The 576716-nt window shown below is 45.0% G+C and overlaps 3 protein-coding genes, 1 long non-coding RNA gene and 2 other non-coding genes across 28 annotated transcripts in view; 5 read left to right on the forward strand and 1 right to left on the reverse strand.

Annotated features, from left to right (window-relative positions):
• Positions 1–21701: 21701 nt before the first annotated feature.
• KLHL25 (kelch like family member 25) lies at positions 21702–72564 on the forward strand. 8 transcript variants are annotated; one of them, XM_043489924.1, is made up of 5 exons: positions 34983–35329; positions 36780–37033; positions 39477–39522; positions 56234–58038; positions 70998–72564. In XM_043489924.1, exon 4 carries the CDS (start codon positions 56248–56250, stop codon positions 58015–58017), a length of 1770 nt encoding a protein of 589 aa, XP_043345859.1. In that variant the 5' UTR covers positions 34983–35329; positions 36780–37033; positions 39477–39522; positions 56234–56247; the 3' UTR covers positions 58018–58038; positions 70998–72564. The 8 variants fall into 8 exon arrangements, with proteins under 8 accessions (XP_043345858.1, XP_043345862.1, XP_043345860.1 ...); XM_043489926.1 differs by having other exon boundaries at positions 56237–58038; XM_043489923.1 differs by lacking the exons at positions 34983–35329; positions 36780–37033 and adding an exon at positions 21702–21859.
• A 24471-nt stretch (positions 72565–97035) lies between these two features.
• AKAP13 (A-kinase anchoring protein 13) lies at positions 97036–409483 on the reverse strand. 13 transcript variants are annotated; one of them, XM_043489653.1, is made up of 39 exons: positions 409262–409483; positions 321917–321960; positions 291954–292101; positions 277821–278117; positions 269039–269222; positions 244281–244479; positions 238592–241610; positions 234682–234815; positions 191624–191699; positions 185764–185900; positions 177166–177536; positions 174916–174969; positions 171809–171874; positions 169809–170001; positions 166688–166796; positions 160684–160812; positions 156691–156733; positions 154803–154932; positions 148247–148421; positions 134243–134310; positions 131950–132016; positions 127830–127965; positions 126357–126469; positions 125595–125747; positions 124748–124998; positions 122936–123061; positions 122702–122819; positions 121403–121651; positions 118038–118114; positions 117089–117270; positions 116908–116990; positions 114254–114448; positions 109371–109532; positions 108591–108661; positions 108092–108136; positions 106131–106181; positions 104741–105163; positions 102739–103072; positions 97036–101646 (listed from the first exon to the last, which is right to left on the reverse strand). In XM_043489653.1, the coding sequence occupies exons 2-39, from the start codon at positions 321947–321949 to the stop codon at positions 101597–101599; spliced, it is 8451 nt and encodes a 2816-aa protein (XP_043345588.1). In that variant the 5' UTR covers positions 321950–321960; positions 409262–409483; the 3' UTR covers positions 97036–101596. The 13 variants fall into 13 exon arrangements, with proteins under 13 accessions (XP_043345588.1, XP_043345585.1, XP_043345584.1 ...); XM_043489650.1 differs by lacking the exon at positions 409262–409483 and adding an exon at positions 407861–407909; XM_043489649.1 differs by lacking the exon at positions 409262–409483 and adding an exon at positions 340231–340279.
• Positions 208683–212106, forward strand: LOC122454984. Its single transcript, XR_006273563.1, has 3 exons — positions 208683–208771; positions 209182–209687; positions 211865–212106. It is a non-coding gene; the product is annotated as an uncharacterized LOC122454984 (long non-coding RNA).
• A 22611-nt stretch (positions 409484–432094) lies between the features above and the next one.
• On the forward strand, positions 432095–432167 carry TRNAE-CUC. The gene has a single exon. It is a non-coding gene; the product is annotated as a tRNA-Glu (tRNA).
• An 11069-nt stretch (positions 432168–443236) lies between these two features.
• On the forward strand, positions 443237–443343 carry LOC122419831. The gene has a single exon (XR_006263051.1). It is a non-coding gene; the product is annotated as a U6 spliceosomal RNA (small nuclear RNA).
• Positions 443344–542322: 98979 nt separating this feature from the next.
• SV2B (synaptic vesicle glycoprotein 2B) overlaps positions 542323–576716 on the forward strand; it is a 243136-nt gene continuing 208742 nt past the window's right edge. For 2 of the 4 annotated variants that reach the window (XM_043434488.1, XM_043434485.1), the window contains exon 1: positions 542323–542690. The gene's annotated coding sequence lies outside the window, so the exon portion shown is untranslated. Of the gene's footprint in view, positions 542691–543254; positions 543442–576716 lie in introns of those variants that run through there. The other 2 variants (XM_043434486.1, XM_043434487.1) reach the window with 2 other exon arrangements.

A 576716-nucleotide genomic window follows, 5' to 3' on the forward strand; every position in this document is an offset into this window, starting at 1 on the left:
TCCCAGATACATGAGATAAAATATGAGAGAACTGGTTTTCATAACAGATCCCTGCAGCTTTAGGCGGTAAGCTTCTCATTTGTCACTTCGAGAGCGTGCCTGGAGTTGACAGTTGGCTGCCCTGATTTATCAGTTTTTTTTTTAAGACTTCTCCTGCTATTAACAATAGCCAGTGTGCCCCCACGATCCTCATGCTTTTCTTCGCTCCCTACCATCCAACTCACAGCCACTGCATCAGCAATGCCTTGCTTTCCACCCACATTTTGCCCAAATTAACCACAGGTTAAAGGCTTAATTACCTCAATGCCATTGCATGCCAGGTGATCATCACACCCTCTTATCACTAATAACAGGATCCTCAAGGCTTCAGTTGGTGAGTAATCCAGCTCCAAACATCTGTCTGCTTTCTAGGGTCACACCTGTTATGACTATCTCTGTCTGAGCCTCCCAGACAGCCAAACCTGAGGCCATCTGAAAGAGCTAGAGTGTGTGTGTTGGGGGGTGGGGGGGTGGAAAGGAGAGTGGGCTGCAGGGAGGGGAGGGGAGGGGAAGCGAGGCAGGAGGGAGAACGAGCCAATACAAGGGTGTATTGCCAGCTGGCCATTGCCTGTTAATGTGCACAGCCCTGTGGGACCACTCGCTTCTCAGCACAGTCTGTCTAGGAGGGGAAAAAAGGAAGAATTGATCGGCTGGCTCCATTTCCACCAGTCGAAGGTTGGCCCTAGAGTTGCCCTTGTGGGGACACCCAGCAGAGAATCAGAAAGTCTCCCACCTCAGCATCAGTGGGGTAGCCCTCTGACTCAAGACTAGAATCGCTTAACATAGGAGTTGTGAAGGAAAGTGCTATCAAGACGTGTGATGGCAATCAGAGCCCGTGAAAAGAGGCTTCTTGCAGCTACAGCTAGGAAAGCACATCTGAGGCAGAGAATCCAGATGGTCCATAGGAAGGGCCTGATACAGCGTATCTGCAAAACCCAAAGAGTAAATTGGTGCAGCCACTATGGGAAACAGTACAGAGATTCCTCAAAAGACTAAAAATAGAGCTATCATGTGATATAGCAATCCCACCCATAGGTATATATTTGGGGAAAAAAATGAATGAAAACAGGAATTCAAAAACATGCATGTTCATAGCAGCATTGTTTACTAGTGCCAAGATAGGGAAGCAATCCAAGTGCCTGTCAACAGATGAATGGATAACGATATGGATAAAGATGGTATGTGTATACAATGAATACTACCCAACCAGACTGGTTCCAAATAGGAAAAGGAGTACGTCAAGGCTGTATATTGTCACCCAGCTTATTTAACTTATATGCAGAGTACATCATGAGAAACGCTGGGCTGGAAGAAGCACAAGCTGGAATCAAGATTGCCAGGAGAAATATCAATAACCTCAGATATGCAGATGATACCACCCTTATGGCAGAAAGTGAAGAAGAACTAAAAAGCCTCTTGATGAAAGTGAAAGAGAAGGGTGAAAAAGTTGGCTTAAAGCTCAACATTCAGAAAACTAAGATCATGGCATCTGGTCCCATCACTTCATGGGAAATAGATGGGGAAACAGTGGAAACAGTGTCAGACTTTATTTTTTGGGGCTCCAAAATCACTGCAGATGGTAACTGCAGCCATGAAATTAAAAGATGCTTACTCCTTGGAAGGAAAGTTATGACCGACCTAGATCACATATTAAAAAGCAGAGACATTGCTTTGCCAACAAAGGTCCGTCTAGTCAAAGCTATGGTTTTTCCAGTGGTCATGTATGGATGTGAGAGTTGGACTGTGAAGAAAGCTGAGCGCCGAAAAATTGATGCTTTTGAACTGTGGTGTTGGAGAAGACTCTTGAGAGTCCCTTGGACTGCAAGGAGATCCAACCAGTCCATCCTAAGGGAGATCAGTCCTGGGTGTTCACTGGAAGGACTGATGCTGAAGCTGAAACTCCAGTACTTTGGCCACCTCATGCGAAGAGTTGACTCACTGGAAAAGACTCTGATGCTGGGAAGGATTGGGGGGCAGGAGGAGAAGGAGATGATAGAGGATGAGATGGCTGGATGGCATCACCGACTTGATGGGCATGAGTCTGAGTAAACTCCGGGAGTTGGCAATGGACAGGGAGGCCTGGCATGCTGCAATTCATGGGGTCGCAAAGAGTCGGACACAACTGAACGACTGAACTGAACTGACCCAACCACTAAAAAGAAAAAAAAAAACAACGAAATTCTACCTTTACAGTAACACAGATGGACCTAGAGAACAATATGAGAAAAATGAAATACTGTATGATATCACTTATATGTGGGATCTAAAAAATAACACAAACAAATGTATGTGAATGTAAAACAGAAACAAACTCACAGATATAGAAAACAAAATAGTGGTTACCAAAAGGGAGAGGGAAAGGATGAGGGACAGATTAGAAGTATGAGATTAACAGACACAAGCTATAATATCTAAAATAGATAAGCAACAAGGATACATTGTATATCACAGGGAATATAGCCACTATCTTATAATAACTTATAGTGGAGTATCACCTGCAAAAATACTGAATCACAATGCTATACCCCTGAAACTAATATAATATTGTAAATCAACTATACTTTGATTTTTAAAATAATAAAATGGGAAATTCTCGCCATCCAAAAGGAAAATCCCTACAAACAGTACACTTAAATGTGAAGTATCAAATGCTTTCCCCTTGAAGTCAGAAAGGAAACAAGGTTGCTAAAAGCACCATTTCTGTCTACAATGACCCTCCAGGGCAGTTCAATAAAGCATGAAAAGAAAAGAAAAACTGTAAGGATTGGTCAGGAATAAATAAAGCTGTTATTATTCATAGAGAATAAGGCTGTATTCTTAGAAAATTAAAAAAATCTGTAGATGAACTATTAGAATTAATAAGTGAATTTGTAAGGGACAGTGGGAGAAAAAGGTCCGTTTAAGAAGTCAATTTTATTTCCACATGGGAGCAACAAACCAATAGAAAATGAAAATTTTAAACATATACCATTTACAAAAGTACCAAAAACACCAAATATTGCTCAGCTATGGAGCCCACAGATGGGCAGCTCAACGCTAATTACTGAAAGGCAGAAAAGCAAGTCAAGACAAAATGAAGTAAAAACGCTCAACGCCCAAATGGGCTCTGAGCTGTTAATTTCCATTTCTGTTTCATTTCATTCATTGCCTCCAGCCTAGTCCAGGTCCTGTCTACAGTAGTATTCCTCCCTGGAGGCATAATTGAAAAGGTGATAAGACCTGTTCTGTAAACTGAAAGATAAATATGAGTGGTAGATTGAATGCCACCAGACCACTCTGAAGGCCTTCTGGGGAAAAGTCAAAGATACTCCCTGGATGAAATTTGACTCTCGCAGTGTACCTGGAGGCCAGAATGTGAAAGAGGAGCTCAGAAACTTTACAAACTGCATGATGGAGCCTCTGACTCTCCTCTCAGACATGGCATTGGGAGACTCTGCTCTACACCTGCGTCAGTCAGTGGGGAGAAGAACCTTTCTCACTCACAGGAAAAGAAACCTGTCCATTGTTTGAAGAATTGGATGGAAGCTCCCCTGGGGTTGAAAAGTGAAAAAGTGTTAATCATTCAGTCGTGTCTGACTCTTCGCAACCCCATGGACTGTAGCCCACCAATGTCGTCTGTCCATAGAATTCTCCAGGCAAGAATACTGGAGTGGGTAGCTGTTCCCTCCTCCAGTGGATCTTTCCGACCCAGGGATCGAACCCGGGTCTCCTGCATTGCAGGTGGATTTTTTACCCACTGAGCTACCAGTGAAGCCTGGACGGTTTATCCACAAGGCAATTTGGTTTCCTTAACTAAAGTTGACAAAGTTTAAATGACCTACTGATATGCTAGAAACCAGGGGAAATGCATGGACTCTAAAACACAAAAAGGCAGTGCAGTGGTTAAGACTCCACACTTCCAATGCAGGGGTACAGGTACCAGGCAGACTCTTTACCATCTGAGCCACGAGGGAAGGCTGGAGTCTTATATATGGGCCTCCAGAATTCCCAAGGTGGGCTTGCAGGGAACTTCACAAGTTGAAGATTAAATGAGATCATAGAAAGTAAACTACTTTGAAAGAACAAGAAGTATCTGCATAAATGCCAGTAAATGTTTTTTTAGGCTCTTTGAGGATCTCTTCTTATACTCTGCTTTTCTGATATTAGAGAATGAGTCACGATTCCCCAGGCCTCTTCCATCCCCAACTCCTACTCCTGTTTCCTCCACTAACCCAATCCCACTCTAAATCTGCCACCCAAGCCTAGACAAACTTCAAGTAAGGAAAACTTTGCTCATCATTTCTTGTGCCCCAGAGAAATGTGGCTTTTCCTAAGGCTCACAGGCTCACAGGCTCACAGTGCTACATACATCACCCGTGCCTAAAGTGAAAAAGGTGTTAGTCACTCAGTCGTGTGACCCCGTGAACATCAGCCCACCAGGCTTCTCTGTTCGTGGGTTTCCCAGGCAAGAATACTGGAGTGGGCTGCCATTCCCTCCTCCAGGGGTCTTCCTGACCCAGGTTGGAACCTGGGACTCCTGCATTGCAGGCAGATTCTTTACCATCTGAGCCACCAGGGAAGCCCCACCCATGCCTACGGTATCAGCAATTGATTTAGGAAGATTTGGGAACCAAGACTAAGACGGGAAAATCTGGGGACAAGTGGGCCTCCTCAGTGCCTTGCCCCAGGGACAGGCTCATGGACAATTTTTCAGTGGTTGGGGAATGGAGTCTGGTGGTGGTGGGGAGATGTGCTGGCGGGAACGCAAGCAATGGTGGGGGTGGGGAGAGGCAGATAAACCTGTCCCACTGCTCACCTCCTGCTGTGTGGCCGTGGACTGGGGGCTGGGGTCCCCGGCCCCAGCCCACTGTCATCTGTCCTCCTGGAACCCTTCCCTTTACCCCTAGAATGTTCCTGACATGCTTAGCTCTCATACTTAGTCCTCCAGGATTGAAGCAAAAGGGCATTTCTTTCCTTCTTCCTCCCTATCTTTCGAGTTTGAAAGCTCTTCTCAGCAAAAGCAGGATTGTCTCTCACTGTTGTTAGTTCATGGGCAGAGGATGGTAGTGATAATGATGATGTGTGTGTGTGTGCTCAGTTGTGTCAGACTCTGTGCGACCCCATGGACTGTAGCCCACCAGGCTCCTCTGTCTGTGGGATTGCCCAGGTAACAATATGGAGTGGGTTTCCTACTCCAGGGGATCTTCCCGACCCAGGAGTCAAACCTGTATTTTCTGCATCTCCCACAGTGGCAGGCAGATTCTTGACCATTTGCGCCACCTGGGGAGCCCAATAATTATGATACTAATTTTTGTGTCAGTTGTTTTTAAGGGATATAAGACCACACTTTGTATCTGCGATTTCTCCCAGCAGCCACTTGGACTTTAGAATCCATATGTTCAAACTCTAGCAATTATTAGAGAATGTGTGATTATCCCAAGTTTGGCTCACAGTTTAAAAAAATCCCCTGGGGTGTTAGAAGATCTTCAGTCTAAAGCACTGGGGGTTCTTTGAGGAGATAGTATTTCCCCACACTTGGCATCACCTGTGGAGTTACAGACAGATGGACAGAATCAGGAATTTTCTTCCCTACCCGCCAAATCTGCTCTTCCTCCTCTGCTCCATTCTGAGTCTGAAATTGCTCATTGATTCACCCTCTGAACCTCAGAGTCATTTTCAGTTTCTTTTCTATCTTCATGGCGAAAGCCAATGTCAAGTTCCTCTCCTGTGACCAGAGGCCAGCCCTGCTCTGAATTCTTGCCCTGTGATCAGTCCCCACACCTGGAGCCTACCCACACTGGTCCTTACCAAACAGTCCAAAAGCTGATGTTTTCCCAACCAACGTTCATGTCATGAAGAGCTGGGGATAGTTCCTTACCTGATCATCTATCGGGTTAAGGAAATTTTCTTTCATTAGCCATTTTTAAAAATCAGGAATAAGGATTTAATGTATGGCACATATTCATTATCTTTTAGCATCCTGCATGGAAGAGAATCTGAAAAAGTACACATATATATGTATTTACATATGTGTGTATGTATATGTGTATATGCATACCTATTATAAAAGTATATATGCTGAATGTTTGTATACTGAATCACATTGTCATATACCTGAAACTAACACAATATTGGAAATCAACTATACCTCATCTGGGCTTCCCAGTTGGCCAGAATGCACAGGGAATCTGTCTGGACTGGCTGGTACTTGTGGTAAAGAACCCACCTGCCAATGCAGGAGACATAAGAGATCTGGGTTTGATCCCTCTGTCAGCAAGATCCCCTGGAGGAGGGCATGGCAACCCACTCCAGTGTCCTTGCCTAGAGAATCCCATGGACAGAGGAGCCTGGCGTGCTGCTGACCATGGGATCTCAAAGAGTCAGCGCGATTGAGGTGTCACAGCACAGCATACCTCAATTACATAAACAATTTTTTAAATCAGAAGTATTAAGTTTACTATTTCTTTTTTAGTATCTCAAACAGCATGTGGAATTCTTATTGGATCTAATGGTATGCTATATCTTATTAAAATATTTTCTATTTTTATGCCATTTTTACCCTCCAATGACAAACCCTACTTCATCATATAGCAGATAATTGTTTTATGTTGAATTTTGTTTCTCAGTGTTTCGTTTGGAATTTTCACAGATATGATTCTCAATAATTAGGGCATTACAACAGTAATGATTTTCGAACAGTGAGCTGTATGGCCCTTAGTTTCCACAGAGGCCCCAAGTATATCTGAGGGTGAGAAATAGGAATAGGAAGGGGAACAGAAAAAGGAATAGCAACTCTTTAATTTGACATTTTTATTGAAATGATTGTAGACTCACATGCAGTTATAAGAGATAGTCCAGAGAGATTCCTTGTGCATTTTGGCCAACTTACCTCATTCGTAACATTTTCAAACTTATAGTATAATATCAGAACCAGAATATTGTCATTCTGTAATCCAGGGTCTTATTCCGATTTCCTGAGTTTTACTTACACTGCGTGTGTGTAGGTTTATGTAAGTTCACCTGTGTAGGTTCATGTATCTACCAGCACCATCAGGCTACTCAGAAGTCCCAGCACCACAGAGATCCCTCATGTTACCGTTTTATAATCACTCCCATACCTCCTAACAACCCCTTCACTCTGCTCTTTTCTAATCCCTGGAAACCTCTATTATGTCCTCCATTTCTTTTTTTCCCCCCCCACTTAAAAAAATGTTACTTGAATGGAACCATACAGTTTGTAACCTTTTGGGATTGGCTTTTCTCACTCACCATAATTTCCTGGCTACTCATTCAAGTTATTGTATGTAGCAACAGCTGGTTCCTTTTTCATTGCTGAGTAGTACTCCATGGTGTAGATGTTCCAAAGTTTGTTCAGCCATGTGTCTTCTTAAGGACATCTGAGTGGTTTCCAGTTTTTGACTATTACAAATAAAGCTGTTATGAATATTTGCATGCAGGTTTTTAGGGAAATGTAAGTTCTCATTTCTCTGGGATAAATGCTCAATTGATGGGGTATACGGTAAGTGGGTATCCAGCCTTATAAGAAACTGTCAAACTGTTTCCCGGGGGTGATGGTACCATTTTATATTCACTTCAGCAAATGTAAGAGTGACCCAGTTTCTTTGCTTCCCCACCAGCGTTTGGTGTTGTCACTACTTTTTATCTCAGCCATCCTGATAGGTAGGTAATAGGAGCTCATTGTGGATTTTCTCCCTTTGAGATGTAGTTGTATACAATAATTATTAATTTCAGGTGTTCATCGTGGTTTTATTTTGCATTTCCCTGATGGTTGATGATGTTTAAGACCTTTTCACATGCTTATTTGTCATGAACTGACAATGAAGTGTCAATTCATGTCTTTTACCCATTTTCTAATTAGATTGTTTGTAGTTTTTTACTGTTGAGTTTTGAGTTCTTTATATGGTCTAGAAATTACTCCTTTTCAATGAAGTGTCAATTCATGTCTTTTACCCATTTTCTAATTAGATTGTTTGTAGTTTTTTACTGTTGAGTTTTGAGTTCTTTATACGTTCTAGAAATTACTCCTTTGTTGAATATGCTTTGCAAGTATTTTCTCCCAGTGTGTAATGTCCCCTCTTCAGAACAAAAGTTTTTAATTTCAGTGACATCCAGTATCAATTTTTCCTTTTACAGATCATTTTTTTGTGTGTCAAGTCTAAGAACTCTGTCTCTAGTTCTAAATTCTAAAGATTTTTGCCTGTTTTTTCTTAAAGTTTATAGCTTTATGATCTGTTTTGACTTAATTTTTGTATAAGGTGTGAGATTTAGGTGAAAAGAGATTCTTTGTGGATGTTCAGTTGTCTTAGCACCATCTGTTGTAAAGGCTATTTTCTCCTCCATTGAATTATTTTTGCACCTTTGTCAAAAAACAGTTAAGCATAGTTGTTTGGGTCTATATCTGGGTTCTCTATGACCTTGTGTATATCTCTCTGTCATTAACACACAGCCTTGAACACTGTAGCTACACAGTGTCCTGAAATCAGGTAGATTGATTTTTCCCACTTCATTCTTCCTTTTCAAACTTGTTTAGGCTATCTATTTTGTTTTGTATGTCTATATAAATTTTATTTTTTAATTTGTATTTACTTTTGGCTGTGCTGGGTCTTCATTTCTGTGCAGGCTTTTCTCTAGTGGCGGTGAGTGGGGGATGCTCTCTATTGAGGTTCGTGGGCTTCTCATTGGAGGGGCTCCTCTTGTTGCAGAGCATAGGCTCTAGGGCGCAGGCTCAGTAGCTGGGGCACATGGGCCCAGTTGTCCCATGACACATAGGATCTTCCCGGATCAGGAATTGAACGTGTCTCCTGCATTGGTCGGAGAAGGCAATGGCACCCCACCCCAGGACTCTTGCTTGGAAAATCCCATGGACGGAGGATCTTGGTAGGCTGCAGTCCATGGGGTCGCTAAGAGTCAGACACGACTGAGCGACTTCACTTTCACTTTTCACTTTCATGCATTGGAGAAGGAAACGGCAACCCACTCCAGTGTTCTTGCCTGGAGAATCCCAGGGATAGGGGAGCCTGGTGGGCTGCCGTCCATGGGGTCGCACAGAGTCGGACACTACTGAAGCAACTTAGCAGCAGCAGCCTGCGTTGGTAGGCAAATTCTTTACTACTGAGTCACCAGGGAAGCCTTCCATATAAACTTTAGAAAAGGCTTATCTGCATCTGCAAAAAAACCTTGTGAGATATTGATAAGAGTTGTTTTAAACCTATCAGTCAGTCTGGGGAGAATTGGCATCTTTATTGAGTCTTCCAATCTGTAACAGTATGTCTTGCCATTTACATAGTTCTTCTTTGATGTTTTTCATAAGCATTATGCAGTTGTTAGCATTCAGATCCTGTACACTTACACGTTTGGTAAAGTGTGTAAGTATTTTATTTTCATTAGACTGACTGAATGGTATTGTAAGAATATCTTTATTAGTTCTCAGAGGGTTGGGGGAAGGGATTTTCTTTGTAAACAGTCAGGACATCTATAGATAAAGGTAGTTTTCTTTTTTCTTTCTTAATCTGCATGCCTTTCATCTATTTTTTCTTAGATTTGTAGAATGGCTAGCACTTCCAGTACCATGCTGAGCAAGAGTGATGAAAGTGGACACCTTTTGCCTAGTCCCAGATCTTAGAGGGAAGGCAGTCGGTCTTTCACAGTTAAGTTTAAAGTTAACTAGTATTTTCATAGAGGTTCTTTATCAAGTTTTAGAATTTCCCTTCTGTCACACACTTGCTGAAAGTTTCTATCATAAGTGGGTATTGGATTTTATCAAATGCTTTTGTGTCTTGATTCTGGGTGGCACTAGTGATAAAGAATCAGCCTGCTGATGCAGTGAGATGCAGGAGACACAGGTTTGATTCCTGGGTGGGGAAGAGCCCCTGGAGAAGGAAATGGCAACCTGCTCCAGTGTTCTTGCCTGGAAAACTCCATGGACAGAGGAGCCTGGTGGCTCAGAGTGAGACACAACTGAGTGACTAAGCACAAATTATAATCACGTGAGTATTGTTTTTTAGCTTGTTGGTGTGTGGTATGATGGATTTCATTGAGTGACTTTGAACACTGAACCACTCTTGCACACCTGGAATGAATCTTACTTGGCCTTGGTATATATTCTTTTTATATTTTGCTAAATTCCACTTGCTAGTATTTTGTTAAAGAGTTTTGTGTCTGAGTTCACAAGAGAGGTTGGTCTCCAGTTTTCATTTTTCGTATTGTTTTTGGTATCAAGGTAATACTAACTTCATAAAATAAGTTGGGAAGTGTTTCCTTCTTCTCTGTTTCCTGAAGAAATTATATAGAATTATATACTAATTATATAGAATTATATAGAAATTATAGAATTATAATTATATAGAAATTACATAGAATTATATAGAAATTATATATAAGAATATTAATTCTTCTTTAAATGTTTGGTAGAATTCTCCAGTGAATCTGTCTGAGGATGGATGTTTTTTTCAAGACTTTTAAAATGACTGATTCAGTTACTCTGGTGGTTACAAGACTAGTCAGATTGTTTCATCTTGGTTGGATTTTGGTAGTTTGTGGGGTTCTTTTGAGGAAATGTTCCTTTTTAATTAAGTTGTCAAATTTATCACTGTAAAGCTATTCAATATAGTATACCCTTGTTATCCTCGTAGTAAAAGATCTATAGTGCCCACTTGTTTTTAAAAGAGAAAAACATAGAGTTTGTTACTCTATTGTATGTTACAAAAGAATTATAGATTGTGGAATGCAGTTTAAAGATGACATATGCCAACAAGCACCTTGTATTATATGGCACTGCCATAATTCAAAATCTTTTTATCTTGGAATTGTTTGGAACCAAAAATTAAAATTTGTGTTCACAGGCACACCAAGGTGAGTATCCTATAAGGATGATATCAGTGATTTTTTAAAGCTGTTATTATTCTGGAGCCTCAAACAAGCATTATAACTTCTGTGATAGTAATAATTAAATTATTTGAATTATTTAATTATTTCTTTAACGTTTTAATGTTTATTTCTGTAACACTCTACACTGATTTTTGGAAAATCACCCCCCCTTTTTTTTTTAACAAAAAGGGGTAGAAAGTTTTTTACCCTATTGAATGACAAAAAATTGACAGAATCTGTAGTGATATCCCGTATTTAATCCTTTTTATTGTTAATCTATGTCTTTTTCTGCTTCATCAGTTTTCCTGCAGCCTTATCAGTTGTACTGATCTTTTCCCCAAGAACCAGATTTTTGTTTCATTGATTTCCTCTATTTTCCTATTTTCCATATCATTGATTTCTGCTTTTGTCTTTATTCCTTCCTTCTTCTTGTTTTGGGTTTATTTTGCTTTTCTTTTTCTAGACTCTTGAGGTAGACACTTGAGTTATTAACTTGAGACTTTTCCTCATTTCTAATATAAGCATTCATTGCTGGAAGCATCCCTCTCAGCACTGCTTTTGCGTCATCCCAACATATTTTGATACATTGTATTTTTTGTTTTCATTCAGTCCTATAAGGTTTAATAGAGTGTGCTTTATTCATTCTCCAAGACCCACTCTTAATACAATGAAGCCATGAAAAACTTCAGTTTACAGACAGTTCTCAGCTATGTCCTGTGTAAAAAAGAAAAACACCAAGAAAGTAGAAATGCTCTCAAACTCAAGTGGGCATCTGGAAGCAATTCAAAGGTATCACACTGACCTTAGAGGACAGTCAGGAAAAAATTGTGTGGGAAGAAGTGAATGTAGTAGACAGTCAGTATAGCCAATGTCAGCTTCCTGAAGACCTGCTCTGCTCCTGTGAGGAGAAGATATGAGGCATTTACTAGCTCGTGTATGTGAAATTCAATCCTCTTTTCATTATGCCAAAAAGCTTCTTATTAAGACCTCGTTTTCTCTACTTACAATAGTTTTACAGGGAACTGGACTTCTGTGGCCTTTAATATTGCAAAGATGTCTTACTGAGATTGATTGTGTGTGTGTGTGTGTGTGTGTGTTCTACTTTTTTTTTCCCCCGAAAGGAAGGCTTCTTTTTTGATCCATAGTTTTTTGGAACTGAGTTGTTTAATTCCTACATGTATAGAAATGTTCTAATTGTCTGTTATTGATTTCTAGTTTGATTCCATTATGGTCAGAGAACATTGTGTGGTTTCATTTTATTTATCTATTTTTTTATTAAAGCTATTTTGTTTTTTAAAAAATTTATTCAGGTTTATTTTATGCCGCAGGAGATCATCTACTTGGTGAATGTTTCTTGGGCACTTGAAAAAGAACTTATATTTTGTTGGTGTGTGGAATGTTTTATAACTGTGAATTAGAGTCTGATGACTGATTATGCTGTTCAGACCTCCTGTATCTCTGATTTTAAGGCTGCTTACAACTCTAGTTGTTGTTGAGTCACTAAGTCATGTCCATCTCTTTGAGACCCCACAGCCTGTAGCCTACCAGATTCCTCTGTCCATGGAATTCTCCAGGCATCTAATAATTCTTTTTTAACAGTTATTTTTTATTCATTTATTTGTTTGGCTGTGCTGGATCTCAGTCGTGGCATGTGGGATCTCTAGTTGAGTGTGGGCTCTAGTTCCCGGACCAGGGATTGAACCGGGGACCCCTGCATGGAGAGCTCGGAGCCTTGCCCACTGGACCACGAGGGAAGTCCCTGTAAGATGCTGAGAGGGAAGTGTTGAAGTCCTCAACTATAATTGTGGATTTGTCTGTCTCTCCCTCCAGGTCTATCAGTTTTTACTCCACCTATTTTGAGGGTCTGTTGTTTGCTATATGTGTAATTCTACTTTCCTAGTGGATTGATCCTTTTTAATAACTTTTTAAACCCCTTTTGTTGTCATTGAGCCCTTTCTGTTTCCTCTTCAAGGTATTTTTAATAACCTATATTTTCCAAGAAAACCTTCAACATCAGTGAGGTTCTCAAAACATTTTGCTCTCCCAAAGCATATTCTGTGTATATGCATACATGGTGTTTCTATATTTACACAGTATAAACAATAATGTGCAAACACTATATACTTTACAGCATTGCTTTGGAAGGTTTTATAATATACATAAATGTGATTGCACCCTATGTATCCGTTTGTAGATTGCTTTTCTCACTCAACATCATGTTCTCCAGATGTATCCATATTAACACATAAAGATCCCTCATTGCCTTTAAGTGCTATGCAGTAACCCTTCGTGTGAATACACATGTACAGTTTATCCGCCCTCATGCCTGGTGTTTCCTGTCCTGAATTTTCATTGTTCTGGGCCTGCGTAGGCGCTGATGCAGGACAGTTAACTGGGAGTTACTCACGCTCTTCCCTGCCTTCTGGAGTTCTCTCCTTCCCCCCCACCTCCCATCTCCCTTCTCCCTGCCCTCCCACAAAACTCCAGACTCCTCCCGGGGCTCCTCTTTTTTTCTGAAATCTCTCTCCGCAGTTTTTACATGTCAGGCCTTTATACCTTGGGAGGCTTTCTCTACCCCTGTGGAATTTTCCTCAGCCAGCCCAGGGCCAATGTTGTTGTTCAGCCTCTTAAGTCCTGTCCGACTCTTCACGACCCCATGGACAGCAGCATGCTAGGCTCCTCTGTTGGAGAAGGCAATGGCACCCCACTCCAGTACTCTTGCCTGGAAAATCGCATGGACGGAGGAGCCTAGTAGGCTGCAGTCCGTGGCGTCACTAAGAGTCAGACACGACTGAGTGACTTCACTCTCACTTTTTCACTTTCATGCATTGGAGAAGGAAATGGCAACCCACTCCAGTGTTCCTGCCTGGAGAATCCCAGGGATAGCAGAGCCTGGTGGGCTGCCATCTATGGGGTCACACGGGGTTGGACACGACTGAAGCGACTTAGCAGCAGCAGCGGCAGGCTCCTCTGTCCTCCACTATCTCCCAGAATTTGCTCAGATTCATGTCCATTGAGTTTGTGATGCCATCTAACCAACTCATCCTCTGCTGCCCCCTTCTCTTTTTGCCTTCAATCTTTGCCAGCATCGGGGTCCTTTCCAGTGAGTCGGCTCTTCGCATCAGGTGGCCATGGTAATGGAGTTTCAGCATCAGTCCTTCCGATGAATATTCAAGGTTGATTTTCTTTAGAATTGACTGGTTTGATCTTCTCACAGTCCAAGGGATTCTTAAGAGTCTTCTCCAGCACCACCGTTTGAAAGCATCAATTCTTTGCTGCTCAGCCTTCTTTATGATCCAACTCTATGATCTGTAAGGGGCAAACACTGCCTCCAAAATTCATCTTTCCCTCCTCAGGTCTGCCACAACTTTCATTCAAATCTCTGTGGAATTGTCAGTTTCATTTTGTAATGTGTGCATTTTCTGCCCCCACTGGGTCTGGTTTGTGCTATTTTTAAGGACAAGTACAATGATTCATTGACCTCTGTGCCCCATCTCCCTGCAGATCTACTCAGCTCCCAGTGTTGTTCTAGAACCTGCTGGGTGCTTGATCGACATTTTTCAAATCAGCACACCAATGAACAAAGCCTGCAGCTTTTAAACAACTTCTACAGGCCACTCCCACTCAGCTATGCAGGGACTCATTTGAGTGTGGAATAAAATCCCACAGGGCACACTGGCTGTTTTCCTAGAGGAGCTTTTCTGGAGCCAGATTCAGGAATCCTGCAGTCCAGTCCTGGCCACAGCCTGTACTGCTTATGTGCATGTTTGAGAGAGGTCCTGAGAGGTGGAAGGCCCCCATCCCAATAACCGGGAGGGATCAGACCCCTAATTGGAACAGATTTTCAGGGGTGGCCAGTGAGAGGTACAGGGCTCCCACCTGTCCAGCTGGGGAGTCGCCAGGGACCGCCAGCAGAGTTTGGGTATCCCCGAATAATGATTACAATTAATTCAATACTTAGGGTAAGGCGCCCAGAAACATTCCTCAGCACGTGACAAATCCCAGCTGCTAATTGTTTATGGGTCATTAGCCCCAAGTCTCTGGACTCGGTGCTCCTCGCAGGCTTTTCTTCTTAACTGAACCTTTTTAAGTACCCCACATGTGCTTCCTTGCTGGATCATCGGCAAAGAGTGCCTACAATGCAGGAGCTGCAGGAGACCTGGGTTCGATCCCTGGGTCGGGAAGATCCCCTAGAGCAGGAAATGGCAACCCACTCCAGTATTCTTGCCTGGAAAATCCCACGGACAGAGAAGCCTGGTGGGCTACAGTCCATAGGGTCGCAAAGAATTGGACACAACTGAAGTGACTTAGCTTGGCATGGCACAGCAAGAACCCTATGTAGCAGGAACTAGGAGCAGTGCTAGTTGTACTATTCCCACTTTTCTGATGGAGAGTCTGAGGCTCAGACGAGGCAAAGTGTCCTGCTTATGGTCACACAATAAGTAGCAGAGCTGGGATACAAGCCCAGGTGAGTCTGCTGTCTCCAAATGCTGTTTTTCCTTCCCTCCCTTCCTCCCTTCTTTTCTTTCTCCCTTCTTGTTAAACATGACTCTTTATCATACAAAGAAAACCTGATTCCAGGCCATATACCTAGAGTACAAATGTTCTTTACCCTTCTTCTCCCATCCTGGGGCTTCCCTGGTGGCTCAGACGACAAAGAATCTGCCTGCAATGATGAAGACCCAGGTTCTATCCCTGGGTTGGAAAGATCCCCTGGAGGAGGGCACGGCAACCCACTTCAGTATTCTTGCCTGGAGGATCCCACGGACAGAGGAGTCTGGAGGTCTACAGTCCGTAGGGTCACAAAGCGTTAGATATGACTGAGTGACTAACACTTTTTCTCCCATCCTAATCTGAGCATAGAAACATGTGGCTCTATTTCATTTCGAAGCCGTGACTAGTTTTTAAATGATCTTTTTGGAGAGGCGATAGATTCCCATGGCTCAGAAATCAAACTCTCTAACTCTCCAGGACTGTCAACACCTCTACCCCGCACCAGCCCCACCGCCCCTCCTCACCCACTGGGCTCATTTTTCCAAGTCCTCCCAGAGCATCTTCATTTGCATCCATGCGTGGACAAGTGCCCTTTCTGATTCCTCCCACTTCGGGTCCCAGAGATAGCACGTTGTACACACTGTTTTGCATCTTCAACGGTTGTTTATGAACCATTGTTCCATACTGTGTTTTGCTTCTGGTTCGCAAGAAGGAAGGGAGTGGGTTTAAGGCCCCAGCCAACATTTCTCAAAGGAGGCGTTTGTTCTGAAATGTTCTGTTATCTTCCTTCCTTTGCTTCATTCCCAGCCCCTCGGCCTGGCTCCTCTTTTGCTGGTCCCTGGATGTCTGAACCTCTTCCCTCGGTCTCTGCATGTGCCCACTGACCAAAGGCATTTCTCCCTTTGCCCTTCCCACATCACCAGGATGCACCGCTTGATACAGAAGCGTGCGGGTCCCACTCTGTTACGTAAAAGGGGCTTTTCCGGAGGTGTGGGGAGAGTGCCTGTGACAAATGGGCTTCATTTGTTGTTGTTCAGTTGTTCAGTCATGTCCGACTCTTTGCGACCCCATGAATTGCAGCACGCCAGGCTTCCCTGTCCATCACCAACTCTCTGAGCTTGCTCAAACTCATGTCCATGAGTCAGTGATGCCATCCAACCATCTCATCCTCTGTCAGCCCCTTCTCCTGCCTTCAGTCTTTCCCAGCATCAGGGTCTTTTCCAGTGAGTCACCTCTTTGCATCAGGTGGCCAACCAAAGTATTGGAGTTTCAGCTTCAGCATCAGTCCTTCCAATGAATAGTCAATCGATTTCCTTTAGGATTGACTGGTTTGATTTCCTTGCAGTTCAAGGGACTCTCAAGAGTCTTCTCCAGTACCACAGTTCAAAGGCATCAATTTTGTGGGCGTTATGGGCACTGCTGAATGGAGATTGCCAAATGGCTACAGCCTCTTGGGGAGGAAGAAACAGGAAACCCAGAGTCCTTCTTCCTCATGCATTCCCATGCTGCCACCAGTGAGGGCAGGACACTGTCCCCGCCTCCCATAGCCTCTGTCCTGCCAGCCCCAGCCCTGCCCAGCTCCTTTGTACTCCCAGAGCTGAAATGATGACTCATCGGTGACCTTGATCCCTGCTGCTCCCCTAGAAGGGCCATCACTGCCTCCCGGCCCCTCCCTTGAGAACCAAAGCTGACAAAGCTATCTCTTGCCACAGGCTTGCCCTAGGTGGGGCCCACCTGACCAGGAGTTCCATTCTGGGGGAGCTTGACCAAAAATGCAAGGCCTGATTGAATGTATCCAACACTGAGATCAGAAACTTAATGGTGGCTAATAGTGCTGCTAAAGTACATTCAGTTCATTCTGAATTCATTCAGTACAGAGGTATGGGGAGCCTACTATAAGGCAGGCACTCTTTAGGTCTAGAAATGGAGCAGTGAATACAAACCCTTGTTCGCAGGGAATTTACATCCTGGGAGAGCAGGCAGCCAGTTAGATACCCCCATGCCAAGTAAAGTGGGTGTGTGTGGGGGGTGGGGTATCGCCAATATTTGTGTATTTGCATGGTCAATCAGGAATACCTGTAGATGAACAAGTTGAGCTTATTACTTGTTGCAATGAGGGAGCCCACATACCATGGGAGAACTGAGGGCATCTCAGCCCAAGGGTGTTATGAGGAACCTAGAGTAGGATTTGGGCTTTGGCTGGGTAGTCTGGGAGAGAGCCCAGGGAAGTGGAGGCATAGATTTGGATGGTGTGCTGTCAGAAAGCAGTGATGAGTCCATGATGGTGTATCTTAGTAAGCCTCATCTAAAAGGAAGGAGACCAGGTGGAGGCCAAAGCTGCAAGTTATAAAGAAACAGAGGTCACTCCAATTAACCAGGAGACACAGACTTGAGTATTTTGGGGCTTGGATGGTGCTCATGTTTTGCAGCGTTCAGATGTGATTATGGTCTTGTTTTTGTCTTGACCCAGTGTGGTCACAGAGAGACCTTGTCTGATGGTGATGTTCTGCCAAATTATTTACATTCAACTGGAAAACAGCAAAGCCTAGCTGTGCATGCAGGGCCAGCTCCCTGGGGTCATGGCTGCTTGTCCGTCAAGCTCACTCTCACTTATTCGCTCTACCTTGTCCAGCTCTTTGCAACCCCATGGACTGTAGCTCAACAGGCTCCTCTGTCAGAGGGATTTCCCAGACAAGAATACTAGAATGGGTTGCCATTCCCTTCTCCAGAGGATCTTCTCCACCCAGAGATCAAACCCAGGTCTCCTGCATTGCAGGTGGATTCTTTACCATCTGAGCCACTGAGGAGCCCATATCTGCTAGTATACCTGTTTAAAAAGATAACTAAATAAAAAGACCCCTCCAGTTGCTGTGTTGAGAATGGACTCTAGGGAGCAGAGATGGAAGATGTTTTGGGGGGCTGCTGAGATGGCTCAGGGGAGGAGAGATGATGGTGGTTTGGATAAACTTGGCAGAAAAAGTGATAGGAAGATCTCAGATTGGACACAGATTTTAGAGGTGGGGTAAAACAGAATGGTGCCAAGATTTTTCATTCAAGCAAAAGATTGAATTGTCCTTTCCTGCGATCGGGAAGCCCCCTGAAGGAGCAAAATGTCTTTTGCAAGGTAATGGATCAGGAGTTCCCGGGGCGGGGAGGTGGGGAGGTGCCAAGTTGAGGCGTCACTAGAATCCAAGCCCAGCCACTGAGTAAGCAGATGTACCTGTGGGCCTGAAGTTCCTGGAGAAGTTTGGTGGGATGACAGATTCGAGAGCTGCCAATGTTTATGTGAATATAAGGCAGGGCCCTGGATGAAATCACAGAGATCTGAGCACAGATGGGGAAGAGGTTTTGTCTGTCTTCACTCACTTCCCAAGCACTCCAATATTTGGACATCTGGGAAGTGAGGAGCAATCACCAGAGGAGACTCTCACCAGAGGGAAAGTAACATCCAGTGAGGTAGAAGAATCAAGAGTTTAGTCATCTATTCACAAATATGTATTGAATTCTGCGCATCATCTCAGAATTTCTAAGACTTTAGATTTTGAACTACTGGAATACTGGACAGGTGGCATTGCCAGGTTGGGAAAAAAAGTGTGAGCCAAGACTGTTGGCTGACACCAAGAATTTGTTCCCTTTTCCTTGATGAAAGAACCACAACTCTGTTTGGAGAGGCAGTGTACCCATATAAGTATCTACATAAAATGTAAATGGAAGTCCATGTGGGACTTTTGCAGCCTGCTTCAATGGAGCTAATGTGGTTGGGAGGCACACACCTGCTCTTCTACTCTTACTCCTTCCTGCTGTCTGAAAGATAGATGTGACAGTTGGAGCTCCAGCAGCCATCTTGAATCACGAGGGCTCAGCAAATGGAAACCAAGCATTAAGGATGGCAGAATGGAAGTACAGAAGCCCATAATCCTCCTAACTGTGGAGTTGCCAACAAGTCATAGATTACTTAACTTTAGATTAAGTTAAGAAAGAAACAAACTTCTGTTTAAAATTCACAGTTATTTTAGGTTTTCTGTTGTACTGTAGCAAAATTCAATTCTGACATGAGATTTATTCAGAGTATTTCCAAACTATGTGGGCAACTTGTGTGAGGAACCAAGTTGTCTACAGTTTGTCATGGTCCCTGCTCTCCCAGGACACCCTGTGCAGGCAAGGACTCACCGGTGCACCGCTGGTACCTGGGTCATAACAGCATTGGCTGGTAGGGGCTGTGATGGTGGGTGTGCTCCGGGGTCTACAGTGAGGACTGAGACAGATGGCAAAGCAAGATTCATCTTCTCAGTTCCTTTCAAATCATATCTAAATGCAATGACTCAACACGTGTTCTTGGTCTGATTTTTGTTCCATTGCCTACATTTAATTTTAATTTATTCCAGTACCTAATTTAAGCTTGGAGTTGAGGAGGGGGGAAAAAAATGATAATGTGGACCAGATTTTAGATGGTTGGCACTTATAATTTCAGAGAACCTCGATGGAATAATAAGTAATGGTTATGAACTTGCTAAGAATCAATTTGGTATGTGGAGCTTCATCCAACTGACAATTATATAAAGACGCAAGCTCTAGAAAATTGGCAGGAGGCTAAAACTACAAATGTGATCTGTGTCATTTCTTTAATGGACCAGTTATTTTGATGCCTCTTTTTCCCCTTGGAAGGCACCTTAACACACACTTGGCTAACTTCTTACCTCTGGCCAGGAATGCTCTTGGCTATCAGAACTTTCGTCAGAGCTAGGCCTAGTGGAGACATAAATCTATTACATGTGTAGGCTGTAAGTGCTCAGTCGCGTCTGACTCTTCTGACCCCACGGACTGTAGCTCGCCAGGCTTCTCTGTCTGTAGGATTCTCCAGGCAAAAATACTGGAGTGGGTTGCCATTTGCTCCTCCAGGGGGTTTTCCCAACCCAGGGATAGAACCCAAGTCTCCCTGGTCTCCTGCATTGGCAGCTGGATTCTTTACCACTGCACCGTGGGAAGCTGAAATCTATGATATACTGAGCACTTACTAGGTACCAGGCCCACTGCACGTGTTCTCTCATCTGTTTACAATAACCCTGCAAAATAGGTTCTAGAATCTTCCTTTCACCAATAAGAACCATCACTCAGAAAGCCTGAGCACTGTCTCTAGTCTCAGCAACTCTTGAGAGGAGAGCTGGATTTCAAACCCTTTGCTCTACACCATAAGGCTTCTCTCCCACAATGCCTTGTGTCCCCCTGTCCTCTAACAGCTTTTGAAGCCTGGAATCTCTTCTGTTCAATCTAAATGGCTTTCTGCCCTTGGGGTCTCCTTCCCAGGGTCCACCAGTCACAATCCCACCCCTCACCCAAATCTTTTGTGCAATCTCCTTCCCTCCGCCAGAAACTTCCTTGTGCTTCCCCGTCTGTGTGAAGTCTGCTTCCTGGGAATTCTCCCCACCATGCGTGGCTCTTACAACGCATCCTTTTCTGTACTTTACCAGGGCTTTTTGTTTCCTTAAGTGACATAGCTGAATGATCCATTTTCAGTGGGAGGGAGGAACGATAGGACATTTTTTTGTGCACTTAATTTTGTTATAGGAGTTTGTTTCTTTTGATTCCTCAAATAACCCTATGAGGGCTTTTTAACCGGCCACTTTACAGATGAAGAAGTTGGATACACAGCCACCTAAAGTGGTGCAAACCCAGGAAGCAAGAAGGAGAAATTAAAATCCGCCCCCCCCCGCCCCCACCCGTCCGAGCCTAGCTCATTGCTCAGGCATCCAGCAAATGTTTGTGGAGTGAATTAATGAACGGATGAATGAATGAATGCCTGCCGGTCAGCTTACAAAAGGAACTCGGTGAGAAATGACACCGGGAGGAGATCTGAAGTACCCTGAAAAATACATATTCCAAGTACAGATGGGGTTCAGTGCTGAAGAAAATCTCAAACACTGAGGCAAGCTCAGAATAAAAGAGAAACGTTTGTTTAACACTTTAATGACTAAAAGTATGTCTTCGAAGAGCAGGGAGAGAAGAGGTATTCATTCGCAGTCCACAAAGCTCGCACCTTAGGAGAGCCCCGGAACACCGGTCCGGTTTTGTTCACCAACTTCGGCCGGCCGCGGGGGCGGGCCGTCGCCTGCCCCTTTAAGAATCTGGTCGAAGTCCTTTTCCTCCGCCTGCCCCGCCCCCTCGCGGAGCCGGCGCGGCCCGGCGCCCACCCCTTTCTCTCCCGGAGAGCTTAGCTACGGGCTCGACTGCCCGTCCGTCACAGAGGCGCCGCCTCTGATTGGCTGCAGATCGGGAGGCGGGGCGGGAAGGCCGGAGAAACTAGTTTGTTGGCGGCGCCGGGGCTGAACCGCAAAGCGGCGGCGCGCTCCGCGGCGTTCGCGAACCGGGGGAGGGGAGCGGCAGCAGCGAGGGCTGAGGGACCTCGCGCGCGCGCGGCCAGGGGGGCGGCCTCTGAGCGCGGCGGGCAGAACAGCCCCGAGCGGTAAGTACCGGGACCGGCCTGGAGACGAGAGTCGGTCTAGCAGCACTCGCGGCCCCGGCGTTGGCACTTGTCACCACCCACCCCGCCCCGCGGCCGGGACCTGGGGCGTCGGGTCCTGCGCGCCCCGCCGTGTGAGCAACCCCTGGGCAGAGCGAGCCTCGCGGGCCCGCCTGCCCGGGGAGCAGCGCCCCGGGGCTCGAGCCCCCGGAATCCCCTCGTGCACCACGGGGTCTCGGGGCTGGGGTCGGGGGCTGGAGTCGGGGACAATGGTGGGGAGTGGAGGTCTGGAGAGAAGCACCCCTCCCAGCTCCGCTCCTCCGGCCTCGTGCGTGCCTGGGGACCCGGCGAGGGTATTTGTTTGAAAGCTCTGAGCGACGGAATGAATTGTTTTGCAAATAGGATGTTGCGCGCGGGGGCTGCAACTCTTTTTTTCCCCCCTGGGAGTACTTGATTCATTGAGTCCGCAGACTCTCTTTTTAAAAAATTACTATCGATCCTGGAAAGAGGAGGCTGCCTGTCTTTGAGGATGTGAGCGGTCCGGGCTCTGCGAAGTAGTCCCCGCGCACTTGACGCCGAGGGGCCAGATGGCTGCCCGCCTCGTGCAGAGAGAGGGCCGAGGGGCTTCCCCACGGGAAAGATCGTCCACGCGAGCCGGGCCCCGCTTGCGTCCCACCTAACGGGGCCCCTCGTCCTGTGCTGGAGCTTGGAGCCGCCGAGGAGTGGGCACCCGCCCGAAGTCCCGCCCCCCGGGGTGGCCGCCACCCTAGCGGGTGCAGAGCGAACCTCCTTTGGCCCGGCTGTCCGGTTCACCCCATTCTGCCCTGGCTCCGGGACCCCGCTGCACCTGGGCACGCCCTCACTCCTTTTCCCCCTTGTGGTTGCTTGAGGGATCTTCGAGTTGGGAGGCCGTACCCCTCCGGGGCACCGTACACTTCTGCTCTGGTGTTTCAAAGCTGCCCCCGCCAAATTGATTTCCGTTCTCTTTGAGCAGAGGAATCTTTATAGAGACCTTAACAAAGGGGTTGGGGTGGGGACCCACCCGGGACCCCCGCAGGTTTAGTGCAGCGGCTCTTGGTCCTGCTGGGTTGCTTTGGGGCTGGGTCAAGGCTCCCTGAGCTTTGGCCCTCCTTGGTGACTCAGGGCGGAGAAGGCCAGGTATCTGGGCCTTTTGGTTTCACTCTGGTGGCATGCTGGAGGGAGGGAAGTTGCCAGTGGCCCTGGGAGAGGAGGCGGGAACCCCAGCGGCTTGTCATGGGCCAGACCCTGGTGACTGTGACTTGGGGGTCAAGCCTTTTCGCACCCAGGGCCTCAATCGCCCCATTCACAGGTGGGTCTGATGCTCCTTGAGCCCAGGTGCTGTTCTGATTGCTCCCGGGTGTTGCTAAAGGCTTGCATTTGAGGACTGGGAGGAGCAGGACCCAAGGCCAACCCCACCCAGGGGGCAGGTTTGTTATTCTTCTTAACATGGGGGACTGAATCCCTAAGACCTGCCTTTGAGGATGACGAGTCTGTCTTCTTACAGGCCGGGCAGCTGTCTCCGCCTTGAGTCATTCCCTTTGTCAGGAAGTGACTCCTCGGAGGTTGTTAAAAGGAAGGTAGTTAATGGTAGAGACCTTGGTCCTGGGGCTGCAACCGGTTTTATGTTTGCGGTGCCCAGAGAGGAGCTGGGGGCGAGTTGCACCCTCCCCCTCGGAGGCGGTTTCTTCAGCCTGATGCCCCTTAATAGCATCTTGCACCTGCGGGCGCTCCGTGTGGGAGAGGAGAGCAGGAAGAGAGACCACATTACCCGGGCCTCGGACTTCCTGGGCTGCAAGGAAAGAAGGCTTGGCTGTTTCCATTTCTCACTGTCATGGGCTAGGGGAGTCAGAGGGAGTGTCCTTTAGTGGGTGGTGTGTTCATTCGTGCGTTAATTGATGAATTGGTTCATGGTTTGAAGGGGCTTGATTGGGCTCACGCCTTCCGGGAGCCCCCCTGGACCAGGATGTGCTGCCACGTGGGGTTAGGAGGTGCCCACGGTACCCCCAGTGACAGAGACAGCGAGGGGATCTAAGAGGGGCACAGCGGGGGAGCACGGGTGGCGAAGGCTTCCTGGAGAGAGGATGCTCTGATAGAGTAAAGATGAGAAAGGCACGCCCGGGGCTACCGCCTCCCCCACCCATCCATGCTTCTCCCTGAGGCCGCTTCATTGCCAGCCTCCAGGCTGGTGCCGGTTGAGGGCAGAGAGCAGGAGGTGGCAGGCAATGAAACGTTCACCTGGGACTGTGGTGGTCTGGCCCAGGAGTCCCCCAGGAAGAAGGGGGGAGGCGCTCCTGGATGCAGCCTCTCTGCTCAGGGAATCCTGGGAGGTCCCACCCCATGAGCCCCCAAGACCAGCCTGTCCCCTAAGCCTTCAGTCACTCTGGACCGACCAGCTCTCAGTGTGGGTGTGGCCCGTGAAAGGAGGGGGCCAGCAGGTCTGGCGCGAGAAAACAGGGTGACCAGACACAAATGAATTGGCTGATTGAGATGCTGGTTTTCATCTAATGTGGTAAATTTCATAATTGAATTGCCTTAGGCAGCCCAGGCGGTTGAAGCGTTTTCCCAGCCAGAAAACACTTAGTTTTCCCAGACATCTGGGGGTTGGGGGGTGGCAATGGGGAGAGTGTGTGTGTCCGCAGCTTTTTACACCCCCTCCCAGCAGGCCTTTCCGTTAGGAACCTGGGTTTGTCCGCACTGATGGAGTCAGTCCCGCCTGCCCAGCAGATTCCAGTCCGTCTCCTGGATCCCCTGGCCCCTGAGCCACACTCCTCCCACCCTAATCGGAAGGCAGCTGAAGCTGATGCCTGTCACCTTCAGGTGCTCACCTTGCCATCCAGGCTCTGGGTCCCTCAGCCATTCATTAGGAGCAGGGAAGGGGGTGTGTAGGGCTGGAGGTCAGAGAGGGACTCGGGGCTGGGAGGGCTCCCTGTTACGAAGTCTCTGCAGCACCAGGTTGGGGAGGAGGGAGACGAGCAGGGGCTCTTTGAACCAGACTTGGGTTCACATGAGGCTTCTGTGTCTGTGTCAGCCTTCTCCTGGGGCCCCGGCCACCTGCACCCACCCTGCCCCCTCCCTTTAGTGCCAGGAGACTCTGTTCTTTCTTACTGGTAAACCTTTCCTTCCCAGCCCTCTCACTACCCTTTTGGATGAAAAATGGTAGGCGCGTGTGGCTCATCAACCTGTTTTTAGAAGTGACAGCTCTGTGGTCTCAGAAACCCAGTTAAGCTGGGAAATTTCACTGCATTTTCTGCAAATACGCAACCATCTCCCAAGCCCTTCCTTTCCCCACAATCGTCTCCTGTACCCCTGGGCTGGACAGAGTTTAGAAGAGGATCTCTGGGCCCACCTTGTTTCAGTGTGACTGAGGCCAAGTTCAGGGCCACCTCTTCACTGGCCATCTCGTGGTTGGAACCCTCGCACCTGGAAGGTGTTGGCAGATAGAGCCCTGACGATGGGGTCCTGGGGGTCCTGCCCCACCTCTGCCTGGCTATGTGACTTCCCATAGTTCTGCTTACCTCTCTGGGCCTTGATTTGCTCTTCTGCAAATTGGGTGGATGCTCTCCTGTACAGTGCTTCTATTAAATGTCTTGCTGTTAAATCTCAAGAAAGATTTTTGGTCTCATGTCGTTTTATAAGGCATGAGTTATTTGCATAGCTCTCCTGGGCAGGAGCGGGGAGGGGCAGCCGGTAAAGTGGAGGGAGCTGAATTAGAAGGCAGGAGCCTGGCATCCTGGTTCCCAGCTCTGCCTCTGACGATGGGTGCTGGGCCTTTGGGCAGGTCACCTTCCTTCTCTCGGCCCTCAAATTTTCCACCTGTAGAGTGAAAGGGGGGTAGTAGGCAAGCGCCCCACTTCCTTTTCTTTCTGAGTGAGTGAAAACTGAGTCAGACTTTCCCAGTAACTCCAGAGGGACAGGGCTGTCCCCTGCCTCTGGCCCCTTGAAGTTTGGGGCCCCGGGGTGAAGGGCAGCAGGTGTGGGAGCACTGAAGTTGCTCCCTCCACTCTGGAACAGATGGAGTGAGACCTCGCCTGGGAGGAATGCCCAGGGGACACCTCGCAAAGGAAAGAGGGACAGAGAGCTTCCAGGAGCAAGTGGGATCACCAGTGAGTCCAGGGCCACAGAGGAGGACGCCAGGCTCCCCGCACTTTGCCAAGGAGGTGCCTGCAAGACCAGTCTGATGGCTCCGCGTGTGAGGAGGCGGGCGGCGGGGGCCGAGCAGGGCCGTGGGAGAACTGTCAGACGCCGCCAGAAGGAGGCCCGCACTGGCTATGGCGTGGCTCCCCACCCACTTCTGTCTGCCGGGAAGGCACCTCCTGTCGGGAAGGCGACTGTCGGCCGCCCCTCAGAGTAGGATGCAAGGGATCCTGAAAGCCTGGCTGGTTTTCTGCCTACTTCTTGAAGGAGAGGCTGACCACAGATCAGCGTAGGCTCACCAGAATTGATCTAGTTGAGATAAGGAAGGCTCGGCTCCTTCAAACTCCAGGACGAGCTGCCTGCCAGGTTTGCAGTTGGCCAGGTCAGATACGTCTGCTTCGTCTGGGCTGGGGTGAGGGCCGAGAGATGGGGGAGCTTTTTCCCTCGAAAGCCATGGGGATCGCATCCTCCATCCAGTGTTCAAGTCCTGCTGTGTCCCAGCGGGGCTTGCGAGATCCCGGGCAAACGAGATCCCCTTAACCCATGAGTGAGCGCCTGTGTTGTTCGCAGCTTTGGAAATCCGAGGAAGCAAGAGGTACAGCTCCATTCAGGCCGCGAACATGTATTTACCATCTTCTGAATGGCTCACCCTGGACTAAAAACTGGGAAGGGAAAGTCAGGTTGAAAGAGGGTTGTGCTTGGAATTCCGCTCAGCCTCTGGCTTGGGAGACGGACAGCTAGCCGGGTGGTTATGGCTCAGAGCTAGGCTGTGAGTGACGTGACCGGAGCCACAGGACGCGTGAGGAAATGGACTGTCATTGGTGTCCTGATTCTTTGTGTGGCCAATGAATTTTTAAAATTTTGTTCATTTTTGGCTGTGCTGGGCTTTCTCTAGTTACAGAGAGCGGGGACGACTCTCTAGTTGCGGTGCTCAGCTTGTTGCTATGGTAGCTTCTCTTCTGCAGGGCATGGACTCTCGGTGCGCGGGCTCGGTAGTTGAGACTCTTAGGCTCAGTTGCTCCATGGCATGTGGGATCTTCCCCGACCAGGGATCAAACCTGTGTCCCCTTCATTAACAGGCCGATTCTTAACCACCAGGGAAGTCCCCGATGAGTGTTTTTTTGCAAGCTGTTTTCTGCCAGGCTCTGCAGCGCAGCAGAGAACAAGGCAAGGTCCTCACCATCCTGGAGCCCCCATTCAACTGGAGGAGGCAGACAACATAGATAAATAAATAGAGCTGAGGTTGGGCTGCAGGAGGTGGGTGGGGTGGGGTGGCAGCGTGAGGAAAAGGATCGAGGTGGGGCATCCGCTTAGACTAGGGAGCCTAAAGAAAGCTCCTCTAGGCTGATGACGTTGAGCCGAGACCTCCAGGACAGCAAGACGCAGCCGTGGGAGGATCTGAAGGAGGGGGTGTCAAACAAGTGCACAGGCTGTGAACCCTGTGTGCTGGAGAGGGTTTGAGATGAGACCCAGAGATAAGCTGCTCTTCTGATTTGTACAAAGGCCAAGAAAACATGTTCCTTTTAAGATGTTTTATTATCTTTAATGTCAATCATACATTGGTGGATTCCTTTATCAACAAACAGTATTAGAAGAAGTGGAACCTGCTATGAAAGCAGTGTGGTCCTTGGTATCTGTCTGCAGTTTGGGGCATACCCTTCTCGTCCCCCTTTTCATATTATGTAATTTGGATCACACTCAGTATTCCGGTGGCTATCACTTAGTGTGTGGGTGGATCTTGTTCCCTTTTCACAGCTGCATAATATTCCACAGCATGGCCAAACCACTATCTTTTTTTTTTTCTCTTTTAGTCTCCTAACAGGAGACTTTTGGATTGTGTCTGATTTTTTTTCTTTTTCCTTTTATCCTCCCTACAATCCATGAATTCACATACATCTTGATCATGTATCTTTCTGGTCTTTAAATTTTCATTGTCAAAACTAAAATGCCTTTTGCAAAGACTAATAAGCCAGTTTACTCTCCTACTGATGTTGTCTGGGAGCCCACCTCTCCACCCATACTTGCTATTATCTACATTTTCCCTTTTAGCTAATGTGATTGGTAAAAATGATCTCATATTCCTTTAAAAAAAAAAGTGATCCAGTTTATTCAGGCTTCCAGTTTTTATTGTAATCCATCATTGTTTTTTCCAGAAGACCAAGGTTTAGCAAGTGCTGGCTCTGCCTCTCACTGGTCTCCTGACCACGGCTGGGGACTCAGCCTTCACCCTGCGTGCTCATCTGTAAAATGAGGCCCTTTTAATCCCTGCCCCCTGCCAGGCTGCTCCGTGTTGCGCATGGGGAAACATTCCAGAAAGTTCATTTTATGCTGAAAAGCTCTGCAGACATCATGGGTTTTACTAGTGAAAGGCGACTATGTGGAGCCTGGAACATTTGAACGGATGTGAGTGTTTCTAAGCAGCTAGTGTGTCCAGGGGAGGGGCCGGGGTGGCTTTATGTGGGACGTACACCTTGCATCCCTGAGATGGAGGGGCCTCATCCAGCCCAGGAGGGTAGAGAAGATTCTGAAGCTGGTCCAGGGAAAGGCTCAGAAAAGGGCATTGATCACCACAGACTGATCCCTCCTTTATCTTTTGTTCAGTCGCTAAGTCGTGCCCGACTCTTTGTGAGATCCCATGGACTGCAGCATGCCAGGCTTCCCTCTCCTTCACTGTCTCCCTGAGTTTGCTCAAACTCATGTCCATCGAGTCGGTGATGCCATCCATCCATCTCATCCTCTGTCATCCCCTTCTTCTCCTGCCTTCAATCTTTCCCGGCATCAGAGTCTTTTCCAGTGAGTCAGCTCTTTGCATCAGGTTGGCCAAAGTATTGGAGCTTCAGCTTAACCATCAGTCCTTCCAGTGAATATTCAGGATTGATTTCCTTGAGGATTGACAGGTTTGATCTCCTTGCAGTGCAAGAGACTCTGAAGAGTCTTCTCCAGCACCGCAGTTCGAAAGCATCAGTTCTTGGCGCTCGGCAAGAACTCTCACATCCGCGCATGACTACTGGAAAAATCATAGCTTTGACTTCGGACCTTTGTTAGCAAAGTGACATCTCTGCTTTTTAATATGCTATCTATATTTGTCATAGCTTTCTTCCAAGGAGGAGGGATCTTTTAATTTCGTGGCTGCTGTCACCATCTGCAGTGGTTTTGGAGCCCAAGAAAATAAAGTCTGCTACTGTTTCCAGAGGCCAAAGGCTGGGGCTCCCAGAGCTTCGTGGAGTGGCGTGTTTATTACTTTGGGGCTCCTTGTCTGTTGCCCTCTAATGGGAGGATTTAAGCAAAGGATTGACCCAAGAGCTTTTGTACTTGATGTGGAGACAGGCGGGAAAACGGTGGGGCCTGATGAAGGAAAGATGGGACCTGGGGCCTCTGGCCCCATAGTGGGGAGGCCGGGGTGCTGGTGGACCGGTGTCCCTGGAGAAATTCATCTTCACTGGGATTCAGGAGCCTGGGGACATACAGCCAGGCTCTCCTGTCCTTCCCCAAGTGGGCTGTGACATGGCGAGCCCCTGTCTTGGGGAGCAGGCAGCATCCAGGCTTGGCTACAGTTCCCCTGCAGCTGCCTGGGACCTCAGGCCTGGTGAAGGCGTCAGCCTGACCTGGTTGGGATGGCTGCAGGGCCACGGACAGGAAGGTGAAGCGGGGAGGGTGACAGCTCCCAAAGTGCTCCGGTCAGGAGGTATCCTGCCTTTTTAGCTCTGCAGCCAGTGAGCAGGTGGAGAGGAGGCGGGGACCATGGCTGCAGACATGTGTGTGCATTTATTTGTTGTTGCTCAGTCACCAAGTCATGCCGTCTCTTCTGTGACCCCGTGGACTGTAGCCGGCTGGATCGTCTGTCCGTGGGATTTCCCAGGCAGAAGTAAGGGAGTGGGTTGCCATTTCCTCTTCCAGGGGATCTCCCAGGCCCAGGGATCAAACCTGCGTCTCTTGAATTGGCAGGCAGGTTCTTTACCTCTGAGCCACCAGGGGAGACCTTTTTGCAGTTACTGGGGTTGGGTTTTTCCTGGAGGGAGTGGGGGGAGCATCTCACACAGGAGCTGGCCGGGGGGCAGTCAGCGGGGGCAGGGCAAGGCAGGGTTTTCTGGCTAGGTGCCCCCTCACTGCATGTCCAGCCCAGCTCAGAGGGGCTTTGTGGGGTCAGAGTCAGATCGAGTCCCCAGGTTCAGTTTCAGGCAGCAGGATGGACTGGCCTGTCCGTGTCGCAGGAAGTTGCAGCTACTATTTTTACCACTCCAACTAGGACTTTTTACAGGAAGGTACAATTACAATACAAGCAAAATGTCAGGGTTTGGCTGGTCAGCTGAGCCCTGGGAGGCTGCCACAGCCCCAGGCCGAGACCACAGCACGGTCTGTGCATGTGTAAAGTGAGACTCATTTGCCCGTGGACACATGCCTACCCTGGGTGCTGGGTGACTTCCTCTGAACTGCCTGCAGTGTCTGGAGTTTTTCCTCCAGGCCAGAAAGAGGCCTTTGCTGGGATTTGCCCAGATTGGTGCCCCTGATCGGGGCACCTTGTCCTTGTGATGGTCACACAGTGGTGAAGCCGCCCGGACCATTCTGTTCCTGACTGCCCGGGAAGTTGAAATCTTATCAAGTGAAGCTATTGAGAACCTGCCGTGTGATAGCCACACTGCTGAGTGCTTGGGGTAGAGGTGGGTTAGACAGACCCTGCTCTCGAGCATCACCTTTGTAGCAGCAAGGACGCAGCAAGTGTCAGTGGTCCCTGAAGTGTTTGGACAAGCACCTGATTTTTTTTTTTTATCTTAATATTTATTTATTTGTCTGTACCAGGTCTTAGTTGTGGCCACACGGGATCTTCAGTCTTTGTTGTGGCATGCAGGACATTTAGTTGCAGCAGGAGAAATCTTAGTTGCAGCATGTGGGATCTAGTTCCCTGACCAGGGATCACACCCATGCCCCCTAAATTGGGAGCTCAGAGTCTTAGCCACTGGACCAGCAGGCAAGTCCCCACCTGATGTTTTTAAGCGTCATGGCTAGGGGACAGGCAGGGCTTCTGTTGGCTTCTGTTGCTGCTTGACAGATGAGCACTGACTTAGTGGCTTAGACAGCGCCTGTTAGCTCACAGTTCTCTGGGCCAGGAGCTTGGGCTGACTCAACTGAATTCTCCACCTAGGCCGTCACAAGGCCAAGATCAAGTGCCAGCGGGACTGGGCTTTTGTCCTGCGGCCTTGGGTGGGGGGTGGGGGAGGTTCTGCTTCCAGGCTCGTTCAGGTTGTTGGGAGAATCAGGTTCCTGGCAGCTGTGGGACTGAGGTCCCTCTGCTGCCTGGCTGTCAGTAGGTGGGCTCCTTAACTCCGTGCCAAATAGCCCTCCACCCCACCCCACCTCCAGGCCAGCAGCGGACCCTCAGGTCCTTCCCCGCTTCAGATCTCGGACGTCCACTTCTGCCGTCAGCTGGAGAAGACTCTGCTTTAGAGGACTCATGCAATTAAGGCAAGCCCACCCAGAGCATCTCTCTATTTTAAGGACTCCTGATTAGTTAGTGACATTAGTTATGTCTGCAACTCACTTTGCCATGTAGGTAACATGGTCACAGGGGTGGAGATCAAGAGAGTCATCTTTGAATTTTTCTGCTAAGGGCTCATGTCAACAGGGGATATGATAGCAACAGTATTAGTAAGCTCTGTTCTCTTGACTGGAGTGAATTTTGTGTGTCTCACTGTGCTCTTTACATGGGCTGCCTCTTATTTATTTGGCTACGATGGGTCTTAGTTGTGGTATGTGGTCTTTCCCTGTGGCATGTGGGATCTTAGTTCGCCAAGCAGGGATCAAGCCCTCATCCTCTGCTTTGGAGGGCAGACTGTCAACCACTGGACCACCAGGGAAGACCCTGGACTGTCTCATTTAATTTTTAGAATAGTTGTTGATATAGGAACAGTTATTTCCACCCACCCCCTCCCCATTTTCCAGATGGAAATACTGAGGCTCAGAGAATGTAAGTACCTTGGGCCAGTCATACGGGTAGAAACAGCAGTGCTAAGGATTTGAAATCAGGGCCTTAGCACCTCCCCACCCCATCAGGGTGCTTGCGGCCAGCATCTCCACTTTGAGTCCTGTGATTGGCAGAACACCCTTTAGAACACAGATGAAGGTTGCTCTTTTTCATCCAACGTTTGAAACAGTTAGGTGTGAAACATGCCAATCACACTTCAGGTTAACACAGCAGATGCTGAGGGCCACTCACGTGGATATTTTTGAGCCTTATTGAAGTGGATATTTGTGGTTCATCTACTTCCCTGCTCAGCAATATTATCAAGTATCTGATGTATTCCAGGCAGCAAAGAAGACACAGAATACTGTCCCATGGACTGTAGCCCACCAGGCTCCTCTGTCCGTGGGATTTCCCTGGCAAGAATACTGGAGTCAGTTGCCATTTCCTTCTCCAGGCGATCTTCCTGAATCAGGGATTGAACCTGGGTCTCCCACATTGGCAGATGGATTCTTCACTGCTGAGCCACTGGGGAAGCCCTGATCGCAGGAGGCAAGGCAAAAAAAATGTCCTCTTAGTTCTCTGCTGTGTTCCTGGTGCATAGCTCAGGGCCCAGCAGCTTGCAGGTGCTCAGAAATTACTTGGTAATTTTTTGAGTATCTGTTGGGTGGGTTAAAAAGTTTGTCTGGGATTTTCTGAAGAATGGAACGGAAAAACCAGGGTGAACTTTTTGGCCGACTTAATGCTGTGTCCAAGGTCCTGTACACACCAGACAAATGTCAAGTCCAGGAGGCTTTCAGAGAGAGGGAGTGGGGCTTGAGCAGGAGAACGGGGGAGGAGAGAGCTTGAAAGTCCAGCATATGCCCCAGTGGGTGGTGGGGGGCGAGGGGCTGGGGAACACAGTGAACGAGGCTTGGACGTCAGAGCCTCCTTGAAGGCTTTTGAGCAGGTGGTCCAGAACCAAGTGTCTGGCACCGCAGTGCCAGGAGAGGGGGAGCCCAGCCTGCAGTGGTCAGGTCCTCCCCTTGTTTCTGGAAGAACTAGCCACTCCAGGGACCCGGGAAGGAGGATTTAATGAAACTTGGTGGGACCACACGATATGCTAAAAATGTATCTATGAATGAGTTGCAGTTTCTGGGCACCCATGTATTTGGCTATAAATACACATTACATGTGTAATTTCAAGAGACCAAGAATTATCAGCTGCGAAGCCCAAGGGCAGCAGCCCACGCCCAGCCCCTGTAGTTTGCTGTCTCAGGCCCTGCCCTCTGCAAACCACCAAGGACTGTTATTTGGGGGGAAATGAGGGGTCCTGTGGCGAGAAGACAGCGTCTGGTGATGGAGGGCGGAGCAGAGGGGCCTGGGCACCCCGAGGGGAGGCGGCAAGTGGGGATCAGAGGGTGGGCCCTGTATGCCATGTGCCCGCTCGCCGGGGAGGGGCTCTCACAAGACCCTCCGAGCAGCTGATTGCCCTGTCACCACCCATCACTTTCCACGGCAGTTTCTTTTTCTGAGTTCTTATTTTAAAAACATGGTTCATGTGGAGGGTGAGGGGGTTCTGCTTCTCACAGCGTGGTGCTAGAAAGTCCCTGGGATTCTTTTGGGGTCCACAGCGTCAAAGCTGTTTTCATAGTAACACCCAGATATTATTTGCCTTTTTCACCCATTCTCTCCAAGTGCAAAACCCCATGAACCAGTGTTTTCCAAGTAACCATTGCACAAAGCTATCAAGTCACGCATGGGTAAATGAGCCAGAGTGCAAGACAGACCGGAAGATGGGGAGGTCAGAGTACACCTGTTCGCCACAGGGCTCAGGTCCCACGCTCAGCTGATCTTTAAGAAACTGCTGCTCAGGCTGCCTGGCTCAGTGGTGAGGAATCCGCTTGCCAGTGCGGGAGATACGGGTTCGATCTCTGGTCTGGGAAGATCCCACAGGCCACAGAGCAAGTACTGCTCGACAGGTCTTAGCGTTTTTGTCAAAGAGGAATATCCACAATAATCCGGAGAGGCTCTTAAAATCTCCCTTTACCAACTCCCTATCTGGGTGAGGCTGTATTTTCTTCTAGTCTTCAATGAAAATATTTTACAATGTTTACAGGTATGGGATTCACAGATACATACTACTATATCTAAAATAAGCAATAAGTATTTACTGAATAGCACTGGGAACTGCGTTCAGTATCTTGTAATAATCTGTGGTAGAAAATAATCTAAAAATATATATACATATATATATGTAACAGTCATTTTTAACACCTGAAATTAATACCATATTGTAAATCAACTGTATTTCAGTTAAAAAAAAAACAACACTTAACAATAAATTGAATGCAGAAGCAGATAGAGAATCTGGCTGTTAATCAATAAAAAAATTTTTTTGAAACTAGATTTATGAAAAACAACTTATTTATGCTAACATATAACGAGTTTATTATTTTCAGTTAACTAGTAAACATTTCAATTTTGTCTCAGTTTTAATTTTGTATGTGATAAATATCAATAGATTGAACCATGTAACAGAAGCCCCTGGAGGCCCTCAGTCACTTTGAAATTGTGAAAAGATCCTGAGACCAAACCATTTGAGAACAGCTGTGGAGGGCAAAGCCCCTGTGAGCTGGGGGCTGGATATGAGCCCAGCACCCATCTCTGTTCATCTCTTTTCCCCTTCAGTCCCTCAGGGATCCTGCGAGGTCGGTGTGATTCTCTTCACACCCATTTTACAGACGTGGAAGCTGAGGCACTGAATGTCTGAATACCTGGCATAAGCTTTGCAGTACAGAGGTGGCCTTGCTGGCAGCACCGGCCAGCAGGGAGGTCCCAGACCAAAGTCCCTGCTCCCCAGGCAGGGAGGAAGGCAGACGCCCAGGAGAGAGCCTGTTAACACAGGCCAGGTCTGTCCTCATGTTACTTTCAGATGTATCACGCGCTCTTCAGGGTGGCATGGGGCCTGGCCAACTGCGAGCACACTTCCTCACCCTGCCTCCTCTCCAGAGGCCCAGGAAGGAGGGCTCAGGTTTGCCAAGTGGCAGCAAGGCACTTGAGAAATCAAGTGCTCTTCATTAAGAACAGCGTCTCCTGGTCAGGCGCACACAGCCTTGGCAGCCAGGAAGGTTCTTCTTTCTCAACGGCCCATGAGGTGCCATTTGAGCAGGGACTGTGTGTGGGGTTTTTTGGTGGGTTTTTTGGTTGGTTGGTTTTTTCCCAAGTTTTTTTTTTTTTTGTATGGTCTAATCAGTATTTATTGGGGAGAAAAAAAAAAAACGAGTCCTAAAACAAGTTTTACTTAGGTATGATTGCTGGGGCCTCTGGGTTCTGGATGATTCTGGCAGCACGCCTGCTGAGAGCCACGCTTAGAGGAGAATGTAAGTAGCCCGACCCCCGAACGTGCAGAGCCACTGTGTTCAAGGGTGCTGCGGTGGGACAGCTGCTCCTGGCTGGAGACCCCTGCTGGGTACACAGGCAACGTGAAGGCCACCAACGCGGAAGCAATAAAGCTGCTGTAATAATTTGTATACAGGTTTTTGAGTGAACATGGTTTCATTTCTCTTGGAAAAATACAGAGAAGATAATGCTGCTAGTTACTGAACAGTGATTATGTACAGCAGTTTCCTGGCGGCTCAGATGATAGAGACTCTGCCTGCTATGTGGGAGACCCGGGTTCGATCACTGGGGTGGGAACATCCCCTGGAGAAGGGAATGGCTACCTACTCCAGTATTCTTGCCTGGAGAATTCCAGGGACAGAGGCGGGCTGCAGTCCATGGGGTCGCAAAGAGTCGGACCCGACTGAGCAACTAACACTTCCACTTTCCATGAATATTGTATAAATGTATTATTAAATGGACTTTCGGTATAGCACAGAAAAAAAAACACAGTAATGATGTTTTGGAAGCTAACTTTCCAGTTCTTTAAGCCTGCTAACTTCTCAAGGCTAAAATTTCACATTAAAACCTTGGTCCTTTCTTCGCTGAAAAAGGTATTAGGTTGGCCCAAAAGTTCATTAGGGGTTTTCTTTTTTCCTTTCTTTTTTATTTTTTAATTGGAGGATAATTGCTTTACAACGTTGTGTTGGTTTCTGCCATACAACAACCCGAATCAGTCACAATTTTATTTATATATATATATATACACACATATATATATATATGTCCCCTTCCTCTTGCCTCCCTTGCCTCTCTCCCATTACACCCCTCTGGGTCATCACAGTGTGCCAGACTGGGCGTCCTGTGTGAGCAGGGACCCTGGAACAAAACATCTTTGAGTACTGAGGACGTGTGCACATTTCTTACCTTCTGTGGGCCTCAGTTTTCCCATCTGTGTAATGGGGACAATGATGGCCTTGAAGAGGTGCCATGAGAATACAGTGAAAGAAGGCTCGTACAAGGCTTGGCGAAAGACTCGCTCAAAGCAGGGTTTAAAAAAAAAAAAAAAAAGGTGACCCTGCGTCTGGCATAGCATCTGGCAGGTTCTTGGGGTTGTGAGGTGAAGAGTCTCCTCACCCTGCTCACCAGCAGTGCCTACTGTCCACTGGCTCTCTTGCTCAGCCTACTGAGACAGTCTGTGCATCTCCAGCAGGTGTGTGTGTACTACGGGTCTGTGTGTGTGACTAGGTAGTTGGTTTTTAACAGATGTAAGAGACAGCCTCCTATTCACAGCACTTCTCGTTTTAGCAGAGAAAGCCAGTTGCTTATTGTGTGTGTGCGTATATATATATATATAGTTCTGTAGTACTCCACTGTATGAATGAACCACTGTTTCTTTAACTGGGCCTCTCACTCATGAACATTGAGGCATTTGCAATCTTTTGCTTGTAGCCAAAAGGCAACAGACGGTAGGATTCCTGGGTGTGGAGAGGCTGGGGCAGAGGGCACGTCTTCTGTCCTTTTGAAAGATCTTGCCAAAGCGGTGTCTAGCCACACGCCCCTGCCCTCCGCCCTCCCCATGGGAGGGGACAGACAGAGCTGTGTCCTGGGCTTCGACACTTGAGGCACCTTCCCATTCTGGTCCGACACTGCCAGCCTGGACTAGAAGAAGCTTCTGGACACCGGGAGAAAGCAGCTCATGACCAGTAAGTGGCTGGTGCTTGACTGTTTTTTTTTTCCCTCTTCTGTCCTTTTCTGCATGTTCATTTTCCTCCCAGGCTGTCACTCCAGGTGGCTTGCTGAAAGTGATATCTAGGCCAGAGTGCTCTTAATGGCTCCATCTGTGGGCTGCTGCAGATCTTTCAGGGGGCCAGACAGGAAGAGAGACAGCCTCCCTCCCCGTCCCCAGCCCCCGCACCACCTCTGTTTGCCAAGGGCCCAGCCAGTCCTGCTGGCGGAGGAGGAACCCAGGACCGGGTGGCGATGTTTGCTTTGCACGGGGGCTGTTCTCTGCCCCCTGCTTGTTTCTCTGCTCTGTCTCGCTCTGGATAACTGAAAGGAAACAAGCGATTTCAACAGATGGGCAAACCGGAGCACCGAGCTCTTTGTCCCCTCTGAGAGCCGGGATGTCCGTTTCATTGGCCCTGCTCCTGTCTGCAGCAGCAGCTTGGCTTGCAGACTTGCAGACCCCAGTCTCGGGGCCAGAGCTGGGGAGCAGCAGGACACAGCAGTGGAGCCCAGGTGGCAGCGTCTCTCTGCCCCACTGAATTTGGAGGCATCTGAGCCACCGCTCTCTAAGCTGAAAGAAGCCTCTTTGTTGCCAGGTTGCTTTCATGAAGCAGGGTAAACAGAGCTGCTAGGACAATCTGACATCAAACGTCTGTAATAATTCTCCAAAGATTTTTATCTCAAAGCGAAAGTTGCTCAGTCATGTCCGACTCTTTGTGACCCCATGGGCTATACAGTCCATGGAATTCTCCAGGCCAGGATACAGGAGTGGGTAGCCTTTCCCTTCTCCACGGGATCTTCCCAAGCCAGGGATCAAACCCAGGTCTCCCGCATTGCAGGTGGATTCTTTACCAGCTGAGCCACCACGGAGGCCCAAGAATGCTAGAGTGGGTAGCTTATCCCTTCTCCTGGGGATCTTCCTGACTCAGGAATCCAACCGGGGTCTCCTGCATCGCAGGAGGATTCTTTACTGACTGAGCTATCAGGGAAGCCCTCAAGAGAGGAGAGTAATTCACAATTCACTGCAAGCAAAGGCAGTGGGGGAGGGGGCTTCCCTGGTTTCTCAGACATAAAGAATCTGCCTGCAATGCAGGAAACTCGGGCTCCATCCCTGGGTCGGGAAGATCCCCTGGAGAAGGGAATGGCTACCCACTCCAGTATTCTTTCCTGGGAAGTCCTATGGACAGCAGAACCTGGTGAGCTACAGTCCATGGAATTGGAAAAGAGCCGGACGTGACTGAGTGAGGAAGCACACCTCAGCACAGAGATGCTGTTTGTTGGATACAAATTCAAAACTACGGATGAATGAGTTGGGAAGTCAGGGCGATTCTGTGCTGCACAGACATTAAAAATTACAGCCAGCGATCCCAGAGAGACTGAGCAGGTTCATCCCAGTGTTTGTAGGCAGGAGGCCCAGCCAGTCTGTGTTCAGTGATGAATGGAACATGCCGACTCTGTGAATGGGTAAAAACAATGTGAAATCGTGTTCCGTAACTGCAACAATGTAAAATGTTTGCGAATAAAGGCTGAAAATAAGAAGCCAAAGTGAAAATAGTTACTCTCTTCAGTATTTCTCAACCTTAATCACTTCCCTACCACAAACCTTTTTGGACCTTTTATTCCTAATTGCATTCAACCCTGTGCTTCCCCCGCATAAATTTTAATACCAGGTATACTATAAGGATATACTTAACCTTCCCTGGTGGCTTAGATGATAAAGAATCTGTCTGCCATGCCGGAGAGTTTGATCCCTGGGTCAGGAAGATCCCCTGGAGGAGGGCATGCAACGCACTGCAGTATTCTTGCCTGGAGAATCCCTTGGACAGAGGAGCCTGTTGGGCTGCAGCCCACGGGGTCACAAAGAATCGGACACGACCTAGAGATTCACACTGTGTGTCTGTGTTTGGTGTGTGTCTGTGCTTTGCACCTAGAACAGATAAGAGTTTTTTCTGTCCTCCAGGAGCCAGTGGTTGCCTCCTTAGGACAGTGTTCCTGCCCACCACCTCCTGATAGCCTCACCCCCATGAGAATGTCTGTGTTGGGGCCGTGATTCCTTGGGATCTTCATCTTTTGTATTTTGCCTTCTCTTTTGTGTTGTCTTTTCAATAATAATGACTGAGCTCTGGGGTGTGCCTGTTGGCCTGTCTCACTTGGTTTGTGGAGCTCACACCCAGTGGAGGGGGTCTTGGGCAGAAAAAGGGGCACTGGCCATCTGTGGCTGCATCTGCTGGGCTGGACGTGTGGCCCTGGCAGTCATTTCAGGGAGTCATTCCACATCTCCTTGCCCAGTGTCCCAGCCTGGAAAAAGCACTCAGCACAGAGCCTGGTACGTGGTCGGTGCTCATCACTGTGGTTTGTTAGTAGTACTGTTGCCATCCCCATTCATCTCTGAGCTGCTGTTTTCTTATTTGTAAATTGCAGAACCGAGAGGCTGTGTGGTAGGATCCCACCTCTGATGCTCTTCTAGGTGAGTGAAGCCTCGTGACTGTGCCTGCTAAGTCATTTGGGTCATGTCTGACTCTTTGCGACCCCATGGGCTGTAGCCCAGCAGGCTCCTCTGTCCATGGGATTCTTCAGGCAAGAATACTGGAGTGGGTTGCTATTTCCTCCTCCAGGGCATCTTCCCAACCTTGGAATCGAACCCATGTCTCTTAAGTCTCCTGTATTGGCAGGTGCGTTCTTTTACCACTTAGCGCCACCTGGGAAGCCTGGTTTTGGCCAGTGAGGTGGGGCCAGAAGTGATGTGTGTCCTTCTAAGCCAAGCGCCAGTGCCACACTTGCCGAATCTTTCTCTCTTCCCAGTGGCTGTGACTGGTGCTGTGGTGTCATTTGGGTCGCCGGGAGTGACGGTGATGGGAAGAGCACTCCTCCCCTCACCCCAACCACCAGCTCACCCGCAGAGCACATCGCATGAGCAAGGAATGTCTCTGCCCCCAGCGCCACTGAGGCTCGGGGTGCTGGTTGTCGCAGCACAGCCCAGCCCATCTTGATTAAAACCAAGTCATCACCTTGTCAGGCTTGGCTATGAGGATGAAATCTTCCATGTAAGATGCCCAGTGCAGTGTGGGTACATGGCAGTCAGGCGCTCTGTCTGGCTCCCTTCCCGATTAAATTCCCCGCTGATTCTTTGCAACAGGTGTTGCTTCATCTTTCAGCAGCCTTTCACAGGCCTTGACCCCTTACCTCCTGTCCTCTGCCTCTTCTGGGAAGAAAGCCTGTTGCCCGGGAAATGCCAGGGCAGCGTGCCACCCAGACCCTTCCTCGGGGCAGCCCGCCCACCCCGGTGGAGCTGGCGTCCATCCACACAGCGTGTATCAACTCAGAATAATAGCCCTGATGACCAGAGGCCACCGTCCACCTGGGACCTGGCTTATATCAATCATGAGAGCTCGGTGGCTGCATTTCAGGTGTGCTTAACAATCGTGTGCATGAAGTGAAAAGGTCAGAGCACGTGGAGAAGGCCCTGAGGTGCCTGCCTGCCCCTCTGGGACCCTGTTTCCCTTCTTGACTTTGGGTGTGGGCAGACAGGGTCACTGCCCGCCCAGGAGTATGTGTGAGTGTGTGCACGTGCGCGTATGTGAAACCCTTTTGCGGTGGCGCTGCTGCTCAGATCTCAGGACTGCAGGTAGGTACCTGACTGCCCCACAGGGTGCCTCCTCGGAGGGTGTGCAAGGGCTGGGCTTCTGCCCCGTGGGGGTGACCTCAGGGGCGGCCTCCGTGTTCTAGAACCGCCCCCACAGCCAGCCCAGTGTCCCACAGAAGGGCTGGGGCTTGTGATGAGGCCAGATTGGGTGAGGCCGCGGGCTGGGGCAGGGCGCAGCAGCCCCCAGCAGATGCTATATAACCACACGAGACCAGGAGGTGTGCCTCACACAGTTCTGGGACTTTCCTGCAGGTTTGAAACCTTTCACAATCCCAAGCTGAAAAACAAGATCAAAATAAACACACAGTGGAAAATATCAACAGTTTTAAAACTGTTGCAGTTTTAAAACAGGCCAATAGATGAATAGATGTATAGTTGTTTTTTTTTTTTTTTTTGGTTCTGTTTTTTCAAAGAAAGGGCCATTGAAAAGTAGAAGCGTCTAGGGAAAGGCCCCGTTGACAATTCGCTTGTATCTAGAGTGATCTGTGGCTCTGCTTCCGTTATATTGGTCATACTGATTTTACTTTCAATTAGCAGGTCTGCCTGCTCATGAGGGGCTTAGTTTGTTTTCCACTTGAAACTTGAACCCAGGGGCTCCCCGAGGTGCGTGCGTCCTCCAGGCGTAGGCAGAGCAGGGACTTGGGCTGCAGCATCATGGGGCGTCCTCTCAGAACCCCCCTCCTGGGACCCTGGCTGCAGCATGCGACTCTGCATGGGTGTGTCATCTGATAGCTTTGGAATCCCTCCTTATCACAGTTCTAGAAGTAACCCAGACCTAGCAGGCTTGAAGAAAACCTTCAGTGTTTTTCCTGACCACAAAAATACTGCATATTCATTAAGGAAAAAAAAATCAACTTAAAAATGAACAGAGTGGACAGTGAAAAAGCCCTTTATTCAAAAGTGAAGGTTGCAGTTGCAGCACCGCTGGGGGGAGTGTCTTCTCGGATTATTCCGTGGCAGTGGTAATGGCAGCAATAAAAGAACAGCTGACTGGGTGAGGAAGAGAGGGCCCAGCCATCCCGATGCTTACCATCGACTTGTCTCATAATTCTCCCGACAAACCTACGAGGCCGCAGCTGCTTTCATCATCACTTTTGTGGCTGAGAAAAATAGGCGCAGAGAGGTGAAGTCACTTTCCCAGGGTCACGCAGGAAGGGCTGGGCTGTCTCCAGGGGCCCTGTTCCTGTGTGCAGATCCGGCTGCAGAGAGCGTGCTGCCCCTCTGCTCTCCGGGCTAGAGTCCGCGTCTTATGGGACGTCCGAGGCGAATTCTTCACACGCACATCTGGCTCCAGGGCTCAGGAGTCCCTGGCCCCGTGTGATGGTGTCCCTGCCTGCCCCTGGCCTTGCTCTTCCCTGCAGGGTGGCGGTTTCCGCCCGACCTCTGCCCCTGCCGCTTCTCCACCCGAAGCTTCCCTTCCCTGCTAGCATATCCTGGCTCCGCGCATCACTCAAGTTTCAGGCCACGCGTCCCTTCAAAGGGGCCTGAAAGAACCTGCCGTGGCCTTGTTGCCTGGTGGCCCACCGCCTTCTTATTTTCTTCATAGAACTTATGAAAGAGAAGTGAAAGTGTCCAGTGGTTTCCTCACTGCGGACGGGTCTTGTCTGCCCCCTTCCCTCCTGCCTGCCCCAGCGTGCAGCCCTGCTGGGGCAGGAACCTGTCTCCCCGCCTGGCACGTGGGAGTTGTTCAGAAAGTTTGTGGTGGATGAGCGGGTCAGGACCACATTACCTGCATACCCCTCAGCTGGGCCCTGGGCTTTTCCAGCTCCCTCTGGCCTGGAAGGATGGAGTTGATAGCCTCATTCAGAAAATCACTGACTCCTGGCTGGGGGTGGGAGGTGGGGAGGGGTGAGTGATACAGGATAGAGCTGGACCTCCCAAAGAGTGACCCCCAAAATGCAGCTCTGGTCTCCTCCGGTGCCTTTTTCTCTGAGAATGGCACTGGAATCTTTGGAGAGCGTGGCAAGGTTTCTTCTGAATGTTTTGCCCCTTGGCTTGTTTCCTTGTTTATTTGAGTAACTTTCCAAGGGGCATGGAAGGGATGAGCTGGAACCCATGTTATTTGGTGTCTTATTTTTGGAGGAGGGGGCAATTTTAAAACATTTATCTTTGTATATTTTTTATTTTATTGGAGTATACTTGGTTTATAATGTCAGTTTCAGGGGTTCAGCAGGATGATGCAGTTAGACACACACATATATTCATTCTTTTTTGTTGTGTGAGGTGATGTCTCACTGTAGTTTTGATTTGCGTTTGTCTAATAACAACAAGCTATGCTGAGCATCTTTCCATGTGCTTGTTGGCCATCTGTATGTCTTTTTTTGGAGAAATGTCTGTTTAGAGCCTCTGCTCATTTTTTGATTGAGTTGTTTGTTTTTTGGATGCAGAGCAGCAGGAGCTGTTTGTATATTTTGGAGATTAATTCCTTGTTGGTCACATTGTTTGCAAGCATTTTCTCCCATTCTGTGGGTTGTCTTTTCATTTTGCTTATGGTTTCCTTTGCTGTGCAGAAGCTTTTAAATTTAATTAGATCCCACTTGTTTACTTTTGTCCTTATTTTCATTAGGAGGTGGACCCAAAAAGATACTGCTGTGATTTATGTCAAAGAGTGTTCTGCCTATGTTATCCTCGAAGAGTTTTTTTATAGTGTCTGGCCTTACGTTTAGGTCTTTAATCCATTTTGAGTTTATTTTTGTGTATGGCATTAAATAATGTTCTGATTTCATTCTTTTACATGTAGCTGTCCAGTTTTCCCAGCATCACTTGAAGAGACTGTCTTTTCTCCATTGTTCTTTCTGCCTCCTTGGTCATAGATTAACTGAGCACCGGTACAGGGGTTTATTTTTGAGCTTTCTATCCTGTTCCATTGATCTATTCGGTTTTTGTGCCAGTACCATACTGTTTTGATGACCATAGCTTTGCAGTACAGTCTGAGGTCAGGGAGTCTGATTCCTTCAACTCTGTTTTTCTCTCTTAGGAATGGTTTGGCTGTTCAGGGTCCTTTGTGTCTCCATACAAACTTAAGAAAATTTTTTGTTCTAGTTCTGTGAAAAATACTCTTGGTAATTTGCTAGGGATTGTATTGAGTCTGTAGATTGCCTTTGGTAGTACAGTCATTTTAACTATTGACTCTTCCAATCTGATCTCTGTGTCATTTTGATTTCTTTCATCAGTGTCTTAGTTTTCAGTCTACAGGTCTCTTGTCTCTTTGTGTAAGTTTATTCCTCGGTATTTTATTCTTTCTGATGTAGTGGTTAATGGGATTGTTTCCTTAATTTCTCTTTTTGATCTTTTGTTGCTAGTATATAGAAATGCAACCGATTTCTTTGTGTTAATTCTGTATCCTGTAATTTTATCAGATTCACTGATGAGCTTTAGTAGTTTTCTGGTAGCATCTTAAGGATCTTCTGTGTAGAGTAGTATCATGTCATCTGCAAACAATGGCAGTTTTACTTCCTTTCCAATTTGGATTCCTTTTATTTCTTCTTGTTTCTCTGATTGGTGTGGCTAGGACTTCCAAAACCACACTGAATAAAAGTGCTGAGAGTGGACATCCTTGACTTGTTCCTGATCTTAGAGGGAATGCATTCAGGTTTTCACCATCAAGAATGATGTTAGACGTGGGTTTGTCATATATGGCCTTTATTATGTTGAGGTATATTTCCTTTGTGACCACTTTCTGCAGAGTCTTTACCATACATGGGTGTTGAATTTTGTTGAAACCTTTCTCTGCATCTATTGAGATGATCATATGGCTTTTAGTCTTCGGTTTGTTAATGTGATGTATAACATTGAAGAGTGTGGTGACATTTGTTAATGTGGCGTATAATATTGAAGAATCCTTGTATCCCTGGGATAAATCCCATTAGATTGTGATGTATGATCCTTTTAATGTATTGTTGGTTTCGGTTTGCTAGTATTTTGTTGAGTATTTTTGTGTCTGTGTTCACTGTCCATGGAAGTCTCTAGGCAGGAATACTGGAGTGGGTAGCCATTCCCTTCTCCAGGAGATCTTCCCGACCCAGGGATCAAACCAGGGTCTCCTGCATTGCAGGTGATGTGTTACCATCTGAGTCATCAGGGAAGCCCCTCATCAGTGATACTGGCCTGTAATTTTCTTTTGGTGGGGGTGGGGGTGGGGGATAGTGGTGATGTCCTTGTCTGCTTTTGGTATCAGGGTGATGGTGGCTTTGTAAAATGAGCTTGGGATGTGTTCCTTCCTCTGCAGTGTTTTGAACAAGTGTCAGAAGGGTAGGTGTTAACTCTTCTCTAAATACTTGATAGAATCGCCTGTGAAACCACCTGGTCCTGGACTTCTGTTAGATGGAAGTTTTTAAATCATGGTTTCAATATTAGTACTTGTAATTGGCCTATTCATATTTTCTATTTCTTTCTGGGTCAGTCTTGCAAGTTTTTATCTTTCTAAGAATTTATCCATTTCTTCTAGGTTGTCCATTTTACTGGCATATAGGTGTAGTAGTCTCTCATGATCTTCCATATTTCTGTGGTGTCCGTTTAAGTTCTCCTTTTTCATTTCTGCTTTTATTGATTTGAGCCCTCTGCCTTGTTTTCTTGATGAGTTTGGCTAAAATTTATCAATTTTGTTTATATTTTCAAAGAATCAGGTTTTAGTTTTATTGATATTTTTCTATTATCTGTTTCATTTATTTCTGTTCTTTATTATTTCTGGGCCTTTGGGCTAAGATCTACTGTATTTCTGCTCTGATCTTTATGATTTCTTTTTTTCTAACTTTGGGTCTGTTTGTTCTTTCTCTGGTCGCTTTGGGTATATGGATTTTTTTGTTCTTTCTCTAGTTGCTTTGGGTATAAGGGTAAGTTATTTGAGATTTTTCTTGTTTCCTCAGGTAAGACTTTACTACTATAAACTTCCCTCATAGAACTGCTTTTGCTGCATCCCAAAGGTTTTGCATTATCATATTTATGTTTTCATTTGTCTCAAGGTACCTTTTGATTTCCTCTTTGACTTCTGTGATCCACTGAGGGTTAACCTATCGTTAAGCCTCCAGGTTTTGTGTTTTTTATAGTTTTTTGCCTCTGTAATTGATTTCTAATCTCACAGCATTGTGGTTGGAAAAGATGCATGATGATATGATTTCGATTTTCTTAAGTTTACCAAGGCTTGATTTGTGACCTAAGATGTGACTCTGTGTTGGAGAATGTGTGATGTGCAGTTGAGAAGAGAGTGTGTTCTGCTGCTTTTTTTTTTTTTTTTTCTGCTGCTTTTTGGATGCAGTGTTCTATAAATACCAGTTCAGTCCATTTGGTCTACTGTGTCATTTAAAGCCTATGTTTCCTTATTGATTTTCTGTCTAGGTGTTCTGTCCAGAGAAGTCCCTCACTATTATTGTGTTACTGGCAAGTTCTCCTTTTGTGGCTGTTAGTGTTTGCCTTATGTATTGAGGTGCTCCTATGTTGGGTGCACAGATATTTACAGTTGTTACATCTTGTTGAATTGATCCCTTCATCATTATGTAGTGACCTTCCTTGTCTCTTGTCTGATACGAGTATTGCTGCTCCAGATTTTGATTTCCATTTGCGTGCAGTACCTTTTCTCATCCCCTCACTTTATATTTGTCCCTAGATCTGAAGTATGTCCCTTGTAGACAGCACATATACAGGTCTTGTTTTTATATCCATTCAGCCAGTCGATGTCTTTTGGTTAGAGCCTTTAATCTATTTACATGTAAGCTAATTATCGATATGTATGTTCTTATTGCCATTTTAATTGTTTTATTTTTGTAGGTATTATTCTCTTCTTTTGTAATGTTTTGATTTGATGTCTGTCTTTATTGTATTTGGATCGCCTTTTCTTTATTGCTTGTGTATTTGCTGTAGACTCTTGGCTTGTGGCTCCTGGGAGGTTCTGATATTGCAGGTCTGATATTTGTGTGCCGTTTTAAGTTGCTGGCCTCTGTTTTTCCCAGTGCATCTCCAGTGTCCTGCATTTCTAGTCTCATCTACTCACAGTTGCTGGCTTTGATATTGTATTTAATGTGTAGATGTTGAATTTACTTTATTTGCCGTTACTTTGGGTTTGCCTTTACTGATGAGCTTTCCCATTCGTAATTTTCTTGATTCTATTGTCGTTGTGGCCTTTTCTTTTCCACGTAGAGAAGTTCCTTTAGGATTTGTTTTAAGGCTCGTTTGGTGGTGCCGAATTCTCTTAGCTTTTGGTTGTCTGTAAAGCTTTTGATCTCTCCATCTAATCTGAATGATGAACCTTGCTGGATAGAGTATTTTTGGTTGTAGATTTTTTTTTTTTTCCTTTCCTCACTTTAAATATATTGTGCTACTCCCTTCTGGCTTGCAGAGTTTCTTCTGAAAAACCAACTGTTACCTTGTGGGGATTCCCTTATATGTTACTTGTTGCTTTTCTCTTGGGCTTTCAGTAATTTTTCCTTGTCTTTAATTTTTTTCAGTGTGATTAATATATGCCTCATCCTTTCCCTCCTTGGGTTTGTTTTGTATGAGACTCTGTGCTTCTTGGATTTGAGTGTTTCCTTTCTTGTGCTAGGGAAGTTTTCAGCTATTATGTCTTCAAATATTTTCTCAGGTCTGTTCATTCCCTTTTGGGACCCCTAAAATGCCATTGTTGGTGTGTTTAATGTTGTTCCAGAGGTCTCTAAGACTGTCCGCATTTCTTTTCATTGTTTTTTCTTTATTCTGTTACACTGCAGTGATTTCCAACACTCTGTTTCAGCTCAATTATTTGTTCTTCTGCCTCAGTTTTTCTGCTATTAATTCTTTCTAGTGTATTTTTCTTAAGTTTAAAAAATTTTTTAATTTTAAATTTTTTTGGCACAGCGTACTATTACAGAGGTACATTTTGTGGTCCTTTCTTTTTGCTTTTAATCTTTAAAGATTTTTTATTTAGTGTTATTTTTATACAATTTTAAAGGTTACTTTCCATTTACAGCTGGTCCTGGGGCTTGTTCAGGCTTCCTGGTGGGCAGGACTGGTGTGTGCCCACTGGCACGTGGAGCTGGGTCCTGTCCCGGTGGTGGGCAGAGCTGCGTCCAGTGGTGTGTTTAGAGGTGACGGAGCTCAGTACCGCTTTAGGCGGGCTGTTGACGTGTGGGACTGTGTTCATATGCTCCTGTTGGGCCTGAGGTGTTCCAGCACCGGCGCCTGTAGGTTACTGGGTAAGGCCAGGTCTTGATGCCAAAACGGCAGCCTCTGGGAGAGCTAACACTGGTCAGTATTCTCTCGGGCCTCTGCCATCAGCGTCCTGTCGGGCAGTCAGCCACAGCCGACCCTTGCCTTCCCAGGAGGCCCTCCAGGACTCATAGGTAGGTCCAGTCCCCGGTCCCGTGGAGTTCTTGCTTTGGGCTGGGTCTCGGTGTACGGGAAGCCCTGCGCGCCCTCCCAGGGTGGAGTCTCTGTTTTTCCCAGTCCTGCGGAGCCCCTGCACTCCAGCCCCGCCGGCCTTCAAAGCCAAATGCTCTGAGGGCTCTTCGTCCCCATGCCAGACCCTCAGGCTGGGGAGCCGGGCAGGCGCTCAGGACCCCCTGGTGGGAGACCTCTGTGATGTAATTGCTTTCCAAGCTGTCGGCCGCTCACCTGGTGGCTGTCGGATCTGATGGTGTCATGAAAGCACCCCTCCTACTATCTCGTGGCAGCTTCTTTGTCTTTGAATGTAAGATGTGGTTTTTTTTTTTTTTTGGTAGCTTCCTGTCTTTTTCTGCTGATGGTCGTTCAGCAGCTCATTGTGATTTTGCGGTTTTTGTGAGAGGAGGTGAGCTTGAGTCCTTCTGCTCTGCCGTCTTTGCCAATCGAGAGCCTTCCCTCAGTTTGAATGCTTGCCGTCTCTTCTGCCTGTGCTGGCCGTTCCCCCCTTGACACGGGGTGTGCAGGCGCAGAGGCCCTTGTGCACCATTGGGATGGCGTGGGCGGCACTTGGCGTCTGTTTGCAGGTCTCGTAGTGGCAGCTTTTGTCCAGGCCACTCCGGGGACAGCGGGAGCAGGGTTTGGAGCCTGCTCGTGGGTCTGCTTGGGAATTCCCTAGTAGCTCAGTTGGCAAAGAATCTGCCTGCAGTGCAGGACACCTGGGTCAGGAAGATCCCCTGGAGAAGGAAATGGCAACCCACTCCAGTATTCTTGCTTGGAGAATCCCATGGACGGAGGAGCCTGGCGGGCTACAGTCCATGGAGTCACAAGAGTCGGACACGACTTAGCGACTAAACCACCGCCGCCACGTGGGTCTCCTGGGGGCAGCTGCCATCTGTGTGCTCCCAGGACAGCGGGCACAGCGCTTGGCACCTGCTTGCGGGTCTTAGAGCGGCAACTCGCTCCCACCCCCAGAGCTCCTGCAGGCGGTGTCCTGTTGCCAAGCAGTCGCAGGGAAGCACACCCTTATGATGGTCTGGCCCCTCTCCCGGGGCTCCCCCCTTACCTCTCTGGCGGGCCCTTGCTGCTCCCGAGCACCCCCTCAGTTGCCACACCCCAGCCTCTTCAGGCCATCTTCATGTGGCCAGCCCCATCCTCTTCCTGGGTCTGACCTCTGAAACCTGAGCCAGCGCCCAGCCCCACCCGCACCAGCAGATGAGTGACTCGGGGGAGCTCTGGGCAGCGGGGCCCACCTCCCGTGCGGTTCCTTTCTGTGGTGCCTTCTGCAGACCGGTTGCCACGCTCTCCTCCCCGGCTCCGAAGCGCCCCCTCTGTCTAGCCTGATCTCCCCGCCAGTGAGAGGACTCCCCAGCTTGCAGGGACCTGTCCTCCTCCACAGCTCCCTCCCTGGGGCACGGGCCTTGTTCCGATTCCTTTCTTTGTCCTTGTGTCCTGCGTGGTTACACTGAGGTTTTCTTTCCCTTTGAGGAGTCTGTGGCCTTACGGCGGCATTCAGTAGGTGTTGTGCGTGAGCCGTTCCGCTTGCAAGTGTATTATTAGCATTTGGTGGGAGCAGGTGAGCGCCCCATCCTGGTCTCCTGCCATTGATCCCGTCCCTTTTGTTTGCTGCATCTCAACTGCTTCCCTGTAGGGAAAGCCTGTGGTCACAGGAGCAGAGCTGTTGTAGGAGGTGGATCGATACTTAGCGGGATGATAAATTGTCATCGGGAGCCTGGCAGTGTGTGCAGGTCATTGATGTGCCTCGTATCCCTCAAAGCCTGGGGTGACGCTTAGGTCATCAGAATAATCCTGAGATGCCTACAGCTCGAGAGTGTCCGACTTACTGGGGCCCCCGAAGGCAGGGGGCCGTGGAGACAGGCTTCCAAGAGCCAAGACAGACCTGACTCTGCAAACACACTGTTGTGTTTTTTCTTTCCCTCCCTTCTCAAAATCTTTAGTTTTGAGACAAGAGAGGAGTCTTACAGGTACTCATGGAAAAGCAGTACATGATCACAGTTGACGCGAAGACAGTCCAGTTGGAAAGTTTTTACACCTGTCAGCTAATGCTGAAGCTGAAGCTCTGAGTATGGCAGGCTGCAGGGCTCAGAGGAATGGTAGTTAGTATTCCTCCCCTTTTTCCTCTCCCTCTCCCAGCAGAATCCACGCCAGCCTCCTCATAGTCCTCCTCAAGGGCAGCCATGTCCTCACGGGCCCCAGAAAACGCTCCTTCCTCCGTGCCCCCACCCACGTGGCCGTGACCAGAGGCACGCTGGGCGTACATCAGGTCAAATGTGTGGTCCAGGCTGCAGCGACGGCCGTGGTGTCGCTCAGCAGGCACCCAGCTCACTGGACTTGGCCCACGCTTTTGGCGCTCACCCCTCCCGCCGCTGGGAACCTTCCGGCTCACTCCCTCTGGGTCCTGCAGCCCCAGTCACTGGAAATCATCTCGTGAAACTCATTCTTGGTGAATGGGGTGGCCTCCCCTGGTGGTGGGAGGGGTAGCAGGACTCCCCCCGCCGAGGCCCCCTGGCAAGGCCAGCATCCTGTCCCCACGTCCCCGTGAGTCCTTGCATTCGCTGGGACTCCCGGCGGCCCGGGACGGGAAGGAAGGGGCAGATGGCCTCAGGTCGCCGGTCACCAAGCCCCGCGCTCCTCCTGTGTGCAGCTCCCGTCTGGGGCGGCCCTGCGCTCCCGGCCTGTGTTCAGCCTCTCAGCGGCCCCGGGGACAGATGCCGCATCACCCTGCAGCGGAGTCAGCACCGCAGACTAGCGTCTCCAGGCCCCTCCTGGGTGTGGGGCCTGTCACCATGGCTCGGCAGGTGCTGGGACCCAGGGATGCGCTGTTTTGGCCGGCCCTGGATCCCATAGATCCTGTGTCTAAACAGCCTGGAGCGGGAAGAGAGTGGTTCCTGAGAACAGGCGGGTATCCGGGTAAGCAGGAGGAGGTGCCCTGCTGGCTCAAGGGTCTCCCACCTGGGTCCGTTCTCACAGTCGGCCTGGTAGCATCCACAGCTGGGTCTCAGCCTACATCTTCTCTGGGCCTGGAGCGCAGCCGTGTGAGCACCGCAGAGGATGTTAGCAAGGAGAGCCTGCGTGCTGTGTGCACCTCGTCTTGGTCATTCAGTCCAGCCGAGCCTCCGCTCCGTGCCAGGTCCCGTCAGTTAGCACCACACACGGTCCTTGCCTTCAGGGGCCGGAGATACAGGAGGCAGATAAGCCTGTGGTTGTAAGCTGTGACAAGTGCTGTAAGTGGGGGAGGTGTGGGGAGGAGATGACTTCAACAAGGCGGCCACAGTCAGGAGCAGAGCGAGCGAGCCACTCAGGGACAGTGGGGTGGATGGCAGAGCATTCCAGGCAGAAGAGCAGCTCATGCAAAGGTCCTGAGGCCAGGGATGCGTCCAGCAGAGTTGGAGGGGCAGCTTGTCGGGAAATAGCAGCGTGTGAGGATGCGGGGGCCACGGTGGGGACCTGGGATTTTACCGAGAGTGCTGAGACGTCCCTGGCGAGCTTAGAGCTGGGTGTGGTGTGATCCAGGTGATGCTTTTTAAAGGATGCCCTCTGGTCTCTGGGTGGACTCAGACCCGAGCAGGAGCAGAGGCTGGTGTGGGGGTTCTGTGAGTCAAGGTGGTGGGGAGGGTCAGACAGGGACTCGTGTAGGAGGTGGGGCCACACCTCGTGTGAACATGTGTGTGTGTGCGGGGTGGGGTGGGATTTGAGCACCAGGGAGCGTGTTTCGCAGGTTTGGGGGAACACTGAGAACTTTCTCAGACATGTCACAGTGGAGGGAACACTTTGGCTTCTGGGGATCTTGTAGCTGAGGTGAGGAGCCCAGGGTGGGGCACACAACCCCGGGGGCACCCCGGCTCCCAGGCCTGACCTCCCATGCTGCTGGCCCGGAGCTGAAGGGCAGCCCTGGGTACGTGTGGGCCCCGGGTGGACACTGTGGTCCCCTCTCTATGTCTGGGCCTCAGTATTCCTGTCTGTAAACTGGGGCCAGTGGGGGTCTCACTCCCTGGAATCCTGGGGCTTCGGGGCTGTTGCTAAAAGGCTGGCTCAGGTCCTGGCATCTCCTGAGAGGACGTGGGGCAGACAGGGAGGCAGCCGGCCTGGAAGGCACCCCTGCTCCCGGCTCTGCTCCACGGAGCCAGGCCGGCCGCCATCTGGGGGCCCTCTGGGTGTATCTGGGCACCTCAGGATCTTGGCCTGGGAGGGGGTTGGCGTCCGCGGGCAGGCATCCTCTGCCAAGCAGGAGTCAGCTCTGGGCCCCAGCCGCCCACTCAGTGCTGCCCTCTGAGAGGTCACCTGACCTCATTCTGTGGGCACATGTGGCCACTCTGTCGGGGTTTGCTGTGCTCTGGGGCACTTTTTCATCTTGGAGTCCCGCTCTGTCCTGCCCCTGACGTCCCCCCAGGGGCGTCTCCACCTGGATCCCTCCAGGGCGGTCCTGAGCACAGCACCCCAGGGCGGAAGCGGGCCCAGCCCAACCCCACGGCTCCCGGGCTGGCCGCCCCAGCATGGACCTGGGTCCGGGATGGAGGGAAGCAGGCCACACGGGGCCAGAAAGCCTGAGAGGGCTTAGAGTGTGTGTCCATGTGTCACCGCGTGGGGAGAGCAGGGCTGTCCACTCTCGGGCTGGCCCTGGGGCCAGGCCCTGTGGGCAGCAGCCTCCGAGCCCCCGCCCCCCGCAGGAGCAGGCACTGGTGACATCCTGGTCACACGGCTGGCATTCCGCCCCGGCGCTGTCTGTAAAGTGAGTCTAGGAGGACTTGGGTGCCCACATGGGTGTCCAGGCCCCAGCGTTCAAGACCACACTCTAGTGGGGCTCAGAAGCGCCTGGCTTCCTGGCTGGCTGGGGCGCCAGGCAGCGGTGCTCAGGGTCCGGGAGCAGGTGCGGCTGTGGGACAGCAGGAACTGAGGTCCAGCCTCACCGTGAGGGCCCCGAACCGCGTCCTTGGAGCCAGTCCCCCAGGCGCCTCCAGATCAGAGGCCACGTCCCTCTAAAGGCCCTGGCACACAGGGGCGTGGTGGATGGCATCACCCAGTTGCATGTGTGTGTGCTCAGTCGTGTCCAGCGCTGTGCAACCCCGCAGACTGTAGCCCTCCAGGCTCCTCTGAGCATAGGATTCTCCAGGCAAGAATACCGGAGTGGGCTGCCATTTCCTCCTGCAGGGGATCTTCCCGAGCCAGGGATTGACTCAGGTCTTCCGCGTCTCCTGCATTGGCAGGCAGATTCGTCACCACTGAGCCACCTGGGAAGCCCCGGTGCACGGCTGCATTTGGGAAAGTGTCCGGTGATTGAGGGGCAGAAGCGGGAATGAGGATTAAGCAGTCACACAAGGTGTGGGGACTGTCTGTGTGGTCTGGAATCGAGGGTTGGCAGTTCAAGCCTGGTTGGGGGTTGCCGCTGCTGAGCTCGTGAGGCCAGGTCAGCACAGCCTGTCGTCTGTGACACCCGGTCCCAGGGCCAGGCTCGAGGGTCAAGCTCTGTAAATAATTGCCAACAAGTGGGGGGCTCTCAGGAGGCCTGAAGAGGGCAGGCCTTGTCTTACAAAAGAGGAAACAGAGTTGGAGAGGAGAGCGGTGCCCCTGGGTGGGTGGTGGCGCGGGGCCACTGTGTATAGTCTGGCTGTGGGGTCCTGCATTCTCCCACTGCCGCGGACTGCACACGGACAGGCACACACCTCTGAGCCTGAGCTCTTCACCCGAGCCCCATGGCCCACGGTGGCTGGTTTGCACAGCAGTGTTCCTGGCGGGCCACCGGCTCACAGTCTGCCTGGAGCTTGGGGCCCAGAGCAGCAAGGCCAGGCCCAGCTCCAGTGACTTCCCCACCTGGCCTGGGAGCTGGGGACCTGCCCGGGCAACTCTGATCACGTCACTGTGGCTTCCCTGGTTCTTTGCCAGGAGAGGAGTGAGCAAGGGAGACAGCCGTGCACTTGGACTCTAATTTACAATCCACCGAAGCTGGAGCGCTGCCTTCCTTCATCAGGTCATTGTTGTTCAGTTACTCAGTTGTGTCCAACTCTTTGTGACCCCATGAACTGCAGCACGCCAGGCTTCCCTGTCCTTCACCAGCTCCTGGAGTTTGCTTAGACTCACGTCCATCGAGTCGGTGATGCCATCCAACCATCTCATCTTCTGTCACCCCCTTGTCCTCCTGCCCTCAATCTTTCCCAGCATCAGGGTCTCTTCCAATGGATCAGCTTTTCATTTCAGGTGGCCAAAGTATTGGAGCTTCAGCATCAGTCCCTCCAATGAATATTCAGGGTTGATTTCCTTTAGGATTGACTTGATTGATCTTCTTGCTGTCCAAGGGACTCTCAAGAGTCTTCGCCAACACCACACCAGTTCGAAAGCATCAGTTCTTTGATGCTCAGCCGTCTTTATGGTCCAACTCTCACATGCATACATGACTACTAGAAAAACCATAGCTTTGACTATACGGATCTTTGTGGGCAAAGCGATGTCTCTGCTTTTTAATACACTGTAGGTTTGTCATTGCTTTTCTTCCAAGGAGCAAGTGTCTTTTAATTTCATGGCTGCAGTCACCATCGCAGTGATTTTGGAGCCCAAGAAAATAAAGTCACCAGATCGTTGCTTCAGTATAATTGTGACTTGGAGTTGAGGAGGGGTCGGGGGAGTTACACACTTTTCAAAGTAAAAATGAAAAGGGTTTTTCTGGCCTTGTTACCAGCTGGAAGCACAGACTTCTGGGTTCAGGATGCTGAATGCAGTTTGCTTTTGGCTACTTCAAGGCCTAGGGTTTCCCTGCCTGTTGGCTGGGCCTCGTGTCCATAGCACCATAGTGGGGACTGGGGTCGTGTCATTGGCCAGACTTTATTAATTAAAGTGTTTTGGGATCCCCACCCTTGAGCCCGTGTCTGCTGGGGACCAGCAGAGATGGGCAGACCAGGGTACATGGGGCGCTCGCTGTGGCCCAGGAGCGTGGAGTCACCTATCGGGACCAGGGAGGCTCCGCTGGCTGCAGGTGTTCCGGCTGCTGCGGTTGAGGCAGATCCGGATTGCTTTAGTGTCCCGCTGTCGCCCAGGACTTGGTCTCAGCTTCCCACTGGGATTCAGACTTGAGCAGGTGTCCAGGGGGTGAGCCACAGGCCAGCTGGCCTCATTGCAGCTGGGTCCAGAGGCCCCTAGAGAGCCCTGGATTTGCAGAGCGTGTCTACACTGAGCGCTTGGGCTGTGACAGTGGCTCAGGGGGAGCTTTCCAAGGGCAAGGGGGATGAGGAGTGTGGCCGAGGCTGCTTGGAGCCCGGCTCAGGACAGGGCCCCGCTGGGAGCAGAGTGGGGGCGTGAGCCTCTGCCTGGGGTCTGTGGCTCCTTGGGGAAGTTTGCAAAAGTCCCCTGCACGAATATAAGTCTCCTTGGATAACGGGGTGGCAGCTGGGCTGGAACCGGACAGCCCACGTGGGAATCCTGGCTGCAGGAGTCAGGCAGCTGGGGCGCCTCTCTGAGCCTTGGCTTGCCCAGCTGCAGAATGGGGCCATGCAGCAGCATCCCTGAGCCGAGGAGTGTCTCCAGAGCACATGCTGCTTAGCACTGCCCCGCTGTCCTCTTTTTTATTAAGATTTATTTCTTTTTGGCTGTGCTGGGTCTTCGTTGCTGCGTAGGCTTTTCTCTAGTTGCAGCAAGCAGGAGCTCCTCTCCAGCTGCAGCGCGCCGGCTTCTCATCGCAGGGGCTTCTCGTTGCAGAGCACAGGCTCTGGGGCGCACCACCTTCAGCTGTGGCGGCTCGTGGGCTCAGTAGTTGCGGCTCCCGGGCTCTGGAGCACCCACTCAGTAGGGGTACACGGGCTTAGTTGCTCCCCAGCATGTGAGATCTTCCCAGATCAGGGATCCCATGTCTCCTGCATTGGCTGGGGGGTTCTTTACCCCTGAGACACCAGGGACGCGAGCCCACCTGCCCTCTTCTTAACCGGGCTGGGGACAGTGTGGCATGTTCTTGCAACCGCGGGAGATGATTCTAGGTCAAGGTCACCTGGGCAGGGTCCTATCCAGAGATGAACCTCAGGCTTTACCACCCCAGTCATCCTTTGGCCGTCAGATTGAGGGGCGGGGCTTGGTGTAGGCGTGGCAGGGGTGGCGAGGGCTGGGGCTGGGTTTGGGGGGCCCGGGGGGGGACCTGGGGCCTGGCCCCCTCTCACCTGTGGCCTCGTCCTTCCCCCTCCCCCCGCAGCAGGTCAGCTCAGCATGTCGGTCAGCGTCCACGAGACCCGCAAGTCGCGGGGCAGCACGGGCTCCATGAACATCACGCTGTTCCACAAGGCCTCGCACCCCGACTGCGTGCTGGCGCACCTCAACACGCTGCGCAAGCACCGCATGTTCACCGACGTGACGCTCTGGGCCGGCGACCGCGCCTTCCCCTGCCACCGCGCCGTGCTGGCCGCCTCCAGCCGCTACTTCGAGGCCATGTTCAGCCACGGCCTGCGGGAGAGCCACGACGACACGGTCAACTTCCAGGACAACCTGCACCCCGAGGTGCTGGAGCTGCTGCTGGACTTCGCCTACTCGTCGCGCATCGTCATCAACGAGGAGAACGCCGAGTCGCTGCTGGAGGCGGGCGACATGCTGCAGTTCCACGACGTGCGGGACGCGGCCGCTGAGTTCCTGGAGAAGAACCTGTTCCCGTCCAACTGCCTGGGCATGATGCTGCTGTCGGACGCCCACCAGTGTCGCCGGCTCTACGAGTTCTCCTGGCGCATGTGCCTGGTGCACTTCGAGGCTGTGCGCCAGAGTGACGACTTCAACAGCCTCTCCAAGGACACTCTGATGGACCTCGTCTCCAGCGACGAGCTGGAGGCGGAGGACGAGCGCGTGGTCTTCGAGGCCGTGCTGCAGTGGGTCCGGCACGACCTGGAGCAGCGCAAGGCCCACCTGCCCGAGCTCCTCCGCGGCGTGCGGCTGGCCCTGCTGCCCTCCGACTGCCTGAAGGAGGCCGTGTCCGGAGACGCCCTGCTCATGGCGGATGAGCGCACGCGGCTGCTGGTGGACGAGGCGCTGCGCTGCAAGGCCCGGATCCTGCAGAATGACGGCGTGGTCACCAGCCCTTGCGCCCGGCCACGCCGGGCCGGCCACACACTGCTCATCCTCGGGGGCCAGACCTTCATGTGCGACAAGATCTACCAGGTGGACCACAAGGCCAAGGAGATCATCCCGAAGGCGGACCTGCCCAGCCCCCGCAAGGAGTTCAGCGCCTCGGCCATCGGCTGCAAGGTCTACGTCACGGGGGGCCGGGGCTCCGAGAACGGGGTCTCCAAGGACGTGTGGGTGTACAACACGGTCCACGAGGAGTGGTCCAAGGCGGCGCCCATGCTGATCGCCCGCTTCGGCCACGGCTCCGCCGAGCTGGAGAACTGCCTCTACGTGGTCGGGGGCCACACGTCGCTGGCTGGCGTCTTCCCGGCCTCGCCGTCGGTCTCACTGAAGCAGGTGGAGAAGTACGACCCCGGGGCGAACAAGTGGACCATGGTGGCCCCGTTGAGGGACGGCGTCAGCAACGCCGCGGTGGTGAGCGCCAAGCTGAAGCTCTTCGTGTTCGGCGGCACCAGCATCCACCGGGACATGGTGTCCAAGGTCCAGTGCTATGACCCGTCAGAGAACCGGTGGAACATCAAGGCCGAGTGTCCGCAGCCCTGGCGCTACACCGCGGCCGCCGTGCTGGGCAGCCAGATCTTCATCATGGGCGGCGACACGGAGTTCACGGCCGCCTCCGCCTATCGCTTCGACTGCGAGAGCAACCAGTGGACGCGGATCGGGGACATGACCGCCAAGCGCATGTCCTGCCACGCGCTGGCGTCGGGCAACAAGCTCTACGTGGTGGGGGGCTACTTCGGCACCCAGCGGTGTAAGACCCTGGACTGCTACGACCCCACCTCGGACACGTGGAACTGCGTCACCACCGTGCCCTACTCGCTCATCCCCACGGCCTTCGTCAGCACCTGGAAGCACCTGCCCGCCTGAGGAGGCTGCGGAGCCAGCCAGGTGAGCCCCCACTCCCCCGCCTGAGCCCACTTGGGGCAAAGGCTGCATCTTGCAGGGGAGGCTGGACCAGTCAGGAAGCAGGTGACTGGGGGGCCTCTGGGACCCCTTTTTTCTACTCTGGAGCCAGAATCTAGCTCCCCCCCTTAGTTAATCTTGAGCAAAGCAGGTCACCGTTTTGCCAGATGGGGGCAACTGTCTTAGACTAGCTCCTGGGGCCTGGCTGCAGATCAGTCATCGCGGGGTCTGTGGACAATTCCTATGTGGTGTTTAGGCTAACTTTTGAAGTCTGAGGGCACAGTCTCTGTGCAAGGGCACCCTCAGGAAATGGGGGTCTCCAAGGACGTGTGGGTGTACAACGCTGTTGCAGACACCTGCTGTGAGATGAGGGTTCCCCAGAATCATCTTAGATCCAGCCCTGGAAGCGCTCATGAATGTGCTGAAGGTGTATATGCCCAGTTATGGTTTATTTACGGGGAAAGGATGCGGATTAAGAGGAGAGGGTGGAGATGCCTGGGGCAGAGCCCTGGACGGGGGTCCAGACGCAGAGCACCCCGTCCACGCCCCGTGTACTGACAGCATCCGTGAGTGACGGCACACGCACAGTACCGCCCACCAGGGGAGCTCACACAGCGCTGGTGTCCAGAGTTTTTATCAGGGCCCCACCGTGTGGGCGTGACTGTTTGATTGTCTACACAGTTACTCTCAAGTCAGCTGGTCCAGCGTGACCCAAAGCCCCCCTGGGTCACACAGACTTTCCTCTAAACAAAGACCCTCCTATCGGGTATGACACAGATCACCTCCCAGAAGCTAAGAGTGGACCTCTGGGGATTGAACTTGGGTCAATTACAGGCAGATTCTTGACCGTCTGAGCTACCAGGGAAGCCCCTCTGTTTGGGCAAGACCACTAATTCTGTCCTGTGCAAATGCTGAGCCCAGGCCTCAGCCTAGACCATTGGAGTCGGGGCCTCTGGGGCCCAGGGCTCAGAGCCGTGGTAGCTCTGGGCGAGTCCGGAGTGCAGTGAAGGTGAGCGCCCCACTGGGCGGGCCCATGACAGCAGGAGGGGGGTGGACGGGCGCTCAGCGGGGTGGGTACGAGCGCCGCGGGGCCGGGCACCACTGTGGGCATTTGGTGGGGCCATGGCACCGGGCCCGGTGGCCCTGCGCTGGGCCCGGCCCCTCTTGGCGGCAGCCGTGTGCTCCCCTGTGTGCAGGGGAGCCTCTCGTCTCTTCCTATCCCTCCATGAGATGGAGAGGAGGCCTTCCTCGGAGCATGGGAACAGCCCCCGGCAGGGCTGCCCCGGTTACCCCGGGTTACCACGCTCTCTGATCTCGGCAACATTGTTCCATGAAGTCACCGCGTGAAACAGGAAGGCCACAGTGGAGGCCAGGGGCGAGGTGACATGTTCAGGCGCTCCTTGTGGGCATCGCAGGGGCAGGGGGATAGCAGGAGGGGCTTGTCCAGGGTGCAGGACGGATGCAGTCAGGGGAAGAGGGCCAGCCTGTCCTGGCGGGGCCCTTTCTGACGGGTGGGAGAGGGCTTGCCTGCAGCCCACCGGGGTGATCCAACCGGCGCTGAGGTTGGATTTGGGTGTCCTGAGTCAGCCTGGCAGGGGCGCAGGGGCTGGGACGGCATGCAGGATGGATGCAGTCAGGGGAAGGGGGCCAGCCTGTCCTGGCTGGGCCCTTTCTGAGGGGTTGAGGAGGTGCTTTCCTACAGCCCCTGTGGGGTGACCCATGGCCAGCGCTGAGGTTGGATTCGGGTGTCCTGAGCCAGCCTGGCAGGGGCGCAGGGGCTGGGATGGGGTGTAGACTGGTGGGCGTTGGAGAAGGTCGTCCATGGTCAGGTCTTGACTCTTAGCTCGCCTCAGGTCTTCATCCCTTGGGGCAGTGAGGTCCCAGGACCCCAGGTGGACGGAAGGCAGAGGCGTTAATCCTGGGGGCACCAGGAAGCGCGGGGGAGTGTGGGATCAGATGCCAGGTCACGCCAGGGGCGCCTTGACGCCCCCCAGGCTGTCCTGGTCCCAGCGTCTCCCTGCCCACAGCCGCTGTACCATGCTCCTGCACATCGGAGGAGCCAGCCCTTGGCCCCGCGCTGTTGAAGCCACAGGAACCTCGTGGGGAGCCGGCCTGAGCTGAGAATTCCTCAATGGCCTGGCGACTGCTGACAAGAATGCTGAAAGCTCCACGCGGCGGAGGCAGTTGTACTTGGCTGGGTGGCTTCTGAATGGAATCTGATGTTTCAGCTGTTAGGTCAGATCCAGCCAGGCCTTCGAGGCCCTTAAAGGGCTCCATCCCCGGCAGGCAGGCAAGGCTGGCCCCCGTGAAGGCATCAGATCTGTACAGGGTGCGAGGCCTCGTAAATAACAGCCTGGGTGGGAACAGGCTTTGTTCTCCATTAAGGTTTCTCTGCTCTTTGTTGAATCTGCTGTCTTCTCTGGGAGAAAACTCTGGCCGGCCACAGACCTGGGTCCCCTGGGGAGTAGGCTTCAGAGGGAACGTTGGCGTCTCCTTGTTGGAAACCTGTGGTCGCCTGTGGGCCGTGACATCTCATCCCATCTCAGGCCGCCCAGGGCCAGGGGCTTGGACCTTGTCTGGTGTTGGCCTGTCCTCGGGACCCTGGAGGGCAGTTCCTCCCTGGAGGGTGCGGGGGAGGTCAGCAGGACCCCACGAGCCTTCAACTTTCCCAGGACTTTCCCCTGTTTCAGGGACTGGGGAAGGGAAGCAGGCGTGGGCCCTCAGCTCTGACTCTTGTTGACTGCTTGACCCCAGTTGCTTAACTTCCCTCAGCCTCAGCTTTCCCATCTGGGAAATGGGGATAAAAATAGTATTACTCAACAGTTGAGTAGAAGAGATCAAGTGAGGGGCCGGGTTCAGAGTCAGCTTTCCTCCGAGGCTGTGATGAGGCGGGGATGGTGGTGATGGTTTCGGAATGCTTTGGGCGGCCGTGGCCCCTGGATCGGGAAGCCCCTGGGCCAGCCCCTCCTTCTGGAAGGGTCCCTCCCGCATGGTCGGGATTGCCCTTTCTGCGCCCCTGGCTGAGTGACGCGCAGGCCTTCGGCGCTCCCCAGCCCGTGGCAGGGTGCTGTGGTCTTGGATGAGGACCCGGCAGGGGCGCTGGGGCAGAGGGTGACGCCTGGGTGTGCCCGGCCCGCCCTTGGCTCCGGGTGGATAGCACGGTTGTGGCAAGAGGGCCACCTGTGTCTGCTGCTGCCAGGACCCGTGCAGAAGGCCCCGGCTCAGGTCCTGAGGGTGGTCCTGGGCCGGGGGCGGGGGGTGGCAGGTGGACAGGGTGGGAGGGGCCCAGATAGCAGCGGTGGGTGAGGAGCTGGGCTCAAGCACCCTCGGCAAGGCTCACGGAGGTCAGGTTGAGCAGAGACTAGTGCCCCTGCTGCCCCTGCCCCCTCCAGCATGGAACCCCCCCTCCACCCAGCCTGGCTACCAGCTGGGAAGCCCCAGTGTCAGGGCCAGAGAAGAGGGTCTGTACCCAGCGTGTCCCGAGTGCACCCCTCCCTGGGCTGCTGTCCCAGACTCTCCTGTAGGCATCGGACCGGCCTGGGGTCCAGCCTGTAGTGCCTCTCTGGCCCCGAGCCAGAGACTCCAGGGACCACCAGCCGGAGAGCCCCTCCTCACAACCCCAGTGACTCCCCCGGTCACCCCCAAGTGTTCTGTTTCTCAGTCGTGAGCTAGCTCTGTCTCGGAAGCATTTGTTGGAGGTGCTGCTGGTACTGAGACCCGGGGTGGGAGGCTGGTGTCAGGCCACAGCTGGAGGGCCGGAGCAGGATCTGAGCCCTGGCCAGGCCCCAGGCCTGCAGGTGGCTCTGGAGACCCAGGCCCCGAGCATCCCCGTGTCTGTGCCCTGACACCAGTCGCTGCCCGCTGCAGCCCACACGAGTGCTGCCCGGCAGTGGGGGTGGGGCGCTCTTCGAAGCTGACCGCCGGCAAGATCTCCAGGGCCAGCCCTTGGCTCCCGGGTTGCAGTCTGATCCTTGTCTCTAGGTGACAGTGGCCAGGAGGCCCCTGGAGCTGGAGTGGGCGCCCATCTCTCTGGGCTGCCCGCCAAGTGTAGACCATGCATGGACATTCTTTTCTCTTGTTTTCTCTCCCTGAGCTCCCCATCCTGACCCTGCCTGCCTCTGGCCTGTGGTCTTTAGAGCATCAGGGCGGAGATGCAGGCTGCCAGGAGCTGTCTTCTCCTCCTGGGCACCGTGGGGGACCAGCCCCAGGGGGTGGGGGCACGCACTCCAGTCCTGCTCTGGGAGAGGCTGAGCCTGTGACCCCCCAACCTGAACTCCGGGGGCCCCGCCACCACAGGAGGGCGGATTCAGCACGACCTGTCCTGCCTTAAAGAGGTGGGGGCCAGGAGGAAACCACAGAGCTCCGGGTTCAGAGCTGGGCTGGTGCGTCCAGGAGGATGAAGCACCCCGCGTCCGTCCGTCCGTCTGCACAGTGTGGCCCAGTGCCAGCCGGGATGGCGTTGGTGGCTGCGGGCTGCCTGCCACGCCCCCAGTGGGTGACCCTCAGGACCATGAAGGGCGGTCACAGGCCTGGCGGGGCGGCTGTGCATGGTGGTGGGGTGACCACTGACCCCACAGCTGCTCTGCGGGGTGGACACGGGTCCTGTTGACTGGAAAAACAGTGCATAACCTAAGGGTTGAGAATTATGTTTTGTTCAGACAAAACTCAGGACTTAAGCCCAGAAAGCAGCATCTCAGCTCTGAGGGACCACTCTGAAGAGGTCAGAGCGGGGAGCCAGGGTATATAGGAGATTGTACAATTAAGACCAGGGAGTTGGAACATGAAAAGATAAACTGTTAATTAAAGAAAACCAGCAGCTCAGCTGGTAAAGAATCCATCTGCAATGTAGGAGGCCCCAGTTTGATTCCTGGGTCTGGAAGATCCCCTGGAGAAGGGACAGGCTACCCACTCCAGTATTTTGGGGCTTCCCTGCTGGCTCAGATAGTAAAGAATCTGCCTGCAATGCGGGAGACCTGGGTTCAATCCCTGGGTTGGGAAGATCCTCTGGAGGAAGACATGGCAACCCACTCCAGTATTCTTGCCTGGAGAATCCCATGGACAGAGGAGCCTGGCGGGCTGCAGTCCGTGGGGTCACAAAGAGTCGGACGTGACTAAGCACAGCACAGCACAGACATCACAAAACTTCTTTGTGTGGGATGATGCAGGGGTTCGGGCTCTGTGCACACACCCCTCTGATGCGCACCTCAGCTACTGGGGCCAGTGCCCTGTCCTTCTCTTCCTAGTCTCCTGCGGGTGCACCATCCGGGGAGGTGGTGATGGCTGAGGGCTGCAGCATTTTTCTTTACTGATGTGGCAGGCAACATTTTTTTTTTTTAATACAGTCCCATTTCACAGATAAGGAAACCAGGTCCCAGAGAGGCAGCTGCCAAAACTCCGGGGGCCCAGAGCAGGGTGGCCTGGGTGACCTGGGAGGGGGTGCAGGCCTGGGCAGTGCTGCTCCCCAGCAACTCTGCCTTCGGGGTGCCCCCTCCTCCTCCTCAGCATCTCAGGACAGCCTAGAGGGGCTCCCCCCGCCAGGTCAGAGCTTGGTCTGGGGCAGCAGTGGCACCCTGCCCCGAGGGGAAGTCCATGTCCGCCTTGTGTGCCGGGCGGGGGGGGGGGCCCAGGCCCCCGAGTTTTGGGTTCACCACCTTAGAGCACCTCTGGGTGTTCGGGGCCCGTGAGGAGCTCTGGCTAGTGAAGCCCTTGGAGGGATGGGGAGCTCTCACCAGCCCCACTGAGAAGACAGCAGTCGCCCTGCCCAGCGCCCCCTTCTGGGAGCTTGCTGACCCCTGAGCTGCAGCAGCTCCGGCAGGGCCGGAGTCTGCTTTCCAGAGCTGCGCGAGCGAGGGCTGCGTCCCATTGAAGGAGTAAGGTCCACAGGTCCCTGCGCTGGCTGGAATTGTGTTCATGATACTGTTACTTAAGCACGTACAGACTTAGGACTCGATGTCAGCTCCCTGCCCTTGTAGCTGACAGCTGTCCAGGTGAAAGACACCCGGAGCTGTAAGACTGAGGATGTGGTCGCTGGTGACTGAAGCTCTGCTGGAGGTGGTGTCGTCTCTGCCTCTCGGATGGCTGAGTGTGCGGGTTTACAGGGAGCGGGGGCCTCCGTCTTTTTCCTTTTGGAGTCCCCATGACGCCCCCTCCGGCAGCTGGGTGTCGTGAGGTGGGGGGCGTCATCTGTGTCCCCTGGCACAAACCTGCCCCCTTGGTTTAGGGCCATCTCTGAGCCCATGGCGCTCAGCCGGCCAAAGTAAGAGTGGCACCTGGCATGGAAATGGCTTGTGAACGGGTGTGGGCCGCTGGGGTGGGGAAGACCCTTGGCGAGGACTCCAGCCCTGTTCCCAGTGCTCCGGAGAGCCTGTTTTTGTTTTTAGTATCTATTTATGTATTTGGCTGCATGGGTCTTAGTTTCATGTTTACATCTGAGCCACCAAGGAAGCCCTCAGGTTCGGCACGTGGATCTTTCATCTTTGCTGCAGCATGCCAGCTCTTAGCTGCGGCATGCGGGATCTAGTTCCCTGACCAGAGATTGAACCCGGGCCCCCTGCATTGGACGCGTGGAGTCTTAGCAACTGGACCACCAGGGAAGTCCTCAGAGAGCCTGTTGTTAGAACAGAACCACATGGAGGGGGACAGCCCTGCGTCGCTGTCCCGAGTGTTCCCCACTCCGCACCCCCTCCAGCTCCTCCCTGGGCCTCCTGTGTCCTTTCTCCGCTAGGTGAGCAGCCCAGGAGCTGAGCTCCGGCCAGGGACCCACCTCCTGGACGGACACACGGCCACGGCCACATCTCTGCTTGGAGTCGGGCCCGATTACGCCGAGCTGTCGCTGTGGGTTGGGCTTTAGAAACCGACCGTACTGGCCAGTTGGGTTTTCTTCGTTGCTTCCAGGACGTTTTACACTAAACCTTTCACATGTGCTAGATGGCTCCATCCTTCTCTGGGAGGCAGGTCTCTCTCCTCGTTTTCCACAGGAAAACGTGAAGCTCAGAGCGGATGCCACACTGCGAGCCCGGCTCCGGAGTGTGGGCTCCGCAGCCATCTGACCTCGTTCACCGCTGCGTCCGTCCTGTGGGGTCAGGGTTGACAGGCCGTGTGGTGAGTATTTGTCGAGCGCAGGAATGAACGTGTTGACTGCTGCCCGCAGCTGTGCTGTCCTCCTGACGACGTGACTAACCGTGACCACGTCTGTGCACCTCCCGCCCCATTCTCTGACCACGTCCGCCCGCCCTCCCTTACGATTTCCACCTTGCTGGCCTACGTTCAAATTCTCAGAAGTGCAGGACTCCCACCCCAGGGTCTTTGCACACGCTACTTCTTCTGCCTGGACTGCTCTTTGCCTTTCGAGCTAACTCCTATCTGTCCTGCAGGTCTAAGGGTGTCCTTCCCACACCCTCTGCCAAAGTAAAAGTCCTTGTTTTAATCTCTAATTTTTTTCTTTTAGTATTTAAAGAATTTTTATTTTATATTGGAGTAGAGCTGATGAACAATCTTATGTTAGTTTCAGGTGTACAACAAAGTGATTCAGTTATATGTCTACTGTTACGTATTCTTTTTCATATTCTTTGCCCATTTAGGTTATTTTAGAATATTGAGCAGAGTTTCTTGTGCTATTCAGTAGATCCTTGTTGGTTATCTTTTAACTTTTTTTATTACCTTAAAAAAAAATCTTTTTATCGGAGGATAATTGCTTCCCAGCATTGCGCTGGTTTCTGCCATGCATTGTTTGTGCTGGGTCTTTGTTGCTGTGTGGGCTTATATCTAGTTTCGGGGAGTTGGGGCTGTTCTCTGTTATGGTGTGGGGGCTTCTCACTGCAGTGGCTTCTCTGTTGGGGAGCACAGGCCCCAGGACGTGCAGGCTCAGGGGCTGAGGCTCCCGGGCTTAGTTGCTCCGTGGTGTGTGGGGTCTTCTCAGACTGGGGATCGGACCTGAGTCTCCTGTATTGGCAGGCAGATTCTTTACCCCAGAGCCAGCAGGGAGCCCCTCGTTATCATTTTAAAATATAGCAGTGTGTACATGTCAGCCTCAAACTCCCAGTCTGTGCCAACACCCAGCTCTTCCCGTCTGGTATCCATAAATTCATTCTCTTAAGCCTGGGAGTCTGTTTCTATTCTGTAAATAGGTTCATTTGTATCATTTTTTCCTATCCATAAGTGATATCCTATGATACTTCCCTTTCTCTAACTTCACTTAGCATGAATCTTTAGGTGCATGCATGATGCTGCAAATGGCACTATTTCTTTTTTTTTAGTTCAGTCGCTCAGTCATGTCTGACTCTTTGCGACCCCATGGACTGCAGCATGCCAGGCTTCCCTGTCCATCACCAACTCCTGGAGCCTGGCTCAAACTCATGTCCACTGAGTTGGTGATGCCATCCAACCATCTCATCCTCTGTCGTCCCCTTCTCCTCCTGCCTTCAGTCTTTCCCAGCATCAGGGTCAGTGAGTCAGCTTTTCGTATCAGGTGGCCAAAGTATTGGAGCTTCAACATCAGTCCTTCCAATGAATATGCAGGACTGATCTCCTTTAGGATGGACTGGTTCGATCTCCTTGCAGTCCAAGGGACTCTCAAGTGTCTTCTTCAACAACACAGTTCAAAAGCATCAATTCTTCAGTGCTCAGCTTTCTTTATGGTCTAACTCTTACATCCTTACATGATTACTGGAAAAACCATAGCTTTGACTTTATGAAACTTTGTTGGCAAAGTAATGTCTTTGCTTTTTAATATGCTGTCTAGGTTTGTCATAGCTTTTCTTCTAAGGAGCAAGCGTCTTTTAATTTCATGGCTGCAGTCACAATCTGCAATGATTTTGAAGCCCGAGAAAATAAAGTCTCTCACTGTTTCCAATTGTTTCCACATCTATTTGCCATGAAGTGATGGGACCAGACGTCATGATCTTTGTTTTTTGAATATTGAGTTTTAAGACAGCTTTTTCACTCTCCTCTTTCACTTTCATCAAGAGGCTCTTCAGTTCCTCTTCCCTTTCTGCCATAAGGGTGGTGTCATCTGCATATCTGAGGTTATTGATATTTCTCCCGGCAATCTTGATTCCAGCTTGTGCTTCACCGAACCTGGCATTTCGCATGATATACTCTGCATATAAGTTAAATAAGCAGGGTGACAGTATACAACCTTGATGTACTCCTTTCCCAATTTGGAACCAGTCCATTGTTCCATGTCCAGTTCTAACTGTCACTTCTTGACCTGCATACAGATTTCTCAGGAGGCAGGTAAGGTGGTTTGCTATTCCCATCTCTTTAAGAATTTTCCAGAGTTTGTTGTGATCCACACAGTCAAAGGCTTTAGCATAGTCAATGAAGCAGATATTTTTCTGGAACTCTCTTACTTTTTCTCTGATCCAACGGACGTTGGCAATTTGATCTCTGGTTCCCTTGCCTTTTCTAAATCGAATTTGAACACCTGGAAGTTCTCAGTTCATGTACTATTGAAGCCTGGCTTGGAGAATTGGGAGCATTACTTTGCTAGCATGTGAGATCAGTGCAATTGTGTAGTAGTTTGAACATTCTTAGGCATTGCTTTTCTTTGGGATTGGAATGAAAACTGACCTTTTCCAGTCCAGTGACCACTGCTGAGTTGTCCAAATTTGCTGGCATATTGAGTGCAGCACTTTCACGGCATCATCTTTTAGGATTTGAAATAGCACATCACCTCTACTAGCTTTGTTCATAGTGATGCTTCCTAAGGCCCACTTGACTTCACACTCCAGGATGTCTGACTCTAGGTGAGTGATTACACCATTATGGTTATCTGGGTTGTAAAGATCTTTTTTGTATAGTTTTTCTGTGTATTCTTGCCATCTCTTAAAATCTTCTACTTCTGTTGGGTCCATGTCATTTCTGTCCTTTATTGTGACTGTCTTTGCATGAAATGTTCCCTTGGTAGCTTTCATTTTCTTGAAGAGATCTCTAGTCTTTCCCATTCTATTGTTTTCCTCTATTTCTTTGCATTGATCACTGAGGAGGGCTTTCTTATCTCTTGTTGCTGTTCTTTGGAACTCTGCATTCAAGTGGGAATATCTTTCCTTTTCCCCTTTGCCTTCCGCTTCTCTTCTTTTCTCAGCTATGTGTAAGGCCTCCCCAGAGAGCCGCTTGGCCTTCTTGCATTTCTTTTCCATGGGGATGGTCTTGATCACCACCTCCTGTACAGTGTTATGAACCTCTGTCCATAGTTCTTCAGGCACTCTGTCATATCAAATCCCTTGAATCCATTGGTCATTTCCACTGTATAATCATAAGGGATTTGATTTAGGTCATATCTGAATGTCCTATTGGTTTTCCCTACTTTTTTCAATTTAAGTCCGAATTTTGCAATAAGGAAAAATTGTCTCTTGTAACAGACTTAATAAAGTCTGTTTTGTCTGATACGATTATTGCTGCTCCAGCTTTCTTTTGATCTCCATTTGCATGGAGCACCTTTTCTCCTCCCCCCCTTTCAGTCTGTGGGTGCCCTAGATCTGAGTGGATCTCTTGCAGACAGCATGTATCCTCTCCTTTTGCCATTTTGTTGATTTGTTTTTGTAGATCTTTTTTCATCCCATTTTGTTCTCTGGTGATTTGATGACTAACTTTAGTGTTGTGTTTGGATTCCTTTTTCTTTTTTGTGTTTATCTATTGTTAATTTTTGGTTTGCAGTTACCTTAAAGTTTTGATTTAGCAGCCTATATATAAACAAGGTTGTTTTAAGTTGCTGGTTTTTAAATTTCAATTGCATTTCCAATATCCTGCATTTGTATTCTTCTCTCCTCACTGTTGCTGCTAAGTCACTTCAGTCGTGTCCGACTCTGTGCGACCCCATCCCTGAGATTCTCCAGGCAAGAACACTGGAGTGGGTTGCCATTTCCTTCTCCATTGCAGAAAAGTGAAAAGTGAAAGTGAAGACGCTCAGTCGTGTCCAACTCTTCACGACCCCATGGACTGCAGCCCACCAGGCTCCTCCGTCCATGGGATTTTCCAGGCAAGAGTACTGGAGTGGGGTGCCATTGCCTTCTCCGTCTCTCCTCACATTTGATGTCATATTTGTGTGTAGGTCATTTCCTGCCTTTACTGTATGTTTACCTTTATCAGTGAGTTTTCCCATTTGTAATTTTCTTGTTTCTAGTTGTAGCCTTTTTTCCCACCTCGAGAAGTTCTTTTATCATTAGCTGCAAAGCTGGTCTGGTGGTGCTGAATTCTCTTAGCTTTTGTTTGTCAGTGAACCTGTTGATTTTTCCATCAAATCTGAATGAGAACCTTGCTGGATAGAGTATTCTTTGTTGTAGATTTTTTTTCATCAGTTTAAATACAGTGTGAAGCTCCCCAGGTGGCTCAGGGGTAGAGAATCCTCCTGTCAATTCAGGTGCTGTGGGTTCAGCCCCTGAACCCCTGGCGGGGAGATCCCTGGACAAGGAAGTGGGACCCCACTCCAGTATTCTTGCCTGGGAAATCCCGTGGACAGAGGAGCCTGCCGGGCTACAGTCCACAGGGTTACAAAGAGACGGCTGTGTTCTCAAGATGTGTCTAAGCAGCCCGCCTGCTGAGGGGTGGGTTTGGGTTCCCACCCTGTTGGAGCCCAGAGCTTGTTGGGTGGTGTCAGGTCCTGGTGAGAAAATGACGCCCTCCAGGAAGGCTCACATCAGTGAGTACTCCCCAGAATGACCGCCTTCAGTGTCTTTGTCCCCGCCGTCTGCCACAGCCGCCCCCCACTTCCACAGGAGACCCTCCAGTACCAGCAGGTCGGTAGGTCTGGCCTAGGCTTTTATGAGGTCACTGGTTTTGTTATTTCTTCCCTGGTGGCTCAGACGGTAAAGTGTCTTCCTACAATGCAGGAGACCTGGGTTCGATCCCTGGGTCGGGAACATCCCCTGGAGAAGGCAATGGTACCCCACTCCAGTACTCTTGCCTGGAAAATCCCATGGTCGGAGGAGCCTGGTAGGCTATAGCCTGTAGGGTCGCAAAGAGTCGGACACAACTGAGTGACTTCACTTTCACTTTCACTGGGTCTTCGTTCGCATAAGATCTGTGCGCCCTCCCAGAGTGGAGTGTGTTTCTCCCAGTCCTGTGGAATTCCTGCAGTCCAGCCCTGCCGGCCTTTGAAACCAGGTTCTCTTGAGGTGCCTCCTCCCAGTCCAGACTGGGGAGCCTGACAGGGGCTCAGAACTTTCACTTGCATGGGACAACTTCTATAATGACTTCCAGTTTGTGAGTTTCCCTCCTCGCAGGTATGGGATTTGATTTTATCGTGATTGCACCCCTCCTGCCATCATATTGTGGCGGCTTCTTTGTCTGTGGAAGTAGCGTATCTTTTCTGGTAGGTTCCAGCATTTTTTTTTTTTTGTCGATGCTTGTTCAGCAGTTGATTGTCATTTCGGTGTTTTCTAAGAAGAGGTGAGTACACATCTTTCTGCCCTGGCATTTTGTCTCCGCTACTGTTTTATGCACTTGCTTCCTTCCATGTTTTATTGGCTCTTTTTTCCCTTTGAGTGAAGCTCAGTTTCACTTGTTCATAGCTTGCTGGTGCAGAAGGCTCTCACCCAGGACTTTAGACCACAGTTCCTGGTGCAAAATGGCTCTCTAATCTCTCTCAAGTTTTTTTCCCACATACAGCACTTCTTTGTGTGTTGGCTGTATACATTTGTTCGTACAAGCCTGCAGTTTCTCCCACTGGAGCCAGAGATGGTAGCTGTGTCTGCTGTCCCCTTTCTCTGGGCCTGGCACAGTGCCCGCTGGGTTGAGGGTGTGCAGAGTGTGTGTCTGGAGAAGCCGGATGGAGGTGAGCAAAGCCCAGCTCAGGGACGTGACAGGCGAGCTCCGTTCTCACTCCAGGCCTTCCACCCAGGGTCTGCGCCCCAGCCCCTCCTCGTGGCCTTGGGATCAGGTCCGACTCCAGGTGAGGACAGAAGGCCGTGGGCGCGACTCACCTTTTCTCTCTTGTTCCTCTGCAGATGCTGTGTGTTTCTCCCCCCCCACGGCCGTGGCCCTCACTCTTGCACGTGGCCCTGACCTTGTCTGTGGGTCGCTCTGCCTGGCCCAGTGCTCTGAGTGGCCAGAAGCCGGCCCACCAGCCCTGGGAGCAACGGCCTCGGGGGCTGCTCCGAGCTTCAGGGAAGAAGAGCCGTCTCCCGCGTCCTGTGGGTCTGGCTGAGGCCTTGCCTGCTTTGTGGTGGTTTGCGGGGGGAGAAGACCTTCCAGGGGGCCGTGGACGGACAGCAGGAGTCCCTCGGCCTGGAGGAGAAAGACATGTCTGCAGAGCCTTGAGGGCATCCTGGACTGGGGCGGGGGGCTGGGAGGGCTGGGCGGGTGTGGGACAGCACAGTCTTGGGCTCCGGGCTTCCCTGGTGGTGTTGTAAAGTCTCCCCACACAGGACGCCCCAGCCCCTGGGAACTGGGTGCTGAGACTGGATTGTGCTGTGGGGAAAGTCTTAAGGGAGAGAACCGTTCAGTGACAGCCACCGGGCCTCCTCAGCAAATGACCTCCAGGCCACCAGCGTTAAATAGGCTCCCAAGAGGCGGGCCTCACCCCCAGCGACCCCACCATCTCCCGAGTGCACGCACAGGTGTGCAGGGACCGTGGGGGGCACGTGCCCATGGGGCTGCCCATCACCTCCCCCAGAGCCCAGCCCAAGAGGCAGTGATGACCCCATTTCCTGCCAGGAGCACACTGACCCCAGAATTGGACCCTACCTGCCCAGACCAGGAGCAGATGTGAGCTGGGGCCCACTGGGGGACTCCAGGGTGCCCACGACAGACCCCACCACGGGCTGGACTCAGCTTGGAGAGGATGACAAAGCCCTGTGACGCTGGCCTCTCAACCTTCCAACTGGTGATGGGGTCTGGCTCACGTGTCCCCTAAGCTCAAAACGTGACAGTGGTTGCAAGAGAACTGCCAAGCATTTGTTCATCCTCCCACCTTCCAAGTATCGGGCACCTCACAGGTCCAGCCGCAGCCGCGGGCTTCTGGAAAGCTCCTACCGGTGCCCCCTCACCTAGCATTTGAGGGTCTGGGCTTGTCCCTTGCCTGCCCTGGTGCACCCAAATAGGCTGTACTACTCGTGGGGCCGGTTGCTTCCGAGTTGGCCCTGCCCCCTTACAGGACCTCTGTGCTGGCTCCGGGCCTGTGGGTGTCCCTGGGGCCCCAAGGGCATGATTGGCCCACAGGTGTGCACCAGCCATAGGCCATCTGCTTCCCCTGGGGAAAAAGCAGAAGGCACGTCTCCAGGTTCCTGGGACTCCACGGCCCCCTCCTGTGTCTGAGGCTACACCTTGCTCTCGGTGCTTCCTCTCAGACACCCAGAAGCCAGCGGCCTGGTCCCCGGAGATGGCTCAGCCCAAGACGCCAGGGAAGCGGCAGCCCCAGTCCAGCGCCCGCACCTCCTGGAGGGCCCCTGGCCTGTTGGATTGCTGCGCTCGGCACAGGTCTGGCAGCACAAAGGACCTCACAGTGGTGCTTTCTCCACAAGTTGTGTTGTTTTTACCCATTTCTAACTTAATAAAAGAGTTGAGAAATCTTGCCTTCCTGGGGTGCCGAGGCCAGTCTTGGGGGATGCAGGGTGTGAGTGGGCTGATTTCTGCTGCAGCAGCCAGGGCTCACAGCCTGCTGGGGGAGACCCATGGGCACCCAGAGGTCAGGGCCTCCTGTCCTCAGATCGTTTCAGCAGCACAGGCCTCACATTGTTCTCATGTGGGGTGCTGAGTACTCCTTCCCTGAAAAGCCCGTGCGTGAGTGTCAACTTAAAGCTGTAATTCCACTGACTGCCACGTTTGTGCGCTGTGAGCCCCCAGTTAACACTCATTTGTGTGAAAGTAACACCAGCTGCGTTAAGGGAGGCATCACCACTCGAGGGTCTAGCATCAGTTACAACACTAATGCCCAGGTTTGCCTGCGCCCCTTTCACTCATTTTCATAGCTATTAGGTGCTGTAAATTCAAGGTGGGACAGGCAGGGCTGTGACAACCGCAGAGTAAAGAGGAGACCCTGTACAACATCCCACCGCAGGCTCGGGACACCAGCCACACCCCTGATGAAGGGGACAGTGGCCAGCACACCGTGGGGAAAGATGAGGCTGGCGTCCATTCCAGCAGTGACCTTCACACCCAAAATACTGGACTCAGTCTATACAAGGATGCTCCCCCATGAAAACACCCCCTCAGGACCACAGTAAGTAACTTTTCCGTCTAAACTTGTAGAGATGGAAGTAAAATGAAAAAGCAGAGGAACTAATCCCAATTAAAAGAACAAGAAATCCTGTGAAAGGACAAATAATGAAGCAGACCTCACCAATCTACTAGACCCCAAGTTCAAAGAGCAGGTAATAGGAGTGCTAAAGTCATTAAGAAAGATTATTGATAGAAATTACTTCAGGCTTCTTTTCTGAACATGACAGATATGAAGCTCAAGATCAATCACAGAAAGAAAAATGGGGAAAAAAACAAATACATGGAGACTAAACAACATGCTACTGAAGAAGCACTGCTCAATGATCAAATCAGAGGAAATCAGGAAATAATCTTGAGACAAAAGACAATGAGAACACAATCTTAGAAGATCTATGGGACGCAGCATAACAGTTCTAACGGAATTTCATAGTGATACAGGCCTTCCTGAAGAAACTAGAATAATCTCAAGCAACCTAAAAGAATTAGAATAAATAAAACTAAAGTCAGCAGAAGGAAGGAAATAAAAAGTTCAGAGAGAAAATAGAGATTAAAAAAAGAACAATGGAAAAAAAAAGTGAAACTAAGATACTTTTTAAAAAATAAAATTGACAAACCTCTAGTCACACTCACCAGGAAAAAGAGAGAAGCCAGATAATCAAAATAGGAATGGAAGAAGAGAAATAACTTCTAGTACCACAGAAACATCATCATGTTAGAATACTAGGAACCGTTGGTGGTACAGTTGCTAAGTCATGTCTGACTCTTGTGACCCCATGGGCTGTAGTTTGCCAGGCTCCTCTGTCCTGGAGATTTCCCAAGCAAGAACACTGGAGTGGGTTGCCATTTCCTTCTCCAGGGGATCTTCCCAACCCAGGAATCAAACCCGGATCTCCTGCATTGCAGGTGGATTCTTTACTGACTAAGCTATGAGGGAATCCAATGGACAGTTAGGCGGCAACAAATTGGACGCCACAGAAGAAACAGGTGCGTTTATAGAGACCTACAGCCTGCCGAAATTGAGTCAAGAAGAAGCATCATTTTACCAAACCAGTCACTAGAAGTGAAACAGAATCTGTAATTGTAAAAACTCGTGCAAACGGAAGTCCAAGACTGGACAGCTTCACTGGGTAAACAAAGGATTTATTCTGATCCTTCTCAAACCTCAAAAGACTGAGGAGGAGGGAATAACCCCAAAGTCACTCTATGACGCCACTGTCACCCTGATACCAAAGCTAGACAAAGGCACTAAAAAAATTTACAGGTGAATATCTTTGATGAAAATTTATGCAAAATTCCTCAACAAAATATTAGCAAACCTTGACAGCTGGCAGTCTAATGAGAAGGATGTATCGGGATCACGGCCGCAGGGACTCTGTGGGATCCCCAGCACGTGGCCTGCTCCAGATCTTTCTGGTATGCATTTCTTGGCCTGGGACTGGGGCTGGGCACCAGGAGACAGGGACTTGGTTATCTTTTACTGAAGGTTGCTGGGCCAGGTCCAACTGCCGGGTGAGGGTGGACAGGGTGGGTCCCTCTCCAGCATGTCTCCTGGTCTGTGCCGGGTTGGTTCCAGACACTGGAGTTCACTTTGAGTTTCACTGCAGGCATCCTGCTGGGGTCACCCTCAGCTAGCCAAAGCACTCAGAAATTTTCACCAACAGAAAGATGTCCTTCCTACACCAGCTTCTGTCATTTGGACACCCTTTGTGCGTGGAGAAAGTATTTTTTATCCTCCACTATTGCTGCAATGAAAAAAAAATATCAATAAATAAGACTAATAAAAATATGGGAATATTTAAAATAAAAAACTCAGCACACTGAGGGACTTCACTAGTGGTTAAGACTCCTCGCTCCCAATACAGGGGACAAAGGTTCAATCCCAGGTCGGGGGACTAAGATCCCACATGCTGCATGGTATGGTCCTAAAAAAAAAAAATTAGCAAACAGAATTCAGCAGTACATAAGAAGGATTATACACCATGGTCCAGTTGAATTCATTCCAGATTTCAAGGATGGTTCAACATACACAAATTAATAAATGTGATATACCCCATTAACAAAAGAAAAGACAACTATGGGTAGCAGGTTATACAGAGAAAAACAGCATACATATCACACTGGGGTACAATCTCAGAATGGATAGAACTACATGAATTGACCAAACAAATACACTCAGAGGCTTAGAAAAGAAACCTATGGTGACTGGAGAGGGAAAATACTGGACAGGGATAAATTAGCATGTGCAATTATTATATGAAAACTGGTATCTGTATAATCAACAAGGACCTATTGTTTTGTACAGAGAACACTGGTCAACACACTGGAAAAAGCTATCTGGGAAAAGGGGGCAAAAACCAGTAGATATAGTAGTATGTATAACTGAATGCATGTGCTTGATGGAGAAAACAAAAGCAACATTGTTTATCAGCTCTGTTCCAATAGAAATAAAAGTGATACAAAACCATAAAAAAAAGACAAAAACTACATGACCATCTCAATAGAGAAAAGGCATTTGATAATATCCATTCATGATAAAAGCTCTCACCAAAGTGGGTATTGAGGGAACATATCTCAACATCATAAAAGCAATTTATAACATCCCCACAGCTAATACGACAGTGATGAAAACATAAAAACCTTGCTAAATAAATTGAGCAAGACAAGGATGCCCACTCTCACAACTTCTATTAAACACAGTATTGAGAGTCCTAGCTGTGGTGAATGAAACAAGACATATTAGGTATTCAAATTGGAAAGGAAGAAGTCAAACTCCCCACAAACCTAAGGCCTAGAATAGACAGCCCAGAAATAAACCCACACACCTATGGTCAACCTACAACAAAAGCCAGAATATACAGTGCAGAAATGACAGTCCCTTTGGCGGTGGTGGTAGGAAAGCTGGACAGCTACATACACTAACAAATGAAATTAGAACACTTCATATACAAAAAGAAAGAAAATGGTTTAAAGACCAAAATAAAAGATACGACATCCTAAGACTCCAAAAAAACCATGGGCAACAGCGGTGGTGGTGGGAAAGCTGGACAGCTACATATATTAACAAATTAGAACACTTCATATACAAAAAGAAACAAAAAAATGGGTTAAAGATGAAAATAAAAGACATGATATCATAAAACACTTCATATACAAAAAGAAACAAAATGGGTTAAAGATGAAAATAAAAGACATGATATCATAAAACTCCAAGAAACCATGGCAAAACATTGTCGTAAATTGTAGCAATATTTTCTTAGGTCAGTCTCCCAAGACAAGAAATAAAAAATAAATGATACCTAATTAAAAGCTTTTGCACAGCAAAGGAAATCATCAACAAAATGAAAAGGCAGCCTATGGAATGGGAGAAAATATTTGCAAACAATGCAGATGATAAGAGGTTAATATCCAAAATACACAAACAGCTCATACAACTCGATAAGAAAAGAACTACCCAATCAAAAAAAAGGGGGCGGGGGCAGAAGATCTAAATAGACATCTCTCCAAAGAAGACAATACAGATTGCCAATAGGTACCTGAGAAGACGTTCAACATCACCATTAGAGAAATGCAAATCAAAACCACAATGAGGTATCGCCTCACATGAGTCAGAATGACCATGATCAGAAAGTCTATAAATAAATGCTGGAGAGGGTGTGAAGAAAAGGGTACCCTCCTACACTGTTGGTGGGACTATAAATTGGTACAGTCACTACAGAGAACAGTATAGGGAGTCCATTCAAAACTAAAAATAGAGCTACCATATCATCCCATCACTTCATGGCAAATAGATAGGGAAACAGTGGCTGGCTTTATTTTTCTGGGCTCCAAAATCACTGCGGATGGTGATTGCAGCCATGAAATTAAAAGATGCTTACTCCTTGGAAGGAAAGTTATGACCAACCTAGACAGCATATTAAAAAGCAGAGACATTACTTTGCCAAAAAAAGGCCCATCTAGTCAAGGCTTTGGTTTTTCCAGTGGTCATGTATGGATGTGAGAGTTGGACTATAAAGAAAGCTGAGCACAGAAGAATTGATGCTTTTGAACTGTGGTGTTGGAGAAGACTCTTGAGAGTCCCTTAGACTGCAAGGAGATCCAACCAGTCCATTCTAAAGATCAGTCCTGGGTGTTCATTGGAGGGCCTGATGTTGAAGCTGAAGCTCCAATACTTTGGCCACCTGATGCAAAGAGCTGACTCATTAGAAAAGACCCTGATTCTGGGAAAGATTGAGGGCAGGAGGAGAAGGGGACGACAGAGGATGAGATGGTTGGATGGCATCACTGACTCGATAGACATGGGTTTGGGTGTACTCTGGGAGTTGGTGATGGACAGGGAGGCCTGGCGTGCTGCGGTTCATGGGGTCACAAAGAGTCAGATACGATTGAGCGACTGAACTGAACTAAACCGTATCATCCATCAGTCTCACCCCTGGGCATATATCCAGAAAAGGTGAAAACTAATTTAAAAAGATACATGCACTCTAGTGTTCACAGAAGCACTATTTACAATAGTCAAGACGTGGAAACCAGCGAGGTGGGCATCAGCAGATGATTGGTTTAAGATGTGGCATATACAAACAAATATTAATCGGCTGTAAAAGATAGTGAAATGTTGCCATTTTCAGCAACATGGATGGACCTAGAAATTAGCACACTAAGTGAAGTAAGAGAAAGACAAATAGGATACCACTTCGTTGTGGAATCTAAAAGATAATACAAGTTAATCTATATACAAAACAAACAGACTCACAGATGTAGAAAACAAACTTGCTGTCATCCGAGGGGAGAGGGAGGGATAAATTAGGAGTATGGGATTAACAGATACAAGCTACTATACATAAAATAGATGAGCAGCAAAGATTTACCATATAGCATGGGGAACTATATTCAATATTTTGTAATAACCTACTATGGAAAGTTATCTGGAAAAAACATACACACACACACACAGCTGGGTCACTCTTCTGTATAACTGAAACCAACACAATATTATAACTCAACTATACTTCAATTAAAAAAATAAAATTGTGGGCACAGGCAAGACACACCCCTGGGCAGTGCGGGCGACCTGACCGCACGGCGCCCCCTGGTGGCGGGGAGGGCACCTCTGCTCTAAACCTCAGGGTGTCCAGGCCCCCAGAGCCAAGCCTGGGCTTTAACACTGTGACGTAATGCTTCAGATGCTGGAGTTGGGGTATTACAGCACGTTTCTCATAAAATTGATCATCACATGAATGAGTGAGTGGATCTCAAAAGTACAGAGCTGGTAGAACAGCCAGGAACAGAGCTGCCCTGCGTGGCCTCCAGGGCCACCCCTGGGAGGACACTCTGGCCCCATCACACTGTTCACTCCTGCTGCAGGGCTGAGACAGCCAAGGCAAGCACTGTCTCCTCCCAGGCCCGAGATCTGGACACTTGGGGTCAGCCTTGGGTCAGGCTGCTGTAGAAAAAGCCCAGACAGGAAGTAGGTGTGTTTCTCATGCAGCTGTGCTGTGAGTGTAAAGAAGCCAAGACCAGAGTGGCTGCACAGGGTTGGGCCCAAGCTCCTCCTGTCTTGTGGATCTGCTGGCTTGCATTGAGGCTTCTACCTCCTGGCCCAATGTGGCCACCTTGGCCCTGCCCTCTCATCTGCATTCCAGGCACTGGGAGGGGAAGATTATGATATGACCAGCAAGCCTCTTTAAGGACACATAACTTCTGCACACTCCCAAGGAAGGCTGAGAAGTGTCAGTAAACCTGTATTACTGAACAAAGGGGAGAGAAGCTATCAAGGGACAATACCATCTCCATCTACCTGCCTGGTGTGGAGTGGAACCTGCCTATGTGGACCTGCTTCCTCTTCTCTGAGCAGGACATGTGAGTCCAGCTATCAGCCCCTGACAGAGCCTGGCCCCTCATGTGCTGGCATCCGTCAGCTATGACTCTGGTGCCCCCTGACCAGTGCTTTACATCCTCACCTCCTCTAATCCTCACAGTGACTCCCCTGGAGGTGGGCATCCTTGTCCCCTTCCTGCTGGTGAGGAGAAAGGCCAAGAGGTTAAAGCTGCTCGTCACAGGCTCACACTGGTGGGAGGCACCAGGCTGCAGTGGGCAGAAGGTGGCCTTCAGGGTTAAGCCCACTGTCCCAGCTGTCTCATTTGTGTGCAGGCTTGAATAAACCATTTGATTCTCTGATAGAGGCTTACCAATGGCGGGGTTAACAGAAGGGATTGAGGTCAAGCTCTGTAAAGCGCTAAACGCCAGGGAGCCCTGGATACAGTAGGAATGGCCACCACCATCGCAGGGGGTGGGATATGTGCCCAGTCTGCGCCCTGCAGGCGTGACCCCAGGCTCCTTGGCTTCCCAGGGGCCACACCGACTCTGGGATGCAAGCAGGAGCCCTCCCACCCGTGATGGGATAAGGGGTAAATAATGAAAATTTAAAAGTTTGTTTGGCCAAAGCTATGGTTTTTCCAGTAGTCAGGTATGGATGTGAGAGTTGGACCATAAAGAAAGCTGAGTGCCGAAGAATTGATGCATTTGAATTGTGGATAAAACCACTACATATATGGCCACGACATATATGACAGAGGATGAGATGGTTGGATGGCATCACCGACTCGATGGACATGAGTTTGAGTAAGCGCCCAGACTTAGGGATGGACAGGGAAGCCTGGCGTGCTGCAGTCCATGCGGTCGCAAAGAGTCAGACGGGACTGAGCGACTGAACTGATAACGGCCATGATGGGGCTTCCCAGGTGGCTCACTGGTAAAGAATCTGCTGCCAATGCAGGAGACGTGGATTCAATCCCTGGGTCGGGAAGATCCCCTGGAGGAGGGAATGGCAACCCACTCCAGTATTCCTGCTGGGAAATCCCATGAACAGTCCATGGGGTTGTAAAGACTGAGCAACTGAGCACACACGCAATATGGACATGTGATGAAACTGGAGGTGAGAAGTAAGAAAGTGAAGCAATACCATATGCCTGCTATACTAGGCAATGGTAACATAGCAGTTTGCAGATCCTTCTGTGATCTGAAGACGCAGAGTTGAAGCTACATTTCCAGTAGAACTTTGGAACATCTATCAGTGGACATGTGACAAAATGCCAGAAACAGTCGTGAAAGAAGTTTTCACAACACAACATAGAGCTCACCTATGAATATGCTCTTGGTGCTTGGAAAACAGGCATTTAATACCTTTCTTAATGAAGGAGGAAATTCTAATGAAAAAAGTGTGATGTCAGCAAAACAAATGAGTAAGTCAAAAAAAATGTATAAAATACTATGACTTGGAAGATAAGTGCTTAGGTACAACTCACAAATCAGTTATTTCTGCAGTATTGCCATGAATCTACACATATTTTAAATATATTCAAATATTTTGTGTGTCGCAACAAAGTGTTTTTAATTTTGTTATTCACGTCTCACGTTTTTCTATGTCCTTTTTAGTGTCCCTCTCTTATTTTTCATTATTTTATCTTCTTGGACAAGGTTGCCTTATGGCCAATTAGTTATGCAGTGGAAATACTTGGAGCAAACATGCTTAGGGCAAAAGAACCAGACATGCATCCTGGTACACCTGAGCCTGTAAATTATAGTGAGGAAAGAAGGACCTTTAAAAAAAAAAAAAAAACAGTTGAAGGGTGTTGATTTACAATATTGTGTTAGTTTCAGATGTACAGCAAAGTAATTCAGTTATACATTCATGTGTTTTATCTGTGTGTATACATATATATGTGTGTGTGCTAAGTGGTTTCAGCCGTGTCCAACTCTTTGTTATCCTATGGACTGTAGCCCACCAGGTTCCTCCGTCCATGGGATTTTCCAGGTAAGAATACTGAGTGGGTATTGCATTCATCAAGAATACTGAAGATCCCTCCAGGGGAATCTTCCCAACCCAGGAATCAGAACCCACGTCTCCTGTGGCTCCAGCACTGCAGGTGGGTACTTTACCGCTGAGTCATCTGGGAAGCCCAGATATACACTGTTGTTCAGTCGCCCGGTCGTGTCTGACTCTTTGTGATCCTGTGGACTGCAGCCGCCAGGCCTCTCTGTCGCTCACCGTCTCCTGAAGTTTGCCCAAGTTCATGTCCGTTGCATTGGTGATGCCATCCAGCCATCTCATCCTCTGATGCCCTGTTCTCAAATATATATGAGACCTCAAATATATTTATATTTCCTTTTCCATTATAGAAGGAGCTGGAGGGTTCCAAGGGACAGGAGCCCGTGGCCCAGGCTCACTGTGGGGTGTCCTGCAGGGCCCTCAGCCAGGCCCTAGACCCCCGGCAACCCTCCCGCCCCTGATGTCCAGTACAGGAATGGCAGGGCCTGCCCGGCCTTGAGGTCCACTCCAGGGCCCGGGTGGGCAGGCCTGGGCAGGAACTGGGGCCCCTCTCCTCCCTGCCGGCTAGTGTGGCCCTGCTCCAGGGGCCCCGGCCAGACCTCAGGTGATGTGCCCAAGCGCCGGCCACCCCATCCAGGGATCCCAGGGCAGCGCCCACTTGCTGAGCCTTCTCCTGACCCTCGGTGCTTCCAGGCGGCCACGGCTGCAAGAGCTGCTCCTGGGCTCACGTCCAGCCTTATCCACCCTGACCGTAGGAGGCCAGCCCTGCACCCTGGGTGGGAGACGGTCCAGCTGTGCCTGTCGGGCGCCCTGAGTGCAGCGTGTGAATACGTGACAGGTCCACGAAGCCCGGATCCCGTTTCCCCGATCCTGGGAAGGATGCGAGGGCCAGCCCGAGCCACGAGCCTCTCCCCCGGAGCCGGGGCAGAGCCTGCAGGTGGGATGGTGCTGGGTCCGTGCGGCCCGTCTTCCTGTGCCCGCTCACCTGGCTGCCAGGTGCTTGCCCAGGGCAGGGCCTCCTGGCCACTTTGTAAGAAATGACTGTGAAGGATCTAAGTGGAGAAGTTCGCACCACATGCTCTTCATCCTCCAACATGCACGTGCCTCTGACGCCAGGCTTGGGGATAACCCTCCAGCACCGGCTTTTGTATTGTTTGGCTTTCGTGTGTCCCTGTCCCGCTGCTCCAGACAGACAGGACCCTGAGGCTCTCACACACTCAGGCCTTGGCGCAGACCCTTCAGGTCCCTATGCTTCAACTGTGTGCGTGCCGACGCGCTTCAGTCGTGTCCGACTCTCTGTGACCCTATGGACCTTAGCCCACCAGACTCCTCTGTCCCCGGGATTCTCCAGCAAGAATACTGGAGTGGGTTTCCATCCCTTCTCCAGGGGATCTTCCTGATCCAGGGATTGATCCCGCATCTCTTATGTCTCTTGCACTGGCCATTTCACCGGGTCCTTAGGAGAAGTGAACACAGGTGAGTCTTAGACAAAGTCCTGAGACAGCGCCTGGCGCTCAGGAAATGCTCCACAAAGGTCAAAGTGAAAGTCACTCAGTCATGTCCGACTCTTTGCAACTCCATGGACTCTATAGTCCATGGAATTCTCCAGGTCAGAATACTGGAGTAGGTAGCCTTTCCCTTCTTCAGGGGATCTTCCCAACCCAGGAATCGAACCAGGGTCTCCTGCATTGCAGGCGGATTCTTTGCCAACTGAGCCATGGGGGAAGCCCCACAAAGGTGCGCCGTTGTTAACTCTCACCGTGAGCTTCCTGTTGGTCAGCACGTTTCCCTGAGTTGAGACCCCACCCCGGCTCCTTCGAGCGTCTCATGCAAGTCGTTAGGGGTTATCAGTTGAATCACCACAAGTATTTTTGTAAATGCTCCTGTTGATGCTTTGGGCCATACTATACCCAGAGGTCAGACTGCCCGCAGTTTTCATGGAAAAGACGCAGGCGTGGAGGTGAAAGGGGAGGGTCTGCACTGGGAGAGCCTCTAGCTTCAAAGCCAAGCAGATCCCAACTGATCTCTGGCATCACCCCCAGCAGCCTGGCCTTGGGCAAAACACTCTCTCAGACTCGTTTTTCTCATTTGTAAAATAAAGAAGAATCCTTTGACCTACCTGGAAGGATTGGTGGTGCTGTTAGTGGTGGTGATTTAGTCACTAAATTGTGTCCAACTCTTTGTAGCCCACCGGGCTCTTCTGTCCATGGGATTCTCCAGGCAAGAATACTAGAATGGGTTGCCATTTCCTCCTCCAAGGGATCCTCCGGACTAAAGGATCGAACACACATCTCCTGCATTGCAGGCAGATTCTCTACTGCTGAGCCACCAGGGAAGCCTGGAAGGATTGTTAAGGGGCTTTGTATAAGAATATGCGCATTTTTTTCTTTCCTTAAAAATCGAGTTGGGTTGGGAAAGATCTGGGGGTTGGGGGGGGGTGGTCCTCCAGCTTCAGGCTCAGGAGGGGGCTTCAATCCCTTTGGGATGCAGACTTTGGGCCCTCAGGCATCAGGGCACTTGCTTGTCATCTGGAGCTCAGATGTCTGCCCTGTCTGGGCATTTTTTTCTAGGTGGGCTGCAGAGGCCGGGGCGGGGGAGGGGTGTCCTTCAGAAAAAGGCTGAGCGAAACAACTGTGGTCAGGACCTGGGTGGTACCAGGGAGCCTCAGCACCGAGTGGGTGGGGTGGGATGGGATTTCCTGGGGAGCATTTGGGATTTGGTTTAGAGAGCGTGGGCATTTGTTCCTGTGCCCAGGGCGACCACATGTCCTGGTCTGAAGATGTGGGAAAGCCCCCTGGAGACCAGGATAGTCGCTCCCTCCTCCCGAGGCCCCCCTGCTGACCCCTGGCCTTCCAGGCCCCCCCAAGCCAAGGGAGCCTGGCTCTGGGGCTGCGGCTGACCTGGGTGCGGCAGCTGGAGGTCAGAGCCCTGGGGTCACAGCAGAGGAGGGGCTCTCGGGCCTCCAGCCACATGAGGGCCACAGGAGGACCGCAGCGCCTCTCCGGTCCTGCGTCTGTCATGAGGACCGGTCACTGCTTCGCCGGGTTGATTATACACACTCCTGTCTGAACACGCCCACGGGCAGTCCCCGAGGCAGGCACTCAGTCACTGGCTTGTTGAGCTGAATTGGGTACGAAGGGAGCTGAGTTGGCCTTTCTACAACAGAGAGGAAGGGCCTTGCTCTGGGACCCCAGAAGAAGCTTACGGACACCCCTGTATTGCACAACCAACTAATTCATCTTTGCAGGGAGTACCACCCCACACCAGGCACTGGCTCCAGGTGGGGGGGTCCTGCCCTCCCTGTGAGTGACAGGGCCCCCCCCCACGCCCCCACCAGACGCCCATGATTGTAAAGCTGTTTGCAGGTAGCCCTGTGCCTGCGGCACCTGTGACACCCAGGGTGGTCCCGCCCAGCAGCACCCTCCAGGGTGGGGATCCAGGGGAGGAAGACGGGCAGCTCTCCCGTCCCCCAAGATTCACCCAAAGGCCAGCACGGAGGGGAAGCAGGCTCTGAGACCAGGTGGCTTCTCTCCCCCACAGGGGCTCATTTCAGCTTCACAATGTCTTTGAGACAAGCCTACCCGTGTCCGCAGAGGGTCACGCTGGTGCTCTGGGTCACATGTCCTACGAGGGTCTTGTCTCTACCCCTCTCCAGCCCCGGTTCTCAGGCAGAGACATGAGAGTTTAACACAAACGAAGAAACAATACCCCAGAGGCCTGGCTGCCGAGTTCGGCTGGGGGTCTGGCTCCCCGCTCTTCTCCAGGCTGTGTTCTGATGCCCCGGCCCCTCCCGGGGGAGGCTGAGCTGTGCAGACAGTGTGGACGGCAGATGGTGTGTGCCGTCCTCACAGCTGAGCCCTTGGTGCACGCCCCAAGGTGGTATAGGGGTGCACTGGGAGTCAGGCCAGGGGGGCCCAGGTTGCAGCCCCCCTTGTCTGTGGATACCCTTATCCAGAAGGTTCCCTTACTCCTCAGGAAAATAAAGACCTCCTTCCACAGCGTTCTGTGCCCCAGAGACGTTTCCAATGGAGTCACTGTGGGGGACGTGTTAGGAAAAGCATTATCACAAAGGAGGAAGCACTCCAGAATTCTGGGGGTGCAGGAAGGGTCAGAGGAAACTCCCACCAGAAATCCACGTTGGCCCCTGAACCCTGGCTGCAGGAAGCCGGGAGCCGCCTGGGAGCCTCAGCGCTGAGGCCACCGTCTCCCTCGTCGTGGTACACATGCTTCCTCCTCCTGCCGAGGCCCGGGTGTTCACTTCAGGAGCCAAGGTTCCTGCAGTCATAGGACCTCGGCTCCTGCCTGGAAAGTGAGCAGAGTCTTAAGGAACCCATTCTGGCTCCTGATGCAGAGACGTTTCTCCTCGGGAGGCTGACTGCCTCCAGGAAGGGCTCAAACTGCAACTAAAGACTCTGCATGCTGCAACTGAGACCTGGAGAGCCAAAGAAATAAATGTGTGTTGGCCGCTCAGTCGTGTCTGACTCTTTGTGAGCCCCTGGACTGTGGCCCGCCCGGCTCCTCTGTCCGTGGGATTCTCCAGGCAAGAATACTAGAGGGGGTTGCCATTTCCTTCTCCAGGGAATCTCCCCGACCCAAGGACTGAATCCGGATCTCTGGCATTGCAGGCAGATTCTTTGCCATCTGAACCACCAGGGAAGCCCCAAATAAATAAATAAATCAGTTTAAAAAAAAATCAAACTTCTTCTGGGGGAAACAAATTCCGAATTGGCCGGTTTGCCAGTAAGGACTGGCTTTGTTGATTAGGTTATGTGGTAGACATCTCCTATGAAGCAGACAGCTTAAATCTTCAGCCCTCAATCTATTCAAAGCACATAAATACGGTGACAACTTCTAAACTTTGTAACTACTAAACTTGTGACATCATTTTAGAGATCAACTTCATTTTCAGAAGGACATGTGACCCTGAAAGTCTGCTGATCACTGCCTGGGTGACCCGTCCTGTACTGGCACGGGGCCGGGGTGAATTTCTCTCTGCCGTCTGGGCCCCCTGGGTTAGAGGAGCCCCTGAGGCCAGAAAGGCTCAGAGGATCATATTGGATTCCCCTGATTGGAATTAATTTACTGCATTATTGGACTTCACGAGTGGTACAGCGGATAAGAGTCCGCCTGCCAATGCAGGGGACGTGGGTTCGACCCCTGGTCCGGGAGGATCCCACATGCCTCGGAGCAACTAAAGTCTGTGCGCCACAACTATGGAGCCTGTGCTCCAGAGCCCATGAGCCACAAATACCGACCCCACGTGCCGCAACCACCAAAGCCTGTGAACCCTGGAGCCTGTGCTCGGCGACAAGAGAGGCCGGCACAATGAGAATCCCACACGCTGCAGCTAGAGAGTATCCCCCTCTCAGAGCAAGAATCCCATGGACTGGGGAGCCTGGCAGGCTACAGTCCCAAGAGCCAGTCACGGCTGAACGACTAAGCACGTATGCATGCACCACGACTAGAGAAAGCCCGCAAGCAGGAAGGAGGACCCAGCACAACCAATAAATAAACAAATAACAAAAAATTTTACTGCATTATTGAACGTAAAAGGCTATGTGGCCATCAAATATTTCCTAAGCTTTCAATGATGTGGAAAGACGATCATGACACATTACTAAGTGGAAAAAGAGCAGGGTTACCGCATTTTGTAAAATAAACTGTTCAGAGAAAAGAGATTGGAAGGATATATCATACTGCCAAGTGTGCTTATTTCTAGATGCTCACTGTAGGTGATTTTTTAGAAATAGTTTTATGGGGTGTAATAGATATGCCATAAACTGCACCTATTTAAACTGTACAATTTTATACCATTTGAGGATGAATATACGCTGGAAATCATCACAGTCACCAAGTGTTATGCTATATCCATCACCACGAAAGTCCTACACCTGTGAGTGTATGCACAGGGTTACGTGACCATGATCAGAGTCTATTTTAGAATATTTTCATTCATCCCAAAAGAAACCCCATCCCCATGAGCAGTCACTCTCCTTCCCCGCCAGCTGCCGCAGTCCACGGCAATCATGGATCTCCCTGCATTTGCCTGTATTCTGTACATTTTGTATAAATGGAATAAAACAGTGTGTGGTCCTCTGCGACTGGCTGCTCTGACTTTGCACGATGTTTTCAAGGTTCATCCTTGTAGCAAGTATCAGTACACTTTGGTTAACCACTTGAGAAACCGTCAGAACATTTTCACAAGCGGCTGCATCATTTTATATTCCCAGGAGCAGCACACGAGGGTTCTCATTTCTCTACAGCCTCCTGCCCACTTGTTATCTGGTTTCTTTCTTTCTTTTTTTTAAACTATTATAGCCTTCCTAGTGAGTGTGAATTGATATTTCACATTTTGTGGTTTTGATCTGCATTTCTCTGATAACTAATGATGTTGAACATCTTTGCATGAGCTTATTGGCCATTTATGTATCTTCTTTGGAGAAATGTCTGTTCAGCAGCTTTGCCCATTTTGAAATTTGGTCATTTGTCCTTTCATTATTCAGCTGAAAGTGTTCTTAATATATTCTAGATAAAATTCCCATGTCAGATTAACAATTTAAAATATTTTCACCCATTCTCTATGTTGTCTTTCCACTTTCTTGATGGTAGCTTTTGAGGCACAGAAGTTTTTAAATTTGATGAAGCCCATATTATTATTTTTGACATTTGTGGTTTTAGCCTCATATCTAAGAAGGCTTTGCCTAACCTCAAGTCATGAGGATTTGACCCTGTTTTTTCTTAGCTCTTACAGTGGTGTTAGTCCCCCAGTCGTGTCTGACTCTTTGTGACCCATGGACTGTAGCCCACCAGGCTCCTCTGTCCATGGGACTCTCCAGGCATGAATACTGGAGTAGGCTGCCTTTTCCTTCTCCAAGGGATCTTCCTGACCCATGGAGAACCCATGTCTCCCCCATTACAGGCAGATTCTTTACCATCTGAGCCACGAGGGACCAGGTAGTTATTATGCGTGCTTGTGTGTGTGTGTGTGTGTTGGGGGGGGGGTAGTGTGTATCTAATTTTATTTTTCTCGCATGTAGGTATCCAGCTGTCCCAGTATGATTTACTGAAAAGACTGCTCTTTCCACATTGAACAGTCCTGACACCCTTGTCAAAAATCAGTTGACCACTGGAATTCCCTAGAGATCCAGTGGCTAAGAATTCACCGATGCGGGGGACACAGATTCGATCCCTGGTGAGGGAAGATTCCACATGCTGCGGGGCAGCTAAGGCCATGTGTCACAACGACTGAGCCCACGCATTCTAGGGACGGTGCTCTGCAACAAGAGAAGCCACAGCAGCGAGAAGCGTGCCCCACAGCTAGGTAGGGAGTAGCCCCTGCCCCACCGCAACTAGAGGAAGCCCGTGCCCGGCAACGAAGACCCAGCACAGCCAAAACAGATAAATAAAACATTTCCAAAAACCCACTGACCGTAAATGTGACAGCACAGGGTTGGACTCTCAATTCTATTCTACTGGCTTAAAGATAGATCTCCAGATCTCTACTGGCTTAAGGATAGTCTGTCCTTGAGCCAGTAACACCCTGTCTCAATAACCATAGCTCTGTAGTGAGTCTTGAAACTGGGAAGTGTGTGTCTTCGAACTTGGCTCTTCTTTTTCAAGATTGTTGTAGCTGTTCTGGATCGCTGGAATTCCCATATGAAGTTTGGGGTCAGCTTGTCAGTTTCTGCAGGGAAGCCCAGTTGCTGCTGGGCTTTTGACAAGGGCTGTGTGAACCCATAGACTGATTTGGGGAATACTGGCCTATTAACAATGTTAAGTCTCCTGATCTGTGATGTGTTTCCACTTACTTAGGTCTTCTTTTATTTCTTTCAACAATATGTTGTTGCCTTTGGAGTATCAGTTTTTCACTTCTTTTTGTTAAATTTATGGAACATAGTTATACTGACTTTTAACATCCTTGTCTGGTAATTCTAACATCTGTGTCAGCTCTGTGTCAGGTTACATGATTTTTATTCTCACTATGAATTAAATTTTTTCTGACATGGGTAGTAATTGTTCTGGATGCCAGACACTGTGAATGTTACTGTTGTGTGCTGGATATTTTCCTGGATACTCCTGACTCTGGGACATGGTTAAGTTATTTGGGAACAGTTTGATCCTCTTGCACGTTCAGTCATGTCCCGCTCTTTGCGACCCCACGGACTGTAGCCCACCAGGCTCCTCTGTTCATGGGATTTCCCAGGCAAGAATACTGGAGTGGGTTGCCATTTCCTTCTCCAGATCTTCCTGACCCAGGGATCGAACCTGCATCTTCTGCGATGGCAGGCAGATTCTTTACCACGGCACCATCTGAGAAGCCCAGGTCTTGCTTTTCAAGACTTGTTAGGTAAAACTGGAGCAGTGCTTCATCTGGGGCCAATTAGTCCCTATTTCCTAAGAAAGATCCTTCTGTGTGTCCTGAACCCTATGCCCTGTGAATGATTTTTCCAGCCCAGCTGGAGGGAACAGGCACTACCCCGACCCAGCGTGAGCACAGGCACTTTCACCTCCAATCCTTTGTTCTGTGCTCATTCGCCTCAGGGGCGTCCGACTCTGTGCGACCCCTGGGCTGCAGCCTGCCAGGCTCCTCTGTCCATGGGATTCTCCAGGCAAGAATGCTGGAGCGGACTGCCATGCCCTCTTCCAAGGGATCTTCCCGACCCAGGGACTGAACCCGTTTCTCTTACGTCTCCTGCACTGGCGGGGGTGGGGGGGGTTCTTTACCACCAGCGCCGCCGGCTCATTTACTTGGCTGCCCTGGGTCTCAGTGCTGGGATCCATCACCGTGGCCTGCTGCTTCCCCGCGGTGGGGTGCGGGCTTCTCTCAAGTGGCACGTGAGCGCGGCAGCTGCAGTGCGGGGGCTTAGCTGCCCCAAGGCCTGTGGGGTCTTAGTTCCCCAGCCATGGATCGAACCCGTGGCCCCTGCACTGGAAGGCCCATTCTTCACTCTGGACCACTAGGGAAGCCCCCTGTCCTGCCAGATCCATCTCCCTTCATCTCATGACTCTCAGCTCCATCCCCTCAACGTGGGGAGGCTTCCAGATTCCACCTGTGCCTTCATGCTTGGCTGTAGCTGGGAAACTCAGGGCAGTTGCAAGACCTAAGGTAGGCTCAGACAGGCCCTTGGTCTCTCGGGGGTACCTATACTCTGTTGTTGGATCTCCAGTGTCCTTAAAACCATCATTCCACACATTTTGTGTGGAGTTTTGGTTGTTTTAGGTAGGTGAGTAAATCTGGTCAGTATTACTCCAACTTGGTTGGAAGCAGAACTTCCTTCTATAATTTTTATTTATTTATTCTACATATTAATAGTTTTCACATTTTCTCTAATAAACATGTGTTTACTTTGAAATGGGGGGGGGGAAGTGGTGCTATAAACCAGCCCTGCATGTTATTTATAAGAGTGAAAAGTTGGCAATACCTAAAGGTATTAGGTACCCAATGTCCATATGAAAATGTGAAATGAAGTAAGTAGGATATAAGTGTCTATATAGAACATGACTTTAATTCTGATAAATAAAAATGTGTACAAAGGCTGTTGGTGGGAATGTAAATTGGTGTAGCCACCAGGGAGAACAGTGTGGAGTACCCTTAAAAATAACAAGTTACCATGTGATCCCGCCATCCCATTCCTGGGCACATACTTAGAAGAGATGAAGACTTTGATTTAATGATCCATGTGGGACTTCCCTGGTGGTCCAGCGGCAACGGCTGTGATCCCAACGCAGGAGCCTGGGTTTGATCCCTGATCAGGAAATGAGATCCCTGCAACTGAACTGATCCTGGCAACATGCCTGTGACTAAAGATCCTGCATGCCACGACGAAAGAGATCCGGGATGCTGCAACTAAAAAGGGCCCCAAACAAAAGGAGACATGCACCCGAGTGTTCACATAGCACACCTCACAACAGCCAAGACACAGAAGCAACCAGTGCCCATCAAGATGGGTGGTTTAGGAAGATGCAGTACGTGTATACAGTCATCACAAAGAGTGAAATATTGCCATTTGCAGCAACATGGACGGACCAAGAGAATGTTATGCTTAGTGAAATAAGACGGAGAATGACAAATACTATATACCACATCACTTATACGTGGAATTTAAAAAATACAAATGAATCTATATACAAAACAGATTCACAGACATAGAAAACAAACTTATCATTACCAAATGGGATTGGTGGGGGGAGGAATTAGGAGCATGGCATTAACAAAGTACTATACATAAAACAGAGAAGCAATGAGCTTCCCAGGTGGCTCAGATGATAAAGAATCTGACGGCAATGCAGGCAACCCAGGTTCAATCCCTGGGTCAGGAATATCCCTTGGAGGAGGAAATGGCAACCCCACTGTAGTATTCTTGCCTGGAGAATCTCATGGACAGAGGAGCCTGGAGGGCTACAGTCCATGGGGTCACAAAGGTTCCGACATGACTGAGCGACTCACACACACACACACAGAGTAAATAAAATAGATAGCAGTTGAAGATTTACTGCATAGTACAGGGCCAATATCTTATAATAATCTATAATGGAATATCATTTGTCACAACAAACAAACCTCAAATCACTATGATGTACACCTGATTTACATATAAATTAACTATACTTCAATATTTTCAGTATTATAAATTAACTATACTTCAGTTTAAAAAAATGAGTATAAAGAAAACATGACGAAATACTAGTGGATAGTTTTTTTTCTGGCTGATGGGATTATAGGTGTTTAAAAATATTTAAAAAATAAATCTCAATATTTCCCACATGTTTTTTAGAGAACATGAATTATAATCATATCAAACAATGAAACCCCCTCCCAAATATTAAGACAGCACCCTTGCAGAGGAGTGGTTCCTGTCACGTTGGGATAGAGGGTAGGTGGACAGGCTGTGGGTGCTGAAGGGCAGGTGCAGCTGGAGAAGCGGCCCTGTGGTCTAGAATCCTTGGGGGAAAGTCAGCCGGAGGTGGGCACCAGAAGCTGGGACTTGCAGGCGGCACCTGACTCAGCCCCCAGAGAGGGCTGGGTGCACTGTCCTCTCTGCCCCCCACTTTCACGACTTCTGGAGGCCCCCGGATGGCCCCCTGGGGCTGTGCTCCCCGGGGCAGCGCTTCTGCCTCCTGCTCCCTCGAGTTCCCCCTCCGGCCTGTTTGTGAGCTGTGCCCAGCTCTGTGCCACCCCATGGACTGTAGCCCGCCAGGCTCCTCTGTCCATGGGATTCTCCAGGCAAGAATACTGGAGTGGGTTGCCATTTCCTCCTCCAAATCGGTCTTCCCGACCCAGGGATCAAACCTGAGTCTCCTGCATTGCAGGCAGATTCTTTACTGCGGAGCCGCCAGGGAAGCCCTTGGCAACCTCTGGCGGGAGTCAAAGGCCCAAGGGGAGAGCGTCACCCTTCGGGCCTGGAGCACCGGCTGCTCAAAGCTTAGGCTCCCAGCAGAGACAGAGCCAGCTCTATCCATCTGGGGCTCGTGGAGATGCCCAGGGAGGAAGCCTCGTCTGCAAAACAGAGCTGATCTCTGGGATCAAGCTTGGGGATCAACGAGCCTCTCAATCTCAGCCACATGTAGGAACCAACCGGAACCGCTCAAATGTCGGGGTGTCCAGACCCCCACCCCCAAGGTTCTGGGCAGGGCGGTCCCCCACCCACCCACTGATGAGTCCAATGTGCGCAAGGCCAAGAGCCTGGCTCTAGTCCAACCACCTGCTCTGTAGATGTGACACATTCAGGGCCACCAAGCCCTCCAGTGACAAGGTCAGCGCACTCAAGGGGGGAGGAATCTCCGGCAGTGATGCTGTGCTGCCCCGTCATCTCAGCAGCCCGGCGGGGTTGTAGGGGTCCCACCTTGCAGATGGAGAGACTGAAGCCCGTCTCTTCAGCCCAGGGTCGTGTACCAGCTCCCATGATTTGTCAACAGACTCGTCAACAGCCAGAATGTTCACGGAGAATTACCTGCAGAACAAGAGCGAGATTCCACGGAGGGAAGTTCTGTTTGTAGAGTGGAGAGGACCTCACTGCTCCAAGGGGTGGGATATGGGAGCTTCTTTCTTCACCTCCCTTTCCCCACACTTATCTCTCCTGGGTTGGGGGGAGTCTGGGGATGCACCTGGGGCCTCTTGAACTATCCCCAGGGATTTCATGAAATCTGCAAATTCCCCAGCTTCCTCCCTGGAGACTCTGAGTCATTAAACCTGGGTTGGGCCCAGATGCATTTTTAACAGGCAGACAGATAGTTCAAACGCAGGGATCTAAAGACTGGTTTGAGGAGCTTGGGCTTAAGGGAGAACCTTGTATCTGCATGTTGGCAGGATGGACCTGATGCCGGCTCTGGCTGGGCTGGTCTAATTCCACGAGCCTTGGTGTGATCATCCCCACACGGGGGACCTGGATCCCACTCAGGCATCGAGGGTATGAGATCTGTGGGTCTCCAGCCAGTGAGCACCCCTCGCTCTTGGGCCTTCCATGGGAAGGTCATCCAAAGCAAAAACGAGACACTGGCCAAGTTTCTTTGACCCAAAAGAACCTGAAACACTATGGGAGCCCTGGCATCACAGTAAATACTTCCAACTAGGCCCACATGTCTGCACATCCCAAGATCCACGCCTCTACCTTGTCCCTTCCTGCGAAGTAGAAAGAAAGAACACGCAGGGTTTTTGTTTTTCAATAAAAGGATGGGGGAAGGTGCCTTCATGCCCATTTTACAGACAAAGAAATTGCACTCAGAGAGGTTAAGCATGTTGGCCCAGGACACAGAGTGGGCACCGGGGCATGAACTTGAGGGGATCTATTTCCAGACCTGGCTTGCGCTCGCCTGGCCCGAGCCAGGCAGAGGGGACGCTAGCCTAAGGCCGGGGATTCCAGGCGCCAAATGGTTCTAAGGCAGGTAGGTTCTGGATGCTAAGGAACAGGCAGGAAGGAGCGGCTGGGCTTGCCCTGGCCATCCCGGAAGCTTCCTCTAGGAAGTGACCGTTCACCTGAGCCAAGTGACGGAAGAGGGGACAGGTGTTCCAAACCAGAAGCCCAGACGAGGAGCACTGAGCCACGCCCTGCGCAGGGCGCCGGGGCTGGGTGATGGGAAGGTGGTCTCTGCCGCCGGGTGCTCACCTCCAGATGTGGAGCGGGGGTGGGGAGGGATTCCGGTGCAGCAGCTGCTGGGACAGGCTCCTCCTGCAGCCACGGGTGACGGCTCGGGCTCAGGCACCAGGCCTGGGGACCAGCATCTAGCCTCTCGTGGAATCGTCACAGCAAGTCTGTGAGCGGCACCCTGGCTGCTGCCACATGGAGGAGGGAACGGGGGCAGACAGGACCAGTAACTTGTCCCAGGTTATTCAGCCATCAGATGGCGAGACTGGGTGTTGAGCCCAGACTCTGCAGTCTGTGGTTCTCCCACTCACCCTGTGGCCCCCAGACTCTGTCCACGTCCCCTCAATGGTGCCAGACCCCAGCCTGGCCCCGTCCCCAGTTCCTCGCAGCTGCCAGGCTCCTGTGGGTGGAGAGAGCATTGTTTCAGGTGACTGGGGCCCCCCTCCTCTGGATGCAGACGCCCCCAGGCTGGGGGCCCGGTTGTCCAGGCAACCGCCCAGCTCCAATGCTGAGGCTGTGGGGGTGGGGTGGGAAATTCAAGGCCCTGGAGGGGATGGGCCGACAGAGGCAGACAGAAGCAGGCTGGTTCTCGGAGGGTCTGCAGAGCCGGCCTGCCGCTCCCTCGCCCCCCCGGTCCTGCCACTCAAGGCCCTTCCCTTTTTCGGGTCCTTCTCCCCTTCCCTCCTCCAACCTCCATCCCAAGGGTCCAGAAACGCTTTCCCAGGAAGAAAGGAAGTCTCTCAGTGTGGCTGGAGGGAGGAGCAGCCCAAACCTGAGTGGGACTGTTCGCAGCCGTGTGAGGAAGTGATGACGAGAGTCCAGAGGGACCTGGGGACATCCCGGGTTAACTGGGACACCAAAGGACTTGGGAGGCCGGTGGGGCCCACAGCCGCCAAGTCTGGGGTGCACCGGCTTCCACCCCTGTCCATTGCGGACTCCTCTCAGGGCCCCTGAGGAGGAGGACGAGGTCCACCTGGATTGTTCTGCCACCTCTGGGCCACCTTCTGGCCGTGACCTGAGGCCCCTGAAGGAATGTGGGGGGGGGGGGTCCTGGGAGGGAGGTACGCAAATTCTCCAAGCAAGAATACTGGAGTGAGTGGCCCTCCCCTTCTCCAGGGGCATTTGCCCAACCCAGGGATCCAACCCGCTTCTCCTGCACTGCAGAAGATTCTTCACCCAGCCACCAGGGAAGCCCAAGGAAGGAGGAATCTCCCAAGAAGTCTGGAACGGGACGGGTGGCTGGGGAGGCAGGGGGACTTGCTGGGAAGGTGGCCGTGGCCGGCCCCAGGCCGAGCCAGGAATGTGGCGACAGAGGGAACTTTTGGATTTTTAATGAAAGTTCTTGGCTGTGCTGGGTCTTCGCAGCTGCAGAGGCTGGCTCTGGTTGTGGGCGGAGGTGCAGTGCGCGCACGTCTCACTGCCCTGGCTTTTCTTGTGGAGCACGGGCTCTGGGCACAAACGGGCTCCAGCCGCTGTGGCACGTGGGCTCAGCAGTGGCGGCCCCCGGGCTCTAGAGCGCAGGCTCAGTGGTCGGGGCGCGTGGGCTCACTGATTTCTCCACGGCAGGTGGGATCTCCTCAGACCAGGGACAGGACGAACCCGTGTCTCCTGCGTTGGCAGGCGGATTCTTGACCACTGAGCCACCAGGGAAGCTACTCTGATCCTCTTTTTGACCTGAGATCTGCTTCTATTCCCGGTTCCAAGGAAGTAACAAAACCGGGGCCTGTTCCTCCCTGCCCAGCAGGCTCTCCTCCGGCTCGCTGGCTTCATTCATGACTCTTTCTCTGTCCTGCGGCATCAGTTAGCACACTCACTTCCTGGGTGCACAGCTGGGTTTCCCTTTGAGCGGGGTGCGGGTCCTCGGGCAGAAGTGGCCCCTTCTCCTTCAGGAGCAGGCAGGGACTCTGCGCCTCGCTGGATGGATGGCTGGTCCTCACGGAGCCCGCCCAGCTTTGTGCCTCTGGCTTCTCCTGGAACAAAGGATGGTACCTCCTCCCCTCTCCTGCCTCCCAGGCGATGGGAGCCTGTCCTTGGCTCAGACCCAAGTCAGGAGCTGGCGGGGGCCGTGGGAACCACTCTCCCGCCCTGCTGGGGGCGTCCAGACGCCGCAGCTGCCCTGACGGCCGAGGGCGGGTGGCGGAGAGAAGGGACCACTGTTCCCTGGCTTCTGGGGCGGCAGCTATTGCCAGGGCTGCAGGACTCTTTAGAAGGAACGAGAGAAGGTGCTTGGCAACCCGCAGGACTTCCTTCTTGTTGGCTGTCGCTGCGTGGGGAGGGGCGGGGAGCTTGGGAGCAGAGAGCTGTGAATCCGGACTGATTCTGTTTTTCGCATCACACTGGGTGACCAGCCGCACCCAGGGGCCTCTTGCAGGGACAGCAGGGCAGGCCCGGCTCCGGGAGGCGCCTGCAGGCGGGTTAGGGTTAGGAACAGCAGCTCCTACCGTGCATCCCAGCAATTTCTGAGGACCAGACACAGTAAATCCCTGAGGAGCTACATGCAAACCAGATTCTTCTCCCTGAATTTGCTTTTTTGGCAGTTGCCTTGTTTGGGGGTGGGACGGGCTGGAAAAAAGTCAGCAGAGAGAGGTAAACTGACATTCATCCTTTTTATGTAGTAGGATCTACAGCAGCAGGATAACAAGTTCCTTGTAACAAGGAAGTTTCTCACCGCACTTATCTGACGGGAAATGGTTCTGACTCTTGGCGCCTCCAGGCTAGGGTCTGGCTCTGGGGGACTTGAGCTCCCCAGGAACCACTTTGTGCTCTGGGGCGGTCCTTCCCGAAGGTACAGAAATAAGGCTTCACTGGGTTGAAGGCTCACTCACAGCTGGGGAGGGGGGCGGGCCCTTCACGGAACCGAGTACCCTGGGACCCACTCCAGGAGGCCCACCGGGACAGGAATAAATCAGAGTCACCATCGAGACTTAAAGGACATTTATTATTATTATTTTTTTTTGGAAGGTGGAGGGGGGCTTTACAAGGGTCTGAAGCCGATAACTAGAAAGGAAGATAAATAAAATACAAAGCCAGTATGTTGTGGCAAAATTCCAGGAAACACACTGAAAAAAAAAAACAAAAACAAAAAACCTTTACAGTTTAAAACTGCTTTTACTTTATACATAATTACAAATTAATATACAGCATCTGGGTTTTAACCCCTCTTTATTTAATAGAAATAAATGCACAGAAATGTCCATTTAGCATCTGAAAACGACGAAAGGACAGCAGAGGTATCAGGTGTCTGGAAACCGCCCTCCTGCACGTCCTGGGGTGTCCTGCGCGGCAGGTGGGGTGACACGCCGGGAACCTCAGACGGAACGGTGACTGCGGTGGCCCATTAGGGCCCCGGAGCCCGGGGCGGCCTGGGCGGCGGAGGGCGGGGTGAGCAGAGGCTCGGCGCGACCCGGGGTCCGGAGCAGGCGGCCGCTGTCCGCGGCAGGAGACACGTCAGCCAGCTGGGTCTGCCCGTCTTTAAACCTTCGCAAGATGGAGAAGGAACTCAAGGCCAGCTAAGCTTCTGACAAATTAAATTCGACTGGTACATGCAAAGAAGCCTTTGTGTTTTTTTTTGTCTTTTTCCCTCTTACGGCAGCACTGAAAGACTTCTCGTCTTAAAACCTGGCCAGCAGGCAGTAGATTTCAAAGCGCTGGTTAACTAGGAATGTTACGCTACACTGCAAGAAAGAAAATGAAGAAGCCAACCAAAACGAACCCCTGGCCTTCCTGTCTCTGAGGGTAGGTTGGAGCAGAGGCGCCAGGTGGGCTGTGACCTGGGGCTGCCGGTGAGCATGTCCCATGGCCCCACTGCGGGATGGCGGGCACCGTGCCTCGGTCCCTGCCACCGCGACATGGAGGGTTCTTTCTGGGCGTCTGCAGTCCAAGCATGTCCAGAGCCCTCGGCAGTGGCTGGGGTCCCGTCCGAACCACCCTCTTTATCGGCTGCTGAAGCCCACCGTCCAGTCCGTTTCTCCCAACTTCTGCCCCGCACCAGCCCCTGGGCCTGGTCGTCCACGGGGCACACCAGGCCCCCCATCAATGCTGCATCAACACCCACAGCTCCAAGCTGACAACAGATCCTTGGGAGCAAGAACTGGCTGTGGAAAAAAGAACCTTGGGGTCCGATGGATGAATTACAGAGTACTTCTGTGAACCACACCTTCTGGGTTGGAGGTCTGGCCCTAAGGCTAATGGTGCTACCTTTTAGCTAAGGTGGGGCCTGTTTATAAACCCCTACACACTAACACCCAGCCTCCAAAGGGGCAACAAACCCCGATGGTCTTACAGCGCGTGCTCCCTACTGCTGAAACTAGGGGCTTGGGAAGACAACAAGTAACAGGAGAATATCCGCAAAGAACAACTTTTAGTGGTATTACCCTGAGACGTAAGAGGATAAAAGGTAGGTTCGTACCTTTCCAAATAAAAACCGAAACCTCGTTAGGGAGCTCCTCCCCACAGACAGCTCTCCTGGCGGCAGAGGGGGGAATGTTGGTAAAGGCTGGGGCTGCTTTTAAGCCTCTCCATTTTCAAAGAAAACAGTCAATAGCTGATTGTCGCGGAAGTGGAGACAACCGTGGGGAGCGTTTAAAGTGCACACGTCGCCTGTCACCAGACTAGGACAGCGACCGCTGAGATGACGGAGTCCTGAGAGAAGGCGCAGCCTCCTTCCAGGTGAACTCACGAGATTCTGGGAACCTGGGGACCCTGGGTGGCGTCTCCATCTGCTCCCCAAAACCTAAACACAAGGGAGGTCAGGCCCCTGATTCCCTAAGCTGAGAAGCTGGCCTTCCCAGCTCGGGGACGCTGTGGAGCGCCGAGTCTGAGTCGCCCGGAGAGGCAGCCCCTTCTCACAGGAAAGAAACCGCAGCAACCAGGACAGGCCTCGAGGTCGGAGGCGGCTTCGAGGTCTGAAGCAAAAGCAGGAGCAGCAGGAATCCTAGGTGGCTCCCCAAACCCCACACCGGACAGGGAGGGGGAACCAAGGCACGGAGAAGCACAGGTCTGAGTCAGGGGGAGACGCCCTCGGATTCAGATTTGAAGCCTGTCCAAGCACAACCCGACCAAGTTACTTTTTAAGTTGTGGGGCGCAGGCGGAGGGCCAAGTGTTTCAGAAAACTATCACCAAACAGCCAAGGCAACCGCAACTTCACAACTAGGTGGGAATGAAGGCCACTTTCAAACTGAGATCCAGCTGTGTGGCGACAAACAGAAACTGTCTGGGCGCCTCTGGGGCAGAGCCTGTGTGAGGGCAAGGCTGCCAGCACCGAGCGCCAGCTTCACGCCCAGAGCCAGGGGCGCCGGGCCTACACGGACGCCGGGAGGACGCAGGTCCCCATTCACCAGCCCCTTCTTCCAGCAGAGCCGCTCTCTGCAGGACGGGGACCCCGAACCAGTGACAAGGACAGAGCGCCAAGCTCCCCAGGGTCTAAGCAAGGCCACAGCAGGCCAGCCATCCTCAGAGCCGCAGGGATCGGCGGCGGAGGAAACCTAACCTTCCAATGTTCAGGGTCTTTGGTTAGGGGATGGGGTTGGGGGCGCATATTGAGGTTCAGTAGAAGATCAGCTGGTTCTCAAAGCATTTCTGAAGGGTAAGAGACTGCCGTGATAAAAACGAGGCACATGGAGCCCATGGGTGGCAAGTTTTTTTAACTCTCAAGCAAGGAAGAAGACCTCTCTTGGTCAAAGAATGAGGTTGGGGTGGGAGGAGGGAAGGAAAGGGACTTCACCCACCACCCTTAATTTTCCTTTGGGCCTTCAAGGCACTTTGACAGACCTGGAGGAGTGAGGATGCAGCGCGGGCTGCCTGACTGGACACAGTCAAAACCGTTGAGCTGGTGTGTTCACCCTTAACACACACGCACATACGCACACACACGGACACACACACACACGCACCCGGCACACAAATAAATAAAACAAATCTAAAGCTAAAACTTTTAAACCAGACCTCTTTCAAATAAACTGAAAGATAGATATCTCCATCTGCAAGACCAGCTTGCAATTCATCAACAAGCACCAAGGTACAGATCTGTTTGTTTTTAGAAAGGTTAAGTTCAAAGACCTATGCTCCTGAGGGGCGAAAGGCAGGAATCAAAGGCCACATGGGAAGCACAGAATTTTCCAGGGTCTCCCCCTGCCACGAGGCAGGTAACAAGCGTGGCAGTTGCGGGGGCCTCACGGGGAAACGCTCTGCACCGGGCGGCTGGTGACAAGCCTCCAGGAATACAGATGGAAACACAGAAAAAAAGAAAGAAGGAAAAAGAACATGCAGACAGCACTTGTGGCATCTTCAAGGGACAGAATACAATAACCATCAGAACTTTAGACTGCAAAACTTGGAGAAATCAAAACTGTGCCAGGCCTCCTGACAGAAGGAGACCCTTCCAGGCCATACCTTCTGGACCAGCTTGTCTCCTGGTCTGAACTGGAGGGAACCACTTCATACGCCCAATGCGCCTACCTGCACCTGCTTTTCAGCCAATTGCCTAGGATAGGGCGGTCACCCCACCCCGGAGGAAGAGGCAGGTGGCTCCAGGGCAGGCAGAGGAGTGCCAGGGGGCCACCCTCTCCCCTGGCGGGGGCGCAGGCAGGAACAGCTTCCCTGGGGAGCCACTGCAAGGCCCTAGGGGGACAGCCAGGGGGTCGCGGTCACGTGCGAATGGCCAGTGATGACCGGAAAGTGTCACTCTGCAGGGATGACGGGGAGGTAGCCTCTCCACTTCATCTGTGCCCAGAATCCATGAGCAAACATCTTGGAAAGCCAATATAGGATTTCTTTTAGATCTGATGACATTACTTTTTTTTTTCCCCCTGAAGTGACTGAAACACCAAAATCAAGGTGTTTCAGGATCATTTGCTTTTTAAAGATATCCAGCCTTCTTTCACTGGTATTCACAACTGTTTGCCATCCCTTCTGAGTGAGAAATACACACAGCAGTGGGGGTGAAGTGTGCACGGGTGGGTTTGCCAGGAGACAGACCGGGGGGAATGCCGGATGAGACTCAGAGCACACGCCCCCGAGTGGTGGGGGGGCAGTGCCCTCGTGCAGAGCTGAGCTGAGCCCGCCAGGCGTCTAGTGCAGACCATGCACGGTCCGTGGTATTCCATGTGTCTATACAGACGGGTACTGTACGCATTCAGATGAAGCGCAAACTACCTGTGGTTTGATTTTTGGTTCTGTCCCAGAGCTTCAGACCACATTCGCAAACACCCTCTCGGCCTCGAGGCATTCCTGACATGTCACAACCATCCCCTGGACTTCCGGGGCCACTATCCTCATTATAATGTGACCTCAGCAGGACTGGCCAGTGGTTGGGTTGCAATCCTGGGCCTCCTTCCCCACCCTGACCCCCAGGACCATATGTCCATCGGGCCTAGGCCCCGGGGCAGCAGAGAGGGCCGCCAGGCACGGGCATCGGTGGGGGGCAGTGCGCACAGGATGGCGGGGGTGAACGGTCACCGTGCAGGACAGCAGTGGGACCGGTCAGCAGAAAATCTCCTCCCCCTCAGCGGGAACCTCCGAAGCAGGGCCGTCTGGAAAAAGGAAGCCAAGAGGGAAAAAGAAATTCAGACAAAACTGCTCTTTTCATTGGTAAATTCTGTTCTGTCTTCCCTAAACACAAGTCCCCCAGGATGCAAACAGATGCTGGGCAGGTGGGCGATGACTTCTGCTGTGGTGCCCCCTCACTGATATAGTGAATGAAGTCCTCAATGATGTCCCGTGTGTCTACAGATCCTTGAACGCGACAGAAGACAAGCCTGAAAACAGGGATTTCTCTACACCCTCCCGCACAGAAGAGAGAGGCCAATCCTGATGAGAAGGACTCAACCTCGTGTCGTGTGGTCTGATCGTGTGCCCGGCACTGGCAGGCACTCAGCTAATCCTGAGCTGCAGGGTTCCTGGGTGTCTGGGCTCAAAAACACCGGCCTTGTATCTCCTGCAGGATTAAAGCTGCCCTCGGAAAAGGCTCACCAAGCACCTATTAGTACATTATTCTTCTTTTCTCCCCTGGGTCTTTGAGAAAACAGCGTCAGTTTTATTGCTTTTTGAAATGCTATGTAAAGCTTTAAACTTTACAATAGCATATAAGCAATTTGCATCTTTTACACTTAAATATATTTACATGGTAAGGGAAAGTACTTACATGTGAATATATAGAATCTTTAAAAAAAGTGATCCTCCTTTACAGTAGAAATTTCTTTATACACGTATCTCAACTTGTGTCTTTAAACAAAAAAGTTAGTGACTGATTAAGAATCTTATGAGATCGCAACAAATTCAGCTTTCCATTGAAGCAGCTTATTACTGGACCAGGCCGCAAGGCAGGGAGGACTGTAACTGAGTCACTGAGTTTCCGCTCCTCGTCTGGACAGTGAGTGTGAGAAAGGAGCCCGCGCTCTACTCTGCACACACGCCACGCAGAGTGGGCTCCTAAAGGCTCCCTGGATTTCAGTTCTCAGTGTAAGTCCCAAAGCCCGCTGTGGGCAGAACCAGTGGGTTTGGTGAGACGTACGTGGGTCAGCTTCTACACGCCCGAAAGGCAGGCGCCTCTTTTTAAACCCCTCCTGTGCTGCTAAAGCCCCCAGGGGCGGCGCGGCCAGAGGGAGACCTGGTGTGTGACTTACCCCCGGGCTGTGAGCGGCTTCCTTTGCCCTTCTTCTTTTTCTCCTTCTTTTCCTTTGGCTTAGCTAACCCGAACAGGCGGGTGGACGTGGACGTGGACACTGGGGTCTGGCTCTGAGCCTCTGGTGCCCTGTTTGTCTGGCTGGCGGAACCCAGCATGTGAAAAGGCCCCTTCTCTTTGTGTGTCCGAGACATGCTGTTCCTTTTGGGGGACACTGAGAGTTCTGAGTCCAATGACCCTGATTTGGTTATTGAAGGTGCAGGTGGCGAGGGGGTCTCCTCGGGGTTCGGAGAGAAGGATGGGATCCGCAGCAGCTTGGTGTTTTGATATGAAACCTGTACATGGTGGAGAGAAGGGATGTCACTTGGGGGACCGGCAGCGTCCTCAGTGACTGCTCAGTGAGCATTGCACAAGGTCACTGGGGACGCTGGCGTGTCAGCCCCGTGTACACTCACTGCCTTGGACTCTCGAGAAGCTGAAATACCCTGAACTTCTCAGTTCCGTTCCCCACCCCCTGTAGTATCTACGGAAGTGCTAAATGACCATCTTTATACCTTGACTACTTCTATTATTAGCACTGTAAAGAATGAATAGCACCTTCAATGAGGCAGCTCACAATTCCCATCCCCTGGAGAGGCAGGAAGAGCTGCTTATCCAGTGACTGACTTACATGCAGGAGTGGATAATTATTTCAGGGCCGAGAGATTAGAGAGGTCTGTTTAGGTTAGAGGGCAGGTGGAGACGTGCTTACACCAAGATCCTGGTCAAAAGTCAAACTGAAGATTAAAGAGATAGACTCTGTGTTCTCCGGGCAGCTTTCCCTGGGGAACCCATTCTTGCGTCACACGAAGCACGGCCTGGCCCCTGGCTGCCACCCCACACACCTGGAAACCTCTGCATGAAGCCTAACTGCCCCGCCTCTGGAAGATGTCAGGGTCCTTTTCCTTCACTGGTGAAGGTCAGTCGAGCAAACGAATGGCAACATGGGTATCAGGACACCCAGGAGGCTCTGGCTTCCTGTTCTAGAAGGGCCAGGGACCACCACTGAAACAAACTCGGGGGGCGGTGTGCTCCCCACAGGTGGAAGGCCTTCCTGAATCAGCAGCGGCTGCAGGAAAAGGCTTCATCCACAGTGGCGAGACGCATCGGGATGAAGCAGAGCCCAGATGGGCTGGGCCCGTCCCTGTAGCTGATGCCCACTGACCCCACCGCGTGTGCTCTCTCACTGAGCCGGGCATCAGAGCCCTCACTGCTCGCCAAGCTCAGGCACCGGCTGCCTGCTGCCTGCAGTGTGTTCTCTCTGTTCAGCAACAAGGTCCTTTAGGTTCTGATTTCTCACGTGGCACAGAGGGGTTGCTCCCCAAATCCTGGATGGCTGACCGCCACCCTCACAGACACTGAGGCCACCCCAGCCTAAACTGGCCAGGCTGAGGGCAAGGGCCAGGTACCCCCCTTCACTGGCCTGGCCAAACTCCAAACTTACATGCACTTCTCAACCCCTTAGAGACAAAAAGAAAAAGACTCACTTCCTCACCTGCCCCTCTGCGGATGCACAAACAGATTCTATAAAGTCAGCCTTTATATACTGTATATTCTATCTGCCTACTCTCCTCCATGCTGGGCACACAGAGGGGGATTTTTTAATTGGAGAATAACTGCTTTAGCATGCATAATTAGTTTAGTTAGCATAGTTAGTTTCTGTTGCACCACAATGCGGATCAGCCGTATGTACACACACATCCACGCCCTGTCGGGCCTCCCTCCGTCCCCCGCATCCAGCCCGTGAGGCCGTCAGGACCCCGCCCGCGAGGCCGTCAGGCCCCCGGGGCCCCCGCCGGCACCCCGCCCGCGAGGCCGTCAAGCCCCCCGCCGGCACCCCGCCCGCGAGGCCGTCAGGCCCCCCGGCCCCCGCCGGCACCCCGCCCGCGAGGCGGTCAGGCCCCCCGGGCCCCCGCCGGCACCCCGCCCGCGAGGCCGTCAGGCCCCCCGGCCCCCGCCGGCACCTGGCTGAGCCGCTCCGAGTCCCGCCGGAGCTGCTCCTGCTCGCGCTCGAGCAGCCGCTGGGCGGCGCGCAGGCGCTCCAGGTCGCCCTGGTAGGCGCCTTTCCGCTGCAGCAGCTCGTCGCGCTCGCGCTCCAGGTCCTGGCGCCCGCGCCGCAGCTCGTCCTCGCGCTGCGCCAGGCGCGCCTCGCGCTCCGCCAGCGCCCTCTCGCGGGCCTCCCACTCGCGCTCGCGCCGCCGCCTCTCCTCCTGGTGCTGCGCCTGCTGCCGCTGCAGGTTGGCCAGGTCCTGGCGCTGCTTCTCCAGGCTGCGCTGCTTCTCCTGCTCGATGAGGGAGCTGGGCCGCGACGCCGTCCGCGTGAGTGCCCGCTCGCTCAGCAGCAGCTTCTGGTCCTCGATGTAGCTGTCCTGCTGCAGCACCACGCCCTGCGGGGAGACGCAGAGGGGCCGATGGGCACGAGGGGGCACGGTGCCCACCAGAGGGGACCGCGTGCCTCGCCCGCCCGGAGCATGGCTGGCGCCCTCCCCTGCTTTCTAAGCTGCTCTGGGGAAAGTACTGTAGGATAACCCTGGGCGGCAACCAAGCGGGAAGGTCAATGGTGCCAAGACTTCAATTTTGCAGTCAGCAGCCTTGTCTGGGGTGGAGTGTGCCTTTGGCGGTGGGAGGAGTTATGAACTGGATTGGTCAGATCTTTAAGAAAGGAAGGGACCCGAATCTGAGGATACTGTGTGTGAATGTGCGCTCAGTCGTGTCCCACTCTCTGCAACTCCATGGACTGCAGCCTGCCAGGCTCCAGTCCATGGGATTCTCCAGGCAAGAATACTGGAATGGGTAGCCATTTCCTTCTCTAGGGGATCTTCGCGACTCAGGGATTGACCCCGTTCTCTTATGTCTCCTGCACTGACAGGCAGGTTCTTTACCACTGGTGCAAAAAGTCGGACACCTACAAAGGCCGTCCAGACTTTGGAAGCATCTCCTCTGTGAAGGCCCGCACCCCCTGCGCTCTGGGGCACAGCTGTTAACTGTGATCTGGGTGCCTGCCGTCCACCACCTGCTCAGCAACTCTAGTCTTAGAAGATCAGTGAGACTCTGTAGTGTACTGTAAGTTGCTCGGTCATGTCTCTTTCTGACCCCAAGGACTAAGCCCACCAGCCTCCTTTGTCCATGGAGTTCTCCAGGCAAGAATACTGGAGTGGGTTGCCATTCCCTCTGCCAGGGGACCTTAACCACTGCATTTTGGAATCTTCCTCATCATGAGAGCCAGTCTCTCTTGTCTGAGGGCTGTATTTACCCGTAAGAAATGTATAAACCTCAAAGATCCAGGCCAGCCACACCCTTGTCGGTCTCCCTCTCAACTAGGAAGTGAAGGGACAAAGGAGAAAAGGCACGTACCTGCAGAGTGCTGAGGAGCTCGTGGAGATGGACGACGCTCTGGATGACCTGCTGCAAAAGGAATCAACAAGCCGTCAGCTCAGACCCCAGCAAGGCTCTCAGATTCATAAGCAAAAGAAAAAACATTCTAGGAGAAAAACAGGCAAGGAACATAAACCTGCAATTTACGAAAGAAGAAATACAAATGGTCGAATATGTAACATATTAAAAATGATTCAACCTTATTTGAAGTCACAAAAATGCAAAAATGAAATAACTACTTGAAATGATCAAGCCAACAAAATGTCAATTAAAAAAGAATTCCAGTGTTGGTGAAAGCATGATGAGAATGAATGAATCCTCTTGTACTGACAGGGTTGAATGCAGTATAACCTTTCTAGGGAGAGGATGGCATGCTGAGGAAATAATCATAGCCTTGCCAAAAAAAAAAAAGTATGAGGATGCTCTTGGCTGCATCATTTACAAAGCAAAAAAGCAGAGAAAGAATTGACCATTGGAAAGATTAAATTATGGCAACTAGCATAATAATATACAGCTGTTAAATAGCATGTTTTGTACAAACATCTCAGGAAAATGCTTCTCGAGTGTTAAGAGAAAAAAAAAGCAGGATATGAAGTTCCAGGGAGTATTGAAACAAACTGTGCAAACTATTTTTATGCAATTCACACTCACATAAACTTAGACACATAAATACATGTCCTGTGGAAGAAAAGGCTGAAAATAAAACACCACACATTTAATAATAGTAGCTATTTCTCAGCGGTAGAATATTTACTTGTTTTCCTGTTTTACATTATTGGATGTTTTTCCAATCTTCTACCATGAACATGTATTCCTTTTATCTTAGTTGAAAACACAAAAACTTAATTATCAGGCTTAGCTCTTCAGAGAATACTTTCTGCCCCTCATTTAAGTGTATCCTTAATTAACAGAGAGGAGGAGAAGTCCCAGCTGGCCAGCTGACGCTGGCTGAGCACCTGTAGCGCAGTCCGTGCTGGAATGCCTGGGAGCCACTGGTCTCCTACGATCCCTTACCCAACTCTTCTCACTCAGCGCGGGGTGGGGCGAGGGGAGTTGGCAAGTGGAAAAAACAACTAAAGGGCTGCTCTTTAAGCAGCACAGGAGTGGGACGGTCTGCGTGGAAGCAGGTTTACTTCATTCACTGAAGGGGTTCCTTCAATGTGTCACAGTGTGCAGACTAACAGGCCAGCACAGAAGACAAACAGCTTCTGTGTTTCAGGGGAAAAAGGAGCGATTCCCTGCATCTGAAATTCTGAAACGAAGCCCCTCAGGGATTTTAAGGTGTTCTATGAAAAGCAGGAGAAGCAGAGAGTACAACCTGAGAGGTATACCCTCGCCCCCCCTGTCCCGGGTCTAGCTCCAGCCTGCTGACAATGTCACATGTGCAGACTCCACTGAGCTTGGAGCCTTCAGGAGGACTTCCTCAGAGGAACCCAAGGAGACGGGGAGACGGTGAAAGACCTGGGTTACCCTGCAGGGTCAGTGGAAGGCAGGGAACCTGATCTCTAGCCAGGGGACGCCTGGGCTACTTTTTAGAGTGACATATGGAGTCAGAAGCAGTGCTCAGAGAAGAAAACTCAACTTGAGTCACTGTGCAGAATCACTCACAAGTTCCTCTGTCACGCTTCACACTGCAGCTTTTGGTGCCAGGTTCAAGTTAGAGCTAAGCTGGCGACAAATTCTGCTCAGCGTGCGTGGATGGACAGACGCCACGGTGGGAGCGTCGCGGCCCACGTTCAAAGAAAGCAAGGGGCTGCTCAAGGACAGAGGAGCAGAGCCTGGTTTAGGAGGCAGCGATTTTCTGGCAAAAAACCGCCAGGACGATGCCCTGGGGCCGATGACAGCACAGTTTGCTCAAGACAGCAAAGCAGAAACGAACAGGCTCAACCGAGCAACTACAACAAAATCATACTCCTTTAAAGAGCTCATAGTGTTCTTACCTCACTGTTTCTTTTAAGCATAAATACCAGGTTAGCATTTCCACCCTATAAAATAATAAAAAGTGCATGTAAAAAAAATGAAGATTGAGGCAAAATTTATATTCAGTGTGTGTCTAAGTTATGCTGTGACGTCCCGTGTTCATTCTTTTCTACATTAGGGCAGTGAAGAGGTGAGGCTGAACTGTTGCGGAAGCCTTGCAATGAGTTCAGGTGGGGGTGGTGTGTGTTTAAACAAGGCTCTCAGTGAAACCAGTCCAGCCGGCGGAGCTGTGTGCTGGAACGTGATGTCCAGAACCAGAGAGGCCCAACGGCCAAGAACACGGGGCTCCGAACGGTGCTGTTTGTTTAGAAAAGTGCTTTCCTCGCAAGATGATGTAGGACATAAACAGGGCAAACTGGGCGTCCAAAACACAATCACAGTGGACTAATTTCAAGATGATGAGCTTAGAAGAAGGGCCCAGGAAGACAGAGGGAGGGAGTGTCTCTTAGGAAGAAATACCTTTTTCAGACCGCTGTCCGACTCGGTTCTCCTGAGGTCCTGGCCATCGTCTCCCTCCTCCTTCTCACCTCCTACACAAACAAACAAACAAGTATTTTTTTCAAGTTGCAAAACAGATTAGCCAAGAAAATACTATATACACAGCTTGGGTTCAAAATACTTCTGAATCCTGGTAATGCCAGTAGAAGGGCAGCCACATGATTATTAAACAGTTTTACTGACACAGAAGAACTAGGAGCAGAAAGGAAAAAACCAGTCTTATTACCCCTTTTGCTATAGCTTAGCTGAGATCCCAGGAAAACCTCTTATTACTCAAAATGAACTCAACGCAGATGGAGGTCCCTGAGTTCCAGCAGCTGGATACTTAAGACCTCACTAAAACCTTCACCGTCTGAGCGGGACAGAGGTGGTGGAGTACAGATAGTTTTTCGTTGTGATGGTGAACGACTGCCCAGAAGAAGAGCACATGAGCTGACAACCACTGACCTGGGGGCTTCTCTGCCAAGAATCCACCTGTCAGTGCAACAGACTCGGGTTCAATCCCTGATCCGGGAAGATCCCACATGCTGCGGGGCAACTAAGCCCACGTGCCGCAACTACCGAGCCCGCGTGCCCCAGAGCCGGTGCTCCATAGAAACCACAGTGAGAAACCCACACACCAAACCCAGACGGTAGCCCCAGCTCACCGCAACTAGAGAAAAGCCTGTGCAGCGACAAAGACCTAGAACAGCCAAAAATAAATAAATACAGTTATATTAAAAACAACAACACCCCACTGACCTTTTGAAGCGTTCATCTGATGGCTGTCAAACCCTCCAAAGGTCTCCGCTCTCCGGGGCAGGGACACGGGGCCAACCACGCCCTCCTGCTCCGAGGGGCTGCTGACGACCTGCCCAAGAGAGCCTCTTAGGCTGCCACTCACCAGACCCTGCAGGATCTCCACTGGAAGAGAGGAAACAGGAAACATTGACATCTCCTCTTGCAATGGAAATAAGAAAATCTCCTAATTAACACATTATATGCACCGGGAAGATGATCAGAAAATCCCAAAGTAGACTACGAGACTTCCTTTGCTCACAGAAAGCTCTCAGCTAAGGACAGGTGTTGTAGTTGGATTCTGTTGGAAATGCACAGATTAAACCTCCAGCCTTATTCACGTGAGATCTAGGAAATGTAGAAAGGGTACAGGAAAGGCTGGAGAAGGAAATGGCAACCCACTTCAGTATCCTTGCCTGAAAAACCCCACGGACAGAGGAGCCTGGCAGGCTACAGTCCAAAAGGTCACAGAGTCGGACACGACTGAGTAAGCACAATACAGCGAAGGCAGAGTCATTTACTGGAACGAGCATGGCTCCTGCAGTCAGACCAGAAGTAGCCAAAAAGAAATCCCCAGGAAGTGAGGTGTGCCAATTTGAGAACAGCAGTGGAAAGTGGCAGGCTTTCTGTCCCTCCTGTAGTGAGGTCAGGGGGATAGGGAAGTCTGAGCATCTGAATTATCAAACCCGACCAGCCACGGTTCTCTTCTAGAGCAGCAGTGTCCCACAGGAAGGAGAAAGATCTGAACGTGGAGTAGAAATTGAGCAGGAGAGATGAAGGAAAAAGAAGGTCCATGTGGAAAAAGGGAGGAGAAAAGAGGCCAGGAATCTCCTAAGAAAAGTCACTGTCATCTTCTAAAAACACTGCAGGAAAACAATAGATGAGTCCATGAAGTGAAAAAACCCATCTGAGCCTAAAAGTTTCAGTTCCATTCAGTCACTCAGTTCTGTCTGACTCTTTGCGACCCCATGGACTGCAGCACGCCAGGCCTCCCTGTCCATCACCAGCTCCTGGAGTTTACCCAAACTCATGTCCATCTAGTCAGTGATGCCATCCAACCATCTCATCCTCTGTCGTCCTCTTCTCCTCCTGCCTTCAATCTTTCCCAGCATCAGGGTCTTTTCCGATGAGTCAGTTCTTCACATCAGGTGGCCAAAGCATTGGAGTTTCAGCTTCAGCATCAGTCCTTCCAAAGAATATTCAGAACTAATTCCCTTTAGGATGGACTGGTCTGATCTCCTTGCAGTTCAAGGGACTCTCGAGTCTTCTCCAACACAAAAGCATTAATTCTTCGGCACTCAGCTTTCTTTATACTCCAACTCTTACATCCAAACATGACTACTGGAAAAACCATAGCTTTGACTAGATGGACCTCTGTTGGCAAAGTAATGTCTCTGCTTTTTAATATGCTGTCTAGGTTGGTCATAGCTTTTCTGCCAAGGAGCAAGCGTCTTTTCATTTCATGGCTGTAGTCACCATATACAGTGATTTTGGAGCCCAAGAAAATAAAGTCTCTCACTATTTCCCCATCTATTTGCCATGAGGGATGAGACTGGATGCCATGATCTTAGTTTTCTGAATGTTGAGCTTTAAGCCAACTTTTTCACTCTCCTCTTTCACTTTCATCAAGAGCCTCTTTAGTTCTTCTTCGCTTTCTGCCATAAGGTGGTGTCATCTTCATATCTGAGGTTATTGATATTTCTCCCGGCAATCTTGATTCCAGCTTGGGCTTCCTCCAGCCCAGTGTTTCTCATGATGTACTCTGCATATAAGTTAAATAAGCAGGGTGACAATATACAGCCTTGACGGACTCCTTTCCCAATCTGGAACCAGTCCATTGTTCTATGTCCGGTTCTAACTGTTGCTTCTTGACCTGCATACAGATTTCTCTGGAAGCAGGTCAGGTGGTCTAGTACTCCCATCTCTTTAAGAATTTTCCACAGTTTGTTGTGATCCACACAGTCAACGGCTTTGGTGTAGTCAATAAAGATGTTTTTCTGGAACTCTTGCTTTTTCTATGATCCAACAGATGTTGGCAATTTGATCTCTGGTTCCTCTGCGTTTTCTACATCCAGCTAGAACATCTGGAAGTTCTCGGTTCACATACTATTGAAGCCTCGCTTGGAGAATTTTGAGTATTACTTTGCTAGTGTGTGAGATGAGTGCAGTTGTACGGTAGTTTGAACATCCTTTGGCATTGCCTTTCTTTGGGATTGGAATTTTTACACGAAAATGAGTGACAGAAAAATATCAAAGTCAAATCCCACACAAAGTTAAGAAAAAAGAGAAAGAAAAAGGGGTGCAGCTGCCCTACACATAACAAAAGAACATCAGAAGGACATGTCCATAAAGTAAGTGAGCTAACAAGGTTTAAAAAAAAAAAGACTCAAGATTTGGAAGAACCTAGTCAGAATGAAGAGACACAGAAGGGAGGTGGCAAAACTCAAATAACTAGAAACAAAAAAAACCACCCCTTTCGAAAACTAAACTAGAATCTGAGAGCAAGTAAACCCAACAGAAAATGACTTAAGAAAACAGAAGGTGAAAGGATATATTTACATGTTAAAAAGATGAAGATATAAAAAAAGCACTCTGGGAAAGCAAGAAGTGCTGAAGACAGGCAAAGGTGATGTAATAATATGGATAGTGGGAGTTCTTGAGGAAGAAAATCAAAGCAAGCGCACAAGAAAAACACTGAGAGCTATAAGAACACATCTCTGAAATCTGAAAAGTTTGCTACTATAAATCAGAATCGAACACTGTAAACCTGAGAACATCATTCCAGAATCACCATCACCAAGGCACATTCTAGTAAAACAACCTGGATTTAGGGAAAAGAGTCCTGTGGGCGTCAAGGCGAAGAGCATGTGACTTATATATGGGGGAAATCACACTATGACTGGACTCTGAAATGTTTTACGTCAGAGAAAAATGAGTAACACGTTTGAGAATTAGGGTACTTGAAGAAACTGGGAACCAAGGATTTTACATCCAGTAGAACAGACTTTCCAGGATAAAGGCACAAGTTATCACCAGTATGCAAGGACTTGGGGGGTATTATCCTCATGAATCTTTCGGAGGAACTAAGGAGTAAGCTTCAGACATCCAAAATCACTGGAGGGTTGCGGATGAGAACTGGTGGTGATTCCTGCAGAATGAAGACTACAGGTCTAAAAAGGGGAGTGTCATACACAATGGTTGCAAGTTGACAGTGTAGACAAAGTACCATTGATCAAACGGGGGGATGGGCGGACATAGCATGTAAGAGTCCTATTTAGTGATAGTAATATTAGTACCTGTGTGTTAGGGTAAATATAGGATACTTTATTTCTATAATGCATCCTTAAGAACAAGGATTCACAATATGGAAGAAAAGAGATACAGGTGTAATACAGAAGAGATTAAGTGAAAACAGGGCTTCCCAGGTGGCTCAGTGGTAAAGAATCCACCTGCCAATGTAGGAGACATAGGTTTGATCCCTGGGTTGGGAAGATGCCATGAAGGAGGGAACAGCAACCCACACCAGTATTCTTGCCAGGATAATCCCATGGACAGGGGGGCCTGGAGGGCTACAGTCCATGGGGTCACAACGAGCCAGACACAGCTGAGCACACAAGTAAAAACACTGTAGTTCACAAGGTGAACTAAAAATATACCAGTGTAATTCATTACCACCCCCCACATACACATTTCCACCTAAGAGGTCCACTGAAAAGGCCTCACCTACTAACAGTGAAAAGCCCAGCAGTGACAACCACCCCCAGCACCTAGATAGTGGTCCTGAGACATCATTTCCCACTAGAAGAAACTACAGCTTCTCAGAGAAAGGCTAATGCCAGACATGTGCAGAAAACAAGATGAGCCCGGAACATCTTAACAGAGCAAACAGCAGAACAGCTTTCAAAGATCGCTGGGGTCATGTCAAAAGGGTTCCGAGGCAACATGAAAAGGTGCACGTTGGCAGAGAGGGAGGCCCTTTTAAACCTTTTCAATAAGGATAAGAAGTGCAATGGCTCAAAGCCCATCAGATATATTTAAATCCATGAGTCTATAATAATATTTTAACAGTACCAGTCACTTTCAGAGTATGACCATAAGTCAGTTCACTATTTTGAAAACTGGTACATAATATAGGGAAAAAAAGATTTATCCTTATCGTGCTTCTCCTATATGTTACAAAAAATAATAAAAAAGACAACTAGACAGTTTGTGGCTCCAGATGAAACACTACAGGAACACAGTCTGCCAAAGGGGTTTCACCTCTGAGCAATTGAGCCCCCAAACCCAGGTGAGCATCTGAAGGAAACAGAAGGCAGAAGAACAGAACCACTGCATGAATAAAGTCCAAAAAGAGAACCCTGTAGGCCAAAAAGCTCACGGATAACCTGTGTGGAAAAGAAAGGGATGGTGGGGCAGGTGGAGGACTGTAAATGAAGAACCTTAAAAATGAGTATCAAAAACCACAGACACAACTAAATCACAGTGTCTATAAACATGCCTAAAACCACATATATGATTTTACATGGCCACATAAAACCATCAAGAAACCTAAGTCTTTACTCTAAAAGTCATAATACCTGTGCCTTGTGGGAGGGAAAGAGAGAGCTGTGATGGGGACAGGAGATGTGGAAAGGCTTTTAGGGATCTGGCCACATTTTATTTCTTGACCTGGGAAATAGTTATAAGGATGCTCACTTGATAATAATTTACTGAAGCAAAACATGTTTTGGGTTGTTTTCTGTATTTTGTGCTTTATTTTATAACGAAAAAAAGTACTCACTGGTAGATAATGCTAGCATGCAAACCACTGTGGGTGGGGGGGGGCGGCGATGCTGAATGTAAATTACCTTCATTTATTGCACTTTTCATTAAAGGTCCTCCTTTGAGAGCCTCTTCTGTGCTGGAGCGGAAGAGGGTTCTACAGCTGTGGGTTGGGGAGCAGTCCTCTGGCAAGGGCGTGCTGCACTCAGTCATGTCCCGGAAAATCATCTCCTTCTCTTCCAGCAGGAGCAGGATCTGCTGGTCCTTTTGCTGAAGTTGCTCTGTGGGCGTTTGGAGAAGGGATCTGGTCATCTAACAGGTCAGCGAGAGGTGATGACTGAGACACGCACGCCACCTTGTGGCAATGCCCGGGACAACAAGGAACACAGCTTCCCCCACGCCCCCTTCCTGTTTCACTCTGAGGGCAGTATCCGATTTTTCATCTGTCATGTCTACTTGGAAAACTATCCTGGGTCTTTTGAGGCAAACCTGGGAATTTCCGATGTAACAAGCGTGTGCTGTGTCCAACTCTCCCATCGCACTGTTCATTGCTCAGCCCCTGCACTCTTCCCTGGCTCTGCTCTCTCCAAGGGAACCTTTCACGCCTGCATCCAACCAAGTCTTCCATCTCCTCTTCTCCAGAGACATGTAAACCTGTTCCCCGTCCCGGGCCCTGACACTGCTAGGCCGGCTCTCTTCCTCCCGCTCTGTCTCTGGCACGTTACAGACCTGCACGCGCTTGGTCCCCCGCCCTCCCGGACCGCTCCCCACACCTTACACACTTCCTTCTGGGGGACCTCATTCACTCCCACGGCTTCAGTTACCGCTCACGGGCTGACAACTCAAAGTGTTGGTCGCTCAGTTGTGGCTGACTCTGCGACTCCATGGACTGTAGCCCACCAGGCTCCTCTGTCCACGGGATTCTACTGGAGTGGGCTGCCATTCCCTTCTCCAGGGGATCTTCCCGACTCAAATCTGAGTCTTCCACATTGCAGGCAGATTCTCTACTGTCTGATCCACCAGGGAAGCCCATTAACTCACACAAGACACGCAAGTCCTACTCACTTTTCGGGCACCAGACTTCTGAGTCTCATTGTCAAGTGGCATCTCCACTTAGACACCTAGTTCTCTGCAGGTCAGAAGCCTCTGTTCTCTGCTCCTGCCCCCACCCCACCCACCTCCTCCCTGGAGCCCCGGCCTCTTCCTCAGTCAACAGCACCTTCACCCCCCGGATACCCAGGCTGGAGAGCTGGTGGAGGTTTTTCTTCACACTCTGTCCCACCACCCCCAGAGGTTCCTCATTTCCCACTCGCCTCCACTCTGCCTCCAGCCCGCTTCTCACCCAACTTCTCCGGAGACTCCCCCAGTTGGCGTTCCCACTCCTACTGGGCTCTCCCAGGGCCTGCAAGCAATTCTCCCAACTGGCATCAATACTGATTTAAAAAACTTGTTTACATTTTGCTAAAAAACTGTATCAGTCCCTGCTTGAACTTCAACATGTGGTGGCTTCCAGGCCTGGTCTCCCATCACTCAGCCCTGACTCCCAGACACACTAGACCTTCATTCCTTTTTCATTTTCCACCTAACTGTTCTTCATCTGGTGAGTTTTTTATTTTCAGAATAGCGTCACGGGTCAGTTTCTCCATGAGACTGACTACAGGCAGGATTCCCGGGTCCCACACACTCTCTACGTGGCTGGGGTCTGCAGGGCCTGTCATCTACGTAGGTCTCCCTCACCGCAGGGGCTCCAGGTCAGGAATCACTGCATCCCCAGCCCCGAGCACTGTGCCTGGCCAGGTGCATCAGGCATGTGAAGAGAAGGCTGTTCCCTTCATGCTCATGTACATGGCAGAAAACCAACACGATACTGTAAAGCAATTATCCTTCAATTAAAAAGCAGGTGGTTCTCCTCTCTGCCATCCTACTCACAGGAAGAGATAACAACGAGACACTGCCTCCAGTCTAAATCTGTCCATCTTTTTTTTTTTTTCCCCTCTCACTGTTGAAAGAGAATGAACTGAACTGAACTCCTCGGGAGCCTACATGTACTTGACTCTGAGCCTTACTTTTCTCCAGAGCACCACACGCGCTTCTTTCAGAACACTCAGTAGCACCAAAGGGGAAGACACACGCGCAGCTCGGCAGACAGCGGGCCCGGCTCTGCAGGGACGGACTTGAGGCCCTGGGCTGCTCCGCTGTGGTGGGCCCAGCTTTCTCACTGCTTAGAGTAGAGCCTTGCAGGGGCGGAGATGAGACTGCATGGGACAGCAGGCCTCGACAGACAGTGGTCCAACCTCACCCGGAAGCACACTTCGCCCTAAGTGACACCCTTGGAACGCAGGGCACCATGGCAGGGGTGACGGATAAACAGATTAACTGGGAAATTCTTTCCCTCAAGCACCTTTCTTCTCTCCTTCCTGTTTTAATCTCAGATGTGCCTGTGAATTCCAGCAACTTCTTCCGTGACAAAGTACCGAGCCTGTCCCCAGGGCCCATGGACACTGACCCCGAGACAGAGAAGCAACATCCCCACGATCTGGTGTCAGACGCGTCCCCCCGGGCCATGCTCACTGTACAGGGTGCTCCTGCAGGGACCTCTGTCGGCTCTGACCTGGCTTCTCTTTTGTCTGGCCGGCCCTGGGATCGACTGAAAACCTGCAGGGGTTCTGTGCGATGGCGCCCCCTTCCCCCCGCACCCCACTGCCCTGACAGGCCCTTGGGCCGCTTCCAGCAGCTTCACCTTTTAACTCCCGGGCCTTGGTGTCCAACATCTTCTTTTCTTCCTCGTTCTCACTAGGAATTCCTTCATCTTCATCTCGGTTCCTGACACAACGACAACAGAACAGCACGTTACTCAGAGGTCCGTCACCCTGATGGCGGCCCGTCCATCACGCGATCCCGGAGGGCGGGCTGAGACTCACAGGGTGTTGATTGTGTCCTGGATGATCTGAATCCAGCTGTTGCGCTCCTCCTTGGAGCTGGCGTGGACTTCCACCATCTCCGGGTCCTTCATCCCCATACTGATGAGGAACAAGCCCTTCTCCTCGTGTGCTACTTCCCTCACAATCAGCTTCTTCAGAGAGATCACCGTTGATTTCTGGTCCTGGAAAGTGGGGAGAGCGTAGCTAGAAAGATGTGGATGCAACAACCCAACTCTTAAGACAGCTCCCATCTCAGGACGGACTAGATGCCCTTGAAGAGCCTGTGGCTCACACACGGAGGTGTATATACGCCAGGGCTGCTCTCTCAATGCATCCCACCCTCCGCCTCCCCCGCTGTGTCCACAAGTCCGTTCTCTACATCTGCGTCTCTATTCCTGCCCTGAGACAGGTTCATCAGTACCATTCTTCTAGATTCCAAATATATGGGTTAATACATGATGTCTTGCTTTTCTCTCCAATTAAAAAAAAAAGCATATGGCTTAACAAACAATGGCAGATTTAGGAGAAAAACCAAATAGCGTGTTATTTCACTGCATTTTACCCAACAGAAAATGATCTCCAAAAAGGAAACAAAAATTTAATGCTGTCAAGGTTTGAGTCCTTTCTGGTTTTTGTCACAGACTCTGGTTGGCAAGGTTATAGGGGGGACCATTTGGAAGACATGATACATGAGAAATACTACGACAGATTTCTTTTTGGATCAAATGCCGAAGGCTCTCAGAAGGCTTCTGAGGGAGCAGAAAAATAACTGGGGGGAGGAAGGTGGGCAGAAAACTGCAAGGCTATGTGAGAAATGACCCAGAGGAATCTGCCCTGGGTCAGTGTTGAGAGGGTGACTGAGCAATAACACTGAACTACACTCACCACCAACCCTCACGGTTGTGAACACTGTTAATTACAAACAGCAGAGGTGAGCAGCTCAGCTTACCAATGACGCAAAGACGTACTTCTGGTCTTTTTCTTGAAGGAAGACCAAGATGTCAGTCAACAGGACCGCCTGAACCTCTGCAGAGCAGGGAGAGGAGAGACAATCACGATCACGCCATCAGTGAGCAGGGAAGCACCTCCAGGGCACCTGACCAGACGACCCCGCAGCTCGCCCACACGGCACTTCATCACGCTCCTCCAAGGCAAGGGTCTGACACTTCTGCAGGGTCCACATCTGGCCAGTAGAATTTTCAGAGGCATTTTGAAATGGGATTGATCACCAAAACCCTGTTCTGGGAAGGTCTGAGCACTCAGTGCTGGAAAGACGGATCCCACAAGGCAAGGCTTTTAAGAATAAAATACTTTAAAAGTTGGGAAGCAGGACTATAGCAACACATTCCACAAAATACTCTTGGTCACAGTGTTTCTCGGCTTCTGATCACGGTAAGGGGAAAGTCGTGGGGCAGCAGACAGAAGGCTGCCAGGAGGTGATGCAGAGGACTATCTCAACCTAATCATGAAAGGCAGGCTTCCTCTACAGGCCCTGGAGGACAAGGGGGCCCCCCAACACCCATGCCGTCTCAGGTACATGGAGCACCGCGCTCTGCTCGGCCCAACACGGCGCCAGCAATCTCAACCTCTCCATGCCACGGAGACGGCCTGCTCTTCTCAACTGAGACACAACAAGAGGCAAATTAACATCTCTAGCTGGTTATGCTTGCCGGGGGTGGGGGGTGGGGGCAGGGGGAACGACGGACAGTTAGGAAGGTCATGCATACACCGCTCTATTTAAAATGAATAACCAACACGGACCTGCTGGCTAGCACAGGGAACTCTGCTCAATGTGATGTGCCCGTCGGGATGGGAGGGGGTTTGGAAAAGAATGGATACATGTACATGTAAGGTTGAGTCCCTCTGCTGTCCACCTGAAACACTGTTAATTGGCTATATACCAATACAAAATGATTTTGGTGTTCAAAATAAATAAATAAATGAAAAATAACGTCTCTAGTTGGATCCAGAAATCAAAAGAATGCCACCAACACTTGCTCTAATTCTCGAAGAGTATGCAGTGACATTTCCCAGTGCTCCCTTAAGGACAAAGCGGGACGTGGAGGTGAGTCGTCGACTGAGACCTCACGGGCTGGCCCCTGTCGGCACCACCTTCAGCCAGGAAAGAGGCTGGGGCACCTATGACTCCCTGGGGAAAACAACAGGCTGACTTCTGCAGCCCCCTCCTGGGTGGTCAGGCCCCTCCCGGCCTTTTCCACCACTTCTGCCAAGACGGGGGTGCCCCCCTGTGTAATTCACGGCAAAGCTACAAGGAACAGAAGCAAGCAGGCCCAAGTCCTGGGGAGGTCTAGTTTTCAGCACAGACCACAGTAATTTTCCATGCACTACCATCAGTTTTGACAACTTAGTTTTTTTTAAAGTTTACTTTTAAATAGTTCAGGTGTTTGCCAAAAATAAATAAATAAAAAAGGTCCTAACACATAAGTTTCAACTTTAGTTTTGATCCTGAAGTTTATGTGATCAGTGTCAGCAGACCAGAGAAAAACAATCCCACCCCCTTGCAAGCGATACTTGACACAGGACTGGCTGTCCTTGGCACACGTTCACCGGGGGAACGACTAGAAACCAACTCCTCTCGCCGTGAGACGTCGTGGGCCAGGAAGCCTATCGTTCTGCCACTGCTTGGACCACGACTTTGTTCCAACAGCTGGAACAGATTATTTTTTATTTCAGGAACGAATGAATCAACTGCTGTGTAGAGAAGGAACACGGCGCTGGCTCCAGGCAGTGGCCGCTCTAGGAAGCCTGCTCTCACAAGAGGACCAGCACTTCACGACCAGGTGGCGGCGGAGATGGCCTCACCGCAGCGGGGAGGCCAGAGCCCCCAGCTGTGGCCTCAGGGTGTCACAGGGCATCAGGGCTGGAAGCAGGGAGCCCTGGGGACCATGCCGTTCATCACGGAGCAGGGAGATGCAGAGCTGGCTGGGGGCTGGAAGGGGTGTTTCTTCCCTCTGAAGTGACCCTACCTGGAGGACCCCCCCCCAGGTCCCCGCACCAGGGACTGTCCTCAGCTTGGTCGGCCGTCCCCTTGGGCTCCTCGGCCCTACGCAGCCCTGCAGTGCCCACACTCGGATCCACCCCTGCCCTGCTCACACCCTCCGCGGTGAGCCCCTGCCACCCCCGGAGCTCTTGTCCACCCCCAGTTGGCCCCGAGCTCATGCTTTGGCCGTACTTCCTGCCTCGCTCCGCTGCCTGCCCGCCTGACCCCCCCAGGCTCCGAGCTCTCACGCTGCCTCCTCTCCATCCTTCAAAACGTGACTCGAAGGCCCCTCTCCTCGCCCCTTCTCCTAGTCCCCAGTTCACACCTCTGTTCCAGCAGCCATCACACTGAGGGCAAGAACCTCTTTAAACGTCTCTGCAGTCTGAGCCCAACCTCTAAGCAGGCTATCCCATGTCATCCACCTTCATGCCTCGCTCTGAGCAGGGGGAGACCCGAGCTGGCTAAGGAGCCAGCAGCTAGGGCATCACCGACCCCGTGGCCGGTTCACGCCTGAGTTTTTTTGCCAGTGGAGCGGCTTTGTGTGCTCAGCTCACTGAGGCCAGGGAGGCAGGCTGGGGGTACTCAAGGCTACCGGTGAGGTTAGAGTTACCAGACAGACCCAGAGGATATGGGTTTGATGAGGAAAATTATTAAAGAAACAAAACAAAAAACCCAACAGACCAGATGCACAGATGAATGAACAGACCTCCTAACTTCCTTAACTTGATGGGGCTGATCATTTTAAAAAAAAAACAAAAAAAAAAAAACTAAGATCAAACAGGAAATGAGTATCCTTCATGATCTCATTTTCTTAGAGAAAAATAAAAAATATGAACAACAAAGTTTAATAATAAGTCGAGTTGTGAGTTAAACATTTCTCTAAGGTCTCAGGAACTGAGAAACCTCTAACATTTCTTCGAAACAATTGATGATGTATTTCTAATCTCAGAGAACCTATGAATGGTGCAACTGATGGTGCGTCCCTCCTGGCAGTGGTTTTGCCAGAGACCCTGACCCCAAATTTGCTGCCCGTCTCTCATGGGAGACTACATCTGCCTTGAGAGCTCGCATCTGAGTATGATGCTGACTCTTTGCTCTTCTCACGCCCCTGATGCACCAGATCCTTGTTGCCTTACTGTACTCGGTGTGGCTTGTGAGCCGTCTCAGCCCAGGCCTTTCTGATAAGACTGAGGACTGAACGACGGCTGCTCCTGGGGAACGCCTGGACGAGGGTCCCGGAAGCGGTCTGGGACGCCTGCGTCCTGCCTGCTCCCCCTGGAGCGCGCGGAGTGTCAGGCACGAGCGGGCCTCACCTTTCAGCCTCCCGGTCGCGCTCTTCAGAAACACGCTCCCGTCCCGCACCAGCTTCTTCCGCCTCAGGTCCTCCTTGGCGAACATCTGGCCGCTCTTCATCCTCATGATCGACTTGCTGTCGGTCTTCGTGTAGATCTCGTTCAGACGGACCTTCTTCTCGTAACTTGCCACCTTGCTGTCCACGGCGCTGATCACCTCCTTCACCAGGCCCAGGGACTGCGTCAGATCCTGCTGCTCCACCTCGTTGTCTGAGGAGGAGAGGAGCGCTCGGTCCCGACGGGGAGGAGGAGGGCGCCCTGCCTCCGTGCCCCCTGGCACGGTCCGTGCCCTGCGGGCACATGGGCAGAGCGAGGCCAACACGCTGCAGCCACGTGCCGCCCTCCCGCTCGGTCAGCGTTTAAATAAGGTTAGGTGTTTCAGTGGGACAGATGAGGTGCACTCACGAGCTACGTTCTCTCTCTCTATACACATGTGCTGCGCTTAGTCACTCAGTCCTGTCTGACTCTGCGACCCCACGGACTGTAGCCCACCAGGCTCCTCTGTCCATGGGATTCTCCACGCAAGAATACTGGAGTGGGTTGCCATGCCCTTCTCCAGGGGATCTTCCTCATCCAGGGATTGAACCCAGGTCTCTCGCGTTGCAGGTGGATTCTTTACCATCTGAGTCACCAGGGAAGCCCTATATATACATACTTATTTGGCTGCACCAGGTCTTAGTTGGGACCTTTAGTTGACACATGTGGGATCTAGTTCTCTGACCAGGGATCAAACTTGGGCCCCCTACACTGGGAGGGCGGAGTCTTAGCCACTGGACCACCAGGGAAGTCCCACAAGCTACCTTCTAGTGGTAGGAATCCAACATCTTTAGGGAGAGAGAGGAGCCTCTGGTTTTTTAATCTATGTCTTTGTTTTAGCTAATCCTTAATGTAACTGTGGCGGATCAGGAGCAGCAGAGAGAAGAACTAGCGGCACTGATTAACCAAGAAACAGCAGCGATCCCTGCACTTGCAGGTGAAGTGGGCATGTCCTCTCCCAGCCGAGAGACAAGTGCCAAGCTCTTTGGGCCACTGAGCTCTTGTCTGGGATCACCTAGCGGTTCCTCCCCTTCTCGCTCTCATTCACTCTAAGTCTGGTGACGTGACATTTCACGTTTGCACTTAAGAAAACAATTTTTAAGAGAAAACACAGTGTTCTCTTTTAGTCCTCCTTGATGTGGAAGAGTCCTTCTAAGGGGCCTCTGCTGGACAGACAGGGAAAAGGCCACTGGCAGGTAAGATTGATTCAAGAGAGAGACTCACCTTTGGTACACTGCAGTATCCTCTGGAACAAAACCGGGTATTTGGTGATTCGCTGGGTTACAAGCAATATGCACTCGGGGATTCCCAGCCTCCGGACGACCGAACTGCTCATCTTCTTCTGCAAGGGAGGAGACCGAATGTCAGAAATGACTCGGAGGGGAAGGCTCAGGCTAAACCTCACAGGGACACCAGGCTCTGGGCAACGGTGGGGAATTCCACGTTTCACGTCACTACCTTCACGAAGGCTTGAAAGCGCTTGTCTTTGGTGTGGAGGTCTTTGAAGTAGTTCACAGACTGGTTGTGCTGCCCACAAAACTTGCCGTACGTCTTCTTTAAGCGTTCGGCATTCTCCCCCGAGAACTGTGGAGGAAAGCGAGCAGGGGTTACGCCACCACTGAGGGCGCTAAACGCGTGTTACCACTGTGTGCCAAGGGTCCAGGCTGCGTGTATAACCCAGGAGGGCTTCCTCACTGTGCTCACGCTTGGTGGCTCAATCACGTCTGACTCTCTGCAACCCCACGGACTGCAGCCTGCCAGGCTCCTCTGTCCGTGGGATTCTCCAGACCAGAATACTGGCGTGGGCTGCCATTTCCTCCTCCAGGGGATCTTCCTCATAACTTCCCCCAGAAGAGTGAAATGGTGCAGGAGCTTTGGAAGACAGGCAGTTCCTCAAGAAGTTAAACACAGAGTTATATGACCCAGCAGTTCCACTCCTGGCCATAAAAACATGTCCACACAAAAACATGCATATGAATGTTCCCAGCAGTGCTGTTCACAACAGCCCTCAACCAAGGGGAACTAATCCTCGTGTCCATCAAAGGATAAATGGATAAAATGTGGTACTTACACATGAAAAGTCCAATCACTAAGGACAACATACTGTTTTATTCCATTTATATACCATGTCCAGAACAGGCAAATCCAGAGAGAAAGTACGTCAGTGGTTGCCTAGGGCTGGGGAAGTCGGGGAAGCGGGTGTGGGTGCTGACGATAAAAATGCTCTATGACTGGCCCTGGCGACGGCTGCTCAAATCCATGGATATACTAAACACCACTGAACGGCACACTTTACACGGGTGGATCACATGGCTAATGAATTATATGTCAGTAAAGCTGATACGGATATTTGTAAATAATAAACACAGAAGTAGCCACGCGCTATGCAAAACGTGTTCTAACTCCCATCTGTCATAAAAATAGCAATAAAAGGAAGGGAGTCACTAAGTCTTTCATGAAGAAGCCGTCTTAAGAATGTCACCTTGCTAAGTCAGAAAGCCAAAGCCATCAGAAACAGCCATGGTAACTAGGGCTGTTTATCCTACTTAGCTCAGGTCAGTGGTCCCAACAGTTCTGCGTGGCCCTTCCATCACCCCCACGCGTGTGCTACCTCATCTGAAGCTGTGCTCACTGCAGGGCGGCTGAGGAGTTTCTGAAAGTGGTCCCTGCAACACACGCTAGCAGCCACCCCTGCTGGACTAAGTCTCTGGAGTCAGCAAGGCTTGATCCTCACCCCAAAGCTTCACGGGAGCCTTTCCTTTCCCCCCGACCAACAGAGAAGCTGACCACAAAGCAAGCACCCCCCAAAAGCAAGGAAAGGTGACTTTTATGGCATACCTAGCATGTACACTGGGCACTTTATATACACATGGCTTTTAAGTTTTAAAACAGCATTAGAAGAGAAAACCTACTGTCCTCAATCTCAGAAAAGGAAAATTGAGGGCTGGAGACATGGAACCACCTGCCCAAGCTCACAGGGATCACAGGCAGTTCAGCTGAGATGAGAACACATGGCTATCGGCCCCGTGTGTGTGTGTGTGTGTGTGTGTGTCTGTGTGTGTGTGTGTCTGTGTGTGTGTGTCTGTGTCTGTGTCTGTGTGTCTGTGTGTGTGTCTGTCTGTCTGTGTGTGTCTGTCTGTATGTGTGAGAGACAAGTGCCCGGGTGTCTGTCTGTCTGTCTGTGTGTGTGTCTGTGTGTCTGTGTGTGTGTGTCTATCTGGCTGTGTGTGTGCGTGAGAGAGAAGTGCCCGGGGCCCTGCTCCCGCTCACCTGATGCACAAGCACATCCCCGATCCTCTTGATGAGAAAGTTCTTCTCGCTCTTATCCACCAGGGAGTCCTTTTTCCGCTCGAGGATGCGCTGGAAGAACTGGCTGTGGATACTGATGAGCTCGTCCAAGCAGGGGAACAGCTTCTCCACCATCTGCTGCTCGAAGAGCAGGTCGGCCATCATGCCCCGGCTGTAGACGTCGCTCATGATCTTGAGGGTGCGGAGGTGGTGGAACTCCGTCTGCATCAGCTCTGGGGGTCGACAGGGCTGGACCGTCAGGGACGCCCCCCTCGCCGATTCCCCTGCTCCTGAGAGCCCAGGCCTGTCTAAAGGCTGCTTACGGCCCAATTTAAACTTTAAGGCTGGGTCAAGAGCTGCCTTTTCCCTGAAGAGTTTTCATCCTGTTCCTGTTTTTCACGGGACCTCATGCTACTTTCTGACGGGCATACTGGACTCCATCCCTCTCAAATGGTGGTTTCCAAAGTTATCTTCACTGGGACTCAGGACCTTCCATAACTGACTGTGCTCCCATTTCCTAGGAAGCACTTGTATTTAGTCTAGTTTCCGCTGCAGCTGAGGAATTCAACTGTGCCATCACAGGGGATCTCTAAGAATACTGCATAAAAAAGCACTCATATTCAATAAAATGTTCGATAAAATTCAAGAAGATCATTTTACAGAGAGAGGGAAGGACAGAAATAAGATCATGTCTCTATACCTCAAACCTTTTAAAGAAAATCTTGGAGATGGCTATAATACATACTTGAAAACTGACTTGCCACAATGCAATAAACCACCCGCCAGATTACGTGAATCAGATCTCAGCAGAGCATGTGAGGCGTCTCACCGTAAATCACTTCTTGCCGCTTGACGACATCTTTCTTGTGCTGTTTCAGAAACTTGCTGTCCACGATCTGACTCCAAGACTCTGCTTCCAGCTGTTTGGACTCAGTCTCAAAATCTCCCATTAGCTGTCCTTCATTCATGTCTGTACCTACTCCTCAAAAAAAAAAAAAAAAAGAAAAAGAAAAAAATCGGTGTCAGAGTCCTGCATCAGTGACTTCTAAAAACACCTCTGCTGGACATTCCTCGGGGTGATAACTTCATGAGACTATGCACTGTGCACTAAGACAGTGATAGTCACAGAATATATATATATATTCTATTAGAAAGGAGCATTTTCTGTTCGAGAGTGATGTATACTATATTCAAGACTTTGGTTAAGGGTGAAAAAGTCACTTAAATTAAAGGTGATTAAGACATGATTACTTCGTGAAGCAGGAGCTAGAAGGGTCCTGGTGACTTTCCTTGTTTAAGAAAGTAGGTTTACAACTGAGCTGAATGTGTACACAAGTCTAGGGGAAGAAGCAGTGTTTGTGGCAGTCTGACCACATTAAACTCAATGGCGTCCTTCAGTGGACGAGTACCCAGCAACTGGATAGGCAGGTTCCGCAGCTCACTATAAAGCATCTGACGCTGCACAGGCAGTTCAGAGAAGCGCCACAGAAGCCAGGAGGGCAGGCACCGTTACTTCGTCGGTGCCTGCATCCCAGCTAACGGCACAGAGTCTCTGCAGACGCCTACCACACAGGCCGTGGCCTCCGCTTACCCTCATCCGTAAGGGACTCCGTGGACTCGTTGACCTTGCTGATTTTATTCAGTGAGTCTGTTGAGTGGGACAGGAACTTCCAGGTGTTCGAGATGTTCTCATCGTTGCCAACTCTAGGGGACAGAAGGAAACACATACTGTCAGGTGTATTCTGAGAAGCCATGGTTTGTGGAGATTTGAAAAACTATAAAATGACAATGTCGAAGGCAAATTACTTATGTCAGGTACCTGCCAACGTGCAACATGAACTATGAAGGGGGTCAGAGGCTTTTAAATTCACTTTAAGTTCACTGCAACCGTGAACTTTTTGAACCTTGCAGTTTTATTTTAAACCATGAGTAACAAGAAGAAGGCTCTTCTTTCAAACTGCGTACACATTACAAATGAAATTTCTCTGTTTGAAACGCGTGTCTAACCACAACACCTCTTCCTTGTGTTCCCCAAACACCTATAAAGCCAGCACTTAACGCTAAACCATATTCTTTGGACTTTTCTCGATCCCAGCTAGCACATCAGGCACCCAGTATGTTTGTGGTATGGCACAGAGGTAAGCCAGAGTCACTTAAAACTAAATTGTGTTTAAAGGCCAACTTTTTAAAGTCATAATATAAACCAACTGAGATTAACTCTGAAAAGAAGATAATCACACCACTGAGGCAGATGATATAAAAATACCTGGAATTTTTTTTTCTTCTTTTTTTTTAAGGAGGAGGAAGCGTTATCCAGCACAGAGGTGAGGACACACAGACAAAAGGAGATTTGCATCCTTCAGCTGGGAATCTTCCTCCAGCCTGGGTGAGGAGAGTTGCCAGGGACACTTTGAGCCCTACATTTGAGGTGACTTCTTTACTTGGTGGGAGGGCAGGCACCTGACCCCCAACAGCCAGCCACATCACAATCAGCCCTGTGCTAACCACCCACAGCCAGCGGCCACGGCAGCTCCCACAGGACCACAGAGGAGCTCAGGGCAGAGGAGGGGCTGGGAGCCTACTGTCATTCTCGGCCCGTTACTCACTCCCGTGACTGAAGAGGCAAGACGCAAGGATGGAGAACAGAATAAAAAAGAAGGTAAAAAAAACTACCCTCTCCTCCCACGTTCATCTGACCAATGGGAAAGTATGACATCTAAAAATGTAAGTGGTTGCAGCCCAACATTCAGCATTAAATCACTTTTTTTTTTCCTTTCCTATTTCCACTTCTTATTTTGACCTAAAACTCATCCTCTTAGAAGGCAGGTTCTTTAAAGGCAGGACTGATCATGGACAAAACCTTACTTGAGATGGTGTTCAGTGGGGATCCTGGTTAGAGAACGGCTGCATCCAATGTAATCCTCACCCTGCCTGTCTGCATTACTCAGCTGCACGCCAACTCGTTAGGTCACACGTTCTTTCCCAAGAGCATCTTTCTGTCAAATGGTATATGATGCTCTCGTCGCCTAGATGTCAACTGTGCCGTCTCCACACCCCCACTTACCCAGCGATGTTCTGAATGGAGACGCTTTTGGAAAGCATGGCGCTCTGCTGGGACCGTCTGTTAGCAAACACGGGGGCGGCAATGGTTTCATCGGCCAGGAGGACGGCTGACCGAGGGCGCTCCTTGGGCTGGGAGGCTGCAGAGGACGAGAGGACACCACTGGAGTGTCAGTGACTCGGGCCCTCCAGCACGGACCCGCCCGACAAGTATCAGACTGGAACAGACTGCTTTGTAAGAGATCCACCCTGGGAGTGTAACTGGAGACAAAAACTCTGCGGAGGTCAATGTGGCAACAGTTATTCAAACTGTGAATGCCTATACCTATTGATCCAGTGGTTTCCTTCAGGACATGTACATTCCACAAGATTTACTTATTTACACTTGCAATGGCATATGACCAAAGGTACTCAGTGCAAAGTTCAGTAAAAGCAAAATGAGTTACCAAAGTAAGGTCAGTTAGTAAGTCATGGTATATCCTACTGGTGGATACTATGAAGGTGTAAAATAAAAGCGAGCACACCCTGCATGAACTGACACAAAACCGCACGATAACACATTAAGGGGAAAAAAAATCGAGGAGCAGAATAACATGCGCCACAGACCATTGCTATGTTTTAAAAGCAATAAATAATCCAAATTGATATCTGCTTTATTTTAAGAAAGAAACTTGGAGAAGATAAACATGAGAAATGGAGTTACCTGTGGAGTGTGATGGAAATGAGGCAGTAAGGATAAAGAATCACTGAATGTACATATATTTAAAAATTTAAACTAATTCAAAGAGAAAAGGAGATTGAAAGAATTTTAAGGACACAAGCAGCCTCAGAGATGACCTAGTCCAGTGTTTTTCGTGTGAGGGGCTTTTGAGTTATGCAAATTCCCAGCCCTGTCTGTCCTGTGTGGGTGGGACCTACGGGTCTAAGACATGTTTACCAGCTTCTCAATCATTTCTTCTGTACATGTCTGAGAACCCAGATTTTGACCAATTCCTCTAATTTACAGAGGAGGAAAATGCAACCTGTGTTCAATGCCACCCAGCTAATCTGTCCTCATAACTGAGTATTTCTTGTGCTGTTCAGTCGCTCAGTCGCGTCCGACTCTTGGCGACCCCAAGGGCTGCAGCATGCCAGGCCTCCCTGTCCCTCACCGTCTCCCAGAGCGTGCCCAAGTTCATGGCCATTGCACACGCCCGAGGAGGACACTGGAGCTCTGATTTTGGGTCAAGTAGTCACACTGGCATCTGGGTAACAGATGATTTTTCCGTGGTAACGAAGCTGCTGTCCCAGACGCGAGCAGCATTATCTGTCCAGCCCTAGGAGCGTCAGGAGCTGAAGGAAATAACTGGGGCAGCTGTTACAGCTTCACAGTATTACAGGATGTGCCTGACTTAATAAAATGGATAAAACCATTCGGATTCTATTCAGAAGAAGGTGATGTAATCACCAGAAACCTGCTGCACGGGGGCATGACCAGGCCCTTCTTGCAGGAAATATGCAGAATACCAGGAGACGGGGGGCCTTGCCCAACAGGGAAGACGGGCAAGAGGCAGAGAGGCGAACAGGCTCTAGTGTGCGGGGGCCTGGGGCACACCACAGGGCCTCCAAGGGAAGCTGGTGAGCAGATAAAATATGATGCAGGAGCAGTGCCCTGGCGGCTCAGTGGTACAGAATCTGCCTGCCAATTGCAGGAGACACGGGTTTGATCCCTGGTCCAGGAAGATCCCACATGCTGCAGGACAGCTAAGCCTGAGTGCTGCAACTACTAAGCCCTTGTGCTTGAGAGCCTGTGCTCCACAACAAGAAAAGCCTCTGCATGAGAAGCCTGTGCACCGCCAACTAGAGAGCCGCCCCTGCTTCCCGCAACTAGAGAAAAGCCCATGCAGGAACCAAGACCCGGCAGAGCCAAAAATAAATAAATAAAATTATTAAAAAAAAAAAAAATCAGGTGGAGGGAGAAACATCAGTCCTTGAACGGGGAAGTCCCTGAAGTGAGGACGTGGCCAGGCGGACAGGAAAAGAGGACATTCTGAGGAGGAGGACTGTCTGAAGGAGGCAGAAACGCTCACGCAGTGCTACTGTGAAATGGAGATGACAAGCAGATGAGGAGGCAGGCAGGGCGAGGACATGCAGGATTGGGGCAATGGCTGGAGAAACAGAACCAAGTCAGGTCACGCAGAGCCTTCATGATTATCTAGAGCAACTTGCATCTAAGGGCGGCGTGGGTGTGGGGGGAGGTGAGAGAGAGAGCTCTGGGAATGCTGAAAACCAGTCTATCCCCGCTCAAGGAAGCTGCTCACTGTCTCTGAGCCCAGCATCCGCGCCCGCGAACGTTCCCACTGAGGCAGGCCCACCACCAAGGGCTTCACGGGCGTCACCTCACTTAAACCCAACGATCGCCTGATGGTACCACTACATCCTTCCACGGAGGAGGAACACGAGGTATAGGGGGGGTGGGGGGAGCCGTAAATGTTCATCTTGAGGTTATGCAACTGCTAATACATTATTAACTAGAGGATTTTTGCAGAAACTAACCCTTGTGGCTGGCAATTTGTTAGGTAGGTGGATACCAATAAAGTCTCCAGTCAATAATGTTCAGTTAACGAAAGACGCATTAATACGTCTCTGGCCAGTAATTTGTTAAGTGGGGTGCTAGGACTCACACCCGTACAATCTGAGTCCACCACCTGGACTCTTACTGCTACCTTACCTTGGCGGGTAAAAGGGGAATGAGAACACACATGGGGGTTGGAGGTAATATCATAGGTAGCTTTGGGGAAGACCTTTTTTATCTGATTTGAAAGAAAGCAGATTTCTGAAAGAAGAGATAAATGTCATAGAGTCAAGAAAAAAAATTTAAGTAAGAGTAGGCTTGTAAAAGGTGTTGGGATGGGCTGGATCACTGGTTACAGTGGTGACAGTCTGGCATAACTTTTCCTCTAGGAATTTACATGCAAAGATGGGTGATAACCTGACTTCCGTCTGACAGGACTCCACACCCTCGCTGGCAGCACAGCCTGAGTGGCCGTTCCGCGCCGTCTGGAAGTGCTCAGAATAGTCAGGCATGGGGCAGCGGTTCTCACACTCAAGCGTGGACATCACCATCACCTGGAGCGTCTACCAAACCGAGCACCCAGCTCCACCCCTGGACTCTCTGATGTCGTAGGTCTGGGCAGGGCCCAAAACTGGCACTTTTAATTGATCCAGGAAATAGGCCTTGAAAAACACAGCCTGGGGGGCAAGTCTCAACTGAGTTCTGTGAGCTAATTAATGTGGTATTCATTACTGCGTTATTTATGGCAGTGGGTGGAGACAAGTCTTTGGGGGAACTGGTAATTAAAATGTGGTGTATGTTTCTGAAAGAATACCACGCAGCAATTTGAGATGATAGCTTTCATATAATATCACACGCAGATCTCAAAACGCAGATCTCAAAAGCAGCAGCAGAATGGATAAGCATAAGTCATACTGTCTAATTTAAATTCAACACACAAAACAGTAAGAGATATTTTCAGAAGTACACATAAGTCTGAAGATACGGCAAATTAGAGAGGTCTGCATTAAATGTACCACAGTGCGTACTAATGAGGGGAAAGGAGTGAGATGGAGGATGAAAAGGGGAAAACATTCAGCAAAACCAAAGTGGAGCTCTGCACAGACTGGAGAAGACAGGCTGATGTGACAAAGTGTGACGAACTCAATCTATGTACCCCTTGAAGACCTTGAAAAAAAAAAAAAAAACCACCCCCAAACTATATAATTTCGCACTCTGTCAAGGAGTCTAATAAGCAAGATCTCATTTGATGTTGAGAGCACTAAAAGCAAGTTTCACTGCTGACTCATGGAAAAGGAGTTTCAAAAAACATGGGGGTCACTCGCTCAAATAAACAAGCCTCAAGAGCGGCCTTGTAGGCTCACACACACACACACAATTCTAAGACCTTCCAGAGAGTTTGATGGTGGACTGCCAAGCTTTTGGTCAACGAAACTGCAGCCTTCTCTAGTTACCACAAAATAGGTATTCAAACTGTGATTAAGAATAACAAACGGACACGACAGAAGCGTGTGTAAGTCCTGAACCAGAGAGGCCAAGAGGGGCCATGAGGGGCGGGCGGACTACTTACACTTGCTTCTCATGATGACTGTGGGCAGCGAGGATGTGTCGTGTGCCTGCAGGTTCCCTTTGGGTTGCTGTAAGAAAAAGAAATTTTGATAAATTTCACAAGTTTTGATGAATTTTACAACTTATCTTCTGTCAAGTCTCAAGAAGCTAGAACACAAAGCCAGCTACTCCCCTGTTCCTGCCAACGGCCCTCAGGGTCCTACTCTCAGACACGGCCACGCATGCTGGCCGTCGCCCTGAGCCCGCCCAGCCTGCAATTCTGCGAGAGCCGTCTCCTCTGCCTGGAACGCTTCTCCCCCTTCACAGGCCAGGCAGTCTCCTGTTTCAAGGTCAGACCTCAGGGGCAGAGCCACCATGAGCTTCTGTCTTCTCCTCCCGTGAGGCAGCGACTGGCACCCCTCAGAATGCTGTGCGTACGCCCCCTCCCCCTGCCCCGGCTAGTTCTTTCCTTATTATGGTCACTGTCTGCTGGTCCATTGTCCCCACCACAACGCTGGTTCCTTACAAGCAGCATCTGTGCCCTTTTCATTTCCATCTCTCCAGTGATCAGTATTTATGTATAAGGTGTTATAATTCTTAGGGAAAGTGCTAACTTTAAGACTTTTTGTGGCATGAACAGAGACAACGTGTGAGAAAACTCCGGGTTGAAGCAATTCGTCTGAGATAAACCATCAGTGGAAAAGGGTCTGTTTAGAATGGGACTCCCCCTCTTCGATGACACTCTTTTACACAAGGCAGGCGATGCCCTGTTACTGTCTTTCTCTGGCACAGTCACAATGACGACACTCATACCAGAGGTCACAAATTCAAAGGCCCACGGGGTCAGGCAGATGACAAGGACAGAGGCAAGCTGGAGGGCGGGAGGCAGCAGCCTGGGCCTGCGCATCTTGTCCGGAGGCGGCGGCAGCCACTCAGCCCAGTGGGCCGTCACCTCCATTCGCCTCCAACATCTAAGGACCTACAGCCCAGACTCTGTTCTACGGGCTTAGGAGCTGCCAACGGATCAAACGCTCCTGATTTCAGACTGCCTGGCAAGTTTGATGCTTACATACATTCTAGTGGGGGGAAGGTACAGACCACAGAAAGTAAATGTAATAAATACACAGACCCTAAGAAGGTGATATTTTGCATTAGTCACTCAGTCGTGTCTGACTCTTGATGACCCCATGGACTATAGCCTGCCAGGCTTTTCTGTCCATGGAGTTCTCCAGGCAAGAATGCTGGAGTGGGTTGGCATTCCCTTCTCCAGGGGATCTTCCTGACCCAGGGATTGAACCCAGGTCTCCTACACTACAGGCCACTTCTTTACCATCTGAGCCACCAGGGAAGCCCCAAGAAGGTGATAAATACTGTAGAAAAAAAAGAAAAATCCAGCCCTTGGACAAAATTTATGTCCATGGGCTGAATAAGATCCAGGGTACAGAGGCCTGTCGTCTTTACACTAGTTCAGTGCTTCTCAAAGTGCGGTCCTTGGACCAGCAGCATCAACATCTTCTGGGAAGTTATTAGAAAGGTAAACTCCTTGGCCTCACCCACCCAGAATCGGAAATTCTGGGAGTGGGTCACTGGCCCAGTGTCGTTTTATAACAAGCCCCCGAGATGACTCTCAAGTCTGAGGCCACTTCACTAGATAAACGTGTTTGGTTACTGGAAGCAAAGAGCACGCTGAGCGTGCGTGTAGATGGTGTTGGAGAGCACTCTTCTGACAAGAACAAAGACAGTTATGAGTGACTGAAACACTGAAAAACCACACGGGCCACCTAAATGCCCATCTGCCCCCAGCCTCGTACTCTACAAGGGCCTCTGACGTGCACTGGGTGTTATTATGTGACGTGCACACTCGGAGCGTAGACCACCACCCACTTCTCTTCTCGTCATGTGATCTACGTGAGCCTGTGGAGAAAAGGGATGCCGGGCAGGCTGGCTCAAAACCCTTCCCTCCCCAGGCTGTCAGCACGTCAGAGCCCCTGGTCTCCACCTGCTGCCCTCGGGGTCCCCAAGGAGAAAGGCAGGAGTGTGCGGAGCGGGGCAGGTCTGCAGACATGGTTAAGAAGAAAGTCACTGCACTGGTGACAGACGACAATCACAGCGAAACGTGTGTCTAATGTGGACAAGTTCTGAAAGCATTTCATCTTCCGAAAGCCACAAATTCCCGAGGGTGTCAAGAAGAGATGAAACGTTTTGGGTTACTGCAGTCTCAAAGGAGGTACCGGATGATGAAAAGACAAACAGAAACTCTAACCCCGAGTCTCCCAACTCTGAGGATTTCATTGGTTCAGGCAGAAATGTCTTACCTTCATTTTGACCTTTGCACAGGAGCTCAGACTTTCTCTGCAGCCTTTGTGGACAAAGGCGCCACAATCTGAAAAGAGAGCAGAACGCCGGGTGCCATTAAACACACAGAGACTAGAGGCCCACACGGATTTTCACCGCCACAGCGGCCGATGGACCACCGGAGAAGCCGTTCACATGTCAGGGTGTGACTACCCGGGATTACAGACTGCAGCCCTCTTCCAGGAAGCAGGCGTGTGACATCATCAGGAGGAGGAGAAACAAGAGCAGATAAATGACAAACCTGGCGCTTCTCGGGCAGGAAGCTGAGAGGCCACCAAAACTAAAAGTGAAAGTGTCTGCTGTCGACGTGTAAGTCTGTGTCACAAACAATACGTAAGTGGTATGGATCTGTATTTGCATACCTGGAGGAGGAAATGGCAACCCATTCCAGTGTTCTTGCCTGGGAAATCCCATGGACAGAGGAGCCTGGTGGGCTACAGTCTGTGGGGTTGCAAAGAGTCGGTCACGACTGAGCATGCGTGCATGCACATGCACATGCACACAGACATTAACATAAACATGTAAGAACAACCACAAATGATATGTAAATGCACCCCCATCACAGGGGCTTTGAAATCTGTATGACTGCGTCACAGGCGGAGAGTGAATCTGAAAATTTGTGTCCTTTTGACTTGGACTCCTATCCACCTTGAGCTTTTTGCAACACTCCAGGTCAAAAGTTGCAGAAGAAACATCATCAGAACCACCCCTCAGCACCTCCAGGAGCCCTGACTCAAGAGAAAGTGGAAGACTTCCTGAAAGACAAAGCTGAGACTTCCTGAAAGATGAAGCAGCACTCACAATCTGCTGAGGACATGATTTTTATCTCAACTCCTAGACCCACAAGGGCTGCTGACAGAAAAAACCCAGCCCTCAGGGCCTCCAGAGGGCCAGCATCAGCTTGTACTGCTGCTATGAAGTCATACTGAGCTGGGCCAAGAGGCTGGAGGGGAATTAAAGCAAGTAAGAGATCTGTCTGTGGGGATTCCATGGCGAAAGCCTCCCCAGGGAAAGGCTCCCTGAGAAAATCAACAGACACCGCCCTTAGGCAACGCTTCCCATTCTGACTCAGGAAGGACCGCAGGTCCTTGAATGGTCACCCGTGAATCAAGGGCAGGATGCTCTCCTGACTTATATGTCTGGGTTCTGAGGATGTGAGTGTGGAAAAGGCCAGAATCCTAGACCTCGGGGCCTTCTCCATTCCTCTGCAACATCTGCCAGGCTCACAGGCCTCTTTCCTAACACCACCAGTCACAGTGCATTGGATGATCCTGTGATTTTCTCCTCCACTGAGTAAAGAACCTGCCTGCAATGCAGGAGACCCAGGTTCACTCTCTGGGTTGGGAAGATCCCCTGGAGAAGGGAGTGGCAACCCACCCCAGCATTCCTGCTTGGAGACTCCCACGGACAGAGGAGCCTGGCGGGCTATGGTCCACAGGGTCACAAAGAGTCGGACACCACTGAGCGACTAACATTTTCTCCTCCACCGAGTGTTCCTCCAGGGCAGGGTCTCCGTCTACTGCTGAAACTTTAACTGAGTCTCCCTAGCACAGTGCCTTCTCATGCCGCCTATTCCAATGTCCGTTTTAGCCTTTATGCTTATTTTATACCAAGGCCAAGTGCCCTGTCACAGCCTAGATTCCAGGGGGTCAAACACGCACCTCTAACAGTAAAAGGAGCGCTAGAGGCACGGCTGTCACACTCAGTGTGTTCCAGGTCCCGGCTCCCCGAGTTAGGTGCTGTGACTCTAGGCCGGTTCCTCCTCCACAGGCCTCCAAAGTGAAAGGACCACATTTGCCCTCCCCATTCCCTTTCTCTGTGCTTCTGTAAGACTCCTTATGCTGCATCTCTTGAAAGAGATGGATTTTTCGAAGTAAATTACTTCAAAATGTTCTACAAGGCTCATGCTGCAGAAGAGTTTTCAACTTCTTAGCCGTCTGAATCGTCACTAGGACACAGCCATCCTTCAGGGCCTGGTTGGGGCAGTTCACACTGGAGGAATCACGGCAGATATGACCCCCATGAAAGAGGCCACCTGGAGCAACTCTACTTTGGTCAACAGGATGGTCCAGAGCAGGAACTAGTTTGGAAGTGGGATGGGGTGAAGCTTTATCCTGGGCCTTTAACTCTCAGGCCTACTGGGCCTTCTATTGAGTAACCTCTTCTAGCTTCACCCCATGAGAAATTGACTCTCCAGTCATTTTTCTGATGCTCATCAACCGGAAGAGACCCTCAAGTTCAATTCCCAATGTCAGCATGAGGGGAGACTCTCTGGGAAAGGTTTATTCAGGGAATCAACAAGAGGAAGCAACCTGGAGGGAAGCAAGCCTACTCTTGCTTCCAGCGTCCTCTCCTCCAGGAATGACACTGCAAAGGAGCTGCACGGACGCTGTGCGTTTCCACTGCTGGTGATTATGCACACTTCCACGTTAAGTCGTGAAGTTGCTCCAGAGGTCAGCAGTTACGAAGGGGCTATACATCCCTGAATATTAATGCCAGGGCTTCTCAGCAACATCCCTTTCTGGGCACAAGGGAGCCTTTGCAGAGAGCCCCCTGGGGAGTAGACTCATTCTAATCAGCGAAAAGGAAACATGTTGAGGATACTTTTCTCAAGAACTGGAATACTCTGGCCCTTGTTAAATTGTCAAGTTCTCTGCTATTTGGAAATAAGGATACGTTTTGACTAAGAAATCATCATACTGCTCCCAGAAAAGAGAAGAATCGGCGAACAGAAATCCAAGTAACTCCTGAGACTCCAATGCCTTTGTGCCCTTCTATACATCATATGCAATGAAACTCACATTCCAGATCTAGACTCTGGTGAACTTTTATTAAAGGCTTTAAGCCCCACGAGCCAACGGCCTTCCACAAAGGGTCAAAGAGGAAACAGGTGGGCCGGACCAAATTTGTCTTTATTGACTTATATTCAAAACTTTTTCCCACTTATCTCCAAGAAAATGAGACTCAGACTCTCAGAAAGTGACTCTTTTAATAGTCCCCCATCATCTTTAGGATAAGTGAAAGTGTCAGTTGCTCAGTCGTGTCCAACTCTGCAACCCCATGGACTGTAGTCCACCAGGCGCTTCTGTCTACGGAGTTCTCCAGGCAAGAAGACTGGAGTGGGTGGCCATGCCCTTCTCCACGGATTGTCTCGACTCAGGGATCGAACCTGGGTCTCCTGCATTGCAGGCAGATTCTTTACCATCTGAGCCACACTCCTTACTTAGCTTAAGCCCATCATGTGTGTGTACACTTCTAGCCCCTCGGCCACACCTCTGAGCTCTGAACAAACTCTTTCCTGCAACTGTGTCCCTTGCTCACTCTTCCTTCCCTGACTGGGTTGGCAGGACTCAGCTCTCTGAAGTCTTGTCTGACTCTCCCAGGGAAGCAGACCCCCAGTGATCTCTCAGCTTCTGGTATCCCACACCTGCTTCCATCATGGTACTGTACCGTGACCATCTCCCCTCCCTTGCTCCACAGACACCTGAGACCATGGCGCAGTCCTGCTGACCCAACATGTCCTCACGCACAGGCTTCTCAGCTCCCCTTCCTACCTTTTTTCTTTGCCTTTCACATGAAGTGAAGTGAAGTCACTCAGTCGTGTCCGACTCTTTGCGACCCCGTGGACTGCAGCCCGCTAGGCTCCTCTGTCCATGGGATTCTCCAGGCAAGAATACTGGAGTGGATTGCCATTTCCTTCTCCAGGGGATTTTCCCAACCCAGGGATCAAACCCAGGTCTCCCGCACTGCAGGCAGACGCTTTATCCTCTGAGCCACCAGGGAAGCCCATTGTCTTTAATCCCATTCTTCCTTGCCCTCTGTGCCTTGCCTAAGTATCCTAAGAGAACCTCTTCTTCATACCATTTTACTAACACAAAATAATACTTTGAAACATGGGTGGAAAAAAATATGGGGAAAACTAATGAACTCGTATCACAGCCAAAGAAATCAGAGATTTCGAAATGGAATTAAAAGGGAGTGCCACACCTAACAACCTTATCTTCAAAATGTTTAAAACTCATCATAAAACAGAAAGACGAAGAATCAAATAGAAAAAAAGTATGAAGATTATGAACAGGCAATTCACAAAACCCACAGTTTCATCACCCTATAGAGAATTAAATAGTGGGAATGGTGCAATTACTTTAAAATAGATTTTAGGAATATTCAAGTTCTCAGACCAGTGTTTGAGATTTAAAGGACAACTCCAATTGACGTACCATAAAAGCAGAAGTAGTATTTTTAAAATGTACTTCTGGTAAACAACTTTTCACACAATCCACTGTTCTAGTTAACTGACACACACGTCCCCAAAGCCACAACCCAGCTGAAGTTTCAACATACTTTATAACATGGCCACAAGTCTGAGACATAAACAGTTTGCATGCATGTCTGCTTAACACACTCGAGTACCTACTTGAAAACCACTCAACTTGTTACCCAGCTGTCCTGGACTCAGTTCACGGTAATGGTTTTAGTGGTGTACGTGGGCGACTTAGAAACTTCGGCCCAACTGACATCAGCTGAAGTCTTGAGGTTAAAACCTCTGTTTTGGAAAACAGACAAGTACCAAGAACATACGAATTGAAGACAATCTAATACCACTTTCAAGCTCCCTGTCACAAACTCTATACCATGTTGTTAGGGGGATCAAAGAATTATTTGGCCTTTTATTTATTTATTTTTCAAAAAACATTTCCTAATAGCAGTAAGCAATATGCTTTCATTCTTCAAAGTTCTTCAAAAAGGCACCATGGTTTACAGGAACAGAGCTGACCCCTAATTGGACTCCTCTGAACTTAAAAGCAAACAACCCAGCCTTCAGCTTCTTTCCTGGCTACATGGAGGCATCAAACAAAAGAATATGAAGGAAAACCCACAGGGCTGTGAGCTCGCATCTTATTTGTTGCTTCATCTTTTTAAAACTCTGCCACCAGAGCTTTGGTGAACTGTTATATACCATACACCCATTCACCTTCAGCAGAGAAATACAACAACCCACTAGAGACTGGCCTAAGAAAATCAGCTTTAAAGAAGAGTTAAGAGGAGACGCCATGCCAAACTGAAATGAAATTAGAGAATGGCGTGAATACTCCAGGCCTGCCTGTTAAAGGAAGGATTCAGCTTCCTGAGTTGTGTCAGGTTCTGAAGAAAGGGCTTGTCCAACGCTTTTCCAGGGAGGGCTGTGCTGAAGAGCTTTGACTACCCTTCCTCCTGGAGACTGGTCTGAGCAGCAGAATCCACGTTGGGGAGAACTCTCAGATCCTTCTAAAGGTTAGGGGTTAGAGAGACTTTTCTAACTTTAAGGCGAGAAAGGTCCAACTTCTTGCTATCATGTCAACACTCACCAACAAAACAACAACAGCAGAAAAACATTTAAATACTGATAAAGTTAGAAATACATGCTCAAAAAGGATTTCTGCAACTTCTGGTTTAAATTCTCTGGGGACTGTGAGACACGGCCTGGTCTGGACTGATAGAGCGTAGATACAAATGACTTGTAAGATATTCTCGGTAGCTGGTGTGATAACCACAGTGCCGGTTATACGGAACAAGACGAAAGCCACAAAAGAGAGCTACATCACAGGAGCTGGAGGGCTCACCTAACAGAAGTTTTTGCAAGAATGCTGGCAAACAAATCAACAAAGAGCAAAACCCAAAGTGCTCTGCTTGGGTAAGAACTGGTTTTACTGCTGAGGCTCTTCCACCGTCCTTTCCCCAAACACACTTCTTTTCTTTAACTGGTTATACGTATTTCACCATCTAAGCAATGAACTCTAAATGTAAGAAACCTGACTGTCCAGAGAGCTGCCTTTCAGGACAAAATCTCAAGGTGAACCAGACCATCACAAGTAGTCTGAACTCTTTGTTTCCTACTTGGGTTGAGGCTGGTCCACTTGTTTCTTTTCTTCTAATCAAGAGAGGCAACCTACCACAAAAGTACTCAGAAGCTGCTAACACAACAGAAAATAAATCCACAGTAATCTCAGTTATCATCTTGCATGTGTTTAAAGCAAACAAAATAGAATCACTGGCAAGATCTGAAAACCCGAATGTAGCGGATTCCTTGTGCTGAAGGACTCCACCAGGCATTCCAGAGACCAAATTATTCGTGGTGGCTGGAAAGAACAGCTGACTTATTCAAGGCAAGCTTTACATAACTGCAAGGGGGAAGAAGTGGTAAGATGCTCTCCTCCTTTCTCTATTAAAGTTACCAAAATCCTAAAATAAGAGTAGAGCTTTGGCAGAGTTAAAACAAACAAACAAACTCGCCAAGTTTCTCCTAAATTAAATTACTTATTCCCGACAAAGGGGGAACTCTGCTTTCACCGTGTGTTTGTTTTCCAGGAGTAAACTGCAGAGGAACCAACTTCAGGGAGGCTTTGCTCCTGCCCCTTGGCTATTTCTAGCGTCTGTAATCTTGACCATTTCACCTAAGTCCACCAAGGGAACTCAGCTTTCACCACGACTATGACTTCAGACGGGTCTAGGTGTTTTCCAGTGGGGTCAAGAGATGTTGACTTGTTTTAAAAGTTCCAGCCTGCTGAATCTCTCAGTATTTGCATGCAGAAAGATGTATTAGAGTGACTAGAGATGTTTGAAAGACAGGCGAAGACCAACATTAGCCATCGTCACACGGACCATGATGGACCAGGTGGCTGATCTTTCTAAACCGTGAGTCAAAACTGACTGAGCAGCCACTTGGGGTCTGAGGCTCCAGGGTCAGCAAACAGGATTATATTAATCCAAGGAAAGGGTTGCTAACAGCACAAGGGTTTCCTAGGAGGTAAAGGAACTGGAGGTTCCTGTTTCCTGAGATTCCTGTGAAGATCCCGGACATGAGAGGGGATGGAGGGAAGCGAAAAAAGATTCTGAGTCCTCAAATTACTCATAGTTTCCACTTCCTGCCAAAATCACAAACGGTGCTTCACACCCACAAACATGCACTGCAGGCCCTGTTCTTCAGGAAGCTGCAGAGAATCAGCCCATTGCCTCTGTTCCTTGGGGAAGATGACTACATGTTGTTTCCTTTGCTTTCAAGCCTTGATTTTTCCTCTTCTTTTTACAAGTGGCAGGCTGCACCCTGCCACACACAGACCTTAAGGTCACCACTGAACGTTGAGCTTCTTTCAACACTAATCCTGGAGCGGACTGCAAAACTACAGTTGAGACTGGGAGCCCCTAAGTTTCTGAGGTGGGGTGGTATGCAAACTGAAAATGTTATTTTTGCACCTAGGTATACACTAGGGTAACCAGGCCCTATCAAACAGTTCCTTTTTGTCATCTGATTCTTTCAGTTTAAACCTAAAAGCATTAACTCTTCTTCCTTGTTGTGCTAAGCAGACCTAAGATAACTTGTTACGTCTGTTAGATCAAGTGACTTCCGTAAGTCAAAGAACTGCTGGCAGAGACCATCAGGACAATAGCTCCTCCCCCTGACAGATTCTCCAGACAGAAGACTCTTGTGATGGCACAGTGGACTCCATGAAATAGTCTGCTTCCAGAAGAACCAGACAACTCAGGTGACTCAACATTAAAATCACAAATTAAGACAAAAACCTCCATCCTACTGTTATAAACACTGTTAACACAGAACTAGTAGTCAACCCACTATTTTACTGATCTTCCATATTTAAAAAGCCTTAATAAAATATTGCTATATTGTGTGCTATCAAATATGTAAAACAGCACAGATATTTGAACTATAATTTCAACATATACTTTTGCAATGAAAGAGAACAGTGAAGCTGTTCTGATGGATCAAAATATGAGCAATCATGTGGATATTATACTTGCTGTTCACGTATCTACCTCAGCATCTAATTTATGTCTGTATTTCTTTTTGTGGCTCAGACAGTGAAAAATCTGCCTGTGATGCAGGAGGACCTGAGTTCAATCCCTGGGTCGGAAAGAGCCCCTGGAGAAGAGAATGGCAACTCAATTGCCTGGGAAATCCAACAGACAGAGAAGCCTGGCAGGCTACAGTCCATTTGGTCGCAAAGAGCTGGACACAACTGAGCGATCTTCACTTTCACTTTTCATGCATAATACAGAGTACAGTATCTTCATTTTCACAGAGAGGTAGGTACAAATATTAGTAGTTTTCTTTTTTAAAAAATGGCTTGCCTTGCAATCATATTACATTCTTCAATTAATTCAAGATGGAAGGAAAAATTCAAACAAAGTAGGTAGACTGACAGCTAAAGTTAATATGTTGATGTTAAAATTTGGTGACACTTTTGAGAGTGTATTTTTAAGTGGGTTGTAAAGTAGTCTTAAAAATACATAAATTCCAGAGTCTGTGGAACTTCCAAAACACCAGTTCCATAAAAACCATTCTGAAAACCACTGTTCTATTGAGCTATTTAATTACTACACAGACCAGTGGCTGAGAACTTTAGTCTACAAGCCTCAAATCTCTTGAGTTGGGTTGTTCCCCGTCAGTATCAGCCCCCACCACACGTGATTCTTCGTGAGTGGCTCAGCGTCCTTGGGCCACAGACATTTCCCAGAGGCAACACGGGTCCCCTCTCCAGGGGGCGTCCTGTAGACACTATTACTGACAATATAAGCACTTCTACAGTCTGAGGTGCCCTAGCTCTATTTCATCACGGAGTGAGTCGAGCAGAAGAGAATTTCTATTGAAGAGGGAAAGGTATGGAGGGACAAAAATGGGTTTAGGATGCCTGGTTACAAGAGGTACATTCTCTTCCATCAGGGTGGACATTCTGTTCTTTGACAAAGCAGTCATGTGCCAGGTACAGGTTCGATTCAGAGTCACTGGACTCTAACACAGACTAACAATAATTCAACTCTTTTTACTCGAAAATAATGCGTATGCAAAAATCAATGACAGTAATAAGATGATTCATATACTGACAACATCAGACAACTTTTTCCAGCCTGCACTTAAATTGAAAAGTTATCTGGAGCTACTAGTGGAAGTATATAGTGAGTCATCCACTCACTATAACCATAAACCTATGGTTCTCTATGAAAGTCAAAGAGTTGGTCGCTTAGTCGAGTCTGACGCTTGGAGACCCCCCACAGAGTGTAGCCCGCCAGGCTCCTCTGTTTATGGAAATCTTTAGGCAAGAATACTGGAGTGGGTTGCCATTCCCTTCTCCAAGGGATCTTCCTGACCCAGGGATCGAATCCCGGCCTCCTGCATTGCACGCGTCCGGGAATCTGAGTTCACTGTTCACTGTCTGAGTCACCAAGAATAGCACAAAGAAAAGGATTCTTTGTGTCTTCAAACAAGATTTTCCTTTTCTTTTGTCCCTCAACTTTCTTATAGTATTTCACATCACAACGCAGAACGGACAGCTGGTGGGGTCCGCTTCTCGTCCACCTGGTGCTACCAGCACAGTGACAGAGCGACTCTCTCTGAATCTTCTGTCCAACTAACTGCTTAAAGCCATTACGTTCTTCAGTCAACATCAACACAGTCTGCACTTTCTTCAGAGACCAGCTGACAAGCAGAAAAACCTTTGAAACTACCAGTGAGATGACATTTACATTTTTTTTAAACTCAGAGAGCCAATATTCAAGTACAGTCTTAAAAAATTCAAACAACGCAGAAGTGTAGAACAAAAACTTAGTCCCCTTCAATCTCTCCTCTAACCTCTTTTTCAAATTGTTAACAGTTTGGTGTATATCCTTTTAGACATTCTCATATAGCTACATAAACAATTACTATTTACTTATCTGTTTCCTATAATTTGGGATCATACACACAGTTCCATTTATTGCCTCTCAAGTTTCCAAAACATCTTGGAGATATGTCGGTACCTGCAGATCTATTCCACTGGCTGGGAAACCACAGCTTGGGGGCTGAGGTCAGCGCACACCTGTTTTGTAAAAGCGGGTTTATTGGAACATAGTCGCGCTCACATTTATGTCTTATCTATGGCTGCTTCTGTGCCACAAGAGGCAGGTAGGGTGATCACCACAGACGCCTACCAGCCTCCGAAGCCTAGTGTCCTATCAGCTTCTTCACAGAAAGACATTTTTTTAAGCTAATTAATTTATTTGGCTGTGCAGGGTCTTAGTTGCAGCACGTGGGATCTAGTTCCCCAACTAGGGATCAAACCCAGGTCCCCTGCATTGGGAGCTCAGAGTCTCAGAGCCTCTGGACAACCAGGGAAGTCCCTACAGAAAAACTTTGCTGATGACCTTTGAGCTATTCCATTTTTACCACTGGCATAATATTCCACCTAAAGAATATATTACATTTTACTGTTAAATATTTAGCTCCTTTGAAGTTTTCCACAACATGAACAATGCTGCAATGAGTAAGTACCAAGGATTATACCTTGAGAGCTCTTACTCTAAGCCACTGTGTAATAAGCAACTTGAGAAAGGTGTTCCTAATTACATATTCCAACCACTAAAAAGGATCATGTGATGTGACACAGGTGCTAAATATGGAAACATTAGCACCAATCAGATTATAATATACAAATGCATCAAGTTAATGCTTGGCACTTTCAAATTTACACAGTGTTACATGTCAAATATACTCATGGAAAAAAAAATAAGAGAAAGGTGCCAGGCACACAGGTTGCTCAAAGAATATTTGCTGACAAACAGCTTTTGAATGAATTATACAGTGCCTTGCCTATTGCAGGCAACTGATCTTTGCTGAATAAATTAATTTACGATAAGGAACTCAAATGCATACTTATTGGTGCTGTTAGTCACTCAGTTACGTCTAACTCTTCTGAAAGCCCATGGACTGGAGCCCACCAGACTCCTCTGTCCATGGAATTCTGCAGGCAAGAATCCTGGAGTGGGGAGCCATTCCTTTCTCCAGGGGATATTCCTGACCCAGGGATCAAAGCCAAGAGTCCTGTGTCTCCTGCATTGGCAGACGGATTCTTTACTGTCTGTGCCACCAGACTTATTGACAGTTAAAAGTAAAAAAAGAATTCAGTCTGAAGTCACCAAGATCTCCTAGAATAGCCACTCAGCTCTTCCCCACTACTGAAGCAGATGACAGAACGGAAGCCATTGCTCCTTTATGTATATAAAATCGAAATCATAGCAACCCACCACTGATGCAGAACACTAAAGTATGTGAAAAATCTCCATGAAGATTTTTCAAGAGCTGCTTGCATTCAGTTATTTATTTTTTATTATTAGTTTTATTTTTACTGTTAGTTTTATTCAGTTATTTTTCAAATCCACCCGCTGGTTGTGCAGTATTCTAAGAAGCAGAGAGCGTCCCCCTCAGACACGAGGTCTCTGGGCACATAGTGGCGACTGGAATTGAGACCCCTGAATATAGTTAAGAGGTTTATACTAAAGACTGTAACAGCCCTGCCAAAGAGCCTGGAAAAAACCATGCACACCTGCCCTCCCCTGGACCTGGTGTGAGAATTTTATGTTATGTATGAGTCCAGGGTCCGGATTTACACCATTTGTATCTCCTAGAACCCTGAGTTAAGGAGCTCTCTCTAGAGGTTAGTGGAATTCCAATCCAGCAATGATGAAACCCTGCGGGATCCCCGCTGAAACAGACACAGGACTGCGGCACCGCAGGGCCAGGGCGGCAGGACAGGGACTCCAGAGATCCCCACGGGAGGGGGAAAAGTCTTATGAAGCTGAAGCCGAACTTACGACAAAAAAACCCCCAGATACCACGTAAGCAAGGTAAACCAGGATGAAGAAGCATTAGCAAATGCAGGCAGAAGATGCTGACAGTTATTAAACGGTTGACATGAATCAAGTCCCTAATGGAGATCAGGATGTACACGGCTTGCAGATTTTCTTTTCTGCATGCTCACTTATGTACTAGTTTTCTACAACACTTATTTTGTTGAGAAGACATTTTTAAGAACTATGTTTCATAGCAGAAAGCAGGTGTTTGGCCTGCTGTACTGCTGGGAGTTGCTAGAATATGAATTTCATGCAGCCAACCAAGAAATGTGCTCTCTCCCCGTTCTTCTCTGAGGCCAACACTCCTGTCATGGAGGACAGGCACTTTACAGGGGAGATGATTCTTTGCAGTGGAGGAGGAAATTTCCACAGCTCTCACTGGTACAGATTTAAAAGAGAAATGGAGTGTCTAACACACAGACTGACACATGGGTAGCTCACTCCGCCGCGCCGTTAGGCAGACGCATGGTATATGTGATTCTGGAGGGAAGAAGAGGCACCAGGGTGGCAGGCCTGGGTGTGAACAGCAGCGTCCTCCTTGTGTTTACTTTAAGCACTTGGTGATGAATGCAAACGTACCTGTGCTCAATAATATCACTTATAAATTATATGTAGTTTCAACTAAAATAAAAGACAAACTCCTGCAGAAACTGTGCATCTGAGAATCTTAAAAGAACTAGTAACTGATCAGCAAACAAGAAAATGGCAACGCTGACTTCTCATTCCTAGAATGAGCTCTTTGGAAGTATAATATAGGACACGTATGTAATCTTTTTACATTACACACACACACACACACACACATACACACACAGCAGACTCTTCTGCCCACAGAATTTTCCAGGCAAGAAAACTGGAGTGGGGTGCCATTTCCTACTCTAGGGGATCTTCCTGACCCAGGGATTGAACCCATATCTCTAGCGTCTCCTGCATTAGCAGGTGGATTCTTTACCACCAGCGTCACCTGGGAAGTCACGTGTAGTAGGCTAAGAATGTTTTAATGGTAGACAAGCATACCAAAAAGGACCTGGTGACCACCGCCCCAGACAACCAAGTCGCTTCAGTACTGAGAAACTGTGTCTAGCAGCTAGGAAATTATCCTGGCGACAAGTGGCCAGTGTCTCCTAAGAATGAGTCCTTTCAGAGCCTGAGCTCCAGACTAACGTGCTGGGGACATACGGACAGTGACAGCCTTTTGTTTCCCAGAGGTTGCACAGACGTATTACAACACTGGAGTCCTCTATCTCCTGGTAAGTTACACACGACGGAGGGCATACATGTGTGTGATATCTGCCCACGAGGATGAATACAGACACGAGAGCTCCCCAGAGGCTTTCTTTAAGGAAAAACAGGACAGTAGAACAAAGAGGGCTGCAGACAACATTTGGAGTAAAATATATCCATAAGAGGCATTTTAGGAACATGTGTGCGTTAACACCAGTTGTCTAAAAAGTCACAACAGCTGCAGCATGGATAACACGGGCTCTTTGCCACTGTCACTCCACTCTGCCTCTAACATTTAAGGAGGTAAGCGGCTGTTTATTATTATTGTAACTCTTGACTCTGTTCAGATACAGTTTAAAAAATTTTCAAATTTCAGTAAATTAACTATCTTGAGTTAACAAGTCACTCACGACATTTCACACAAATGACTAAAATCAAGACCAGGTCGTGACATCATGGCCTGGGCAGTGCTTCTTGGGGACGGGGTTAGTCACTGTTCGGTCCAAACTGGTTACAGGTGTAACGTGACGCTCATCACGTCCGCCTTCTGGATGACTGGCCCTTCACTTCAGCCACGTCTGACCACAAGCGGCCTCCTTGATTTTCCCCGGTGTGCACGATGAGCACGACTCTTTTCTGTGTGCAACCGCATTTTGAGACGTAACGCCTCATAGCAAGGGTCTGCAAACTGCAGCCTGTTTCCATATGGCCCGTGAACTGCAAATGGTTAGTGCTAGAGTAAAAAGTGAGCCGGAGTGACTGACAAGGGACTGCTGGGCGGCCTTGGGGTGTGAGGCTATGAGATGGTTTTTTTCATGCTGACATGGACTTCTGGAATGAGGCAGTGGCTTAGGGTCAACAGGAGAGGATATTTGAAATCGGGCTCTGTGAAAAACATTAAGGGCTCTGTATTCTCTTATCTGGAATATGTGTCTCAATGCTGTTTAAAGGAAGACAGAAAAAAGGCTACTTCTCCACATCAAAGAGGAACAGATAAGGGGTGGGAAGGACAGGAAACGAGAAACAAACGTTTCCGAGCCTGGAGCGTTCTATTGCACAGGAACACACGCATCTCTTACTTGCACACGTGTAGGCATCTTTGCTGGTGAAGGACTTCATGCACTGGTGGCAGCCAAAGGGACCCACAACGGAGATGGAACTGAACGCATGCCCGTTCACAGTCTTCTTGTCCTTCTCCTTCTCTTTAGAGTCTTTCTCCTTCTCCTTAATTTTATCTTTCTCTTTTTCCTTTTCCTGCCAAAGAAAACAATCGACATTACATTGTTAACTGAACACTGGAAGGCCTTCCCTTCTAGAAAGCTACTGGGCTACCTGTGGTCAACAGTGGCTGGTAAATGTTTTGAATCAAAGTTAGGAATGCTGTCCTGGACATAAAAAAATTTTTTTATTAAGTTGTGTGCATTCGAGTTGCATTAGAAAAACCTTAGGAGGACTGGGCAGGTTGAACAGTTTTGTCCCTGGCTTGAAAAGTCAAAGTGTTAGTCGCTCAGTTGTGTCTGACTCTTCGCAACCCCATGGACTGTAGCTTGCTAGGCTCCTCTGTCCATGGGATTCTCCAGGCATGAATACTGGAGTGGGCTGCCACTGCCTTCTCCAGGGGATCTTTCCAACCCAGGGATTGAATCCAGATCACCTGCACTGTAGATGGATTCTTTACCATCTGAGACACCAGGGAAGCTATGCCAATCAACACGTTCATTGCCTAGGGACCAGCATGGGTGCTGGGGGAGGAGGAGCCTGCGGTGGCCCTGGGGCCTCCCGAGACAGCCACGCTGAGCCCATGGGGGAAGCCAGCGCAGAGCCCAGTAGCAGGGCAGGGAGCAGAAGGAAGGATGCGATGGTTGTGAGACCAGCCTGAGGGAGAGATGATTGAGCAGCGTGAAAAATGACTCAAGGTTCCCCATGACTGCCTCCCACCCACCACATACCCTCAAGAGAGGGCACATATCTGATAACTGCCTCCCCTACTCTAGCCAGAAATATGAACTATCCCCCATATAGACATTTGCTGTTCTTACTAATTAATTTCAAGGTTCAGCTTTGGCGCAATTTTCAAACTGGAGGAGGAGGGGTTTAAACCCTAAAAACGCAAAGAAATACTAATGAGTGCTAGACCCTTGGTAAAATATCCAAGGCGGTCAGGGGCATTTCAGGTACACGCTACCCTTAGGAGATGAGGACTGTGTGGTCTAACCACACACTCTTCATAAAAAGGTCCTTCCAGACATGGTTAGACAGACACTTGGCTGGTTAATCAACAGCAAATGAATAACTTTCTTTCACACTAACTGGACCCTGAATTGCAATTTACAGAGGTAGGAGGAATGGATTTAGTAGTGGTCGTCATCACCAATGTTAGGGTACCCATTTTCCAGGGCATATAACAATACTATTGCTGTCATCCAAAACAATTCCTGAAAAAAGAGACGCTGAAGTTAGTGATCATGACAACTACCAAAGGTCTTGGATTTTCAATCAATGCTTTCTGTCTACATTATTTCATCTGATTCAATAACTCTGAAGTGAGTAGGGTGGGCGTTTATGCCTCCCATTTCCTAACTGAAAAGATAAATAACAAAGATAATAGCAGGCAAGAGTTGGAACAATCACTATGTGCCAAGCACTGCAGAAAGCAACTGACATGAAATTTCTCATTAACAACCCAATGGCGTGTAAGGACCAGCTCTGATTTCTGTGTAACACTCGAGGAGCCGAGGCTGAGAGATGGCTCATGTCATACACCAGTACCTGCCCAAGCTGGAGCTAACTTTCAGATCTGCTAACTGTAAAGCTCAGCTCTTGGTCACTGCATCCTACTGCCAAGGACTAGAGACGTTTGTGGACTCACAGAATGTCACACAGCAAATGATCTGCAGATAAAATCAGAAACCCAGGTCTTCTGACTGTATTCAGAACTCATCTGCTATCCTGAAATGGTGAATGTCTGCTAAATCTGTGATTCGCATAAAGTCCTTTGTTAATACCCTCTGAGCCACCAGGGAAGCCCCCTGTGTTAATAGCATGCATATGATAAAAATCTAAGAATCAAATTGCTACACTTTAGAACTATAAAAAACAACAGGAAAGGAAGGGAGGAAAAACAAACTACTTCACCTTATAAAACAGGAAACTGTTCTGAGTGAAAATTCGTTAACTGCTAAAGTATCTAAAACTAACAGAAATCAGTATGAAGAAACGGAGTTTTTCTAACAATTTTTCTCTGAACTAAATTTTGCTAAAGGCTTCTTATATACAAAATGTTAAACTGAAGAGCACCTGAGCTTTTTGCTCAAGAAAGCTAAAAAAGCTGCTCTGAGAGTTAAGAAAATCTGTAGGCAACTAGCTTACTCTCCCCCAAGCCTTGCTATGCTCTTCAAATCTGAACAGATAATCTCCCCATCCTTTGCGAGAACCCTGACCAGCTCCTCCAAGGATAAAAACAAAACAAAACAGACTCCACTGTGTCTGTCTCTGTTGATCGGAAGCTAGTGCTGTAAAGAAGTCAGGCGCTTACCTCCCCATGCCTTGGTCCTATGAATCTCACTGTTATGAGGGGTGCTTCATGAAAACGACCCCATTTTGCCGACATGATTCGACCCCCATGCCAGGAAATATGCTCTCACGGGAGGAGGGGCTCATGCCGGCGGGGCAGGGCCTGGCAATTTTGAGCTGCCATTAGAGCAACCACCAGAGAAACTGTAAGAGGAAGCTGGGGACTGGTGGAGAAAAGGAACGGGGGAGGGCTGAGGCTGCGGGTTTCCTCAAGACAAGCTTAACTATTTGCATGCTGCCGGAGCAGCCCGCCGCCCGGGCAGAGAGGACCCAGGGCGCGACGGGGGCAAACTCCCCTGCACACGCTGTGAGTGGGCAGTGCTTAAGTGGTGGGACGGGAGCCCTGGCAAAATGAGGCGGGTTTTTTCCCCAATGCTGCAAGTTAAGGAACACATCTATTTAAACAGATGTCCTCATTTTAAAAGCCATATGTTTCTAAAGAAAACTTTTTTGGTGAAGTCGCCTATGGAAAGGCAGTGATTGGCTGTTTTCTGAAGTTTGATTTTTCCAGGCTTATCTCCTGCCAAAATGCCTTAAACCTGTGTGCTGGGGAAATGGAAACTAGTAATATTTAACGGGAATAATGCAAGAGACAACTGCACTAGGATACAATGAGGGGAAATGATATTTTGATTCTTCTAAACCTACCATTTTAGACAAGTAATTACATTAAAAAAAAGAACTCTCTGGAAAACTGTAAAGTATACTATGATTAAGGAACTGAAGAAACAAGAGAGATGATGATATCTAACGTTGCTTTAAGTCTTGGCAAACACTACTTTACCCTAGTTAGCACCTCTGAGAGGCTAAGATGTTTAGTTCTGTTTTAGACACTTCACAGGAACTGGGAGGTGAAGTTGAATGTCTTGTCATGAAGCCGGGGAGTAGATTAACATCTATGCAGGAATCTAATCCTTGCATCCAAAAAGGCCTACTTCAAATCAGATTAAGAATTTGTCTCAAACATCTCTGACCATTTCCTACTCGTCTGCAAAGAGGAAAGCTTAGGAAAAAAAAAATCGATGTGACAGGATGGTTTAGAGAGGGCCACACCCCACTCCCTCTGTAATGAGGACATTTTATATACACACACACACACATATATATACTATGTGTGTGTGTCTGTTATGTTATGAGTCTGCAGCAAGCAGACTTACTTAGCAGGAAACAGTACTACTTCTTAAAGATACTAAAACACAAAAGCAGAAACTGCCGGCCAGTCTTCCTGTTTTATTTCCTGTTTAGGTTCTCCCTCTTTCATACACACACACGGCTCAACATATTTATCTATTAACTCATGCCAGTTAACGAGAATTCTTGAAAGGACCTATAAAGGATCAATACTCCATTTCCCCCAAATGCCTCATACTCACATGGCTACAGATACAAAAATATATATAGCGTATATTATGTTATACATACAGTATATTTTATAGAGAGTGCTTACACTAAAAAACTAGTGCTAACATCTGCAGTAGCGTTTCAATTTTTTAGGCATTATGGAGAAGTAACACTATTCAATGGGTAAGAAAATCAGTAGAGCCAGCATCATGACACGAAGAAAATATTCACTCATTTTTATGTTATCCTTTTAGAGAATCAAACATTTCTGAACGGAAAAGCCCTCCTGTGGATACAATGGCAAAGACAGACAACGTATTTAACGCAACCTAACATAAAATGTGGGGCTTCCCTGGTGGCTCAGTGGTAAAGATTCCCCTGCAATGCAGGAGATGTGGGTTTGATCCCTGGGTTAGGAAGATCCCCTAGAGAAAGAAATGGCAACCCATTCCAGTATTTTTGCCTGGGAAATCCCACGGACAGAGGAGATTGGTGGACTATGTAGTCCATGGGGTCACAAAAGAGTTGGACATGACTTAGTGACTAGACAACAATATCATCATAAAATGCATTTCTTCACCAATTCTCCTGTTTCTTACTATCTTTTGGTATATGGACAAAAGCTGAGCTATCCTTTGTGAGGACAAAACAATCTTATTTGAAGTAAGCTGGTAACAACAATCAAAGATGACACTTAAGCTTCTTAACACACAATAATGTGGCTAAAGGGGTGCCTACACCCCTGATAATGTGAAATGGATTGCAATCCAGGGTTACAGATTTGTAACTTTTGGAGAATTTCCATCGCTAGAGATAGCACTGGAGAAGGCAATGGCAACCCACTCCAGTGTTCTTGCCTGGAAAATCCCATGGATGGAGGAGCCTGATGGGCTGCCATCTATGAGGTCGCACAGAGTCGGACACAACTGAAGCGACTTAGCAGCAGCAGCAGCAAAGATAGCACAAGCTGCCAGAGACCAAATCTTGGGGTCAAGAGCCTGAAAGGGGAAGCAGTCTCATTGCAAAAGAGTGCAGTCACTCTGACAAAGAGAAGATGGGAGGTGAAGGGTCACCTGAAGACGCCCTGCTGCTGCTGACAGGCTGCACTTGCACACAAATTACCTTCTTTTTGCCTGCCCCTTTTCAGCCCTCTCCTAGCAAACTCCAGACTCCAGTCCTTTGAAATTATTTGAAAAAATTAAAGGAAAGAGACATTGTGCAGCTCACTCTTGCTGAAGAGTGAACATGAAATGAACAGTATTACTTGGTAGACGTCAGATCACGAGATATGACCTAGTCTGTGACCTGAAGCGTACTTCTCTGTGCCGCGGTTGGTAAAAGGAGACCGGTGCGAGATGCTTTTGAAGGTCAGGTCCCAGTTTCTGCGTTCAGTCTCACGTCGTTTCGTTCACACCTGCCTGTACTGCCTCCCCAAAGCCATCAGCGACGTATTCACTACTCTGCCCCTAAGCTGGTGTCACGAAGGAGATGGATGGAAAGGGGGGAATTCTCCACTTTACCCTGGTCTTCTGCTTAAAAGTTTGTTTGGAGAAAAGACTTCACGGTTTAAAACCAAAATAAAAGGCAAGAGAAACACTTGAAATCATCCGAACAGATGGTAAAAGTCGTCCAGGTAAAGACCGTGTGCTTTGGTTCCTCCAGAGGCCCGTCGGCACCTGGCAGAATGCTGACTCCATTCAAACACACTTGGCCCATTAACACTGCTCTTTCAAGGAGGCCTTCTTCTGTTGATGCCTGCCAGCGGCCACGCCAGCTGATAAGACAGACACGGCTCTATTTTCAGCCCTGCTGCCACACAAAGAATAATAAGTGTCCTGCCCTCTTTAACCTTAACTGTTTTGAATTATAAAACAAGACTAAGCATGAGGTTAACGCTTAAATATGAGACCATTCCAGAAACACAGATTGCTAGACTCTTCATGAGTCTTCTAGTTTGCCTACTTTCTGTTCATTCTGCACCTGGGCAGGTGAAATGAGGAGAAAATGTAATTGTGATGGCAGGTTTTCTGGAAAAATCTGAGTGATGACCAAACCTAGTATTCGCTCAAAGGAAAGAGATCTTACCTCATTTAAAAACTTAGAAATTATGTACCTGAGTGTATGCATATAACACACAGATATATAGTGATTCCCATGCAAGAAGTCCTTAAGTGAGTCTCAGTTTCTTTCCTCCTTATGTTGTTGGAGGTCAGGTGGGTGAATAGAGTGTAGGAAAGTGAGAGGCAGAGAGTTTTCCTCACTGATTTGAAACATAATCTTCCTGTTTAGCAATGGGAATTAGTATAAGAAAGTTAACTCTGTTTTTTTCCTTTCTAAAAATATATTTAAAAAATATTAGAAGAGTATTTATCTCTATGTGGGATTATTACAGGTACTTTTTATTCCTGGTTTTTTCCCAGATGAGGTACCTTACTCCTAATAAAGGGAGATAATATCTACCTTACAATGTGTGCAAATGATTAAATCAGACAATACATGGGAAGCTCTCAGCATACAGTAAAAATTCAATTAGTAGTGTTATCTCTTATGGCTGTTTTTCTTGCTGTTAGTTTTCCTCAGATATTAGCTTCCTGGAGCCAGCATCTGTCAACTCAATTCCACAGGACCCCATCATGTAGTTAGTTTCCGGCTGTGTGCTGTGCCCGGAGCCTACGGAGGGCTGGCTGAGGGGTCACACAGAAACCCCACAACAGTACTCACCTTGCTCTTTTTACTGCTGGACATTTTGTTCTTGATGTAGCTGAACGTACGACTGACTTTGGTTCCACTCTTTATTTCAAAATCTTTCTTGGGGCTTTGTGGCAGGAAATTAAAGTTCTCTTCTGTTATACTAAATAGAAAACAGAAGAGTTTTTAAAAAGATTACAGAAGTTGGTTTTTTAAAAATTAAAACACTCTACATATAATTCTTTGTAACCATGATTGTCAGGTATTATTCTGGCTACAAGTTACAGCCAACTTACATGCTAACGTGCAAATGGGCAAAGGAGTAAGGGTGGCCAGAGGCTGCTAAATGGTTTTATATAATCATATCAACCCAACAACAGAGCATACCACAGTGCTCACGTCCTATTGCGAAAACTTGGCTAAATTTTCTATGTCAGTTATTAGTGTTTCACTAATGGGTTTTCAGGGATCTGATGCTAATTTTTGATTAGAATTAATGATTAATTAGTCATTAATTACTTTATCTGAAATTGCTTAACCTAAAACAGCACCCATTGTATAAACGTCTTTGCATTTAACAGGTGTCTAAAAAGAAACCCACAGATGCAAACCAAGGAGTTTTTATGACTGAATGCATATACAAGTTCCCTCATAGCAGAGATCACACCTTTTCTTTAGGTTTCTGGCACACTGGACCGTCAATATGTGAATTCAGTTAAGCACGATTTAAGGAGACAATATATTGCATGGTAGGTATAACGGGCACTGTGTGCAGAAAGAGCTACTGGAGGAGTTTCAGAGACCTGGAGGTACTGGTCTACTTGCTTATGACACCTGTGTCCTAAGCCCATCCATGATGGGCATCTCCAGACCCTGGGAAACTCACAAAGGCTGAGTTCCTCAAACAATGCTGGGCCCTTGTACACACTATCATTTGTGTATACATACAACTACGTAGAACTGTTACATAATACATCATCTATTATATAGAAACCTATTCAAACTACTTTTCCTAGGGTCCCAGAACAGTTATGCTAGAAGTTTTCCATGGAAAACTAGTGTTTGCCTCGAGGGCTTCTGTGAGAGCAGAGACAAGTAGGACCACATGGGTCCTGTTCAGTAGCTCAAGTCTATTTATATTTAAAATACTGCTTGGAATATAAAGCAGTCTGTTACTAAGACAAAGGGGAAATGAAAACTGCTCTAGAAAGAACAAAGAGTAAGCAGAATTTGACGTAAGTGAAAACAAGAGGACTCATATCGAGAGAGTTCTGGATTACTGGGTCACAACTGATGCCTTTGCAAAAAGAAGGCAATTTATAAGACACTGCAGGGCAACAGTGAGAACCCCAATTATGCTTAAGATTGAATATTTAATCTCATAAGCTTGAAAAGTAGAATATAAAAATAAACAATGAGTCAAAATAGCAATCTCTAGGCTGTTGTTAAAAACTAAGTCATAAACAAACAAACAAACAAAAAACTAAGTCAGTTCCCTGGACAGAGGTGTGTACTGACTGAACCTATACAGAAGAAAATAGCTTTAAAGCTTGCAAGGGCTAAGTAGGCAGCAATACTGCATGAATACCGATACACACACACACCGTGAAACAAAATGTTCTTAGACTTAGAAATTAAAAACTGCCATAAGCAAAGAGTGCAAAGTTCATAAAGTTAATATAAGTGTATCCTATGTGACTAAGTGCAACCAATAATCTTTATCTATAGGATGCTATAAAGAATAAAAGTAGAAAACTATTCAGGACATAAATTAAAAAACCAATATTCCAAATTTATCAATCAAGGAAGTAAAATTCCAGTAAGTTCAATTAACTTATTTTTGCATAAATGCGTTAAGACATTTCAGATTTCCTTCATTTTATCTGGAGAAAAGGAGTAGCAAAATAAATGTATATCGTACCTCCCAGTCAGATTAGAGCTGGTGCTGTGGAAGGGCCGTGAACCTGGAAAACAAGAATGGCAGGATAAAAGTTAGAACAAAAGCATTTTACATGGATAACAGATAAAATGCTTAGTGTTTTTATGACTGACACAGATAAAGCAAAAAATAGCCTCTGAAAGCCAGTGTGGGGTGCTTTTCCTTCTGAGGGTTTACTACACTTGACCTTAGCCAAAAGGCCGAGAAGCGATCCTTCTGAGGGTTTAGAAGAAGGAAAAATTAAAAATGAAACCCTCAAATTAGAACTGGAAATTGGCAGCAATTGGGAGTGAATTTCTCATGGGGAAAATTTCTTTTAATCCAGGATTCAAGTAACCAAAGAAACCCCAAAATGAAACAATGAAAATGCTCAAATGTATGTTTAATTTCTGTTCTTATGAAGGTTCATCAGAGTCCATAGGCCATCTTTCTGAGATGCTGTCAGAGAAGGAATATACAACAGGAAATGACATGTCATTTTCTGTATGCTGTTAATTTTGTATTCATATATTTCTACACTAAAAGTCAAGCTAATATATGCCTGACATTTTCCTGAGCATGCCTAGAAATGGATTAGTGAACAGGAAAGAGCATTAGACTCAACTTATAAGGTTTAGGGTTTGCCACTAATTTGGGGTGAGATCTCTGATTTCATTTCTTCATCTCTGAAATAAGGAAGATAAAACAGATGCTAAGGGTCTTTCTAGCTTGATACTGATAAAATGAGTAGGGCACATATATTTTTCCTCCTTCCATAACTATCAGACCATAAACTGAAATGAGTCATTACATCAACAGCCAAGTCAGACAGGGTATTAACTGGAATAAATAAAGAAGTAATGATACCATTATTTTATCTATGACATGTTAATAGAGGTTAACCTACTTTAGGACTCAGATGAGAGAGAGGCCGCAATCACACAGTGGCAAGTGGTTTCCAAGTTTTAGGAGATCAGGTATAGAAACACCTTCTGTGTGTGATTCCAGGTAGACAAAGGGTGCTCTGTGTAACTACTGTTATTATGTGGACAAAACACACCTTTCCCCTTGACATTACTGAAACTTCGATTTGATAGAGGTATGAAAAATGTTCCACTATCAAATTATCAACATTTGAAACTCTTAAAAACTCCCAAATTGTTTCAGATTTTGAATAGAAATGCAAAGCTGAAGTCATTACTAACATAGAGCCAACAGGTGTAAATAATGCATTAGAAACTTAAAAATGAATTCAAAGGCTTCAAAAGATCGCTTTTATAGCTTTTCCTTTTACTTTTTTGGGGTTTTCCTTCTATTTCACTTATGATGCACAATAACAACAGCCAGAAGAGAGAGGAAGAGGAAGAGGAAGAATAAGATCTGGGATCTATCTTTCAGTTCTGCATGATCTGGTGAGAACACCAGCATTTAAAGCTCAGAATGCCTTCATTTACCTAAATAAAAATTAAGAGTGTGGTTTAGATTGGGGGCTTTAAAACTTTTACACTTAAGGAGCCCCGAATGATACAAGCACCATCAAGTTCTCTCAGGCTGCCAGGATTCTGCTGTACATGTGATCAGTTACCTAGTAAGTTACCACCTCAGTAATATGAACAAAGTAAGAATAAAACTCATAAAGAAAAACCCCAACCAGCAGAGAGCCTGGCCAAGAATAAGCTCCCAGAAGGTTTCTGTCAAATAAACTAAGAACTCAACAAATACGTGATACAAATACTGTGAGAATCTGTAACTCCTATAAGGATTTCCAACTTTTTTGTTGCTAAAAGATACTTCAATTCATTTTAATTCATTTACTATGACCTCTCAGGTATGGTTCTGAAAACAGTGACTAATTCACCAATGTTTCTAAAATAAATGCTTCTGACATTCCTGAAGTGTCAAGTTTTCAGAGCATCTAAGAACATGATATAACCAACGTTACTTCCATGACATAATTACAGACAGAAGCAAAGAAATCTGTCACTGAATTTAGCCTATTAAGTACTATTGCAAGTAAATAGCATATTTCAACGAGCCTTTTTCTGTTTTAAGGCATGAAACAACCTGCAGACCTAATACAGTAACATTCCAGGACTGGAACTGTTAGACGGACATAGTATTTTTAAAAGTGTGTTCCATGGAACACTTGTCTCCTGAGACGTCATACATTGTCTTGCACATACTATGGTTTACCTGGTTAATACATTTTGGAATCACAGCATATTGAACACTACCTTCAAAACTCACAAGATACACATAAGCCTTTGAAATCTGCTTAAAATAGTTTCCTAAATTTATATGTTTGAGAACCAACTCTTCCCCCGCCATTTCTCTTATCTCCCTACCCCATAATTTTCACTGTATTTTTGAGATTAAGGAACACATTTTGAGGAATGCTGGACATTTGATTCAAGGGTTTCTTTGAGCTTCTATTCTCTGTGATGACATTATGTTGGATTAACTGAGTAACCAGAGCTGATTAACTGCATAACTGGTAATAATTTTATATTAGTGGTAGAAGAAACACTACTGGAAACTTAGTTTTATTTGCCATGCTAACCTATTTCCAAGCATATTACAAATACTTTGAGATGAAACAGCCTTGAGAATTTGGAAAAACTCAAAAGTTGTAGAAGAAAAAAGTTTGACAGTGACTTTTAAATGTCACAGATGGACATCTAGGTATCTGTCCCATGAGACAACTTCCGTCCTGTGACAACTGGTATGGAGTGAAAATCTTATATGCCTATACCAAAGGCCGTTTACTTGTGAAAAAGTATTGAACATATAAGAACTTCATTTGTGCCTAAGCCACTTTCCTTTAAGAACAATGCAAAAATGTCACCCTGAACTTGATATTGCTAAATATTAAATTTTATTTATTTTTTATTTTTCTGCCTTTTTTTCATTTATTTTTATTAGTTGGAGGCTAATTACTTTACTAAATACTAAATTTTAATATTTAAGTATTAAATACTGCTCAAACTTAGGATCAGCAAACGGCGCTGAACAAGCATGCTGAATCATATTTATAACTGCCTGAGACTAATTTGATTTATATGAAAACAATTCATTATTTAGCTTTATATAGCAAGTAGTTTCTCCATTAATAACAGCAATACTGGAATCGTCTAGAAATCTCATACAACTGTAAAGAGTAATTTTCATGGCGGTCAGGATTCATTTCCTCTCCGAGTTTACTAAAACTAATACTAAACTAGATTATTAAGTAATGATATAATAATCTGAAACCTACAGTGTAGTGAAAGGATTGAAAAGTAAAAGTTCCAAAGGAACTTCTTCCACCCAATTAATTCATGTGGTTTAATCTCACAGAAAAGATATTCTTAAAGAAATGGTCTGGGGCAGTTCCCTGGTGGCCTAGAGGCTGGGATTCGAGCTTTCATGGCCATGGCCTGGATTCAGCTTCTGGCTGGAGAACTGAGATCCCACAAGTCATGCAGCACGGCATCCCTGCCCCGCCAACAAACAAATAAAAAACTGACAAAGACACGGGGGCGGGGGGGGGGGGGGTGCCGGGGGGGATGCGTCGAGAAGAAAAAAGTTTGACAGTGACTTTTAAAGGTCACAGATGGACATCTAGGTATCTGTCCCATGAGACAAAAGAGGGGAAACAATGACAGTGACATTTACAGGACTGAATGGAACGTTTTGAGAAGTTAGCACACAGCATTACAAAAGGCACAAGGCGGGGTGGGAGCCCCTTACGCCTTTGCAGGTATCTCTGTTCTGAGACGATGTCTCAGGCCCTGGAACTGGGTCACTGGATCAGTCAACATTGGTGGTGTACAAGACAAAAACTTTATAATTTTATCCAAATTCATTTTCAAAGCAAAGCATGAAAGCAAATGATTCAGCAGTGGTGACATGCAAGAGGATTAAAGCCCCCCAGTCTCTTAGTACCAAGCCTACGGCATTTTCAGCACTGGTCAGGCCCTGGAGAGCAGCCACTGGACCCCAAAGTTGCTTACTTACTATGCAACTCCTCCTCCTCATCACTGGAGTAAGAAGAGCCAAGAGAAAAGAGAGTTTTAGACTTAAGGAGGAGAGGTGAGACGCTGACGGAGAGCGAGATCCGCCGTGCTGGCCGCCTCTGCTGCTGGGCTGAGGAACAGGTTGACAGAAGACATTAGCGCCTGCGGATCACACCAAAACAAAGACACGGTGCCGAGAACCATGTCACTGGCCTGAAGGATGCCAGGGAGGCTGTCTAGGCCTCTAGGTGTCATGTATTCACATTTTCACCTTTCTTTTTCAATATGCAGAATGGTAATGCGACTTAAGAAAATGCATCCAACAAAGATGTACTTTTTAGGCTGTGAAAACAGGAAGTGTGCTACTTTTCACAGCCATCATTTACAGCCGGAGTGTTTTTTTTTTTTTTTCCCCCCTTCAAGGTAAGGAAACGCCTGGCATGGTGGTGTTCCTCGGGATTCTCTATTGGCTCTCTTGCCGCCTACCCCAAACCTCCTCATTCACTGTCGCCTCTTCAGGTACAATCTGCAGGTGATACAGTGATGACTCACAGCTTTCTATTTTCAAGTCTGGTCTGTCCTTTGAATTCAAGCCTCATTCATCTCACTGCCTACCTGTGGGCAGACATCCCACAGCAGCTCAAACTCAACAAGCACATACACCAACTCAGGCCCTTCCTCCAGAATCGTTCCTCCTCTACTCTTTCCTTTGGTGAATGGTACCTAACATCTAACTCATCACACAGGACAGAAACCTGGACACCACCCTTCAATCCTTTTATCGTCTCTCACTCAGCGCTTTTAATTCTGTCTTCTAGAATTCTCTGAAGATCAACTTCTTCTCTACTGCCACTGGTTCGCGCCTGCTTCAGGCCAGCACCTGCTCTCATCAGAGCTCTGCAAGAGCCTTCTACTCACCTACCAGCCTCTCCTTCCCAACACGATCTTCAGTGAGGTCTCTCTGCAGTGTCAGAATCAATCAGTTGACTTAACAAAAATCACTCCATTGCCCTCAAACAAGAAGCCCAGAGTCCTCAGTCTAGCTTTCCACCTGCTAACAAACCCAGTGATTTCCCAGTGATTTCCTCTTGGTCTTGACTTTGGTATCACTTCTCCCCAGGGCTTCCCTGGTGGCTCAGACGGTAAAGAATCCGCCTGCATCGGGAGACCTGGGTTCGTTCCCTGGGTTGGGAAGATCCCCTGGAGGAGGGCATGGCAACCCACTCCAGTATTCTTGCCTGGAGAATCCCCATGGACAGAGGAGCCTGCTGGGCAACAGTCCAAAGAGTCGCAAAGAGTCAGATACGACTGAAGCGACTTGGCATGGTCCCCAGTTAGGCTTCTCTGACCCCTCAAGTCTGGGGTTTCTAAGCACCCAATGTTTCTTTCAACTGCCGCATGTATCATCATCTGCTACACTCAACTGTTCTCATGTCCTTGAGCTGAAGTCTGGTGAGAAAAGGAATCGTTTCTGGAAGGTCATGCCTCTCCTTCCGCTGTCTCACCTGGTGCCTAGCAAAGGACAAGTTCTTAACTATTGACTAATTTAACAAACGAATAAATGAATTTCCTTTTGTCAGGCTTTCTGTAAGGTCAACATCCTAAATAAAATGAAAGAAAAAACCCTGTACCTATCCAGCACAGCAGACACTCCACCCTAGATAAATGCCGCGTGATGGCAGACCACAGAGTAGAGCCACGGCTCCTAACAAAGAACGCCTGCCACGAATTCACGTGCATTGGCTTTTCCAGCAGTGACAGTCCAGTGCAAAGGTAAGATACCATTTTAATGTGTGTTCTACAGTATTCCCAAATGTGAAGCATATATAAGAAATGAAAATAACCTCTCTTAATTACCCAAATCTCAGAGTATCCCCTTCTTCTGTCACACGATCATGGACCATAAAGAAAAACCTACTTGTAAGAATAAGGAGTATCTTCAACATGTATGGAAAGAATATGTTCTGCTAACACAGGGATTCAGTTTTAAAATGCACTAAAACTTAATGACCATGAATATATTCCAGCCTCATAATTTAATCAGAAGGCCAATATCAAAAGTCAATCTGGGGATTTCCCTGGTGGTCCAGCAGTTGAGAGTCTGCCTTGCAATGCAGGGACGCGGGTTTGACCCCTGGTTGGGGAACTAGGATCCCAACTGCTGAGGAGCTTATAAGTCTACACGCCACAACAAAAGATCCTGCTTGCTGCCTGAGACCCGACGCAGTCATAAACACATTTTTTAAAAAGCCAATTTGCCTGACCGAATTTCTGTTCTGATGAATTTGTCAAATGTTATCTTCTCCAAATAGAACTACCCTAAGCAAGTAAATGTATTCCAATAAAGTCTCCTCCCACTGACCAGTTAGGAGAGAGACTAAGTACAGAAAGCAGAGATAAAATACCCTCATTGGCACCGCTGTCCAGCTGCCCAGAGGCCCACTCTGATCTTTGGTCATGTGGGTCACTTCGTGTTGAAGATCTGGTGCATTTTATACATCAAGTGCCACAGTTTGGTTCTTAAGACCCACTCCGCTTTCGTGGTCAATTACAAGTGAGCGCTACCATCAAAGCATGCCCAGGAACTTGGCCAACTCACCCACCCCGAGTGAAGGTCTGAGAATGATCCCAAGGACAAGTGCCACCTGGGGAGACTGTTCTCTGTGATAACAAGCCATGTGAGATGAAGGGCAAAATGAAGCCTCAGTAAGCAGCCCAGGAGGTTTCCTGGTCCAGGGGTATCACTCTCCTCTGAAATTACCACCACTGGCACGCTCAGCAGTGCACGCGTGTGTGCATGCTAAGTTGCTTTAGTCGTGCCTCCTCCCAGCCCGATGGACTGTAGCCCGCTAGGCTCCTCTGCCCATGGGATTCTCAAGAATACTGGAGTGGGTTGCCATGCCCTCCTCCAAGGGATCTTCCCAACCCAAGGATTGAACCCGAATCAATCCCACAGTTTATTGTCTGTAAGCATCTTCTGGGTGCAAGCAGTGACAAGTTTAAAAATACAGACTTGTGAAGGGATTGTCTGTAATAACCGCCTTATTCTGTGTATGCAAAAATAAAGTTTATTCTTAAGTTCTGATGAGAAACCATCAGTCTCCTGGCAAGCTGGGAGTCTACACTCAACCCGAGGCTGTGAACACATTTCCTGGAGCGGCTTCTCAGAGGGCAGTGTCCCGCCAGTTTGGGAATAATGCCGAGTCTGTCTGTTTTTCTAATCTGGCCAGTGACCCAAGGACAGTCCAGGCAACAGTTTAGTGGACATTTGCAGAAAAGCTCAAATGGTAACAGCTGGGAAAGGCTGTGGGAAAAGTTGCTAACTTCCTTCAAGAGAGAATCTAGAACACAAGTAAGAGCTGGGAAGTAGTGAGAGAACGCTGAGTTTAGAAGTATTAATATACTGTACTGAGACAAGAGGTTTGTAAGACACAGCCACTTAAAGACAAAGGAGGGACCATATTCTCGTTTCTTCACCACTGCTTAGACTCTGGTCAGAGAAAAACGGGCTCTTACACTGCTGGACGATGAACACCCTCATTCCATAGTGACAACAAATGCCTCCCACAAGCCAGGAAACAGGCTAGTGCAAATTTAAAATAAATACACATTTAAGCCCTACCCCATTATTAGCCCTGCTGAACAGTTCAAGGACGTGAGGTCACACAGCCACTAAGTGTGCTTACCATAAAGCATTCGTTAAAATACCTGAAGTGTTCCACACACTTCAGGCTTCAAAACCACTGGGTAGGTTTTAATTCTGATACTTTCAACAGGGAAGACCATGACCAAAGGTGAATCATGCAGAGTATTTAAGAGATCTGGAGTGAAAATTTGCGTGTGTGGCAAAAACCAAGAACCATCCAGTTACCCTGAGGCTTAGAGGCATAGCATGCAAGAGAGAAGTTCTATAAGCCTTCTGTTTAACAGCCAGAATTTTTATATCAGCCAAAAAAAGTATGTTTCCAGAGCAGAATAATAAAAAAAAAAAGGTCGGGAAATTAATTCAACTGTACGTGAGGAGGGACTTAAGAGAAATACTGCCATTAAGAGTGGATAAGCCCTCCAATTATAGCCTGTGCTCACTTAGGGAAGTAGTCAGGGCCAGTTCATCATTCAAAGCCACATGAAATGTACATTAGAAATCAGAATGAGTGGCCTCCACTTTGATGAAAGGGTTGAACTCTCTCGCTCCAAGCTCTATGCATGATGGCCACCGGCCACAGAGCTCGGTCCCCCTCGGGGAGGGACAGCCACCGGTCACGGAGCTTGGACCCCTCGGGGAGGGACAGCCACCGGCCACGGAGCTGAGTCCCCCTCGGGGAGGGACGGCCACCGGCCACGGAGCTGGGTCCCCCTCGGGGAGGAACGGCCACTGGCCACGGAGCTGGGTCCCCCCGCCGGGAGCTCAGGTGCCTGGACCCCACAACAAGATGAGCCAGAGTTCCTGGTGCTCCAGGACTGAGCTTGCTGGAGGGGAGCTGCACCACTCAGAGTGTCTGGCTAGCAACTGAAAGCAAGTTAAAAACCATCTTGCTTTTTGGAGGAAAAATAAGAAGAGTGTGTGTCACCGAACACTGGCCACTGGCCACCTTCTGGTGGTTCTGGGTGGCTAGTGCTATAGAGATGCAGGCCCTCCCCCAGCCCCGGGAGGAGGGACGTGGGTCCAAAGCCACTATAAACTGTTCTGTTGTAATAATGTCCCTTCCATACCAGCAGAACCACTCGCCCAAAGCCAAGTCAAAAGCAAACACAGATCCAGACAGAAACAGTAACAACTACTTCAGTCACAACTCTGTGAGTCTGTACCTATTATCTTGGAGAATAAGTCACTATAAGGCACCTTTATTCCAACAGGCCAGGTTGATACTTGAACTACTAATCATATTAAAATGAGAATGAAGTTAATACAATCATCCATTTATGCCTTAATGCCACTGCAGACATTAAAAAGATGAGGCCTCCAGTAAGTCATGAATTGAGACAACATCCCATTACCACAGGGCAGCTACTTCTGTCCTCAACTCAATTTTAAGATGAGTTTTGTATCAGGAGATGGTGAAGAAAAAACAGAAACACCAGGAGGGTTTTATACCCTTTATTTCAGCTTCCTGAATACATGATCTCTCAGCAAAGAATGTAATGTACAATACTCTCTCTGATGAGAATTTGAATCTTGGTATCAAGATCCCACACTGCAACTACTCAGGAAAAAAAAATCTATTTTGAAAATAAAAAAAAAATTGGGGCTTCCCAAAGACACCTGTCTGTGGCAAACATATGGATCCAATTCAAGTGTATTTTTGAGCATCTCTGATTTACAAACACTCTGGGCCTGTAGCGTAACTTTCATAGCTCATCGATCTTCAACCTGTATACAGTTTCAGTATATCGTATTTGGCGGTAATCCTTTTGGCATTTTCTTCACTAAAAATGTATCTCAGTCTCTCTCTGTCCTTCATGAGCTTGACATTTTTGAAAAGCTCAGGGAACTAGTATTGGATAATGTTTGGGTTATCTGTACTATGGTAATACAAAACAGTGTCTTTGACAAAAGAGCATTATATGTGCAACTTACTTTCCTGTGTTTCAGAAATCTTTAAGGAAAGTGATAAAGTCAGGGAAGGGAGCAAGATGGATAAAACAAGTGTTAAAATAACACTTTGGAGGGTCCAGGTGAAGACTATGTGCTGTTAGTGCTGTTTTTTGCAACAATTTTAAAAACCAGAAATTATTTCAAAATAGAGTTTGAAAAAATAATGTTGGTCAGGTTTAGGCCCAAGAATACAATGAATTTAATGTGTTAAGGAGATTTTTATGTAGTAAAAGGAGAAAGGTCTCCAAACTGAATTCTGTGTCACCTTTTCTGTAAATGATCAGTCATTCATTCAGGGGAAGAGTCAGGCAAATGCTGTAAGGCAATGTCACAGGGTCTTAAAGCGAAAAAAATAAACGAAAGGGAAAATGTTCTGAATATATTTAATGGAAAAAAGTAGCATACTCACTGTCCAACCCAGAATGGCTGATTGTCGTTAATGAGAAGGATTTTGTCAGTGGAGAAGAAATGGCTGATGTACAGTAATTAAATCCCTGTTGTTTAGATCTGTGACATGTCTGTGAAAGAAATAAAGGTAAAACAGTTCTCAGTTCATGCTCTTATATTTCTAGGTTAGTACAAAACTTGACATTCCGACTCAGCAGAAGGAAGTAAGGCAGTACACAGAGGAAAAGACCACAAGCTTTGTAGGCCACAAAACAGCTGCTCAACTTCAGAGAAGCAATCGAGCTTTTCTGAGCCTCAGTGTTCTTATCTGTAAAATGGGAACAGTTAGAGTATCTACTGCTTATGGACATTTCGTATCCCTCCTAAGAGGGACATGTAAGGATGTCTCAAACTTCGTAAGCACTTAATACACATCTACTGAATGCACAGTCAGATAAAAATAACTTCACTGGAAATATCAGACTATGTATAGTGCTTGCCTTTTGAAAATTTAAATATCATGTACAGATATAATAGGATACCAGCAATATCATTCTGGGTCATGAATGGATGTAAGAGTTGGACTGTGAAGAAAGCTGAGCGCCGAAAAATTGATGCTTTTGAACTGTGGTGTTGGAGAAGACTCTTGAGAGTCCCTTGGACTGCAAGGAGATCCAACCAGTCCATACTAAAGGAGATCAGTCCTGGGTGTTCATTGGAAGGACTGATGCCGAAGCTGAAACTCCAGTACTCTGACCACCTCATGTGAAGAGCTGACTCATTGGAAAAGACCCTGATGCTGGGAGGGACTGGGGGCAGGAGGAGAAGGGGACAACAGAGGATGAGATGGCTGGATGGCATCACTGACTTGATGGGCATGAGTCTGAGTAAACTCTGGGAGTTGGTGATGGACAGGGAGGCCTGGCGTGCTGCGATTCATGGGGTTGCAAAGAGCTGGACACGACTGAGCGACTGAACTGAACTGAACTGAATATCATTCTGATGTTAAAGAGTTAGAAACAGAGATACAAATAGAAAAGGTTTTAAGATCACAAGCAAAGTAGGCTCTGCATCTGGATAGAAACCTAAATCGTTTTCACTTCCTCTTCTGAGATTAAACAGATTATATGCAAACATGTGGATGACTGCAACTCCCTTCGTAAATTCACAGCCACTTCAGGGCTGTGTAATCAGACCCACTGCAGAAGATCCTGCAACAAAACCCATTTCCGGTGACGGTGGGACTCCTCTTGTTTTGCTTGGAGAGAGGCCATCCTAATTGCTAAGTAACTTTAATTACCATAAATCCATTCCCTTCCTAGCAGCCTGAAATCTGTATGTGCTGAAAGGGAAGCAATGAAAATCCGTTACTAGGGTGAACTTGACTCAGTTACACCAAAGACTTCTCATTATTTAGAGCATGTTCCACGGGTAACCATGGAGTCTGAGACAAACAGTTGCTATGTTTCGAATACAACGGTGAGGTCTGCAAAATGACGTCAGCTGAAAGGCAGAGACCTTCAGCAGGAAGCTGGCTGCTGGCGACTTGCGCGCATCAGAGATACAAGCGGCTCAAACATCCACTCTGAGGCTGCACACGCGACGGAAGGCGGGTGAGCAGAGCCCCTGGCAGGCTGAGCACCGCCGGCAGGGTCAGCGCTTCATCTCGGCAGACTCAGCAAGGCCACTCACACAGACGGCCACCACTCAGACTCCCAGGGGCGTCAGTGCAGGAGAAGGCCATCGCATAAACACGATGAAGGAAACTGCCTCATCAAATGGCATCTACTTCAAAGTAACAGTGAGACTGAAAGTCTGCCATTCTGAGTTTAGTACTGTTCAGCTAGGAGCCAGTTATGGGGCCTTAGGCAAGTCACTTAAATGGGCTTGACTTTCTCACACACAAAGGCTTAAGCAGATTTTGAGGGGATTTACTGGCTCTAAGTAAACTCAAGTTTCGGTATTTTACCTGGTCCTACAAGTGATTTCCAAAGGACTCTCTACACATAAAATGCAACATGTTTTTCAGACGAACTTGTCAGAGATGCTCTCTGTAGTCACCAAATTTATTGTTTCCTATTTTCCCCTCTTTTCCTGTTACCACTGGGCTGAATAAATAGACACCATCTACTTTAATAACTATATTCTCCATATTCTTGTTATTTTTCTTAACTTCCAAGAAGCCACTAAGAGGGGACAAAAGGAGGCAAAATTCCTTTAGGCCTTCAATTTCATTTCCCTTAGACCTTCACATGACCATAATTAATATATTCATTACTAAGGTAATCACCTAGTGCTAGATTTAAAATATTTGGTCACATCATTGCTACATAGCAGGATGTAATAAAAAACTAGATTTCTACACAAAACCTTGGTCACTGATTCGAAGAACAGATTGTTTAAATTTCTGTTTGTTTAGTTTGAAACGATGCCTTATACTTCTACCTAAAATGAAAGTCACCTACTCAGAGACTGGCGTTTTAACTTTTTTGTTTAATTAGAAAAAATTTCACTTTGAAGTGTATCCCAGAATACTCTCAGAAGTTCATCCAGGTGTTAGTTTTAAAATTAATACCTTCTTAATTTTAAAAGTTTGCTTTGCTGAAATATTTAAATCTATGCAGATTAACGATATTCTTTAATTAGCATTGGGCTTCTCTGATAGTTCATTTGGTAAAGAATCTGCCTGCAACGCAAGAGACCCCAGTTCAATTCCTTGGTTGGGAAGACGTGCTGGAGAAGGGATAGGCTACCCACTCCAGTATTCTTGGGCTTCCCTTGTGGCTCAGCTGGTAAAGAATTTACGTGCAATGCAGGAGACCTGGCTTTGATCCCTGGGTTGGGAAGATCCCCTGGAGAAGGGAAGGGCTACCCACACCAGTATTCTGGCCTGGAGAATTCCATGGACTGTATAGTCCATGGGATCGCAAAGAATCGGACATGACTGAGCGACTTTCATTTTCAAGTAGCATTAAGTGCTAGAAACTGCTGTTTGCAACACTGAGTATGTGCGTAATTATACTACTAACCTTATGTGAACATTAAGTCTTGCCTTCTTTGTTCCTAATATGAGGAGGTATTCAGAGAAAAGAAACCAATCTCTGCCCCTCCAAATTAGCAACACACACCTCTCTCAGCCTTACCTGCTGATTAAACATTCCATGTTCCCTCTGGCCTGATTCAAGATCCTCTTCTGAGAGCGACACCAGAGAGTCACCCCTTTCCTGGCCACTGAAAGGGTGCCTGAGTTCTTTGGTGTTTGAAGAGTTTCCTTCGAGAGATGAGGACGGCTTGTTTCCAATACCAGCTCCTCCTGTCAAGCCTTCTAGACTGAAACTGAACACAAGACACGACAGTTAATTTATTCTGAGACTCAGAAAGGCAGGAGGGAACAAAGCCCCTGCACTTGTGTCTCCCCTGCCTGTAACTTTCTGTCACCCGGAAAAACCGTCTGCAAGGGCCTGGCCAAATGAGTGCCCCCTACCCTTCCCCCTGGATCTTGGTCGGCTGAGAAATATAAAAAAACCTCATTCAATTTACTCAAATGTTGAACTACTTCAAGCCATTTTCTCAGACATTTTTCAATATACCATATGGATAGATCATATTATCTATTGATCTTTTATTTATGTTTTTTTTTAACCCTTGATCTGATGTGATCAATTTTTGTCAGAATCTGAAGCCTGCCGAAGCCAAAGAATTAAATGGCACAGAGAAAATACGAACATTAAGTGAGCTTCTGGAGAAAAATAGGCAAGATCCAGACTTGCCCTTGCAGCTGTCAAGTGGACCTTTGTAACTTCACATTCGACTACAATCCAGGTAACACTTGTAACTTCACGTTCCACGACAGTCTAGGTGACCTTTGTAACTTCACAGGCATGCGTCCAGCCCAGAAACCCCACATCACACAGGCGCGTTACCATCTGTGCACACCTGCCCCGACAAGCACCGCTCTGGCAGGCTTCCTGAGAATGGTTAGTTGCAGACAGGCACACGGGACACCATAAAGGGCAAAAGTTGAAAAGTTACGGTGTCTAAGAGAGGTTTAATTTCTTTTTCCTTGATACTGACAAAGTGGGAGAAAAAAAGCAAACTTAAGGTTTGGTATTGAAAATGGGATCCCTGGAACAAAGACTGTGGTTTGCAGAGTGAAAGGCATTTTCTGTGAGGAGGAGGCTATAGAGAGAGGTTGGCCAGCTTTCATCCTTGGGGATGCTAGCCAGAATAAATCACGTGTGTTACCACTGGATCTCAGAATGCAGGGGGAGAGCACCACACCTTCAGTTACAAGCATGTGGAGTTGTATTTGAAGGCATAATGAAGCTCTTCGTTATCTCTGGCTCAAAGTTAACTGCTACAAAAAAAGTTCACGTATGCCGGTCTAGAAGGATTTCTATTTGCCCTTTTTCCTATGAATCACTTATTATGAACTGAAACCATATGCCTCTATAAATTAAACAATGGATTTTATTCTGATTTCAATATGATGATAGAAATCATGACTAACTCCTAGCAAATGTCTCTGTAAAACTCATTTTCAGTAGCAAGGGTAAGAAGACAGACTAACTGAAGAAGAAATTTAGTTTTCTGTTATGAATTATTTCTAAAGCCTGAGAAAGCCAGATCCTATGCTTACCACAACACTTAATCCTGAAAGTGATTAAATCTGGCAGCTTAGTTGCGAGAACAACATGTAATGCTGAGCAATCTGTGAGCTTAGAAACTAAAGCGATGACTGGATTTGGAAGCGTAATTAAGAAATGACTGCATCTTATTAGAGGCCTTATGTCTGTTACTGTTTTCCTCAGGATGTGCTAATTCCTAGGAGCTGGGAATTGGGATGGATGAAAACAGAGAGAAGAGGTCTACCACAGCATGGAGACAAGCCTGTGCAGAAAACAGCCGAATCTATAGCCACTTGAGACAAACAGAATGCATCGGGGACCAACATCCAGCTCCAAGGCTGCACCCCTTGAACTGGATAGAATACCCACAGCAGAGGCAGCAGAACACCATGCTCACAAACAAAGCAGGCCGCCATATGCATTCCAGCCACACACAAGCCAGTTCAAAGCTGAAAGCTAAGGTGCTGTGTTTTATGATTCCCCCTTTGGTGGCTGGACACATAACAATACCATACCTTCTGTAATTAAAATCAGCACTCAGGGCAGCAGAGTATTGCACACCAGAGGGACACCAGCTCATACTGGGGATGACATCAGAGGCAGAAACAGAAATGGAAGAGGAAACAGGGATGGGATTATTGGGTTTAAAAAGAAGGGACACAGTTAGAGACAGGTGGATTTTTTCTGATCATCAAAAAATTAGGAATGTAACATTGATTTAGAATTTAGAAAATGGACAGAACAAAAAACACAATTCTTCTATTGATGTCCATCTACATAATATGTTAGAAATGACTACATGAACTCTTTACAGGTTAACAAGTTCAGTGTTGGAAACCCCAGAATTCCTCCTAGGAAATTCTGAACAGAGGACCCACATTCCCTGAGGCTTCCTGGCTCACAGCAGTGTTTCAACCCCACTACTAAAGGACACACTCTCTATACTGCCCACCACTCTTCCACCCATTTAGGCTAGGATGCTAAAGATAAAGTATGTAACAATGGTCCTGCTTCCCTGTATTTTAATAATGAAGGGATGTCTTTCCTTGAAAAGGAATTTTATAGTACTGACCAAAGGGTCCCCTAATTTTGGGTCCCCTAATTTCTTGTGGAAAATCTATTTTCCCACAAGATTAAAAAAAAAAAAAATCCATTTGGTCATCTATTTCCTTGACTATCTCAGCACTTACATTTATTCTCATGCAGTATGAACAGAAAATCTGGGGTTGGAAATGGTAAGTGAACATAAGCAGACAAAAAATAACCAACTCAGAGTATCAGGTACTCTGTAAAAGGAGCTGCAACCATAGGTCAGGATTTTTGATTAATAAAAGCTATTATTTAAAAGAAAATACACTGCTACTATTTCGGCCTTAAAGTTCTAAGTGACATGCTTTTGTTTTCGGAAGGGAGATAACAATAAAACTAATCTGCTCCCTGAACCTTCAATGGGAAGACCTGCAGACACCAAAAAAACCAACCAACAAACAAAAAGAAAGCTAAAAAGAAAACACAAACAAACAAACAACCCCCCCCCCAAATAAAAACCACCTTGTCTTGAATACATACAGCTGATAACTTTATGCTGACAAGTGGAAGGTTTTCATAGACAAAAAAAGACAAGGAAAACGATGGGAAAACAAATGAGCTAACCCTATCGATCTTCTAAAAGTAAATCTTTAAAATAATACCATTAAAAATAAATTAAAAGGTAAAACACTTTAAATCAGATTATATTAATAGTACAAAGCTCACAAGTACAAAAGCAGAGCGTGGAAGTACACAGCTGAGACATGTCTCTACAAGTCTGCTAAGCAAGACCAGACTGACTTAGGGTTTACGTGTGAGGGAAGCAAGCCTTGATACAGTTTACAAACACACATGAGATTCACAAGTCTGTTCTTTGAAAATTATTAACTTAATTTTATACCTCTAAGCTGTTAGTAAAAAGGCATATTATGTCTACATGGCCAATTTACTAAGAACAGAAAGCGGAAAAAATTAGAAAGTGAATATACACGCCAATTTATTATTCACTAAAAATTAAATAATGTCTTTCTATGGATTTTAAACATCCCTTTACTCAGAGACTGGGATGAGATTTAGGATAAAGATGATGAATAACGGAGCCAGCAGGAATGTCAGAAAACCCTAAGGATCCGGGGAGGAAGCTGCAGGTAGTCCTAGGGTCGCAGAAACCCCTTTCACAACAGTAGGAGTATTTTTCAGAGCATCCTAATTTCCTCAATTCCTCAGCTGGGAGAGTAACATTTCATGGTTCTTTAGCTTTGAGATTTAGATAGTTCCAGATTAAAAAAAAAGTATCCTGATGCTCCACCTTTAAACACTTGCTGAACTGTTTCCATTTTAGTAGCTAAGGCTTAACACAAAATTTAAAACCGTAACTCCTGTTCTTCGTACAAAAATACGACAAAGGGTGAAACCGTCATTGAAGTGGCTGTGACGGCTTTGTCTACATGGTAACCTGGGCTGTATCCAGCAATGGGTCACCTTCCAGGGTTATCCAGGGCATGTTTTTAATAAGTCCATATTGAAGAGTTTAAGGAACAGTCAGACAAATAAATCTCTAAAGGTTTTAGATATGTCTACTGAAAAAGGCCTTTAATAACTTCTTCTCCTGGAGACAAACGTAACCAGGCTTATGATTATCTGAGATTCATGACAACACTGTGCTTGAGCTCAACTGTGTGCCTAAAATCTGAAATTAAAGGAAACACCCACTTAAAAAGACCAGGTAGGCAACAAAGATCATTATCCGCCCACTTCCTAAAAAGACAGCCTCAGCTAATAATCTAAAATATCTCTTTGCAAGTATCTCCTAATATGAGACACTAACCATAATCAAACCATCATTTTCAGATTTCTAGACTTTTTTCAAAAATTGGAAAAGTCACAAATGACTCCTGTACAGGGAATGTACTGATAAAACAAAAACTCAGCATTTGAAAAAATTAAAGCAAATCAGGACTTTTCAACTAAAAATGACTTTTCAGCTGATAAATTACTGCAATTTTCAGCTTCAAAATTTTATGTGACCAAAAGTCAGTATGGGATTGAAAGACTGAGAGGAGCCCTGAGAAATGAGGAGCACATCAGCGGTGGACGGGAGACTCCCAGGCGGCTGAAGAAGAAAGGCTTTCACCACATTACTGAAGAGTGCGCTGAAAATAGTTTAGGGCCTGGCATGTGAGCACGCTTCTATTTTCGGTTCTTCCTCTCCCCCTTTTCTTGGGAAAGAAAGAAAAAGTACTCCCCAGGGTCCATTACCTACGCACAACAGACACTTCTTAGACTCCTCCTTAGATAAAGCTGGGGAGACCCTACTATCAAAGTGATCTGAACACCAAAAAAAACCAAAATGGAAAAAATATTTAACTTTTTTTTTAAAAATAAAAGTAGAACAGGAAAAAACTTCAAATTCGAGAAACCATTTCATACAGGACGGACATTAGCAATTAGTACCTGTATTTTATTTGTCTGAAGCAGACAGAACTTTTTTAAAATTAGACTGTTTAATCGTGGATGAAGCAGAATGAGATGCTTGTTAGTAAAATAAGCTCAGAGGCAAACAGTTAGTCCATCAAGTTAGTGAACTCTGTACCTTCTCCTATGAATGGGAGGTCTCCTGACAACATCCCCAAGAACTCGCATTGAACTGAAAATGAATGGTGGAAGAGGTCAGTGTCCAGGTGAAACAAAATGGATACAAACGCATGAAACATACAAACATCACACCAGGAAGAGACAATCACCAAAGAGAAATGGTTTGGGAGTAAGGGAATGAAAGAATGTGGAATAAGGAAAACATCATCACCAAAAAGGCCTGATAATCTCTGAGCAGGGCTACTTTAACTCCTTGGAGCATGGAGGGGACAATCAGGTGACCAGGAATGAGGTTTATTAAGTTATAAAAGCAGAAGGACTTTATAAAGGCCATCCAAGAATAACTTTAGCAGGGTTTTCTTAAAGACTTTAAAATTCAGGTAATTCTCTATGCAGGCAATACTGTGAGAATTAGTTAAACTGATGAAAATGACCCCTGACTCTCATTCCATTATCTCTAGAGGTACTAGGACAGTGGTACCAGGCAATTCTGAATGGTAACTGCAAATAGGAGAGTCCATGATATTATACAGGCTGAAAATACAAGCAATTTAGGTGATAGGGTTCTAATTGTAGCACTATCCTAAAATCACCATGTAATCTTGGGCAAATCTTTTAATCTGAGCTTCAATTTCCTCACTGGAGCAACATGATGCATACAGTCACATCTAGCTTGGAAATTAAAGTCATGCATGGCAAAGGGATCCATCGTGGTTTATAAAGGAAAACAGATTCCATATAAAAGGAATCCTTTCTCAATGTTGTTGTCATTTAGGACATGTGTATCCTGTCAAGCAGATTCTCTTGCCTCAGGAAGGGAATTCTGCCTGCAGGGATCATTTTCCCATCCTTATTTTCCCATATGAATGCTTAAAAAAAAAAAAAAAAAAAATTACAGCTTGAACAAAGCTGGGAAGGAAAGCTTTTACAAATTGCTTTTAAAAGCTAGGATTTCAAATACATAAAAACTGCCCATCAGATAGAGCAACTGCTTACGTTATTTTTAAGGTTTGCATCATAAACTGTATCCCAGAATAAAATGGGAGTTGTAGAAAGGCTGCTTGACCAGGAGACTGGAAACCTGGATTCCACTGACATTGTGTAAATGGTTTAAACTACCTACGTAGTCGCACCTGCAAAAATGGGGATGCCACCTGACTCATGAAGAGGATGGGAAAATTACATGAGACAATGTGTTATTACAGGAATCTAAAAGGGTAGCAAATCAGGAGGGTGTAAGGTACCATATGAAGGCAGGACTTCTTTCACCTTGGGGCCTCCAGAACCTAGGCGTGCCTGCTGCGCTTAATACATGTTGGCCGAATTAAAAAACACATGAGTGAGTGAATGTATCAGATTACATGTACTTACAGCTGTGAAATCTCAGCCAAAATATTAGGAGGCCAAGGAGGTTTTAAAAAGCAAACAAGCCAGTAACTGCTCCAGATGAACTGTTTATATCAGTTGTTTTACAATTGTCAGCCTCCTTCCCTGGCTATTTGTCCTCATTTAGAAAATAGCCTTGGAGTAGGCACACTTTTACACATATAGTAGGCATCATGGCACCTGTTCTTTCAACTTAAATTCACCTAGGCAGCCAGTGGTTAGAAACCAAATCCACATTTTCATACAGCCTGCTTGGGAAACTGAGAGTATGAGACTCACACAGAGACCCCCAGACTGAATGATACCTGGAAAAACAGTAACAATTTAATAATTATTATGATCTCTTTAACAGTTAAGTGCTGGTAATTTAGACTTTATCAAAACTTTCTAAACTAGAAACAGATGGCAAATCCTATGAAGCACTGTGAAAAACTTGTGTTGAGACTGTAAGATTTCAAGTTTCTTAATTCAAAATTGACATGAAACTATTCCCTTCAGATTTTCTAACCTCTCAATATTATGAACAAATCTGGCCTAAACAAACGCTACACCAGTTAATGCTACACCAGTGTTTAAGCCACTCTGTGACTTGCATATTTCATTGTAATCTTTACTCTTACAAACACTCTGAAAGGCAGGTGTTTTACAGATGGGAAAATTAAAGCTCAGAAGGGTCAGGTAACTTGCCCAAAGTTATCCAAGTAGTAAGTTTCAGAGCTGGAGTTGGAACACAGATTTTCCTGATTCCAAAGCCTATATTCTTTCTTCTATACCATGGTGTCTCCTGAAAACGTTCACGAACGGTAACACCAAATCGAGAGCAAGCAGACACTGAGAGGAGACGAACGGCCTGCCGCCTCACCTCCGGTGGTTCATCTCTGCGTCGCTGGCTGCGTTCTTCCCGGGACCCCAGCTGTGCCTCCGGAAAGGGGACAGAGAGCGCATGGAGCTCCGCAGGACGGAGCAGCTCGCGGGCACCTCGGTGATGCTGTCCATCTCCTCCTCCTCCATCTCACCCGAGCCAGCGGGCTCGCTCTCGCTCTCTCGACCCTCAGCTCCCAGCCCATGGCTGTAGAAGCCGTTGAGACACTGCGGGTCTCTGGACCTGTTCAAACTGGAAACCTGGGGGAGGGACACATCGCTGCCGTGGGACGAATGTTGGTCCAGGGACGCCGTGTCATCGGTGGAGGAACTGGATCCAGTGACATCGCAGGCCAGCTGCTCCTCCTCGGGCTGCAGTGGAGAGAAAGCAAGAATGGTCGGAAACGGCAGGACCGAGGCGCCTCGGCCACTCTCCACTGAGTCAGTGCCTTTACAGGCTGGGGAGAGGCAACATCACAGCTGGCTTCAAACAGCTTGCTTTCTTAAAGCACAATCACAGATGGATTCAAACCGCCTCCAGTCAAGGTACGGTCCAGGGTTATACTCTTTCTACCCTTTACCAGAGGTGCAAAATGGGAAATATATTGTCTTCCCTTTCTTGCAGAGGAAAAGATCTAATTCCGGTCAGTTATTTTCAGTCAATACTATCAACTGAAATGAAGGGAACCTATTCTGAGGTTTCTGATGTATGAAAACTCTAAATTCATACCATGTAAAGTTAAATTTTTTTTTTATAAGCCTTAACTAAAAACAAGGTAGCGTGCTTGACTACAGCAGTGATACACAGAAGTTTATATTCAAAAAGCAAGTCTATTTTCAGTGGCATTTTCAAAAATGCAGAACAGCTTATGATCCCACCTAAAATCTGTCACAAATGTCCAGATTCTGGGCCACAAATACCTAAATGCAAGAAATTTATCCCCCCTTTTTTCCTTTAACCGGGTACTGGCTGAGTTTTATCAAGCCAAACTGTACCTAAAATAATCAGTCCTCTGCAGTCTTTGATAAAGTGATGGTGCTCTTTCCCTGGCCAACTTCTAGAGCCTACCAGGAATTGTGTCATTCTGATGCAGCAGACTGACAATCTCTACCTGCTGAAAAGCACCAGAACACATCATGTGATGTGTGAGGGAAAGATGAGCGTTGTGGCATTCAAAAAATAAGACTGCCCAGAAGATAAGTGTCTAAAAGACGCATGCTCACACTCTCAGCTACACAGGTGGGCACTGTACTGTCTTCGTATCTTTCTTGTGCATTCTTACGGGATAGGGAGCAGGAAACAGAGACTGTGATTCCTCCCCGCCCCCTTCTTCAGAGTATTTCCCTAATTTGCCAATCTATTTAGTTTTAATTAGGAGTAAAGAAACTTACAGTTCTTCAAAAGAGATTTCAAAAATTATAGAAACTCATGAGCCCTTTTAGTCTTGAAACAGAAAATAACTTCTATACTAAAGAGGCTGCTTCTTTAAAGGCTTAACAAAACACTTCAAAAGCACTCTACCTTCTCAAAGCAATCTTTATGCCCTTGGGGCTGGATCTCACCAGCTCTTACGAGGTTCTTCATCCTACTCTCTAGAATCCAGTTCCCCAGCTTAACTGCTCTTTGAACAATCAGTGAGGGATGAGACTGAGGGAGATGCAAGGCGCTGGAGAGTCAGAACTGTGAGGCCCAGACTGTCTCCTGGGCTCCCCCAAGTACAGCAAAGGCAAGATCTGAACGCAAGCTAATTCCAACTTTTAAAAACGCCCTGCTTTATTATTTATTACTATCTTCATCACTTAAAAAACAAAAACAAAAGGACTCTGTAAGAAATAAGATCTCCAAGTCTGTATCAGAAGTCCTCAGTGTTCCTTTCAACTGGGCCACACTGGGCCATATATTTTTATTTTATAGTAAAATGAAACTATACTCAGTAGATTCTAAAATAGGGTAAGTTTTGGTTTAAAATAAAATTGTCAATGACTCCTTTCAAGTTAGTGAGGAGTGACCTGAGCATCCTACAGTTTCTATTCCTGGGGCCACACTCCATCGAGAGGAAGAATATAAATGGTCATGAATAGCAACTTCAGAAGACACTTATAGGATGTCTTAGCTTTTTCACTGGAATGGGTTGAATAGTGTCCTCCTCAAATTCACATCCTTCTCAGAATGTGACCTTATTTGGTCGGGTCTTTGCAAATGTTGTTCATTAAGATGAGGTCATACTTCACATGAGAATATTTCCTGAATCCCAAAGGAGTAGATTCCTTGTAAGAAGACAGAGCAGCCCCTCGGATACATGGCTTTTAGGACCCCCTGCCTCCAGAACTATGGAAGAACAGTTTTGTATTGTTTCAAGCCACCAAATGTGTGGTAATTGGTTACAGTGGCCCTAGGAAACTAAAGCTGCCTAAATGTCTAATTCTCAAAGCAATATCGAGGGACAAACAGAATAGGCCAACAGAAGAGAAAAATATGTGATAAGTCCGTGTTAAGATACATAAGCAAGGCTTCAAAAGAAGTAAAAGTTTCCATTTATCCATGTATCACACGTTTTTCTTACAAGTTAGCTCTTTCTAGTGCGGAAATGACTTGCAGATGGGAAAGCAGGTACTTCTCTTTAACAAGAAGAAACCTGCCTAGCATATATCGTCAACGTGGTCTTATTCCTGGTGTATGCTTTTAACTCTGATCTTAATTTTTAAAAAAACAAAAACCACAAACTAAAAGACAGGGAGTTGTTTTGTTTTGTTTTTCATAGTAACTGCATGATTTCCTTAGTTTTGCATTCCTGATTCTGATTTAAGAATGAGGTTCAGACAGTATAATATTCTTACACTCAAGTATTTTCATGAGCCGGTAATTGCAACTTGAAAATGGAAAAATAGGACAAATACAGAAGTTACGAGAGAGCTTATTTATTAAGTATTTGAGGCAAATGGTTTTAACTTTAGATTGAATCTAAAGAAGGCTATAATACTCTTTTCCAGGTTTGTGTTTTTTTTTTTTCTTTAGTGTTCTCAAGAGTTTCCCAACTTCATCACATCCTTATACTACTTTGCAGACTAGAAAGTAGTCAGTGGCGTAATGAGAAACCAAACCTGGAATATGGCCATGGCCCTTCTACAGCGAGGTATGTGTCTAGGGATGAGCCACATGATAATCTTCAGAGCTAAAGAAGTCAGAAATTAATGTAAGGTCTGTGTACAAACATTACCTATTTCAATCAGGGATAATAGAGGAAAAAAGAAAAACAGGGCTTGTTTGTTTTAACTTTTGAGGTTTGTTTTTTTTTTTTTTTTTTGCAATGTTCCCTTTCCAGTCTCTGAATGTGTAGTGCTAAAGCTCTCAGAGAAAGCTGCCAAAAAGCAGATGGGAAAGGTACGATTTACACCATTCTTCTCCCTCCTCAGAAAAGTACCAGATCTTGGGGAATGCTGCTTTTCTATTTCTATAAATTAGCAGGGGGAATGGTTTCTGACACAGAACAGAATGTTCCATGCCTAGCAGTTAAGCCCCTCTTAGAGTCTGAGCCGGTCTGTCTTTCTTTAGAGAGGTCTTCTCTTAGAACACCTGCTAGTTACATGACTTTCAAGACTCAGGACATTATTCCTGGTGGTCTGGAGGAATGGTGCCATGGGATCAGTTTAACTAACAAATATTTTAAAACTTAGTTTTGAATCCATGTCAATCAAATGTACCAGTTAAATTGACCCATGGCACCATTCCGCCTGAGAGTATCAGGAGGGATAAATCAGGAATAATATCCCAAGGCCCACATATATACACACACATATGTTTATATGGACTAAATATTACATTTAAATACATAAGTATTTATATATAAATAGTGAATATATAAGAATGAAAATACATGTGTGTGTATATATATATATAAAATATTTTTTCATTTTTAGAAGCAAATGGCCAAAAACAACTGTGATGAGTATTAAGACTGGGTGAGGGCAGAGAAGAAGAGACGCTAAAAGGTAGACACAGGAAGGAAGGGGTGAATGGAGTCATGTATGGGCTTGGCCACCTACTCAGTATTCTTGGCTGGAGAATCCCATGGACAGAGCCGACGGGTGGGCTACAGCCCACAGGGCCACAGAGAGTCAGACACGCCTGAGCGACCAACACACACGCATGCAAGAAAGCAAGCTTACTGGGGAGACGAAGACCACGTCTGAACCTGAGGCTGACAGACGAACTCGTCCTCTCTGGAGTTTTCATAACTGCTTTTCCTCCTGCATACAGCAGGATGGAACACACACAGAAACTATCACCTCTACCATAAGCTTCTCTTTCCTTGGGGTTAATAAAATTATGAATATCTGCAAATGGTGATCAGGCTAGAAAAACCCACTAGGTGTTGGAGAGAACGCCCTCTGAGCTTTCCAACACTGACCTTCCGGCCTCAAGGGCAGGGCTGAACTGACAGACTGACCCGAGGACACTTAGGTTTTGCTTAATCTAAGGCCAAATAAATTAGGGAAAATGAAATTACAAAATAATTACATAAATAAAAGTTAACATAGAAGTCTAAAATAAATGATGCTTACAAAAAGCTTGAGAGAATCTATTACTTAAATATACGTGCATTATAACTATTACATAAATTTGAATGGTAATGATGTACTAGATACTCATCACTGTGAGGCTTTTACCAAGAGATTTAGATGTATGATTTCTTTTAATCCTCACAACTGTTTGATTTAGTAGCTATTCTTATTTGCATCTGATGAGAAACCTGAAGCTCAGTAAGGTTACATAATAAACTCAAGTTTCTGAGGGACAGACTCTTTTTTTTCTTTGTCTATTTCCCTTCTTCTCCAAGCTCTCAGGTGATTCTAGGTTCAGCTAGGATTCATACACCTAAAATACATGATTTTTATTTGTTAATTATAACTCAATAAAGTTGGGGGGAAAGTCACTGAATGGTACCCTCGAGACCATGTACTTCATTTTATGTAAACATTATAAAAAAAATCTTACAAATACTGAATTCTAAGTATTGACAAGTGGAGTGCATTAATATCTATAACTTTGAAGTGTATTAAAGAAATTAGATGACCTAATGGAAAGAATGAGGGACAGATGTATAATTATGTAATGAAGCAAATAATAAAAGGTTAATTGTAGAATCTAGGTGGCGGGTATTCACCGCAGAATTCTTCCCGCTTTTCTGTTTCAAAATTTTAAAAATAAAAGTATTGGGGGAGAAAAAATGCCTGACTGGCTTTCTTAACCAGAGTTATACCATGCAGGTATGATATAGATATGTACATGGAGAGGTGTAAACACTATACACACTTATATATATAGAAATCTAGAAATAGCTATGCATTTTGTATCTTACTACTACACCTGAAGGAATCACCCTTAACACTGCCAAAATACTAGTCCTTTAATTTTCATTCATTTATTCAAATACTTATAAATTATTATCTGTTATAGTATACTCAAGGCCCTTGGACATGTGCCTTGAAAATAAAAGCATATATTTTAAATGCCTAGTATATGCCAATCACTTAATCCATTTATGTGCTATGCTGATGGCAAACACTAGCCCCACTTCACAGTTCTGAAATTACAATCATTTCAATACTTGTGCATTAAGAGTTCACAGGTTTTCTAATTTGGATTCTGTAAATATATTTACTTTTATCGGAAAAAGTTTAAAAAATTTAAGGTAAATTTTTGGCTTGATGTTTAAGTACTTGAGAGCAATTGACAGCATACAAAACAAAGGATTTTCCTTTAAGAGCTAGCATGTTGGCGGAGTCACTTTGCTTTTTCTTAATCAATTGTGGATAGTATCTTATGATTGCGGGGGGGCGGGGGGGGCGGGGAAGAAAACAAGGTGTAAGGGCTTTGTCTTTGGGAAAAAGAGGCAGCAACTATTAGTATAATTCTGTGGGCTTCAATTACCTTTTGGGTAGCAGAGTGGGCCAGATCATGTATTATACAATCACATTTTCTTTCTTAGCTAGGGCCAGAAAGAACCCTAGGATTTCTTCTCACTTTAAAAGCAAAAATTAAATTTTTATGCTACTGATCTATGGAAAAGCCAAGACCTCAGGAACCAGCAAATATCCATCAGAAAAAAACATGAAGCTCGCAACACTCACCAAAGAGTCATATTTGCCAGGAGGCCGGCATGCCAAGTGGAAACATGAGGTTAAGGTGGAAAGTTCTGACAAACACCGTGGGCTGACATTAAAGAGCTTTCTGTAAGGCCAAAGTCACACAAGTGGCTGCAGGAAGTGACCTAACGTACCACTCGTGGTTCACAGAAAAGGATGGCGCAATGCCTTGCCTACAGATTAGTCTTTAGAGAAGGGAGTGTGGGAGGGCTGGAGCCTGCAGAGAGATTCCGGGAGGGTCTGATGCTTCACAGCAAATGCTGTGTGGATGACCACAGGGGAAGGCCTTTAAGGAAGTAGCTGATGGCCTGTCTGCCACCACTGCCATGCTTCTGTAAAAAGCACTGGTTACTGAAGCAGGTGCTTAGAGATTAAGAGCAAAATCAATGAGTGGATTTCAGAGTTGGGCCTAGCTACACATCTCAATTTTGTCACTTACTAGCTGAGTAATGTTGAGTCAACCTCTTTACCAACCAGAGTCTGTTTCCTCAGGGGTATAATGAGGATAAAACCACCCACCTTGCAGGGCCGCTGGGAGCATGAAATGAGATCACCTATGTAAAAAAATTCTGTTCAGTGCCTCACATAAAGTAAGCACCTTGTAAACGTTAGCCTGTCCGTCTCCTTTTCCTCTCACATGTTAACCCTTGGTTTTGTGAATGCTGGAGAAAACGTGGTTGCAAAACCTTTCCTGGTCACCAACCGCCGTGACAGGGTGGAGACACTAAGAGAACGACCCTCCAACCTCACCCCCGGCCGCCAGACATTCTCATGCGAGTGTGAAGAGGGGAGAGTGTCTCCGCCATTTCCAGACTTTCCGAGGAGCCCCAGCACAAAATGCTGGTCAAAGTTTAGTCAGGGATGTATTTCGGCTTTTAAAAATGCTTCTGTGCTGTCGTCCTGGAAAAAACTCTTAAAATCCAGTGCTGGCCATTTTTTATAAACAAAACCTAAATGACTTTGGCAGGTTGGAATAATTAAGTAGTAACATGTAGTCAATTCTAATTCTCCTCAGCTAGGAAAACCATTCAACTTAGAGATGGCAACATTCAGGGCAAGCTGGCATGCACCTAGGAGGTTCAAGCAAGTGTTTCTTCATGGAGGAAACTTTACAATTGGTGAAAAAGTTTTTTTACAGAGAAAACTGTCACACGTATATAAATGCTGAACAAATCCTCACATATCCAGGGCCCAGTGTGAGTGATTACCAGTGATTCCATCTTAAAACTGGAACTTAAGAGATAATATCTAATGTATTCACTGATGCCTTTTGAGAGACAGGCACCTAGAGAACGGCATTCCCCTTGGGGAGAAGCAGACACTTTTAGGAGTCCTTACAGTGCAAACCTCAAAATCACAGTGGAAATCACCTAAATTCTGTTGGCTAAAAACAAAGAAGAGATCATACTGATGTCCTCCTCTGTAAATAACTTCAGAGAAGGATAGCTCTGCCAAGGTAGTGGACTTTTCTACTTTACTTCTCCCCCTTCTACGAGGAATGACGACAGGAATGCTGAAGTCCCTGAGTCTTTCCAAGGCCCCCTGGAAGGGAAGGAACACAGGAAAGGGAAAGAGGCCAAGGGTAAGGGGAGGCCCAGCGGACACATGAGCGCCGCTGAGCAGGAGGGAGGGAAAGCGCAGGTAGGCTCAGAGAGGCTTAAGCGTGTTCTGGCCCAGAGTCCCAGAAGGCCTCTGGCGTAGAGACCCAGCACCATCAGCCTGCCTTCGGGACCTGATGAGCCACTGACCCAACCGCCCGCCGCTTCTCCCACGAGCTCCTCACAAGGGCGTCGGCACGGCCGCTGTGTGTCTGCCCCTCCCCAGCTCTCTGTTAAGACAACCCGCTGCAGCAGGTTAACAATACCATGAGCTGACCCGGCTATGGGAAAGGCCTCTATTCTTGGGAGACAAAACGGACCTTGCGGCAACTAGACGCAAACCTAAGTTAAGAGAGCGTGTCTTGGAGCCTCAAATACTATGAAAACATGAAGTGACTCATGTGGATGGGTGTGGCTTTCCACCAGGGAGAAAGCTGGATTCCCGAGCAGAGGTCTAGAAAGTTCCAATTAAGCAGGCAATGAGGAGGGCTGACCTCACCAAGCTCAGCCGTGAGCTTCAGGCCTGAACACATTAACCAGCCAGGACTCTGTGGTGAGCTTATTCACATGACGTCTTACAGTCTATCCCGTGGTCCTTCCTACCCCCTGAGAAGCAGTCACCGTCATCTGACTTCTAATTCACTTGAAAGGAACGTCCATTGCTTTAGGCCTCAATGTGAGCTTCACAACCTGCATGGAACCAGCCATGATTCTATAGAAAAGAAAGTAGTCAAGGCCTCTTTCTAAGGCCCCGCCACCTGGAGCTGCATTCTCCAAAAGGGAGCCTTTACAAGTCTCTGAGATCGTGTAAGAGATGAAGGCTAGCCAGAGGCGCACACTGAGGCCAACGGTACCTTGGAGAAGACAATGCTGTCCACGTCTTCACCGGGTGAGTGAAAAAGGTCAGAATCGCTCCCAGATTCTCTTTTAAGGACACCTGGTTTTGAGGCACACTCTCGGCCCAGTCCAATATCCAGGAAGCTGTCACATTCTGAAAAAGAAAATTCATTCAACCACTGCTTAAAAAAAAAATCAGTTTCTTTTCATTCCAGCCATCAGCCTTTTAAATCGATCGACTACCCAATCTCTCTCTTGCTGTATTTTTTCTATTTTTTTTTTAAATTGATGTATTTTAATTGGAGGCTAATTACTTTACAATATAGTAGTGGTTTCTGCCATACATTGACATGAATCAGCCATGAGTGTACATGTGTTCCCCATTCTGAACCCCCCTCCCACCTCCCTTCCCATCCCATCCCTCAGGGTCAGCCCAGTGCACCAGCCCTGAGAGCCCTGTCTCATGCATCGAAGCTGGACCGGAGATCTATTTCACATATGATAATGTACATGTTTCAATTAAAAAGCTGTGAAGGACACAAATTTAGTGGCTTTCAATTCTCTGTTGATAACCTGAGTCTGTCATATAAATCATGGGCACAAAAATGAAAAAAAACAAACAAACAAACAAACAGTGATTTAGAACTGTAATAACACCTATGTATTTAAACATACATCTTTTCCTCTTGGTAGTTAGAGAATTTATTTCTTTTGCTACCAAACTCTGAAGTTCTTCGTTAGGAAACTATGTGATAGGGTGTGCAGGCAATTTCTGTCTTGAGACTTAAGTTCTTTCTGGAAACTCATTACTTTATCAAAATACTAAGATGAAAGACAAAGAGGAAGCATAACTAATAAGCATACCAGTGTATTAAACTTACAGATTTTATTATGCAATAACAGAAATGTAACTATTTAACTTTTCCTTGATAGAGCTGATATTGGCTGAATAATGTGATGAAGAAAAATACATAATCTAGAATCTGTTTTCAGTTCAACAACTAGGATATGAACTCTGGGGAAGCAGACAGAGAGGGGCCTTGACAGAAATATTGTACTGGTGCCTCAAAGAATTCTCTGAGTGACTGAACTGAACTGAAGCAGACCTAAATTAGCTCAGTATTTAACCCATTCTCTCCCTTAACTCTGTAATCAAAAGGGACATGTGACCTGGTAACAACAGAGATTAAAACATTGGTACATAGTGATGCCAAGAAAGATATCAACCTCCTTCAACAAGTTTTGAAAGATGAAGCGATTCCATTCTAGTTGGCATGATGCATGACTTGGAAAACACATGTAAGTTTATCAAATCTTCAGGTGCTACTAAGTGATGAATGAGGGACAGTTGTAGACAAGCTGGCTGCCTGGCAGTTCAAGAGAACTCTACCTGGAGGCTTTGCTTGAAAGGAAATTCAAGAGCAGCTGACAACACAAGGTGATGGCAAAACAGAAGACACTAGCAGTTTCGGGCTGTATTCACAGACAAAGCACAGACAGACAGACAGTGTACCAAGTCCCACACGGGGACAGTCTGGCCACGGCCAGCGGGTGCCACCGACGCTGCACCGCCACGGCTGGGTCTGTTCCTAGACAAATCAAACTGAAACACTGATAAACGTGGCAATGAGGTCATGAGAGTGGAAACACCCGAGATACATCCAGGCTGCAGAGGAGCTTGAAGAAAATGTGTCTGAGGACGGCTGAAGGCTCGCCCAGTGAAACCAGAGCTTCACTGTAACTAGGCTTCCGGGCCACAGGCTGACAGACACCTGAAGTCATCAGGGTCACTCACTAGAAGAGCTGGAGAAGAATGCCTGCCTGGGGCAAGAGGTCTTGAAAAAACTGTCTACACAGAAGAGGGAGTAGAGGTTGAACTAGATGATGCTAATGTCTCTTTTAATTCTTAGAATCTATGCTTAGACAATGTGCTTCCCAAGTGGCGCAGCGGTAAAGCGGTAAAGAATTTGCCTGCCAGTGCAGGAGACGCAAGAGTCGCAGGTTCAATCCCTGGGTTGGGAAGATCCTCTGGAGAAGGGAATGGCATCCCACTCCAGTATTCTTGCCTGGAGAGAATCCCATGGACAGAGGACCCTGTCGGGCTACAGCCCATGGAGTTGCAAAGAGTCGGACATAACTGAGCATGCATGCACATCACACACATGTTTAGACAGTAACTGTGTGTGTACATGTCTGTGTTCAGAGATAATGAGAAGAAAAAGGTTTTCTCATCTAAACTAATAAGGGATCATTAATAAATTATTAGCCTTGGATTCACATTGATGTTTGACAGGAAACAACAAAATTCTGAAAAGCAATTATCCTTCAATTAAAAAATAAATTTATTTAAAAAAAAATTATCAGCCCTGGATTAGCCAGGAATCTGAGACAAGGTCAAAAAGGCACTGCACCGATACAGGTCATGAATTACTTGTCAACAAAATTACCTTTTCTGTTGGTGAAGCATTTGACTGGGGATTACCCAAATAAAGAGCTGTTTCATGTTTGTGTGTGGGAGGGTAGGGGGCAGTTTATAATCCCGGGGTAGAAATGAATATATTAAGAGGAAATTTCAACACAGATGTATTAATACATAAATCACGCCACAGGAATTGAGGTGGGGCTTACAGATTAATCTGAAAATGTTTCTGTTTAAAGTAGAAAAGTAGTTCATTTCAATCTTGGTCCAAACTGTTTCTGTGTGTAGTTCAATGGGAATAGCCCTGCTTTTAAAAGCCTGGAAATCACAGGTATTCTAGAATTTTGGGTGTTTTTCCCCCCCTCACAGTTAAGAGTATGTACTAACTTAGGTGGAGTCGGTGGCTGTGATTTTTCTACTTGCTCCCCCCACCCCCACCATCCCGGCTTTCCCCACTTGGAAAAATCAAAAACTCCACTCTGCGGTTGAGGGGAAAACAGCAGGGGGAGGGGGCTGCCCAAGAGCAGAAAAGGCTGTCACAGCAACTACGCGGAGCCGTTCGCCGTCCAGCTGGCAGGCAAAAGACCACGTGCAGATTCCAGACTGGAAAACGCAGCGGTTCAAGACATTCTAACGGAAAATTCACAGGGAAGGTCCAAACTCGGTCCCGGGAGGAACACCTCACCCAGGGAACGAACCCGAGTCTGGGATGGGATCCGGCGCTGACTGTCGAGCTGGGGCGGAGGCAAGAGGATGAAAACGAGGAAAAAGGGGAGCAGAGGGCCCGAAGGCGTTATGAAACCCCCACAGACGGGAGTGCGGGGACCCTCAGCTCACATGTGCTGGCAGGTTTTCAAGATGAATGGAATCTTTCTTCCTAATCCATAAGGTGGAGCATAAGGAAGGTATAAACAGGAACAACCATTGCTAGGTTTAGATGGAGTGAGGTGGCTTAAATCCGGATCTGACTACTAAAAGACCCCCAGGCAAGAAGTCATTCTTGACCTCTAAGACTCCTTACCAATGAAATAGGATAGTACGTCCCTCCCTAAAATAGTTGTAGTGATGGTGAGAAAGAATTTATACACTTAGTTAAGGACATCTGCACCTTGGCACACAGCAGGCATAATATGATACACACACCTACTGGGGTTAAAGCTTCATTAACCTATAACTTGTGATCTGACAAAAGTCTGGTAAGGACATGACAGTTTGTGGTGGGTCAGTCCTATTTTATGACCTGTTTATAAATCTGTCTCTTACTTTTGTGCTCTGAGCCACCACCTTTTTAAAAGCAAGCAAAATGTAATGTGCACTTTCAAAGTGCCTATCAAGTCACTTGGGCTTAAATTTTACATATGCAAACAAATTATAGTTGGGGAAGGGTAGGAAAACTTAGCAGCAGCCTGCTCACTGGGCTTTGCTGAACTATGTTAACCGTAATCCATGTGCACTTATTTCTACTTAATAAGTGTGCATTTATCCTGGACTGAAGATCATACAAGTGAAAGAAAGTGAAAGTGTTAGTCGCTCAGTCCTGTCCCACTCTTTGCAACCCCATGGACTCTAGCCCACCAGGCTCCTCTGTCCATAGGATTCTCCAGGCAAGAATGGAGAATGAGTGGGTTGCCATTTCCTTCTCCAGGGGATCTTCCTGACTCAGGGATCGAACATGGGTGTCCCACACTGTGGGCAGATTCTTTACCTCTGAGACTCTAGGAAAGCCTGAAGAGTATGCAAAGTGACGTTAAATAAAGGTTTTTATCTTATTTAGTCTAACACTATTGTTCTCTTGAGCTTTTGTTTAAAAGCAAAAGAAAGAAACCTACATGATTGAACGTATCTAGAATTCACAAGAAACTATGCCTACAATCATAATCTCAGGCCTGAAGTTCAGGAGCATAATTCAGGATTTTGTTAAACTGAGGTTTAAAAAGATTTGAAAGAATCAAAGTTTTTCAGGGGGCTGTGGTATGGAGAAAGTCAACAATATTTAAGATTATGCCCTGGGGAAAATGCTCAGGGGTTCAAATTCACCTCTTTTAAGGAGTAAAAATAAACTGTGGCATGTGGAGAACTTTCCTGTGACTATTCTAACTGTGAGGCAACCTCTACAGGGCAAACAACTTCACGGCTTGAGTGGCTGAGAATAATTACACTTCTAGAAAAAGCCCCGAACAGCTAAGGAACTAAAACAGAGTGAGTAGTATACTTTCAAGTCGAAGATTCTAAGGGATTAGATGGGGAATGGGTCAGTTACATCTATGAGCAAGGTCAATCTTACAATATTTGGAGACCCTAAACACAACAGCATAATAATATTCTTTAACTTCTGTATGAGAGAAAAATAGAAAGAAAAAAAAATATTCTCATATTTGTTTCCAACACTTTCTTTGGAGCAAAGTCAGAGGGTTGAGAATCAGCAGGACACTTCTCTTTAGGAAGAGGATTTGAACCATCTTGTTCTTAAATTTCCTCCTACTACCATATATCCACAGCTAAACTGTTTCTAAAATGACCAGCAAATGAGAACTCAGTAATTTTTAAAGCAAGTCAGGAAAAACTGAAAAGGTTAACAGAGGTTTTGTTGGGTAAAGCAGACTCAAGAGCCCAAAATGCAAATTACCAGTTGCAAGAACAGGCGTAGGGTACTTGAGTTACTCACCAGTCATCTGGACTCTTCCCTTAAGGAAAGCCAGTAGGCTTCAGGGATGGAAGACAACAGAGCACAGACATCGGGAACAAACCTTGCATCACAGTGAATTAGTGGCTCAACGTGGGTGAAAAGTCAGGACTCCTAACGACCACAACACATGCACTGTGTCATTAACCACCGAGGTCTTAAGGGCCTTTTACCCTCATCTAATGTCACTAGTACCTCGTGGGTGCTTAAGGAGAGCCTCAACTGCTGACAGTATTTCCAAAGATTACGATTCTCAATCTAGGCTACACAGCAGAGGAACCAAAGGCTCTTTTAGAGATCTGATGCTCAGACCACACCTCAGCCTAATTAAATTGGAATCGCCAGGGGGTAGGACCCAGACATCTGCATATTTTTAAAGGTCCCCAGGTAATTTCAATGCGCAGCCAAAATCAAGAGGCCTGAGATTAGTCTTTAATAACATATATTTATAGTTTTATCATATTAAGAAACCATTATCACATGTACATATATGCACAGCACATATGCCTTCACAGATGAATTAATCAACCATAAAGCCACCTGTGGAAACTTACTGCTAAAATGAAATTTAGGTAATTACACATTCATTTTCAGCTGTGAATAGATAAAAGGCCTAGAAACCCAAATCACGTAATACTCTTCTCACTTATCCCACTAATGCTCATGAAGGACAGATCGCCAACATTCTGCATTAGAGTGGGATGGTGGCTCTGGAAAAGGGACATTTTGGATGCAGTTATTCAAGCAAACCGGAAGATGGAGAATCCCCGCTTACCCGGGCTCTGCGTGGGAGCCAGAAGAGATGCTGCGTCAGGGCACGGCTCAATGGTACACCAGTTTTCTCGGTTTATCTGAAGGGAAAGAAAGAGAGATTGAGTAAAAGTCATGCGTAAAAAAGCAAAACGGAAAAAGACATACAAAGAGGAAGATCATGGTGCAGACAAGGGTGAAATAAAAAAAAGAAGTTAACAGGTAAAATGGATCAAATGTTGAACTACGTATTTCACATCCTGGTTTGCAAGTCAGAAAAAAAGTGCAAAAATAATTCCTGTTTATTCAAGGTTCACTGTACTTTGGGTATCAGGTTAAGAATTCTACATACATTATTTCAATTCATCCTAATAATTCTACATATATCATTTTATTTAATCCCCACACTAGCTCGAAGAAGTTTGTATTATTTCTCTTGCCAAAAAATAACTAGGCTTGCAGGACCTACACTTGTCAATTTCTGATCTTTGGTGAGAAGATGCTAAATTATATGGGTGAGAAAGAACAAGAGCTTTCCTAAACATGCTAAGCAAATAAGGTAGAAAGTTATGGGGCATTCTGTCAAATTACAACTGTCTGACAAAGAGCAAATGCAAAAAATTAAACTGCTTGCAAATAAACTATGCAAACCTAGAGCCACAGGAAACAAACACCAAATCATTGACTCGCTTCAGCTCTTTTCCCAGTAGAGAGGAATGGAGGCTGGGACCAGAGGCCATCAGTGTTTCAACTCCTGGTGTGTTACAGAATGATGCCAAAAATTTGAAAGTGATCCTTGAATGGAAAAGAATATTCAGCAGGGTCCCTGGGATTATGCAAAGTATCCCCTTTCAAAATGCAATCTGAGTGAGTATAAGGAAGAAACCTCAAATTCAGTAACCTTAACAAACCCAATCCCCATCTTTCAAAGAATGGAAACAGCAAATTTTCCTTAAAAAAACAAAACAGACCCTTTCATTTAGAGAAAGAATTTCTGACTGTGAACTACACCTCATTTGAAACGAGCCAAACTTCACTTCCAGTGAAGAAAGTTTCTCTGTCAACAGGAAAAGCAAGAGTCCATAATTACTGTACTTTTGCTACATGAACATAGCAACAAATTTTAAAGAGATAACGGACATTTTAAAAGCAGACCCTTTAACAACAGTGAAGAATGCCGAGCCACTCTGAATTATCATGACATTGCTCTCTCCCAGTCCATGATCTTCAACACCTCTCCACTCAACATTTTAGAAAACTTTGTTAAAACTCTTGATCTGAGAATGTATTCATCACCTTTTCAGAAGTTACTCAATAGCTAATGAGTAAACAGAATTTTCTTCATCGTCAATACTTGAGGGACGAATTGACGTCACTTTTCATGTCATTTTAGGCATTTGTGTGTAACAGAAAATGAGTTACACATTTTGCAAAATAATATATAAATAATACAGAAATAATGTATTATTGAACAAAAAAGTTAGTGGAGTATTATTTAAAATAATATACCATAAATATTGAAAGAAAGAAAATTAAATCAAATCCCTTTAATGAAACACACTGATTTCTGAATAATGATGACGAGAACATACTAGTGGTGGGAGACAACTCCTCAAGGATCTCCCTGTGCGTGTCTAGTGAGCAAAGGACACTGCCTGTCCTTTCATCCCACAGCCTGGGGAGACACAGACACTGTTTCTTTCTGTGTGAAGACAGGTGTGTGAAGTCAGAACAAAAGTGAGGCAGGCTTACTGCACACAGTAAGACCTCAGGGTCCCACGGCTGTGACAAGCATCTCCCTGGGCCCCTCGTGTTGCCCCCCGGGAGCAGGGCAGCCGGCAGCACCAACAAGAAGCTGATGCTCAGGGTGCTTTTGACTTCAGACAGCAGCCACGAAACTGTCAGGCTGACTTGGTAGCTTGCAAGTAGGGTGAAATCTCAGACCCCATCACAGTTTTGACAGTTCAGTTCAGTTCAGTTGACAAGCTCAGACGGTAAAGCGTCTGCCTACAATGTGGGAGACCTAGGTTCGATCCCTGGGTCGGGACGATTCCCCTGAAGAAGGAAATAGCAACCCACTCCAGTATTCATGCCTGGAAAATCCCATGGACCAAGGAGCCTGGGTGCTACAGTCCATGGGGTCGCGAAGAGTCAGACACGACTGAGCGACTTCACTTCAGTTGACAACTAGTATATATTAAATAGTACTGCTATACTTAAAGGTAGCAGTGGCCAAAAGTCTCCTGATGACACCTATATGGTGAAAAGCTTTAATCTGATTCAATGTTTTGAGTGGTTATGCCTGAGTAATCATAAAAAGACAACTAATACCCACTCTAACTTTTCTACAGGTTCCTGAGTCTTCTTTAATGACTATTAATCAGCTATACCCCAATACAAAATGTCTGTAGTGTTAAAAAATAAAATTAAAACTTAAAGAATGAAACCAACACTGGAACATTTTGTTAATTAAACTCCAGACTTTGGATTTCATTCATTTTTCCATTAATGTTCTTTACTGTTCCAGGATCCAATCCAGGGTCAGCTAGTTCAGTTCAGTTGCTCAGTCGTGTCCTATTCTTTGCGACCCTGTGAACTGCAGCACGCCAAGCCTCCCTGTCCATCACCAACTCCGGGAGCTTACTCAAACTCATGTCCATTGAGTTGGTGATGCCATCCAACCATCTCATCCTCTGTCGTCCCCTTCTCCTCCCGCCTTCAATCTTTCCCAGCATCAGAGTCTTTTTCATTGAGTCAGTTCTTTGCATCAGGTGGCCAAAGAACTGAAGTTCCAGCTTCAGCATCAGTCTTCCAATGAATATTCAGGACTGATTTCCTTCAGGATGGACTGGTTGGATTTCCTTACAGTCCAAGGGATTCTCAAGAGTCTTCTCCAACACCACAGTTCAAAAGCATCAGTTCTTCAGTGCTCAGCTTTCTTTATAGTTCAACTCTCATATCCCATACATGACTACTGGAAAAACCACATAGCCTTGTCTAGATGGACCTTTGTTGGCAAAGTAATGTCTCTGCTTTTTAATACGCTGTCTAGGTTGGTCATAGCTTTTCTGCCAAGGAGCAAGCGTCTTCACTTCAGGGCTGCAGTCACCATCTGCAGTAATCTTGGAGTCCCCAAAAATAAAGTGTCTCACTGTTCCAGTTCTAACTGTCGCTTCCTGACCTGCATACAGATTTCTCAGGAGGCAGGTCAGGTGGTCTGGTGTTCCCATCTCTTAAAGAATTTTTTCCACAGTTTGTTGTGATCCACACAGTCAAAGGCTTTGGCATAGTCAAGTAAAGCAGAAGTAGATATTTTTCTGGAACTCTCTTGCTTTTTGATGATTCAACAGATATTGGCCATCCAGCATACCACATCACATTTTGTGTGTGTATTTGCACATTTTTGTGCATAATTTCACATTTTGTGCAATTTTGCATTTTAAGACCTTTATTGAAATATATGACAAGGGTTTGTATAGTCAAAGCTATGGTTTTTCCAGTAATTATGTACAGATATGAGAGTTGGGCCATAAACAAGGCCAAGCATGAAAGAATTGATGCTTTCCAGTTGTGGTGCTGAAGAAGACTCGAAAGTCCCTTGGACTGCAAGGAGATCAAACCAGTCAATCCTAAAAGAAATAAATCCTGAATACTCATCAGAAGGACTGGTGCTGAAGCTCCAGTACTTTGGCCACCTGATGCAAAGAGTTGACTCACTGGAAAAGACCCTGATGCTGGGAAAGACTGAAGGCAGGAGAAGGGGATGACAAAGGATGAGATCATTGGATAGCATCACTGATTAAATGGACAAGAGTTTGAGCAAGCTCTGGAAGACAGTGAAGGACAGGCAAGTGTGACGTGCTGTTGTCCATGGGGTTGCAGAGTCAGACATGACTTAGCGACTGAACAACAACAAATTGAAACATAATTCATATACTCTAAAACTCATCTATTTAACAACTAAATAGCCTGTTCAATGGTCTAGTGTCTTAATACAGTTGGGAAACCATGGCCACTATCTAATTTTAAAACATTTTCACGGCACCAAAAAGAAACCTTGCATCCATCAGTAGTCACACACTACCCCAAACCCCTCCCCTCCCCCAGGCAACCATTAATCTATGTTCCATTTCTATGTATTTGCCTACTCTGGACATCTTGTATAAATGGAATCATACATTTTGATGTCTTTGATTACTGGCTTCTTGCACTTAGCTTTTAAGGTTCAAGGCTTTCAAAGTTCATCTGTGTCTTAGCATTTATCAGTACTGTACTCTACTGCCAAATAATCCACAACACTGTATGGATATTCCCACATTTTATTTATTTATTCTTCAGCTGATAGACATGTGGGCTGTTTTCACTTTCTGGCTGTTATGAACAATCCTGTCATGAATATCCATATACGAGCATAGGACATGTTCCACTTCTTTTGGGTATACACTGAAGGGTGGATAATAAAAATAAATAAATAAATAAATAAAATAAAATAAATAAAAAAATAAAGTGATGATAACTTTACGTTTAATAAAGTCTGAGGGCTTGCCAGGCTTTTCCAGAGTGGCCGTGCCATTTGACATTCCTACCACCAATGTCCGAGTGATCTGATCTCTCCACTCACTCACCAACACCTGCTGCTGCTCTTACCTGTGTTTAGATGTATCCAACTTGACAGGTGTGAATGGTATCTCACGTGAGTATATGAGATACACTTTCAACTTTTCCTTTTTTAAAATATATGTATTTTACCAAAGTACAGTTGACTTACAATGCTTCAGGAGCACAGCAAGGTGATTCAGTTATACACATACACATGTATTATTTCTGAAATTATTTCCCATTATAGCTTATTACAAGATACTGACTGTAGTTCCCTGTGCCATACAGTAAACCTCTGTTGCTGGCTGCACTTTTTTAAATTAGAAATCTAGCATTCTATTCCTACTAAGTAGAATCAAAATGTCATAAATTTTTTAGTAGGCAAAAATTCATAAGTTTTCTAAAAATATATATATTATACATATTATTTATATATATGTAAACAGAAGTTTTTCTACTAAGCTTGATAGAGGCATGAGGAAAAAATTTTAAGAGATGGAGAAACTGGAAAACAAACTAAATGAAATCAGAGCACTGAATATGAAATGGAAAAAGTGAAACAGACTAGATGAGAGTAAATAAAACATGATCGTGTAGTTCAGCTGGTTTTAAACATGACTGCTCATTAGAAACATACTTCCAACTTTTCCTTCTTTTAAAATGGAAACTATTTTTTAATCTATTGATTACTTTCTAGGAAAGGAAGACTCTATGAAGACATAATGCCAAACACCCTCAGATTCGTTTCCTTCTCTCATTAAATAAAGTACTAAATATCTTCAATGTATCAAAACATTTGTGTCAAGCCTTAAAAGCAGAAGGTAGTAAAAGAACTGAGTCCTCAAAGAACTCAGTGGGTGTGAGAGAGATGTGGAAAAATTAAGTAAATAAGTCTTCCACAGCATTCTGCACACATTAGGCACTGAAATGAGGGCGGACAAAGTGTCCTGTGATCAGGAGAAATGGGAATCAGCCTGAATGAGACACTCTAATGCCAAACTCTACCTGAAATGCTTTATACATTGCTGCCCAGGTCACAAATGTAACACACAGAAACACTGGCCCAGATAACAACTCCTCTCTTTCACTTTACACAAGGCATTATTGCACAATACATGTGGGGGAGGAGCCGGAGACTGCCACACTGTACAGGCAGAAGAATTCAGAGATTAGAGTTTCACGGAAGTTAAGAAAAGCCGAGGGCTGAAGACAGAAGGTAGGACCACAGTGTCAACTGCTGCTGAGAAGCTGGAACTGATAAATCTTTAAAAAGAAGTCACTGAATTGGGCAACCGTGAGGTTTATGGTGACTTTGGAAAGAAGAGTTTGAAACAAGACACGTGATACCAGAATTAAAACTGTAAAACATCTCATTGTATTTCTAAATTGATGGTACTTTCAAGTTTGCAGACTACCGTTGCCTGGATGGGACCTGACGCCTGTCCCATTGGGAGGCACATCGCCATTTTTGAGATGAGGCATCACGGGTGAGGCTAGATTTGGGGATGGTAGATTTATTTGCCAACTATATTGTACTGGTAACTGCATCTGCTCAAAAGACCATAAGCTCCTTGAGAAGTGAATCCTATCTTTAAAATTTCCACAGATCTCCCCAGGAGTAGAGAGCAGATGCTTAATGAATAATCTTTGAATTTATTATCCTCAATGATTTTTAAGGATAGAACTAAAGGGAGAACCTTGATGATGATCACTCTGCCTCCCTTCACCAGATCCATTAGAAAGTGGGGCGGGCACAGGGGGTGAAGGGACTTGAAGGAGGTAACAGAGCATTTAGAGATGGAGTGAGGACTCATTTTTCCTCACTCCCAGTCCGGTGCTCTTCACCCACCCTTGCAAATTACCTCTTCTTGTTCTTAATGTTTGTCTCAGAATTCAACTGTTTAAACAATTTTTAATAGCAATATGAAACTGAAAAAATCTGGCAAAGGAGCATTTAACATCTCTGGAGATTACTGGCTGGAAAAGAGAGTCACTGCTTAAATTAGACAAAAATATTTAGAAAGTAAAGTATTATAACGAGAAAACTAAAATATGAAACTGGGGGTGCCAATTTTCGGAACATCACAATGCTGTAACTGAAAGGAATGTTTTCTGTTTGTTTGTCTTGGCTTTGTCTGCTTTCAGGAGCCTGCGTTTTCAGTCACTGACAGTTAATTACCAACAACGTGCCGAGCAGGCTCACCGCTTCCAAGCACTCAAGGAAACCTCAGGAAATCTGACGGCTATGCGGCTCCAGGGAGTTCCTTCTGTGGCATCAGGACTCATTCACAAACATTTCAAACTAAAACCTACACTGAAAAGCAGTATGATTTCAGGTAAATCAGAGGCTTCCTCACCAGGAAAGGGTGAGCAAATCTAGCCCAAGAAGACTTCTTCCTACTGCTATCTTGTTGATTAAACCACACAGCGGGCCAGTCAGCTCTGGGGGAGTACCATGCCCGCCTTCGGCAAGGAACAGTGCCGAGGTGCAGCAGGAGGAAGACGAGTCGTGAGCCTGGAGGCAGTCTGCACGACAGGCCCCACAGTTCACAAGCATGAGGCACCTTCGTTCATCCAAAAGGTCAAGGATGGGCTTCCCTGGGGGCTCGGTGATTAGGAGTCCGCCCCCCAATGGCAGGAGACACGGGTGTGATCCCTGATCCGGGAAGAGCCCACATGCCGTAGAGCAACGAAGCCCGTTGGCCAGAACTACTGTGCTCGGGAGCCTGGGAGTGGCCGCCAGCGAGCCCATGTGCTGCACGGACCCACGTCCACGTGCCCTAGAGCCCGTGCTCTCCAACGAGAGAAGCCACAGCAGAGAGAAACCTGCAATCAGAGAGGAGCCCCCAACTGAATAAAAGCCTGTGCACCAATGAAGAAGATCCAGCTTGGCCAGAAATAAACACATGAAGTATAAGGCATCAAGGGTTATACCTGCATCCACACCCTAGGACAATGCATATAACCATATGGATTATGCATATAACCCACGGATTACCAGAGCTCATGAAATAACTCCACAGCCATTGAATACAGACTGCGTAGTACTGATTAGCTTGTGAAACAGAATAAGTACATGAGTACCTGAAACCCAAAGAGGTAAGGGAGTCTCTAGTATGAAGAAAGGTAATTTCTGGCTCAGAGATTTGGGGCAAGCTTAATGAGGCTGGTGGTATAGAAAGTGGGCCCTCCAAGGGGGAAGTGTGCCTAAAAGGGAGATGGTGACACTGGGAATTCCTGCCATGGAGAAAAAGAGGCTGAGCAAGGCCGCCAGGACACTTCAGAGCTGGAGTTCGTGGCCTTTGGTGGCAGAGACTCCGTCAAGGATCTGAGGGAAGCCAGGGACCGCTCTTCCCCAGAAACATGCGTGTGTGCGTCCAGTCAGTGGTTCTGGAGGCGCCTTCACAACTCAGAGTAGAGAGTTCTCCTTACAAGTTCTTGAGGAGCACGAAAAGACCAAGGGTGTCCAGGAGTATGACTGAGGAAAGAACGGGAGACACGGCAGCCGTGAATCTAAGCTTTAACCTCCACCAAGGTGAACCCCTGACCCCAGTTACACAAGCAAGGGAGTGAAAAAATCAGTATCATCCTGGGAAAACTGCAGAAAAAGCTGCTCCTTTCTACAGGCAAGGAAGGAAGGCAAGCAGGGAACAACCGGGACACAGCCCAGTAAGAGGCGTCTAGGCAGCTCCAGTCCGGAGGTGTGTCCCTGGGCTGGGGACGGGTGGCCCCCGTGGGACACAGAGGAAGCAGCAGGTCAGCGAGCTGCTACAAAGGGCAGAATCCACAGAAATGAGAGAGAGAGAAAAACCCCACACTGAGAAAAAGACGTAGGAAGTCCAGAGGAGACGGTGATGGCGCCTCTCTTTGATGAGGTTGAGTCTGAAGTGTTAAGATGTCTTTCAGATGCTTAAAAGTTACCCATATTGAAAGACTGGAGCTGGTTTCATCTGCTCTTGAGTAAAAGGTGGTGAGAAGAATGTCAAATGGAGTGGGAGCCCAATGGACGTGCCCAGAGAGAAGACACACTGCTGTGGTGCTCGTGTGGGTGACACGCAGCTGCAGGTGAAGAAACCGGGAAGGCTGGCTCTGTGCAGGCGGAAACAGCACAGAAGCGAGTGTGCAGTCACAAAATGAAATAAATCAAAACCACAGTGAGACACCACATCATGCCCATCAGGATGGCTGTTATTTAAACCACGCACACACACATACACACCCTCCAAAACAAAACAACCTCCAGAAAATAACCAGTGTTGGTGAGAATGCAGAGGAACTGAAACCTGTGTGCACGTAAATTCTTGAGAATGTAAAATGTGGAAAACAGTACAGGGGTTCCTCCAAAACTTAAACAGAATCACCATACAATCCAGCAATTCCACTTCTGGGTACACACCCCAAAGAACTGAAAACAGTACTCATATTTATAAGTCAACACTCACAGCATCACTATTCACAATAGATAAAAGGGGAAAACAACCCAACTGGCCATCAACAGATGAATGGATAAATAAAAGGTAGTATATACATGCAATGGAGCCTTAAAATAAGGACAGAATTCTGATACCTGCTTCCACATGGATAAACCACAAAGACATTATACTCAGTGAAATAGGTCAGTCATGAAAGGACAAATACTGTGCAATGCCACTTATATAAGATACCTAGGGTAGTCAAATTCTGGAGCCAAAACATAGAACGGTGATTGCCAGGGACTGGGGGCAGGGGGAGATGAAGAGTTACTGTTTACTGAGTACAGAGCTTCAGTTTGCAAAGACAAAGAAGTTCTGGACCGTGGTGATACAACAGCTGCACGACAAAGTGAACGTACTTGATGCCACTGAACTGTACACTCGTGTGGTGAGTGTTGTTATGTTATGTATTTCCTCACGACAACAAAAACAGAGTGAGTGTGCGGCGGTTCCAGAGAAGCGAGCGTGTTTAGAGAAAAGCGGTCAGGCGGCCCACAGCTGGAGGGAGAGCTGGTGATCCGGGCCAGATGCCACCAGTCGTGGTCAGCGCCATTAGCCAGAGGACAGAGTCTGCAGACAGAGTGTGGGAAGAAGGTCAAAACCGGCATCAGCGTTTCCGACCACACCCTGCACACAGGGACAGCAGCGCCAAGCAGCCCGTACTCACGTGTGACCAATACCTCGCTGAGTGTGTGCAAGTAAGCCGCCCAGGAGGCAGAGGCTGATCACAAAACCTTTCCCCCTCCTCCCGCCTGCTTTCAGAAACAGGTTTATCAGCGTGACCAATAAAAGACGCCTTCGTCTTTGGTCTATTTGTCAACAACTCCACTGTTTCTCACTCACACAGTGAGATAACTTAAAGGCCACACACCCAACGTGGCTCCTCTGGAGCGTTTTCAGAGTGCTTGCTACAGACCAGAGAAAATGCCAGGCCCTGATTATACTCAGGGTAACACATCTCTTCTCATGGTAGTCTCTTTTCCAAAAGGTGACCTCTAAGACCCAGGTTTCTACATTACTGGATGACAGACTGGTTCTCTGTACCACTGACACTCTTCTTAGCCATCTTGAGACTAGGTTTGGCAGGAAATTCTGATGGCCAGCAGAATTAGGAGATGCACTAGAAAGAGACAACAGTGTTGAGATTGCTAATAATTTGAGCTAAGGAGGAAAACAAAGATAATAACTAACAATAATAAGGCCCTTTACCCAGGTGTTGCTCTATGGAATCTTTGAACTAGTAGCAAAATACAAGATTGGCAACTGATTAAATGGGTAGGAGAAGGAGTAGATCAAAATGACTCTGAAATTTTGTTTAGCAAGCAGTTGGAAATGAGGAAAACAGAGACCGTGCCATTAAATATCCACATCTTCTGGGGGAATAAGCCACCCAAAACCACTTTCTGGCTCTGACTCTATTTGCAATTCTTTAGTTAAAAAACAAACTTAGTCCTCTGTCCATGTTGTATCTCCATGGCAATCAGATTGTGGACATTACAGGTACCGAGCATCCAAAGTTCTGGTGAGTTACAGTGCATATGGAACAAGGGATGGGAGAAGTTAATTCAGAAAAAATGTTGACCATCCTGGTAACTTTTCCATGCCTGTCTTGAAGCCTTGGGTTCCTTGGAATGATCTAAACCACACCTAAACTGTGTTCCCATCAGTCTGAAAATAGAGCTGTACATATTTTCAGTGGAGAGGGAACTGCCTTGTTTTTGGCAGTGTTTCTGCTACTGTTTATATTTGAACATCCTAATAAGACAGCTCATGGTTACACCCAGCCTTCCCAGTCACTGCCTGTACTTACTTCCCCTGCAAATGTCTCAGGAGATGTAGCTGGAGTTACAAGGCTGAACAAAAGGAAGCAGAAACCCCACCATCCGGACAGGGCAGCCAACACTTGAGTCAAAAGTCTTTTCAGGGAACCAGACTCTAACTGAGCAGACAGGCAGAGCTGCCTTCAGTCGTCTTTTGCCTCCTAACGTCTTTTGTTTAAAGCAGCATGGAAGTGTCTTTGAGCAAGTAAACTTGTTAAAGGATGTGTATTTCCTGGAAGGTGACACTGGGCTTACAGACAAACTACTCCTGCGCGCTCACCAATGAGGCCAGGGGGCCTGCCTGAGCATCACGGACGGGAGGAGATCATCGTCCTCCATACACACGTCACTCAGTGTCCACAAAACAGGGTTGCAAATGTTTTCACCATCCATCTGCTACTCTGACGTACTAGTTACAAAGGATGCTGTCAGTAAATCGTCAGCAGCAGGAAGAATCATGTTGTTACTAGTAGGCAATATTTTTGCAATTACCCAAAGTAATAAAACTAGTGAAATGGAAATGGTCCCTGGATTAAAGTCAGTAGCTGAACTAGGATTCTGACTTCTTTGTCTTCTTCACATTTCCAAAGTGCTTTGTCTTTGTCTTTGAACAGTCTCTTAATGTGATCATGAGTTAGCTACCAAACTGTGTGAAGACAAAGGCTCCTCTCACCAACTTGTATAGGCTTTAGAGGGACTTCCCTGGTGGTCCAGTGGTTAAGAGTCCACCTTCCAATGGAAGGGACTGGGGTTCCATCCCTGGTCAGGGAACTAAGATTCCCACACGCGGAGGGGCAGCTAAGGCGCCAGAACTACTGAGCCGCCCTGCTGCAAACTACGGAGCCCACACACCACAACTAGAGAATCCCGCACGCCACTGGGAGCTCTCTTCCTGCAAAGACCCAGTGCAGCCCCCAAACAAAAAGACACAAAACTAGGCCTTTGAAAGATGCTGGCTGAAGAAAATGGGCCTGTTGATACCAAAGGGTGTCTGCCAATGATTCAAATTCTTCCTTATTCCATTCTGTGCACACGATTCATAGTTACTAACCATTTACCTACCATAAGAAGCCAGAAGTCACACAGGCACTGGGGGATACTGTGAGGAGTGACATGTATGTATGTGTGTACTGGGGTGGCAGAGCCAAGGATACTATTAACCTACTTTATTATTAGAAAAAAAAATTCAAGAAGGAGCTAAGACTTCAGCATCTATTGGGTTTGATGATGGGAAGCAACAGCTGATGTGAGGATAAAGACTGGTGTACCCAGCCTTGGGAAAAATCCCAAGGGAAGGCTTTGATGCAGAAGAGCTCCCATGAAAATCACTGAACATAACTGACAAGGGGAATGGGTCAGAATGCAGAGTAAGTCTCAAAAAGCAGGGGCATATAACAGAGGATAAGATTTTCAAGTTAATTCACAGTGAATTATTCGGATGCCAGTGGGAAGGAATGGAGTTGTAAATGTTATGATACCAGAAAGACAGGGTCGTGGTCCAAATCTTGTGATGACTGTCACAACTCACTCATCTCTCTGTTCTTTACCCCAAACATCCCAGCACATTAAGCACAGTTTGCATACCATGATGCTTTATGAACCCACGCTTACAAATCTTAACAGATTAACTCATTCAACAACCAAAACTTATTGAGCATTTAACATGAATTAGGGACACTGTTTTGAGTGCTTAGACATAATGAATAGATAAAAGAAAATTACAAACTCCTTGGTATTTAAAAAAAAATAATCTTCCACTGGAACATAGTACATGGCCACTTGGGAACTCAAGTAGCACATATATCCATTATAATATATTTCTAAAAACACTGATTTAAAAAAACTGAAATTCAAAATGGAAGATAAGTGAGGAGGCCACTTCTGAATGAATTAAAAAAAGAAAAAAGTTGTGGGGGAAAGGCTGCTAAAAATGGTGGGTTCACATCTGAATTCAAAGTGCTGTAGAAGGAATCCCCACACTGGGAAAGAAGTGAATGAGATCAACTTTTCATACTGAAAAAGTCTTAGCAGTTAAAACTTGTAAAGATACATATAGATACAGATACATACATTCATGAAATAAAAGTGTTGGCCAACTCAAAGAAGTCTAGGGGACTAAGAAAGAACATGAGCTTTGAAAAGAATTACGTCTGGGTTGTATCCTATTACCTAGGATGAACTGTGAGAAAATTACCAACTATCCAAAAATGTTTTTCCCCATAAGATGAAACGAATACTAGGGACCTAAAGACTAAGTGCCTGCCCGCTGGAGACCCCAGAGCCATTTCATCACGCCTGGCCTACCATAACGGCAGCCTAAGAGACTCCCACGTGCCAGAATGATCTTTTGAAAATGTAAGCTGAGAAGTAACATACCCCAGCAAAGCAGACCCCTCACGATGGGTCGAGGCCTGGCTCTTCCAAGCCCGGTCTGACCAGTGCTCTCCCATCACCACGGCCTTCCCCATCCCTCCCCGCCCCAGGGTCTCGGCCAATCCTTCCTAGAACACCTTCCCTAGGGGCAGCGCTGGCGTCTTCTAATTCTCAGGAGACCAATTTTTTTAATGTCAGAACCTCAGAATGATCTACCTGAAATGACTTCCCATCACTTCTTATAGTGCACACTGTTTATTTCTATCAAGTCACTTACAGTAACGTGTACTTTCTGTTTGTCTGTTGCCTGTCTTTAAGCAATACAGGAACTTTGGAGACCCAGTGCCCCTTGGACAGAGCACCACGCCTGACACTGAACAAGTCATTAATACTGTTTTCGTGTAGATCTCCCAGTGACGTGACCTTCTCTGTCTTCAAAGCAAAGAATCAGCACCAAAGTTGCCCACCTCATCTTCCTTATTTGTAATAAATGCCTGCTTTCTGAGAAGTGAAGTTTCTTCTACTGAAACTCTGGTTATGTAAAGGCAGTATGGTGCAAAAAAAACAAAAGAAAAGAAAGAAGAATACAAATACAGGCACATCCAAAAAACAAAGAGAGCAAGAGAAAGAAAACTAACTATGTCCATTATGTGCTGTGGCCTTGTGGGGGAAAAAACAAAAAACAAAAACACATCACATTACTCAAGTCTTTCACGTTCCTCAGCCGGGCTCAGGAGATGCCTCAAACTCTTCCTAAGAAAAGGAGTCTGGGGTAGGGGTGTGGGGACCACTGCTGCCTGACCAATCGACTCAAATGAACATATATAAAAGTGTTCTGTTAAAACTGTAAAACAGCATCTATGAAGGCAGTAAGCCTGTGCTGAGTTAGCTCCGCTACTAAGGGCTTTCATGCCCTGTGAGAGTGGAGAGTATTATGTATTTCAGCACGGTTTTAAATGTACCACATTCCTGTGATACTGAGATTTTCTATCCTCCCTCCCCTCTTTCCCTTTTTTCCCCAGACAGGGAACATCATAAAGCATGCAAAGTGCTCAGTCGTGTCCGACTCTGTGTGACCATAGACTGTAGCCTGCCAGGCTCCTCTGTCCATGGGATTCTCCAGGCGAGAATACTGGAGTGGGTTACGAGCTCCTCCTCCAGAGGATCTTCCCAACACAGGGATCGAACACTCGTCTTTCACGTCTCCTACAATGGCAGGCGGTTCTTCACCATTAGCGCCACCTGGGAAGCCCGACATCATAAAGAGTCAAGCACATATAGGTCCTGACAACTATACTCTTCCAGACAAAGGAGGACAAAAACAAACAAACATCACTGTGATTTCACAGCGGAGCTCACATTTCAGGGAAAAAAGATGAATAAGATCTTGGATCAAGTTCAAAATGCCAGGTTGCCCACTGCTCTGAGCCTCGCCCTGGCAAGTCAGAGCGCCAGCTGATGGAGGCTATGGAGAGACAGACAGCGGTTCTCCACAGTCACAACCCCGCCACCCAGCCCCTCACTGGTGTGGTGGCCTTAGTTCACTGGCATCTGTGTCTAGCTTTCTGAGCCATGCTTGGCCTCAATGGATCAGTGGAAAAAATGAGGGAGTCTCAAGTAATAAACTGAACTGATCAATCAATGCGAGAGCTCCCCTACCTCCTGGACCGGGTCAATACATTCCCACTGTGCCTGCACGCCCCCGGCTCCACACCCTCGTCAGCTCAGGTACTGAGCTTCTCTGGCAACTCTGAAGCACTTGGCTGGCTTCCAGTTTCCCCTGCCTTTGCCAGAAGATGGCTAAACTTCCAAAAAGTGCTCCCAGAGTCGTCCAACATTCCCAGACTCCCACCTTATGGCTGGAAGAGTTCTTACTAATTTTAGACCCAAGGATGCCTTCTGTGAGCAATTAGCCATCCAGAGGCCCCGCCCCCATCCTGCCAGAGACAGCCAGCATCACTAAGCGGAGAAAACAAACACAGCAATTAACAGACAGAGGCGAGACCTGTAAAGCAGTCAAACCAAGCCAAAACGGCCACTGTGCCACCTTGATAAACAGACTGAGTGGAGATCTTTCCAAAGGAAATAAGTACTGTCTTTCCCCCAAGAGTTGTGAGTATAGACAGCAGAAACAGCCGAGAAAAAAAAAAAGAGTCAGGCAAAGACAGACTAGGAGACAGAGGCAGAAGAGGAGAGACCAACAGATAATGATGCCTCTACAGACGGGGCCCCGGGGCGGGGACGATGGGGGCAGAGGGACACAGACCTCTCTGGGAAAGAGCAGCGGATGGTGCACTTCTCCACCTGTGATTTACAAGAGTAGGAGGTCCTCTTGAGCAGAAGAATCCATTTTAAAGCAAGTAAAATGACGCTGAAACCTAAGTGACTTGATGATTCTTAAATCTCCATTGTTTCTGGTCAGATATTCTGCTAGGAGCCTTAAGATCACCAACCCAACTCCACAATCCCCAGTGTACACGTACACACATATACACCTCTCAGCTTTTCTCCCAATACAGGGTGGCCAGGGACCCAGCTGTTGGATGCAGAGCCAGAAAGAGGATGCGGCGAGGCCCCTTACCTTCAGCAGTACCACGTCCACGGTCCTGTCCACCTTGGAGATGTCGCACAGGCTGTAGCGCCTCTTGTGCCGTTCATACATTTTGTCCAAACGCAGAAGAGAGGACACGAGATGCAGGAGGGACCCACTGTAACCTGGGGGGGTCAGGGTGCGCCTGCAAGCCCCCAGGTCTGAACCTCTCGCGGGGAGCTGGCTGGGGTTTCTGCTGTCTGGACTCCTCTATGAAGAAAACCTCGAGGGGGTCAAACCACGCAGAAGCCCAAGTCCCTCATGGGATGGAGAACTTCCTGGCAGTGCCTGAGCCCCGGGGTGATGCACGTACAACTCGCAGTATCCACAGTAAATGCCCCTTGATGCTATACTTTAGTCAGATCTCGACGGAGAGAGAAGCACAGGCTGTTTCCATCACGGGCGATAACTCCAGGAGAAAAATGAAGGCTTAACGGGCTACGCATGCCGGCCGACGCACGTGGCGGGGAACAGCCCAGAGGAGGCAAGGAAAAATCCAGTATGTACCTTGTCGGGAAAAGACAAGCAGAGGAGAAGAGAAGACAGCTCTACTTCGCAGGGATGACGGGACAAAATTTTCTCATGAAAACCTCTTCTTGCTTAAAAACACAAAAGCAAGGAAAAGCAGTATTTCCCTCACAGCAAAAAAAAAAAAAAAAGCAAGCAGGCAGGCTGAAATTCTGAGATTCTGTTCAGAGAAAGAGTCTCTAGTCAGCCTCTCGCTCGCCAGGCAGTAGGGCTTGGTTCTGATTTCAGTTGAAAAGATCTAATGACAGCGGAGTGAAAGCAGGAAGGAAAAAAAAAAGACCACTCCTCCCCCGTGCTCCCTCCCTTTTGGGGCGCGGGCCCCTCTTCCCTCCCTCCCTCCCTCAGGAACTTCACGGCTGGCCCTTTCCTCAGCACCAGCAACCTCCGAGGCTTGAAAACCTAAAGGCGGTGCTGGGAACATGATTCATCCCCAGACGAAGAGGAGAAAAACAAGGCTTCCTTTTCCCGCCGGCTTCCTCCTCCTCCTCCTCTCACGCTGCTTCCTATGAAAAAGGCTCTGTGGGGCACCCCAGACGCCCCCGGGCTGAGGTCGGGGCGGCGTGGGGACAGAGGGGGGGCTGCCATCCTGCACACCGCAGGCGAGCGCCACACGCGTCTCGGTCCCACGAAGTCAGGGACGCGGCCACTACCCCGGGCGCGCGCTGCAGCGCCCTGCCAGACGCAAACCAGTGATTTAACGTGAGAAAAATGCTAGCCTGAGACTTCCGGGGACAAGTCTCAGGATCCACAAGGGCTTACGGAAGTGGCAGGCAAGGCTTAGAGATCAAGAGGTCAATTAGGTTTTTCTCTCTTTATGTTTTTGCGGAGAGGGAGGGAGTGATGAGGAGTGGGCGGGGAGGAGCGGTGCTTTGAAGACACCTGAAGAGGAGAGGAGGAGAAGGAATTGGTGTCAGCCGCACTGCGTGGGACCAAGAGGAGCCCCTGGCGGGGGCTTCTCCCGCTCTCGTGACCGAACCCGCGTGGGGCTCCATCACTCCACACGCCCGCTCTCTTGCCACCCGGGAGCTCTCCCGCCCCACCCTAGCCATGATCGTCAGGGGCAGACCCGCTCCAGAATTCGTCTTCTCGCTGGTGTCAGAAACAATTTGGGGGGGAAAGAAGAGAAAGAACTGAGGACGACACGGGGGTGGGGTGGGGGGAGAGTGGAGATGGAAAAACTGAAAGGATGTTCTCCTTCCAGGAGTGTCAGGCTGCTGACGTTCCCCTCAAGGGGCCACAGGAGGAGTCCTTGGCTTGGCCTTGCCAGTGTGGGTGAGGGGGGTCCAACGCCACAAGCCAGAGGAGAAGAGATTTAATACTGAAGTTTCCATCAGTGTCACCAAGAGAGCTGATGGGGAGGCTTTCCAGGAGCAATAAAAGAGGCAGAGATGGGCCGGTGAGTCACCATGTCCTCTGGCCAGGCCGTCAAGTAGCTGACCAGCTCAGAGGAGAGTGAGGCAGCGAACCCCGCTAGGACGCACCTCCCTGCTCCCCCGGACACGCGGCAGCTGTGGCTCAGCCAGCTCAAAGCCTCCAGCCCGTCCGTCCCGGTTTCATCCGCGGGGTGGGGTGGACCGGCCCTCCCCTTCCCCATACGCCCACAGCGAGCATCGCACTGTGACGCTACCAACGCGGACACTGAACCAGATGTTGCTTTTCATGAGAGTAACGATGGAAAACAGACGATTGGAGAGAGAGGAGAAAGCGGTAAATAAAATTCTAACTCAGGCTTACCCAAAGGGTGGGAACCTGGCCGGCAACTTACGACAACTTTGCAAACTATGTGGTCTAGGACACGAATGGAAAGATCCTTTAGGTTTTTGGTGCAGGGAAAAATGGATGGTTTATTATCTTTTCTGTATGAACTTTCACCAAGCTGTCACTCAGAACTCTCCCTCCTCCCACACAGAAAGACAGAGCCGCCTCCCCTCTGTCCTCAACATGGTTTATTCCCCACTGCCGCTCCCTTCTGTTTTAATTAGAATCAAATGTTTCCTGCTTCCAAGGTTCCCAGGCTTCTCCCTAGGGATCATAGATGCTTTAATCACCATACAGCCTTTCTATTCCCAGTCTTGTCTAACTACTGACTTCAATTCAGATAATCTACACTGATTGAACAGATATTCCACATTCGGCGTTATCTGCACTTAAACTGCCTTGCAACAAAGGCAAACAAAAGAAACAAAAAACAAAATCTCTGTCTTCGAGAAGTTTAAAAGAAATGTTTCACAGTAATACAACTGTCTGAAATGGCCCAGGTTATGGTTTTGAGACAGTTTTTTGAATTTCTGCTGAGATGCTGGCTTTGCGCTGCAGGCTGGAAATTGAGACTTCCTAGTTGTTCGGTACACATAAACATGTTAAGAGGATTTGGAACTGTAATTGCGTGTTCTGTTCCTTCTTGGAGAACAAATCCTCTGGGTAGGGAACACATGCCCTGGGTGGGGAACATGAGTCTGCTTTGCTGTCCCTCTGGATCTGTTCGATACTTGCCACAGAAGACAAAGTCTGTGGTCCTGCGCTTTCGCTGTTGATCTGACAATTCCAAGTTTTTATCAAAAACATCTGGAACTGCTGAGCAGTTATTCTGTTAGGATTTTGAAACTCAGAAACCAATCATTTTATATCCAAACCAAAGCTGAGACCTATGAAGCTTCGTTTTGAGGATATGTCTCTTTTCCTTTAAATTTTGGGAACTTAAAGAGTAAAATATGTTTATTATTTACAACCTCTTTTCACAAGAGTAATTATTCACAAGATTACTTACATCTCCCTTCTCTCTGTGCCCTCCACTCCACATTCCAGCCACAACAAGGAGGCCTCAGTTCAGTTCAGTCGCTCAGTGGTGTCCGACTCTTTGTGGCCACATGGACTGCAGCACACCAGACTTCCCTGTCCATCAACAACTTCTGGAGCTTACTCAAACTCAAACAAAGAGGCCTACATTCTTCAATACAAGCAACCAGTGCTAAAAGTCTGTTCATACCACAGGCCTGATGTATCTTATTAAAGATTCCAGAAAATAAAGTATAAAAATATTCTTTTGAATTTTATTTTAACTACAGCGTTTCTGTTCATGAGTTAAATTTTCCCTCGATATTTATCTAACACCTTATCCAAATTATTTAAGTGTTCTTATGGGTCAGTGCTATTTGGGTGCTTTTTAGTGAGGGCAGAACCCTACCTGAAGCCCTATAGCAAAGTTTCTGAGACAGGACACCATCTAGCGGGTGTACTGAAGACCCAAACAGAACACAAAGGCCAGTGAGCACTGTGGTCCGAGGGTGGGGTGTCTACTGCCACTGAAACATTTGTTTTGTAACCTCAAAGTCTGAACATACAGCAGTAGCATGTCACTGGCTCGAAGACACACCAATGATCAATTTCGTCTCTGCAAGGCGCAGAAGGTGGAAATCAAACGTTCTTTCCATCCCTAGGTTTGTCACATCTCACTGAGCACCCTGGGATAATCAGACTGACTCTTGGGTTTCCAGAACTGGGGAGTGAGAAGGGCTGGACACTGTGTCATATCTGAAGTTCCTTTTTGGTCTGATATGGTCAGCCTGAGACTAACAAATCTTTATCACTTGCCATATAACTCATAGGATGTGGGTGCAGTGGAGAAAGAAAAAGGAATTGAGAAGTTCGCTCAAAACCTGTTGTAGAAAACATGCAGTGTATTCTTGCATAATTATATTTTCCACCTCCACTTTTCACATGAAATGAAAAGGAAGGAAACGACTAGCAGAGTCATCAATTTTCACAAATCTATGATTTCATTAAGTTAAAAACAGTCATCAAGAGCTACAAACTTGTTGGTGGCAAAATTTACTAAAATCCAGATAAAATATTTATACTGTTTTTTTTTTTTTTATTATCAACAGCCTCCACTTGAGCAACTCGTCTGTTGAAACTAAATCTGCTTCATATAAAATACCTGAGTATTTGAGAGAAGACGAGAAGGATTCACAGCAACTGCACTGCGTCCACAGAGGATTTCCTTTTCCATTTCAGTTTAGGTGTTTGATCAGGTGCTGCTGATCCAGGAGAGCGAGGCCCGAGGCCCCCTCCCTGGCATTTCATGCACGCCCAGCTCTGGAGGCTGCAGGGAGGTTCAAAGAGTAAAGGGGAATGGAAGACCCGGAGGGCAGCCACCAGCCGACCAGCAGTTCCACTGGCAGTACCTCTGCTTCAGTCCTTTCTCACCTTTCCCAAGAAGAAACCAGAACACTAGCCAGCTGATGGCAGCGGCAAGAAGCAATTAAGATGGAAGAGAATAAGACAGAGCTTTAAAAACGTCCGTTCACCAACCTGTGCGCCTCACAGGAGACAGGTCTCAGGGAACAGGCACACAAATGTTAAATTTTAGTAAAATTACCAGCCGCTTGATGATAGAAAAGGAAGGAGGGAAGAAAGGCAGACAGCCAGATCAGATTTCATCTGGAAAAGTGGTGATACGATAATGTAACCTCTAGGACAGGTCTTCTGGGGGCAAGATTTATTAATAACATTTACTGAGTGCTTCCTGTAGGCCAGGTGCACCCACATGTACCATTTCGTTTATTCTTCATAAAAAGCTAAAGTGTGAAATGTCTCTGTCCACTTTACAGATGCAGAAAAGTACCATGGAGCTTAAGTCGGTTTATCAGGTCACCTGGGCTTCCCTGGTGCCTCAGTAGTAAAAAATCCACCTGCCAATGCAGGAGACGCAGGTTTGATCCCTGGGTCAGGAAGATCCTCTGGAGAAGGAAATGGCAACCCACTCTAGTATTCTTGCCTGGAGCATCAATCTCAGGGACAGAGGAGCCTGGTGAACTAAAGTCCATGGGGTCGCAAAGAGTGGGACACAACTTAGCAACTAAACAACAACGAGGTCACACAACTAATGAGTCTGCATTAAATCCAATTTGAGAAATCTTTCTTTCTATATGCATCTTATTTTGTCTTGAGTAATCCCCTAAACTGAAAGAAAGAACTCTCAGCGAGAAAACCTAAGTCAAAATTTCAGGAAACAAAACTAGAACTCACTTCTCGTCTCTTATCACTGGCATTCTTTTTTTTAATCATTGGCATTCTTACATCTGATTTTATAGAAACGAAAAAGGACAGAAAAAGACTATTTTTTCAATAAAAATGACAAATGGTTTCTAATTTTATAAAGTACTGGTAGAAAAAGTGTGTTATTACACTAAATGCACTCAACTTCTTTGCCATCATTTTAATACTTGACATTTAGTTTTTTTTAATAGCTTCTCACTATGTTAATGTCACAAAAATCAGAACTCACACATCCAACACAGAGACGAAGAGTCTTACTGACAACTGGTCTCCAGGTCTCCTTCAGAATGAGTGGTGGTACTGTTCTCAGTTTTCCTCGTGGGAACAAGCATTAGTTACTTCTTACGGCAGCTTTTCAATGAGCATCTGAAGATACTCATCATGGCTCACCACCCTCCTCAAAGCTTCTCCTGTGGCTCGTGGTTCCCACAGCTTGTTCCCCGTGCCACGGGTACCCGACTGAGGGCCCTTCAGTTAGTGGGTGTCCCTTGCGTGATGTGAACACCAAGACAAAAACCCTCTGGTGCTGAGGACACTGGGACGACCGGGATCAAACTGCCTTTCTTCTCAACACACACGCCACACTGCTGGACGGATACCAGCTTGTGGTCGAGTCAGTCACTTCCCATGCCTTTCCGCTGGACGTATCAAAACAGGTCTCTTTCATACTATGATCGCGTGATTTTACTGTAAACCCTACTTTATACACTTTCCTCTTTAAAGTGTACTAGATATTTGGTAAACATTTAATTTTTCTAGAATTTTCAAAGTGTCCCAAAGAATGCGGAGTTAAAATATCTCAGTATTTTAAAAACCTAGACTGCTACGGATGTCAAAAATGGCAAGTTTAGTATCAAAAACCAGTTAAACAACCCAGAAATTTTACATGGAAGAATACTGTTGTGATTGCTACAACGTCTCACGAGTCACTGTCCTGAATCTTCAACAAGCTTTTTGAAATGAGTTCAATCATGAGACAAATATTCACTGAGGACCTATGTTTGGTGCCGAGAATATAATAGAGAGAACCAGACGGACATTAAGTAGTAAAAACAATGTGTGTGAGAAACGCCCGAACAGAGGACTCCCAGGCTACCACAAGCTCACCTGCCTTCCGACGGAACTTGAGCGGCTGTGCCTGGGGCTCGGGAGAGCGGCTGGGATGGGCACAATGATGACGGAAATCACCACAGAGACGTGACTCGAGGAGCCAGACAGCGAGAGCGGTGAACAGAGCCCGACGCTGTGGCAAAGTCAGGTCGTGAGAGAGCTGGGTTTTGCTGTGTGAATGCTCCGTGGACCCTGGCTGGGGAGAGCCAGTTCTGGGGCCGTGGTGGAGTGAGGAAGGCTCAGCTGCAATTTCTTTTGAATTTCTACCATTTCACAGGGGAAAATTTAAGCTCTGCCATACACTCCGCTTCTTCCGGTTTTCTCCCGAGACATCCTACCCTTCAAAGTGCCTTAGTGAATCCTTAAAGAATGGCTGCTACAGGATGGCTGACCTGGGAATAAACACTTTAGTGCATAGAAACTGTTCTGAGAAGGAAACGAAGCATCAGCAGAGAAAAAGAACCGCTGACACGAAGTGAGTTCCACGCCCGTTATTTTGGTTCTGTCCAAGAGACTGTGTCAGAGACTGGAGGAGAAGCCTTGAGGGCACATGCTACGTCTTGGTCAGGAACAGACACAAAGGCCCCAGCTTGAGGAGAGAGCAGGGCGGACAGTGCTTGGCAAGGAAGCGGAAACAGAAGGGAACGGCCCGCAACTGAGACTCCCTTTCCATACGATCATCTGGGAAAAGAAGAACAGACCTCATTCTACAAAACAAAGGCAATGAGGTCAGGGAGACAGTGCTGACAACTGCAGGCCATAATTTTCCAAGGGACGATGTCATCACCAGCGTGTCACGGCCAACGAGTGGCCGACTAGCTGATATCAGCCAAAATGACTTATCTGTTCGACAATACCTAAGTATCGGCTGAAGTTACAGGGCTCTGTGAGCTGTCATGAGAGATGTCAAGATGGATGAGACACTTTTGGGACCTTAAAGAAACAAACCAGGGACCACGGCATGAAATGTACACATGAGGAAGCTTGGGTAGTACAGATGAAACGCAGGGTTTCACCAAGGAGTAAGGAGCTCTGCCTGAGCTGACCAGGTAGAAAAGTTTCAAGAAGGTGGTGGTTTAACATGAAGGGACAGAAAGACAGAAAAAGGGAGGGAGGAGGCAGGCAACCCCGATGCAGACAGAGATCGAAGGTACAAATGCTGATGTGAGGCAGGTATGACCGAGGACTGGGGGCGTCCGTTACCTGCATTGGACTCAAGATAGTGCTGTGACACTGGTCTGGACAAGCGTCCACAGCCTAGATTACAGAAGCATGCAATGCCCTGCTGAAGAGTCGGATGCTGTTCAGAGGCAACAAGGAGCCACCGAAGATGTTACAGCATGGAAGCGGCACAATCTGTGCTGTGACTCAGAAAATCTGTACGAGTCTCTAGCCTCATCAAGTCTCCTGCCTGTGGGGACACCACGCCATGATCCTTATCCAGCCTTGCTTACTGTCGGTCCTCAAGATGTAAACAGTTGGTCTCTCAAGGTTCCACATCTAGGATGTGGGGGTTCTTCCTACTTCAGTGACCGTGGTTCTCAGGACAACTGTGGTTTCTGTAATTCCCTACCTTCCCACATTTCTATTAACAGTCACGCTCTCTGCCGACTCTAACCCTCCTTAGAACTCTGCGCTGTGAACCATGGTGTCCTCAGGCCACCACACTGGTGTTACGAGGTCCAGCCTGTGTTCTTCCTTGCGGCTGCATGCTGCTCTCTAAGCAGAATGCTGAGGGCAACTGAGTACTTCTTAAATCTCTCCCAGGGCGCCAAAACCAGTCCTAGACATCCAAGGGCTAGAGGAGAAACTGACTATACATCCGTTTCCTGCCACAATCATAATCCTAAGACTTTCAAAAGGCTGACCAGATTTAGTCAGTAAATGAGAGAAAAGGTCTTGGTCAATGTTAACACACACAAAAGGTGAGCTGTCTGGAACAGTTTTTAGACTTAATGGATAAAAGTCCTGGCCAGACATGAAAACTGGTGCTCAAAATAATCATACCTTTAGGAAAAATTTGAATCCCACATAAAATGAAAACGTGTCACTTTAGGAAATCACTCGACTTATTCTTATTTTTCACTTCACAGAATGAAGAACAGCTCCAGCAGAGCCAGTCAGACGAGCCAAAAAGTGACTCAGCTTCCCATGGACAATGTCCCTTGGCCCTCCCAAGCAAACACACAGTACAGTCACGCCTTCCAAAAAAATGGAGAAGTATAACTTGCTTTTTATATCAACTGTTGAAAAAGACAAAACAAAGGGAAAAGAGAAAAACCCTCCAAGAAGAAAAGTAGTGTTAACTGCTGATGGGAGATAAAAATAATAAAAAGACATACAGTAAAAAAAGAATACACATAAGTATTTTGTATATTCATGCCTGTGGCATGAATACTATGTAAGTATTAGTTGCTATGATAGTTTTATTTTTATCATTACATCTTTGCCTTATTTTATAAGGAGGTATCTAAGTCAGCTTACAATTGATGCCTTCAAATTGTAGTGCTGGCAAAGACTCTGGAGAGACCCCTGGATGGCAAGAAGATCAAATCAGTCAATTCTAAGGGAAATCAACCCTGAGTATTCACTGGAAGGACTGATGCTGAAGCTGAAGTTCCAATACTTTGGCCACCTGGTGCAAAGAAGAGTCTCACTGGAAAAGACCCTGATGCTGGGAAAGATTGAGGGCAGAGGAGAAGGCAGAGAGAGAGGACGAGATGGCTGGTTGGCATCACCGACTCAACGGACATGAGTTTGGGTAAACTGCAGGAGACAATGAAGGAGAGAGGAGTCTGGTATGCTACAGTTCAGAGGGTCACAAAGGGTCAGACACAACTTAGCAAGTGAACAACAATAACAACAGAAGGGTGCATATAAGAAAAAAGCATGTAATGGAACATCCCGACTCAAGTTATAGCTGAAAGAACACAACACTTCTGCTTTGATTCAGATCACAGATTCCCTCTGAAAATATTCTGTACCATGAGATGGGAAACCAGAGGGAAAAAGGCTTTCATTCCTCTGCTAAGTGGAGAAGCTGGGGAGCTGCCCTGGAAGCTAAGACTAAAGGAACCCCTCAGTATCTGAACCTGAATGCCGAGCAGTCTTAGGGAGAAGCAGTTCTGTAAACTTTAAGGTCAAGACAGAACTGGGAACCCAGATGGAAGAGTTAGCCTTGGGGGAAAAAAAAATAAAAAAGTCTCTTCATGTGAGGGTAAGGGAAAGAAGAAAAAGACAGATATTTATAGATGTTTTTCCTGGCCAATCCCCAAGTGCCCAATTTGGACTGAACTTAAAATGTCCCTGAACAGTCCCCCTCCAGACGGCCAGAACACCAGTGACCGCTGGGACAGAGAGCATGGGGCTCTCGGAGGCGACTCTGGGAGGAAAGCTGAGGACCACGCCAGCCTCGAGGGCCTCTCCCCTCACCTGCCCCCGGAAGACTCGCCCATGTGCTCAGGTGAGACGCTGACACCTGCCTCTGAGCCGATGCTCCTTCCCTCGCGCTCCTCCCCACGGAAGCAACACCGGTCAGAAGACGCCTTCAAATGCCATCACGGCCCGATGCCTCCACTGAACACCTCATCAAAACACTGGTCTGTCCTTCCTCCGACTCTACCAGAACTGTGCTAGCCCTCCGACCACACTTAAGTCACCCACACACTGATTACCACCATTTTCTGGAAAGCTGCGGTACAAATCTCCTGGACTAGGAGATATGTTTACTTGGGCTTTCCTATAGGTTCTTGGGCTTACTGAGCATTCGACAAACAGTTCCTATGTGAATGAATAAATATCTACCTCTCTGTCTGAAGGGGAACTTTCAGGGAAGGTCACCCATTCTCAGGAGCAGATCAAACTGGGGCAGGCAACCTAGATTCAGAAGCTCCTTTATTTTACATAATTCACAGATTTTTGATAGAGAGACATGCACTCTTGTATCAAAGGGATGTCTGCTCTGCTCAATACAAACAGATGGTGTTAGTTAAACCTCATCAATAAATAGGACATATCAGAAATTAATCAGCAAGTAAAGACAGAATCCTCTGCCTACCCTGAATATTTTTTGAAAACAATCACAGTCTGGGTGACTTCTGTAAGATCATCCCTGCTAGAGATTTGTCTAACTAAATAGATATTAATTTGTGGTTATTATTTCATTTGTTCATAATTTTCAAATGATATCCCACTATAGATTTTATACGTATTTACATAAATAAAATATATGTACACAACAGTCAATTCAGGACCAAGTTTCACGGAAGCATTTTGATACTTTCTCCAAAGATTCGCATGTGTGTATGCAGGCGTGCGCACTCACGTGTGTGTGTTCATGTGTGTATGGGTGTGTGTGCATGTAAATTTAACGCCTCAGAAGACTGCACGTCACTGACCGGCCAAGCACTGCGTCAAGAATGGCACATCTAACCAACCAGGGAGCCCGTGGAGACAGCATGAAGTGCTATTAGGGTCCCCTCGGGAGCTCCCAGCACTCGGCAGGAAGGACACGAAGGCCTTGTCCAGTCTGCAATCTGTACGTATAAGAGTGTTATTAACACTGCTCTTTTGCCTCCCCTGTGAGGATGTTACAACAATAAGCACTGCGTCCATGCTCATTCACTCAGTCCTGCCCAACTCTTTTGCAACCCCATGGACGGTGTAGCCTGCCAGGCTGCTCGGTCCATAGGATTTTCCAGGCAAGAATACTGGAGTGGGTTGCCATTTCCTTCTCCAGGGGATCTTCCCTACATGGGGACTGAATCTGTGCCTCCTGAATTGGCAAGTGGATTCTTGTACCATAGAGCCACCTGGGAAGCAACAGTAAGCATGAGTATTCTGAAGAGTACAATTTGTTTAATGTGGCTTGCTGTTACTATCTTTCTTTCATACAAGGAGACTTTCCTTGGGTCTGAATTCTAATAGCTCCATTCCATTCTTACACTGATAAACCCTAAGAAGCTTTGGTCTGTTACTGCAAGGGTCACTCTCAATTCTACATAGATGTTCAATCCCAAACACTTGTGTTAATGGGTTATCGATGAGAAACTTCCTATTCTCCATGTAATTTTTAGATGCAACTCCTGGCATGCTGATTAAATCAGCCTTTTTAAAACTGTACTAACAAAATGTAAAAGCCTCAAATATATTTGCTATACAAATAGGAAATCAAAGAAAAAATTAAGGAAAAAAAAAAAAAAAGAAAGAAAGAAACAGGACATCAAATTTCAAAAGAAAGGGAACTACTTAAGGTTTTAACAGTGCCCTAAGGAGAGACTTTGACAAGTGAAGTATGATCTTCAGTCCAATGAAGTCATACTTACCAAAAAAATTGTCAATTAACTAGAAAATACGCCTTGTCAGGCTACTTCCTGTGTTCCTTCTTCTTTCAAGACGCCCACCAGGCACCCCACATGATAAACGCCTATCGTGTCTGGGAGCTGCGGCAGGTCCCTAACACGGCTAAGGGCGCATCCCTGGCAAGAGGAGCGGTACTGCAGGCTTCTTGGTTCCCAGCAGCTCCACCAAAACGGAAGAGGAGACACAAGAGGCCTGTGCTGCAGGGTGACACAGCCCTTCCGAGAAGGGTCTCAAAGAATCAAAGAGTAAGTACCCAGGGAGGTTCCCAGGATGCATTTCACTCAGAATACCTGGTAGAGAGGCGTGGCTGGCAGCTGGCCTGTGGAAGGGCAGAGCGGACGGGACTGTCCAAGTAATCCGAGGAGCCAGACCGTGAAGTCCCTGCCACACCACCAAATTCAGCAAGCATCTCTAACATGACCCAGAGCAGTGGGTCTCGATGAGTGGTCTGCAAGACCTTCAAGGGCCCGGAGACCTCTTCAGGGCATCTGTGGGGTCAAAACTACTTTTATAGTCATCCTAACATGTCAATAACCTCAGATATGCAGATGACACCACCCTTATGGCAGAAAGTGAAGAAGAACTAAAGAGCCTCTTGATGAAAGTGAAAGAGAAGAGTGAAAAAGTTGGCTTAAAGCTCAACATTCAGAAAACTAAGATCATGACATCTGGTCCCATCACTTCATGTACAGTCTGTATACATACACATACACAGAGAAATATTAGTCAGCCATAAAAAGGAAAGAAATAATGCCACTTGCAGCAACATGGATGGGCCTAGAGATGATCGTACTAAGTGAAGTAACTAAGAGGAAGACAAACATCCGGATATCACTTACATGTGGAAGCTAAAATAGGACACAGATGTACTAATCTGTGAAACATAAAGACTCACAGACATAGAGAAAGACTTATGATTGCAGGGGAGGGCGGGTAGGAGGCAGAGGGACTGATCTGGAGTTTGGGACACAGAATGGATAAACAACAAGGTCTTACTTTATAGTACAGGGAACTATATTCAATATTGTGATAAACCATAATGGAAAAGAATGTATATATGTGTAACTGAATCACTCTGCTGTATAGCAGAAATCAACACAGCACTGTAAGACAACTGTATTTCAATAAAATATTAAAAAAAAAAAAAGAAAGCAAAATAGAGACTATATGAAAGCCAATGCCTATAGTTTTATGTATGTGAAGTGAGGGACCAACAATTTCCTAACATGTTGAATGAAGCTGATGAACTGAGAAACTACAGCAGGAATGAAAAGCAGAGATGGCTTTCTGAAGAGCAAATAAAACTCTTTAGGAAGAGACTATTTCCATGAGCTACATGCAAACAAATTCACCTGAAAGGCACTTTCTCATACACCATATGGCTAATTTCATTTTTGAGAGACTGAGGCCCCTGACCAAGCTGTAATGTGATATGAGTAACTCCTTCACCCAAGTCACCCAAGTTTCTGAACTGCTAGTGAGACCAGTGCCCAATGATGCTCACCTTTATGACACGACAGTAATGACAGTCATAGTGACGCTGGCAAGCCATCAAGAAGGGGGTACATTTTTTTCACAATTTAAGAAGCCTGTCAAATACATGGGTATTTCAGAAATACAGCAAAGACTTAAATGGAAGCTCCAGCACTTGAGGCTTTACCTCCAAAGATCTGAAAACTGCCATTTCTAAAAGACTCCCGTGTCCAAAAGCTTCCAGAGTGGAGAAGCTCCCACCTAACTGTACCGTGATCTTCACTCCTGGGCAGGAAGTATGAGGAGCTGCAGGCCACAATTCTAAGGAATGGATGCTAAAGACCCAGTAGGAGGCGTCATAGATTTTTCTCTCCCTGCCGGAGTCAGGCTGTCTCAGCTCTGCTACGCCCTGTGGTCATCAGCGCATACACACATTTGGGAACACAGGGTAAAAGGCCATCTTGTAAAAATGACAAGCATTGGTCACATGTCTTATTTAGCCTTTCTTTATTAAAAAGAAGTTCCCAAAGAAATACTTGTTTGGTGAAAATGGATGCCAATATTTATAAAGTCCTATCTGTTACTTTAAAGGAGGCTCAGCAGTGCCTCACTGAGCAATAGCTGTTGAAATTTCCTCTGTGTACCAGTTTCTATCTACAAGTTAAAAACCTTGCTTTAAAAAATATTGACAATACCCACTTTTTCCTTAGCTAAATTTGTGCAATTATCATCCTCCATTAAACTAATTGGTTAGGTGATAAAATCCTTTTCACAAGAAGGATCAGCCCCCCCTTCTTTTTTGAATATCTCATTTTATAAACTTCTCCAGTCTACCCTGTAGTGATGAATTACAAGAACTTACATGAACAACCGCAAGAAGAACTAGACAACCCGGGTCTTTCCACAGCTGTTACCATTTCATGCCTTGGTCAGCTGCAGATGCTGTAAAGAGACTCAGGCTGCTTTATCCTTCTGCTTCCTCAGCCCCCACATTAAAGCTCTTCTTCATCTTCCCTTTCCTTCTTGCCACCTCCCTCTTTCCTGCTCCACATTGGCACTAACTAGCTTGAGGGAGGAAGGATCAAGGCAACTTTTCACATCAGTCACTTTCAGGGCACCTTCATGCTTGCCCACCAATAAACAGGTGGTAACCCATGGCGACATTAAGTTTCAAAGAACAGTAAGACTGATTCAAAGATTATCTTGTTGAAAGGGCGTGCATTATCTTGCTTTTACTAAACAGCCATGCCATGAGATAGACGTGTGGCAATAAAGGCAAAAATTCCCCCATCGGGAATTAAAGATGAGAAAACTCAGCATTTTTCACATGCCTAAGATGAGAAATTCTTAGGCACTGATGAGGTTTCCACCTCCGGCCCCCACCCCCGCCAAGGACAGCTGAAACAGCAGCTTCCAGTATGACACCACAACCAAAGCCAACAGGCAGAGCAACATGGCAACGGTGACGCTGAGCGGTGCATGTCAGTCACCTCATCCAGCACTTCTCAAGAACCTCCCCTGGCTTCACGGAGCCTGGGGGGCTATGTGGGTGGAGTGTGCCAGGGACAAGCTCTTTTTCAAGGCCTGTAGGACACATTCTTTGGACTTAAAAAGCAATGCAAACCTCGGAGTACAGTCCACGTTATATGCTAACCATGAAACAGTGATTTCTGCTCACAGCCTGTACGCTGGGTTCTGCTACAAGAGCAAATGCATTTAAGTCCCACGTCAAGAGAGCCTGGCCTGAAACCCTCTTCCTGAGTCAAGGAGGAAACAACAATCTCAGGCAAGGAGAAAAACAATTCAATGAGCTTGATGTGAGGCAGACACGGCACTAATGAGGGAGCAGGGCCAGAGCTCTGTTTTCTTCCTCTGGATCATCTCATTAGGGAAGTCTAATGACTCCTAGGAAGGAATGCAGCCCATCGTGTTGCTGAACGACGGTGCTGGAGACAGGAACTGTTCCCTGGCAGAACAGCGACAACACGAGCAGCACTTTCTGGAACTGGAGTGGAAGGACTGGCTCCTTATTTCAAGGCCAGCAAGGCTGTCAACGGGAAAATCCCCACGTGGGACATCTCGGCAGAACTCCACTGAACGGCTGATGGTGTAATGGCACCAAGGCGAACTGCCGGGACACGGGTATAAATAGGCCTTGGCAAGAGATGGCTCCTTCCCTCAGGGGCCAACTAGCGGCTCATTCCTTTGCCTCCCCCAACACGGCTTCTTGGGGGGTGGGATGTCTCCTACTAATCTGACCATCACAGCACCCCCAGCTTCTATTACAGAGCTCAACACACACAACAGGAGATGTTTGCCAACAGAAGGCTTGATTTAGTTTTGGAAATGCACAACTATTAAGTAGACCTGTAGGAAGGGAACACATCCCAACAGTCTCACTTACCACTGGAATCTTTTGTTATAAATGTTTAAAAGCAAGGAGCCCATGCATGGATACACACGCGCTCTCCCCACGCGGCCCCCACTGACAAGTCAAGCAGTGGCCTTCAGCCAGCTCTGGTCTCACAGGGGTGGGGTGGAATGAGAGAAGAAATCTCCCACATCTCCTGGAATGAATGTCCCGCTGCCCACAGAGTGGGGGTCGCACGCAACAAGGTTCTGGTGCAACCTCGAGAAGCCAGCAGCTGGGGTGGTGACCTGACTTTTCGACAACGGCGCCACTAGCCCGGCATGGCGGGGGAGCTCTGATGCCAAACCCTTGTCCCGAGACCCCTAGACCCCGCCACCTCCAAGGAGCTTGGCTTGTAGATGATTCAATGGGGAAATGAATGTGAGAATTTGACACGAATTTACTTAAAAAACAGAAGGAGACTCACAGACTTCGAAAATAAACTTATGGTTGCTGAGGGCAGAGGGGGAAGAAAGGACAGTTAGGGACTCTGGAAGGCCATGTACACACGGCGGTGTTTAACCTGGGTAACCAACAAGGGATCTACCACACAGCACAGGGGCTCTGCTCAGCGCCACGCGGCCGGCTGGATGGGGGGCAGTTTCGGGGCAGAATGGATACATGTAATGTATGGCTGAGTCCCTTTCCCTGTTCATCTCAAACTACCACAGCGTTGTAAAATTGACTACACCCCAACACAAAAGAAAAGGCTGGGTTAAAAAAGAAGAAGAAGAAGAATTTGAGGTGGCAAAGTAAGGAGGAAGGTTGGCAAAGAAAGAAACTGATGATGTCAGAAATGAAAAAGCCCACAAGCCCATTTCCAGAAATTATTATTTTCACAGGAACAGCAAGATGAAGGGTGCTGCAAAGGAGATCCTATGTTTGTGCTCTCCCCAGGGCTGCAGGGGCGTCTCCTGAGTGGACACGGCACGCACGGGAGCACAAGGCCCTTCCCCGTCTCACGCCATCCGTCTACCAGGGCACACCCAGGAAACACACACGGTGAGGCCCACTTGGAGTCCTGACCAGCTCACACGTGCCTGTTTAGATCCAAAGAACCCCCTGCCTCGGTAGATAATGATCTGCATTAAATCACAGGGAAGGCAATGTGGGTCGAGCACACGTCAAAATCAAGATGCCAGGCTCTGGCGAGGGGAAGGCCACAGGGGTGCAACCCGTACATCCGTCCGGACGGCCCGGGACTGTGCTCCCGGCACCAGGCCCCAGCCCGGGCCTCCAAGAATCCACGTGAGCCCGCAACCTGCTGAAGGCGGAGCTGCAGAGCCCCCGGGGCAGCGGATGACCCCAGCACAGGAAGCAGCATACAGATCCAGCTATGCCCGTCCTGCAACTTCTTTCTGCATACAGGGACGGCAGGAGGGCTCCACGAAACAGAAGAGGGCCACTGACCAGGAGAGCTGGTCCTACTTGAGGACTGCCCCAGCAGAGGCGGCCCAGGCCCGGAGAGGCTGGCAGGCTGCCTCAGCCTAGGGTGGGACACAGAAGAGCTGACTTAAAGAGACGAGGTGGCCTCGCAGGTAGAGGTGGGTAGGAAGGGAGAGGCCGGGCTCCAGGCTGTGGGGTCCTGGGCTGGGCTCTGGGCCAACCATCTGGGCAAACAAAGGCAAGCCCTTCAGGCACGGGAGCGCGCTGGGCTCCAGTCGCTTCCTTGCAAACTGCAGGGTAGAGACGGTGTGACAGAGACCACAGTGCCACCCTAGCCAAGGTTCTATAAGGAGAACAACTTGTTCCAGAAGATTCGGGGTTCCTGTAAAGGCAGAATCTGCAGTACAAACAGAAAAGACCTTTAAATGCCCCCACTACACATCCTATGATCCCATGCTTGCTATTTCTGCAAACCAACCAAAGGGGTGGGAGGTGTCTCTAACTTCAGCCCATTTTTCTACTGGACTAGCTTAATTCAAGGAGACTGAAAGCAAGAAGAGTAAATCTTGCCCGTCAGCCACTTTGTAGCTTTTCTGGTTATCAAAATGACTATCTCAGTATCACTTTGAAGTGTTCAACTAACCCTTATTTTATTTTACAAGTCCCAAAGCACAAGAGTAGTGACGCCGGCAATTCGGATCTACCAAAGACATAAAGTGCTCTAAGTGAAAAGGTGAAAAAAAATGCAAGTCGCTCAGTCGTGTCAGACTCTTTTCGACCCCATGGACTATACCATCCACGGAATTCTCCCAGCCAGGATACTGGAGTGGGTAGCTGTTTCCTTCTCCGGGGGATCTTCCCATACCAGGGATCAAACAGGTTTCCTGCATTGCAGGTGGATTCTTTACCAGCTGAACCACCAGGGAAGCCCGAAAAGGTGAAAGTTTCAGACTTAATAACGGGTGAAAAAACAACAACAACAAACAAACCATATGCTGAAGTTGCTAAGATCTATGGTAAGAATCAATCTTCTGAGAAACTGTGAAGAAGGAACAAGAAAAAAGCACTAGCTTTGCTGTCTCATCTCAAATTACAAAAATTACAGGCAGAGTGCAATGGTAAGTTCTTAGTTAAGATGTAAAAGACATTAAATCTGTACAATTAAGTATTTTGAGAGAAAGATCACATTCATGTAACTTTTATTACTGTATATTGTTATAACCATGACATTTTATTATTGTTGATGTTAATCTCTTACTGTACCTAACTGATAAAGTAAACCTTATCACAGGTGTGTACGTATTCAAGAAACACAGGGTGTATAGGATTTGGCACTATTCCAAGATCCAATAGTTTGGCCACCTGATGCAAAGAGCCGACTCACTGGAAAAGACCTTGATGCTGGGAAAGACTAAGGGCAGGAGGAGAATGGGGGCGGCAGCAGATGAGATGGCTGGATGGCATCACTGACTCAATGGACATGAGTTTGAGCAAACTCCAGGAGACAGGGAAGCCTGGTGTGCCGCAGTCCATGGGGTCACAAAGAGTCGGACATGACTGAGTGAACAAAACAAGGTTTCAGGTGTCCAAATGGGTCTGGGAACATACACTCCACAGATAAGGAGGAACTACTGTTTATTTCACATAAGTGAACGCTCCAAGTCAAATTTAGACATTCAAATAAATATTTTCCACAATGTCCACTTTGGGAAGCTATATACTTATTTTAATTATTCCTACCATAAGTAATTCAAACAGTTTCAGAAATCTAACTATCTCAATAGAAATCTAGGAAACAAAGACAAAAAATCTATTTCATTCTTATATTAACACTTTAGTTCAACTCCAAGCTCCAATCCCTGAATGACTAGGTTTTCAAAACTCTTAAATATGTATCAGGTCTGATGACCCAGGACAGAATGCCAACTGCTACCCAGACAAGGAAGATCAATATAATAAACATTTGGCTTAGTTGGACTTAAGGCTTGAACTGAAAACATTTTAAATGTGCTCGTAAGAGTATTTTCTGTTCTGAACTTTATTTTTCCACCATCAATTAAAGAATACATGTGTGGTGCGGGCTTAAGACCATGTCACAATTCTTTGGGTCCACAAGCCAAGATGGGGGCACGTGGGATTCTCAGAATGGAAGAAAAGTGGCTATATCATTGCACAAAAGAGGCAAAGAACGGAAATGTTTAAACAGAGAAACTACTCTTTTTAATTCCTACATGATTCACACACTACCAAACACTTCCATTCTTTACACATGCATGTGTGCTAAGGTGCTTCAGGCGTGTCCGCCTCTCTGTGACCCTGTAGCCCATCAGGCTCTTCTGTCCATGGGATTCTCCAGGCAAGAATACTGGAGTGGGTTGCCATTTCTTCCTCCAGGGGCTCTTCCTGACCCAGGGATCATCAAACCCACATCTCACTAGCGCCACCCGTGAATCTCTCCCCCCATTCTTTATATTTCTTTCGGTAAATGTTACTTTTCAGCTTCCTAAATGGAAACGGGGGCATTTCTGGTAATTCTGAGATCTCCCAAGAGCTGAGCACACTGTGAAAGCAATCAAGAACCATCAAGCAGGGGAGTACATCAAAGGCTCCCTGAACCCGTCTCTGCTTTCTAGTGAGTATTTAGACAATGAGCATTACAACAAGGTTATACTAAGGCAACGTCACTACATCCGGACAGGCATGCCTCAGGAAGGACTCACCTGAGTTCTTGAACTTCTCCTGCAGCACCTTGAAGGCACCATAGGGCACATCTCACATACAACAGCCATAGAGCGTGAGTGTGCCCGTGCGTGCTTGCTTTATTTAACTGGACTGGGGGCAGGGACAAGATCTAACCTCTTTTACTTCCCTACATATTTGGTTTGGGTAGACTCCGGGAGTTGGTGATGGACAGGGAGGCCTGGCATGCTACGATTCATGGGGTCGCAAAGAGTTGGACACGACTGAGCGACTGAACTGAACTGATATTCGATGCAATACCTTGAGAGGGAAAGGTACATTCACTGAAGGCTTACTAAATGAATAAGTGAGTTGAAATCAAAGCCACAGGCCCCATCACAAAGTTGAGCAGCCTAAGAGGACCAAGATACGATAAATCAGTTCCTCTGAACCCTTTCCTGGCTATAGAATCCCACATACAGTGTGCACCTTCTATTCTTATGGTGGCCAACCAGCAAGGCCTCTTCTTAAAACACACAATCAAAATCTAATCTGAGAATATAACTGTCCCAATTACGCACATTACCAAGGGACCTAAGCCTTTCTTCACAGATCAAACAGTCCCTTAAAAATATATGGCCATATACAATGGTATACTACTCAGCGTAACAAGGAATGAGTTTCTGCTAGTTGTAATATACATGAACTTGGAGGGAATTATGTTAAGTGAAGCTAAGTCCAACAAAGAAAAACACATACTGTATGACATCGTTTATATGTGGAACCTAAAAAAAAACTAGTGAATGTAACAAAACAGAAATAGACTCAACAGATACACAGAACAATCTGATTGTTATCAGAGGTAAGAAAGAAGGGGAGAGGGGCAAGACAGGGCAAGGGGATGGAGAGGTACAAACTACTATGTGTAAAATAAGTTACAGGACATAGCTGATGTTTTTATTAATTATAGATGGAACACAACCTTTAAAAATTGTGTATCACTGCTAAGCAGCTAAAATAAAGTATTGTACACCAACTGTACCTCTGTTTTTTAGACAAGGGAAAAATTATGCTATTTTGCTTTAAATTAAATCATTAAATTATATTCTTACATATATTTTCTATAGATATTACATTATATTCTTACAGATCACTAAATTATACTCTTACATGACTGAGCACACACACATGAACTTACAAATATTATCTACAGATATTTTTACACTAAGGTTGCAGGTTTTTCCGCTTGTGGCTTTATGATCTGGGGTTCATCAAGGTGCTTCTTTCTGGCAACTATCTTCTCCAGAATATGTTATTGTTATTTAGTTGCTGAGTTGTGTCCGACTGGGCAACCCCATGGGCTGCAGCATGCCAGGCTCTTCTGTCCTCCACTATCTCCCAGAGTTTGCTCAAACATTTGCAGACATTTCTTGTTAACTCTATGTCAGAAGAGACAACCGGAGCATCTCTAAAATTTCTGTATGAAAAAGCTGAGGAGTAAGTTTCCCTGTGACTAAAGCTAGCTCTGCATTTGGACCCAAAAAAGATAACTGGCAATGGGGGCAGAGGGACAGGGGTGCTGGTTCTCTTAGATATCAAATATACGTACAGAAGACTTACTGGCGAGGCCACTTTGCTTCTTCCTGGGTGACACACACACCACAAAACTCTATATGTAAATATGATAGCACAGACATTTTCAAAACTTTTAAAAACTGCAAACTGTCAAATAACAAGATAGGCTGTGTGAGCCATCTTGGGTTATTAGTGCTATGACCTGTCCAGTCAGTTACCAAATAGTCTGAGAGAGCTGCCAAAATTTTCTACAGCAGCTCAGCATAAAGGCTGTGAAAAGCCACACACGAAAAAAAACAAAACAAAACCCCTTTTTAGAGACTCCTGGCCTAGGTACGGAAATGCAAGCTCGCCCCCTTGAGACAAGAGGAAGAAAACAGAACATAATCAAAGCATGGGGAGAATTCAAGATTTTAACAAGATTTTAACCAAAAACAGTCTAACACTGCCCTTAACAAAACCATGAAGAAACAAATAATAACACTGTTGCAAAAATAATTAAGAAGGAAAATTGAGCTAATTTAATGTTTGGCCATGTAGTGTTTTTTTTTTGTTTTTTTTTTTAAAGGGAGTGCTTCTGATTGGGGATTGTGTGTTAAATGAAGACTAGACTTTCCCAGTAACCTAATACTCAACATATGGGATTTTATAGTTGTGCTTGAATGTATTTCTTCTCGAGTGTTTGGCTGCTGGGCATCCTGACAAGACACTCTGGCTTGCTGAATTAACTCTTCCGTATGGCTAACAAGCTTTTGCAATGATCATTTGGAAAAGGAATTATTACAGAGATATCTCAATGAACAGACAATACCTCCCTGATTAACCTGGCCACATGCTGAAAAGATCGACAGAGGACACGGAGTGTGCTGGTCTGAAGCACCAGGGCAGGCGAGTAGGAGTCAGAACTCCTTCCTGGCCTCTGTGGAGCATTTTCTCAAGGTGAATGGTCCCAGAGGCTTTCTGTTCTGGGCTCAATATTCAGTCATCTCTACACAGCATTCTTTAGGAAATAAGCAGCAGGTCTGGAAAATCTTAGTTATTTATTCAGCAAAAGCAAACTCTCTGGACAAATACCATCTTGATGGTATTTACCTACAGGTGAACAAATTATAATAAGAACACAAGACTTCTTTTAAAGCAAATAAAAGTAGGTGCTAAAGTAGTCAAAGGAATTTCTCCGACTATCATTGAAAGCACGGGAGCATAACACAACGGTTTCAGAATCTTCATGTGTATATTCATCATTCAGGGCTGTTTGTTTAAAACACAAAAAATCAAAGTGAACTGAACTGCCCAGACGTATATCCTCAGGGTGAGTTTTCTGAAAACCACAGTGTCACAGAAACATTACCCAGATAGAAATGAGTCTAGCGGGCAGTTAACTAGCTGTGAAATGAGGCTAGTTGCTTAACTTTCCAGAAACCATTTTTTTCCTTCCTATTTCACATAATCTTTTAGGTTCATTCAAATTTCTAAAGATCTCAGAACTAAAACAAGCACCCTATCTCCCAACTTAAATTAATGCTTGCTGCTACTCCTAAAGCTTTCATAACAATGTTCTAGAAGCAGAAACTGCGGTTTGATTGCTTTAGGGGCCACTGTAAGTCACCAGTTACTTTAATGAGTAAAAAGGACACTGGAATATGAAGTTATGAAACTAATTAAGAATGTTAAGCTGTACTTATTACATGTCGCGCTCTAAGTACTTGATAGATATTAACTCACTGGGGGAAAAAAGGACAACAAAAGGTAATCTAGAATCTTGAAACCAGTGATGTATGGAAAAAGGGATAATGATGAATATTTAAGTGTAACTAGTATTAAAGCTTTGGCAATACTTAGTGACAAACCATGAATATAAAATGATGATAAAATGACTAATGGGAATAGACCATTCTGTGTATAAAGCTGGGCCTCTGGAATTGTGAACTATTTTTGATTCAGTAGGGAAGTATCTGTCAGTACCACTTATCACATGCTGAGAAACCTGAAGCATTTAACATGCATGTGCCTTCTCTGCAGATACACAAGTACTTTCTCGATACCGCCCGATTCCTTTATGCATCCTTTACTCCTTATGCACAACTATGTTCCCGGTTTTCAAGACAGTAGCAAAGCGTTAAGACACACAGATTTTTTCCTGTTTTACATTTGGAAGAGGTTGATTCAGAGAAACAATGAGTCAATGAAGCAATGACTGGTTTATTTCCAAGGGCAATACACAGACTGGGCATGTGTCTGAAAAACCAAATTAAATAATCCTAAATGAATGCCATTCCACCCTCGACTACAATCACAATCTCAGACTGCAAGGCCAGGCTCCAGAAGGTTAAGGCCAGAAGGCGAACAGACTAAGGAAGCCGAGCCCTGGAGATACCCAGTCAAAAGACACACTTAGGAGAGACATGAAACTCTCTGTTTCCTCTGTGCGGTTTAGTAACAAGCTCTCCCACAGGCTGAGACCATTCAGAAGAGAAAAAATTCTACTTGCTTTCTCTTTCTTTTCATCCACTGATGCACACATATTCTAAAGGCCAGGGGCCGAGAGATTACCACCACCCGTTTTTGTACAGCACATGGGGGAAAAAAAACACACCAAAGAGCAGCTTTTAACATTAATTTTTAATGATGAAAGAAAAAATTCAAAAAAGTATTTCATGATATGAAATCATTTCACAATATGACATGATTTTACAATATGAAATGATTTCACAATATGAAATTCAAATTTCAAAGAAAAGAAAAAAAATTTTTTTTAATAAATTCAAATTTCTATGAAGTTTTTATCAGAACAGTCAGTCAAATGATTGTTTACAGGAGCCTGTGGCTGCTTTCACATGCAACAGCAAAGGTGATTAGCTGTTACAGATACTGTACCTCCCACAAACTCTGAAGTATTTATTCTCTGTCCTTTACAAAAGTGTTCGCAAACTTCTCCAGGAAGAGAACATGCAGAGTTAGATGGGGAAAAAAAGGAGAAAATGCGACACAGGGAAAATGCAAAAATGTCTATGCTTCCTCCTTTTGATCCACAGCAAGGGAGGGCAGGTCAGAGGTCAGATTTCATGTCACTGTTAAGAACGCTGTGAACACCAGACCTGAAGATCCTCACAAACTAAAAATCCCATCAAAGTATGCTTTCTCTAACTAAATGGAGTGGAGGCAGACACAAAGCAAAGACATACCCCAGCAACAAGAGACAAATTACATGGTTCTCGAATCCTGAAGCTCCTTAGGATAAGCCCCCAGTAGGGAGCCTGGGGTAAGAGTTGGGGAGGAAGGCAACCCACTGGGTAGATTCTAGGGTAGAACCAAACGAGAAGCTCCCATTCTAGCATTCTAGCAGGCCCTGACCTTGAGCTAGCCAAGGGACTATTTGGGGGTCTACTTCTTCTGTCTGCAAAATGACGCCTCATGCCCAATCAGAGGAGTGTCCTCTCTCTCGGCTTCTAAAACTGGAGGGAAAATGAGAAGAGGAAAGGAGAAACTTGAAGTCAGTCAGACAGAGGCGAAATATCCCATGCCAGCCCTTATATCTGGAGTCTAAAAAGAAATGATACAAATGAACTTACTTACAAAACAGGAAGCTACTCACAGACTTGGAGAAGGCACTTAACAGTTATCAGGGGGAAGGACAGGAGGAAGGGAGAGTCAGGCAGTTCGGGATGGAGATGTACACACTGCTGCATTTAAAGTGGACACCCAACAAGGACCTGCTGCCTAGCACAGGGAACTCTGCTCAATGTTATGTGGCAGCCTGGATGGGAGGGGAGTTTGGAGGAGATGGATTCACATGGATGTATGGCTGAGTCTTTTCAATGGTCACCTGAAACTATCACAACAGTGTTTACCAGCTATACCCCCAATACAAAACAAACAAACAGAAACCCCAAACAAAACAGAGTTTTGCTTTCCCCTTTGTAATGGTTAAGATACAGTCAGCACAGAGCTATCCTCCTGAGAAAGCAAAGGGTCTGTGGCCAAGCCTCAGGCTGTACCCAGGACGCTAACCCCAGGACTTCATGTGGAGGGTGAAGAAACAGAGGTGTCTGAATTCAAGGATGTGAGTTTCTTCCTTCCCCTTTTCAGGGGCTTCTGGAAACAAAGACACATGTTACCCATGCAGGGCGTGTTCTCTCTTCTTTCCCCAGGGGCAAAAGCAACGTTTGTCTGAATAATGCCTGCTGCACAAGTAGCCGCCCAGGCATTAGTCATGAGTATTATCGGTAATAAGGGGTGGGTGAGAACGGCCAGCACCTCCCTACCACTGCACTCCAATAAAATGAAGCTTGTTTATCCCAGTCCACACACTTGAAACAGTTTGGAAGGGTACCGTTCTGTTTAGCAAACTGGGGTAATTCTATGAAAAATACTTAGCCCTCTGAAGAGCAAAAAAAACACACCCTCAAGTCTAGACAAGGATGGCTGGTTTTCTGATGGGCAATGTGACTTACTCCAATAACTTGATTTTCCAGCCAAAGATGTGTGGGGGTTTTTTTTGTTTCTTTTTGTTGCTTTTTTTAAAAAAACAATCATGGCATCTAAGCTTTAGAGCACTGTTCAAAAGTTTATAAGTTCTCTTGTTTTACAAGTTAATAGCTTCAAACAAGAACAATAATCAAGACTCTGAAAAATAAGTCATTTCTGAAAACTTACTGAATACTAAATATTGAATTACCACATGAGCCAACACAATAATTACTAAGCATATAAAAACATACGTCCATACAAACGGACAGTTTGTTAGCAGTTACTATTCACAACTATTCAGCCAAAAAGTAGAAACAATCCAAATATAGAAAAAAATATGGTACATCCATACAATGGGGTACTACTTGGTAATAAAAAGAAACTAAATACTGATCAATGTTACAGCATGGATGAACTTTGAAATAATACACTAAGTGAAAGAAATCAGTTACTGAAGGCCACATGTTCTGTAACTGCATTTGTATGAAGTTCTGGAAGAGGCAAATCCTTGGGGATGGAGAGGAGACTGGTAACTACTGACTGAGGTGGGGAGGGGTGAACTGCTAATGAATATGGGTTTCTTTCTGGTGTGATGCCCATGTTATAAAGTTAGACAGTGGAGACTGCTGTCCACTCTGTAAACATGTTAAAAAAAACTACTGCACTGCACACTTTACCTGAATGAGTGAACTGTATGGTTATGTGAATTATGTCTCAACAGAGTTGTTATGAAAATCTAATAAATCTTTTTTTTAATCATTAAAAATGACACACTTCCTATTTCAGTCAGTATTGGGTTTCAAATTAAAATATCATCTTCGCTATCAGTTTCTATATAAAGAAAGAAGAGTCAGGTTTAAGAAGTGTCAATAGATCCCTTTTTGTGGTAATTCCCATCTTGAGACATGTTAAACCTCATGACAAATTGGAAAGTCTTGTGCTCACAGGGAAAAAAAACCTTTTTCATTACAATCTCCAAGGGATCCCTGCAGGGATCTAAAACATCCATTCTAAAACGATGCTGTGTAAAAGCTTCACCGCACCATGTCCACGTTTGTATATTAGGCAACAAGGGAGAAGGGGAAAAACCCTACTGTGAATTTAAAAAATCCCCCAGATAACGCCACAGAGCAGACACGCAGAGCAGGCTAAACACATTTTGTGTTCGGACAGACTCACCGCCTGGGTCTTCGGGCCTTGTTTCACCTCCGGCGTAGAAGTTCTGTTTCCCAGAGCCGCCTCTTCAGAAACTGAACTCTCCCGGGTATTACTCAGAAAATCCACTTCATCTTCAGCTTTCGTGTCGGGCATTTCTAGGGAGAGCAAGGTGGTTACAAAGTGCATTTGAAAAATTGATTCCCTGGCCTTTCTATTTACGTAACTTGCTCCAAATTTCATGCATTTTGTTTGCTTTTGCCCTTTTTTTTTTTGTTGCATTAAACAGCAAGTATTGTTTGGGAGCTGGTGTCATTTCTGGCCCTTTGCTGAGCCCTGATCACAGGGTTGTATGGTTTTCTCCAGCCTCTGTGTGGGTTTGTAGCTAAGGAAAGATCTTGTTCAATGCCTACTGAACTTCCATTTTCACTGTTTACTTTTCATGATGATTCTATGAGTGTGCTGCTTGCTTGCACATGGAGCAAAAAACTTACAAGCTTAAAGGGAACCAGTTAACAGCTACAGCCAGTACTCAGTCCATCTTATTATCACAGAGGCAAGACATACTTGCACACGACAAGAAGAAAAGAGCCGCTGAGAATGAGATAAAGCCTTTGGGAAGAGTCTTTTAAAAATATACTACACACACTCATCCACCTAAAGTATCCTGAACAAATTAGAATTTAACTTTTATTTCTTTCCAAACCAAAACACACCAGCAGGATCTCTTCTTAAGGAAAAATTTCTCATGTTTTCTTTAGACTCATGCTCAACAGACTAAAGAGGAGCGGTTTTGTTACCTGACCACCATATGGTCAAGCTAATACAGGAAGGAAGAGATAAAATGATGCCTGAGACAAATTTAGGCTTTGACACTTTTTTTTAAAGGGGACTCTGATGGCTGAACAGTCAAAATTCATGTTGATAATCCAAATACAAATAGAACTATTATTTCGATTTCATTTTGAAAATTTTCTATGATTATTAATTTAGTGACACGACTACTCTGGCAGAGAAAAATGCTCCCTACAACAGAGGGCACAGAGGTTTCTTTCACCAAAGAATAAATTTTACAGTATAGTATATACTTATTATATGATAATCTAAGTATATTAAGACTATATTCTAGGGGTGGGAGGTGGGAGAGAGGCTCAAGATGTAGGGGACATGTATACTCACGGTCGATTCAAATGGCAGAAACCAACATAATATTGCAATTATCCTCCAATTAAAAATAAATCTAAAAAAAGCACACTGTGACATGTGTAAAGCTCTACTTTAGATTTAGGAAAGCTACATTACTATAAATGAATACTTCTTTGCCTTTATTTTTAATTACATGATTTTACTAGCAATTAAAAAAAAAAAGGGCAAACGTTTTGTTGTCCAAAGAACGAAAATCTGTCTTCCATAATATGTGATTAAAATTAAAAAAGAAAAATCTGACTAAACAATCCCCTTAAATATTCCTTGATTAAAACATTTCTGAGTGAGTAGACAAGTTTTTTTTTTTTTGGTGGGGGTCAGGGGACAGGTGTTGATTTTTATTTCATTTATTTGGAGATATGATTTCTCATAAATCCTTACTATCCTGATGATAATATCCATCACCTGAAAATATGTATCTTGGCAAGCAGCAACCAGTCACAGCAGTAAATAGAGATTACTGGGACTTGCAGGGTGCTGGCAGCCCCCACAGGACCGGCCTGGCTCCGTCATACAATACTAACTTTCCAAAGCACTGCAGGCAATGCTCTTGATTATGTATCAGGCCCCATCCCCTCATTCGAATTGAAGGTATGTGATTCGCTCTTCCTGATTTCTATTTGGCTCTGCCGACGGCACTATATGATAAAAACAGAGGCCAACGCTATGTGGGTCCTTCCAAACCAGCAGTTACACTGATGTCTGCCCACTTACAAAGCAGTAGGGTTAAATTCATAAGTGGAATGTAAAGTTCCTAGAAAATACCTTTTGGTCTGAGATCACACTTGGGTGCTTTTTCTCTGGGGCAACGTGACCAGGGACTTTCCCCAGTCCTGGCTATTTTCTGAAAAAAGCACCCATTGCTTCATCACCGGTTACTTCTCGCTGTCCTTGGAGGCCGTGAGCATGGAGCCCACATGACTCCTCGGGGCATCAGGAGTAACTCTCCCACACATACCCACCAACTCCAAAACCACAGACGCTGTTAAAACTTGATTTCTGTCTCATTTCCCTTCCTACAGCCTTAAAATCTTAAACATAATTCCTTGGCATCCTTAATATATTTGTGTACTACTAAAAATCAAAGTCTGAAACTCTTTTTGGTATCTACCTTTTCTCATAAGGTACTCTGGACACAAACCTTACTTAGTCTGTACTTACTTGGGTTAAATTCTGACTACTGAGCCGGAAAGAGAAATAATTCCAGCCCATGTGGCCAAAGACGCAGCACCCAAGTGAAACGAACACAGCCGGGCATCGGCTTACAGCCACTCCCATTCTTCCAAAATGTCACCCTGCCAGGGCCCCCAAAATAGACCTGTTGTTGTGCCTTATTTTAAAAATTAGAGACCTTCTTATTTAAATCCTGAGACTGACAGTGACAGAAATTTGTTCATGGCTAACAATCCAAGATATTAAGAAAACAAAAAGCCTGAAGCCACCAAAACTACTACTTTGGGTTTCTTAAATCCCTCAACTGGAAAAACAGATGATAAACAGTTAAAAACCCTTTATCAGGAAAAATGGCCACTGTGTTTAAACGGCTCTTTTTCCAAAGCAACTTCTTTCCTTCTGTTCGTTCATTTCTCTTCCTGCCCCACCCCCGCAACTCTTAACACATAACTACAGTAAAGCAGTTTTTCAAAAATTAGAAGGAAATGCAGAAACAATCAGATGATAAAAACAAAACAGGCTTCTTACCTATGAGAGTCTGGGGACAAGCATGGAGATAGATCCTCTGTCTATCTCTGGTAACAGGTGGTGGTCTCAGAGTGTGAGCTCAACTGACCTTGAACGATGTCAGGAGTCAAGACCCAGTCTGACTTCAGTTTAAGCCTCAGCCTCAACCCCCAGTAAGAAGTTCTATTCGGCTGGTCTCTTTCCACCGAGCACCAGAGGCTTCTCTTTGCTCTCTCTGGACATGGTTACCCGCAGATGGAACCGGGCTGCTGCCGTGTGAGCAATCTGCTTGCTGCAGCTGCTTCACCGAGATAAGCAGATACAACGTCTGCCCTGTGACAGTGGTGCGGCAGACCAGGCTCGGGCGGAAATCCTGTATCCTAGGCCCTGCGCTGCGCGGGGTCCCCAGTTCCCAGACGGCTGGCTGCCCAAGAGCCACCGGCAATGGAACAGGAGGCCTGCTCCTCGGGCAGGAAAAGTAGGGCGTTCCCTTCCCCCCAGGCTCCACCAATGACCTAATGCCACCATGTGGGATGCTGGGCCATCGGCTGAGAAAGACACTGCCAGCGGTTCTGAAACCACCCTGAGTCTAGATGTGCTCAGGACACAGACTAGGCTGGTGGGCAAAGAAAGGGAGTTTCAGGTTTAGAAATAAAACAGACCTTGTTGGCACTGTGTGTCACGGTTCTCGAGAAAAAGGACTAAGACACGTGACTCAAAACATCTGCTCCATCCCTTTATCATTTTGGAGCACCTGGGATCTCAGTACTGTTTTCCAGGTTAGGAAAGTTGCAGCTGCTCCAGTGGGAGAGAGAGCATTTATAGGTTCTGAGCTATCAAGCCGGGGCTCTGGAATACAGGAAGCAAAATCTGTTCCAGTCTGACATGACGTGTCTCTCCGGATGGTGTTGACTGGTAGCCTGGCAACCGACCCAGTGAACACACGGCCTCTGAACAGCAGCGACACTTGTGTTTTTACCAGCACATCCCAGAGACTCTGAAGGGAATCTATCCCTCAGACGGTTGCTTTGTACTCTGTGTGGCTTACCTGTCTCTGGTGCAGGTCCTTGGACAGGCAGAACCATCTCTGGCTCCTCGCTTCCAGCAAAGCACTGCTCAAGGCTCCCAGAGGCTTCTCCGCCACCACTGCCCACCGGCGGGGTCTCCGCAGGCTGCAGGGCGCTCGTCTCCCCGGCGGAAGCACGTGCTGTGGGCTCTGTCCCTGGGCCCGCCTCGGGAGGCCTGGGCGGTGACCTGTGCCCGAGGGCCCCCCCTGTCATCAGCGCTCCGGAGGCCTTGACTTGCTCTATGACAGAATCCACGATGCGGCTGGCAGCCTCCTCGATGGAGTCGGCACCCTCGGGCCGATGCAGGGCTTTGGTGGAGACGGTACAGGGCAGAGCGGGGGCACCCCTTGCCTCACCCGAGGGCCCCATCTCTGGGGGGCGCTCTCCACCTACAGGCTGCAGCGGGTCGTGATGCGTCTTACTGTCGCCCTGGGCCTCCTGCGGGCCAATGGAGCCACAGTCTGCTCCCTCCAGCTTCTTCTCCCCACCCGGAGGCGCCACCAGCTCTGGGGGCGCGGTGCCCTGGGGGTTAGTCACACCTGTGGCTGGTGAAGCTCCGGGCAAACCCAGGATCATATTCTCCTCTTGGCAGGACAAGGTGTCTGGGGCGTTGTGAGATATATCCTTTGTCCCAGCCCCGAGGGCTTCTTGTAGACCATGAACCCGGGCACCGTCCAGCACTGCATCTCCACTCACCTCACAGCCGGCGCTCTTCCCCGGAGATGGGGTGTTTTCCACCTCAACATCTGGAACTGAAGAAGCTGGACTGCAGTTCGGCGCCTTGGGCCCACCTGCTAACAGATCTGGCGCCGGCGCTGAGCTGCTCGGCTCTGCACCTGGGGCGTCCTGGCTGGAGTCAGCAGCCAGACCGGCTCCTGGTGGCACCAGGCTCTGTGTGGCCCCACCTCCCGTCGGCCGGGAGGCTGCTGGGGCCACTTCCTTGTTGGGTTTAGTTTTTGCATGAAGACGGGCCAAGGGTGTGCCCGGGGAGCTGCCGGGCTGCGGCGCTCTGTCCTCTGCACAGGCCACTGCGCCGGGCTCTTCAGGGACCCCCGGGGCCTCTGGCGCAGGAGGCGGTGGTCTGCACTCTCCCCGCGATGCTCCTGAGCAGAGAGGGCCGTCCCCAGTGGCGGGACAGGTCCTGGCTTTACCCTCGCCTCCTGGGCCCTCAGGAACCACCTGAGTTTTTCCTCCTTCAGTCGCAGCGGCCTGACCCCCAGGAAGCAGGGCAGAGGCAGTGGTCCCCTCGACGGCCGGGGCTTCGGGGGCCGCTGAGAGGGAGGGGCGCTCCTGCTCCCCAGCGAGTCCTCCGGGGCCGGCGTTCCCCATGCCGGGCGGCGAGTCTAGGGCCGCGGGGGGTGGGCCCAGGGCCGCCGCGCCGCCTTCTGGAGGCTGCTCCTCTGGACGTCTTGCGTCTCCGTCAGGCCCATCTCCACCATCTGTGTGTGGTTGGAGGGCTGCTCTTCCCTTTTCACTCTGGGAGGGGACGAGCGAGAGTGCGTCATCTTTGGTTACTGATTCACTGCCGGGACTGCCTGCCAGGGAGAGAGTCCCGCCTGGTGTCACAGCCGGGCCTGACGCCCCTTCTTTCTCAGCCTTGGGGGGAGCGGCCTGCGGGTGTGGAACCACCTCAGCTGGATCTGCTGACGATGTCTCCACTTTCAGAGCTTCTCCTTGGCTTTCTTTATCTGAAACTTGGAGAGAAGCCTCCACACGTTCTGGGGTGTCCGGGGTGATCTGGGTGGAGCTGGCCTGTGGGCCGCTCGGGCAGCGGGCAGTGGGCAGGGGCCGTGTGCCGAGCCGTCCTGGGGTCGTGCTCTCAGCCTGGGGGGCTGTGTCGTCACGGTGTTCTGCAGGCGACACACCACTAGACGTCCCTCTGCTTGGCTGACACTCAGGGGCTGTGCAAAGTTTATCACCCCCAGCTGCGGAGCAGATGGGTGACTCGCTGTTTTGGCTGTGACCACCAGATGACTCCACTTCTGATTTCGGGTTAGGCGTCATATCTTTGTGCGGCCCGGGCAAGGTTAAATCAGAGGGCGACCCTGGCGCACACACGCTGGCCAAGGGAGTGTTGGGTTGGAGCCCTTCTGAAACCTCGTCACCTGCAGCAGCTGGAACTAACTGAAGATTCTGGGCTCCTGGAGTGTGAGCACTCTCTTCACAGCTTTTAGAAGTTTCGGTTTCTGCAGTTTGGTCAATGACAGCTTTGCCATTACTAATGGCAAGTATCGATTCTGCAGGTTTGTTAGCATCCAGGGGACTGGCAGCCAAGACACTGTCTGGAAGGCTGGCTCCATCCACAGGCTCGTCTGCGGCTTTTCCGTCAGAGGCTCCAGCCGTGCTGATACTGGAGTCCTCAAATCGTTTCTTCATACTCTCTTCCACTTCAAGCATGTTCCCCCTGATGGCGGCATCAGGGTGCATGAGACCATGTTCCCCTTCTCCTGCAGCCTCGGGGGCGCTGGCACCTGCTGGCGAAGCGACCACCAGCTTGCCTCCAGAGCAGACCTGGGCCACGCCCCCCTGCAGGACGCTGCCTGGGGACGCCAGGTCGGTGGCCCCTGCCAAAAACGTAGTTTCGTCGTCTCTGACTCCACAGGACGGAAGGCCTTCCGGGCCCTCTCCTCTGCCATCAGGCAGGCTCTGAACGCAGCTGTCGGGAGCAGACGCCGCTCCAGGGTCTGTGGCAGGTGCTGGCCCCACCTCACATCCTGTTCTCGCCACGCCCGTGCTCCTCGTCCTGCAGGAAGGGTCTGTGTCCTCCTCCGTGGCCACACCTGGCAAATCGCAGGAGCCCTCAGTCTGCCCCACGGTGCTCCCCCGGCAGCGCTGACAGCTCTCGGCAGCTCCAGGAGAGGCAAGCTGCAGGCTGGCTGTGGGCTCGGACGCGCAGGGAAGAAAGTGACCATCTGCATCCTGGTCATGGGGGGCACCTGAAGGGTCCTGTGCTGTCACCGCTGAGGGTGTGAGACTGTCCATCTGCTTGAGGTTTGTTTTCTAGGAGGAAATAGAAGATGTTTTTAAAAAAAATTGACCATGAGAAAAGACATCACTGACATCTGTAAGCGAAAATTCTGTGGGAGAGAGGTCATTAGCATGCTAGCCCTTCTAAGGTCACGGGCTGAGCCAACCTAAGTAAGTGCCAATGATGCACCCTTGGGCCTGAGCTGTGTCTGACAGCTGCAGTTGCTAGAAAGATAAAGATGCCAAGAAAATACAATATGGCTATTTTCTATATTATCGACTTATTTTAGAAAGGAGATTAAAACTGAGCCTCAAAAACCTTCTTTTTATAGGGGTTTTAGAGGGGCAGAGGCAGCTTCCATCCTGCCTCGTATATATAAGTGAAAACAAATCCTGACCAGTCTGGTAAACTCTCTTCAATCACAAGCAGCAGACACATGCTCCCATGCCCTGAATTCTTACCTAGGAGTTACATAGCATCCTTCAATCTCCAAAACAGGCTCTGTTCAATCTAGGTTAACTATTTTAGTTATGGGGCTATAATAATTTCAGAAGAGTGGCATGATTCAATCCTTTCCTTGACTGATGAAAAGAGTTCCTCTGTTCCTCTACTACTGAATATTAAACAAACAACATATCAAACGAGCGATAGAGAATTCTTTGTTATTCTCAGGTGGTACCGTCTTTGAGGATATTTTATAGGTCATCTCAGAAACAGGTCTTTGCAACTTGAGAAACAGACGTGACCAACTATATGGGGATGGTTAGAACGATCGCGGTAATAACCTGGTGGAGGGTGCTATGCTGTCATATATTCCAAATGTTAACAGTGAAGACCACAGTGAAATCAGAAAAAGGTATTTATAATGTTTTAGAAAATGAAACAGTTAATCTAAAGTTAAAATTATGTAAAAACCACAAGCACATGTTAGACAAAGCTTAGCGAAAAAATGGAGAGAAATAAAATACATCTGATCATTAAGAGTGGGTCTACCTCTGTATCAAAGTTTCAGGAACCCTTATAATGACACTGTTTTTTTTAATCACATGGTTTTCTTTCCTTATTTATTTTTCGGCCACACTGCACAGCCTGCGGGACTCCCAGCTTCCTGATCACAGACTGAAGCCGGGCCACAGCCGAGAAAGCCTGAAATCCTGACCACCAAGCAACCAGAGAACTCGCAGAACTGTTTTTTGAAACACCTGGCTCACTCTTCACTCATCATCCTCTCTGTTACAATAATCTCGTGCACACACCGTGTGCCGCCGCCTCACTCCTGCACCCATTCGGCCCCTGTGCCTCCAGCCCTCGACCACCAGCCTACTCCTGTCTGCATGCTGGGTCTCATGTGAAAGGTCACATGTGGAAGTGTAAAACACGTCAAGCTCACTCAGGTCCTTCTAATGAGACAATACGAGAATAACAGATTTTCACTGAACTCTGCAGTGCTATGCTTCTTTAAGAGAACTCAAAATCGGTTGCTTCCTTCCTCCTGAGATGGTGACCAACTCCAAAGAATTATGAAAACGGGTCACTGAATTTAACAAAGGGTGAACATGACAGAACGGGGATTTGGAGGAAAAAAGTAGTATGGCTTGAAAATGCTCCTAACACATGCATCTTCTCATCGTTAGATGCTTCTCATTGTTAGATGCTCCTAACGCATGCACCTTCTCATAGTTTTAATTTCTCATGGTTTCCAGGAAACTATTCCCACATCTTGTGGGTAGCTTTGGCATCTGCAAACTGCTGTTTCTGAATGGACTACCATTCACCCAGTAAGAAGAGGTCTAAAGAAAACCTGACTTTTCAGCCATCTCCAGAGGAAAATAAAATGACACCTAGTTTGGAATAAACACAACCCGGAGAGGCAGAGGCGACTGCGTCTACAGCCCTGCTATGAAGTGTTCTGGCCCGCCGGTCTCTGAAATAAGGTCTGCTCCCAGGGAAGACTCTGGCAGTGAGCTGACCCCAGATGACCTTAAATGAAATTACTGCCAAGAGTTTTCCAAATCAAATCAACTCTGAAATAAAATGGGTGGAAAAATTATCTAAACTTAGCCTTTTAGATGTTACGGCCAAGAGAGATGTATCCACATGACGTGTATATTATCCATAATAAATGCCACCAGGGAGTCTGTAATGTTTTTATGTCTGGCAACAACTTTATCTTGCAGGCTTGAGTGGATTATAAAAATCTTTATTTTTTTTCTAGTGATCTTTTTACCGCACAACTATCAATTTAAATATAGCAACATGGTCATCACTCATTGAAAGAGTTGAGGAAAGACTGTTTCTTAGTAAATTTGGTTCCTGTTCTTTAGCAACAATCTCAGAAACAGTTTAGCTCATTTTGTTTTATAAAGTTAAACCAACAAATTTATAGTGTTAAACAAATTTCCTTTTAAGCCAGAAAATTTTAGCTCTAGTTGTTGCATAGTTCTCTGTCAGCAATGTATACGTGTATCTTTCATTATTTTAAAGGCCTGGCAAAAACCAATGAAGAATTTTCCCAGTCTCCTCTTATTACTACCCCAGTGCTAAGCTCTATCTCTATAAGTGCTGACATCGAACACAGCTAAAACCGCTCTACAGGTTTCACAATCTCTGAGGGAAGCACGGCTATGTTCTAATTATGGCAAAGCTCACTAGGGGAAGGGGTGAGGGTACGAAAGACTGAAAATGGAAATTTTCTTCCTTACCATTAGCTGCTGTTGAATGTTCATAAGTTTAAAAATATGTCCAGTGCAACTGTCTCCAGGAAGTGGGGGCTCCTGGTGTGGCTCCGACTCGGAGGTTAGCATATAGACGTCCAACTCTCGGTGATGCCTCACAGAACAGTCTCCGTAAGGGATTTCATAGGACAAACTGCTCCAGGAGTCTGGTTCTCCAGCATCCTCCCTGGAAAGAAGCGAACGCTGGTTAAGGTACACGTAATGCATGTGTGTGCTCAGTGGCGTCTGAGTCTTTGCAACCCCGTGGACTGCAGCCTGCCAGGCTCCTCTGTCCATGGGATTCGCCAGGCAAGAACACTGGAGTGGGTTGCCCTTTTCTTCTCCAGGGGATCTTCTTGACCCAGGGATTGAACTCGCATCTCTTAGGTCTCCTGCACTGGCAGGCAGGTTCTTCACTATTAGCACCACGTGGCAAATTCCAATACATATGTATATTCTCTATATAATACATGTGAATACACTGTAATATATGTTAATATATAAAAACATAGTAATATAATATACATATATAGTCAGCCTCTCAGGCATAGGTTAAATTCTCTAACTCTTATGTAAAATTTCTAACCTCACTGCTCTTTGAGTCTCTGCTCCAGGAAGTTGGTTTGCACAGTTCCCAGGTAACTTGGACATGTAACTTCACAAGAGGTCACAAATGGGCTAAATGGAAACTGCAGGATTCCTTCCTAAGGATGTTCTTTGATCAAGATAAAGAGAAGACTGGGATCCTAAGAGAGTTAATATTATGCTCACAAACAATGAGGAGATGTAAGGAGAATGCTTTTGCTCTGGTTTCCAAAAAAAGAAAAAAGAAAAAAAGCAAGTTTTCCAAAGCGTTTGTCTTAAAATGGGTTACAGCATATGCTTATTGCAGCCAATTTTACTGAGAAGGGAAGAAATTAATCACTCCAATCTATGCAAGGTCAGTCCAATTTTTGTTAAAAACAAGTGGGGGTGTATCCTCAAAATTCTCAAAGTCAAAACTATATAGAGAAAAATACTATAATGTCTTATCATACTATACTTGTCAATGTAATTATAAAATCCTAGTTTGAATCAAGCGCTTGGTCCCAATACCTTAAATTATAACTTTTTAAATTTAAAAGATGACCAACTCAGCTCAACTCACATCATTGCAGATACACCTCACATTCAAATAAAGTAGAAAAAGGCATAGGTAAGAAAAAAAGCATTTCTGAGACAGACCTCAAAACATGAAATCTCTTTACATGGTTCCAATAAACCAGCATGTTGACAAAGTGTCCCTGAGATTCTGGAAGAAGGCAGAAAGTGGTGTTGGGGATCACTATCACGTTTTAAAAGGGAAGAAACGAAAGAATTCAGACATAACACACGTCATCTACTGACAAATATAAGAGGGAAACAATACTTCAACTCTCAACCCAGTGTTTCATCCACTAAATCACACCTGTCTATCCTTAACAACTCACCAGGGAATACATGGACTTTGAAAACTAAAACTATGTTATAGTAGAAAAATCTATGGCAAACTGGAGAGCCACATACTGGCTGAAGGTGACAATTAAGGCTGTCCCAGAAGAAAACTATTACAATTTCCATACTCAAGCAAGACTCCCAGCAGTTGCTTAAAATATGCCATGCTAAATATCTCACAGATTTACCAAGCAAGAGTGTTAGTCACTGAGTCGTGTCCAACTCTCTGAGACTCCAAGGACTGTAGCCCGCAAGGCTCCTCTGTCCGTGCAATCTTCCAGGTCATAATACTGAGGTGGGTGGCCATGCCCTCCTCCAGGGGAACCTGCCCAATCCAGGGGTCAAACCTGTGTCTCTTACGTCTCCTGCACTGGCAGGCAGGTTCCTTACCACGGTGCCACCTGGGCTGAGGTGAAACTGTCACTAGCTCTGCTTAGTTCAGACATGACTGGCCTATCTCCTTACTCAGATTACCACATACAACCCTGCTCTGACCAGGAAAAAAAACCCTTTGATAACACAACTTAACTTATATAGTACCATACGGTGTGAATCAAATACACAGCAAGCAAGAGGGGGCTGCTGGCCAAGGCAGAGGCAATTAAACAGTGATACAGTCCATTCCTGGCAAAATGGCATTTTCTACCAACCATGTCACTATTAATTCTCAAACTACTTCTTTTGTAGTATGGAAACCTTGGGAAATTCCCTGCTGGAACCACAATCTCCTTACCTCCTACCTCTCCCATGCTCTCCTGCCAGAGGAATGCGCGCCTGCCGCCACAAGCGCTAACCCTACAATCTCCCAATTCATCAGCCACATGGAGTGCTGTTGCTTCCCACCTGGAAACCAAGTACTAGTTAGTGCAATTATCCTCCCGCTGGCTTCCATGAATATACGCTGCCATGGACACTGTTCAAACCCACCTGACCTGTACGTCTGGGTAAGCCCACCACCCAGCAAGTATTTACGTGCCAGTATTCTTTGTGCCTGCAAACCGACCCCAAATTCTTGTCCTGTGGGAGTCTGTGGACTTAGCAAGGGAGATAACAGCAATCAAGATAAAATACCCAGTGTTCTGGAGACAGCAGGGGTGATGGAAAAAATGAAGCAGAGATGAGGTTTGCAGTTTTAAATGTGGTGGGTCAGGGAAACCTCAGTGAAGTGACACTGAGGCCAACACACTTTCTGCTCTGCACTCAGCACTGAAGCTTTTACTGGATCCACAAATAAAACCTGGCCAGGCTCCATGAAGGTGTGCTACAACATTAAGGACAATTGTTACAAGAACTGGATACAACCTAAGCAAGTCAGTAACTAGAGGGCTATCTGACTAATTAAGGAACAGATCTACAGAGTATTACCTTCCTGCAAAGTCTTACAAGTGAAAGTCATTCAGTTGCATCCAACTCTTTGCAACCCCACAGACTCAGCCCACTGGGCTCCTCTGTCCACGGAATTTTCCAGGCAAGAATACTTGGGTAGCCATTTCCTACTCCAGGGGATCTTCCCAACCCAGGGATCAAACCCGCGTCTCCTGCATTTGCAGGTGGATTCTTTGTACCACTGAGCCACTCCCTGCAGACTATTCTGTAGCCATTAAATATAACTGAAATAACAGTTCAGTAACGCTAAAATCTATATCCAGCAAAATGAAAAAGGCAAAAAGCACTAAGTATAAACAGTAAAGTGCACAAATTAAAATAGTGTTACAGTGGTTGGGTTATAGGTTTATTTCTTGGGGATTTTTGTTTTACTTTTTCTTTCTTTTTTATTTTTGGCTGCGCTGGGTCTTTGTTGCCTTTGCATGGGCTTCCTGTAGTTGCGGTGCACAGGTTTCTCACGGTGGTGGCGTCTCCTGTTGCAGAGCCCGGGCTCCGGGCGCAAAAAGGACTTCGGTAGTTAGGGCCCCCGGGCTCCACGGCACCGGCTCAGCAGCTGTGGCACGCGGGCTCAGTTGCTCTGTGGCCTGTGGGATCTTCCCAGGCCAGGAACTGAACTTGCGCCTCCTGCCCTGGCATTTGGATTCTTATCCAATGAGCCACCAGGGAAGCCCTCTTCTCTAGGATTTTAATTGTCTTAAATAATTTTTTTAAGTCCCTATTCAGCCTGGCCTCGCTGCTGCTCCGGACCGCTTTTTACTCATGTGTGTTAATCCGTCCCCACAGAGGTTACCAAAACGTTCTCTAATTCCCTCAAAGACCCAACATTAACCTCATCCACTTCATCCTCAGGTGATGTTTTCTTTCTTCAGAGAGAGAAGTTCGAGGCCATGAACCAACATGAATTAAGTCCACCTTTGCCCACCATTAAACACGTCTGCCTGGCTCCTCTAACTTCAGGGCACCTCTCTGAACAGTGGGTTTGCCCTGTTCCCCTATCAACCGCCCTCAGGTAACCAATTCAGTCATCAGCCCTGGATGCCTGTAGCTTCCCACCTGTTTCTGGAGCAGTTCCTTCCCCATCTGCCTACAAGGACCATGAACACCCCAGCAGACGACAGGGCAAAGAAGGGGAAAAGTGTGTGGGCGCCAGCAGCAATCTTGACTCAACCCTGCAGACCAGCCCCCAGGGGACACCTGACAATGTCTGCAGGCATTTTTCATTGTCACATGTGGGGGCGGGGTGGCTGTCCTCCAAGGCACTGGACGGCACCCTACTGTACAACAGAGAGTCATCAGGCCCCAAACCATCAGTAGCGCTGGCGTTGAGAAATCCCTGCTGTAACCTCCTAATCTGCATACAATGCCCCCCTATGCCTTCCCTTCTGCCTCCCCACTGGCTGTTTAAACAACTAAAGGCTTTGTCATCTGGAGCCTATGCTCTCCCTTGGCTGCTTGCCTGGAGGCACAGTGGTAACAAATCCACCTGCCAAGTGCAGAAGATGCTGGTTCGATCCCTGAGTGGGGAAGATCCAGTGGAGGAGAAGTGGCAACCCACTCCAATATTCCTGCCTGGAAAATTCCATGGGCAGAGGAGCCTGGTGGGCTAACAGTCTACGGGGTTGCAAAAAAGCCTGGCATGACTTATTAGAGACCAGTGCCTCTCCTGCGGCTGCTAAGACTTCCCTGTCATGGGTTTCCATTGACAAAATAAACCCCCAAGTCCAGTGGCTTTTTCCCCCACTGAGTTTGAGTTTCATAGAATCTAAAAACGGTGATCTGATTCTTCTTTGAAAAACTTTTTCTCACTTGATGCCCTTAAGAACCCTCCTATTCATCTACTGTTTTCTCTGGCTTTTTCTTCCTCTTCTCACACCTTAGTTGAACACATGTCAACTTCCTGAACTTGGGCTTCTACTAAATGGCAGGCACTCTGCTAGACGCCAGGGCTACCAGGATAAGCATGATACCTTTCTCAAGGATAAACAAACACTATTCTAAGGTCAAACACGGGATTCCTGTCTGGTGACCACAATGTGGCTTACTGCTGTTACTGCCACCTCCGTGGAAACAAAAAGCAGAAAGAATCTCATGGGGGTTTTACCCCTGTGTGGCATATTATGCACAAAATATATTTCATTGACATTACAATGCTGTTACTTGTAATAATAACATCATTTTTATGTATTACTAAGGAGGAAAATAATGGTTTTGAGTTAATTATGACACAAGCTAGAAAAATATATATTCTTAACAGAGATAACAGAGTACAAACACAGTCAACTGTCGCTCTAAATACTGGCAGGGGTGGTACAATCAGTTCAAGTAAACAAACGGTCCCAACGTCATCTGGTTACCTTCACATGGACACTGGCCTGTGAGCCCCTAGTCTTCAACACATGGGCAGAAGATACACCTGAAAAAGGCCAGCTCGGAGGCTTGAGATAAATTGCAATAAAAGTCACCCGAGACACTAGTCTTCCCACTTTTATGTAGTCGAAGAGTTTCAAACAAAAACATATGCAGAAATGGGGCTGCCCTTGTGATGGGGCCGAGAGCGAGCGGGAAAGGCCACCTTTCCCGCCGAGGCGGGCTGGAGGATCCCTCCTCACACACTCAGTTCCTGAAGGACAGGCTTTCTTTATGTACAACCACCCTTCCCAGTTTACGTTCACTTTCCTGGTTCCTAGAGTAACCTCTCCCCGTTCTCCTGATTAGAAGCTCTCTCTATGTCTACTTGATCCTTGGCTTGCACTGACATTTCGGCCACGGAGAGAGGGGTGGGTGGGTGGGGGTGTGTATGCATGTGTGTCTGTGTCTCTCTGCAAACCCATGGACTATAGCCCAACACAGTCCTCTGGCCATAGCATTTTCCAGCATGAATACTGAAGTGGGTTTCCTTCTCCAGGGGGACCTTCCTGATCCAGGGATCAAACCCGAGTCTCCTTCGTCTCCTGTGCTGGCAGGTGGGCTTCTGCAGCACTGAGTCAGTCGCCTGGCCCTCGGCCTTGTATTTCTGCCGTGAAGAAGGATATGCCAGGGTATCTAAAATTTACCTTAGAAACACACACTAAGATGTTATGTCATCAAGTCTGGCAGGACAGAAAAGCACACCCACAAATTCACTAGAATTTCTGGTTATTTCAGCTGGTGGATTAAGAGGCACCAGAGCCTCAGATGAGGCTTTGAAAAGAAAAATAAACAAATAAGAATGAGAGAAAGAAGATCTGTAAATGAAGGCGTGTAAATGCTGCAGGGGGAGGGGAGCGCTACGGATCTCCATGACCTTTCCTTTCTCACCCCATGAGGACACCACCACCGCGAGCCAAGGAAAGGGTGTTTTTACTGCCAGTGTCGTCAGCAGCGCAATAGAGGTGTTACTTCCTTACGACAACATCACAGGGTACTGTGGGTCTCGGAAAACCTCTCGTTTGGTTACATTCAACCACGGCCCAGAACAGACTTCAAGATATAAAGGACTGGCGCTGTGAATATGGGAAACCTTCAAGCATCATGTTAATATATTGTTTTCAAACCATTCTTGGGCATCCTGAATTTTATCTGGAGAGTCTTAACTCGACTCCTAGAGTGGTCTCCTACCTCTTAGATCTGAAAGATCTCTTGTGTTGTCCTGCAACTTCTCCACTCCCTATAACCCCTAAGGAGGGCCAGGACCTCCCATCTTCCGACTGGCCGGGTCGCATTGCCCTGTTCCATCTCCCGAGCAAATGGTTTGGGATCACTAAGAACGCACTCTCTCTGAAGGGATAGATAAATCATTGCTTCAAAGGATAAAATGCTATCCATCTATTGGCGTGTGCCTGCTAAGTCACTTCAGTCATGCAGCTAAGTCGCTGCAGCCTGCCAGGCTCCTCTGTCCATAGGATTTCCCAGGCAAGAATCCTGAATCCTGGACCGGGTGGCCGTGCCATCTTCCAGGGGATCTTCTCGATTCAGGGATCAAACCCACATCTGCACTGGCAGGCGGATTCTTTACCACTGAGCTACCTGGGAAGCCCCAGCATGCATGCGTTAAGTACTCATTAAATATTGGATTCTATTTTCTTCCACAAGCAATGGGGATAATCATAATCACTCCTTTACTGCTAAATTATTCAACAATATATCAAATGTTGAGCTGTGTTTTACATACATCACCTAATTTATTCTTCTAACTACCCTGTGAGGGAAGACTGGCAGATGAGGAAACTAAAACCATAAGAAATTTAATAATGTGCCTAACAGTTAAGCCAGAATTTGGGCTTAACCACCACATAAAACTATCTCTGCTGCCTAGATTGCACTGGAAAACGCAGACCAATGAAACAAACTAAATATTTTTTTAACATATGGACTTTGAGGGCTTAAGCTTTGGAGAGATGTGAGTTCTAATGACTAATCGGCCCATGCTCACACATAACTGTGGTGTCATACATTTGGTATTTTTAATCTTTAATTACTATGCATTATGGACATAGAGGACAGTGTGTGGTCCGTGACTTTTGTGGACATTTTTCTCCGTTGCTTTTCACTCCTGAGGGGCGACTTGGGCTCTCTTACTCCATGGTTCCATGACTTGTAGAATATCATGTTCCTCTAATGGCCAAAGGTCTCTCCATTTTCTAGCTTCACCTTAATGCACTGTTTTCAAGATCCTGAAAAGTGGTTTTTAATATCCTACCATGATACTAGTTGTATATACATCAAGACCGAATACATCCCCAAGTTAAAAAAAAATTTACACTAGCTTAACATCTAAGTATTTATTGATGTGATCAAGGTATTGATACTTCATTGTTGATTCTTCTTAATCAGATTTAAGCCACCAACCTAATTCAACAAACTCTCAGGAATTAATTTTCAGATGCCATGTTAAGCAAAGTTCTTAATCTTAACTGCATTTCAGAATTACCTGGAGAGCTTTTAAAAATCCTAATGTCCAGATCATACCTCACGCTAATGAAAGTCTTGAGGAGGCCTGGAGGCATCAGTATTTTTCAAAGGTTCCCAGGAGACTGTAATGTACAATGAGAATCCCCATGTGATTCCAATGTGCAGCTAAGGAGGTGACACACCACACAGGTGTTGATTCATTTAAAAAACAAAAGTACAGCTAAGGCTGGCAAGACTGCTATGGACACTGGCATGTCAGCATATCGTCTCACCTAATTATACTATTCCCTGCAATTTATCCTACAGAAATAATTTAACAGAGATAAAAATTTGTAAGTAAAAAAAGAAGTTTACTGCAGCATTCATTAGTTAATTTCTGTTGGTTTTTAAGGTTAAAATTAACACTCAACATTAAATGGTTTGAATACTTGTGATAAACAAAATACTTTAAGAGCCTCAAAAATAATTAGAAAGACCAGAGAAATAGGCAGAAGTATCATAAAGTGAAAATATATCAGAATACATAATGGAGTATCAGCTACAACCATTTAAGAAACTCCGTGCAATGTGGAAGGTAATATCTGACATTGAAATAAACCTGTCTTCCAGTGGCAGCATTATGAATAATTTTGTTATGTTAACCTAACTGTTTAACACAGGCTAATTCCCCCTCCCTATGATCTTCCTTGCTTCTGGCCTAAGTCACAAGACAGAGGCAGCTTAGTGCAGGTGTCACTGAGACTGCTTCAAAGGAACGTGGAGAAATTAACCGCAACACAGAAGTCTCAGCGTGGACTCTAACACAGTCATATTTAATCTGTCCCCAGGACAAAAGGCACTTCAAACAGACCCTCCGCTAAGAAGCAACCCAGGTGGCTGACCTCTCCTCGCGCAGTGTATCCTCTCTTGCTCAGCCCTCCTCTCTCCCCAGATGACCTGGGTCAGCCAAGTGAGAGAGATTTCTATTTACATATGACTTGGGTTGATCCACTGATTGCTCACAGAACTTACGGTCCGTTGCCTATTCCACAACAGTCACTGGCTTAATACCTACTTATTTCCTTTGTCTGGGCCTCCCTGGTGGCTCAGATGGTAAAGAATTCACATGCAATGCAGGAGACCCTGGTTCAACCCCAAAGTCGGGAAGATTCCCTGGAGAAGGGAATGGCCATCGACTCCTGTATTCTTGCCTGGAGAATCCCATGGACAGGAAGAGCCTGGCAGGCTATAGTCCCTGGGATTGCACAGAGTCAGACGTGACTGAATGACTAAGCACATAGACACACGTCCTTTGTCTACAAAGTGCCTGATGTTACTTAATGAGAATGAAAACATAGGCACATGGGAATTATTTCAAAAGGGAGAACACTGTCACTGCTGACTAAAATTAAATTCAAAGTTGGAAACGGAAATGCTATTTATTTATTAAATAAATGTTATTTCTAGCATGATAGAAATGCTTACAAAACAGCATTTTTAAGCTGATTTAAAATAACCTATTTAAACCTTATTGATTTAAATAACCTATTTGCAATAGAGGGAAAGGAATACTCAGCCATTTTTTCCAACAAGCATTTGAAACTCAATATGACAGCAAGGTTCCACAATAAACTGGAAAATTCTTAAAGAGATGGGAATACCAGACCACCTGACCTGCCTCTTGAAAAATCTGTATGCAGGTCAGGAAGCAACAGTTAGAACTGGACATGGAACAACAGACTGGTTCCAAATAGGAAAAGGAGTGTGTCAAGGCTGTATATTGTCACTCTCCTTATTTAACTTATATGCAGAGTACATCATGAGAAATGCTGGGCTGGAAGAAGCACAAGCTGGAATCAAGACTGCCGGGAGAAATATCAATAACCTCAGGTATGCAGATGACACCACCCTTATGGCAGAAAGTGAAGAAGAACTAAAGAGCCTCTTGATGAAAGTGAAAGAGAAGAGTGAAAAAGTTGGCTTAAAGCTCAACATTCAGAAAACTAAGATCATGGCATCCGGTCCCATCACTTCATGGCAAACAGATGGGGAAACAGTTTGAAACAGTGGCTGACTTTATTTTTCTGGGCTCCAAAACTACTGCAGATGGTGACTGCAGCCGTGAAATTAAAAGATGCTTACTCCTTGGAAGGAAAGTTATGACCAAACTAGACAGCATATTAAAAAGCAGAGACAGTACTTTGTCAACAAAGGTCCATCTAGTCAAGGCTATGGTTTTTCCAGTGGTCATGTATGGATGTGAGAGTTGGACTATAAAAAAGGTTGAGCACAGAAGAACTGATGCTTTTGAACTGTGGTGTTGGAGAAGACTCTTCAGAGTCCCTTGGACTGCAAGGAGATTCAACCAGTCCATCCTAAAGGAGATCAGTCCTGGGTGTTCATTGGAAGGACTAATGTTGAAGCTGAAACTCCAATACTTTGGCCACCTGATGCGGAGAGCTGACTCATTTGAAAAGACCCTGATGCTGTGAAAGATTGAGAGCAGGAGGAGAAGGGGATGACAGAGGATGAGATGGCTGGATGGCATCACCAACTCAATGGACATGGGTTTGGGTGGACCCCGGGAGTTGGTGATGGACAGAGAGGCCTGGCGTGCTGTGGTTCATGGGGTCGCAAAGAGTCAGACACAACTGGGCGACTGAACTGAACTGATGACAGAAAGATTAAGAGCTAAATACGAATCCCAAACTCCAGTGTAATGGTGACCATTAAAATCAGCTGATTAACAGGCTTCAAACAGTGAAGATTTCGTGATTCTACCGATAAACTATTTGCCTTACTTATACAAACCAGTAATTTTAATCACAAGTCGTCACTCTGCAAACTAGCTTTTCCAGTTCAGGAAAAAGAAAAACTAATTTTTGTTCATTAATCTGGGCAGGACTCATCTTCAGGCATGAAATTCATGTGACTTTACAGTATGTTACGGTCATTAAAAAAAAAAAAATTTTAAGAAAGGAACCCATACTTAAGTCTAACAAACTTCTAATGATCTTGTCTATCTTTTTAAGTCCCACTGCCCTTATTCAGCACTTTTCATAATTCAATTGATGAAATGGATTAATCTTATTTAGAAGCAATCAGACAAGTAAACAAAGTCAAAATAAAGACTGGTCACTGCATACATGTGACATTTTTCCCGGTAACTCTTCTCTACTCTTTTCCCAGAAATTCTGCTACTTATACAGGAACCATAAAACATTGATCCACTGTCCCTGATTTATAGCACTGCAAAATAAGTAGATTAAATGCATCAGGTGAGAACTCAAACTATTTATCAAGGGTCAGATTTTTTTCTTAAATTTCCCATTCATCACAAAATTAAAAATTCTAAAAATTACTGGGAAAACAAAACTTACACAAAAAAACTTATGCCCAAAGCTTTAACAGATTCAACAGATATACAATTATTCTAATTACTGTGTGTGTGTGTTCAGCTGCTCAATCATGTCCGACTCGTTTTGACCCCATGGACTGTGGCCCACCAGGCTCCTCTGCCTGGGAATTTCCCAGGCAAGAACACTGGAATGGGTTCCCATTTCCTCCTCCAGGAGATCTTCCTGACCCAGAGATCGAACCTGCATCTCTTCCATCTCCTGCATTGGAAGGCAGATTCTTTACCACTGTGCTATCTGGGAAGCCCATGTCAGATTACTATAAAAGTTTGTAAACACATACTCCCAACGTACTTTATACTGATCTCATCATGGAGCAGGGACAAAGAGCTGGCAGAGCAGCCCTGATTCAGGGCCTGCCTCATGTTGAACAACAGCGATCCCTCCAGTCTGCCAGGAACCTGACTTCACATTCTTAAAATCTACAGACCCTGGGGGGACAGGCCAGTGGCAGCAGAAAGAAACAGCGTGGCATGGACGGAAACATGGAATGTGGTACCAGCTACAGACCCACTGGACAAATTTTCTTTTCTCCCAGGGAACACTTCACATAGGCCTGGAAACTAACTCAAGGATATTCAAGAATATTTTAAAAGCTCGGTCCCAACCAGTGTTTAATTACTTTTAGAAAACCAAAAGCATCTAAAAATCTACTTTAAAAGGCATGTCACGAAGAGCTTCTTTCACTAATACAATGATATGATTTCCTTTAATAAAATGTGAAATATAGAAACCTAATCACCGTACATAGTAAAAATGGTACAGCTGATCCCTGAACAACTCAGGTTTGGGCTGTATGGGTCTCCCGTACATGCGAATGCTTTTCAATAAATCCACTGAAGTACTATACAGTCCATAGCTGCTTGAAGCTGAGGCTACAGAACCAGAGATACAGATGGCCAACTGCGGGACTTGCGCATTCACGACACTGGTACAAGTGGTAGGTCCTGAGGGACTACCATACACTGAACGGCAGGACTCAGCTTTTCAGAGTTCTTTCATTATAAATATTTGTGACAGTCCAGGTGACAAGGTTGATGTTCTACATGTAGATGGAGAACAAAGTTCAGGTAAACCAAACAAGGTTTCACAGAGTTAGGGCTGCCTGAGGGCTGAAACATGTTTTTTTTTTAAAAAAGATTCATTCCAAGCAATCTATTCCTAAGCAATTTAGTACAGTTACTCATGTAGATTAATGAGCTAAAAGAAAAGCTAAATGCGCCTTTAGATTACCTTTTAAAAGGCACTGTAAGTATTCTACTGAACACTTGTACCTTAACAGAACTATTTACATATCAGCACATATTCTCTAAAATGGTCTGCATATAAAAAGATCTTGGGAGATACTTCCAGTATAATATACAGAGAATTTTACTTTACTCTGTACAACCTTAAAATGAAAATCTATATCCTATTAAATAGGAGCAAACTGGGTTATACGTGTAGCAATTATAAAAATATTGTTTCTCTATACATGAAAAGGTATTAAGATCTATATGAATGCTTGTTTTCAAATGTTTTAATGCCAAATAAAATGCTTCCAGAAGTCCACTAAAAAGACAACACTACAGGTAGTATGCCATTGTGTTACAAATGCATTCCACCAGAATTTAGTCTTCTTTATGCCGTTCTTAAGTTATTTCAGGATGATGTTAAAAAACAAAAACAAACAATAAAAACACACATACATTTTCAGAAGATGGCCTAGGCTATCTATTTTTTCATTTATTCAAACATGCATACTCAGGCAGTATCTATTACGTTTCCAGGTGTGAGAAATAATATTGATGAATAAATGAGACAGCCAAGATTCGTATCATGTTGGAGGTTACAGTATAGAGAGACGTATGATTACAGTTAGAGGTAAGTGCTTTAAAGCAGATAAAACAAGGTGCTTATGGCAGAAAACTCCTTGGAGTGGAGACACAGGCTCTGCAGGCAGGTGCCAGAAGATGGTCTGAGAAGATACGGCAACTGATCAGAACCACGGAAAGAGCGAGCATGTGAAGCTGCCGGGACAGAATGCATGAGGCAAAGGGTTCAGCAAGGACAGACAGCCTCAGAGGAGGCCAGCAGCTGGCCCGCGCGGCTGTGCGGGGAAGGCGACGGAAACGAAGCGAACGTTACGAAACGAGGTCTGAGAGTTCTGCACAGGTTCTCACAGAGCTTCGCCGATCATGCAGAACTAGCACTGTCCTCCGCGTGGGGTGAGAACATGCTGGAAGGAGTAAGCAACAGGGGGAAAAAAAACAGAAGGATGGAACTAGTGATACTAGCAGCATGGCTGGTCAGTGTTGGCAGCTTTGGTCGTGCCGGACTCTCGGTGACTCCAGAGACCACAGCCCGCCAGGCTCCTCAGTCCACGGGACTTCCCAGGCGCTCCTCCCGGGGATCTTCCCGACCCAGGGTCCGAAGCCCGGTCTCCTCCCCTGCACGGAGACTCTAGCATCTGAGCCACCAGGGAAGTCGGGTAGTGCAGGATCAGGCGGACGGCACTGACTTCTGATCGTCACGACGACTCTGACACACAGGCTACTGTGTTTCCACTGTTCCTGTGAGGACAGTGAGGCTCGAGGAATAACTTGCCCCAGTCCACAGTAAGTGAAAAACCCAGGATCTGTGGTAATTCAGATCTAATTCCAAAACTTCTGTACCGCTTTAGACTGTCCACAGTGATACCTACCCCCCAACACTGTCCCATTATGAAGTGAAACGAAGTGTTAGTGTTGCGCAGTCGTGTCTGACTCTTTGTGACCCCATGGACTGTAGCCCACCAGGCTCTGCTGTCCATGGGCTTCTCCAGGCAACGATACTGGAGCGGGTAGCCATCCCTCCTCCGGGGGATCTTCCTGATGCAGGGATCGAACCCAGGTCTCCTGCATTGCAGGGGGATTCTTTACCGTCTGAGCCACGAGGAAAGTCCGTGTCAAATTATGAGGACACATTCAAATTCTGAAAATTCTAAGTCCACTATAATACTTATCAGAAGCTAGTCAGGTGTCAGGTATGGTAGGGGCTTCCCTCACAGCTCAGCGGGTAAAGGATCTGCCTGCAACACAGGAGACCCAGGTTCGATCCCTAGTTGGGAAGATCCCCTGGAGAAAGAAATGGCAACCCACTCTAGTATTCTTGCCTGGATAATCCCATGGACAGAGGAGTCTGGCAGGCAATAGTCCAGGTGGACCCAAGCGTCAGATACAACTTAGCGACTAAATCACCACAGTCAGGTGATTTGGCTTTCTGTCAAAATTTTTATAACATCCAAAGCAAGTTTTCAACTGTAGAAAAGCACAAACTAAGAGGCCACTCCTCAGAGAAAGGGTTCCATCATCCAAATGGAGAATCCACGGCTGGCTCCAAACCTCAAGGTCTGTGCATGTGGTCCAACAAAATTCAGTAAGCCCAGCATGAACCTCGGCTAATCTGCCGGCGTCCAGCTGTTGTTACACAACGGCTAACCACCACTCAACCTCCGCCTTCTCCCCTTGTGTGTCGCAACTCAAAAAGAAAGTTCAGTTTCATGCTAACATACATGTAAGACCCTGTCAAATCAACTGCAGAGAAAAACATCTTTCCAGTACTAACAACACCAGTCACTTGTGGGGGAAGCTCAGAGATACTTGCTGAGATACAGCAAAAGGCCCCATCAAGTGGCAGAGAATAAACAATGAAGGTCGGCAGTGCATCCATTTGGAAGAAGATACTCACTCACGGCTGCCCACGCACCACGAGTACCGCAAGCCCATCCTATCTGGGTCCTGGCTTTAAGAGCAGAGGAGGAACGGCCGGGTCAGGCCTCCCCAAAGGCGTGTTTTGCTGAGTCTGCTTCTGACAGGAAGTGCAGCACCTAGTTCCTTATTTGAGGGTTACTGCAATATCTTTCATGAAACCACATCACCCTCACAGTGCCAGACCTCAAGGAGTCCTATGGCATCAACCACAGCTCCACGGAGATGGAGGGAGAGAAGACAAGCGCCAGCAGAGGGGAGGAGGGAGGGGGAGGGGGAGGGGGGAGAGGGAGGGGAGGGGGGAGGGGGGAGAGGGAGGAGGGGGGAGAGGGAGGAGGGAGGGGAGGGGGGAGGGGGAGGGGGGAGGGGGAGGTGGACCACTGATCCATCTTAAAATGAACGGAAAGCCACTACCTTAGGTGTTAAGAACACACACTGGACTGCTTATGCTTCACACACACATGCAGGTTCACTAGGACTCAGCACTGATAACTCTTGAGTTTTTGCCTTCCCTCCTTCCTTTTTGACACAGTACAGCCACCTGCCCTTAACGACCAGAATGGGAACAGCACAAAAGAAGAAGAGCCCATCATTTGAATAACTACTCTGTATCAGCAATTTGGCACAGATTCCATGCTGCTGAATAATTTAAAACACAAGTTTTATAGGATGATGGTTAGAACATGAGTTGGAAAGTCTGACAGACTTGGTTTGACTCCTGTACCACCTGTGGGATCTTGGGCTAGTCATGCCTCAATTTCTCAGCAGCTCAATCTCCCCGTCAACAGAGTGGGAATACTAGGTTTGCTGTGAGATCAAGCGACCTTGACTGTAAAGTGTTACCAGCATAGCATCTGGTTCTCCCAAAGCGCTCAATAAACCCATGGGATGCCAGGGGTGGTGTGACTCTAGTGAGCAAACCAGAAGGCAGTTTCTGAGTATTAGACATGTAAAAAGCAAAGGGCACGGAGACCCTGCCTGCGGGGTAACGGTCAGGCAGCCACCCCAAACCACTCTACCGCTAGGAGAAAACAGAACTCCCAGTGCCCTGCTGTTTCACGAGATAGCATTACAGTTGTGCAGTGAACCTGACCAGGAAAAAACATGCTCTCATTTAATCTGAACAGACCTATGAGGTACATGCTGTGACTTCCTATGTTACAGATGAGGAAAACTGAGGTTTACAGATGACAAATAATAGGGATGCATTCAAGTTCTGCTTTGCTATTTTTTAAGGCCAAACAGCTGAATGCCTACCCAATGTGTATGGGATCAACGATCAAGTACATAAAGTGCAAATCTCCTTATATACTCTTGCTGCAAAAATTCTAAAACCAATTAGAGCATACATGTATTTACTGTTGAGAGTAAAACACTACAATAATTAGTGACTGTGAAAACTGTTAATGCCACTATGCACTACACAAGAGTGTTTCAGATGGTTAAATTAATAGAGAAATAGCTTGACAGTTAATACGAATATTAAAAGAGTGCTCTGGCTAGATAACTTTATGAAGATCATCTTACCATTTCTGAGCCACTACTGTTTACAAAAAAATAAATGATACAAGGAAGAATTATATTAGATATATAAAAACTAATTCTGATTAACTGTTTGTTAACTTGTTCATCACCAAATAAACACTCACTAGAATAAATGCTTTAAGTTGCACATCTCTCATTCCATTTAAGCCATGTGCCTTTCAAGGAAGATTCTATTTGTAAATGATTCACGTCTTATAAGAGAAAAACAAAGCTGAAAAGTCAACATTGCCACCTCCAAATTTTACAAAGAGGAGACATGTCAAAACCATGTATAGCCACCATGACAAATTATCCTCAATCCAGATATAAATGTATAAAGAAATAACAGGAAAAAATGAGGTACCTCAAATAGGTTTTGCTAATCAAATGTCAAAACAACAGACTTTATTAAGAATACTTCGAAGACATCACAATACACAACCATGCCTCTGTATCTGCAGGAATTGGTTCCAAGACCCCTCACCTATACCTATATCCAGGGACGCTCAAGCCCTTTATAAACGGCGTATAAAGTGTCTATGGACAATAAAACCATTGAGCAAAACCTTGCCAAAATGACTTTCCTAATGCTAACCACATTCAACAGCTCAAGAACCTTTGAAAATCACTAAATCAAGAATCCTAAGTACAAAATTCCTCTTAGAAAAAACACGCTCTGGAAGAACTCTCATGAACTATAATTTTCTAACACCTACCTGTTTAGGGACACTGATGTGTCAACAGAAAGTGAGTATGCTGTTAGGGAATCAAGAGCGATGCAGACAGAAGCTGGTGATGCTGAGAAATTACTGCTTTTCCACTACAAGACTTCAAAACCATTAAACCTTAATAAACACATAGAACTACTCTTTATATTGTTTCAGATTTACTCGTGTACAATACAACTTCATTCTACACTGGTGATAGTCAGCTTTGGCCAAATACTGATTTTAGCCACATAGGTTTATTCAACATTCCTTATTTTCTTTGCTTAAAAATTATTTTCATTTCTGTTAATAATAAATGCAGGTAAGATGTTCAAGTCATTCTTTGTCCTGGTATGCCTTTGAGGAAACTTCAAAATTCATCAAATAAAAATAATGCATAATATACTAAAGGTGTGTGTTCCTTAGAGGGCAGAAAGTGCCAACTGATCCTTCCTTTTCTCTCAAACGCCCGTCAAGTCCTATGCTCTAGTTTCATGTTTTCCTCCACCTGGGTCTATAGTCAAGTCAGAAATACTTTCAATATCACATGCTGTTGGTCACAGAAACTTTGTCGCCACAAATTAAGGTGTATAAATTCATAATTCTTTGAAGAAAACCTCTGAGGCGTAAATGTTACACCAAGAATAAACACAGGCTAGGACTATTTGCATGCATACTGCAGGGGGGAAAAGAAGTATACAGTAGGAGTCATGAGACACGTGGAGTGGCTCTGTTGTTCCAACCACCTACCAGGACCCACTCACCATCTTAGAAAGACCAAGGTAGTATAAAAGACCATGGGTTTTAATTTAGATTTCCGATCTGGTTCAAATTACTGCCCCACTCCTCGCCAGCTATGGTGATCACCTGTTACCTGAGGACAACGTGCCCACCCCCAAAGGGTTTGGGAGAGGAGAAAATATATGAGAATTTACCCAAAATCCCTGACACAAACATAATAAATGGTAACTAGTGTAATTGTTAGATAAATACAAACATTATCCTCAGAAAGTACATTTTGCAATTTGCCAGCAGGTTGCCAGATAAGGAAATCCTGAGATCAGTAGCTGAATGGCTTTTTAAAAAAGCAAACAATGAAATGTCAAAATTCTTAAAATGCTTCAGATTAGAAATTTACCAAAAAAGGAAGAGGGAAGAGGGGGGGCTTTACTGAAAATCAAATCTATGAATCATTAGTTTGGTTAAAAGTCTGACAAGGTTACCAAACATGCCTCCTCACAAAATTGTATTAAAGAGTTTTAAAACAACCAGTACACAAGTTTGTGAATAATGCCAATCTACTAACCACATGGCCTTGGGCAAACTAGCCTTTCTGGGTCTATCTTCTCATGTGTAAAAAAAAATACTGATACTACCTGTATTAACTCTATCTTAGACATCTGCTAAGAGGTTTTACTAAGAACACAGTGTAAAGTGCCAATGCAGCAGGTATTCAACACTCAGTTACTGTTACCACCCCTAGTTTCCACTCTAGGGGTGGAATTCTACCACCCTATCTTGACCAAAACAAAAAGCTCCAGGTGACACAATGAGAAAAGAGGATGAGAGAATGGATACATGGAGGGAAGGAGGGATGGATCAACAAACATATGGTTGGATAAGACTTGGGCCAGAGAAATGTAAAGTTAAAAAATTGTTTGCTTTTTTCATCATTTTGAATGTTAAGTTTGTACATCTGTTTCATCCTTCCTCCTCCTAAGCAAAAGCAAAGCCTACACACTTGTTTTGCACCTGATGGGCTACCAAGGACCCACTTGTCAAGTACTTGAAGAGGACCCTAAAAAGGCAACCACTATGTTCACAGGACGTCTTGCTCAACAGGGCTGGGTCCCATTGTGAAATGTGGACACCTGAGTACCAGTTACTCTACCACCTGACCCTGAACTCGGGTTTCAAGAGCAGAGGTGTCAGAAGATGGGCGTGGGCGCGCACCCCCAGACTCTCAGAGAGGGGTCAGTGCTGCGGATGCTACAGCATAAACCATACGCTGAGGGCCTCGGTCTGCCAGGCCGCGTCTCTGCCCCGCACACGCCGTCGTGTCAGCCCCGCCCGGGCACACTGGACTCCACGCCTTGTGATGCTGGGCCACGCACCTCACCTCTCTGGCCTCAGTTTCCCCGATTATAAAACGGGGACAAAACCTACCCGACCCACTCATTAGGATGTCGGGAGCATCGAAATGCAAAAAGGTAGCCTAAGGGTAACCAAAAAATAGATCTAAAACCATGTGATGTGAAATGTAAACATTAGGTTATTTAGTGAGACTCTTGCTCGGCTCGGGAGAGTAGGGGCTGGGACTAAATGGAAAGCTGGCTGTCCCCGAGTGAGTGACGCCCACCCAGCATCCCAGGGGCCTTTCCCAAGTCTCCCTCCTCCTGTCAAATCCGCGCTGAGGGAAGTACGAGGCCCTGGCAATTCCACACTGCGTGTGTACCAGGAGCACCACCGTTTGTATACAGCCTAGGGCCAGTTACTTGAATTCTCTGAGCCTCTATATTTTATCTATAAAACAGATAAAACCTATTTCACAAGGCTGTAATAAGGTTAAAATGAAGTATGACCTGCAACGTACCAACCATGATTTCTAGGGCACTGCAGGCATTCAACAAATACAGATTTGTTGAACTGATACGGAAAATGAGGTGAAGTACTGTTAGGACAAATACTTTCAAACTCATTCTTTGGGCAAATAAAATACTTCTGCACCTTTATGTCAACACCGGGGAGTGGAAATTCCTCAAAGAAATACTCTTCCTGTAAGGGTGACAGCGCTGTGAACGATTCCTTACCAGTCTAGTTCCAACAACCCAGAGGCACCAACATCACTGTTATCTGCTACACTGGGAAACAATCTCAAACTTTTATCAAATAGCAATGTTCAAACGCTGCCTGAAAAGACTTCCAACATTTTGGCCATATTTTTCTTAATATATGAAGAAAAGGACAACTGAGGAAGGAAAGGAAAAATAAGAAAAGGGTAGATGACATCTGTGTCAGCCACTGGGCTGTGCCCCTCTGTCCCAGAAATGCTATGCACTCTTCTCTCAAAGTGATCCCTGAAGATGGTCCCTTACTCTTCCCATGTTATAAACAAGGCACTAAGGCTTTACATGAGTGGATCACCCAACATCACGCAGTTCTAGCTCTACACAGGCAGACCTTGGACTCAAAACCAGACTGCTCCACTACAACTCCCCCGACCTTTCTACTGACTGTAATTCACAGACAACTATAATCAACATTACAAAAAGGACAGTGTAGGCAGACCAATCAACGGGGGACGGGAAGGGAAGGTGAACTTCACTGACCAGTGAAAATCATTTCAGTGATTTTATGACTACATAGGACACTTTCATACAGAGTCCCTTTGACTTTAATAAGGCATCTGCACAAATCTCACTGGGTTCTAACAACCTATGGTGTAGACAGACGAGATATTATCCATAAGGGGTGAGAAACATGAGACTCAAGTGGGAAAGTGACTTCTTCTGAGTCACTCAAGATACTAACTGGGGAAACTTAGATATCAAGGTTTTCATCCCTAAGCAATTCCACCATACTATACTGTCTCTCTTCAAGCTGAAACATATTTATAGCCCCTTTGTGTGTTCCAAAAAACGACCATGAACTGGGGGACCAATAAACCCTGATTTTTTTCACACTGTACATGCCCAACCCTTAGTCATTATTCTAGAAAGTAGATATTACTGAAGCTCAGAGAGGAAAAGTTACTTCATGTGTCCAAACTAATACAGCTAAAAATGGCAGAGTCAAAACACAAGCTTAGATTTGACCCCAAAGTTTGCATGCTTTGCCTTTACCATGAATTGCCTCTGGGTCTCAGCTCTAATGAGTGACCTAGGTCCTAAGGTTTCTGACTTGTCATTAAAGTGAACAAGACATCAGGTAGCTCCCAGTTCTAACATTCTCCTGTCAGACAATGCCAATGCAACACTTCTCCAATGCCGTCATTCCTGAGCATCCTAACCTAAGAGCCTAAAGACCTGGGTTGTCTCCCCGCTCTGCCCATCACCGAGGGACCTTGGGCAGAGTGTGCAACTAGCTCCTCAAAACATGGGAGGTAACTGTGCATCCACCTAAAAGAAGGCGGTGCAGATGTGCAGGGCCCTCTTTGAGGAGTAAGATTTCTCAGGCAAAACTGGTAATGTTTTATTTAAGGTGAATTTTCAGATTACAAATGCATCCATATTCAAAATGGACATCAAAATATAAAGGTCTGTGCTTAGTTGTGTCCAACCCTTGTGACCTCATGGACCACAGCCCACCAGGCTCCTCTGTCCATGGAGTTTTCCAGGCAAGAACACTGGAGTGGTGCCATTTCCTATTCCAGGGGATCTTCCCAACCCAGGGACTGAACCACATCTCCTGTATTGGCAGGCAGGGTCTTCACAACTGAGCCACCTGAGAAGCCCTAGTCAAAATAAAAACTAAAGCGAAAGAGCTGTAAGTCAACAAAATCTCTCTCTTCCCTGTCACTGAACAAAGTGAAAATTAACAGCTACAGGTTACAGAAAAGGGGAACTCCCCAAACTGTCCTAAACGGAGGTTCCCTATAGACATGAGTCTTACTTAAGAGAAAGCTTTTAACCCGAAGCACATTTCACATAGAAATGACTCAGTCAATCAAAACAGACTATGGAAATAAGCCTTAGGGACACAAACGCAGAAAGGAACTTGGACCCGAATCAGCACAGCACCCTTTGTTCCCCACTCAAAACACTATAAGCAGCAAAGAATCAAAACAACAGATTTATCTTGGGAGAGGTATAAAAGGACTGAAATAAACTTGATGTTTCAGCTAAGGCTAAACTGTAAACAGCTACAATTAATGTAAAATGGATACAAATGATACTTAAATTTCATACTAACTGAAATGGGAAGGTAAGAGGCCAACATGAGAATTTACAATTTGAAAGGGAGAAGGAGTAAGCATATCCAAGTCTAAAGATTTTAGTGAACTACTAAGAAAGATAGCCATCACACAGTGCAGCAATTCTTCACTTCCCACAAATCTCACTGTGAATTTCACAAGATGAACTCTTTATTCAGAAACACACATGCATAAACTTCTGTTAATTGCAAAGGCTGTGGATCCTAGGAAGTCTCCTCCTGGGTTCTCCGCATCTCTGCGGGGAGCCTGGCCACTCTGCCAGCCTCACTAGAGATGCGGCTTCTGCTTCCAGCTCGGCCACCTGTCTCTCTGGTCCCCTCACTCTGCCACTCTGGATCCCAGCTTCCTCAGCTGTCAGAGATAATCTCATCTCTCCTGACTCTCTATGGTGGAAAATCTAGAAGAGTCTACTGACATCACAGGAAGAGTGAGGGATTTAGTAAAATCACCTCCTGATCATTTCTTAAATTGCTAATTATGACTCTTAATAGTCTTGAGAGTCCCTGGGACTGCAAGGAGACCAGTCAATCCTAAAGGAAGTCAACCCTGAATGTTCACTGGAAGGACAGATGCTGAAGCTCCAATACTGTGGCCACCTGCTGTGAAGAGCTGACTCACTGGAAAAGACTCTGATGCTGGGAAAGACTGAAGGCCAAAGAAGAAGGGAGCAACAGGGGACGAGATGCTTGGATGGCATCACTGACTCAATGGACATGAATTTGAGCAAACTCTGGGAGACAGTGAAGGACAGGGAAGCCTGGTGTGCTGCAGTCCATGGGTTGCAAAGAGTGGGACACGACTCAGTGACTGAACAACAATTAGGACTTGGCACTTTTTCTAGGCTGCAGAACAGTAACAGCCAGAAGAATCTCAGTTCAGAGTTGGATCTGTAGTGGGTGCTCCCACTCTCGACTGTGGTCGAGACTTCTCAAGTGGGCTTTCCTTTTCCTATTCCCTTTCAAAAGGAGCCAAGCGGCTCTCTCACATGCAACAGAGGTGGCAGGATAAAGCAAAGCAAAGTCTCTCCTCCAAAAACACACACTCTAGTTTCCTTAAAGATGTGCTGCAAGAACGGTCTTGTGACATCCTCTCCCGGCATATAAAGAAGCTGTTGTAATCATTCTATTTCCCCATCTGGATGGCAATCCGTAACCAACTCTGCTTCCCAGAAAAACCTCTGCGCTCTAAGATTGAATCTGGAGAAAACTGCACTTGAACTTCATGGCAGTAATACGGAGCTGATGGTCTCAACTTCTGGGATGAGGCCTGTCTTCCAGAGGCCGTGAGGCAGACAAGCAGAAGGAATCCAGTCTCTGGCCAGATGGTAAGTGCGAGGGAACGGAATGCGTTGCCCTCTGGAATACGGTCCCGGGAGAGCTCAAATATCCACAGCTCATCTGACATGAGGTGTGCCCCCTCCCGCTGTCACTGGACCGGAGGCACCCATCAGAAAGCTTTCTGCAAGGAACCTCCTGTTTGGAGTGACTGGGGGCATTGTAACCATGGGGCAGGTAAAGGAAAACAAATAGCCCCCCACCCCCCTCTGTATAACAAAGTTACATTACATTGAGATCTCTTCTGGGCCCTTCCAGACTACCCCCCCGCCACTCCCCCCCCACACACACACAGAGTTTAGAATAGTAAAAAATAAAAGGCAACTAAATCGAATCTAACATGGGTAAAATACCTGAGAATTTGTAAAGACTGACTTAATTTACAAGGGTCCCTCCATTGCCAAAGAACACAGATCCAATGGGATTGATTCTTGCTCATGCGGTGGAAAAGATGGTGATAATCATAAAGCAGTAAAAAATACATTAAATAAGAGAAATTATAGTTGACATTTCCTGTCTTTTATAAATATTCCAAAGAAAAGTACTGGCTGGGGAGAATGGATACATGTATATGGATGGCTGAGTCCCTTCACTGTCCATCGGAAACTATCACAACTGTTTTTGTATGATATCCCAATACAAAATAAAAAGTTAAAAAAAAAAAAAAGTGTTGGCTGTCCTAAAGCATTTACTTTTCTATTCACTCAAGAAAAAAGGAAAAACCCTGAATGTTTTGACGAACGGCCTTCCTTCCAAGCACTCTCTGAAGAGTCAGAATGTGTAACAACCGGACCCACAAACACAGACAGGACTTCCGGCAGCACGTTTCCAGGACAACTCGGCGGTTCTTGCTGCTCCTCGCAGGAAGAGCCCACTGCTCTCAATTTTACTTATAGAAATCACATTCAAACCAAAACTTAGTGGTTCAGCAAACTTTCTATATGCAATTATTTAAAGTATTTGTTTCGGGTTAACTCTTTCAAGTCTTAAAGACATACCAGGGGGAAAAAGTGCATGGCACAGAAAAACTGTCCCCTCTTGGACTAAGTTGGGGAAAACTGGATACCCTGGTCATAGAGTGCTACCCCTACAGACCAGACTTAGATCTGCGTTTTCAGTAAAATTTAAGAGGCAAGAAAGAGTGAGGGCAGAGAAAGCTGAGGAAAGGGAAGAAGAGGGAAGGTGACTTACAGGCGTTCCTCTCAGACAACGAAGGGCTGAGCAGGAGCAAGCTTACCGACCTCCAGCGCAGGGCAAGGCTCACAGCTGAGGGTTTAGTTCCCAGGGAAGGCTGGAGATGCCACGTGGGCGGGGTTACTGTGAATCGGGGGCGGGGCCGGGGCCCAGAAGGAGGAAACGGGAGACGGCGCACTTACTCGGTCAGGAGCCGGTGCAGCTTGTGATAACCCCGCTCCAAGGCCAGGCTCACAGGTGTCGCTCCTTCCTGGTTGTGGATGCTCAGAGCTCCGCGGCCACCTGGCTTCTGCAGCAGGAACCACGTCAGCCTCAGCAGCCCCAGCCGCACGGCGAAATGCATCAACGTCTCCCGGGGGCCACCATCTGCAGACAGCCGACAAGAGGAAGATAGGGAGGAGAACGTGAAAACCCAGAGCAAAAGAACAAAAGGGTGGCTCAGGTCAACGCCACTGCCTCCAAGCCCCTGAGAGCGTGCCATTACGCCTCAACATACAGCATGAACAATTTTATCGTGGCCAAGCAGAATCAGCTCTCAAAGACAAAACAAAGCTAGAAAAAAGGGTTCGAGGCCAAATCTCCTACAGGAGACAGTCCTACAAAAGAGGAACCGTTTCTATGTTCTGATTTAACGCAGACGTCAAGGGTGACTGCACACACATGAGAGGGGAGGGAGACAGACAGAAAAAATTTAAGCAGTGAATGCAGCCTCGCTACACGGGGATCAGGCTCCAAGGGGAATAGTTGTTGGGGCTCAGATGGGTGTATCAAAAAGTATAATTACTTTAAAAAAAAAATATCACCCAGAGAGGAGTTGGCTAGTTAAACACTAAAAACAGGTTCTGCTTGTTAAGTACACACAGGTCTTTTTATTCTCCCACATGAAGGCCAAATCAAATTGCTGGCAGTGGCAGCTTTTTCTTGTTGTTTGTTTAAGAAAGAAATGCATCTTCAGGCATAAGACAGACCGACTCCAAGATGATAGGCTAACAATTTTAGAAGGAAAAATATGTACCTGTTTGACCTGAAGCGAAGGCCCTTCTTGGTACAGAGTCACTCTGAAAGTGGCAGAGTGAGGAAGGACTTTGGAATCAGACAAACCTGGGTTCCCATTTGGCATTTACCGTCCGTGCGACTGGACACAACCCGTCTCAGCTCCCGGAGCTCCCCTCCCTGCCTCCCTGAAGCCTGGTACCCCCACCTCCGCTCCCACGGCCGCGGTAACAGCTCAGAGGGGTGGGCGAGGCGCCTGCCAGGTGACGGCTGCAGCGGGTGTTCAGTGATGTTGCGCTCCTGCTCTTCCCCGCTCTCTGCTCTGTCCCTCCTGACCTCCAATCACAATCCAGGTTCGCTGGCAACACTCTGCGCCTCGTCTGACTTGGAAAGATGAGGCTGGGCTTACCTGACCCCAGGGAGTACCACTCAAGAGTCCAGAATGGGAATGGTGCCCTGGGGTTGTGCCTGCTTTCGTCCCTTCAGCTGCACTAACATCTCTTTCTCCAAAGCTTCCCGGAGGCCTCGACTTACCCCAGCGGGCAGGCTCACCCTTCTTGGACCCCAGTGTCTTCCCCTTACATTTAAGTCCCTGATGCTTCAGATGTGAGCGGTAGGGTAAGAATAAATGCATCGCAACTCTGCAACTGTACGTGAACTGCACTGTCTTCTAACATCACACGTGCCTTAGTCTAGTCTCCTTATTGCCGGGGTAAGTTTCCTGGGAGGCAAAAACCATCTTCCATATTTTACACTGTCCTTACAGAACTCAGCACACTAAATGGTTTATAAATGGTGGCAGAGGCATAAGGCTGGAAAGACATCAACACTACGGAAGGAACCAGCGCACGTGTGGCTGCCAATGTGAATAAACAACTCGGAGCAGGTGGCCAGGCCAGAAGAAAGGACGGAAAGAATTTTCAGAAAAGATCAAGTATCACCACGTGACTTGTGCCTTGCCGCTTGTTCACAGGCACTGACACCCTTACCAAGTACAAAAAAGCGAACAAGGCACTGCCGGGGAGCTCGTGATTTTTTACAGACTGGTTAATCCGGCCCCACTGGACGGCACCTCCTTAAAGCAGTTCTTCTGCAGCCCCCGTCTTCCTCATCCCTCACTTGCTCTGAGTCAGCTCAGCCTTCAAAAGGCAGAGTTCCAGTAACAAGGCAATACAGCTGCTTGAAGCTGGCACCCTGATTCCAGCACCTGGAGGACCCCAAACCTCGTCCTACAGTCCTTAGGAGCAGGTGCCACGTCTGCTTTTAGGTCGCCCCCTCTCTGCGATCAACAAGTAATAAGAACAGTAATATCTGGTGAAGGCTGCTCAATGCCATGCACTGGGCTAGGTGCTTTGTATTCACTCTTTCCATTCTCACAATAACCCTATGAGGCCTCGTTATCCTCTTTCTGCGGATGAAGAGAGATTAATAACTGCCCACAGCAAAAATCAGCAAGATCTGAAGATGCTTCTGTCTTGAATCTAGAAACCAATCCCTCTCCATTACTCCATCCCATCTCTTTTTGTAAAAAAAAAAAAATCAATCACACAAGCATTCTCATGCTGTAGCTTAAGAAGCACCTTCTCTCGTTTTCCTCCAAAAGTAATTTTTCTTACCTAACACACACTTTTCATCATTGCTTTTGTTGCTTTCATCTCAGTTTAAAATCCAGAGGATCTACAATTTAGAATTGGCCTCTGTTCTACTTTTTTCTCTCTTGCGATCTTTGTGTTTTCTCTGTAACCGTGAGAGCTGCTCAACTTTGTTGTTCAGATCACTAACTGCATTTCCTCTGATGTCAATTGGGTCCTTTGTCCCCAGTCTGAATTTGATTATGCTATGGCTTTCTGGTTGTCCTTGCATCATTTAAGACAACTCCCTTCCATCTTTGCCCTCATTGTGATGGCTTTTCTGCAGATGTAATTAAAGGGCCTAATCAGTTGATTTAATAAGGAAGATTATCCTGGCTAATCTGGGAAGGCCTAACTGAACCAGCTGGAAGGCTTTAAAGACAGAACTGAGATTCCCCTGGAGAGAGAAGAAGCCCTGCCAGAAGAGGACAGTGTCAGCCTGTGGCCGTGGAGTCCATCCAGCGCAGGACTTCCCCTCCTGTCCAAGGAGGACAGCCTTGGCTCATGCTGGTGGGCGTGAGCTTGCCCCCATCTTCTCTTCTGCTCTCGCCCTCCAAATTTTGGACTTGCTTAGCTAAGTCCCTACAACTGTGCAAGCCATTCTCTGAAATAAATCTTAATACTTATCTTCCTACCGGTTCTGGTTCTCTGGTCAACCCTGATTAACACAATCATTAAACTTATTTTTTTCTCCCTCATTGCTTTCTTCTCTGATTTTATAACAGGTCTGACTTCTTCAATCTCTTAAAGGACAAATGAAAAACCTCTTCTGAATTTTTCTTAGGTTTCTTAATGAAAATTAGAGAGGTTCCCATCTGAATACTCATGACCCTTTCTCCATTCCCTTTCTGTTTCACTGTTATTTCAAGGGCCTTATGCTGGTTGGTTGATTTTCCTGTTTAACTATTTTCAACTGGAAAAAAAATTGCTCTGTGGGCCTGGGCCCAGCTTCCCATGGAAAAGGCAAGAGGAAGCGTCGTGCTTCCTACCTGCTCAAGTGCTGGAAGCCTCCCTCACACTCAGCTTGGCAGAGAAAGGGGCTGCGCCCCGTCCTCCTGAGAGACGTCTGCGCCTTTTCAAGTCACCGGATTTTCTGTCTAAGCAAAGGGTTCTGAATTCTGTCAACAAAACAGTGATCCAAGGCTACATGTGCTTTTCCTACCACACTGAGCCAGCCTGCTCGCAGTGCACTTTGAATGTGTATCTGGGAGACTCCAAAGTCTCCGTTCCTCCGACTGTTCTGGTCTCCTTCTCAAATAAACCTCAGGTCTAGCGTGATGCAGGAATCCTCACGCCTAGTGGGGATGGGCAACAGCAGGCCCAATTGAGAAGCGGGCATTTGGAAAAACGCCACTCGCTACCTTGTGACAGAGTCAAGGTCTGAGAGGCAATAAAACCTTTTGGAGCTAAAGTGCTCGATAACGAGGAAGCACTTGTCTTGGAGTCAGTCCTGTAGATTACTATTATATATTATAAAATATCTTTACTAGCTTATTTTCTTTTTTAGCAGCTATGAATAGGTGAAAATATACAAAAATTCTAGTGAGTGTAGCTAAGGGAAATCCCATGGAAAGCTATCAAACAATCTGGAAAAGGTACGGGAATTAAAAGCCCAAATGATTACCACTGTGGTTTCACTAACCAAACACCAGATACAAAGAACTGAGAACGCAACGGCTGTGTTTAGTGCGAACTGGCTTAAACCTGTCTCATCCTTCTCTCCACCCCAAACCTCTCTACCCCAGAGACGATCAGAGCTTCTCGGTTAGTTATACAACACCATGACTAAGTAAGAATGTAGCTTTCCCCCAGGACCGTGCTCCTCTTTGCTTTCTTCAGAGCAGGGCTTTCAAGGCCCACCTTCTGTTACCAGAAAGTTATGTTGACTGCTACTGTGCGAGGGTCTTTCAGGGGAAAAACCATCTTCGTTCACCCTTTCACTAACCACAGAGGTGCTGAAAACCTGAGACAACTCAGTGAAACTTGGTAGCTCAGAGGGAAGATACTCCCACCCCACCATTCACCCTCCACCCAGATGAACCTGTATTATTTGCCTTTAAGGCAGAACTAAGGCAAAAAAAAGTCCAGTGCTTCATGTAACTAGGCATTAAAGAACATTGAGGAGGATAAAATGGACAAACTCCCTCTTGACGATATATGCGTAAAGAAAGACTTTAGAAATAAGCTCAAAAAAAACCTCATTCTGCTTCAAAGAGGGTTTTTTTTTAAAGTCCTTTTATAGAACATGCTGCTTTCCCGCATCAGAGCTCATCACTGCTTTGTCCAAAAGGTTACTGGATACTGGTCATGGCATACTAAAAATGAAGAGCCTGGAACTTCCCTGATGGTCCACTGGTTAAGAATGCACCCTGCAGTTGCACTCTCTTTCTTGCTTCTGCTTGAGCTTAGTCTCCGGTACTGCCGTGTAGACTAAGTGAAGTAGAACCAAGAAAGAACCGTTGCTTGACCGCAAATTTTTGGAGGTCTTGTGAGGTCAAACAAGACCAACAAAAAAAAAAAAAAAAAGAATGCACCCTGCAATGCAGGGGACATGAATTCAATCCCCAGTCGGGGAACTAAGATCCTATATGCCGCCGGGGAACTAACCCTATGTGCTGCAACTGCAGAAGCCTGCATATCGCAACTACCAAACCTGCATGCTTTAGAGCCCAGATGCCACAGCTAGGGAGCCCAGCATAGCCAAAATTAAAAAAAAAAAAAAAAAAAAAATTTTAATAATAATAAATTTTTAAAAAGCCTGCAAACTAGCACACACTCCAGGATATCTTTTCCTCCATTTTAAAGATGAAGAAATTGAGAAACAGATTAAGTATTCTACACAAACTCTTGCAATGAAGCCAGGATATTAACAAATTGACCCTGTAGCCTATGCTTTTTCCACTTTATGATATCAAGCCTAAGCCAAGAGTTCTTTTATTGTTTTTAATTTATTTTAAATTGAAGGATAATTGCTTTACACTATTGTGTTGGTTTCTGCCAAACATCAACATGAACCAGCCATAGGTATACATATGTCCCCTCTCTCTTGAACCTCCCTCCCCATCCCACCCCTCTAGGTTGTTACAGAGTCCCGGTTTGAGTTCCCTGCTAAAGCCAAGAGTTCTTAATGTCATGTTCACGCCTGTGGTTCAGGGAGATTGACTCCTGAAACAATATGTAAAATTTTGCAGGTAGGTTCCTATGTGTATTTTTCCCTCCGGAGAAATCGGAGCTAATTCTAAAGGAGTTAGTGACCTGAGGGAAAAAAGTTAAAAAGCACTGCATCTAAACGATTAGAGAGGGAGGATTAACCATAAATCTTCCCTGACTCCTTTGTACAAGTATTAGGCTGGAACACCTGTAAACACCCAGCTTTCAACTGGAAACAGTCCAGTTATGTAACAAGTGCTCTATTTAGCTGCGTGATTACCCCAGGCACCAAGCTAACTTACCTTCTTCCTTTAAACATCTTTCAAAAAACATCTGATGTGCAACTCTCTGCTCTAAGCAGACTGTTTCTTTGCATTTCTCTCCCTTCACTGGTGGCTCAAGCAGTAAAGAATCCACCTGCAATGCAGGAGATGTGCAGGAGACCCAGGTTCAATCCCTGGGTCAGGAAGATCCCCTGGAGCAGTGAATGGCAACCACTCCAGTATTCTTGCCTGGGAAATCCCATGGACAGAGGAGCCTGGTGGGCTACAGTCCACAGGATCAGAAAGAGCTGGACACCACTGAGCGACTAAACCCACCTCCAACCAACAATAAGCAAGGACCTGTCACTGATGCTTTGTTTGTTGTTTAGTTGACTCTTCTGGGACTCTTCCCTTCTCCAGGGCCCTTTCTAGAGTATCATATAAACTTGAGTCACACAGTAACTTTGGAAACTGACTTCTTAGTGCAAAACATTTAAAATGCATTCAGGTTCCTGCACATGTCAACAGACTGTTCCTTTCTATTGCTGAGTAGTATTCCATTGCATGAATGTACCATAGTCTGTCTGTACAGTCACCTAGTGAGGGAGATATGGGTTGTTTCTAGCTTGGGGTGATTATAAATAATGCTGCTATAGGTACATTAGGGCAAAGATTTCTTTAGGTAAATGTAACTTTTTTCTAGGACAAAACGCAGAAAGTGGGAATGCTAGGTCACATAATAAATTAAACTTTATAGGAGACTGCCAAACTGTTTCCTGGGGTGGCTCTATTCCAGCAAGGTATGAGATACATTGTTTTGCATCCTCTGCCAGTGCCTGGTATTTTTTATTTTGGCCTTCCTAAAAATGTGTAACAGTGCCTTATTGTGGTTTTCAGGCATTTCCTTAAGTGTCCAAATTTGAGTTAGCCTTCCTGTACAAAAGAAACTTAAGAAGTACATGGAAAGACCATAAAAATATTAAATCTGGCAAGCTTCCTATTAAAGACAGAGATGCTAAGACCCAGAGAAGGGAAGGATATGTCTAACATCTCAGACCTGTCTTTTCCTACAGTTCTTTTTAACCAGGTGACATGAACAAACTATCCAATTCCTGTGCCTTCTTTAAACAAGACAAAGCAAAACCACAAAAAAAAACCTTTAGCCCCATAAATAACTAATGCAACCCTTCCTGATACTGATTTATGAATGGCAACCAGAATAACCATTCCAATCACAACACAGAAATAGCAGAGGAGTGGACTTCCCTGGTGGAGCAGTGGATAAGAATCCTCCCGCCAAGCAGGGGTCAGGGGTTCGATCCCTGATCCCGTGAGCCACGGCCACGGAGCCTGTACGCTGCAGTGGCGACTGAAGCTTAGCTGGAGCCCGTGCTCGCAGTGAGAGCGGCCACCGCAGAGACCCCACACAGCACCACGAGGAGGAGCCCCTCATCGCAAGGAGCGAAAGCCCACACAAAACGCTGAAGACCCAGAGCCATCAATCAATCAACAAACAGATCAACACTGGGGGGGTGGGGAACAGCAGGAGCTAGAAATGTCGGAACACCAGGTTTCTGGGAAAGTGCCCACTGTCCTGTATAATGGCAAATCTTCTGATCTCTAGATCTCAGTCATGCAGAGGTTTCTTAGACACTGCTAAAAAGGAAAAGGATAAATGCGTTTTCCCTTCATTTGCGTATCCAAGGTTCCTTTTGTATTTTACCTGGCAGGAGTGCCCAGTCTTATCTTGACAGGAAGCCCCTGACAGTGGGGGCCCCTTCCTGCAGCTGGTCATTGCCCCAATGGTTAAATTCAGTGAGTCTAAGAGAACCAAAGCTAGCAAAACCTCACTGCCCTTCTTCCATGAGAACAACACAGCTATCTGATGGGTCTAGAGAGTGGGGACCTGAGCGCCCTCCCGTTCAGCCCCGCTGAGCGCTCCTCCTCAGTCAGGGGCTACATGCCTGCGGGAGGGCCGGGGCCTTCTGAGCGACCCCTTCATAAGGCAATAACCAAAGTTGAGAACACTGCAGGGCGGTCCTGTGACTGTCCTGTTCTTCCAGAGATAAGAGTCGAGAGGATAAGCAACCCCTTCCGGCAAGCCGACTGAAGTCAGCCTTTCCATTCAGTTTCTGTCAGGAACAGAGGAAACATTCTGATCTCTGTGTAACTCCTAAATCTCTCCATTAGATCTGCACTCAGGAGGGAAAGACGACGCTGTTCGCTGGACTCCAGGTATATGCTGCTTCATCAGATGTGTGTGTGAGTGTACAGACACACACATTCACAACATCTAATAGGTGTCATTTACCACAAGAAAAATGACACAGGAAATCCCCATGAGAAAAAGAGGAACATATGTAGATACCTGCTACATCACTGCTTTTTAAAAGGTAGAGCCCCGCCTTCCATGAACTCTAACGGGGAGAGAGAGCAGATGGTTAGAAACCTGGGGAGAGCGTCCCAGGTCTCGGTTAGCTCCCCTGCGCGCCCCTACTGACGACTCCCGTCTTTTCCTTCTTCCAACCTCGTGGACTCCCTAGAGACCTTGAGAATACAAGAATGAAAATCCTGTCTTTGATCTTTAGCAAGAAGTGTCAAACATTCCTCTGCTGCCCTCCTCATGAAGGACAGGCCTCGCTCACACACGGGAGATCAGGCGTGAAGTCTGGGCCACAGAAGGGCAACGAGCCGCCCTCTGACAGCTGCCGCTGCGAGTGAGCGCTCTGCGGGGTCGTCTCCCGGCAAGAACAGGCCTGACAGCTCAGCAGGAGGACCCAGGAGGCCACTGAGGCCACACTGCTCCTGTAACGGCACAGTCTACGCAGCCACCATGGGAGACGGGAGATCATCCCCATAGGAAAGCAGCCCCAGCCAAAAACAACGAATCCCAAGCTCAAAGGCTGCGGGTCATCCGAGGTCCTTACCGTGTGAGGTTGTGTCTGTCCCCAACACATTCCACTCCGCTGGCAGCTTCAGGTGCCTGAAGGCCAGGGCGACTTTCTCATCGAGGGAGTTCACATCCGTGGACGGGGGTCCTGAGCGATCTAGGAAACGGGTGAAGTTCAGGGCCTGCTGGTTGCCGGCGCTGGTGGCCAGGAACTGGGCTGCGTCGTAGGCCTCGTCCTGGATGAACTGGAAGTCCTCTTGCGCCACCACGAACACGGGCAGGCCCTCTTTGGAAGCGCAGAGCAGCACCTTCACTGTCTCGCAGCAGTCATGACCTAAGGAGATACAGGCAGCAGGAAGACAGATCAGAGCCCTCCCTCCTGAAGGACGGGGCGGTGGCAGGAATCTCAGCTCTTCCTGCCTGACATACATGCTCCCCCTCCTTCCCCCTAGCTCTGACAGCAATCTTCCACACTTCGCAAAACTCCATCTCTAATTCATTTTTCACAAGTGCTATTTGCAAATATCAATTGGCTCCCCTGTTGTTGTTCAGTCCATCAGTCATGTCTGATTGTCTGCAACCCCATGGACTGTAGCCCACCAGGCTCCTCTGTCCATGAGATTTCTCCAGGCAAGAATACTGGAGTGAGTGGCCATTACCTTCTCCAGGGGATCTTCCCGACCCAGAGATTGAACCCGCGTCTCCTTGTCTCCTGCATCGGCAGGCAGGTGCTTTACCGCTGAGCCACCTGGGAAGCCCCGGCTCCCCTACCAGATGACAGATTAAGTTTGCATTCCAGCTGCCACCATGCTGGCGGCATAATGTTTGGCATTAACAGTCTTTGAAAATCGCAATATACACTAATTTGTTCAACTTGAAGAAATTAAAGAATGAAAGCTCAAGGAGCTTGCGATGAGGCCTAGCGTCCAGTGGGAAGGCTCCTGAGCCACCCTGGACCTGGAAACCCGGCAGGGAAAAAGTCACTTCCACGGCAGCGCCCCATGGACAGAGCCTGGCAAGGCATGGTCCATAAGATGGCAAAGAGTCGGACACAACTGAAGCGACTGAGCAAGCACCAAGCAGGCGACCCGATTTCACTTTACTACTGTGAAGCAATTCAAGGTGGAGAAAGTAACTTTTGCTCTGAGATGCCCATTCTTTCCTGTAATGCAAAGAGAACTTCAAAGAAATCGCCTGGTTTGCACTGGGATGATGCAATGCCGGGGCCAGAGACCACGGTGCCCACTGCCCAGAGGGGCAGAGACTGCACGAGCTGTGACATCAGGCAGCAAGCTACCCGCCACCCCAGGGCGCTCCACTGGCGTCTAGACCGGAAGCTGTGAGCATTGTTCCCGCAGGGAGGCATTCCTGGAAAATCAGATCCTCCCTGGGGTTTTCAGCCTCACAATGATATGCATTTCCAAGACGCAGAATGTATTCATCAAAACACACTTTTGCTCCACCTTCAGGCACTGATCTCAGCTGGTTGGAAGTATGTTCTTAACATCATCATTTCTTCCATAAATATCTTTCTGATGAGAAAAGAAACTGGAGTTGGTGTTTCTGTGTGAGCTGCGCCCCCTGGCGCGCCGCCTATGGAACTGCAGGCACCTGAAGGCCAGGCTCCCAGGGACCACCCACACCCAGAGCCCTTCCTGGCTTCTGGATGAGCTGGAGGGTCTCCAAGTGCCACTCCCCAAACCACAGGCGCAGCCAACAGAGGCTTCCCACCCGCAGAGCAAACTAAGCTTTCTGCTGTCTTTGAAAGAGAAAACACTCATTTGTTTTCCCTGTGCAACCAACGGGAGAAGTAAATCAATATTCTACATACGTCCCCCACCCCCACCGTGTGTGTGTGTTAGCTGCTTAGTCGAGTCCGACTCTGTGACCCCGTGGACTGCAGCCCATCAGGCCTCTCTGTCCATGGGATTCTCCAAAGCAAGAACACTGGAGAGGGTAGCCATTCCCTTCTCCAGGGGATCTTCCCAACCCAGGGATCGAACCTGGGTCTCCTGGCAGTGCAGGCAGATGATTCTTCACCATCTGAGCCACCAGGGAAGTCCCATTCCCCCCAGGAGCCTCTTTAAAGGCTTTCCTTTGTGACGAAAAGCCTCTCACTGGTGTGTAATCTAAGGATGGGAAAAAGTACTGACTAACCAAGAACCTATGGCACACCAGGCATCTGATGTGTCATTTTCTCAACACAATGAATTTATATGGTGTGTACTGTCCTCACGTTACAGATGAGCAAACTGAGACTTCACGAGATAAACTGCCCAAATTCACACAACCATGAAGCAGAATCTACCAGGTCTGATGCTGAACATCACGGGGTGAGAATTCGGTAAAGCACTGCTTATACATAAAGTAACAGTGACAGTTATGTCCCTGTCTGCAAGGAGCCCACCCTACACTTGGAATTTCAGGCCAGTATGACTATTAAAGCCAGAGGAACAGGCTCACGAACCCCGGAAACCAGTCTCCATACAAATGCATACCTCCACCAGTCGCTCCCACTGCCTTCCCAGCCGAATTCCTTCTAGAAAGGCTGTGGGAATCAAGCATCCTCTGCCCGCATGGGCGTGGCTGTTTATCTATACTCAGGTATGCATTTCAAGTCAACAAACACGCTGAATGTACATCTATTACACAAAATGAAATGGGGGGGGGGGAATATTCATCTTTCTTTGGAGGGCAGCCAGCCTAATTATATAAGACAACTTCAGCAGGAACAAATCAGCTGGTTCGGGTAGTTACGGTTCGGGTGGTTTTCCTGGCAGAAAATATTTCTTTGAAACTGTTCTGTTACATTTAACAACTAACATCTGGGGAGTTCCCTGGCGGTCCAGTGGTTAGGACTCGGTGCTTTCACGGCTCAGGCCCAGGTTCAATTTTTTCATAGGGAAAAAAGAATTACTAATATCTATCTGGATGTCTACCAAGCTCAGGACACTGAGTAGAAGCTACACACACACACACACACACACACACACACACACACACACACCCCAGCATCACAGGGATCTAAGCCCTCCAGAGGTTTAAAGAGACACAAACCATGCCCTCAAGGGCGAGAACCAGTGCATTTCACAATTTCACACGTGGGTGAAAGGTGGCAGTTAAGGGCCTCCCACACCACCCCATCTGTAAAGTCTTTATTGAATCTGTTACACTGTTACTTCTGCTGTTTATGTTTTGGGTTTTTTGGCTGTGAGGCATGTGGGGTCTTAACTCACCGACCAGAGATCGCTCTGCATTGGAAGGTGAAGTCTTAAACACTGGACTTTTCTGATAGGTGTCCTGCTCCCAACTCTCCAACCCCAGAGGTTCTTCACTGCAACCCTCAGCACTCAAGACGCCTGGTCGGGCCCCATCCTTCCTTCCTACCTCCAGCACTAATAATAGTGATAACAATTATCACTATCGCTAACAATCTCTGTTCCAGGCACCATTCTCAGTGTTTTCCAAATAACAGCCCATTTAACCCTCATCACAGCCCGAAGCGGTAGGTACTACTATAATCCCCATTTGTCAGACGAGGAAATCAAGGCACAAAAAGGTTAAATGTCTGGCCCAAAGTTCTAAAGCTCCTACAAGTGGTAGAGTTATCATCTGAACCCAAGTTTCCTTGCTCTCACGTCTGCCCTGACACCAAGACTCACAGAGACAAGAAGGCTTGAAGAGGAAACGATGCTACCATGGAAGAACCAATGGGAAAGTATGGAAAACTCCATGCTCAAATCCTGGCTGTGGGACTCCTAAGCTGCCTGACCTCAGACCAGCTCTGCCTCTTCACATGCAGCGTGAGTGAGCAGCCTCTGCAGGCGCTATGGCGCCTCCTGCTGTACCAGTCTGGGGGTTTTTACCAGGCAGAAGGCGAGGAGACAGAAACTCAGGTCCCAGGAGTAGGAAACAGTTTCAAAACGTAAAAATGGAAGCAGAGTCCAAAGGATGGAATAACTGCTGTAAGACATAGTGTCAGTAAGATGACTAATTAGGCTACTTCTAGATGCTTCGTGTGAGGACAGACCTAGGTTTAAACCTAGTTTCTTACTTCCTAGACTGTGTGGCCTGAGATAAATGATAACCTCTCTAACACTCTTAAATCTACAGAGTACCCTCGTCCTGAAAGTGAAGACCTAAAATTTAGAAGACTCCTCTCAAATGCTTTAATACTTATCACCCCAAACAACATACACATAGCCTCATTTCATTTCCAAATTAAACAGACAATACCTATTTCTGTCAGAATAACTATAGCTGACCCTTTAACAAGACAGGTTTGAACTGCATGGGTACACTGATAATGTGGATTTTCCCCCACATGTATGTGCTACTATATTTACGAACGATGGTTGGCTGATGGAACCATGGACACGGAGGGTGGACAAAGGGACCAGAGCATCTGCGGATCCTGTTATCTGTGGGGCTCCTGGAACCCAGCCCCCTGCAAATACTGAGAGGCAACTGGACCTGAACAATGTGACGGTTCTCACTCACGAATCTCACCAGTAATAACAGCATTTCCCATTTATTCAGGGCTTCCCAGGTGGCTCACGCTCAGCCCTTCAAGGTTATTTTTCTTTTTTAAAGAGAACTATTATGTGTGTGTGTGCACATATATATACACATACATATAATACACACACATAGGCTACATGTAAACATACACACACAGGCTGTATGCACATATACATGCTTCCTTGGTGGCTCAGCAGTAGAAGAATCCACCTGCCAATGCAGGAGATGTGGGTTCCATCCCTGGGTTGGGAAGATCCCCTGGAGAAATGGCAACCCACTGCAGTATTCTCGCCTGGGAAATCCCATCGACAGAGGAGCCTGGCAGGGGGTCGCAACAGAGTTGGACAAGACTCAGTGACTAAAGACCAACAACAAAGCTCATTTTAAAACTCCTGACAGTCCTTCGAGGTAACTATGAATCAATGTCAATAAAAGCTAAAATTTGAGGTTTCACAATTCAATGATGAGAATGTGAATAATGTGGGATCCAAATTGAATTCTACCTTTAAACACACTTTAAGCTGAGATCTTACACTAACCTTACCTACAGTAATAATACCCACTGCCCCACCCAGCTTTCTCACCCGTCTCCTTCCCCAAGCCTGGGCAAAGGGGTCACACCGTCACTACGGTAAACATCAGCGCTGCTCTGTGAAGTCACCTCCTGTGTATACAGGGGCCAGGCCACCGTCCAGGTCTTCAATGTCCTCTCACACTCCCTGCACAGGCACACACATGTGCATGCACACACGTGCACACACACACTCTCACAGCCAAAGGCCACGGCGAAGCAATACCCACGTAATCCCAAACTGGAAAGTGCAGAAGTAATGGATCTGCACAGAAATCTAAAGCTGCTAAAAGGACTGTTTACTTGGCTAATAGGGTGGGGACAACAAAGGGGGCAGGAATAGAAAGTTTAAGAGGGTGTGTGTCTGTGTATGTGCGCGCGCACGCGTGAGCTCAGCAGCAGAAGCACGCCTGATTCTTTGTGCTGCTTTAGCTGTTAGAAGGTGGATGGGTGCGTGGGCACACGACGGTCTGCTCTATTCATGTGGAACTAAAACAAAACCGTGGAACAGAGGAGGTAGAATGTCAGAAAAGGCCATGAGACAGAAATTCAGAAGAAGTCATCCAACTGTGTGCCCAACATTCTCCCTTCAGACATGAATTCACAATCTGAAGGAGAAACTCTGAATCATGCTAAGTAAAATGTGCCATTTAGCTGGAATCTGCTTCGCATGACTATAGGCTCCGAGGGTTAAGGAAAATGGAGGCCTTCCTGGCCCAGTCTTCACCAAACTCTCAGTCAGCTGGGAGCAGGAACCAAGGGCCTCCCCTACATCTGGAAAGCCACCCTGCAAGGCTGACTAGGCTACCCTCTCACATTCGCCGTTTCTATTAGGCTCAAGTGGTTCACTGAATTGGTTTTTAATCCCTATGACCTTTCAGATAAAGTATACATAGGGGAAAAAAACATTTTTCAAAAGCAAAGGTTATATAATAATAAGGACCCATTAATAAAACTGAAATCACTGCATCTACCCACATAAAATATCTTACTACCACAAATTAGCTCTGAAGACTCAACTATCTTCAGGGGCCATTAACTTAGGACTGCCTTTGTACACACAAAATACAAGGTATTAACAATGTCTACATCTTCATGGCAAAAGAAGGGATGGGATGGGAAGCCATATCCAATTTGACATAATGACCACAATTTAACTCCTTTTTACAAGAAAACAGAAGCTGCAGCATAAAGAAGGGTAACAAGGTTTTCGACTAGTTCCGTGACGTTTTTCCTTCCACTGAAGTTCCTGGTAACTGAGAGAGGAAAGAAAAATCACAAGTCCTTTCAAAGACGGGGAAGTACTGGAAATTCTACTGAGACTCTTCTGAGGGAAAGACCTCTAAAGAATTGACAGAGGGGAAGAAGAGAGAGAGACTGTTAAAGAAACAAGGCCTGAAACCTCAATTCCATTTTTTTTTTTTTTTTTACACTGACTTCTGAATATAACACACAGTCAGGTCTGATAAGTTTTACATCAGAAGTATGGAGTAAATCATGGGCTGGGAGAGGTCCGACCGTTCCTGAGTGAATTCTAAGAGGTCTGGAAGGAGACAAACAACTAGGGGGAGAGTCAGAGAGTACCACGTTTGAGACGGCCGTATACACGCAAGCACCTACAGAGACAGGGGTCTAATACTGCCGGTGGTTAAAGTCATTTTAACACTGTCAGCTACTGTTGTTGTTCAGTCCCTAAGTTGTATCCAACTCTTTGCAAACTCATGAACTGCAGCACGCCAGGCCTCCCTGTCTCTCACTATCTCCAAGAGTTTGCTCAAACACAGGTCCGCTGAGTCAGTGATGCCATCCAACCATCTCAACCTCGGTCGTTCCCTTCTCCTCCTGCCCTCAATCTTTCCCAGCATCAGGGTCTTTTCCAGTGAGTTGACTCTTCGCCTCAGGGGGCCAAAATATTAGAGCTTCAGCTTCAGCATCAGCCCTTCTAATGAATATTCAGGGTTGATTTACTTTAGTATTGACTGGTTTGATCTCCTTGCAGTCCAAGGGACTCTCAAGAGTCTTCTCCAACACCACAGTTCAAAAGCATCAATTCTTCAGCACTCAGCTTTCTTTACAGTCCAACTCTCACATCCACACGTGACTACTGGAAAAACTACAGCTTTGACTACGGGGATCTTTGTCAGCAAAGTAATGTCTCTGCTTTTTAACATGCTATCTAGGTTGGTCATATCTTTTCTTCCCAAGGAGCAAGCATCTTTTAATTTCATGGCTGCAGTCACCAGCTGTAGTGATTTTGGAGCCCGAGAAAATAAAGTCTGTCACTGTTTCCATTGTTTCCCCATCTATTTGCCATGAAGTGATGGGAACAGATGCCATGATGGTCATTTTTTGAGTGCTGAGTTTTAAGCCAGCTTTTCCCCTCTCCTTAAAATGCTCCCAATGTAGGTGACTCAAGGCAAACAGATCTCTATTACTGCACCAAGAGCTTCCACATAAGCCCAACACAGCTTCTGAGCTAAACGCTGCCCCTGACACACGGGAGAAATGAAAATATAAAGGGGGAAGAATGAAGAAAGAACACACAACCGGGAGCACCTGGCGGGAAACAAAAGTTTAACCGCTCGTGGTCCTCTTAAAAGCATCTAACCCTTTTCTGAGCTCAGAGGTCACGAGGTGTTGTGCTCCTGAGGTCAGCGAGCTTTTCCGCAGGCTCCTTATCACTGTACGAAGCACCTGTATCCATGGCAACGAAATGGTGCTACAGATAAACAAAAGTGCTTAAGCAGGACCCAACAATTACTTCATTTCCTATTAGGCTAAAAGTGGCACACATCCCATCCAGGCCTTCTCTTTTGAGGATGAAACAATCGGGACTTTGTTTTGCCCTCGCGCCAACAAAAGGGATCCCTGGAGTGCTCGCTGGGCCATCCAAGCCCAGACCCACTCGGTCATTTCCTATGACAAAGAGTCAGTGGCGGAAAAGACAAAAATAATACACTTTACTACTTCACTTTGGCGAAGTATTTGAAACTTTGGTGTCTTTTTCTTTGCTCTGGACTGGTTACACAGTTAAAGGAAATTTTTGGTCTTCAGACACTAACAGGAGTGAGGACTATCTGCTAAAGTATGTACCTACTGCTAGTTTTCAGTGGTCTAACAGTAGATGTGCAAATTTAGATATAGTTGCCAAAGATCTCTGTATGTGTGTAGAGAAGCATTTAAGGAGAAGGGGAGAAACAGCAGGCCCAGGAATCACGTACACCTGGGGGGAGAAAGGGCCAGACTGACACTAAAAATCTGATGAACTATAATCTAGCTTATTACTCCAATCTTCTAGTCACTGACATCGCCCAAGCAGCTTATCTAGACATTTCTCTCTGTCTGACATCCCCACCCCATGAAACTTTAATACTGTATATTTGTATGCTATATCTGGGCTTTATATGTGAAGAGTAAGATCGGGGAAGTGGGTGCTTCCTGGTGGCTCAATGGTAAAGAATCCGCCTGCTGATGCAGGAGATGTGGGTTCCATCCCTGGTCCAGGAAGATCCCACGTGCTGCAGAGCAACTAAGCCTGTGTGCCCCAACCACTGAGTCTGCACTCCACAATGAGTAGCCCCCGCTCAGCCCAACTAGAGAAAGTCTTCGTAGCAACAAAGCCCCAGCACAGCCAAAAATAAATAAGCAAACAAAGTTATAATTTTTTTTTTTTTGGAAAAAGAGTTAAAAAAATTTTTTTAAACCACCTGAGAACCAACTCTCACCCCGCCAGGCGGACACTGGCCCCACGGTGACACGTGAACTCCATCCGAGTGCTGTGCCGAAAGCTCGAGATGGTGCAGGGTCCACACAGGCATTTCACCTGGACACCAGAGAGCACACAGCTTCCGTCACCTGGTCCTCCCCAAAGGTAGCCACGTATACTGATTAGCATTGGGACAGAAAGTTGTCTTTTAAAATATAAAATCACGTCTGTCTAGAGATAGCCTTATAGGAGGAGTACTTTAGGATAGAGAGACTTAGAAAACGTCCAATGAAAAAGTAACTGATTACTTCCGCAGAGCGCGAGGGCATCTCTGATTGGGCCAGGAAAAGCCTAGAACTTCTCAAGTGTTATTTGGGGACCTCGGGACGTCTACTGGCAGAAACAGAGCCTTGGTTCACAGGAACTGAGAGATATAGTGCTTTCACTGCAGGCTACCTGTTGAGACCTCGGCTGTAAGCAAAGATTTTTAGTTAAGCCCCCAAGGACTTCTGATCATGGTAAATGTACTTTTTTCTTTCCTTTCAATAACAAATCTGCTTTATATAGTATCTTCCCCTGATAAGTGAGAAAGAAAAGAAAGATACCAAAGAGCTGAGTCAAATTCTGGGTCAAGGAATGTTTGCTATCTTCCTGTCAAACAAGAACCTTTGCTGTGAATTCTGAAAGCAAATGACAGATATGCGGGGTGATGCTAGGATTTCATGTTATGAGAGATTCTGCACCAAAGCCTTTCACAAGGATTCACCCACTGAATACCCTGCCTCATTTTCCATCCTGCAGTTCCTGTTTGCTTGGTCTACCTTCACATTTAATTAATAAAAATGAGTACAGGACAGCACCTCATATCCCCCCCAGAATTACCTTCAGCGGGTACTCAGATTTCTTTATATTACTTACTCATCCTACAGCCTTTTAAAGAAAACATCTCAACCTCATCCCGCAAGAAGAATCACTGTTTTGGTAAAATGGGATTGGGGTTGGATTTGTTTTATATGAAGAGAAAAGAATAGAGGTGTTTTATTTTTATTTATTACAAAGCCAACAACTTTTGTCTTTAGACATATGTTTCACAGCAAATTATATTCTTAAACTAGTCAGTTTCATAGGTATTTTGAATATAGTCTTATACTATAAAACTTTTTTTGTCTAGTGTTAATTAGCACAAAGACAGCTTTACTTTCAAAAGAGAGGACAGTATTTCCAAAGTCTTCATATGTTTTTCTTAAAAATTACTATATATGTTAAAAATTACACATGCACTTTAAAACAGTCAAACAATTTAAAGGCAGATAAAGTCTCTAAGGCTCCAGTTAACTGTTCCAAGATGCTGCTACTCTTAACATAATTTCATTTTAAAAGGGGGGGACTGTATCATGTCTACAGCCTGTCTATGATGTTAAGGCAAGAAAATGCCTTTACAATTCCTTTACACCTAAACATACATATACAATTCATTGTTAAGTTTATCATCAGAAAAGCCAAAAAGTGAGAAAATATGAAAAAGTGTTGGGGGGGGGGGGCGATGGACTGTAATCTCAATATCTGGAGTCAAAGAGATTTTTTTCGGGGACTCTCAAGAAATGTCTCCTCTCTTTACCCACCAAAATCATAAAAGGTCACAGATGAATGAACATCAAGGAGTAGCTGTCTTAGGAAGGTCAATCAATCATCTCGTTTTCGTGAAAACTAAAATATTACACAGCAGTGACAGTGAAACACACGGAGGACTCCAAGAAAAATCAGAGCCAGCAATCTGGGTGAAACTTGACATTTGCAGACACAAAGCTCTCGTTCTTCCATGGTCAGGCGGACGACTAGGACCCGAGGAGTGAGCCCCACACAGCGGGGGGCCCCAACAGCAGCTGCAGCGGACGGACCAGACCATGCGCGTTCCCCCTCTAACCAGGACGCACATGCTCATTCCCCCTCTAACCAGACCATGCGCATTCCCCCTCTAACCAGACCATGCCGGGTCCCCTCTAACCAGGACGCACATGTACATGCGCGTTCCCCCTCTAACCAGGACGCCCAAGGCAGGTGCGGACTCGCGAGGAACCGTGGCTAATCTGACGCTGCGCTCCGCACAAAATCTGAGGCCATCAACAGGACACACAGAAATCATCAGATGCAGCTCTGGAGAGAAAACACAGGCTCCTGCCCCCAGTCAAGAAGCCAGAGAGCCCTCTGGCAGTTTGCAAAAGAAAGGGGTGGGGGGCGTGTGTGTGTGTGTGTGTGTGTGTGTGTGTATGTGTACACACGTATGTACAACTTTCTAGCAGGGCAGTTTCTGAGAACCAGGATGAGTTTCAACATGGTAAAAACCCGGTCCCATCAAGTGGTCCCATCAAGTGGCACCAGAGAACATGACAGACACGAATCCACGCCCTGGTGAAGCTGACGCTCCAGCAGAGGCGAGCAGAAAATAAATCACACGTGTCAACGAGTGAGATGTTGATCAGTGCAGTGGAGAAAAGTAAAGTGTTGAAAGGGGCCAGAGGGTGTGTAGAGGAGGCAGGTTTTTTTAAATATATAAAGGAGAAGGTACACTTTTATAAAGTGGACAGGAAAGGGCTCACTGAGAAGCTGATTGATTATCTGAGTATTTTCCTCAAGGAAAATAAGAAACAAGTCAAAGAAATCCCCCAAGGCAGATTTAAGGCCATTTACTTCTTCACGAAAATATTAACTCTGTAATATAAACAAGAAATTCAAAATTAGCCTATGAACCCCCAATCTGCCTGTGTCTCCCCACTCCTCCACGACAGTTGCTGAGCCAATCTGGACAACGGCAGCTGAAAAAGACAAGAGAAGAGGAAAAACCACACGCCTGACGACCAGAGCGATGAGGTCCACTCCGAAGCCTTTCCCGCTTCAGTAGCTAACAGAGGCCCTCCTCCACCAAGGAGCGAGGCTCCCCGGGACCCCTGCGCAGACACCCAAGGCTCAGGCGGCGCCTCGCTCTTCACTCGGCCCGCTCGGACCACGGGGTCTTAAAGGACTGGAATCCTGTGTCACCTCCGCTGGGATTAAGGGCCTCATGCAGCAGCCTGACTGAATCCGGCGGGCTGCAGAATATGCAGGCCAGCGGGGAGCAGAGGGGACAAGTTGAGAGAAGATGGCACTAGGTAAGATCATAATTGGAGGGGAGGAGAGCTGCTTAGAGGCAGACTAGGAGAGGCCAGGCACTGGGACTCCAAACTCCAAGCAAAGGGGTCAGGAAGGTACTGAGGATTCGGATCAAATCAGGGAGAAAGGGCAGAATACAATATCCATTCTGGCGGGCTGGAGCCAGCAGAACGAGGGTACCCAGAGCCAACTGGTACAAAAGGACACCCAGTGATGTGTGGGGCTGGGAAAGAAGGGGTCCTGAGACCTATTACAGAGGTGGCAGCCCAGAGGCAAGGGGGGGGGGGGGGAACGGAAACTGAAGTCAAAAAAGTAGGCTGGGGACAGTATACAAGGATCTGGTAAGAACTTGGAGCGCTTGGCTGTCATATGATACCATGGATCTGTGAACCGAAGGCAGTAACCACTTGCAGCCCACACTAACTTAGTACCTTCACACTGAAGGTATCGGGGCCGCCAGGCACAGCCCTCTCCCCCAAGAGGCTGGACCCTGCTGTGGCTGAGGGCGGCATCGAGGACACAGGGCTATGTCCTAACAGCTGTCCTTCCTCTGGGTTAGTCGCTCAGTCGTGTCCGACTCTTTGCGACCCAATGGATGTAGCCCACCAGGCTCCTCTGTCCATGGGGATTCTCCAGGCAAGAAAACTGGAGTGGGCTGCCATTCTCTTCTCCAGGGGATCTTACCAACCCAGGGATCGAACCTGGGTCTCTTGCACTGCAGGTGTATTCTTTACCGTCTGAGCCACCAGGGAAGCCCATTCTCCTGGTATCTGCTTGCAGGCTTTCTTGCTATCTTATCTACCTACACACACACACACACACACACATCTACACATCCACAAACACACAAACTGATACAGTACTTCTAAATCAGAAGGAAAAGTAAGTTTATAAAAGTTATCCTCATTGCTTTCCTAATAAGAGCGCAGTCAGGCACTGACTGAGTCTCTAACACCCAGCTGAGGGGCTGTTGCCCACTGCCACGCACACAGAAGATGTGTCTAGCAGGGGCGACCCTGGATAGCTCCCGCTCGGCAGACTGCAAGTTCCAGATCAGACCCTCTGACATGACATCCATCACAGGAACAAGACGACCGGAGCTCTGAGTTACGAAGGAGGACACGCAACACTCTTTAGGGGAAAGAAAAACAACCAGCACCTCTCCTGAGCTTCCTCACTCTCCCGTCCCTAACAGTCTGACGGAGAGTATACATCGGAACTGCCAAAACCTTTAAATTCTGTATTTTCAAAATCACTTTTGCCAAGGAGGAGGATAAATACAGCTTTTAACTGTCAGAATCTCAGTTTGTGAATGTGGTATAACTTCTAGGACCTGGCAGGCATCAGAAGTGAAGTCAGGTTATGTAAAACGGCACAGCAGCAACCAAAAACTGGCGGTTTTTTAACATGATCTATTTCAACAAAAGTGGAATCGATGTTACATAAAAACACTGAAGACAGGAAAAGTTCCCAGAAGAACGGAATCCATTTTGTTCTCTGAAAGCAAATGGTTCAACTGTCAACACTTTTTATGGGTTTCCCCCTAAATGTCCCCTCTTTTGTACTCAGATGAAATTTAACCAATTATTAACTTTGAAGCAAGGTTGAGGAGAGACAGAATAAGTTCATTTCCAAACACAAATCAGTATACCTTCAGATGCCTGGAATCAGTCAAAAGCTGGTGGAATTAGCAATGATATAATGACTTTGCAAAGGATTTTTAATAAGTAAACAGTTTCCTTTTAATTCCATTAAATGGATAAATGCAACAGTGATTAAGTATTCATTTCACCATGAACGATAATCTGTTAATTTGGGGGAACTTTGGTTTTTACACTCTTCCCCTCACAGATACGAAGGAATGTATTAGCAGTCCCATTTTACCTTTGCTTTTGCCAAAATGAAAGTCAGAATCAAAATTGTAGTCACACGCAGTGACCGCATGAATTTTTATCTTTTAAATGCATTTTACTTTGATTCAAGATTCCAATAAATTAAAATTTTTGTTGATCTTAACGACTGTCTTCTAATTTATGACACCATTCTATTTCAATTATTTTTAGTCAGGCTCAGGTTTTGTGCAACAAGCAAGAAATAAACAAAATGAAGTGTATTTAAAACAAAAATGCAACTGCAGTTTCCTCACCCTGATTGGTTCTTCCTATCACTCTATGCTAGAACACAGAATAAATAAAGGCAGGTGAAGACTGTGTTCAAACACTTACCAGGAGCGATGGTCTCCAGCGTGTTAGAACTGACCTTCCGCGTACTTGTACAATGGTGGAGGGTGGAACCCGAAAACACCAAGTAAAAAACTACATCATCTTCAACTTTGTCCTCTTCCGCGAGCAGTACGGTAACAACACAGTCGCCCTAGGAAAGGCGGAGAGGGAGCAGGTTTGCATTAGTGAGGTTCTCCTGGGGAGCTGGTTTTTACACAACATCAAACTGAAAGGGAAATCAATGTATCACAGAAACTGCACCCATTCTAGCAAGTTTATACAAACACTGACTGAGCCCTTAATGTGCCAGGAAGTGGTCTAGGCATTGAGGATACGAAACAATCTGTCTTCTTTCAGCTTACATTTTAGTGAAGGTGATGAGAAAAACAAGTAAACCAACAAGATATTGGGATATTTACTTGGAAAATTTTTTAAAAGAACATAAACCGGCTCCCTTAAAAAGCTCTGTAAAAATTCCAGGAAAATCTAAAAATAAGGCAGAGAGGACGGAGGAAGTACATTAAACAGCTACATCCTTATACTTCAAATGCCCTTTAACCTCTGTGTTCTGTTTGCCGCAGTAACTCTCTAAACTCTACATCCCACAAGTCACTGCCAAGTCCACCCATTCTCCAGTAAATACGGAGTGCCTCTGAAGAGCTGGCTGGAAGCAGTAGAGTGCAAAGGACCTGGGCTCAAGACCAATCTGGGTTTAAACTCCATCTAAAAAGGTTTTACTTAAATCCTCTAAATCTCAGTTTTCTTGACTGTATAAATGGAGATAATACCTTCTCTTCTTACAGCTAACATGTGAGAACTCTTGAAACACATTCACCACTCAGCCTAGGATAAGGCTCTCAACCTGTGAGGATGGGAGGGTTTGCTTTTCCAACAATGTGTGTTTCCGGACCATCTGGAATTGCTGTTCTTCTTTATCCCACCCCCTCCATCAAGCCATAAATCTAATCCCAGTAACTCTGCCTGTGACTCTGCAAATATTTAGAAGTTAAGACATCTTCATCCTTCACTTGCTGATTATCTTCTTCCTGGTAAAGAATCTGCCTGCAATGCAGGAGAATTGGGGTCGATCCCTGGGTCGGGAAGATCCCCTGGAGAAGGGAAGGACTACCCACTCGAGTATTCTTGCCTGGAGAATCCCATGGACGTAGGAGCCTGGTGGGCTACAGTTCACGGGGCTGCAACTATCATTTTCAATCATCTTCTAACAACTTTTTTTTGGCTACACCACGCAACATGTGGGATCTTAAGTTTCCCAACCAGGAACTGAACGCACGCCCCCTGCAGTGGAAGCTGAGTCCCAAACCACTGGGCCACAAGGGAATTCCCTCTTCCAGCAATTTTTATAGATTAATCTTTTTTTAACTGAGATCAGTGGCTAAATTAAATTTATTCTATGAAACAGAGTCCTAATTACCATTCTCCCAAACATTATATAATTTATGTGGTAACCATAAACAAAGGACTTTAAAGCACTGAGGCTTAGGTTGTGTACATCTTTAATGATGTGCTATGGAAAATCTAATTAAGAGAAAGTCAGGCCATTTTACCATTAAATAGGGGAGAATTCTCATTACTTACAGCATTTTTTCCCTTCCTACATTAGCAGTAGTAAAGCCAATTAAAGAACCATGCCACTCTGTGGCCACAACTTAATGGCCAGCAGCAGAACAGAGAAGCAGGTAATGCTTCAGTCCATAATGGAAACCAAACATCTGAAAATCAAACTTGGGATCAAGGCTAGTAATAGGAATGCTCTGAATTCCAAGCAGTTCCCAGAGCCCAAAGTGCCTCTAATTTTTTCCCAAGGTTCTAGGCAGTGCCCTGTGTCCGACATGGGTTCCAGTCTGCTGTAAGAAGTCAGAATGAACTACAAATAAGCTGTAACCTACCAAGACTGATGAACTGGAAAGTTTCCCAAGCACCCTAACACAGGAATAGCACGGTCAGTACAACAGCATTACCCCTGACTTCAGACACTATTTAAACTTCAGAACTTGTACGTCCCTATTTTGGAAATGTTTTTGAAAAGTTTAAGCTGGTAAAATGTTTACTATCCTTTGGCATAATAAACTACAACCAGAAAAATGTCTGCAGCATACAGAGAAGAATCAATTTTTCAAGGTATTGAAATATCACTATAACCTGAAAAAAAAAGTTACTGAAAGTTTTAAAGTTTCATTTTTTAGAGCACAGGTCGGCAAAGTCTGAGCCATGGGTCAAGTCCAGCACTCTCGTTTGTGTATGGCTCACAAGCTGGGAAAGGTTTTTACATTTTTAAGTGGTTGAAAAGAATAAATAAATGTGCGTGTGTGTATGTGTATATATATATTTATACACACACATACATGTATACACACACACACACATGCGCACGCGCGTGAGTGCCAAGTTGCTTCAGTTGCATCCAACTCTCTGTGACCCCATGGACTGTAGCCCATCAGGCTCCTCAGTCCATAGGATTCTCCAGGCAAGAATACTGGAGTGGGTAGCCATGCCTTCTTCCAGGGGATCTCCCCAACCCAGGGATCGAACCCGTGTCTCCTGCACTGCAAGCAGATTCTTTACTGGTGAGCCACCCGGGAAGGGAAATATATATACATATATACAAACACACACACACACACACACACACACACACACACGTGTATATATATGGAAAAGTAAATGGCAACCCACTCCAATATTCTTCCCTAGGAATTCCTATGGACAGAGGAGCCTGATGGGCTACAGTCCATGGTGTTGCAAGAGAGTCGGACATGATTTAGCAATTAAACACACACACACACACACACACACACACACTTAGGACTCATAAGCCCCTATTTTGGAAACATTTTTGAAAAATTGAGGCTGGTAAACTATCCTTTGTCATGATAAAACTACAACCAGTTAAAATGTCTGCAGCATACAAAGAAGAATCAATTTTTCAAGGTATTGAAATATCACTATAAACTGGAAAAAAAAAATGCTACTGAAAGTTCTGAAGTTTCCTTTTTGGAGCACAGATTGGCAAGTTATGAGCCATGGGCCAGGTCCAGGCCTCTGCTGGTTTGTGTGTGGCTCACACATATTAACACGGGAAAATTCTATGACATTCAAACTTCAGTATCCATAAATAAAACTTTATTGGGACACAGTCATGTCATTTGTTTACAGTGTCTATGGCTACTTTCGCAATACAACGGGCCATCAAAGAGTTGACTTTGCTCTGTCACTTGAGTTGTATCTGACTCTTTGCGACCCTGTGGACTGCAGCCCGCCAAGCTCCTGTCTCTGGGATCCCCAGGCAAGAATACTGGAGTGGGTTGTCATTTCCTGCTCCAGGGGATCTTCATGACCCAAGGATCGAACCCGGGTCTCCTGCCTGCATCTCCTCATTAGCAGGCAGCTTCTTTACCACCTGAGCTATCAAGGAAGCCCACTGAAGAGCTGGGTTATTGCAAAAGAGATCACAGAGTCTGCAAGCCTAAACTATTCACAATGTGGACTTTTGCAGGGGGAGAAAGTTTGTTTCTCACTTAGATATCTAACCTGAAATTCAAGGAATACATCTTTTTTCAAAATCAAAAAGGTCCTCTCCACAAAAGCCCCAACATCTTGCCAGGTGACTTTCTGAGCCCAAGACACAGGCGACACCTGGGGCCTTCTCTTCACTGCGGTCAGAAGGGACGGCTAATAAGCAGCTGAAATTCCTTTCAACAAAGCTTTCAGGAGCAACCTCTTCCTTCATTCCCAAGACAAAAGTAAGTTTTAAATTGCTTCCATAGCTCTATTTTTTTTTTTTTAAACACTGAGTCAGCTACCCACAATATTAAATAGAAGTGAACACAGAAGCCTAATTCACCTCAAACTCACTTGAAGTTTAGGTTCTGAAGGCATCCGGAATTAAAGCATCTGTTCTCCTTGAAGGAATACTCTCAGCACTCTGATAAAGTTGCTAGGAGCAAACAATAAACATTTGGACTCCGCATTTCAGCCTCATGACTCCTGTTTTACTGCAGTAGTAACCAGACACTTAGAACTATTCGAGATGGCCTTAAAATAGGCGATTAAAAAATAAAAATGAAAACAGGTCTAAGTAAGCAGCTCAGTTGAGGTGGTCGTTTTGATCACACCTTCCCTGAGAGATACCCTGGTGATGGATCTTGCTGCTCAGGGGAAGGAGAGGCCAGCCCCGGGGAACAGACAGGTCAACCAACCCAGGTTGCTAACCAGTTAACACGTCTGTTGTGTTTTTACCTATAACAGATAACTTATTAACAAGGAAAACTTCCAAGATATTCTTGATAAAAATTTTAGTTTGACCCAATCCCAAGAAGAGAATACATCTGCATTTCTCCAGTAATCTGAACTCAAAAACCACGGCATATTATTATAAAAATAATCCCATGTTTTTTCATTCATGAGAAATGTATCCTTGAACCTGACCATTTCTCCAGGGTCCTAACTAGTTTTGCTGACAGATGACACAAGAACTAATGGAAAGTGCCATCTACACCAGGCCTCATTTTCTAAGTCACAGGTGATCCCCGATAGATAAATGCATTGTAATTCTAAATGACACGGATCAATCACTTACATAGCTTTAAATGGTATCTATGATCTCCGTTACCCACCTTTAACTCATTTACATTGTAGATAAACTATTAATAGAACTAAAATCATCTTTATGTACCTACTAATAAGCAGGAAAAAAAATTTATTTTCCACTTAGATTTCTATCCCGGAGTCCTAAGAATAAATCTTCTTTTCTAGATCAAGGATTCTCTCTCTGCATTAGGCCTACCATCTTGCTGAGAGTCTCTCCTTGCCCCAAGATACTAGTCATGTCTAACTGGAGACGGTAACTGCCTCTCACTGGGGACAGTACCGTGACGGGGACAAACTGAATGGGGCAGAGAAGAGCATCGGAGGCGTGGGAAGGAGCGACTCTCGGTGTGGGGACAGACAAGGCCCTGGAAGCAGGCAAGGTGCTGGGTGGAGATGAGGCGGGTGAGCTACAGTCCTGTGGGAGGAACGCTAAAAGAAGGGACGGCGCTGATCTCAAAGACAGCAAGACAGTGTCAGTCACAAGGTTCCGGAAGGTGGGCCCCTTCAGCAGCAAGATAACTGGCGTGGAACGTATGCTGGGGCTGGCCTGTACAGGCCTGTGAGGGCGCATCACGTTTTCAGGAACCCCACAAACAAGCTGTTAGACACGGCCACTATTAAAAGTATATGATCTTCGCTTTCCTGAATGGAGAAAGTGCTATCAACAAATATAGGCTATCACATATGAAATGGAGAGCTGTGAGAAGCTGCTGAGTAACACTGGGAGCCCATCCCGGCGCTGTGATGGCCCAGAGGGGCGGGGTGGGAGGAGGCTCAAAGGGAGGGGATATGTGCATCATTATGGCTGATTCTCGTTGCTGTATCGTGGAAACCAAGACAACACTGTAAAAATTAAAAAACAAACAAAAAAACAGACATGTAATTAAATGCCGGATGAAATGCAAAAAAAAAGTAAATGATTTAAATGTATAATTATGTAAATATTAAAGAGATGTAACAAACCCTCAAAACATCCTGTTGTAGTTCTTTTGCCACTTGAATAAGTGGCACAAAAACATGAAATGAACTAACGTCGCCTGTCTCCTGATCCTACCCGCTGAGGACACAGCATCGCAGTGCTCCTATTAAAGAATGCATGCCCTCGACTGAGTCAGAAGAAAACATCACACACAACCAGACTGAGAGGCTTTCTATTTTAAAAAAAAAAAAAAAGGTTGATCTGAACCTTTCAAAAATGTCACTAACGAAAGACTCAGATTACGGAGACTGAAAAGATTTTCCAACTAAATGCGATGCATGGTCCTGGGCTGGATCCTGAATGACAAACTGCTTTAAGGACATTAATGGGACATGTGTCCAGATTTAAATGAGGTTTACACACATTTAACACTGTACCAATGTTAGAACTTTCCTGACTTCGGTAACCGTGCCATGATTTATATGATCCCTGTTCTTAAGAAACACACAGTGAAGTATCTGGGGTAAAGGAGCATGTCTATAGGTTATTCTCAAATGATTGGGGTGGGGGGCGGAGAGAATGATTAAGCAAATGAGGTAGAATGTTAACAGTTGGTGAAGCTGGGTTTAAGGCATACGGGATTTCTTTGTACTATTCTTAAACCTTTACTGTAAACTTGAAATCATTTTATAATAAAGTTTTCAAGAAACAATTTGTCAAATAATTTATATGGCCAGATATTCAAAGTTAAAAGGTGCAAAATTAAGTTCCATTTCTGAGGCTTTTAAAAAATTTTTTTAACATCTTGCACTAATCTTGGTCACTAATACCATTCTCTACTAAAAGGAACCAAGGCTGCTGGAAGATGGCCGTTTCCAGGTCTAGGTCAAGGGTATGTCAAGATGAGCTTGGAACATCTAGCTTTGAAAGAAAGTAAGCAAACGTCCTCCTCCCTCCCCTAAAAAAGGACAGGGACATGCTGACACGATGCACATCGACGTGGCTTCCTCTGGCCAAATCTGGGACAATTTTAGACCAAACTGTCAATGAAGAACAGTAATGAATTATAAACAATAAAAAAAAAATAGGAAGGAAGCCATGACTCTATACCAACAATAGACAAAGAGGAGAAAGGTGAGCGCCTATGTATAGGGGAATGAGGAAGGCTGATGGTCACAGTGGGAAGAATGTCAAACTAATGAAAGTACTATCATTTTGCCATCATAATGGGAGAGATTGAGTCTGGCAAAAATTTTCAGTGAGTACTCAAGTTAGGGGAAAATTCTGATGAGGAACAAGCTATTTACCTTGCCTTAACAGTGTCTCCCCAGGCTGTCATGTTACGTGGCAGCCTGGACGCGAGGGGAGCTTGGGGGAGAACAGATACACGGACGTGGACTGCTGAGTCCTTCACTGTTCACCGGAGACTACCACAGAACTATAACCAGCTGCACTCCAATATACAGTTTAAAGAAAAAAAAAAAGAGGGGTACTGTATTTGTGGACTTGTCTCAGATAACGAAGACATGACTGCTAAAAACAGTAATTAGCTCCACTGTGATTTATAAGAGAAAAGCTCCTGTCTTCAGAAATTCACACTGAAGCATGTAAGGGGTAAAAATCCATTACATATGGCACTTTAGCAAAAGGCAATAAAGGAAATATTGTGAGTGTGTACAGGTTTTTAGAGAGTACAAAAGATAAATCAAACGGGATAGAATGTTTGCAAGTGCTAATTACCCTGAGTGACTAGCATCTGGGTATTCTTTGCCCTGACTGTTTTTTTTAACAACTTCTTATGAATTTCAAATTATTTCCACACATAAGATTTTAAAAATAAAGATAAGGGGAAAATGTTTAATTCACAAAGGTTTAAAGGACTCACGGACTAGGGATATGGCAAGCTCAATCAACACAGATGTGGACAAAGGTCTACGCCGACAGCAACCTGTTTATACAGTTCCCCTGGTGCTCCAGCCCAGGCTGAGAGTGTGGAGCACCCCCACCCCCATGCACAAATGCATCTCACCCAACAAGAGAGGGAAAATAACTAACACACCACAGCAACCATTTTAATCACTAAATTAGTTTTCTACAAACAATAAATACACAGGAGCCTGGTGACAGGAGAAAGGGACGCAGGCTCACCACAACCATTTTCTGAGCGCCCCCTGCAGGTCAGAGGCAGCACCAGCTGCTTTGCAAACTCAACCGAGTATTTGCAAGGCAAATATCTTTACCCTTCCTGGAGATGAGAAGAGCAGCCCAGAGGACGTTAACGTTTAAGAACACAGCTAGGAAAGGGTAAAGCTGGGATTCAAATCCAAGTAGGATTCCAAAGTCTCTATTCTTTCCACGATTCTGACACCAAGGTTAGTGCAGGAAACAGAAAGGAGAGAAACACAAAGAGATAATTCTCAGAAGAAACACGTTCAAGAGCAAGCGACAGACACCCGAAGGTCTGCAGGCGTGCTGAAAACAAGGGAGACGGAAGGATCTGGAGGTGATGTGGGAGCGTTCAGGCAGCAGACAAGCTGAAACCGAGGGCAAACTCACACTCAAGCACACCGGCTGCCTCGCCCCGAGGATGTGTGACAAAGCCCAAGAGTGCGTGTAAGTGTACACTCGGCACACGAGGGCTTCCCCGGCCTCAGCGGCAAGACTCCACGGGCAGCGCAGGTGCTGCAGGAGACGCAAGTTCGACCCCTGGGTCGGGAGGATCCCCTGGAGGAGGGTACGGCAACGACTCCAGTATTCTTGCCTGGGGAACCCCATGGACGGGGCGCCTGGCGGGCTGCAGTCCACGGGGTCACACAGAGTCAGACATGACGTGACTGTGCACGCACGCAGCCCACTATGTTGTACGCGTGTCTCATCAACATCTAAAGTTTATGGAAAGCAAGAACTGTGTCTCGGGGGGCACTTCACACAGTGCCTTTGTAGCAACAAGAAGCTTCTCAGTAACTACATGAATAAACGAATGGAGCAGGTAGCAGTTTACACAGAACATTAATGGCAAGTCAAAACATTCATATTTGAACCTGAATGTAGGCAAGAAAAAGAAAGAAAAAACAGCTTTGAGTGGCATGTTTTGGGAGGAAATTGGATGTAGCGAATGTTCTGGAAAGGTTTATCTCTCAGAAGTATTCTAAGAAGGAAAAAGAGAACAGAGGCAAGGAAACCAGTCTAGGAAAACATTACAAAAACACAGTGCAAGGAAGCAAAAGGGACTTAAACTACTCTGGCACCAAGATGACCTAAAAAGAAATAAATGTGAGAAAGGCATGTGGCTGAAAATAATTTGATGAAATATGACAGCTGACGATGGGAGCTGGACAAATATAGGAAGAGAATAGACATGAAGCAACACTAGGAGAAAAAAATGGGTATCTCTCCAAGGAAAAATGGGAGGGGGCTGTGAGAATGATTTGTGAGAAAGTGGATGATAAGCTTTAAATGTCAACTTTCACCTACCAGCAGGAGGGGAAACTACTGTAGACATCATATAGACAGGACGTGCACGTGCTCAGTCATATCCGACTGCGACCCCATGGACTGCAGCCCGCCAGGTTCCTCTGGCCAAGCAGGACAGGCTATCAGAAAAGGTCTGGGTTGGTGAGGCAGATCTGAGAGTCAACCCACACTAAGAAGCCTTGCCAGCAATGAGGTCGCCATGGTAACAGAGAGCCAAGGACTAGACCCCAGGTTCCTGTAGAGGAGGGCAGGGAGGGAGGGACAGACCACGCAAGGACAGGCCAGCCAGAGAAGAGAAGAAATCAAGGAACAGAGCATCAGTGACGCTGAAAGAGGTGAGGAGTAAAGGATCCGCAGCTCTAAAAGCAATGATGTTTAAGCAATCTTCAGAACACACAGGGGAGGACAGTTGGGAAGATAGGAAAGCAGCAAACTCAAGAACTGTTTCATTTTTCTCCAGCCTTAAATGGGTCTTTTCACAACATACTATTCCAGGCCCTCAGCCCCAGAAAACAAGCTTCTTTGGACCCAACAGGAACTGAAACTCAAATGCCATCAAGGAAGAGTATGAGGCTGACCGTACTTCTCTCTGTTTAACGGCAGCCACAAGCGAGTCCTCTCTAGCCCAAAACTTAAAATACTGAGATTTTTTTTCATTTTGCATACTCCAGAGAGCTCACAACTAAAATAAATATCACTTCCTAGATTCGTGATGCAATTAATTTCCAACCATCAAAAATATTTCAAATTTCTCTTTACTTTAAACCATTTTGTTAATAATAACCTCAGTAACTACAAAAGTCTTTGTATTTTTTCCGAGATCATATCACTCACAATCGTTGATCTGTACTAATGAGGTAGAAAGCCAGACTGAACTAATCAAAGTTAAAGGACTTTCAGAGGACTTATTGCTATCAAATATACTATAGGACCACCAGCCATCAGTTATTGGGGTTATTTTTAAAATAGGAATATTTGAAATTTTAATGTTGATATGTAAATAAGCCTTAAAATACTTGAAAATATTTTATTACTTGAAACATTTCCTTGAGTGTGTTTTATTAGTTCATAACATTTTACTGCTAGTATAAATTTTTATTCCAGCCCATCCATCAAGTAGATAAGTTAAACAGTTGAAAGATATTTAACAGCCCAATATTAATGTGTTCGTTCCCTTCCCTTCTGCTCTGTTCCCATTACCAAAGCCTTAAGTTATTCATCCAGTGATGCTTAACAAGCACACAGTGCCTCTGTTTAATACAGTTCGTCTCTGGTTATCAACTGGTACTAGAATTACAAATACTTCCTGTCCGCCAGGAGCCGAGACAGACGTGTCTATGGACAGAAGGCCACCCGGTAAGTGCTCTAATTAGCGTAAACACAAGCGTCTCGCCTCCAGGCACCCACACTCTGTCCTGAGGCAGGTACGAGGAAAGCCTCTCCAGGAGTGGCTGCGCCCGAGTCTGCTCATGGCTCAGGACAGATCACCCAGGGAGGAGAGGGTCTTCTGAACGCTTAGCCATTTACAGTGGAGTTGGGGCTGGGCCCTCATCCAGCTCATCTCTGTACATGCAACATCTCTTCAGAAGGCCTGAGACATCACAAGTGCTTAATATCTGCTGGGCTGAACCAAACACATGTCATCCTTTTGCAAAAACAAACTGTAAAACACCACAAATTAAACCCAACACTAAGTCTGTCTTCCTTATCACTCACTTAACAGTGATGGAGCATTTGGGGCGAGCACTACGGCATCTAGAGGATGAGCTGGTTGGATGGCATCACCAACTCAATGCACACGAGTCTGAGCAAGCTCGGGGAGTCGGTGATGGACAGGGAAGCCTGGCGTGCTGCAGTCCATGGGGTTGCAAAGAGTCGGACATGACTGAGCAACTGAAAAACAACAAATGTTAGGAACTACTGTAACCATTTTATTTGACATTTGAAGTTAGTTTTTGTTTCAACCAGGCTAATCTTTTGCCAGATAAAGATACAGGTCAGTGAAATCCCTATAACCTGCTTTCATTTTTGATCATATGTTTATATTCCAGCCAAAAGGCATTCCCCTTCCCAATGCTAACATTAAACTATTAAATATTATTAACAATTATGATCAAAATTCATATTGTCTTCCAGCTTCATAATTTTGCAACACTACAGTGGACTTGCTCAGTCATGTCCGACTCTTTGTGACCCCATGGACTGTAGCCTACCAGGCTCCTCCATCCATGGGATTTTCCAGGCAAGAGTACTAGAGTGGGCTGCCATTTCCTTCTCCAGGGGATCTTCCCAACCCAGGGATCAAACCCAGGTCTCCCGCATTGTAGACAGACGCTTCACCAGGGAAGTCCTGAGACACACATAAATGCTTAAAAGGTTTCCAAGCACCACCGACATGGTCTGTTAAAATAAACGCCAGTAGATGGCGCTCAATTTGTCTGTAGAGTGCTCTGTATGGACTGGTTTTAAGGACTACTCTCTCAGAACAGGGAAGAATCTTGAAACTTAAGCTGGAAAAGGAATCAAAATTACAAAAAGCTTGGAAATCATTTAATGTATGGACCCCTTGATGTTTAAGGAAGGTGTTCCTTAAAAAGAAGTTTTCTACAACTCTAAGAGGATGAGCTTTTTGTTTCAATGCACAGCCCTGCCTCTCAGTCTATTCCTGTTAATAAGCAAAGCTAAACTGGTCGAAGGGTGTTGGCTGGCGGCTTTAAAAAACAGCCTCACCCTCTCACAAATGTTTCACAACTCTCTGGAACTGCTCGAGTATTTGGGTCAACACTTAAAGAGACAGTCCCCCTTTGCTAACAGGAGCAGGTGTTTGGTTAAAATGCAGACACCATGAGGATTTTTTAAAATTAATTCTTGACAGAACATCTCTCTCTTCCTTCTCTGCCCTCCCAGGAAGCAGATGATTGAAGTGGGGGCATTCTATCATTAAAATCTGGCAATTGGGCTTGTGTTCTACTATGGTAATCCTTATGAATGAATTTTTGCCTCACTAAAAAGTTTGTGACACGCTGACTCCACTTGTTTGACGTAGTATGAATAGAATGCTAGTTTCTAATTAAAAAAATAAATAGGCAACAAGCAATAAAGATTTACTGTGTTGCACAGGAACACAAGGAAGGTAGCTTCCTTGGCTATCCTTGATCAGGTCTCTTTTTTTCCTCTAAAGGCATCTATGAAACTGGGTCTCCAGGTTTCCAGACTCACCCTCCACACAATACAAGGCAAAAGGACAAATCTCCAAAATACAATCTGGTCAAGTTACTCTCCTGAGACTCATGGATGACCAACAGGATGACGTCCTAACTCACGAGTGTGTCCCTTCATCTTGCAGGAAACGAGGTTCCCCCCAACACGGCCCTTGCTCCCCAGCCGCCTCTGCCTCCCAGAGCCCCTCCCGCCGTTATTGGTGGGCCAACTCTTCTGATCCTATGGACTGTAGCCCCCCAGGCGCCTCTGCTCATGGGATTCTCTAGGCGAGAACACTGGAGTGGGTTGCCATGCCCGTCTTCTCTACCCAGGGATCAAACCCAGGTCTCCTGAGCTGCAGGAGGGTTCTTTACTGACCGAGGCACCAGGGAAGCGCCACACAAACCCTGCAAGTGCACAACACCCGGACGGGAGGACACGCCGGGAGGCTGAAGCCTCACTCTGGCTGCGTGAGTCTCACCACCTGGCCACACGGCCGCCTTCCCCTGCCACGTCCTCCTCTCACGTGACCAACGCCGCCCAGGAGGGGAGGGCGTGAAACCAGCCCCGCCTTTCTGAGGACTCACCTGGCCTCCTTCCTTGGGTGGAAGGCCTGCCTGCTGATCTAACACACGGTGCCTCCCTCTGGGCGTGGAGGCCAAGGTCTCCGATTCCTCTCCTGTCTGTGCAACGGGCAGTGTCCCCGTGGGGGAAACCAGTGGGTCCAGGGCGCCGGCTCAGATCTCACTCCCCGCCCAGGATACGAGACCATGAAGAGAGACAATCAAAGCTGGAAGCGAGGACACTGTCAACTACACCAAGATTTAGGAAAGTGGTAGTCGCTCAGTCGTGTCCAACGCTCTATGACCCCATGAACTGCCCATGGAATTCTCTAGACAAGAAAACTGGAGTACGGTGCCATTTCCTTCTGCAGGGGATCCTCCTGACCCAGGGACTGAACCTGGGTCTCCTGTACCCAGGAGGTTCTTTACCGTCTTTAGGAGGGAAGATGCAAATACAGAATGGGGGGCATCACTGTGGAGGGAAAACCAGGGGCCCCAAGTCCCGTGACTCAGAACTCCAACATCAGTTGCTATCAGCTCTGGGATTCTTCTGGGGACCACTCAAGTACTTCTGGGGAACCACAAAACTGTCAGCTCCACAAGGGTAGAAAGTGCATTATTACATTCACATATTTTGAAGTGCATGAAATAATTTAATAATGGCTCTTTCATCAAGTGCTAACTATAACAAACCAGCACGACTCTCTTACACAGATTAGGGTCGCTATTTAACCCAAAGTACTAGTATTTTAACAAGTACCTAGCATACAGCAGACATCAAACACGTGTCCCCACTCATTCAAAGTAAACAAAAATAACCCACATTTCAGAATCTCCATGTCTTTACTTCCCCTTATACTCTCTTCTAGTAAAATATATTTCTCAAAGTAAAACAAAGTAATAAATTTTACTGTTTTTTTAATTTAATTACAGGTGAAGCATTTTAACTGGATGGCAAAATCGGTTTTATGACACCCTCTGAAAAGCACTCAACAAAGACATGTAGAAAAAAAATTAAAAACTTGATTAGCTTTAAAGGTAAATTATGAAGCCTTCTTAAAGCTGGCTAAACATTCTAACTGATATTAAATAGCTATACGGACACTGAATGATCCACAATACTTAAAAATCATAAAGTAGTAGGAAGAAACAGTCTACCATTTCAGGTAACAGCAAAATTACCACAGTTCAAAAGCATCACTTCTTCAGCTCTCAGCCTTCTTTACAGTCCAGCTCTCACACTGATACATGACTACTGGGAAAAGCACAGCTTTGACTATACAGACCTTTCTCTGCTTTCTAATATGCTGTCTAGGTTTGTCATTGGGAAGATCCCTGAAGAAGGGAACAGCTACCAACTCCAGTAATCTGGCCTGGAGAATTCCATGGACAGAGGAGCCTGGCAGGCTTACAGTTCACGGGGTCGCAAAGAGTCAGACACGACTTTCACTGTCAACCACAGGTGTACAGATGTCCCCTCCCTCTTGAATCTCCCTCCCACCTCCCGCCCATGGCTGTCATTTTTAAAATCACATTTAGCCTTCACAGAAAACCTGTAATTCTGGCATTATCCTGCTGAATTTTACAGAGGAAGACTGCAAGGCTCCCACAGCTGATTAGTACTAGAGCAGGAATTTCACCCCTGTCTACTTGACGCCTACAAGGAAGTTACATTTCTCGACCCAGGTCCTCCAAGTGTTGTCCCAGAACCAAAGAATCACCCAGAAGGTGATTAGAAATACATGCTTTCAGCCCTCCCCAAAATTAAAGAGCAACAAAAAATGAGGCCCCTTAGGATTACCATTTTTTCCCTTAATATATATATATTTTACTGATGTGTAGCTGACTGTTTCAAGTGCGAAGCAAGGTGATTCAGCTATACATATGCACATATATTATTTTTCAGATTATTTCCCATTATAGGTTATTAAAAGATATTGACGATAGTTTCCTGTGCAACACAGTAAATCTTTATTGCTTGTTGCTTATTTATTTTTTTAATTAGAAACTAGCATTCTATTCATACTACGTCAAACAAGTGGAGTCAGCGTGTCAGAAACTTTTTAGTGAGGCAAAAATTCATTCATAAGGATTACCATTTTCATACAACCTGCATTTCTGGTGCCTTCTCCTGCATATACATAAACTACAGCAAGTAAGAGATCAAGAACCGAATCATCATTAATCAAATAGAAGTGAGGAATGCAGGAAGTGAGTAGAGAGGAAGGCACCATCATAAGGGGAACTTAAGATCACCTCTGACTTTTAACTAGATGAAGATGATAACAGGAATGGCAGAAAGTAAGTCCACAATCAGATCAGTGGATCCCACAGACCAAAAAGGGAATGTACCAGTGCCTGGGTTCACTTCAGTTCAGTCACTCAGTCGTGTTAGACTCTCTGCGACCCCATGGACTGCAGCACACCAGGCCTCCCTGTCCATGGGATTCTCCAGGCAAGAGGGGTGGGTTGCCACGCCCTCCTCTCCAGGGGATCGTCTGGATCCAGGTATCAACCCTGAGTCTCCTGGGCCTCCTGCGCTGCAGGTGGATTCTTCACTACTGCACCGCCTTGGAAGCCCTGAACGGCTTTAACTCTGTTTAATCAGAAACACTGAGGGCCTATTATGTGCAAGGTACTGTGACAGATGCCGAAGTGAGAGCAACAAAAACAATTCTGTCCAATTTAATCCGCAGGAAAGGGGCTTTTAAGACCATCCTTTTTGTTTACTGGTTCATTCTTAAATACTGGGGTGCAACAGAATCATCTGGAGGGCTTATTTAAAAGTGGCTTGCAGGGTAATGTGCTGTGGAATCAATGACCACCACAACAAAATAACTGGAATTGTTTACAAACACTCTACAGTCTGAGATTTTTATCAGTGAAGTTATATGAACAGGGTTTCCCTGGTGGCTCGGCTGGTAAAGAATCTGCCTGCAATGCGGGAGACCTGGGTTCAATCCCTGGGTTAGGAAGATCCACTGGAGAAGGGAACGGCTACCCACTCCAGTATTCTGGCCTGGAGAATTCCATGGACTGTATAGTCCACGGGGTCACAAAGAGTCAGACATGACTGAGCGACTTTCACTTACATGAACAACTATCATTAAACTTTTTTTTTTAAAATGAGGACTTCCCTGATGGTTCAGAGGTTAGGACTAGGGGTTTGCAAAGAGGGGCTGCTTTCGCTGCAGGGGATGAGGTCAAGTGAGTGGGGGCGCAAATACACACACACACACACACGGTTTGTAGGGCTGCTTTTGCTGCAGGGGATGAGGTCAGGTGAGTGGGGGCGCAAATACACACACACACACACACACACACACACACACACACGGTTTGTAGGGCTGCTTTCGCTGCAGGGGATGAGGTCAGGTGAGTGGGGGCGCAAATACACACACACACAACATATTGTAAGGGCTCCACCCAAGCATTCTGAATTCAGTGTAGGGCTGCTTTCGCTGCAGGGGATGAGGTCAGGTGAGTGGGGACGCAAATGACACACACACAACACATCACACACAGCACACGCGCGCGCGCATTCTTCAGTAGTCTGGATGGGGCCATCACACACACACACACACACCACACACCGCATTCTGATTCAGTAGGTCTGGATGAGGCCATCACAACCCAGCAAACAATCAGCATTCTGATTCAGTAGGTCTGGATGGGGCCATCACACAACACACACACACACACATTCTGATTCAGGTAGGTCTGGATGGGCCATCAACACACACACACACACACACACACGCATCTGATTCAGTAGTCTGATGGGGCCATCACACACACACACACACACACACACACAACACACACACACGCATTCTGATTCAGTAGGTCTGGATGGGGCCATCACACACACACACACGCATTCTGATTCAGTAGGTCTGGATGGGGCCATCACACACACACACACACACACACACACAGTTTGTAGGGCTACACACACACACACACACACACACACAGTTTGTAGGGCTACACACACACACACACACACACAGTTTGTAGGGCTCCACCCCAAGCATTCTGATTCAGTAGGTCTGTCTGGATGGGGCCATCACACACACACACACACACAGTTTGTAGGGCTCCACCCCAAGCCATCACATACACACACACACACACACACACACACACACACACAGAGTTTGTAGGGCTCCACCCCAAGCATTCTGATTCAGTAGGTCTCGATGGGGCCTGAAGATCTGCATTTCTAAGAAACTCCTAGTGATGCTCATGCTGGTGGGACCACACTTTGAAAACCAGTGCTCTGGAACAATTCAGCTGCAAGTCAGTCTGGGCAACTCCTCACACCAATGACTGCCCTGAGTAAACAATGTTTACAAGATCTCCAGTTTACATTTGAAGCGACGGCAAGTGGAATCCAGTACTGATGCCAACCTCTAAATGTAGAATGTGATACAAGCATCAGGCTTCGAGGTCCCAGGTTAAGAGAGGGTGGTGGCAATTTAAGGGACTGGGAGTGAAACCACTCTTACTTTGAGAGACTAGACAGAAAGGGTGAGAGTTCTAAGTTCAGAGCTCTGCTTCACCTCTCACCAACTATATATTCCTTCATCTGTAACACAGGCCTCAGGCGGGTGAAGAGATAATGTACCTAAGTCACCTTACATGAAAAGTACTCCTTAAGTGTCGTTCTCCTCTTCCTAAGCAAACAAAGGAAAGAGCTACCAACCCAAGTGCTTGTGCAGAGATGCAAGAAGCAGCCACACAATTATGTTTATATGCTTTTGTGCTACACAAAATAAAGGAGATGGGTCTCTTTAAAAACTACCTATATATTTAAGGTTTCTATCCGTCATGGCACCCCTCGCTCTGGCTCTACATTATCCCTCTTCCTCTTTTAGGAGAATCCTTGGTGGTCACATCTGTGGCTCTCTGATGCTTTCCACCACTCTGTCAGACGCAATCCACTTGTTCTCTGGAACCGCCTTCCCATCCTCACGAGCACCCGGCAGGCCCTGGCGGTCCCCTCTGCTCGCCCCATGCCCCTCCTCCATGGCTTTGGGACACGACCGCTTCCATCGTGCGACCCCCGGCCTAGTCGGAAGACCTCCAGTCGATCCCCGTTCTGCTTGTCAAACGCCATACTCCCTCCACCAGTGCTGGCCAATGGAATTTTCAGCACTGATAGAAATATCCTATCTGCATTGTCCAACGTGGCGGCCGCCAGCCAGCGTGGCAGCTAAGCTCTCTACAATGAAGGAACTGATTTTTCAATTTTCTTTTATTAATTTCCATGGCTCCACGGGGCCAGTGGCTACCCTAATGAACAAAACAGATCTATGCCATCTCCTCCTCACCATGTGAACTGTCCTTTCCAGTCAAGCCAGCTCCCTCACCACCCTTGATAACCCCATGTCCACACCTTACTTCACAGATACTATCCCCCTCTCTCATTCTGCTCTTTCCTTTCTCCAGAGCCACGTCTGTCCAGGCTAACAGAACCCCATTTTCCCTGAAGGCCTTCCTATCATTTCTGCCAACATCTCATCCCTCTTCTTGCCATGAACCATCACTGTCTGTGTAACAAATCCACCATCTGAGGCAATATTACCTGTACAGTCATTTAATTCCTCACGCATATGAACTCCGGCCAAAGAATCTATTCCTCGAAGGCCAGGTCCTCCATTCACTTAGCAAGTGCTTTACGAATACTTGATGAGTGAGTGAGCTAAGGACACAGAGCATTACATCTTGGCCTTCTTTGGAAAGCAGGACTTCTCTTCACTGAAACCAAATGGAAAATTTAATTCTATTGCCCTCTTCCCACCACCACTCCCCTTCCCAAATATCCAGATGCTTGGGAAACATCAAGTTAGTGTAAAAGCACCCTGCAGAGAGACTCTGAGAAGGCTTTTGGCCTTTATGTATCTCAACCTACTCGGAAAATGCCAAGGAAAAGAAAATGCTATCTGCAAATGCAAAATCTGTTAACTTCAAAGCAAGTTTTTGCAGATGGGCTAACAAGCCCAACAGAAAGAAACTGAAGCTCTTGCTCTGTAATGTCATCAAAAACTAAATTGAGGAACACTTGACTTCCTTATTTCTTCTGGCACTAGTGACAAAGTTGTCATTATTTAAAACACAGTACTCGGATCTGGCTGGAAAGAGCCTCCAGCCTACAAAACATTGCAGCTGACCCATCAGACATGTATTGTTGAGGCAAAGACAGGTAATTCATTTAAGAGATCAGAAAGTTGATAAAGCTCTCTTTGTAGGAGCAACATGTAACACAACAACAGCCAACCAAGAGGGAGACAGCCTTATTATTTCAACTCCTGCTAGGGAAACACATTTATCCGGAAGAGATAAAATGCTGCCACTACCAAATAGGTCCTCTTCCCCTCCAAAGACACAACCAAAAGACGCAACCGGAAGACGCAATAGAGGACATTAAAGCTGGAGGTAACCTACAGTAAAGAATCCGCCTGTAAATCATGAGAACTTGGTGTAATTCCTGGATCAGGAAGATCCCCTGGAGAAGGGAATGGCTACCCACTCCAGTATTCCTGCCTGGAGAATTCCATGGACAGAGGAGCCTGGTGGGCTACAGTTCATGGGGTTGCATAGAGTCAGACACGACTGAGCAACTAACACTTTTACTTTTCTCAACTATGATTATTTATGCCAACTATACTTATGGAAAAACAAACTGTTTTAATTGCTCATGTTAAACCCCCTTCTTTCTCAGCATGACATGGCCACGTGGACTCTCATCTTCTGGCACTGACGTCAGTTCTGATTAACACACAGCTATTGTTGTTCAGTCACTAAGTGACGTCCAGCTCTTTGCAACTCCATAGACTGCAGTACGCCAGGTTTCCCTGTCCTTCACCATCTCCCAGAGCTTGCTCAAACGCATGTCCATTGAGTCGGTGACGCCATCCAACCATCTTGTCTTCTGTCGCCCCCTTCTCCTCCTGCCCTTGGTCTTTCATGGCATCAGGGTCTTCTCCAATGAGTCTCAAGGATACCTGTGTCCTAACCCACCCTCCCCTACTTGACAGAATAGAGAGTGACATCATCTAAAACACTGGTCCCTATTCTAAATAGAAATAGTTATAATCACTGGATATTGTTTTGTTTTGTAAGGAAAAAGGAATCCAGTGCCAAAGATATGACAGGATGCTTTTCCTCCCCCCAGAAGCAGTTACAGGCAAAAACATTCAGTGCTATGGAAAAAAGAGAAACATCAAAGGACACAATAAACCAGGTCTGTCGGGGTCCTGAACACCTGCTTTGTAATTAGAATGTCTCTTCCCCCTGAAAGTCTAATAAATGTGGGTTTCATCCCAATCACATGGCAGGTCATGGTAAGTATTCCATACATAACCTGTATCTCACATCTATCTCTCTGCTTTTAAAGGAGTATGTAGTTTTGGGGTGGGGGTTTTGGTTTTCCTGAGGGAGATCTTGAGATGGGTTCACCCAACCACAAATCTTGGGGACACCAGCAAGTTTATAACTGAAGGATCTGAGAAATGAACCCCAAGCTTTTCCTCTTTAAATGTGTTCTTATGGTGATTTTAGTTAGCGGATCATCAAGCATCCAAGATAAACCTTCTGAGTCAGTGTCAGAGCCAAGCCATCCATTCTGGGGTTTCATTAACCATCAAGTGCCCAATGCCCCACTGGAACACTTTAACACAGAAAAGCAGCGAAACAAAACAAAACAAAACAAAACAAAAAACCCTGCAGGAGCCGTGCTGTACACAGAAATGCCTCCGTCATTATTCAACAGCCGTGGCTACCTCTTCCTTTCACTGGTCCAGGGCTAAAGAGCCACCCCCATCCTCCTGTAAAAGATCTAGGGATAAAGGTAAGTATCTGACCAAGTAATTCACCAGGATGGTTATTAATGACTTCTCTACAGTCAAGTGTTACAACCCAGGTTTTATTTTTACTCGTGGTTCAGACAGTTAAAAAATCTGCCTGCAATGCTGGAGATGCAGGTTCGATCCGTGGATCGGGAAGATCCCCTGGAGAAGGAAATGGCTACCCACTCCAGTATTCCTGCCTGACAGTCCATGAGGTCACAAGAGTTGGACATGACTTGAGCAACCAACACTACTCTGAAAGAGAGTTCAATGCTACCTTTTGAAATACTTCTCTCCCCTTCTGGCATTCCCACTGTTCCCTTTTTTCCTCCTACACAGCCCATGTATTCCCAGACTTCTACCACAACCCTAAATTCCAACCTTCGCCTCTGGCATGCTGGCTGGGCTAGTTACCTGCAGCTCCTGCTACCTGACCAGAACCATCACAACCTCCATGAAACTTCGGGCAAATCCGTCAGTCTTGCAGTAGCTCAGTTTCTTCACTCTTCCAGCGGAGTGAGGTCAACCACCCCCCAAAATACAATGATTCCCCTGACTCATCTCCCTGTTCTGCAGTCCTGACCTCAGTCACAAAGGTCATTCCCACACGGGGCACCAACCGTGGGGCAGTCACTTGGGGACATCATCGTGGCTTTTTCTCCAGAAAAGTTAAGTCAGAGGGGGGAAAGGAAGTGACTTTCTCTGGAATAATCCAGATGTGCTTATTCTTGACCCCTATTGTCTCCTTGTGCCCCAGAAAGGATAGGGTGTGAGGGATGCTATCAGATGACAGAAGAAAAAGCCTTCAGGGCTGGTCTGCCCAGATTTCTTCTAGAACAAGCCTGGGGCCTTAGATAAGAGGCATTTAAAGAGACCCTTTCCTCCTCCTCCTTCCTTGCTTCCTTTTCAGCTGTTGGTCTGGGGGAGGATTTATTTACTGTTGCTCTTGTCCAGTTGCTAGGTTGCTAGGTCCGGTGGTGCTTAGTGTGTGGGGGTGGTGGCGGGACCTATTTTGTTTGTTTTATAAATACCAACTTTTGTTTCATGTGCCTGGCTTTCTCTTTTATCAACTGGTAGCATCCCTCACCCCCTATCCTTTCTGGGATAACTATGTGCTTTTATCTTGACAGTGAGAAGGGCTCTACCGCCAAAGGGTACGTGTATTACACTTATAAAAACTATTTGCTGTATGTTGCTTATTGTAAAAAGTGGCTCAGACCCTCCCATAAGGACTAAAGATAGTGATTCCAGGACTCTACATCTAGCATGCCTTTTCAACAGACTAAAGGAATGAGTAGGTTATTTAGGTCACACCTAAATGTTAATAAAAGGAGAGCAGAGGTGAAGGTGCATTCTTGTCATTTTTCTGTAAATGTGCACTTCTTTCAAATAAAACATTTAAACATTTTAAAAACAAGAGAAACGGAAGACTAAACGTGGCTGACTCAGTTTAAAAAGGACTTTATTCCTGCAGGTCTGCGCTGTGCTGCGCTCAGTCGCTCAGTCACGTCTCTTTGCCACCAATGGACTGCAGCCCGCCAGGCTCCTCTGTCCTCGGAACTCTCCAGGCAAGAACACTGGAGTGGGCTGCCACGCCTTCCTCCAGGGGATCTTTCCACCCCAGGGATCGAACCACGTCTCCCACACTGCAGGCAGATTCTTCACCCTCTGAGCCACCAGAGAAGCCTATTTGTGCAAGTCTCTATCACATAAAATGTAGTGAGACTGGTCGTGTTCTAGGTAACAATTATGGACAGCAACCCTGCTTAATTAACAGTGTGGTATGCGGAAGAAAGACCGTGGGTTTGAGACACACAATCTCTGGGTAAAACATATACTGAATGAACCATCTTGGACTCTCATTTCTTCAAGTATTATGAGGGTGAGAATGAAGCGTCCTCCCCGCCTCACAAGGTCGTGAAAGGAAGAATGTGAAAGTTGCTTAGTCATGTCCGACACGTTGCAACCCTGTGGACTATACAGTCCATGGAATTCTCCAGGCCAGAACACTGGAGTGGGTAGCCTTTCCCTTCCCCAGGGGATCTTCCCAACCCAGGGATCAAACCCAGGTCTCCGGCACTGCAGGCGGATACTATCACCAGCTGAGCCACAAGGGAAGCCCAAGAATACTGGAGTGGGTAGCCTATCCCTTCTCTAGCGGATCTTCCCGACCCAGGAATTGAACTGGGGTCTCCTGCACTGCAGGCGGATTACACAAGGTTGTAACGAGAATCAAATGATATTCTGTGTGCAAATGTGCATTTTAAACCTGGGGGCAGTATACAAATATGAACTCTTGTTTTTAAGGAGCTGTCATCCAGAAAGGTTATGGGAGATGGAGGTGAGTGCGACGCCAGCTGGTGAAGCAGTCACAGAAAACCAGGGGCTGAAAGAACCACTGTGAAATCGGGATCACACGTCGTTCATGAAGGTTCACAACCGCAGGTTTTTGGAAAGACTTCCTTTTCTCCCCAAAAGCATGAAGAAAACAGCAGAAACTTTTAATCCCACTGCCCTCAGACGAATGAGAGTCGGATCTCCTTTAAAACATTCTTCCATTCAAGGATGTTCCATTTGCATCAAAACACAGATCTTAAAAATGACTACAGAATGTGAAAACTGTTTCTCCTCAAATGGGGAATCCGAAACAATATGCTTCAGCTGCCTAAGAATGCAGTCTGCCCAGGGCCCAGCGCTCCGCCTTACGATAAATCCACTGTCCCTGAAAGGCTAGACCCGAACGTGAGCCAGAGGCTGGGGTTCAGAGGACACTCAGAGGTGGGCTTCAGCTGTGAGAGAAGGCAGGCCTGGGGGAGTCACCCAAGGGTCTGCAAAAGCCTTCCAGGCCAGGCTTTTCCCTGTCTCCTTCAGTCTCCTCCAGGAGCGCACACCCTGCCCCCTCTCCGCCCAAGCCCAGCCCTGGCTTCAGAGCTCTGCACTTGTCCCCTTGGGCTGGGACACTGGGCCAAGATCCACACACAGCTGGCTCGCACCGGTCACTCAGGTCTCAGCCTAAGTGGCCGGTCCACTCCGCCCCCTAGCTAGAGGTACGCCCCAACCCTTTCCCCGAGCACCCCTAAAAGAGCCCCTACTCAGACACCCACATCACATCCTCTTGTTTTATTTTCAAGAAACTGTGCTTCCAGGCATTTTCTTATTTAAGAGTTATGCCTTCTCCTCGCTATAATGCAAGCAGCACAAGAGCCTTCGGCTTTGTTCATGGCTAAATTCCCAGCCTCCAAAAAGGGGTCTGCACAAAGCAGGCATCTAAGAACTCTCCAGCTCCAACCCCAAATTCACTCCCAGGACTAACGTGTGACTGAAACTGAAGAATTTCAGGGCTAAAAGGCCAAAAGTTCAAATGCAGCCCAGATTTCTGGAACTCCTCCTCTCTCCAGTCAACTTCACCTTCTCTTGCTACAGTCCATCATCCTAATTCCATTCACTCTTTTATCTTTCTCAAAGAACTCATCTTTTCTAAGAGTCAAAAGTATCAATTTCTTATAAATGAGTCAAACTCTACTTGGAAACCAACTTGCTCAGCCCACAGTTCCAAGCCCACATTGCCTGCTGTAAATGGAACATCAACATGCCCTTAAACATGCTTAAAGAACAAAATCATCGCTTGCCTCCCTTTTCCACATCTGGCAATGGCACAGGCTGCCATTCACATTCAAGTTCTCAATCCACCATCATGCTTTCATTTTTAAAGAATTCCGATCTACTGCCTCTTTTCAATATTACTTGCGCCTCCCATTGCCTCTCCATTTTTACTTCCACTAAACAATCCAGATGGTAAAGAATCTGCCTGCAATGCAGCAGGTTCAATCCTGGATCGGGAAGACCCCCTGGAGACCTGGGAATGGCTACTCATTCCCGTATTCTTGCCTGGAAAATTCCATGGACAGAGAGGCCTGGCAGGTTACAGCCCATGGGGTCGCAAAGAGTCGGACATGTCTGAACGCCTAGCACTTTCACTTTCCAACAATCCAGGCCCTTACCACCTAGAGGGGTGTAACTGAACCTGTTCAAGTTTTTACCACCACCACCCAATGGTCCTGAAACTGCAATTCTTATAAACATTCACCTGGTAACCATCAGTGTTTTTGTAGAGGCCGAGGCAAACACCTGACCTGGTAACATAACGAGCTGATCACACCAAGGGTGCAGTTGTGAGATCAGAGCTGACAGGCAGGGAAACCGAGGCAGAGCCAGGTTACAGTTCCTGGCCCCCGAAGTTCCAGGTTCCCTGTGTCCCACTGTTTAAGAGTCCACAAAGGTCACCCATTACAATAGCTTCACTGAAGCATCTGACAGTGCTGCCACCTGTAAAATCTGGGACATCCCTTACATTTTAACTACTGCAGCTTTTTGTGGACTCCTTTTTATGCAAAGCCCGGTTAAGACGTTTATTTGGAATATTTGGAATCCAGCCTATTTTTCTTAACTTTCAGGTGAAAGTTATTCTCAGTGTTCAGCGTTTTTCCTCATTAACTAGGAGTTTTCTCTCTTCTGTTGATGACATACACCCTAGCATATCTCAAATCATCAAGAAGAATTTCAACACTATTATTGTGCTTGCAGAGAACTGACCCCCTCACCAATGGACTGCCTGTAACAGTCAGAGCAGCTCTCCCATCCAGGGGGTCACATTCACCACCCCTCAGCAGATGCTTCAAACCGTGGACAGTCCTGACTCTACATATAACTAATGTGTTTCTTCCCTACACACACAGACTTGTGATAAAGTTTACAAATTAGGCACAGTAAAGAGATTAACATAATAACAAAATAGAACAAGATAACAATTCTATACTGAAATCAAAGTGAGGTGAATGTGGTGTCTGCCTCCTTCTCTCAGAATATCCTACTGTACAAATTTAATGCCTTTTCCATCTTAACTAAAGCACTTATCACATTTTGTGCCTGTAGCTTTTGCAGTTTGAGGTGTGAAAGCAAAAATAGCATGAATTTATTTTTCCTTCCTCACAATTTCATGGATAGAAGATTCATTCTTATCATAGATCTTAGCAACCTCAGCATATGAATTTTTTTTTTCCTTATTAAGTCAAGAACTTTCACCTTTACACTTCAAGGCTTTTCACTTTTCACACTTCACTTTTCACTTCAGTGTATCTGAACTGCCAGCTTCACTACTCTTGCACTCTGGGGCCACTGTTAAGTAAAATAAGGGTCACCTGAACACAGCAGCGAGATACCACAGACGATCTGATAACCCAGGCAGGTGCTAAGTGACCAGTGGGCAGGACACACTGGACAAGGGGATGATTCATATCCCCTACAGGATGAAGCGGGACGGTGCAAGATCCCACCACACCACTCCCAACAGTGGGAAACTTAAAATTTATGAATCATGGGGCTTCCACGCAGGGGGCGGGTTCGATCCCTGGTCAGGAAACTATGGAACCTGCATGCCTCCTAGTGCAGTCATAAATAAATAGATAAAATACATGCATTGTTTATTTCTGTAATTTTCCATATAATATTATCACCATGGTGACTGAAGGTAACTGAAACCACAGAAAGTGAAACTGTGATGCTAGATCACTAGAAAAGTGAAGGGGGGATGACTATACTTTCCTTCACCCAAACAGTGTAAAGCCCTGACACTTACCTTAGTTCACTGAAGATGGTCTTCCCAGTAGAGCCTGTCCAACCACACTAAACACCTAAGTCATATATAAAAGCACTATGTTAAGTATATTCTTCAGAACCGATTTTTAAGAGCCTTGCTTCCCTAAGAAAATGAAGCTTTTTTATGCTTCACAAATTTTACAGTGATTTCTGTGACTAAGCCCCCCAAAATACAGATGTAAATCACAATTTACCACCAATGAGCTGCATGACCTTATCACGGTGTCTTCAGAATGCATTTCCTCATCTCTAAAATGGGGAGGTTGAAGCAGGTATCATCTGGAGCCTGTTAGCTCTCAACTTCTCAGATTCAATGATGGCAAGACAAGAAAATTTCTAACTCACCTCTCAGCCTCTTCTCGCTCCTTCTAAATTATCCTGCACACTGCTAACTGAGTTTTCCCAAACTACCACTGTATTAGCTTTCTATTGCTGTTACAACAAACCACCACAAACTCGGAGGCTTAAAACAGCACAGGTTTTATCACCTTACAGTTCTGAAGGTCAGAGGCCTGAAAGATGTTCACCAGGCTAAAATAAAGATGTCTGTGTTCCTTCTGAAGGTCCTAAGGAAAGGCTGTTCCCCTGCTTTCCCCAGCTTCAAGAGGCTGCAGTCCTTGGCTCATGGACCCTTCTTTGTTCAAAGCCAGCAGCGTGGCATCTACACATCTCTGCCTCCCTCTCTCACTTACAGGAATCCTTGTGATTACACTGGGTTATCCAGATAATTAAAGGATAAACTCTGGTTTCAAGATCTTTAACTTACTGAAATCTGTGAAGCCCCTTTGACATGTGAGACAAACATTCACAGGTTCTGGGAATTAAGACATGGACACACTTGAACCATTATTCTGCCTACCACAACTATGCAGTCATATCAGCCCATAATTAAACTCATTCAATGGCCAAAAGCAGACGAAAACATCAGGAGAAAACTATGCATAGACACAAAAATACTAGCAAACCAGATCTAGCAACACACAAAAAGGATTATACACCATGACCAAATGAGATTAATCCCAGGAAAGAAAGGTTGGTTTAACATTTAAAAATCAATCAACATAATACAATAATGGAATGAAAGAAAAAACCCACACAATACATCTCAACATACAGAAGAAAACACTCAACAACAAAATTCAATAGTCTTCATGATAAAAATACTCAAATTAGGAATAGAAGAGAACCTCCTCAACCTGATGAAGTCTCCTATGAAAACCCACAGCTAATGTCGTACCAATGTTACCAGTGAAAGAATGGATGCCTTCACTTTAAGATTAGAAAAAGACAGGAATGTCTCCTCTCACTATTTTATTCAACTCTGCATTGAATTGAAGGTTCTCCTCAGGGCAATTAGGCAAGAAAAAGAAATAAAATAAAAAGATTGGAAAGAAGAAAACTATGTCTGTTTTCAACAGGGCTTCCCAGGTAGAGCTAGTAGTAAAAACCCTCCTGCCAACGCAGGAGACATAAGAGACGCAGGTTCGATCCCTGGGTTGGGAAGATCCCCTGGAGGAGCGTATGGCAACCCACTCCAGTATTCCTGCCTGGAGAATGTCACAGACAGAGTAGCCTGGCAGGCCACGCTCCACAGGGTCACATAGTCAGACACAACTGAAGCGACTTAGCACACACCGCACATTTTCAGCTGACATGATCTTGGGTATAGAAAATCCTAAAGCATCCACTAAAAAAAGTACTAGCTAATAAACAAGTTCAGCAAGGTTGTAGATTAAAAGATCAATGCAGAAAAATCAACTGTATTTCTACACCAGCAATGAGCAATCTAAAAATGAATTTAAGAAAACAGTATCATTTACAATAGCATCAAAAAGGATATAATAGGAATAAATTCTACAAAAATTAAAGACATGTACACTGGAAACTATCAATCACTGTTGAAAGAAACTTAACCAACGAAGAATGACATAAATGAAAGGAACAGAATTGAGTGTCTAGAAATAATTCCTTACATTTAATAACCAACTGATTCTCAACAAAAGTGCCCAAGAAAAATCAATGGGGAAAGAATAAAGTTGGGCGCCTACACAAAAATCTGCTGTTCACAGCAGTATTACCCTTAACAGCCAAAAAGCAGAAACAGCCTAAATGCCCATCAACTGAGGATTGGATAAATAACACGTAATTTGTCCATATAATGGATTATTATCTGTCAATAAAAAGGAACAAAGTACTTATACTCACTCTAATATACACCTTATATATAAGATGTTAGGTGAAAGAGACCAGTCACAAAAGGCCAGATACTGCATGATTCCATTTATATGAAATTTCCAGAACAGGTAAAACCATAAAGACAGAAAGTAGAGAGCAGATGCCAAGGGCTGGAGGAGGGAGAATTGGGGAGTGGCTGCCAAGGGGTGTGGGGTTTCTGTTGAGGGTGCTAAAAAATGCCCTGAAGTTAAGATGACACAACTATGAATATACTAAAAACCGTGAATTGTACACTTTAAATGGGTGGATTTTATGGTGTGTGACTTTTATCTCAATTGTTTTCTTAAGTCCAAGGTATTCAATTCACGTGCAAACCCACTGGTGAACATAATAAATGGTCTCCAAGTGGTCTGGAAGGAATTTAAGAACACAAGACATCGCCTAAGAACACGTGTTTTGCTTTGTATGAAGAGCAATCATATGATTGCTCCATGTTAGGAAAGTATATATGACTTTTACTAACACAGCACAGTCAAAAAAATAAACACATAAAATGAGCAGCCGGTTTGAACACCATTAAAAGCTCCTCAGTGGTCACGAAATAAACTCCACACACTTTCGTGAGCTGTCGCGACTGAGCGTCACCCACCTCTGCGGATCCGACTCGCATCACCGCGAACGCAAGCTCAGCAGGGCCCGACCGCCTGCTCACTGCCACCCCGCCCTCCGCCTGCTGGTCTGCGTCCTCCACAGACTCTGCGCACTCTTCAGCCAATGAAACGGTCCTTCATCTTCAGGATTAAGGATCTGACTGACGTCCTGTGCCATCAAAAAAACTCTGTGCACCTCTCCAGACCCCACCAACAGCACAGCCCCCGGCCCCTCACAAGGCCGAGCTACACCTCTCGGAAGGCTGCTCACCAACCAGGCACTTTTCACCACCTCCGTTCGGCTAACTCACAACAGTTCTGTTCTTTGTTCAAACAAACAAAAACACCTAGAATTTACTTTTTCCAGTCTCCATTCATTCATTTATCTATGTCATCTTCTAATTTCCCCACTTTCTAAGGAAAGGATAGCTTTTACCCAGGTTCTTAAAACTAAACAGCACTTTTGCCAATGACAGAGCGCCACCTAGCCGTGGAACAGGGTAACTCACAACGGCAGCAGGAAGCGCGACACCCTGCTTCTACAGAAGCGAACTGTGTATTCAAGTGAGAAGTTGCAGAATCACTTTGTAAGGCAATGCGACTGCCTTATACATGCGTCTTCTCTCCCCATCAGTCTACCGCACAAGGCTTACAGGTGTCATTTGTTCTCCGCCCAGTATCATGCGTTATTCATCATTTAACAGTCACTAAATCAAATTCAATTTCTGAACGGCATCATGTCAATATATTCATATGTAGAGATGGTTCAACATTCCTTTGATAATCACAAGAGAACATTTTTGAGTTTATTATAAGAATTAAACAGCAAAAGTAAGGATAAAGTGAAATCTGGTGATTTACTCACATATAATGGAGCTTGCTGTGGATTAAGTTTCATGACCCAGGACACTGGAACAGAAAAGAAAGAAATAAATGAGAATAAAATTAAAAGTTATCATCAAAAATTTAAAACCCATTGGAAAAGTCCTAGATGTCAATTAAGATTACATGAGCAAAATCAGGAGTCTGGGGTTACAGATACCCAGCTTTCCTCAGAGGTTTGGACACAGAAGTTCAAGGATTGTAACATGCCGTGTGGCCCAGATTCAATCTTTACAAGTGGGGAGAAAGATGTTCTGATTGAAAAACAAAGACAAAAGTCTTTGCAGTCATAGAAGATGTTTCAACAACCAACCAACAGGATATTAAACGCAAACCAAAAAAAGAACAGTGCGTGCACAAGTTACACTTCTATATAATCCCCCAAACTCACAAGATGCTTCCCCCAGTTATCACTAGGGCACTCAGGGCGGAGGGGAGACCAGGAGACAGCTCTTCCTCTCAGAGGAGGGGGGCCACAGGTGGCCTCCATCAACTAGAAGCTGTTGGTCTCCTGAAAATCAGTGGCTGGATTCCCTGTCATTACCTGATCTAAATGAATTCTCACAAAAATCTTAGGAAGAACTTTAAAGAAGACTTACAACATTATATAATACATTTGTGAATATTAAGAACAGCATGTTCTTAAAAGCTCACCTTGGTGATTTGACCAGGATTTCATCTAAGCTAAAATTATCATAGTCCAAAATTACTTGAGATGGGCAAATCTTTTGTTAAATAAACAAGTCTCAGAATAAGCTAATCCCATCTTCATAAGAATCAGAGAAGACCCAAGTAATTTCATTCTAACAGATTTTGAGTGTCTTGCTCATAATAGGGGACCTGATCAATTACGATCTAGCAGTATTAAAAAAAAAAAAAACCTACAGGAACAGCATTCAAGGAGCAAAAAGAAAAAGATAAAATCCCATACTTGGCAAGATGCCACACCAGATCATAAAAACCTGACAACTGAAATGCCAACAGCATAAATTAGAAATCAAAGACCAAATTTTAGAATAAAAAGCAATGCACACACTCAAATTAACAGAATCCTCTCAGCATTAAAACTTCTTTACAAATCGGCCAGTTTAGTCAGGTTGTGTGTCTGAGGATCACAGTGAAAGTGAAGTTGCTCAGTCGTGCCTGACTCTGCAACCCCATGGACAGTTGCCTGCACCAAGCTCCTCTGTCCACAGGATTTTCTGGGCAAGAGTAATGGAGTGGGTTGCCGTTTCCTTCTCCAGGGAATCTTCCCAACCCAGGGATCGAACCCAGGTCTTCCGCATTGTAGACAGACGCTTTACTGCCTGAGCCACCAGGGAAGTCAAAAGCTCACCCCAAAAACAGTTAACACACACCTCTGGGGAAAAAGATAAATCTATAACCGGACTCCCACACACGATCATCTGCAACCAGCAGCAGGCCATGGGTTTCACTCACTCTGCTGCAAGACGTGCCCACAGCCAGGTGGCCCCACAGGGGCTGACCACCTGCCCTGCCGGCCCCGATCGCCCTCTAGCCCACGCCCCCTAGCCCACACCCCCACCACACACACACACACACACTAACAGACCCACCCAACACACACACACCACAGGGGCTGACCACCTGCCCTGCCGGCCCCATCACCCTCTAGCCCACGCCCCCTAGCCCACACCCCCACCACACACACACACACACACACACACACTAACAGACCCACCCAACACACACACACACACACACACACACCACAGGGGCTGACCACCTGCCCTGCCGGCCCCGATTGCCCTCTAGTCCACACCCCCACCACACACACACAATAACAGACCCGCCAAACACACACACACACAAGGCTTGTCTGTCCTCTAGTCCACACCCCCACCCGCCCAATACACACACACACACACACACACACACACTTGGCTTAGGGCACTCTTTCCTTCCTGCCAGCCTTCATTTAATGATTCTGTTCCCTTAAGGTGCAAAAATCACCTACAAAAATCCACACTGAAAACCAAACTTGAGAAATGGAGCAATAGTCAACTCTTTCAGAAAACCTTTGTTCTTCTAACCAACAGATTCAAAAAGCAAGCACAGATGATTTTTAAAAAGGGAGATAGAGAGAGAAAAGAAAGATTGAAGACAGAGTACTTTCTCAATGCACTAAATATCCATTTAACTTAAAATTAAGCACCGTGCTCACTAGTCTTTTAATCAGCTTTCTAGGTCCTGTTCAGACTTGCCTGGGACAAAAGACTGAAACAATCTATAAATGCACGAACCAAACCCATTTGCTTTAACTGACTTATGAAGTATTCCTGACCATCCCAACAGAAGAAACATCAGTGGAAACCAAAACAAGAATTAACACCTTGTGACCAGACCTGCAAGGTTTGAAGAAATCTATGGAGACCAGCTAGTGACCTACCAGCCTTCTGATGTTTCTTGATTTGCCAGAAGACCTAGAATGACTGTGTGTACAAGGAACACAAACAAACTTCTCGGATGCGCCCGCTGCATCTGGGCGAAAGGTCTGGTGATGCCCTCTGAACTGTCTGGAATCGTGGACTCGCCTAAACTTTTCAAAGCCAGAACCCATACAAGTTATTCTGATATGAGGATTAAAGAGGGCTGACAAACTGTCTGTGCACCCACACTGGTCAAAGGGACAGTTCATTGTTGTGCTGGCAACCCAGGCTGCTGGAAGAATAAACCTGTCAGAAGTCATCAAGGTAATGACCCTAGAAGCATCGGATTGCTAAATTCAGACTGCCTTTAGGCTTCAATGCTGACAAACCAGGGGAAAGCAAGGACTAACATTCACAGAGCTTTATAGCCAATGTCATTTTTTTTTTTAACGCGGACCACTTTTAAAGTTTTTATTGAAATTGTTACAATTTTTCTTCTGTTTCATGTTCTGGTTTTTTGGTCACGAGCATGTGGGATTTAAGCTCCCCGACCAAGGATCGAACCCACAACACCCCTGCGATGGAAGGTGAAGTCTTAACCACTGGACCACCAGGGAAGTCCCTCCAACATCATTTTTAATCCCCTTTTAAAAAACACTATTTTCCCCCATCTCACTGGTTGGGGAGGGGGGTGTTTCCTTTCAATGATTATTTAATATCAACATAAGAGGTGGATGAACCTAGAATTCAAGCCCAGTCTGATGTCACCAACCGACCTGCCCTGCCTGCCTGTAGCCCTCATTCTACAAACAGTACAGACTCTCCTCGATTTCATTAATTCAGCCATCACTGGGCATCCACAGTGTGCTGGGCACCCAGGCATTCAGAGTACAGACAGAGCTTATCTGAGGATTAACAGAGATAGAGCAGTAGTGAGTGCTACAGGAAAGCATCAAAGAGGGAACAGGTAATGAGGAGGATACAGTTTTAAATATGGGGCTGAGGGAAGGCCTCCTGAGGTGACTTTTACCCCCATAGGGAAAGAGAGTAAGAAAGCAAGTAATACAATAGATGAAAGACCCTCAAACTGGTCCTAAAATCGAGAATTTAAGAGTTCTGATGCTAAACCATCAAACACTTGCTATGTACAGTGCGTCAACTTATTTCACACATTTAAACAGACTTAATTGACTTGAGAACTGTGTTCTAAAAAAAGGAGCCTATGTATTACAGGAAGGTAATCGTCTCAGTCAAGAGCAAATGCACTTGAAAACCAACCTATTCCCCAAGACCAATCTGGAGACCACTGAGTCTTTGCTTCATCAACAGACTTTGTATCAAGAGGAAAATTAAACAAAAGCACCATGTCTACCCAACCATTTCATCAAGGAATTTTAAGAGAAAATCCTTCTGTCTCCGATAACAGACTAGTGAGTGACTTCACAAGCACAACATGCGCCTGACACTGTGGGGCCAGTAAAGGCTGCACGCCATTTGAAAGAGACCATGAAGAAAAAGAACTATCAAAATGCAAAGATTTACATGATATGATGTTAGCTATGTCTACCAACTCTGCCACTCCATAGTAACCTGTTACAGTTCTGGGAAAGTCATAAACTTGGGTGTGTGTGAAATATTAGTAATAACAAGTGCAGTAAGTATATTTATTCTTCCCACATTTTGAGTTTTATTTCAAAACGCTCCAAGAAAAACCAAACAGTTGGCTGTTGTATAAATGGAACATATTCACTTTATGTCAAAACAGTCTCACCCAATTTTAATGCAACTGTGTCAATTACATAAATCTACACACCCTACCACAACACCCACATGCACGAAGTCTCAGGATGGACATCTAGGTTGCTTCCACGTCCTATCACTGTGCGCGTGCTCAGTCGTGTCCAACTCTTTGCAACTCTATGGGCTGCAGCCTGCCAGGCTCCTCTGTCCATGGGATTTTCCAGGCAAGAATACAGGAGTGGGGCTACTATGCCCTCCTCCAGGGGATATTCCCAACCCAGGCATCGAGCCCAGGTCTCCTGCATTGCCCACATTGCAGGCAGGCAGTTTTATTCCTAGTTTCTTAAGGAATCTCCACACTGTTCATAACGGCTGTAATCAACTGACATTCCCACCAACAGCACAAAAGGGTTCCCTTTTCTCCAAACCCTCTCCATCATTTATTATTTGTAGATTTTTTGGTGAAGGGCTTTCTGACTGGTGTGAGGTGATACCTCATTGTAATTTCAATTCGCATTTCTCTAATAATGAGCTGCCTTGAACTGCAAGGAGATCCAACCAGTCAATCCTAAAGGAAATCATTGCTGAATATTCACTGGGAGGACTGATGCTGAAGCTGAAACTTCAATACTTTGGCCACCTCATGCAAAGAACTGATTCTTTGGAAAAGACCCTGATGCTGGGAAAGACTGAAGTTGGGAGGAGCAGGGGACGACAGAGGATGAGATGGTTGGATGGCATCACTGACACGATGGACATGAGTTTGGGTAAACTCCAGGAGTTGGTGATGGACACAGAGGCCTGGTGTGCTGCAGTCCATGGGGTTGCAGAGAGTCGGACAAGAGTGAACGACTGAACTGAATAATTAGCAACCTTGAGATCTTTTCATGTATTATTGGCCATCTATATGTCTTCTTTGGAGAAATGTCTGTTTAGGTCTTCTGCCCATTTTTTGAATGGGCTATTAAGTTTTTCTGCTGTTGAGCTGCATAAGCTGCTTATATATTCCAGAGATTAATCCTCTGTCAATTGTTTCATTTGCAATTATTTTCTCCCACTTTGATGGCGGAGCTCAAATCATGCTCTGTGACAATCTAGAAGGGTGGGAGGGAGGTTCAAGAGGGCGGGGACATATGTATACCTATGGCTGATTCATGCTGATGTACAGGAGAAATCAACACAATAAAAAGCAATTATCCTCCAATTAAAAATATAAAAGAGAAAAAGGGGAAAAAAAGTCCCAGGGTGCTGCTGATTAGAGAAGCAAAGACTATTGCAACAATCCGTTCCTGTACTTTAACATAAACTAGCATCAGCCTTTTCCTCATAGGATGCAGAGCACAGACCATCATCAGAATATACCAGGCTCTGGGCGTGCAGTGCTGACAAAGTTTACAGCAGCAGAAGTTCTGGAATGTTTTGCACCTTGCTCTACCTGAAAAGTGACTGTGCAGAAGCTCAGTCACTATACAGGATCACAATAAGCCTGTTTGACTAGTTTGCGGGACAGACAGGACAGCAGGCACTTCCAACAGCCGATGGGACTGAGCAAACAAATGCAAAATCCTAACCAGGTACCCCCCGCGCCCCGGAAAATACACTCCTAAATAAAAGTTGGAATCCTTAACAGGTGTCAGCAAACATTTTTGTAAAAAGTCAAACAGTAAGTATTGTATGCTCTGCAGGTCACAGGGTTTCTGCTGCCATATGTATGACTGGCGTAGCCATGTTCCAATAAAACTTTATTTACTAAAAGAGGCAGAAGGCTAGATTCAGCCAGTGGATCCCAGAATGCCAACTCCTGGTCAAAAGCTAAAAAAAACACCTCTCAATAATCCAAAGAAACATTATGTCCTCATTCAACAGTTTTATATGTCTAAAAGGTATTTTCCATCTAAAAAAAAAAGCATGTCTCAATAAAGTAAAGGCATAAGTCCCCTGTTACAAGGGACCTAGAAAGGAGTAAAAAGACCTGTTTTTTCCCCTCAATGTCAAACTGAATAAATCTACCGGCTTTACTAGAGGTCCCCAGAGCTGATAAAAAGCAAAGCAAATAAAACCTGAGTGTCTGCACCCGTATGTCTGTAAACATAAACCAAACTCAGTATTCTTCAGTTACAGTCACACTCTACACTGAAGAAGCCTTTAACAGGGGCTACTGTTGAAGTGAAATGTTCAAGGAGGGGAGGCAAGCAAGCCACAGGCGCCCCCAACGCCATAGCAGGTAATTATACTGCAAACTCTCTTTTCCTAAGGACCAGCTGCCCAAGCCTGACAAACTCCGCATGGTTTTTGTCATTCACAACAGGGAAGCGTCTAAATCCACAAAAAAGATGTGTAAACTGCCCCCCTAAACACAACCACTCCAGTCTCGTTAAGGGAAGGACAGCTGTTTGGGATGCAGCCAAGCATAAATAGAGCGTTTCTACCTGCAGGGTATTTCCATGGAAAAGTGTGCTTCAAATGAATTTCCATGGCCAGGGACCCAGCTACGACTGGGCTACAATAAATCCTTCAAAACCCACAAACATCTGGGTGGGGGTTAACATGGAAATGACAATGCATACTCTGGATTCTTGCAGAACGGTCAACATTCAGGTCTTCCTCAAGGAAAACAACAAGATTCAAAAGACTCTTTCCTTCATTCCTAAGGAGTTTGGGCTGCTGGCTATAAACATGTCATGCACTGGCTGAGGGTAGGAGCCAGGAATTCTGAACAACAGAAAAAGAAGCACAGTACAAGGGGTAGATAGGCTTTTCCTGGTGAGGATGTCAAGTTCTACAAAAAGAAAAAGTACTAAACATACCAAGTATATCTGCTGAATAAGAAACTGAGGAAATCTTACGGAAGCCTCGCAAATGTCCAAGTTCTTCTGTTTAAAGATGCACTCACGGATTAACTGAGCAGTGAGCTTTAAGCAGTGATGCTCAAACCTCATGGCACATGAGCATCTGTTGGCGCATTGTCAGATAATGCCAATTCTTGCCCAGCCCCTCCCTGCCTACTTCCACCATCAGAGTCCAAATCAAAAAACCAAACCCTGAGATGTTTTTCCTTTGAAATCACAGCCCACACTTTTGGAAACAACAGTGTTGAGACTTGGATCAGGTGTCTGATTCTCACGGCACAGTGAACCTTGCCCTATCCCACCCTCTCATGACACAGTGCTTACTACACACCAAGAAAAAAGCGAAGCACCAGTCAGAAAGGGGGCGGGAGGGGAAGGGGGTGCCTAGGAGAGGTTGTCAGGACACGGATCTAACAGAGGACAATACTCACAGGAAAACAAAGGGATACAGCAAACTGAGACAAAACCCAACAACGAAACACCAACAGCCGCATTCACTCATTTGATTGATTCTTTTATCAGTGCTGGATTACCTAGTAGGCAGGATGACCCGGAATTTATGGCAAACATCACACACAATCAAAGTCATTATCGTGGAATAAAACAAATCAGAGCTTTGCCACAATAGTTTATCAATTAATTAAAATAATTAAAGAAATTAAATTTAATTTTAAAACTCTGACTTTCTGACACTCATCTTAGAACATGCTCTAAAATTCATATGGGTGAGCACACCATAGTCTTTAGTGTGTGCCACATTTTCTTTATATATGTTTATAATATCTGCCTGGCACGTAAAGACTTAATAATGGCAGATAATCTCATATTACTGAGCCCTTAAAATAGTCCATGGACAACCAGATGCTGAGCTTTAGGGACAAATAAAATTTTGTTGCCATTCACTTGCTAAGTCGTGTCCAACTCTTTCTGACCCCACGGACTGCAGCATGTCAGGCTCCTCTTCCCCCACTATCTCCCAAGGTTAGCTCAAATTCATGTCCACTGAGTTAGTGACACTATCTAACCATCTCATCCGCTGCCACCCTCTTCTCCTTTTGCCTTCACTCTTTACCAGGATCAGAGTCTTTTCCAATGAGTTGGCTCTTCGCATGAAGCATTCAAGCTTCAGCATCAGTCTTTTCAATGAATAAAGTGAAAGTGAAAGTTGCTCAGTCCTGTCCGACCCTTTGCAACCCCTATGGACTATAGAGTCCATGGAATTCTCCAGATCAGAATACTGAAGTAGGTAGCCCTTCCCTTCTCCAGGAGATCTTCCCAACCCAGGGATCTAACCCAGGTCTCCTGCAATGCAGGCAGATTCTTTACCAACTGAGCCACAAGGGAAGCCCAGGAATACTGGAGCGGGTAGCCTATCCCTTCTGCAGCAGATCTTTCTGACCCAGAAATTGAACCAGGGTCTCCTGCACTGCAGGCAAATTCTTTACCAACTGAGCTATCAGGCAGGGCTAATTTCTTTTAGGATTGACTGGTTTGATCTCTTTGCTGTCCAAGGGACTCTCAAGAGTCTTCTCTAGCACAATTCAAAAGCATCAGTTCTTCAGTATTCAGCCTTCTTTATGGTCCAACTGTCACATCCATACATGGCTAGTGGAAAAACCATAGCGTTGACTATATGGACTTTGGTCAGCAAAGTGATGTCTCTACTTTTTAATACACTGTCTAGGTTTGTCATAGCTTTCCTTCCAAGGAGCAAGCATCATTTAATTTCATGGCTGCTGTCACTGTCTACAGTGATTTTGGAGCCCAAGAAAATAAAGTCTATCACTGTTTCCATTGTTTCCCCATCTGTTTGCCATGAAATGATGGGACCAGATGCCATGATCTTCGTTTTCTGAATGCTGAGTTTTAAGCCAGCTTTTTCACTACCCTCTTTCACTTTCATCAAGAGGCTCTTTAGTTCCTCTTCACTTTCTGCCACTAGACTGATATCACCTGCATATCTGAGGTTGTTAATATCTCTCCCCAGCAATCTTGACTCCAGTTTGTGATTCACCTAGCTCGGTATTTCACACGATGTACTCTGCACAGAAGTTAAATAAGCAGGGTGACAATACACAGCCTTACTGTACTCTTTCCTAACTGTGAACCAGTCCATTGTTGCTTCTTGTTCTGCATACAGGATGTTCAGGAAGACAGGTAAGGGGGTCTGGTATTCTCATCTCTTTAAGAATTTTCCACAGTTAGTTGTGATCCACACAGTCAAATACTTTAACATAATCAATGAAGCAGAAGTAGATGTTTATTTGAAACTCCCTTTCTTTCTCCATGATCCAACAAATGTTGGCAATTTGATCTCTGGTTCCTCTGCCTCTTCAAAACCGAGCTTGTGTATCTGGAAGTTCTCGGTTCACATACTTCTGAAGTCTAGCTTGAAGGATTTTGAACATAGCCTCACTAGTATGTGAAATGAGCACAACTGTATGGTAGCGTGAACATTCTTTGGTATTGCCCTTCTTTGAGACTGGAATGAAAAGTGACCTTCTCCAGTCCTGTGGCCACAGCTGAGTTTTCCAAATTTGCTGGCATACTCATGCAGCACTTTAACAGCATCATCTTTTAGGGTTTTAAATAGTTCAGTTGGAATTCCCAAGTAGCCTACTGGACACCTTCCAGCCCAGGGGGCTCACCTTCCCGTATCGTATCTTCTTGCCTTTTCATACAGTCCATGGGGTTCTCATGGCAAGAATACTAGACTGACTGGCCAATAATACCTCCTCCAGCAGACCATGTTTTGTCAGAACTCTTCACTATGACCTGTCTGTCTTGGGTGGCCCCGCACAGCATGACTGATCGCTTCACTGAGTTACACAAGCCCCTTCACCATGACAAAGCTGTGATCCATGACAGGGAACCACAACACATGGCCCCTACCAGTATCACAAGTGACACATACATTTAAATACTTAATTTATAGTACAGTATAAGTGCAATAAAAATTTTACAAGGATCAGGAAGGAGCTATAAACCCTCTAGAAGGTGGAGCCCAAACATAGCTTACTGTAGAAGGCCAATCTGAGGGAAGGTTTAACCAAGTAGACACAGCAGGAGATGTGTAGTTCAGAAAAGAAAGAAAACAAAGCAGCATAGCCAAAGACAAGAGCAGTTAGTTCTTAACAACTATGCAGAAGAATGAGAAGAGCAAGCAGGAGGTGATGGAAGAAGTCAGGAGAGACACTTGCATAAATTCACATGCCTCCAAGTTGCCGAGGAAGGAAGACAAAAGAAAATACACAAACCGCTGCGACACAGTGCTAACCCAAAGAAATGATGGCCGTACGATGACACGGGCATCAACAAATCTTTTTTATTATCATCATTTTCTGGGTTTGGCTTTGTCTTCTGTATTTTTTAAGCTCAGCTCAAATATCTGTTCACAACTCAGGTTCAAAGATTCATAAAAAGTACCACTGGAAGGTAATCTCCTGTAGCCTAAATTCAAACCCTGAGAGTCCAAGTATCCGCTGTGGGTTACAACCAGGAAGGTCAGGCTAGGACCCCACGGTGGCCTCCCCGAGGTGCAGCAGGCAAAGGCTGGCTTTCCAACCAATGTCCAGGGGCCCTGAGATCCTCACCCCAAAACCGAGCCAAACCCTGTGAGCCATGAACTCTGTAATTAGAAGGGGTCCCAGAAGCAGCCCACATCACCTCCTTCCCCAGGCAGGAAGCACCGCCAGTCGACCTGCCTCTGCTTGTAAACCTGAGTGCCAGGGCCTTATCACCTTGAGAAAATCTCTCCATGCTCCATGTGCACCTCTGACTCAGCCTTCCTAAAATGCTGCTTTCATTCTGCAGCTTCCTCTGCCTACACAGTGGTAAGACATCTCTTACCTCCTGGAAGGTTCTCTGGGGGCACCAGTCTCTCCTCTTTAGGAAGTTCCAGGCAACAGTGCTAAGATCTGCCAGGCCTCATAAAAAGGAGCATTGCATGCATGCTCAGTTGTGTCCGACTCTTTGCGACCTCATGGACTGTAGCCCCTCAGGCTCCTCTGTCCACATAATTTTCCAGGCAAGAACACTGGAGTGGGTTGCCATTCCCTTCTCCAGGGGATCTTCCTGATCCAGGGATCTCCTGAGTCTCCTGCATTGGCAGGCAGGTTCTTTATCACTGAGCTACGAAGAAAGGGAGAGAAAAGCTTAAAAACAAGAAGTGATCACAGTCTGGGGAACACACTTAACCCATGTTAGTTTTTCTAAAGGGGGAGCCTTGAACCCGAGGGATCAGGCCCAGATGCTGCATCCACACACACACAAGGGCCGCATGGGACGGGCAGCTGTCAAGGGGGAGGTTATAAGCTCGGAACACTTCCTCTGCAAAAAATTCAGCATCATATTTATTTTTCCCCATCTTTCTATTATAAGCCACTTGGATGAATAATGAAGATATTAAAGAAACAGATGGCTGAAAAGCACCCATCTAGATTGGGAAGACAACCTTCTAGCATTTAAGGATTCTTTAGCAGCCTCTACTAGAATACTGTATACTTTTGTCCTGATGCGAATAGGTGACTCAACGGAAAAGACCCTGATGCTGGAAAAGACTGAAGACAGAGGAGAAGGGGGCGACAGAGGATATGATGGTTGGATGGCATCACCGATTCACTGGACATGAACTTGGGCAAACTCCAAGAGATGGTGAGGGACAGGGGAGCCTGGTGTGCTGCAGTCCATGGGGTCCTGAAGAGTTGGACCCGATGCGGCGACTGAACAACAAACACAACTAGAATACTCCAAGAATAAAAATGAAAAAGGCAACACAATTCAGAGAAGGATACAGAGTTGGATTTGAGCTGTATAACTCTTGTATTTCTGGCTGCACTGCCTCCAACAAGCTATTTAACTGCCAAGCTTTAGTCTCATGTGTAAAATGGGGAAACCTAAGAATAAAAGATGTATGTAAAATGTTTATACGATACTAAGCAATGAGGAAATACTTAATAAATTACGTTCCTATCCTTACTGCCTGGCATGTCGTCTTGAGCCCTCTCAGGATTAATCTCACATCACGTTCAAGGAGTACTTCTCTTGAACCATCCTAATTGCCGTGCTGACCCCTAATTCTAAATGAAGGGTACTGATGAGAGAAATGGGAACCCCAACAGACAAAGCACTCTATTAAGTATGCCCTTCATCTCCAGTGACCTCTGAGAGGCCATCCAGCTCCCCCAGAGGCCCACCCTGACTTCTCCAAATACTGTTCAGCGCACTGTCTGCGGCTCCTTACTGAGCGCTCCTCTCCTCCTCTCCCCCCACCCACCGCGGCCCTCCAGCTCCCACACACCATCTGCATGCACCACCCTCCGCCCAGTGCTCACTCCTCTGGCTCAAGATAATGCCCTCCACCCTGCTGATTACTGCTGATAGGCTAATCCACAGTCAGCAGTAAGTTACACACTGGTATTTTCCCCCTTTATTCCGTGCCTGCCTTTTTCCCTTGGCTTCTTTATGCTGGCCTGCCACACAGCAGATTTTGTCTGGAGCACTCCTCCTCCACACCACCACGGCTCCTGACAGCCTCTGGCAGAGTACTGGGCTCCCAGTAAATACTAAAGAGACACCTGACTGACATGACCATTAGAGACAGAAATGAATGAGCTTCCCCATACCATCTGATGGCCAAGGGGCCACAGCGTGTAAAAACAAAAATCAATCTTCCCCAAAATATCTGAAAGTCCCAGAAGGCTTACCTACTAGCTCATTATGAAATCCAGCCTGGTTCAACTTGCTCAGTTGGCCGGAGAGGCAATAGAGACCAGAGAAGCGGGGAGTCAGCATCAGCTAACTAAACAAGAACCTCAAAGCCAAGGGGAGGGCAGAAGGCGGCCCTGCACCACACCGAGGCAGCGCCCGCACGGTGATTGGTACCTTCGGGAAGAGGAACACTCACACATGTTATTTCAATTCTCCCTTGGTGTTTAACACAGGCCTGTGGTTTCCTGCAAAAATGGTTTCTGCTGCTTTGCAGAGACCTACACGGAGGAGAGAGCTCCAAAGGGCTATTCCACAGGTGAGAATTCAGCCACCAGCTGTACCCTGTTACCCAAAGGAAACGGAACCGGGAGCTGCCAGGACGTCCAGACAGAGGAGAGCAAGACCGTAAATTCAGGCAGGGCTGACAATCCTATCACTATGGAAATAAGAACAAACTTTAAATTTAGAAAACTCCACACACACAGAGCTGGCTTTTATGTAAATTAACCTCAGCAGGGGCTAAAAGAGACATCCTGTCAAGAGACTGCCAAGTTCAAGCCTTTCTACTTCCTTCATCCTCCCCAACCTGTATCATCCAAAAAGCAAGCAATCCAGTTACAAACTACTTGGAAAGACTAAATCTAGGCAAGTGGGCGCGCACACAAATGCAGACATTACTGAGCTGTACAACCTCACCTGGACAAATAAAATCCCAAGGTCTGGAGTTGCTAGTTGGTTAGAAATCATTCCACAGTGACCCGCAGCCCACCTTCTTGGTCACGTTGCGTGCCAAAAGCACTATCGCATCATTCCCAGAAGGGGCAGGCAGAAGAGTGTATCAGAAGCAGATGCTAAGGATGTCAACGTTAGGTTTTAAATTGTTAAAATGGTTCTCATATGTTGAGGATAAATAACTGCCTTCAATATTATGATTCTCCAGTAGTAGGTCTTCAAATGATGGTATTGGAGAATAATGGTATTTGAAAACACAAGAGTTTTTTTTTTTTTTAAACCATCTCAAAATGGGAGGGAAGGTTTTTGAACAATAAAGACTTCAAGTAAAAGAAATTTGTGTGTTACATAATTAAATGAAAATTTTACAGAGTCAAAGAAACTCCAATACTTTTCAGCAGCCCACTAGTAGGTTTTAAAAAAAAAAAATCACTCTATTAACTTACGTGAAGACTTTCATTTTTAAAGGAGAATTTCTATTCATAAAATATCCCTTGGGGAGTCATTTTGTTTTTATATCATACAGTGAGCAGAGAGTAATTTTTTTAAATTACTGATAAACTTAAGTTTAGGTGGAGACAACTAGGGCCAGTCAATTAAAAGCACATGAAAATTATCACCCCTGCTTCTAACAATCTGGAAGCCATATGGAACCGCAACATGCTGTAGAACCTGTGATAACTTGATCAGCAGTTTCAACAGAGAATTCAGCTACTTGAAGACCAACACGTACCTGTGTTCTGACATAACAATGCCGGCCCTGTCACTCTATGGCAAGGTCTCTCTCAGCGATCTGTCCCCAAGTCACGCTCAAGGCGAGTGTAACACTGCACTCGCGGGGGCCACAGGAGAGGAGGAAGTGCCTCTGCGTTTTGAAAATGGTGCTTTAAAGGAGTCGTGTCTAATTCTGTTCGGATGTTAATACAGCCAACTCACTTTCAATTCGGACACACAGCGTCACAAAACAAACACAGGTGTTTGACAACACAAAGGTAAAGAATCCGTAAGAGGCGATCTCGGCTGAACTGAAAATCAACGACAATGTGCTCTACAAATTCTCCTCACTTGATCAGTTCACTGAAAACGGTTTTAAAGCTAATGATTCAAAAGGCAGTTCTTCAACAAACTATTAAAAGGTTAACTGCCCGGCTAAATTTAGGTGATATCACACTTGTTCTCAAATTAGAAATAACAGAACTAAGAGGAACTTCCGAGATTATTCCCTGAATCTCGAGTTTTCTGAATTCCTCTTACAAGGAAACTCTTACAGGATCACATATATTAATAACTTACACAATAGGAAATGGAAAATTCATTTCCCCACTTCAACTAAGTTAAAAAAGAAAATTGTTGCTTTAAAACATTTAGCATTTCTAGCTATGTGTGGAGGCAAGTGGCGCATAACAGAAATGCATAACAGTGAATTGCTGCTTCTAGCTAATGTACAAAAAGACAGTACTGCTAGGCACTGTGAAACGTCACATACTTAAAACAGCCAGAGAAAAGTCAAGCTCTACTACACAGCACCCTTTCCTTTACATATCAGAATACAGAGTGAGTGTGTGTGTGTGTGTGTGTGTGTGTGTCACAGTCAGTCATACAGTCATACAGAGAGTGTGTGTGTGTGTCACAGTCAGCATTATCACAGAACGGCCCAAGTGCTAGTAATCTGATCATCATCGATGCTTCACTTGGCTGCTTTTCCTGAAAACCTTTACAACCAAAAGGTAAACTAATGTAGAGGAAAAGATTAAAGACCGCCTGGCGTACTGTCCCAAAAGTAAAACCGCGGCTTTGCAGGTTTTGTTCCGTGGGTGTGAGGTGGGCTTGGTGAGCAGGTGTCTCCCAGGGCCCAGCCTATCCAGAAGCCACCCTGATGCGGAAGGGATGCCGCAGACAGACGTAAAGGGCGCCAGACAGAAGGGGTGGGCAAGGCTCCGGGAGGCAACAGTTCAGTTCAACAGGCATGTGAGCGTGTACTCCTGACAAGGGGCTGCAGACAGGACAACAAACCATACATAGTCCAAATAAACTCGCCCAAGAGCTCTGAGATCTCTGACTTTCTGACTCTCCGACTCTCCGCATAAATTAAACAGGCCCCGGGGGCCACACCCCACTGCAGCAACAGTGGGCTCGGTGCTGGATCAGTCATGGTGAGCCGACGGCCAAGGACTCTGACTGCTCCGGAAGACTCAGCGGCCACGTTGCTGCAAGGACCCCGGGGGGCAGAGAAGAGGCGACACCTTAAACACCCCCGCCCCCTGAGGAATGCAAGGACTGGTCTGACCAGAGTCAGAGGGCCCCCGGGGGGCGCTGAGGTCAGGCAAACGTGGGCAGCGCTTCGGTAAGGCAGTGACAGAGTAGGTGCTCTCTCTCCACTCCGTCCTTCACGGGCACGATCCCAGCGCGCACCCGGCTCCGGACAACCACCAAGAGAGCCGTGCACGGTGGAAGCCGATGCAAAGCCGGCCCTGACCCCGTACTTGCAGCAACAGCAACCTCTGCGACATGGAGGCCGCTCCACTAACCACCTGTTTGGAAGCTCAGAGTTAAAACCTCCGATGGGGCTGCCTCTCCCTCTAAGTGACTTGAATAAAACGCAAAGGGTGATTTCAACCAGCAAACTTGGGCCCAGGAACAGCTGACTCTGTGGCAGAGCAGGAAGTAAGATGGTGAAAACCGCAAGCCAGCGGTCTCAGCCCCTGCCCCTTGAAGTAGAAGCTCATAGGTCAATTTTTTTTTTTTCAGAGTTTTAAAAATGTACTCCTGGTTCCTCTTTTTTTCCCTCTGTTCCCCTGCCCAAGTGCTGGTACAATCACACTGAAGACGGCATTTCTAAAATAATCTTCAGAGGCTTTTAAACAGAACCCAATGGCCTCAGCACCTACTACAGGCTCAGCATGGGTGAAGGCTGAAGGCCGACTCTGGGCTCTGACCCTCATCCCCCTCGTCCTGTGCGTCTCCCTCCAGTTTGACACACGACATATCTATGGAGAGACCTAGTCATTTTCTAGCTCGTGTGTTTCTACAGAAATAGAAACACTAAATGTTCAGAGAAGAGAGTAAAGGGATTATCAACCAGCTCCAATTATACCAACTGACCTCATCCTCTTGTTACAAGCTGCTTCCTGGCATCTGAAATCCACTTCTGAAATTCAACCAAGGGCATTTTAAAAGAAAAATACTCCTTCCTCGCCCATTCTCTCTCTCTGAAGTATATGCTGGAAATAACATCGGTGGTAAGAAGCACGCGCTGGCCTGCAGAATTCAAGCTCATCAGAAAGCACCCAGTGTGTCTACCTCACCGACAGGTACCGCACACAGCTCTCCCACTTCATTCCTCAGTGGGTGTTCTTGTCGGTTCACCCAAAAGGCAAACCCCGTAAATTCTACGTTCCTGACACCCTACAGCTTAACAACTAACCAGAGCTAACTACCATCACCATCATCTTTACTGGCACTTAAAAAAGAGTTTCCCAGCTCTGCTTCAAGCACCTACAAATTCTCACATTAATCCATTTCACAAGTAAAGAGATCCATGTCTCTTTAACACTTCGTAATTTCACGATTAGAAATACTGGGTACCTTAGGTCTACAAGCAAGGAGGCAGAAAGGTGATTTTGTGAGCTGGGAACTAAACCCCGTGAGGATGAGAAGAATTTAAATGGAAAATGCTTGGTGGTAGAAGCAGTGCCTCACCAATAAAAGACTGATGGGAGAGGAAGAAGGCAAAGACATACTTGTTCAGCACTTCTCTGTAGACTAATTCATCTGTTTCATCTCCCCCAAAACTCAACCATTTCCGACTACTTTATAGACCTGCCTTATTCTGTTTTCCCACAGTAGTAGGTAATGGCCTACAGGAAAAGTCAGCTTCGCAATTACCCAACAAGTAATGCAACTCAACAGACCAACATGTTCCTACCCACCTCCAAATGGAAATGTTTACAAGCTTGAGAATCGGCCGGGAATAGACAAACTCCTTTTACACAAACACAGGCTAACATCCGCCAGCTAAAATCTGCTGGCCCCCAGTATTCAGCTGCTGTTACGTAAGCAACAGGAACTCCTGAGAATGTTTTCCCTGAAATGAGACAAAACTCTGATAAAGCAAATAATCAAGCTTCAAAACCAACGCCCAGGCTTCAAGAGAATCAACATGCGTCTTTCCCATTCAAAACTGCAGTCAGAGCAAAGAGTCGTTTCTGCTGGTACGACATTGAATTTTACAAACCGTAAGTACGAGTAAGAACCATCCCATCCTTTCCCATGCATACCTGGCACACACTGGCTTTGCATACAGCTGATTAGCAGTCTTAACGTCTGCTACTCAAGTGAACAGAAAATTAAAACAAAGCATTTAAAAGCAAAACAGACAGACCAGAGACATGCTCTGCGCCCTTCCATTACAGACCTTGATGGCTATCCCAGGTCAGAGCAAGGAGCAAGTCAAGAATGCAGCCACCCACAGAATACCTCCCCACCCAGTCCAAGAGAAAAAAAAGAATACCAAAGGGCTGGGGAATCTAAAAGCTCAGTTATGGAATCTCCAAGGAGACACTCCTTATGGGCTAACAGTCTGAGGCCTGGAGCTTTAACAAACACAACGAAACACCCCACTCAGGGCCAGCATCAGCCGCACTTATGAAGACAAGCTCTGCCCTTCAAGGAGTCAGGTCAAAAAACAGACAGGAAGCAAGGAAAACATTTTTTAAATCTTGCAGAGCAAATCAACCTATTTATTTCACTTTCAAAAAATCCTAAGTCTTGAGTTAGGCTTCCAGTCCCTCATTAGAAGACATATACTATGGAAAGTTAACTGCAGATGACCAAAAAAGTGTCTTTAAAAAGTCGACAAAAAAATAAAAGCCGATTACCCTGTATTAGATCACTGTGCCTGCGTGTGTACATGTTCGGCGGCCTCAGGGTCTGACTCTGCAACCTCACCTTACAACCCCCGTATCTAAGCTACCAAAGTCCTTTCTACATCACCTCCCTTCTCAAAAACCTCCCCTTGCTCACTTCCTCTCACAAAAGTGGAAGAGAACCTGTTAGTAGCTCACAAAGTCTGACTCTTTGCAACTCCATGAACTGTAGCCCTCCAGGCTCCTCTGTCCGTGGAATTCTCCAAGCAAAAAGACCGGAGCAGGTTGCCATTTCCTCCTCCAGGGGATCTTCCTGACCCAGGGATCGGACCCTCGTCTCTGCATCTCCTGCACTGCAGCCGGATTCATTACTGCTAAGGCACCAGGGAAGATGTTCTCCTGGATAAGCACTTGTAACTGACTAAAATACAAAAAGCTACCATTTCAAGGCACGGAAAAGAGATAAAAGCAGACAGAAAGCTGAAGAAAGAAAAGCACTGAGTCAAAGATTCACTTTTACTTTGCTTTTTTTTCAACTATGGTTACTTCCCAGATCCCTTAAGACAGTAGACAGAACTAAAGCAGAAAGCTGCATTCTTAAAATCTGCATATAAGCTTTCCCCAAATCCTTGGCAGACCCCTGAATTGTACATATACTGAGTCTCAAGATTTCCAGCAAAAAGCAAATCTGTGAGGCTGAAAGAACTGAGCAGATATCAAATTAAACTAGGAGTTTAAGTCCAATTCAATTAGCTGCCTGCCAGAACAAGTTAACACTTTTAAGAAGAAGATAAAAAACAGAGCAGTCTCTAAACGTATCACCCAGAATGTGTAACATACAATAAAAAATTACCAGATATGTGCAATCACATATCACATTTAACATCTTGCTGGATACCTCATTAATAAATGAATTAGATAAAATCTTCAACACATGTTCATTTTATATTTGACTAAGATTCATAGCTTTACCTCTGAGAGGCCAAAGACAATATCCACAAATCATGTATCTGACAAAGTACTCACATCCAGGATTTCTAAGGAACTCTTCCAACTCAATGTTAAGAGCCCAACTAAAAATGGCTCTTTTTCACTAAAGAAGATGCATGAATGGCTAGGAGGCACATGAAAATATGCTCAATATCATTAGTCATCAGGGAACAGGAAAATTAAAACTACTGTGAGCAGCACATCTACCAGAATCACCCCATTTCTATTACAGAACTTGAATTCTTAGCTAAGATGTATCACAAAGAAAACTGGCCCGGATGGCATCAGTGACACGTACCAAAAAGATCAGCAAAAAAAAAAAAAGACATCAATATCAAAAAATGGAGGGGTGTGTGGGGATTTTCTAACTTCCTTTACTTATATTACCCTGATACTAATACCAGACAAAGCCACTATAAGAAAAAACATACAAGCCAAACCTCTCATCAACATGGACACAAAACCCCTTAAGAAAATGTTACTAATTCAAACCCAGAAACATGAAAAAGGACAATACACAATGACCCAACTGGGTTTATCCTGGGATACAATGTTGGTTTAGCTTTTGCAAATTCACCACATTGACAAAATAAAATAGAAAAATGACGTTACCTCATCAGCAAAAATCCATTGTATTTCTACATGCTACAACAGACAACTGGAAGTTGAAACTTCAAACATCTATAATTGTACCAAAACCATGAAATACTAACTATAAATTCAACAAAATGTTGTAATTTAAAATATGCTTTTAGAAAATACATAAGATATTTTAAAACATAAAAAAAAACCAACATACACACATCATAGTTCAATGCCAACTCTCCCCAAATTGAGCTACAGATTTAATGTATTTCCAATAAAACAATAAAAAGCAGTATTCATTACAGAAATCAGCAAGATGATTTGAAAATGCACCTGAAAATGCAAATGATCTATAATATCCATATGAATTTTGAAATGAACAAAGTTGGAGGGTTTACACTACCATCCTCAAGACTTAACCACAGAGCTATCAAGCTATCTTAACTAACGCAGGGTAGTACTGGTCTAAGGAGAGAGATAAAGACCAATGGAACAGGATACCCCAGAAAAAGACCCACACATAAATGGGTCAAGGTAATCTGGGAAGGAAAAAATGGGTTTTTTCCAACAAATGGTGCTGAAACAAGTGGGTATCCAAAAGCAAACAATGAATGTCAACACTTACCTCACATCAGCTGTAGAAGTTAACTCCAACAGACCACAAACCTAAATCTAAAAGAGAATTTCTCACAGGAAACACATGAGAAAACGCTTGTGACCTTCAGTTTGGCAAAGATTTCTTATACAGAACACAAAACATGTTAACTAGAGAGGGAAAAAAAAAAAAACAAAAACACGCAGTAACTGCTAACAAAATCAGTAACTTCTGTTCTTTGGAAAACATATCTGGCAAAGGACATGTATTCAGAATATATAAAGAACTCCTACAACTCAGGAAGACAAGTATCTCCAAAAAATTGATTAGGGCACACTGACTTCATTAGTTATAACATCAAAGGCAGAGAGGCGGGAGAGAAATTATTTTGAACAGGGAAAAGCTACATTTAAAAATCTGTAAGCTAAGTAAGAATTTAGAAAAGCCTTATACAAACCACTTAATCTCTCTAGGCATCAGTTTATTCCCCTATACAACAAACTATAATCCCCAGGCTAATATTCTGAGACTTTCTGTTTAGGATCGAAGGTGTCCTGGCCAAAGTTTACATGCATGGTTATTAAAACACATCTGCTGTGTTATTTAATACATGCTGCTTAACAGTCACAGTGCCCTTGGGTTGAAAGCAAAGAGGTTCGTACTTAATCTATATCTGAATGGTAGCAGAGTACATCTACTTCTGTTTTATTGACTATGCCAAAGTCTTTGGCTGTATGGACCACAACAAACTCTGGAAGATTCTTCAAGAGATGGGAATACCAGGCCACCTTACCTATCTGCTGAGAAACCTGTATGCAGGTTAAGAAGCAACAGCTGGAACCAGACATGGAACAATGAACTGGTTCCAAATTGGGAAAGGAGTACAACAAGGCTGTATATTGTTACCCCGCTCATTTAACTTCTATGCAGGGTACATCATGCAGAACGCTGGGCTGGATGAAGCACAAACTGGAATTAAGGGAAAAGTATCAATAACCTCAGATATGCAGATGACACCATCTTTATGGCAGAAAGCTAAGAACTCAACAGCCTTTTGATGAAGGTGAAAGAGGAGAGTGAAAAAGCTGTTTTAAAAACTCGACATCCAAAAACGAAAGATCATGGCACCTGGTCCCACCACTTCATGGCAAATAGATGGGGAAACAATGGAAACATTGACAGGCTTTATTTTCTTGGGCTCCAAAATCACTGCATATTCTTGGGCAACCCAATTGTACCTCTGAACATCAGTCAGCTCTCTGTAAAGATAGGTAAGAATGAGAAAAACTATCGGTTTTAGAGTCCTCCTGTAAAATTAATTACTTAAAACAGAATTACACAAAAATGTACAAAATTAGAGATGACCTAACAGCTATGATGAAACCAAGAAGCCTATTACCATATTATCTTATTTAAATCAAATAAATTGAATTAATTGAATTATCATATACAGATTATTTTAAGCTTCGATAGGTATTATCCCTATTCTACAAGAAAATGGACGTCAGGGTTCAAGGAACTTATCTAAAGACATCCTGCCCAAAACTGGTAGACTCTGGGGTCAGTCTGACTCCAAAACTCCTTTTTAATCCTTAGACCACACTATCTCCCCAAATTTCTAACGCCTATATAGGACACATACTGGTGCACTCACATGGATGGACACGGGAACTAGAGGGACAGAGAGGCCGAGGTTGGAAAATTTATGGCCAAGGAAGTCACTAGTCTGATAAAGCCTAGCAGAGGCACCCAGCCCTCATGCCAGACTTGACCCCTTCGGCTGGTGGTCACAGGGAGGTAAGTCGGCGGTGGCCAGCTTCGAGGGAGCGTGATTTCCAAACGCAGGCAGAGCGGGGAGGAGTGGGGACAAGGGCTTGGGGCAGTATTTCCAACTTGTAACAATCAGCAGGGTCTCACCAGTGCACACTACCTGGATGTGAGCATGCTAGCAGGCTTTTTTTCTTTTTTTTTTAAAGGTTAAGGTCAGAATTACAGGACTGTGGCTTCCACATTTCAATCAAGGCACATTAACACTGACTCACTCACTACCAAATAACTGCAAGCCCTGCCATGAGCAACGGCATCTAGGAGAGGAAAGCAAAGGCCCGACAAAGGTCTCCCTGGTGGCTGGACTCTGCCAAAGCTGACTGGGGTCTCAACAGGACTCACTGCCTTTGAGTCGCCAGTCCAGCTCACGTGCATCAGGCTCTCTTCTCAGAAACAAGAGGGCAGCAGGAAAGGAAAACCACGAAGAAAGGCAAAGTGCAGACACAAAAGGAGCCAGTGTTCACTGCAGACCTCCCCGAGAAAGCAGCCCTCGCACGCTTCAAAAACCACTCCATTCTCCCACTCCGTGCAATTCAGTTTTGGCTGCAACTTAACCTCCTGATCTCCTGGCAGTGTAGACCTGAAAGGCCCAAAAACACACACCCCAGGGAAGAATCAGTCAGCTGAGGTAAGACCCGACATTTGGGAGAAAGGAGGGCGAGACCGCCTCAATCCTTCCTGGGCTCTATGGCCACCATCCCTTTTCCCTTTCTTCTCATAAACAATGCCAAACAGTAATGATTTCTGGTTAATTCACTAAATACTGGTATCCATATTCCCTCAAATAATTCTTCGTCCCATTCTCCTTCTCTTCTTCTGGAACTTCGGCTGCACGCACATTACAGACCCTTGAAAAACTGCCCCACGGGGCTCAGTGGTGCTGTTCATTTCTGTTCCAATCTTTCGTCTCTCTGTTCTTCAGATTCTTCTTGCTGATCTAAAAGTTCAGTGATTCTTTTGTCTACCCTCTTCCATTAGATTTATCTTGTAAAGTTTTTATTTCAGACAGGTTTTCTTCATACATTCTATTTTGGTTTTGAGATTTCATAGTTTTTCATTACAAGTAGATCTCCCTGTACATAACTGAGTATAGTAATGATAGTTGCTTAAAAACCCTTCTCCCCTCAACCCAAGATTTGGGACATATTGGGATCAATCTCCATGGATTAGATTTCTTTGGAGAATGGGTCACTTTCCTGTTTCTTCACATTTTGAGTAATTTTAGAATGTATCCTGGATACTACAGAGGCTTTGAATTATTTAATTCCTCCAAAGAATATTTTTGTTGTTTCTTTTAGCAGGCAGTTAATTGAACTCAGACGACAAACTTCTGTCTCTTGGATGGCAACCCCCATCTACAGTTTAAGCCTTAGCTTAAACTAAGCTTAAACTAAAACATGCCCTGTTCATGCACGGATCAGGGGTCAGGCAGAGTCTGAACAGAATTTCTACACAGAATTTGGGGCACCTCCTCTTGGGGCTCTCTCCTCTCCTGAATTGTTCCTTCCTGTTCAGTGGCTGTGATGGTCCTGAACTGTGCCTTGTGGTGAAACAAGCCAAAAATATAAATACTGGGGCTTTCCTATGAACTTAAAACTGAGGAATCCACCCACGGACTGAAAGCTTCCACAAGTCAACTGCCCTACAGAATTCATTCTATTGGTTACTCTCTAGTACCGTTACACTGCTTTTGTATTTTACCCAGAAATTATGGTTGATAAATGACAGGCTAAGTCAACCAGAAATTCACGCTAGGTTTACACAGAATGCAGTTTAACAAAAAGAGTGGGAAAATCAGTAATTCTGTTTCATTTATAGAAATTACTTAAGTAAAATTTTGCTTCAGATTTGTGAGAAAGAAGTACACACTACCTGTAAAGAAGGACTGATTAAATAAAACAAGACTCTATATCTATACAAGCTTCTCTCCTAAGGGACAATGCTATTGTAAACTGTCACCTGCAAATGATGTAAGACAGACAGTACTGGAAGCAGGGGAAAAAAAAAAACAACAGGAAAGGAACCACCATAATTAAAGAAAACAGGAACCGAAGGACTTCACTAGTGATTCAGTGGTTAAGAATCTGTGCTCCCACTGCTGGGGCACAGGTTTGATCCCTGGTCAGGGGACTAAGATCCCACCTGCCACACTGTGCACTCTCCTGCCCCTGGCCAAATATAAAAAAAAGAGAGAGAGCGAGCGAGCTAGAGGAGAAAACAGGAGCAGTAGAAAAGTAAGTTAACAGGAAAAAGGAGACAGAAAAACTATTTAAAACGAGAAAACATTAACTCAAAAAGTAGCTTGGGGAATTTATGTGGCAAAAATCCTAGAAGATATAAGGATATAAGTACTGCTCCCCTGGTAGCTCAGATGGTAAAGAATCTGTCTGCAATGCAGGACACCCGGGTTCAACCCCTGGTTGGGAAGATCCCCTGGAGAAGGGAATGGCTACGCACTCCAGTGTTCTTGCCTGCAGAATTCACGGACAGAGGAGCCTGGCAGGCTACAGACCATGGGGTCGCAAAGAGTCGGACCTGACAGAGCAACACTTGACTATATTAGCTAGTTTGTATGTTCAGACTTTTGGGTGTTAACAATGCGTTAGCACTCCTACTCCATGCTGAGGACAGAGGTGAAAATCAATACAGTCCTGCTCTCACAGAGCTTAAAATCTAGTGAAAAAGTCGTGAAAGCAGACATATAATACAATAAGATACAATGGATGATAGTTCTCAAGCTTCCGTGAGAAAACTACCACAAACATAGTGTTGTAAAACAACAACAAAAAATCTTACTTTACAGTTCTGTAGGTTAGAAATCTAGTAACCTGACTCTCACTGGGCTACAAACCAAAGTGTCGGGAGGACAGGACTGCATCCCCTTCTGAAGGGTCTCAGGGAATATCTGGTCCCGTCATTCCTTGCAGCTTCTAGAGGGTGCCTGTATCCCTTGGCCGTGGCCCTTTCCCTCCACCTTCAAAGTCAACAAAATCGAACTTCTCTGACACTTTTTCAATCCCCCTCTTGCCACAGTCACCCTGGAGGAGGAAATGGCAACCCACTCCAGTTTTCTTGCCTGGAGAATCCCATGGACAGAGGAGCCTGGAGGGCTGCAGTCCACGGGGTCGAAGAGTCGGACACGAGTGAGTGACTCACACACACACCACAGTCAGGAAACGTTCCCTGCTTCTAAGGACCCCTGTGGATAGACCGGCCCACCTGGATAATTCAAACTACTCTCCCCACTTCAAGGTCCTTGATCACATCTGCAGTGTCCTTTCTGCCACGTAAGGTAACTTATTCACACCCAGAAAAGATGTGCACATCTCTGGGAGGCATCAGTCTGCCTACCGCAGGCAGTATCATATAAGGTTCAATAGACATGAAGCAGGAGAGGTACTTCTGGCCAGCATGGGCTGCCATGGTGCATGAACAGTGACACGGGTGAACTCAGCTCTATCCTGCGAGAAACTCATCAAGCTGAGGTAACATTATGTCAGGGGCTTAACCTGGTGGCTCAGTGGTAAAGAATTTGCCTGCCAATGCAGGAGACGTCGGTTCAATCCCTGGGTCGGGAAGATCCCCTGAAGAAGGGCATGGCAACCCACTTCAGTATTCTTGCCTGGAGAATCCCATGGACAGAGGAGCCTGGTCGGCTACAGTCCATGGGGTCGCAAAAGAGTCGGGCACGACTTAGCCACTAAACAACCACAGAAAGCTATGTGAGGAGCTGTGTAGTCTCCAGCAGACCAACAGCATGTGCAAATGGGTATGCATATTAAAAGTTCACACAACATTCACACAACTGCACAACTATGAGAACTCCGGTAGCAAAAGCGCTGTGATTATATGCGAGAGTGTTGACTGAGCATGTGCTGCGGTGTGTTGGTGTGTGAGAGACAGACAGACAGAAGATAAGACCAGAAAGATATGAAGAAACAATTCTAGACTATTAAGAAATTTAGTCTTTACTCTCAACGGAATGAGAAACCTATTAAAGTCTGTAAGCATTAAAAGAGCATGATATGCATGCCAAAGTGTAATTTCTGGCCATTATGTGAAAATAGACTCAAAGAGTTAACAGTCTATAAGTAGGAAGTTGAAAGACTACTGCAATTGTCCTGGTAAAAACTAGTGAGTTTAAATATAATAATAAGGATGGCAAGGAGAAAACAGATTTTATGAAAGGCAGCCTAGCTAGAATTCAGTGATCAGATATCCTTAGGAGTGAAGACTAATCAGGAGTCTAGGAAGATTTTTACTTTGACGACAGGGATGATGGTACTTTTAGGAGAAGAACAGATGAGCAGGTGGTAACCTGGGGGTGACACATGAGCTAACTAGATGTGCTGGCTTTGCAGGACCCTTGACACAGACAAGTCACGGCTCGTGACAGTGAGGTTCACGAGAAGCACGCCCATGCGTGCCCTGGCACTTCAGTCAAGTCCAACTCTTTATGACAAAGGAAATCTAGAAATAACCTATTTAACATCAGGAAAATGATTAAGGTTATTTAAACCATATGAGGAATTCAATAGTGAATAGTGTGTGAACTGCTTATAATGTAAAGTGATAAAAATCAGAATAGAGAAATGCAGCTTTCTCAGACATACAGTAGGGACAGAGGGAACAGACTCAAATGCTCAGTGATTATTCCTTGAAGGTGCCATTATGGGTAATTTTAATTTTCTTTTACTTCATAGTCTAACATTTCCATAATAAGTTCATACGTTCTGCTTATTCCAGAATTTCCATAATGAGCATCACCAAAAATAAGGGGAATCCTTATTTTTAAGGGATACTTAAAAGTTAGTATTTTCCTCCCAACTGCTTAAGGCAGATGCCTCACCCATTAAGGGGATCTACTTCTATTTGGCAAACATTCAAATCTCTTTTCTTGACCCTTTGGCTCAGAAACAAACAGGGCGTTCGTAACAATTTAGCAACGCAGATAAAAATCAAAGTCACCCTTCACTAGAGGCTGGGGTTCTTTTTTTTTTTTTCATTTATTTTTATTAGTTGGAGGCTAATTACTTTACAATATTGTAGTGGGTTTTGTCATACATGAGGCTGGGGTTCTGTATGTGAAGACAGATACAGCAAATGGAAGAGCCTACAATAAAGGCCAACAATTTGTTATCACCCGGCAGTGGACAAGGCCTGAGCCGTGACCAAGCAGAGGGTGACAGACAGACAGACAGACGGCTGCAACAACATCACAGTGCTGAGACAGGTGATCTCCAGCCACATGAACTACAGATCCAACTCCGCACACGCATTAGCACACTCATAGACTCAGCCCACTGCTTCCAAAGAAAGGTAAATCCTCCCCTAAAACTCTCAACAGCTCCCCTTACCATTATTCTTCAAAAACGTCTTCAGAGGCCAAGAATGTGTGCTCTTCCATTTCACATCCTCCAAAGCAGCGTGCCACATCACAGCAGGCCCCCAAGAGCAGTAAGAAAAATCACTTACTCTGGAGGTCAAACAGACCTAGGTTAGAGCTCCAGGCATGACTCCTACTGTTTCAGGTCAGTCAGTTCCCTAAAGGCTGACAGAAACACACAAGTATCAAACATTATTTCAATGAGGCCTGGGGCAACTCATTTCACCTTTCTAAGCTTCCAGTCCCCAGTCAATAAAAGGGTGGTATGCATTTCTTACAAGGCTGTTGAGAGGACTGGGCTTCCCTGACAGCTCAATTGGTAAAGAATCCGCTGGCAATGCAGGAGACCCTGGTTCGATTCCTGGGTTGGGAAGATCCCCTGGAGAAGGGGTAGGCTACCCATTCCAATATTCTTGGCCTTCCCCGGTGGCTCAGCTGTAAAGAATCCGCCTGCGATGCGGGAGACCTGGGTTTGACCCCTGGGTTGGGAAGCTCCCCCTGGAGAAGGGAACAGCTACCCACTCCAGTATTCTGGCCTGGAGAATTCCAATTCCTGGAGGATTAAACAAGCAAATTTACGTAGAATGCCTGGCACACAGTAGACAGTAAGTTGTAGTCACTGTAGTTTAAAGTATTGAGAGGACTGAGGAACATCTCCCCAGAGCCGTAACCTCCACGGAACTCTGAGAGAAAGTTCATGATTACAACAGGAGCTCCATGAGCCACAGACTCAGTGCAGGGAAGAAAGCTGCCAACCTGAGCAAGAAGAAAACAGAAAGCGAGCGCAGAGTCTCCCCCGGACTCTGAGGCGGCGCGGTCCTGATTATCTGGATTCTGATTGAGGAGGAGTGGTCAGGATTAGCTTTCCTCTCTAACACCTTATTAATTGTCATCTCCAACCCAAAGCAGAAAGGCCTGTTTAACTAAAATGTTCAGTGTATATGGCCGAGTGACTGAACCATCAAACACTTCTGATTTTTTGCTTACAACAAGAAGGGTGAACTTACAACTGTTTAGAGTAGAAAGGCACAAGGCGTAAGATTCTTTACTCCAAAAATGACCTGAAGGTTGGGGAAATGGCTTGGGACTCCAAAAAGGCTCTTCGGGTTTTCCATGTTTCAGACAAGACAAGGACGGAAGAGCTAAGACCCACTGCTCAGGGTGGTAGTGTACAAAAGGAAGTACACAAAAGAACTCCTTATCTACTTTACTTCCTCCTTTTCTCCCAATCAGAATGAACTTCACGCTTCATTATTTATAGCAAAGAAAAAAATTAACAGCCCAAGACAGCGAGACCCTGTAAGAGTGTCTGACTTAGAGCAGTCTGTCCCAGGCTAGAAAGAGAGACTTCCCAAGTCCTCAAAGACTATTTAAGAATAAAGGAGAGGCAATGTTCTGTAATAATCCACACGAGAAAAGAATCTGAAGGAGAGTGAATATAAGTAAATGTATCATTGAGTTTCTATGTTGTACACCTGAAACACAACACCGTTACTCAACTATACTCCAGTAAAATTTTTAAAAAATTAAAAATAAAATAGATTAGAGATTAAATACAGACAATGGCAGTTTGCAGTAAGAAAGCAGACTCCATAAACTGTGAACTATTGAATTTTATCTCAATATCAGACACAGATTGTTGAAGGGATATTTTGTAAGCCTTGGGGAACAATAACCTAAAAACCCAGCAAATAGCCACAATTAAGACACACAAGACAGTTTGTGGCTTGGTTTCTGTTTTTTTAGCATCATTTTTTCATCCTAGGGATTGATAGTGGGTCTGAATTTCAACAAAACACCTGCCCAAATCTCCCATGATAATGCTGTGAACAAAATGAAACCTGGCAGCCTCAGATATAAGCACGGGGTGACTAAAATTCTCCATCTCCCGGTACATGATTCTGTCTGTATTTCGGAAGCCACAGGGTATGCTTCTAGGCTACAACGTGTCCCAGGAATTTGAGGAGACATTTTAGGAGAGGCAGAATGTGCCCCACGTCCCACTGTTTCCGTCCTAACCCTACAACAGTTTCAACAACAAAGCAAAAGGAATAACCAAACGAATGACTACAGGAACAAGGTTCTATTATATATAGTTAACTGCAACTCTTCCCTACCCCACCTCTGTCCAATTCTGGGGAACACTTATACCAAGGGCGTGAAATAGCTAATGATAAAACAATCCAATATACAGACTACCTGAGATTCATTAAGAACACTGACATACTGAAACTTAAGACTGAAGATCCAAAAACACTGAAAGACTAAAAGGGTGGACCAAAGAAATACATGAGAGACCAAATGTGCTGAGATGAAATTTAACATGGGTTTAAACGAATCCTGCGCTTCTACTTCAAAAACACCCAGAATCTACATCAAAACACCCAAAGGAACAGAGAGAAGAGAGAAGAAACCTACCTTGTCAACATACGTAGAAGACCTGTGACTTTGGATAACCAACAATTTTTCCTTTGTCAATAGTGATCTGGCTCAATTTCTTGACAGCTGTTAGGAGTTCAAACAAGAAAAGTGAAATGAGCCTCAGAGAGCGTTAAGTGGGTTGAAATGAGGCTGGAAAGGAGTGTAGAGGCCAGACCATATAAGGCCTACTGTCAACTATTTTGGTCTCTATTTTAAAAGTAAGGGTCATGATTAGATTCTTATTTTAAAAGGCTCGCTTGTTTATGTAATGGAAAGATGTGAAAGAAGGCAGGAAGTGGACACACAGACTCCAGCTAGAACGCTGTGTAGCAATTCAGGTAAGCAGGAACAGCCAGCACTAGGGGGGAGTCATGAAGATGGAACGAAGGGGGCAGATGACAGATACGGGGATACTAAACACAAGATCTGCTGATAGGCGTAATATAAACAGGGAGTAAGAAAAAGGGAGTATCGATGGTTTCTAGATTTCTGTGTCACATGACACAGACTGGCAATGATGCCAGTTACTGAGAGTAAGGAGAGAATCACAGACCACGTGGGCTGGCGAGACTTTCGATTCCATGGCAGTGACACAGGGGATCCCCAGGTGCTAATTAACTGATTAAAGGTACACACGGCCAGCAGCCCTGTTTCACTGACTCCTCTGTTTGAGTCAATATTGAAAAATACCAGTTGAGCAACAGAACAGAAAAAGTCTTCTTGAAAACTGAGCTAACACTGAGGAACTATCCCATATTTCAGGTGCACCTCTCAAAAGCACATGCCAAAACACTAAGCCTGCTCCCCTCAAACACCACCAAACTGTAAATGCATGCCTTTCCCCAAGCCTGCTTCTCTCCTGCACCAAATGATCAAGCTATGGTGACATTCTGTAATAAAAAGATAAAACACTAATCATTTTTACACCCGCTTTCTTATTTTCTACATTTCTTGCTAGGATACACTTAACTTTTGAGGCCTGCTTCTAGGAGTGACATTATCAGAGCTCGATGGAAATGCTGATAGTGAAGACCCCATCCGTTTTCTCTTACAGAGAAGGACAATGAGGCCCTAAAAGGTAACGTGTTCAATGGTAAAACTGGGTGGACTCAAACCCTGACCACCCTCCCAATCTCCCACATCACCACGGCCAGTCTGCCTGACACAAAATATTACTTTTACTTACCTGGCCTCCTCTGAAATTTCTAGTGATTACAGCAGCTGACTGGAGGATTAAAAGTGCAAAGTTCAATGAACTGCAGCTCATCTTTAAGCCCCTTTAAGGGGCTGACAGCAGCACCCACACAGACAGAGTAGAATGAGGAGGAAGGACAAGAAAGCAACAGGCTCAAGATCTGCTATTGCTGTGGCTACACTTCCTATCTCATCTACAACCAAAAGGGACACAGAACTGCTCCAACTTTCACCCAAAACACAGCAAGGAAAAGAGGAAAAGAAATTCAAATCCACTTCTGCTCATTAGTTTTTGAAGTTACTGGCAAGGGAAAAATATCTGGGGAGAGTAATTTTTAACTGCGAGTTACTGGACTCTGAATGTACCAGATTACCACTAGAATCATCTAGAACATATATCAGAGTGTATGATGACAATAGCTAGTTAACTATAACCTGAGCTTATGACATGTCAAGCTCTGGTATAAGGGCTTTAAAGTAAGAAACCATTTAATCCTTGTGATAATCATTTTATCTCAGCTTTACAAAAGAGGTGGAAGACACTGTCCAAGGTCACACAACCAGTAAGTGGACAGCCCAGGCAGCCTGCCTCTAGAGTTTATGCTCTTATTCATCAGGCAGGACTGCCTCCACGGAGTATATTCTGAAACCCAAATATTTATGCTGTTATATAGTTATACAATGATTAACAATACAATGGATTTTAAATTAAATTCTCATCAGAGCCCAGTGCTTTAGGAAGGGTTGGGCAAAATGTAGAGGACGAAAAGGCATGTTTACCTTGAAGAAAAGGCATGTTTACCTCGCCAGATGACCTAGGCAACAACTCGCTACCTCCAGACAGCCCTTGCAGCCAACAAATACTCTTCCCACCCCACTCCCTCAGTTTCAACCATCACTCATCCGCAGGGTGCTCTTGACATTGACTCCCTAGCTCTAACTTAGAAGCTCCACACCCTCCTACTTGCCAGCTGCCTGCCAGACATCCTACTCCCCATGAATGATCCCTACCAATCCATCCCCTATACTCTCATTCTCTGTCCTTGGCCCTCATTAACAGTCTCGCCTCAAGCTCTCCCACGCACTGACTTCCCGCTCCTTCAAACCCTACCTTACATCTGTTGCTGGTGTTCAGTCCCTAAGTCGTGTTCGACTTCGCAACCCCATGACTACAGCACATCAGGCTTCCCTGTCCTCCACCATCTCCCTGAGTTTGCTCAAACTCATGTCCACTAAGTTGGTGATGCCATCTCACCATCGCCTCATCATCTGCTGCCCTCTTCTTTTGCCTTCACGCTTTGCCATCCTCAGGGTCTTTTCCAATGAGTTGGCTCTTTGCATCAGGTGGCCAAAGTACTGGAGCTTACAATGTCTCTGCATCTGTTCCTCCTACCCAAAGCCTAACCCTCTCTCTCGGACCATATAGCTTCCCTACCGTTCTCCCTGCCACTAAGCATAATCACCAGTTATCACAAGGTTCAACTTCCCCACAATCTGATTACCATTTGTGTGGCAATTCTCTGGTGAAACCCTCCCAAGGATTCCTTGCTTTCTTCACAGTAAGGTCAAATTCACAAGCCCCAAACCATGTCAAGATCTTTAGATCCTGCTGTCATTCCAACTATAGCAATACCCAGCTGCACACCGATCATGGTGTTTCTATAGCTAAGCCAAATACATAGAAAAACATCAGGTAGTGGTGCCATTTACAATAAGACAAATATAAATACTCTTTGGCTCTGTCCCGTTATTACCTTTTATTAATTATAAACTGGCTTTTTTTTCCACAGTCAGTCTAAGGTAAATTACAGTGCTGCGGGAGCCCAAAGGAAGATGTAATTAAATGAATTTATACAGACTGTACTTCTATATAAACTATCTTCATAATATGACAAGCAGACAGGAAAACAGAATCTAATGACATTTCAGAATACAGACTACCTTCAATAACAAATTTCCTGCATCAACAATCACTAAAAATTCTAAGATACATTAATTTACATGTCTGTTCCAAAAAGAGAACACATCAATCAAGTTGTCTCTAAGCTGACTCTCAGGAGTATCATTATAACCTGTAACTTCCACTGTGAGTTCTAGAAATGTTGGTTTAGAGACAGTGAAGTGCCAAGCTGTTATCACCTTCTTCGGTGTTTGAGGGACTTCAAAAACAAGGTCCACGAACTATGCTGAGTATTCATTAAATATCCCACATCTTTAAAACAATGTAAATAACTTCAAAGAGGCTCATACCAGAGAACTGTCTTGATCAGATGATAATTTCCCAGTACTTATCAGAGAGCAGAAGATAAGGGATTTGGGGTTGAGAAAGCATGAGGAGGGCGAGGGAAAAGTAGGGAAGAGTTCAGGTCTCAAATCCTGCAAGAGAAGGCAAGATGAGAGACGGGAACAGTGTGAACGGTGCCGTGCAAACGCTCTCTGCCTTCCACGCCTGACGACTGTGCCACATGAAGACTTAACTAGGGCTCCCCTGGTGGCCTGCTGGATAAGAACCAGCCTACCAACGCAGGGACACAGATTCGATCCCTGGTCCCAAAGGATCCACATGCCGCGGAGCAACTGAGCCCGTGTGCCGCAAGTACTGAAACCCGGGCGCCCTAGAGCCCCGCTCTGCAGCTTGAGAATAGCCCCCGCTGGCCACAACCAGAGAAAGCCTGTGCACAGCCAAAAATAAATTAACCAAAAATGAATGCATATAGCAGTGTGTGCGTGTCAAAACAAAAACAATAAAAAAGACGTTAAATTGTTTTAAAAACAGGAACAGTTAACTATTCTGTGGTAACACAGTACTCCAGGGCACAGGGGTTGGGAGAGAACGTGGCCGGCAAGGAAGAAGTTCAAAAATGGAAAGCAGAAGCCCGCCCAGAACAAAATCAGATCACCAGGACGTGCTGCAGGATTCCCTGTTAACCTCACTAAATTGTAACTAAATTGTAATACCTTTCCCACAAAGCCTACACTGGCAGGTGTCTTCTGAAAAAGGTAGAACCAAAAAAAAAAAAAGGTAGAACCAGATTCCGCGTTTCCCCTCCGACATCCTAGACAGACACTTTTGAGCTTGGTGGTAATTTCAGTCAACCACTGACAGCTTCGCCCCCCCCACCCCCGCCCCAGTTCTTCTGAACACCTGAAGAGCAAAAACAACCATCAGTGCAAAATAAAGGTTTTACTCTCAACAACTTCCTATTCCCATGTGGATGCCTCCTGCAACCAAGTCAGAGGTTCATCGGCACTAGAATAAGAGCCCTGCTTATTTAGCCCTTTAGAATTTCTCTTCCGCATCTCCAGAACCACTTTTATCACTTTTCACTCTGATTCACTGGTCCAAATATGTTAAGAGTGGCTGGAGCCCACTGTCTTTGGTTGCTTTCTGTTTTGTTTTAATGAGTCTGATACACCAAGAAGCAGGAAGATGCACCAGTCTTAGTTCTGTATGTTCAGCTCAAACATGACATCTGTCAGGAATAAATGTAATTCCTAAGACAAGTAGATGGTTCAAGCAGAAAGTCTTAAATCACCAACAGTTTAGTGATTAACAGAGTGGGTTAATATAAAGACTCTGCTTTTAACTGTCCAGAGTCCAAACATGCCACCTCCCCCCACCCACCCCCCAACCCTTAGCACTAATTATACCCCCAGGCCTTGGCCTGAATCACGAGAAGAAAATATATATATATATATATCTGCTGGCAAATGTCAATGAGGGGGAAAAATCTGGATTCCTGTACAAACTTATCAACCACCTTTCTGTTTCCAGACAGGATACTATGGCAACAGCATAAGCAAAAGATTAGAGTAAGCTATGCTATCTGATAAAATGAGGGCGTCAATGGGAAGTTCTGGCTGTCAAGAAGGCAGTAGTAAATACCTCCTAAACAAGAAGGAAGAAACAGGAGACTCCAAGATTACAAATACCCGACACAGAGTGCACTGCAATTGACACTTTTTACCCATTAACTCCAGTGCAAATAGTATGATGATCTGAGATTTAAGGACACTGTGGAGAAAACAGGGGCTTCCCAGGTGACTCACTGGTAAAGAATCCGCCTGCCAAGGCAGGAGACACAGGAGATGCAGGTTCAAACCCAGGGTCAGAAGAGCCCCTGGAGGAGCAAATGGCAACCCACTCCAGTATTCTTGCCTGGGAAATCCCATGGACAGAGGAGCCTGGTGGGTTACAGTCCATGGGGTCAGAGAGACTCAGACACAACTGAGCACCCACACAAGCAGGAAAAGACAGAGGTTTCTTTTAATACTGATCCTTATGGCAATTACTCCCAGCCCTATCAACAGAAATGTATTAAATTTCATGGCTCCACTAACACAAAAATCTAGCAACGCTAACGTACGATAGAAAAGTCTATGTGGAGTAGCTGATTCATTTCAGAGATGAAGAAATGGAGTGGCTTGCCTGGTAGTCAATGTCTAGTTACTAGTTAATGCTAACTAAAATTACTGATGGAAATCAATCCAATTCAAGAGATTTTCCTTGTTAAAAATCCTAGCTCTCTTCTTTATCTTTCTATTCAGTTAACAAATACCAAAGTTAAAACTAAGGCTCTCTGGAGCTGCAGGGAGTGGCAGAGAGTAGCAGCCTTAATTTGAGCAGGACATAAGGAGACCGGGGAACTTCTAATTTTGACAGACAACAATAAAAGGGAGGCCACATGAGCAGGACAATAAAAGGAACAAAAGAACTATTTCATCCTCTTGCTTTTAAAACTTTTCCAACCACGAAAGAAAATGCAGGTTAACTATTTTAATGAATGATGTTCACACTCCCCCCACCCCCCGACCCCCGCCAATATTCAGCTTCATCACACTCGCTGAAAGACACTGGGCAAATAATTTAACCCAAGACTAAAAAAGCAAGGGGGAGGTAAGGAAGTTGGAAGGGGGGGGAATAAACTTTTTAAAACTGAATTGTTTAAAATTTAATAATATTTTAAATAACATAATATAATTTTAATACTTCATGGAGCTTTATGGGGTACAAGGTTTGGCTCACAATAAATTCTCATCAAGCATTAGCTCTTCATCTTTTCCCTTCCCAGGAGAAATGCAAGAAGACAGGCCTGAATTCAGGAGATCAAAATACTGTTCCCCAAAACTATGCTGTACAGGGTCCATATATCAACCACATGAAATTTAAGTAACTGGCAGTACCAAAACCAGGTTGATAGTGGTGAGGAAAGAAAGGTTTTTCTTTATACTTTGATAATTTCCAAGTTTCTGTAATAAGCTGTTTCACTTATACAGTTAGAAACAACTGTTTTGAAAAAGAAAAACTGTTTTCAGTAGGGTTTCATCACTCTCCTATTAGAACTAGTTTCAACAAATGTGCAAGTCAGCTTGTACTATCCCAGGCTTACCCAACCCAAACTGTAAAGAAGACTCCATAATCAGCCTCAGAGGGAGAGGATAACAGAGCATCATCTTAACTAAAGCCAAGCTGGCTAAAACTCTACTGCTTACAAAGATTCTGTGGATGTCTTAATAGAACAAAATCAGAATCAAGCTAACTGGTACAAGATCGCCTCTCAACAAGGCCAACACTCAAGACAAACCGCCTCTCTCCTTCTTCCCCTAACTCGGCCAGTAAATGAAGGCTTCTGCTCTTTAGTGAATCCCAGACTGAGAGGTAGCAATATAGCTTAAGGCAACTATTAAGAATCTTTTCAACAAATGACACTAGAACAAGTGAATATCCACAGCCAAAAAAAAAAAGGAATTTAAACCCTTAGCTTGCATCACACATAAAAATGGGTCACAGACATTAAGCGAAGAGCTGAAAGTGTAAACCTTCTGGAAGAAAAGCAGGAGAAAATCCTCATGATTTTGGCTAAAGCAAAGACCTCTCAGATATGAAGTCAAAGGTACAGATCGCATAAAAGAATACAAGACAAACTAGACGTACTCATAATTTAAAACTTTTTCTCTCCAAAAGACATCAGTAAGAAAATGAAAAGACAAGCCACAGAGAAGGAAAAAATATCTGAAAATCAAATACATGATTTGTATCCACAATATATAAAGAACTCTTAAAACGTAACAAAAAATTTAATGGTCAATTGGTACTTCATCAAAGAAAATAAATGGCAAATATGAGTACAGGAAAAAATGCTCAACATCAATAACCATTACCAATACACACCCACCAGACGGCTCCCATGGAAACGACTAACAGAGTCCATATACCAATCACGTGAAATTTAAAGTAAATGCTGTTACTTTAAAATAACAAGTGCTGGCAAAAGTGTGGGGGAAGAAAATGAAACCCTCTAGTACTGCTGGTGGGAATGTAAAATGGTATAGCCACTTTGCAAAACAGTCTAACCTAGCAATCCACTCCTAAATATTTACATGTGTGAAACTGTAACCACATACAGACCTGAACAGAATGTTCAAACTTGCAAATGGCCTAAGCCTGAGCTCAGAGTGAAGTATGTTTTTTGCAGTTCCTCCTGCTATCATACTGTTGGCTCTTATAACCGCTATTGCAGTCCCTTTAGTGAAATCCACTTGCATTGTTTAAACCACTGTTAAGAATTTTTTTTTTTTTTTCCCGATTTCCACCACACTAAGCCATTCCTAAACTTAACCCTTGGTTTCTGAATGGCCATCATTTACTTTGCTAGAGGCTGGGCAAAGAGTTTCAAGTAACTGTCTTCCAACTGCATATGAGAAGAATAAGTGAATGACTGAGAAAGTAGTTTTCCTAGGACAAATAAAAAGTGTGTGAGAACTCTGATGCACCACCCTACTGACATCTTTGTGAGAGCGCCTGACCAACCTTAAGGTAACTGAAAATTAGTGAATTTAAGAAAAGATGCAACCATCTGATATCAGATGGGACCATTTCTACCAATGAATTTAGAAGAATTGCTCTTTTTATCCTTAACGACAACTGCTTGTTGAAGATTTTTGCACCAGTTCTCTCCACAGCATCAAAGTCAAGTCCTCCCTGGGTAGGATCGTGAGTTTACAATATAGTCAGTTACAATAAGTAAAGCATTTCAGAACACGGGATGAAATTCCAGAAGGAGAGAAATTTAAATAAAGAGTTTTACCTATAAAACAAAAATAGGTCTAGTAAATATGGAGCTGAAGTTGAATAAGCAAGTCTGTATGTAACCTGTCAACTAGCTGAGAACCTTTGAGTTCCAGTCAAAAGAAAAGGCAGCATGAGGGGAAGGGCAGAGAAGTCTGGACTGGTTCTTCTGGATGCACAAACTGGTTCTCCAAAAGTGACTGCTAACCACACAAGGGGTGAGCACAAACACCATAAACATGGAGAGCTTTGCTGGGTGTTTTTCTTTCCTTCATGGAGAATTTGCAAATGTTTGCTTAATTATTCAGGGATAGCGGGGTTTTATTGAACCCACTCCAGATGTGGTCTAACAGAAACACTCAGGTGTTTACTACAAAGCTTAGATAACAATTTTGAAGGGATGATCATGAAGTCCCCAGAACTGGGTTCAGATCAAAACGAAGGCCAAGGAGCTTATGAACTAACCAGGCAGTCACCGCATTTCTAAGAGAGGTATAATTTCACTGCCTTTTTCCACATATAAAACAAGAAACGGCAAGAAAAACAAAAGCACCTGTTGATGACAAAGATGCAGCAAAATATTCCCTTACTCAGATGATAGGCATGAAATATAAAGCAGTCAAAGCATTTTAGATACAACTTTATGATTTGTATAAAGAAACTTGAAAACTCTCCAAGTTTAACTTGGTAATTTTACTGTACCACAAGGAAATGATGATCAAATTGAGGGAAAACTTATTTTGAAAAAAAAAAAAAATTTTTAACTAACATAATTAGTTAAATATGTTAACTCCAAGCAATAGAATTATGTGATCCCTTAAAGTAGTCAAAACTGTATTACATGGGAACATATGATTAAATGAAAAAAAGCAGAAAACAGTTTATATAAATCTGATCAACAGTGTATTTTTTTTTAAATCATATATAAGGAAGAAAAAGGCTAGAAGAAAATAAAAATCTTCACTATCTCTAGGTAATGGAACATTACCGAGGTGATTAATAACTCTTTCATATATTTGCCAAATTCCATGCACCACTTGTGTAACTGGGAGGTGGCGGGGGAGGAGAGAGTGCCACCGTCAACACTTTATAAAACATGATGGCAAATCTTTGAAGCATAAGAAGCAGAGTTGTTGGAAATCTTCCCAGAGCGCTCTCTCAATAGTTTTCTGCTTTTGGGGAGTAATATGATGCTTCATTATACAGATCAATCTATGGCAACATTGGCAGAATTGTAAACCATTTTTCTCACCTTAGAGTAGCTTCATAAAGTCCAAATATGCAAAGTGAATGAAAATCTAGTTGTATAATGAGGCTTACACACACCTAGGTCTTTTTCAGATGTCAAAGTTTTTCCTGATTTCCACACTGAAGTAAAACTCTAGTTGGTCTTGTTGTTGTTAGTCACTAAGTCATGTCCAACTCTTTTCAACCCCCTCAGTTGTAGCCCACCAGGCTCCTCCGTCCTCCACTGCCTCCAAGAGTTTGCTCAAACTCACGTCCACTGAATCGATGATGCTATCTCACCATCTCATCCTCAGCCACCCCTTCTCCTTTTGCCTTCAGTCTTTTCCCAGCATCAGAGTCTTTGGTAATGAGTTGGCTCTTCACATTAGGCAGCCAAAGCATTGAGCTTCAGCAACAGTCCCTCAAATGAAAATTCAGGGTTGATTTCCTTTAGGATTGACTGGTTTGATTCCCTTGCAGTCCAAGGGATTCTTAGGAGTCTTTTCCAGGACCACAGTTCGAAAGTATCAATTCTTCAGCACTCAGCTTTCTTTACGGACCAACTCGCACATCCATACATGACTATTAGAAAAACCATGGCTTTGTATGGACCTTTGTCAGCAAAGTGATGTTTCTGCTTTTTAATACACTGTCTAGTTTTGTCATAGCTTTCAAGAAGCAAGTGTCTTTTAAACTCTAGCAGACTCTTTCAAAACCTGGAACTACCCCAGAATAGTAAGCTGGGGTACTAGCAAGCTATACTCTATCACCAGTAAGCTGTTACTGGACGATGCTTTGAGAGGGAATTTGCTAGAATTCTCCCACATTTCACGAACCACTCCTACATTAAAAAATGCTTCAGTTACCCTCAAATTCAATCAACTTTTTTTTAAGACTGGCAGAGGCATGGCAAGGGGTTATGAAAATAATGGGAGGAAAAGATAATCCAAAATAAATATGCGTTCGCTTGCATTTTTCCCCCTCATTGAAGGAAAAATACATTTTTACAACAGATAAAAAGTGGGCAGGATTTTGCAGCCAAAATAAACTATGAAGTTAGGTTAAGTTAGAAAGGAGGCTAGAATGAGTTAAGACAGCTAAAAGTAAAAGCTGTTTTCTATTGTTCTTAAGTAAAGTACATAGTCTACTAAAAAGGGAAAAAAAAGAGAGAACTAATCTGGTATGCAACATTCAATACTCAAAAACACAGAATTCCAGAAATAGAGTTGGAAAGAGCTCCTGATCTAAACTGCCTCTTAACCAAATTCAGAATTAGTTAAAAAAAACAACAACAACAACTCTACCAATTGAACTTTTGAAATTTTCAAGTATTCAGCTATTTCAGTCATTATTTCTATCAGATGATGACAAAGAATCATAAAATCCTAGAGGTGGAAAAATTCTTAGATATCCTCCTGCTCCAGCTCATCAGCTGATTCAGATACAACCAGTAAAATTGTCACTTTTCCTGCAGTTGTAAAAATGCAACACAAGTTTATCCTTTAACTGACAAAAGGCCTGAAGATGAGGGTGATACTGCACTCTGTCACTTTCTCATCTGAAGAAGGCTATGAGTATACGTACCACTCTACAGAAAAGTCAGCCAACAGCTTCCAACACTCTGCTGTCCACCTCACCCTCCGTTTCCTTCTCCCTGGACTGACCACAATATGTATTATAAGCATGCTGCTCCTTAAACAGTTTTAAACAGTCTACGTTTATAATTTCAAACATGGAAATTGAAACCAAAAAAATCACCAATTAAGTCATTTACAAGTTATTATTAAGTCGGAGATCCTACAGTGAATTTTTGCACGGTTCAGAGGCCTTTGTTAAGAAGTAAATGGTTTCCCACCCCCACCTTTCATGGCAAGACAGTTTTCTTTAATGGCTTTCTTTTGAAAACTTATGATGTGTTTAAATATTATAGAGAAGACAGAGTTTAGTTAGATAAATGCTATTTCTCAAAGTCATTTTAACATTAAAGGCATCTTTTTCATACACCAAACCCCACAACTGGCACGATTACATCAACCCTTCCTTCTGGTCAATAACTGTCACTTGACCTCGCTTCTCCCTGCAGCCCTCCCAACAAATACAAACACAGGACAGCTCTACTTCATATTTTTCAAGTTTTAGCTATCCTACAAGTCAGTCTACTAAAATAACCTAGTAATCGATTTTCTTACCATTTACTTCAGTATCATATTAACAAGAATTTTTTAAACATAAGCCACTCTAAAGTGTTTCAAAATACTTCAGAACTTGGAATTTTAATATCCCTGAAATTACTATCTAAGGCTGTGAAACAGCAGACCTTAAGGCCACAGATATGAGTCTTGCTTAACACTAAGGGACAGACTCGATCATGTCCACCTCAGAGCTTTAACATAATTTAACTTTAGTACTACAAAACCATGATCTCCTATTGGCTCACAATAGGAAGGCAATATGTGAAGTTTACTATTTGCAAAATACTCTGGGTAACTCATATTATCTTATTTCATCCTCAAAATCTCTCTTTGGAGGAAGGTACTAGTAATACCCTTGTTTCACAGGTAAGGAAACCGAGGACTGGAAAGGTTGAATCGTTTGTCTGGGGTCACAGGACTGGCAGAGGTAAGATATAAATGTAGAACAGCTCAGCTCCCCACCTGAGTTCTTAACCATTATAATGGCATAACCAGTGGTAGTGCAGATTTTACTGATACACCCAGTTCCTAAATGGATAACAAATATGCTTCTACTAAGCCAGAAGGAAATGGCAAACAGCTCCAGCATTCTTGCCTGAAACGCGCCATGGACAGAGGAGCCCGGTGGGCTGCAGTCCACAGGGTCGCAGAGCTGGACGCGCTGAGGGGTGAGCACATACTTCTACACAACTTTCTAGTGGCGGCTGTCCCGGACTGAGCGTGACCCTCGACATCATCAGTGCCAGTGTCTGGGAAGTAACACACTTGTGGCTGGCTATTCCATCCCCCTGGAATCACAATCCCCAGTGATCATTTAAAAAAAAAAAGGGCTGACTAGTCACTGACTGTGATCTCTCCCTGTTAGCATCACCAGGAGACGGCTCCTGAAGGAGCATCGATGCTTAGCAACGTGAGCAGAAGAACACTGATGATGAAGACCCGGCGTGGTCCTGGTACAGCCAAGTTCCAACTCCAGGCTCCCAGCACAGATGTGAATCTGCATTCATTTGTTACCTCTATGACCTAAGGCAAACATTTAAATCCTCAAAACTTTCTCATGTGCAAAATATGGTGAACAGTACTATGCACGCAGGTGTTAATATTACTATGAAGGTTAAGCTAGTAAGTGTAAAGCCATCAAGCACAATGCCTGGTAAACAGTGAGTTTTCAAATGCTAGTTGTTATGTGTAGTGATCAGGAACAGGAATGGAGGCGGCCAGATCAACAGTGACTGTCAGACATGTTAAAACAGGAGGAAAAACAGAAGCCCAAGCAAGGCCCACAGTACCACTTCAAGCCCAAGTGCAGGAATGACTAAGAGCTGCAAGACGCGATGCACAGCTGGGAATCAGACGGGCTGGTTCAGTGAGACACAACGTACTGCTTTTAAGAAGCAAACCCACCAATAGCCACTAACATACATATCACTTATCTCCCCTGATTGGAAAGACTGAGTCATACCCAGCATCTCTCTAAAATTAAAGAGAAAGTGTCAGCACATTTCTGTACAGAAAACAGTTCACAACTTCAACCAGTTTCAAACTGCTTTGGAAAGATAAGCTCCTTAATAGTTTTGACTAAATTTAGAAAGCTTTACTACTTTAATGCAGATAAATGGAAATTGGGAACCAATAAAAATTATCAAAAAGAGGTTCTATTTGACCTGCTATAATATTAAAACATGCAACCGGCAGACTCAGTACAGTGGTGGTCTGCTTCCAAATACAAATTTAAATTAAGAGTCCAAATTAATGAGACTTTACAGAATATGATGATGCTTTGCTATTAAATAGATGAATTTAATCCCAAAAGATATGCAAACAAACGAAGTCTACCTCACTACATTCTACATTAATTCCTTAAAAGACTGAATGTACCTCTACTCCACTCTGGAAATTCTGTTAAGTGAGCCACAGATCACGTTCACAGATCCAAAAACTACACAAGGGGAATGAGCCAAAATGCACCCGGATTCAACTTCAAGTACAGTCTAGAGGAAAATGCAAAAGTTTATTCAGCAAAGAAAGACAAACCTGTTTCTGAGAACTAAGTGATACAAGAGATTCTCCTCAATGGCATAAATCACTGTGCCTAACAGAATCACCGATTCCTGCCCTACACCATACCTACTGAATTAAAATCTCCCCCAATATTCTGATCCTAAGCCAGGATTGAGAACCACAGCCTCTCTGTAATTTCTAAAATAAGTTGTGCTCCTTTCCCGTTCTAAACAATTGTGTGGTTTTTGGGTTGTCTGGCTGTTAGACAATCAACCAAGAGCCTGCACTTATCCCAAGGCCAGCTGTACATTAGCGCCCAATGCATGCGTGTGCGCTCAGCCGGCAAGTCTATCTGACTCTCTGACCCCCTGGACTACAGCCCACCAGGCTCCTCTGTTCATGGGATTTCCCAGACAAGGATACTGTAGTGGGTTGCCATGTCCTTCTCCAACGGATCTTCCCGACCCAGGGAACGAACCCATGCCTCCTGCATTGGCAGACAGATTCTTTACCACTGAGCCACCAGGAAGCCCATTAGCTCCCAAACTAAATCCTAAATCTCCAGAGGGCACGTCGGGCCACATCATGTCCATACCAGATGCTCAGTCAATAAAGGAAGTTAGTCCAATAAAAACAAAGTATTAAGAAGCAGTTTAGGGAATTACCTCCCATGCTTCCCTCTTCCCTGGCCTGAAAAACAACTCCCAGATGGACCATTTGTCTTATAAGGGAGACAGGAAGCGAGAAGATAATCCGGGAAAATTCTAAATTAGAAACTCAAAAACATTAAAAATTCAAGAAAATTCACCAGGGAAAGAGGGAAAACACGGATAAAGGGCCTAAGAAGTATAAAAGGAAAAAACTGGATAGAAAAGAATGGTGGTTGTTAGGCCATTCTAAATAAGAAAAAAACACTAATTTGTCTTCCTTGCTCATAAAATAAAGGTGACCCAATATTAAAAAGCAGAGACTTGACTTTGCCAACACAGGTCCGTCTAGTCAAGGCTACGGTTTTTCCAATAGTCATGTATGGATGTGAGTGTTGGACTATAAAGAAAGCTGAGCACCGAAGAATTGATGCTTTTGAACTGTGGTGTCAAAGAAGACTCTTGAGAGTCCCTTGGACTGCAAGGAGATCCAACCAGTCAATCCTAAAGGAAATCAGTCCTGAATGTTCATTGGAAAGACTGATGTTGAAGCTGAAACTCCAATACTTTGGCCACCTGATGTGAAGAACTGACTCACTGGCAAAGACCCTGATGCTGGGAAAGATTGAGGGCAGAAGGGGACGACGGAGGATGAGATGGTTGGATGGCATCACCAACTCGATGGACATGAGTTTGAGCAAGCTCCAGGAGTTGGTGATGGACAGGAAAGCCTGGTGTGCTGCAGTCCATGGGGCTGCAAAAAGTCAGATACAGCTAAGTAACCGAACTGAAGATCTTTTGAGTCAAGACACAAATGAATTCCAATATCTACTTGGCGTGACTCCGTTCATGAGCCAGTTTCTTTATCCTACCCTGTAAATGGGGTAAGACCACTATTAGACGATAAAGAGATAGCTGTAAAGCATCTGGCTTCTTATCCAGATGCTCAATGAAGATTAGCTCCCTTCCTCCTCAGGTGGAAATCCGTACGGTCAGATAATACAAGACGATGATTATCTCGCAGAAGAGGACTGTGTGGTCATTCCACCACGTGAATGCGTGTCTTCTCGGGTGTCTGCTGTAGCTGTGTCATTCCTCAGGGCTGTCCTCAGCTACCATCTCTGATATATGCATAACCCCAGGGAAGCTAAAAGGTAATGCTCAGGTCCAGAAATCTCTAAAGTCCTTTCTGGAAATGAAACCTTAACAGCAAAACTACAAACCCATAAGTGACCATTTAAAGCCTGCGCCCCAGCCATCATCCCTCAAAAAAGCAAAGAGGCCTCATCTTTACTGAGGTTCAGGGCGTGACTCCACAAGACACTGAGAAACAATCTTCTATCCTTCACAGCTTTAAATTAGGGTACCAGGTCCTAAGCAAGCGTGGAGAAAAGTAAAAGGTGTTATTGTGACCCCAAGGCAGTAGACAAGGCTAGAGAATCATGTTAAGGACAAGAAAGAAGCCAGCCTTGCTCCGGTGGCCAGGAACACCACCTGAAGAGCTGCCTGGGGCGCCTGGTTTCAGGCAGTGCTCAGGAGTATCAACTGGATAGTAAGACAAACTCATCTGTCAATGTTTCTCTGAAAACAGACAACCCAGAAAGAAGCACCTTAGTAGTCTGACTCTTCAGGAGTGGTCTTCTAACACACCACCAAAGTCTCTTTTTTTGGACATTATGCTTTTACTATTGCAATTCAAGATGACTATTGTAACTCAAGGTGAATTTAGTGATTCTGATGGCCATGTCACTCATGACTAAAATATGCCTATTATGGTCAATTAATGCTCTAATTAAATCAAGACCTCCTCCATCTATACCTGCACAACTGGTTTTCTAGACCCAAATGCAGATCTTTACACATACTTCTACTACAATTAGTCTTATCAGATCTGGCATGCTATTTCAGTCTCTTTCCACTCCTTTGACCTTTACTTCTCTCATCAATGAAACGAACAAATTGGACAAAATGGTTTCGGTGATGTCTTCAAGTTTTAAAACTATATTTTAGCATTTACCAAACATTTATGGCAAACATTTTACTTTAAAAGCAATTTTACTCCACTAGGATTTTCAAAGAATTAAAAACAAAACAAAACAAAAAACACACACACACAAACAGCTACAGATTTTCGCCTAAAGGAGTCATTATCTTTGCAAGTCTCCCATGCCCCTGTCTAAAACCACCCTTACTGGCTTTTAGTTCAGGATAGAATAACCTTCTCCAAACTTCCTATACTGGGAGAAGGAGGAAAAACAAATCCCACCATTTCTGATGACCAGGATTCTCTACTCCTATTAAAGCATGAAGAACAAGGTTTTAACTTCTATAAACCAGAAGATCGTGTTGAAACAGGAATTCAAATGTGCAATCTAAATCTCTAGTCAAAGTAATGATGTACACAGGAGATGTCCACAAGAAAACTCCTCAGAGATGGTGATGAAGGAGAGGGTCTGGTAGAGAAGGAAGCCAAAATCTCCTGCAGGGTACCGCCCTTTAAAAAAACCGTTGGGGTGGGGATAGAATTGTGGCTAGAAGTCGCTCCTCGTAGGATATTAAACGACAAAACGGTGGTTCAGCAGGTGAAGAATCCACCTGCCAATGCAATATGTACAACTGTCAGTTAACACTAAAAAAATTTCAGAAGGTTTATCCACAGACTGTGTTACCTTAATACATACAAGTGAAACTGACTAAACAAACACTTAGCTCCCTTAAGATTTTTCCCTAGTTTCATATGATCCTTGACGACAATGTCAGAGGCCCCCAACAGTAAAGGCTCATTCATTCACTGTAAGAGATGATTAAGTTCTCATCTTAGTGACCACCGAACACTGTTCTTCTGCTTTAATTAGCACTTGACTTAATAATTATCAAGGCTCCATACAACAGTGAAACCTTACATTTCCATTAGTTAAGGGAACTACCCATTAATATTACTCAGTAAACCAAAACAGAATATTAAAAGATTTTGATAACAAAGAATTCTAACTGAAGAGGGAAGTCTTCGAGAAAACCACCACCCTTTCTTATTTTCAAATTAGCCATTTAGCACACCAAGCACTCAAAACTGGAAACGGCACAATGAACCTATTCAGAGTCCTTTTGGAAGCATCAGTTCTTATTCTACCAGCACTGCCCATTGTTCAAAGCATTTTTGGATCTTCTCCTTTACAACAATCTTCAAATAGCATTAGATATTTATAGATACATCTCTTATTTTCTTTCTTTGCACCAAACTATTCTTATGCAATTTATTATCAATCTTGTTTCTAAATATCTTTATCTTTGGGGCTATTTTTAAAAACCAAAACTATCTCTCACCCCCAAAAATGTATCTGTCCTCCCAGCTAATATTAATACTTTCAAAGAGGCTTTGTCCGGAAATGAAGATGACAAGTCTTCCAAGTGCTAAAGTCTCTAGAGGACTTTTTTAAAATGAACAAATACTGTCTGATACTACCAAGAATTACTTCCCAAGAACTGAAAGTTTTTACCTTTTATAATTTGAACATGCTCCCCAAATAACTGTTTGTAATCAGGCTCTTCATTATAAATAACCTAGAGGAAACTTCAATAAAAATACAATAAACCCACATATAACGTTGTACAATATTCAAGTAGCTCACTTGTACACTGGCCATGCAATATATTAGAATTAATAAGGTATCAATATCAAACAGAAAATATGCCTTTAAGCACTTTTCAGTTATCCATTTGACTACAGAGCACCCACATTACTGCAGTGGACTTGCTGCCAATATAAGTAAGTGTACAATAACACAACCTCTACCCATAAGAAAGCTGAAATGAGTTTTTTCCTTAATTTAGAATCATATACAGGAATATAATGGGAAGGATGCAATGACTGATTTGGTTTGATTAAGTTAGAAAGGATTGATAAAAGAACTTATCATTTTTTTATTTTAATAATACATTTTATTTAACTCCATATATCCAAAATATTAACATTCCAACATGCATAGAGCATAAAACGATAAATGGTATATTTTACCTATTTTGTTTCCTAAGTCTTGAAATTTGATGTATATTTCACAGTAATAGCACAACTCAGTTTGGAGACCGATAAAGAACTTATTCTTTCTTAACCCTGCCCCACTGGAAAGGAACTTTGTTCACATTACAAGAGGAATGAAATCCAAATGAAGCCAATTACTCCTTACAGATGAGTCAAACTGGTGGGTAACCTGCAATCAATATAGCACTTCTGCACTGCAAGGGAGAGGGCCTCTTTGCCTCCAAGCCTCTCCTGCCCTAACCCAACTCTTCCCCAGCTAACTCCTGCCCCTCCTTCAGGACAAGGTAAAACAAACATCCTCACATTCAGGAAACAATCACTAATTCTCTCAATGCATGAAAAAACTGGGTCAAGCGGGCCCCCTCTATACTCTCCAAAGCACTTTCCAACCTCTTAACATAGCACCTCCACACTGTAGTCACTGGGTGACTAGTCTAGCCTCTCCTACTAAAATATAAACTCCCTGAGGGTGAGATCAGGTCCTAAAAATGCAGATGGCCAGGACGCACACACTGGGTGGTATATAGTGATCATTACTGACTGCGGGTAAAGCATTTTCGGAGAGAACCCAGGACCAGCCCTCCAGCTGCAGCGTAACAGGGGCCTCGGAACACTGCTGTGTGCTGGAGGAGCTCCCATTTTAGTGCCAGGCAGTGTGTTCTGGGAGGTGGATGGGAAAAGGGGGTGAGGGGAGGGCAGACCTCACTCAGAGCAGTGGCATTACTAGAACAAAGAGCCCCTCAGTCACCATGCAGCTGTTAAACGATGCATCCAAACTGAAAAGCCGTAACTTGAGAAATGAGCTCTGATTCAAAGACTTAAAAACAGTATTAATGAACCCACGAAGTAAGAAGTTCCCTCCAGTACCCTCCATGCACCTATGAAAGTCTGCAACTCATTTACAGAGAAAGAGGAGTCTTTGTCTCGTCCATTACATTGTCAAAGTCTAGACAAGAATGAGTATTAGACTGGAAGAGATAAAGGCAAAGGGAAAAGAAAAAAAGAATGTGAACGTGAACACACACACACACTCTCCGCCATCAAAACATCAGCTACTCTCTGGAAGAGAGAAAGGTAAAGGAAAAAAAAAAGAATGTGAACATACACACACGCTCTTCTCCATCAAAACATCAGCTGCTCTCTTGCAACTTCTCCCATCAAATCTTGCTCTTATTTTGACAATGGCAGAAATCACCCAATGTTCCATGCTACTCAATCCTCTTTCTGTGCTCCAGCCCAAACCCGTTTCACACCTTTCTCAAAAATGCCCTCAGAGCCGGTGAGCATTTCTCCAAGAAGCTGCTAACAGAGAGGGAGAATTACTCGGCTGGGGGGAGCAGGGGAGTTAAGAGACCTGATCCAGCTGCTCCAAAAGCTCAAATGTGCAGATAAGCCTCCATCTATTTTTAGGGCTAGCTCTGCCCACCCTTGCAGAGTCTCTAGCACACTATAAGAGCTCCAAGGCAATCTAAAGCAGCATTCTCCCTTAACTGACCTCAATTCTCTTGTGCGCTAGGGTCTGTCTGACACCCAGATAGCTCACAAAAGACCTGTTTACTTTTGAGACTGCTGTACTATTTATTTTCCGGTTACCATTTTTTAAAAACTTAAGAAACCAAATAAACATAACCAAAATCATTATCATCAGGATTTCTGAGTCACCGTCCATTTGCACCTTTGTTTAATGAGAACAGAAATGGTTTGCAGACTTCCACGTAATTCAAGATTCCTAATCTGTGGAAAACTAGGAATGAGTCATAACCCCATTAAGTGTGAAATCTCATTTTTTAGGTGTAGTCCCTTAAAAATTTTTTTCCACAACTGAAGAAAGGAGTGAAAAGAAAAATTATTCTATATTTCAGCTTCTCTTCCTACAATTCCACGCTGTTCAGGTAACTTCTCCTTTTACATAATGGAGTGAGCTCATGAGCCCCTTCATTTTTATCCTCAACACAATTTCCTGGCGTCGTATTCTGGTAAAATGAGGCATTCCTCCCTCCACGTCCCAGTCACAGTATGAGTTTTAAGTGTTAACTTCCAACTTGTATTGGCCTTTTCTGTCTTAGCAGATGGTCAACTGACTAGCTGGGCAATGGTCCCCACATCCATTCCTTCTAGCAGGAAGGGTTAGACTGGACTAAAGATTCCAACAAAGGCAGTCCAAACTGAGACTGTCCAAGAAGCTGTTCTGCAGATCATCATAAAAATGAAGTGATAATAGTCTGCATAATGAAGCTACCATTGCTCTGTAAAGACACTGTTTCGAGGGTCAGACACCCTGTGGCATCTAGAAATGACACGACAATATAAACGGTATGTCTTCTTTCTCCCATCCGCTTCACTTTATAACCCCAGAGAGAAAATGAAGTGACCTTCTTACCGCCCTATTCACCTGGAGGCAATGGCCTTTAGCAACAGAAAGTATGACACGCGCACATGTTTACCACTGACAAAAGACATATATTATCTTTAAGAGCTTTTGCTTTTTTGAAACAACAAATAAGTGTTGATTAACTGATCATTTCTCTTCATTTCCCCTTTCCCCTCACCAGAAAAATGAGTGAATTTGGAAAAACATTACTCTCCTTCCCAACTCAAGTAAACCAGAATGCAACCAACCCTTTACATTTAAAGGATGAGGCACCTCTACTTCCTGGTAACCAAACAACCCTCCACATAATGATATCCAGCTCAATTCTGACATATAATCATGCTCAGGACAATACTTGTATGAAAAGCTTAGGGGAAAACGCACACCAGTTAATCAGCATGATCACAGTTCAATTTATCAGGAACAGAAATGTGGCAACATAATGGCAAGTCACAGACCATCAGAAGGAGAACAGTATTTCTTAAACTTGTTCTGGGGCTCGCAATTTAACCCCTTCAGTTCAATATAATACTTTCTTAAGGTATTATACACAGAGATACACAGTTTGACTCTTCCCATCAATACCAATTAGACAGGGAAAATTTTTTTTCTTTCTGGAGACAACTGTTCTAATTAAACCCCTGGGAGTGAGATTCTTGAGTAAGAGTCTATTTCTTATTTTAATCTCTAAACATGTAACAATGCCTGACACCCGTAGACACTGAAAGTAGACTGCTGAATTTAATTATCTACCTTAAACCCATGTATACTATTTCAGCTGTTCCCCTTTTGTGGTTAAAAGCGTTCTTAGCCACTTGTGGTCTTTATTATTAAGGACAAGTATGTGACTGAATTCCTTAAAACCCCCAGGCATACTGCTTGAGTAGGCAATGCTACGACTGTAGCTCTAAGCTGAAATCAAAACCATGCACAACTGGGGATGACACTGAACTAGAACCTCGGCAACATCACAGGCACGAGGACTGCACCATCCAGGCCAGGAGCCACCAGCCAGAGGCAGTCAGTCTTTCCTGGTGGTCCAGGGGTTAAGACTGCACCTTTCCTGCAGGGGGTGCAGCCTTGATCCCTGGTGGGGGAGCTAAGATGCCACCTGCCTCAGGGCCAAGGACCAAAACACCAAAACAGAGGCAATATTGTAACGAATTTAATAAAGACTTTAAAAATGGTCCCCATTAAGAAAGGGGGGGGGGGCCAGTCCAAACTGAGATGTGCTGTATGTGTCAAATACCCATTGACTTTCAGACTTAGTGCCAAAAAAAAAAAGTACAATATCTCAATTTCCACATTAATTATATGTTGAAATAGTATTTTTGTAACATTTTGAGTTAAATACTAAAATTAATATCACTTGTTTTTTGCTACCACAAAGTTTTAAATTACATGAGGCTCACTTTGTACTTCTATCAGACAGTGCTAAGTTGGAGCCAGAGAGATCTGGGTTTAATTCCCAAGACCAGTAACTCCCTTGGTTTTGTGCAATCTGAACATCTGACCAATATTTGGGTTTAATTCCTCCTTGTATGAAATTACAATAATGTCATCTTCACTGGTCATGGCTGAGGATAAATGAGTACTTAGGACATAACGGCTAGAACACAGTAGAGACTCAGTGAATGGGAGCAAACAAACAAAAAAAACAGTAACACATTCTGCCACTGAGGCCACTGCGCTCAAGTAGGTATCACAAAAAGTCTGTCAGTGGGTTAACGAAGGACTGTTCTCTAACACTGTGTGACCTGTCACTGAATTTCAATATTTCTATGTCTGAAAAATACCCTTCAATCATACTGATTAACTTAACTCAGCAACATTGACCAATACGCCAAAACCATATTTCAGTGACTTCTGGTTTATTTTTACATAAATGATATTTTCTAACCTAAAGGTCTATTGTTTGAATGCTGTTCCAATTTTATCAAAAGAAATGTATCCGAAAGATTCATTTGGTCATATACAACAATTTTAAGACAAAGAAAAGCAGTCAAAATCCCACACAAAATGAGGTTTCTAAAATTTCAAAGTCCAAAAACTACTAGAACTTACTTGGTATATATTTAGGAGGGAGGAAAGACCTCACCCCTACCTAGAATGAACATGTGAATATTTCTAATACCACTCTAGGACTTAGTAAAAAACAAACAAACAAAAAAAAACAGAAAGCAAGAAAAAGTTACCTGCTGTTCGTAAATTAGCAAGCTTGTAAGAAAAAATTATTACAAAAATCAAGTTAAGTTATTCAAGGCAACCATTAATAATAATCTTCTGGGAAGAAAGGAAGCAAGACAGTTTGGTGAATAAAATCCCGTATCTCATACTGAAATCTAACACATCTCCACGATGCCAACATATCAAACTCCACCACAGATAACAAATGTCAATTCTAATAAGTATACAACCCTCAGAGGACAGGTCATCTTCCCTGTTCCAGTAAAATGTTAAGGAAGCCTGTGTGCAGAATGCCTAAAATTTACCTTTAAGTGGAGAAGGAAGAAGAGGAAGAGACAAGGAAACTGTGGCCTTGGTGAGAACGGACTAAAGCGGACATACTGGCTCTCAGATGGGTCAGTTTTCTGGAGAATGACCTTGACACCACCTCTAGCATTCCAGCACACACCAAAGTTCCCATAATCTATCATGATGTGATATGATACTTCACATGTCTTGCAAGTCACAGCCGATTACCCAAATGCTCTCAAATTTCCTTTTCCCCACTGAAAACTAGTCAGCCGTAGAAGAAATTAAGAACCTTGGGCATACTCACTGACCACTGAAGGCCTTGAATTATTGTGGCTACTGGCCGTGACAATGGGTACTCACGGGGAGGGGTATATGGTGTGATTTTACATTAAGGAGATGGATGATTTCCAAAGTGAATTAACAGCAGGAAGAGGGGAGATTAACAGAAGGAATAAAAAGGCACCAGTCTGCCACAGTACCTGGCTACCCACGTGTGAGTCTTAAACCCAAACTTCATCAGGCTGCTCACAAAGTACCCCCCAAAATTAGAGGTAATTTTAACATATATTTCTTTTGTGACTCTTTCCCCAAGCACATATCACAGAGCTAAATATACACTGCCCAACAAATAGTTGTTTAGAATAGAAATTCTTAAGTATCTGGCGCTCTAGTGAACTCCCGAGTTTATAAAAGGATAATCTCATCCCATTCTTCTTTAACACTCTTGAGGTTTCAGACTGCAACAGCTGACCCTTGAACAAAGCATAGGTTGGGGGCGCTGATCCTGGGGCTAAGCTGAAAATCCACATAGAACTAACTTATAGTCAGTCTACCATATATGATCCTCGATATCCACGGTTCAACATTTGTGGACCATGTAGTACTATTATATTTACTACTGAAAAAACTCCACGTGTAGTTCCAATCAGTGTTGTTCAAAGGTCATCTCTACTCCCTTCTTCCCGTCTCAAAGCAGACACAGCTGCTCTATCATGCTTCCACCTTTGTTCAAATCTTTCTATCGCCCTTTACCATAACGACTCAGCATCTTTCTGTTTATAAATCTGTATCGATCCACGAATTCCGAGCTTAGTCAAAGCACCAGTTCTCTCAGAAACTTCCTGTCGCATTTTTGGAGCTAATCTTCCATCTATGCATATCTCACTTTAAAAAGTCATTGCTTAAAAAATAAATAAATAAATAAGTAAAAAGTCATTGCTCTCTGAAATTTCGCAGGAGACTAAGCAAAGAAAAAAAATGATCAGACTTCTAGAGTAAGTTCCCTACAACCCCAAACCTGAAACTAAATTAACACACAAAACATCCCAATTCCAGAGAACTCAACCAAGCAAGCTCACATAATATAGCCTTTGTCACAAGTAGGTTTTTCCCTTCATCAAAAAGCTGCAAACCTATGTAACACAAAGCCTGGAATCAACTTTAGAAAACAGAAAACTAACCCTCCTCCCAGGCCATGCAAGTCTCATCCAGTCATATACTTCCCGAATACAACGGGAGGATGAAGAAAAAGTCTCAAACAGATGCCAAGAGTCTCAGAGTTAGGACATCTTTTCAATTTGTCATCTGCTCAAAGACGGTCATTGAAAAGAACCAAGAACAAATTAACCATTCATCTTAGAAACCCATCCACATGAAGAAAAGGCATTCTGACATAAGAGTTAACAAAACACGGAGTCCACCAACTTGTTTATCCAACTCTGGAGCTCCCTAACTCTTCCCAAATTACTAAATAAAGGAACACTCTGAAGCCATATCGTTTGTATTTATAGTACATTTTCCATCTTCGTTCTATATATAATCAGCTACATCTCACTAAAACTCATTTTTCTTATGTCTGGGAATCTTTTTTGTTAATTGGAATAAATAGCTATTGACCAATTCAGAGGAGAAAAAGCACAATGTTCATTTTCCTCTTCTATTTTTTTTTAAACTGTGCAACTATTCATAAGTTCTTGTTTTGTCTTCCCCTCATTTTAAAACTCCTTCAACACAATTAGCAATTCAATTCTACCCCAAAATACAGTTTTAGAAATGAATAGGCAATCTTCAGAACAGTTTAAATTTGCCCCCTGTCAAAGCCTATTTACATGATACAGAAGTCCAAAAGACAAGTTCCAATTACATGCTGGCCACAGCAGTGTTGAGCAAAAGTTAAGACTCTGGCTTGAAGGCACAGAATGAGAAACTAAAACTAGAGTTAGTCAAGACCAAAATACGAAAAACGAATTACACCTCCTTTCCCTGCTTTTTGGGCTAAAACAGATACTCATTTCCATTTCCTTGGAGGGGGTTAAAAAGAAAGAAAACAAAGAGAGTTTAAAAATTATAATAAAGTATAAAAAATATGGGGCTTCCCTGGTGGTTCAGGGAATCCGCCTGCCGATGCAGGAGCTGCGGGGTTCGATCCCTGTGTAGGGAAGATCCCCTGGAGAAGGAAACGGCAACCCACCCCAGTATGCTTGCCTGGGAAATCCCACGGACAGAGGAGCCTGAGGGGTTATGGTCCACAGGGTGCAAAGAGTGGGACAGGACTGAAAGACTGAGCACACAGGTACACAGTAAGATATACACACTCTTTAATAAAGAGTTATAATGTGTAGTGTAAATAAAAGTGTTCCTATAATTAATTCAAAACAAATTTACAAAGACAATTCTGAAGTATCTAAATAGTAGAATACCCAAGTTGCTCGAGCATCTGGGACACAGAGTACAAACGTGGGTGACGTTCTCTCGGGCAGCAAACCATTCTACCAGGCAGAAACAAGCGTTCTGCAGGTGATCCCAAATGGGCGGGTCGCACACCATCTGAAGTGGAAACCGGAGCAACGCAGCTCCTGTGCGAGGTCCCTGGGTGGGCTGACTTCCCCTTTTCTCAATCTGCTTTCACACTTGCTTGTCTCAAGGTCACCTGATGCTCTCAGCAAGTAACACGCAAGAGCCCGGGATCAGACACACAGCACTATCCTTGATTTACCGCCTTCAACCCCATTCCCGTTTCCTCTTCTGCCACTGGGGAAACCAACCTCTGATCCAAAACGACACTCTGATGACCTAAAGTTTCCTGTACCCCTGAGTGAAGCCAGGAACGGCAACTAGCCCAAGCAAGGGTCTCTGAACTACAGCCGCCCTGAAAGTCTCCCCCACCTTGAGCTACATCACATACTAATGACTGCTAACCTATGAGACATAAAGCCGGGCTTCCCTGGGGGCTCAGTGGTGAAGCATCCGCCGGCTGGTGCAGAGGACTCGGGTTCGATCCCCGGTCTGGGACGATCCCCCATGCTGCAGAGCAACTAAGCCTGTGAGCCACAACTACTGAGCCTGCGCTCTAGAGCCCGGCAGCCACTGCCAGAGAGGAGCCCCCTCCTCGCAGCACCTAGAGAAAGCCCTTGAGCAGCAACAAAGACCCAGCACAGCCAAAAATAAATAAATCAATCTTCAAAATAAAACAAATAAAGACACAAAGCCTACAGCCTTCCAGACAGGGTCTGCTGTGAAATTCTACTCGCCTTCTAAGGATCTGGTTCCATGAAACAGCAGCAGACTAAGGCCTGGGTTCAAAAACAAACCAAAACAACCAACCATAGATAGGACCTTTCACCAAGCCGGAGCCCTCCACGAGCCATCTCCAGATTACGCACTCTTCAGAACATCCCTGGCTGTCCAGTGGTTAAGACGCTGAACTTCCACTGCAGGTCTGACCCCTGGTCAGGGAACTAAGATGATCCTGCATGCCACGGCACAGCCCCCCCAAAAAAGATAATGCACTTTTATTCCAATGACTGATCCGCAGTATGTTTATAGTGCTGATTCAGGACACACAGCTTTCTGTGCCCTGGTAGAGAATCGCAACGACCTCAGGCTTTCGAATCAGACTTGAGCGAGCCCCAAAGCCTGGCTCTGCTACTTAACCTCCTGAGTAAGTGTGAGCCAATGACTTAACCTCTCTGTCTTTCTGTGCCTCTGCTTCCTGATTTGTAAAACTGGGAAAATATATGCACTGCAAGATAAAGATTAGAGGAAGTAATTAATATAGGTACTTTGGCGCAGGGCCAGACACATGTTAAATGCCCAGTAACTGCACAATACAAACAGAAACTAGTTATTTCTCTTTTCTTGCGTGTTGTTCCTATACAGATTTTCAGATATGCCGGAATCTAAAGTTTTCCCTAAGAAGCTAATTCCAATCTGTAACCTACAATCAATGGTTTCAAACTTTACATGGAATATAAACTCACTATATAGAATGAAATCATAAGATATTAAAATAACCCGTTTTTATGAAAAATAACTATATTTTCCCAAAACATAAGTTTCATGAAAAAGTGGCTTGTTTTATATTTTTGCATGTATTTTAAATCTCTTTAACATCTGGCCTAAGAGAAGACAACTATTAGATTCTCGTGTCTGCTTCTGCATTCAAACTATGTAACACATGAAGTTCTGACTGAGGTATATGAAAAACAATTCAGCTTCAGATCCACAGATGGAAAAAGTTTTTTAGCCTTTTCAAATAATTGCGAGTATTTTCTTTCTTTTGATATTATATTAAAACTTGACAATGGTAGGTAGTTCCTCGTAAGTTAGTGGTAAGTCCTCTATTAAAGTCACTGATCTTTCACTTTGAATGAATCCTTTACCTATGGGGTACCATTTGGACTTCCCTGGTGGCCCAGTGGTTGGGACTCCATGCTTCCACTGCTGAGGGCACAAGTCTGATCCCTGGTCAGAGAGCTAGGATCCCGCACGTCATGCAGTATTGGCGGGGGCAGGGAGAGAAGGGTACTATAAAGGCCGAGATTTGATAAAAATGAAAATTTCCTGCTTCATGGAGAACGTTAAGTAAAACCGGCATCATTTTTCACTCGGAGCACACAACTGTTCAGTTACCATGGCTACTCAAGCTCACCTGAGCGCCCCCGCCTTGGCTCAGGCGAGCTCAGCAGCAGTCTCATCCAATGCGGCTCCTGCAATGCCGGGCTTCCCCAGTGGCTCAGCAGCGAAGAATCTGCCAGCAATGCAGGTGACGCAGCAGATGTGGGTTGGATCCCTGGGTTGGGAAGATTCCCCTGGAGGAGGAAATGGCAACCCACTCCAGTATTCTTGCCTGGAGAATCCCATGGACAAAGGAGCCTGGTGAGCTACAGTCCATGGGGTCACAAACAGTTGGACACAACAGAGTGACTAAACCCAAAAGAATACTAGCTGCATCAAAGGCCACAAACACAAGAACAGACTGGAAGAAAACATTTATAAATAAGTCATATATTCAATAAGGGGTTTCAGTTCAGTCACTCAGTCACGTACGACTCTTTGTGACCCCAGGGACTGCAGCACGCCAGGCTTTCCCGTCCATCACCAACTCCTGGAGTTTACTCAAACTCATGTCCATCGAGTTGGTGATGACATCCAACCATTCCATCCTCTGTCATCCCCTTCTCCTCCCACCTTCAATCTTTCCCAGCATCAAGGTCTTCTCCAAGGAGTTGGTTCTTCACATCAGGTGACCAAAGTTTTGGAGTTTCAGCTTCAGCATCAGTCCTTCCAATGAACATTCAGGACTGATTTCCTTTAGGATTGACTGGTTGGATCTCCTTGCAGTCCAAGGGACTCTTAAGAGTCTTGTTCAACACCACAGTTCAAAAGAATCAATTCTTTGGCCCTCAGCTTTCTTTACAGTCCAATTCTCACATTCATACATCACTACTGGAAAAAACATAGCTTTGACTAGACGGACCTTTGTTGGCAAAGTAATGTCTCTGCTTTTTAATATGCTGTCTAGGTTGGTCACAGCTTTTCTTCCAAGGAGCAAGCATCTTTTCATTTCATGGCTGCAGTCAATAAGGGGTTAATGTACAGCATATATAAAGAACTCCTTCAACTCAATAACAAAAATTTAAAGAACCCAATTTTTGAAAATGGGCGGAGAATTTGGAATATTTCTCCAAGGAAGACAAACAAATGGCCAATAAACACATGAAAAGATGCTGGATATTACTAATTATTTGAGAAATGTAAATCAAAACTACAATGAGATACCACCTCACACTCATTAGAATGACTACTGTTGAGGGGAAAAAAAAACAAGAGGACGTGGAGAAATTGGAATTCTTGTGCACTGCTGATGGGAATGTGAGACAGTGTTGACCACCATGGGAAAAAAGTATGGCGGTTCCTGAAAAAAATTAGAAACAGAACTACATATAATCCAGCAATTCCACTTATAGGTATACACACTCCCAAGAACTGAAAACAGGAACTTCAAGAGATATTTGCATGCCCACGTCCACAGCAGTATTATTCACAACAGCTAACGGGCAGAAGCAACTCAAGTGTCTATTGGTGGATAAATGAATAAAGAAAACACAGTACATCCATACACTGAAATACTCCTCAGTCTTGGAAGGATAGTCCGAGACACAAGTGGACTCTGAGGACATGATGCTAAGTGAAACCAGCCAGTGACAAAAAAGACAAAAACTTTTATGATTCTACTTATATAAAGTACCTAGAACAGCTGAACTAAAGGGAAGAAACTAGAATGGTAGGGGCTGAGGGGTTAGGAGAAAACAGGCAGTTATTGTTTAATAGGTACAGACTTTCAATTCAGAAAACAGATGGTGGCAATGGGTGCAAAACAACTGCAAATTTACAATTGTAAATGCAATTAAGAATCCGTCTGCAGTGTGGGAGACCTGGGTTCAATTACTGGGTTGGGAAGATCCCCTGGAGAATGGAAAGGGTACCCACTCCAGTATTCTGGCCTAGAGAATTCAAGGACTGTATAGTCCATGGGGTCGCAAAGGATCAGACATGACTTTCACTCACCACTGAACTGCACACCTAAAACTGGTTAAGATAGTAGATTTCATGCAATGTGTATTTCACCAAAACTAATTTAATTTTAAAAATAAAGATTACTGGCACACAGTAAGCTGACAGTGTTTTCTGGACGAATAAATGACCTCTAGAAGACTGTTAGCAAGAACAAAAACCAAGGAAACAGAATCTCAGCCTGGCTCCAACGCTGCCTCCTCCAGGAAACCTGCTCCTCCATACCCACCATGCCAGGGTGACTCAGGCCACTCAGTACACAGTCATTCACTCCGCAGCCTGAGCTGGAACCGTCCAGTCACCCTGGACACCTGGCACCTGCCGCATCCCACCACCTACTCACCAAGCTTAATCCACGCGACCTGGACAACGCCCAGCAGATCTGCCGGCACCCGTCTCCTCTCTGCAGCACCCAGGCCCTCCACACCGCTGCCCCAGCCCAGGGGGACTGTCTGCCCCGCTCCTGGGGGCACAGCGCCCCTGTCCCCAACGTCACTACCCACACTGCTCCCGAATGAACGATCCAAAATAAAAACCGAGGCTCCTCCCTTTAGCTTCAGGGGAACAAACTCAATTCCTAGCGTGACACAGAGACACTCCACCCATTCCACCTTAACCACCCACACGACACAACGCCACCCGCTACCCAAGCATACAGGGCTGGCTGTGCTTCTCTGACCAAGACTCTGTCCCGGCAGGACCACTATTCTACTCCTCCTCTCCTCAACCCACACCTGGCCAACCCCTACACTCATGCTTTAAGATCCAACCCAAATATCCCATCCCTCACCTGTGTCCCTTAGAGCTTTTTAGGTATCACTGTCATACCACAAGTTTCCACCTCACCCAAAAATTATCTGCAGGCCTTCCCTGGTGGTCCAGCGATTAACACTTGAGACTTCTAAAGCAGGGGGCGTGGGTTCCACCCCTGGCTGGGCAACCAAGTTTCCACAGGCTGTGCAGCGCAGTCAAGAAAAAGAAATTATCTTTGCATTCCTAGTGGCTGGTTCCACTCACTCTGCTCATTTTCTTCAATGTGCTAATACTACTTATAACTGGCATAACATTAATTTTTGTCTTGTGAGCAAGATGCTTACCCTCTAGAGATGCGCTTTTAGTGACATGAGACTGTGTCTTACTCTCCATCGGTTCTTTCAGGGCCTGGCACATAACAGGATGCTTCAAATGTCTGCTGAACAGAATCCCCAGGTAATTTACCCCTAGAAAGTTAGTTTCATGTTCATATACTTTCCCCTCAAAGTGTCTAAGCTCTGCTTTAAGATGTTGATTATTACATTTAATTGTACTTAACAATACTCTGCAACAAAACAAAGTTGTAAGCAGCTTATTAGGGCACTGGAAAACGCCTGTGTCCTGAAACAGGAAGACACAAATAACTTGCTTCTTAACAGAACGCACACTGCCGAAGTCATGCCTTCTGTGTAGGCCTTCTTACCTTCCATCATTATGGACCATGATTTGTGCTGAAAGTGTTTTTCCCCAATAACAAGTGCAACTACAGACGAAATCCAGCAACATGCTATAGCAGGTAATGTTTACCCCATTTTACACACAAAAACTACATTTCGAAAAGGCTATGTATGCAGCCCAAGGTCGCAAAAACTACTGAGGAGCAAGCAAAACTTAAGCCCACACAAAGCTGTGGGGACTTCAGTCAAGTCCCTTCATCTCAGGATGTAAAGCACAAGAACAAAGGTAATGACTCCACTCTAACAGGGTACACAGGGTAACAGAAGATCCAGAAAAAAAAAAGTTTATTCAGTCACTCTACTTTGTATTCTAAGATTATTCTACAAACTATCATATGCAACATGTAGTGCTTCCTTCAAGACACATCCAGATCATGCTTCATTTTGCCCCAAAGGCCACTCTGTTAGCAAAACCAAGAACTGCCTGCAATTTACAACAGGCTTTGTAACTGAGACTTGGCTTTGGAGTGAGACTGATTTGGACCAGTGTTCTGGATCCCGCTCTTACCAGCTGTGTGGCCTACACAAGGATCCTCAGAGCTTCTTGGAGCCTCAAATTCCTTAACTGAAACACAGAGATAAAAACTCCCTCACAAGACAGGAACAGACAGCATCCAAAACAGAGAAAGCACTCAATAAACCCATAAATCTCCTTCATGGAGAAGGACAGGCTCCTTCATCCTGTCCCAGCTCTAGCAGGATGCTGTCTCCAATTTTTGCATCCACACCAGATCAGAATTCAAAGTACTTGGTCCTCTGCAAAATCGGAAAAAGAATCACAGATTCTTGTCCAGCCCACTTGTTCTGTGGATACCACTGTCACGACTAACACCACCAGAGTTAGTTAAGAGCCAAACCAGAGGAGGATCTGGGCCTTTTTCACCACCCATTTCAAAATTCTGAATCAGTGGCACAGATTTTTCAGGAGATTGTCAATAGAGACAGCAAAACATCAAGACAAAAAAGTGTGAACTGGTTAAAACATCTGATCCACACATTCTTATGCCCTAGAATTATCCCACATGTCACATTAAGCAGCGCTATGGTAACTCTTTAAGAAAACACAAGACAGACCTCACACAATGGTAAAGAAGACTCAGTGTGTCTGTGTTCCAGGGCACAGTACTGTAGGCATGCTTTTCTTTTCTTAATGCCATTGCCACATAAGGTCCTACTACTTAACCCCAGAAGCCAGAAGGCGGAACGTGCAAGCAAAGAAGGCAAAATACCTTTAACAATAACACCACTTGTCAAACAAAAGCAAATTAATCATTAACTGACTTTTCAACACAATCACACTCTAACAACCACTCACTCGGTAAATATTACTGAGTCCCTACCCTATGCTAGGAGCTAGGGAAAAGTGTAACATAACCCCCAGGAAAGGGAATGAGACACAGCATAAAAATGTACAACAGAGGACAGAAAGTGGGGTGCCAGAAAGGCTTGAGAAGTCAGAAAGAGAAATTCTAAATGACTACTAAGAATAAAGCAGGGTTTCAATAGGAAATATCCTTCAAGGCTCATATCAAAAGCCAAGTCAAATCTGGACATGCGGAGATGGTAAGGAACATTCTGTGTGTTCCCACAGTCAGATCTCAGAACAGGCATGCAAAGTGACCAGCAAGTGTTTCTCAAACGCGTGAATGGCCAAAGGCATGTCTAGTTCAACACGGCTATTCTAGTTTCAACAGGTTCAAAGCACGTGGTGGGCCGGACTGAGGTTTTATTCTGTGGGCAATGAGGAGCTATTAATGTTTGCAAGCCGGGCAGTGACAGGACCGAAGCTGTACTTCTGGAAGAATTAAACTGACCGAACACACAATGGATGACAGCTGAAAGAGCAACTTGGCTGTCAGATCACTGAGGTTCCCTACATCCGCACTGAACTCTGCTCTGCTCTCGGTCAGACCCTCTCCTTAGCAACCTACCACACCCATCAGTACTGGGAACGCACATGCAGTAACATTAGCACAGGCTAGGTTACAGTGCTCAAACAACCAGAAGGTGGAGGCGGCGGAACTCAAAGCTTATTTCTCGCTCATCAGCATCGGTCCCAGGAAATTCTCTAGAGAGGCTGTCCTTCTCAACTCAGCATTCCCTCTGGACTAGTCACGTGGCAGGATCCCAACAGCAGAGAAAGAGAGAGGGTTTCACATCAGCTTTTAAATGCTTTCACATTTAAAAATGCGACATGTGTCATTTCTGCTCAATTTCATTGCGTACAGCAGGACACCTGGTCACCGGTGGACTTGAAAGAGACTGGGTGATGGATCTTTTTACATGAGTAAGGAAGAACTAGAAACCCTGGTGATGCCCAGTAGTCAATTATTACATTTTGAAGGGGAAAAAAATGCGTAGTTTCTTTGCAACTAGGTAGTATCACAGTAAACTTGTTCTCAAGGCATCAAAGTTATCACCAAATTTCCCTAGCTTTATGGATATCATGAATCTCACACTCATTATGAAACAATGTAATCTATAAATGCTTGAGTGACTTTAGAGAATTTATCATCATCTACTGCAGAATTCTGTTTTCACATCTATTATTCTTTCAGGAATCATTTCCAAGCTTCCATACAGACTATTTCATCCTGCTCTAATCCGATAAATGTCTCATTTATTCCTTATTTGGAAGGAGACAACGGATAAGGAACATATATATTCAGTCTGATCAGACCATTTCTGCCCTCTGATTAAGTCCGTGGCATAATCCGAAGCAGTTTAAGAGCAGCGAGGGAGCTTCCTAGTGATCCAGTGCTCATGACTCGAAGCGGTCACTGCTCTGGACCAGGTTCAAACCCTGGTCAGGGAGCAGAGATCCCACGAGTCACACAGTGAGGCCGAAACACACAAAACAGAAACAATGAAAGCTGCCAATTACTTGCATTGCCCAATTTCATTAATGAGTAACCACGAGTGACGGTGGTGCCCTAATTTCTTCGGCTACAAGTCTACCCTAAATGTAGGAGAGACACACTAACAACAACGCATGCACGCATTTTAGAAGCGCAATCCCGCTTTCAAGCCCCAGCTCTCCCCGTTGCTAACTGCGGGAGCTTGGCCAAACCACACAATCTCCGTGAAGCTGGCTGGTCCTCACCGACGGTGCAGTTCACCCTGGCTGCTCACAGGGCCACCCCAGGGTTAAAGAAGACAACCTACACAAAACGCTATACGGCGGATGCTCAAACAAGTGGCAGGCAGTATAAATGTTTTGATAAGCACGGAATATGGTTTTCTTTACCATTTTATTAAGATTCTCCAAGCGAGCAGAGGTAAAAAGCACTTCTGATTTCTGTGTAGTTGAGAAGTCTCTCACATACAGTGGGCATCAGAGTGGAGCCAGAGAGCACGTTTTTATCCACTGTTCTGCACGGTGACTTCACCACCGAACTGGAACCAGTACCTCCCTACCTCTGAGACAGTCACACCAAGAACAGAGACTCTGCAGGAGGATTCAGAAACACCACATCTTAGCATCCAAAAGCATTTTCAAGATGTTTCAGTCTAGATGTTTCCAAACTGATTTTGGCAATGGGATTTTCTTCAAAGGAATTATCAGAAAAAACCCACAAAAGTAAAATTTTCTCAAGTGGAGTACTCTATGGGGAACAATTTGGTCTCTTTCTCATGGCTGCCCCAACCCTACTTGGATCCCTGATGTAACGCTAAGGAATCCAGAGGGATTGAGAATACCTTTTGAAAAAAGAAAATAAACTAAAAAACAAAAATGGATGCACTTCACTTTTAACGGCAGAAATTGGGGATGGGAAGGGTGTGTCTAAGTGACTTCCCCAGGTTGTCAGTAAAAAACTAAGCCTAGAACCCAAATCTACTGAATCCGCATCTACTGTCTGTCCACTAACAGTCAAGTTTTTCTCAGCTACAGAACGCTCTGCATCAAAATCTACCTTTACCTGTATCACAGTCCAAGAGCTTTGATTCTCAAATTTTATATCTGACATCCTTACTTTCTTACTAATTTTATATTACTCTATTACTCTCACATTACATTCTGCTAATCCTTTTTTTAATCTTAAAATTGTATTTATTTTGTATTGGAGTATAGCCGATCAACAATGTTGTAACAGTTTCAAGCGGACAGCAATGGGACTCAGCCATACACATACATGCATGCATTCTTCCCCCAAGCTCCCCTCCCATCCAGGCTGCCACATAACACTGAGTGCCCCGTGCTAGACAGCAGGTCGCTGCTGGTTATCCATTTCAAACACAGCAGTGTGTACGTGTCCACCCCAAACTCCCTAACTATCCCTTCCTCCCGGCAACCATAAGTTTGTTCTCTAAGTCTGAGTTTGTTTCTGTTTGGTAAATAAGTTTATTTATATCATGTCCATTCTCTTATTACTTTGTTCCCCAGTAATCTTGCCATGTGTCCCAGAACAACTGCAGTGAAACACGTAACTCCTGGCGCCACTGTATTACCAGGCCCTTTAGGTTAGCGCCCCAAACCATAGGCCAAGAAAGAAAAAGTAACCCAGACTCAAGGGGCAAATCCTCTGAAATGTTACAGGCTGAGACCCTAGTCCTCGCCTGATCTGCCAAATGTTGTCACTCCCCTTTTTATCTCCCAAAGGGCAGTGTGTCAAGAAAAAGCTAGGATTAAAACAACTCAAGTTGCCAAGGGGGAGAAAACAGTCAATGCAGGATGGTAGACTTTTTAAGATTCAAGTCCAAGCAATGTGATTGTAACAGGGAAAAGAAGGATGGAGAAGGAAATGGCACCTACTCCAGTGCTCTTGCCTGGAAAATCCCATGGATGGAGAAGCCTGGTGGGCTGCAGTCCATGGGGTCGCTAAGAGTCGGACACGGCTGAGCGACTTCACTTTCACTTTCCAGTATTCTTGCCTGGAGAATATCATGGACAGAGGAGCCTGGTGGGCTACAGTCCATGGGGTCACAGACATGACTGTGTTGGGCATGACTGAGCATGCACGCACAGGGGAAAAAAAAAAAAAAAAAAGAAGGAGAAGGTGAAAACTCTTCTGACCTCACAAGATTTTCCAAAGCAGTAGCCCTCTGAAAATTCAGGTCAGTGGAGACGATGTCCTCAAAACTCCACTTAAGAGGGTTCCTATGAAACCAAAACAACACCCAGACACATTGATGAGATCTGAACAGTTCAAGAATCAGGTATGCTACATAAAAAACTGGGTGTTTCCAAGAAGATCACAGTTGTTCTCCCTCAACTGAGTAACAATCTACAGGTTCCAGGCAACACTGTTATAGAGCTATCATAAATCAACTCTTCTAGGAATGATTTATCTACTAAGTCAACCAGCAAATCTTTCTCTATAACCAGGACTAGGCTAAAGATCAGCCATATAATACTGCTAAGAATGCCCAATACAACTGCCACACTTTGGTGTATCAACAGTGTCCAGAGACCAACTTATACAACCTACCTGACTTATAATTTGCTATGCAACTGATTCTTCCTACCTATAGTACAGAAAATTCTAACAAACGTTACCTAATTAAAAATCACTGCTATCACAGTTGAGACCAGGGAACTCATCTGTCTCACAGAAAACTGTGTGGCCATGTTAATAAGTCAAGAGCATGGACCAATGTTTAATTTGATTTTTATTTTCCTGTTTAAACCACAATGTCAGCACATGACTGTGATTTTGGGCACGTATGTGAATTCTGCATGTTCATTATTAGGTACAATATTGATTTGTAAAGGTTTTTATATGCATTTGGATGTGCAACAGAATGGCCACGGATCCTCTCTCATGGATCACTCTGTGTAGTTGTTCCGTCGCTCAGACATGTCAGACTCTCTGCAGCTCCAAGGACTGCCGCACACCATGAGTCTGAGCAAACTCCGGGAGATGGCGAAGGACAGAGTAGCCTGGTGTTGCAAACAGCTGGACACGGCTGAGTGACTCAACAACAAAGCTTCCCTGTCCTTCACTATCTCCCAAAGTTTGCTCAAACTCATGGCCACTGAGTCAATGATGCCACCCAACCATCTCATCCTGTCACCCCCTTCTTCTCTGTGTACTGTGTAGAAGGTTACCTAACTCTGTATCATCTCTATAAATAAATCTTATCTCAAACACTCCTGCACCTCATTCCTGGAGTTAATTAGGACCGCCAATTAAGGTGCTGCCAAAGAACATGACCATCAGAGACTTTATCTGAGAACCAATTTTAGATTAACTCGCAGTGCTTAAGAGAGTAGGGAATATGTTTCATGAGCTTCTTTCTATTCTTTCAGAAATACAGAGTTCTTTTACTTATAATTGGTTGCCAGTAGTTCAGTAATTCTACTAGTAATTTTACTATTTAAAACTTCCTTTTAAAAAAAAAAAATAAATAAATAAAACTTCCTTTTAAATGCTGAGTTAAAAAAACAACAACTTTAAGATTATGGAGAGTTTGTTCTCTGGTGGCCTAGTGGTTAGAATTCCAAGCTTTCAATCTCTGGGTTCAATCCTTACTTGGGGAAACTAAGATCCTGCAAGTCACACAGTGCAGGCAAAAAAAAAAAAAAAAAAGATGGAGAAATAAACGGTAAACAGGCACTCGTATTCTGCCAGTGGGAGTGTAAATGATGATAAGCTTTCTGTAGACATCAACATTTATTAAAAGCTGTTGAAACATACAGTCTTTGCCCTTGCAATTCCATTTCTGTGAGAAATAAGTAAATAAGAATACAGAGATTATGTACATGGCTGTTCATCACAGCAGTGTTTACAACAGGATAAAGGGGGAAGGGAGGGTCAGAGGGGAAAGAAAAGAAACACCACTCCTAAGAAAGTAATGAGGGCACTGCCTCGTGATCCATTGGTTAGGGCTTCAGGCTTTCACTGCCAAAGACATGGGTTCAGTCCCAGATCAGGAAACTAAGTTTCCACATTGTGTGGCACGGTCAAAAAATGAAAAAAAAAAAAAAAAAATTAAAAAGGAAATGAGTGATCTGAGGATAAATCTAAATCCATACAATGAAATACGATATAGCCATTACCTTCACTTGACGTTGTGTAAAAGTATAGTCGTGAAATATACTTTATAATCTATTTATACATAAGAGCATACAAAATGCAATCACATATGGTATACATAAATGCACACACACCTTCTACAAATTTAGTTTGGGAAGAAAAACACCAGTGTACCCAAAATATTTTCCAGGCAGTGTCATTTATTCTTATGTCTACTTTTTTGTTTATGGGTAATTCCTGACTATCTGCAGGGACTGTACATTACTGCTGTTAGTAAAAATAAAACAAAAAATCTCTCTCATGAATCATGAAAACTCTGATGACTTCTAGAATAAGAGATTATATAGCAGAAACTGAACTTTAAAAATAAATCTACTGGCAAAGTCAAAGTTACACAAAGTTCTGCCAAAATCAGAGCTCACAGTGGATGTTCCTTTCACATAATTACTTACTTCAACTCCTGGTAGCAATGTTCTTGATGCATGAAGAGCTTGGGCCCTGAAGTCAGAGACCGGCATTCAAGTCCTAATTCTGCCACATGCTGTGAGACCCTAAGCAAGTTCTCCAGCCCCTCTGAGCCTCAAGTCCCCTCATCCGTTAATTGTGTGTGGCTGACCCCATCTCTTAGAGCTGTGGGGATTAAAATGAAATAAGGCTTACAGAACACAGAGGACTAAGCTTGGCACAGGGGGAGCAGTAATACATCACAGCAGTTGTCACTGTTATTGTTGCTATCACACATTAACTAAGAAACAAAACCAAGAGCACTTTAAGAACAGGAATGGTGTCTTTATTTTTGATCATCCCTGGACCCCCAGCACCTAGGAAGTTACCCTAAATGTCTGCTGATTAAGTATACCTATTAATACAATTAATTAATTTATCACCCTCCTTGGACCTCAATCTCCTCTGGCAAAATCATACAAACGCCCTGCAGAGTTGAGAACTGATGAACGTAAGATACCCAGTTCGGTCGAGGCTCCCACTAAATGATACCTGTTGTCTTCCGCCAGCAGGTCCCTGTAGATTTCCACAGGCATCAAGACTGAAGGGACAGGACAGATCTAATTTTTCCTCCAAGTTTCCTTTGGTTGTTTGGGTCCTGAGGTATCTCACAGGTAAATCATTACTTTTATTCAGACTCAGGAAAGAAAATTCTCCGTTTACAGGCACATATCCTAGAGAGGCAACTATTAAAGTTGTAAATCTTTAGACAGCCACAAGCGCTTTTACCAAAGCAACCCAAACAGCGCCTGGGGGTGGGGGGAGTGGGGGAAATAGGAGGTGGAGGCAGGCGGGTGGTATTTCAGAGAATTCTTGAGCTTAAGGACAGAATATATACAAATAAGGGCCATGAAAAACAGTGAATCAACTGTTCTCGGGCTTCAAATGAAAGCTTCTAAGATGACAATCTGAATTAGGAAGCAATTCTAAAATCAACACTACCTTTACGTACACTGCCAAATGAATTCTTAAGGAAGTACTAAATTTATGAAGATATTCAATTACCTGAAAAGTATTTCCTTCACAAAAAAATCAAAATAAATAGGAATGCATTTTAGGAAGAAAAAATAGATTCTCAAAAGAAAAAAAGAACCATTAAATTCTATGGGGGGTGGTGAAAAACTACTAACATGAATCCAACAATAATTTTGTAAAGATCATAACATTCTTGTACTAGTATTTGAGAAACAGTCATCCAAAGAAGGGGGTGGGGGGAGCCTAACCTAAGGGAGAACTCAAAAACTGCCAAGATCAGTAACTTGTGCAGCTCTGTTTAATTTTCCATGTCTAATTTCACAGAAACCTCAGACTGCAAACAAAAGTGCTTAATAGAAGGTTTATGATCCTATTTCTGAAACGATTCTATTGAAAGGAAAAAAAAAAATCCTACTCAGCACTCACTAGCTTTGAGTTAAAGTTGTCTGTTCCGTATCCTGGAAACATACCATGCCATGACTTAGAGACATTTCATGGTTTACAAGCATTAAACACTGGAGTGAAAGTCCCATGTAAAATTCACTGTGAAGAAAATAAGTCTGGTAGGAAGTTTCAAAACAACTGGAGTAAACATATTAAGTTTTATTCTATACGGATTATATCACAATATGACTGTGATTTAAAAAGGGATGTGGCAGAGAATGGCAAAATCTCACTAATTCTCCAGAATCTGAGTAATGGGCCTGCAGGGATCAATTCTACTGTTCTATTTTGAATACGATTTTAAAACACATTTTAAAAAAATTAGGCAGGCAAGCCACACCTACACCCACGTGCGAGCCACACTAATATGACAGTGACGAAGCTGCTGAACAGGTTAAAATATAAAACAACAGACAGAAAAAACAAGGAAGAGCTGAACAAATACTACTGCCAGACTAGGTCACACCACCAGTCAATCTTCCATTTAACATGGTGCCCTTCGCTTCCCCCCAAAAGGCTAATTTAACTCACCATAATCAAACTACAATTGACGCTGGGATTAAAAAAAAAAATTCTGTTGATTTAGTCTCAAAAAATAGATTTTATTAATAGTGGGTCAGCCAAAATATTCATTCAGTTTTCATGCCATCTTATGGGAAAACCCAAACAAACTTTTTGGCCAACCCGATATCAATAATAAGCACATGTTATTAATAGATAGTTGTATTACAAACTCAACCCTCCATCCAAATACATCCTGAGGAGTAACTAACTGGTATGTGCCATGAACAACGCCACATACTGGGAATACAACAATGAACAAAGCAGATACAGTCTGTCCTCCCGGGCCTTATAATTGAGGAGGAAATACAGACACGTGGGTTTACCTTGTCCCCACCTAGTCAGTGAGCAATCCGACAACGAATCCTACTGAACTAACTGGGAGAGGGGAAACGGCGGGCAAAGAAAATACAGAAAAATTAAAGAACTCACCAATAACAGTACAATCCAAGATGCTCAAAAAACAAGAACAACATTTTTTTCACCTAGTTGCTGGCATAGAATCTTAGAAAAATTCATTTATTCCTATAGTTTATGATACTTGCCATCAGTTCAGCTCAGTCGCTCAGTCATGTCTGACTCTCTGCAACCACACAGACCGCAGCACGCCAGGCCTCCCTGTCCATCACCAACTCCCGGACTTTACCCAAACCCATGTCCATTGAGTCGGTGATGTCATCCAACCATCTCATCCTCTGCTGTCCCCTTCTCCTCCTGCTCCCAATCTTTCCCAGCATCAGGGTCTTTTCCATAACTACCTAAAGTTTCCAAAACTTCTATCTTGTCTGTCTAATTTATACAAGTGTTAGTTGCTCAGTTGGGTCTGCCTCTCTGAGACCCTGTGGACTGTAGCCCACCAGGCTCCTCTGCTCATGGGATTCTCCAGGCAAAAATACTGGAGCGGGCAGTCAGTACCTTTTCCAGGGGAATCTTTCCAACCCAGGGATCAAATCTGTGTCTCCGGCATTGTGAGCGGTTTCTTTACCATCTGAGCCACTGGTGACGCCCAATTTATACAAAACTTGGCCCAAAAAGAGTCCTTTTTCAAAAAAGTATTAATAAAAGTGTTACCCTACAGGCATCCTCTAAAATAAAATGGTGGGTTCCAACATTTAACTAAGTCAATCTCAATTACTCAAAGTTCACAATATAGTACTACTATTTAAGGTTCAGCTGTATAACAAACATTCCTTCCAAGTTACCAAAAATTTAGGTAAAACAGGATGAAAAGCTTAAACCTTGGTATTTAATGCCATAAAAAGGTTCAAAAGCCAATTCATCTCACTTGTAAGTTTTCAGTGAAGGAAAAGGGCAGTGGAAAAAAGATTTGAAAAACAACATTATTTGACAGAGTAAAAAAATTCAGGGCCCTTCCTACCTAGCCCCATTAAAAGGACAGATTCCCCTCCATAATAAAAATGTTATTAAGTATATATGCCAAGCTCTCAGAATCCTTCTCCTTTCTCTCATCACAGACTCAGGTTTCTCTGGCAAGATCAGCTCAACAAAGACTCATCAACAGGTTCCTCTGACTGACAGGGCTATAAAGCAATGGTGACAAGGAACTTGCATGCCCTGTCTTAAGGAAATAACTCAGACACAATATTTACCAAAGCGTTCTATTTATTGTTCTGTATTAGCAAAAGGGCGGTGGAGGGGAGATATTTAAAGTACAGCAGGGTGGTTGGCAACAATACTAAGACAATTAATTATCTAAACCGAAGTAGGAAGGACAAAGTCACCAGAACTTTGAGATGTGAAAATACCACCTGTTCCATTTCACGTCCAAGAGAGTAAGTTTTGTAGCATCCTGCCAGTCACCCCGCGAGGACTCAATGAAAGGTGACTTTAACACATTATTTCACAGAACATAAGAATTCAAGGGCAGAAGAGGAGCAGTAACCAGCTCAAGGTCACACAGCTAGCTAGTTAGGTGACAGAAACACAGCTGAATTGACGATCATCTTCCTTTCCGATCTTTTTGCAGCTACACAACTTTGCCAGGTTAAGTGCCATTTTATTGGGGGTGGAGAAGGGAGGAGGAGGAATCAGGTGACAACTGAGGAAACTAGCAAGGTATTTAGTTACAGAGTTATTATCTCCTCAGCCAGGAGTGAAAAGGAAAAGAATTTTTCCCAGAAATTACCACGCGTAACGACTGTGTTCACTTGCCGGAGTCGCTGTGCCAATCACTTCGCTGTGCCAATCACTTCGCTGTGCCAATCACTTCGCAATCACTTCACAACCCCACGGGAATGAAGGACCGTTCATGTCGAAGGGGCTGCAGGACAGAAAGCTGCACCACAGTGCACGGAATCATCCAGATCTCTGCGCCCTGTATCTTACAGTCCACATAACTCCATCCCCTGGCATTAAGCAAAAGGTGTGCATACCACCCCCAAAAAAACACTCCTGGTGTAAGCTAAGCTGGGCGCAAAGCTAAGGGACTCGGGAGAGGTGTTTAATGTTTCACGGTTCATACCTACATTTTTCTTACTGAAGGCTTATGTTCTTAACATTTCAGGACTACTAAAATCAACCTAAAAAACTGGTCTTTCAACTTCCAATATAGGTTAAACATGAACTAATTAACTGTTTGCAAAACACTTTGAAGTTGTGAAAGAGTATGTAAATGTTAATTATTAATGCTGATCCACAAAGCCCCGGCATCTGAAGTAAAATACAATTCTTCGGGCAAGTTTCTGCTACTTTCAAGGTACAAACATGGAAGCCCAGCATGCTTTTAGGAATTCTAGGAAAACTTGAAAGGCAGACCACAATGATTTCTATTTACAACAAGAACAAGCTGGAATTTTAAGCCGGCTGTGTTGGGTATAATTATATCAGAATGAATAAAAAATGTGACTTATGCCATATATAATAAAAACTACAGTATGTTTATAGTCACAAAGCCCTGGATGAAAATTATAGTCCATTAACCTCAGAGGGGCAAAGTCAAAGCTCTGAACCATACTTTTCTCATCAAAAAGGCAGGGAGGATCAAACCTATCTTACAGGATTACCGTCAAGAATTGAGAGAATGTAAATCAACACACAGTAATACACATGCAGGCACCCAGTACTAGGTTCTTCTTCCCTTTCGTGAGTTCACTTTTTAGAAGACACTTCTTGGGAAATGGCCTGATCTTTAGTAAAAGATCTCTCTCGAATGAAAAAGTCCTTTAAGTACACACCAGCTTATGTCCTAAGCACACAGACAGCACTCGTTTAGCAGGAGGGCCCAGGCAAAAACTTTTGGTCGTTCCTGTCCACTGACCCATATACATTCTTAATCCTCAGAGGCAGAAAGCACCTCGGCTAGGTCCCAAGGCTTCATGTGACCAAGTGAACAATTAGAACTCTGCTTCTCAAACTCTAGCTGTCCCGTCTTCCTCCTAAATAACCTCCAAACTGCAAAGCCACAAGCAGAGTTCCTTTGTATTCTGAGCCCACCCTCCCTGTGCACAAAGAATGCAAGGTTAAAAAAAAAAAACAGATCATAAAGGTAACAGAAATGATTCCCGCAATGCCCCAATGGGTCTCTCTTCTCCAACTCCAGAAACACAACTGCCTTAAACAGGGCAGAACTCAACAGGCAACACCAGGTACATGGATTGATTTACAGACATATTTCAAACTATATACTGCTGTGTTTTCAGAGGTGATTCATCAATTACAGAAAATGTCAAATCTGCAAAAACTCCCTGTCACCTTTGGCACTGTTATCACCTAGGAAAAGGAATGCTTCTAACGATCTAAGCTAGCACGGAAAGTTATAATTCAGATTTAAGGGGGGGAAAAAAATTCACGCTTGAGTCAGTTTACCTGAAGTGATCTGCCCACCACAATACGAACACAACACAACGTCCCCTTTGAACGACATGGTGCCACAACGAGCTTGGTGGGGAGAACATGCGCTGACAATTTTCACAGGAGCTGCCGTGAACTCTTCTGTCAAAACCACTCGTACTCTCTCCCCTGACTTCCCCCCTGGTGATCAACGGCTCAAATTTTCAAGACAGCAGACCACAAAGACCCATCTGTGGAAGACGGAGTGTGAACAACCACAAACAAATGAAACTGCATCAGCCCAGAGACTCACCAACCGAGCAGATGCCCCGAAGTATTACCTCTGTTTGAAAATGAAAAATTAAAATACATACAAAGAAAAATACAGATATAGCAAAGTATTTAGGAGATTAAAAAAAAAAAAACTCTACCATCATCTCACTCCGCAAACAAAACTAGAGTTAACACTGTGATAAACTCCTTCCAAGCTATCTTGTGTGTAAAAGTTACACACAATACACCCCTGCGTGTGTATGTTTACTGGCTCAGTCATGTCTGACTCTTTGCAACCCCATGGACTGTAGTCCAACAGGCTCCTCTGTCCCTGGGGATTCTTCAGGCAAGAGGACTGGAGTGGGTTGCCACGCCCTCCTCCCAGGGATCTTCCCAACCCAGGGATGGAACCCAGGTCTCCCTCATTGCAGGCAGATTCTTTACTGTCTGGGCCATCAGCGAAGCCCCAGTATGCCCCTGCATTACATGTAAAGATCGCTGATAGACGGGCACAATAAAGGACGGAAGTGGTATGGACCTAACAGAGGCAGAAGATACTCAGAAAAGGTGAGAAGGACACACAGAAGAACTATACAAGAAAGATCGTCATGACTCAGATAACCACAATGCTGTGATCACTCACCTAGAGCCAGACATCCTGGAATGCAAGTCAAGTGGGCCATAGGAAGCATCACTACGAACAAAACTAGCGGAGGTGATGGAATTCCAGTTGAGCTATTTCAAATCCTAATAGATGATGCTGTGAAAGTGCTGCACTCAATATGCCGGCAAATTTGGAAAACTCACCAATGGCCACAGGACTGGAAAAGGTCAGTTTTCATTCCAATCCCAAAGAAAGGTAATGCCAAAGAACATTCAAACTACTGCACAATTGCACTCATCTCACACACTAGCAAAGTAATGCTCAAAATTCTCCAAGCCAGGCTTCAACAGTACGTGAACCCGTGAACTTCCAGATGTTCAAGCTAGATTTAGAAAAGGCAGAGGAACCAGAGATCAAATTGCCAAAATCCCTGGGATCATCAAAAAAGCAAGAGAGTTCCAGAAAAACATCTGCTTCTGCTTTATTGACTACGCCAAAGCCTCTGACTGTGTGGATCACAATAAACTGTGGAAAATTCTTCAAGAGGTGGGAATACCAGACACCTGACCTGCCTCTTGAGAAACCTGTATCCGGGTCAAGAAGCAACAATTAGAACTGCACATGAAACAACAGACTGGTTCCAAATCAGGAAAGGAGTATGTCAAGGCTGTATACTGTCACCCTGCTTATTTAACTTATATACAGAGTACATCAGCGAAGTGTCAGGCTGGATGAAGCACAAGTTGGAATCAAGATTGCCAGGAGAAATATCGATAACCCCAGATATGCAGATGATACCACCCTTAGGGAAGAAAGCGAAGAAAAACTAAAGAGCCTCTTGATGAAAGTGAAAGAGAGTGAAAAAGCTGGCTTAAAACTCAACATTCAAAACAGGGAGATCATGGCATCTGGTCACATCACTTCACGGCAAATAGATGGGGAAACAGTGACAGACTTTATTTTGGGGGGCTCCAAAATCACTGCAGATGGTGACTGCAGCCATGAAATTAAAAGGTGCTTATTCCTTGGAAGAAAAGCTATGACCAACCTAGACAGCATATTAAAAAGCAGAGTTATTACTTTGCCAACACAGGTCCACCTAGTCAAAGCTATGGTTTTTCCAGTCATCATGAATGGAAGTGAAAGTTGGACTATAAAGAAAGCTGAGCGCCAAAGAACTGATGATTTGGAACTGTGGTATTGACTACAAGGAGACCAAACCAGTCGATCCCAAAGGAAATCAGTCCTGAATATTCACTGGAAGGACTGATGCTGAAACTGAAACTCCAATACTTTGGCCACGTGATACGAAGAACTGACTCACTGGAAAAGACCCTGATGCTGGGAAAGACTGAAGGCGGGAGAAGGGGATGACAGGGGATGAGATGGTTGGACGTCATCACCGACTTGATGGACATGAGTGTGAGCAAGCTCCAGGAATTGGCGATGGACTGGCTGGCCTGGTGTGCTGCAGTCCATGGGGTTGAAAAGAGGTGGACATGACTGAGCAACTGAATGAACTGATATCCTTAGAGACTGAAAATGAACAACAGATTTCACTGATAACACTTTTATCATGCTCAGAGGAGAAACGTTCTCAACAGGTTTGGAGTCTTAACTCCCTTGGGCACAAATATACAAGATGTTTTAGGTCACTACTATCTTGCTTAAACCCGCCTCCCAGGGAAAGAGACAAAGCTGAATCCTTGGGTCAGAAAGATCCCCTGGAGAAGGAAATGGCAACCCACTCTAGTATTCTTGCCTGGAGAATCCCGGGGACAGAGGAGTCTGGAGAGTCCACGGGGAAGAGTCGGACACAACTCAGCGACTAAACAACAGCAACAACTACCTGTATATACACCTGTATATACAACTGTATATACAACTACCTGTATATGCACTGTTCTTGTCTCTTGCCCCGTCCTCGGCCTCCCTGTTCATACTCTCCCCTGAGGCTCTTTGCCCCTGATGCTGCTTCCACTCGGAACACCCAGCGACCTTCAGGTCTGCTCTCCTCACTTCCCTCAGGTCTCTCTCAGAAATCTCATCTCAGAAAGTTTGACCCCCTCCCCCAATTTTCTGAATACTCTTCATCTTCTTCCTACGATTATCACGACCGGCCTTCTACCTGTTAATCTTAGCTTCTCTCACTAAGATGTCAGCCCCTTGACGGCAGCAACTGCTTTTTGTCACTGAAAATCCCATCACCTAGAACAGTGCTTGACGACAGAAGGCACCCAAGTATGTGCTGAATAAATTAACAAGCAACCCTACAAGGTATGTCATGTGCCTATTTTACAAAAGAGAATGCTGATTTTCAGAGACAAACAATTTACCTAAAGCCACAGAGCAAGTAAGTTGCCAAACACATCTGAAAGAGTCAATACTCGACCCACTGACTCATGTCATCCTGTGCCATAGAAGGAAAGTATAAACACAGGTTAAGAAACAAAGATGTAAAATAAAGAATCGTATATGAAAGTATCAGACCACTTTTCTGTTCATCACTAGAGCATTTCACATCTTTGATTAATCTCATGTACATACTATAGAGGTAGTAAAGAACCTGCCTGCCAAGCAGGAGACACAGCTTCGATCCCTGGGTCGGGAAGATCCCCTGGAGAAGGGAATGGCAGCCCACTCCAATATTCTTGCCTGGAGAATCCCGGGGACAGAGGAGCCTGGTGGGGTGCCGCCTATGATCGCACAGAGTCGGACACGACTGACGTGACTTAGCGGCAGCAGCAGCCAGTATTCCTGCCTGGGAAATCCCATGGACAGAGGAGCCTGGCAGGCTACAGTCCATGGGATCGCAAACAGATGGACATGACTTAGCAACATGACTTCTTCTCTATTCCCGACAGAGTAAAGGCTAGCTACATAGACATTTAACAAACATTTCTTTGATATTTATACCCACAAAGACTTGAAGACTCCTGTAAGGAGATCTTGAGCATCATCAATAAATGATACTCTTTCAAAGGCTTTCAATTTCCAACCATGGTGGAGTACCTGGATCCAGACTCCTTCCTGCTTCCACCCCCCACCAACAACCAAACAAATGGACGGCAAAATGGCAACATCTTTTAGTCACTGGACCACCAGCAGCACAGGGCTGGGAAGAGGTGAACTCCACACATGCACCAACTTTCTCAGCCTGGAGGCCCATCCTGGACCATGTGCTTTGAGGAGCCCAAGCAGAGCAAGGCAGGCTTGTCAAGTAGGAAGTCCAAGAGCATGAGAAGGCTCAGGAACCTAAAAACCAGAGTACTAGAAAGGAGGGCGTTGCATGAAGAAGGATCTCCAGAAATCAGCACAGAGGCCTGACTGAGTCTAATAACGAATAATAAGCTGTGTGTGCATACTGTGAATCTATCAGGGCAGGCAAAGAATGACCCAAGGACCATACGCTACATAACTCCAGAGCTCACACAGGGCTGGCAGAGACTCATACTCAGACCAGCGAGAACAGAGAACATACCATTCTTCAATGAAAACTATGGCGGCTTCATGACTTCATAATGGAGTAAAACAGTCTTAGAGTAAAAGGATACAGCTAGGGTTGATCTAACTTGGACCAATCAACAGCAATCAACAAATTAAAATTCACCATTTCTAGGATCTAACAAGAAATTACCAAGCTGTGACCCAAAAATGGAAAAAAAAAAAAAAATAAGGCCTATAGAAACAAATAATGGAATTAATGAACTAGCACTTTAACAACTATGATATGAGTATTACACGTATGACCAAGAATTTTTTAAAGGAACATTAATAGACAAATAAAGGAAATAAAAAAGATTCAGTAGCAAATTGAACCCAACAATATATAAAATACAGCATGACTAAGGATTATCAAAAGAATACAAGGCTAGTTCAACACTGAAAAAGCAGTGCAATTCACCGTATCTACCGATTAAAGAAGAAAAAATATATGATCATCTCAACAAATGCAGAAGAAGCCTGTGACAATATTCAGAACCCATTCATGATAAAAACTCAGCAAACTATAAACAGAACTTTATCAACTTGATAAAGAACACCTTTACAACTACGAAAACAAAAACTATAAAGAACATCATGTTAGTGGTGAAACATGAATGTTTTCCCCTTAACATCAAGAAAAGGTCCACTTTCAAAACTCCTATTCATCATCATACAGGAGATGCTAGCCAGTTCAATAAAGAAAAAGAAATAAAAGGCATATAGACTGCAAAGAAGAAATCAAACTTCCTGTATTTGCCAATGACATTACTGTCTACAAACAAAAGACCAAGTAAGTTTAGCAAGTTTTTAAGGCAAAAAGTCAGCATAAAAAATTCAATCCTATTTCTACATTTTAGCAATGAACAACAGGAAACTGAAATTTTAAAAGCATCATTTACAACAGCACCAGAAAATATGAAATACATATTAATCTTATTTTAAAAAACATGCAAGATCAAATTACTAAAATCTACAAAACATTAATAAAAAAAACTAAAAAAAAAAAAAAAAGGTCGAAATAAATAGAACATCATAAATCATGTTCATGGCTCAATATGACTAAGCTGTCAATTCTACCCTAAGTGATTTACAGATTCAATACAGGGCCAATCAAAAATCCTGGCAGGAGTCTTCTAAACAAGCTGATTCTAAAATATACTTGGTGGGAATTCCCTGGAGGTCCAATGGTTAGGACTCCACGCTTTCACTGTCAAGGGCCCAGATTCAATCCCTGGTCAGGGAACTAGGGTCCCACAAGCTTTGAAGGACAGCCAAAAAATAAAAATAAGTAAATAAAACGTACTTGGAAAGGCAAAGCAACTAGAACACTCAAAGATAAGTCTGAAAAATTACGCAATTAGAGAACTCATACTACCTGATTTCAAAAATTACTATATAGATACAGTAATCAGTAGTGTGGCAAAAGAAAAATGAAAGACAGAGACCAATATGACAGAATCCAGAATCCAGGAACTGACCCACACATACATGATCTACTGGCTTTCAGCAAAGGTACAAAGGCAATTCAATGGAGAAAGATGTCTTTTCAAAAACCACTGCTGGAACAACTACACATTCACACGCAAAAAAAAAATCAATCCACACTTTGCACCATTAGAAAAACTAACTCACGTGATTCATAAACCTAAATTGTAAAATTTCGAACTATAAAAACTCTAGGAGGAAAATATAGAGCAAAGTCTTTGTACTTTCAGCTGGGGCAATAATAAGAAGGCAAACAACTAATTTGAAAAAGTTTGAAACTAATTCAAAAAGATACATGCACCCCAATGTTCAGAGCGGCACTATTTACAGAACTATGTCCAAATGTGCATGTGCCCACACATATATACACACATGCCATGGAATATTACCCTGATTTTTTGTTTAATTTTCATTAACTATAAAAAGCTATTTGGAGGACAAACAGGAAAAGTTGAATATGCACTGAGAACCACAGGACAGTTCAAATGTCATCATTATAAGCAGTCACACAGATCAAGGCTCAGCAAGCTTTTTCTGGGAGACAGTAAATACTTTCAGCTTTGTGGATCAGAGGGTGTCTTGTAACTGCTGTCCCTGTAGCACCAATGCAACCACAGACAATATGGAAACAGAGGAACACTGCTGCGTCCCAATAAAACTTTATTTAAAAAAAAAAAAAGCAGGGCACACGTGGTCTGTGGGCCATAGTTTGTAAACAAAACTCTGACAGGGAGCAGAGTAGCCGCTGCCTATGGTGAGCTAGGCAGCAGAGTGAGGCGTGAAGGCAGAACTCTCTGGAGAACACAAAGGATCTTTCTGGAGTGAGGGAAACATTCTATACCTTTATTGTGCTGTTAAGTTACAGGCATGAACATATTCATCAAAACTTGTCAAACTCTGTACACTTAAAATGGGTGCATTATATCATATAAACAATGACTCAATAAACCTGATTTGTTTACAGATTGTACTCTTTTCAGGTGACAATATTAGTGATGTGAAAAGCATGCCCTTTGCAGCCAAAATAAAGTGAATTCAGATTATTCAAATTTTAGCACCAAAATATAAATCTACATGACCACTATCAAATCATTTTCATGGGTGTTTCCCCCTCCTGAAGGTATTAGTCACTCAGTCGTGTCCGACTCTTTACGACTCCATGGACTGTAGCCCGCCAGGCTCCTCTGTCCATGGAATTCTCCAGGCAAGAATACTGGAGTGGGTTGCCATTTCCTTCTCCAGGGGATCTTCCCAATCCAGGTATCGAACCTGGGTCTCCTGCATTGAGGTAGATTCTTTACCATCTGAGCCACCAGGGAAGCCCTCCTAAAATGTGTCAATAATTCCTGCCTCATAGATTTGTTTCAAAAATGAAATAAATGTAGGATTTCCCTGGTGGCCCAGTGGCTAAGACTGCACGCTCCCAATGTAGGGTTCAATCCCTGGTCCGGGAACTAATATCCCACATGCCACACAGCTCAGTCATATACAAAATGTGAGACACATAGCATAATATCTGACATGTAAGAGGCACATTCCCTGATTTGAGTAAACCAATTTTTAAAAAATAATTTTTAAGAAAATGAGTCAGTAAAGATCAGACAGTGAGTAAGCTAGCTTCTTTTGTACCCTTCTGACACATTCTGACATTCTTTGTTCACCGTTTATTGTGGTTTCACCTGACTTCAAGTACTGGGATCCAATGCCAGTTCCTGTGATTTCAGAGTAATGTGGGTCTCCCAGCAAGCACTGAATTTAGAAAAATATCCCGTAACAAATATGTTGTAAAAGGAAATCTGCAAAGAGGCCAAAGTGAGAAGTATCCATTTTCCTAAGTAAGAATGGCAAAAGAAATGGTATAATATTTATAAAGAAAAATCAGTAAACTTCATTAGCTGTTTTCCCATTTTATAGACTAGGATTTGAATTTTATCCAAACCAGTAGCCAACCCACAAAACTACGACATGACAAAGCCCTGTATAGTGTTTTATGTCGAGTTTCTCACTGACAGGAGAGGGCAGGAGACTGGATGACAATATCAAACTTGTCCTTATTTTGTAAGTAAGGATGCTAAGTCTGAGACACAGGAAGTGGCCTCCTCAAGGACACAGTGCCAGTAACTGGTGAAGCCCAGGAAGTCAGCCATGCAGGCCCGTATCACATGCTTTCAGCAGACATCACCAGCGATTACCTCGGGTTGATGGAACACTCCATTGCATAACTCCAAGGTACTTTTTCTCTTGCTTGACATCTTCAGTTGTCTCAAAGACGAACTCATTACAGTGCAACATACTTAATTCCTAACCATTCAGGAATAACTAGCCTTTTGAAGTGGTAAAGACGATTTCTGTGGCCAAACACAGGCTTACGATAGGATCATAAGTGAAAATTCAAAAGGACTGATTACTAATAGGAGAGCTTACTGAGTGACATAAATGGTAAATCCCTCACACTGTTTCCTTCTCCCCACCCCAACAGCCACATCACGCACACTGATATCCACCTTTCCAGGGCTCTGAACAAGTAAAATACACCACTGTCCTACATAAACATTCCTAACAATCATCGTTTCTCAGTGTCAGGTCTATTGGTGTCTTCTTTGAGCAAGGACTGACCAAAATGGGTTACCTACCCATCTTCTACTCAATCTGTCCCAATCAACCCCGAGGTGGACTACAGGACCACAAATGCGAAGACATGTGAAGGAAGCTAACTTCTTTCCACCCACAGCTTCCTCCTCTCGCCCCACGGACAGTGGGTAAGACAGCCTGACAGTGACTCGGGAGCACAGCTTCCAAATGGGACACCTGTCCCCAGCAGTAATAACCCTGTGTATTCAAGCGCACCGCAACGGTAACTTTAAAAGGGGCTTATCGAAAGTCCAAGTGTGATTCATCTAGCTTTGTCAGCTTTGGTTTTTCCCCTCAATCTGTGAGTCTGGTCAAACATAATTTTTAAAGGTTTACAGTAATCCTTCATGATTAATTTTTTGCCTTTATTAATAAAAAAAAATGGAACGATGAGATTCAATATACAGAAATGCCCATGACAGGTTAATATTTCTAGAATGTATTCCACTTGGTATTGTGAATTTTCTAAACAATACGCTGCTATAACTGATTTAAATCACTGCTTCCTCCCACAAATGGTGGCACCTTCAAAAGCGTTTCTGAAGAGGAAGTAATACCACCTCTGTTAACCCACAGGCCAGTTCCATCTTAAGCAAGTTTGAGAAACGTAGTCATAATCCATATCTACTCTTTTTCAAAATTAAGGTAAAATAAGGAAGAAGAGCTGGAACTAAATAACTCAGATGCCCTACTCCAAGTCTTGAAAACAACCCATTTCTGACCATTTCCTAAACACTATAAATGCAGAGTTCTGTACTGAGTCACACTACAAGGCCCACTCAAAGATTAACAACTGACTGAGAAGATAAACTGCTAATTCTATTAAGATTCAGTTCAACTCCACCTTTAAAAAAACTGCATTTAAGACTCAATTCCCAGAAGCATTCCCTCTTTTTTTTTTTATTGTTATACTAGGGGCAGTACTTTTATTTAGAGTTAACAAATCCAAACATAACAAATAATTATATATATTAGTATCAGTAGGAATACCAAATGTTATTTCACAACAGCCACTATGGATTTCTTCCTTTTTTAAAAATTAATTTATCTTAATTGAAAGCAAATTATTTCACAATATTGTGGCGGTTTCTGCCATGAATCAGCCACGGGTGTACATGTGTCCCCCATCCTGAACCCCTGTCCCACCCCACCCCATCCCTCTGGGTTGTCCCAGAGCACTGGTTGTGAGGGCCCTGAGAAGCGTTCCCTCTACGATAAACAGCACTATGCTCAGATGCATCAGACTTTTAAACATGCTTTAAATCATACAAAAAGGTACCCAAATCACTGTCATTACCAGGTAACAGGCATACTATGAAGATGATCACACAGCTTCATTTATTTCTAAGAATGCTCTAAAGTATGTTACTATACCTTACACAGTAGGAAACAGAAGCTCCGAGGGGATAAAGGACCTGCCTGCTCAAGGCTGCCCACCTAGTCAACGGAAGGGTGGGGATTTGCATTCAAATTTACCTAATTCCAAAGAATGTGCATTCTTCTACACTGTGCTACCTCCCCAAGTCACAACAGAGGTGTAAACAGGCAGGGCAGTGAATGCATTTGTCCGGCAGTCTTAGCCATTTCAACAAAAAAGGGAGCAATTTTCCCAATCAAAAGCCACTTTGCAAAATCCACAGCACACTATTTAAACCTCGATTCTTTTCAAGAAGTAATTAACGGGTTAACAGGAAAGGTCAGACATCCTTGTATGAAGTACACTAAATCGCATTACAGGCCTGCAAGTAAGCTGTCACCGTGAACGAGTCCCCAGGTTCTGTGGTTCTCTGGGTCCCACGTTCGGGTGAAGTACCAACCAAGCCACTTCACCCAATACAAATACCTCCTGAGCACCTGTGCTGTGTTAAGACTCCTTCTGGGCAAAGAGGCATACAGTTGAGACTCATCACAGCCCTCGGGAGTTAACAGGTTGGACGAGGAGTCCATTTACACTACACATGCAGTTACTAGTTGTCAGGCAAAAAAATGAAGCGCAAGAAACCCTGAAACAAAGGTATGTATAACCCTAAAACAAAGGTATGTATAACATGCTATCAGAGAGGCAGAGGAACTGATCTGCTTGTCACTTAAGGTTCTAAGCAGTGTTTGTTTACATTTTGTCCCTCCCTGACAACTCCTTCCAACCTCTGTCAACCCCTCCTCCCAGCCCCCAGCCCACCCCCTACACACAACCCATCTAAAGCTGCACAACTTTGGGAAGGAAAACCCAAAGAGCAAGGATTATGACTCCTAAAACCAACTTTGTGACTATACTTCAAAACTCCAAGCTTATGCCATCGGGACATTTTTCTTTAGCTTTGTCAGGGGAAGACAGTTGCAAAATGAGGCCAAGGAAACCAGAAAAACTCAGGGCACACCTCACATCGGTCACTCAGCAGGAGAAACGAAGCGAAACGCAAGCTGACCCGCACGGTGTTTGGTTCGAAGTTTTCTTGTTAATTTACCAGACGGCAAAGGAATACATACTACTGATAGAAACACATTCTGGTCATTTTCTTCCACCAGGTAATTTGACAGATACTTACGCTGGTTCCACCGTGGAGATTTAAACAGAATCATTCTGACTTCATAAGCCAAATGAACTGAATTCAGCAGAAGGAAGCACCCAAAGCTTGACAACAGGGCTTGCCAGCCTGCAAAATCCCCAAGAGACCACGGAAGCCTACAAGACTGTAACAATGATTTATCACAGCTGATCACAGCTCCTTTACAAACTTGCAGAGAATGATTTTTCCAAGTGATTTTCCCAGCGTTTATCCTGATCTGGGCGATCCAACGATTAAAAAAAAAATTAAAATTAAAAAAAAAAAAAGAAAAAGTTACTTATGAAAATAAAACGGGGCAGGGGGTTGCTGAGGGAGAAAAAAGGCACTGTTTTTCACTTCAGTTCTGTATGCCTGCAGCAACAAACTCTCAAAATAACTTCACTGAGGAGTGTTAAAGCTAAGACCGAACACCAAATATTGCTCAATCCAACTTACATTTGTTAACTCCTGAGTTCACAGCTAAGATCTAGAAAACTAAATGCTACGGAGTCATTTTGCTCTAAGCACTACTAGCAAAAAAAAACAACAAAAAAAAACCAAAAAACCCTATCCTTTCTTCAGATGGAAAAACTCTTGAGGACTTCCCCCATATTTATTTTAAAAGTTTAACCTACTAGTTGACTTTGGGGGGGGGGGGAGAGGAGGGAAGGGAGAGGGGTTCAGTTAAGTCGTATTTACCAAAAAAAAAAAAGTATTGTTTGGTTTCAAAGTTTGGCTGCACTTGAACTCGACGAGAGCGGAGCCCAGGGCACGGTCCCAAGGCGGGTCCCCCCGGGCTGCACGTCTCCGACCCCGTGCGGGCGCCCCGGCCGCGCCCCCGGGAGCAGGCGCCCAGGGCGCCCCCGCGAGGCCGGCCCAGCCCGGCGTGTTTACCGCTCGCCGCGGCCCCCTTGAGCCGCTCCCTGGCGTCCGCGGCACTTGTTCGCCGGCTCCCGGACCGGAGGGACCCGCGAAGCAGCCGCAGTTCCCGGGGGGCGAGTGCGGCCCCCGCTCCCGGAGGAGCCGACCCGGAGAAGACCTGGGGTCCGGGCCCCGCGGGGATGCCTCGCGGGAGGGGGGCATCGCAGCCGGGCGGGATCGGCCGCGCCTCCCCAGCCCGCGAGCGGAGGCGGCCCCAGGGTTGGGCTGCGGGAGCGGCGAGGCGAGCCGCGGCCCCGGGCAGACAATGCGTGATGGGGGGCCCGGGCAGGGGCGCGGAGGGCCGGGGAGCGATCCCCCCGCGCCCATGCATCCCAGCCCCCGCGCGCCCCCGGCCGCGCCCCGGCAGCCCCGCGCCCCGGCAGCCCGCCCCCGCCCGCAGCGGCCCGCGCTCCCCGCCCGCGACCCCTCCTCTAACCGCAAAACTTCCCCCAACTCCGCCGAGTTCAGTCGCGCTCTCACCGTTCGGCGCCCGGGGTCCCCCGCGGGCCGAGCTGGAGCAGCTCCGCACCTTGGCCGCGGAGAAAGACAATAAGTGGCCGCTCCCCCAGCGGCGGCGGCGGAGGCGGCTTGGAAGCTGCTGCGGCCGAAGCGAGGAGCGGGAGCGGCGACCTCAGCGGAGTCCAGGAGTCTCTCCGCAGCTGCTCCGGCTCGGCACTAGCCCTGCACACAGCCCCAAACCGCCCGCGCATGCGCCGCGCGCTGTTCGGGGGTGGGCGGGGCACCCGGGGGGGCGGTAATGCCTCCGAGCCCTCCCGTGAGTGAGCGCGGCGCCAGGGGCTGTGCGCCGGGGTTGCGCGGCAGAGCTGCCCATCAAACCCCTCCCGGCCAATAGAAAGGCGCCTGGGCGGTCCCTCAGGTTGCTAAGGAAGGCTGAGGTTGACCGCAGCTACTGCGCTGCGGCGAAGTGATCAAAGTCGGGTGGCTGGTAGAGGTGCCGACTGATATGCTCACCCACCCTCTCCTCTGCTCCCTGACTCCGGAAACCGCCCTTCCTCTGTGTGAGGGTGCTCACCTGAGCTGCAGCACTTACCATAACACACCCTGAAATGATTTACTCTTCTCTTTCCCTCCCCTTGAGATCAGAAAGTGGGGTCTTTTCCGGAGAGTGGAGTGCAGTGCCTTGAGAGTCGCTGCTAGGTATTCAACAAGTGTTTTAGTTAGATGGGTGGCTAGCCTCTGATGGCATCGGGATTGTGACAGGGTATTCCATAAACTTTGGGCTTTTCACCGCAAATCTTCAAGTTGCAAGGACCTCAAAAATCATCTGGCGGCTTTTGAGAAACAAAATGTGGTCTCTTGGAAGAAGCTCATTTTGCAAGTTGTGCGTTTTAGTGTATATTGAGGGGAAACGCCTATCACATCAAACAACTATTTCATTGATGTTATTTCTTAGATAAGTTGTAAAAATGAATCTACTTAGAGAAAAACTTTAAGTAAAAAATGGACACAGTTTATATGAACTTCATATAAGTTCAGAGATGTGCAAATTGATTGTAATCAAAGCAAGAACAGTGGTTACCTAGAGAAGCATTATTGGCTGGAAAGTGCAGGGCGGGTGCTGGGCACCTTAGGTATTTTGATCTGGATGGTAGATAACAAAGGTATAGACTTACGGTGAAAATTCATCCAGTGTACAATGAAGATTAGTGTACTTTACACATATTCATATTTTTATATCAATTTAAAATACTTACAAACGATATGGCCCACAAAAATGTGAAGATGCAAAGGACTATCTTTTGTGAAACCCTGATCCAGTCAAGCTCCTACCAGAGTGGGGGTTTTGTGGATACTTACTGCCTGTATGGAAGACAGAGCCTCCGCCCGCTATCGCTGCAGCTCTGGGCTCTTTCTTCTCCTCCAGTCTCGGCGGGGGCATCAGGAATGGGCCCCAAATGCCTCTGACCCCACACCCTGTGCCCTCTGGTCTGTAGGCCCCAGCAATCTGAGGCTGGCCAGTCAGCTTCTCACCAGCCCTCGCCCCAGCCAAGCCTTCCCCACCCCAAATCCCTGGGAAGGAAAACGCCTCCTGCAACACCTGTATGCAAGTCAAGAAGCAACAGTAGAACCCCACATGGAACAACAGACTGGTTCCAAATTGGGAAAGGAGTCCGTCAAGGCTGTATATTGTCACCCTGCTTATTTAACGTTTATGCAGAGTACATCATGCAAAGTGCTGGGCTGGATGAAGCACAAGCTAGAATCAAGATTGCTGGGAGAAATATAAATAACCTCAGATACACAGATGACACCACCCTTATGGCAGAAAGCAAAGAACAACTAAAGAGCCTCTTGATGAAAGTGAAAGAGGAGTGTGAAAAAGCTGGCTTAAAACTCAACATTCAAAACATGAAGATCATGGCATCTGGTCCCATCACTTAATGACAAATAGATGGGCAAACAATGGAAACAATGACAAACTTTATTTGGGGGGGAGCTCCAAAATCACTGCAGATGGTGGCTGCAGCCATGAAATTAAAAGATGCTTATTCCTTGGAAGAAAAGTTATGACAACCTAGACAGCATATTAAAAAGCAGAGACATTACTTTGCCAACAAAGGTCCATCTAGTCAAAGTTATGGTTTTTCCAGTAGTCATGTATGGATGTGAGAGTTGGATCGTAAAGAAAGCTGAGTGCCGAAGAATTGATGCTTTTGAACTGTGGTGTTGGAGAAGATTCTTGAGAGTCCCTTGGACTGCAAAGAGATCCAACAAGTCCATCCTAAAGGAAATCAGTCCTGGGTGTTCATTGGAAGGACTGATGCTGAAGCCAAAACTCCAATACTTTGGCCACCTGATGTGAAGAACTGACTCTTTGGAAAAGACCCTGATGTTGGGAAAGATTGAAGGCAGGAAGAGAAGGGGATGACAGAGGATGAGTTGGTTGGATGGCATCACCAACTCAATAGACATGAGTTTGAGCAAGCTCTGGGGGTTGGTGATGGACAGGGAAGGCTGGTGTGCTGCAGTCCATGGGGTTGCAAAGAGTTGGACACGACTGAGCGACTGAACTGACTGCCTGCCTGTAAGAGGCACTTTCAGTTGTTTGGCTCTAACTCTTAGAAGGGTTCCTAGCCTTGAGCTGAAATTTGCTTCCCTGTAAATGAACCTGGTTCTCAGGTATATTTTCTCAGTTCTGCCTCACAGAATGAAACACCAAGGCCAGCTGTTTTCCAGTGCTGCATGTGAAAAATATTTCCCAGTCACCTTATCATTCCCTCCTCCATTCTCGCTCTAATCTGTCCTGTCAATATTTGAAAGGTAGCCCAGAGAAAGGAAACTCCTAGATCCTAGATCCTGCCCAGAGGCGCCCACCTTGGGCAGGTCACGCCTTCTCCAAGAACCTCAGTCTCCTGTAAAGCAAGGGGACTAACCTAGAAAACCTCTAGGACCCTAACACGTGAAAACCTCATGATCTTCTCCAGCAGCCCGGCTGGTCTGTTACAGAAGCAGCAGCAGCAAATGTTCCCGTTTCTAGCGACTGCTGACAGCAATATTCCCTACTCCCTGCCTCAGCAGGTTTTATACCTTCCCAGTGAGCTGCAGAAAAGATCAAGAGTCCAGCATTTTTCAAAGTTTACCATGCCTACGAATCACCTGGGCCACTTCATTAAATGTGGATTCTGACTCAGTAGGGCCGGGGTGGGTTCTGGGATTCGGCATGTCTAATAAGCTCCCAGGTAATTCTGATGCTGCTAATCTGGGATCTCCCCTTGAGGAGCAAGGTGCTACTCCACATTTCCCAGCTACACCCTCCGTCTTCTTGGGAAGTCCTAAGTAGTGATTTGCATAGTTGGCATTTTCTCATCCTCCAAGCACCAGCTCTCATCCCACCTCAGAGAAAACATCTATCTTAGTCCCTCTCATTTATATCACTCAAACTTACTCATAGCATTTATCTCAGTGTGAAAGTATCTCATTTGTGTGTTTCTATTGGCTCTCTCTAATGCGAGCTCCCTAAAATCTGTTTTGTTTACCTCTCTCTCTCCTACACCTAACAGACTGCCAATGGGAATAGTTAGGCACTCAGAAGTTTTGCATGAATGAATTTGTACAGAAGGAGCTACTGTGAGGTGCCCTGGAACTGACGGTCCCCGATACTAAAGACTTGTTCTTCCAAGGGACACCAAGTGTCTGCATTCAGTGTCCCCATTTCACCAGAAAGAGATTTGCAGTTCAGTCATTCTCTTGCTTTCCCGAGTAAGTTTTCAAGCCAGTAAAGATACCAGGGTCTTATCAAGCAGCAATAGGATTTTGTGTCTCTCAACTATCTCTAACCTCTCTCTCTAGTCAACTTACTGAGCTCTCCAGTTGATTTACACAAGGCTTCCCTGATGGCTCAGCAGTAAAGAATCCGCCTGCAATACAGGAGACTCAGGTTCAACCCTTGGGTAGAGAAGATCCCCCTGGAGAAGGGCACGGCAACCCACTCCAGTATTCTTGCCTGGAGAATCCCACCGACAGAGCCTGGTGGGCCAGTCCATGGGGTCACAAAGAATTGAATGTGACTAAAATGGCAGCACAGCTCAGTACATAATACCTGTACATCTAACAAGAATAACCCCCATTTTACGGAGTCCCTTGATAATGCAAAAGCAAGGGAAAAAAACAAAATCAGTGCAGTTGTAAGAACATGAATTTTTCTTGAGATCCATGGTCCCGAAAATGTCTACTTTTGCAAAAGAAGGCACTCTGGAACCAACTTGCCTCAGGGCTCTTCTTTCATTGCAGCAGACTCTTTACTCCCTTTGAATACGAACCCTGCTGTTGCCCTTAGGAGCTTCTGCTTTCAGTCTCTTGCTTGGGGTGAAGTCGACTGCATCACAGTCTCAATTCCATTTCTTCATCATATGATTAAACCTGAGCCAATCAATGTTTCTTATCCACAGGTCAATAATTATTAGTTCAGACTTGGGCACATGACCCCCAGACAGGCCAATTAGGGGCAGCAGGAGTAAATTCTACCCTCTGTTCAAACTATCAAGGTGGCTAACATTGTTTTTCTCAACTGGAAACTGGAAGATAGGCTTATCAGCCATCTCGTTGCCCTAAGGACAGAATCTCTCTTCACACAAAACCAGCACAGTGGAGAGGTAGAGAAATGGAAAAAAAAAAGAAAAAACCAACATCTCAGTGACACTGATTGGACAACCAAATCCAGCAATTCCTGAAGCTAGAACAACACATAGGCTTTTAAATCCTGTAAGACAATCAAACCAGTCAGAGTGGAGGTTTCTGTCCCTTGCATCCACAAGAGTTCTAATTGATACACCATTTGGGAGTGGATGATCCCTGGTCAGTTATCTGACCTGCTTCTCAATTCAGTTACAAGTAAGTAGCTATTGAATGTTGATGGGTGCCAGGCTTAGGCTTGGTCCTGGGATTCGAGATGAAGAACAAGGTTCCTGGCTTTAAGGAACTAAGTCAAATGAGGGAAGCAAATGATCAAGCCAGCAGGAAATCAGAAGTGTATGTGCCTCCACAAAAGCAGATGGAGGGTGTTAGGTGGCTTAGAGAAGAACACTTAAGAGGGTGAAAGTTCAGTGGAGGCACCAATAGGAACGACTATAAAACTAGGTCTTGGAGGACAATCCACCGGTTAGAGGACAGTGGTTGGTATAGCTAGTGCAGGAGGTTTGGGTGTGTGTGGCAAGCAGTGAGGACATTCCCAGGAAAAGGAGGAGCCAACGCAAAGACGCGGAGGTATCAGAAACACAACACACACTAGAAACTGGAGCAGTAAGGGGTAAGAGGTGAAGCTGGAAGAAGTCAGCCAAAGCCAGGTTACACTGCTTTGCTAAGGAGTATGGCCTGAAAGGCCAAGACAAAAACTCCAAAGGATTTTAAGCCATGGAACCAGGATGAGAACAGGCTTTCATCTTGAAAGATTACCTTCATACCATGCGTTTAAACTGAATTTAAGTGTGGGATGACGATGAGGGTGGGGAACAGGAGAATCTCTAAGGGAAACTGGGCTCCAGGTGGCAGGTTCTGCAGTCCAACACTTTTTCACTTCTTGGGTGGTTGAGAGAAATTTTCTTTCTCAATATCAAGCCCAAACCTGCCTAGTAGAAATATATGGTGAGCCACATATGTGATTTAAAATTTTCTAGTAGCCACATTTAAAAAGAAACAGATGAAATTAATTTTAATGGTATTATATTTAAACAAATGTATCATAAACATGGTCATTTTAACATGTGATACACACAAAAATTTGTTAATGAGGTGTTCTTTTTTTTTTCAACTTTCAACTAGAAAGGGTTAATTTTTGGTTTGTTTTTAAATTTTTCTTTGGAGTATAGTTGCTTTATAATGTTGTGATGGTTTCTGCTGTATAGCAAAGTGAATCAGCTATACGTATACATACCCCTTCTTTTTTGGAATTCCTTCCCATTTAGATCACCACAGAGCATTGAGTAGAGGTCCCTATGCTACACAGTAAGTTCTCATTAGTTACCTATTTTATACTAGTATTGTATGTGTATCAATTTCAATCTCCCAATTCATCCCACACCCTTTCCCCCTTGGTATCCATAAGTAGACACAGACACTACATCTGTCTCTCTATTTCTGCTTTGCAAATAAGTTCATCTGTACCGTTTTTCTAGATTCCATATATGAGTGATATTATAAAATAATTGTTTTTCTCTTTCTGACTTACTTCACTCTGTTTGACAGTCTCTAAGTTAGTGCATATCTCTGCAAATGGCACTACTTCGTTCCTTCTTATGGCTGAGAAAAGGCATTTTGTTTTTTTGTTTGTTTGTTTTTTAGTTTATTTATTTTTGGCTGCATTGAGTCTTCATTGAACAAGGGCTTCTCATTGCAGTGGCTTCTCCTGTTGAAGAGCACAGACTCTAGGCACGCGGGCTTCAGTAGTTGCTGCTCGTGGGCTCACTAGTTGTGGATCCCGCCTGGGCTCTAGAGCACAGGTTCAATAGTTGTGGTGCACAGGCTTATTAATAGTTGCTCCGAGGCATGTGGGATCCTGTGTCCCTGTGTTGGGAGGTGGATTCTTATCCACTGCACCATCAAGGAGGGCTTCCCAAGTGGCTAGTGGTAAAGAACCCACCTGCCAATGCAATAGATTGGCAGATAGATGTAGGAGACATACTTTCGATCCCTGGGTCAGGAAGATCCCCTGGGGGAGGAAATGGTAATCCACTTCAATATTCTTGCCTGGGAAATCCCATGGACAAAGGAGTCTGGTGGGCTGCAGTCCATGGGGTCGCAATGCGTGACTGAGCATGCATGCAGACACCACCAGGGAAGTCCGAGGTATTCTTTTGAGTCTTCAAAAGAAAACAATATGTGTTTTATACTTATAACACATCTCAGTTCAGGCTAGCCTCATTTCAAATGTTCAAAACCCCACATGTGGCTGCAGCTACTTTGCTGGACAACATAGCTCAGGTTGACTGATTCTGATAGAGTGTCCCTCTGGGCATTTGCTCCAACCATAACATGTGCCTAGGCCATAATACAACAAAGGTCTGTATAGTCACAGCTATGGTTTTTCCAGTAGTCATGTATGGATGTGAGAATTGGACCATAAAGAAATCGGATTGCCAAAGAATCAGTGGTTTTGAACTGTGGTGTTGGAGAGTCCCTTGGATAGCAAGGAGATGAAACCAGTCAACCTAAACGAAATCAACCCTGAATATTCACTGGAAGGACTGATGCTGAAACTGAAACTCCTATACTTTGGCTAGCTGATGCAAGGAGCTGACTCATTTAAGACCCTGACATTGGATGGCATCACTGAGTCAATGGACATGAGTTTGAGCAAACACCGGGAGATGGTGATGGACAGGAGAGCCTGGCGTGCTGCAGTCCATGGGGTCACAGAGAGTGACTGAACAACAACAAAGGCCATAATGCCTTCACTACACCTCTTTCACTTAAGGTGTTAGAGTGCTGACTTAAGTTCAAGTTCTTGTGTTAGACAGAAAGACCAGAACTTTAGAAGCATCCCAGGGCTGGCTTCAGATCCTGGACGCTCAAATTCTTTGTAAAGTGATCACCCACACCCACTAGCCACACGATGGCCGATACATAAAAACAGTCTCTGCATAGCCCTTAGCACATTGCCTGGCGCCATGCAAGTGCTCTGCCAGCTTTAACTCCCTCCTTCACTTCTTTTTTTACAGACGACAAGCAAAGACTCTAGGAGTAGACCTGATCATGCAAAAAAAAAAAGTGCTATTTATATAGAAATTCAGGGAAACCTGGACTCTGTCACAATCTTAATGGTAATTTCCAACAAAAAGTACATATTGTCATGTATTGATCTCTCTCTCAATATATGTGGCAGCCACCTACTCTCTCGCCCCGAGGGGTTTCCCAGTCTTTAATTAATATCGGCCAGATGTACCAGTTAGTGATAGATGATTTATTTAATTTTTGGGACCCCTGCTTTTCTCCATATGACCCTTCCAGCAACAGGTTTGCCAAAGTCTGCTCATGGTATCAAAGTAAGCTTCTGAGGTCATTGTATTTCCCAGGGGAGAAGAGTTGAGGGGCTGTAGGGTTGATGGAAGAAAAGGGAGCCCCCAAATCTTTAGGATTAAGGGACATCATACCCTCCAAAAAAAGCTACTGCCGTATTTCTCAATTTGGAGTCAGGGGAATTTAATCTGAGGGCCCAGAGATTCTCTCCCTATAACTGTAAAAGGAAACCAGACTCACTTTGGGGGGGTTGCATAATTTTGATCTGGTTAGGTTTGCTCTGGTGTTTGCTTTAAACATACGTTCCAGTTTGGAGAAGACGGGGAACTGTTATTCTGATTGCAGAGAGATTTATGGGCTGACTCCAGCACTGCACATTTCATCCTATGGTTTTTTTCTTTGTGCCCGGGCTTTTCCAGTTTATTCAGCTGCTCTCATAATTATCCCCAATTATTTATAATGGTAGGTTTCTGAAGCTGGAGTTAAAGAAACACCATGGTCTTTTTTTTTTTTTTTTGAGCCTTAAACACTATTTAATGAAAAAGGACTCCAACAATTCATGAGAGACCTAAACTTGGGTTTTTTTGGGGGGGCAGGCGGATTTTTATTGGAGCATAGTTGATTTACGATCTTGTGAAAACTCAGGTTTTCCTGGGCAGATTTTTTATAAATTTTCATCTCTAATACAATATTGTTCCCTAACTTGTATGGAGTTTTTTAAGAAGCCTTTATTTGCACACGCAAGTGTTCCCAATAACTACAGTTTCAGTACAGCTTAAAAGAGTTTTTTTCTTTTTCTTCTTCTTTTTTTGCCAATCAAGTGGCATGTGGGATCTTAGTCTCTTAGGGATTGAACTCACAAATCCTGCATTTGAAGTGCAGAGGCTTAATCACTGGACCATGAGGGAAGTTCCTTTTCTTTTTCTTTCTTTTTTTTTATGTGGAACTAACATACTACTTGAACTTCCCCGATGAATCAGTGGATAAAGAATTCACCAGCAGTGCAGGAGACATAGGAGATGCGAGTTTGATCCCTGGGTCAGGAAGATCCCCTGGAGGAGGACATGACAACCCACTCCAGTATTCTTGCCTAGAGAATCCCATGGACAGAGGAGCTTGGCGGGCTACAGTCCATATGGTCACAAAAGAGTTGGACGCAACTGAGCACACGGCACTTACCACTTATAACTGTCATGCTTTTAGGTCTTACAGTATAGATTCCCAAGGACCAAAGTACTTTGGGAAACACCTGGTGAATAGAATGTAACCGAGTCAGATTCTTATTTTTCCTCTATTTTGTATTATCTAATGACAGTGTATTTTCAAACTTTACCAGTTGTTCCAATGAGGATCTTTACAGCTGTGCTTTTTTGTCCCCTAAGTGATCTGAAGAAAACTCATTCATTGCATTTATTAATAGTAGCTCTTTAGACTTTCATATCAGGACTTCCCTGATAGCTCAGATGGTAAAGAATCTGCCTGCAAAGTGGAAGACCTAGGTTTGATCCCGGGGTTGGGAAGATCCCCTGGAGGAAAGCATGGCAACCCGCACCACTATTCTTGCCTGGAGAATCCGTATGGACAAGAAGAGCCTGGCGGGTTATAGTCCATGGGGTTGCAAAGAGTTGGACACGACTGAGCAACTAAGCACAGACTCACATAATTTAGAAACATTTCCCCCCTCCCTTTTTTTCTTTTTGTCTTCCATGACGTTGATTTATTTCAGGAGTCTAGGTTGCTTGTAGTTTCTTGCATAAATGGATTTGAATCTTCCTTGGTAGAATAGGGTGGTTTATTTATTTTTATAAGAATACTACATAGGTGATGTTATAGTCATATAATTAACCTAATTTCTTTTTACAATTCTGTCCTTAAAACATTAGTTTCTGGAACTCTTCCTAAGAAAAACCAGTCTATTTAAGATAAAATGAGAAATGGTTTATATTCTGTAGTCCTGTCCTCTTGAGGCTTCACTGTGCATAGTACCATTACGTATGAAGACTCTGAGAAGAACTGCCTTTAAAAATCTGTTTAGCTTTCTTTTTAATACTCTATTTCCCAAACTTCTTTCATCATGAAACCAATTTTTCTTGGAAAATGCATTAATATCTCATATTGCATTAAGGAAACATTTTGAGAAACGATCCCTGGAATTCATTCAATTCATCTTCCAGAGAGAACAGTATATGTGCATGTTCAGTCATGTCTGACTCTTTTGTGACCCCATGACTGTAGCCTCCAGGCTGCTCTGTCCATGGGATTTCCCAGGCAAGAGTACTAGAGTGGTTTGCCATCCCCGACTCCAGAGGATCTTCCTGACAAAGAGACTGCACTTGCATTTCCTGTGTCTCCTGAATCAGCAAGCAGTTTCTTTATCACTTAGCCACCTGGTTTAAATCTGAAGCATTATTTATGATTTATCCATTGTTCTCAACCAAATGTTTGAGCCTCCTAAGAATCATATGTTGAAGATAGAGGAAGTAATATTAAGATATCAGATAAAGGTGAAGTCTCCTTTGGGAGATAATTAAATATAAATGGGTCATGAGGGTGGAGTCCCCATGATGGAATTAGTGCCCTTGTGAGAAGAAAACAGCAGAGCCTCCTCTGTCCACCATGTGAGGATGCAGAGAAGTATCCATCTGCAAGCCATCTGCAGGCCAGGAAGAGGACCCTCACCAGGAAACAAATTTTGAACTTCCTAGCACCGTGATCTTGGACTTCCCAGTCTCCAGAACTATGAGAAATAAATGTCTCCTGTTTAAGGTACTCAGTCTATCATCAGTGTTAGTTACTCAGTCGTGTCTGACTCTTTGTGACTCCACGGACTGCAGCCCACCAGGCTCCTCTGTCCATGGAATTTCCCAGGCAAGAATACTGGAGTGGGTTGCCATTTCCTTCTCTAGTCTATAATATTTTATTATAGCAGCCCAAGCTGACTGATACACCCACACTGTTATCCATTTTAAAGAGTCTTGATTCTTTCATCAATAAAGGAAAACAGATGCTTCCTAAATCTCAATTCTAGCCTAGTCCAATTATTGCTGTGAGATTTCTACTTGCAGTCCCACCCACTGCAAACACCATTTCACTTGGATAGTCTATTGAACCTCAGACTTTATTCCAAAAGTGAAGTCTCCTTCTCTTCCTCAACTGCTCCATTTTCTGCTTTTCCCTTCCCTCAATTCCATCTAATCATTTCCAAAATTCTGCCTTTTTATAATCCTCTGTCCCTTTTACAGGGTTTCCCAGGTGGCACTAGTGGTATAGAACCCATTTGCCAATGCAAGAGATGTAAGAGACGGGTTTGATTGCTGGGTCAGGAAGACCCCCTGGAAGAGGGCATAGCAACACACTCTCGTATTCTTGCCTGGAGAATCCCATGGACAGAGGAGCCTAGCAGGCTATAGTCCATAGGGTCGCAAAGAGTCTGACACAACTTAACACACATGCATCTCTTTTACAAATCAAAAAGCCAAGTTTTCTTTTCTGCTTCTCTTGTAATCAATTGCCAACTTGTGACTGAATGATTTCAATAGTCTTGTAATGGGTTTCCCTGCCCCTGATATCTCCCATCTAGTCCATGTTTCTCTCTGCTAGAGAATGGTATGCCTAAAGCACAGCTCTAACCTGTTGTTTCCTATCAAAAGACTATAATTGCTCCCAGTTGCTTACAGAATAATACTTAACACCTTAGAAGACAATCCAAAAATAACTGACTTCCAGTGTCAATTTGCACAAAAACTATATTAGACTTCTTTACCTGAACCCAAGTCCCTGTCAAAGCTTCTAACTCTCCCTGTAGCCATCTTTTCCAGGAAGTTTTTCACTATCCACCAAAAAAAAAAAAAAAATCCTATTTAATATAAGCTATATTTGTCCCATCTAGAACTTTATTTTATAATTTAAATTTTGTTTTACACCTTTAGTCCTTATCCTCTGCCTTCAAACTTATTCAAGTCTTTATTACCCTAAAAGATAAATAATATCCCAACACAAACACTTTCTTAAGACATTGTCCCATCTTCTTGCCTTCCCCATTATTTCGCCTATAGTCACTGATTCCATTTCCTCATTAACAGCCCTCTTTTCTTAAAGTCAATTTTATTTATGGAAAATAAACATTCAGTAAATAACACCCATTTTAAGTATACAATTCAGTTAGAGTGTCAAGGTGTGTAACTGCCCTCACAAACAAAAAAACAGAACATTTTTTATGATCCTCAAGAGTTCTCATGTGACCCATCTTGTCAAGCCCCACCACCACCTATGGTCCCAGACAACTTAGATTTGTCTTCCCTAATATTCATGAAATCAGAGAGTTTATGCCTTTGGCAAGTATATTGCTTATTGTTGTGTAATGAATGATCCCAAGATTTGCATTAAAACAGCAAAACATTCTTTATCTGCACAGTGTCTGAGGGTTAGGAATCTGTAAATGCTGAGATGGGTGGTTCTGGTCCAAGGCCTTTCTTGAGGTTGCAGTAAAGCTGGCTGCTGGAGCCACAGTCTCTGGACTAGAGCTGGAGAATCTCCCTCCAGGTTCACTCCCCTGGCTGTTGGCCGTGGTTTCAGCTCCTGGCCACCTGGTCCTCCCCATAGGAACGCTGACTATATGACTAATGACAGACTGCATTATGAGAAACAGAAAAAGGAGAGACACGCAGAGAGAAAGAGACAGATAGAGAGGCAACAGTGCTTATTATGACATAGTCTCCAAGTCATTTACCAGCGTTTCTTCCTCCTTATATTCATTTGAAGCAAACTGATGGGACTTCCCTGGTGGTTCAGTGGTTAGGAGTCCATCTGCCAATGCAGGGGACATAGGTTCAATCCCTGCTCCAGGAATATTCCACATGCTGCGGGGCAACGAAGCCCTCACGCTGCAACTACTGAAGTCCAAGCACCCTCGAGCCTGTGCTCTGAAGTGAGAGTAGACATTGCAATGAGAAGCCTGCTCACCGCAACTAGAGAGTAGCCCCTGCTCACCGTAACTAGAGAAAGCCTGCACCAGTAAAGAGGACCCTGAGCAGCAAATAAATACACAAATAAAAGAATCGAGGTACTAAGTCCAGTCCACATTTAAGAAGGGGAGATTATACGAAGGACTGATTTCTAGGAGATGGGGACCATTAGGAGCTCCGTTGGGAGCCATTTTGGAAGCTATTAGAGTCTGTTCTCTGATCTCCCATTGATTCACAGTCTTCTCACATAAAAAATGTACTCATTGTATCCCAAGGCTGAGAAAAATATACTCATCACATCCTAAGGTCTTCAGACGTCTCTAGACCATTGTAACATCAAAGTCTAGAATTTCATAACCTAAATGAAATCTAGCTATGAATATCGCTTCTCAGGTGTAGACCTTAAGTATAGTTCCTTGAGTGTAGCTCTTAATCTTTAAACTTGTGAATCCTATGAAATAGACAAATCATCTTTCTCCCCCCCCACTCCAGAGTACACATCCAATGCATAACAGGCATAGGATATTGGTTACAGACATCCTGTTCAAAAAGGGAGAAATTGGGAGCACAGAGTCATCACTGGCCCATGGCAATTCTGAAATCCATCTGGGAAAATACTATGAGTACCCAGATTTGGACTCAGTCTTATCTCTGCCCAGGAATGGTTCTCATAGCTCTTGGTCCCAGGGTCTGAGTTATCTTTCCTTTTTTAATGAAATGTAGTGTGTATCGGCAACTGAGTAGTTTCCTCGGTTTGGTTCTGTCTTGCTGAATTTCAAGAGCCCAAGGTCCTTTCCACATTTTGGACGGTTTTCACCTTTCTTAGTCCAATCTGGCAGTATCTCTGCTGATCGCTGCTGTTACTGCTCATTCGCTAAGTTGTGTCCGACTCTTTGCGGCCCCATGAACAGAAGTATGCCAAGCTTCCCATTACTATCTGCCGGAGTCAGCAGATCTCCTGTGAATCTTGTTGGGGGTCCGCTCTAGTAAAATAAAGCCACACTCACAAATCTCTTTGATATAATTCTTCTCCACTTTTAAATTCTAGGGAAAGACAATACCCTTAAGCTTCTTAGAAGTCCTATTCTTTGATTGAGAGGACCTGTTAGTCACACCCTTAACATCTTAGAGGGCTTTTTGTCTGCCTGAACAGTACTGTGAGCAACACCTTTAAGCTTTCCAAGTATTAACAAAGCATTTTACAGACACACCTTGGGCTTTATCTCTGGACCAGGTTTTCCCAACAGTACTCTGGATTTGATCTTTTCTCAGAAGCCATTTTTAAATGTTGACATCATTTGGCATCTACACATGATGTGACTCTTCAAACCCTTTGGTTCCTTTTTTGTTTAACAATCTTCCATTAGCGTATTATCCCTCTCATTTGCATTTTATCATAAGCAGCTAGAAGAAACCAGGTCGCACCTTCAACACACTGGCTGGAAATCTTAATTCGATCACCCAGTTAATCAGTTACATTTTCTACCACCCACATCACTGAAGACAATGATATTACTAAACTTACTGCTATGCATAATGAAGACTCCCTTTTATACAGTTTCTAATAAGGTTTTCTCCATTTTTCTTTACACTTTTACTGATGGGCTCTTCAAAGTCCATAATTCTACAAATTGTGTGTTTGTGGCCCTTTACGCTTTCACTAACACCCTCCTCAAAATCCTTACAGCTTTTCCAGTTTCCACTCAAGTTGTATTTCCAAACCAACTTGGACATCTTAGATTTTTATTACATCAGCACCCCATTCTTGGTACCAAAATCTGTATTAATTATCTTGCTGGGTAGCAAATTAGCCATAAGCCTATCAGTTTAAAACAAATAATGACTTATTATCTACACAGTTTTTGAGGGTCAGGAATTGAGAATGGCTTAGCTGAGTGGTTCTGGCTCAGAGTTTCTCAAGAGGTGAAGCTATCAGTAGAAGTTATAGTCTCTAGAAACTTGACTGGGGTTGGAAGATCCACTTCCAAACTCACTCTGATGGCCATTGACCAGGGACTTCAGTTTCTCACCTCATGAGGCATTTCATGGGGCTGATCACAACATGGCTTTCCTCAAAATGAGTGATGAGAGAGAGAGGAGCGTAGGAGCTATACCATTTTAATGATTGTCTCCAAGTTACACACCATCACTTCTGTCTTATTCTATTCATCAGAAGCAAGTCACTAGGTCCAGCTCAAACTCAAGGGCTAGGGGGAAGGGAGAAGGGAATAATGGCATGAATAAGGAGAGGCAGGTTTCATGAGAGTTGTCTTGGAGTCTGGCCACCACAACAAGCTACTTAACTTCCCCAGTGTGTGAGTTAATGTCCTCCTCAGTAAAATACAAATAACTGCTTTTTACTCACACAGTTTCTGTGAGGTGAAATGAAAGAATAACTACAAGGCCCCTTAGAACAATACCTGGCACTATGCAAAAATGTGACACTTATCTCTTCTTATTGCTTTTTTTTTTTTTAACCGTATGGATGACTTTTAAAACTCTATCTTTGGGATCAAAGAAAGTGTCCAGCACACTAATTTTGCTTTGTTTTTTGAACTGTCTGTGTGATTCTCAGCACCTAAAATAGATCTGTCCAAAAATAGCATCTTTAGGACTTTCCTGATGGTCCAATAGTTAAGAATCCACCGGCTAATGCAGGAGACTAGGTTCCATCCCTGGTCCAGGAAGATTCCATATGCTGTGGAGAAACTGAACCATTTGCCAGAAGTCCTGACCTAAGAGCTGCAACTACTGAAACCCACACACTTAGAGCCTGTGCTCCACAGCAAGAGAAGCCACTGCAATGAGAAGCCCGTGCAACGCAACTAGAGAAAGGCTGCACACAGTGACGAAGAAGCCAAAAATAAAATAAATGAAAAAATTTAAAAACGGCATCTTTATATTGACTTCACATACTTCCACAGTGATAAGAGAACAGACTCTGTATAAGTTCAATCCCGTTAGACCCTGAAATTTTGGCACCTTGTTTTATGTCCCTGGATATGTTCCAGTGTCCAAGTTTATAGCCTATGGGAACTTGAATAAAATTTGTATCCTACTGTTGTGTGAAAATTGTATAAATCTTAATTCTGTTGAATTGGTTCATGGTGCTTTTCAAGTCTACTATATCCTTCTACTTTTCTGTATATTCATTCTATTAATCTTTGAGAGTTTGATATTGAAACTTCAGCTAAAAATCTTAATTTGGGAGGGGGGATCGGGATGGGGAATACGTGTAACTCTATGGCTGATTCATATCAATGTATGACAAAACCCACTGAAATGTTGTGAAGTAATTAGCCTCCAACTAATTAAAAAATAATAATAATAATAATTGTACTATAAAGTGGAACTCTGTACATTTGTTCTGTAATTTCCAAGTTGCCAGTAAATGTGTTATCTTGCATTAATAATTTTAAAAGTTAAAAAAAAGAGGAAAAAATAACATCTTTATATTCATTAAGACTTTTTTGGTTCACTGGTTCAAGAAAAAAAAGAAAAAGAATTAAATCCAGTGACAGACTCTAAGCAAGTCTGAGTCCAAGTGATTCAGTGACGACATTAGCAGAAATCTGTCTCTCCCCATCACCTTTTTTGTCTTTCACCATCTCCTTCTTGAGGATCTGCTTTCTTCTGTCTTGGGTTCTTTCTTAGACAGTTCTTCTCTTATAGTAACAATGTAACTACCAGAAGCTCCAGGCTCCCATTTCATCAGCTTTGGACCCCCAGTGAGATGAGAGCTCCCAACACTTTGGTCAAAAGTCTCAGGACTATCTTTCATTGACTCAACTTTGATCACAAGTCCACCTCTGAATCAATAGCACTGGCAGCATAGCACCGCAAACAGGTCACTGAAGAAGACCTAGCTCCCCTGTAATCACATCATCCCCCTATTTTTGGTGATTTCTTAATCTTCTAAATCACTATGAGAACACAGCTTAAAGTTCCACCATCCCACCATTACATTAGCATCTATAAGCAATTTTATATAAAAGTATAGAGTCCTGATGGGCTCGGAGATGAAGTCCTGATTAGTCAGGCCTGGGTCATGTGTCTACCCACTGAACCAAAGATGGTGTCAGTTACACCTGAACCACGTGAATACAGGATACAGGATGGGCGTTTGCTTGAAGGAAAGTTGAAGTACCATGGATAGAAGGTGGGATAGATGCTGGGAAGGCAAAATCAGCAGATACCTGTCTCAACCACCTCCCATTCCAAATTCATTCCTTTTCCTATTATTCCATTCTTCAATAAACATCACCACTGGTCTGAAACCCGCAAGTCGCCTCCAACATCTCCCTCTGCCCTGCCCCAAACATCCAGTTTGATGTCAAGTCCTTTTAGTCCTTTATCTTCACATGTCCAGAACATTTCCTCTAGTTTTTTCCTTCCCGCCCTTGCTGCTACAGCTACCTCGACCCAAAAACTCTTCCACTGCATCACTGCCTGGATAAGTCTTGAGAATCAGCTCCAGAACACCACCTCTGTGAAGCTCCCGATTAGGGAAGAGTCAGACTGACACACGGGAAGATAGTTCTGGGTCTCACTTTAAGTTGGGAGCTGCTCTCACAGTTAAATAGAGCACTTAAACCAGGATCTGGGGAACTTGGGAAACCTTGGAACCAGGTACAGGCTAAAAGCTGGCCCTTCACCTCCCTCTTCTCTCTCCTGCCCCACACTCATTTTCCCTCACACAAAGCAAGTGCCTTGCAAATGCCAAGACTGCCTAAATGTAGAAACCTATTCATCTAGAATGAAGGCATCAGAGAATGTTTTTTAAATTTCACATCTGGGTCTCAGCTTGTGAAACTTGAATGAAATTTATGAAAGAACTATTTAATTTTGTTTTCTTTCCCCTTTCTGGCTTCAGTTCGGACGTGATGGGTCTCTGTCATGTTAGTTTGAAGAGGTCCTTTGTTCATGCGCTTAAATCTTGACCTGCAGACCCCGGAGGGTGTACAATTCCTAGCTGAGCTGTGACTAGAAACTCTGCTTGCAGAGGCCTTGGCCTCGGTGTATGTTAGGGACAAAGCTTGTGGACACAAGACACTCTGTAGCTGGAGTAATGTTAACTGGTCTCTTGAAGTGGATATCAGGTCAGTTTGGAAATCTGCTTTCCTCCTTTTGTTTTTCTCTTGAAGATCTTAGTTTCTCTCTTCATTTTAAGTATGACATTACCTCCTGATTTTCTACTTTAAGTATTCAGTGACAGAAAGACAACAGCTGTGTAACACACTCACATGCATGTGTGCATGTGTGCACTCCTGGGGAGACTGATTTTAAAAGTAATCCCAAACCTAGGCTTCCCTGGTGGCTCAGTGGGAAAGAGTCCACTTGCCAATGCAGGAGACACGGGTATGATCCCTGGTCTAGGAAGATCCCACATGCTGCAGAGCAACTAAGTCTGTGCACCGCAACGACTGAGCCTGTGCTCCAGAGCCTGGGAGCTGCAGCTACTGAAGCCGGCACTCGCTAGACCCCATGCTCTGCAACAAGAGAAGCCATCGCAATGAGAAGCCCTCCCACTGCAGCTAGAGAGTAGCCCCTGCTCTCCACAACTACAGAAAAGCCAGTGCAGCAATGAAGACCCAGCACAGATAAAAATAAATAAATACAATTTAAAAAAAAAAAAGAAAGTAAGCTCCAACCCGTCTAACTTCAACCGGGTGGCCAAATCAGGACCTTGCCTGTCTGAGCTGGTGGTTACACATTCCAGCTACTCATTTGTTCCTGAGTTGCTCTCCCAAATGCTTCCATTGAGTTATGCCACTTATCATCTGCTTAGTATGTGACACTTCATCTGCCAAGACAAATGTGACATTAGAAAAGCCTCCCAGTGAATGAGGGCAATGTAGGATTGCAACAGAGAAAGTTTGTGCTTTCTTTTTTCATCCACTTTCTAAGTCTGCTTTTCAGATCTCGCCTGCTGTTGAGGTCGGGATTTTTATGATATGCGTGTTGTATTGAAGTTACAGAGACAGAGCCTCAGATAAATGGGTCCTGATTCGTAGGATAAACTGCCCTTGAGACTCCAAAACCCTGGCAGTTGATTTGATCAAGAGAAGTGACAATGATTAAAAACAAGTCATCACGAATGTTGTGGATTTACCAAAAAAAATGAAGTCAACAGATTTTTCAGGGCACTTCAATAGACTTCTCATAATCATAATTGAATGAACTAAATGTTTTTGAAAGTGAGAAGCTAACAGCTTCAGTTAGGGCCAGAAATAGAAGGCAAGCACTGGGGTGCCTTAAGAGTGAGACTTGACAGTCATAAACTGATTCTGCTAATAAATTTCAGGGTTGGGTTACAGACCTCCTGCTTTTTCACTTGGAGAGGCCTCTGAGAACTGATTTGTTAGAGTAAATATCATGGTCTCCAGATTTGGTAAATATCTCAAAACTCCTGTTCAAGTTATAAGAACCATGGACTTGGGGCTTCCCTGGTGGCGCAGTGGTGAAGAATCTGCCTGCTAGTGCCAGAGACACAGATTCATCACTAGTCCGGGAAGTGATGTGCATGTGTGCATGCTAAGTCACTTCAGTTGTGTCCAACTCTTTGTGACCACATGGACTGTAGCCCGCCAGGCTCCTCTGTCCATGGGGTTCTCCAGGCAAGAATATGGGAGTGGGTTGCCATTTCCTGCTCCAGGGGATCTTCCCGACCCAGGGACCCAAGCCGCGTCTCCTGCATTGGAAGGTGGATTCTTTACCACTAATGCCACCTGGGAAGCCCCATAAAGTCAATATTCCTAATCAAATCGTCTCTTCCATCCCCAACAGCACCTCAACACAAAACCAAAATCCCATCTAGCATGTGGTTCTTTGAAAATTTTAATTTTTGAAGATATAATTTTCTCTTTCCATGGGATAAGGGCAGTGGGATTTTTTTTTTTTTTTTTTGCTCAGTCGATTCAGTCTTTGCGATGCTATGGACTGTAGCCCTCCAGTCTCCACTGTCCACAGGATTCTCCAGGCAAGAATACTGGAGTGAGTTGACATGCCCTTCTCTAGGGGATCTTCCTGACCCAGGAATTGGGCCTGCATTTCCTGTGTCTCTTGTATTGCAGGTGGGTTCTTTACCCACTGAGCCACCTGGGAAGCCTGGGAAGGGTAGTGGGGTAGGTAATGTCATAAGTTCCTAAATACAAGTTAAATCTGTGGACATAAGTTGTCATGGCAACTTTTTTGGTTGTGCTGGGTGTTCAATGAGGCACAAGGCTCCTTTCCAGCTGCGGCTCCAGAGCACTCAGGCTCAGTAGGTGCAGTGTATGGGCTTCCCTAGTGGCTGCGCAGGGGCTTAGCTGCCTCACGGCATGTGGGATCTCAGTTCCCACTTTGGAAGGGATGGAATCCAGGTCCCCTGCATTGGAAGGCAGATTCTTAACCACTGAACCATCAAGGAAGTCCCTTTCTTGGCAATTTAGAAAAGCAAATCTGATCATGTTACCCTCCTGCTTGGAATGCTTCAAGGACTCACTGTATGTGTCCAATTAATAGCCAAAAATTGCATAGCATACCTCCCCAGGCCCTTTGCAATCTGACCTCTGCCCAACTCTCCAGCCACTGGCGTGGCCCCGCCCCTGGCCTGGCCCCGCCCCTGGCCTGGCCCCGCCCCCTAGTATACGCTGGTCCCTGTGACCAGAACCAAAGGTGATGATTTCACATTCCGTGCCTTGGCATTGTTCTCTCTACAGGCAGAGCCAATCCCACCTGCCTACCTCACCTGGTCTACTTCTGCTTGCCCTTTCAGGCTCCCACCTGCCTCCCCTCCTTCATGCCTTACTTCTCAACACACACACATACACACACTCTCAGGCAGTTCCTGAAAATCCCATTTAAATACTTCTTCTGGGATGTGCGCAAACTCTAGTTTTGTCCTTACAGATATCCCAACTATAGTCTGATTTGTCTGTTTCTCCCCTCTGAGACCCACAATTCATTTATACATCCCCAGCTCCTAGTTCAGTCCCTAACCCAGAATATGTGCTTCATCACTTTATGGAATAAAGTAAAAATTGAATTGCCCATTTCTGTTTCTGGAACACAGAGAGAATACCAGAGTAACCTTCGGTGCATTTCTGATCAAAGATTCCTGTATCATAAAGAATAGATGGTGCTAGGACTCTCAGAAGGACTTGGGAATACAGAAAGAAGCACAGGTCAGCCAAGGAGATTGAGTGATGAAGATCTAGTTAACTACAAGCCAGCCATCATCCTGGGCATTTTTTTTCCCCAGTATAGTGAACATTTGTTAGGTTTTTTCTTTTTTTTTTAATTGGAGGCTAATTACTTTACAATATTGTAGTGGGTTTTGCCATACATTGACATGAATTAGCCATGGGTGTACATGTGTTCCCCATCCTGAACTCCTCTCCTACCTCTCTCCCCTGTCCTGGGCATTTTAACATGCACATTCTCACTTAGTCTTCTTAACCTCTTTCCAAGGTTAAGTCTCGTTTTCTTCATTGTTACAGATGAATAAACTGCCCAAAGCTTATACAGATGGTAAGTAGCAGAGTTTGTTTCTGGATCCTTATGATTCTAAAGTCCTCTTCTCTTTCCACAAGCATGGATGGATAACTCCCTCTTCTTTCTCTAGAAGGATATGAGAAAATTTCATACTTCCTGTGTTTTTAAAGAAAGAAGTGCAGACTACTCTCTCTATAAGAGCCTAGGTCTGTCTGAAGTTGGAGCACGAGGTGATTCTGACACCTTCTGACCCTAGAATTTACTCACAAAGTTCAGATTCAGAGAGAGAGGTGGACCTGGAGGCAATGTGGAGAACCCAGACCAAGGACAAACTAAGACAAACACTTTTTCATTTGTTTAGGTCTCTACAAACCCATGCAGGGGCTTCCCTGGTAACTCAGTTGGTAAAGAATCAGCCTGCAATGAAGGAGACCCCAGTTCGACTCCTGGGTTGGGAAGATCCCCTGGAGAAGGGACAGGCTACCCACTCCAGTATTCTTGGGCCTTTCTGGTAGCTCAGTTGGTAAAGAATCTGCCCACAATGCGGGAGACCTGGATTCCATCCCTGCATTGGGAAGATCCCCTGGAGGAGGGCGTGGCAACCCACTCCAGTATTCTTGCCTGGAGAATCCCCATGGACAGAGGAGCCTGGAGGGCTACAGTCCATGGGGTTGCAAAGAGTTGGACAGGACTGAGCGACTTTTGCTTTCACAAACCCATGCCATTGTTTTTAGGATAGCACGCAAGCATTGTATTGACATTTTATTTTTGGCTCGTTCACATTGCAAACATTGTATTAGTAATACAAACAAATCTGTGCCTCCATTTTGAATGCATTATACACACCTTTACTGAGTATCTGGGTACAGTGCAGAGGAGAATCAAACAGATACACCGCCACCTACGTGACTACAGGACTGTCTTCTGCCACAGTAGCACCAATGAGATTCAGTCAATGACAACAATTTCTATGACTTGTCCAGTGGTCTCTCTCCAGCCCAGCAGAACTGCTCTTTCTCCCCAGGGCAGTCCACTTTGGTCCTCTGGAGTTTGTGAGAGCAGCTGCACCTTGGCAAGCCCTGGCCTGGGATTAACTTGGCAGGAGGTTATCCTAAGACTTCTCTGACTCATAACTTTGGGGCTAATTCTAAGCACCAAGCCCCAGCCCTGCCCTCTTTTGCTTTTTCTTTGTGCTGATTCACACTGGGTTGGGATTTTATTGTCAGTGGTCATAATTGTGCATGGGTGGAACTTGGATTTTAAAGATGACAGGAGGCCAAGTTCAGGGCTTCTGTTAGCTTTGTTAACCACTGTGTCATTTTTAATTGAAAAGAGGAAGGAAAGCAAGGAGGGAGGATAGGAGAGAGGAAGGAAGGAAAAAAGGAAATGTCCCCCAGGGGTTTCCCTGGTGGTCCAGTGATTAAGACTCTGTACTCTCTATGCAGGGGGCCCGGGTTCAATCCCTGGTCAGGGAACTAGATGCCATATGCCGCAACTAAGAGTTCATATGCCATGACCGAAGATCCTGTGTGCCACAACTAAGACCTGGCAAAGCCAAATAAATGAAGAAATGTCCCCAATCCATGCTAAATCTATTTTCTTTCACCCTCTGTATTTTCTCTAAGCCCTTGGAAAGGCTTATTCTGAATCTAGCTCACAAGAAGCCAGGTATAGGAGAAAACATCTGGATATTGGAGTCAGCATGTCTGAATAACTGGGTGAAGGTGGGTAAATTATTTAACTTCCTTGAGCCTCTGTTTCCTCATCAGTAAAATAGCAGTAATAATATTGACCTTGTAGGATTGTCATGCTGCTTAGGAGTATCATATATAAAGTGCCTGGCACATTAGGAAGCATTTCATAAATGGAGAATATAATTGTTAGAGCTCTGTTTATTAAGAGACCCTCACATGTAGCCTCACAGAGTAACTGTAGGTTTCTATTTCCTTTCTCTGAGATTGTGGTGGATTGTCATAGCCTCCCCTTGAGCGGGGCCTGGGCTGTGTCTAGGGTCATCATGGTGGTTCGGTCCTAGGGCAGACTCAAGCTGTCAAAATACCCCAGACAATCAGTATAAGAGAGAATGAGGCAATAGATGGAGGGATAAGGAGCTCTGTCTGGCTCAGAGGCCAGCGGCTTTCCCATTTACTATCAGCATAATCACGAGCAAGTTGCTTAAATCACTATGGCTTAGTTCATTTAGCTGTATCTGTCCTTTTCAGCTGTCTGGAGGAAATCACACATGTAAAATACCTAGCACCAAAAAAAGTTGCTCAGTAAAAAAATATCTCAGATATTAAGAAAACACAGGTTGGAATGTATGAAATTCAAGTGAAGTTTGGTGTGAGACTTTGGAACAATACTGCCTGGTTCAAATCTGATTTCCCCTACTCTGGGCTTCATTTTCTCATCTGTAAAATGGGTATAATAACTTCCTTATCTGTATTTATCGCATACTTTTGTTATGAGAAGTAAATGAGTTAATACACACAAAGCCTTTAGAACATGACTTGATATATGGCCAAATACTATATTAATATGTGTAGAGTGGATAGAAAGGCCAGTGCCAGGACAAGGACAGAACACAAAACTGGAATAGTAGGAAACAAAATTGGTTGACCCTGCCCCAGAAGGCAGCATAAAGAAGAAAAACAGTAATGAAGCAAGAGTTTCCAAAGCAGTTGCCCTAAGTGGAGCTGAAATATTCACATTCAAAGCATCTTTTTTGTTTTTTTTTAATTGTGTGTCAGCCTGGGTTACAGAGCAGGATCTTAGTGGACGCAGTCCTCCTTACCAGATGTGGACTCCAGGAGAGGACCTCGGCCCCACTGGACCAGCAGGTCCTGTCTGCTCGGCTTCCAGACCTGGTGCTTGAGGAGCGTGGCTGGAAACCTTTTTCGGGGGGATGGGTTTGCTCAGGGCAAGGCCTGCTTTTCAAGGAAGGGCCACTGCTTCACAAAGGCCCGGGACCATTTCCAAAGTCAACGCACGGAGCTGCTGAGAAACCACGGCCGCTTCTGCTTCTCCTGCTGTCTAACTCTGGTACACAAGCACAACGTGAAATATTGAAATTCCAGCGACAGAGCCAACTGTGCAAATTCCTGATGGGCAAATTGAGGCCCATTATCCGTAATTACACTTGCCCGAATAACATGCCAGAGAGACCCTGTTTTCCAGCCGTCAGTAATCGCAGCTGCTGCCCTGTTGCCAAATGCGTCCAGGGAAAGTCCCAAGAATGGAGCCGAGCAGCCCTCACAGAGGAGTCTTGGCAGCCGCCATCAGGCAACCCAAGTCTCCTCTGCTTACCACATTCGAACGGCTCTATAGTCCTCAGGGCAAACTAGTTAGTTAGGCCTGTCATCACCTGGTCCATCTCCAGCTTGAACTTTTTCTCCCCTTCTTCATTCAAGCCATATTGAATGACTTGTTCACCATAAGTGACCTGGTCTTCAGTTCCATCCTATTGTCCTTCATTAAGGTGCTTTCCCAAATGTGATTTAGTCCTTCTGCCTGGAATTGCCTCATCGCTAACTCCAGTTCATTCATAAGCACTTAGCTCTGCCCCTTTCTCTTCTCTTTGATGCCTGTCTTGACTCTTTCAGGCTGTATTTAATTCCTTTTTGTCAGGACCCCCTAGTATTGGTTTGACCAAAAAGTTCGTTCAGGTTTTTCCATACCATCTTATGTAAAGCCCTAAATGAACTTTTTGCCCAACCCAATACCTGTACCCACACAACACAGCATGATTGTTCTGTTTGATTTGTTTATCTCTCCAACTAGGCTATGAGCTCCCCAAGCTCAGGGACCATATCTTATTAGGGTATCTTAGAACCTAGTGCAATATCCAGCATCACTAGGCAACCATCCAGTAGCTGTTGGCTGTATGAACAAATGATGTCTTCCTGTGTGTGTGTGTGTGTGTGTGTGCTCAGTCATGTCCAACTCTTTGTGACCCCATGGACTGTAGCCTGCCAGGCTCCTCTGTCCATGGAATTTCCCAAGCAAGAATACTGGAGTGGGTTGCCATGCCCTCTTGCAGGGGATCTTCCTGACCCAGGAATCGAACCCAAGTCTCTAGCATCTCCTGCATTGGCAGGTGGATTCTTTATCACTGTGCCACCTGGGAAGTCCTATGTCTTTCTTGCTTGAGCACTAATGGATTACTCCTTCATTTGGTTAGATCAAAAGATTTCTTTTCTTGGGATTACTGCTCAAACCAACTTTAAAAGCAACCAGTGAAAATTCAAGAAGAGTATTTCATTGATACACTGGGCATAATTGCAACTTACCACAGGCCCTTCTGTCTTTAATATTGTTTAACCTAAAGAGGCTGGGTTCCTAGGTATATAATAGAACATAAAGACTTAATTAACCTTATTGCTTCTGTTTCATCATGATGCACTTATGAAGGCCTTATTTAAATATGATTTGCTATTAGTCTGCTTCTAGGTATCAAAGTCCAAAGGTTTTTTGTTTGATTTTTATTCATGGCATTACTTGAAGTGTAACCATTAAGAAATGTTTATTTTGAACAGAAGAACAAAAACCTAGCTATTTAAGTGATTGTATCCCCTCACTGCAGACTTTTTGTAAGTCTAGCCATGTCTCTTGTGATAACACCGTGGCTGTTCAAAACATTCTGGGGTCTCGACTTTTTCTTTTGCTTTCAGAGACAGTGGATGAGCCTTGCTTAAAAACTGGTCTTGTTACTCTAGAACCCAGAACAGCAGCAACAAACAGTATTATTCATCGAAATGTTCACCTTTTTTCACTTCTGGACACAGTGTAAGGTTTTCCAATGGTTGAATATGCACACCATTAGAGGAATATGTTAGGTCATATGCACATGACTTTAAATTAAAAAATTAATAGGTTATATAGTTATTTTAATGTGAATTAATAATATTGTTAATATAGAGCTTCTCAGATGGAGCAGTGGTGAAACATCTGCAAAAGAGACATGGGTTCAATCCCTGGGTCTGAAGATCTGCTGGAGGAGGAAATGGAAACCCACTCCAGCATTCTTGCCTGGAGAATCCCATGGACAGAAGAGCGTGGCGGGCTACAGTCCATGGGTCAAAAAGAGTCAGACAAAAAAAAAAAAAACAAAAAAAAAAAGAAAAGTGTCAGACACAACCAAGTGACTGAGCATACACACACAGTAATATTGTTAATATAACATACATATATAACAAGCACATCAAATTCATAATTTCATGAATACTGCTTAAGAAAAAATTAAACTTATAATAGAGAGTTAATTTGCTGAAAAATGTTAAACAATCATGCATGTTAGAGGGTAAGACAAAGATAGTGAAGAAGGCACATATAGGAATAAAGCGTGAGGAACACTGATGGAATGAAAAGAGCAGAAGCTGTTGGGTTCCCATTATTTTACATATTAGCTGGAAGCCTGCAGGCAAATTACTTAACCTCTCTGAGCTGGGATTGCTTAGTCTTACAATAAGGAGAGTGAGTTGCAGAAAGTTTCATGGAGTCACTAGGATAGGACCTAAAGGGCTCCACGGTGAGAACTGTTCTTTAAAAAACTCACATCCACTATTATAGGACAAAAAGGAGTCTATTTTTAAAAAGTTGCCTGGGCTCCCTTGATGGTCCAGTGGCTAGGACTCCACAATCTCAATGCAGGGGGCTTGGATTCCATGGGGTTGGGGAACTAGATTCCACAAGAATGAGGATGTCATGTGCTGCAACTAAGATCTGGTGCAGCCAAATAAATATTTTTTTAAAAAACTTATAAAAAATAAAGAAGTTGCCACCAACTCAAAAAAGAAACTTCATTAAATGTGATAAGCCAAAGCAGGCAGCCTATTGGATAGAAAAAGTGAAAGTTAGTCACTCAGTTGTGTCCAGCTCTTTGCAACCCCATGGACTGCAGCCCCCCAGGCTCCTCTGTCCATGGGATTCTCCAGGCAAGAATGCTGGAGTGGGTAGCCATTCCCTTCTCCAGGGGATCTTTCCGACCCTGGGATTGAACCTGGGTCTCCTGCATTGCAGGCAGATTCTTTATCATCTGAGCCACCAGGGAAGCCTCAGCCTACTGGATAACTTCTCAGCAGTTGTTTTTCTTTTTTTTTTCTAGCTATGCCACATGACATTCTGGTCAGGATCTTAGTTCCCTGACCAGGAATCAAACCTGGGCCTCGGCAGTGAAAGCACTGAGTCTTAACCACTGGACTGCCAGGAAGCTCCCTTGGCAATTCTTAAAGTTCAACATGCTCATTTGAACCTACTCACCTGAGCTTGTTTGTTAAGGCCCCAATCATATAATGATGGAGTCAAGTAACCAAACCTTATACACTGCTAAATAATTGACACTGCTCTTGAACTCAAGAAGTTTCTAAACCTCTAGAGATTAAGCCAATGGGACACTGCCCTTTGCTGACCCTTACTATGTCGCCCTCTAGCTCTTTTCTCTGGCCAGCTGGAAGCTCATAGAAATATAAATCTCAGTGCTCAGTTCAGTTCAGTTCAGTCGCTCAGTCGTGTCCGACTCTTTGTGACCCCATGAATCGCAGCACGCCAGGCCTCCCTGTCCATCACCAACTCCCAGAGTTTAGTCAAACTTATGTCCACCGAGTCGGTGATGCCATCCAGCCATCTCATCCTCTGTCGTCTCCTTCTCCTCCTGCCCCCAATCCCTCCCAGCATCAGGGTCTTTTCCAATGAGTCAACTCTTCACATGAGGTGGCCAAAGGATTGGAGTTTCAGCTTCAGCATCAGTCCTTCCAATGGACACCCAGGACTGATCTCCTTCAGGATGGACTGGTTGGATCTCCTTGCAGTCCAAGGGACTCTCAAGAGTCTTCTCCAACACCACAGTTCAAAAGCATCAATTCTTCGTCACTCAGCTTTCTTTACAGTCCAAGTCTCACATCTATACATGACCACTGGAAAAACCATAGCCTTGACTAGATGGACCTTTGTTGGCAAAGTAATTCTCTGCTTTTTAATATGCTATCTAGGTTGGTCACAACTTTCCTTCCAAGGAGTGTCTTTTAATTTCATGGCTGCAATCACCATCTGCAGTGATTTGGAGCCCAAAAAATTAAAGTTTGACACTGCTTCCACTGTCTCCCCATTTAATTCCCATGAGTTGATGGGATGGGATGCCATGATCTTAGTTTTCTGAATGTTGAGATTTAAGCCAACTTTTTCACTCTCCTCTTTCACTTTCATCAAGAGGCTTTTTAGTTCCTCTTCACTTTCTGCCATAAGGGTGGTGTCATCTCCATATCTGAGGTTATTGATATTTCTCCCGGCAATCTTGATTCCAGCTTGTGCTTCTTCCAGCCCAGCGTTTCTCATGATGTGCTCTGCATATAAGTTAAATAAGCAGGGTGACAATATGCAGCTTTGACACACTCCTTTTCCTATTGGGAACCAGTGCTAGAACTCTCTATTACCCCATGAACTACCTGCTCCTCCCCTTCCTCTATGCTTTCTGTTCTAAGGTGCACTTTCCTTGCCCCTGACATTTTTAATTCTCACTTTTAATTACACAGATTCTCATTTTTTTTGTGTGTATGCAACAAGAAAGGAAGACTACCCAAGTGTCTTTGTCAGCTTGGGCTGCCATGACAAATACCATAGACTGGGTGGCTTAAACAACATGTATCTACTTTTTCCAGTTCTGCCGGCTAGAAGCTTGAGATCAGGGTAACAGCATAGTCAGGTTCTTGGGAGGTCTTTCCTCCTGACTTGCAGATGGCCACCTCCTTCTGTGTCCTCATTTGATGGGGAAGGTGGGGGAGAGAGAGATAAAGGGCAAGCCCTCCTTTGTTGTTGTTCAGTCACTAAGTTGTGTCTGACTCTTTGTGACTCCATGGACTGCAGCTCGCCTGGCTTCCCTGTCCTTCACCATTTCTTGGAGTTTTCTCAAACTCATGTCCATTGAGTCGGTGATGCCATCCAACCATCTCATCCTCTGTTGTCCCCTTCTCCTCCTGCCCTCAATATTTCCCAGCATCAAGGTCTTTTCCAATGAGTCGGCTCTTTGCATCAAGTGGCCAAAGTATTGGAGCTTCTGCTTCAGCCTTGAGCCACTGATTAATTTTTTAAAAATGTATTTTATTTATTATTTTTGATTGCATTGGGTCTTCCTTGCTGTGCTCCGGCTTTCTCTAGGTACAGTGTGCAGGGTCTACTTGTAGTTGTTGTACCCGGGCTTCTCAGTGCGGTGGCTTCTCTTGTCGCTGAGCACAGGCTTGAGAGCACAGGCTCAGTAGTTGTAGCTCATGGGCTTCGTTGGCCCACAGCATGTGGTATCTTTCCGGACCAGGAATCAATCCGGTGTCTTCTGCATTGGCAGTGGATTCTTTACCAATGGACCACTAAAGAAGCCTGGACACCACCTTTATTACCTCATCTAACCCTAATCACCTTCCAAAGGCTCCATCTCCAAACACCATCACATTGTCAGGGAGAGGGCTTCAATACAGGAATTTCAGGGTGGACACAAACATTTAATCTACAACATTCAATAAATAAGCAGATAATACAAGTCACATCATCTTTTGCCAGTAGACATCAATTTATCATCTGTGTCCCACAAGAATTCCCACACCATCCAGAAGCCTTCTTTCTTGGGTCAGTCACTCTAAAACCAGGTAGACGTGCCGGCAGTGGACAAAAATCTTGGTTGTCATACTGAGTCAAGTATACACCCTTGGTTGTTCCTCAGTCATCATGGATTCACAAAAGACGAGCAGGGTCTTTCGACGTATCATTTTAGTGAGTTCTCTTTCTCATTCTGGTTGGTTGCCCTATGTATAGGTAACCTATAATGGAAGCCTATAGGATGGCAGGCAAGGATGCATCGTCTCACCTGATCTCACAATAATCCTGAGAGTATCAATTATTACCCCCACCCTACTTCATATGTGAGAAACTGAATCTCACTGAAACTTATGTAGAGCAAGTAACCAGTCACTGGGGAGTCTAGATTTGAACCCAAGTCTGTCTGAGTCCAACGTGTTAGTTGCTCAGTCGTGTCTGACTCTTTGCGACCCTATGGACTATAGCCCCCCAGGCTCCTCTGTTCATGGGATTCTCCAGGCAAGAATACTGGAGTGGGTTGCCATGACCCTCTCCAGGGCATCTTCCTGACCCAGGGATCGAACACAGGTCTCCTGCACTTCAGGAGGATTCTTTACCATCTGAGCCACCAGGGAAGGCCATGGAGACATTAATGAATAAAATAGACTTAAAAACCCCACCTTTATGACTTACATTCTAGTTATGGAAGACAGACAACAAACAAACAAGTAAAGTAAGTAGTGTATTGCATGGTGAAAACTTAAAAATAGAACAGGGAGGGGGACAAGGCTACTGGGTTGGAGGAAGTCATAATTGAAAGGACTTTAGTCAGGAAAGGCCTTACTGAGGAGACAGTTAAGCAGAGATATGAACAAGATTCAGTTCTATCAGACTGTCATTAACTCAGAAGCCCCAAAACCTCAAGGGAGAGGGACTTTTTCCCACCCCCCGGAGGGACTTCTATTTTGAAAAGCCATCGTGTCAGGACTTTTTCTCTTGCAAGTGATACAAAAATAGATTCAAACTGACTTAAGCAAAAAAGTGGGAATTTATTATCTCAGGAAATTGAAAAATCCAGGCCAGCTTTAAGGGTCAAAAAATGTCATTAGGATGCAACCCATAGGGCGCAACTGCAAAACAAGGGCATTAGGACCATCTTCAATTGTATCTGTCTTACTGTGTTCGAGCTGCTATAACAGAAATACCGATGCCATAGACTGGGTGGCTTATTCTATTTAGTTTGTTTTTGGTTGTGCTGGGTATTTGTCATTGCTCACGGGCTTTTCTCTAGCCGTGGTGAGTTTGTTTCGGTGCTCGGGCTTCTCATCTTGGCGGCTCCTCTTGCTGCCGAGTGCAGGCTGCTCTAGGCACTCAGGCTTCGTTAGCTGGAGCACAGCCTCAGCGGTTGTGGCACACGGGCTTGGTTGCTCCACGGCACGTGGAATCTTCCTGGACCGGGGATTGAACCCATGTGCCCTGTATTGGCAGGTGGATTCTTATTTACTGCGCTACCAGGAAGTCCAACTGGGTGGCTTAGACAGCAGACATTCAGTTCTCTCAGTTCTGGAGGCTTAGAAGTCTGAGATCAAGGTGCTGGCATGTCAGTGTTTGACGCGGGCTGGCTTCCTGTTTCATAGATGGTTGTCTTCTGACTGTGTCCTCACATGGCAAAAGGAGCAAAAGAGCTCTCTTGGAGTCTCTTTCATAAAGGCATTGAGCTTTACCCATTGATGAGGGCTCCACCGTCGTGCCCTAAACGCCTCCCAAAGGGCCCCACTAACTGATACCGTCACACTGGGGTTAGGATTTCAACATACAAGTTTGGGGCTGGAGTGCAACCATTCAGTCCACAGCAGTATCTCTGCTTTCCTCTGTGGTGATTATTTTTTTTTTTAATAATAGAGCTATATAGGTATATATATATATATATACACACACACACACACATATGTAAAGTCACTGCAGATGCTGACTGCAGCCACGAAATTTAAAGACGCTTACTCCTTGGAAGGAAAGTTATGACCAACCTAGATAGCATATTAAAAAGCAGAGAATTACTTTGCCAACAAAGGTCCATCTAGTCAAGGCTATGGTTTTTCCAGTGGTCATGTATGGATGCGAGAGTCGGACTGTGAAGAAAGCTGAGTGACGAAGAATTGATGCTTTTGAACTGTGGTGTTGGAGAAGACTCTTGAGAGTCCCTTGGCCTGCAAGGAGATCCAACCAGTCCATCCTAAAGGAGATCAGTCCTGGGTGTCCATTGGAAGGACTGATGCTGAAGCTGAAACTCCAATCCTTTGGCCACCTCATGCGAAGAGTTGACTCATTGGAAAAACCCTGATGCTGGGAGGAATTGGGGGCAGGAGGAGAAGGGGACGACGGAGGATGAGATGGCTGAATGGCATCACTGACGCGATAGACATGAGTTTGCATAAACTCTGGGAGTTGGTGATGGACAGGGAGGCCTGGCGTGTTGCGATTCATGGGATCACAAAGAGTCGGAACACGACTGAGTGACTGAACTGAACTGAACTGAATTACATATATTGTTTAGCTCTACTATATATATAGTTGCCTTGAGGCGTATGTGACCCTAGTTCCCAGACCAGGGGTCGAGTCCCCTGCATTGGGATCATGGAGTCTTAACCAATGGACCACCAGGGAAGTCCCTCCTCTGTGTGGTGACTTCATTCTCTAACTCTGCACAGAGGAAAACTGGCTGCTCTCAATTCTAAGTCAACATCCTGCCAGGTGAAAACCCAGAAGGAAAGAGAGGGTGTCCTTCTCCCTACAGTGCAAGCAAAAGTCTCATTGGGTATCACTGGGTTGCAGGCTTATCAGAACACATAACTGTGAGCCAGAAGAGAACAAAGCACTCTGATTGGCTGGGTTTCACCTGCCTGCCCCTGGTGTCATTGGGAGAGTCAGCTTACTGACAGCAGGGAAGGGCGGGGCTCAGAGGAAACCTAGGGTGTTTCCAGGAAGGAAATGAATGACTGCTAAGCGGAGAACGCAACAAGTATTTGCTGTATCTCTGATTTTAAAACGATTTGTGTTATTCCATTGTGTGCAATGTTGATCCAGTGGGCTCCATGACCAAAGGATGGTTCAGCAGGGATTTCTCCCCAAGAGATGGCCTGCGGATAGCTGTTTAAACTTATCCAGTGGGACTGGTGGTTTCTGGGGTCTCTTACCACCATACAGATGTATGGGCAGTATGCTCATGGGCAGTCAGCCCCTGGAGGATGGCTGGCTGTGTGGTTTGGCTTGGGACCTCCTGCGTTTCCTCTTGTGGTCTTCAGAGAGCCACATCATCACAATAAGTGCCTGACATCATCGATGTCACCAGTTTGTGGCTTTCAGAGTCTTATTCCACTTACATGGAACACCACATTGCTGATTGGATCTGACAACCTGCCAAAATCTTAGTCCTCAATTCTGAAAACAGAGCCCACTACTTTTTTTTTTCTTATAATTATTATTTTAAAAATGTATGTATTTATTTTTGGCTGTGATGGTCCTTCATTGCTTTGTGTCGACTTTCTGTAGTTGCAGTGAGTGGGGGTTACTCTTTGCTGTGGTGTGCAGGCTTCACGTTGCAGCAGCTTCTCTCGTTGTGGACCACGGGCTCTCGGGCACGGTCTCAGTAATTGTGGCGCATGGCCTTAGTTGCCTCAAGACATGTGGGACATGCCCTCCCAGACCAGGGATTGAACCGATCTCGCCTGCATTGGCAAGTGGATTCTTAACCACCAGACCCCTAGGGAAGCCCCAGAGCCCATTACTTTAGTAGAACATCACTGTTTTCCTAGGAAGTTCCATGTTTGTGCTTTGGGTTAGGTGGTCCTAACCACCTGGATCTTAACACGCACTTGCGGGGGGTAACCGGGGGAAGTCATGTGACTTCCTGAGCTTGGGTTTTCTTATTTACACAATGAGGTGACTAGGAAGAGTGAGTGTGTATAAAGAAGCTGGGGCTGGCATAGTGCTCATTTTGGCAGCACATATACTAAGGCTGGAATGATACGGAGAAGACTAGGGTGGCCTCTGCACGAGGATGACATGCAAATTTGTTAAGTGTTCCATGTTTTTGCTCTGTGGTGACCTGTGGGAAGGCAGTGCCAAGGGGAGGGGATGTACAGAAACGTGTTACCGAGCCTAAGCTGGCAACGCTCACCCCAGAGAGGCCAGTAAATCCAAGGATGAGGTGTTGAGGCAAGGAATATGACTTTATTTGGAAAGCCAACTGACTGAGAAGACGGCAGAGTAATGTCTCAAAATAATCATCTTGTCAGGGTCTGGATGCCAGGTTCTTTCATGTATCAGAGATGGGGGGAGGTAAGAAAACAGTAAAAAAGCCATTTAATCTTGCAAGTATCTTCTAGAATGGCAAGCCACAGGCAGGAGGGATATGTTCATTCCTTCAGGATTCTGAATGAAAGCACGTTAGCTTAACAGTCAGGCGAAGGGGCAGGATTCTCTGTGGCAGGCCATTTTGTGTGAGTATAATAACAAAAGCGGCCAAAGAAACAGATCTAGCATGAAAGAGTCAAAATTGACTCTTCTCTGTTTAAAAAAAAGAAACTTAAAAGAAATTGTAGGAATATCTTATGATTATGAAAGTGGGGAAGGAATTCTCAAACAAGATACAAAAAGTTTAAATCATGATGGAAAAGACTGATGCATTCAACTATATTAAACTAAAAAACTTCATCAAACAGCATTTTGAAAAAATGAACAGCTAAGACACCAAATAAGCTTCTCTGGCGGCTCAGTGATAAAGAATCCATCTGCCAATGCAGGAGATGCAGACTCGATCTCTGGCTTGGGAAGATCGCCTGGAGTAGGAAATAGCAACCCATTCCAGTTTTCTTGCTTGGAAAATTCCATGGACAGAGAAGCCTGGTAGCCTACAGTCCATGGTGTCGCAAAGAGTTGGACACAACTGAGCAGCTGAACAAGATTATCGAAGAAGAAAAAGAAGAAGCTAGTGTATGGCCTGGCACACAGTGGAGTCTCAGAAAAATTTTTCCTCTTTCCTACTCCCTTTTATCAGGAGGCCATTATCATTCTCCCTTGGAGTCGATGTTATGCAACTTACAGATAAGCCTGTCAATGAAGAGGAATGAGCAGGTCGGGCAAGTCAGCCCTGGAGCATAGCTGGGGGCTGTGCAGTTGAGCAGAAGATAGGGTTTGGAATTAGACTGGGCTTTGAATCCAGAAGGCCTTGGGAAAATAACTTAAATATCTCTGAGTCATTTTTCTCATCTCCAAAATGAGAAAAACATTTATTGCTCTTTATGGTTGTCGTGAGGATAACTGAAATAATGTGTGTGAGAACCTGGCACACTGAGGTCTTCAGTAAATCTTAATTATGTTTGTTTTTGAAAGTCACTAATGCCTAAGTGAAATCTGATTAGCAATCAAGAAACTCATACAAAAATGCCCAGAGAGAATTCTCTATTTTTCTATAGACTGGAAAGCCCAGACCTTTCCCCTATTTGCTTGTGTGATGTTTTTCATTATTTTGGAGGCTGGGCCAGAGGAAACAAAAGGTGGCCAGGCAATCTGTCACATGTGAAGAGAATACTATCTGTCAGGGGTGGGAAACCAAGTAAATAAAAAGATAAGATCCTTGTCCTTGAGAAGCTTCTGACTTAAGAGATATAAAACATGCAAAAGAGTCAATTTTAAAAACTCATGAACAAAAAATAATAGCCTGTTTGCCAAATGCCAAGGTAGAGTGAAGGTGTGACCAGAGCTGGGTGTGAAAAGTCAGGGAGATTCTTTTTTGCTTTTTTTTTTTTCCTAAGAGAAAATAATTATTTATGTGGCTTCACGGGATCTTCTTCAATTGTGGCACATGGGATCTAGTTCCCTGAACAGGGATGGAACTCTGGTGCCCTGCATTGGGAGTGTGGAGTCTCAGCCACTGGACCATTAGGGAAGATCAGGGAAGTTTCTAAGGACAGAGATCAGCAGGGAGAAAGGGCCCCAGCAGAAGCCCAGAGAAAGAATGAAACATCTCCTGCAAGTCGATCTACCTGCACAGAAGGAAAGATTGTATGGAGACAATGAGATAACAAGTCAAGAGGCTCTTAGGCAACTGAATGAGGTCAATCAAGTCAGTGTTTTGACCTGTTACTAGTGCTGGTAACCAAAACAAATCCAAACAGTCTCCCCAGACAGACTGGTTGGAAGAAGAGTTGAAACTCTCATCCATACAAGGTGGGGACCATTCTTGTAGTTTTATTGAAGTGTGAACTTTCTGGTGACTCTTACAAGGGGGCAAGGCTACCGTTCTCTGGGTAGGGTTGCAATTAACAAGAGCTAGAAGTCTCTTCAGTCAGTTCAGTCGCTCAGTCGTATCCGACTCTTTGTGACCCCATGGACTGCAGCACCCCAGGCTTCCCTGTCCATCACCAACTCCTGAAGCTTGCTCAAACTCATGTCCATCGAGTCTGTGAGAAGTCTCTTAGGTACTGTATTTCAGCATAGAGCAAGTCATGATGTGGCCTCTTGTTGGAGCTTAGGTCACTAGATTGTTACCCTCACAGTCCAGGACAGAGGATCCTGAAGACAAGGTTTCTACGACTGGACACTGGTCTGCAATTTCATCTTCCCAAGCCTGCCAAAGCTTCTGAATAGAACTTCCTCTCTGCTATTCTATAACTAGATGACATCATGGCATGCTGGTTCTGGGCATATGGCTCTGTTTCTTACTGGCTGGGTAATTTAGGCAACTAACAATAGGAACCTTGATGCTGGGAAAGATTGAAGGCAAGAGGAGAAGGGGATGATAGAGGATGAGACAGTTGGATGACATCACCGACTCACTGGACATGAGCTTGAGCAGGCTCCGGGAGATAGTGAAGGACAGGGAGGTCTGGCGTGCTGCGGTCCACGGGGTTGCAAACAGTCGGACACGACTGAGTGACTGAACAGCAACAAAAACAAGAGGGATGATCTGAATACATGCAAACGTTGAAGATACTATTGATTTGGTTCCAGACTGCAGCAATAAAGCGACTATTGCAATAAAGCGAGTCACATGAAATTTTGTTTCCCAGTGCATATAAAAGTTAACGTTTACACTATGTTGCACTCTGTTAGCGTGCAACAGCATTATGACTAAAAAGAAACACATCCCTTAATTAAAAAATTGTTATTTTTTAATCGCTAAGTCATGGATCTCCTAAATTAATCCTTTAATATTCTTATATTTTTATTCTTGTTTCCATTTCTACATTTTTATTGTATTTTGGGGGTGATTTCCTTTTTTCCTCTGTGTGTGTGTGTTCAGTCTCTGTCATGTCTGACTCTTTTGTGACCCCGTAGACTATAGCCGGCCAGGTTCCTCTGTCCATAGAATTTCCCAGGCAAGAATACTGGAGTGGGTTGCCATTCCTTCCTCCAGGGGATCTTCCTGACCCAGAGATCAAACCGGCATCTCCTGCACTGTTGTGGATTCTTTACCACTGAGCGACCAGAGAAGCACTAAATTAAGATATTTAATTGCTAAGAAATGCTAACCTTCATCTGAACCTTCAGCAAGTCATAAGTTTTTGTAATAGTAACAGGAAAGATCACAGATCACATAACGAACACAATTATAATGAAAAATTTTGAAATATTGCAAGAATTACCAAAATGGGACACAGCTGCATGAAGTGAACAAATGCTGTTGGAAAATAGTGCCAATAGACTTGCTTTGCCTTCAGTCTCTAAAGAATGCAGTATCTGTGTATGAAGTACAATAAAGTGAGGGGCAATAAAGGAGGTATGCCTGTCATAGAATTCTCTTCTATGATTGCCAGGCACTAATTAATTTAAAAGGCCTAGCCCAGTGTCTGGAACACAGTAATCATTTAACTAAATACTTATTTTTAAAATTATCTTAGACTAGTTTAGCGTTTGGTGAAGTTGGCATACTGCTTTTCTCTAGAGCACAAAGGACAGATTTATCTGGTCCTGAATGGACTTGAATTTAGGTTAAATCTAGGTATGATTCAGGGACTTCCCAGGTGGCGCTAGGAGTAAAGAGCTGACCTGCCATGAAGGAGACATAAAAGACTCGGATTTGATCCCTGGCCCAGGAAGATCCCCTGAAGAAGGAAATGGCAGACCTAATCCCATGGACAGAGGAGCCTGGCGGGCTATAGTCCATGGGGTCGCACAGAGTTGGACACAACTGAAGTGACTTAGCATGCACACACATGAATTGCACTATGTTTGTTAACCTTCAGTATGACAGATCAGGTACCACTGGAGACAGAAAGACTCCACACTGGCCGTATCACTCACTAAATTTGTGTCTTAGAGAAAGTTATTTTACCTCCTGCCTCAGTCTCCTCAATTGGCAATTGTAGTTATCAAACTCTTGTGAGGATTAACTGGGATGAATGGAACACATCTGGCTTAGAGAAGTACTTGAATTTATTTTTTCCTGTTCTTCAGTTAAATAAAAGTTAAACTGGTATCTAGAGCATTGTCAGCAAGTCTTGGTGGTCTTCTCCAGCTCCTTTACCGTCTAGGACAGTTTGGAAGAAATGACGGAGAAGAAAAAGCCTGCTTGGTAAGGAGAAGGACTGAGTGGGTGAATATATTTGATGCTTGATGCAGTTCCAATGAATGTAATGACTGGAAGTTTCTCTAGACAGATGATGACATCATGTAGCCTACTTAGGTAGCAGGTTTCAGAATGAATTGCCTTGGCAGTAGTTCCTAGGTTGTTTAGATCAAAGAGTGCACTTAGAACCTAGATCCACCCTATCTCTGGACCATGGAAGCTAGCACATGGAAGCCGCTGGATTCTCAAGGTTTCTGCTCCAGGAGGCTGAGAGGATGCAGATCTGTCACCCTGGGCTGAGAGTGAAGATGCCTGCCTTCTGGTCCCACTCACTGCTTGTCCATGGGTGTGCCACTTCACCCTGGGGTTTCAGCTTCCAACTGATGTTCTCCAAATTCCTTCCAACTTCTAGTATCTTGTAATTTCACAAACGTTTGAGTAGTTTCCTGGCTGCTGGATATGGTCTTAATGAACCCAGGCAATGCCAGAATGAAATTGCCTCATTCCTTTATGAAATTTCTCTGACTTTCTAAAAGGGGCAGGAAAGAGTTCTGCGAGATTAATAATGAGGATAAGCAAATACATTACTAAATTCAGGATGCAGAGTCTGGCCTTTAATGACTTGGAGGTGATGTCCTGATGCCTCCAACGCTCTTGCCCCACCACGATCTGACTCTTCTTAGTTGGGAAAGATCGTTTTAAATCTCTAGCTGAAATTGTTCTCTTACATTCAGAGCTGGCTTTCAAGCCATGTCTTTTCAGAGAGGCTTCGTTCTGCTCTCAGACACCCAGCTGGGGCAGTCTATGACCTCTTTCCACTTGTTACTGTGGATGGATGCGTCAGAGCGAGTCGAGTCATGGGGAAAGCATGAACTCTCCTACGTGCTCCCCAATCAGGTCCCCTCAGGGCTGTTTTCTCTGGAACCAAGCTCAGTCACTTGCCAAACTCTCCAAACAGAGATGTCTCTAAAGTTTTATGAGGTCTCTTTGTTCCCAGGTGAAGCTCTTTGCTGTGTTTATAAAACTGATAGAAGGCTTCTTCTGCGAGAAGCCACCCATTGAAGGGTGAGAACTGGCCACCCAGAATATGACAGGGAATTTTCTAGCACAAATATAATCAGCCATTTTTACATTTTTAAAGCACATGGCCATTGATAAAGCCCCTTCACATGTCTTGCATGACCTTGCTGGCTTCATGATATCTTTACTTGGTAGGTATTAGTAAACCCATTTAGCAGAGGAGGAAAGTGAGGTTTAGGGAGAATACATTTTGCTCAAAGTCAAAATGGAGTGGATCTGGGACTGTAAAGCCAGCCTTCTGATCCATGAACAAAGCAGCACCAGGAAGTCAACTCAAGTCCACATCCCCACAGGAAGAATCTATGAACACTTCAGTTCATGATCTCATGACTCATGGGCGCAATTTGTTTGCCAATGCCATTTTTATGGTGGTTTAGTCATTTTCCTGACACTCTATGTCTCATGCAGATCTAAATTAAGTAGATAAGATACTGGGACTGTTGGTAAGAAGACTGCATTCCAGAAAAACAATTAAAATGGGAGAACAAGCTGAATTTTGTTTTTTGTTTCAAGTGAAGGCAGAATAAAGGACAGGAGACTAAAAAAAAAAAAAAAGTTACTATAGGAAAAGTTGCTCCACTAAGGCAAGGTGAAATCATCAATACATTCTTTCATTCATCAAATATTAACTAGGCATCTATTATGTGTCAAGCTCTGTACTAGCAGCTGGGAATACAATGAAATATAAGACTTAGTTCCCACATGACGTAACTGATAGTGCCATGGGGAGACAGAAAAGTCAATCAGACACTGCAAATAGCTGTGATAAAGATTCCAGGAGAGATATATATGTAAAGGTTATGGTACACCAAGACAGAGAGGCCTGACAGAGCAGGTAATATGACCCAAATTGTAAAGGATTAATAAAATCTTGCCAACTAAATAAGGGGCAAATTATCATTTCAGAAAATTATCATCAAGGGACTTCCATGGTGGTCCTGTGGCTAAGACTCTAAGCTCCCGAAGCAGGGGGCTCAGGTTTGATCCCTGGTCAGGGAACTAGATCCCACAGGCGGCAACTAAGACTCAGTGCAGCCAAATAATTTTTAAAAATCATCATAATTATCAGCACCATCCCCACTACCGTATAGTTATCCTTCCTCTATGCCAGACACTAAGCATTCTTTAGACATGAACTTATCTGATCCTTACAATAAACCACAGGGAAGTTTTGTGACTATCCCCTTTATTCAGATGAGAAAAGTAGACAGAGAGATTAAGTGACTTACCCAACACCATGCAGCCAGGAAGTGGAAGAGCCAGGATTTGAACCTGGGCCATCCAACTCCAGAGACGATGGGGATGCCTACAGGGGAAGGCCCCACTGGTGCAGAGCTGAGCAGGTGTGTGTAGGTGACTGTGTGAAGAACTGGGAGCCAGTCAGTGGTGCACAGCACACAAATTGTGTCTGCCTTTGTTATCCTCCACCCGACTTTTTTTTACTTCTCCTCCCATTTTCTCACTGTATTCTTGTTTTTAATTTCTTAAAAATTAATTAACTAATTAATCTGGCTGTGTCACGCTTTAGTTGCACAATCTTTCATTGCAGTGTTTGGGCTTCTCTAGTTGTGGCGCAAGGTTTAAGTCGCATATGGGATCTTAGTTCCCCAATCAGGGATCAAACCAGAGTCCCCTGCATTGGAAGGCAGATTCTCAACCACTGGACCACCAGGGAAGCTCCATGCAGCACAATTTTAAGTGCACAGCTTGAGCTTTTGAACCACACCAGCAATGCAGATTTAGGCAGTGCAGCTGCAAAAATGCCAGCCCATGGTTACAACCCCTTACAGACAGTTGTCCTCTCTTCTTTCCTCCTGACTCTTGCTGAATGTCAAGACCTCACTCTCTGCCATCTAGGGTGGGTATTATGGGAAGGGCCTGTTCACTTCAATTTCACCAGTTTTTGAAAAAGTGCCTGTGGAAGCTCTGGCAATCCCTGGCCTTGACTACCGTCCCCCTTGTCCTGAGAAGCCAGAAAAACCACAGCTCATTTTCACAGCTCAGATGATCCAGACCAACAGATGCCTTCAGAAGAAAAGCGATGCTGACCCTCTGCTTACTTCTCTGAGTTCTTGCGGCTTTTTAGATTTAGGCCTGGAACTTTTTTTTTAATATTTTATCTGTTCTTTGATGGCTTTGTGGAGATGAAAAGAAAATTTATCCAGCATGCTTAGTTATTTTCAGTAGGAAGCTTCATCCAAATGACTAGTCCTTCAATTACAGGAAACTCAAAGTTCCAGGACTCACCCAACTTTCACAGCAACCCGATGATGCAGCTAACCTGATTTTTTCCAATGAGGCACATGTGATTCAGGGAGTTTAAGTAACTTGCAGAAGGTCACACAGCTAACAGATAATGGGGCCAAGATTCCAACCCAAGTTTCTCTAAACTGAGCCTTTATGTTTCTCTCTCCACATTTTCACATTTACCACTCACTAGCTGTTTGACCTTGGGGAAGCCATTTTACTTTTCTGTTCTTAAATTTCTTCATTTACAAAGTGAAGGCTGTATTGGGCTGGCCAAAAACTTTGTTTGGGTTTTTCCATACCATCTTAGACATAAACCTGAATGAACTTTTTGGCCAACCCGATAAAATAATGTACATGCAAGATTGTGCAGATGTAGATTTCGGAAAGATTCAGAAAGAGAAAAACAACTATCATATCCTAATGCATATATATGGAATCTAGAAAAATGGTGCTGACGAACCCATTTGCAGGGCAGGAATAGAGACACGGACATAGAGGACACACTTTTGGACACAGCAGGGGAAGGAGCGGGCGGGACGAACTGAGAGAGAGACTGAAGCACACGCATCACCGTGTGTAAGACGGACAGTTAACAGGCGGCTGTGTGTAACACAGGGAGCTCAACACGGTACTCTGACAACCAGAGGGGCGGGATGTGGCAGGGGGTCGGGGAGAGGTTCAGGAGGGAGGGGCCATGTGGATACTTATGACTGACTCACGCTGTCACGTGGCAGAAGCCAATACAATATCGTGGGCTTCCCTGATGGCTCAGATGGGAAAGAATCTGCGTGCAGTGCAGGAGATCCAGGTTCAATCCCTGGGTCAGGAACATCCCCGGGAGACGGGAATGGCTATCCACTCCAGTACTCTTGCCTGGAGAATTCCACGGACACAGGAGCCTGGGGGGCTATAGCCCATGGGGTTGCAAAGTTTTGGACACGACTGAGTGACTAACACACTTTAATTCAACATCATAAAGCAATTATCCTCCAATTAGAAATAAATTAAAAAAACAATTATGCAGATGAAATGACTTGATACATGGAAAGACTTATAGCTATGCCTTGCCCATAGTAAGAACTTACTACATGTCTGTGGTTGTTATTATTATTATAGTTCTCTAGGGAAGTTCTGCTTGTCTAGAATCTGGAAGTTTACGACTTGTTTAGAAGAGAAAACTTGTCAATCTCTTTCTCACATCCATAAATTCACCCTTTATGGGCTGCCTGCCCCTTGTGAATACATTTAGTATATATTTAGGTCTTCTAGAGCTTCTAGAGCTCTGGGCCAAGGCCATGGGTGTCTTTGCAAGTTCGAGTCTTATTTTCCAAAGGGAGGAGTTATTTCCTTTCTGGTCTCTAGGATAAGAGAGAACGCCTGTCTGAGTAAATGTTTTGCAGTTACAGGATTTGTTGATCTCATTTCATAATTTGTTCTCCTGTTTTTGCAGCCTTCTTCCTCCCAGCCTCCAGACACACAGTGGATACGTTTGAAAACAGGGGTTTACTATTGTGAAGGCTCTACTATTAGGCCTTTCCTCTCTCAGACTACGGGACTGCTACAGCATTGGTCAGTTGTCTTTCTCTTTTTAAGCTTTGGCTACCTCTTCAGAGACTTCCAGACTCTCTCTGAAATAAGGGAAACAAAATTCAGCCGAGTCAGAGTTATCCATGAGATGACCATCCACTGAGTACCTGCCATGGTCAGGCATTCTGTGCTGGCATTGTGGAGGGGATGAGGGTAACCACAACACAGTCCTACGACAAGGGAAAAAACATGTGAAAGTTGCTCGGTCATGTCCGACTCTTTGTGATCCTGAGTTTTTCAGGTCAGAATACTGGAGTGGGTAGCCATTCCCTTCTCCAGGGGATCTTCCCAACCCAGGGATTGAACCCAGGTCTCCTGCATTGCAGGTGGAATCTTTACCAGCTGAGCCACAAGGGAAGCCCAAGAATAGTGGAGTGGGTAGCCTATACCTTCTCCAGCGGATCTTCCCGATACAGGATTTGAATTGGAGTCACCTGCATGGCAGGCTCTATGTTCGCATTGTGGAGGGGATGAGGGTAACCATAACACAGTCCTATGACAAGGGGAAAAGCGTATGGGGCCACAAACGATGTTTTATTTAACAACAGAAGATTGTCATAAAGCCATATTTAGGGACAAGGTACATCGAACAGCTACTTGGGTTGGGTGCAAAGAAGTCAGATGGGTGAAAGGGAAGTGTGTGGATGTGTATATATGTTTTGCATTTGGTGTTAGGGCCCCTCTTAGGGATTCCCTCATAGCTCAGTCAGTAAAGAATCTACCTGCAATGCGGGAGACCCGGGTTTGATTCCTGGGTGTGAAAGATCCCCTGGAGAAGGAAATGGCAACCCACTCCAGTATTCTTGCTCGGAGAATCTCATGGACAGAGGAGCCTGGTGGGCTACATTCCATGGGGTCGCAAGAGTTGGACACGACTTAGCGACTAAACCATCACCATCACCATCAGGGTCCCTCCTGGGAGGCCAATTGAGTGAGAACACTGTGCATGGGATGGGAATGAAGCCATGGTGGGTTTCAGGTTCAGGAAAAATGGGGAAAAATGACTGGAGACAGATCCATTCAGTTAGAATAGAAAGATTCTCATGGAGTTCATTTAGTTTAGCTTAGTTTTCTTTATATTCCACATATAAGTGAGATCATGTGGTATTTGTTTTTGTCTTTCTGACTTATTTCACTTAGCATAATGCCCTCAAGATCCATCCATGCTGTCACAAATGGCAAGATTTCATTTTTTAAATAGCTCAATACATACACCACATTTTTTCACCCATTTATCCGCTGATTTACACTTAGGCTTTTTCCATATTTTGGCTAGTGTAACAATGCTGCAATGAACATAGGAAGCAGACACCTTTTGAAATCAGTGTTTTTGTTCTTTGGATAAATACCCAGAAGTGGAATTAATTCCCGGATCATATGGTAGTTCTATTTTTAATGTTTTTGAGGAAACTTCATGCTGTTCTCAACAGTGGCTGCACGTATTTACATTCCCTGCAACAGTGTGCAAGGATTCCTCTTTTTCCACATTCTTGCCAACACTTATTTCTACCAAGATGTAAATGTATTGAAATTTTTAATACTGATAATCCCATGATTTAAAAATGTTTATAATTTTGTATACGTGTGTGTGCTTAGTCGCTCAGTCATGTCCGACTCTTTGTGAGCCCATGGACTGTGGCCCACCAGGCTCCTCTGTCCATGGGATTCTCCAGGCAAGAATACTGGAGTGGGTAGCCATTCCCTTCTCCACGGGATCTTCGCCACCCAGGGATCGAATGCGGATCTCCTATATTGCAGATGGATTCTTTATTGTCAGGGGCCACCAGGGAAGCCCATCATGTTGAAGCTTCATTTTCTCTGTATTTCTGTTTTTAAAAATTGGAATATAATTACTTTACAGTGTTGTGTTATGTTATGCCGTGCATCGTGAATCAGTCATATGTATTCATGTATCCCCTCCCCACTGCGCCTCCCTCCCACCCTCTCATCCTACCCCTCCAGGTCAGCAGCGTCTGGTGAGTATCCTAGGTGTGACTCCATGCACTCCCTCTCTGTCATCTTGGCTCCCGATATTTCTTCACCTTAATGTCTCCAGTTAAAGGGTTGTGTGGTATGTTCAAGGCAGCTCTTCCTTGCGTCACTTTGAGAGAACGGATGAGGGAATAAATATAGCAGGATGAGCAACAGAAAACGGAGAGAGTGGGATTTCAACCCTGGTGTCCAGGAGGCAGCAAAGGAAAAAACAACACAAAGCAAATGAGAAATCCAGAAAGTCACTGAAAGTAGAGGGGAACTCCTCAGGAAATGCAAGAGAAAGCAAAGGCCAAGGAGTAGGAAACAGATAGAGGCTGAGAGTCCCAGTCACGGGCAATAAAGGGACTAAGAGAGTCCCAGTTGGAGACGGAGGCGTTTTCCAGAAAGATGAAAGCCTGTCACGGCGGAAATGAGATTGGAAGCCGAGGGCGTGAGGCAGTGACCGCTGTGCCGCAGTTCACGTGATAGACGCCAACTAGGTGAGGCTATTTGAGTCGGAGCTAAGAGGAAACCTGTTCCTTCTCCATGGGCAGACATATGCTGCAAGCGTGGAAATAATTCCAACACAGACCCCTTAAAAAAACACGAAACAGTATGTGGAAGTGGACTTCCAACGATTTACTAAGTGTTCGGGGTTGCAGCTGGGCTGGGCTGGAAGTCCCTGGAGATTTGTGCGGAGTAAATTTTTTACCACAAAGGGGAAGTGAATGGACACGTGTTGAGCAGCACAGTGATGCCATGAGAAGGATGCTATTATCTCCATTTCACAGGTGAGCCCAGAGATGGCGTCTAAGGTGACAATATATTATTCATCCATGCCCAAGGTCACACAGCTGAGAAGTGTGAAGCTGAGAACCCCAGGCTTTCCATCCTTAAGCCTTACCACTTCCATCACGCTGGGCATTGTTTCATTCTGGAAACCTCACCCAGGGCCAGGTTCTTTATATACTTTCTCTGAGCTATAACAGGATCCAGCCATGCTCTTAAGTGTCAGCGTGTCAGCATTTCAAAAACTTGCCACTTCCACATGACCCTAACACCTAGAGCTAAAATTGGACAGGATCTCAGAGCCCAAGCGGTTCTTTCCTTTTCTGATGATTTCACGAGGTTGGGGGGTGGAGTTCAGATCCCTGAATGGGTACAGTTCAGATTAGAAAATGTGTCCTTAACTGGCACTAGGGTTTGTTCTCACATATTCTATCCTTGTATTCATAGTCTTGTTTAAGAACTATAGACTCCAGAAGCAAAAAAAAAAAAACAAAACCAAAAAACCAAATCTATACGTTTGCTTTCTGCTATGTTGAAGAATGATGTGATATAATTATATCATTGTCAAAAAAAACACTTGACTATGTCTTCTGTCTGCAATTATTGAAAACAGAAGCATAGAAAGAAAGGAGAGTAGAAGCATTTTCAGTAACAGTATCAGCTGTTTTGGGGAAAGGAAGTGACATTCACAGTGAGCTTGTTATGTCTCGGGTACTTTATATTATGTCACTTACTTCTGGGAGGAAAGTATTGATACCCTCACTTGTAGATGAGGAAACTGAGGTTTAAGGACATTACAAAAATAGTAGGTGGCAGAACTGAGATTTGAACCCAAAGACACCTGATTCTTAACAAGGCAGTGTGTCAGGTTTTAAGAAGGAAGTCTGGGGATTAAAGGAGATAAAACCATTAAAGAGTGATCTTTAAGGGGCTTAGAACAGTACCTGGAATATAAGAAGTGCTCTAGTCATGTTAATTACTGTTACTGGCATTATTATCATCAGAAGACCATCTGAAAAACCATGCTTTGTAGCGAATCTCTGAGACATGCATTCCTCAACCAAATCTAGCATATCCACTAATACCCAGACATATGATACCTGGAGATTATGCTGATGATAACGCCAGCTGTCCCATTCACAGAGAGATGCTGGCTCTAAGCTTTCCAGTGTCTCCATTCTTGGAGGTAAAGCTTTGTCAAACAGGCTTCCAGAAAGCTGTTGACTTGTCCTGGCATAGATAGCTGGAAGGAAAGATAAAGGAATTGCCTTAAGTTCAGAGCGCTGATGGCAGTTTTTAAAAGGCAAACTCTGGCTGTCCTTGTGATTACAAGAAAACAGTCACGGGTCAGAGATAAGAGACAGAAGGGCCTTGCCTGGAGCTCTGTCTGCCTGACGTGTTCTGAGGTTGGGGAAGATCTGGGGGGAGCTTATTGCTGAAGATCCATCCTATTAAGGTAAGATCAGAAGGAATGGCCAATATTTAAGGACTGTACAATCGAGATCAAATTTATCTCAGTCTTCACCTTTGAAACTTGCTCCATGTGGGCTACTAGCTTGCTATCCCATTTAAAAGCAAACAAACAAGCAAAAACAAAAACAAAAAAATGTAGGGACTTCCCTGGCAGTCCAGTGGTAAGGCCTTCTCCTTCTAATGCAGGGGGCAGGGGTTCGATCCCTGGTTGGGAGGTAAGAACCCACATGCCTCGCAGCCAAAAAAATTCAAAACATATAGTAGAAGCAGCATTGTAAAAATTCAATAAAGACTTTTAAAAAATGGTCCACATTAATAATAGTAATAATAATAATATTATTATTATTGATAGGGCCATAAGGTTGATAGGGCCCCTACTCCTTTCATCTGTGCCTTTGCTTATGCTGTTTTCTCTGTTCACCTTCTTGGCTGGAGCTCCCCCTATTATTCCTCAGGACTCTGTTCAGCACCATTTCCCCAAAGAAGTCTTCCTGAACTGCTGTCCCATCTCCCTATCTCCCTACTATGGGTTAAGCGCCTCTTCTCTGAGCTCGATAAGACCCTGGGCGTCCTTCTCTACCTACATCATGGCTCATGTCACTTTGATCTCTTGTTCTGCATTGACAATATCTGGTATGGGCCTGACTTTCCTTTTAGACCAGAGCATCTGGGCCTTCCTGTCATTCATGAACACAGTTACTGGTGTGCAGTAAGCTCTCAAGAACAAGGACTTGGCTCAAACTGCATCTGAAACAGGATGAACCCATCTTGGTGAACTATGCAGACAGTAGCTGGAGTCACTTGCATTAAAAAAAAAAAACCTACCTTCTCTTTTTTTCCTGCCCCACCCACCTTGCCCAGTACTCTCTCTAATCGCCATATCCTGTTTTGAGAAACAAAAAGCTACCTTCAAAGACAAACCTGAAATCTAAGCAACAAAAGCGATGACAAAATGACCACAGATGATGAGAATGAAAGGCTGGGTGATGCATTTTATCTTTCCTGGAAGGCAGTCTTCCTTGGGCCTCCCTGATGTTGTTGCCGCCGTTCATGTCCCTTTAAGTCAACAGCCAGAAATGACGATGGATGCTGGCTCTCAGCAGTAGACTCAAGCTCATCCTCCTTCCGGTTCCAAGCTGGGATCCAAGCCTGGTGTGGGCTGCGGTATGCAGGCTTTGAACTTGCCTGGCACATGTATGAAACAGTGTGATCCAACTGGTAGCAGAAATTCCATGTTTATGCAGAACAACATCTGCAGATTTTATCTGCAGTTACAGTCACACTTGGTATTTGAAGAATGAAATGAAGCAACCACAGAAAGAGATAAAATGGCAAGTATTCTCTGTCCGGACTCTCTGTAGCTGTTGCAAATACAAATAGGCTTCACAATGAGAAAAGGAAAATAGGAATATTGGGGGTTAGGGGGAAGACAGAGATATGAGCATTTATCTATCAGAGCTGGCATATATAATTGGTCCTGTGTCAGCTTTGGAGTGGAGGGAACATAAACTGCTTAGAGCTAGAAAGATGTGGGCTCCTGGCTCTGGCATGTGCAAAATGATGTAGGTACAAAGTTATTCATTGCAGGACTTCCCTGGTGGCTCAGTGGTAAAGAATCTGCCTGCCAACGCAGGAGACGTGGATTCGATCCCTGGGTTGGGAGGATGCCCTTGAGAAGGAAATGGCAATCCCCGCCAGTATTCTTGCCTGGAAAACCTCAGGCACAATAGGAGCCTGGCGGGCTCCTTTTGACACAAAGAGTCAGACAGGACTTAACAACTGAAAACAAATTCATTGCAACATTTTTTTTTTTTACAGTAGCAAAACATTGGAAACCACCCAGTAACCAAGAATGAAGCCCTGGTTAATTAAACTGTAGTATGTCTGTACAATGGAATACTGTGCAGCTGTAAAAGGAAAAGAATGAGGAAGGTCTTCAGGCACTGATGTGGGAAGATCTACGAGGTAATCTGTGAAGTGAAAGGAGCAAGGCACAGAGCAATAGGTATCGTATACCACGCTTTGTGTACACATGGAAGAAAAATAAGACGATACAGTTCTCGTTAACTGGTATATGCACAGAGAAATGCTGAACGGGTATCTATGACAAGGAACATGTACCAGTGGTCATCTGTGTCCGTGGCAAAATAGACAAGATGAGGCAACTGGGTATTTGGGGGTCAGTGGGGATGAGGTGTTTTTTTTTTTTTTTTAACTTTTTATTTCATGTTGGAATACAGCCTATTAACAGTGTTGTGGTAGTTTTAGGTGATATCAAAGGGACTCAGCCATACACATACATGTATCCATTCTCCCCCAAACTCCCCTCCCATCCAGGCTGCCATATAACACTGGGCAGAGTTCCCTGTGCTAGACAATAAGTAGGTCCTTGTTGGCTATTAAATATAGCAGTGTATCCATGTCCATCCCCAACTCCCTAACTAGATGAGAGACTTTATTGTATCTCTTTCTAGCCTTTATGATTTTGAAAGATGTGACTGTGTTATATGCTTATGTGCTGTGATCAGTCACTCAGTTGTGTCCAATTCCTTGTGACCCCATAGCCTGTAGCCCACCAGGCTCCTCTGCCCATGGAATTTTCCAGGCAAGAATACTGGAGCGGGGTGCCATTTCCTGCTCCAGAGGATCTTCCCAACCCAGGGAGCAAACCCACATCTCTTGTGCCTCCCGCACTGGCAGGCAGATTCTTCACCCCTAGCCACCTAGGAAACCCATTAAAGAAACAAGCATCATAGCTCTGCCACTTTGTTACCAGCTGATCCTGGAAAATTACTTAACATCTTTCAGTCTGCATGCTGACTTCAGGGCGATGAAGATATTTACATTCCCCCCCTCCCCCATGGCCCGCTAGGTCCCTGAGCAACAGTAAGCGGAAAGCCCTAAGCCCAGTGCCTGGAGGAGTGCTCACAAATGTTCGGTGAGTTTCCTTCCCTGTGGGAGTGCCAAGGCCTCTCTCTGTCCTGGAGCTGAGTTGTGAGCCACTGGCTCCGAGTTTCTCAGGAAACACTAGGTGCAACCTTCTCCTGCTTGTTCGGTGACCTTAAGAATTCAGGGGCCCCAGAACACTCTTTTGGGCGGGGCAGACTCTAGAAACCTCGGCTTCCTTTCCTTGTTGGTTTGTGTCTTCCACATCGGCTCAGCTTGTAGTCCACTCTTGCCTGACTCCCTGCGGAGCAGTCCCAGGGCTCAGGTGCCTCCCCCGGGGGAGGCACCTCCTTCCCCAGGAGGCTGCTTGCCTGAGCTCTGAGGTTCGGTCTCTCTCTCTCCACCTTGCTCCACTGCTTTCTCTCCGAATCAGGTCTCTGGGCTTCTCTCCTCGGGAAGTGAGGGGACCGAAGCCTGTTATCAGTGAATCAAGCTTTCTGCCCCAGGAGAAGCCTTGCGAAGAGAGCCAGGAGCCGGAGGAGGGGCTCCGAGGGACCACCCAGCATCCCAGCCCGGTCTTGTGATGCGGGGTCACGGGGTGCTCTGACGTGGAGGCTGGTGTGTGATCGTTCGCAGGTCAACGCCGAGAGAGTCGCAAGCGGAGCGCGGAGGTTAGGAGAGAAGGCGCAGTGCTGGGCGGAACAAAGCCAGCCGCACACTCGCTTGCCCCGGCCCTTTTGCTTCCTCGGGGAAGGGACGGCGCGCGGCCTCTAGCGGCCTCTCCTACACCTGCACGCCCGAGTCTACACCCTTGTGCATGATGGTTCATGTGCAATTCGGCCACGGGTACGTGGGCAAGAGGCTGCAGGACCGCGTGACGTGGTCCTCGGAAAACCCTAACCCCGCAGAGTTGTGGCGGGTCCGGCCGGCAAGCGTGTGAGTCAGGCTGGACCCCACCCGCCCCTCGCCGCGCCGCTCCGGGCTCCACCCGCCCATCCACGCTGCATCCAGAGCTCCTCCCCACGCCATTCCTCCCGCTCCTCTCCCAGCTCGGTTCCCCTCTCCGCCTCAGTTATCCAGGCGCTGTCTGCTGCCCTTAATCTCAGGCGATGCTTTGCAGCACTGGTCGCTGCATGCCTTCAGGCCCTCCTCTGCACAGATCCTGGGACCTAATATTTCTTGAATGAGTGAAGCAAGCCTGTTTGAATAAGTTGAGAGAGGACCTGAAGTTGAACTGCTTCCATTCACCATCTATTTTCTAGGTTATTTAAAAACATGCAGCATTGACTCTTCTGCCGATTGTTAAAAAATTTTGGTATTATGAAATGTGCTGGACACAACGATCAAATCAAATCCTCTGATTTTTTTGGAAGATCAGTGTAAATCCTATCTTTGTTCCCTATTGAGAAACAAAACAAAAAACGAAACGACAAAAACCACAAAAGACAAAAAAAACACCCAAACGCTTGCACACTCACTGGGTAAATGAAACTGTTTAAAGTACTAGTACTACATTTTCTTGAACCCAAGATGGATCCCTTTAGGGCAATTACAGAGATATAACACGGCACTGACTTTTTGTCCATATTCTTACTTCAAATTTCTGTTTTCTGTGTTACAAGCTACTGTCCACAGAGGGTCATAAATCCCCTGGAGAAGTCATATGTTACACCACGTGATTTGCTTTGCATCTGTTTTGCAGCTGTCCACTTTGCAGTTTTATTTTGCCTGTTGGAAACCCTAGAGCAGTACTTCTGAAACATGAATGTGCATACGAATCACTTGGAGGATCCTGTTAAAATGCAGATTTTGTGTTCGAAGGTCTGGGGAGGGCTGAGATTCTATAGTTCTAAGGAGATGCCAGGTGGTGCCGATTCTTCTGCTCCGGACACCACCCTTAGAATGGTGAGGTTATGGAAAAATAGGAACAAAAGGACTGAATGCTCGTGGCATTAGTGTGGACGCGCTTGCACCGAGAACGAGTCTGGCTGTGGAGGAGTTTTCCTTGGAGAGTCTGGTCTACTCTTCCCCTTGCCCTTCACTTTCCCTTTTCTTTTAAATATTCTTTCCTGTTGTCTTGATTGGAGAGAAACTGGGAAAGCAAAGCCAGAAGCTATGTTGATCCAGGATGTGTGGGTAACATCTTAGGCTTCTTTAGGTCATCTGGGCTGGAAGAAAATGAAAGGATCTGCAGCTTAGCTGTCGCTGACCCCTGTGTGGCCTCTGAACTTTGTGTAAGAGCAACCAGAAGGAGACCCGGAACCATGGTTTCAGTTCCCTCAACTTTATTTTACTAATGTGAAAGATATAGCAGGCATTTGCAAGGGGCTATGCTCTGCTCTTTTCTTTCTGTATGCTGTGATCAAGGGCGGGGCTTCTTAGCTGCTTCACTGTTGAAATTTGGGGCTGGATAAATATTTGCTGTGGGAGAACCTGAGTGTCCTTGGTGTTATAGGATGTTTAGCTACATCTCCTGGACTGTTACCACTTAGAAATCTGTAGCACCTACCCCGACCCCGACACTAGTTCCCAGTTGTCACAACAAAAAAAGTCTCCAGACATTTCCTAGATAACATCTTGGGGACCAAATTTGCCCTTATTTGAGAAACACTGATCTAAGATAAAGAATATTCTGTCAGTTTTACTCGATGTCTATCTCTCCCAGCTTTATCTGTCTTTTCAAATAGCATCTTATTTTCCACTTTCTAGGTGGAATGTTTCTAAGTGGGATACCACAAAATGAAATTTCCAAATTAGTGAAGCTAAGGCATATCGGTTTGTACTCTGTGCCTATTCCAATGGATTGGTTCTGGCTACTAGAGACACTAGGTTGAAAAGGGTTCTGAAGATTCCATTTGCAGCAGGAAATAACGCTGTCTGCCATGAGTGTGGGGTAGAGTGGCCATTATGTATGCCATGAGTTTGTCTCATTTAAAACTATAAATTACCAGCTTCCTCTGCATTCTAGTTTATTCTCAGGGGGGCAGTAGCTGGAGTCTGTTGGAAAGCATGTTGGCTTTGGGATCTGAAGATCTGAGTTGGAATTCCAGCTATGCCATTTACTAAATATGACCTTGAATGAGTGGATCATTTAATCTCCTCGAGTTTCAGTTTCCTCAGCTTAGAAAATGGGCTATTCATTCCTAGGTCATACAGTGGGTGTGAGGATTAAAGGAGACAAATGAAAGTATCAAAATAGTACCTGTCTTACAGGGCAGAGGTCCCCAACCCCTGGGGCCATGGACTGCTGCTGGTTGGTGGTGTGTTAGGACCTGATCCGCACAGCAGGAGGTGAGCGGTGGGTGAGCGGGCAAAGCTTCGTCTGTGTTTACAATTGCTCCAGGTGGCACTGGTGGTAAAGAATCTGCCTGCCAGTGCAGAAGACATAAGAGGCGCGGGTTCGATCCCTGGGTCGGGAAGATCCCCTGGAGGAGGGCATGGCCACCCACTCCAGTATTCTGGCCTGGAGAATCCCACGGACAGAGGAGCCTGGCGGGCTACAGTCCATGGGGTCACAAAGAGTCAGACACGACTAAAGAGACTTAGCACGCACCCATCACTCAGATTACTGTGTGAGCTCCGCCTCTTCTCAGATCAGCTGTGGCATTAGTTTCTCATAGGAGCAAGAACCCTATTGTGAACTGCGCATGCAAGAGATCTAGGTTATGGGCTCCTTATGAGAATCATCCTGAAACCAACCCCCCATCTCCACCCCCAAGTCCATGGAGAAATTGTCTTCTGCGAAACCAGTCCCTGGAGCCAAAAAGGTTGCAGACTGCTATTACAGGGAATGCTCAATAATATTTGTGTATTGATATATTATTTATTCAATCAATAAATAGATGCCACAAATATGTGGCCAGGGAATATTATCCTATTTTAAATATTTGGAAATTTTCAGAAGATAAAAGTAGGGTCTTTAGATGCCCATCAGCAGACGAATGGATAAGGAAGCTGTGGTACATATACACCATGGAATATTACTCAGCCATTAAAAAGAATTCATTTGAATCAGTTCTAATGAGATGGATGAAACTGGAGCCCATTATACAGAGTGAAGTAAGCCAAAAAGATAAAGAACATTACAGCATATTAACACATATATATGGAATTTGGAAAGATGGTAATAATAACCCTATATGCAAAATAGAAAAAGAGACACAGATGTACAGAACAGACTTTTGGACTCTGTGGGAGAAGGCGAGGGTGGGATGTTTCGAGAGAACAGCATCAAAACATGTATATTATCTAGGGTGAAACAGATCACCAGCCCAGGTTGGATGCATGAGACAAGTGCTCAGGCCTGGTGAACTGGGAAGACCCAGAGGGAGCGGGTAGAGAGGGAGGAGGGGGGGGATCAGGATGGGGAATACATGTAAATCCATGGCTGATTCATGTCAATGTATGACAAAACCCACTACAATATTGTAAAGTAATTAGCCTCCAACTAACAAAAATAAATGAAAAAAAAAAGTAGGGTCCTAAAAGAGTTTATCCAGAAGAAGAAAGGAAGGAGCCAGAAGGGTAAGACCAAGCATCCTCTCAAAGTGGATTTATACTTGGAAGCTGTTAAACTGGCCCTCAGTGAGAAAATAGTTTAGAGAAAGTAAGAGATATTCATAGAGATGACTCACTAGGGAAGCCCTAAAGAGTTCTCAAAGTTTGTCCCTAGACAAGCAGCAACAGCATCACCTGGGAGCTTGTCAAAAATGAAGTCATAGGACTTCCCTAGTGGTCCAGTGGTTAAGAACCCATCTGCCAATGTAGGGGACACAGGTTCGATCCCTGATTTGGGAAGATTCCACACGCTGTAGGGCCCAGGTATCACAACTGCTGAGTCTGCACTCTAGTGCCCAAGAGCCGCAACTAGAGCTGGTACTTTGCAACAAGAGAAGCCACCACACTAAGAAGCCCTCACATAGCAACCACAAAACACAACCAAAAAAAATGAAGTTACAATGGCCGGACACTAAAGCACTTGATTCATAGGCAAGAAACTCAGGACCTCTCTCAGAGCTATTTTCTCTTAGTCTTGCCTCTTACAAAGTATGAGTTTTCTAACCCCCAATAGAGAAGAAACAGCAAACTCAAGGATGTGAAGTGGAGGTAGTGGATCCCGAATGCAAAGAGTGATGAATGATAAAGAATGGAAAACCACCAAATATTAAGAAAGTGACAACTGATAGAATAGAAAACCCCCAGATATTAAGACTGGACTTGGGTTATGTTAAGTGGGGCAAACAGCCATGTACCCCTCAATAAGTCCTTTGGTTATTGTTTAATATTCCAAAAGTTGATATCTGTAATGTGTCCTAGAATCAAGAAAAATTTAAACCATGTTTTTTGTTCTTGGTCTAAAATCATAGGAAGGTGTAAATTTCAGAAATATTTTTTATCCACTGAAATCTGTACAAGAAAATTTAGTATTTGGCTCTGCAGTTGCCAGTTATATAGTAATCTATTTTGCATATGAAAGTTTGTATTTAACTGTTTTGTTCATTAAGAACCTTACAGTGGTTATGCATATTTAATTTCAGAAAGTTGAGAGTTGGTCAGAATATATTTTGCAGGACCTACCATTGCTTTTCTGAGGTAATAAAAGGTTGTCTGGCAGAAAATGAAAAAAAAAAAGAGAAATATTGTTTATTTAAACAAAAGGAACATTTCAAATAAATGAAGTCTGAATAAGGAATCATTGTTGCTGTTCAGTCGCTAAGTCGTGTCTGATTCTTTGCAACTCCATGGACTGTAGCACTCCAGGCTCATCTGTCATCCACTATCTCCCAGAGTTTGCTCAGATTCATGTCCATTAATTTGGTGATAATATCAACCATCTCATCCTTCGTCTCCCCCTTTTCCTTTTGCCTCAAGCCTTCCCAGCATCAGGGTCTTTTCCAGTGAGTCGGCTCTTCCAACCAGGTGGCCAAAATATTGGAGCTTCAGCTTCAGCAATTACAGTGAATATTCAGGGCTGATTGTGTATTAACCATAATTATAGATCTTCAAGAGTTAAGTGAATTTCATCCCATGTTACCAGCTATGAAGGCCAGTGCCTCAGGGATTGGCTATTTGTTGAGATGACTTATTAGGCAAAACAATGAGTTCTCAACATGTGGTCCTTGGGCGAGCAGCATCAGCCTCACTTGAGAGCTTGTCTGAAATGTGAAATTTCAGGTGCCACTCAGATTTACTGAATTAGAAACGCATGAGTGGGTGGAGCCCAGAAAATCTTGGTTAACAAGCCTTCCAGGTGATTCTGGTACATGGTCAAGTTTGAGATTCCCTGCTTTAGACTGGGGTACCAGCCTTCATTCATGTCACCCCAGTGGGCACAAGTTGTTCTCAGTTCAGAATATTTGGACCGTAAATCTAGAGTGGTACCTAAACCTAGAAGAAAGAGCAGATTGAGATAAACCTGGGCTTAAATTCTGGCTTCACCACTTGCTACTTCTGTGCTTTTGAACGTCTTATTAATGCACACTAAATACTACTAACCATTTGGAGATTTAGTTGTTCTGAAAATGGAATGAGCTGATATGCATTAAAACACAGTTTGGACTCCCCTGGTGGTCCAGTGGTTAAGACAGTGCAGGGTGCATGGGTTCAATCACTGGTTGGGGAAGATTTCACGTGCTGCCTGGCACAGCCCCCCAGTGGTAATAAAAGACACAAAAGGCCAATTATTAGAGCTCTGGCCTTTCCTTATTTTGGTTAGGCATCAGAGATGTTTCTGCTTGGAGAATGTGACTTCCTATAAAACCTAGAAGGGTGGGAAGGGGTGGGAGGAAGGAAGGGAAATTCAAGAGGGAGGGGACATACATATACCTATGACTGATTCATGTTGATCTATGGCAGAAACCAACACAATATTGTAAAGCAATTATCCTTCAGTTTAAATGAAAAAAAACCAACAGTAAGTGCTCAGGACCAAATGTATCTGATATTCTAGTATTAACACTATACCTTAAGTAGATTATGGGTTAAAAACAAGTCTAGCAGGCTTTGGTGTGCTGACCTGGGACCAACTTATTTCTTGGCTTAGTCATGCCTTTAAAAAGCACAATACAATTTCCCTATGGGGAAATATATGCAAAAAATGTAATTTACACATGGCTTTTTGGACATGCCCTATTTATTAGATGTTTCTAGGTATATATCTTTAGTGAAATCCAGATAGTTAAACTCAAGGAACCAGGGATTTGGAAGGGCCATAAAATCTGTGCCTTTCCTAATACTAATCATATACTTTGTAATTAGGTAAAAATTAAAGGACAGGACAGTTGCAACTTGTTTTTGGTGCTGGTCACGCTAATTTGGAAATGAAGAAGTCAGACATTAGGGCAACGCCGGCCTGGCTGAGGCACAGAAGAAAATGGAAACGCCTGGTCTGGCCACGAAGTCACAGTAATTGTCTGCAGGATAAATTTTCACTGAGCATCCTGTCACCTCAGTCACCACATCATAGGATGGCTTCAATGCTGTAGTTCAAAGGCAAGAGCTCCAGGTGCTTGAAATGAACCATTCATATATTCTGCCTCCCAGGGAAAGTACAAATTGTGAAAAGAGCTTACAACCTTTATTAAAGGTGCGTGACAATTTTTCTCCTCCTTAAAATTGGTCTGGGAAAATTTCAGTGGCTACATCCCAAGGAACCTACTAATTTATCTGAAGCAGTGGTGTACAGCAGACAGTGGTACCCACGGGGCAGATACCTGGGTTATAACTTTGACTTTACACGTTGCATGTATCTTTTTTTTTCTTACACCTTTCAGTTCAGTTCAGTTCAGCTGCTCAATTGTGTCCAACTCTTTGTGACCCCATAGACTGCAGCATGACAGGATTCCCTGTCCATCACCAACTCCCGGAGTTTACTCAAACTCATGTCCGTTGAGTCAGTGATGCCATCCAACCATCCCATCCTCTGTCATCCCCTTCTCCTCCTGCCCTCAATCTTTCCCAGCATCAGGGTCTTTTCAAATGAGTCAGTTCTTCCCATTAGGTGGCCAAAGTATTGGAGTTTCAGCTTCAGCATCAGTCCTTCCAATGAATATTCAGGACTGATTTCCTTTAGGATGGACTGGTTGGATCTCCTTGCTGTCCAAGGGACTCTCAAGAATCTTCTCTGACACCACAGTTCAAAAGCATCAATTCTTCAGTGCTCGGCTTTCTTCACAGTCCAACTCTCACGTCTATACATGACCACTGGAAAAACCATAGTTTGACTAGATGGACCTTTGTTGGCAAAGTAATGTCTCTGCTTTTTAACATGCTGTCTAGGCTGGTCATAACTTTCCTTCCAAGGAGCAAGCGTCTTTTAATTTTATGTCTGCAGTCACCATCTGCAGTGATTTTGGGGCCCCTCAAAATAAAGTCTGTCATTGTCTCCATTGTTTCCCCATCTATTTGACAGGAGGTGATGGGACCAGATGCCATGATCTTAGTTTTCTGAATGATGAGTTTTAAGCCAACTTTCTTACGCTCCTCTTTCACTTTCATCAAGAGTCTCTTTAGTTCTTCATCACTTTCTGGCATAAGGGTGGTGTCATCTGCATATTTGAGGTTACTGGTATTTTTTCCCGGCAATCTTGATTCCAGCTTGTGCTTCAGCCAGCCCAGCATTTTGCATGATGTACTCTGAATATAAGTTAAATAAGCAGGGTGACAATATACAGCCTTGACGTATTCATTTCCTGATTTGGAATCAGTCTGCTGTTCCATGTCCAGTTCTAACTGTTGATTCTTGACCTGCATACAGATTTCTCAAGGAGGCAGGTCAGGTGGTCTGGTATTCCCATCTTTTTAACAATTTTCCACAGTTTGTTGTGATCCACACAGTCAAAGGCTTTGGCATAGTCAATAAAGCAGAAATAGATGTTTTTCTGGAACTCTCTTGCTTTTTCAATGATCCAGAGAATGTTGGCAATTTGATCTCTGGTTCCTCTGCCTTTTCTAAAATCAGCTTGAACATCTGGAAGTTCTTGGTTCACGTACTGTTGAAGCCTGGCTTGGAGAATTTTGAGCATTACTTCACTAGCGTGTGAGATGAGTGCAATTGTGTGGTAGTTTGAACATTCTTTGGCATTGCCTTTCTTTGGGATTGGAATGAAAACTGACCTTTTCCAGTCCTGTGGCCACTGCTGAGTTTTCTAAATTTGCTGGCGTATTGAGTGCAGCACTTTCACAGCATCATCTTTTAGGATTTGAAATAGCTCAACTGGAATTCCCTCACCTCCACTAGTTTTGTTGGTACTGATGCTTCCTAAGGCCCACTTGACTTCATATTCCAGGATGTCTGGCTCTAGCTGAGTGATCACACCATCATGATTATCTGGGTCATGAAGATCTTTTTTGTATAGTTCTTCTTATACCTTGCTGCTGCTAAGTCACGTCAGTCGTGTCCAACTCTGTGCAACCCCATAGACAGCAGCCCACCAGGCTCCTCCGTCCCTGGGATTCTCCAGGCAAGAACACTGGAGCGGGCTGCCATCTTCTTCTCCAGTGCATGAAAGTGAAAAGTGAGAGTGAAGTCGCTCAGTCATGTCTGACTCTTAGCGACCTCATGGACTGCAGCCTACCGGGCTGCTCCATCCATGGGATTTTCCAGGCAAGTACTGGAGTGGGGTGCCATTGCCTTCTCCGTCTTATACCTGAAATACATTCAATTTTTATTTATCAATTATATGCAAGAAGGACTTCCCTGGTGGCTCAGTAGTAAACAATCCACCTGCCTAATGCAGGAGACACAGGAGATGTGGGTACCATCCCTGGGTGCGGAAGATTCCCCCAGAGGAGCAAATGGCAACCCCCTCCAGTATTCTTTCCTGGAAAATCCCATGAACAGAGGAGCACAGAGTCAGACATGATTAAGAAACTGAGTACACACACACACAGAAACACACACACACACATACACACTCAATAAAGCTGAAACAAAATAAAAAAATTAAAACGGTAAGTTATGAACAGAATTATTAAAGCTTAACAAATTTGACCCCGCGTGAATCAAGTTTGACTTGCTATGAATCCCACTGGTGCGCGTAAGGTAGTGATTGTAGTTAGAGATCTAAGTTAGAAAACAACAGAGAACTCAGCTCGTTCAAGTACAAACCACAGGCCTATTAACGTGGGCACTGCCACAGATCCCCATTGCCCTGGCTGCAACAGCTCCTTAGAAGCAATCAGGAGCCCAGTATGCCCAAGTCCTTGCATGACTTGCTATTTCCAATCCCAGCCTCGCCTCTTGGTTCATCTGGATGCGCTACATGCTGGCACATTGTGCCCGAACACAGTGGACTCTGGAAGCCACCAAACTATCACTGACAGATTCCGAAGGGAACTGCCACAGTGAGATAGCTTGCAACTCTCTAGTTGCTCTGAAGGCTGATCTTGTTCATGGTCGTGGGGGAGGAAAGAAAGTATCTTGCAGGTAATCTGGCCTTTGAGAAGTCCTCCAACCTTTCTGAGCCTGTTTTCACTTCTGAAAGGGTGATAGTAAGGGCTCTTTCCCAGTGGCTCAGCTGGTAAAAACATATCTGCCAGTGCAGGAGCTGCAGGAGATGTGGGTTTGATCCCTGGTTTGGGAAGAACCCCTGGAGAAGGAAATGGCAACCCACTCCAGTATTCTTGCCTAGAGAATCCTGTGGACAGAGGAGCCTGGCGGGCTACAGTCCATGGGTTGCAAAGAGTCAACACCACTTAGCGACTGAATAACAACAATGATAACAGTAAAAACAGTAATAATGATACCCAATCTTGTTAATTCACAGGACTGCTGTTATAAGGAACAAATGAGATGATGTATATGAACATCTTAACCATGTCTATATGGACCTGGAATATTTAGCCAAAAAAATCCCTAGGAAAGCTTTTTTTTTTTTTTTTTAAACCACAGGAAGACCTTTAGATGACAGAAGACATGGGAAACAATTACAGATGGAATTGTCTTGGATAATGAGAGAGATTTTTCCAGCAACATTTAACCTAGGAATTCTGTTTTCCTGGGCTTCCCTTGTGGCTCAGCTGGGAAAGAATCTGCCTTCTATGAAGGAGACCTGGGTTCGATTCTTGGGTTGGGAAGATCCCCTGGAGAAGGGAAAGGCTACCCACTCCAGTATTCTGGCCTGGAGAATTAATTCCATGGACTGTATAGTCCATGGGGTTGCAAAGAGTTGGACATGACTGAGTGACTTTCACTTTACTTTCTTTTTTCCTACCTACAGCCAAGAATTCTTGATCCCTTCTACCTCAGCTGGAGAAGGTGTTCACATACATTTCTCACGATCTTTGTAGGGGTGGTTCTGCAAAAGGCATTTGCAGAATGGCTTAATGTAAACACTCACCATATTTCACATTCGTGTGTAGCTTTTCAGCAGTCAATGGGAAGAAATTACTTTGAGCAAGAGAAATGCAGTTGAAGACTCTGAAGTTGAAAAACTGTGAACAATAAAGCTATGTTGCCCCGTCACTCACCATCTATCCCAACAGAGATCTGAACAATTAGTCTCAGGCTAGAACAGAGGGCCTCTGGATGGGGTACTTCAGATGTATCTGTGGATGGCGGCACTATACCGTGTCAACACTGCACCAGAAACAGAGTAATTAAGTGACTGTGTGTGTTTGTTCAGTCGCTCAGTCCTGTCTGACTCTTTGTGATGCTATGGACTGTAGCCTGCCAGGCTCCTCAGTCCATGGGATTTCCCAGGCAAGAATACTGGAGTGGGTTGCCATTTCCTACTCCATAAGTGACTGTATGTACAATAAATTCAGAATGAAGAGACCTGTTCCTCTAGATGGTGTCTAGAATACTGGACAAGGGTCTGCCTCCAGGCAGGAGGAGATTAGAAGGCTCTTCTTTGAGATATTGACCAGCCTAACAAATTGAAATCAGGGTTTTACCCCAAAGGGACCATCCATACAATCCCACAGTGAAGCTCAGAGTCAACAAAGCTCATCATATGCTCAGAGCTTCCAAGCAGGTTTTCTTCGCTCCTGGTTATTAAAAGTAGATGGTCAAAAGGCATTAGATGGCTAAGACAAGTCACTATTGTGATAGGTTGACATGAACAAAAAAGGAAACAAACAATAAGAACTTAGGGAATATAGAGACAGGACAGGGAGAAGAACGTAGTAAAAAAAAAAAAAAAATTAATATTTAAAATCCTCAGAAGGAAAGGAGAGGATACCACATCTATGAAAAAGGAACATGAAGTTATAAAAAAGAAGCACTCAAAGGACAAAATGTGCTTATGGAAATAAAAAAAAACTCAGTAGAAGAAAAGGAGGGCTTTTCCATTGGCTCAGTGGTAAAGAATCTGCCTGCAGTGCAGGAGACATGGGTTTGATCCCTGTGTGGGGAAGATTCTCTGGAGAAGGGCATGGCAACCCACTCCAGTATTCTTGCCTGGAGAATCCCATGGACAGAGGAGCCTGGTGGGCTACAGTCCATGGGGTTACAAAGAGTTGGACATGACTGAGAGGCTAAGTGCAACACACACAGAACAAAAGGAAATCACCCCCCCCCCAAATACAGTAAGAATATAGAGATGGGAATAAGAATAAAAATATAGGGACATTAAAGGCTTAGTTTAGGAGATGCGATATCTGAATAATATGAGTTTCCAGAATGGGAGAACAGAGAAAAAGAAATTATCAGAAAGTAATTTAGGAAATTTACCCTGCATTGAAGGACATAAGTAGCCAGATTGGAATGGTCCATTCAATGTACAGCAAAATGGATAAAAACAGACTTAACTACAAGGCACATATTGTGATATTTCAGAACATTGGCAACAAATAGTAAGTTTCTATAAGCTTCCAAGGAGAAAAATAAATAAAAGGATTGTGAACAAAAATGGCTTTTGACTCTTCAGCGGTAACATTGAGGGTAAGAAGATAATAGAGCCATGCCTTCAAAATTCTGAAGGGAAATGATATCCATCCTAGCATTCTATACCTAAACTATCATTTAAGTTTGAGACTCAAAAATTTTACATCTTCAGGCACACACATAAAGACACATAACAGTCTTAAGACCTTGATGTCTCATGCAACCATTTTTCATAAAGGTTGGATAGCATCACTGTCTCAATGAACATGAACTTGCACAAACTCAGGGAGATAGTGGAGGACAGGGAAGCCTGGCGTGCTGCAGTCCACGGGGATGCAAAGAGTGGGACACGACTTAGTGACTAAACAACAGCAAAACCTTTTTCAAGAGGCTCATCTCAAGAAGGAGGTAGTCCACTAAAAATGGAAGAACAAACCAGGAAAGACATGGGACACAAGAATTAGGGGATCCAGTCAGAGAGTCTGAGAAGGAGTCCCCTGGAGGATGGTGAGAGAAGATTCCAGAATGCGAGCTGCACGGGATCGGCCAGCTGGCGCAGGTGGGAAGAGTGGACCTGAGCGTCAGGTGAGGGCTGCCGGCAGCAAGACCACCACAGCCATTTCCTTTCCTTTTCTTTCTCAACTTGAGAGCAACATGTCGGAAATTCATATTCTGTTCTGAATGTGGCTTGTCTTGACCACATACTAATGAAATGCTTACATGTACAACCACTTAGATGTGCTGAGAACATTCATTTCACTGCACAGAATTTTTGTTTCCACTTACTCCTGACAGCTGGTGACAAGTAATGGGTTTAGAGCAGAAAGCACTCAGTAGCCCATTTAGAAGCTGGATGGCCTATGCCTGGTCCACACCCGAGCCCTGCCCAATGCCCCAGCTCTGGCAAGCTCTGCATTTCCGAGGACTCACCAACAAGACCTGGCCTTTCCACCTTCACCAGAAAGGGCAGAAACGACAGCCAGACAATGACTCAGAAACTCAGTTCAGCTCTGCTTTTCTTGGTTGCCTTCATCTAAAACAGGCGATATTGCCTGCTCCTTCCAGGGTACGCTTAGACTGAGTTTTCTAAAATGAAATAATATGTTTTATAGGCAGATGTACAATCACACTACAGTTATTTCTTTTAAACTCAGAAGCATGTTTTCATTAAAATCAGGATAGTGGTTATTCTCCGAAGAGTGACAGGGTTGTTGCTTTAGTCGTTAAGTTGTGTCTGGCTTTTTTGCGACCCTGTGGACTGTAGCCTGCCAGGTTCCTCTGTCCATGGGATTCCCCAGGCAAGAAGACCAGAGTGGGTTGCCATTTCCTTTTCTGGGGGATCTTCCCGACGCAGGAATTGAATCCGCGTCTCCTGCATTGGCAGGCAAAGTTCTTTATCAATGAGCCATCAGGGAAGCCCGAGTGCCATGGAACAGGATGCAGTTAGAAAGGGACACACCTTGGAGTTTAAAATGACTTGTACTTCTTCTTTTCCTGTCTGGATTCCTTTTATTTCTTTTTCTGCTCTGATTGCTGTGGCCAACACTTCCAAAACTATGTTGAATAGTAGTGGTGAGAGTGGACACCCTTGTCTTGTTCCTGACTTTAGGGAAATGCTTTCAATTTTTCACCATTGAGGATAATGTTTGCTGTGGGTTTGTCATATATAGCTTTTATTATGTTGAGGTATGTTCCTTCTATGCCTGCTTTCTGGAGAGTTTTTATCATAAATGGATGTTGGATTTTGTCAGAGGATTTTTATGCATCTATTGAGATAATCATATGGCTTTTATCTTTCAATTTGTTAATGTGGTGTATTATATTGATTGATTTGTGGGTATTAAAGAATCCTTGCATTCCTGGGATAAAGCCCACTTGGTCATGGTGTATGATCTTTTTAATATGTTGTTGGATTCTGTTTGCTAGAATTTTGTTAAGGATTTTTGCACCTATGTTCATCAGTGATATTGGCCTGTAGTTTTCTTTTTTTGTGGCATCCTTGTCTGGTTTTGGAATTAGGGTGATGGTGGCCTCATAGAATGAATTTGGAAGTTTGCCTTCTTCTGCAGTTTTCTGGAAGAGTTTGAGTAAGATAGGTGTTAGTTCTTCTCTAAATTTTTGGTAGAATTCAGCTGTGAAGCCAGCTGGTCCTGGGCTTTTGTTTGCTGGAAGATTTCTGATTACAGTTTCGATTTCCATGCTTGTGATGGGTCTGTTAAGATCTTCTCTTTCTTCCTGGTTCAGTTTGGAAAGTTATACTTTTCTAAGAATTTATTCATTTCTTCCAAGTTGTCCATTTTATTGGCATAGAGCTGCTGGTAGTAGTCACTTATGATCCTTTGTATTTCAGAGTTGTCTGTTGTGATCTCTCCATTTTCATTTCTAATTTTGTTGATTTGGTTCTTCTCCCTTTGTTTCTTGATGAGTCTGGCTAACGGTTTGTCAATTTTATTTACTTTTTCAAAAAACCATATGCCGTATGACCCAGCAATCCCACTCCTGGGCATACACACCAAGGAAACTAGATCTGAAATAGACACATGCACCCCAGTGTTCATCACAGCACTGTTTATAATTGCCAGGACATGGAAGCAACCTAGATGCCCATCAGCAGATGAATGGATAAGGAAGCTATGGTACATATACACTATGGAATATTACTCAGCCATTAAAAAGAATTCATTTGAATCAGTTCTAATGAGGTGGATGAAACTGGAGCCCATTATACAGAGTGAAGTAAGCCAGAAAGATAAAGACCAATACAGTATACTAACGCATATATATGGAATTTAGAAAGATGGTAACGATAACCCTATATGCAGGACAGAAAAAGAGACAGAGATGTACAGAACAGACTTTGGGACTCTGGGAGAAGGCGAGGGTGTGATGTTCTGAGAGAATGGCATTGAAACAAGTATACTATCAAGGGTGAAACAGATCACCAGCCCAGGTTGGATGCATGAGACAAGTGCTCAGGGCTGGTGCACTGGGAAGACCCAGAGGAATCGGGTGGAGAGGGAGGTGGTAGGGGGGATCGGGATGGGGAATACATGTAAATCCATGACTGATTCATGTCAGTGTATGGTAAAAACTACTACAATATTGTAAAGTAATTAGCCTCCAACTAATAAAAATAAATGGAAAAAAAAAAAAACTCAAAATGTCAAAAATAAATAAATAAATAAAATGACTTGTAATACATTTCTTAGGGCTTCCCAAGTGGCTCAGTGGAAAGAATCCAACTGCCAATGCAGGAGATGCAGGAGTCGCGGGTTCAATCTCTGGGTTAGGAAGATGCCCTGGAGTAGGAAATGGCAACCCACTCCAGTATTCTTGCCTGGGAAATCCCAAGGACAGAGGAGCCTGGTGGGCTACAGTCCCTGGGGTCGCAAAGAGTCAGACACAACTTATCGACAGAGCACAATATACGTCTTAACCCAGGGGGTGGATGCATTGTTGTGTAACTGTTATTTTAAAGGGCACCTATAATTTTTATACAGTCTTCTCTGTGTATTACACAAATAGTAATAAAAGTTTTGAAATAAAAAATGGACTTAAAATCCAGCAGATGGGAAACCTCTAGAGTGGCTGCTTGAGAGATGTTCGGCTCCAAACGGGATGGCTGAAGGTGAAATTATTTTGACTCTGATAGAGCTGGAAACTCCCACTGACTTAGGTACTAAACTCTCCTACCAAGGTTTTTTTCTTTTTTTTCCTGACTTGCAGGGACCTGTTCTTCAGGAATTGAGTCATGGAAACACCAAGCAAGATGTGGTTACTTCTTTACAGCCTGCTGGGCTGTGCTATACTCTCCACCTTAATTCAGATATTACTAGTGGGGGGGGGAAAAGCCCCTAATTATAGCCAGTTACTGACTCATAACCATCCTTTGCTTGTGGTTATTTCCCTTAAGAAGAAAATACGTGGTGTTCTTGCCTAATGGGTGTGTGTGTGTGTGTGTGTGTGGTGTTGTTTACTGTATTATCTCTCTAGAACGTCTTTGCATGACCCTTAGCCGTAGGGTGGGCCTTCTTAGGAGGTAAGTCAGCTCCAGCTGGGTGCACGGCTGTTGGACTGCTTTCGTGGCCACACCCAGGATATGGGTGTGCCTTTGAAATTCTCAACTTTCAGGAGTGTTCATTTCTTTAGGTCTGTGGTGTCAGTAGTCACACAGCAGGAGGTGGCAGCTGACCTGTTTCCTCTGTCCTGGTTAGGACTCTGGGTTGCAGAGGGCAGAATCCCAAATCACAGGTTTAAACAGAAAGGTTTTCGGGGTGGGGGAGGGATGGATGGGAAATCTGGGACTAGCAGATGCAAACTATTATATGTAGAGTGGATGAACAACAAGGTCCCACTGAATAGCACAGGAAACTATATTCAATACCCTACAATAAACCATAATGGAAAAACTGTGAAAAAGAATATAAAAGTATGTATGTATAACTAAATCATTTTGCTGTATACCAGAAGCTAACACAACACTGTATATCAACTGTGCTTCAATAAAATACATTAAAAAACAACAACAACAGCAACAAAGGAATTTATAGGCTTGGTGAACCGCACAGCATAGGAGGAGATTCAGGTACAGCTGGATCCAAATGCTCTAAGAAAATTAGGACGTCTGCTTCTACCTGCTTCCTTCCACACTGGCTCCCTTCACAGGCAGGCTGTCCCCAGTGAGATGGCCCGGAGCAGTGACAGCTTGTATTTCACCTGCTTAGGAAGTCCAGAATAAACCCCCCTCAGGACTTCCCACTGGTCCAGTGGTTGAGAATCCACCTTCCAACGCTGGAGACGCTGGTTCAATCCCCGCTTGGGGAACTAAGCCCTGGTACCACAACAAAGACCTGATGCAGCCAAAAATCAATCAATAAAATTATTTTTAAAAAAAAAAACAGTCTTCCTCAGTCATTCCAGCAAAATTATGGGGCTCTTATTGGCCCAGTTACAGCCATAATGACCAACCCTGGGCCCAGGGACAGCACACATGCCTACTCCTATTCCCAGGGAGGGGCTTAGATCCATCATTTAACCTGGCCTGAGAGTAGGAAGGTAGTTTTCATTATAGCAGCTATTTGTAGATAGAAGCTTCTCTTGGACTTAATTTTTAATATCTAAGTTTTGAATGTAGTTATGTTTGAAATGATACATCTTAGGACTTAGTTATGAACTGCTGTTCTGTTCTGACTTAGCCATACTTCATAAATTTCCACACTTAACAAAACATAGTTTAAAAACATAGAGGCTTCTAATTCAGATGAGTCATGAAAGCCTCTTCTACAAAAGAAATTTGACAATAATAGAGCCTTGTATCTTTATACTGAACAGGAGGGAAAAACTTCAACAGAAGAAATCTGCTGCTTCACATACATCACAGAGCATAGTTTAGTCTTCAGTTCAATTTGATTAATCAGCTCATGACTTTAGTTCAAAGGTTTGTACATTTAGTCTTCTTACTGAAGGCATTTCTGATACAGTACCTGGAAAAAGAAAGTGCTTTTACAGCTAAGGAGTTTATTCCAAAGTTTCTTCCTTATTAAAGGGAAACTCACATTAAAAAAAGAATTCAAATTGTGAGTTTCTTTATTTTTTTCTTAAATGGAAGTAGAGTTGGTTTACAATGTTGTGTTAGTCTCAGGCGTACAGCAAAGTGAGTCAGTTATACATATGTGTATCTACTCTTTTTAAAAACTTTTCCCTTATAGATTATTACAAGATATTGAGGAGAGTTTCCTGTGCTATACAGTAGGTTCCTTGTTGGCTTTCTATTTTATATAGAGTATTGTGTACATGTTAATCCCGAAGTCCTCATTTGTCCCTCCCCCCTCCCTTTCCCCTTTGGTAACCATATGCTTGTTTTCTCAGTCTGTGAGTCTATTTCTGTTTTGATGTAAATTAATTTGTGTCATTTTTTTAGATTCCACATACAAGTGATATTGTATGATATTTGTCTTTCTCTTTCTGGCTTTTTTCACTTAGTATGATATTCTCTGGGTGCATCCATGTTGCTACAAATGGCGTTATTTCACTCTTTTTTATGTCTGAGTAATATTCAATTACTTTGCTAACAGAGGTCCGTCTGGTCAAAGCTATGGTTTTTCCAGTGGTCATGTATGGATGTGAGAGTTGGACTGTGAAGAAAGCTGAGTGCCAAAGAATTGATGATTTTGAACTGTGGTGTTGGAGAAGACTCTTGAGAGTCCCTTGGACTGCAAGGAGATCCAACCAGTTCATCCTAAAGGAGATCAGTCCTGGGTGTTCATTGGAAGGACTGATGCTGAAGCTGAAGCTCCAATCCTTTGGCCACCTCATGCAAAGAGTTGACTCATTGGAAAAGACCCTGATGCTGGGAGGGATTGGGGGCAGGAGGAGAAGGGGACGACAGAGGATGAGATGTCTGGATGGCATCACTGACTTGATGGGCATGAGTTTGAGTAAACTCTGGGAGTTGGTGATGGACAGGGAGGCCTGGCGTGCTGCGATTCATGGGGTTGCAAAGAGTCGGACACGACTGAGTGACTGAACTGAACTGAAAACTCCAGTGTACGTATGTACCACATCTTCTTTATCCATTCATCTACTGATGAGCATTTAGGTTGCTTCCATGTCTCGCCTATGGTAAATAGTGCTGTTGTGAACACTGAGGTGCATGTATCCTGTCAAATTAGAGTTTTCTCCAGATGTACGTCCAGGAGTGGGTTTGCAGGATCATACAGTAAACAGACTCACATTTCTGTCTTCATATTTTGCCTTCTCAGTGAAGGCTTGTGTACAGTTAAGCAGGCAAACATACTCTGGGGAAGTACCGGTTGGTTTCAAATCCCTTACTGACTGTCAGGCAGTCACTTTGCCTCTGTATGCGTCCCTGTCCTCTGTGAAAACCTCCTACGCAGGATTGCCTGTATAAACTCCTTAAGACAACGCCTGGCACGTATGAGCCCTCTATGAGTATTTGCTACCATCATTGTTATTTCATGAGCTCTCAGAGCACGTAACCATGGGCCTGTTTTACTTCTGGTTGAGATGGAAGTTAGGAGGGCAGAGGGCAGATGCCTGAAGCTAAGCAGCCTATTAAAAGTAGAATAGAAAGAAACGAGAGGAAACCCAAGCGCTTTTCCCTTCAGATAGTTATCAAACCACGCTTCGCTGCAGACTATGGGCTTGGGTATGGCTAGAGATCAAAGGCCCTCTTATGTGCAGTGACATTTGTGAGCACAGGGCTGAGTTATAAAACTCTTGAATGGAAGGTTTTGGCACTTGGAACAGCTTGGGATAGAAAGGCAGGGTTTTTATAGAGGCGATTCACGGAACTGCTTATGCTGGTGGAGAATCCAGACTGTTATGACTCACTTGTCTCTTTATTGCTTTGGACCAAGAACTGTTGTTTTCCTTTTAAGTCCCTCTGTAGGAGCTGAGCTACAGCCTAGGGCCAAGTAACTCCTTCAGGAAGACAGTGTGGCTTCAGTGAGTATGAACAGGAATATTTCTTTGTTGGGCTCTGGGTCAAGTGGACTGGACAAGCAGAACAAGGATTTTATTTTCACCAGGGGATAGAATTTCTCTTGGAAACCAGCAGCATCCTTAATGCTTTTTCTAACTTGAGATAGGCTTTCCTTTTGTCTGCCTGCCATTTTCATTTTCTGAAAGCACAGGCTAAATCTGCTGGCGTGACTGGAAGAGGATAGGAGAATAACTTTGGAAAGTAGGAATCAGTGTGTCTGGATTGCCACATGTGGAACTAAGGAAAGCAGAAGGGGTCATTGAGAGTCCAGTTTGCATTGCTAGGTGTCCCGGGAAAAACTAGGAAGAAGAATTTTGGACTGATGGTAAGACCCAGCGGTAGGCAGACTTTTAAGATAGCTCCCAATGTCTTCTACCTCCTGGTACTTGTTCCTTTGTGTAATTTCCTCCTCTTGTGTTTGGGCTAGGCCTCATGACTAGAATTTGACAATGTGAGGATATTCTCATGAACAGAATACAAGAGTAATGAGATGTCATTGCCATGATCAGGGTACAAAAGACTGTGATTTCTACCTTGCTAGGACTCTCTCTTGCTGCCACTTTCTCTTTCTTGCCCTCTCAGCTTGCATTTGTAAAGTGGAGAGCTGTACTTGATGATCTCAGAGATTCTCTGGCCTCACATTCTATTACCATAGGAAGGAAAAAAAGGAAATAGTTGCATTTCTTTGAACTCATTTCTTAGTCTGATAAATAGGGATGTTGCCTCTTTTGTTCCACGGTCTAATTTTTAATAAGCTATGCTAGAGTAAAAATTTTAATAATTTAGATAAACTTTTAGTTTGAGAAATACAAAACTAAGACAGGCTTTGGAACATTAGTCTTTTGCTTTTTTTCTGGCTTCTGAAGAAGCCAGATGCTGTGGTAGAGAGGAATGTATGACCAGGAAACAAGGATGGCTTCTGGTCAACATCCTGCAAAAAACTGAAATCCTTGTCTCATACCTGCAAGCAACTGAATCCTGCTAACAACCACTGGGTGAGTTTGGGAGTGCATCCTGCCCCTGTGGAAACTTGAGTTGCTGACGGCAGCCTCAGCTGTCACCTTGACATTTTTTTTTTTGACAGGTACACACTGCTTTATTTTATTTATTTTTGGCTGCCCTGAATCTTCATTGCTGTGTGCAGGCTTTCTCTAGTTGTGGAGAGTGGGGGCTTCTCTTTGTTGCGGGGCACGGACTTCTCATTGCAGTGGCTTCTCTTGTTGTGGAGTGTGGGCTCTAGGGGGCAAGAGCTTCAGTCACTGAGGCACATGGGCTCCGTAGTTGTGGCACACAGGCTTAGCTGCTTTGCAGCATGTGGAATCTTCCTGGACCAAGGATTGAACCCATGTCCTCTACATTGGCAGGCAGATTCTCATCCACTGAACCAGCAGGGAAGTCCACTTTGATTTCCTGAGGGATGCCCTGGAAGCTGAGGAACCAGCTAAGAGTATCTGGCTTCCTGACTCCTCAAAACTGTGAGATAAATCGATGTGTATTCTTTTAATCTGCTAAATCTGGGGGCAATTTTGAATAGATTAGTAATACATCGGTACTGTATGTTATTTTTTAGTAATTATTTATTTGGTTGCGTCTGCTTTTAGTCTCCATAGGCAGGATCTTCTGTCGCAATGCTCAGGCTCGCTAGTTGTGCTGCCTTTCGTCACGCGGGATCTCAGTTCTCTGACCAAAGACTGAACCCGAGTTCCCTGCAATGCAAGGTGGGTTTTTAACCACTAGACCACCGGGGGAGACGCCCAGTACTGTATTTTAAACTGTGTTTCCTTTCCCCAGTGGTTTCAGACGCCATCACTATCAAGTTCCAAGTTACCATTCATATGGGAGTGGGTCTGCTGTCTGCTTCTAGGCTTCTTATTCTGTTCTCTTGACTTTTTCATTTTTTGGTCTTTGTGCCTCTTCTGTTTTCTTCACTTAACATTACTTCATAGCAGTTTCTGAGTTTGCCAGAGGTGTCTGGACCATGGAGAACACAGCTGTAAGAACTGGAATTTTGAGGCACTTGGGTTCCCAGTGAACACAGCAGAGATAGACCCAGGAGACAGAGAACACTCTGGATGTGGGACTGGCCCTCTCACTACGAGCCATGATCAGACTTCATGGCTGGAGTTTGCTTATATGTTCTCACTAAAAAAGCAAAAGGGAACATTAGCCTGTCTTAATTTTATATTTCTCAAACTAAAAGTTTATCTAAATTATTAAAATTTTCACTATAGCATAGATTATTAACAATTAGACCATTTAACAGGAGAGGCGACATTCCTATTTATCAAGAATAGGAAATGAGTTCAAAGAAATGCAACTATTTCCTTTTTTTCCCTCCTATGGTGATAGAATGTGATGCCAGGGAATCTCTGAGATCATCGAGTACAGCTCTCCCACTTTACAAATGGGCAGAACAACCACACACAGAGATGCCGGGGACGGTTCCAGTCTATGCCAGTTGTCCCAGAACAGCAATGAAGAGCACTTCCTTTCACTATCAAAATGTCTTGTCTTAGATAATAAATGATAGGATCATCCTTTGGAGGAGAAAACAGATTCTTAGAAGTGAAGGAACTTTCTTCTCTTTTAAACTTTTTCATCAGTCATAATAATTGAATAATACTGACAACAGATTTCTCTAATCCCTACCTAGGAAGTACATCCAAAGGTAAATATGCTTAAATTTTTTCTTATTAAGTATGATGTAAATTTGAGGTCCTAACTAACACTGCCCCTGGGAAACTAGTTGATAGTTAATTGGTTTGAAGACATGTAGCAGAGTGACAGAATGATTGAACTCAGAGCTAAACTAAACACGAGGGGTATGCCATTGTCAATAAGTCATACAAATACTCTAGATGGTGTCATGAGGACTAAACTTTAAGCTCCTGGATTGTTTATTGCTCTTTCTATGGAGTTTTCCTTTTAAGCTGTATGGTAGGTTTTGGCAAAATGCTGGATTGAGCTAAGAGATATCCCCACCTTCTATTGCAAATGCATAGAATAAAGGTAAAGAGCAATTTCTTATGAAGAATAAAAAAAGACATCTCAATTAACTATAAAGGAATAGGTTGATAAGCCTAAATTCATTAATTAACGTCTTTGTATTGAAAGGTACCATTAAGAGAGTAAAAACACGTGGCTACAGGGTGGGAAAGGTATTCACCACAGACCTACCTGATGAATGAGTTGCATCCAGAATTCTTATAAATCAGTTAAGAAAAATAACTCAACAGAAAAAGTTGACAAAAGCATTAACAGGCACTTCAGTAAACTGGAAATCTCCCTCTCTCTTCTAACCTAAGATGAATCTAAGTAAAGAGCTTATAAATGTTGAGCATACTATTCTTTTAACTTACTGAAAACTTTTGGAATAAAACATTGGGAAAAGTAAAAATACAGCAAACTCAAAGGAAAAAAGGAATTTTGAGATGGCAGAAATGAGGTAGTTCACAAGGGGAGCGTTAGGTGTACCAGCCAATCCTACAGTGACTTAGAAATAGACTAGCCTTTGATATGGACCCCAGGAATTTGGGGGAAGGGATTAAACTCCCGTGCAGTGACAGGAGGCTTATGACACAAAGAACTAAAACTGAACCTCCTGCATATAATCAGATCTCAGAGAGTGGCTGCTTTCTCCAAAAAAGGAAACAGAAAACTCCTCCTATCATCCCCCCAAAAGCAGTAAGGAAGAAAATCCATGCCTAATATTCCGGGTAGGAAAAAAGCCTTCTGTGAAAGAGAAGCCTCCTGTGCCACATGTGAGTATTGAATCCAAATGGTCTGTAGCTGTAACAGTGTAAGAGTGTTATAGATAGAATGGCTTCAGACCAGTGAATTCTAATTAGTCAACAGAAGCAAATGCAAACTACTCTGAAGGGATACTTTCATAACCTCAGGTGCACGGTGGCTCAGACAGTCAAGAATCTGCCTGCAATACAGGAGACCGGCACTCAACCCCTGGGTCAGGAAGATCCCCTGGAGAAGGGAACGGCTACCCACTCCAGTATTCTTGTCTGGAGAATCCCATGGACAGAGGAGCTGGCCGTCTACAGTCTATGGGGTAGCAAAGGGTCAAATGTGACTGAGCAACACACACATACACGACAAAAAATGACAATTCACATAGTGAAACTATCCATCATGCGGAGTGGTTGGTAGGCACAATGTGAGGAAGGATTAGCACTCTTGGGACTTGAAATTGTGTAACTGTCTGAGAGAGATGATAACATTAGAATCTTTAAAACAATCAAATAGATTTTAGACAAAAAAAATTGAAATGGGAGAATGGGACACTATGAAAAATGAAAAGGTATATTTGGGAAAAAAGCAAATTAAGCACCTATTGATTAAAAATAGTTGTTGGAATTAAAAACCCCCTCTGTGGCAAGGTTTAAATAATAGATTAAATGCAACTGAAGGAATGTTTAGTGAACTATAGGATTTTTGTGAAGAAATTACCCAGCATGCCACATAGAAAAATTATGGGGTGGGAAAAAATGAAACAGAGGTCATGAACTTGAAATAGGATGATAACAGAATGAGATGGACCTGTGTTACATGTCCAATTAAAATTCCAGAAAGAAAAGAGAAAGGAATTGGGAAAAGCAATATTGAAAAAGATAAAGACTGAGAATTTCCCAGAAAAGATGAAAGGCATGGCTAACTAGGAAGATATGCCCAACTAAAGGCAGAGCTCCAGAGAACAGCAAGGAGAGACAAGAAGGCCTTCTTCAAAGAACAATGCAAAGAAATACAGGATATAACAGAAATGGTAAGACTAGAGATCTCTTCAAGAAAACTGGAAATATCAAAGGAACATTTCATCCAAAGATGGGCACAATAGAGGACAAAAATGGTGAAGACCTAATAGAAGCAGAAGAGATCAATAAGAGATGGAAAGAATGCACAGAAGAACTGTACAAAAAATATCTTAATGACCCAGATAACCATGATAGTATAGTCTTTCATTCAGAGCCAGACATTTTGAGGTATGAAGTCAAGTGGGCACTTGTCCCAGTAAAGCTAACAGAGGTGATGGAATTCCAGCGGAGCTATTTAAAATCATGAAAGACGATGCTATTAAAGTGCTGCACTCAACATGTCAACAAATTTGGAAAACCCGGCAGTGGCCACAGGACTAGAAAAGGTCAATCCTCATCCCAACACTCAAGAAGGGCAGTACTAAAGAATGTTCAGACCACCAGACAATTGCACTAATCTCCCATGCTAGTAAGGTTATTCTCAAAATCCTCCAAGCTAGGTTTTGGCATTATGTGAACTGAGAGCTTCCAGATGTCCAAGCTGAGTTTAGAAAAGGCAGAGGAAGCAGAGATCAAATTGCCAACATTTGCTGGATCATAGAGAAAGCAAAAGAATTCCAGAAAAACATCTACTTCTGTTTCATTGACCATGCTAAAGCCTTTGACTGTGTGGATCACAACAAACTATGGAAAACTCATAAAAACTGTGGAATACCAGACCATCTTACCTGTCTCCTGAGAAACCTGTATGTAGGTCAAGAAGCAACAGTTAGAAGTCTGTATGGAACAACTGACTGGTTCAGGATTGAGAAAGGAGTATGACAAGGCTGTTTATTGTCACCTGTTTATTTAACTTATACACAGAGCACATCATGCAAAATGCTGGGCCAGATGAGCTACAAGCTGGAATCAAGATTGCCGGGGGAAATATCAACAATTTCAGATATGCAGATGATACCAATCTAATGGCAGAAATCAAAGAGGACCTAAAGAGCCTCTTGATGAAGGTGAAGGAGGAGAGTGAAAAAGCTGGCTTAAAACTCAATATTAAAAAACTAAGATCATGGCATATGGTCCCATGACTTCATGGCAAAATAGAAGGGGAAAAGGTGGAAGCAGTGACAGAGTTTTTCTTCTTGAGCTTTAAAATCACTGCAAATGGTGATTGCAGCCATGAAATTAGAAGATCATTGCTTCTTGGCAAGAAAGCTATGACAACCTTGAATACTCTTTGGAAGGACTGATGCTGAAGCTGAAGCTCCAATAGTTTGGCTACCTGAGGTGAACAGCTGACTCATTGGAAAAGATCTTGATGCTGGGAAACATTGAAGGCAGAAGAAGAGGGTGACAGAGGATGAGATGGTTGGATGACATCACTGGTTCATTGGATATGAACATGGGCAAACTCCAGGAGATGGTGAGGGACAGGGAAGCCTGACGTGCTGCAGTCCACGGGGTTGCGAAGAGTCAGACACAACCTGGTGACTGAACAACAGCAACATGACTAACTAGATGTGAAAATAAGACCATTTTTATTATCTCCTGGGATCAAAAGATCAAGAACATACTCAGTAGGTCATGAGTATTACCCAGATTTTAAAGTTAGCTGCTTCTTGGTCACAAATGCAGGACATGCTAATAGCTTGCAAAACTAGTTCTGACAACATGAGCCAATTGTCTCCTTTGGATCTATATGAGGAGTTAAAGGTGAAAAGACTTAGAGAGGGAGCTTTTAGGAGAGACTCACTGATATGCTATGTTTTTATGACCACTCAAGGAGAAGCAGCAGGAAGATGCTTCCCCTTCATTTTAAACCAAGACTTCAGTGGTGGTATCTGGAAAGCTTGATATGTGTCTCCTGAAGATGGAGGATCCTAGGGAATATATATACCTGATGCCTGAGAAATCTAAAATCAAGAGACCATGGCTGGAGGTGCTCCTGACTGGCAGGCAGCAGAGTGACAAACAGCGGCTGTGCTAAGGGGACAGAGCTGCGCTTTGACTAACAGTGGGAAAAGACGCCTGCTTCTTGAGCCATGGAAAGAAAGATTGGGTTCTGAATAAGTTTATCATTTTGATATTATATTGGACCATCCTAAATTATGGTCCAATTATGGTAATTATTAAGTTATTATTTAAGATTTCGTGTAGGAATGGGGAAGGAATTGCAGAGAAAGCTTGAAGAGACTGAAGAAAGAATAAAGTGATTTTTTTCTTATAGCTTTCTGGGTCTAGCTTAATGAAAACACCAATTAAATATGAATCTTCAGGTTGTTGAATCATAGCAAGTCACAGTTAAGATAAAATCAATTGAAGTTTGCACATTTTGTTAAAATCACAGAGAAAACATTCTTTCTCTTCGAGTATGATGTGCTTCCAAATGTGATACTCTTGAATGTACATCACCTATAATCAAACTCCAGACAAGAACGTATAATGTGAATCTAGTGAAGAAGCATCAGAAGGCCCCCCACAAAGAGGAACATTCCATGTAAAAGTTGGGGAGGGGGTGTAATAATACTGTCAACGTCCTAAGAACAAGGAAACAGTCCAGATTTACAGATATGTAAGCAGTAGAGATTCATCAAGGTTAAAGACACAAAAATAGAATTAAATGTAATACCTGAGATTAGACTGGGGATAGGGAAGAATATGCTATCAAGGACATTACTGGTTCAGTTGAGAAAATCAGAACAAAAATGAAAGACTAAATAAAAATGTATCATTTAAACCTTGATAACTCTCCTGAGATTATCCAAGATGATGTTTTTAAAGAAATGTACATTGGAAGGCAGCTATGTACATTTCTTTAAAGACATCATCTTGGATAATCTCAGGATAGTTATCAAGGTTTAAATTCCAGAAAAATGAAAGACCCAATCAAAAAGTGGGCCAAAGAACTAAACAGACATTTCTCCAAAGAAGACATACAGATGGCTAACAAACACATGAAAAGATGCTCAACATCACTCATTATTAGAGAAATGCAAATCAAAACCACAATGAGGTACCGTTTCATGCCAGTCAGAATGGCTGCTATCCAAAAGTCTACAAGCAATAAATGCTGGAGAGGGTGTGGAGAAAAGGGAACCCTCTTACACTGTTGGTGGGAAGGCAAACTAGTACAGCCACTATGGAGAACAGTGTGGAGATTCCTTAAAAAACTGGAAATAGAACTGCCATATGACCCAGCAATCCCACTTCTGGGCATACACACTGAGGACACCAGATCTGAAGGAGACACGTGCACCCCAATGTTCATCGCAGCACTGTTTATAATAGCCAGGACATGGAAGCAACCTAGATGCCCATCAGCAGATGAATGGATAAGAAAACTGTGGTACATATACACCATGGAATATTACTCAGCCATTAAAAAGAATATATTTGAATCAGTTCTAATGAGGTGGATGAAACTGGAGCCTATTATACAGAGTGAAGTAAGCCAGAAAGAAAAACACCAATACAGTATACTAATGCATATATATGGAATTTAGAAAGAAGGTAACGATAACCCTGTATGTGAGACAGCAAAAGAGACACAGATGTATTGAACAGTCTTTTGGACTCTGTGGGAGAGGGCGAGGGCGGGATGATATGGGAGAATGGCATTGAAACATGTAAATTATCACATGTGAAATGAATCACAAGTCCAGGTTTGATGCATGAGACAGGGTGCTCGGGGCTGGTGCACTGGGATGACCCAGAGGGATGGGATGGGGAGGGAGGTGGGAGGGACGTTCAGGATGAGGAACACATGTACACTAGTGGCAGATTCAAGTCAATGTATGGCAAAACCAATACAATATTGTAAAGTAAAATAAATACATTAATTAATAAAAAAAAGAAATGTACATTGAAGTATTTAGGGATAAAGAGCATGATACCCATGACTTGTCCTCAAGTTATTCAGAAAAAAAATACGTGCTACATGTGTGAGTGTGTGTGCATGTATGCATATATAGAGAGAACAAACAAAGCAGATGGAGTGAAAGGCTAATAGTGGATGTATCTAGGGAAACGGTATGCAAATATTTTTAATACTTTTTTATTTTGCAATTTTTCTTTAATTTGAAACTATCTCCAAACATTCCCCAAAACAAAAACAAACAAAAACAAAGTACCAGAGAGACAAAACAGATTATCTACAAAGGAGATACATCAGTGGGGAGCAGATTTCTCATCAACCAGAGTAGAGGCTAGAGGTAACAGAACTGTATCTTCAAACTGCTAAAGGAATGCAATTTTCACTGCAGTAATTTTATCCTAGCTAAACTATCATTCAGGGATGAGGGTGAAATATAAACATTTGGAAAGATAAAAACACAGGGATTTCCCTGATGGTCCAGTGTGTAGCATCAGCCTTACAGTGCAGGGGGCCTGGGTTTGATTCCTGGTCAGGGAACTAAGATCTCACATATGCTGTGGAGAACTAAGCTTGCATGCTACAACTACTGAGCCTGCATACCACAACTAGAGAATTCATGGGCTACAATGAAGACCCCACATGACGCAGCTAAGATCCAGTGCCACAACTAAGACTTGACGCAGCCAAAACAAACAAAACAAGGAGGCACTTACAGAATGATTAAAATGATCATTCACAGTTTCTTGCTGAAAGAATTACTAAAAGATGCACTTTCAGAAGAAGGAAATATAGCGCAGAAGAAAGAAATAGGAAACAAGGCGATTAGTAAACATGTAAACGAATATAAAGTCTGACAAAAACATATTTTCTTAAAAATTTTTTTTTATTTTTAGAGAGAACATTTTTATTGAAACAGAATCAGAAATTTGACAATTTGGCTAGAAATTGTTATGATTCTTGCTGGCATATATTGTTATTAAAGGAATTTATTAAAAATAGTGAAAGTGTTTATTAGGTACATCAAATACAATAATATTGACAAGAAGACATCAAAAATGTCATTCCACCATGTTGAAGATTAAAATTAAACAATATATACCAGCAAACAAAATAAAGCATGAGTGATAGTCACTCAGTTGTATCCGACTCTGTGATCTCATGGACTATAGCCTGCCAGGGTCTCCGTCCATGGAATTGTCCAGGCAAGAGCACTGGAGTGGGTTGCCATTTCCTTCTCCAGGGAAATAAAGTGTACCTTCCATGTAATTATACAAGGTAACTTCAACTCTATTCCAAGTGATAATTCCTGCTAATTAAAAGAAAATATTGCAACTATACAGGATACATCTGTGTCTTTGATCTTTCACCCAAAGTTCAAGGCCATAGAGTTCTGTGATTGTCAAAGTTACCAATATATAAGGAGCATTAACTGCATGGTCGTAAGACCATCTTAAAAACATATTTTCAAATGATTGTATTTTATGGTTAAAGATGTGGAACTAAAATTCTAGACAGCAATAACATGGAAGGTGGGAGAGGATAATTCAGAGCTCAAACAGTCTAATATCTTAATATTTTCTTTAGGCCAACTATGCATGTTAAAAAATTAAGATAATAAATTAAAAGAAAAGAAATAGAATATGTAATCCCCTAAATGGTTAAAGGAAACAGAGGAACTAAAGAAAACAGGGTTCTTCCCTTCTCCCCCTACCCCTTGCAAAAAAAAAAAAAGGAAGAAAAACAGAAAATAGAAAAAATACAAAATAAGAATGGTAGAAATAAATTCAAATACATTAGTAACACAGGGAATGTAAATATTCATATAATGGAAAACTACATAGAACTCAAAACAGACTAACCAGAGCTGTATGTATCAACATAAACATTAATCAATCTCAAAAACATTGTGCTGACTGTATGAATAAGATTCAAAAAGGACACACACAGTATGGATCACTTTGTAAATTACAAAGTTAAACAAACAATGTTATATATCGTTTATGGATACAAGTATATGTAGCAAAATTGTGCCTGGAGGAATACATACCAATTTAGTGATTATCTCCAGAGCAGATGGGAGAGGGGAGGGATTAGAGGCAGGAAGGAGGGTGCTCCCAACTTCATCTGCGATTTTTTTCTTTAAACAATAATATCAACTCTGAAAGAGTCATGACAAAAAAATCCATGTGTTACATCTGAGTTGTAGGTATGTGTCTGTTATATTTATTTCTGGACTTCTCTGTATTTTAAAAGTATTTAAGGATTGAAAAGATTAAACACTCACTCAGCTCCCTTACCAGAGGGCTTGCAGGTTCAGCCAATGAGAGCCGTGGAGGGCAGGGCGGGGTGTTGGGGGAGATGAAAGGGGGAGTGAAAAGAGGCCTGGGTGTTTCTTCTCTGCTGTCTTCCGGTTTTGGCGACCTGTGGCTGTAGTTGCATCCTTCCAGAAGCACAGCTCCCACTGAACAGCCCTTCCGCCAGGGTTCCTGTTCTCACTGGACTCTTAACAGTACTTCCTCCTCTTGTCTCAAGAGGCCCTGCAGGTGTGATAGCTTTTCACCATTGCTAGTCAGTCTCCTTTACCAAGCCTTGTGTATTCTCTCAACCCATGCAGGAAACTCGGTGAGAAGTAGTCGCTTCATTAAAGTCTTCGCTTTGCTTTTTATTTATTTTTTAACACATTAAAAAAAAACAATTTTATTATAAATTATAAAAAATTTTCTTTTATTACAATTTTGTAGTTTTAAATTTTTTGTATTGCTACTTTTTTTAAACATGTAGACACTGCTTTACTTACTTATTATTTAGTTTTGACCACACTGGGTCTTCATTGCTGCAGGTGGGCCTTCTCTAGTTGCAGAGAGCAGGGGCTACTCCCGAGTTGCCACACAGGAGCTTCCCATTGCGGTCCTTCTCTTGTTGTGGAAGCACAGGTGCTAGGTGCGTGGGCTTCAGGAGCTGTAGCCTGTGGGCTCAGTTGCTCCGCGGCATGTGGAATCTTCCTGGGCCAGGGATCAAACCAAGGTCCCCTGTGCTGGCATCAGCAGGTAAGTCCTGCTTTTAACTTTTATTTTTTGAAGTTTATAGAACTTCTTTGCTGTAGATGAAAAGCTTGATTAAATCATCTATCTCCAGACTATCTCCCTCAAAACAACCTGTCTTGAGCGTGTATGGTTGACAACTTGATGAAAGGGAATTGTGGCTGGCATACACAGGAAGATCTGCTTTCCTAAAATCTCATATCCTAAGAATCTTATGATTCCTTCAATGGTATCAACTGTGTTTTATGATGTGTTTATTCATCTACTCAGTTTATTTTGATTGTGTGCTGCTGTGTACTAGGAACTGTGCCAAGAAAAGTGGACAGACACGTTACAAGAGAGACTCCTTGCCCTCAAGGAGCTTAGAGTAGTCAGGGGACTATATGCACATTTTTAGTATAAAGAACTATGGCAAATGCTACGAAAATGAAAGCAGAGGGTGGATGGAGTACCCAGGAGGGTTAGTCAATCCAGTCTTGTACTCTCAGGGAGCATTTCCCAAAGGAAATAGCACCTAATCTGAGACCTGAATGATAAATACTAGTTAGCCAGGTTAAGTAGAATAGCTGGTCAGAGGGAATGGGTTTTTTAAAAGTATTATTGAAATATGTATTTATTAGCTTATTTTTGCTACACTGGGTCTTAGCGGCGGCACGCGGTATCTTTGATCTTTGTTGAGGCATGCAGGATCTTTATTTTCAGCCTGAGGGATCTTGGCATGTGAACTCTTAGCTGTGGCATGTGGGATCTTAGTTCCCTGACCAGGTATCAGACCCTGGTCCCCTGCACTGGGACTGCAGAGTCTTAGCTACAGTTCAGTTCAGTCACTAAGTCATGTCCAACTCTTTGTGACCCAAAGGACTGCAGCACGCCAGGCTTCCCTGTCCATCACCAACTCCCAGAGCTTGCTCAAACTCATGTCCATCAGGTTGGTGATGCCATTCAACCATTGCAGCCTCTGTTGTCCCATTCTCCTTCAATCTTTCCCAGCATCAGGGTCTTTTCCAAGGAGTCAGTTCTTTGCATCAGGCGGCCAAAGTATTGGAGCTTCAGCTTCAGCATCAGTCCTTCCAATGAATATTCAGTACTGATCTCCTTTAGGATTGACTGGTTTGATCTCCTTGCAGTCCAAGGGACACTCGAGAATCTTCTCCAACACCACAGGACCACCAAGGAAGTCCTGAGTTTAGTTGTTTTTTTTTCCCCTCCCGGCTTTTAGTTTTAAGGTATTCTATGCAGAGAGAAAAATAACTTGGGCTCAGGCCAGCAGGGAATAAAAAGCATTTGGGAAATTGAAAGTAATTTCTTGGGTTGATAGATTGCAGGGGAGAGGAAGAGAGATGAAGCAGGAGAGGAAAGCGGAGGTCAGGTTATGCAAAGCCTTATAAGGAAGATAAAATGTATGAGGACAGTGAGGAGCCATTGAATCTTTTTAAATAGACAGTGTACAGTAGAATCATATTCATATTTCAGAAAGCTTACCCTGAGGATGAGCTTGAGATAAGACTGAGACTAGAAGGGGGCTCTATTAGGAGGTGGTTGCAGTAACTGGGACCAGAGCTGATGAGCTGGACTTGGCTGGAGACAGTGGGGCTGGGGAGAGATGGCCATCCATGTCTCTAAGATGGTGTGAAGCAGGCAACCCAAACCTGGCATCCTGTCATGTTCAAACAGTTGCTGTCATGATGGGACAGACCGGCAAAATGCAAGCTGTCATTTCCTTGCTTGATTTCAGCTTATTGTGAACTCCCTGGGGGTGGGGAGGGGGGCAGGGAATATTTTCTATTCATCTGTGTGTCTCTAGAGGCTTCCCTGGTGACTCAGCAGGTAAAGAACTCGCCTGCAGTTCAGGAGATGCAGGAGATGCAGTTTCGATCCCTGGGTTGGGAAGAACCCCTGGAGGAGGGCATGGCAACCCACTCCAGTATTCTTGCCTAGAGAATCCCATGGACAGAGGAGCCTGGTGGGGTACAGTTCAAAGTGTTGCAAAGAGTCAGACATGACTGAGCGCACAGAACAGAGTGTCTCCAGTATCTCAGAGATGCTCAGAGAACGTATGTTCTTTTTTTAAAGATAATTTTATTTATTTATTATTTTTATTTTCGGCTGTGCTGGTTCTTTGCTGCTGCGCAGGCTTTTCTCTAGTTGTGGAGAGTGGGAGCTCCTCTCCAGTTGCAGTGCTCGGCTGCTTGTTGCAGTGGCTTCTCTTGTTGAGAGCACAGGCTCTAGGGAGTGTGGGCTCAGTAGTTGCAGCTTAGCTGCCCGCGGCATGTGGGATCCTCCTGGACCAGGGATTGAACCTGTGTCCCTTGCATTGCAAGGCAGGATTCCTAACCACTGGACCACCAGGAAAGCCCATGAATGTTCTTGAGTAAGTATTTTAGATACAGTTGCAGCTCTCATGATTTTCCAGACCAAACTTTGTTAGGAAAAATCAATGATGATTAGGAAATCGAGCTAGAGTTATTTCAGCCTGTACACTGAGGTGTGAATGCTTTAACTTGGTTCACTGTGCCTGTTGAAATGCCCTGGATGGTTTTTCTGACTCAGTTCTCTTCTGCCATCTGCTGGGACAAGCATTTCATAACATACCAAAGTGAGATAACCAATGAAGACAAGCCTAAAAGATTCATAGGTGAAGCAATGGACAAGACCTGGACAAATTTACAATTTAATTGGAGAAATAAGTATTGTACCCAGGCTACCTTCCATCTGCAGCTCATCTCAGTATTTTCCATAACCTTTTCTATTTTTTTCCCCATGCAGACTATCCTAAATATCTGTACTCTCCTTTAGTTTTTGCAACAGCCCTATGATAACAGTCACTGTTACCATTACTAGTTTCGAAACGAGGAAAGAGAAGCACAGAGATTTAAAAAAATGCCAACTCGAAACAGTAAATAAGTGGTTGAGTAAAGGCTGAAGCCTTCTTTACTCCTAGTTCCACTTTTCTCACAAAACATCTTGATCAAAATAAGAGAGTTCAAGAGAGGATGAGATGCCCTGATGTCCGTGGGGTGGACAGGACATATCTGCAGGACAGAGGCAGAGAAGGCTGGCAGCTCCTCAGTGCTCTGCGCTTAGAATGCCCAGTGTTGGTGTGAGGATTGGAGGGTGGAGAGCAGTACTTTATATGTCTCCTAGGGAATGTCAAGGGGGACTTCCCTGGTGGTCCAGTGGTAAAGAATCCATCTGGGGCTTCCCTGGTGGTCCAGGGGCTAAGACTCAGTGCTCCCAGGGCAGAGGGCCTGGGTTCAATCCCGGGTCAGGGAACTAGAGCCCATGTGCTGCAACTAAGAGTTCATATGCCATAACTAAAGATCTCCCCTGCCACAAAAAGATCCAAGGCTTTGTGTGCTGCAACTAAGACTCACTGCAGCCAAATAAATAAATATATTAAAAAGGAAAAAAAAAAAAAGAATCCATCTGCCAATGCAGGGGCCACTGGTTCCATCCCTGGCCTGGGAAGATTCCATGTGCCGCGGGACAACTAAGCCCGTGCACCACGAGTGCTGAGCCTGCGGTCTAGAGCCTGTGCCCCACAGGAAGAAGCCACCGGCGTGAAAACCCTAGCGCTGCAACTAGACAGCAGCCCTGCTCGCCAAAACTAGAGAAAGCCTGTGCGGCAATAAAGACCGAGCACCGTCAAAAGACAGAAGATGTCCAGGGGATGTCCCTGTGGGGGGACATCAAGTCTGAAGACTGATAGAGCATGAACTGAAGAAGTAAAACGTTTGGTGGGCGTTGTCAAAATAGATACTGTTGTTTGGTTAACGTATGTGGTTAAGACAAAGACTCAGATATAGAGAACAAACTAGGGATTACCAGTGGGGAGAGGGAAGGGGGAGGGCAAGAAAGGAGTAGGGAAGTAAGAGGTGCAAGCTGTTAGGTATAAAATAAGCTACAAGGATATATTGTACTTAGAGAAGGAAATGGCAACCCAGTCTGGTATTCTTGCCTAGAGAATCCCTTGGACAGAGGAGCCTGGCAGGCTATAGTCCATGGGGTCGCAAGAGTCGGACACGACTTAGCAACTAAATTACCATATATTGTACAACACGGGGAAGATAGCCAATATTTTACAGTAACTATGAATGGAGTATAAACTTTAAAATTGTGGTACTTCTCTGGTAGTCCAGTGGCTAAAACTCCACACTCTAGTGCAGGGAGCCCAGGTTCGATCCCAGGTCAGGGAACGAGATCTCACATATTGCAACTAAAGATCCTGCATGCCACAACTAAGACCCAGCACAGCCAAATAAATAAATAAAATAAATATTAAACAATTGTGAATCAATATATTGTACACCTGTAACTTACATAATATTGTATAGCAACTATACTTCAGTAAAAAAAGACAAAGACAATAGTGCACCATCTTTTTCTCACCTAAACTTGAGTGTGCATGCATGTTGAGTTGCTAAGTTGTGTCGATGCTTTGGGACCCCATGGACTATAGCCTGCCAGGCTCCTCTGTCCGTGAGATTTTCCAGGCGACACTACTAGAGTGGGTTGCCATTTCCTTCTCCAGGGGATCTTCTAGACCCAGGGATTGAACCCCTGTCTCATGCCTCTCCTGCACTGGCAGGCGGATTTTTTTTATCACTGAGCTACCTGGGAAGCAAGCTTGTTACTTGTATATAAATACGTGCTTATGTAAATGCACAAATAACTCCAAACATTCAGCTAAAATTCTCCTTTACTTTCCCCAGAGATACCACTGTCAGGGGTAAGCTTCCAGATCCTTTTCTATGTGTTTACACAAACACGTGTGTTGCCATGGGAACGTGGAGTGTTGTTTGGTGTTTTCTTTCGGTATGAATGATAGCTCTCTGTACTTCCCTGACTCTGCATCTGAGCGCGCCACGCTTTCCTGAAGCACTGGGATGTGGCGTGTACTTCACATGAGGCCCCCCGGGGCTTTACCCCGTGACAGTCGTCCTCTGCCCAGCCCTGGTCCTCTCACACCACGCCTGCAGACTGGAAGCTCTCTATAGCTTCTACCCAGCTTCATGATCAGTTTTCTTTCCTCTTTAAACTGGGGTAAAATATACACAGGCAGATTTATTATTTTAACCATTTCTAGGTGAGCAGTGCAGTGACCCTAAGTGCGCCCACACTGTTGTGCAGCCATCACCACCATCAGGGCTTCTCCATCCTCTCGAACTGAAACTCTACCGATCAAGCAGCTCCCCGGCCCCCCTCCCCTGCAACCGCCATTCTCCTTCCTGTTCTGTGAATCTGACGACCCTAGGTACCTCATATAATTGGAATTATACAGTATTTGTCTTTTTGTGTTTGACTTCATTCATTTAGCATGATGTCCTTAAGGTTCATCCGTGTTGTAGCATATGCCAGAATTTTGATTCCTTTTAAAGGCTGAATGATATCTTTTATATGTATATACCACATTTTATTTATCCACCCATCAACTGATGCACACTTGCATTGTTTCCTCTTTTTGGCTGTCTTGAATAATGCTGCTATACATACGGGTGTGCAAATATCTGTTTGAATCTCCTTTCAACTCTTGTGGATATTTGCCCAAAAGTGGTGTCAAAGCTTTCTGAGCATATTTCGAGCTGTAGTTTTCTATTTTACCAAGTTACCCACCCACCAAGGGTACTCCTCTTTGATTTCTAGGATAGCTATGGTGTTAAACACATGTTTTTCCATTTCTAAAGATTTTGGGTAAGACTCTTGATCAAAGTGAAGGAGGAGAGTGAAAAAGTTGGCTTAAAGCTCAACATTCAGAAAACTAAGATCATGGCATCTGGACCCATCACTTCATGGCAAATAGATGGGGAAACAGTGGAAACAGTGGCTGACTTTATTTTTCTCGACTCCGAAATCACTGCAGATGGTGATTGCAGCCATGAAATTAAAAGATGCTTACTCCTTGGAAGGAAAGTTATGACCAACCTAGATAGCATGTTTAAAAACAGAGACATTACTTTGCCAACAAGGGTCCATCTAGTCAAGGCTATGGTTTTTCCAGTAGTCATGTATGGATGTGAGAGTTGGACGGTGAAGAAAGCTGAGCACCGAAGAATTGACGCTTTTGAACTGTGGTGTTGGCGAAGACTCTTGAGAGTCCCTTGGACTGCAAGGAAATCCAACCAGTCCATCCTAAAGGACATCAGTCCTGGGTGTTCATTGGAAGGACTGATGCTGAAGCTGAAACTCCAATACTTCGGCCACCTCATGTGAAGAGCTGACTCATTTGAAAAAACCCTGATGCTGGGAAGGATTGGGGGCAGGAGGAGAAGGGGATGACAGAGGATGAGATGGCTGGGTGGCATCACCGACTCGATGGACATGGGTTTGGGTGGACTCTGGGAGTTGGTGATGGACAGGGAGGCCTGGCGTGCTATGATTCATGGGGTCGCAAAGAGTCGGACATGACAGAGTGACTGAACTGAACTGAGATTGTTCTCAAACCCCTATATATCAAGACTCATTTCAGAAGTCCTCAGTCCTGCTTCCTCTTCCCTGATCCATGCTTAATGCACTGAGTTTCCTTCTCCTTTGTGCTGCGTTAGCACTGTGTTCTCCTGCGGAACAGCATTGTCTCTCTTTGTAGCTTTACCTTCCACACAAGACTGTGAGCTTATTGAGGGGGAAGACTGTCTCTTTTTAATCTTTAATCTGCTATATTGGATATAGCTGTCAGTGTCTGTTTTTAATTTTTTTTAGATAAAATATTTGGGAACTTCCCTGGTGATCCAGCAGCTAAGACTTAATGCTCCCAATGCAGGTTCAGTCTTGAGTTGGAAAATTAGATCCCACATGCTAAAGATCCTCATTCTGCAATTAAGACCTGGAGCAGCCAAATAAATGAATAATATTAAAAATGTCTTTAGTAATTATACACAGTTAAAATTTCAAGCAACAAATAAAAGGTTTATAAGCCTTAACCTACCACTCCCCATCTTGATACTGATCTCCAGAAGGAAACAATTCTGTTTCAATTTTTAGTTCTCTGAATGCTAATTTGACCTGTGCTGCTACACAAGCCATCCTGTGGAGTATTCTCTCAGGTTCTGCATTGGTAGTATTTAATTCATCTATATGATAATTTGGTTTTTCTCTACTGCCACTCATCTTTCCTGCCCCCAACTGACTGCAATTCTTCACCCTCCCCATCTCCATGCCCACTGCCATGGGGCTCTGCTGATCCTCCCACCTCTACGCTTCACTCTGACTTTGGGCTCAGCCATGTGACATCCTTTCACTAATGGGGTGTTCGCAGACATGATGCAAGCAGGGATTAGAAAGGTGCTCATGCAGTAGGGTCTGCCCTCATGCTGATGTACCTGGCTAGTCTACTGATCTCAGAAGGATAAAAGATGTGGGGCAAAGTTCTCCCAGTTGATTTGTAGACCCACAGAGGGAAGCAAAGCCATCCAGCCAGATCCAGTTCAGATATGCTCAACTTTGGTTCATCTGCAGATGAGTGAGTGATAATAAATGATGGTTGTACTAAGCTGTGGAGTTTTGGGGTAGTTTGTTATGCAGCAGTAGCTAACAAATGCATACTACTACCTATCCTATTATCTATCTTCCCTGTCCCCTCCAGCTATACCATCACTTCCCTCCATCTATTGTTACCATTTCAACCTTTTCATTCCATTAATTGCCAACGGTAAAACGGAGGAGGACCCTGTGGTCCTTACCCCTCCATATCCTCAGCCTGCCTTTTGCCTATGGAAGAACTTTAGCCAAAGAATAAATTTAGCCAGAGAATAAGTTTAATCAGAGAAGTGAGAAAAAAGCAGAAACAAAGGAAAACAGTCAGAGGAGACCTAATAACAATAATTTAGCCATTACGCAAAGTCAAGGACCTTCAGTTCCTTCTCAAGAGCAATAGAGAATATTCTGAGCCATATCCTGTGAGCTGTCTTACAGATACTGAAACCCCCGCCACATGGAAGAAGTTAACTACACGATGCCCAGACTGTAGCCATGACATAAGCGGCCACAATTCTGAGGACTGGCCTCGAGGAAATGGGAACAAACTGACCCTGGAACTGAAGACTAACTGTACTTAATCAAGACGACACTGGTCTGACCACTGATGCCCAATTTCAAGGTGACTGTCAGAGCTGACTGTGCTGTTTCTGCACGTAGGCCCTGTCAGCCTGTGAAAGCTCTTGCTACCTCATTGTCGTTGAGGGGGAGTCGGCCTTTGGATTGGAGTCTGCCCCCACGCCCGTGAGTTGCCAGCATCAAAGATAAAGCAAACTTCCTTTCCACTGACCTGGCCTCTTTATTGGCTTTTGAGCAGTGAGCAGCCCGACTCTGCTTTTAGTTCCAATGGTATCGCTTTTCTTCCCATTTTGTGCAAGTTTATTCTCCCTCCTCTTCCTTCTGCCTCCACTCACCATTTCCTGAATCCTGATTTCCATCAACTACACCTTAGCTTTTAAACTTTGAGATTTGATTTCACTAACTTTGTGTCTGTTATGGAAATTTTGGACCCTTGCTACTTTCTAAACCCATTTATGTTCCTATGGAGGAAGAATGAGAAAAGATTACTTTAGAGCATACCCACAATTTATGATTAACCAGTTTGGTGTGTTTTTCTTCCTTACAACCAAATGAACTCAGATTAATACATCTCCAGTTCCATCAAAGCTTCTGGGGACAAAGACTCAAAGAGAAGGAGGAGGAGGGGGTGCAGAGAAGTTGAATGTCAGGATGAGATTTCTTTGCATTGGTTTTGTTGGGCTATTAAGAAGAGGTAACAGAAAATAAAATATTTCCTCTGCGACAACTCTTTCTTTCTATTGCCACACACGCTTGTGCTAGTAGCAGATGGCTAGGTCACATCAATTTAATATAACAACCATACTTTACAAAGCTCTAGCTTAATTAATAAAGATAAATTAAACCAAGTTGGGCATTGTGCCCAGAAAATCACTATGACATAGGATAGTAAGAAGAATATTACCTAGTGATATATTTTGCTATTAATTTAACCAGACACAATGGGAAATTGGACATGAAAAATGCATAGATATTTTGTAAGGTTTGGGCTGGATATGGTGATGTCTGCCATTGGGATTCTCTGTTGGTATGGATGCTCTGTTTGGGTTGATGGAATTTCTTAGGTCTTTCCTAACCCCTCTACACCTGTGTGGATCAGAAAATGTAATGAGGGACTCCTCCCTTCCCTTTGTGGGGCAGTGGTGACTTTCATTTCCCCCTATTCTCTGGAGAAGGGGATGACAGAGGATGAGATGGTTGGATGACATCACTGACTCAATGGACATGAGTTTGAGTAAACTCTGGGAGTTGGTGATGGACAGGGAGGCCTGGTGTGCTGCAGTCCATGGGGTCATAAAGAGTCGGACACAACTGAGCTACTGAACTGAACTGATTCTCCGGAATCGTGAAAAGAACACGAGTCAGGGAGTAGAGAGTTTTAGATTTGAGCAGCCACTTAAACATATCTTGGAAGCGTAAACTTGGGCAAGTTCTTTAACTTTCTTGACTTTAGGGTTTCTCCAGATAATGAAAACAAATTGTAAGTTTTGCTGTGAAGAGTAGATGAGATGACATTCAAAACACTTCACATGCCTGTATCACAGAGGATATATAACAGAAGGCAGTTACTGTTCCTCTTACTCATCAGCTTGGGATACACATTTATTTTATTAAAATTATTTTTGTCTGCACCGTGTCATTGTTGCTTTCCCCGGGCTTTCTGTAGCTTCAGCGCACAGGCTTCTCATTGTGGTGGCTTCTCTTATTGCAGAGCACAGGCACTAGAGCGTGTGGGCTTCAGCAGTTGTGGCACTCTGGCTATGTTGCCTTGCGGCTTGTGGAATCTTCCTGGACCAGGGATTGAACCCGTGTCCCATGCATTGGCAGGCTGATTCCCATCCACTGAGCCACCAGGGAAGTCCAGAGATAGATATTTATTTTGATATTTAACTTGGGTCATCCATTAACCTCCAGTGAAAATGTATTTTTTCTTTTCCTACCAGCCTCTCTCCTCATCTCACTTGGGATACGGTGTGATTCCTGGGTAGGAGCATCTTCAGCCAAGAAAACTGGAAAACCACGGTGTCCAGGATCTTTGTTGTTTTCGCTGGTTCTGCCACACAGTGTCACTGTTGAAACAGGCAATCCGGCCGCTGTGTGCCATCCTGCTGGCCAATGCCCAGGGATCTTAGGGAATGAAGCAGATACCTCCAGGAAATACAGTGATCTGAGAGCAGCTGCTGTTTGCCACTTCAGTCTCCTGGAGAGGCTGCTTCTATTTAAATATTTTTTATGATTGAAAAAAGCCATAAGCCCAGTGTACAGGAGGGCCCCTCACACCCTGCATCCTGCCCATGACTGGGGCTTAGCCTGGTTGCCTGGCTTCCTTCTCAAATCTTTGAGTAGACTCATCCAGAAGCTCCATGCTGGACGGCGTCTTTGCATGTGGAGTGCTGCCATCATGCTCAATAATTAGCATCTTCTCCCTGGCAGTACTGACTTGTAGATTCCTGCTACAGAGAGTCCCTTGTAGGAGAGCCAACCATGACAAAAATTGGAAAACCTGCCTTTCTTTGGACATCTCTGCCCAGTGAGTTCCTTCCGTGCTTCCTAGGTGGCACTAGTGGTAATGAACCTGACTGCCAATGCAGGAATGTGGGAGACATGGGTTCGATCTCTGGGTCGAAAAGATTTCCTGGAGGAGGGCATGCAACCTGCTTCAGTATTCTTGCCTGGAGAATCCCATGGATAGAGGAGCTTGGCGGGCTATGACCCACGGGGTCACAAAGAGTTGGACATCACTGAAGTGACTTAGCACGTCCAGATGAGTTCCCCGGTCAGGGCTGTTCCTGCCATGTGAAGTGGGCTGGGATGAGGAGGCAGACGGGGTTGAAGGAGTGCTGAGTTAATATCAGTTGTTCACTCCTAGCTCTAAAGCCAGATCTCAGGTCTTTAAATGTACCGAGGGTGCTTGTCATAGGAAGGATGTCCATAAAGAAATGCCCAAGACAAATAGGTTAATCCAGAAAACAGACAAACTAAATATAAAACATGATCCCATTTTCCCTATTTTCCCTTGCATTTCTCTATTATCTGAATTTATTTTTATATAGTATATGCATGATGACTTTGCACATAGTAAAAAGACGATAAAGATTAGAAAAACACACTAAACTGCTGGCATATTGGTAAGGAATAGAGCCTTCAATCAAAGGAAAAATAAGGGGATAAGGTGGCATCTTTATGAGGACTGTTTTTGGAAACATTGGAAAAGTCATATTATCAAAATTATTTTTTAAAATGATGAAACACAAAGTAAAACCCATTGTTGTTGTTGTTATTTAGTCACTAAGTTGTGTCCAACTCTTTGCGACCCCATGGACTACAGCATGCTAGGCTTCCCTGTCCATCACCATCTCCTGCAGTTTGCTCAAACTCATGTCCATTGTGTCTATGATGCCATCCAACCATCTCATCTTCTCTTGTCCCCTTCTCCTCCTGCCTTCAATCTTCCCCAGTATCAGGGTCTTTTCCAATGAGTCAGCTCTTTGCATCAGGTGGCCAAAGTATTGGAGCTTCAGCTTCAGCATCAGACCTTCTAATGGAATGTGAGCTAGGCTTTATTTCCATGAAATGATTGTAAAATGATGAAAACAGTATCAATAAGCATGCACTAAAACAGCAGAATCATACACAAACAGATGGTGTTTCTGCCTGCTTGTGGCCAAGAAAATTTTCTGTGCCTTCTTTTCATGCAGGCTTCATTTTTCTGTTTTCACTTTTGATTAAGTGGTAAGTGGCCATGTTCTCTCCAGTGGTCATGCCAGTATCTGAATAGCATCCATTATCTGATTAGAGATTAGGAATTGAGAAGATGAGGGAAACTGACATTTAATAGTACTACTGCGTGTTCAGCACTGGGCCAGTGACTTTACTGCTCTCATGACCCAAACTCCTTGGATCCAAGAGGGGCTAAGAGCAAATTTAGAGGTTCTGACTTCCCTTTAGTTCAGTTCATATACTTTTTTAAAGACTTTTTTTTTGATGTGGACCATTTAAAAAGTCTTTGTTGAATTTGTTACAATACTGTTTCTGTTTTACGTTATGGTTTTTTGACTGCAAGGCATGTGGGATCTTAGCCTCCTGACCAGGGTTTGAAGCCACATCCCCTGCATTGGAAGGTGACATCTTAACCACTGGACCACCTAGGAAGTCCCCATATTTTTAAATAGACTTTATTTTTTAGAGCAGTTTTAGTTTGCAGCACAGCTGAGAGGAAGGTACAGAGGTTTGCCATAAACCTCTGGCCCCCATGGATGCATGGCTTCACTTTTATCAACATCCCCCATCAGAATGGTGCATTTGTTACAACTGATGAACCTACTTTGACACGTCATAATCACTCCAAGTCCATAGTTTACATTAGGGCTCACTGTTGCTATTGTATATCCGATGGATTTGGGCACCTGTATAATGACTGGAACCACCATTATAGTATCACACAGATTAGTTTCACTGCCGAAAAATCCTCTGTGCTCTAACTTTCATCCCCCATAACCCCTGACAACCACTGATCTCCTTATTGTCTCCATAGCTGTCTTCTCCAGGATATCACATAGCTGGAATCATGTAGTATGTATCCTTTATAGATAGCTTTCTTTCACTTAGTAAAGTGCATTTAAGTTTTCTCCACAGTTTTCATGGCATGATGGCTTATTTCTTTTAGTACTGAATTATACTCCATTGTCTGGATGTACCAGTTTATTTATCTAGTCACCTGCTGAAGCACATCTGGGTTGCTTCCAAGTTTTGGCAATTATGAATAAAGCTGCTACTATAAACACCCATGTGCAGGTTTTTGTGTGGACATATTTTTAACTCCTTTGGATGAATACCAAGGAGGAGATGTTAGCTTTTGGCACTTTCTCCTGCTTCTATGAACTTGAAAACTACAAATATGTACATCTGTTTTATTAAAAGGGCTAATTCAAATTGCCCACATATAAATTAAAGTCTCTTTTAGTTGCATATGTTTTCTGTATTAACTTGGATGATATTAGCTCCTGGGGCAGATTAAAACTGATTTTTTTCAGTGGATTTATAATAAAATAAAGCTTTACAATAAAAATAATTTCTTAGTTCCCAGTCCAAACTAGCTGGAATGCTTTCCATGTGGCTATTCGGGGTCCTGGATCCTTCCATCTCCACCAGGTGCCCAGAGTTCTTTCCATTTAGCTGATGGCCTGGGAGAGAGATTATGTGGGAGTCAAGTGTGTGTCTGAATCGCCTTCACCTGCAGGAGACAACATCACTTCTGCACATACCTCCTTGGTAAGAACTAGTCCTGTCTAGGTACTGGGAAATGTGGTGCTTCCTGGGCAGCCATTTCCCCCTCAGGCTCTGTACTCCAGAAGAGGATCACGCATCTTTCATGGTCACCCAGTTATCTACCACAGGTATATGTGTGTGCATGCATGCATGCTCAGTTGTGTCTGACTCTTTGTGACCCTGTGGACTGTAGCCACCAGTCTCCTCTGTCCATGGGATTCTCCAGGCAAGAATACTGGACTGGGTTGCCATTTCCTCCTCCAGGAAATCTTTCCGACCAAGGGATCAAACCCGAGTCTCTTGCATCTTCTGCATTGGCAGGTGGTTCTTTACCACTGTGCCACCTGGGAAGCCACGACTGAGCCTGCATGCACAACGAGAAGGTATAGAGATTCAGATCAGTCATACTGGAGCTTCCTGCTTGAACTTATGCAAGCCATTGACAGATGTGACATTTGCTGAGCAGAGTGGTCAGAGAGTAGAAGCATATCTGTTTGTTAGCAGATTCTTTAGATGGGTAAAAATCTTCCACGGATTACAAAGAACGTCAATGTCATGTGTATTTCCAAGTGTTAGTCACTCAGTTGTGTCTGATTTTTTGCGACCCCATGAACTGTAGCCCACCAGGCTCTTCTGTCCGTGGAATTTTCCAGGCAAGAATACTGGAGTGGGTAGCCATTCCCACCTCCAGAGGGATTGAACCCAGGTCTCCTGCATTGCAGGCAGGTTCTTTGCTGTCTGAGTATTTCCAAAATTATTAGTAAAACTAAACACCCCTTTGTGTAAGAAGTACCTATACCTCTAAAACCCTGCTGTTGGCATTTCTAAGGGTTCAGCTATTTGGAGAACAAAATAATACCATATCTTAAAGTTGAAAACATGGACATCTTATAACCGGCAATTCCATCAGTGCTATTGATAAGGATTTATTTTCCAGTCAACGACCCCAGGTAACGAAATAGTGAAAACAACTGCATATATAAATAACTCCTAGTGGCTTCATTTTTTGACAAGATGACATCTGAAGAGCAGGAAAAAATTGACCAAGTTCTTATGAGAGAGAAATCGATTCTTTTGGAATGCCGCTGTCAGAAGGGGAAAATGCACTTTGACAGCAAGTTTCTAAATGATGGAGCCCGTCATGCTGTTTGTCTCACAGACATTCCCAGGGCAAGTCTGAGAATTAGAATTTGAGTAGGTAAAAATATCTGTGCAGAGAAGAATCAATGAATTACATCAGGTAGTTCATATGAGTAGATGGGCAAATATATGAGATGGAATCATAAATTTTACAGTAACATTTTAACTCATTAAAAAAAATTAACGGAAGTATTGATTCAGGGAGAATGGAAATGTTATAGGATTTCTCAGTTGTAGGAGAAGTGAGATTGAGAGATAATAATTTGCTTTGCAGACTGACTATTCAAGTAACATGATAAGAGCATGATCATGATCACCCTAGTGATACATGTGGTAAATTTTCTTTTGTATGGTCACTTAATTGAGGACCTCAGCTCTACAGAAGTGTGTGCTAGAAATATAAAATGTATATAATTGGGTAGAGACACAGATGGACCTAGAGACTTCACACAGAGTGAAGAAAGTCAGAAAGAGGAAAATAAATATCATATATAATGCACATATGTGAAATCTAGAATGATGGTACAAGTGAACCTGTTTGTAAAACAACAATAGAGCCACAAATGTAGAGAACAAACTAGGTATGGATACCAAGGAGGGAAATGACGTGGTGGGACGAATTGGGAGCATGGGATTGTCATGTACATATACGCTACCGTGTGTAAAGTAGAAAACTAATGAGAACCTGCTGCATAGCACAGGGGACTCTACTCAGCGCCCTGTGGTGACCCAAATGGGGAGGAAAGCCAAAGAGGGATCGATGTACACTGACAGCCGATTTACTTCACTCTACAGCACAAATTAACTCAACACTGTAAAGTAACTACAGTCCAGCACAAACTCATTAAAAAATAAAATGTATATAAAATAAAATAGATCTCAGAGCAGAAAGCCATGTCACAGACTTCATGGGCTTGAAGCTCATACACTGTACTCAGAGTAGTTTCCTCACAATCCTGCTTGAGTTTATCTAATTTAACTGTGTGTTTGTGTCTGAAAGAGCTGACTGGCTGTTCCCTCCTTTAAATAGCATTGCTTAAGAGCAACACATTAGAGGTGTAGGGGTGTGTGTGTGTGTGTGTGTGTGTGTGTGTGTGTGTGTGTGTGTGTATACACACCTAAAACATGGTTCTTAACGGGGTCATTTTGCTTCTCCCTCTACCGGGCAACATTTGACACAATGTCTGGAGACATTTATTTAAACTGAAGTGTAGTGGATTTACAATATTAAGTCAGTTCAGATTTGCATGCGTGCTAAGTTGCTTCTGTCGTGACCCCATGGACTGCAGCCCGCCAGGCTCCTCCGTCCATGGGGTTCTCCAGGCAAGAATCCTGGAGTGGGTTGCCATTTCCTCCTCCAGCAGTGGAAGTGTACAGCATAGTAACTCAGTTATTTTTTCAGATTATATTCCATTATAGGTTATTACACGTTATTAACCATGATTCTCTGCGCTGTACTGTAAATCCTGGTTGCTCCTCAGTTTTGTGTATAGTAGTTTGTACCTGTTAATACCATACTCCTAACTTATCCTCCTTGTTTCCTTTCCCTTTTCGTAACCAAAAGTTTGTTTTCTATGTTTGTGAATCTGTTTCTATTTTGTATATAGGTTCATTTGTATTATCTTTCAACTTAAATTTTTTTTCTCTGCCTACCAGAACAACAAGGAGTTTCTGTTTTATTTTTTATACAACAGTATAGTTCAATTTAACTTTTAAAATTTATATATAGTCTCTAAACCAAATACATATTATAGGACAAAAATTATTTATTAGAAAAATTATTTGTTGGCTAATCTCGTTCTCTAACATAATTAAACTTAATTAAACATGGTTGACTATCTAAGTGAAAAATAATTTTGTAATATTATTGAATATTTTATTAATAAACTTAATAATACAATGTTTGACAATACACTGATCTAATATAAAATATTTCTCCTAAAAATAACTTCTTTATTATATATCATGCAAAATTATAAAATTATTTGAAAAAATCCTAAGAGAACTTTTAAGAAATGTATTTTTTGTGGAAAGTCTTAGTATATTAAAACAAAAAGTTAGCAAACTTATCTAAACAATTTTTAAGGTCTTTCCAGTTTTGAGTATCTATAATCTGTGTTTATTCCATTTATCAGTTTATTATACAAGTAAATTAAATTATTTAATCATTCAATATTTGTTGGCTCCCTAACCTTATAGCATAATGACCTGTATTATTATTTGTACAACAATGGATGCATTATTTGGTTATGATAATGTATATTCTTTATGGATACATTTTAATTTTTATCTATTTAACTCCAGTTAGACTATAAGTCTTTCAAGAAAAAACTGTATGTGAGAATTCTTCACTTTCTTTGGGGAATTAGTTAAAAGGAATATATCAATCCTGCTGCTTCAAAATGTCTTGTTGAAAAAACTCTAAAAATTGTATTATTCTTTAGATTCCACATATGAGTGATATCATATAGTATTTGTCTTTCTCTGTCTTATTTATTTCAGTAAGAATACTATTCTCTAAGTCCATCCATGTTGCTGAAAATGACAATGTTTCATTCTGTTTTATGGCTGAGTAATATTCCATTGTATATATATACACTGCAATTTCTTAAGTCAATTGTGTGTTGATGCCAAGACATGGGAACAACCCAAGTGCCCAGTTTTTGAATGGATTGATTTTGTTTTTTGATACTGAGTTGTATGAGCTATTTGTATATTTTGGAGAGATTTTTGATTGTCCTGACTGGGAAGGAAAGGAGAATTGTTACTGGCATTCAAAGACAAAGGCCAGGGATGTTGATAAAAATACTAAAGTACACAAGACAGCCCCTACCCGAATGAAGAATTATCAGGCACAAAATATCAGTAGTTATTCTCTAGAAGCAGGCAGAAGAATATCAGAAGCATGTGTGTGGCAGCTTACAACCTAACAACCGAGGTAGGAGGTAGAAAAATGATACAAACAGACACATGAGTTTCAAAACATTAAATACGCAAAAGCATGTCAGGGTGACATGGCTTGGCATGGAGGCAAAGAACTCTATGCATGTCAATAAACTGCTGAGGCTATCTCTGTATCAGTGCGCTGAGTGGCAATGGCTGTTCAAATAATGTTAATGTATCAGTTTAATAAAATATGTGGGTGATCTTTATTACCTACGGCTGAGCCAGAATGCAGATGGCAGAGACTGACATCAGTGATAAACAAATGCTTCTGAACAATGCCTGGAGCTAAGGGACTGCTACCCGGTCTACTGGAGGCAGAATTTATGTGAGGAAGGATGTGCATTCAGACATCCCAGCCCTGCCAGTGTGTGACCTTGGACAAATTTTAAATTTTCTGACTCTCTGCAGAGGATTATCAGATCTACCATGCTGAGTGCTATGAAGATTAAATAAAAATATTTGTGTAAAGAGCCTGAGGCATAGAAGGCACTTAATACATAAGAATTTTTACTATAGAAATGATAAAGAAATCATTCATTCATAAGGTTAATAATAAGTAAATACTACCTAGACATATTAAAAGGCAGAGACATCACTTTGCCAACGAAGATCTGTATAATCGAAGCTTTGGTTTTTCCAGTAGTCATGTACGGATGTGAGAGTTGGATCTTAAAGAAGGCTGAGCACTGAAGAACAGATGCTTTTGAACTGTGGTACTGAAGACTCTTGAGAGTCCCTTGGATTTCAAGGAGATTAAACCAGTCAATCCTAAAGGAAATCAACCCTGAATATTCACTGGAAGGACAGATGCTGACGCTGAAGCTCCAGTACTTTGGCCACTGGATGTGAAGAGCCAACTCACTGGAAAAGACCCTGACGCAGGGAAAGATTGAGGGCAGGAGGAGAAGGGGACAACAAGAGGAGAGATGGTTGGATAGCATCACCAACTCAATGAACATGAATTTCAGCAAACTCGGGGAGATAGTAGAGGACAGAGGAAGCTGGCGTGCTGCAGTCCATGTGGTCACAGAGACTTGGGCACAACTTAGCAATTTAATAGCAACAAAATCTATTTATATTTATGATGTAGTTACATAATAACAAAAGGTGAGGAATAATTTTTATAGAAAATCTGAGGTCTTGAGGTCTAGACATTTCAGTATCTTGGCGTTTGGCGAGTAAAAGGTGACCAGCACAATGCTGGCTACCTGAACTCTATGACCAGCCCACTCACCCATTTGTAGACAGCAGTGATGAGTTTCTAGAGCAAGATGGTAGAATGAGGGTGCCTCTCAAGCAGACAGACCTCGAGGGCGGGAAGAAGAGAAGCAAGCATTTACCTGAAAGTAAACGCTCCGGATATTGAACAAAGGACTGCACCACTACATTGCTGAATTTGATCCACCCAACAGCCATCTCATCGGAAAAGACCCTGATGCTGGGAAAGATTAAGGGCAGAAGGAGAAGGGCGTAACAGAGGATGAGATGGCTGGATGGCATCATTGACTCAATGACCATGAGTTTGAGCAAACTCCGAGAGATAGTGACGGATAGGGAAGCCTGGCGTGCTGCAGTCCATGGGGTCGCAAAGAGTCAGACACGACTGAACAACTGAACAACAATAGCAGCCATCTCGGTGTTGGAGGGAGACTGTCAGTCTTGCCTATTCTGGCTCCCACCTGCTGGGAAAGCAAAGAAATCCTGCAGCATCTGCACATGGAATTAAATCACTTCCATCAGAAAGAACCCACATCAGTGAGGCAGTCACACACCAAGACATGGCTAAGGGCATCAGTGATTATCTCTCTCTCCTTTAACTCCTGGACCTCTTATAGCTTCATCTTCAGACAGAACCAGGTTAGTATCCTGGCTTCAGGGCTTACTACCTTCGAGGCCTTTGTTACGTGGTGAAAAAACTGTAGAGAAGCAAGTTACTTTATCTCTTTAAGCCTCAATTTCTTCACTTGTAAAATGGGATAGTAATAATTCCTATTTCAAAGGGTTATTGTATAACAAACATTATTAAATAAAAATTAAATACATACATTCAATACATATAAAATATTACAGATAAAATCATGTCCATGAAGCATTTAGCTCAAGGTTGGCATATAATAAGAATCCTATGAATGTTGACTGCTCTTTTCATTATTAATTATTACCACCATTGGGATGACTTTGCATGAAGATGCTATTGAATATTACTCTGATGATCTGGGTCCTAAGTTGGCACTGCTCTCAGGGGGTAATTCTTCTACTGGATGTCCAGTAGTTAGCTTTTAAAATTTGCAAAAAAAAAAAGTCAACTTTGAAATTCCTTTTCAATAAGGAATAGCAACTTTTTCCTTTTTTAAAAAGTTCAAACAGTATAATTAGTCAGAATTACTGTACGAAAGTGGACATTATCAATAAAAAGAAATTACAAACTCATTTTTGTTGGAATTACAAACTCTTGTTGAAATTACAAACACATCTTATATCCATTTTATACTTTCACACTGGTGAAAGGAACATGTCTTGGTTTATCCTGAGTTATTTCAAGTATTTTGAGTTACTGTTTTTTATTTTATTTTATTGCCTGTTTATTCTAAAATAAACAGGTAGGTCCTCACCTGCTCGAATCCAGTGTCCCTTGTGGGAAGGGTCTAGCCTTACTCCTGGGACACATGACTTTTGAACAGGTTGTGTGTACTCTGTAGAAGACAGAACTTGTCTCAATTGGGATAAACTTTCATTTTTTTGCTGTCTGAGCAGATAAAGGTGAGACAGTAGCAAAAGCAGAGTTGTAGGCAGCAATAACTCTAAATACTGGTTTGCTCTGGGGCTTAGACCTGGATCAGCTTCTCTATTAATGTCAACTTGTTAAGTAAGTTCACCCTGGCTGCTGGTTTTGAATACCATTAGCATGCTGATGACTATATTTATATCTACAGCCCAAATCTCATCCCTGAGGTCATTTTCATCCATTGAACTGCCTACTTGACATCTCCATGTGACTGTCTAATTGGAAATCTAAACTTCACACATGAAGAACCACACTCCTGATTCCAGACCATGACCGTCACCAGGCCTGTGCCTCTCTAGCTCAGTAAGTGGCCTCACTCCAGTGATGAAGAATTGTCTGGTTTTTGTTTCCATTCCTGGGACTCTCTAAACCCTTGGAATCTCCCGGGCGATAGGACCATCTTTGTTAATCATGGTGGGTCTCTTAAGACCACACCTGATTTTATGCTAATGAGATGACTTAGGACAAGGGCTGGCCATGCCAGGAAGACAGCTATGTGATTTGAGGGTTGGGGCCTTGAGCCATCTGATATCAGCCCAACCTCTGAAGATGGGGGAGATGGAGAGTAAATGCAATTCTGTAGCCTAGGATTCAATCCATCATGCCTATATAATGAAGCCCCCTTAAATACTTTGGGCACTAGGGTATGAGTGAGCTTCCTGATTTGTGATACACAGTGATGTGCTAGGAGGGTGACACATCCCCAAAACATGGAAACTTCACCTCTGGGCTCCACCCAGACCTCACCTTATGTGTCTCTTCATTTGGCTGGCCTTATTTGTATCCTATATTATAAAATTGCAAGTAAAATGTTTTCCTGAGATCTGTAAGTTGTTCTAGCAAATTGTTAAACCTGTAAGGAAATGAACCCCAAATAGGCAGCCAGCTGGTTAGAAGTACAGGTGACCTGCGCACCCTGGAGCTTGTGGAGGACCATGCTGCAAACCTGTGAGGTTTGAACTAACTGCAGGCAGTTAGCCCGAGCTCATCCTCTTCCCATCTCTACTGCACCCTCCTCAATCTCAGCCACCGCCACTTAAGCTTGAACAATCATGATGGTCTTTTCCTTCCACCCTTGGCCCTACAGTCTACTCTCTATTTTCCTCCATTCTGTAATCAGAGTGATCTTATAGAAATGGAAATCACTTCATGACATAATACTGAAAAACGCTCCTACAGTTTCCCCTCACACCTAGAATAAAGCTAAAATTTCTTCCCAGGGTCTACCAGGTCCTGCACAGACTTGCACTTGTGTGTTTACTTAACCTCAATTCCCTTTATTCCCCAATGGCTCAGTGACAATCACTGTGGAGGATTTGATGCGCCTATTTGTTGTCCCGTCTCTCAGGGGCTGTCCTGTCTGTATTCTCTGAGCGCCCAGCTGTTTGCCTGGCAAACAGCTGGAGCTCAAACGAGCACTGGATGCACTTGAGCACAGGGCAGCAACAGGAGAGGTTTCAGAGACATGAAACTGGGCTCAGACCCTAGCTACTTCCTCAATTGCTTCATCATCCTGGACAGAGTCACTTCATTTAGAAGATAGGGAGAACAGTATCTACCCTCAAGAGCTGGGGGCCAAAGGAAGACTATACTGGGAAATGATTTTTTAATAGCTATGTCCATTAAGTGTTAAGTTAAATTAAGTTTATTGACTTCCATGTGGTAATATTAATATATACAATGGAATATTACTCAGCCAAGAAGAAAGGAACAAAACTGGGTCATTTGTAGAGATGTGAATGGACCTAGAGACTGTCATACAGAGTTAAGAAAGCCAGAAAGACAAAAACAAATATCTTATTAACGCATATATGTAGAATAAAGAAAAATGGTATTGATGGTCTTATTGGCAGAGCAGAAATAGAGACACAGACTTAGAGAACAAATGTATGGATACCAAGAAGGGAAGAGGGCGGATGGGAGGAATTGGGAGACTGGGATTGACATATATACGTTACTGATACTATGTATAAAATACATAACTAATGAGAACATGCTGTATAGCACAGAGAACGCTGCTCAGTGCTCTGTGGTGACCGGAATGGGAAGGAAATCCAAAACAGAGGGGATATGTGTACATGTATGGCAGATTCATTTTGCTCTACAGTAGAAACAGCAGCAGCAGAAATTAACACGTCATTGTAAAGCAACCGTTCTCTAAAAAAACTAATTTAAGAAATCTACTGGCTTCCCTACTATTTTCTCAAAGCAGAGACCTGAGACCTGGCCAGCCATTTCAGACCACGGGGATTCATCAGGGAGCACGACTGTGCCCACTCTGCACCTGCTCTTCCACGGTTCTTGCAGGAAACAGTTTTTCCCTAAGTTTCTTGACTAGTAAGCAGGGCTCTGAGCTGGTGCAGATTCTGTGAAGACCAAGCTCCCCTCTGGGTGGGTGGCTTTGTGGAGACCCGAAGGATGGGTTAGTATCTGTGACATGTAAACAGAAAATACATGCTGGGGTCTTTGGGTCACTTTTTTTCTCCTGATCACTAAACTACAGCATGTGCAGGAAAGCTGTGAGTCTGAATATTAAATGTGGGGAACTGACAGTGGCTTCTTTGATGGATAATTCTCAATCTGATTCTCAGGAACTTACTGGTAGGACCTCATTGCTTGATTGATGAGGTTGTTGCCAAGGATTTCTTTTTTTAATCTTTGACATTTTTAGCTTGCCTACAATCCAGGAGCTTCAGGCACAGGCAGTTCTATTCTTTTCTAGGAAAATGAACCTCTTTCCATGAAATAAATTTGTTTCTGAAGGCTCATTTTGATGTTGTCTCTCTCTCTCTTTCTCTGATGCAAGAAAGCTGCAATAAGGTAGGCCCTCTATCTGCAAATCTGAAACCATGGGGAATGAGGTTGTGCTCAGGAAATTAAAAAGAAAAATTCATGCTAGGTGGGGCTACCTATCTGTGAAATATACCATAAGACTGTCTGTGAACATTTAAGCAAACAGTTGGAGGACACCACAAGCTCTATCCAAGTGGAAAAACACATCTACAGTTGGAGAAAATCCATTTTGAATCTTGGCTCTGTAATCTACTACAAGTGTAGTCTTGGGAAAATTTCTTAAATTCTTTAAATCATAGTTTCCTTATTTTTCAGTATATAGTTTGCCAATGTATACAGCAAGGAATTTGTTATAACAATTAATTGCGGTATTATGGTATCTGAAGCCCCTTGGATAATGCTCATACATCACAGGCACTGAGTATAAGGTTATTATCTCCATGGCCATCTTCATTATGAAGGTTCTTAAGGTACAGTTTCAAGGAGGTGGGAAAATTGGATGTGACCCCAACTTTGAAAATGAATTGTCGACACTTTTTGGAGCACTTATCTAAATGCTGTGCAGTATGTATTAACTCAACAACACTGTGAGGTAGATTCTATTATCACCTCTATCGTATAGATTAGGAAAATGAGGCACAGAAACAAAGTCATACAGCTGAACAATGGCTGAAATAGGATGCCAATTTAGGGGGTGCAGATCCAGAACCTGTGCACCAAGCCACTGACTGTGTCAGCTTCCTTCCAGGGTATACATCCAATTAGCTTGTTTCATTACGTTCAGAAAGACCAATGAAGAGGCGGGAAAGAGTACATTTTATTTATTTATTTGTTTACTTACGTCTGTGCAGAGTCTTCGCTGCTGAGTGGGTTTTTCTCTAGCTGCGGAGAGCCGGGACTACTCTCTAGTTGTGATGCGAGGGTGTCTGACTGTGGTGGTTTTTCTTGTTGTAGAGCCCAGGTTCCAGGGCACAGGCTCAATAGTTGCAGTGCATGGGCTTAGTTGCCATGCAGCATGTGGCATCTTCCTGGGTCAGGGATCAAACCTGTGTCTCCTGCATCGGGAGGTGGATTCTTTACCACGGAGCCACCAGCAAAGCCCCTATGTTTCTCCTCCTGACTTACTTCACTTCATGTGATAACCTCTAATTCCTCTCATGTTGCCCTGGCATTACTCGCGTTACAAATAGCTTTAGTTCCTCTGAGGCCCAAGGGCCCTAGAGCCTGTGCTGCGAACAAGAGAAGCCACTACAGTGAGAAGCCCGTGCACCTGGAGAGCAGCCCCCACTCACCGCAACTGGGGAAAGAGCCCACGCAGCAGCACAGACCCAGCACAGCCAAAAACAAATAAGTAAATCTGTGAAAGTTTAACACAGACAAATACCGTATATCACTTATATTCTTGTTTAGTTCCTAAGTTGCGTCTGACTTTTGCGACCCCATGGACTGTAGCCCGCCAGGCTCCTCTGCCCATGGGATTTCCAGGCAAGAATACTGGAGTGGGTTGCCATTCCCTTCTCCAAGGGATCTCACTGACTCAGGGATTGAACTCATGTCTCCTGCATTGCAGGCAGTTTTTTTTTTTTTTTTTTAACCACTGAGCCAGCAGAGAGATCCCTATCACTTATATATGGAATCTCAAATATGACACAAATGAACCTATCTATGAAGCAGAAACGGATTCACATAAAGAACGGACATGATTTGTTAAGGGGAAGGGAGGTGGGTGAGTGATGGAGTGGGAGTTTGGGGTTAGCAGATGCAAACTATTATATATATTAATAGAACAGATATATAGCTCATGCTCAGTTGTTTAGTCACGTCTGACTCTTTGCTACCCTTTGGACTATAGCCCATCAGGCTTCTCTGTCCGTGGGACCTTTTGGGCAAGAACACTGGAGTTGGTCGCCAAGTCCTCCTTAGGGGATCTTCTCTACCCAGGGACTGAATTTTTATCTCCTGAATTGCAGGCGGATTCTTTACTGCTGAGCCATCAGAGAAGCCCCAATATAGCTCAACAAAACTATGGTTTATCACGATAAACCATAATGGAAAGGAATATGAAAAAGAATATATATAACTAAATCACTTTACTTCATAGCAGAAATTACCGCAACATTGTAAATAAACTACACTTCAAAAAAATTATTTGTATGTTTTTAACATCAAATTTATTATTTATAATATAATATTATTTGTATTAATTTTTTAATCACTTATTTTTATCTAGCAGTTCTATTCTCTATCATTCTTCTCACTTATAGTGTTATTACTCTTAATTTTAATAATTTTAGTAATATTTTAATTTTATAAATGTATTTAAAAATTAATATAGATTTTATCTGCTTTACCTAAAACCAGTGGTCCACATATAGAAAAATTTGAGATATACTTCCCTATCTAATCCTACTCCAAACTAGCACTGGGGGAAAAAGATGAACAAAACATGCTATTCCTGATACCAAGCACTTGAAATTTAACTGGGTAATTTACATGCATAAATTTCCAGAATAATGAGACAATGTATGATATAATTATACAAAGAAACTTGTATTTGCCAAGTGACAGGACTAAAGCCAGGAGAGAGTTTCCTTGACTGTATCACTGTATCAGTAGTCTTAAAATTTAACATTTAGTGTGAAGAATTTTGATTCTTTAATTGCTCAGTCACTCAGTCATGTCTGACTCTGCGACCCCATGGACTGTAGCCCTCCAGGTTCCTCTGTCCATGGGATTTTTTTAGGCAAGAACACTGGAATGGGTTGCCATTTCCTCCTCCAGGGGATCTTCCAAACCCAGGGATTGAACCTGTGTCTCCTGCGCCACCTGCTTTGCAGGAGGATTCTTTACTTCTGAGCCACTGGGGGGATTTTAAGCAATACAAAAAAGAAGAGTTTAGTCTGGGGAGCCACCATTTACTCATTACACAAATTCAATAATGATTAAACTCATGGACATTCTCATTTGATATATATTGCCAGTTACTTCTTCCCACCCCACTCCCTGGATTATTTTGAAGCAAATCCCAGGTATATTGTTTCATGTGTAAATATTACCAGAGTATCTTTAAAAGGTATGTGTCTTAAAAAACACCTAATAATATCATTAAATTGCATAAAAGTTATTTACTTTCTAATCTTTGATCAATGTTCCAAATTTCCCTGATTGTCTCATAAACATGTGTGCATGCAAATGAGCTTATGTGTTCTTGTGCATGCTTGTGCATGGGCATGCATGTGTGTGTGTATTTATACTTGGTTTGTTGGAAATAGGATGCAAACAATCCATATATTACATTGATATTTTGATTTATCTTGAAAATGTCTTTTTAAGTCTACAGATGCCCTTTCCTTTTTAAAGAAATTTTCTGTGATCATTAAGAAAAAAAAATGTAATCAAATTGATCCGTTCTTGCCTTACTGCTTATGGATTCTCTGTCATGGTTAGTGAAGATTTCCCCATTCTTAGATTAGATACATTCACACATGTTTTCTTCTGCATGTTTTCATATTTAATATTTAAACCTCTGATCCATTTGAAATTTATTCTAGCATAAGTTGTGAAGAGTGGATCTAATTTTGTATTTTTCCAAATGACTATCCAAACTTCTCAGCACCATTTATAAAACGTCCATCCCCATGCTTCTTTTTTAAATTTCCTGACTTGGTCAAGGGAGAATAGCAGTATAAGCGAGATGAACAAATATTATTCAGACATTATAACAAATCAAGCAATCCATGTATACTGATGCAGAAAAACATCTTTCATATGTTCAGTTCAGTTCAGTCGCTCGTGTGACTCTTTGTGACCCCATGGACTGCAGCCCTCCAGGTCTCCCTGTCCATCATCAACTCCTGGAGCTTACTCAAACCCATGTCCATTGAGTCGGTGATGCCATCCAACCATCTCATCCTCTTTTGTCCCCTTCTCCTCCTGCCTTCAACGTTTTCCAGCATCAGGGTCTTTTCAGATGAGTCAGTTCTTCCCATCAGGTGGCCAAAGTATTGGGGTTTCAGCTTCAGCATCAGTCCTTCCAATGAATATTCAGGACTGATCTCCTTTAGGATGGACTGGTTGGATCTCCTTACAGTCCAAGGGACTCTCAAGAGTCTTCTCTAACACCACAGTTCAAAAGCATCAATTCTTTGGCGCTCAGCTTTCTTCACAGTCCAACTCTCACATCCATACATGACCACTGGAAAAACCATAGCTTTGACCAGACGGACCTTTGTTGGTAAAGTAATGTCTCTGCTTTTTAATAAGCTGTCTAGGTTGCTCATAACTTTTCTTCCAAGGAGCAAAATCTTTTAATTTCATGGCTGCAGCCATCATCTGTAGTGATTTTGAAGCACCCCCCCCAAAAGTCTTTTATATGTTATTGAACTAAAAAAAGATGTAAAGGTGAATATAGTATGAGTCAACTTTTGTTTTAAAATTATACATATACATACATATACATATATAATATACAAGAAAGAATACATATATAGGAAAAATATATATGGAAAATACCTGGAAAAATTTTCTTCAAACTGTAAATAATGGTTAACAGTGGTTACCTCCAGAGGTGGAAAAGGGGTTGAGTTTTAATTTTTTTCTTTGTATATTTTAGTTTTTTTTTTTTTATAATAAGCACATACTATATTGGCTCAAAAGTGAGACCTGAAAAAAAAGATTATTAGCATATCCTGAACTGCATTCAGCAAATGTTTACTGAGTTCCCCCGTGTGCTAGGTTTGCTTGTATGCTCTGTGTCTGTTTCCCCACAATGCATTTTCAAATCATCCACTTTCTCTGTTTCTTGGTTTCCTACTCTGAAAAAAGTTTTAGAATGCACTCAGGATGGACAATTAGGAGACCTAGATTCTGGTCCCCACCCCTCTGGCCTAGCTTGTGAACGTCAGTTAGTGTATGGCTTCTCTGATCCTCTGCTTCTATACCTGTTAAAGGCGGCTTGGATCAGGTCCTCTCTGCACTGTGCTGTCTCTCTCTGGAATTCTGCAATCTGACAACATTTCCATGTACTCTGCATGCATCATGTGACCAGTCCCAGTCTACCCAGGCTGGCCAATTCCAGTAAGTCCCTGACCATCCAGCCTGGCTGGAAAGTAGAATTCAGAGAATATTTATTCTGTCTGATTATGCCCATTCTGCCGACCAGGATAGATTACTTAGGATAAATTATTTAATTTATATTTAAATTAACCATAGATTATTTAGGATAGATAGATTAGTTAGGATAGAGAAATTATTTAGGATGGATAGATTATTTAGAATGGATAGATTATTTAAGATAAATTATTTAATTTATATTTAATTAGTATCATAGCTGGCAAATGTCAGGGAAATTTTGGGGAGGGGAATTAAAAAGGGATTACATAAGTCTCTTGAGTAGCAAGTTTTCTTTTTGTTGGATAGTGAAGTTATTCTATTTCCTTTAATACCTTTTATTGAGTAATAGGTGTTCAATATAGCTTTTAAAAAAATGAGTACAGTGTGATTATGTTATAAAAGCATTCAACTTAAGCAAAATCAGCTATATGTATGTGATTCTAGTGTTTTGCATACAGCATGGACTTTATATGCAAGTTGACTTTCTTATCTGGTGCTTAGCTGGAGAAACAGCTATCTGTTCCAATGCCACAGGAATTACTGGTTAGATTGATCAACCAATAACTGACCAACCAGCAATTGATCAGTCTGAGCACTGTATTTAGTGTACAATTAAGAGAATTCAATTTTAACTATATATAATTTTTCACATTGTAAGCTGCCATTGGAAGCTAATATTGACATAAAATATATTTCTATTGTAATATCAATATATGCTCAGTGTAAAAAGTTGAAAAAATATAGCAGCAGAAGAAACTAAAAGTCATCTCTAATCTCTCTACATGGAGATAATAACTGTAATGGTTTTTCAGGTTTATGGCTCTCCAATATTTACTCTAAGCACATATTAATGTGTTAGGATACACATTTGAGATATTATTTTAGGTATTTTGCCCACGGGATTCCTTTGTACTTTGTACTTTATCCTGGGGTCATCCCTCACTGCCCTCCACTCTATCAGTTCTTAAAAGTTCAACATTACCTTTTGAAACTTTTGTCAGAATAAAGAACCTTGAATATCTAGCTCTGGGATGTCAATATTTTGAAGGTCTATGTCCTGGAGAATTCAGTGCATGACAGTGCATGAGTGGGGCTTCCCTGGTGGGCCAGCAGTTAAGAATTTTGCCTGCCAATGCAGGGCACACAGGTTCAATCCCTGGTCCTGGAAGACTCCATATGCCTCAGCGCAACTAAGCCTGCATTCAATAACTGTGTGCCACAGTTACTGAAGTACTGAAGTCCTTGCCCTGTGGAGTCCCTGCTCTACAGGGACACAGAGCACTTGCGAGGAGAGAAGTGGGTGGGGTTGAGAAAACCTATGTGGCCATAAGGGGACCCAGCACCAAGTTGCTGCCCATTCTTTGCTCAAGAGAACCCCACCTATGCTGGCAACTGGGAAATGTGTCAAGTCCCGCTGACTACTGCGCCCTTCCTGGAGTAAGCTTTTGTATTACCAGGGCCAAGAAACAAAGTAGGTGTTCCCTCCCTACCATCACACCAGGATAACCCACAGGGATCTGTCAGTGTGTTTCTGGCACGTTGATCACCTGGCGTGAGTGTTGGCCATCTGTTCCCCGAGACACTGCTAGTCTCAATGGAATCACCTCGTGTGTCCAGTGCCCACTTTGCTGGTCAACAACACTTGTGAGCCCAGCTGGAGCCTGGGCCCTGGACAACTGGAGGGGCAGTGGTGAGGTCATAGAGAAAGACCCAGCTGTGGTTCCTTGGTGAAGTCAGCTCTCTGAAACACCAACCCATCCCTTAGACATTCAAAATTGGCACATACTCCATGGCCTATTCAGAGAGCCTTCTTTTCCACTTTATAATCTAATCATACATATCCTCCTGTGATTAAACATTCTCCGGGAGAATGATTTTCATGGCTTCAGGGCATGTGCAGGTAGCATAATTTATTTTTAAAAATCCCCTCTTGTTGGACATGTAGATGATTTCCAGTGTTTTGCTGCTGCAAAGAGTGTTACAATGACCTGCCTTGTGAAATCTTTGTGAATGTCTCTGAATTGAAAACAGACTCATAAAAAATGTCAAGCAATCACAAAACAAGGACTATGAACATGATTGTCTGGGTTTTGCCCTTGCTTTCCAAGATTATTAGCAGCCCATAAAGCAGCTGAAGCCTCAGCTGTCTTGCAGATGGGCGAAGCCCACAGGGGCTTCATGTGGACTTAACACGCACTGGAGAGGGGAAGAAAGGCAGACATAGGAGTTTAAGATTGTCATGGAAACACGTTTCCTGGCTAAATGTGCATCTTGCCATCTAACCCATGTCTCAGAGTCTACAATGACCAGTATATGCGGAGCGAGGTCCCACTTTGGGGTCAGCAGTTTCTGAGGAGACTCTGCAGTCCCTAGCAGCCTTTGCCCTCTCCCTTATGACTCAGGAAGTCCAGCTGGAGTTGTCCTCACACATGAACAGAAAAGCCCTGAAATATTAATGTTCTGTTACTGACTCTGCTGCAAACGCTTGGAGAGTATCAGCCCCTTCCAAATCAATAAGCTTTGCATTATGCATGAGTGCCCCGAAGTCATGCTTATCCTTTTGGTTACACGGTGGGAGGACTAGGAGCACAGGCCAGAGGAAGATGCCAAACTGGGAGGGTCATAGTCCCCTTTTGCAGTGTTTTTACTGCAGAACTAGTTCAGTCAGTGCAGAGAACGAGAGGGTGTTACCCATCAAACAATCCATGATTTGGAGAAGCCCAGTGGGTCACTTTGATTTTTCTCCTCTTTCATATTAGAAAAAAGGAAGTCGTGTTGTACAGCAGAAACTAACATGACATTGTAATGGAATTATACTCTAATTAAAAAATAAATAATTAAAAAAAAGAAAAAGGGAAGTGGTAGGATTTTAACATATTTTATCTCTGTTTACACACTCATTACAGTAAACTTGGAGAGTACAGAAAGATATTAAAATTTTTAAAAATTTGCCATTTCCACTCCCTAGTGGGATGGAAAGTTCACAGCATTTGCATATTGCGGCTGCACCCGCAATAGGCATAATTATCAACATTCCCCTTTAGAGTGGGACATTTGTTACAGTCAGTAACTTATACTGACACATCACCATCACCCAAGTCTATAGGGTTCACTGTTGGTGGTATATATTCTATGGATTTGGATAAATGTATGAAGACATGCATTTACCATATGAGTGTCATAAAGATTAGTTTCACTGCCTTAAAAATCCTCTGTGCTGGATTTTTAGGGCAATGAATACATTGTATATGATACTATGATGAAGCATACATGTTACTGTACATTTGTGCAAACCTACAGAATGTACAACATCAAGAGTGAACCCTCATGTAAACTGTAGATTTTGGGTGATGCTGGTGCGTCAGTGTACTTTTATTAATCATAACGTAAGTACTACTCTGGTGGGGGATATTGATAATGAAAGAGGACTTGATGGACATGTGTCTGAGCAAGCTCCGGGAGTTGGTGATGGAGAGGGAAGCCTGGAGTGCTACAGTCTATGGGGCAGCAAAGAGTCAGACACAACTGAGTGACTGAACTGAACTGACTGATGCATGTATGGGAGCAGAAGACATATAAGAAGCCTCTGTACCTTCTTCCTTACTTTTGGTGTGAACCTAAAACTTCCTGAAAAAAAATAAAGCCTATTATTTAAAAAAAAAAAAACCCTCCATGCTTTGCCTACTTATCCCTTAATTTTAATTTACATGTGTCTTTATATTTAAAATAGGATTCTTGTAGACATAGAATGGAGTCTTGCTTTTTGATCCACTCTGTCAAAGTCTATCTTTTAATTGGGGTGTTTATACGCTTGACATTTAAAATGTTTATTGATATAGTTGGATTACTATCTATGCTATTTGTTTCTGTTTTCTCTTCATTGCCCTTGTTCTTTATTCCTGTTTTTGTCATCCACTCCTTTTCCGTTATTTGTAGTTTTACTTGAGCACTTTATATGATTCCATTTTCTCTCCTTTCTTAGCATAACAGTTTTACTTCTTTTTCAGCTTTATTTAAGGGGTTGCCCTTGATAGAAATTGAGCTTCCCAGGTGGTGCAGTGGTAAAAACTTGCTTGCCAACGTAGGAGACACAGGAGATACAGGTTCGATCCCTGGGTCAGGAAGATCCCCTGGAGGAGGAAATGGTAATCTACTCCAGTATTCTTGCCTGGAATATTCCATGGACAGAGGAACCTGGCAGGCTACAGTCCACAGGGTTGCAAAAAGTCGGACAAGACCGAGCAACTGATTATGCACACAGGCAGGCCTAGATAGAATTTGCAATACATATATTTACAGATAAAGCCAAGTCTACTTTCTTTCTAATCTATTAATTAATTAATTTGGCTCCACCTACCCAGCTTGTGGGATCCTACCTAGTTCCTTGACCAGGGATCGAACCCTCACCCACAGCAATGAAATGGAGGAGTCTTAACTACTGGATCACTAGGGAATTCCAAAGTCCACCTTCAAATAACACTATACTGCTTCACAGGTAGTGCAAGTACCTGTGAAAACAGAATATTCCTAATTCCTTCCTCCCATCCCTTGCTTATATCTTATATCACTGCAGTCATTTATCTCATTCATACAGAAGCATATGGAAGTGTATATGCTTATATATACAATTGCATATGCTTATATTGTATATATTGGAGAAGGAATTGACAGCCTACTCCGGTATTCTTGCCTGGGAGATTCCATGGGCAGAGGAGCCTGGTGGGCTACAGTTCATGGGGTCACAAAGAGTCAGACATGACTAAGCAACTAAACGACGATGATATTGTATATATATAATAAACATACAGAATGAAGTACACTGTTGCTACCATTATTTGTAACAAACTGTTACCTGTGAAATCAATTAAGAATAATAAACATAAAAGCTTTTATTTACCTTCATGGATTTCTCCTTTAGTGCTCTTCCTTTCTTTATGTGAATGTGAGTTTCTGACCCATATCAATTTCCTTCCATTGGAGGAGTTCATCCAGAGGATGTGACCACTTGATGACCCAGGGGCTTGACCCAGGAGGTGGGAGGCTCCTCAGCCCTGCCCTGTCCTTGTAGCCTGCACTCTGCCCACTGTTCCCACAGTGCGAGCCATTTTAAAAGATGCAGCTTTAAAGCCATCTGTTGTTCAGGCCATCTGGATGGTACGTGTGACCTAACCTTGTTCAGTCCTCTACATAAACTTTAAGATTCTGGTGGGCAGGTCTGGAGATTGACTCATCTTGTGGTGCCTAAAATGAGTCTCAAGGTAAGCCTTAACCTAATTATTACCAAATTAGGTCATGTGGATGCCTACAGGAGCCCCAGCTGGCCTGGGTGGGGAAGGTTTTTCCCTGTTCAAGTGGGACAAAAACTGAAGCTGAGAAGGAAGCAATGTAAGCTTTATTCAATGGCCAGAGGCTGGAGAAGCAGGAACTTAGTTGCAAATCAACTTCTTGCCTGGGTGAATGATTCAGGCATGATTTTAAGGGTAAGGTTCATGAGGGGGAGGCATCTGCATCGGTTTTCTAAGAGGCAGGATTCTTCCTGGAACTGAGTTGCTACTTCTTTTCTGCCCATGCATGGTTCTTTGGCATCTGGGTCGGAAGCTGGTGGAACCATCTTGGTGTGGATGGCAGAGAGGTTAGTATTATAATGAGATGGTAACGAGTTGCAGGACGGTCTTTGCCCCACTTGTGATGCTGAACCAGCTTGCCAGGGTGTTCTTGTGGATGGACTCTTGTTCCTGTGCCCTGAACAGGACATGGTTTGTTACTGTTCAGTCGCTAAGTTGTGTCCAACTCTTTGCGACCCCATGGACTGCAGCACGCCAGGCTCCCCTGTTCTTCATTATCTCCTGGAGTTTGTTCAAATTCATGTCCATTGAGTTGGTGATGCTACCTAATCATCTCATTCCCTGTCACCCCCTTCTCCTTTTGCTTTCAATCTTTTCCAGCAACAGGGTCTTTTCCAATGAGTCAGCTCTTATCATTGGGCTTGCCAGGTGGCGCTGGTGGTAAAAAAAACCCGCCTGCCAATGCAGGAGACACAGGAGATGCAGGTTTGAACCCTGGGTTGGGAAGATCCCTGGAGAAGGAAACGGCAACCCACTCCAGTGTTCTCACCTGGGAGATTCCATGGACAGAGGAGCCTGGTGAGCTATAGTTCATGGAGTTGGACACGACTGAAGCGACTTAGCACGCACGCATGGTTTGGTCTCTTCACAGTCCAAGAAACTCTCAAGAGTTTTCTCCAGTACCACGATTTGAAAAGTTAGCTGTGGTTTTCTGCATTTTACCTGGAGGGAGGGGCAGGGGTATGGTCCTGGGGCCACAGCCTTGGTACCAAGTTCCCTTGCTTGTTAGACCTGCCACTTACCAGGCTGGAGTGTCTGCCTCTTTCTTACGGCTCTCCTCGTCCTCTGTGTCTGGGAATCTCTTTCAGATTTTCCATGGGAAGCTCTAGGTTGGTTTTTTTTAACATTAAAAAATATATATTTAAAAACATTTTTAACTTGTTTTGGCAGTACTGGGTCTTAGTTGTAGCTTGTAGGATCTTTTTCTCTGGCTTAGGATCAAACCAGTACCCCCTGCATTGGGAGCAGAGTCTTAGCCATTGGACCACCAGGCTGTTGGTTTTGAACCAACACCTTCTCTCTGAAGAAACTTCTTTTAACATTTCAAGGCAAGACTACACATTCTCTCAATTTTTGTTTGCCTTAGAATGTATTTATGGTTTGCTTTTTTTTTTTTTTATGGTTTGCTTTTGAAGAGGACCTCAGAATACAGAATCCTAGGTTGGAGTTCATTTTTTTCCCTCTCAACACTTCAAATATTTCACTCCTTGCTCTTCTTGCTTGCATGGTTTCTGAGGGAATAGGTGGATGTCATTTTTCCTTTGGTCCTTTTAGAGGGAAGGCATGTTTTCCCTCTGGCTCTTTTTAAGATTTTTATCTTTGATTCTCCTCAGCAGGAATATTATATGCTTAATATTTCCCCCACTATCCTATCTCTTCTCTGAGCTTCCTGAATCTGTGGTTTGGTAGCTGATGTTAATTTGGGGAAATTCTCAGTCATTATGATACTGAGTCCAAGCTCATTCTGCTCACTGCTTGACAGACCAGTATACAGGGAGAGTTCCTGGGGCAAGGAATGACGATATTTGGAAAGGAAGCAGGCTGAGGAAATGGCGGACAAGCGTCTCAGAGAACCATCTTTTCCCCAGTCAGAATTCGGGCTCCTTTATATTGGGGGGGGGAGGGGCACACTGCGAGGTGACCGTTGGTGGGGGCGGGAGGCTAACAGCCAATCAGGAATGGCCCACTCTAACGGCTGGGCGTCCATTCCGCCCCTATTATAATTACTGCTTTGAATATTTCTTCTGTTCCTTCTTTCCCCCTTGGTGTTCCTTTTACTTGGATGTTGTCCCTTCTGTAGTTGTCCCACAGTTCTTGGCTCTTCTGTTCCATTTTTAATCTTTTTCCTCTTTGCCTTTAAGTTCTAGAAGTCTCTAGTGGCGTATCATGCTTCCCAGGGGGTGCTAGTGGTAAAGAATCCACCTGCCAAAGAAGGAGACCCAAGAGATGAGGGTCTGATCCCTGGGGCAGGGAAGATCCCTTGAGAAAGAAATAGGAACCTGCTCCAGGATTCTTGCCTGGAGAACCCCATGGACAAATAGCCTGGTGGGCTACAGTCCACCGTCCCAAAAGAGTCATGTGTATACATGGACTTGTGTATACACGGTGTCTAGATGGAGAAGATATTGGGGGATGAGAGGGCAAGCCTGTCACCCAGCTTGGGTGGCTTCCTTAAGTGGGAATACATGAGCCGAGTTTTTCATGGTGACAAGAATTCAGCCAGATGAAGGCCAAGCTGACAAAGGGAGCTTAAATAGAGGAAACAGCTCATGCAAAGCTGGAGGCGTGGAAACTGGACAATGCCCTGGATGGCAGGTGAAGACTAACCGGGCACTGAGAGAGGAAAGATTAAGAACTGGGTTAGCAGGAATTATTTTCATTTTCAGCTCCAAGAACTGTGTTTTCCCTGGCAAGAGAACAGAAACTCATAGTTCAATTCTATGTAGAGGACAGTCTGTAACACGCGCTTGTGCTCAGCTGTGTCCCACTGTGTGTGACTCCAAGGACTGTAGCCGCCCAGGCTCCTCTGACCATGGGATTTTCCAGGCAAGAATGCTGAAGTGGGTTGCCCGTTTCCTGCTCCAGCAGATCTTCCCAACTCAGGGATCCAACCCCTGTCTGCTGCTTTGGCAGGTGGATTCTTTACCACTGAGCCACTGCATGTCAAGCTTTACGAAGCAGAATATGGTCCAGAAATCTTCTTTTATTATCATTTTTTTCCTAAGGAATCATCTTTTATTATATTTCTTTTCTTTCAGGAATCCTCTTTTATTATTATTATTTTTTTCCCCTCAGGATCCTCTTTAAGAAGGTATGGGACAAGGGTCAGTTCTTTTTTTTTTGATGTGGACCATTTTTTAAAAAGTATATTGAATGTGTTACAATATTGCTTCTGTTGTTTATGCTTTGGTTTTTTTGGCATTGAGGCATGTGGGGTCTTAGTGTCCCTGCCAGGGGTGAAACCCTCACCCCCCTGCACTGGAAGGTGAAGTCTTAACCACTGGACCACCCAGGAAGTCCCAAGGGTCGTTTTTAAAGGATTTTCATCAAACATAGAGTTTAAAATGAAAGTTTTATACCTAAGATAAATGTCACTTATCTAAAAAGTCCACTTAACTGGCTTCCTTAGAAACAGTGCTTTCTTAATTTGAAAACTGTGTAAAAGTAAATATTGAACATAACTCCGGAATAAAAAAAGCAGGCATCTCAGCTTGAAACAAGGCTGTGTGTGTATGTGTGTGCACACGTGTATCTGTACTGAAGCATCCAGAACTCAAGTGATACAAGCGTGCCCTTCGCCTGGAAGACTAGAACTGTAGAACACAATTTACAAAATATTGACTTTGAGAATATGAAAGATAAAGGAACTTACTGATGATTTAATCAATTGTTAGAGTTCTAAACCCTTCATGTTAGAAATAGGAATTCTAAGAGTTGGCAAGGCATTGTAACTGGTTTTTCCAGGGAATGAGACCAAATGTTGTCTCAGGAACTCTAAAAATTCTGATGACTTAATTTCTCCACATGCTTTCTTTTTCCCAGAAAGGAACTTGACATACTGGGACCATCTTGGGCCTCAATTCAGGAAGTTTAATAAAACATTAAGTATAAAATTTGTTATTTTGCAAGCACTTTCTGTATTTCCTACACTGTGAAAGCATTTTCTATTTGTTGTCTTAAATTTTAAAAAACTGTGATAAAATACATAGAACAAATTTTGTCATCTTAGCCACTTTTAAGTATACAGTTTAGGAGTATTAGGTAACTCACATTTTTATGCAACCATCACTGCCATCCATCTCCAGAACTCTTTTTATCCTGCAAAACTGAAACTTGGTACCAATTATGGAACAATTCCTGCTACCCTCCTGGCAACAACCATTCCACTTTCTGTCTGTTTGAACTTGACTACTCTGGCACTTTATATAACTGGAATTATACAGTATTTGTCCTTTAGTGACTGGCTTATTTCACTTAACATAGTTCTCCACGTTCATCCATGTTGCAACATGTATCAGAATTTCCCTCTTTTAGGACTGAATTCCATTATATGTATATACCACCATTTGCTTATCCAAGTGGTTGCTTCCTTCTCTTGGCTATTGTCAATAATATTACTATAAATGTGTTTTAAAATATCTCTTTAAATCCTTGCTTCCAATTTTTTAGGCATCCTCATACATGGATTCTGGGTCAAATGGTAATTCTATTTTTAATTTTTTAAAGAACAACCTTACTGTTTTTCATGGCAACAGCACCATTTTACATTTTTACTAACAGTGCACAACAGTTCCAGCTTTTCTGCATCATTGCCATCCCTTGCTATTTTGTTTTCTTTAAACAACAATAGCCATCCTAATGGGTGTGAGGTGGTAACTCAGTGTGGTTTTGATTTGCATTTCTCTAATGATTAGTGATGTTGAGCATCATTTTATGTGTTTACTGACATTTGTATATTTTCTTTGGAGATATACCAGTTCAAATCCTTTGTCCATTTTTTAATTGGGCTTGGTTTTTGTTTTGTTGAGTTGTAAGGGTTCTTTATGTCTGCTTGCTATTAACCCTTGATGAAATAGACCACTTGCAAATATTTTCTCCCATCCTGTGAGTTGCCTTTTCACTCTGTTGATTGTATCCTTTGATGCACAGAAGCTTTTAATTTCAAATGTAGACCAATTTATCTTTTTCTTTTTTTTGCTTTTGTTGCCTGTTCTTTTGGTGACATACCCCAGAAATCAATGCCAAATCTAATATCATAAGAGTTCTATAGGGTTCACGCTTATATTTAGGTCTTTCCTCCATTTTGAGTTAATTTTTGTATAGACTGTAAAGCAAGGATTGCATTTCATTCTTTTACATGTGGATATCCGGTTCTCCCAACATCATTTGTTGAAGCCACATGACTTTCTTAAAGCCACCCAGCTAAATGGTAGCGCAGAAGGGAAAAAACCTGAGTTTCCTTTTTTCAAGTTTTTAAGACTTACCCTCTATTCTTTGTCAGTAACCCACGGCCCATTCTTTTAGGTAACTGAGGCATTACTGTCATCAAACACAGGTGTGATGGAGCTTACACTCTTGAGTACACTTGCATTTTTAAGGAAGAATTTGTTGCCCCTAGTATTTTTGAATAAATAAAGAAATCACCGCCTGCTCAAACGGTCATCCAGTGTCCGCCTCTACTCACCATTCTTCTGAGTTTGGAACAAAGGCAAAATAAATCACAAAAATAGTCACTTGTCATTTGCACTTTATTTCACATAGTTATCTTTACTAAATCCCAGGGCCCCTTAAGCACCAAGCATCTTTCCACAGGGAAAGAAAATAGGCTTGCTCAATGAGCTGTAAATATATGAAAATATGAATTATGAAATGATTAATGTGAGAGGTCCAAACTTTGCTAACTTAATTTCTAAACTACATTCTATCTACTGAGACTCTCTTTGATCATAATTCTAGTTTGATTCATCGCTAAACTGCCTTCTATCTAATTTTCTTTGCAGAACTGGTACTTAATATATCTCAGAGGGAAAAATTTATGAGTAAAAATCCTAAGAGTGAAAACATTTAAAAATCACTTTCAAAATGTGTTAAATAGGACAAATTTCATTCTGTGTAAGCCTGTGTAACTCTATGTATATTGAGTCCCACAGAGTTTGGTCTTTGCCTGGTGGTGTAGTTAAAGAAACACAACCCAACAATTAAAAGTAATTAGAATATTCCAGTGTTAGCAAGCATATGCCTATTGATCAACAGCAAAGTAGATTCAATTTATCACCCACATTTCTTTCAGCATGTGGCTCTTTCACACTCTGCAACTGTCCTTCCAGCTGAATCAAATGTACCCCGCTACCTGACACCTATCCAGTAGCCTTTTTTATTTTAATCCCTTCTTTCTTTCCTTCTAGAATCCATTTTCTTCCTCAGATATTCCCCTCTTCAAAGATTTTACTGCAATGCACAATAAAGGGAATAGCCTTATCACCTTCTTCCCCACCACTCTTGTTCAGGCCACCATCATTTCTAGCCCAAATTGCTACATCAACATCTAAACAGTCTCCTTGCTTCCAACCCAGTCCCTTTCAAAATCCAGATGATCCTTTAAAAATATATGCCAAATATGTATATATATATATATATATGCCAGCCTCACCTTCCCCTCCCCTTGAGTACTCATTTGTTTACTGTCTGTTTCCCCTAATAGATGGTGCTCTTTAATGATGGGGAATCTTGTCTGTTTCTGGGTTGTATCCCCAGAGAGGAGAGCAATGATGATTGGTACATGAAAGGCACCCCAAGTTTTTTGAATGAAAAACTGAGCTGATGAAACACACTTCTTGCTTGCTTTTATACATTTATTTATTTATTTTTGGCTGTGCTGGATCTTCATCACTGTGTGGGCTTTTCCCTAGTTTTAGCTTTCGTCTAGGTGTGGACGAGGGCTTCTCACTGTGGTGGCTTTTCTTGTTGTGGAGCATGGGCTTCAGTAGTTGCGTGGGCTCAGTAGCTGTGGCTCCCGGGCTCGAGAGCACAGGCTCAGTAGTTGTGGTGTGGGGGCTTAGTTGCTCCACAGCATGTGGGGTCATCCCAGATCAGAGATTGAACCTGGGTCTCCTGCATTGGCAGGAAGATTCTTTACCCTTGAGCCACCAGGAAAGCCCCCATCCTTCTTTTGTAAATACTGTTTCTTCTGTAGAGAATGCCCTCTGTAAGAACTGGCAAAATTTCAGCTTCAGGTTACAGAAAAGATAGTGTGCTTTATTTCACATAAACAAGTAGCTTATGCACATTTTGAGCACGGCCAATGCGATTACCAACAAGGCTTCACAAACAGTGAGGTAAACAAATCCTATACTCAAGGAAAACAAATGCTATGTCTCTGCTACCTTCCTACTGCTACCTGTATGCAATGCCACAATTCATATGAAAGTGTAAATCACTCAGTCCTGTCTGACTCTTTGCGACCCCATGGACTGTATAGTCCATGGAATTCTCTAGGCCAGAATACTGGAGTGGGTATCCTTTCCCTTCTCCAGGGGATCTTCCCAACCCAGGGATTGAACCCAGGTCTCCTGCATTGCAGATGGGTTCTTTACCAGCTGAACCACAAGGGAAACCCAAGAATACGCAAATGGTTAGCCTGTCCTTTCTACAGTGGATCTTCCTGACCCAGGAATCAAACTGGGGTCTCCTGCATTGCAGGCAGATTCTTTACCAACTGAGCTATCAGGAAAGCCTATATATATACAATTTTTTTTTCTTAGTGGTTTCCTCTTAATAAAGGGGAGATTAAGAAGAAAGAAGTGACTTAAACAATAAGGAAGTTAATGTGTTTCCATTATTGGAAATACAGAGGTAGCCAGATTCTAGTAACAGGATGATGATGCTGAGTTTGAAGGTGCTTTTTATGTCTCTCTCCGACATCTGCTACTATGTGTAGACACCTCCTGTGCCCCGTCTCATATCCTCTCAGTCTACCTTCCATCCAGCCTTGGATGCAAGAGTCAGCTCTACTCAAGTGTTTTGGCACCTTGCCTCAACTACACAGTGTATTTTTTACTTTCTGCCCCAGGGCTTTTCTGATACTAGATATGGGATTCTTCTGGGAACCTGCTCGTTTAACTCAAGGACCAATGAATGATCCAGTCGCAGAATCATCAGTTCTTTTGTGAAGCCTCTGTGAGGCAGCTAAACCAACGGGAGCACCAGTTGATGCTTCCACATAAACAAATGTGCAAATGTGAAATTTACACTCAGTGCACCAACCTTTGATCAATGAGAGATGAATGTGCCAAATAAACATTTCATCTTAGAACATTTAAGTGGCCTGGAATAGTGCGTGGCACATAGTAGGTACTCAGTAATATTGGCCTATTATTAATATGGTTGAATACAGTGTATATATGCATACATACATATCAATATATTTAACAACACATTTTATCTTTATACATCTGTTACTGGGTTTCACTTCCAGTCGTCTCTGTGTTTCTAGAACTTGAAGTGAATAAAGATCTGTTGAATGAATGAATGAACAAATAGTACAGAGAATATATGCTATATAAATATCTGGAAGGGAGAGATTACTATGGAAAGCTAGGGGAGGAAGTAAGTTTATCTGGGCAGGTTCATTGGAAGAAGTGGAATCTCAGCAGGTACTTGAAGGATAAATTAGGTTTTTATAGGGTTGAGGATTAGAAACAATATTAGCATGAGGAGCTGTGTGTGTAATGATACAGAAGAGAAAACAAGTACAAAATATTCAAGGGAGCAAACCGATTTGGGTGGAATGGGAAGTGTGGGGACAGGCATGAGGAGGAATAAGACAGGACAGTTAGGTTGGAGCTAAAATTATTTCTATAGGAGAACAGTGATTTTATGGAAGAATCCAGGCTTTGGAATTTTACTGTTATTTGACTCCTAACCCTTTTTCTTATTGGTTGTGTGGCCTTCGAGGTATTACCTGACCACTCTAAGCTTTTAGAAACAAATTTAGCACATGAAAATAAAGTGCATAGCTTGCAGTGTTTTGGGGAAAATTAGCATGTTAAGTCGATTGTTATGCTGGCAGGTAATGTTAAAGGGTTTTTTTAAAAAAAATACCAGAAGAGTGGCATCTTAACATCATTTGATGGTATTATAATTGAACCATCAAAATTTACAGAGTGATAAAACCCAGGAAATGAACCAGCAAGTCTGCCAGACGCGTCCAGTGCATGGAAATCACTGTCTTCTCTGGTTGACTGGGAAGCAGCAGAAGGTAATGGAAATATTTAAAATCCTGTGATGCGATTTTGTGGGTTCCTTTTTTCCTCTTTTAGATTTAGTTTTAAAATTCTGCTTTCAGGCAGACAACTGCTTTTTAAAAAATGGAATTGTTTGATTTGCCTGCAGTATCAGGTGATACTTTCCTTCCTAAGAGCCAAAAATCAAATCTTTCTCAGTAAGCTCACATACTGAATTTTGCCATGGTCAAGTCTGGAATTCCTTCCTGCCTGTAGAGCAAGTGGAAGAGATTCTGATTCTTTGCATCTTACGTTTTTCTACTGATAAAGCTACAGCCAGAAGAGACTTTATCATTATCACATTATTCTTAGGCAAAGGCCCAGAAAGAGTAAACACCGGTTTTGTAAAGAAGTTCATTCATATCACTTTTTAAAGATTCTGCGTATAAGTGATATCATATGATATTCCTTTGTAAGATTTACTTCACTTAGTATGGTTATCTCCAGGTCCATCTATGTTGCTGCAAATGACATTATTTCATTCTTTCTAATGGCTGGGTAATATTGCATACCATTGTATATACCTACCAGAAACAGACTTAGAGAAAGAATGTATGTTTAGCAGGGGGAAAGGGTGGGGGAGGAAGGGCATAGATTGGGAGGTTGCGACTGACATGTACACACTACTATATTTAAAATAAATAACCAACAGGACCTACTGCACAGCACAGGAAACTCTGCTCAATATTCTGTAATAAACTAAATGGTTAAAAAAAACTTGAAAAAGAAAAGGTACATGGATATGTATATGGCAACCCACTCCAGTATTCTTGCCTGGAGAATCCCATGGACAGATGACACTGGCAGGCTACAGTCCTTGGGGTCGCAGAGAGTTGGACACAGCTGAGCGACTAATACTATGTATAACTGGATCACTTACCTGAAATTAACAAAACATTGTTAACCAGCTATCAGTTCAGTCCAGTTCAGTCGCTCAGTTGTGTCCGACTTTTTGCGACCCCATGGACTGCAGCACTCCAGGCCTACCTGTCCATCACCAACTCCCAGAGTTTACTCAAACTCATGTCCATTGAGTCAGTGATGCCATCCAACTATCTCATCCTCTGTCGTCCCCTTCTCCTCCCACTTTCAATATTTCCCAGCATCAGGGTCTTTTCAAATGAGTCAATTCTTTGCATCAAGTGGCCAAAGTATTGGAGCTTCAGTTTCAGCATCAGTCCTGCCAATGAACACTGCAGACTGATCTCCTTCAGGATGGACTGGTTGGATCTCCTTGCAGTCCAAGGGACTCTCTATACTCCAACATAAAATAGAAATTTAAAAAATTAAGTGAAAGAAAAAGAGTAAATACCAATGCTTTTCAGAATGTGCTGGTTTCCAAATTGTAGCTTCAGTTGTGACTCAACCTTTGCAGCCACAAACCATTGGCAGCTCTCATTTGGTATTCGTTGGCACTTTCAAAATGCAAATTGATTGTGAATTTTCCCATTTCTACTCTAATTACCTTAACCTTTGCTGTTCTAAGCAAGCAGTTTAGGAGTCCACTGTACTTACTTTCCAAAAGCGAAAACATAAAATGAAAGTGTTCTTTTAGATGCATTTGTATTCCTGAAGTGAATTGTTGTAATTAACAATAGAATTCTGTGAGAGGAGGACACAGAAATTCGACAGTTGTCCCCCTGTTTCCTGAAGAAAAGAGGACCCAAAATGCTTTTGATTAAGTGAGGTTTATCTCTTGAGGCTTGAAGGATAAGAAAAGGTAATTTAGTTTCTACAGAAACATTTTGGTGAGAGATGTGCCTTGAATTTAAAGTAAGTTACATATCTGACTCAAAACGAATCTCAAAAGAAAATTTTAAAAATGATCCTTCCTTCAGATTTTCAGTTAGAAGTCAGAATTAGCATTTCTTTACCTATTGAAAAAGGAGATTTCCATTTATTAGAAGCAGTATATCATCGTGGTTATTGTCACTCCTGTTTTTAGGATGAGATAGCATAGGTTCATCTCCTGACGTCATTACTTACTATTAAGTGATCTTTGGCAAGTTACACAACTTGTCTGAAAAAATGTACCTACCTCATAAAAATGTGAGAGTTAAAAAGTTAGCAAATCAATTTCTGCTTTCCAGTAATATTTAATTGGTGGCATTTCATTAATCTGCATCAACTAGAAAAAAAGAATTAATTATAGGAATCATATTTTATTTTTTATTATTATCTAAAAATATTTTTTAATTTATTTGGTTTTGTTGAGGCATATGGAATCTTTCATTGAGGCATGCAGGCTTCCTCTATTTGTGATGCATTGGCTCCAGAATGTGTGGGCTCAGTAGTTGCAGCTTTCGGGCTTACTTGTGCCATGGAATGTGGGATCTTAGTTCCCCAACGAGGCATCAAACCCAGGCATCAAACCCTGCACTGGAAGACGAATTTTTAACCACTGGACCACCAAGGAAGTCCCAGAAATCGTATTTTAAAAGATATCTGAGAATATTGGAAACAAAAAGGACTAAATGAACTACCATTCCAAAGAAAAAAGAGCTCTTTCTGTTGTTGTTCAGTTGCTAAGTCTTGTCAGACTATTTGTGGCTCCATGGATTGTAGAATGCCAGGCTTCCCTGACCTTCACTATCTCTCGGAGTTTGCTCACTCATATCCACCGAGTTGATGATGCCATCCAACTATCTCATCCTCTGTCACCTGGCTGCCCTCAATCTTTCCTGGAATCAGGGTCTTTTCCAATGAATCAGCTCTTTGCATCAGGTGGCCAAGGTTTTGGAACTCCAACTTCAATATTAGTCCTTCCAATGATCTCTTGCTAGGTGAGCTGATTTTACTTTTTTCTTCCTTATGGAGATTTGCTGAGTCCAAGCACGAGCTGAGGATCAGGCGAAGGGGCTCTACTAGGGGAAGACAAACCAGCAGAGCTTTAGAACACCATATGGCTTTATGCCTGTTTAAAATGTACAGAAACCCCAAAAGTACAGTTTGCCTGGTGGATCTTTGCTGAATGCTGAGTGGGGGAGTGGTGTAAGAAGCTAGGTGTTGAATTGGAAAGGCAGAGTGAGATATTCTGCAGTCTCATAGTGCTGGTGAGTAAAATCCTCCCTGAGGCAATGTCCTGCAATAAACACATGACCGCTGTCATCTTTAAGACATATGAAAACAGAGGTGAAATTAGCCTAAGTAGAGCTAATATCCAGTTCCTTGGAAGCTTATTTTTGAATGGATTGAGGTGAGTAACCCCTCATCTTATCTGTATAACAGAGGGCAAGGTAAATGATCTCTAAGAAGCAACAATAATTTCAGTTTTCAATAGTTCCTTTACACACAATATCTGAAATACAAATTTAAAAAAAGGGATACATGCAAAGAGACAAGAAAAATTTTACTAATAGTCAACAGAAAAGACAATAAACTAGTCTAAATTATTCCTATATTGAAGTTAGTAGATTTTATTATAAATGTATTAAAGAACGTAGAAAGACAGATCAAACAGTTAAGAATAAAACTTCAGCAAAGTCTATGTCAATTAATCAAGTAGCCATTGGAAAAAATATAATATCTAGGCTTAAAAACTCATTGGATGGGTTTAATAGCAAATTGGTCATAGCAGAAAGCAAATTTAGTGAACCTAAATAAAGGTCAATAGAAAACTCTCGAGCTAAAGTACAAAGAAGGTGAAAAGCTAATAGAAAGAATGGAGCATAAGACATGAGGGATAATAGCAAAACCATTTAATTATGTGTAATGTATGTGCTCACTCAATCAAAGAGGGTAGGGGAGAGAAAAGAGGGCAGAAACAACATTTGAAAAGATAGTCTGAGAATTTTCTAAAACTAGTAAACAACATTAACCCACAAATTCAAGATGCTCACTATCAGAAAAAAATAAAGAAAATCATGTTGTTGTTCAGTGGCTCAGTTATGTCCGTCTCTTTGCGAGCCATGGACTGCAGCTTGCCAGGTTCCCCTGTCCATCACCAACTCCCGCAACTTGCTCAAACTCATGTTCATCAAGTCGGTGATGCCATCCAACTATCTTTTCCTCTGTCATCCCCTTCTCCTCCTGCCTTCAATCTTTCCCAGCATCAGGGTCTTTTCCAATGAGTCGGTTCTTTGCATCAGGTGACCAAAGAAATCATACATAGGAACAGAATAATTAAACTTATGAAAGAAAATATTAAAAGAAGCAAAATTTAAAAAGATTACTTTCAGAGAAGTGAAAATAAGACTAATAGAGTTTTAGAATGAACATACGACAGACATCAAGAAGACAATAGAATGACATCTTAAAAATGATGAAAGAAAAAAAAAACTTCCATCTACAAATGCTATATATAGTGAAAAGGGACCTTCAAAACTAAAGGTCAAAGAAAGACATTTTTAACTTGAAAAAAATCTGACATAATTAGTCTCTAGCAGTCTAGAATTAGTCTTTTCCCTACAAAAATTACTAAAAAGACCTATTCAGACTGAAGTAAAGGAAACTCCAATAAATACACAGGAAGGAATGAAGAACTGGGTAAATATATGATAATATATAGAAAAACATTGACTGTAAAAGAACAGTAATAACAATGTCTTGTGGGTTGTGGGGTTTGGTGTATATATACATATACATATGTGCGTACATGCTAAGTTGCTCCGTCGTGTCTGACTCGGTGTGACCCCATTGACTGGAGCCCACCAGGCTCCTCAGTCCATGGGATTCTCCAGGCAAGAATACTAGAGTGGGCTGCCATGCCCTTCTCCCGGGGCTCTTCCTAACCCAGAGATTGAATCTGCATCTCCTGCACTGTAGGTGGCAGGTGAATTCTTTACTCACTGAACCATCAGGGAAACATATACATATTTATATAAGCAGTTTCTTCAGTTACATCTGTCATCTGTCTCCCCATGGTAGGGATGGTGTATGCTAAGACCTGTCAACCCCATTTTATAGCTTTTTTTTTTTGCCACGCTACAGCTTGTGGGATCTTAGTTCCCCGATCTGCACCCTCGGCAGTGAACCTGCGCCTTTGGCAAAGAAAGCATGCAGTCCTAACCACTGGACCATCAGGGAATTCTCTACAGCAGGTATTACAATGCATCAGACTGACATCTAAGGGTCAGGTGATATAATGAAATTCACTCATGTAATCTGAGAGGGGTTATTTGAAATATATATTAAGAGAGAGAGACCATTGGATCTATTTCTGTTTCTGCCTGGGAAATGAATAGCTCAGAAAAATTGCTTGGACATAGCAGCTGGTCTAACTGAAAAACAAAAAAATTTAAGTCTGTTTACTAATCTTTACACTTGAAGTTATGTCATTGTAAATTAAAAAAAATCTTTTAAAAATTTTATATTAAAATATATATTTTAGCACAAAGTTAAAAAAAATGGAATTGAATTTATATTTTTGCATTTTTGGGGCAGTGATAAGTGATGTGCCTTGTTGTGCTTAGTCGCTCAGTCGTGTCTGACCCTTTGCGACCCCATGGACTGTAGCCCACCAGGCTCCTCTGTCCATGGGGATTCTCCAGGCAAGAATACTGGAGTGGGTTGCTATGTCCTCCTCCAGGGGATCTTCCCAACCCAGGGAATGAACCTAGGCCTCCCGCATTGCTGGCAGATTCTTTACCAGCTGAGCCACCAGGAAGTGATGCTGCTGCTGCTGCTAAGTCGCTTCAGTCGTGTCCAACTCTGTGCGGCCCCATGGACCGCAGCCCACCAGGCCTCCGTCTGTGGGATTTTCCAGGCAAAGTACTGGACTGGGGTGCCATTGTCGTCTCTGGGGAAGTGATGAGGTGACTGCAGTTAGAGTTGCACAATAGAAATAGAGCATCTAACTAAGATAGAAATACTAAAAGGGAAAACTAAAGTGAATAGAGTGTATACAATAATTTAATTAAAGACATTGATTAATGAAGAAGAAGGTAGGAAAATGATAAACAGACAATGAAAAATGGGACAGAAAACAAATTCCTAAAAGTTTGAAAATTACACTTCAAATAATCCTATGGATCAAGGAAATCACAGTCTACATTAGATAATAGTTTAAACTGAACAAAAACGTATATGGAACATATTAAAATTGGTTCAGTTCAGTGGTGTAAACAAATCAGTGTTTATAGAGGGAAGTTTATAGGATATTAAAACTCAATAATCTAAGTTTCTATTCGAAGACCGGCAAGGAGTAACACAAAAGAAAGGAAAACCATCCAGTCACCAAAATCAGGAATGAAAAATGAGACATCACTGCAGCTAATAATTTTGAAAACTTAAATGAAGTGGATAAAGTCCTTGAAAAGTAATAGTTTAACAAAGCTGAAAGAAGAAGAAATAGAAAATCTGAGTAGTCACATGGCTAATAAAATAATTGAACTTAATGAAAAACCTCACAATAAAAACTTTAAGCTCTAATAGTTTCACTGATGACTTTCCCCCAATGTTTAAGAAAGGATACACAATCTACACAAACTGTTCCAGATAAAAGAAATGAGAAAAACTTTTCAGCTTGTATATGAGGCCAGCACAACCTTCCTATAAAAACTTGACAGGGACATTATAAAAGCAGAATACTAATTTAACATCCCTCATGAACGTAGAATATTTTTAATATAAAAATTTAAGATATCAAATCAAATCCAGTTATATATAAAATATGATATCATGGAGTTTATTTGAGGAATATAAAAGTGGTTTAACATTCAAAAGTCAATGAATGGAATTACCCATATGAGTTGAATAAAGGAGTAAAACTACGGTTATCTCAATGGAGGCAAAAAAACTTTTGACAAAATTCTACATATTTATTATGAGAAGTTCTTTCATCTGATAAAGTTTTTAACAATGGCTAGCTAACATCATACTTAGGAGAAGGCAATGGCACCCCCCTCCAGTACTCTTGCCTGGAAAATCCCATGGATGGAGGAGCCTGGTAGGCTGTGGTCCATGGGGTCCATAAGAGTCGGACATGACTGAGCGACTTCACTTTCACTTTTCACTTTCACACATTGGAGAAGGAAATGGCAACCCACTCCAGTGTTCTCGCCTGGAGAATCCCAGGGATGGGGGAGCCTGGTGGGCTGCCATCTATGGGATCACACAGAGTCGGACACGACTGAAGTGACTTAGCAGCAACATCATACTTAAGGGTAAAAAATGCTTTTTTGTAAAATTAAGAATAAGATAAGGCTCTTCATTATCACTTTTATAATTAAAATATGTAATAGTATGAAGACTTTCCCCCTGAATATGAATAAAACCAGATATCCAGTACCACCACTTTATTTTTAAAAAACCTTTAATTTTATATTGGAGTACAGCCGGTTAACAATGTTGTGATAGTTTCAGGTGGACAGCCAAGGGACTCGGCCATACATATGCATGGATCCATTCTCCCCTAAGCCCGCTTCCTATGGAGGCTGCCACATAACATTGAGCAGAGTTCCCTGTGCTACACAGTAGGCCCTTGTTGGTTATTCATTTTAAATATAGAGCTTCAGTACCACTTTAATTCAATGTTGTCTGAGAGGTCCTAACCAGAATCCTCAAGCAAGAAGTTTAGATACCAGATATAAGCATTGATGGACTTCCCTGGTGGTCCAGTGGTAAAGAATCCCCCTGCCAATGCAGGAGACAGAGGTTCGAACTCTGGTCCGGTAAGACACCCTGCACTAGGAAATGGCAACCCGTTCCAGCATTCTTGCCTGGAAAATTCCATGCACAGCGGAACCTGGCAAGCTGTATAGCCCATGGGGTCGCAAAGAGTCCACACGACCGAGCAGGCACGCACTATCCGAGGATTCACCTTCCCAGGAATTCAAGTCGTGCCCTCCAAAGTGTCTTAGTTTGGGGCTGATGAAAGGGAGTGTGGAGTGCATAGCGCCCCCTGGTGCGGGGCGCGGTGGAGAGCGCGAAAGAGATGCCAGTCATCAGTAGGTGATGAAACTCGAAACTCGAGGAATAAGAAGTTTAGCGTGTATTGCTCTGCAAATCCAGAGAGCCTGGGTCCCTAGCTGGGTCCCCTGCCCATCAAGCTATCCCAAACACTCCATCTTAAATCAAAAGGGGATTTAGAAGCGAGAAGAGGTGGCCGCCGCCAATGCCTTTAATGCCCAGGCCGGGAAGAAAGCCGGTTAGGATCTGATCCCGCTGAGTAGAGGACCCAGGAGCCTCCCGCCCTGGGTGCTCGGAGTGGCGGGGGCGCGCTGCGCGCTGCGGCGGCGCGGGCGCCGTGATGCAGGTGTGACACCCGCGGACTCCTGCCTCCGCCGGGATCGCCCCAGCGCCGCGTTCTCCCGAGCAGCCGGCCGGGCCACCGGGACGGACACCGCTCCGCCCGCACCCGGAGGCGGCCGCGTGCGGATTTCCCACCCAGGTAGGGGACGGCATTGCTCGCTCCTGTGCGTGCAGACCCGGCCGGGGGCGCGGAGCCCGCGCGACCCTGGGGGCTCCCAGGCTCACATGCCTGGGCTGAAATGTACACGCTGCTACCTCTGAATGTTGTTTATAGTAAATGGCACAAAAGACAAGGGAGAGTCTTGGAAAGCTGGCGCAGAAAAGCAAGCACTTGCCTGCTGCGCGGGGTTGCGCGCCTCTTTGAAGGGGGCATCCCCAAGGGCTGTTTTTAAATCCTATTTGAACTGTTAGCGCCATACATAGTTTTGCAACTTAGGCTACTGACGTTGATAACTCCCTTTCCATAAGCTTCCTAGTCACCCCTTTTAGTTTCAGTTCTTTCCAATTAGATGGATTGTGTGTGTGTTGAATGATGTTGTTTTTGGTTTGTTCTTAAAGGACAGATCGAAACCAGGCTTTCACCTGGTACCTCTGGGTTGGGTTTTGTGAGTGTGTATTTGTGTGTGTGGAGGGCGCCCTCCGCGGACGTGGGAGCCGTTTCTTAGGTACGCGGAGAGGATTTGTTTATAGATGGATTTTAGCGCAAGGAAAAGAACATGATTTGTTCTGCAGGGATGGGTGAGCGGGTGCGTTTAGCCAGGGAGGAGTGAGGCACTGCCGTTTCCTCCGCAGACGGGTGTTAGCTATATCTGCTGTCCAGGGTTCAGCCCCGCTGCTGAAACACGATCCTTAAACCAGAAAGCACAGATGCAGACTAGCTCCTTTTAAAGGTAACTTAACCTCGGTGTCTGGGGCTCTGGTAAGAGCAGACCGGTAGGGTGGGGTGGGGTGGGAGACTGGGGTGGGGTGTGTGCTCAGTTTTTAAAAAGCTTGTTCAGAAGCAAATGCGGGTGGTTTTGGGGTTCAGGGAGTGGCAGGTGAGGAATAGGAAGTCGACACCTACAGGGGAGAGTTGGGTATCCTGGCCAGCTCAGTGATCCTTCTGGTCTACCCTGGTCTCTTCTGTTTCTGCTTCTTGCCCTTTCCGGAAGAGGTCACTTACCCTGCTTGCTACAGTGGGTGCAGCAAACACAGTACAGGCTCACTCTGCATCTTTCTTGAGTCAGCAAATACTGGTCGAGCACCTAGGATGTGACAGAGGCTGGATTAACCCTGGAGGAGCGCAGAGGGGACGAAAACAAAGTCCATTTCCCCAGAAGCTCACATCTGGTGGACAAGAAACACCTGTAATGATGAGGTGTGATAAGTTCAGCAATGTAGATGTGGAATGAGTGGTGGGAGCGGGAAGAGAGGAATTAATGTGGCAGTGATTTTTTTTTAAATGAAGCGCTCCTAGGTGAGGCATTACATGAATTTCAGTAGAAACAGGGTCCCTCTCTAGGTCCTTCGGTCTGTGAATAACCCCCATCCATCTCCCCATCATCAGCATCAAGGCTGCCGTATGTGCAGAGCTCTGTACGTTACAGCAGGGTTGGCGTTTGCAGTATGTGACCAGATACCAGTAGACACAGGCATAGGATGACAACCAGGAGAAAAGAGTGTCCTATGCAGGAGGTCAAGCTTTTTGTTTCTTTAATGGATCATTTTCCTAAGTTCTAGGACCAGTACTTCACAAAGGCAAGGGTTCTGGATAGTTCTGAGGCATTCTCAGAGCAGATGAACTTCTGCCTTCATCCCCTTTGGGTCCCTGACCTGTCTGTGCTTGTCCCAGCTCAGTTCGAAAGGAAAGCTCTGAACTTGGATGTCTCTAAATGGATGGAATAAAGGAAATCTAAAGCTATTCTAACCAGTGTGCTCTGGGAAATAAAAATCCAATCTGACGGATTTTTTTTCCCCCTGGACAAAATCTATGGTGGGTGATAGAAAAATGGTAGAATGAAGAGCTCTTGCATTATACATGTTGCCAGAGATGCGTCTTACATGCGTCTTGTAACCTAAACCATCACTAAGGTATTTGAAAAGCAGATTGGCACACTTCAAGGAGTGTGGGTTTTGATACTCAAACAGACCTAGGTAAGTGTCTTGTGCAGGTTTCTTAGCCTCGCTTTGAGCTTTGGGTTCCTGAGCTGTAAAATGGAGATAACAATGGAGTTCTTATAATATAATTACATCATAAGTGCTTAAAAGTATGTGTTTATTGGGAAATGATCATCATATATAAGTTGCTTGACACAAAGTAGGTGCTTAAGAAATGGCAGTTCATTCATTGAGTACCTACTATGTGTCAGGAATTGCTCTATGTGTGGGGACACAGAATTGAATTAAATAAACTCCCTCAAGGAGCTTACCTTGTGTGTGTGTGTAAGATAATGGACACATAAATAGTGAGATAATGATGCATTATAGTGGAGAGAAATAAAGCAGAGTAAGAGGAATGGGGAGTCTTGTCAGAGGGTGGGGTGAGGATTGTTGTTGTTTAATATAGCCTGGTCAGGGAAGACTTTGCTGATGAGTGACATTTGACTGGGCCCCTGGGGAAGTGAGGAGCGGGCCAGGCAGATGTCTGAGGAAGAGCATTCTGGGCAGTGTAGCAGCACCTGCAAAACCCTGAAGCAGGAGGGAGGTGTGTTCATAAGAAAATCCAGGAAGAAGTCCAGTGGGAAAAAAAAAAAAAAGAAGTCCAGTGGGGTTGTGGGTGAGTGAGCGAGGGGAGCAGCAGTAGGATTTGAGGTCAGAGGGTAAGCCGGCAGGGTCACTGGGGTATTGCCTCTCATGATTTCTATTTGTTGCTAAGATTAATATCCTGAGCTCTTGTGGCAGGAATTGGCTGACATCCTGCACTCGATGTTTAGAAGAAGGCTGGTTGGGAGACATAGGTTCCTGGGTCACTCAGCCTGAGCAAATGCAGGCAGCAGAGGCATAAATCTTTCCAAGGTGACGAGAAGCTCAGTGCAAAACAGTGTTCAGCAATCTTTCATCCAGATCAAGGACTGTTTTCGGGCTTCTTTTGAACCTTTCCCCCGCAATGAAAGAAAGGGCCACCTTTAGTGAATAGTCCTGCAGGTATTGTCCTTGCTAGTTTTTAGTCTGTATTCTTTGAGGATGAAAGTAGTTTCTATGGCTATGGAAAGATGTTAGAATCAACTGGAAATACACTGACTGTTGGTGTACCATGGGATGCATGTACATGATATTATATGGTGCACTTATTTGAGACTACCATCTTGTAGGCTGAATACAATGACCACAATTTGCGGCTCTGCCCCTCTGGGACTTCGTTCCTCTAAAGCGGGGGTCCTCTACCTCTGGGATCTAATGCCTGATGATCTGAGATGGAGCTGATGTAATAGTAATAGGAATAAAGTGCACAATGAATGTAATGAGCTTGAATCATCCTGAAACCATCTCTCCCCTGCCTGGTCCATGGAAAAACTGTCTTCCACGAAACTGGTCCCTGGTGCCAAAAAGATTGGGGACTGTTGCTCTAAAGAGCATGGTTTCGGCAGACTTATTGTTACCAAAGGGGAGAGTGTGAGGGGAGGGAGGACAGATAAATTAGAAGTTTGGGGTTAAAATACACACATTGGGTTTCCCAGGTGGCGCTAATGGTAAAGAATCCATCTGCAAGGCAGGAGATGCAGGAGACGCGGGTTTTATCCCTGAGTTGGGAAGATCCCTTGGAGGAGGGCACAGCATCCCACTCCAGTATGTTTGCCTGGAGAATCCCATGGGCAAAGGAGCCTGGCGGGCTGCAGTCCATGGGGCTGCAAAGAGGTGGACACGACTGAGCGACTGAGCACACACACACACTATTACACATAAAATAGATAAACAACAAAGACCTACTGCATAGCACAGGGAACTGCATTCAGTATCTTGTAATAACCTATAATGGAAAAGAATCTGAAAGAATATATATGTATTATATGTGTCTGATAGAATCACTTTGATATACACTTGAAATCAACCGGACCCAATTAAAAAAAAGTAAAAGAGCATGGTTTTGGGGATTTGAGAGCTTCCCCCAATGACTGACCCTAGTGCTGTGGGATTGTTGCAATGTGTTTCGTGGATAGAAATGGGGTTGGATGCCTGAGAACCTGGTCAAAGTTTCTGTGAAACAGGATGTGACAAGGTTGGGTCCTGGCTGGGTGGCTAGCTGGGTGTCCCCCAAGTCACCCCTTTAGAAGGTGACTTTCACCTCTGTGGAATTTTTTCCATCTGAGGTCTTGCTGCCTCAGAAAACCAATCTGTCCCTCTGGGCTACATCCCAGTGACCTTGCTCACCCCAGTCTGTGAATTTACAATGGCTGGGACCCTGTGTGGCATGGCAGGGTGTCTTCTTCTTGCAGATCCCCTTGGTGACAACCACATCACAAGGAGAAGCTTTCCTGATGAGCACATATTCAGAGCAGAGCAGCTGAGATGCCCCCCCTGCGGGCTGATCACATACATTAGGGCTGACCTTACCAAGGGGACTGCAGGACAAACCTCCCCACAACTTAGTGGCTTAAGACAGCAACCATTTCTCATTTTCTCACGTGTCTATGGGCTGGCCCGGCAGTTCTTTAGGTCCGAGTTGGGCTTGATTCATCCCAGCTGGGTTTGTTCATGTGATTTTTGTCTGCTGTTGGAGTGGCTGAGAGCTGGCTGCTTAAGGGTGGCCTTAGCCGGGGGAACTTGGCTCTGCTCCGGGTAGTACCACATCTTCCAACAGGCTAGCCTAACATGTTCACATGGTAGCCCTGGAATCCAGGGGAGAGTAGAAACCTGCCTGACCTCTTGAGGTCTAAACTTATGCTTGGCACACTGCTGTTTCATCTTTGTCTATTGACAAAAGTAAGTCACAAGGCCAGCCCAGAGTGAAGGTGTAGAGTCTGCCTGCAATGTAGGAGACCAGAGTTTGATCCCTGGGTCAGGAAGATCCCCTGGAGAAGGGAATGGCTACCCGCTCCAGTATGCTTGCCTGGAGAATCCCATGGACAGAGGAGCCTGGCGGACTGCAGTCCAGGGGGCTGCAAAGGGTTGGACATGACTGAGTGACTGACACTTTCTCTTTAAGTCACAAGGCCAGTCCAGAGTGAAGGTGTAGGGAATAGAAAACACTTAAAAAAACTATTTACTCATTTGGCTGTGCCAGGCCTTAGATACAGCACGTGGTATCTTTGACCTTTGTTGTGGCATGTAGGGTCTAGTTGCCTGACCAGGGATCGAACCTGGGCCCCCTGCATTGGGAGCGCAGAGTCTTAGCTGCTGAACCACCAGGCAAGTCCCTGGAGTACACTGCTTGATGGGAGGTGCTACGAAGGCGCGCTGCAGAGAGCACGGATATGGAGGGAGGAGGGAGATTGGACTGTCTTTGCATTCAGTCTACCATAGGGACGTTAATATTTAAAGTTCCCTTGACTAAGGCTCCATTTTTCCCAAATTCTGCTTTAATGGACAATGCCTGAAACTTGCCCTTTTCTTTTTCTCTGTTCTGTTTCCATAGCTGATCAGCTTCAGACATATGAATCTTTAGATAGCCATTTATCCACCAAATATTTACTGAGTGTTCCCTACATGTCAGGCATGGGCTTCCCAAGGTGGCACAGTGGTAAAGAATCTGCCTGCCAATGAAGAATGCACAAGAGACGCAGGTTCAATCCCTGGGTTGGGAAGATCCCCTGGAGGAGGAAATGGCAACCCGTTCCAGTATTCTGTGCCTAGAAAATCCCATGGACAGAGGAGCCTGGTGGGCTACAGTCTATGGGGTCACACAGAGTCAGACATGACTGAGCAACACGCACACATACAAACATGTGCAGCGGTCAAGGTAGCAAAGTCCATCCTCATGATGCATTCATTCTAGTTGGGGAGATGGTATGTAAATAAGTAAATATGTATTATGTGATGAGAGGACATCAAGTAGGGAGAGCAGGATGAGGAGTGCCTGGTTGAGTGAATGAGGAGCAGGGTGAAGGAAGGGGTGGGAGTGGTCAGGGTGACATGAAGAAATATCCCAGATGGATATTTGGGGAAGGACCCTTCTAGGTAGGGAAAGTGACAAGTGCAAAGGCCGCGAGGGCATAGTGTACTGGTGTATTCTGGGAACAGAAAGGGCATTCATGTAGAGAGGGTGAGGATGGAGGAGGTGAGATCAGACAAATCGCTGAGAGCTGGGTAATACAAGGTCATCTAGGGCCTTGTGTGGACTGTGGCTTTTACTCTGAGTGTGATGGGAAGCCAGAGGAGAAGTTTGAGCACTTGCTGACATTATCTGATTTATTTATTTATTTATTTTCATTATCTGATTTAAATTTTACAGTGATTACCTGAACTTTAGACCTTAGAATAGATTTTTAGAGTTAAGGGTGAAAACAGGGAGATAAAGTCAGAAGGCTACTGCAGTGATCCAGGCAAGAGATGATGGTGGTTTGGACCAGGGTAGTTAGGGGTGATGGTGAAAAGTCATCAAATTATGGATATATTGCTCTAGGGATTCAAGGATGACTCCACATATTTTGACCTGAGCGACTAGAAAGAGTGGCCCTTTACTGAAATGGAGAAGGAAGAGTAGTGGACTTTAACTGGACTCCAATGGGAGATGTTAATTTGATAGTTATATGTGTGGGTCTAGAGTTGAAGGAGGAGGTCCTAGAAGGAGATATAAGCTTGAGTGTCGTTAGCATTTTTAATTTGTCCCTCCAGTGAGCCCAGAACCTTCTGTACCACCAGTGCCCTGCATGGTGCTTGGCACATAGTCTGTGCTCAGTGAGTATTTACTGAATGAGTGAATGGAGTCACTCAGTCACTGGAGGTGACTGTGGATCTTTGTTCCAGTGGGTCTTGAAGTGTAACTCCCTGAAGTTATTCTTTTTCTTTTTAAGGTCTCATGAGAGCCTTATTGTGGATCCCATGGACTAAAAACAGACTTTAAATGTGAAGGCTGCAATTGCTTATGTCTTATAGAAAACAATGTGTGATGACAAGTAAGAAGGAGAAACAAGTGGAAACCAAAAAATAGCTCATACTTTCAAAAAAGGAGACAAAATCCTGCGGGAGAGGAGGTTGAAATTCAGAGGTGTGATGTTCTTGGGTTATTATTGTACTCCTCTTAATTTAAGATTAAGCAGAAGCAGGAAAGAATCTTGAAAAAGGAAGATGTTTATTTAAATCGATTTTGTGCCAAATGAAAGAGTGTCACCAGCTTGCTTGAAAAATCCCACATCTACAGCATCTTGTGTAATCTGTTCCTGTTTATAAAAGGAGAGAAATCAGCAATAGTCTTATGGGAAAAGGGGAGGAACAGTTAAGGGGTTTAATTGGCGTGACTTTAATTGGAATGACTTCAATCTCAGACTCCAGGTGCTGACCATTTCCTCCCCATGGTGTGACTGAATATGTGTGAGTGTGAGTTTTATTTGCAGTGATATTAGAGGGGGTGGGAGTGAGGAAAAAAGGTAGGTGCTGCAATGGCAAATGGTTTCCTGTTTGTGTGGGTGTCTGTGAGAGAGAGAGAGACAGAGAGAGAGAGAGAGAAAGACAGAGAAAGAGACAGAGACAGAGAGAGAAGGAAAGGGACAACAGTGGGGAAAAAAAGAACTAAAGCTGAGAAGGAAATATGAGAAAGGGATATTAAGTTGGCCTCCGTTTGTACGTGTGGATACCAAGCTTGACCATGTTGGAGATTGGATGGAGCGGTGGGATTTGGGATCAAACAAAACTTGGTTTGAACTCCATCTTCCTTACTTTCTAGCTGTGTAAACCTTAGCCAGTTATTTAATTTCTCTGAGCCCTGGTTCCTTCAGTTATAAAATGATGATGGTGATGATGGTGGCAGTGATGGTGATGATGGTGTTGGTGGTGGTGAAAGTGATGATGGTAGTAGTAATAACACCCAAGTGGTCTGCGGTTTCCTTCATGCTCCTGCTCTTGGAAATATGTTGGTCTAAATACTAATTAAAGAATTACTGAGTGCACGCTTAGTCATCAGTTGTATCCGACTCTTTGTGGCCTCATGGACTGTAGCCCACCAGGTTTCTCTGTCCATGGGATTTTTCAGGCAAGAATACTGGAATGGGTTGTCATTTCCTCCTCCACAGGATCTTCCTGACCCAGGCATCAAACCCATGTCTTCTGTGGCTCCTGCTTTGCAGGTGGATTCTTTACCTGCTAATCCATCGAGGCTCCCCAAAGCATCACTACATCTAATGAAAGAATTGGAAATTCTAAGTGTAGAGAGAGTTTAGAACCTGTCGTTTAATGTTGCCAGTGCTGATGAGATTATTTGCATGAGGCCCATGGTGTTCAAAATGAGACAGGTGGATAATAATCAGACTTATGAGCTGGAGATTTCTGAGGTGCCTCAAAGGGAAACCAACCTTCCATCTCTGCAGTAGGCCAACCCCCCAGCTCAGCTCTGCATTGTCTCAGACTTTGTTAGAATTCCTTGATCAAAGTTTTTGAGTCATTTGGATTATGTAGGTGCAGAAACTCTCCATCAGATGCCTCTGGGTTTTGCTCCCATAAAATCTGCCCCATGATGTTTTCTACTGGAAAATCTGCTGTTTTTCCTGTTTCAGGTACATAGTAGGCACACAATACGAGTCTATTTGATTTCATGAATGAGTAAATGCTGTTGTGGTTGCTCGGTTGGCTGAGGCTCCTTGGGTTTTTTTTTTTTTTTTCATTTATTTTTATTAGTTGGAGGCTAATTATTTTACAATATTGTGGTTTTTGGCTCCTTGGTTTTTCCTCTTTGACCTGGACAAGACGTGATGTGTGAGAGATAGTGCTGAGTCTGCAGCATCTAGTAGGTATTCCGGAGAAGGCAATGGCAACCCACTCCAGTACTCTTGCCTGGAAAATCCCATGGACGGAGGAACCTGGTAGGCTGCAGTCCATGGAGTTGCAACGAGTCGGATGCGACTGAGCAACTTCACTTTCACTTTTCACTTTCATGCATTAGAGAAGGAAATGGCAACCCACTCCAGTGTTCTTGCCTGGAGAATCCCAGGGATGGGGGAGCCTGGTGGGCTGCAGTCTATGGGTCGCACAGAGTCGGACACGACTGAAGCAACTTAGCAGCAGCAGCAGCAGTAAGTATTCAGCAGCTAAGGGCTTCCCCGGTGGCACTAGTGGTAAGGAATCCGCCTGCCATTGTAGGAAACATGAAAGACGTGGGTTCGATCCCTGCGTTGGGGTCGGGAGGATCCCCTGGAGGAAGGCATAATAACCTACTCCAGTATTCTTGTCTGGAGGATCCCATGGACAGAGGAGCCTGGCAGGCTACAGTCCATGGAGTTGAAAAGAGTCGGACACAACTGAGTGAGGAACATACAACACACAGAAGTGAATGGTTTCTCTTTGTCCCACCTCCCTGCCTTTGCTGCCATTCTGGCCTCCTCTGGATCAAGGAGCATGGACTCAGTTTCCTCTTGGGGCTCTCAGAGGCATCAGGAGCAAAGACCAAAGCTCCCTTGCTGTCCTGACCATGGATTACAGTTCACCCATTGTGTCTCCTGCCCCAGTGAAAACCTGCACCATGGATTCCCTTCTTCAGCAGCCCATACTGAAGCCTGTGGTCCTATCAAGTTTCTCTGTTTCTATGGAAGCTCTTGCTCCACCCACTTCCTGTTTCCTTCAGTCTTTAGAGCTTGCTTCTGTCCAGGGCAGCAGTGGGGAGAGTAGCATTAACTTTTTTCTTTTCCCCAAAAGGCAACTGAAAATTCTCCCCTAACCAGGGACTGTGTGTGTGTGTACGTGTTATCGCTCAGTCGTGTCCGACTATTTGCGACCCCATGGAATGTAGCCTGCTAGGCTTCTCAATCCATGGAATTCTCCAGGCAAGAATGCTTGAGTGGGTTGCCATTCCCTTCTCCAGGGGATCTTCCCGACACAGGGATCAAACCCTGGTCTCCCATGTTGCAGACAGATTCTTTACTGTCTGAGCTACCAGGGAAGCCCAGTGACTCTGTAACCCCTCAGAAATAGAACTAAATTGAACTCTTTTAGGAGCTAGAACATATAGGCCATGTCTTCTTTTCCATTCCCACTTTATAGATGGGAAACCTGATGTACAGAGTGAGGAAATCATAGATGATGCAGGTACTCTTCGACAAGCGGTGGAACAACCTTATTTCTTTCTCTTCCCGTTCTACATAGATGCAGGAGAAGGTAATTTGGCCAGCCTTCTGGGGCCTTCTTGCATCACAGAGGTCCGGGTCTAGCAGTTGGCTGTTCAAGCTGGGAGCTGGGGACCATTAACAGCTTCATACATTAAACCCAGATGATGCATGTGTTGGCAGGAACTCTGGCACCTAAAAGTCACGTAAGCATGGGGGAGATGTGTGGTTTCAAGTCTATTTTCATGGCTCCCCATTACTGAAACCTGCCAATGAACACGTGTCTGTCCATCAGTACCTCCAAATGTACAAATTTGTTTTAATAAGTATTTCATAGGCAGGTTCCTTTGGCTTCCCTGGTGGCTTGGACAGTGAAGAATCTACCTGCAATGCAGGAGGCACAGGTTTGATACCTGGGTCTGGAAGATGCCCTGGTAAAGGGAACGGCAACCCACTCCGTTATTCTTGCCTGGAGAAGTCCCTGGACAGAGGAGCCTGAGGGGATAGTTCCATCCAGTCACAAAGAGTCAGACCCGACTGAGTGACTTTCACTTTCACTTTTCATAGGCAGTTTCCTTTTTGGGCCCAGAACAAGTTCAGGACAATGGAAGAACTTACTTGGACTAGAGGATCTTAGTGTTTCAGAGCTGAAGGGAGTGTAGGAATCTAAACTCGTACTAGGCAAAGACAGGAGCTGAGTCTAGAGAAGGAAATTACTTGTTTAAGGTCCTACAGTCAGTGAACACTAGAGAGAGCCCAAGACAGGCCTGCAGAAACTAAGTTCATCCGATGGTAGGGAGCAAGAGAGACCACGATCACAGCAGCGTTATTTACAAGGTGTGGAAGCAACCTAAGTGTCCATCAGCGATGAATGGATAAAGAAGCTGTGTGTGGTACAAACATACAGTGGAATACTACTCAGTCACAGAAACAAATGAAATTTTGCCATTCGCAACAACGTGGGTGGACTTGGAGGGTATTATGCTTGGAGAAATAAGTCAGCCAGAGAAAGGCCAATACTGTATGGTATCATTTATATGTGGAATCTAAGAAAGAAAAGCAGCTAGTGAATATAGCCGAAAAGAAACAGACTCACAGATACAGAGAACAAAGGAGTGGTCACCAGTGGGGAGAGGGAAGTGGGAAGAGGCCAGAGAGGGGTAAGGGATTAAGAGGTACAAACTTCTGGGCATAAAATAAACAAGCTACAAGGGTATGTATTGTGCAGCATAGGGAATATGGCCAATACTTTATAATAACTGTCAATGGAGTATAAGCTTTAAAAATTGTGGATCACTGTGCTGTGTTCCTGAAATTTATATAATCTTGTACACTGCCTGTACCTCAATTAGAAAAATTAAGAAAAAAAGAGAGCACAGGAAATGAGGCCTGGGTGCCCTTCATGCTGAGAAACCCTCTGCAACATGACGGCTGGTTCCCCCAGGCAGCTGAGAGCCTGGGCGGCTCCCCTGCAGCTTCCTCCGAGAGATCCTCTGGGGGCTTCCCCTGCCGGTGACCCAAGCGCAGGCCCAGAGAGCGGAGCTCCTGGTCTGCCCGTGGCCCCTGCTCTCCTGCCAGGCGCAGGCTCTGACCGTGGCCTCCTGTCTGATCGGGGGCGCAGCAGATGGTGCCAATCGGAGCCCAGCTGGCACGTGGGCGGCTCTGAGGGAGCAGACACGGCTTGGCGGGGAGGGGCCTGCTCCAGAGTCCCGGGCGCCCCCCAGGACAGGGCTAAAGAGGTCACGGCCACGTCAGGAGCTCCTGACCTTGGCCCTGGAGGGCTGAAGGGACTCAGTTCCACTCCTGCGCACCCCCCCACCAGGATGAGTGATGAAGGCAGCCCACCTATGGTTGCTTAAGTGTCTGTGGGTTACAGGCGGCTGCTTTGAGTATTTTTCAGCAAAGCATAAAAATTAAGCTTGAAGGAAAGCGACGATCTGGGAAAGAAGAGTAAACGTGATAGCTTCAAAATTAAAGTGATAGTACAGGGAACTCTTGCTTAATGTTATGTGGCAGCCTGGATGGGAGGGGAGCCTGGGGGAGAATGAATACATGTACACCTGTGGCTGGGACCCTTTGCTGTCCGCTTGAAACTATTACAACATTGTCAGTTGGTTACGCTCCAATATAAAACGAAAAGTTCAAAAATGAAAGTAGCTGTGGAGTGATGATGAGGTTGATTAGAAAGGGTCAGAGCAGAGACTTCCCTGGTGATCCAGTGAAGCTTAGGGCTCCAAGCTTCCAGTGCTGGGAGCCTGGGTTTGATTCTTGGTTGGAGAACTTAGATCCCACAAGCTGCAACTGAAAAAGTCCTGTATGTGGCAACTAAGGCCTGGTGCAGTCAAATAAATAAAAAATAGATATTAAAGAAAGACAAAAAAAGAGAAAGGGTCAGAGCAGTATGGAAACAGGATGGGATGCTGAGCTGAGCTCTCCTTTCACTCCCCACGATGGGTGACTTTGTCTTCACTTGGGGGTCCCGGCCCATCTCTGGCAGAGAAGCTGTGCCAGGCTCCCCGCCTTACATCGAGGGGTTGGGGGCCTCCTGTCTCCACAGTGACGCAGTGTGGGGGACCAGGTGGAGCTCTCACAGACCAGGTTATTCCCATCAGGTTTCTCAGGTTCGTCCATGTCACGGCCGGCTTGATGTCCTGGGACTCTTAGCTCATTTTCTCCAGGCATGTAAGGTCTCTTCTGGCTGGCTTGACCTTCTGATTACTCCTGGATTCTTGAGCTTCTTAGAGAGGGTAGAGAAAACAAAGAGTCCTGGAGTCAGTCTCTCCTGGGTTCCCGGCCTGGCCTTACTTCTTACTCAGTTGAGATCTTGGGTGAGTCATTTAGCAATGCTGGGCCTCGGTCTTCCAATCAGTAAAATGGGAATGGTGATGGTCTTACCTACTCCGTAGAGTCACTGATGGCAGATACGATTAGATGCTGCATCCTCAGTCCAAGGACTAGCTGAGGTCCATTTACAGCAGCAGCTGCTGCAGATTGAGCCTGTCATCTCCAGATTTCCTGTGCAAACCCCTAGATTCCCTGTGCCTGCTCAGGGCTCTCATCTGTTCCCTCTGGTCTAACGCTGGGGAGACGAGGAAATGCTCAGGACATGCCCATTTGGGAAACAGAGGGGAAAGTCATGCTGGTGTTATAAGAATCACCTTCAGCATTTGCTCAGCACCTCATATTGAACAGCAGTGTCCTCACAATAACCCTCAAATAGGCAGCTTACAGATAAAGAAATAGAGACAGCAGAGTTTATTCTTACAGCAAAGTTAGCTTTGTATTGAGAACCCACATAGATGCATTAGATGTGGTTCCTCTAGGAGCTTGTAGTTTGATCATGTGACAATAATGATGATTATGATGTATATATGATTTCATTTCATTTCATTCTTCCAATCCCTGTGAAGCAGGAGTTTATTGTCTCCATTTTGTCATGGAGTAAACTGAGGTTCAGAGAAGTTAAATAAGTTTCCCAGAGATTATTGTTGTTATTCAGTCTCTCAGTAATATCCTACTCTTTGTGACCCCGTGGACTGGAGCACGCCAGGCTTCCCTGTCCTTCACCATCTCCTGGAGTTTGCTCAAACTCACGTCCACTGAGTCGGCGATGCCATCCAACCACTGAATCCTTTGTTGTCCCCTTCTCCTCCTGCCTTCAATCTTTCCCAGCATCAGGGTCTTTTCCAATAAGTTGGCCCTTCACATCAGGTGGCCAAAGTATTGGAATTTCAGTTTCAGCATCAGTCCTTCCAGTGAAAATTCAAGGTTGATTTCCATTAGGATTGATGGGTTTGATCTCCTTGCTGTCCAAGGGACTCTAAAGCATCTTCTGCAACACCACAGTTCGAAAGCATCAATTCTTTGGCACTCAGCCTTCCTTATGGTCCAATTATCACATCCATACATGATTATTGGAAATACCATAGCTTTGACTATACAGACCTTTGTCGGTAAAGTAATGTTAGCATTGATTGAAGGGGAGAATGGATTCAGATGCAAGGCTGCTAACCTCGAACATGTTCTTTGCTGTGTGCTGTGTTCCCTCCCCACCAAGTCCATGAAGGCTGGTTAGGTGCAGCAATGAGCCTCAGTCCATGACCTTGACTCCAGCCTCTCCTGCTCCTGTTGCTACAACCCACAGGCTCCTAAAGGGGGTTTGCAAATATCTGGCTACTTCCTAATGGGCTTAAACCAGGAACTGGATCCAATTGGATTCCCAGACTCTGAAGTTATTTTCCTACAAGGTCTTATAAGGGCTGCAGTGCCTAGGCTCTGCTGTTGGGAAGCTCATTAATTAATTGTGAGACTACAAGGTGAGATGATGATGTCACAGAGATATAAACTGAGTGAATGTTTGTGGGAGCATGGACTATAAGCAATGATTATTGCTTCATAAGGAGAGAAGACTGAGGGCCAGAAAAACTACCGGAGAGGGTGAAGGGGCATTGCTTAACTGGGCCTTGAAGGAAGAGTAGGAGTTTCCCAGGAGGGCGCTGGGGAGGAGAATGGTATTCCTGATAGAGGAGATAGTTTGAGAAGTAGCTAGATCTGAGAGTCTTCAGTTGATTTGGGAACAACACACAAACTGGTATGGTGAGGTGGTTTTGGCTGGCAGTTGAGGACGGGCAAAGGGGACAGTGGAAGGTGGCGTGGACACACACTAGAACCTCTTGGGGTTTTTCTGTTTTAACTTTTGTTGGAGTATAATTGGTTTACAATGCTTTGTTAGTTCCTCTTGGGAGTTTAAATGTTATTAGAAGTGCAGAGGAGGAAAACCCCCTCAAAATCCACTAACATACTCAGAAGAGCAGATTGTTGTCTGCACTCCTTGAGATGTTCCTTTGAATGCTGAGATAATTACTGTCCTTTGCTTCATCCACAAGGCCTGGCTGTGTGTGAGCTGTGTGGATCATAAGTCTGATATACTCTCCATCACAGACATCCATCCAATTAGAGAAACTAACAGCTGTGGAAACTGTGATTGATGTCTTAGAGATCTTCTGAGTGGACAGAAAGATCCAAGATAGTGTGGAAAATATTTAAGAAATATAAAGAAGTCCTAGACCATAGTTGCCCAGAACAAATACAGCAGAAAGTTCTGTTTTCTGGATTTAGAGTAGAGGAGAGAGCTGCAAGGGGACCAAGAGGACCAGCAATCTCTTTATTAAACCTGCTTCCTACTCTTCCTGGGCACACAGACTCCATCTCCCAGCTTCTTTTGCAAGTGAGTGTGGCCATGTGACAGATCTGTTGATGTGATGAGAATGGGTGTGATGGGTATCACTTCCAGGGCTGACCTGTGAACTTCCATATGTCCTCAAGCTCTTTTCCCATCCACTGGCTGGCTCTGCTTGATGCTGTCTCGTGTGCAAGAAATAAGCTCTATGAAGAGTTGACTAGTTGGAAAAGACCCTGATGCTGGGAGGGATTGGGGGCAGGAGGAGAAGGGGACGACAGAGGATGAGATGGCTGGATGGCATCACCGACTTGATGGGCATGAGTTTGAGTAAACTCCGGGAGTTGGTGATGGACAGGGAGGCCTGGCTGCTGCGATTCATGGGGTCACAAAGACTCAGACATGACTGAGCAACTGAACTGAACTGATGTTAAACTACTGACATGCTGGAGTTTGTTATAGCAGTTAGCCTACTTTCACCAATACAAAGCCTGAAATTTTAATTAGTAATTCCTCATAAGCTTATGGGAACACATCACAGAGGATCAAGAAGTGTGTTTCTTGATAACATAAAGATGACAAAGCTACCTCTGGGCTGACTGCTGGGTTGCCTGTTTCATGTGAACTTCTTTTGTTTTAATTTTAAAACTTATTGTATTCCTATTTATTGCCATCTATTTTAATATTTACACTTATTTTTTAATAGTTAAAAGTTATACTGCACAGTATTTAAAAAGTCCAATAATTTTAGATAGGTAGAAATACCGTACAATCCAGCAATCCTATTCTTGGGCATATATCCAACAAAACTGCAATTCAAAAAAAATACATGTACCCCTATGTTCATAGCAGCACTATTCACAATAACCAACACATGGAAACAACTGGACAGGGACAACTTAAATGTCCCTGGACAGATGAATGGATAAAGAAGTGGTATATATCTTGTATATGTGTGTGTATACACAATAGAATAGTACTCACCCACTAAAAAAATGAAATAATGCCGTTTGCAGCAACATGGATGTAACTAGAGATTATCATACTAAGTTGTTGTTGTGTTTCAGTTGCTAAGTTGTATTTGACTCTCTGCTATCCCATGGACTGTAGCAATGCCAGGCTTCCCTGTCCTTCACTATCACCTGGAGTTTGCTCAAACTCATGTCCATTGAGTCCATGATGCCATCCAACCATCTTATCCTCTGTCGCCCCCTTCTCTTTTTGCCTTCAATTTTCCCCAGCATCAGGGTCTTTTCCAGTGAGTCAGCTCTTCACATCAGGTGGCCAAAGTATTGGAGCTTCAGCTTTAGCATCAGTCCTTCCAATGAATATTCGGGGTTGATTTCCTTTAGGAGTGACTGGTTTAATCTCCTTGCTGTCCAAGAGACTCTCAAGAGTTTTCGCCAGCACCCAATTTGAAAGCATCAGTTCTTTGGCACTCAGCCTTCTTTATGGTCCAGCTCTCATATCCATATATGACTACTAGAAATACCATAGCTTTGACTATATGAACCTTTGTTGGCAAAGTGATGTCTCTGATTTTAAATATGGCCTAGGTTTGTCATAGCTTTTCTTCCAAGGAACAAGTATCTTTTAATTTCACGGCTGCAGTCACCATGTGCCATGATTTTGGAGCCCAGGAAAAGAAAATCTGTCACTGTTTCTACTTTTTCCCCATCTATTTGTCATGAAGTGATGGGACTGGATGCCATGGTCTTAGTTTTTTGAATGTTGAGTTTTAAGCCAGCTTTTTTAATCTCCTCTTTCATCCTCATCAAGAGGCTCTTTAGTAAGTCAGAAAAAGAAAGACAAATACCATATGATGTCAGTTATATGTGGACTCTGACACAAATGAACCTGTCTATGAAACAGAAACAGAACCATGGACAGAGAACTGACTGAGGGTTACCGAGGGGGAGGGGGTTGGGGGAAGGTGGAATGGGAAATGGGGGTTAGCACATGTAAGCTTTTATATACAGAATATAAACAACTAGGAGGTTCTTAACTGCAGAAAAGGGTGCGGGGTTAAATAGCCAGTGTTTCCTCTGATGACTGTCCCATGAGCCTATGCACTCTGAAAAGACTAAAGTTCAATATTTCCCCTTTCCTACCACATTGTTTCTGACTTCTATAAAATGATGAGGATATCTTGTAACATCCGATATCATTAAAAATAATAATTATTTTATACTGAAAACTGGGGAAGTTCTTGCCACATGAATCACATAAATAAGTAAGAGTGTTGGATCTCTTTGTATTATGCAATGTTGTCGAGCATCTTACATGCTGAGAACAGTGCTGGGTGAGTGAGGAAAGCTTCTAGGAAAAAAGCTCCATCTTTGGTGACATGTGCCCGACTACCATGGAGCATATGTCTCAGATAAGGCTGAATTCTCCAGGTCTGTTGGTCATCTGTATCCTAGATCGTAGCTTGGACCATCCACTGAAACGCGGAAGTACTTAATAGGTAGATTTGGTCTTTTGGCCCCTGATGCTCTAGTGTAGATTCCCAAAGGGCTTGGTGAAACGTGTGACCAGGTGCTTACTGGCCACTGTGCTCTCAAAGGCTGGTGTTCTGAGGTTGTAGAAGGTGTTTGGGGTCCAAGTGTAGCACATTAAAAATTTGATTCTTGCGCAAAAGTACACTTTGCAGTTGTATTTCTATTTCATAGTTATTATCATCTAGGATCCCATTGATCTATTATTTTAGTATGAAGTGGTGGGCTTCTAGATTGGCCACAGGGTCATCTTTCCCCTGGTGAATGCTATCAGAATATTACAGTGAACACCAGTCACAGTCCCCAGCTCACATTCCACACAGAGGAGTCATCTCAGTAAACAGTGATAATCCTATTCACTTTGCTAGTGATTGGCTCAAAAATGTGACTCAGTTCTGGCTAATGAGAAATGAGGATAAGTAAACAAAGCAGCGTCTGGGAAAGGTTTTTTGTTCCTAAAATGGAACAAAAAAACCCAAAGAAAACACAGTCCTTTTTCTTTCTCTGGACGTTGTTACATGTACATTTTACACCTGAAATTGTGGCAGCCATCTGGCTACAACTTGAGGCTGAAACCAGTGTGAGAGATGGCAGAGCAGAGACGTGGAAGGAACCTGGGCTCCAGATGATATGTCATGGTTTTAGTGAATCAGCTCATTCTGGAATCCTTCCATCTGGACTTTCTGCTTCCTTATTGCTTAAGCCAGTTTTTGTTTCATTGTGACAAAATAATTTTTTATGTGGAAAATACTCTTGGCTGCCTCTTCAGTATTTTTTATCCTCTTCTTCATTACTATGAGAACCTCACTTTTTTTTTTTCTTTTTCCCCCCATAGAGGAAAGGGCAATATACTCAGCTGAAAATGTTTTCTCTTCAGATTTCTTTTCAGCTAGAGATGACTCTAATTCTAGCTACTGAGATATAAATGAAAAGTTCTGAGTGGGGCTTTGGGGAAACCTTTTTAATAGGAATAGGTTTTTTCCACCTTCTAAACTGTTTATCATATTTAGAATGATAGGTAATATGTGCTGAATTATGGAGTAGTTCATCTAGATTTATTATTGAGCAGACGCTCTTTAGAATTTAAAGTTACCATATGTAAAATCGATAGCTGGTGGGAATTCTTTGTATGATGCAGTGAGCTCAAAGCCGGTGCTCTGTGACAGCCTAGAGGGGTGGGATGGGGTGGGAGGTGGGAGGGAGGGTCAGGGGGAAGGACACATATGTATGCCTGTGGCTGATGCATGTTGATGTAGGGCAGAAACCAGGACAGTGCTCTAAAGAAATTATCCTCCAATTAAAAATAAATTTAAAAAAGTAAAAAAAATAAGAGAAAAATATCATATATGAACACATATATATGTGGAATCTAGAAAGAGAATATTGATGACCCTATTTGCAAGGCAGCAATGAAGACACACGCATAGAGAACAGACTTGTGGACACAGCAGGGGAAGGAGGGGGTGGGATGCATTGAGAGAGCAGCATGTAGCACGTACAAAGTCACATGTAAAATGATAGCATGTAACACGTACAAAGTCACATGTGAAATGATAGCATGTAACACGTACAAAGTCACATGTGAAATGATAGCATGTAACACTTACAAAGTCACATGTGAAATGATAGCATGTAACACGTACAAAGTCACATGTGAAATGATAGCATGTAACACGCACAAAGTCACATGTGAAATGATAGCATGTAACACGTACAAAGTCACATGTAAAATGATAGCCAGTGGGAATTTGCTGTATGATGCAGGGAGCCAAAAAAAAGGTGACTTTAAGCTTTTCAAAAAAACTCCAACAAATTAAAATATGGCTTTGTTGCCACTGTTTAGTTTCAATATCTATGCGGTTTATACTCAACTTGAGGTCAATTTTCTTTTTTGAAAGAGTTTTTAAAATTTGTCTTTTGTAAACAAATTACCAAACAATGGTAGGCTATTTTCTGGCGTTGCTCAATAATGCACCATATCTACTTATTTATCTATTTTCCTCTTTACCTTTTGATTTCCTTCACCCATTTCTCCAATTCCTTCTGTCCTTGGAAGGAAGGAGGACTGTTCTCTGTATCTATGAGCATGTTTATTTATTTGTTTAGTAGAGTCCACATATAGAGAGAGCTTACAGTGTTTTTCTTTCTTTGACTTACTTCACTTAGCATAATGCCATTAAGGTTGTCACAAATGGCATGGTTTCATTCTTTTTTTATGACGGAATAATATTCTATTCTTTATCCGTTCATCTGTTGATGGACATTAGGTTACTTTTATATCTTGACTATTGTAAATAATGCTGAAATGAACATGGGGGGGTACATATATCTTTTTGAGTCGGTGTTTTCATTTTCTTCAAATAAATACCTAGAAGTGGAACTGCTGGATCATATGGTAATTCTATTTTTCAGATTTTGAGGAACCTATAGCATGTTTTCCACAGTGGCTGCACCAATCTATGTTCTCACCAACAGTGTACAAAGGATCTCTTTTCTCTACAATCCTCATCAACACTTGTTCTTTCTTATCTTTTTCATAATAGCCATTCTAACAGGTATAAGGTGATATAGCTCATTGTAGGTTTGATTTGCATTTCCCTCATGATTAGTGATATTGAGCATCTTTTCAAGTGACTATTTTTTCTTTGGAAAAAAGCATGGTGTAAGGTAGTGGCCAAGTTTCTTTCTTTTCTATGTGGCTGTCAAGTTTTCCCAATGTCATTTATTAAGAGACTTTCCTTTCCTCAGTGTATATTCTTGACTCTTTTGTTGTAAGTCAATTGACCATATATACATAGGTTAATCTCTGGGCTCTTTATTCTGTTCCATTGATCTATGTGTCTGATTTTTTGCCAATACCAAAAATACACTGCCAATACTGTAGTTTTGTAGTATAGGAAGATGCCTTCATCTTTGTTCTTCTCTCAAGATTACTTTGGCTTTTTGAGTTCTTTTGTGTGGTTTCATAAAAATTTTAGGATTGTTTGTTCTATTTCTTTGAAAACTTCTGTTGGAATTTTGATAGGGATTGCATTGAAGTTACAGATTGCTTTGGTCAGTACAGACATTTAATACTGATTTTTCTAATCTGTGAGCACAGTGTATCTTTCCATTTATTTGTGTTTTCTTCAGTTTCTTTCATTAATATCTTGTAGTTTTCAGGATACAAGTCTTTCACCTTCTTGGTTAAATTTACTGTTAGGTATTTATTCTTTCTGATGCAACTGTCAATGGGATTGTTTTCATTTACAAATGATGCTATTATTTTAAAACATATTTCATTTTTTAGAGCAGTTATAAGTTGACAGCAAAACTGAGAGGAAGATACAGAGATTTCTCATCCCTCTGCTCCCAAACATGCAGTCTCTGCTGTTATAGGATCCCCACCAAAGTGGTACATTTGTTACCACTGATAAACCTACACTGACACATTACTATCTCTCAAAGTCTGTAGTTTACCTTAGGGTTCATTCTTGGTGTTTCACATTCTGTGTACCATAGCATTTTAAAGCCGAGCAGCTTGGTTTGATACTTACTTATAGGTTATATAACCTGGGACAAGTAGTTTAACTCTTCAGAGCCTCAGTTTCGTCATCTGTAAAATGGTCATAGTAATATCTACTTCCAGCAGTTATTGGGGTGCATTTATTGAGGGGATAGTGCTTTGCAGACCACATGGCACTCAATAGGTGTTTTCCTTCTGGACTGAAAGCTCCCTAGGAGCCAGCACTGAGTCATCTTGTCTACCCCTAAAGCTCTGGTGTCTAACAGTCCCTGGAAGACAAGGTGCTCAGTGGTTGGTTATTTAGCAAACTTGGAGTACCTTTAAAAAAAAATTAATTAACTTTTGGCTGTGCTGGGTCTTCATTTCTGCACGAGAGCTTGCTCTAGTTGTGGTGAGCGGGGGGTCTACTCTCCAGTTGCGGAGCCTCTCATTTCAGTGGCTTCTCTTGTTGCAAAGCATGCGATTAAACCTGTGTGTCCCCTCCATTGTTAGCTGGATTCTTAACCACTGGACCACCAGGGAAGTCCCAAACTTGGAATACCTTAAACCAACCTGTGCATTACAAAGGAGAAATGCTGTAACCCTGGATTGGAGAATTGAGAAGGGTGATGGAGGAACATGGAGAAGGTCTACCACCTTGGCCTTGGGGTGCTGAAGGGTTAATGATCAGCTCACCAACAGGGCTAGAGAACAGGAATTTGCAAGAGAAGGTGGGGGTGCTTTCCATTTCTAATGTGTGTGCATGAGATTGCTCTATATTTGGATGATGGCTCTCTCATCTGAGGGTTAATCCTCTTTGTCCGAGTCATCCAGCCTGGGGATTAACTGCTTTAAACTCCAAGCCTCACTGTCCCTGACAATGTGAGTTTTGTGTTGCCAAGAACTGGGGCTTTCAGGGGTCAGTTTTTATTGACCCAGCACACAAGGCTTCTTTGTGATCACTAAATCCTGGCCCCTTAATACTATGGAGAGAGAGACTGAGGCCCCTTTAGGGGAGGTAACATTATTTCCTGTGGCAGATTTATGATCAGAGCCCCTGTTTCCAGCCTAGAGTTCTCTCTTCTGCTCTGTGCTAGTGTTTAATGAAGGTTTCAGGAGAAGGGGCTTAGCTGAAAGAGCAAAACAATGAAATGGAGTGCTGGAGTCCTGATGTAAATTCCATGTTGTGTTTTGGGGAAGTTTCCAGTATGTCTGAGGAAAGTCTAGCCGGCTCCTTTGCTAATAGATGGTCTATTTGGAAACACTTCCAAGGGACTTGAGTCCCCCACCACTTTTGACTTTGGGTGCCCAGCTCAGGATTCCCTTTCTGGGATCAAGAAAATCTGTTTGGCCCCACTGGGGTCAGATCCCTGTCCTGGAGACCACTCTGTGAGTCCCACATGGTACGAGGGAAGAGGAGTTCCTCAAAGGGAAATTGAGGATTTGTTACCAAAAGAAGGGGAATTGGTTATTGATCATGGAAATCCCCAATGTCTGCCACAGATACTGAACTGACTTCTCTTGCTTAAATAAAGATTATAAACTGTTAGCTTTGTTGGTGTGTATCAAAGACATTAAAGTCTGCCTGTGTCTTCATCTTGCCTTCTTTTCTAAGGGATTCTGAGTTTCATAACTCTGTCCTTTCTTGTCCTACTCTTTAAAAAAAATATTTATTTATCTATTTGGCTGCATTGGGTCTTAGTTGTGGTACACAGGGTCTTCCTTGCATCATGCAGGATCTTTCGTTGGCAGCACCCGAAACTCTAGCTGTGGCTTGGGGTCTTTAGCTGTTCCATAACATGTGGGATATTAGTTCCCTGACCAAGGACTGAATCTCTGTCCCCTGTGTTGCAAGGCAGATTCTTAACTGCTGGACCACCAGGGAAGTCCCATGCTTTCCCTATTCTTGCATTTTAAGAATTAGAATATGAAAAATTCAAAGGTAGATTACCCTCCATCCCTGAAATCCCCTTTACATCCATATTCAACAAATAGTGATTGACTGCCCACCATGCTAGGCATCGGGGTTAGTGGTGCGCAAGGAAGACTCGATCCTTGTCCTCTGAATTGCTGGCTTGTCTGTAACTTGAAGACCTGTAAGCCCCACTGCTGGCCATCAGGGGTACTAACTTTGGTTAAAGAAGGGAGTGCATCGTTGAATCACACCGATGAGTTATTCTGCCAAAGAACGTGACTTCACATTCTCCCTGCACGCAGAACATCTTGGAAATTGGAAGAGACAAAAAAATCCATCTTGGGACGAAACGTCTTGCTGCTCTGCTCCCCTGAAATGGGGAGAGTGGGTGGCTTTCACTTGTGCTGCTTCGGTTTGCAGGCTGTGAACGAGAACCGGCACTCCAGCCTGCTTTGTTGTGGTGTGGCGGCGTTTGAACACTGGACAGCATACTGCTTTGCTATTATCAGGTTACTTGTATAAGCCTAGCAGCTGGCAACTGTGTAATCATTTTTAAAAGAAAAAGCCAGAGATATTTGCTTAGAATGTCTAAAAAGGTAGAGAATGAGACGTGCCATGCAATCCCATGCAGAACAGTGGATGACTGCTCTTCACAAAGGCAGGCTTGTTCCTCGGTTAGAATTCCCCGTGGGACTTCCCCTCCTCAAAGTTCAGGGATGGGTCATGCATTCTGGAAGGGAAGCCTGTCTCATTTTCTCTGCACGCACTGACAGAGCTGGAAACGTTGCCTTGGCTCCTGGGATCTAGTCAATCTTATGCTGAGAGCCTTGCAGCTCTGAGTCCAAAGTCAGTCCCGGAATACAGACCCTGAAGAGCTTAGAGCTGTACTTCTCTCTCTTCCTGTTTCATGTTCCCACTGTGGTTGGATGACTGGATTGAAGCTTGTCTCCTTCACTCACTAACTGTGCTTATAGGCTCTGTGCATCACTTTTCTTATTTATAGGATAAAGTATTAATAGGGCTCTGTCTCATATAGTTGTGAAGAGAAAGAAATTAAATGAGGTACTACAGTGCTCAGGACTTCCCTGGTGGCTCAGTGGTAAAGAATCATCTGCTGCTGCAGGAGACTTGGGACGGGGGTTCGATCTCTGAGTTGGGAAGATCCCCTGGAGTAGGAAATGGCAGTATTCTTGCTGAGGAAATCCTGTGGACAGAAGAGCCTGGTAGTTACAGTCCGTGGGGTTGTAGAGTTGGACACAACTGAGTAACTGAGCACGCACGCACCATAGTGCTCAGCATAACGTTGGGCAGATACCAAGTGTATCAGTCAGCTATTACTGCCTGAGAATAATAATGCTGCATAACAAACATCCCCAGATCTCTCAGTGACTGACACAACAAACTTTATTTAACTCACTCATGAGTTTGCCAGTCAGATAGAGAGGCTCTCCTTCATGTTGCAGGTCAGGTGCAGACCTGCTCTGTGTCTCTCTCATCCAGCTCCTTGGATGCTACAGGCAGCTGCTGGAGATGTGTCCTTCTGACGGCAAATGGTAGGAGGACATGAGAGACGCCTAACTGTAAAAGTAAATTGAAAGCCTCTGTGCATATCCTGTTGCTGACATTTCATTGGCCAAAGCAAACCACATCTCCAAACCCAACATCAACAAAGTGAGAAAGTACACATTTCTCACAGTGGAAAACACTGCAACATTATTTGGCTAAGACTGTGGATTATAATTGTATTCCATTGGGGAGAATTGGGAATAATAATTTGAACTGTCACAGCAAGTTATTTATATAGCAGGAAGTTGAGTGGAAATTTTCTGTTGTTGTTGTTCAGTTGCTAAGTCATGTCTGACCCATGGACTGCAGCATGCCAGGCCCGGAGTTTGCTCAAACTTGTGTGCATTGAATCGGTGATGTCATCGAACCATCTCATCCTTTGCTGCCCTCTTCTCCTTTTGCCTTCAGTCTTTCCCGGCATCAGGGAAATTTTTTCCAATGAGTTCATATCAGGTGGCCAAAATATTAGAACTTCAGGATCAGTCCTTCCAATGAGTATTCAGGGTTGATTTCCCTTAAGATTGACTGGTTTAATCTCCCTGCTGTCCAAGGGATTCTCAAAAGTCTTCTCCAGCACCACAATTTGAAAGCATCAATTCTTCGGCGCTCAGCCTTCTTTATGGAAATTTTCTATCACCCCAGAATAGGCATTCAGAGGGCAAACCTGAAAATATGAAGTTTTAGGCACTCTGCTTTTTACACTGAGCCACAAATAACCAGGGGGCTTCCCGGATGGCTCAGTGGTAAAGAATCCACCTGCTAATATAGGAGACACAGGAAATGCAGGTCCACTCCCTGGGTTGGGAAGATCCCCTGGAGAAGGAAATGGCAACCTGCTCCAGTATTCTTGCCTGGGAAATCCCATGGACAGCGGAGCCTGGTGGGCTACAATCCGTGGGGTTGCAAAGAATTGGATGTGACTGAACATGCACACACAGATAACTGAGGCCCCTCAGGACTTTCCAAGAGGTATCAAATCTGGCCTTGGAGCCCTCAACTCTAAGCCTCCAGGTCTACACAGGCATAGAGATGGAAAAGAAGGCATAATCTATGGAATCTTCACCTGTAGAAAGTACTTGCTTGAAGTGAAGGACTATTTGCTTCCCATGAAGTCAAGTGAAGGGACTTTGAGAGATTCCCTTATGCAGACTGGATATGCTTGCAAAGAGGGACATGGGGCCTCTTGTACCAGCAGACACTCCACCCCCTTGTGGTTCTGCTGGAGTGTATTGAGCTTGGAGGGCTTGACTTGTTCCCTGGAGTTTAGAGCAATGAAGACACCGAGTGCCTCCTTTGAGTCTGGAAATTTTGGCAGGTAGGAGGCTTAATAGAGTAGCCCATACCAGTAGGGAAACATGGATGGTGGTACAGTGCCAAGGGAAGAAAAGGACCTTTTTCTTGTCCATTCACTGAGGCTTTGGAAGGTACTGAAGGCTCCTTGGGAGGAAGCATAAAGCTTAGGGGAGGAGCAGGCACCCCAGGGCTGCCTAAACAGTAGCTAAATCACAGCAGGGGGAAATCTGTTGGGTTGGCCAAAGAGTTCATCTGTGTTTCCCCATAAGATGCTGCAGAAAAACCTGGAAGAACTTTTTGGCCAGCCCAATACTTGAAGTAGTGGCTGGATGCATGGCCAGCTGGTGGGTGTGAGCTGGGACCCAGTTGCCCCTCTCTGAGAGGCTCCTCAGTGCTGCAAGAAGCTAAGGTGAGCTGAACCTTGCCCTAAGAAAGCAGCATACCTGGGAACCGCCGGCATTAGAGGGGCCGGTACAGACCAGGGCAATGCCGGGAGAGACGTCTCCCTGTTACCGTAATTATTGTTGTGCTTCTGCGTCACTCAACATTCCAGTTTGAACAGACAGGATCAGTCTGCTGCCTTCCTCCACTTCCGGACCCTCTTCCTAGCTCCTTCCTGCCTCCCTTCAACTCTGCTTGGAGCCTGGCACATTTCATGCACTAGCTAATCAGCTCTCCCGGTGTGGAGGCAGGGCCCAGGAGTGTGGGCATGCTGGCTGATCTGCTTGGGGCTCCCAGCGCTTACTCCTAATCCCCAGCCTCTGTCTGGCCGGCAGCAGATGGGATCCTCTGTGGGGAGCTGACCCAGGATGCTCCACTTTTTAGGATAAGGCGGGGTCCAAAGCACAAAAATAAAATGCTGCTACTGAGTATATCTTTGCAAGGAGCCTTTGCTCCTTTGGTTGGCATTTCTAGGGGAATAAGAGTTTCCCGGTGGTGAGCTATTTTTTTTTGTTGTTGTTAATGATAAATCTTTTCTTAATCTCAGGGAGAGATTCAGTGGTTACAGTGGATGAGGGAAAAGGATCAAATGTGCCTGAGGTCTAGTCTGGGTACAAAGTTCTGGTGAGAAATCCATTCGTTCTCCTGTTTAGGTCGGGGCCACTTGCTGAGTTGCCTGAATTTAGCAGATGACAAATCCTCCCACTCTGGCTCTGGTTGTTGTAAACTATTATATTAATAAAACACAGAATGTGACTTATTCCAAGACTCATGTTTGCAAGGGAATTTGAAATTACCCAAATCTGTTGGTGAAATTAGGAACTATTCAAGTTTGTCATCCAGGTCAATGGTTTCTTTATGCTTACTATTTTTTTTCTGCTTAGCTTGATAGTATTTGCTATTGAATAAGATTTGGAAAATAGTAAAACGTATATATTATAAAGCTCCTTATTCATACTCATAAGTTACTTTTCAGAACATGGTGCTAATTTGCCCTACAACCAGCAATGTATGAATGCCCCTCAATGCATCCTTGATGTTTAATTATGAAAAAAATAAAACGTGGTCAATTTGTTCATTGAAACAAGATGTTACTATTCATGCATTTGATTGCTAACGTGATTGAGCACTTTGCTTATTGACGAATTGTATTTCCTTTTTTTAAGCATTGTCTTTCCATGTCCTTTGTCCATTTAAAATTGAGTGTTAGTGTTTTCCATATTTGTTAGTGAAAGCTCTGTGCATATTGAGGTTACTAAATCATTGACTCATAATTACTGTAATCATGTTCCCAATCTATTTGCCTTTAATTTTGTACTTATATGGTCTTCTTGCCATGTAGCAATCTAATTTTTATGTATTCATATTGTTAGTGTTTTCAGTTAAAATTACATTCTTTTCATGCTTAAGTTTTTCCTTACCCTAAAATTTCCTTACCCTGTAAATTTGGACTTTTTGCCATTTTAATTTTATATGTGAGCTATTAATCATTTTCACTTTATTATGATCTTCTGGTGGGAGGTAGGGAATTAATCTCTATTTTGTTGTTGGTCAGTCACTCAGTCGTGTCCAACTCTTTGTGACCCCATGGACTGTAGCCCGCCAGGATCCTCCGTCTGCATAATTTCCCAGGCAAGAAAACTGGAATGGGTTGCCAGTTCCTTCTCCAGAGACTCTTCCCAACCCAGGGATCAAACCTGCTGCATTGGCAGGTGGATTATTTACCACTGAGCCACAGGGGAGCCCAGCTCTATTTTAGTTCATTTTAACTGTTGTTGATCAGTCTTTCCGTACCACATAGTGAATACTCCCTTCCCCACTGAGTTGAAAACCCACCTGTATATTTTGCTCTATTTGATCTCTCTGTCTCAAACTCCTGTAATTATTATACTTCTATGTTCTGCTTTAATGTCTAGAAGTACAGATCCCTCTTCAATCTTACTTTTAAAATGTTCCTTTGGTATTTGGTTCAGATGGTAAAGAATCTGCGTGCAATGCAGGAGATCAGAGTTTGATCCCTGGGTCAGGAAGATCTCCTGGAGAAGGGAATGGCAACCCACTCCAGTATCCTTGCCTGGAGAATTCTATGGACAGAGGAGCCTGGTGAGCTACAGTCCATGGGGTCACAAAGAGCTGGACACAACTGAGTGACTTTCACTTGGGTATTTTCACCCATTTATTCTTCCAGGTGAATTACTGAGTTATGTTGCCAAATGAGTTGAGAAGCCAGAACTTAATTCAATAATTAAGAATATGCAAACTATGACCTGCTGAATGAGGGGGTACAAACCATCTGCATAGGATTGGCAGGTGGCTCCCTCAGCATCTGAGGTTCCACTTTGGGGAAGGGGAACTTCAGGGGTGGCTTACTAAATTTTTAAAAATTTTACTTTTAATTGAAGGATAATTACAATATTGTGATGGTTTCTGCCATACATCAACATGAATCTGCCATAGTTATACATATGTCCCCTTCCCCTTCAACCTCACTCCCACCTCCCTCCCCACCCCACCCCTTTAGGTTGTCCCAGAACACCAGCTTTGGGTTTCAGGGGTGGGTTTTGATTGAAGGTGCAGTTTCAATACACCCGCACCAAGGAAGTGAGTGGGCACCGTGGTGGTGGGGGGAAGGGCAGTCTTCTGTCCCAGGTCATGATCCAGCAGGAAACGGAGGACGATGTAGTAAGCACCTATTACTTATAAGGTGGTTGGGCCAGAAGTTGCTAATTTTTCTATCTGGTTATTTTATTTTTATTAATTAATTTTTAAAAAAATTGGAGGATAATTGATTTACAGTGTTGTGTTGGTTTCTGCCATATAAGAATGAGAATCAGTCATAACTAAACGTATATCTCCTCCCTCTCGAGCCTTCCCTTCCCCAGCCCACCCCTCGAGGTCATCACGGAGCACCAGGCTGGGCTCCCTGTGTTATAGAGCAGCTCCCACTAGCTATGTGTTTCACAGATGCTAGTGTATTTATGTCAGTGCTGCTCTCTTAATTTGTCCCACCCTATCCTTCCCTAGTTATGTCCATGGGTCTGTCACTACATCTGCAAATAGGTTAATCAGTAGCATTTTTCTAGATTCCATATATATGCGTTAATATATGTTGTTTTTCTCTTTCTGACTTTCTGCACCCTGTAGAGCATGCTCTAGTTCCATCCACCTTAGCTCGATTGATTCACATTTGTTCTTTTTTATGGTCGAGTAATATTCCATTGTCTGGTCAAGGCTATGGTTTTTCCAGTGGTCATGTATGGATGTGAGACTTGGACTGTGAAGAAAACTGAGTGCCGAAAAGTTGATGCTTTTGAACTGTGGTGTTGGAGAAGACTCTTGAGAGTCCCTTGGACTGCAAGGAGATCCAACCAGTCCATCCTGAAGGAGATCAGTCCTGGGTGTTCATTGGAAGGACTGATGCTTAAGCTGAAACTCCAATACTTGGGCCACCTCATGCAAAGAGTTGACTCGTTGGAAAAGACCCTGCTGCTGGCAGGGATTGGGGGCAGGAGGAGAAGGGGACGCCAGAGGATGAGATGGCTGGATGGCATCACCGACTCGATGGGCATGAGTTTGAGTAAACTCCGGGAGTTGGTGATGGACAGGAAGGCCTGGCTTGCTGCGATTCATGGGGTCACAAAGAGTTGGACACAACTGAGCGACTGAACTGAACTGAACTGAATATTCCATTATATATATATGAATGAAGGTCACTAATTTTTCATGGGCTTAACTCTAATTAGTTATCTTAAAAGGGATCCTGGAAAAAGCAAAGTAGGAACTTACAGAGGGAATCCTAAACTCAATCCTTTTCTAATTGTCCAGACTCTGGACAGGGTTATCAAATTGTAAAATGCCTAGGCAAAAGCTCAGGAAAACAGAAGTTGTTTTTCTCATCATATTGAGTTAAGAAAAAATCCTGTTGGAATTTGGATAGGAATTATAGTTTAATTCCACTACAAATTGCATTTATATTTATGTAGTTACATTACTAGTTAATTTGGTGACAATTGGCATTACAGAACATGGTATATTTCTTTTTTTATCCAATGTTTATTTTCAGTCTCTCTATGAAGCTTTGTATTTTAAAATAACAAAATTATTAAAATAAGAAAATAATAGAAAAAAACCTAACCCTCACTGAGGATTATATGCTAGGCTTTGGTTACTTTAAACACAGGATCTCATTTAATCTTACCAATTTACCCAAGATGATTCAGGTAGTAAATGGCAGAGAAACCTAGTCAAGACTTTTAGATTCTGGAGCCTGAGCAATTACACTATAGCCCCTCCCTTAAGATTCCGGCAAATTATCTCCTGTAGTTTAAAGTGGCAGGGAAATAGTCTATGAAAATACTAAGTTTTGTTCTTATGTTAATAGATTATATTAAAATTTTCTCTTTGAAATTAAGAAAGTGTTAGAATGGGGTGAACTTTGCTTGAAATTTGGTAAACACTATGGATTTGAAGGGGCTTCGCAGGTGGCGCTAATGGTAAAGAACCTGCCTGCCAGTGCAGGAGACACAAGAGACGAGGGTTTGTTCCCTGGGTCAGGGAAGATCCCCTGGAGGAGGAAATGGGAACCCACTCCAGTGTTCTTGCCTGGAGAATCCCAAGGAGAGAGGAGCCTGGCAGGCTGCAGTTTGTAGGGTCACACAGAGTCGGACATGACCGAAGGGACTTAGCATAACACAACACATAAATTTGAAGAGTGAAGATTTTCTTCTCATTGGGCAAATTTTTATTCAGTGCTTTGGTTCTCAATCCTGGCTGTGTATTACAATCAGCTGAGGAGTTTATTTAAAAAACAAAAACAAGCAATATCCTAACTTTCCTTAAGCCAGAGCATACTTAAGCCAGACTCTAAGCGGGTCTGGGAAACTGAATTTCTTAAAGAAACTGTCCAGTGATCCTGATATGCAGCTAGAGTTGTCGACCCGGACAGTGTAAGCCTGCAGTTACTGTTTCTGTTTCTGACGTTTTTATTTTCCTCCGAGAGTCACCCACTGTTCTTGGCTAGAATCTCCTTTGTCTTTCATGTCTATCATATTCTCTGATCATTTTTACCTTTTTATATTTTTAATTTTCTTTCTGAAGGTGGACTCAACAGCCGGACAAACCAAACAGATCTCTCCCTAGCTAGAAGGAAAGAGAGTTGGCTTAAAAAGGAAAACAGATGAGATTAGAACATCAATTCTCTTAAAACTCACGAGTCCTCATGCCAGTCGGGGAATTTGTTCCTTTCTGCCACACCCTCTCCTTCTCCATCCACCTCAGGAAAGAATCTATTTATAAACTGTTTTGAAAACCATTGCTTGTTCAGGAGCCTGATTACAAGAGACTGTATTCCCAATATGTGCTAAACGGCGCCATTTGCAAACCCCCACTATGTCACGTACCATACAGTAAGTCCTCCACACGCGAACCTTCAAGTTTCAAGCTTTCAAAAATGCAACCGTGCATCTGGTTCCAGCAAAGAACCAGAACTCATGCCGTCATCAGCCGTGAGTGAAATGACAGCTTGCACTCCGTCTCCTATTGTTGACAGTCCTTCAGCTCTACCGTCTCCCACCTCCTCTCCCTCCTCCATCAGGAACTCTTCTGGCCTGTTCACTCCATGCCAGCCCCTGCAGGCCGGCCGTTGTACTGTACTACTGTACTTTTCAAGGACCTGTACTATAAGATTAAAAATGTTTCTTTTTTGTGTGTGTTTGTTTTTTAATGTATTATTTTTGTGAAAAGTATTATAAACCTCTTTCAGTACAGTACTATATAGCCGATTGCATTAGTTGGGTACCTAGGCTAACTTTGTTGGACTTACAAACAAATTAGACTTGCCAATGTGCTCTTGGAACGGAACTTGTTCATATGTAGGGGACTTACTATAAATATATTTCATGAGTATAAGGCCAGCGGTGTTGTGGACGCGTCTATGATGAGCACAAAGCCTGATTTCATCAGAGGTGAAAGATTTCATCAGAGATGCTCCCTGCTAGCCATCAAGACTTAAGTCACGGTGCTCACAAGTGGGGTCCCCAAACATCCTTGCTGATGGGAAAGCAGGGAAAGCAGGGGTGCCTGTCTGGAGCATTTTTAACTGCTCAGCTTTCTTCTGATGGGTAATGATTCTGCTCCTTCTGCCTTCTGAGCCATTTGGACACCGGTTCCCTGCTTGTTCTCGGCTGCAGAGCTGGAGCCCCAGGTCTGACTCCTTCTCTGTCCTTTCTGCTGCTTCCAGTTGTTTCTTTTGTCCCTATGAGTGGCTGAACAACACTGGACTCCCCAGTTAAGATACTGAGCACCTGGGCTTATCTTCCCCAATGTTTCATCTATTCTCAGCCCTGCAGTTTCCAAGACACCTGTTTAAATAAAAGTTTGAGGAAGAGACGGTGCTTGTGGGCCATCGAACCATGAAGCCTGCATTTGTTTATCCAGGAATACCCTAGGAAGCCAAGATCCATGTCATAAACACTGTGCACGTTTTTCTATTCGTGGGGCACAAATGGAGGGGAGTATGTGTGTGTTCAATGCCTACCATTTCTGAAGAGCAGACCTCATTCGCTCTTGGCCAAAAATTCCCACAAGGTACAAATCTCCTCTTTACAGAGAAGCTGAGTCACTTATCCAGTGTCTCGTGGTTGGCATGTGGTAGAGTTGTGATCCACACCTTCAGATTCCTTGTCCAGGGCTCTTTATATTGGGCATGACTTCACTGAGAGTCTCTAGAGGTGAATAGGGAGAGGTTAACTGGGAACAGGCTGGATTCACCAGATAAGCCATCTCCAGGCGAGACCATCCTGAGCTCTGAGCACATGTGGCCTGTGTCCCCTCACTGTTCCTAGATTACTCTCTTACCTGGGAGTCACCCAGGGCCATGTAGAAGACTGCTGCCCGGAGAGATGTCCTGAAGCGGTGCCTAGGGCAAGTGGGGGGAGCATCACTCTGGAGGTTACCCCTTCATAAGGCATTTAGCTTTGCCAGTTCAAAGTTGTACTCAGTCGCTAAGTCCTGTCTGACTCTCTGCGACGCTATGGATCGAAGCCCGCCAGGCTCCTCTGTCCATGGGGTTCTCCAGGTAAGAATACTGGAGTGGGTTGCCATTTCCTCCTCCAGGGGATCTTCCTGACCCAGGGATCAAACCCGAGTCTCCTGCATTGGCAGGTGGGTTCTTTACCACTGAGTCACCCGGGAAGCCAGTTCAGAGAGGATTCTTTAAATTCCTGGGGAAATAGTTGTCCGTGTAGCCCTGTGGTGCTCTCCGCACCACGTGGCTCCTCTTCCAGCCTCCTCTTCTCCCTGTTCTGGAGGCTGGAAGTCTAGATCGAGGTGCCTGCAGGCTCATTTCTCCTGAGGGCTCTCTCCTTGACTTGTGGACAGTAGCCCAGGTGATGTCTTCTTACGTGGTTTTCCTCTGTGTGTGCATCTCTGGTGAATCTCTGCACGTCCTCCTCACAGAATGGTCCTCCTGGGTAATCCTCAGGGTCGGCAAAACTGTATTTTGCCTTGCTGGTACTGGTTTGCTCTTCTTTTCTCACCACATTCATTACATTATCAGAGTGCTATTAAGATTTACATGAAACCTCCCAGCCTCGGGGCCCATCTGTTCTTGCTATTTATTACCCC

The sequence above is a fragment of the Cervus canadensis genome, chromosome 17 (assembly GCF_019320065.1).
Source record: "Cervus canadensis isolate Bull #8, Minnesota chromosome 17, ASM1932006v1, whole genome shotgun sequence".
NCBI lineage: Eukaryota > Metazoa > Chordata > Mammalia > Artiodactyla > Cervidae > Cervus > Cervus canadensis.

Coding starts and splice junctions, on each gene's coding strand:
- AKAP13 (XM_043489646.1), bottom strand. CDS start 334,705: ATGCTGACTCCCCGCTTCTCTGGTCTCTATTGCCTCTCCGGCCAACTG. Junction 148,422..154,802: donor CCAGCAGTAAAAAGAGCAAG/GTGAGTACTGTT, acceptor TTTCTTTGGCAG/GAAAAGGAAAAAGAGAAAGA. Junction 114,449..116,907: donor CAAGGCCCGGGAGTTAAAAG/GTGAAGCTGCTG, acceptor AAACGCCCACAG/AGCAACTTCAGCAAAAGGAC.
- KLHL25 (XM_043489920.1), top strand. CDS start 35,257: ATGATTGCTGGGGCCTCTGGGTTCTGGATGATTCTGGCAGCACGCCTG. Junction 35,330..56,233: donor AGCCACGCTTAGAGGAGAAT/GTAAGTAGCCCG, acceptor CTCCCCCCGCAG/CAGGTCAGCTCAGCATGTCG.